This window comes from Pelophylax lessonae, assembly GCF_965119305.1.
Source record: "Pelophylax lessonae genome assembly, chromosome: 6".
Lineage (NCBI taxonomy): Eukaryota > Metazoa > Chordata > Amphibia > Anura > Ranidae > Pelophylax > Pelophylax lessonae.
Window position 1 is genome coordinate 240,940,938 of NC_138773.1, and position 576,716 is coordinate 241,517,653.

A 576,716-nucleotide genomic window follows, 5' to 3' on the forward strand; every position below is an offset into this window, starting at 1 on the left:
CGTCCATTTTTTAAGGAGGGATTCCTCAAACGGATAGCGCCTAGCAATGCGTTTGGAAATAGCAGGGGTTCGTTTCGGACAACCCTATTCTTCTTTAATTAGATTACCAAAACATTTGGGCAAGGGAAAAACCTTCGCCATTTTGGTAGGCTTGCTAGTACCAAAAGGAATTTCAGTATCAGCTACCTCTGCCGGTGTAACATCAAGACTTAAGGTTTCCCGGACAGACACAACTAGTGCATCCACCAACGCTTCTTCTTGTGCTATGGCCGAAACGTCCTCCTCACTGTCTGAGGAGACCGTACCCGAGACAGCAGCCCCAGAAGAGGGACCTGCAGCTGCAGTGACAAGCTCAAAATCCGTATCTGAAGTGTCAGATGAAATAGGGGTAGGCGAGGGTCGCTTTTTTCTGCCCCCCGTCCCTGACAGGCCACCTCCACCCGGGATACAAAAGACTCCAAAACTGCTGACAATGCATCAATCATAAGTGGGGCACTGGAGGGTCCTGCGGCCACCTCGAGGGGATCAGGTGGGGATACATGTGTGGCAGGGTCCATGATTAATCCAAGACACTTGCCAGTAAACCAAAATTGCAAAAAAAAAAACAAAAAAACTTTTTTTTTTTTGTAATCCCCCAGCGCAACAGCGCCCCTCAGTGTTACCTGCTTCGGACCCCCACAGAGAGAGAGAGAGAGAGAGAGACCCCAAGGACTCACCACCTGATGCACAGAAGCTTCTACAAAACTGCTCTCAGCGCTGTCCTTTACAGACAGGAAGTCTTGTGGATCGTTTTCCCGGGTAAACTCCTTCCGGCGCTGCCCCTGCTACTCCTCGAGGTAGCTGGGCGTCTCCAAAATGGCCGCCCCCATGCAGGAGACACGAGGCTACGCCAAGATGGCGGCCCCGCGCGACCTGCGGGAGGATGGCGGCAGCCTGCGCCTGTGGAAAGATGGCGGCGGCCTGCTACAACGTGCAGCCTGCGGAAGGAAGGCAGCGGCCTGTGCGGGCTGCGGGAGGTGTGTGGCCTGCGGGAGGATGGCGGCGGCGGATGCCGGTAGTCCAGGTAACTGCAGCCTTATGTATAAGGTAGGATCATATCACCCTCTTACATGGCCATCTTAAACAGTAACGCCAGCCCCTGACCTCAGTCATGGTCCTTTTACAGTGCCCACTCATACAGTGACTATCCGAAAGTCAGCTCCCAAGCCAAGCCTCCTGGTTCTTATTCTCACACTCAAGAGGGAGATCTGTGACACATGCTAAAGGATAGAGGGGGGACCCAGGATCAAGAGGGTCCGACCATCCCCAGAGGGGCCTGTGTCTATTCCCAAAACCCGACAGGGGAGAGGGGGGAACATACTACTCACCATACCAGAACCGATGGGCACCCCCTCCTAACAGAACCCCTCTCCACCGAAGTGGGGGGGGGGCTGTCGACCAATACGGACGCCGCGACTCAGTTTCCAACTGGTCGTCGGCGTTCCGGCGAGGCGTTTAACTCGTAGGGCCAGTCCCCGTCCAGTGGGACTATGTCGCGGCTGACCCAGCGCGGAGCTAGGGCCTGCACGCGCTCGTAGGCTGACTGGGGTGACCACTGGATCTTAACATCCAGCCCGTCGCCCAGCTCCAGCATAATTGTTTAAATGTGTCGCGGCCGATCCAGCACGGAGCTGGAATCTGCACGCGCTTGTAGGCCGGCTGGGGTGACCACTGGACCTCAAAATTCAGCCCGTCGCCCAGATCCGGCATAATTGCTTGAAGATCTAACAGGAACAACTGGAGAAAAAAGCTGCCTAAAAAATTTTTTCTAAAAAAAAAATCTTGCCAGGATCAAAGATCCCAGCAAGGAACTTAGGTCCTTACTCCTGACTAGGCAGAAAAAAACTAACATCCTGTAGCAGAGAGAGAGAGGATATACCCTCTGGGACTGCCCCTAAGGTGTGGCCAGAACGTTTTCCTTCTGCCTAGTGTCCTACTCCTGTAGAGGGCAGTATAACCCAATTTGATATTAATCAAGAGGACTGCGTCTGTCAATGAGCGACAGAGAAAATTCGATTTTTTTTTTTTTTTTTACAGTTTTTCTTTATTGGATGTGTTTTATAGCAGAAAGTAAAAATAGTTTTTTTTCTCCAAAATTGACGTTTTTTTTGTGTTTATAGCGCAAAAAATAAAAACGGCAGAGATGATCAAATACCACCAAAAGAAAGCTCTATTTGTGGGAAAAGAAGGATACCAATTTTGTTTGGGTACAGCGTCGCACGACTACGCAATTGTCAGTTAAAGAAACGCAGTGCGTATTGCAAAGAATGGCCTGGTCAGGAAGGGGGTAAAACCTGCCGGAGCTGAAGTGGTTGAGTATAAAAAAAGCAAATGAAGAAAAAAACATGTCTGCAAGGAAAAGAAAATCACCTGTGGAACAGAGAGTGTAGGTCTCACGTGTTTACTTGAACACATTCTTACCTTTAGAATTTTAGTTCTAGGATGCTGGCTTTTACCATTAAATTGCAAGGTGTCTGCGTGGAATAAATTGGTACACTTAAAATGTGTTAAATAAAAACGCAAGCCTTGATAAATGAAACAGTGCACATAGAAGTTTATTTGAACAAGCGTTATTAGCAGCAGATTGATGGAAGGACAAATGTATGCAGAAAGAAATCATCAAGTTTACAGTTTAGACTTTATAAGAGGTCAAATAGAAAATTCCCTCCAATAATCTCTGATTTTGCAATACCTGATGTGTCTTCATGAAGAGATATTAAACTAAAACAAAGCTTGTATTTTAGTAAGGCTTTAGCAACATTCATTGGCAGGCTAGTCAGAGAAGAAATACATGCAGGATTTATTTACATTCTTTGTCGTTTGAAAATCTGTCCTGGTTCCCTACCATTCAGGCTCAGCCTGAAGTAGAAAGTATTGGTTGTACAGTTTAAAGCACGAAAACAACAAATGATACAAGCACAAGTCTAATATTTGGTAAGAAAGATCATTTATCATTTCAGGGATTGTGTTCCTGTCTCTGTGAGGTTTCACTTTCCTAAAGCAGAACTCCAGGGACTTTTTTTTGGAAACACCACAAGTCAGATGTCACCTTTAATGGTGGCTAACCTGGGTATGGATCACTTGTCTAGTCACAAAACACAAGTGGGGGTTGTAAATGGATAACGGCAAGTGAAAGTGACAAACCCTTCATGAGAGCCGAAGATCTTAGCCACAGCACCAGAAAAAGAGTACGAAGTGTAGTATCTGGCATCAATAAAGCTTTAGGATTGTACAGTAAACGGCGACGATACAGCTCTAGGATAGGCACAATTAGAGGTAACGTGATGTTTCCAAAATCTGTTGAGTTGTGCTTTAAAAACCAGACCACATTTTACCCAGCTGGGGAGCATAAAGAGCTGAAAATTAACAAACATTCTCTGATCTGACCTAGTAAACTGAAATCTGGGTATTTATTTCAGGTGCTTAAATAGCGTCGTCAATTTACGAAGTGCTCTACATATATATTGTACATTCACACCAGTCCCTGCCCTCAAGGAGCTTACAATCTAATATCCCTCACATACATTTATAACATACTAGGACCAATGTAGACAGGAGCCAATTAACCTACCAGCATGTCTTTAGAGTGCGGTAGGGAGTTAAATCCTTACACTTTGAATTGCCCTGGAGAAAAATCCACAACATTCAGTGACAGTTCACCTTTACAGGAAATCTGTAAGGTGACCTTACACTGGACCCCCCCGTAATATAGTCCCAGGATCCTACTCTATCAGTCACCATAACGCTGTTTCGCCGATCTGATTTGAAATCCCTGCGGCTTAATCTCCTTTCCGTACCTCTCAGCGTGCACAGACGCTGAAGAGGCATTCTATTTGGTCAGCACCATCAAATGCAGGGAAATAACCAATCAGAATCCATCTAGCCCATCCTGTCAGTGCTGCGAGGAAAGGAGAGCCAGGAGGATTTTAAATCTACGGAGCGGTAAAGTGGCATTCCGGTCCCGACAGAGCAGGATTCTGGGACTACAGTACAGTGAGACCACAGAAGTCAAGATACTGATCCGATCTTCCCTGCTCGATCAGTGCTGCATGCACTATCCTGCAGGGCTGATCAGTGTATTCTAATGGTGGGGAAAGAAGTCTTTTTTAAAGTCAAGTAGGGGAATGCTAGAACCCCCCCCCCCCTTTTGGCCTTTTGTTGTTTGGTTCACTGATGTAGATTTTCCGTCACTTCCTGTCTGGTAAAATGTCCCGAGTACAGAAAATGGAAGAAAATTAATAGAGCCCTGCATAGCAAAACATGACAGGGGTCCTAACCCCCCTCCCCCGGGGTCCTAACACCCCTTCCCTTACATTCTATTAAAAAACATTCTGGCAAGAACAAAACTTTTATGCCAGCTGCCAGTCTTTAGATGTTTGTCGATTCAGGTTGAGGCTCATTTTAGGACTGGTAAGCTGCAATAGAACAGCTTTATGTTTGGGTTTAGATAGAAATAGAAAGAACTCTGCTTGAGTGGGCAATGAGTGAAGTCTATACAACTTTCCCTCATTCACAAAGAAAAGTGAAAAGTCGCTTTGCAAGCACAAAACTTTACTTAGCTTGGTGAATAAGATGAAGTTGTACTAAGTTCAATCAAGTGCAAGCAACATTTTTTTTTTCCTTGCACATGCCAAGCAGGTGAAAATTCACTTTCAAGGTAAACATGCGCTACTCTTTTTAGTAAATTAACCCCAAAGTTTACATTCAAGTCATTTAATTTAAAGCTTGCGCTATAGAGTTTTGCAAATACTGTAAAACATGGCTTTAATCAAAGTGTCTCTTATGTACAGCAGGTTGAACCCGCATTCATTTTGTCAATGCATGGCCTGCATTAAATCACAGACTTCATTGTGCATTGGTAACAGAAAAAAGAAGTAGTAAAGGTTAATACAACATGCAAATATCAAACAAGATGGAAACTGCTCAAACATAAAATTCATGTGGATGATAGGCATATGTAATGGAAGATTCAGATCTGCATGTGAAGTAAAACAAATAAGTGCTGGGTTCCCTTTTATTTAACAATGAGGCAGCCTTGGATGGATCTGGTAACCTTTTCCTATTCTGCTCTAGAACTGCAGCCACCAGAGGCCAACCTCATACCTCACAATCTGATTGTACAATCTCCTTTATATCTACCATCAGCTATATAGTGCAAAAGCCTGCCAGATTAGAAACGAATCGAATGGATTGATTAGGTGTTTCCTCCTATTACATAACTTTGGTAACTTTAGAGGCAATTGTACAATCAGATTTGTATAGTGTATGGTAAGTCTAACACATGAATGTTTCCAGTGTGTGTGTGTGTGTGTGTGTGTGTGTGTGTGTGTGTGTGAGAATTGGTGACATGCATATGAACCCTAGCAAAAGCCTTGTATTTTGGCCTTGAAGGACCTTTCACATGGGGCGGATTTCGCTGGGAGTCTGCTTGCTCAGTGGGGGGATCTGCCCGTTGACCCTGTTGAGCATTGGAGAAGACCGGACTGCGTCTGCTCCGCTTATACAGAACGGACACAGACACAGTCTGTTCTCCTCTATGGGTGGTCAGATGTAAATGGACCGCCTGTCAGTTTATACCCGACTGCCGTCTGATCCCATAGACGAAAGAGGAAATCCGTTTCTTTTTAGCAGATTAGATGTAAGCAACGTCCATTTACAACCGCCGCTCCATTAGGGAGAATGGAAAACTGACAAGTAGACCCGATCGGACCTCTAATGTGAAAGTGGCCTAAGATGTACTGTATGCAGAGAGTCAACAAAAATTGGCTAAAAACCTAAAAAAATATTACGCATATCCTAGGATACTTTAAAAAGGCTTCACCTGTATTTGGGCTGTAACATGGTGCAAATGAGCCTTTCCCATGACAGTACGTGGGGGTGGTTGTTCTTCGTAGCCACTTTTATTTTTTAAATGTGAGGGTGTGCGACACCATTGTGTCATTTATTCACAGAGATCTGTGAATAAACTACAAGTCCCATCTTCTGCTGTGGCGGATGGGCTTTAGTTCTCAATGAAACCCAAGTGCAGTGATCACCACACTCCTAGTCCATCAACACTTCCTCCAGCTCTAGCTGAAATTCTGTATCTTGATACAGACAAAAAAAAGGAGAAAGTCTGCAGGAACCTAGCATTGCATCCGCAATGCACTGATCACTGTTGCAATGCTTTGCAGAAAAACAAATGCACATTTTTTTTCTAGCTGGAAATATATGTGCATTTATTTATTTTTTTAAAATGTAGATTTAGCCTTTAACGTCTAAGTCCAGGTTTAGTGTTACTTTAACTAGTTCACTTGGGCCAAGCTTCCTTAACTAAGATATGTGCCCACTGTAGGCATGATATAAACTGTATGTAGCATCAACAGGTAAAGGGACTTCCCGCCCCTTTCCTGAAACAACATATTTAGGTCTCTGAAGTCTGCCCATGAACATCTAAATGATTCAGAGAAGGATTGGGAGAAAGTGTTCAGATGAGACCAAAATTGAGCTCTTTAACTTGACTCGCCATGTTTGGAGGAAGAAAAATGCTGCCTATGACCCTAAGAACACCATCTCTACAGTCAAGCAAAGAGGTGGAAACATTATGCTTTGGGGCTGTTTTTTCTGCCAAGGGTACAGGCCAACTTTGCTGCATTAAGGGGCCAAGGATCGGGGCCATGTATTGTAAGATCTTGGATGAGAACCTTCTTCTCTCAGCCAGAACATTGAAGATGGGTCATGGATGGGTCTTCCAGCATGACAATGACCCAAAACATACTGACAAAGGAGTGGCTCAAGAAGCACATTAAGGCCCTGGAGTGGCTTAGCCAGTCTCCAGACCTTAAAGTTGTTGTTAAGCCACTGTGTAAAGCAGCCCTCAAATTTTCCACTCGCCTACTCGCATTTTGCGAGTGGAAAAATTACTTAGGGCGAGCGTGGGGCTGCTCCGGGAAGAGAGTGGAAGAGGAAAGCCGATGGACGGGATTACCATAGAGTGGGGATCGTTCCACTGTAACAGCATTCATTGTAATTGCCGGGCACTCGCCGACACACAGTTCCGCCTCCTAGCCCGACTCCTTTGATAGACAGAACACCTGGCCAACCGGGACATGTGACGTCTATCAAAGGAGTCGGGCTAGGAGGTGGGACTGTGTGTGTCGGCGAGTGCCCGGCAATTACAATGAATGCTGTTACAGCGGAACGATCCCTGCTCTATGGTAATCCCGTCCATCGGCTTTCCTCTTCCACTCTCTTCCCCTGAGCGACACCCGGAGCAGTGCCCGGCCCTTCAAATTAAAGCTGTTACAGCGGGACGATCCTGCTTTGTGATTATCCGGCCAGATATCCTCTTCCTCTCCTCTCTCTTTTCTGCACTGGTCAGTGCATTGATGGCCCATGTAAAGCTGCATTGATGGCCCATGTAAAGCTGCATTGATGGCCCAGGTGAAGCTGCATTGATGGCCCAGGTGAAGCTGCATTGATGGCCCATGTAAAGCTGCATTGATGGCACAGGTGAAGCTGCATTGATGGCACAGGTGAAGCTGCATTGATGGCACAGGTGAAGCTGCATTACGGGGCCCATGTAAAGCTGCATTGATGGCACAGGTGATGCTGCATTGATGGGCACAGCGGAGGCTGCATTGATGGGCACAGGGTAGGCAGCATTGATGGGCGCTTGTGAGGCTGCATTGATGGGCACTGATCAGGCCGCACTGATAAGCTTCATTGATGCTGCTGCACTGATTGGCACTGATAATGTTGTTATTAATATTTATTTTTATAACTTCTACATTAATGCAAAAACATTTAACAGTATCATTCTATGAGATAATTTATCAAGGTGTGTTTAGGGGCGGAATTAGGGGCAGGGTAGGAGTTGGGTGGGGCAGCTGGTGGCGAGTAACACTTAAGGCCTGGCTAGTAGCTCAGGACTTAAAATTTTGAGCCCTGGTGTAAAGTACACGCAATCCCCTCTGTTAGAAAATGTTCTATGCCCCAGTGTCTGTGCTTTGTAAAAAAATATGCCCATTACTACCTTATTTCACAGCACCACTCAGCATTCATATGACTCCTCGCTGCTCCCTCTCCCGATCTGACAGCTCCAACAGAAGGGGTAGAGAAATCCCAGCTGATGTCAGTCGGGAGGAGAGGGCTGAGACATCAGCTGGAGAGGAGGAGGAGAGCAGTGAGGAGTCACGGGGGGCACTGTAAAATGAGGTAGCAATAGGCATATTTTTTATGGCGCACATACACTGCAGCATAGGACATTTTCTAACAGAGGGGATTGCATGTACATTACCCAGTTATTTCAGCAGCGGGGGGGGGGGGGGGGATGTGCCCTGAAACAAATCTAACGGGGGGAAAAGGACAAAGGAGAGCTGCAGATAGCTGCACATGATGGAGACATGTAAACTGACCATAGTGTCAGGGCTCAGCAGCCATGATAAACGTGGTCAGTTTACAAGGGAGAGGGCGGGATCAGCCAGGTATTTCAGGTGATACAAGGGGCCAAACTACTTGTTCTGTATAACATACTTTAAAGTAACAGGATAAAATGTGTTTTTTTAGGGTTACAAATGCTTTAATCTCATAGAAAATTTATGGAGGGAGCTGAAACTTGCCAAGCGACAGCCAAGAAACCTTTAGCATGTCAGGAGATTCTGACCGGCTCTCTATGAAACTGGTTCACATATCTCTGCAGCAGCTCTGGTGCGGCAGTGTGAGCCCAGTCTTAAGGATTTAGAGAAGATCTGTAAAGAAGAGTGGACCAAAATATCTCCTGAGATGTGTGCAAACCTGGTAACCAACTACAAGAAACGGCTTACCTCTGATTTCCAACAAGGGTTTCCCCACCAAGTACTAAGTCATGTTTTGCTTGGGGATCAAATACTTATTTCACTCACTGAACTGCAACTTAATTTAGAACATTTATATCATGCATTTTTTCTGGATTTTTGGTGGATATTTTGTCTCTATCATTTAATATTCACCTATGATAAAAATTATAGACCCTTAATTTATTTGTAAGTGGGCAAACTTACAAAATCTGCAGGGGTTAAAATAATTATTCCCCCCCCCCCCCCACTGTATATAAGGGTTTAGAACCACTTTACAGTAACACAAAACCTGGAGTTAGGCTTTAAAGGGGAACTGAACTCTGAAAAGTGATCCAAAAGGGTAAGCAAAGGATCACCAGTATTGCCTGTGGTCTCCCTTTAGCAGATCTTGACCCAAGCACCCCCACCCCTGGAGTCCCAAAACAAGAAAAAGCTTAAAGCACTGTTCTGTTTTGTAAATATATATATATATATATATATATATATATATATATATATATATATATATATATATATATATATATATATATATATATATATATTGTTTTTAAAGAAGTGTTAAGGCCACTGCGCAGCTTTAAAACTGGGCCCTTGCAAAAAGAGGATCAAATGGTTGGAGGGCCTTAAATTAATAACCAAAGCAATCACTGCCTGGTTTACTAAAAAGTGCAGCCATTAACTTTGCAATGTGGAAGCTAGTAAATAGGGTGAAGCTGTATTTACTTCAGGTGCAAGGGAAATTAAAAAAAAATAAATAAATAAAAATTTTGGGCTAGCACATGATTGGTAATCCAATATACAACTTCATTGTAAACAATCACTTTCAAAACAGAAATAGGAACAGAGCCCATATACCTTTAGTAAATTCCAAAGACTGGCTGAAGATCTACAACAGGTTTTGTAGGCAAATACACACAAAAAAGCAGTACAGTGAAATCATAGTATAGTGGAGTAATGTTCACAAATATACTGGACCTTCCAAGTGTGACTTCTTAAAGGTCACAGGAAACAGACACAGCCAAACTCATGGGCAGTCCACAGTCATGTGAATGGCTTAACGGATGGGTTGACCTTTGAAGAAAAAATAATAAATGCCATATTTTGCATTAAAGAAAAAAAAAAGAAAAAAGGGGTTTATATGTTTTCCCCAGGAGCCTGCAAAGCATTGCACTCTTGATCAGTGGATTGCGGGTGCAATGTCAGGCTCCTGCAGACACGTCCTCCAACGTTTTTGCCTGTACCTCTGTTAGAAAGCTGGAGGGGTCAATGGACCTACAAGGGCACAGTCTACCAGAGTGGCAGACAGGTCGGGAGGGGAGGGGGTGTTGCTGTAGGGCATGTTACATACAGGTGTAACTTGTAACATGCTCTAAAGGTGAGCTTAGCCTTAAAGTGTTACTGAACCCAGGACCCTGTGGGGATACTGTGGGAGGCTTGGGGGGTGCATTGGAGGTTGGGGGCACTATGGGGACTGGTGGCTTTGCAGCAAGCTAGGGGGCACTGTAGGAGGCTGGCATAAGGGCTCTCAGGGGGCCTGGTGGGAGGTGGGGCACTGTAGGCCACTATGGGAGGTTAGGGAATCTGCAGCTGACTGCAGCCCAGTGATTGAGAATCACTGATTTAGAGAATTCAAAGTGTTACTAAACCCAGGACCCAGCATTCACTATATCTGGTCTCCCACAGTACACAGAACATGGAAATGCAATTTTAGTAAATATAAACTGCTAAATGCCTTTTCTAATCAGCAGTATATAGCAATCTGAGTATCCAGCAGAGCACTGGTTAAAGCTTGTAGGAGGAGTTTTCATTCTCCCCTGAATGTCCTATGCGGCTTCAGGACACCTGACCCTATGTCTGGACAGTGCTGATTGGTTCTGTGCTACTTACATGCACTCTCCCAAACTCCCTGGCTATACAAACCAAACTGATAATGTGCAGTTTGCCCCCAAAGCTCTGTATTATCAGGATATGATATTGGGACAGTTGAAGGGGAGGATCAGAGAAGGCAGGATCAAACAAACAGTCTTTTAATACAATGCAGAGGATTAACCCCTTAGGTTCCACAGTGAGTATAACAAGCATGCTTTACTGCATATACAGACTGATTTTACAGTTGTGGGTTTAGTAACACTTTAACATATAATAAAGCATTTCTAAAAGGCAACTTTTTTTTTTCCCTTGAAAAGTAAAAAACAAAATTTGCTAAAATTATTTTTTTCCCCTCTCAAGAAAACTGGAGCTACACTGTTTTGTCAGTTTGTCTGTAGAAATCTTGGTTTCGGTTGTCATACCTGGGGGGATAGGGGAATGCAGTGATGGGACAAGGTCATTTAGTACCAAAAAAGGCCAAAGTGTTCCTTCTCTCCCCTCTGTTTGCACTTGGTGATCTGGCCATTACCACACCTCCTATTTTAGCGTGCCTCCACTCGGAATTAGGGAGTACAGGAGGCACCTTTGGACAGCAGCATTGTGAATCTGGGGAATGTAGTGTTGGATGTTCTAGCCGATTAGAATATGCTAACAAATCAATGCCAAACTCTAAGGCTGGGTAAACAGCTCGGTATCCGATCCGGCAGAACTGCCGGGTTATCATAGAGCTGACTGAGGACTAGAAGGTCCCCGACCATCTCTATGGTCTGGGAGGCCGGAAGCGACGTCTTGAAGAGGACCTGTCATGTCTTATTTCTATCACAAGAGATGTTTACATTTCTTAAGATAGGAATAAAATGAATAAAATTAAAGGGACAGTGTAAAAACTAAAAAAACATTACAAAATAAATACTTTTTTAAAGCGTCCCTGTCTCCCTGTGCTCAGGCGCAGAAGCAAACGTAGGCTGCACACGCACATGTAAACTGTGTTCGCACCACAAATGTGAGGTATCACCATGAATTTTTAGTGAGAGCAATAATTCTAGAGCTAGACGTCCTCTGTAACTCTAAACTGGTAACCTGTAAAAATGTTTAAAGCGCTGCCTGTGGAGATTTTAAGCATCATAGTTTATGTCAGAATACCTTTTCTGACATAACAAAAAACAACCACCATTTGGGTCCCCCCCAAATTCCATACCACACCCTTATCTGAGCATGCAGCCTGGCAGGTCAGGAAAGGGGGGGGCAAGCGAGCCCCCCCCCTTCCTGAACCATACCAGGCCACATGCCCTCAACATGGGCTCTGCGCCCCCCACCCCAAAACACCTTGTCCCCATATTGATGGGGACAAGGGCCTCTTCCCGACAACCCTGGGCTGTGGTTGTCAGGGTCTGCTGGTTGGGGGCTTATCGGAATAAGGTGACCCCAGATCCGGCCCCCCCCCATGCGAATGGGTATCGGGTACATAGTAAAAAAGTAAATACCACAGGAAACTTTTTAACAAGTCCTTTATTAAAAAAGAAAAAAAAAATAGTGTCCCTCTGACATTACATGATGTCAGAAGGGGGTGGTGCCACCAGGTGACGTGAGTGGCCCCGCCCCTTGCCTATAAATGAACTGTCAAAGCTGAAGAGAGGGCCTACAGCAGGTAGCCTCTTAGGTTTTGTTTTGTAATTCTTCGGGTCAGCGGGCATCATGATGGAGGATGGATTTACAATTGAGGGACACTATTATTCATTTTTTCTTAATAAAGGACTTTTCATAAGCGTTTTTTTCCGTGTTTTTTACTTTTTGACACTTTTTTGGTGCATGGTTACAATGTACCCGATACCCTTTCATATGGGGGGGGGGCCAGATCTGGGGGCCCCCTTGTTAATGGGGGCTTCCAGATTCTGCTAAGTCCCCCACCCGCAGACCCCGACAACCCAACAACCACAACCCAGGGTGGTTTGGAAGAGGCCCTTGTCCCCATCAACATGTCTCCAAAGCACCCCCCCCCATGTTGAGGGCATGTGGTCTAGTATGTTTCAGGAGGGGGGGCGCTATTGCCCGGCTATTACTGGCATTCTTTATTTTCTTTAAAACCATTCTTTATCTCTACATTCATTTGTCAGTGGGGAAGCCCGCTTGACAGATGAGGACTGGTTGCACAGAATTCGGATCAGTCGATTGTTTTTCAACCGATAGGGATTCTAATTGTTTTAAAAAGTTGTAATTCATTAGAAAACGAATAAACGGAACACATTTTAATGGATTTTGGCCGAATTTGTGTTCAGATCAAAAAGAATTGCACATGTCTGCTTTTTACTTTTAAACATAAAGTGTCACTATAGGCCTGGTCTTCAAGTGACGGGGTTCTTAGAACAGTGAGCTTTTATTTATGTAAGTTCCTGATCCCGAAAGGAAAATGCTCTATCTGCTTACCTTCGTCCTGTCTCATATATTTATATATATGAACACTTCCTCAGAGGGAAGAGGTTATGCCAGAATCATAGCTACAGCTGCAGCCATGATCCCAATATTATTATATCAGGTGATGGACTTTACTGTTAATCGCGACTGTGAAGCAAGTGGCTAAAATTGTTCGTCCCAACCATTTCCTTGTGTATACTTCCTAATTCCCTCCGTACCCTGGGTAAATGGTGTATTTGATTGGTTTTCATTGTACTCTTACTGCCTTCTTATGCACCCAAAGTGGCAGTTATGCTCGTTTATTGTTTACACTGTGGCGTATTTCCATGTTTTCCTTTTGTTACGCTTCATATATCAGCATCTACAATGTACTTTAACGAATATTGTACGAACTATGGAAAAGGCAGGCCATAAACAGTGCAAATTTCTTTCCTGCAACAGAAATTCCCATGATTCCCACCCCCCATCAACACATTGATGGGGGAATCAGCAATTGTCTCCTCCCTGGGAGGGAGGTGGGTGGGAGAAGACCGTGATTATGGTTTGTGGCTATAGCAACCGCTAGTGATAATTGCAAGAGAATCCAGCAGGCTGGTTGTACTTCACAGATTGGTCGATCAACTTGGTACATTCCGCCTGCCCAATAACAGTTTGAATCTTGGCTGGTTCCTGCTGAACCGGCCAAGATTCGAACCACGTATTGCCGGCCTAAGCCTTCATGCCTTAAGTTCCCTTTACTTTTTTCTAGTGAATAGGTTATAAACATAACCAAAGAAATTAAAAATAACATCATTTGTCTCAACTCTCTAACTGCTACATCTGTAGGACAGCTTGTTCGGTTGAAAAACAACAGACTTAATGACCAGATCATCAGGTGAAAAGGAAAGAAAGCCTAAACAAAGAATATGAATGCAGCCACCCCATCTAAAGATAAGCTGCAATTTAATAAATGTTTTCTTTTGGGTTTAATACCACTTTCATGGGAGACAAGGTATGAGGAACACACAGTAGCCTTTAGAGAAAAGAAAGTCACAGGGTAGGAGTGTGCATGGATCTGGTTTTAGATCCTAAATTTAAAAAAAAGTGAATTACATTCGAAGGAGATTAGCTAAAGCAAAATGTCTGATCATTTATAGAAAACTAAAGGAGACTAATGCAAATTGTTTCTATAAACTGGGTGCATGGATTGGACTGCCACAAGAAGCACAGATGTTTTAGGGGAATTTTGCATAATGCACTGGTAGGGAAATCAGTGGTTTTGTTTTTCTTTAAAGGAATGGCAAGGTCTAGTATGCAGCCAGCAACTGAAGACTCATTAAAAACCTTACTTTGAAATGTCCTCTTATGTACATTACTTTAAATAAGGTGCATACAGGGCTAGGTTTACAAGAACAGGTAAGAAGAAAAAGGGGAAGAGAAGGAAGCGCCACTTAAGTGTAGCAGTTAAAAGTTATGTTTATTCAAAATGGTTAAAAACACTCACAGGATTGAGAAGTAAAATCGTCTCGTCAAGATATGAAAAGGTCGCTCTGGTCCATCCTGCAGAAACTGCACTGTGCTGGGGAACCGCTGGAGATGGAGCGTCCTATGGCCACCAGGAAGTCCAGGCCAACCAGCGTAGAATGCATGGCAATGTGACGTCACCGGAAGACAAGAGACGGCCGGAACAACAGGCTACACATTCGGAGCACCAGCTCCTTCTACAGCTCCTTCTACAGGACTTGTAGAATAAGCTGGTACTCCGAGTGGGTAGCCTGTTGTTCCAGCCTTCTCTTCTCTTTCGGTGACATCACATCTGTTGTGCGTTCATTGCTGGTTGGCCTGGACTTCCTGGTGGCCACAGGCAATCTCTAGCTGTTCTCCGACACAGCGCGGTGTCTGCAGGACAGACCAGAGCACCATCTTTATATCTTAATAAGCCTATTTTACTTCTCTATCCTGTGAGTGTTTTTAACCTTTGTGAACAAACACAAATTTTAACTGCTACACTTAGGTGGCACTTCCTTCTCTTCCCCTTGTTCTCACTTCACAGAGCTGGCTATACTCTGAGGATAGCTGCCACCATTTGCCAACTTATTCTAAGGACTTGTGGACTTTTCCTATGGACTGGGATATGCAATACCACTACCATATTCCTATATGGATTTTTTGCTCCCTATGATCACATACAGTCCTTGCGTCAAAAAAATTTGTAAGAGTTTATTGGAGGTGACAGAATGCTGAAAGGATTGAGGCTTTACCATTCTACATATCCATCGCCAGTACCTCTACTTACAGAGACAGTAACCATTTCCTTCTACATTTGCTGCAGGAGGAAGGGCATGACGACACAATGAGTGATTCCTACTACGGTTACAGATAGCAGGAATAAGTAAGAAGAACTCTCGTTTGAAAAATACATTGTAAAAAACCTCAACACAAAAGAGGGCTGATATGCTTATCTCTCCTGTTGGCAGCAAGTGTGAACGTTATGGTTTTCAAGAGCTTTGGCTGCTGTCTTCAAGATGCTTGTGCAAACCCCTAGGTTACTATTGTGTCCTGTAGTGATGTAGGAGCTGGCAGATAGAACCACATTGTGGGGTGGGGGACACAGACATCCGTACAACTGTGTGTAGTGTCAGATGCTGAAGATCCGCTGAAGGCTGTACTTTTTAAGAGAAAGAAGTTTGGACTCCGGCAGGTAGGTGAGCGTTAGGCGTCTTCTTCTGCAGGGAGTTTGGTTAAAAATCGCTTTTTTAAGCAACAGTGTTGCTGTAAAGGAAGCAGTATAGTTTTTCTTCCTGTGTCACTGTATATCAGTTACCAATCACCTGCTATAGTAACTGCTTGAGGTAGCTTCACTGAAACTGATCAGTGCGCCACCTTGTCATTAAAAGCCAAAAATGATGAAAGTACAAGATATACCTCATAGAGGGCAAAGGCAACTAGCCAAATACATTATTTCACACATTCAATCTAAATATCACTCCAGAATTTTTCATTACTCTTGCAAATTACCTAAAACGAAATTTAAAAAGCAAATGGCATGGTTTTTGTGAATCACAAAAAAAATATATATATATATATTTTTACAGCGATATGAAACTGAATTGTGCATAGTTATTGATCTGTTGATATAATGACGGATTTATCAAATCTATAGTTCTATCATTACCAAAGAACAGGTAAATCAACTTTGCTAAAACCAGGGTCCTTGCGCATTTCCCAGTAGGTGTCATTGGAAACCCATGTCTCCTTATTATGGGTGTCAACCACCTTCCTGCAGAAAGAACACAGAGAGGAAACACAATGATTCATAATGGTGCATCCTAAAAAGGAACTTATTGTGCTTGTAAAAGAATCATAAAATCATTAAACTATTTTTAAAATGATAGATGGTAAATGGGTTGCAACTGCTGATCAGTGTATTCGGACAGTGGAGAGTCCTGCTCTCAGAATACGATGGGTTTGATTTACTAAAACTGGAGAGTGCAAAATCTGGTACAGCTGTGTATGGTAGCCAATCAGTTTCCAAGGTCAGCTTGTTCAATTATAGGAGAAGTTCACCTTTACACAAAAAATAATAAATGCTAATTGTTTTGCAGGTAAAAAAAATGTGATTTTTTTTTTTTTTGTAGCAGCCTTTAAAAGCATTGCACCAGCGATGAGATCACTGATGTCATGCAGGTATCCTGCAGATCTGTCAGTGTATCTGCTTGCTCATACCTCCAACGGGCAAACCGATACACTCTGACAGGGAGAATTAATGAACTATCACAGCTCCGTGGTAATTCATTGGGAACTACAAGGCGACAGCCGCTAAGACTGTCGGGACTTGTAGTTTTTCATTCATAGAACACTGCGGGAAAGCAAGGGAAGAAGATAGCTGACAAAGCTAGGGATGGGGGGGGGGGGGGGGGGACTGGTCCTTTCATAAAATGTTACACCCTGGATATAGGTGTAACATGCTCTGAAAGGTGAACTTATGCTTTAACCTTTGACAAAATATACTGGAAGCCGATTGCTTTCTATGCATAGCTGAACCAGATTTTGCACTCATAGGTTTTAGTAAATCACCACCAATGTCTCATTGGGTTGAATTCCTCTATCCACCTTGATTGTGTGGATGGGGGAAAACTATGCATACTGTACATGGCCAGCCTTACAAAAATGTATTATTCTATCCAATAGCTACTAAGCCTTCATACCCGTCACCAGAAGTCAGTCTTGTGATTCACACACAACTGTTATATTTGACAGCCATATCCTAGTTTTGCTCCAGCGCTTTCTGGGTACGCTACCTCCCTATTGGCTAAAGAATTATTGGTGTGATTATGCTAATTGATTGTCTATGGCCTTGTTCGCACAGACACAGCTATTTTCCTAATGTAACCAGTGTGTGGATGAGTGCAGACAGTGTGCATTCAGAGATGCTCACCCTCATCCTGGTCACATTAGGACACTCTTTGCTAGGAACCAGGCAGGTAATAAGGCGTTTCTTTCCCAACTAATTTCCCCCCCCCCCCCCTGCACTTTTTCAGCAACCTTTTCCTCTTTTACCTTTAACACTGCTGCCTTTTTAAACGAGAAAGCAGAACATTGCTGCTGAGAGGGACCACATTGTTCTCTGAAGTCTTGGTCAGAAGTCAGTTTTCCCCCGCTCGTTCAGCGCTGCAGGCTATAGCCCACAACACTGATCAGTATACTCTGATGGTGGGGACGTCTCTTCGCTGTCGGAATACAATGACACAGCGGGAGAATTCTTCCATCCACCTCGAATGTGTGGATGGGGGAATCAAGTCCTGTATGGGTCGCCTAAGGGAGGTTGTAAAAAGCCTATACTCCAGGGGTGAGGAACCTTTTTTCTGCCAAGGGCCATTTGGGCATTTATAAAATCATTCGGGGCCGTACAAATTTATCAACTTAAAAATGTGCCTGTTATATTTGGTCAAACATTTAATTAACTCACCCCTAATGTGATGGCTGCAACTGCTTCTCTTTGGTGAAGTGTGTGATGTTAGCTGGTATTGATAATGTTGCTACTCGCAACTGGTTTTCCAGGTTTGCTTCGGTCAGTCTGGAGCGCAGTCGACTCTTTGTGGTGGTAAGTTTTGAAAAGAACTGCTGGCGGGTACTGCTGGTGGGTACAGCTGGCTTGTACTGCTGGTGGGTACAGCTGGCTGGTACTGCTGTGGGTACAGCTGGCTCTGGCTGGTACTGCTGTGAGTACTGCTGGCTCTGGCTGATACTGCTGGTTCTGGCTGGTACTGCTGTAAGTACTGCTGATTCTGGCTGGTACTGCTGGTTCTGGCTGGTACTGCTGGCTCTGGCTGGTACTGCTGTGTGTGCTGCTGGCGGGAAATGCTGGCTAGCAGCGGCACTGCGCTGGAGGAAGAGGCGATGTTTCCTGTATTGGTCACAGGCGGAAGTGCATTTGATATCACTCCGCCTGTGACTTACTCAGACTGTCAGAATGGAGCCAGAACTATACAGGAAGCATCGGCTCCGTTCTGACAGATTAGCTGAGAGACACAGACTCAGCTGCACGGGGGGCTGGACCAAATGACTTTGTGGGCCGCATACGGCCCCCTGGCCATTAGGTTCCCCGCCCCTGCTATACTCTCTGCACTGTGCAGCTTGCAGCGCTTAAACCAAGAGCTTACAGGGAATCCCATTACCTGAACAGCTGTGGACCTCCCAGAAAAGCCACAAGAAACAGTTGTGCAAGTGTGCATGCATTTGGACCTTGCAATTCTTAGAATGTTTACATTCAGACATCTTTCTTGCTACATTTTGTGTTGACAATCCAGTTTTGCAACCCTTATTTATTAACATTTTTCTATCTGTAAACCTTAACTAAAGACCATTTTTTGCCAAGTTCTGTCAGTCATACAGTTCATGAATAATATTTTTATATTCCATCATATAACAATGTGCAGAATACATTTTCAGTAGTTAACTTACCGGAAATAGTTTGGTGTATATTCTATATGGTTGTCTTCCAGGTATTTTCTCCTGTTTCTTTGAAGTTCTTCTATTCTCTGCTTTTCTGTTGCAGCAGCTTCAACATTTCCTTCTTCAAGTAATCTACAACACATGTAACAATTGTAATACAGAGAGCACTTATACAGAGAATTAACATTTTTTTTGAAGTATCATAATTCAGGAGATGAATGCCTGTTAATTGAATTGGGGATCCAAATCACTGGTTTCTATTAAAGTATAGGTGTACTTTCAGTACTTATTCTTACTTATTTCTTCAGCCAGTTTAAAAACTCCATCAGGTATGTGTTTTGCTACTAAACAAAAGTTGCAGACAATAGGAAGCAGTTTGTTTTCATTCTCTACTCCTGCTCTAGTTGCTCTGGGCCACCACTAGAGAGAGATGAAGGAAAGATCGGAGATAGATTGCTCATTCAGCTCAATACAAATTCCATCTCTGGTCTTCCCTTTTACTTCTTTTAGTGGTGGCCAAGAGCAGCTGCTAAAAGGATTAAAGAAAATTGTTATCCGATACTTATCGTAACTTTCCTCCTCTTACCTACAATAGATGTGTTCTGCCCCCTTACCCCCACAGGGCAGCCCTTAAGATAGTCAAAATATGACCCAATTACCCTTCCCCTCGGTGTTCCTACAACTCATGACAGAACCAGAGTGGGGATTATGCTGCCATGAAGAGAGGTAAAGGTACAGACTATTACTGTAAGTAGTACATCATTTTACTTCTCTCCTCTTGTCAGCATACAAAGGGATATAACTAGTTACAAGAAATCATCAAAAACAAAAGAATTATGATCCCTAAGTTTCATTTAGCTATCAAGGCCATCAAGAGCAGCAAAGCCCCCAAAGACATCGAAAGGGTCTGCTGCCAAATCTAATCTGTAGTCCGTAGTGACAGATAAACCTGTTGATAGAACTCCAACTTGCAGCTTTCTTTACCACCCTTATGTAGGAAGACCAGCACACCAACACTGCCCATTTCGAATGCACTGTAATTTCTGCAAGAGGATAAAACAAAGCTGCCATTTTATAGCCTCAATGATCGACGAAGACAGAACAGTGTGCTCCCTATCCTGGGAGACTTACATAAGCAATGAGAATGATTCAATTTCTAAGCTCCTTGAGGGCAGGGACTGATGTGAATGTGCAATGTATATGTAAAGCGCTGCGTAAATTGACAGCGCTATATAAGTACCTGAAATAATAATAACTAAGGAGTCCCGTCCCACCAACAAATCCAAACAGATCGTAGGTCTCGTATTAATGGTGTATTTGTATGTGTAAGGATACCAAATCATCCAGGAGACAGGCACTGACACTTGTGATTTTGGTTTTGCGGGAACACCATATCACAGCAAGCACTGCTGGAGCACAACCACAGAAGTGAGTCGGACAAGACCAGATCTAGCCTATTTGATCTGAGGATGGAGCAAAACAAGTAGTCGGCAGGGGGACAAGGAACACTCACACCAAGTGGAGCGGAGTGGGTGACCCACTGAACCATCTGGGGGCAATCTGACAGTGCCATTTAATTATATATACTTGTTTTTATCATGCTTGGTAAGTGCAATTTTATGGGGGGTTAGTGTTTGAAAACATTTTATACAGTGCCACGCTATGGTACTGTGTTCTATTTTGGTTGGAATACTGCATGAGCTGTCACATCCCTAAAACCAGTCTGGGGAGAGATCGTGGAGAGATCATAGATTGTTGCTTTTCTCATAATACCGGTGAGTGTTGAATTCAGAGTAAGTGGAATTCACTCGTGGTGATTTGTGTTCAAGTGCTAATCTCTGCTGAGCCTGGCTCCACAGATATCACTCTCACTGTTTTATTGGACTTCTCACATTTACGAATTGTTTATCTGAAGGACAATTTGTATGTGTTACCACGTATACCACCCATTCACTGTATATGCAAGCAGAAAAAGTTCACTTACCTTAAGGTCCTCTTATTTGTATGTTTTAATTGCAGTTAAAGAACAACCATGCTGTAAATGAGTGTTGGATCAACTATATAAGCTATATGCTTGTTCTGGACTAGCATTCTCAAAGGAAAGTTCAGTATCTTTCATAACAGTCTCCCTTTAATGGAATGCTACATGTGAATGTCCTAAAGGGATTTCATTTTCTGGTTATCAATGGCAGGGAGAGATTAGAATAGCTTGGCTGGTCACTACCAAAGCACTTGCCTTTGATCAGGTCGAAACCTTGCATCAGTTTTTGGAAGGAAATCCTTCATTACAGGATCTAGTTCATTTAATTCAATGGCAAATCTTGTAAAGCCGTAATAAAGTTCATAGTTAGTTGGCATTGAACCTGAAAAATATAAAGTATAATTAAGGTATAATTAAGTTATCATCTGTTGCTTAGGTTTTTGGTGAGGTTTTATAGTGTTTAACCACTTAAGGACCAAGCCCATTTCTGACACATGTTGTTTACAAGCTGGTAGCAGTATTTTCTGCTAGAAAATTACTTTCGAACCCCAATATATATATATATATATATATATATATATATATATATATATATATATATACTATATATATATATTTAGCAAAGACTATGGAGAATAAAATGGCAAGTGGTGTAATATTTTTTTGTCAAACGGTATTTGCGCAGCGGTCTTTCACTGAATACACTTCACTGAATTTTAAAAAAACTAATCAGTAAAGTTAGCCCAATTTTTTGTATAAAGTTAAAGATGATGTTACACTGAGGAAATAGCTACCCAACATGTTACAGCTTAAAATTGGGCACACTCGTAGAATGGGGACAAACTACGGTACTTAAAAATCTCCATAGACGACGCTTTAAACTGGTAACCCTTAAAAAATTATTATAGAGGAGGTCTTCTGCTAAAATTATTGCTCTTACTCTACTGATCACGGCGATTCCTCACATGTGATTTATTTATTTTTTTGTATAAAATAGGTTTATTATTTTTCCACAATATAAAACCATTATTATTAAACATCTTACATTTTCAATACCCCCCCCCCCCCTTCCACACACACACACCATTCCCTTCTCCTCCCATCTCTAGTCCTCACTCTCCTTATTCATTCTAAGCTGCCATTAACCCCATATATTCTGCTTTTTTTGTATTTTGTATTCACTCCAACTTTCCCAGGTAATAGACAGTTTTTCCCTCTCCCCCTTTCGCTACATCACTGATGGTTCTATATTATATCTAGTTTCTACTTTTCTCACCTAATCTCTTACTGTGGGACACTTTTTTTTTACCAAAATTGTGGAATTAGACTTTTCGCTGCAATTATTAAGTGTGGAATTATGGAGTTCTTATACTCTTTAATTGGCTTATCTGTATAATGAAATAAACAGGTCCATGGGTCTTCCGGAATTTCTATGTTTGTGACCTCTTATCTTTATCAATACTTCTATCCAGTATTTCTTTATTTTATGGCATTCCCATCATACGTGGGACAGGTTTCCTGTTGTTTCACACCCTCTCCAACAATTTTTTGATTTATCGATGTGATATTTATGTACTATATCTGGTGTAATGTACCATCTAGCGAGGCACTTATAGTTACTTCCTATAGTGTTTATATCCATTGATGAGCTATGAACCATTTTTTAAATTTTCTTTAAGTGTTGATAATCCACCTGTGTGCCCAATTCCTTCTCCTATTTCTCCATGTATTGCGGTGTCCTGGGCCCTTCCAGCATCGTCAAGATCTTACAGATCTGGGAGATGCGGTGTCTAGCATTTTACAGAGCTGCACAGCTGTTCTAAAGGTAAAAGATTCTCTTCCGATTTTATCGGCTACGGTAGCTTTATGACAAAATGCCTCACCTGAAAATACCGCCAGTAATCAATCAACATTTTTTTTTTGTTTCAAATCCTGTATTGTGCATATTACCCCAACATTCATTATATCTTTCAACCATGTATTGTCATCTTTTATCCATTCCCCCAAAATACTCCCCATCCCTGGGGGAAAAAAACCTTGTTTCTTTTAGTGGAATTAGTGGTGAATTAAGCTACCAGTTTGCCTTTATGTGATTGTATCCCAGTTTTTCAAAACTTCCTGTGTCGTCCTATGTGTTTTCAAATCTAAATCTCTAAATTGTTGTGGAATCCAAACAACTTTTCCCAACTGTACACCGCTCATTGTTTCTACTACTTCTACTGTTTGTTTACTACCCATCTTTTTTTCACTTTTTTCTTTTGTCCACTCAATTACCCGTGAAAGTAAAATTGCCTTATTTGTAATTCTTAACATCTGGTACCGCTAGACTCCCTTGCGTTTTATTTTTACATAGTATTGAGAACTGTATTCTTTGTTTTTTATTTTTCCAACTAAATTTTGATATAATTGTTTTTAAGGTCATGAAATACCCTTGGGGCAGGGGAATCGGTAACATTTGGAATTTGCAAACAGAAGGAGCAGTGCTACTACCCATACAGCTCACCAATAAACGAGCTCCAGGGTGCCCGATCCACAGCCATTTATTACATATGTAGAAAGATGATCCGCACACCGGTAGTTGCTCTTAAAAAAATCTTCATCTTCTTCTGATCTTATCAGCAGTTTTGTTCTGTGGTTCCTGAATAAAGATGAAGATTTTTTAAGAGCAACTACCGGTTTGCAGATCATCTTTCTACATTTGGAATTTGTATAATATTTTAGGTAATAAAACCATTTTTTCCATATTCACCCGCCCTATGCAAGAGAGAGGTCTTGTTATTAATCTTTTTATTTCCATTTTTATTTAGTTGAGGAATGGAATGCAATTTATCTGATATAATTTCCCTATCGATGGTGTCAGTTTTATTCCTAAAAATTTTAATTCTGACTTCCTACATATAAATGGGAATTGTCTTGGTTGTTTAATATCTCTAATTTTGCCAAATTAATTTTAAAATTTAATAAATTCAATTTGGCAGGGATATCCTTGGATTGGAGATCTAGAATAGGACATCATCCATGTAGGCCGCTATTTTATGTTCATCCTCACCAATCTTAATGCCTTTTACATCAACGCAGTTTTGAATTCTTGTTAACAGCGGCTCCAGGGTCAGAACAAATTAACAGGGGGCGAGAGAGGACACCCTTGTCTGGTTCCATTATGCATTTCATATTATGTAGATGATGCTCCATTTATCTATACTGTCGCCATTGGATGGTTATACAAGGATTGAATCCATTTGATCATCCTGGGGCCAATTCCTATCACTTCTAGTGTATTCATCATGAATCCCCAATCAACCCTGTCAAATGCTTTTTCAGCATCGATAGACAGGAATAGTGTTGGGGGTCCATTTGTGCTGTTCTTATTTAAAAGAAGCAGGGTTCTTACTATATTATTCCCTCCCCTCTCTTCCCAGGATAAACCTCACTTGGTCCGCATGCACCCATTCTACCAATAATGTTTTCATCCTTGTTGCCAGAATTTTGGCGAATATTTTAGTGTCTGCATTCAATAATGCTATTGGTCTGTAGCTTGTTCAGAGGATTGTGTCGTTCCCCTCTTTAGGGATAATAGTAATAAAAGCTAATAATGCTTCCTTTCTAATTTCAAAATGTAATCCCAACTCGTTCATATATGTACCCATTTTTGTTATTAACTGTTCTTTAAATTATTTTAAATAAATTGTTGTAAACCCGTCGGGGGCCCGAACTTTTACCTGATGCTGATTCTTTTAATGCCATATTGATTTCCTTTTCTGTAATGGGCTTTTACAGAACCTCTAATTTTTCCTCTGCAATTTGGGGTAGTCTAGCCACACTTAGGAATTCTATCTCTTGGGCATGTTTGACTTATCAAGTTTTTGTTTAACTTTTGTTCTAATTCATAGATTTCTTTTCTTAATAAGGTCTCTTTTCTTGGTTCTCGCCCATAGATCTCAGAATGCCCCTTATATAGGCCTTAAGACCTTCCTATACTGTAGCCTCCGAAATCTCGCCCGTTTAATTTAGTTTAAAAAATTGTTCTAGTTCTTTTTTTTTTATTCCTTCTTCCACATCTATATTCTGTAATAAGTCTTAATTTATTCTCCAAACGCTTCTCTTTTTTTTGGCCCCCGGTAACCTTATTATCATGACTACTGGTGCATGGTCCGCTAACGTTGCTATCTCAATAATTGTTTTACTACTGCCTCCACTAATCTATGTTCTACCATTGTATAGTCGATTCTAGAATACGACTCATGCACGGGTGAGTAAAATGTGTAATCTAGTGTTTTGGGGTGTTGAACCCTCCATATATCTATTAGTTGCTTTTGAAACAGTTTCTTTTAGATTCTCAAGATTTGCTGAATTTTTATCCGCCGTGCATGTGACATACTATGTTGGGGTTCATACAGAAATGAAAATCCCCTACCATAATCACATAACCCACTTTTAAATCCATTAATTTCCCTATTATTGTTTCTCGGTACCCTGTTGGATTTTTATTAGGACAGTACATTTTTGCAAGTGTTCTGTGTTAAATAATTTCCCTTTGAAGAACAGAAACCCGCCTTCCGAGTCAACCAACCTGTCACCCGGGGTAAACTGTATGTTTATAGCCATTCCAATGGCCAATCACTTTACTCTTTTTGTTGTCGAGTTCCTGAAGTACCAGGTTGGGTGATCTTTTGAGAATAATTTTATATTTCATTCATGGGAAAAATGCATCTCCAGAAGGAATATTATATCCCCCGCTTTATATTGTTTGATTACTTTTAATATTTTTATGTCTCTTGCTGGTGAGTTTAACCCACACACATTATAGGTTAGAAACTTTATTTCACCCATCCTTGTTCTCGATCCATCCTTCTCCCTCTTCACCCCGCACCTTCCTCCCTATTAATACTCTTCTTTCCTGGCGGGCCTCTAGAGAGGGAGAGTGTCGGATGACGTTGGGAGCATTCTAGAAAGTTTGAGGGGACTCTGAGGACGATTCCAAAATTCTCGTTCCCTTAAGATCTTTTATTTCTCTAGTATGGACAACTGGTTCTTCTTTTGTTTCTTCTACATGTTTTCATATCTGGCCCAGGTCTTCATGTAACATGGCCATGTCTTTCTTTAAGAACTGATCTAGTTTGGCAAACATGTTTCTGTTTTTGAAGGAAGCAGGGTTTTAGCTCCTTGGTCTTCATTATTTCCCTCCTTGCTCACACTTTCAATTTGTCGCCCATCTTTTGGTAGATATAAGCTGTTAGCTCCCATTGAGAGCCTATCGTGTGTTTTTATTGGTCCAAGCCAGTTTTCCAGTTCTTATTTGTTTTTCCGATGATGGACTATCTAACTTTCTTTCCTGGGTCATATATTTTTCTATTGCACTAGGGCTGGCACTTATCTCGGGGGGTTTGCCCCCCCACTCCTTTCAGTGCTTTGCCTCTCAATATGGGTTTAAGTCACTCCTTTCCAAGACCCTCTTTGTTGCTTTTACTCCGTGGACTGTCCATCTACAGGGCTTTTAGGGGGGTTGAGGTAGATTAAATAAGCCTTGTGGTTTCCGCAAGATCTTCTATTTAATAGTTAAAGGCCCTTGATCCAAAATATTATCCAAGGCCTCAGTTTTATTACATTTAGACAACGTCTTCTAACAGTCCATATATTAGGTGTGTCACTTTATCCGTACTTGAGTCTAGCTTCTCCAGGGTCAGCCTCCCCCTATGATATGTCTCACTTTCTTTATGTCAGGAGCAGACCCACAATGGAAAAAGTAAAAAAAAAAAAAGACAAAAAGGAGGACTCACCACTGGTGGGGATAGGGCAGCGCTGCTTGTTCCAGTCCTGGGCCGGTGGTTTGTCTTCCCCAGGAGGGGGGGAATACTTTTACAGTAGTTCTAGTTGTGGTCTCAAATTATTGTTCTGGGGCTGGTTGGATGCCCCTACCCGGTGAGGCCTCTGAGCCTGTGGAGCCGCCAGCTTGCTCTAGGCTGGGATCAATCCGTCCTGGTTCTCTGTGTCAGCTGCTCTTCTCCAGCGTCACGGGCTCCAATGGCAGTCCTCCAAGTGCTGACTTCTCTAGCGGACCATGACCCCCAGCTCTCCACGCCCAGCCAGGTGAGCGGCCAGCCATCAAAAGACTCGCCGCTGCCTCCTCTCACTCGCTCCTTCCCTGCGACATCTCTCACCCACCTCTGGTGCCCCGTGTTACCTGCTGTTCCCAGCAGTTCAATACAGATCCAGTCCACTCCTAGGCTCTCTGCTCCCATTCCCCAGCCAGTGGGCATCCATTATGCAACCCATCACCAGCTGTCCCTGAATGGGGTATGTCATCGGCTAGGGAGGACTAGGAAGGCCACATGGGGATAAGGGTAGCCGGTCAGTTACTCATCCATTGGGATGTACAGCTCCTGAGTTTATGGCTGGTTTCTTTCCAGCGCCATTTTCAGGCTCCTCCGTCAGGAAGTCATTTTAAGTCTCTCACATGTGAGATTTTAACACCATTTATATTTGCAGGCTCGACTTACATACACGTTTTCTTTACTGCGCAAGCACACGGGCCCTTTAAAAAAAAAAAACATTTTTTCCTATTTCATTTTTTTACTGTTCCTTTAAAAAAATAATAATAATAAACATCCCGTGTGACCGTAATAGGCAGCGACAGGCACTACAGTGTGTTGTGATGCACTGAAATGTGTGCATGGTTATGCATTGTGTAGGGGCAGTCTGGTGCATTGCTACAAGGAAAAGAGATTTCATCTCCAAATATGGAAATGTTTCTTCACAGTAAGAGCTGTGAAAATATGAAAATGTGGAATAGACTCCCTCAAAAGCTAGCTCTGTCCAGTATATTGCTTTAACAAAGACCTGAATGCTTTCCTAGATACACATAATATAACTGGATACTAACATTTATAGGTAACGTTGATCCAGGGAATATTTGATTGCATCTTGGGGGGATCAGGAAGGATGTTTTTCCCCTGCTGGAACAAATTGGATCATGCTTTGGGTTTTTTTTGTTTGCATTCCTCTGGATCAGCTGTGGGTAAAGGATTGTGTAAATGGATTGTATAATTTTCTTTGTTTTTAATTGGTTGAACCAGATGGACTTCTATCTTTTTACAACCAGACTATGTAACTGTGCATTGCATAGTTTTTTTTTTTTCTTTACTTTAGTAAAATATAAAAAAATTAGGTTTAATATACCTCTATTCACTGCAGCTCACTGCAATGCAATGGCATATAGTGATGTGCGTTGCACAGCGTAAGAATGCAGATATGCCACAATTTCATGCAGTGCACCCTCAACACAGCATTTTGGTATGAACAGGGCACATAGAAAAACTGGATTTTTGTCTTACCGTAAAATCCTTTTCTCTCATGATCACTGATGGGCACAGCTCCAGATCTTCTTGACCGATGGGTTTATGCTGCCCCCTACAGGAGTAGGACACTAGGCGGAAAAAGATTTGACTAAGCCGATAGGGCAGTCCCAGGGAGTATACTCTCACTTCCTGCTATAGGACTTCAGTTTTGTATCAAGCAGTGTCAGAAGAACATAAAACCAAACTCAACTAGAAGGGTGGGGTCTGTGTCCATCAATGAACATCAGAGAAAACGATTTTATGGCAAGACAAAAATCCAGTTTTCGCTTTTGTTCATGGATGGACACAGCTCCAGATAGTATTGACCGATGAGACACCCCAAAGCAGTGTCAATATAAGAGGTGGGAAGAACACAGCAATAAAACACAATAGCCATCCAGGCAAAACGGGAGCTCAACCAGGAACTACTGGAGCTCTTCTGCAAATACACCCTCAAAGAGAACTAACCTCTCCAACAGTGGTCTGCAAAACCTTGCCGCCAAAAGAAGCATCTGCAGATGCCAACACATCCACCTTATAAAATGTTGTGAAAGTGTGCACAGCCGACATGGTGGCCGCCTTGCAAACCTATACTACTGACGCCTGATGACGGAAGGCCCAGGAGGCATTAAGCTCCCTCATAGAATGCGCCTTAACAGGGAGAGGAGGATCCTGACCTTTAATGGAAGAGGCCTGCACCACCGTCTGCCTGATACATCTGCAAATGGTCGCAGCAGACGCGGCCATCCCCCTACGGGGTCCATCCATAAGGACAAATAGAGAATCCAATTTTCAGAATGACTCAGTCACCGCCAGGTACACTCTGATCGCCCGAACCACATCCGAAAATTATTATTATACAGGATTTATATAGCGCCAACAGTTTGCGCAGCACTTGACAATATGAGGGAAGACAATACAGTTACAATAAAATTCAATATAGGAGGAATTAGAATATAAGGCAATCTCTTTAGGATGCTTAAGCTTAGGACACAAAGAAGGCAACACAATGTCTTCATTTAAATGGAAACCAGAGAGGACCTTAGGAAGGAATGACTGGCAGGTACGAAGCACCAGTTTGTCTCTGTGAACAACCAGGTAAGGTGAACGACAGGACAACGCAGCCAGCTCCGACACCCTGCACGCAGAAGTAATAGCCACCAAGAAAGCTACTTTCTGTGTCAAAGTGAGCAGAGGAATCTAACGAAAATTTTTAAAAGGCAGTTTCTGAAGAACCGACAACACCACGGAGGCAACAGAGACCTCACCAGGGGAGCCAGGTGGTGGACCCCCTGAACAAAGGTGTGAACCAAGAAATTTGTGGCCAATGGGCGTTGAAAGAAAATCGCCAGGGCCGATATCTGGCCTTTGATGGTACCCAAGGTCAAACGCTGATCTACAACTCTTTGGAGAAACCCCAAAAAACAAAACACCAAGAAGGAGCAGGGGAACCCCCTGAACCCCCCCCCCCCCAGACTCAATGATATATCTTCCTAGAAGTACATTTTCTAGCTTTTAACAGCGTAGAAATCACTGATTCAGACACCCCTCTATCCTTCAGCACCTGGCTTTCAAAGCCGGTAAAGCCAGCGACTGTAAAGCAGGATGGAAGATCGGTCCTTGAATTACCAGATCTTCTCTAAGAGGGGGTCTCCAAGGGACATTGGCAACCAGCCATACTAAGTCTGTGTATCAGGACCTGCGAGGCCAGTCTGGGGCCACTGGGATGACCGGAATCCCTTCTGCCTCGATTCTGCGCAGAAGTCTCGGCAGAAGAGTTAGTGGATGAAATGCGTACATCAGATGATACTGGCCCCAAGGAGCCACCAGAGCGTGTCTGTGGCGTCGGCCAGAGGAACCCGAGATTCTGCTACAAACCTCATCACCTTCCTGGGTCCACATCGGGACTCCCCCCATCGAAGACACAATTGATGAAACACCTCCTGGTGGAGACGTCTGTTGACTGAGGTAGTCCGCCGGCCAATTTTCCACCCATGGAATATGTACGGCAGAGATGGCTGGAACAAAGCATTCTGCCCACCTTAGAATGCCGGCTACTTCCTGGGTCGCTAGGGCACTTTTGGTGCCCCCTTGATGATTGATATATGCCACGGCCGTGGAATTATCCGATTGAATCCTTACCGGCGCCTCTGCAGACGATTCATCCAATGGGTTAGGCAAATCCTGGACGCCCGAATTTCCAGAATATTGATCGGCAGACGGGACTCCTTCAGAGTGTAAACCTCCTGAGCTGGATCCGTGCACAAGACACCTACCCACCTGGACAGGTTGGCATCCGTGGTGACCACCGTCCAGTACAGGGGAACAAAGGTTTTTCCCATGTCAAAGTGCCAGAGAGTGGAGCCACCAGATAAGAGACCCTCTCGTACCCTGGCTCAACAGGATCAGATTGTCTAGAACCTGTGGGTTCGTGCTCCTTCTGTAGAGACCTGATATGGAATTAAGCAAATGGAACAGCCTCAAAAAGGTGGAAAACATAAGGCCCAGCACTTGCATGCAAGTCCCAAGGGATGATTGCCGGCCATACAAGAGCCGCACCGCATCCTGTAATTTCTGGGGTTTCACCTCCAGAAGAAACACCCTGGCTGAGGTCGTGTCCAGGGTCAGGCCCAGAAAGTCCAGTTTGGTGGACGGGACCAGAACAGATTTTTGGAAACTCAGTTTCCATCCCGAACTCTTGCAGGGTTCGCACCGAAATGTGCAGATTGTCTTTCAAGGCATTTGGAGGCTCTGCTCGCAGAAGGAGATCGTCCAGGTACCCCAGCACCACAATGCCCTTCTGCCTTAGTAATGCCAACACCAGGGCCATAACTTTTGTAAACACCCGAGGAGCCGAGGCGAGGCCAAAGGGTAATGCCACAAATTGATAGTGCTTCTTTCCCATGGCAAATCGAAGGAAACGCTGCTGCCCGACATATATTGGGATATGAAGGTAAGCGTCCTTGATATCGACAGAGGGCAGGAAATCCCCTTGATGAAGGGATGCTACTAACGTGCAAATTGACTCATTCAAAATTTCTGAACCCGCACAAAGTGGTTCAAAGCCTTGAGGTCCAGAATTAGACAGACCTTGCCTTCCTTCCTGGGAAGAGTAAATAAGTTTGAATAAAACCCTGAAAGCATTCCGATTCCTGAACTGGTACAATGACCCCTTGTGACAGCAGATCCTGTACCGCCCCAAGAAGACCTCGTAAGCAATCTGGGGACAAACGCAGATTGGAAGGAAAGAACCTTGCCTGAGGCAAGGACCGAAACTCTATCTTGTAACCGGACCGAATCAACTCGTGGAGTCTTGTCTTGAATCCAGAAGGTCCACGGATCCGGAAATAAGCAAAGACGTCCCCCCCCACCCCAGATACAGGTGAGTGCTTCCCTTCAGGCAGAATGAGCTTGTCTGCGGTCCCGGAGGGGACCGCTCTTGGCTTACCAGGCCAGGGCCTCTTGGAACCTGCTGCAGGGTAACGTGTAGATTTTGATTCCTAGTCCTTAGATCCTGAAGTACGAAAGGAACGCTTATGGACTGAGAAGAAAGGGCCACACTTGCGACGAGCCTCTTTACTCCTTGCAGTCTGCAGAAGCAGAGTTCTCTTACCTCCAGTAAGACCTTTAATGATCTCCTCCATGGAAGCTCCGAACAAGTGGTCTCCTACAAAAGGGAGATCCATCAATAGCTTCTTGGAAGCCTGGTCCGCAGACCACTATTTCAGCCATATCATGTGGCGAAGAGTCACCGCTGTCATGGACACCCTGCAGGCTAGGGGGCATCATCCAGAGAGGCATCACAGATGTACTGCAACCCCTGGAACAACTGGTCCACCAGGTCAAGAGGAGGTTGCCCCCCCCTCCAAATCCTCACCCACAAGCTTAGCCTGTTTTGTTAAGGTCTGAGAAACCAAGGTTATGGGGAAAACCGGCCACAGAATGGAACCGGCCATGGTAAAAATGGTATCGGACCAGAGATTCAGCTCTCTTGTCAAAAGGGTCCTTAAAGGACGGAGAGTCCTCCACTGGAAGAAGGGTGGCTTTATTCAACCTGGAAACCTGAGAGTCCATCACAGGAAATGGGGAATACCTTTGCCGCCTTGCAGGTTCTGCGGGTACTGACTTGCACCATCACAGCTGACTCAGCAGTAGCTGCGTAATCCAATTTAAAAGGTTTCCCGCAAGGATACAATCAATGCATCCACCAGCGCTTTTTTATGTGCGACTGTAGTGGAAGAGGATATATCCTCACTATCAGAGCACTCAGAATCAGAGAATGCAGGTGAAGGCGGAGGACTTGCTGTGAAAACTATGCACCCGCCGCTGCATCAGCGGCACTACAAGTCCCAGCGCACCAAAACTGCTATAGCAGAAAGAGAACCGTTTAACCCCCACATAGACTCACCAACCCCTACTCAGATGCAGAGTGTCAGGCTGCATGCTGTGCGGCGATCAGAGAGAAAGAGGAAGTTCAGTGAACTGCCACCAGAGGCCCACCGCCGATTCACCTCCCCATAGACTTCAAAAACATGGACGCCGTGTGATAGCAATAGAAAACTATATCCAACAAAATGGAGGGCCCACGCGGCTCTCGGGACCCTCAGAGGATCATCAGGTACATATGGACAGTAAGGGGGGACCCCGCTGGGGACCCCCACCGTGACCACCCCCTCAAAAAAAAAAAAAAAAAATTTGCACAGCTGGCGGCGCCCTTCCCCGGCCCGCAGCACCCACTCGACATCCCCACACATAGGACTCGGATAGTGAGGGGAAACATAATATGGGAAGGAAGGGCACTCGGGGGGTCCGACCAACCCAGGGAGGGGCCCACGTCCACCCCGAAAAACCACCAGAGGGGAGGAGGGACACTACTCACCACACCTTGGGACCGGGCACAGCTCCAGGCAGACCACCGCACCATCTTGGAATGGGGGTGCTGCGGGCCAGAGGTACGCTGTGACTCAGGTTGTGACCAGGGCTATGCATCCTCGCGAGACATTTAACTCGCCGGCCTATGTCGCGGCCAACCCAGCACGCAGCTAAGGTCGGGTCGCGCTCACTGGCCAGACTGGTGACAGACTGGATATTCTAGATCCTTACAGTCTTCCCAGTCTGGCAGTTGATTGTAATTCTCACAGGAACTGAATTGATTGTAGTTCTCACAGGAACAGAAAATAATAAAAGAAAAAGATTCAGTTCAAAAAGAAAAAAATGCCAGGACCACAGATCCTACCAAGGAACTAGGTCCTTACTCCTGACTAGGCAGAAAAAAACTGAAGTCCTATAGCAGGAAGTGGGAGTATACCCCCTGGGACTGCCCTATAGGTGTACTCAAATCTTTTTCCACCTAGTGTCCTACTCCTGTAGGGGCAGCATAAACCCATTGGTCAAGAAGATCTGGAGCTCCATCAATGAACGAAAGAGAAACAATTTTTTGTGTCCTATTGACACCATATATGAGCCCTATGTAAAAATGTATGTGGTCGGTGAGTGATGTAAGTTTGGGGGGCGGTTGGACAGTGAGTGAAGTTTAGGGGGTGTGTGGTGGCTGAGAAGTGATGCAAGTTTAGGGGGTAGGTTGAGGCCAAGAAGTGAAGTTTTGGCGGTGGGTGGTGCCCAAGAAGTGATGTAAGTTTTGGGGGTGGAAAGTGGATGGCAAGTAGAGGTTTTCTAAACGGACCCCAAAATGGCTAGTTTATAAAAGCCTCCTTCCTCCAAGAAAACCTCCGTATCAATAAGCTAGCTTAATGTTGCATTAACCACTGTCAGGGACGAGCCCAAAACCACACAAGGTTGTAATTACCAAACTTGTACCTGGCCTCCATATGCATTTAGCTGCAGGAGCATCTCCACAGTATAGAGCCTCATGCCACTTCCCAAACAGCCGATGCACAACCTTCCCGTCTTGATCCATGACCACTCCATGGATTTCATTTACACTGGAGCTCCAATAGTTTCCCTGTTAAAGGATTAAGTTTAAATTAATACTATAATACTCAGTTAAAATAAATAAGCATATCAGACAGAGAAAAAAAGAATTAAAAAAGTAAATCAACAATCCATCAAAAACTTAAATTCTCAGCACTGCAATCCAATCAGCCAGTAGTTTTCCTCCCTGGAAAAAAAACCATGTCTTGTTCCTTTAACTGCCTGTAATTGAACAGTTAAAGCTGATGTTTATTCTGCTTATATTATCCTTCCCTTTCTCATCAACATGCTAATGAAATTATTACAGAAAAGAAAAGGATCCGGAAGTTGCTATACTTCAACCTTTATTGTATATCCCATAAAATCATTACAGACAGTGTTGGGTACAGCTGAAAGTTAACGTGTTTCGCGCTACAACTAGCGCTTGCCGTATATACTCGAGTATAAGCCGAGATTTTCAGCATGTTTTTTCATGCTGAAAATGCCCCCCTCGGCTTATACTCGAGTCACTGTCTTTTTAAAAATTTGGCGCCGCCCAGCGCCGACGTTTCACTTCGCATTTGTGCCGCATGCCCGGGAATAGCCAAACGTGTACAGGCTTTCCCGAGCATCGGCGCCGCATTCGCGGTGACGTATTGGCGCCAGGCGGCGCGATTTTTAAATCGAAGGTGCCTCACCGAAAGGTAAGTGAGACTCCTCCGCAGCCCCTGCATTTCCTCATGCAGTGCTGCGGGCATGGTACAGGACATTCTCCTGTACCATGCCCGCAGCACTGCATCTCCTGTGCCATGCCTGTACCTACTGTGCCATGCCTGTACCTACTGTGCCATGCCTGTACCATCTCCTGTACCACGACCTGTGCCATGCCTGTACCATGACCTGTGCAATGCCTATACCATGACCTGTGCCATGCCTGTACCATGACCTGTGCCATGCCTGTACCATGACCTGTGCCATGCCCTATGCCATGCCCTTACCATGACCTGTGCCATGCATATACCATGACCTGCGCCATCTCCTGTACCATGTCCGCAGCCCCTGTTTTGTGTCTCGTGGTGGTCCAGTTGGGTCTAGAGCTGCTGCATTTCCCACCCTAGGCTTATACTTGAGGTCAATAAGTTTTCCCACTTTTTTTGTGGTAAAATTAGGGGCCTCGGCTTATATTCGGTCGACTTATACTCCAGTATATACGGTACTCATAACCTCCACATGCTAACGAAATGATTAAATAAAATTTTTGTTCCATACCTCATTTTAGACACAGTGATAACACTAATTCTCTTTGCTCCTCTATACAACACAGGCAGAGTCTGACTGTGCACATCTTCCTGAAAACAGGAAGCTGTGGTAACGCTCACTTGTGATGCTGAACCTCCAAAACAGAAAGATTTGAAATCCAAAGAATGGAAGGGAAGGACCTGGGACTGTCAGGCTGTGGAGGAACAGCTAGGTGATGCTGGATTTTCTTCAGTCAAGAAATGGAGTCATCTCTATTTGACTTTGAAGCATAGCTGCGATACGCGTCGGCTTGCTGGGGACCCCTAGACCGCGTACAACAGAGACCATTGTACTATTGGTATAGATGTACCGGCACTCCTAATAGAAGTATATTCCTTATATATATATATATGCTGGTTGTTGCTATATCTTTTTTATATGTATGTATGTTTTACTTGTGTGCGAAACGGTTTCTTTTATTATAATCTGGTGTCATAAATGGGATCGTCCCTTCCTATTGGCCATAAAAAAACCCACCTTTCCCTTTTTGGTTTTCTCTATTTGACTTACTAAAACTTCCAGTGCATACTGTGAGAAGCTTACAGTGTGCATTGAAATCAGAATACGCCATTTCAGTACAGGAGTGGAGCCTTTACAACTGCGCAAGACAGTAATTAAGGCTGATCTTCAACTTTAATATTAAAGCCACTAAAATAGTTTATATATTTTTAGTTTAACGAGGAGGTTACAGAGGATATGCACCAGCCATAACTTTATGATCACCCACCAAATATTGAGTAGGTCCCCTTTTTGCTGTCAAAACAGCCCTCGCCCAATGAGTCATGGATGCTACTAGACCTCTAAGGTATGCTATGGTATCTAGTACCAAGCCGTCAGTAGCAGATCCCTTAGGTCCTGCATGTTTCCAGGTGGGGCCTTCATAGATTGTACTTGTTTTTTGCACCACATCCCACAGATGCTTGGCTGGACTGAGATCTTAAGAATTTGAAGACTAAGTCAAACCCATTGTTGTGTTCCTCAAATCAAGTATGAACCATTTTTAAGTGCATTATCTTGTTGAAAGAAGCCACTGCCATCAAGGAATATGGTTTCCTTGAAGGGGATTGGTCAGCAACAATGTTTAAGTAGGTCAAGTAACAGCCACATGAATGGCAGGAGCCAAGGTTTCCTAGCAGAACATTGCCCACAGAATCACACTGCCTCCGCTGGCTTGCCTTCTTTCCATACTGCATCCTGGTGCCATCTCTTTCTTTAGGTAAGTAATGCATATGCACCCGGCAATCCACATGATGTAAAATAAAATGTCATTCATCAGAACAGGGCCACCTTCTTCCATTGCTCTCTGGTCCAGAGATGCTCACATACATCTCTTTCTTAGGTAAGTGATGCACACGCACCCGGCAATCTACATCATGCAAAATAAAATGTCATCAGAACAGGGTCACCTTCTTCCTTAGCAGAGATGGTAAGATGGCCCAGAGATGCTCACATACCCATTGTAGGTGCTTTTGGCTGGGGACACAGGTCAGCACGGGCACTCCGTGTCTACACAACCCCACACACAAGAAACTGCAATGCCCATTTTTTTTCTGCTTTCTACACATCAACTTTATGGAACACTTGAGAAAAGAGCGCGCATGCTCCGTATGAGCTTGGCGCATGCTCTGAAACGCGTCGTGTACACTCTGACCCTGCTTACGTCACGCGGTTGACGTTGCGTTCCAGCCTGCCACGAGAGAATGAGCCGGTCCCGGAAGACGGCTGCCGGCATCTCCCTGTCCTCCGTTTCCATCGACCCGATAGGACTCCTCCATCTTATCCTCCCCCTCGGCAGCGGCGCTATGGACATCTCACCATTTGACTTCGCATCGAGCCAACTATATTCTACTTTTCTGTGAGTTGCCATGTTTTTGTGTGCTTAGACTTCAATAAAAATACTGCACTTAGAGGCGCTTCGCCCGTTTTCTTCTTTCTCTTTGTTCACAGATTGACTTCCTGTGTGGAGGAGCTGGCCCTTCGTGCAGATTTACATTTTTACACCCCAGCCCACTATCTCCATGGTTCTTCTACTTATGGACTTCACCCATTTCTTGTAACTGTTATATAGGTAACCCTAGTGTCTTTTTACCATTTAATTGTACTATTGAGAACTTGACACATCCCCATATTGACCCATTACACTGGACCAGAGCGCCAGCTAATCCTCTTTTACACATCAACTTCAGGAACACGTTTACTTGTTGCCTAATATATCCCACCGACTTTCAAATACCATTGTAACAAGTTATGGCTGATCGGTGCTTATAGACACACAGTTCTGCCTAGACTGTTAACTTTCGTCAACCTGCTGTTTTAATATCTTTTCTGTAAAATTCCTGTAAGCACATTTTAAGTGGTCACTTTGTGTCAATAGATTATGATACTCCTAACCAGCTACTATTTTCAATACTCAAAAATGGTTAGAGATGTTCTAGTGAGAATTAAGGCAAAAGCTATCTCTTTGTGAGGCTCTATTACTTTGTTACTGACATTATGAGAAAGTGTTGCTCATTTAAAGTATTCATCTGCATGATAAGACTCATCATTACATCCTATTCAGGCTGATAACACCTTGTGTAAAATTACACAGAAGAAGAACTTGACACAGATACAGTAATAATACATCATTTGAAATACATGAATTTTCTGTATAAATCAAGCCTGAACAATGCTTCTAGACATTATTAGAGGACTTAGTCTAAGGCAATGTATTCCTGGATAGCCTGGTACATAATCAGCGCTGATTGGATATATCATTTTCTCACAAGGCAAATTTTTGACTAAAGGAAACCAATCTGCGGGGTTATAAGGAAAAAAGGAGTTTTGTATAATGTGCACGGATTGCTTTTCCATATGCTGAATCTGATAAGCATTGAAATACAGGACATCACACTGCACAGAGAAAGTCTGTGTAGATTCTATGGTAGCCAGCTAACAAACTAAACTGCAGAGGCTTTATTGTATACTATAGTCGAGGGGTAGGGAACCTATGGCTCGCGAGCCAGATGTGGCTCTTTTGATGGCTGCATCTGGCTTGCAGACAAATCTTTAATAAAGGGGGGGCGTGTCCAGACGTGAGCCATGCTGGACATGTAGTCGCAGAGCTCCGCCGCGTCTACCACTCAATCCAGTGCCATCCGTGTAGCTGTGCCCGGTGCCAAGGAGATTTCGGCACCCATCGACGGTACACTTCGTGGGCTACCCACCGCTACCCTCAGTTCGTCTCTGGGTGATCCGATTGCCATGCTACGGACCCCGCAGCCTACTCGCAGTACCGCTGCTGGCTCGTGTGCTGTGCATCTGAGGGCCTTGGCAATCACCGCCTGGTAAGGAGACCTGCCATTCGCTCCCTGTCCCCCGACAGACACGATCTCCTTCCCCTCTGACACCCGGGGACCCGCAGGAGCTGCCTCTCACATCCACTTCTGAGGCCTTCAGCGGCCGGCCGCCATTTTCTCAGGGCCTATACTCACCTCCATCACTCGCAGGCCTGAAGACGCTTCACCACTCTGGCCTCATTGCATACCTGCCTGCTCTGCTCTCTTCCCGACCGGACTCCAGGCACTTTCACACGGCTCCATCTACTCACTGTATAGCTGTGGCCCATGAATATGAATATTAAATAAAGGTTCCACACCCCTGAAATAAAGTGTATGACTCTCACTGAATTACATTTGAAAATATGTGGTGTTCATGGCTCTCTCAGCCAAAAAGGTTCTTGACCCCTGCTATAGTAGAATGGAACATCCTCACACCAATATGAATTTTCAGTACTATCCAACAGCAATTACATACCCAATCATGGACCCCCCCATATTCTTCACAATGTAGAATGCACCCTGGGAAATTCAGAAGCATAGGAGTGACAGCTATATACAGTGGACCTTGCAGAAAAATAGAAGCTTTGCTGATGATATAAGGGATCCTCACCCATTATATATAGCAGCCTTAGAGTTGAAAAAGAAGAACGAAAAACTGTAGAGAAAGAAAACTAGTATATGCAGTATATTTATCTTACCTCTGCCTTACTGCAGAATACCATGTCGCCATTCTTCCGGGGAGATCCTAGAGAATGCCAAGAATTCTATGGTAGCATAGATCAGGGTATACATATCTCACAGAGCTACCAGAAAAAAGCCTTAAGAAGGCATGAGTAGAAGAGTTAAAGTTGTAGTAAAGCCTACCTTGTTTACTTGTACTTACAGGTAAGCCTAAAATAAGGCTTACCTGTAAATACAGTAAATATCTCCTAAATGTGCACCTTTTAGGTGATATTTACTATAGTAGCAGCCGGTGAAGTCACCGGCACATGCACACTGCTCTCTCAATGGATGGCGTGCTATCCATTTAGAGAGCGGTGCCACGGCCATGACTCTCACACACATGCGTGGGAGTGACATCATCGCGGCTCAGCCAGTCAAACTGCTGAAGCCCGTAAACCTGGTAGGAAGACCGGTGAAGATGAAAGTCCTTCATCGGTGTCAGAGCGCTGCTGGAGGGCTTGGTTTTATTTTTTTGGAGGGGATTTTTTTTTTTTTTTTTTTTTGCGGTTTACTACCTCTTTAAAGCACATTCAACCAATTCCATATAGCAGGTCACCCTTTTCGCCCTTTGCCGTGGCTGATTCATTACACTGTCAGTGGTGAGCACAGGAATCTCCATACGCTTTATACTGTGCAGAGGTCTCCCTCATATTATTTTCTCTCTGGTTGAATCTTTGTAGATTATGTTAGGCAATTTTCTTCATTGATCGTGAGTTCTGTAACTAATCGAATATTTTGTTCTCTTAGGAGCGAATGTTAGGGAATGTTCCATTCACCTGCGAAAGGCAACAAAGAGAAACTGGGAAAAGTCCAGGGAGTCTGGGGCCGAGAACTCCCGAGAGAAGGTTCCAGAGAAGAGAGAGAGATCCAGTTCCTGTAAGGGAGTGGGAAGGACAACACCAACGAGGAGCAGAATGTTGCTCAATACTACTTGGATGTAAAGTCATCAGAACTTGGGGTTCGCCCTGAAGACACCAGCTGCTGGAGAATGCCTCTGATGGACTCCTAATTACATGCACACTACCTTTGCGAGTATGATGGGGCAGCACACAGCCTGAGTTAGGGTTACGGATGTAGGAAAATAATTATGTCTGTGAATATCAGACTTTGTAATGACGTTTGCACTTTTTCGAAGTAACCAGGACTGTCCCATGGTTCAGGTCACTAAGGTACTTGGGGTATGAAGACATCGGTATGAAATTAATGCAGCGTGAAGACACCAGTGGTTAAATAGGGTAACAGAAGTCTAGCAAGCAGCTTGCCGGTAGCATGTGCCTGTTGCAGGTGGAATGGCCGCTAGCAGAGAGGGAGGTGTTGTTGGCACTCTTTCCCCCAGCGGTCTGTTTCCTAGAGCAATGGGATTGGATTTGCACCTCAGGTTTCCATCCTATACAGAGTTCAAGAGTTAATGGTGGAACTGCCACTCATCTGCTTCCCCCCCCCCCCTCCGATGTCACATTTGGCACCTTTCCGGCGGGAGGGGGGAACGGGCACCTGTTTTTGACAGGTACCCTTCCCACTTCCGGGAGACAGCGCTCTTGGAAGTTCCCTCCCCTTTCTCCTTCCCTTGCTGCCAAGCCAATGAAAATGCGCACCACGCTTCCCACATGCGCAGTAGGGCACCGGCTGTGCAGCCGTAAGACTTCATTGCTGGTTTTTCTCAGAGCGAATGGCGGCGGCAGCCGATCCAAAAATCGGCTGGGGTGCTGACACTGCAGGCTCCCTGGACAGGTGTCTATATATTAAAAGTCAGCAGCTATAGTTTTTGTAGCTGCTGACTTTGAATTTTTTTCACACAGCTGGAACACCTCTTTAAGTGCACTTGTGCAGCCCGGGCAAAGTGCATGGCGAGCCTACTCTCCTACTGGGGAATGGTAGTGGAAAACACTGGTCATGTGGTTGTGGCCAAGGCTCAGTGCGTACTTCCTGAATGCAAGTCATGGAGAAGATGTACATTGTCATAGGGAACTGAGAGTTAACTGGAGAACAGTTGCAATGCAAGTGTGTGTCATAGGGAACTGAGAGTTAACTGGAGAACAGTTGCAGTGCAAGTGCACAAAGTGTATGTTCCAAAATTCTCCTAAAGTAGAGGCCCGCCTCATGGTCGAGAATTCCCCCCCAGCAGCCTCAGCCTTCTCCCAGTGGTCTGATGAAAACTGCAAAAGAGTAAAGGTATCCCGCATGTAGTAAAGTGAACCTGTCACAGGTGCCTAGCATAGCCCAGAAGAACCCACCCCCAGGTAGGCCTCTTATGTGACCCTTGCTTGGCACCCAACGAGGAGGGAAACCTGGAGGATGGGACGACTTCCCTAAACCCTCTTCCAACACACAGCTGTCATTGGTTCTTCCTGCTAATCCTATTTTTATTACAGAAGACAGTACTGATATAGAGGTCAGCAGGAGTAACCAGTGAGGACTGCGGCAGACCAAGAAGATTCCAGAAGTGTCCGTTTTCCAGTGAACTTTGGGAAACCATTATACTGATTACAATGGCAATCTGTGGGAAAGATAGCTATTTATCTACTTTTACAGGTTTGGCTTTTTACAGATCTTTTCCTTTAATGACTTTATGGAATTAGAGGATTCACAAGCGTCAAGTAGCATACAGCCATCTAACTTTTGTGTGTGAGCTTAACTGAAGCCTAACAGTTTAGTAGTAGCCGTTCAAATTACAATGCAAAGAATATTACCACAAACATCTCCTTGTGCTAGCAGTCTTTAATCAGTAATCTATAAAAATCCTGCCAGACTCTTCACTGTATCAGGAGACCAGTCTGGGAAGGAATCTGACCATCACCCAAGGTGAGCAAAGAAGCCAGTATAAGGATCATCTGGGAGCCTTGATACTAGTTTTAGATGGTAGCTTTTCAAATACAGAAGCTAGGATGTTGCTTCCAGTAGAATATACATATATTCATTTTGAAGGCAACAGTCACAGTTTAGAGCCTGTACAAAAGAGTATAGCAATTTTCATGTGCCTAGGGCAGTATTGCCTCTACATACAGCCTGTGGACAAATGCACTCCGGTATTACAACATTTAAAAAATTTGAATACCACTACAGTATTTGTGAACTGGGCTGGGATGGCATGGTACAGTATTAGAAGTGTTTAACAACCTATTTCAAACCAAGAACTACAGGGATTAGTGATCGCTTTACCTTGATAAATGTCATTTTGCACATAGAAACATTGTTCTTTGTATTCCGTATGGTGATTTCACCATAATGTTCTATCCATCTTCTCCCACTCAGGATGTTGTGTATGCATGTCGTAACTTTGTTCCAGACGTAACAATCTCCATACCTGGAAAAAAGTTAATCAATGTTTATATAAATCTAGTAATAACATTTTTATGCATATATTTTTCATGTTCAAGTGTGTATAAATTTCTTTGGGCCCATCGGTGTGTGTGTGTTTTTGAGATTATATATATATATATATATATATATATATATATATACACATATACACACACACACACACACGTACCCCCTTGGCAGTTTGCTTTCAGAAGTTTTAAGCCAGTCAAATGATGTTCAGGTTCTCTTTGGCTGCTATTGGGTTATGGGCAGTCCTGAATAATACAGAGTGTGGTGTAAATGTAAGGATATATTGACAAATTCTGCATCATAATGCAGTGAATGCAGGGCACCTTAGTGACGTCCCCTCAGCCCCGGTTCACACTTATGCGAGTGCGGGGTTTGCATGTAATGTCGGAGCGCACTGCTCCTTCATTACTTGCGATCGGCTGTGCGGTGCAAGTTTAGCCATATACTTTGTATGGCTAAATTCGCGCCGCAGCAAACACGCACAGGACCCTTTTTGGAAGCCGTATCAGGATCGGATCGCACAGCGGTTCACACTTGTGCGATCCGATCCTGTGCGAACTGCACGATCGCACTGCGATATGCGATCAAACTGGGTGTGACGTTAAGATTACATTGACACCCCCAGCGTATCGCATATGGCAGTGTGAACTGCCGGTGGGTGCATGTGCGATGCGGGAACAGGCTGCGGATTCGCAGCCTTCCCGCATCGCATAAGTGTGAACCGGACCTCAAAGTGAAGGGACATGACACCCTGAACCCACAATATGTTCTCTTCTGAGTTGAATGATGCTTGCTGTCATTCAACCCGGAAGTCTGAGGACATCTTGTGGACAAAAAGGAAGTACCGTGGAAGAGGAGGCAAGTACTGAAGCCTTTATAGAGGAGACAAGTACTGAAGCTTTTATATTTTTATTGCTGCTGGGGCACTTTTTTTTAGCCCAGAGATGGACTTGAATAAAGCAACCTTGTACAACTGACCCTAACCATAACCGAATCTTAGCTTTGTGTCTATTGTCACCAGAAGGCTTCACTATATGTGACACATACTTGCAGTCAGCCTTCATTACCTGACCAAGGGTACACATGGGCCGAATATATTAAAAACAGGAACTGACTGATATTCCGTCAGTGTGTACAGCTGTCTTTACAACAACTTGCTTCTGTCAAAGGGACATGCTGGAAAACCAGCATCCGATCTGTACTCATAGGCAATGGCTGCAAGCGCTAATCAATGTGTCCTGGTGGGGGCAGTCCCCTTGTCAGAACACAAGAGCACAGCAGGGTAGATCGCCACACAATCATCAAAAAAAATAAAAAATACGGCCGGAGCCGCTGTACTAACTATGTGAGGTTAGTTTAGTGATCTCCCCCCGCTGAGCTGTTGTGTTCTGACAGGGGGACAGCCCCCCACCAAAACACTACCATTGCCATTGACTGAGAGCGCTGATTGGGAGTCGGTCAGATTCTGGTTTTCCAGCATGCACGCCTGACAGAAGCTGGTGTAGCAGGTTTTCTAGGCCTTGAGCCTAAGGTGGGTCTGCCATTGCTACCGGTGACACTTCCAACTTCCATTTGAGTTGTGACCCCAGGTGTGAGAACTGAGAATGACCATTCCGGCATCTTTGGTTTGTTTGTTTTATTGTATTTAGGGGATGGGAGAAGGGAATGAGTGGGATACTCCTCTGGCTCAACTAGGTACACTTTGGGAAACTTGAAGAAAAATGCCTGTTAGTGCTGTCTTTTCGGCGGCTAAATGCCGACCAGCGCTTCCTGACGCTCAAAGATACTGTAGTACAGAAACTGTGCTGGAACCTCGACTTTAACTCAGAAGATCCAGGACTTTAGAACACTTGACTCCTGACACTGCTTTCAGTTCAAACGTCACTGAACAGCTCCCTCCAGCCCTGCACTGGCTGAGGTAGCTCTGTGTAGATACTTCTGCTGCGGCAACTCTTAACCTTGTACATTTCACACTGTACACTGACTCTTCAGGGCCAAAACTGCAGGCGCCCCCTTTAGCACTTCAGGGTCCTCTCACTAGGTACCCCTAGGTCCTCTCACTAGGTACCCTCTTTACAACTAGCTGACTCCTGGATCCCTAGAACCTTCTCCTGGATGGTCCCCTCTGACACTAGGCAGACCCCCAGGGGCAGTCCTCAGTACTCACGACCTTTGTAGGCTTTCTTGGAACTGGACCCCTCTCTCTCTCCGCTGGTTCTCGGCACACCGGATCCCTCTACAGCTCAGCTTCACACTCTCTGGATTCCAAGGCCGCCACCCGGGAAACCCACTTCCTCTGACAAGAGGAGAGACCACCTTACTCTCCCTCCTGGGACTCTGCTTCCCGCCAAAGACACTGCGTCATGTGCCCCCTCAGACTTATACCCACTCCCAGAATCCTCTGCGGCAGAATCTGCCTTCTGGGGTAGATACAAGCCTGAATGTGTCCCTGATTGGGTTTCCTCCACTGCCCAATGAGAAGCCTCTCAGAGCCAGTGGGGAGACTCCCCTCTCAGCAGACACACCTGAGAACCATGACAACCTACTGAAATCATGGCTCTGCTGTTAGGCAGCCAAAGCCCACTATACTTTACCTAGCATCTACCTGTAGGGTGCTACACTGGCTTCGGTCGCACAGACCGGCATACACACAGGCCAAATGTCGGCCGTTTTTTTTTTTTAACCGGCATTTGTCTCCCGACATTCGGCCCGTGTGTATGGGGCTTAAGTACAGCAGTCTGACAGTTTTTTTGTTAGTTTTTTTAGCTCAGCCTGCTGGGTTGAATGAAAAAAATAACTTTGTGCGTATCAAGGCTTAAAAATTTAATTTCTGTGTGCTAGGAGTTAAGGGGGGGGGCTACAAAAATTGTGAGCACAGAGCACATGCTGGAAGCTAGTGGTAAATATAATATATTGGTATTCACTGTCATTTACCCAATTACAAATAATTTATAAAAAACATTTTTTAGGAGAACTTTAAAAATGCACGCGAAAATAATACTCTTTTGCGTTGTAATACACTACATACCTTGCAAAAAACATGTTAAAATGTTTGCAAGTGGCCAAAATTATACAACAGTAAGGGAAAGTTGGGGGCAGTGGTACTAGAACCTATAGGGGGAATAAAATACACTGGAATTAAAAGTAAAGTTCCTCTGATATAAAGGTGGATTTGCAATTAAACTGTATAAACATGGAAAGGATGAGGGAAGGTACAGTTATTGAGTGGATTGAGTGAGCAGCTAGTTTTCAGACATCATACCAGTCGGTCTAGGAAATATGATCTATGAACAAGAGCTACAATTGATCACATTTTTCCACAATCATCCAATCATTGGATAAAATTGACATCTTACTTTGGAAGGATAACATTCACTGTTCCAAAAGGCAATATTTCCATGGACTTTCCCCAAAATTTATTTTTCCATCTGATGTCTAAAAGTAAACGTTAGCAGTCAATGACTGGAACAAACATAATAAAGACTTGCACAAATAAAATGTATATCTGAGCTAAAAAAATACACCATACATTTCTGCAATACATGCACATTTCTCCATGCATTTTTCTTTTTTGGACCCTGCAAGTACAGAAAAATGCCTGTTTATCTGCCAGAAATGCACTCAGCTACTAAGGCTGGCCATACACAATTCGAATCAGCAGGAACCGGCCGAGATTCAAACTGTTAATGGGCAAGCTGAATGTACCAAGCTGATAGTTCGATCAACTTGGGTACAACCAGCCTGCCTAAATCTCTTGTTGACTATCAGTTGAAAACCCATGGTTGCAGGAAAGAAATTTACTCAGTGTATGGAACCTCAGTGTACTCAGTGTATGGCCGCCCTAAGTCCGGAGATAACACAGGAAGTGTGTACAGGCAGTTCCGAATGATCAACAGGTATTTTTTGCACTTGTTGAACAGATATAGTAACATGCTTTCAATGGGATATTTGCCAAAACAAAAAAGGTAGCAAATAGAAGAAGTTCATTGTTTGGATTAATATACACTTGAAGGGCTTGTGTACTGTATATGGGTATTGGGTTTCGCTACCGAAATTAGCCATTTTTTAAAGTTTTTGAATGCAGCATTTTTAGCAATTAACCTAATCATATTGATATTGGTTTACTTTTAGTCAAGTGTTTGAAAACAGAGCCCATGCTGCAGTTTGAAGCCATTTTTCCCCAAATAACCTTAAAGACAATCTGAACTTTGCCCATGCATGGCAAAGCAACAGGTCCATGTCATTACCAGGCCCAGGAGAGGCACATAATTACTTATACGTTTACCCCATGCTGCTCCATTCACTCGTGGAAGTGAGAAAAAGCTGCTTGGAACTAACAAAGGACTGATGACTTTCTCTCTCCAACTCCCATGTGATAGTGCTGACTTCCTGAGTGACAAATTGCCAACACAAGGGTTGTCATGTAGAAGAAGGAAAGGGGGGGGTCACATCCTCTCCCACTTTCTGATGTAATAGGTGTGTCACTTCACTTTTCTGGGTGAATGGAGCAGTGGGGGGGGGAACAAAGAGTTGGTAGCCGAGATTAGTTGCTGAAGGGCCAGCATTAGGCTACGTTCTGATTTTGGCGTTGCTATTACAGGTGTTTGTATGGGCGTTTTTTCAGGCGTTTTTATGGGCATTTTTCAGGCGTTTTTTGTGCAGGAGTTTTTAAATTGAGTAGAGACCAATGGAAAATGCCTGTAATCAGCCCAAAAAGACGCTCATGTACTTTTTTGAGCGTTGGGCGTTTTGCTCACGGCGTCAAAACGCTCAGATGTGAACAGGGGCCATTGAAATGAATAGGATTTGTCTTGTTGGGCGTTTTGAGAGCTGATCCTAGAGCAGAAAAACTCCCCAAAACGCCTACATGTGAACGGAGCCTTAATGTGAACCTCTCGCTACACCCTGCATGAGCAAAGCAGAGCGCACAGGTTCACCTTTTGGCATGCATTCACTTGCCAATGTATACAAGTGCTAAAAAAACTTTCCTGTTACACTAAAAACGCCTTAGATGTATTTTAAAGTAGTTCTAATGTTATTCACTAATTGGGCTCTTCAATTTAATTAGCACGCTCTACGGGCTTCTGTGCCTCAATGCTTGGGGTTAGGCTCATTATTATAAATCTTATGGAACATTTGCAGGACATTCAATGTTGTTGTCAAGGAGCTTGCTGCCTTATAAACAGCCACCACAATTTACTGTTTGACATCACTACCATACAAGCTAACTGAAGTGTCAGTTGAAAAGTCAAAAAATGTGGCTGATTACACACCAACAGTACGTTAAGAGCCGGTTCACACTATTACGACTTGCCAGGCGACTTGGTCAGCCTGGCAAGTCGCGCACCGTCAGGTCCATTGAGTAGTACAGGATCGGTTCTAATAGGAGCGACACAAGTCGCTCCGACTTAGAAAAAGGGTCCTGTACTACTTCGGGGCGACCTGGAGGCAACTTGCATAGACATTCATGTTATGAAGTCCGTGCAGATCGCGCCGAAGTCGCGCTGCACGCGACTTCACAGGTCGCCCCCGAAGACGGAGCGACCTAATGTGAACGGGGGCTTATTCCCCATGTTAAAACCAAAGTAGCATTGGGTGTAGATCAGTTGGTTTGCATGCAGAACTCAGAATGTCACAAAAAAAAAGGCCATCTTGGGGCTGGTCAGCATACAGCAAGGTCCTTGACAACCAACCTGACTTTTCATCAAAACAGTGACAGGCAAAAGTCACAATGGGGGAAAGAGCTCTCTTAGATGGTTATGAAAACACTGAGGCGCACGCTAACCCATTACTTAAAACACAGAGAAACCCTATAACTTTACTGGTCCTCACAGGGTCAGTCCACCAAAAGTTTACATTCTATCTATAGGTCAATGAATGGGTCTGGAATTCTTGGTGCTGCCCACTTTACCTATTATTGTTCATCCTCATACTTCTGGAATGTGAAATAATTAAATACTGCCTGTACTAACTGGGGCAAGTAGCCAGATGTGAGAACATCACAATTCCCAAAAGATATATGCTGCTATGTAAATAAATCTTTTTTAGGAATTGTGATGTTCTCAGAACTGGTGTGAAAGAAAAGGGAAAACTAAGATAAGACATACCTTGCCAGAAGACAAAATTCTTTGACTCACATTGACAGGCTGAAACTGGGGGATGATGGCTAACCTGAAAAAAATCATATGGATTTTATTGTCAAATGTCTTAAGAACCAATTTTAGATAAGAATAAATAAGTATTCTACTGGTTGAATATCTACCGGTCAGCACAGTTATAAACAAAAACTTTTTCCAATGTATGCTTAAAACTTAAAAAAAAAAAAAAAAAAAAGTCAGTCCATCCAAAACTGGTATTTCTGTTCCCAGTCAGATACATTTCCCAAGTTGTGGCCATTACATTATCAGGATATTACAATCATTTTGTTAAATCAGTATTTTGCAGTGGCAAAGTTCCCAAGAAATATAGGAATTTTGTGGCTGATTTGGTCCACCAGCATCCATCCACAACAGATATTCTGGATGGACTGCTCTAGTCCTCGCCCTCTTCCAATGCAAAGCAAAGCAGCATGTGTGCCTTCGTGTCCCCCTCCCCAGCAGTATATACCTATTCTTTGTTCCTGACACCCCTGTGTATGAAGCAGCATGTAGCTCACTCTTCTTCCTCTTCCGAGAGTGCTGGTGCTTGGTTCTCTGTCCAGAACTGTCACATGAGAGTGGGGAGGCAGGCCTCGGCCTTGTGTGAGTTCTGAATAGACTCGAAGCTTACACAAGGCTCTCTTTTCTCACTGTCAATGTTTAAATGTTAAATAGTTGGGAATAGAAAGAAAAGGGGGTTCATGACCCCCTTTTCTATATGGGACAGTGACAGGCAGCTAGCTATGACAGGAATTAGTTTGGCGGGCTTTGTAGAAGATATTGAGTTACTAGGGGGATAAATAAAATTCCAGTCAGTGATTGGTTGAAATGAGCCCCTATCATAATCAGTTTTACAGGTAGCTGGGAAGATTGTGCAAGATACCTGTTTTTTCCAGTCAGCTTCCCGCCTTCTGTGCCTCATCTCAGTCCTATTTAAGGGGGCTCACGAGCAGCGGGACCCTCAGACCACCTCAGAAGCCTGGATCGAGCGGTTCCCGTGTCGTCCGAATCTTCATCCGAGATGAGCCTCCTCCGCCAATTAATCAAAAGAGCTGGTGAAGAAGGAGGGGATGAGTGGGTTAGACGCTGCCTGGCTTTGCCTACTTTATGCCATTCTGAGCCTGTGAACCCGGTACCTGTTCAGCCGCCGAGCATGGAGCCTGTCGCCGGACCGAGCTGGAGAGAGGAAGCCGTGACCCCTGCGAGAGGAAGTGCGCAAGCGGTGACCCCGGCGGGAGGAAGTTTACAGTCGGTGACCCCGGCGAGAGGAAGATCGTCATCGGCGCAGGAATTGGACGCGGAGGACCGGATGACGACGGAGGTGCGCAGGCGCAGTGTATCCGGACCATCCGCTGAAGACTCCGGGGCCGCGAAGAGGAGAAGACTGCCGCGCCGAAGGTTCTCACCGCCAGCTGGAGACCGGAATGCTCCGAGACGCCAGAGGAGGTCCTCTTCACGGGCACGGGAAGCCGGCCAGGACGTCCCCCCCGCTGCAGGCAGGCTGGCCCGTTCCAGGGCAGCTTCTTCACATCAGTCACCAACACCGGAGCGTCCGCACGGGAGTGGAGCCAGTCGAGCTGCAGGTGAGAGTGTTAACCCTGTGAGCGCTGCTGTTCTAGATAGGTCCTTTTCTGCCACTGCAGTGGCTACTTCCAGTGAGCCTTCCCTGATGGCCGGTTTAGAAGGGAGCAGTACTTTGCCTACTCAGCCCCCCTCTGGGGATATTGCCCTTATTCTGCAAAAATTCCTGTCAGATTTTAAAAATTTGATAAGTCCCACTACTCCAGCTGTAGTGCATCCGGTGTCCTCCTCTATTACAGATGTCTGGGCGCCATCTAGCGGCCAGTCTGCTAATTGCGCTCCTGTTAGTAGCATTGCTTCAGTGTCATTGTCTGACACTAATATTTTACAGGATTCCAATGTGGGGCTAACCTCTGTGGCACTGCCATCTGAGTCCCTTTCTTTTTTATTAGCCAAATCTCAAAATCTACCCGAGGTATGCCTTAAAGGAGCTATGGCTTGTGAATTATCCCCCTTGGGCTTTCACTTGTCTGATGCTGTCAAAGAAAAAATTTGGAATGGCAATTTTGTAGACATTCTATCTCTTTTGCCATCAGCCAGAGAGTTTGTGTCTAAAAGTGACAAGGAGGACGAGGAGAGGAAACGTCCAGTCACCAAGAATTTTAATAATTGGTTGCAGTCATTCTTCATATATGCTGCCGTATTGTGTGAGAGATTTCCGGCTAAAAGTACGGGCCTCTTTCAGCACCTTGATATCGTCCTAGAGGCGTATAAAAATTTTGGTGGCACAGCGTGGTATTCCTACGATGTGGCCTTTCGCCAAAAGCTGGCTGTTCAGCCAAATTTGAAATGGGGGGTCAAGGATGTGAGTCTTTGGCTGGATTTGTTTCTCCCTCAGAGGCCTATTTTTAACCGGCAGTCCTTTCCTGGACAACAGCCTCAACCAGCCACTCCCACTTTTCGCAAAGGAGTGTGCTTTAATTATAATGAGACGCAGTGTCGATGGCCTGGGACCTGCAAATATAGGCACGAATGCGCCTTTTGTGCAGGATCCCATCCCGTCCACAAATGTTTTAAAAAAATGCAGGGAGCCCAGAACCCCGGAAATTTTCCAAAAAGCCTCAACGCCGGTGAACCTACCCGCAATGCTCCCTTGGTTGCAACGGTACCCCGACAGGGTGAAGGCCACCCTAATATCTGAGGGCTTTAGTGATGGTTTTGTTTTGCCCAGGTTTTCAGGACAGGGCTGTTGCTTGGTACCAAATTTGAAGTCTGTTCAATATTTAGAAGATATTGTTGTTGAAAAAATCAATAAAGAATTAGAAGCAGGACGGTTTGCTGGCCCTTTTGTTTACCCTCCTTTTACTAATTTCAGAATTTCCCCTCTGGGAATTGTGCAGAAGAAAGAGCCGAACACTTATAGGCTTATTCATCACTTATCGTTTCCCGCTGGCGGGTCTTTAAACGATGAAATAAGCGAGGATCTGGCTTCTGTGCAGTACTCCACTTTTGATGATGCCCTTGTGATTTTGAGACGTTTAGGCAAAGGTGCGCTTATGGCAAAGACGGACATTAAATCCGCCTTTCGCTTGTTGCCAGTTCGTCCAATGGCTTTCAACTCCTTAGGTTTTTATTTTCTGGGTTTTTTCTTTTTTGATAGGTGTCTCCCCATGGGCTGCTCGCTATCCTGCTTTTATTTTGAATGTTTTTCTTCATTTTTAGAGTGGGTAATTTCTTCCATGTCCAATTCTTCTAACATAGTCCATTATTTGGATTTTTTATTTTTAGGCCCTGCAGGATCTTCAGATTGCTTGCATTTATTATATTTTTTCCTGGATATGTGCAAGCAATTTGGCATTCCCCTAGCCCACGAAAAAACTGAATGGCCATCTACGTGCGTTCAGTTTCTGGGCATTACAATCGATTCTGATTTAATGGAATTCAGGCTACCAATGGAGAAAGTGGTTAAGCTAGAGCATTGCCTTTTAGTGATGATTCGCAAAAAGAAAGTTTGCTTGAAAGAGGTTCAGTCTCTTTTGGGTTTACTCGCTTTTGCATCTAGGGTTATACCCCTTGGCAAGTTATTTGCAAGAAAGCTCTATTCCGCAATTGCTGGTCTTAAAACTCCCACAGCTCATGTTAGATTGTCAGCTGACACCAAGGAAGATATGCTGGTATGGATTCAGTTCCTGATACATTTTAATGGTAAGTCTATATGGCAAATGGATTTTATTCTGGATAAGGATGTTTTATTATTCACCGACTCAGCAGGCTCTGTGGGCTTTGCCGCAATATGGGGCAATCACTGGTGTGCTGATTCATGGTGTCATAGGTGGGTGTCATTAGGTTACACCAGGAATAGCGTGCTCCTGGAGCTTTTTCCCATCATTGTAGCTTTGGAGATTTGGGGTCATCAATTTCAGAACAGGCGTTTGATGGTGAGGACGGATAATAAAGGTGTGTTATTCGCTATAAATTGTCTCTCCTCTAAGTCCCCGCCGGTGCTGAAGTTATTAAGATATCTGGTTTCTAAATGCTTGTTTTTAAACATTTGGATTAAAGCTACTTTTATAGCGGGCAAGGATAACACATTGGCGGATTCATTGTCTCGCCGACAGATGGATCGTTTTTTCCAGCTGTTACCTACCGCGGATCCAACGAGTCATCATTACCCGGCCCGCCTTTGGGATATTGTTTAAATTTGGTCTCAGACAATATAGCTAATTCTTTGGCCCCGGCGACCATGGCAGGATATCGGTCAGCATGGTCCATGTGGTTATCTTACTTAAATGACATTGGGGAATGCCAAGACGTTTTTTCTGAACACTTATTATTATTTTTCTAAACAAGCTTTTTGAACAACGTTACTCATGGTCCCACGTTAATAAAATTCTGGCTGGGATATTTTTCTTTGTTAAGCTGCGTAATTTTCCCTCCTGTTCGTCCTTTTTTTCAATAAGGCAGGCTATGAAGGGTTACCGTAAAAATACCTGGCAGAGGGATTCCAGGCAACCTATTACACCAGAAATTTTAGAGCAATTATGTGAAGCTGCTGCAAAGGTATGTTTCTCTTCTTATGAGTCTGCTCTTTTTCAAGCTGCTTTCTCCCTCATGTTTTTTGGTGCCCTAAGGGTTTCAGAGTTAACCACGGATGTGAAGTATGGGAAAACCGGTCTGCTGTTGTCTGATGTTTTATTTTATGACACCTCCATGAGTATTCTGCTACGATTTTCAAAGACTGATCAGTTGGGGGTGGGTAAATGGATTCACCTAAATGTTTACAGGGATTCATGTATATGCCCCATTTTTCTGATGAAACATTTTTTGTCTGTACGGTGCCATAGTCCTGGCCCAATTTTTGTTCACCAATCTGGGAAACCTTTGACAAAGTTCCAGTTTATAGCTGTGTTAAATAAGTGTTTAAGTTTCTTGAAGCTTGATCATTTGAAGTTGTCATCTCATTCCTTCCGGATTGGGGCAGCAACAGAGGCTGCAAGACTAGGAGTTAATGCTGAATGGCTGAAAAATATTGGTAGATGGCGTTCTAATGCCTACCTGTCATATGTCCGCCCTAATTTTGTGTTTTAATGCTTTCAGGACGCAGGGTCTCAGTGTGGATTGTGGGCCACTCGTTCATCCACTGGGCCCGGGCGAGAGCTAAGAGAAGAGTGTATACAGAGAACATCGGCTTGGATCCTCGTCTTTTTCAGGTTCTCTGGTTCAGCAAGAGGGGCATGAAATGGTCCGAATTAATATTTGAGGTCTGTAGGTTAATGCAGCTCCTTTCCCCTCCAGATGTTCTCATCGTCCATCTGGGGGGAAATGATGTGGGCAAGGTAAGGACACTTGATTTGATTTTTAGGATTAGGGACGACTTTGCTTTTTTACAATCTTTTGCCCCTCATACAGCCTTTGTTTTTTCGGAAATCGTTCCGAGGCTGTTATGGTTCAAGCACCCACATTTAAAGCCTTTAGAGAAAGTTAGAAGGAGAATTAATAGAGCTCTGGAAAAAATGTTGGGCGGTATGGGAATCACATCATTCAGGCACTTGGAGCTGGAAGGTGGGATTCCCGGATTTTATAGAAAGGATGACACGCATTTATCAGATCTGGGACTAGACATTCTGAATGCTGATTTAGGCACTTGTGCTGAGAGGGACGCGCTGTGGGGTGGTGACAGGCGGGTTTGATGCCGCCTGTCTATTGGATATTTTTTATTGAATATTTTATTATTATAAACCTGGATTGTAGTGTCGGGTTTATTATTTATGAGTTGAAAGTTTGATGAATTTTAATGTTATTTAAATAAATAATAAACGGCCGCGGCCTTTCTTAATCCAACATTTGGTGTGGGTGTTATCCTTTTTATATAAGATAAGTTTTAGTTTAAAGTAAGAAAGTCCTGTCTACTGTCCCATAGAAAGAAAAGGGGGTTCATGACCCCCTTTTCTATATGGGACAGTGACAGGCAGCTAGCTATGACAGGAATTAGTATGGCGGGCTTTGTAGAAGATATTGAGTTACTAGGGGGATAAATAAAATTCCAGTCAGTGATTGGTTGAAATGAGCCCCTATCATAATCAGTTTTACAGGTAGCTGGGAAGATTGTGCAAGATACCCGTTTTTTCCAGTCAGCTTCCCGCCTTCTGTGCCTCATCTCAGCCCTATTTAAGGGGGCTCACGAGCAGCGGGACCCTCAGACCACCTCAGAAGCCTGGAGCGAGCGGTTCCCCTCCCCCCCTCCCCTGTTTTTTTGTTTTGTCGCGGCCAGTTTTATTATTTTGGGTCACCTTTGTAAGCTGCAAAGGGGGACGATAATTTTAAGTATATGATTGAGTTGTTATGGATATTTTTTATTGAATATTTTATTATTATAAACCTGGATTGTAGTGTCGGGTTTATTATTTATGAGTTGAAAGTTTGATGAATTTTAATGTTATTTAAATAAATAATAAACGGCCGCGGCCTTTCTTAATCCAACATTTGGTGTGGGTGTCATCCTTTTTATATAAGATAAGTTTTAGTTTAAAGTAAGAAAGTCCTGTCTACTGTCCCATAGGAATAAAAAGTGTTTGTGCTGCCAGGGGAAGAGGGGAATAAAGTAAACCTGTTGCTTTTCCCTGAATTGGTAAAGCACAGGCCTGCTTAAAGTATCCACTCAGAGAAGCCAACTGCAAAAACAACAAGCAAAAACATGAAAAATTTGACTTAATGTTAGCTAAAGTTTATATGATTCTGTACTGACAGACAGGATACAAACTAAAAGAAATGTGTAAGACAGAATTAAAAAGTTCTGCACCGTGTATGAGAACTGCAAAGCCATTACTGTTCCAGAGGTGTGGGCACACCCCAATCACCCTGCGTGGTACTATACTGCTCAGCACAGAGCACTTTCCATTCCTCCACTGTCCAGTGCAGCTGAGGCTGTAGAGAAAGCAACTGGGGAAGCTCACCAAAGCCCACCCCCCCACCAACAGGGCCTCTAAAAAATTGTAAATAAATAAAAAAACAAAATTGTAAAAAATAATAAAAAAACAAAACTGTAACAATTATAAAAACTGTCCACTGTCTCTGCTCTACCGACACTGTCAACTGCTCTGCTGATATATACGCACGTGTGTTTGTGCTCTGGGGGTGCTCTGTTTGTGCCCCCCCCCCATCAGTGCAGGTACAATATTAATACTGTACTTTATTTTACATGTTTGAAAACCGTATTCACCTATTGGAAAGATCTCAACAGCCTTTTTTTTAATTCAGACATTCTTTTAAATTAATCAAATACAGTGCCTTGAAAAAGTATTCCTACCCCTTGAAATTTTCCATATTTTGTCATTTTACAACCAAAAACGTAACTATTTTATTGGGATTTTATGTGACAGACCAACATAAAGTGGCACATATATGCGAAGTGGAAGAAAAATGATAAATGGTTTTCAAGATTTTTTACAAGTAAATTTCTAAAAAATGGGTTGTGTGTATTTGTACTCAGCTCCCGAGTCAATACTTTGTAGAACCACCTTTTGCTGCAATTACAGCTACAAGTCTTTTTGGGTAGGTCTCTTAACAGCTTTGCACATCTAGAGAGTAAAATTGTTGTCCATTCTTTGCAAAATAGCTCAAGCTCTGTCAGATTGGATGGAGAGCATCCGTGAACAGAAATTTTTAAATCTTGCCACAGATTCTCAACTAGATTTAGGTCTGGACTTTGACTGGGCCATTCTAACACATGAATACGCTTTGATCTTAACCATTCAAATGTAGCTCTGGCTGTATGTTTAGGGTTGTTGTCCTGCTGGAAGGTGAACCTCCACCCCAGTCTCAAATCTTTTGCAGACTCTAACAGGTTTTCTTCTATGATTGCCCTGTATTTGGCTACATCCATCTTCCCATCAACTCTGACCAGTTTCCCTGGCCCTGCTGAAGAAAAGCATCCCTACAACATGATGGTGCCACCACCATGTTTCACGCTAGGAATGGTGTGTTCAGGGTGATGTGCAGTGTTCGTTTTCCGCCACACATAGCTTTTTGCTTTTAGGCTAAAAAGTTAAATTTTGGTCTCATCTGACCAGAGCACCTTCTTCCACATGTTGCTGTGTCCCCCACACGGCTTCTCGCAAACTGCAAACAGGCCTTCCTATAGCTTTCTTTCAACAATGGCTTTCCTCTTGCCACTCTTCTATAAAGGCCAGATTTGTGGAGTGCACAACGTGTAGTTGTCCTGTGGACAGATTCTCCCACCTGAGCTGTGGGTTTATGCAGCTCTTCCAGAGTTACCATGGGCCTCTTGGCTGCTTCTCTGTTTATTGCTCTCTTTGCCCAGCCTGTTAGTTTAGGTGGATGGCCATGACTTTGTAGGTTTGCAGTTGTGCCATATTCTTTCCATTTTCAGATGATGGATTGAACAGTGCTCCATGAGATGTTCAAAGCTTGGGATATTTTTTTTATAACCTAACCCTGCTTTAAACTTCTCCACAACTTTATCCCTGTTCTGTCTGGTGTGTTCCTTGGCCTTCATGATGCGGTTTGTTCACTAAGGTTCTCTAACAAACCTCTGAGGGCTTCACAACACAGCTGTATTTATACTGTGATTAAATTACACACAGGCAGGCTCTATTTACTAATTAGGTAACTTCTGAAGACAATTAATTACACTAGATTTTAGTTAGGGGTATCAGAGTAAAGGGGGCTAAATACAAATGCATGCCCCACTTTTGAGATATTGATTTGTAAAAAATGTTGAAAACCATTTATCATTTCCCCTAACTGCACAATTATGTGCCATTTTGTGTTGATCTATCATATAAAATCCCAATAAAACGCATTTACGTTTTTGGTTGTAACATGACAAAATTGTGGAAAATTTCAAGGGGAATTGTGACGAACGCCCATTTGCTGGGACGTTCGCCACGGGCTACTGGAGGAGTGTGGAGGCCAGCTTTCTGCCCACGGACTATGGGCCTTGGCTTGTAGGGGAGCATGGCTCTGTGGGGGGGGGGGGGGTGTATGCTGGGGTACACTTGGAGTACTGTTACTTTGAATTCAAGTCCCTGTCACCCCAAGCGACACAGACTCTAGGGCTAAGCTGCCTACAACCAAGGACTTCACACAAGGAGAGACTAAACAGATGCTAATGACATAAGACTCAGCTATGGTATACTGGGGGGATGTGAATTGACACTTAAGTTATAATAAGGTGTGTTGAAAATGGAGACGGGCAGTCTGCGAGCCTATGTCTTCTGCTTTCATCTGTTTAGAGGTGGTGTGTGTTCACACTTCTAGGAATGCGTATTCGGCTATGTTTTGGGCTTGTTGCTTGTTGAGTCAATTATGAGAATGCTAATCCTGTCTGAGCCTATTGTTTCTGTCCAGATGGCCAGGTATGTTAATTATGTTGTGTATACAATACATTTGCATGATGTAATCAAGCACCTAAGCTAAGACTGTATATAATGGAAGTGAGTTGTTGATTAAAGAGTCTTTGTTTTTACCCTTCATCGAGCTTAGGCTGATGTTTGGGGGGGAATTGGGGGCCATAGTCACTGCATCATGTGGGATTTGGGAGACCTAAGATGGAAATACTTGGTCAAAGTATTGGGGGTCCGTTACAGGTATGAAAACTTTTTCAAGGCACTGTAAATAAGAAAGCAGTATAGAGCATACTTCAGCAGCATATTTGATCAAATACAGTTTTCCCCCAAAAATGGATTAATGGAGGATGCCGATTTCGCTGTATAACCCAATGGCTTCCTTTATTTCTTGGCTATTCAAGGAGTGATATCTCCTGCCAAGGTTCACACACCCTTCACTGCACCACCATATAGTCCAATAGATCTACGAGAAGCTAGCATACAATTCAAGTCACAGGCATGTAGTTAAAACAAAAATGTCAGTTTGGATGAATAATTCTGATGTGATACAGATGTGAAAAACTCCAACTTGTGTTACAGTTCCATGTCACTAATCAACTTCACCTGTTCAGAAAAAAATCGAAATCCTTTGTCTTCTCTTATACATTCATAAGTCTCACCGAGCACAGGGTTGAAAGGCTTGCTCCCAGCTCGGTAATACGTGGCAGCATATCCTGAGACTGCAAATGCAGCAATAAGGGCCTGGAAAACAAAATGCGGATTGATAAACCCTCCAGACATTGGAGTGTGTCTATATAGAATTTTGTGATGTATCTGGCTTAGAGGAGTGCAAAGAGCATCATTGCCTGATTGGTTGCTATAGGCTACAGGTGTCAAACTGGCGGCCCTCCAGCTGTTGCGGAACTACAAGTCCCACGAGGCATTGCAAGGCTGACAGTTACAAGCATGAATCCCACAGACAGAGGCATGATGCGACTTGTAGTTCCGCAACAGCTGGAGGGCCGCCAGTTTGACACCCCTGCTATAGGCCATCGTAATCTGCAGGTCAATATTGTCCATGTCAAGCAATCAAATCTCATCCCTCAGATCTTACAGCAACTCGCAAAGACAGTGAAAAGAAAGACCGCTATTGCAGATTCCTTGTTAAAAGTTGCATGCATGAAGGTTGTCGTTTTCAGTCCCGGTTCACATATGTGTGATGACCAGAATCGCATGTTATTCGGAGCGCACTGTCACATGCGATGTCTGTGCGATGCAAATTCAGCCATACAGATTGTATGGCTGAATTTGCCTCGCATTCGGACACAACTCACATAGGACCCTTTTTGGACCTATGCGATCCGATTCATGTCCAAACTGACAGTTCGCACTGCAATACGCAAACTGATCTGGGGGTGTCGTTAACTTTATATTGACACCACCAGCGATTTGCATATGGTAGTGTGAACTGCCTGCGAGTTAAATATGATGCGGGAACCCGCAGTGGATTCACAGGGTTCCCGCATCGCATATATGTGAACCGGCACTTACTCTTGCTTCAGTAGTTGGTGAGTCACTAACCTGGAATACACACACAACCACTGACTTTTTAAAAGTCTGAACTGCCCCCTACATGCTTGTTCCAGCTCAGTCATTTATCCAAAGTAGTATACATACATACAAATTTAAAAATTAATTTTAACTTGTTAGAGTCTACCTTCCAGTATCTTGATCTTACTGAACTGGCCTAATGACTAACATACAGGCAACACAATTTTGAAACACAAATTTGAACCTTACTGGTCAACAGGAATATAAGGAAAGGGAGTGTAGACCAGCTCAAATGTCAAAATTTGCATACCAGGGCTCCCAAGGCAGACAAGAGGACTTCCCAAAGGTTTTGTGCCTGCATTTTAGTTTTGTGGCTGGTTTATTAGGATAATAGTACTGAAAGGTTTGCTTTAAATAAACCCCACAGTGTGCGCAGAATCCCACAAAACTTTTACTGTACCATACGTTCATGAGGATCATCTGTCTCAGCGGCCTTATCCAACAGCTCGCTGTACTCCAATTCTTCACAAAGGTGCTGTAAAGTATTAAGAGGCTCATTAAGTTCCACTGGCATGGAGACTTTGGACAGGTCTTTGCCAATATTATTCCTTAGAATATTCCAAAGATTGATATTGCTGGTGTCAGGTGAAGGTGCAGGAAGGCTCATCCGTCGTCCAGTTCTAAAAGCACCACCTAACAGTTCTCCATTGAGAACTGGGCAACAGAAAATAACTGTTAGAGTATGATGGGTAAAAAAAATATGTAGATTGTGTGCTTACACAACACATCCTAAAGATTTTACAGTTCATATTTTCTAGTTCCGTTTCCAAAACTGCTAGAATGATGCCTATGTGTTATTGGAGAATTTTTGCTGTGCTTTTGCAGCATTTGCGGTGCAGTTTTTAAAGGACATGTGACCCAAAAACTGCACCAAAGACGCTTAGCAGGGGGTGTTTTTGAGGCGTTAATGCGGTTCCCATTCATTTCAATGGGGAGGAGCTTTTTTGCTGTGGTTAATGTTAGCTCCCCAAACATGCTCCAAAGATGCTGCAAGCAGGATTTTTTTTCACTGCAACGGAAACCCACTGCCCCAGTGTAAACACCTTCATTGATTCTAAAAGGGAAGCTTTTTTTCTTGAGCTTTTCAAGTGCTTTTTTTTTTTTTTTTTTTTTTACTTCACACAAAAGTGCTCAAAAAACTTCCCAGTGTGAAAGGGCCCTTAGAGAGAGACTTCAACTTGTCCCAGAGATACAACAGGAAGTAACTGGGAAAACTCTCCAATAGGAGTGGAAATTCCTTCTAAGCCCCAGTTCACACTTATGCGATGCGGGAAGGCTGCAAATTCGCAGCCTGTTCCCGCATCGCAAACACACCCCCGGCAGTTCCCACTGCCATATGCGATACGCTGGGGGTGTCAATGTAATCTTAACGACACCCCCAGTTTGATCGCATATCGCAGTGCGATCTTGCAGTTCGCACAGGATCGGATCGCACAAGTGTGAACCGCTGTGCGATCCGATCCTGATGGGGCTGCAAAAAAGGGTCCTGTGCGTGTTTGCTGCGGGTTCGGTGCGAATTTAGCCATACAAAGTGTATGGCTAAACTCGCACCGCACAGCCGATCGCATGTAATGAAGGAGCAGTGCGCTCCGACATTACATGCGAACTCCGCAGCCGCATGAGTGTGAACCGGCTCTTAGCCCCAGTTCACACTTATGCGATGCGGGAAGGCTGCGAATTCGCAGCCTGTTCCCGCATCGCAAACACACCCCCGGCAGTTCCCACTGCCATATGCGATACGCTGGGGGTGTCAATGTAATCTTAACGACACCCCCAGTTTGATCGCATATCGCAGTGCGATCTTGCAGTTTGCACAGGATCGGATCGCACAAGTGTGAACCGCTGTGCGATTCGATTCTGATGGGGCTGCAAAAAAGGGTCCTGTGCATCTTTGCTGCGGGTGCGGTGCGAATTTAGCCATACAAAGTGTACGGCTAAACTCGCACCGCACAGCCGATCGCATGTAATGAAGGAGCAGTGCGCTCCGACATTACATGCGAACGCCGCAGCCACATGAGTGTGAACCGGCTCTTAGAGAGTTGGAACTGGAACAGGAAAACATAACAAAGGAACAGGAAAATAACATTTTCTCCTACTCTCCTGTTTGGGTATCAACTGTAACATTTTGGATTTCCCCTCATTTTCTGTAATGAAGACAATCGGCTACCAGGACAAATAAAAACCGTAAATCTTCCCAGCGGAGACACAGACAATAATAAAGAGCTGACAAGGGTTCTCCATGCAATATTATAAAGAAGGTTTTGCCATTACATACACTTTACCTGATACTAATTTATACACCCCAGTTTCATAGGTATGGTACTTTTGTATAACACATAATATTATCACGTAATACTTTCATCAACAACATCAGCCCTGGTACAGATCACTTATTTGGAAAAAAAAAAAAAGAAAGAGATCACTTGTCTATATGGACCACTTACACCAGGCATGCCCAACCTGCGGCCCAGGGGAACCGCAGGCAATGCGGCCCACTGCCCCCTGACAATTTTTTTTGTTTCTGGGGAGGAAGGAAGTCAGGTCGGGGGCACGGCCACAGCAGCTTCCAACTAATGGTAGGCAGAGGCTGCCTCGGAGGGGAGGGGGGGAGGGAGGCGAGCATGTGCAGTGTTTCTGACTCCTACCACCATTACCACTTCAAATCACTGAAGTGGTCATGGTGGTTAGAGTGTTCCTTTATTATCTCTCAGAAGAAGTAAACCTCTGTATACGGATTCCATTTAATTTGATCATCCTCTAGTTGTGCTAAATTAGTGCGGGGGGAGCGGTGGCGCGGGAAGGGCGAGGCAGCATTTTATTACTTGTATACCTTAACTATAGTATATATTTTATATGCGGCCTGAGAAAATTTCTCTACACTCAATGTGGCCCAGGGAAGCCAAAAGGTTGGACACCCATGACTTACACCCTTCATCATAGCCCATGTGCTAACCCAAGCTTGGAGGCAACCATTGCAAGCCCACCTTTCCTGTTGGCCTGTGGTGTGGTTGGCTAACAGAGCAGGAAAGTCACAAACAAGAAATAGAGCCCCAATTTATTGTGCATGAAATTCTCCACAACCTGCCATCAGGTTTTTTGAACATCATATTTCCTGGTAGGTACCAGGGTGCCAAGTGAGTCCTATAAGTGCCAGCTTTCTTATATAGTATTTATAGGACAGCACAGGATATACCAAAGAGCAGACGACTTTGAAACTTCAGGCTCTGTTTACACCTGTGCAACTGCAACAGCGCACCTGCATTTAAGGCAGTCCATTCACTTTAACAGGCTATGCTATGTACAGCAATCACACAAAAGTATTGCAAGCTCCTCCTTTTTTTAGATTGCGCTACCCAAAGCGTATGGTATACTGTTATGCATCTTGGCACAAAATTTATCCCATTCTTTAGCAAAGTGTGTTGGGGCGCCATGAAGAATAAATAATGCCATGGCGCACCTGAAGAAAAGATGCACATTTTTGTGCGCCATGGGAACGTTGTGATCTTGCGGGCATTTTCCAAGTATAGAGAAAGCCTAACTCTTTTCCTATATCTTGTTGCAAGCCCCAAAAATTTGTATTCGTAGAAGAACACCTATTTTTTTATCCCAGCTTGTTTTTGCAACTCACTGTCAAACAATGTATCTCTAAATCATGCCATAAAAAATCTGATACAGTACTCTGACGGGACACATTATCCGCAAAGCTGGTGTTGTCTTCAGAGATGTTATCACTGACATCGCTGATATATGACTCGTCATCGGATGCCTGCATGAAAGTCAGAAATTTCTACGTTAATGAACTTTAATCTAAGCAATGAAAACCATTTTTACAGTCTCTAATGGTGCAGCTGTTGAGATTTCTAAATATAGCCTATATACAAATTTGTATCAGTTTATGAAGCTGGACAGACTACTTATATACAAAGTAGCTAATTATCTAGAACACACACCCAGAATTATTTAAAGTCTGAGCCTACCTTCTTTTAGCATCAGTGGGGGCCACACGACACACAGGAAGGAATATTCCTGTGACAATTAGTAGTAGATAGTCACATCCATAGGCGTGCGCACAGGGTGTGCCAGGTGTGCCTGGGCACACCCTAATCACCCCATGTACATTAACATTATCACTTTTTGTGCTAGTAGGAAGACGGGAAAAATCTCTCTCTTACTGGTTCTGCCATAAGAGAAGTCTTTAGGCACTTGCCTTTCAATGTGTCGGCAGGGAGATAAATGTGCTGGGGTCATATATATGTAGACACACACAAACACGTGTGTTTGAGCTTTGGGGTGCACACCCTAATTTAATAGGCTGCGCAGGCCTATGGTCACATCTAACTGGACCCGTTTTGTAATATTAAAGATGTTTTTCATTACTCATCAGAGCAACTCTCCCAGCTCAAATGGGTGTTAAAGCGGTAGTAAACTCTTTTTTGTAAATTTGTACCTACAGGCAAGCCTATAATAAGGTTTTCCTGTAGGTACAGTAAGTATCTCCTAAACTTGCACAGTTTCGGAGATATTCACACTGCACACAGCCGGTGACGCCACCCGCACATGCGCTCTGAAGGGACAGCATACCCGTGCCATCACTTCAGAGCTCTGTGCCACGGTCTGTAACTACCGTGCGCATGAGGGGGAGCGACGTCATCGTGGCTAGGCCAATCAGATGACCGGAGCATGCAAACCTGGAAGGAAGACCAGGTTAAGATGGAAGCGCGCCACTGAGGGCTTGGTTCTAAGGTTTGTATATTTATAATGTGCTACTATGCTATGCATAGTAGCACGTTATGCCACTGTCTAGCAGGTTTTTTTTTAAAGGTGCGCTTTACTACCGCTTTTAAGAACATACTCCAGCTTTAGGCCCACATAGATAATTCAGTCACCTTAATTAAAAATGAGGATGTCATAAAATATGCCAAGGCAGTTGATTGTCTAAGATAGAGGTAGACTAGAAGTTGTGAAAATATTCTGTTCCAAAGTAACAAATAACCACCATATTGCTATGAAGTCTTAGGACAGAAGGTAATTAAAGTGGTTGTAAAGTCAGAAGTTTTTTTTTATCTTCATGCATTCTATGCATGAAGATAAAAAGCCTTCTGTGTGCAGCTGCCCCCCTCAGGCCCCCTAATACTTAACTGAGCCCCATCTCTATCCAGCAATGTCCACGAGTGCCTAGACCGCCTCTCCCTCCTGATTAGCAGAAACACAGCAGTGGCGCCATTGGCTTCCGCTGCTGTCAATCAAACTCAGTTAGCCAATCAGGAGAAAGAGGGGCGGGGCCAAACCACAGCTCCATGTCTGAATGGATACACAGAGCTGCTCAGCTTGGGTGCCTCAATAGCAGGCTGCTTGCTGTGGGGGCACTCAGCAGAAGGGAGGGGCCAGGAGCGTCAGCGAGTGACGCGAGAAGAGGAAGATGCGGGCTGCCCTGTGCAAAACCAACTGCATAGAGCAGGTAAGTAGAATAGGTTTGTTTTTTTAATAGAGAATTTACAATCACTTTAAATTACAAGGTAATGGGGGTGAACTGTTGTCAAATTTTGAAGATATAGATGTAAAAAAACAGCATTATATGTGGGTGACAGATAGTGTTGAAGGCATCCACTCCTATTTAGGTATGTTTATTTAGGAGAGTCTCTTTCATTTGAATCCGTTGTTCTTTCACTAAAATGTGCACCTTATTATTGGTAAAGAAATACTGCTGAGCAGACCTGCAGAATTTGCCCCCATGTTGAGTCATCCATTTGCTAAGCAGTGGTTTGAACCCTAAACATAAAGGTCTTTGTATACCTCAATAGGCTGGACTACATATACCAAGTATGACCTATAGCTGTTGGTTGGATCTGTACAAACTTTTGCTTCAGGGCTTGTAAAACACAAGGAAGACATTTTTTGTTAATCTTTTCCCAATACTACAACTACAGTACATACTGTAAAAGATGACCGTAGTACTTTGTTCGGATTTTCCCCCATTCAACGGTGGAGGGGATGGGGAAATCTGTTTTTGCTTGACTTTGCAGTCTTACCAAAACCCAGTCTAAGTTTTTCAAAGTACATCTGGTCTATTGTATTCATTTATCCTTAGCCTCTATGTTTATACTTTAGAGTGCTAATAACAGGTCACGTGGTTTCTTGAAAATGTTAAGTGTCCAAGTCCGCTCTCTTTTTGACATTTAACACAGTCCAAAAGGTGTTAATTGATATTCTGCACTGAATCTGCCTATCTTAGGTGTTTTGTATGTATTCACTAAAAGCTTGGACTGTAGATATTTTGACCCATGTATCAGCCATATACCTAACCCAATTAATTGTATTGAACAAGTTTAAAGCTCTTCCCTGCACTTCGCTATGTATAAGTGAGTTGATATGAGAGATCTTGGTGATCACATTGCAAAGCCATGCCCTGTTTCTGTCTGTTGAAGTTATCCTCGCACCTTGTGGCTATAAAGGCAGAAGGTTTTTTAAAAAAAAACCCTGGGTGCAGCTCCTCCCCAGCCCCTCCCCCCTCCATAATTGCCTGAGCCCCATCTCGATCCAGAGACGTGCATGAGAGCAGCGGCTCACCTGGGTTTCTCTCTCCTCATTGGCTCACACAGCAGTAGGAGTTCTGCTAGGCTTTTGAGGGACTTATGCAGTTTTAAAATGTTTCCTTGCAGTCTCAATTGCTTCTACAGTCGAGAATTCAAGTGAAAAGGGATGTAACTCTATTGTCTCTTCTAACTTTAATCAATAAACCTAACATTTTTGGGTAAAAAATTTAAATAAGTTTGGAGGAATTATGGGTTCACTGTTCTCCGGTATATAAAATGAACCTCCTGTAGGTCTCTTCTGTAGACCATTTTCTCTACATCAAAATCTTGATGATTATTAAACACAGGGCTTTTTTTCAGCAGGAACACAGGGGAACGCAGTTCGGCATCTCCAGCACTGAATGTATGTAATAGCAAGGAGTGTGGGGTGTGTTGGAGGGTCTCTTGATGCTGGCTGCTTGGGGATCTATTGCCACTGGTAGGGATCTATTATAGTGTGAGGGTCTATTGTTGCTGGGGGGGGGGGTCTTATGTTGTTGGTAGGGATCTCCTGTTGAGGTAGAGGTCTATTGTTGGCTGATGTATTGATACTGGTTGCTGGGAGAGCAGTTGTTGCTACTGGAGGGGGTCTAATGTTGCTGGGGTGGATCTTTTGTTGCTGGGTGAGGTATTTTGTGGGTGCGTGGGAGGTGGGTAGGGGGTGGAACCAAGGGACAGTGCTTAGAGGTTGGTAGTTAATGGAGACTAGGGGTGACTCAGAAGGGGGGAGTTCCTGCACCTATTCTCGGAGAAAAAAAGCCGCGATTAAACAAGTCAGGTAGATGGAACATAGGACTCACCTCATTCTCAGATGAACTGGCAGACAGGAGCACTTCCTGTGCATCAAAGAACTCAGACGCCGATTCGGACATGGACATCCTGCCCTCATTAGACACCTGTTGGGACAGAGGCAGATTGACATGCATTTGCTCTCCAGGCTGCAATGGAAACAAAAATATGACCGGTCAGGGCTGTAAGTATCTAGAAGCGGTTCTGTATTATAGGCCCACCTACATGGGTATTTTTCAGTTACAAATACAACCACTTACCTGAGAATGTGAATGTACAGTACCCACACTCTCTGGTTACAGAATGAAAGTTGCAAATAAAGATACAATGTTACAGTTCCCTAGCGCTCATAGGGCTCTTTCACACGGGCGGTCCGATCAGATCCGCCTGTCAGTTTTTTAGGCGGATCTGATCGGATCCTCCATGCAGCTCTATGGGGCAGCGGATGTCAGCGGAGACACCTCCGCTGACACCCGCTGCCATCCGTATCCGATCCGGTCCGTGAAATCTGGACGGATGGAAACCCTATTTTTCTATCCGTTCAGGTATCGGATCGGATCGGATGAGAGCGGACAAGCGGTCCGCTCTCATCCGATCCCCCATAGAGAGCAGCTGGGACTGTGACATCTCCCTCTCCGCACTGCAAGCGGAGACGGAGCTGTCATCCGTCGGCTCAGCGGGGATAGTGGATCGATCCCCCGCTGAGCAGCACGGATCCGCCTACGGAGGCGGACCGTGTGAAAGAGCCCATACTGTATATTACATTGGGCACAATCACATCTAAGAAAATACCATACTCCTGAGAATCACTTCATGGGTCCATTAAAAAAATGCCAGTGCTCATGGTGTTAAAGCATTTCTCGAGCATTTTTGCACAGGTGTTTAGGAGTGTTCAGCGTTTTTTTTCTGCCAGAAAACTCCTCTCAAAAACACAAACCAGAAGGGTTTTATTTTTTTTTTCCTGCCTCTAAACGCTAAACCTAAAATATGCCTCTAAGGCCCCTTTCACACATTTGCGACCTGAAAGTCACGAATTGAAGCAATGCCTGTGTATTCTTGAGGTCTATGGACATTAGGTTGCATCAAAGTCAGACCAAAGTAGTGCAGGAACTACCTTGAAGTCGCACAGATATGAACAATACTCATTGGAAATCATGGGGTACGACTTGTCATGCAACTTTGCAGTCCCTAGTCGCACAAATGTGAAAGGGGCCTAAACATTCTAATGTGCATGGACACAAAGGATTATATTAGATTCTTCTACAGGCAAAATACCAAACTCTTCTAGAAGCAGCGTTTTTTTTAAGCCTGGATTCTAAACCTGAAGTCATATAATAAATCAGAAAAATCACAGTATAAAGCACAGCATAATGTTTCAGGTGCAGTCTATTCTTCCATAGCACCTGGAGATGATGTGTTACATTCAAATAGGTCAAGCTAAGCTGTATAGTGCAAGGCCCCTTTCACACAGGCTTTCCAATCAGGTCCGCCTGTCAGTTTTTCAGGCAGATCTGATCAGATGCTCCATGTAGCCCTATGGAGCGGCGGATGTCAGCAGTGACATGTCCACTGATGCTGCTATCTGATCTGATCCTTATTTTCCATCCGTCTGGAGGATCGGATCGGAACAAATGAAAAACGGACAGGTCGGTCCGTTTTCATCCGATCTCCCATAGAGGAGAGAGGGGCTCTGACAGCTCCGTCTCTGCAAAGCGGAGACGGAGCTGTTATCCGCCTGCTCAGCGGGGATCGATCCGCCCTGTGAAAGGGGCCTAATTGTCAATCTTGAATGCAAAGTACCCTAGCTGTATAAGCTTTTCATAGACTTTTTTGTACAGTTATGAACTCTTGTATACCCGATGAGTAAACTGCTGTAAAAGGTTTATACATGCTTCAGGCCCGTGTAGACTTGAGTGCATTTTGCATATACATTTTGTGTCAGTAGCAGAAATTCTTGGCAGCACCATAGTACAACAAAGAAGCCATTAATGCAGTAGGGTCCTTAAGAGTCTAATAAAAACAGATTACCACTTGACCTCTGAAAGATTTAACCCCCCTTCATGACCAGGCCAATTTTGCAAAACAGCACTGCGTTACTTTAATTGACAATTGCGCAGTCATGCAACGCTGTACCCAAATAAAATTTGTCATTTTTTTCACACAAGTTTTTATTTTGCGCACTATAGACAAAAAAAAAAAAAACAAGCAATTAAAAAAAAAAAAAAAAAAAAAGAATATTGTTTACCTTCCGCTATAAAACATATCCAATAACATTTAAAAAATCAAATTTCTTCATCAGTTTAGGCCAATATGTATTCTGCTACATATTTTGGGTAAAAAAAAAAAAAAAAAATACCAAGCATATATTGATTGGTTTACGCAAACATTATAGCGTCTACAAACTATAGTATATATTTATTGAATTTCCTATTTAATTGTATTTTTTATACTACTAATGGCGGTGATCAGCGACTTATAGCGGACTGCGATATTGCAGGGGACAATCAGACACTGATGCTTTTAAAATTATACTAAACACACACTATTTACATTGTCCCTTCCCTTTCTGTATGTGTATAATAGCATTGTAATTATTTGAATTAAAAAAAAAAAAAAGATATACAGCTGTCACATGACCCAGCTCTTTCCCAGTCTGTTTGCAGGGAAACATAAGCAGGAGGAGCTTCTAGTCCTTTGCTGCTGGTCACATGTTCAAAATAAAAAAAACACGTATGGAATACAGAGTAATAAGTAATAGCAATAAAATGTTTTAACATTGTCATACAAATATTTGATTCAAATATTTTTTTGTGGAAATAACATGGTGTGGGCGGATTTCTGCCTGTCACAGGCTGTGTCACGCCCCTCCAGCCTGTGTCTTAGAATAAGAGGGAGATGAAGCCACCAATAATATACATGTAATATCCCACCCCCATTGTGTTTAGCTGGTTAGTGGGCATGGAGGAGGGAGGGAGTGGGCTGTAATTTACCAATGTGTATACGCCCACGTGTGACTCTATAGGCAAAAAACACCCTAAGAAGTGAGCATGTGCAGAGCTGCCAACATAACTCTGCAAAATCTACAACTGCACTGGGGACATGGACAGAAGGTGGAGATAGAGAGCAGCAAAATCAACACTTTTTTTGCAGGATACAGAAAACAAATCTCATAGTGACTTAGTGAGTATAAACAGCAAGTAATATAGCATTTATTGTTCGTTTTTTTATGATGTGGATTTAGTGACACTTTAACTAAACACATGAACATAATGATTTCATGTATCTCATCTGATATAGTCAGAACAAAAATTATCCAACTGTTACCCACAGTAACAGTTAAGTTCTAGTTCGTGGTTTTTTTTATTTTATTTTATTTTTTTTAAACTTTTGGCCCGAATCCTTGTTGTCATTTAGATATTTCCAGTAATATAATATGGATATATTCAGTATTATAATAAAATGTAAAGTGCAAGGATTATGTGTAAAAAGCAGAAATCCATGGCAACCAATCACCTATTATTTTACATTGATCTGAAATTATCACCAAGGGTTATTGTACATCAGATCACCTTTGTACTCCGTCACTGATCAACTAACAAACTGTAAAATAAAAATTTTGGTGTATATTTAACAAATCCACATTTTGAATTTACTCAAAATAATGTTTTGACACCACTTACGCATTTTTAACTGCTGCTTCATATTTGCCCTCCTGGTTTTATTAAACAGATTTGTTGATTTGCTCCCTCTAGTGGTTATGTAAATATCCGGTAATAGGGAAGCATTTTCCCCCTCACTTCTTCCTCAGAAGAAAACATTTAATGTTTGACAATTGCCACTAGAAGTGATGTCTAAGTTTAGAATGTTTCCCTCTACTACTATTTTAAACAATTTTTCTTTTAACATGTTCCAGTGCAAATGCTCACCAAAGAGGGTGAGGAGGAGTGAGTCTCTTACATGAAGACAAAGACCGCAATTAAAACCTGAAAGAAGTGCCAATCCTTTCCCACCCTGTCCAAGAATGGAACAAGTGCTTTGTTTGGGGTTCCCCTTTAAAGGAGAAGTACAGCCAAAGCTTGTTTGGCTGTACTTCTCCTATGGATCACAAGAGTGCAGTTTGTTTTGCACTCCTGTTACCCATTTTCAGCAGAGATGGGGCTGTAGTCTGTTCTTTGATGATGTCAGAGTTGGTCCAGGCACCGCGTCATCATGACTATAAATTCAGGATCCGCCCACATGCCTGGATCGACACCCGGCCGCTCCGGCCCCCTCCACAGCTCAACGCTCCAGTGAGCGAAGAGGGTGCAGAGCAGAGAGCCATGAGAACCGAGCAATCGGCGGTGCTCGTTTGCTCAGTTCTCAGTGTTAGAGGCGCCGGGAGACAGATGCAGCATTAATCTAGGTAAGTATAAATCTAAATGAAAAAAAAAAAAAAAACCCCATTCAACTCTTTTAAGGATATAACCGCTTTTAATATTTTCCTGATGGGAATTTTATTCCTGCACCATTTGCTAGATCAAGGTTTCCAGTGCCAACAGGCCATTTTTTTCAGGCTTTCCATTTGCACAGGTGATTTGATCAGTTTCCCCGCCTTAGTAATTACCGCAGCCGTTTCATCTGAGGGAAATCCTGAAAACATGATCTGTTGGGGGTACATGAGGACTGGAGTTGAGAAACATTGTGCTAGATCAGTGTTTCCCACACTAACAGGCCAGATCTTAAGTATTACCTTGGGGAGATTCAGACTAGAATACTGAGCAGCAAATTATATCACCTGTGATTGATTTCAGTTTTCTTGCAAACCTGGCCTGTTAGTGGGTCCTGAGGACCGGAGTTGAGAAACACTGTGCTAGATAGATGGGTTAACCCAAGACTTGTCCTCTAACATTACTTTACAGTTATAGTAGAACTGCACACACATCTATTAATGCAACCTCCTTGAGTTAGCAGGAACAGGAGCCGTCTTTATTCTTGATTGGACCCTGGGCAAAAATTTTCTTGGGCCCTCTTGAATCCACTTATCAATTAATTGGGGGCTCAAGGGGCAGCTGATTTGGGCCCCACAACAATGACTAGACCTGGGGCAGCTGCCCCTTTTGCCCTGTGTTAAAGACAGCCCTGAGCAGGAACAATGTACTGTGAGGACCCACCTACAAAATCTTATCAGTTTATATCCAACCAAGTTGATCCTCTAACTACAAATGTAAATAAAAAAAAAAAAAAAAGATTGAACAGATAGCAGGGTGCATCTAGATAATTTATAGATCTATTCCAGTAAATTCAAACTCAAGTATTAAAAAGGTCATGTCTTAAAAGCAGTGAAACTTATGATAAGGACTAGAAGGAAGCATAGCTACAGCACTCCACTAGAGGGCACTGTAGTAATGCCTATATTTTATCGCTGATAATTGCTATGCCACGCTAAAAATATATATAATGGTACATTACAATATAAGTAATAACTAAACTAAACATGAAATTAAATATAAAATGAATCTTTGTATATCATTATACAAAAGCGGTGGATTAAATATCAGTAAGATCAAGGTTAAACAGACTGTCACAGCAACAAAACAGTCTGGGCAGGATTCACATTTTAACAATGTGTTCTGTATCTCATAAAAGCATAATTCAGGTTCAGGAACTAGAGAGGACTGCATTCATTACCAAATGTCAACATATTTTTACATTTCCAAGTTCATATAAAAAGTTCCAGGCTTAAGGAGGAACTGGCGGCTCAATAAACCAGAGGTGTTTTTCAGGTCAAGTTCTATAGGTCATTTATAAAACACATTGCAGGAAAGGAATATAAAATGATTTTTAAAAGGGGAGGTCATGTAGTTGCAATTTGCTTTGGACTCAAAAAGGAAAAGAGCCATGTGCAAAGTGCAGTAGCAAATAGCAACCAATTACTGTTCACTGTTCCCACTGCAACACATTGATAAAAGGGGACATCTGATTGGCTGCTAGAGATTACTACATTCCTTACACTATATTTTTTTTTGCATCACCTTATGAAATTACCCTCTTTATATTCACAGTGTTAGAGGAGGGAAGCCCAGAGCCTTCTATTGCTGACCCCCTAAAAATGCTAGTTGCTTGGTTGTCTCTGGTCTCAATAGTTTGAGTTACTGACTCACAACATGTATGCTGCTTCTTCCTTTAAAGCTGAACTCTGGGTAAAACACACAATTAAAATACATGTAGGTGTGAAGTGACTTGCCAAAGGATATGATGATTTGCCCGTCCAGCCCTGAGATTTACAGAGCCCTGCCAGACAGCACAATCAGAGTGCTGGCCAGACATTTCTCTGCTGGTCATCTCCTTGTCCCCATCCAGGCTGTGATGGGACAGTGAAGAGGGAAAATCAGTCACCCCCTCTGTTCTCTTCTCCTGCTAGCATGCACCTTGTCAGCACATGTGCATGCAGCACACCTGATTGGCTCCTGTGCTGCCCCTCCCTCAATACATTTCATGATGTTTAAAGTGATTGTAAAGTTTCGTTTTTTCTTTCTATAAAAATAAACATGTCATACTTGCCTGCTCTGTGAAGTGGTTTTGCACAGGGCAAGCCCCGACCCTCCTCTTCTTGGGTCCCTGGCTGGAGCTCCTGGCCCCTCCCTCCTGTTGAGTGCCCCCACAGCAAGCAGCTTGCTATGGGGGCACCCGAACCAAGCCGCAGCTCGACCCCGCCCATCTCTCTCCTCATTGGCTGAGTCTCAATGACCGGAGAGGGAGCCAATGGTGCGCTGCTGTGTCTCAGGCATTTGTGGACATCACTGGATAGAGATGGGGCTCAGGTAAGTATTTGGGGGGCTGCTACACAGAAGGCTTTTGATCTTAATGCATAGAATGCATTAAGATAAAAAAAAACAAAAACCTTCTGACTCTACAAGCACCTTAATTATTATAGTATATATTTATATTTAGATCTTTAGCTCAGCAATAATAGTAATGAAGTATTATTACCTAACTAAATGGTTGATTTAGGACTTGCTCACACTACCTGCATAAATGCTCCGATTTAGTATGTGGATTCAGTTTTGCCGGGTGCTCCGTTTAAGTGCATTGCAATCTTTTTTTTTTTTTTCCCCCCGACTTTGAGATTATACAAATGTACACTCCATCCAAGTCAGCACCTAGCAGCATGGTAGGCTGGGCAATAATTCAATACCAATTGCCAAAATTATTAATGATCCTACCTCTTTTAAACATTAAAATAACAATGGGGAGGTACACAGTTCCAAAATTCCATAGTAAAGAGCTTTCACCTTTGTTGGTGGATTATTGGATGGATTGTGCTCAGATGGAGGAAAGGCATATGCTGGAAATAGGATGCAGAATGAGGACTTGCACACACCACTGGTTTCCACTGTACAAGCTTTCTAATGAATCTTCCTAACAAACCCAACTCTGCATCCTACAGTACATATACCAGGCCTAATTGTAAGTGCATTGGTTTGGAAATGCTTTGCTAGATTTTTAAAGTATAACAAGATAAACTGGGCACAAGCTTGTTAGTTACCACACTTTTTATATAAAGTTCTCACATAGGCAGAGCAAGTCTGTACCTATAAAAGGGGAAACACTTTTTTTTTTTTATACAACGCATCCAGTTTACGGTAAATCCTATTAGTGTGTTTTAATGGTATAAAAAACTTTTAACAACATGGGGAGTGGCCATATTGGGAAGTCTACCAGGCAAGGTCTCTCTGGTTAAAAACAATACACCAGCCATTCCCAACCAGGGTTTCCATGGAACCCTAGAGTTTCTCTAGAGCAGGGATAGTGAACCTTGGCATCCCAGATGTTTTGGAACTACATTTCCCATGATGCTCATGCACTCTGCAGAGTAATTGAGCATCATGGGAAATGTAGTTCTAAAACATCTTGGATTTCAAGGTTCGCTATCACTGCTCTAGATAGAAGTTGCTAGGGGTCCCTTGGACTGTGGCTAATTGACCTCCGATCTAATAATGCCTGTATAGTGACCAGGCCAACATAACTTAGCAGATCCAGGGACATGACAAGATCTTTTTAGCTACCCGTAACAGTGGCATTCTGCCCCTCCAATGTAAGGGGGGCATTCTTACTGACCATCAATGTAGGGGGCATTTTCCCAATGGCCCCAATTCATTTAATTTATCAGGAGTTCTGTGAAACCTAGAAATTATTAGAAGGGTTCCTCTAAAGGGGAAAAAGGCTTCAATAGACTATCAAAGGAATTGCAGACCAGGATCCTGAAATTTTTGCGATTTGGTATTGCAGACAAGCTCTAATAATTATTCTAAGTATGAGTCCTAAAGGAGATGTACAGCCATAGCTTGTTTTGCTCTATATTTCCTATGCATCATAGGAGTGAAGTTTGTTCTGCACTCCTGTGACCCATTTTCAGCAGAGTGGGCTGAAGTCCACTCTCTGCTGATGCCACAGAAGTCAGTCCAGGCCATCGTGACAATGGAAGTCGGGATTCGCCAGGTGCCTGGACTGACACCCAGCTCAGCTTCTCAGCGAGCCTCTGAGAGCCTGAGCCAGCCACTCCACCCCCTCCACAGTCTAGCGATCAAGTAAGCAAGGAGGGGGCATGGCAGAGAGCTGCTGACTGACAGTGAGCAGCTCTCTGCTTGGGGGGCTGTCAGAACTGAGCGATCTGCAGTTTTCGCTCAGTTCTCAGTGCAGAGGCTCTGGGGGACAGATGCAAATGATCCTATACATCTCTTTTTAGCTGGCCATAGATGGATCAAAGATTGGCTAGTTTAGCAAAGACTGGCCGAATTTTAATACATCTACGACTATTCCCACTCAAGAGAAGTCCATATAATAATTGGCTTCTCTTAAACTCGAAAAAACATTTTCCTTCAATCTGTGCTGTATAGCTGATCAGTGTATTTTGATAGAGGAGGAGTTCCCGCTGTCAGAATACAATAGCACAGCAAGGAGGATTCCTCTATTCACCTAGAACGTGTGGATGGGTGAATTTGTTTTTTTTTTTTAAACAGCACGTTGGCTGATAAAAAAATAATAAAAATCCACCTATGGCCAGCTTTAATGAAAGGCATACTTTAGTCATTGGAAACCCATACAAAATGTTAAGTGTAATGTCTCAGCTTCTGTACATAGTGTTAAGCTGGCTATACACTAGTAGAATATAATTACAAAATGTTCGCTTATGAAATGTTTGTTTGATTTCCTAATCATTTTGATTTCCTAATAATTAGTGGAGTCATATCGACAATCGTTTCCACCAGTGGCAAGAAAATTTGAAGGCACAGGACTAAAAGATTTTCTCCAACAAATTTCTAACAGTGTATGTGGTTTTTGGCCTGGGAAGTCCCATATATTCCAAAATCAATTGTTAAAAGGAAGTGAAATATTGAAGTACTTTCGAAGGAGATTTGTCAGGCATTATAAAATGTACTCAAAAGATTTAGACAAGGCCTAATAAAAGCTGACCATTGTAAGACACCCAGTCATTGTTAAATGCTTTGGGAGTTTTGCCAAGAATTGGGACTATTTCCAGGCGATCCTTGAGTTGAGTTTTAAAGCACAGACAACAATGCTCATTTTACTAGATTTGTTTCCAGGCAAAGAGCTGAGTCCTTGCTAAAAATATGACATGACATCAGAGAGTCTCAGTGTGTAGCCTTAGATCTCGGATTCAGTAGAAATATATTCATAAAACAGTGCTTATACTGAGTCCTAGAATTCTGCAATTAGATTTTGCCTTGGTATAGGAACGTGTTTCTATACAGCAAGCCGCTTGGAATCTTTCATTTAATTAAAGATAATGCCTTTTGGGCTGAGAGCCCAGTTATGATTGCCCCATGGAGTCGGAGAATAGTTATATTACAAAATAAGTCATTCTTAAATGTTGTTTTGTTGGTAAAATTGTAGGCTTTAATTAAAGTGCCACTATAATAATAAATATTTTATTCTGATAACTGCATGTGGTAATAATTGTAATGATAGTATTCTGTATACAAAATTCCTTTATTTCCCATGCATTTATTTATAGCTATTAATATATTTAAATGCAGACCAAGCTGTCCAGCTAAATTACATTACCAGGGATTAGGACACCTATAAACCCCCATCAAGGGTACAAGAGCAGTTGCTGCACCAGTCATTTTTGTTAAATAATAGCAAACCTATTAAGAGAACAGTTACTGGTTACTTTAAAGAGGAGCTCAAGGCTCCCCCACAAAAAAATTACAAATACTGTAGCTGCTGACTTTTAATATAACCTGTCCAATCGATCCAGCAAAGTCCTCACTTGACCCGATTCTTCAATTAGCTTTGGGTGCAGATTGCGGAACCTTAGTTAAGGGAAACCAGCAGTGAAGCCTAGCGTTTTCCTACTGTGCATGCACAAGTCACGCTGCCCTTTGGGAATGGTCCCGCAGACTTCTGGGACCTGGATTTTACCCAGAAGGCTGCGGGGGGCCGAACTTCTGGTTCAGATCACTGAGGTACTTTCTAACCAGAAGTGGGAGCTGGCACCTGTTAAAACCTGCTTCCCTTTTGGGTGAAGTACTGCTTTATGTAATGAAAGCACTAATGATACCACTTCTATTATGTAGCACTACCCCTGAAGGAGCCATTTGGTAATTTGGCTTTTCTATTCTGCACCTCAATTCCAAGAACAACCTCTGACCCTCTGATACACTAATGGGCCATACACACTATCAGATTATCTGAAGACTTGTCTGTAGACTTACCAAAACCATATAATATGAGGTCAAACCTAAACACTTTCAATTTGTATGTAATCAGGCAGGCCCTTGCACTACATAGAAAAGGTAAATCTGAAGACAAAAGTCTTCAGATAATCTGATAGTGTGTATGGCCCATTAGTTTAGTGAAAGTTACTACAAGAACTTATAGGAATACAAGTGTGGAAACCTTTAACTTGATTGTGAATTATTATCAGGATATAGACACAAGACCATTTTGTGGTAAATTTACATAATGTATTGGTAAGGGCGGTTTGAGCATACAGTAAATGAGCACACAGAGGAAAGATTCAGATACAGTCTGCTAAACAATGTGATCTGTAGGCCAAATTAACTTAGGTTAGAGTTCTGTACCACTAGACTGGATTCAACTAATAAATGAACAAGAACAGTCATAAGCAGTGCATATAAACATTAACTGCAATGCAAATACTAGTCTAGAGTGGACACTAATATTTTAAAAACACCAGCCAGCACTCTAGTAAGGATCCTTTGTATCCTTTATTACATCAAATGGTTAAAAAACAGCTCAACAGGTACGCTGATGCGTTTCAGCCCCTCTGGGCTTTACTCCCGAATATTTGTTCAGCCATTTGATGTGATAAAAGGATACCAACGCACTTTACTGGAGTGCCAGCTTGTGTTTATTTAGGTTCAGAATCAGAAAACTTTATTTATAAGAATTATTTCCAACATATGACTGTGCCGAGGTACTCTTGTGCTAAAGTCTAATAGCTGTATATCTGCAATGTGAGATCTCGGGCTGCTGCCTTTTACTGTCAGTCTCACTAGATTTGCAGTGACATTTGGTGATGTCATTACTGTTTATCAGACTTGTATAAAGTACTCGAAATTTCTACTTGAGTAAAAGTACAAGTGCTCGATCAAAAAGTGACTTAAGTAGAAGTGGAAGTGCTCGCAGAAAAAGTTACTTAAGTGGAAGTACTAAAGTATTCAACATTTTTTGTACTTAAGTATTGCAAATAGTTTTTTAAAAAAAATTGCTACTTAAGTACTAAAAGTAAAAAGTACCAGTAGTTTTGAAAAAAAAATTCTACTCAAGTACTGAAAGTAAAAGTACAAGTACTGTGTTATGTAGTTATTAAAGAAACAAGTCAAAAGTTTGAACATCATATTTTTTTTTATTATTTCAAATGCAGCTTTTATTTATACATACAGTAGCTTTTATTTGGGTATGCGCTGATAATACACATGTTTTGAGCTTCATGAAACCTGCCATCTACTGTTCTGGCAGTGATAATTTTTATAATGGTAACGAGTAACTATGCAGCACAACAAAAAAAATATCGGAGTAGAAGTATCAAAATCATCGAAAAAATGTAGTGAAGTAAAAGTAGAAGTAGGAGAAAAAAATTCTACTCTAGGAAAGTACAGATACCGCATTTCGGTACTTAAGTACAGTACTTAAGTAGTTCTACTTTGTTACTATACATCTCTGCTGTTTATTGTAATCCTTGCTGGAGAAGAAGTCGTATTTGAGAAATATGCTGTACAAGAGTCTACCTGCTCCTGCTTCATTCATTGTATGGATTTGTTTTCTGCATCTCTCCTGCTGCTTCTTGATCATTCGCCTACCAATCATCAGATAAGCAGTCATTAGGGCGACAGCTCTGACAAGGGGAAGCAAAGCACTGCTCCCCTACCAATATGGCCACCTCCACACTCAGAGTCACTTCTGGTCACAAATTACACAATTTTTCTAACAGAATATAACTATCCCAAACATATGCAATCCAGAGTGGTGTCTACTTGGTATCTTTGGTAAAATTGAACTCAGTGTTACCAAAAAACTTTCACACCTGTTTTTCTATGCACCACATTTGCACATACCGTATATACTCGAGTAGAAGCCGACCCGAATATAAGCCAAGGCACCTAATTTTACCACAAAAAACTGGGAAAACTTATTCACTCGAGTATAAGCCTAGGGTGGGAAATGTCACAGCTACTGGACCCAACTGGACCACCACAAGACCCAAAACAGGGGCTGTGGGCATGGTGCTGGGGCTGCGGACATGGTACAGGAGAAGCAGGGCTATGGGCATGGTACAGGAGATGATTCAGGCATGGCACAGATGGTAACAGGCATGGCACAGATGGTAACAGGCATGGCACAGGAGATGGTACAGGAGATGCAGGGGCTGTGGAGGAGTCTCACTTACCTTCCGGTGAGGCACCTTACATTTAAAAATGGCCCCACCCGGCGCCAACATGTCACTGTGCATGCGCTGTCTGCCTGGGAATAGCCGAACGTGTATGGGCTTTCCCACGCGGCGCATGCGCACTGACTGGAGAACAGGTAAGTGAGACCGTGACTCGAGTATAAGCCGAGGAGGGCTTTTTCAGCATATAAAAACATGCTGAAAAAGTCGGCTTATACTTGAGTATATACGGTAATAAAAATGGATTTTTGTAAAATCTTACCGTAAAATCCTTTTCTCTTAAGCTCATTGACAGACGCAGTCCTCTTGATTAATAACACATTGGGTTATACTGCCCTCTACAGGAGTAGGACACTAGACGGAAGGAAAAAGTTCTGGCCACACCTTAGGGGCAGTCCCAGAGGGTATATCCTCTCTCTCTCTGCTACAGGAAGTCAGTTATGTCACAAAGCAATGTTAGAGAATTTAACCCAACCCAACTCAAAAACAGAGGGGCGGGTACTGCGTCTGTCAATGAGCTTAAGAGAAAAGGATTTTACGGTAAGATTTTACAAAAATCCATTTTTCTGTCGCTCATTGACAGACGCAGTCCTCTTGATTAATAACACATTGGGACGTCCCAAAGCAGTGCCACAAATGAGGGGTGGGATAACAGAAACCAAAATTTAAATCCAGAAGGCCCAACCAATGCCGACTAGAAGTCTTAAAGGCTCATCAAACCAAAGGATGAGACTCAACTGAAAATCCAACAGAAAAAAACCCTCGAGGTAGACCACCGGTCTCCTCAAATTGCGGCCTGCAGAACCTTGCGGCCAAAAGAGGCATCCGCCGATGCCATAACATCAACTTTATAAAACTTTGTAAAGGTATGAACCGACGATCAAGTAGTCGCCTTGAAAACCTGGACCACTGACGCCTGATGGCGGAAGGCCCAGGAAACACTAAGCGCCCGAGTAGAGTGCGCCTTAACAGGGAACGGGGGATCCCGCCCCTTAATAGAATAAGCCTGTACCACCGTCTGTCTGATCCATCTAGAGATGGTCGCGGCAGAAACAGGCAACCCCTTTCTAGGGCCATCCGTGATCACAAAAAGTGAATCCGTTTTACGAAACGAGTTCGTAGTAGTCAAGTGTACCCTGATTGTCCGAACCACATCCAAGGAGTGTAATGCAAACTCCCAAGGATGGCTAGGCTTAGGACACAGGGAAGGTAACACAATATTCTCATTCAGATGAAACTCTGAAACCACTTTAGGAAGGAAGGATGGATTCGGACGAAGAACCACCTTATCCCTATGAACCACCAGATATGGGGAACGACAAGATAATGCGGCCAGTTCTGACACCCTGCGTGCAGAAGTAATGGCCACCAAGAAGGCCACCTTCTGGGATAACGTAAGCAAGGGAATCTCCCTGATATCTTCAAAGGGAGGTTTCTGAAGAACCGACAACACTGAAAGAAGATTGCCAACGCTGAAACCTGACCCTTGATAGTGCTCAAGGACAGTTTCTGCTCAACCCCCTGTTGCCGAAAGGCCAAGATTCGGGTCACCGAATAAGTATGTGGAGGAAATCCAAGAGATTCACACCACGCAATATAAGACTTCCATGTGCTGAAAGTCGCTTTCCTTGCTTTAATTAGAGTAGGAATAACTGAAGCTGACAATCCCTTGTCCTTCAGTACCTGGGTCTCAATGGCCAGGCCATTAAGCCAGCGATTGTAAAGCAAGATGGAAGATCGGTCCCTGAGACCGCAGAACCTCCCTGAGAGGAAGTCTCCAAGGAGCGTCCGCGACTAGCCTCACCAAGTCGGCGTACCAGGCTCGACGAGGTCAGTCCGGAGTTACCAGGATAACTGGAATTCCCTCCACCTCTATCCTGCGAAGAGGTTCCCGCAGTAACTTGAGAGGATGGAAGGCATGCCGTAGCTGATACTGCCCCCACGGGGCGATCAGCACGTCTGCTGCGTCCGCTAGAGGATCGCGGGCGTGAGCTACAAACCTCCGCACTTTCCTTTGAGCCGAGACGCCAACAGATCCACATCCGGGGTGCCCCAATGAAGGGACAGCTAGTGAAATACCTCTGGATGAAGAGGCCATACCCCTTGATCCAGAATCTGACGGATGAGATAATCTGCTTGCCGATTTCCCACCCCTGGAGTGAATACTGCGGAGAGAGCCGGAACAAACCGTTCCGTCCAACGAAAGATGCTGGTCATTTCGATGGCCACCAGGACACTCTAGGTGCCCCTTTGGTGATTGACATAAGCCACGACCGTGGCATTGTCCGATTGGATCCGAACCGGGCTGCCCTAGAGCTGCTCGGTCCAGTAAATCAGACAAAGTCTGATCGCTCTCAGTTCCGATACCTTTATTGGTAACCTGGATACTATTGGAAGGAATGACTTCCCCTGGTTGAGCATCGGAGACCAGAGACTCCCTGGTCCGCTCGCTCAACCGGATCCGATTGTCCAGAGAATCGAGATTCCGATTCCATTTGAGAAGAATCTCCTCTTGGAGAATTCGGGTATGAGACTGGGCGAACGATACTGCCTCTAAGGAGGCCACCATCAGTCCCAGCCAGTTGACAGACAGCAACATCCGAATCGTTGACTGAATCTTCTGGAGTTTCTCCGCAAGGAGAAACACTCTTGCCAAGGATCTATCCAAAATTAGGCCCAGATAGTTCAGTCTCCAGTTGGGAACCAGGGATGATCTTTGGGAAAAGCAAAGAAAACGCTGATATCCTGCGAAGATGGGGATATGAAGATAGGCATCCTAAATGTCTATGGAGGCCAGGAAATCCCCCTGATGCAGGGAGGCCACCACTGTCGGATGGACTCCATCTTTCCCAAGTCCAGAATTTGGACGCACCTTGCCCCCTTTCCTGGGCATTGTGAACAGGTTCGAATAGAACCCCTGAAAACGTTCTATCCAAGGAACGGGAACTACCGCTCCCTGTGCATACGAATGTTGGGAGGGAAGAATCGCACCGGTAGAAGTGATCGAATACTCGATCTTCTATCCCGACCATATGACCTCTTGAACCCCTTTGTCTGGGATTCAGGAAAACCATGGATCTGGAAACCGGTGAAGACGTCCTCCCACCCCAGAGATGGGTGGGGGCGCATCAGGCTGTCTAAGCAAGAGCGTGCTCTTGCCCCCCAGTGAGATTCTTTATAATCTCACCCAAACAGGCGATCCCCTTGAAAGGGGAGATTAGCCAACCCATTCTTGAAACGAAACCAATGGCAACCACTGGCCTAAAGGTTGACCCTATCAGGGAAAAAATGAAGCGGGATTCCACTTTCACTCTTCGATCCACCGGATCCCTAAAGGACGGAGCGTGCTCCAATGGGATAACAGTGGCTTTATCTGGAAATCGGTGAGTCCACCACTGGTGGTACCGTCCATTTTTTAAGGAGGGATTCCTCAAACAGATAGCGCCTAGCCATGCGTTTGGAAATAGCAGGGGTACGTTTCAGACGACCCCATTTGGGCAAAGGAAAATCCTTCGCCATTTTGGTAGGCTAACTAGTACCAAAAAGGAATTTTAGTCTCAGCTACCTCTGCCGGTGTAACCTCAAGACTTAAGGTTTCCCGGACAGACACAACTAGTGCATCCACCAACGCTTCTTCTTGTGCTATGGCGGAGGCAAAAACGTCCTCCTCACTGTCTGAGGAGACCGTACCTGAGACAGCAGCCCCAGAAGAGGGACCTGCAGCTGCAGTGACCAGCTCAGAATCCGTATCTGAAATATCAGATGAAATAGGGGTAGGCGGGGGTCGCTTTCTTGATCCCTGACAGGCCACCTCCACCCGGGATACCAAAGACTCCAAAACTGCTGATAATGCATCAATCCAAGTGGGTACTGGAGGGTCCTGCGGCCACCTCGAGGGGATCAGGTGGGGATACATGTGTGGCAGGGTCCATGATTACACAAGACACTTTGCCAGCAAAAAAAAATAATTGTAAAGAAAAAAACTTTTTTTTTTTGTAATCCCCCAGCGCAATAGCGCCCCTCAGTGTTACCTGCTTGGACCCCACAGAGACCCCAAGGCTCATCCACTTGATGCACAGAAGTTTCTATCAACCTGCTCCCAGCACTGTCTGTTACAGACAGGAAGTCTTTGGCTCCTTTTCCCGGGTAAAGGAGGCGGCTCCGCTCCTTTACACGCCTTCCGGCGCCTCCCAATTACTCCGAGGTGTTTGGTCATCTCAAACATGGCCGCCCCCATGCTGGAGCCAAGATGGCGGCCCTGCGCGACCTGCGGGAAAATGGCGGCGGCATGTGGAGGATGGCAGCGGCTTATGGCAAGATAGCAGCGGCCTGTGGGAGGTAGTCACCGGCCTGCGGGAGGTGTACGGCCTGTGGAAGGATGGCGGCCTGCGGGAGGATGGCGGCCTGCGGATGGCGGTAGTCCAGGCACAGGCATCGGCCTGTATTGCAGCCTTATCAGGTAGGATGCTATCACCTTATACATGGCCATCATCACAGTAATGCCCCACTGACTTCAGTCATGGTCCCTTAACAGTGCTCACTCATACAGTGACTTTAGATAGTCAGCTCCCAAACCAAGCCTCCTGGTTTCTATACACAAAATCACACTCAATTGGGGGATCTGTGACACCTGTTATAGGATAGAGGGGGGACCCAGAAACATGAGCGTCTGACCATCCCAGGGAGGGGCCCGCGTCCACCAACACACCCGACAGGGGGAGAGGGGGAACATTTTACTCACCATACCGAAACCAGGCGGGCGCCAACTCCTGACAGAACCCCTCTCCACCGAGGTGGGGGGGCTGTCGACCAATGCGGACGCCGTGACTCGGTTTCCAACTGGTCGTCGGCGTCCAGGCGAGACGTTTAACTCGCAGGGTCAGTCCCCGTCCAGTGGGACTATGTCGCGGCCGACCCAGCGCGGAGCTAGGGCCTGCACACGTTTGCAGGCTGACTGGGGTGACCACTGGATCTCAACATCCAGCCCGTCGCCCATTTTTAGCGTACTTGCTTGAAGATCTCACAGGAACAACTGGAGAAAAAAAAAGCTGCCTAATAAAAAGTTTTTCTAAAAAATCCTGCCAGAACCAAAGATCCCAGCAAGGAACTTAGGTCCTTACTCCTAACTAGACAGAAAAAACTGACTTCCTGTAGCAGAGAGAGAGAGGATATACCCTCTGGGACTGCCCCTAAGGTGTGGCCAGAACGTTTTCCTTCCGTCTAGTGTCCTACTCCTGTAGAGGGCAGTATAACCCAATGTGTTATTAATCAAGAGGACTGCGTCTGTCAATGAGCGACAGAGAAATCATTGTTAAGAAGTCATTGTTCCTGAAACTATTTTTTCACCAAGAAAATTTCTTACAAATACAAAAGTACGAAACAACATTCATTCTAAAGCCCACCTTCCATGTTATATAATAAATAGTATTAGGATTTTGTCAGCATTTCAAGCTATATATAGTATATAAGTGGAGGGGGAGCAGTTTTCACTCAGTGTTTAAATATAAAAGCCCAATAAGATGTATCATCTCTTGCATAGTGGTAACGTCTCTCCAAATGCCCAGACAAGGAACCTGGGACCAACTTAGTACCTCAGAAGGAATAAATGGGTTATCTCGCAGGGCTTGTGGTCAATGAGGAGGTCTAATGGATTTACAAAATGTCTGTAAACAAATTGCCCAATTTGTATTTTGTAATAAAGTCATTGTAGAAGATTATTTGAGCACCCTGAAAGTCACAAGTATGGCAAATATGGGGTAATCTAACTTTTTGGTGGGACATGGTGCTAAAATGCCCCTATCGGCCCAAAGTCTGTTATCATAGTTCTTCTATGCATAGAAAACCATAGCACTGAAGCGGGCATCCTTTTCTAAACAATGAAGTAACAATTGGTTAATGTGCATTTTCTTTGAGAATTTTAGAAAGCGTCTATTTGGTAACTGCATAGAGTTTCTTCTCTTTTCTTTTAAGATATTTCCTTGTCTAATGTAGAGGTTGTTCCTAAAAAATGGAACACAAAAATTGACTGTATCCTTTATTCTTGTTTACGTTGCTACATTTATCAATCTACTTACGGTTTACCAACATGTACATGCGTACTCTAATAAGCATATTATACTTTTATTATTATGACAGTACTGATGGTCACTGGGAGTGAAAGACAGGTACTTATGGACACTGAGAATATGGTTTGGATTACTTCAAATGGGACAGTAATATTTATCAACCATATATCTCAAGAAACATATGAAGACTGCTTCACACAGTCAGCCTCAAAGCAGATGCTAATATCAGCTCAACCACCTGTCTTCCACACATTGTTGAATATGCTGATTTACTCACCCGTTATCTACAATGGGTTCTGTGTTTACACTTATGCTAATGTATATTGTATTTAATGAGCTCGAGGATGGCAGTCTGCTAATTGGCTCAGGTTGATTGAATCACTGTCGTCTGTTAGTTGCTGAGTGGAAATAGTATACTGTTTGTGTTGGTTGTTCCTTAGATATGTTAATTATATTTCTGTATACAATTTCCTTTGCATAGGATAATGTAATCAAGCACGTGACCTGGTGGGGTAATTTGATCAGGAGGGGGATGTCCTCATGTGTGTATAAATTGTATCAGACTGTTCAATAAAGGAGTTGATTTCAGAACTTATACAAGCTAAATTGTCAGCTAGCTTTGTATGGGGGCGGCTAGAATATTGATAGCTATGTTCAAGACTGGAGGAAGTGGTATACTGACGGAAGCCCACAAACACAGTGTGGGTCGCAGTTCTGTTACAATTATAAAAGTATTTACATATTCTTCCAACTTTTTATTGTGATTTTTGAGGATCTTAAGGCTCCGTTCACATGTTGGCGTCCCAGATCGCAGATCCTGAATCACAGCAAATCGCATGATGCCCATGTGATTCCCGTCATTTCCAATGGCAGCCCAAAAGCGGTGCAATTTTGCCACGATTGTACAGGGATGGCAGAACAGATTTTTTTTTTTTAAAGGATAAGTTCACCTTTCGTAACATGTTACACCCATATTCGTGTTAAGAACGGACCGGCCCCTGCACCTCCCGATCTGACAGCTAGCAGGGAATCTTCCCCAGGGATCTGCTGGAAAACTGGTGCAATGCTTGACAGGCTCCAATAAATAAATAAATAAATAAATGCACATTTTTTTTTTACTTGTATTTATTTATTTTTCTAAAAAATGAACTTATCCTTTAAACATTGCTATTAAAGCAACCGGTCCAACGTGCTTTTGCCAGAGCAGGTAGTATATATTACCTTGCACATATTAGGTAAACATGTATTTGTATGATGTTTATCTCTAGTGAATATCTACGAATCTATCCACTAGAGTTTAGAATGATAACGTTTATTACTTGTTCAAAGACAATCCTAACAATTTCAGAGATAATGATCCAGACTAATTACTGCAGAGCATTTCCCTACTCAGCTCAGGAGAAAATCTCCCAGGCAGCTTTTTTTCTAGTAACCCAATTAGTATCACAGAACAATCACACCAACAATGATACTGCAATTATTTTGTCAATATTGCTTAGGGACATCTGCTTTTCAAAATTCTGCAGTCTTAATAAGATGACCAACTCCTTGTAGTTATGCTGCTTTGAAGCAAGATGTCAACTACTTCATTGTTATGGAGAAGAAACTATATTAAAAAAGAATTGAAACGTGTACCACATTGTATGGGGAAAATAATATAGTTCCCAAACTACCACTATGACACTGCAAATGAAGCTGTAAGGAAATTCAAGGTAAATTATACATCAGAGATGGATTATTATTATTTTTTTTTTTAAATATACCTCTATCTGTCTTGCTGGACATCAGGGTGCAGTCCATCTTATGCTGTGGGCCACAGCTGAGTCTGTAGCCTGTCAGTGTGCGCTGTGTGGGGTTTTTGGCGGTAGGGCCGAAACAAAGGGTGAGCGTGAGGGGCAGCTGCACTGGGTGCATTTGTTTATTGTAGGGATGGGGGAGTCTACCTTCTATTACCAGGCTGACAGAAGTAGTGACAGCAACATCACTACTCTTGTCAGTCCAGCCATGGGAGTGGCAAAGCGAGGAGGTGAGTCCCAGGAGGCAGTGTGGGCTGTGTTCTCTCTCCCTTGCCCAAAACAGTCCTACTGCACATGGTGTGAATCTAACCTCAAACATTGTTGTAAATAGCAAACTTTTGAAATGTAACCACTTAAGCACTAAGCCTATTTCTGACACATGTTGTTTACAAGGTAAAATAACCATTTTCTGCTAGAAAATTACTTAGAACCCCCAAACATTATATATATATATATATATATATATATATATATATATATATATTTAGCAAAGACTCTGGAGAATAAAATGGGGGTTGTTGCAATATTTTATGTCACACGGTATTCGTGAAGTGGTCTTTCAAACACAATTTGTTTTTTTTGGGAAAAAATACACTTCAGTGAATTAAAAAAAAAAAAAACTAAATAGTAAAGTTAGTCCAATTTTGTATATTGTGAAAGATGGTCACGCCGAGTAAATAGATACCCAACTTGTTACGGTCTAAAATTTCGCACACTCGTGAAATGGCGACAAACTACAATGCTTAAAAAATCTCCATAGGCGATGCTTTAAAAGTTTTAATGGTTACCAGTTTAGAGTTACAGAGGAGGTCTTTTGCTAAAATTATTGCTCTTGCTTTGACGATCGCATATGTGATTTGAACACCTTTTACATTTGTGGGCGTGACTTACATATGCGTTTTTTTTGGTGCGTGAACACAGAGAGACGGCAGGGGTGCTTTAAATTTTTTTTTTTTTTCCCCTATTTAATTTTATTTTTTTCCCTGTTCCTTTAAACAAAAAAATCTGATAACTTTTATTTCTGTCAAAAGTGATGTAAACATCCCTTTAACAGTAATAGGCAGTGACATGTACTCTTTTTGAAAGGATCTGGGGTCTTAAAAACCCCAAACCCCTGCACTGCACTTAAAAGTATTCAAAACAACAAAATCTGCGTTTTTTGAATACTGCCAATTTTTTTTAAATCGGCGCTATTGGCAGCCGAGTAAACCAGATGACGTCACTTTCGGGTTACTTCATCAGGGACCCGATCAAAGCCGAATCCGGTTTCGTTCGGGACTCTGGTCAGTCAGCGGACATGCTGGCTGGTGGCTCAGGTCTCCCGGTGGGACGGGAGACCCAAGCAGAGCAGTGGAAGGTGGGGGGGGGGCGCGTCCCATCCCGCTTCCTTGGAAAATGGCTGAGCGGCTGCAGTTGTTATCTAAAAAGCCGACCGCCAGCTCTAAAAAACAGTACCGGGTGATGCCTCTAGCTGCAGGCATCACCCTGGTACAACCACTTCCTCAAGCCAAAGTATAGGTACGTCGGTTTGCGGGGAGTGGTTAAAGAGAGACAACACAAGCATGTGCCCAGTATTAAAACTGAGCCCTCCATAGTCAATGCAAAACCTAACTGACAGATCAGGAGCTGCACAGTGATTTTGATACGCAAGTAACTGCTAAGCATAGGATCCCGTAAGCTTGCACATCAGGAATGGGGTGGGGCACATTTTGGCATCTTTGCCCTGAGTGTCAGATTACCTTGTCCCAGCCCGGTTTTGCAGTGTTTGTGTGTGGCATCTTTCCCATCCTGCCCTAACATGGCCACATCTGTCTACAATAGTTCACTATCATTCTCACTTGATGCATTCTCTCTTCTAACTAAACAATCAGGCCCTGACCACTACAACCTTGGCAAACTGACAACACCAGAAACCTAGGGAGATGTAGCCATGCTCTTCAGTGACTATAGGGGAAAACGAAATACCTGCAAGACTTCATCCTGTACAAATTTGCCCTCCTAAAGTACAATTCCTGCCTCCATGCTGCCAAACCAACCAATTTCCTCACTCTCATGAATACTCTCAAATCCAGTCCTCGGTGGCTCTTCTCTACCTAGATCCCCATAACCTTCACCAACTAACTTATTCAATGCACAGGAGATTGACAATCGCATCAAAAACAAGATTGATGCAATTGGACATTTCAATTGTACAGATATCTACCCTACTTAACATACCGCGTCTAACACCACATTTGATACTTTCCTCTTTTGACCCTGCTACTACAGAAGAGGTCACCACACTTTTGTCAGGCGCCTGCCTAACCACCTGTCCTGTGGACCCAGTCCCTTATAACTACTACAGTCACCCTCTTTCACTCATATCTTCAATTTCTCCCTCTCTACTGGCACCTTCTAAAGCAGGGGTGTTCAACCTGTGATCCAAGAGGGCTATGAATGCGGCTGAACACAAAATCATAAACCTACCTAAAAAAAATTGGAATTTTGTACTTCCCGTAAAATACATTTCTCTGAGTTCATCGACTTACAAAGCGCTCCATGAATCATAACTACTGGGTTATATTGCCTCCTCCAGGATTAGGACTAGGCAGATCAAAAAACACCAGGCTACGCCCATGGGCCGTCCTCAGCTTGGTATATAACCCCCCTCTCTGCTCTAGGTAATCAGTTTAGTAGCAAGCAGTATTACAATATCAGAACTCCAAAGAGGGGTGGTTGCTGTGTTCAACGAATTCAGAGAAATGGATTTTACAGTAAGTACTAAAATCCCATTTTCTCCTTCGTTCATCGACGGACACAGCGCTTCATAAATCATAACTACTGGAACGTCCAAAAGCAGTGGCAAAAGGAAAATGAGGGGTGTGGTAAATAACCCAAGGCTAAACATAAGTGCTCTTAACCAGGACACAGAAGCCTTAAACGGGTCACAGGAGCTCCCATCTGAAAAAATATAGGTTTAAAGAAAAACAACCCTCAAGAGGGAACAGCATCTCCTAAACAGCAGCATGCTTAAAACTTTGTGGCAAAAAGAAGCATCCACAGATGGTGAAGTATCCACCTTATAGAATTTTGTGAAGGTGTGCACCGACGACCAAGTGTCCGCCTTGCAAACTTGCGATATTGATGCCCGATGACTGAAGGCCCAAGAAACACTCAGCGCCCGAGTAGAATGCACAGTGACCATGAGGGAAAGGTGGAACCTGAGCTTTAATGGAATAGGCCCGAGTCACCGTCTGTCTGATCCATCTGGAGATGGTAGCTGAAGAAGCGGCCAGCCCTTTTCTTGGTCCGTCTGTAACCACAAACAGACGCTGACCTCCAAAAAGGACTTAGTAGCTGCCAGATACACCCAAATTGCATGAACCCCATCCAAGGTATGCAAACCAAATTCCTTGGGATGAGCCGGCTTGGGACACAAGGAAGGAAACACAATGTCCTCATTCAAATGGAAGTCAGACAACTTTGGGCAGGAATGATGGACAGGGACGAAGAACCACTTTATCACTATGGACCACCAAATAGAGACTGCGACAGTATAATGTCACCAATTCTGATACCCTGCAGGCCTGGGTAATATCCACCAAGAATGTCACCTTCTGGGATAACGTAGACAAGGGAATCTCCCGAATATTCTCAAATGGAGGTTTCTGGAGAACAAAAAGCACTAAATTTAAATCCCATGGCGGCAAAAGAGACTGTACAGGTGGAGACACAGGTTGAACCCTCTTAATGAAGGTACGAACTAAAGAGTGTGTGGCTAGGGGTCGCTGAAAGAAGAATGCCAAGGCAGACACCTCGCCCTTTTTCTTGATCAACTTTTGATCAACGCCCCATTGAAGAAAGGTTAAGATCTGAGCCACAGAAAAGGATTGAGGATGAGCGCGAACCGACTCACACCAAGAAATGTATGCTTTTCACGTACAATGGTATATCTTGCTGGAAGACAACTTCCTCGCTTTCACCATAGTAGGGATCACTGATCCAGACAAACCTCTATCCCTCAGTACCTGGCTTTCAATAGCTAAGCCATTGAAACCAGTGACTGTAAAGCAGGATGGTAGATTAGCCCTTGGGACAACTGATCTTCTCTGAGAGGAAGCTGCCAAGGGACGTTTATGGCCACCAGGATGATTGGAAGATCCTCGCTCTTTATTCCTCGCAGAACTGCGGAAGAAGCCTGAGCCGAGAATGAAACTGGCCTTACCGTGGCACGAGACTCCAGGTCCAGACAGGGGGGAAAGGGAGTGGGGGAAGCTCACTGAGGGATTTAAGGATGGGAGGGGGGAACCTGCAGGCAGGTCCGACTGTCCCTGGAGGTTACCCACGTCCACCCCAAAAAACCGCCAAAAGGAATGAGGGGGGACTGTGCTTACCTTTCTATTGTAACATTCCAGACACCTCTGTGACTCAGATCCAAGCCCGGTCGTATGCGACCCTGTGAGACATTTAACTCGCGGGCCAGCCTCTGTCCACGAGGCTATGTCGCGGCCGACCCAGCACGTAGCTGCGGTTTGCATGCACTCACTGGCATGCACTCAAAGCAGTTGATTGTAGATCTCCCGAGAGAAAAAACAAAAAAAAACGTAAGGAAGGAGAAAAAAATTGCTAGAACCACCTGGGAGCCTAGGTCCTTGCTCCTGACTAAACAGATTAAAACTGATAAAACTGATTACCTAGAGCAGAGAGGGGGGGTTATATACCAAGCTGAGGATGGCCCGTGGGCGTAGCCAGGTGTTTTTTGTTCTGCCTAATCCTACTCCTGGAGAAGGAAATATAACCTAGTAGTTAGGATTTATGGAGCGCTGTGTCCATAGATGAACGAAAGAGAAATGTTGATTTTTTTTTTTTTAAGTATTTGAAAAAATGCATTTACAATTAGCAAACACATGTGGCCAAAGAAAAATCTAACAGTGTATCTTTACTAGACTTTTATAGGTTTTATCTTTCCAAAGCAAAATATCTCACTCTTCACAATCACGCCTTTTTCATGTCCTCAGTTTTCAGCAGCACCTAGATTTGTGAGCAACTATTTTCAAGTAAGAAGCACACGAAGGGCAAAATTAGAACCAAAATATCTACGGAGCACCTTGAGAGTTCAATGAGGATTGCTACTACAGCCATTGAACCAAATATTGATGCAGTAGTTTATAAAAAAAAAAAAAAACTGTATAAAATATTGCACTAGTTTTACGTTGCCCTCTGTTACTTTTAGAATAAACAAATATTACAAAAAATGAAGTTGTATTACTCAGATAGGTACATTATCTAGATCAGTGATCGTTAACTTGTGATCTGCCTGACTTTTTCTTCTTATCAGCTATCCTTGATAGTGTGTTTTTGTTTGGCCCAAGACAATTCCCTTTCTTCCAATGTGGCCCAGGAAGGTCAAAAAGAGTGGACATCCCTGCTCTCTCTGGACCCCACCAGCCTAAACAACTAAAAGGAGAAATATGGCAAAAGCTCTTTTCGCCAGCTGTAAGGCCGGGGCTCCGTGTCTGAATAGACACAGGAAACTGCAGCTCGGCTCTGGTGTCCCCATAGCAAGCTGCTTGCTGTGGGGGCACTCAACAGGAGGGAGGGGCCAGGAGCTCCGAAGAGGGCCTCGAGAAGAAGAGGATCCGGGCTGCTCTATGCACAACCACTGCACAGAGCAAGCATAATAGGTTTGTTTTTTAGTTAAACAAAGACTTTACAATAACTTTAAAGGCTTTAAACATTATGCCCCAGAAAATACTCCTCCGTTTGCTATGGTTTTGTCATCTTGTTGACCTGATTCCTGGGCTAAGCATCCACTACTATGCCTCTCTTCAATGAGGGCACGGTAATGATTGGCCCAAAAGTCAGGAGTCTGTAAAAATAATTCTTAATAAAAATAAAAACAACAAAAAACCTAGAGAAGAACAACGTTTTCTGGCTTAAAAGCAAACACCATGTTGAAGTCAAATGTTTAAAAACTTTATAGGCTAACACATATTTTAAAGTGTAAATCCTCTTTACAGCTTTCCTGGTTGTTTATATCCAGAATGCAAAATTTTTAAAATAATTACCTCATCCGGACTTGCTATAATGTTAACACTAACAACTTGGTCAGAGATGACAGACTCTGTATGTATTCTGTTCAAACGGGTTCGCAGTTCAGAATTTTGGTTCAGGGCCTGCAAGAAAAACGATCAAATGATTTTCCTTCAGATAAATTGTAAAAGTACTTCATTATCCAAAAACTAAAAAGGTTGGGTGTTAAGCCTAGTTAAAGCTAAACTTCAGGAAAACATCTAAGTACAGAGTTGAAATACACAAAAGGGAGTTGTTTTGTCTACCAAAGGATTTGTATTTCTGTCCATTTAAGCCTGAGATTTACACACAGTCCTGCCACACAGCACAGCCAGGCAGATGAAACTGCTTTCTCAGTTACATTTCAGGAATGCAATGGTGACTTCCCACCCCAAGTCAGTGGCCAGTGAAAGATTAAATAGGATTGGGAGGTCATCCATTTGCTAACTCTCCACCTGTCAGCAAATTTGCATACAGCTCCCCTGATGGTTTCTCCATCTTTCAGTCAGAGTGGATCGAAATTCAGCTGGTTCAGCAGGGACCGGATGAATTTTGATCCATAAATGGGCACTGTTGTTGTACAGAAATCGATCAATTGACTTCTGTACAACCACCTTGTCAAATTTTTCCTGCTCCAATACTAGAACTCGCCAGGGAGGATTTCCCCATCCACACACTCAACCCGCTGGTTGAATGAAAAAAAAAAAAAAAAACAGACTCCTTAATGTGCTGCCTTATATCTACCTGGTGTTCAACTTTCTGTAAGGAGAGAGTTGAATGTGGTGACTTTCTATAGATCAGTGTTGGGGGTAACGAGTTACAAAGTAACGGCTTACAGTAACTACATTACTTTTTTTGGTAACGAAGTAACGTAACTAGTTACAATACAAATATTGGCAACTACACTACTTTACTAGGCTATAGGAGGTAACTACACTACTTTACTAGGCTATAGGAACGCGCTTTCCTGCGTTACCCAAGCCGTGCGATACAATCGTTATTTCGAAGAATAGAGAGGGGTGAAGTTTATGACTTTTTGTTGCACTTTATGTTTTATTCTGTTTTTTCAGGTTTTGTTCTCATGTTTCCCAAAGCCTGTGTTTATACAATAAACTCTATGCAGAAAGAGTGTCATGTATCTTCTTCTACACGGTCAATTAAGAAAGAGGAAAAAGTAAAGTAATAAGTAGTGAAGTTACTTTTCAAATGCAGTAACTAGTAAAGTAATCTCGTTACAATTTACAGAAGTAACTAGTTACATTTTTTTGAGTAACTACCCCAAAACTGCTATAGATGTCCAGCTGTCATACAGTGGGCAGTGGCACAGGGTCTGCAGAAATGCAGGTTTCGTAATGAGTTGTCATCCACATTATACTATGCAGCCAGTTAGCACAGCACAAGTGGAAATGGCATAAACATTTGTTATTACGTTAATAATCTTTTGACAAGTAGAGTTAATCTTCAATACACTTTTCCAATGTCTATTTAGCAGTTTTGATAGATCATATCTGACTTTCCAATCTGCTGAGTTTAGAGAAATTGCAATGTGATGGTCAATGCATATTTGAACTCCTCCTTGTCATTTTTGTTCTGATATTCTGAATGTAAGCAGTAAGCCGAGTCTGCCTCGATGTATTAGGAATGACTGCCTGGGATGGATATTTGTACATATGTAGAGAAATTTAGTATCCTTCAGTGCTTACACAAATGTGGCATAACAAATACTGCAGATTAAAGCAGATCATATCCTTTCTATGGTGTCATGGGAGTTTATAATCAGAAAGTAGAACATGGTATGCAATAAAAGCTGTGTCAAATTTTGCTTAGATAAGGTCATTTACCAGGATTTCCTAACATTTTTAATATATCTGTCAAAAACACACATTGGTATGCAAGTTTTCTACTATGAAAAAAACTGCACTGATTAAAGAAGTCTACATAAGTCAAGGGGGGACAATTAATAAGGAATTCAGGAGCCAGTCTGTCCAAACAAGGGTGTTAACGTGCCATGGTTGCAATGCAAAAAAAGGAATCTTTATGTAGTTTTCAGGGGATAATAAGCCCACTAAACTTGACCCATTCAAGTGAATGATGAAGTGCTACAAATGCTCCACAACCACGTGCATTGCCTTACATTAGTGCAGCAATTACAGGGTTTAAACAGGCAGTGAGGAAGTCTCATACTAACTTCTTAGCACCTGTCAGGCACCTCTTTAAATTAATCTGAATTTGGATCACTTTTCAGAGGATCAGCAGTTTAAAACACCAATCTAAACTTAGTCACAGTCTTCAAATCAAATCCTGCAATACTGTTAAATGCACCTGCATGCTAGGTTCAGCCTGTATCCTGGAGCTTAACTTCTATTCATATTGAGATTAAAGCATAATTCTGACCAGGTACTCAAATATTTAAAGATTCTCAACTAGTATGTAGGGCAGGGGGTCATAAACAAAGGTGGATTTTCCGGCCCACAACTGCTGACCTAAAGTCCAATATTCCAAAATACAGCCAGATGGGATGTTCACATACTGTGGCCATGGAAAATTTAGAGTCTCATGCTGAGGTGATAGGTGGCATCAATTGTCAAACTCGGCCATTTCAGTTAACATGACCGCGCCACAAACCGCATGTAAATATCCACTTGGCAAACAAACCCAAAAAAACCACAAAAAACAAAACAGACATTTAGAGGCAGGATCACTTTCAAGAGCATGGGCTAGTGAGCCTAGCCTAAATGTTCTTTATATCAAGCCCTCATGGACCATAACTGCAGGCACAGTGATCCAATTCCCCCTTGAAGATCACTGATGTGACACTACACTGGCTCAGCTGATCTTACTCCTTTTTCTCAGCAATGACTTCTCAACCTTCCTAAACAAATAGGAGGGGACATGGAAGTGAAGTGAGCCTAGCTGCCAAGAGCAGACTTGAATGACTTCAGTGCTTCTGCCGTGGATTTTATGATGGATTACTTTACAGTGGCTGTAGCTACAGAACTTAATGAGGGCTTATTTTAAAACTCATTTGCTACTTGTAAAGAATAAATTAATACTTAATGCCCTTAGCCTTGCCATGGGTTTACTTTATGCCCAGCATCTCATGGAATTAAGGCATGCTTTCAGTTATTAAACTGTCAAAAGCTAGAAATTCAGTGGGAATTAGAAGCTTTGGTATTTCATAGTTTAATGACAGAAGGTGCAGAATAACCCTTATTTGGGCAGAAGTCAAGATTCAATGTACAGCCGGGGCCTAGAATCCACTAGGGCTCCAGAGGGATCAATCTGAAGGATAATGCAGTAACTTACAGATACTATGGGCTGCCAGCCCTACAGCACTGCCATTACCTTAAGCTGTCCATAGAAAGTTTGAATCTCAGCCGGTTCAACAGGAGCCGTCTGAGATTCGAATCAAGGTAAGAATAAAATCAAGGCAGCTAAAAAAAATACAAGATACACATAGCAGAGGAGAGTAAAAAAAAATCCCAAGGAATTCTTTTGATATATTAACAGTAAAAAAGCGAGGTCAGAGCACATTGCACACATAAAAAACGATGAATTGAGGATGGTTACAGATGACACAGAGAAGGCAACTGTACTAAATGCTTTCTTCTCCTCGGTTTTTACACAGGAAAAGGAGGGGTACACTGACCATGACTGTATGGTTAGCAGCACATCACAGGACAAACTGCTGTGACTAACAGTGGCTGGAATCAAGGAAAGACTTGATAAGCTTAACACAAATAAAAAGGCAATATACTCCAGAGATAAAACTATAATCCTGCCACTTTACAAAACTCTGGTCAGGCCACATCTGAAGTATTCTGTCCGGTTGTGGTCAACAATTCTGAGAAGGGATGCGCTTGAGCTGGAGAGAGTCCAAAGAAGGGCAACAAAAAACTTATTAGGGGATTGGAGGACCTTAATCACAAGGAGCGACTAAAATTATTCTCGCTGGAGAAGAGACGCCTGAGAGGGGACAAGATAGCAATTTACAAATACCTCAATGATGATCAGTCTCAGGTAGTGTAAGAGGAGATTGGAGGAGAAGCGGTTTAACCTTAAGCTGCGTATGGGGTTTTTCTATGTCAGGGCGGTAAGAATGGGGAACTTTCTTCCACAATTGGTGGTATCAACGGGAGTATTGATACTTTTAAAAGACTCTTTGATGTGCATCTCAAAGAACACAATATACAGGGATACGGGAAATGATTATCGCCACTGACACAACACACACCTACACAGGTTGAACTGGATGGAATATTGTCTTTATTCAACCTTAACTACTATGTAACTATGTATGGGCAGACTGAATGTACCCTAGTTGGTCGATTGATAAACTTCAGTACAACCAGCCAGTCAGATTTTATAGACGATTATTGCTAGCGGCTGTTATCACTGTGTTTTCCTGGCAAGGATGGCTTCCCCCACCGGGAGAAACCGGTGGCTCCACGGGATTCCCCCATCAACACCGATTGTGTTGATGGGGGAATTGAGCAATTTTCTTGATTGCAGGAAAGAAAACCGCTTTGTCTATGGCTGGCCTTGAAACGTGTTAGGCCAGGTAAGGTCACTTAAAGTGGTATTAAACTCTGTTACACTATTGTACCTACAGGTAAGCCTATAATAAGGCTTATCTGTAGGTACTATGAATATCTCCTAAACTTGCATAGCTTAGGAGATATTCAGAGTGCATGTTGCCCGTGATATCACCGCCACATGCGCTCTGAAGGTCCGGCTCAGTACCGGAACTTCAGATCTGGTGCCGTAAAACGGCGGCTCCCACGTGCATGCACGAGAGTGAGGTCATCGCGCCCCCAGCCACTCATGTAGCCGGAGGCTGCAAACCCGGAAGGAAGACCAGTGAAGATGTCAACCCTCTCACCAGTGACAGTGTGGTGCTGGAGGGCTTTGTTCTAAGGTAAGTTTCTCATAATGGGCTCGTATGCTATGCATACGAGCCCATTATGACATTGCCTTGCAAGGAATTTTTTTTTCACCACCTGCAGTTTACTACTGTTTTAAAACCTTAATCTCCTGAAGATGTCTGTTTTCTTTTAAAATTCCTTTAAACCAGGGGTGTCAAACGTTTTGACTTTCTCTTGCCACAATGGAAGAAGAGGAATTGTCTTGGACCACACATAAAATACACGAACAATGAGGATAGCTGATGAGCAGATAAAGTCGGGCCGGTGCCCAAGTTAACGACCACTAATATAGATTATGTATCTGAGTAAAATTTTTTAGTAATATTTTTTAATATAAAAGGTAAGAGAGAGCAACATAAAACAAATGCATTATTTGACGCATCAATATGTGGTTCGATGGATGTATTAGCGATTCTCAATGAATTTTCAAGGTACTCATCAGATATTTTGGTTCTAATTTTGCCCTTCATGTACTTCATCCTTAAAAATAGTTGCTCACAAATATAGGTGCTGCTGAAAACTGAGGACATGAATAAGGCTTGATTGTGAAGAGTGGGATATTTTGCTCTGGGAGGCTTACATTTTTCAGTGGCCGCATGTGTTCACTAAGTATAAATGCATTTTTATAAAAAATCCTCCCCTCCCCTCCCCCCACCCTTAAAAAAAAAAACACAACATTTTTAAATGGTACAAACCTTCATTTACATCAATCTCTTCAATATGTTCATGAAAATTTTACAAAAAACAACACGGAATCAAATCATGTTTAATTCAACACTTTTTTTTTCTTTTTTTTCAATGTACAAGTATGCCTATAAGCCAGATTTGCTACTGTAGGTGATTAGTAAGGCGATTCATAAGGTGACAGGTGCGTGGGCTTAGTTTGGGTGTTGGGCATATTCTTAAAGTTGGGAAAGTGGAGCCAAAGTTTAGCATAGCTGAAAGGTTTGATTTAAGCACCACACAAATGCTGCAGTAGGGTCGTTATTCCCTAAAAACTACATGTTTTGTTTAGACACACTAATTTACCCAGGATTTCTTAACCTTCCTAATCTAGATTTTAAGAAAAAAAAAAAAAAAAAAACAAATTAAAGTTTTCCTCTCTCAAAAATTGCACCTACTGATATGTAGTTTGAACTTTGACCAAGAACAAGTAAACCCCACACCTCCAGGACCTGAACTTGGACCTACCGGTGGCAGTTTTAGAGTTTATCAGTTTTAACTGCTCTGTTAATATATTAGACTATACCTTTACTTTATTGATTAATATAGTTACATTTACGTTATGATACCAAAGACAGACTCACTTTGTGTGAGGTAAAGTCTATAGGCTTAGAAAATTCAGTTTGTAAATGGATAGCTTTAAGGATTTAAGACTGTTTTCAGAGTAGTGATTAAAGTCTCATTAAAACCACACCATTAAAAACTACATGCTGTTCATTTTCACTCAGTCACTATGGGATTCATTTTCTGTATTCTGAAAAGAGCCTGATTGATCCTGCTATTCTCCATCTTCCTCCACAGTCCATGTCCCCACTGCAGTTTTTGGGCAGCTAGTGCACATGCTCAGTTTTCAGTGTATTTCTTCCTTGAGCATGTCCTCCCTATCACATCTAAGCAGCCCATGTGACTATGTGTGAAAGGGGCCTAAATGATCTTATTTCAGAAAAATAAAATCTAACTGATGCATTTTGTAGGTTTTCATTGCATTTGACATTTTCTAATTGAAAGAATCATTTTAGTTCATAATGAAATTTGAAACATGCTTCTAGCATTTTATCAGCTTCTACCGAATCTCCTTTTTTTTTCCAATTTAAATCCCATGGCTAACAGGAAACTTTAGATCAATTAATGTTTGCGGAGTTTGGTTATATCACCAGATAGTCCATGATTACATCTTTTAATTTAAAGCCGAATCATGTCATCTTTTGCACACAGCAGATGGTGGATGTGTAAAAGAGGTCCTACTAATTACGCTCCCTGGCAGCGATGTGGAAAGGTTTCTTGTAACTTAAGATAAAACGTACCTGAGAAAGGGACTGTCTGAGGCGTGCGAGCTGTGTATTGTGGCTGCTGTAATCCTGATCAGAAACCATCTGCTTCATCTTTTCCTTCTCAATGGCAATTGTGTTGTAGGCGGATTTCAGGAGAGAATGGACTAAAAAAAATGCAAAAATGTTAGTAAGACATGACAGATCTGACTCCTCTACAGCTAGGGAGGGGTACACAACACGATGTACACTTTTCCCCTGCTTTCACTTGATAAAAACTTGTTTAATGCTGCAATCTCTGCTTATTCAGATCTAACACATGACCTACGGCTCTCCAGCTGTTGTGGAATGACGAGCCTCATCATGCTTTTCAAGTAAAAATATGTAAGGCACGCTTGGAAAGCCAAACTTAGAATTTAAAATAATTAATTTAAAACATATTTAATTTTTGTACATGTTGTACAGATATTGTCAGTTAATGCAATCACTACAATTTCAAGCTATGCTAATGTACTTTAATTGTAAATGTTTTCAATCTTCTTCAATGCAGCTTTAATTAAAAAAATAACTGGTGATCCTGCCATGAAGGTCCTTAATCAGGCTATTCCTGTGATGAGATGACCCCTGTCTCCTAACTGTGCTCCTGCATTGTCACATACACCACTGGGGAAGGAGACTATAAGTAGCCATACTGAACCACGTGGCACGGGCATTGTTCACCGTTGTTACGATCAATAAAACTGTTCGTGAGCAATAAGGTGCAGCTGAAGCTAGAGCCATTGCATTTGGACAACAACAGGCTGGAGGACATTAGCAGCCCTGAGGTGCAAGAATAGATGAAAAAAAGTGAAAAAGTATATCCAATAAAAAATAAATGATGGCAATTGTTTGTGATTCACAGTTTACCTGGGATAATACATACCTTCACCCCCCTGATAAAACCATCTTGCCTCTGACAAAGTCCCAGTTACATACTTCAAGTTACGGCCAGAGGCTACCTTACCTTAAGTAAGGTTTACCCATAGGAATGAATATGGCTGTAGCATGCATGAGGGGTATGAAGAGAAACTGACCAAGATTGCTGGTTTGGGAAAAAAGGTAAATATTTCCTAGTTAGACTGAACCATGGGCTGTGGGGATTTACTAAAGGAAAGGTTAGATCGTTCTTTAAAAGGTTAGTCCACCTAAAACTCATGTTGCGGTTTTTGGTAGATGCTGTTAAAAAAAAAAAAATAACTTCCTAAGCCTAGGGCTACGTATGTGATTAACCATTTCTGCTTCGGAACATGTACCCCCTTCATGACCAGGCCATTTTTTGCAACACGGCACTGCATTACTTTAACTGACAATTGCGCAGTTGTGCGATGCTATACCCAAATAAAATGTACGTCCTTTTCCCCCACAAATAGCGCTTTCTTTTGGTGGTATTAGATCACCTCTGCAGTTTTTATTTAATGCGATATAAAAAAAAATAAAAATAATTTTGAAAAATAAAAAAATATATATATATTTTTTACTTTCTGCTATAAAGCATACCCAATAATAAAAAAAAATAAATAAATCTACTACTTTCTTCATCAATTTAGGCCAATATGTATTCTGCTACATATTTTTGGCAAAAAAAAAAAAAAAATCACAATAAGTGTACATGGATTGGTTTGTGCAAAAGTTATAGCATCTACAAACTACGGGATATTATTTATTTTTTATACTAGTAATGGCAGCAATTAGTGACTTATAGCAGGACTGCGATATTGCGGCAGACAAATCGGACACTAACACTTTTGACACCTTTTGGGGACCAGTGACACGAATACAGTGACCAGTGCTAAAAAAATATGCACTGTCGCTGTACTAATGAAACTGGCTGGGAAGGGGTCATCAGGGGCAATCAAATGGTTAACTGTGCCTAGCCTGTGCTTGGTTACTGTGGGGGAGGTGCTTTTACTATGGGAAGGCATTGATCCAGGTTCTTGCTTTACAGGAACACAGGATCAATGCCTTCCCTTCTGACAGGACAGCGACCTGCCTTGTTTACATAAGCAGAAAGCCGTTTTGCTTCTGTACTCAACAATCGGCAGATGCCAGCAGACATCAAGGCCACAATACCGGCTGCTGGGCTCCCCCTGTGTGTTTACAGCAGGAGCACGTCACTGGTGGTGCATGTGCGTGCCCCAGACCCGGGAAGTATCGGATCACCTACTAGGTACGAGATCTGGAGCAGAGCAGCAGCCCTGCTGCAGTATATCTACAGTGGGCAGTCGTAAAGTGGTAAAAGTGTACCTAAACCCCAAAAAAATGTTTTTTTAATTACCAATACTTAGCTCTGGTGACTGCAATAGTTTTCTTTTTCAACTGGTTATCCTGCCTGCAACACTCTTCCTGCCCTAGTGTAAAGGCAATCACTCATTCTTCCTGTATACTGTATATGGAAATACAATGCTGTCACCCCAGGACAGAAAGTGTGTTAGGAATACAGAGCGCCCCCTTTCTTAATCTTTTTAACATAAGGAAGGTGTTTTGTAGTTCATAGAGGTAACCTGGGCAGGACAGAATACTGCTTCAGATAACTCAGCATAATCAAAACTAAGTTATGCACTCACTGGATTTCTGGCAGGATCAACAGCATTTATCAAACAGACATAACAAAACATGTTCAATGGTAGGTTTAGCAAGCCAAAAGTGAGCCAAAAAAAGAATGTTCGTTGTCAGGGTTTACATACATATATCTTTGCTACTGAGAGATTTAAGGCCCAACTCCAGCTTGGGCAAAAAGAAAAGGAAAGATCAATCAGCACATGTAAAAAAATAAAATCATCCGAAGGCTGCTATACTCATTCAATCTCCCCTGGATACAGTTAGAACCTTGCTTTAGACTTGCTGCCTAAAGTCTTGTTTGGAAGATTTCCCCTCTTCCTCTTTTAGTCACAATATCGTTGACAAGAAAGGGAAGTGAGGGACAAATCTCAAATTAGGGACAATGGTAGCAACAAAGAGCTGAAAAGGGTTCTAGCCTTTCCCCAACTCTACTAAAGAAAAAAAAAAGTAATTGCTATGTGTGTCGGTTTTATGTGATATCCGCTCACTTCAATGTAATGGGCCAGTGGGTATGTGGTGGGATGGGAGGTGGTGGGCAAGTGTAAGACCTGTGCCCATTAAGAACAGCCAGGCTTTCGACCATAGTAGGGACAAGGAGAGCTGCTTTTGGTATGCGCAGGCAACTATGGGCTCCTGTACTTTACACGTGCAACAAGCATTTTTTTTTATTGGGGGGGGGGGGGGTGATAAAGCATCTTTAAAGCCCAACTGAACCTTCTCCTTAATTGACAGATTCCATGTGTATCAGTAGAAAAGGGTGTACAAAGTTTTACCATTTGCTTTCTAAAACAGCCTGAGCTGTAGAAAAGCCTGCCAGCAGCTGCAGAGTAGGACCCTTACCTTCTGTAGCAAAACAGTGGTCTCATTGCAGAGGTCCAACGTGCCCCCTACTGGGTTGGATGTATAGCTCTGCAGTGAGCCAGCAGGGGCCATAGCAGATCTCTGCCGAGAGACCACAGCTTGAACACAAAAGAGAAAAAATCCCACTCTGAAGCATGCTAGCGGACACAGGGTTTTTTCCTCAGACTGTGACTGTTATTTACAGAACTGGAAGACTTTGTACACCTTTTGTTTTAAAACATCTGAAATGTATTTTAGCAAATTTACACAAACAGTTTATTTGAATTGGGCTTTAAGCAATTTTTTAGTAAAAATGTAGCTGGATATAACAGGGATCTGCTTACACTTCAAGTTTCCACTCCTCTCAATGGCCAAGGAAGGCTTTATGTTGAAATTTGTGAATGTGAATTTAGAAATAATATGCATATTTCTTGACCATTCAGGGTGCACATCACCTGTTAAAAGCCCATCCCAACCACCGTATACAAACTTCTCTAGCAATCCCCTGCCGTTCTGTCCTCAGTTGCTGCCACCACCAAAACACCCAGTGTCGGAGCATTGGGGTAGCAGTAATACCACCACCTCAATCATGTGACAGTGCTTGGGCCTAACAATTGGCATGAATATGAATGGAATGTCATTGAATGTAGCTTTGGACCCCTTTTGGAGATCCAGGTGTGCTGGTGACATCTCTGACGATTCACGGTTCCAGCTGGTGGTCACTTCAGTACCCACTTAGATACACAGCCATCTTTACAGGAACCTGTGCATTGGGAATAGTGCATATTTATGGGAGGAGGTCACATGCTCCTCCACACCCAGAAACACCGTTTTTTTTTTTTTGTATCTGTGGCCACAGAAAAAGGAGGGCTAGGGAAATGCTGAAGATGTAATTAGAAGGTGGCCAAGTGTGGGCTGTACACAAACTCTTTCAAATTAAACCATAAAGAATAGCGCACACATACGCAAAAAAAAATGTTGCTTTCAAATCTTGCAAGGCTACTTAAAAACACCTGCTCTTAACCACTTTGCCGCTGCTCACTAGAGCTCTACTGCGGCAAAGTGGCGCGATAACATCTGGCGATGTAGACCTACGTCGCCAGACATTCCCCTCTCTCGGCGGCGCGCGCACACGCGCCGCTGGAGGCTCGCTCCCGCTTTTTCAGTCACAGCGGGAGTTGGGCCAGGGGAGGAGCGGCGGCGATCGCTGCTGCTCTTCCCCGATCGTCGGGGAATCGAGTGTGGAGATCTGCCCGCTTGTGTAAACACAAGTGGGCGGATCTCCTAAGTTACAGGCAGGGTCAGATTGCAGGGTTCAGCGTAGCTGAACATGCGATCTGTCCCTGTGTCACATAGTTCCCTCCCCCCACACACGTCAGTAAGCACCAGGCATACATTAACCCCTTGATCACCAATAGAAATTAACCCCTTCCCTGCCAGTGTCATTTTTACAGTAACAGTGCATATTTATAGCACTGATTACTGTAGTAATGTCACTGGTACCCCCAAAAGTGTCAAAAATGTCAGTCAAGGGTCCGATCAGTCCCCTGCAATGTCGCAGTCCCGCAAAAAAAAAGCAGATCGCCGCCATTACTCGTTAAAAAAAAAACACCAAAAACGACAGAAATCTTTCCCTTAGATCGTAAACGCAATAACTTTTGCGCAAACCAATCAAAATACGCTTATTGCGATTTTTTTTACCAAAAATATGTAGCAGAAAACAAATTGGCCTAAAATGGTAAAAAATTTAGATTTTTACATTTTTTGGGGGGGGGGGGGGGGGGGAATTTCATATAAAAAAATGTGAAAAATATTGTTATTTTTTCAAAATTGTCGCTCTTTTTTTGTTTATAGCGCAAAAAGTAAAAATCTCACAGGTGATGAAATAGCACCAAAAGAAAGCTCTATTTGTGGGAAAAAAAAGGACGTAAATTTCGTTTGGGTACGGCATTGCATGACCGCGCAATTGTCAGTTAAAGTCGCACAATGCCGAATCGCAAAAAGTGGTCCAGACGTAAGACAGCAAAATCCTCCGGTGGTAAAGTGGTTAATAAGTAAATATTGGCATTTAGTCACACCATATGGCCATATTGTGCTCAAGCCCACCACTGCGTTATAGTACCCCATTTTCAGTGGGTCCTACGCCATTCATAGAAAAGATAAATCCCACTTCTCAGAACCATAGGGCATACTCACTCCTTACATGGAAGTTTCCTAGCTTCAGATTCCTCTGCTAAAACTGCAATATAAAGGGACCCCTCCTATAACTACTCACAGGTGGACAATGATAATGAGGTACTGGTATGGGTCAATTCACCCTAAATGGGCCAGGGTCTTTTTTTTAGCACAGTACAATATTGGCCTTGAAACACAACTATGAAGAACCACAACCCGGGTTTCAATGAAATAGCTTCAAATGTAGATCTTTAATGGTTTTACAAAGCCAAATTATAAGAGCAATACCTTTCTGTGCTAATAAGCAAAACTCTTCCTGCAGTTTGGTATAGTCAGATGCAAATTCCAGGGCATCGGCTACATGACTTGGAGGATTCTGGAACTCCTCATCGGCACAGAGGTTAGGGTTGGAGGCGTGCAGACGGACCGGAGACATAGAAGCGCTGAGAGGTACCTATAAGATAATTCTGTTAATATTGTGCATTAATCTAATTCACTGTATAACCTGCCCGGTCTAGAGTGTCCTTATGTCCTATGTGATCTGATTAAATACTTTTCTGCTTTTCTAACCTGAAAAGCATAAATCACACAGACAGAAAACCGGTTTATATGTAAGCAGATTGGTATTAATTCTGACCCCAAGTGGCAGTATACATTTTTCACGTGTGAGCCTAATTTTTCCAGTGATAATAGCCAACTGCTTAAAATCAAGCCCAACCTTTAAAAAGCTGGTTTAGAGTGCATAGCCAATTTAAAACATGCTTATCTGTTATTTAACTGATGTGCCCACTATATCTGAACAATATAATCTCTTGACTTCCCTGGGCAGAAAGCAAGATAAAGTCAATAAGTCAAAGAGGGTATACACTGAAGATTTTATATTCCAGGACAAGAAAGTGATGATACAGCAAACCAACATACTATACTTGTTTAGTGTCCAGCAAAAGATCTATGATGGTACAAGTGCAAATATAGTACATAAGGAAGATCTTTTAAAGTTAACTAGCTTTGAAATGCATTTTGACAAAAATGCTAATTATTCAAGTGTTATACTCTATGGCTAAACCATAAAAAATGACTTGCACACTATAGTAGCACAGTTGTCATGGAGGGTGTCAAAGAGGGGTAGAAATGGTATCTGTTTAAACAGACTTTTCCATGCCCTGTCTTCAATTGTAAAAAAAAAAAAAAAAAAAAAAAAAAAAACAACATTAATAAGTAATCCCAAATACAGTAAAACCTTGGATTTAGAGTAACTTGGCTTGAGAGCGTTTCCAAGACAAGCAACATTTTTTTTTATAAATTTTGACTTGTTAAACAAGCGATGTCTTCATATACAAGAAGCGTCATGTTACAATGGAGTATAAAAAAGGAGAAGTGCCTCTAAGTGTAGCAATATGGTTCCATTTAATGAAGTTACAATATTTAGCAACTTACATGGTTGATGATTAAAACAGGCACATCTAAGTATGCAGGTATTCGGGGGGAGGCTGTCCAACATAGACCATCCTTTGCACCGCCATTGAAGTCATTCCTTCCATGCTGCGCTCCACGAGAGCTTCAAGCCTCGCTTTCAGATTGCTCTACTGCAGGGTAGTCTTCCCAGTCACGATTGCAGACTGACAGCGGTGAGAGCCGGCCATGAGGAGGACGGTCTATGTGGACAGCTTTACCCTGGATGCCTGCATACTTAGATGTGCCCATTTAATCATCAACCATGTGAGTTGCTAAATGTTGAACCTTTATTAAATGTAATCATACTGCTACACTTAGAGGCGTCTCTCTTCTTTTATATACACTAGCTCCTGCTGGATTTTGCTTAATCCCCTTGTGTAGGCTGCCATTGCTATAATCCTTTTATATGGACTATAAACTGAAGGGCTTATGAATAAATGGTTGTGGAACAAATCTGAGTTATCATTATTTCTTATGGGGAAATTCGCTTTAATATAAGAGTGCTTTGGATTACAAAATACATTTCCGGAATGAATTATGCTCGTAATCCAAGGTTTTACTGTATATACAAACATATTAGGTATTTATTACTTGTAGAGAAAGAACATCTATGGGTACAGATCTAAAATGTTTGCAGGTCAGTCACAGTCAGACCAAGCTCTCCTCAAGACTAAATCTTGCCATAAATGGATCAAAATTTGGCTGATTAAGCAGAGATTTGCTGAATTTCAATCTATCTATGGCCATTCCTACTTGTGAGAAGTCAATCTAATGATCGATTTCTCAAGAACGGGCTTGCTGGAAAATTTTTGTTCAATCAGTGCTGAAGCCAATTGAGTGCAGTGCTGATTAGTGTATTCTGGCAGTAAAGGAGTCCCCAACTCTCAGAATGCAATAAACACAGTGATTCCTCTATTCACCTCCCCGTGTGGATGGGGGAATTCAGTTTTTTTTCAATCAGCCCGTTGGATGATTGAAACAAACTGATCCATGTGCGGGCAGCTTTATGGAAGGATAGCCACACAGATTAAAAAAATAAATCTAATAGATTCCTCCATCTATGCTATACAGTGTGAACAATTCTCCCTCCTGGGCTATGGCATTCTGACAGCCACAGTCAGCAGCTGTCAAAATAACTGAACAGCTATTCAGCTGGCAATTTTTCACCAAGCTTCTTTAATTTCACAATTGAAGAATGTTGGGTGGAGGGGGCCGACAGGGCCACCCATCATGCCAATTCCAGCCAGTTCATTAGGTACTGGCAGAAATGCAGACAGCATATGGCCAGCCTAAGAAGGTAGTGGGTGCACAACTCTAAACAGAGAAGCAGTGCCATGGGATTCAGAAGGAAAAAACAGTCTCTCTATTGGATAAAATATAGTCTTCATTTATTCACAACAGCAGAATTAAAACCAATGTGTTTGAGAAATCGGTGTCTTTTTTTTTTATTATTATTCATAACCTGAGAAGGAAAAGCACTTACTTGCTACAAAATGGAAAGTGTGATTCCTCCTTTTGAATCGTCTGATGCTGCCTCCCTATTTAAGATTAGTGCACTCACTACTTTCTACGCGACACATTTTTGCTCCAGTGAGTTCACTTTGGAGAGTTTTTTTCCCCAAACACTTCCTGATCCCCATCACTAGGACAAAATGTAATATTAAACATCTCCAACAGAGACACATACATTTTATAGAGTGGGGAAGGTGAGAACCTGTCAGATTCTCATTGCTATCCTTGTCACACTAGCTGAGATTTTCCTGTCCTGGTGACAAATTGTGTGTCAGAGTGCGATGAGTGTTAGAAGGTGGCACTGAGACAACGTGAGGAAAAATCTCCCCAATGGGAATGTAAATAGTAATAAAAACCTGACATAGGTTCTAACTCACTATGCATATCTACAACAAAGTTTTGGTTTAAATTGGGCTTTAATATTGCTAACTACAGCTAATACAGACCATTGAATTACTTACAGAACCTATTTAGACCTGGATAACTTTGATTAGTCTATATTTAGCTATAGTACCAATGTAATATCAATGTTTTCTATATTAGGATGTCTATATATTATAGTTGAGAATTATTGGCTTTACTTTTCTTTTAACTGGGGGAAGGAGGCAAAAATATACACATGTATATATTAGGTTATAATCATTATAGTTCATGCAACACCTTTTTAGAAAAACATCTTTTTTTTTTTTTTTGCATTAGCTATACAAGACTTGCCATGGGCTGCATGTATTGCCTCTTTCTGTATTTTCAATGTATGTTGTCATTATCTATATATTTCTTAGAGTACTGGTTATTGTAATCTTCACATCACATGCTGAACAAATACACAAGGCATCTTCTGCTTTCAGATGAAATAGACACGCTTGGCGTAAAGGGCGCATAGGGCAGCAAAAGAGCTCTCCTGGGGAACCTGGCATGCCCTCTGTAATCCTACTGACTGTTTCCAAGTAAAGGATTTTTCAGGCAATTTGAAAGAGCTGCTGTGCAGAATGTGAATGAGTTGAGAAGTCCTGGCTCTCGCTGGGTAACAGAGCACATGTTCGGTTTTAAAAATAGGTGCAGGAAATTGCTGTCATATATCTGGGCTCCAAAACTTGATGACATTTTATAGTGCAATATATTTATCATATTCTTCAAAAATGTTAGTGTTGCTTAAAAATACTATTACATTAAATGTGTACATAGATACATATTATGCTTGGTCTGTTCGGTGCAGGACATGTTCTACTATCCTACTTCCACCAATGACTCCAAAAAATCAAGTGTGCCAACAGACCATTTTCGATAAGTGCCCCAGTATAAGAGTCTTCAGGAGGGAGATAAATGGGTCTATATGTAAAAACGGGCTTGCAAAGACTACAAAGATAAAAAGGGAATCATTTATTTTGCCTACATAAATGAAGTTTTTTTTTTTTTTTTTATTTAAATGTCCCTTCTGTATCAGTAACATAGTAACATGAAGCATTCTGTTATCTAAAACTATATAATAAAAAGACTTAGACCCTTATCTCACATTTCTGGCCGGTCTTTGCAAATGTAGGCTGTTTGGGTTTGCCTGCAAGAACAAGATACAGTAAAACCTTGGATTGCGAGCATAATTCGTTCCGGAAACATGCTTGTAATCCAAAGCACTCTTATATCAAAGCGAATTTCCCCATAAGAAATAATGGAAACTCAGATGATTCGTTCCACAACCATTTATTCATAAGTCCTTCAGTTTATAGTCCATATAAAAAGATTATAGCATTGCGATAGGTTGTGTAACCATAAAATGTCCATCCACAAATAGCCGCTTCCACAAGGGGATTAGAAGCAAAATCCAGCAGGAGCTACAGAGTATCAAAGAGAAGAGAGGTGCCTCTAAGTGTAGCAATATGGTTCCATTTAATGAAGGTACAACACTTAGCAACTCACATGGTTGATGAATAAAACAGGCACATCTAAGATCTAAGTATGCAGGCATCCGGGGTAAAGCTGTCCACATAGACTATCTTCTGCACCGCTGGCTGCCAGTCTGTAATCCTGACCGGGAAGACCACCCTGCAGTAAAGCGATCTGAAAGCGAGGGGCAGCATGGAAGGGATGAAGTAGATGGCGGTGCGGAGGATGGTCTATGTGAAAAGCTTTAGCCTGGATGCCTGCATCCTTAGATGTGCCTGTTCCAATCATCAACCATGTGAGTTGCTAAATGTTGTACCTTCATTAAATGTAACCGTATTGCTACACTTAGAGGCGCCTCTCTTCTATTTTATACTCAGCTGTGACTTGAGGCTACTTGTATATCAAGACATCGCTTGTATATCAAGTCAAAATGTATTTGAAAATTTTGCTTGTCTTGCAAAGCGCTCTTAAATCAAGTTACTCTCAAACCAAGGTTTTACTGTACCAGACTAAAGCAGCAGGTGGCACTGCAGGTGAAAGGTGAAATTGCAGCTACAGGCCTGTGAAAACCCATTGCATGCAGAAGTCAAGAAGTTACAGAAACCTAGAATTCAAATGCTTGAGTTTTACGTAATAAAATACACAAGTATGGCTGCATGTAGATAGGACAACTGATACACATTCTTCATATGGCATGTTACTTTTATGTCCAAGAACAAAAAAACAACATAGGGAACATTAACATATACAACAGAAACTCTGTACACATACCACACCATGGGTATTTATTAGAAAAGGGATACAACATGAGCAGAGCAAGCAGACTAGATATAAATATGTTCAGGAGACATGGAAAAGCCTATCGCAATAAGTGTACATATATTAGTAGTTTATTAGTCATTAGGGTGCTGTTACTGCCACATGAATTTTCTATTTTTTGTAAAACACATTAAGAAGGATGATTAACAATGTATTCTCCAACTGACTGCTAGTGTACCTAAGTCTATCTGAAATGGGGAGAAAGGAGTCGAATGATGAATTACAATCCTGAATACATTAAAAGTAAAAACTAACATCCTCAAGAGGTTGCCCAAGCGGTCAGCACATACATTTTGTTACAATGGTGTCTGGTGCAGCTGCTATTTCTTCACTTGAGTGTGGAGAGTAGGTAATTTCCTCTGCTCCCAATGCAATGTAATGCCGGGTGCGAGTGATCTATCAGCGGGCCTGGGCACTGCCATAAGTGGGATGAATTGTACCTGTCCCTATGCAAATAGCAACTCTGAGATGTTGCAACTTGCAAACGCAAGACAGAGGGGTGGGGCTGTGCTGCATTAAATGGATATCACAGCAACTCGTATGTGCAGACAGCAAATGTTGGCAGCTACCCCTCATGGTAATTTGCTGCCGATTACACGGTTATTCTAATACAAAAGAATGTTTTTTACCAGATCAGATACAGATCTATTTGGTTCTAGTTTCCATTGAGTCCATTCAGGTCCTTATTCTATTCTCCTAGCCCTGAGGAAGGGGGAGTTTTACTGCCCCAAACACCGTTGGCTGTTTTATTGTGACGGTATTACAAACAATGGCACACATCTGTATACTTTGATTTGCTTCCAGGTACCCACTGAGGGAGGCCTGAGTATTTGAGTGCTGTCCCACCAGAGCCAGTTAGTTTATTCAAAGATATCCTTGTATTTGAAATCCTAGCACCTCTAACATGTTTTTGTCATGTTCCTTTGTCACTTTTCATTTATCCACAAATTTACTTTAAAACCCAACTCCAAGAAAACTAAAAACTATCCCTTGTAGTGAGGCTGTGCCCACACTGCTAGGGTTAATTGCTTGTTTAGGTTTAGGGGACACAGAAAAGAAGATCTACACACCCGATCCTCCTTGCTGCTAGACTGGGCCCTGCAAAGTCTTCTCCCCCATACTCCAGCAGGGCCATCCTAATAGGATCATGGGCCCTTGGGCAAAGTATCGCATTGGGTCCCTACCAGCCAGCCCCAATTTAGGCACCAACTGTCAAAAATTAAAGTATAAACATATATATAATTTAACATATATTTATTAGAACTTTCAATAAAATGTATGTAGATTTCACACAGCATACCAACTTTTTTGGAATTGGGGTTGTATGTTCACACCTGATGCAATGGGACTGTGTTGGTTGGTTATTCCAACACAATCCCACAGTATGAAAAGGCAATGGCTCTGGTGGGCCCAAATTCATACCACTGTGTTGCAGTAGTGCGCGCTGAAAAAAAAGAAAAAAAAAAGAAAGAAAAAAGCACTGCATGCTAGACCAAACAAGCAGTTAACCCTTTCAGTGTGGCCACAGTCCTAATGCAAAGGAGGATTTTCAAATCTTCTGTAATTGGGCTTTAAGTTATACATTTAACCAAAACTCTTGTTGAGAAAAAACTACATGATCTGCAAGGCAGTAATCCAATGATTACCTGTTTCTGTAAGGTAGGTACTAAACTAGGTCATTCTGAGTGGCCAAATAAAATAAAATAAAGGTCTATCTTGTAAAGATGCACGTTTCTTATCATAAATTCAGTCCAGTAAAGGAAAGAAAATTTCTGCATATTTTATGTAACAGGCTTTTAGTAATTTTACTTTGAGCAAAGTTGTGCAAAAGGCAGTCAAGCTAGTTACAGGGGAATTAGGACTCTGGGAGATCCCCTCTAAATTATGAATAAAGCTGCTGTAGTTGCTAGTTATATATATATATATATATATTTTTTTTTTTTTGGCACTTGCAGAAAAACAAACATAGTTTTGTAATAAAGGAACTTTACATTTTAATGGCTAATTACAGTACAATTAAATGTGTTGGACCAAGTTTTAACTAAATGGTTTTCCTCGTTTGGTTTCCTTACTATAATGCTGTACAGAGCTGCGCTCCCCTAAACTGAAGGACTCCAGATTTTATTCTATTGACAACTCTGGGCCCAAATCCAAGTTTGAAAAGAGAATAGTCACAGGTGGCAATGCGACAAATTAACTATATTTTTACCCCAATTGATCTTTTATAACATTCACATCGTGCTGCATCGAGAAATGTGGTGCACTTTAGCAGACACGTTGGGGTGTCAATAATTATTATTATTATTTAGAAAATAAAGTTTAGTGCTTCTTTCTTGTTGGAGGGCAACCTTTTGAAATAAATGGGCTGGGCTGGGCTGCCCTAACTGTGATATGCGCACACACACATTTGAACCAAGCCTAAAAGGATAACTTTACTTGGAATAAATATATTATACACAGTAGATATTCCTGTTCCCTGCTCTGGAGAGGAATCCGCTAATGTATGCAGGTTGTTGCTTGCTTCCAACAGTTTGTGATCTGCTTTTCTAGTTATTACACGTATGCTACGGAATATTGTAGTCATCATTTACTGCTCTTGTCACTGAAGACAGAGGTGATGTACAGGATGTTCACTTTGCAAGAAAATTTTCCCTTAGCTTAGCAAACGTAAAATAAAATCACTTTGCAAAGGAATGTGCAAGGAAAATAAATCGATCATGTACAAGGAAAAAAAAAAAAAATAGACCAATATTTTTGCTTTACAACTGGGTAAAGTTTTAAACTGGGTAAAGAGATTCACCTCATTCATTAACCACTTTAGCTCTGGAAGATTTACCCACCTCATGACCAGGCAATTTTTTTTTGTGATACGACACTGCTTTACTTTAAGTTTTTTATTGGTTGAGCCAGAGGGACTTGTGTCTTTTTTTCAACCTGACTAACTATGTAACTGATAATTGCGCTGTCGTGCGACAATACCCAAATTGCTTTCTTTTGGTGGTGTTTGGGTCACCTCTGCATTTTTATTTTTTGCTCTATAAACTAAAAAAAGAGCCAATTTTGGAAAAAAAAAAAATATATATATATATATATATATATATATATATATTTTTTTTTTTTAACTTTCTGCTATAAAACATATCCAATAAAAAAAAAAGAAAACATTTCTTCATTCATTTGGGCCAATATGTATTCTGCTACATATTTTGGCAAAAAAATCCAAATAAGCATATATTGATTGGTTTGTACAAAAGTTATAGTGTCTACAAACTATGGGATATATTTTTGGAATTTTTCTTTTTCTTATATTTTACGGCAATCAATGACTTCTAGTGAGAGTGCAATATTGCGCCAAGCAAATCGGACACTGACACTTTTATGGGGACCAGTGCCACTAATACAGTGATCAATGCTAAAAAATATGTACCGTTACTGTACTAATGACACTGGCTGCGAAGGGGTTAACATCAGGGGCTATGAAAGGGTTATCGGTGTGCCTAACTGGTGTTTTCTTACTGTGGGGGAGGTGCTTTTACTAGGGGAAGGCATAAATCCATGTTCCTGCTTTGCAGGAACACGAGATCGATGCCTTCCCTACCAACAGAACGGCAACCTGCCTTGTTTACATAGGCAGGCTGCTGTTCTGCCTGTGTACTGAACAATCGGTGAGTGCCGGCAGATATCATCAAGTCAGTGGTACCTGCTGATCGGTTCCCTCAGTGCACAATGACAGTGGGAACGAGCCACTGGTGGCATGCAAGCGCACCTGTGACCCGGAAGTGCGGGATCACGTGTATCCACATGCCCTGTAGCAGTAAAGCTACGATAGGGTGGACATAAAGTGGTTAAGTTAGGTCTGGTTCACACTATTGGGGGGGGGGGGGGGATATAACACCTGTTCCCTCCACCACCAGCAGCAAAAACACGCTGTTCTTAAAAAATGCGCAGGGTGCCAATCATTCCTAATGGCACCCTCATGCATTTAAAAGTGTGTTTGCCCATGTAGGAACCACCAGGAAATCTGCCGCTTTTTGTTTTTTAAATTGGGGCAGAAACCTTTTTCCTGCATGAAGCACAGGCACCGTAGCCCGTAGGCTGCTGCATCTGCACAAATGCGGCTGCAAAAGTTTGAACTAGGCATTAAGGGAAAATTCACTTGCAAAGAGAATGGTCTATTTGCCTTTTAAAGGTCAACTCAACTGAATCATAGACAGCTTTTCCCTAGATTGGAGAGAAACCACAGACAAAATGAATGTAAACATATCAATGTCTACACTGGCCTGGACCTGTAATGTCATCTCTCCAAAGATAGGGGAAGGAAAGCAGCAGAAGTAAGAAGTTATATTGGCAAAGGTGTTTGGTGTCCCTGGATAAATTGAAAATGACACTTGTATGTTTTAACAATACAGTTACCTTTTTAATGTTACTCATTGCAAAGAATTGGGGCAGACTGAAACAGCTGTATTGGATTAGGGATTAAAATTGTACCTGAAGTTGTATTTTTGCATCTTTGCTGACACTTTTTGTTCTCCACCTCCTCGCCGTGCGCTTGTCTTTCTTTGACATATCTACACAGTTAGCCTAAATTGCACGAAGCATTAAAAGCAACAGAAAACCATTAAATTTCAGACATTGTGCCAGAAGCAAAGACAAGACAAGCTGACATACAGTATTAGTTAACAGTTCCACACAAGTGCTCACTTTTCTCAAGGCAATGTATAAAGGTACCCATACAAAAAGGCAAAGGGTCTGATCAAATCTCTTGCAATTATACAAAGGGTTTTAACAGTAAAGATATTAAATTAGTGCAAATTTTCAGCATTTCAAGTAGACAGGTTAAACAATTTTAGCCAACAGCCAAATAAGCCGAGACAGAAGGTACAAAGTTTAGGGGAGTTTCTCTGACAAGTATTGTGTAGTAGATGTGCATGCCAGGATTTTTCCATCAGCATGGCCTAGTAAAGGTTTAATTGTCTGGGTACCTTAAAACAAACCTGTATAGATAGAAATACAGGGGCTATCACAGCTAAATGGGTTTGAAAGGTGTAAGCTCCAAGGGGTGCGATCCATATCCTTACTTCACTACTTAGCTAGTCAATGACATAACACCAGTATGCAATGTGCGATGTCAGAACACTTGACTTCCCTTCTTGGTTAGCTATTTTTTAAGGCTGACTTCCAGGCAGATCTAAAAGACAATTTATGAAGCTCCTAATTAATACAGAAGTGTCTTTTAAAATGTAAGCAGTGTAAATAACTACATATGATTTGGGTACCAGAAAAAACCCATGTAGCGGTAGAAGCATCGCTAGACTAAATGATAAGAGAATATAGAGAAGTACAAAATGGTTGGGATTTTACATTCACCTCCTTGGGTATAATAAACACTGATCTCTTAATTTAAAAACAATTTCACATACCTTTATTCAAAATCATTACACAGTGTCTAAAAAGGAGTATGTTTGAAAACAAGTTCTCACATTCATTGTCCAGGATATTGTCCTGGTCTCTGCAACCCACCCCAAAATAGACACCACACTGGACATAAGTAATTCCATATAGGATACAGGTAATACCCAGAGTGGAGAGTTTTCCTGGTATTTTATGCCTAAATTTCTACCTAGAAACTTGATTGGATTTACAACATCTTACCCATTAAGGGTTCTAACTCTTTGTCTACCTGCCATTGGTTGGACATCTTGTCTTGTTAATCCATACACACTAAAATATCTAGATCTGCAGAACTGTCTGTCTTTTATTAGATGGGGGCAAGTCCTTCTGGAGGGCTACTCCCTCGGGCCATCCAGGCTATCACCAACCGCCATGCATTAAGATACAGTATTGGACAAGGTCTGAGGTCCTGGTGAAGCGGGTCAGCCCATGAAACGCGTTGGCTATACAAATTGGATCTTAAGACCAGGACAAGATCATCCTGGACAATGAATGTGATAACTTGTTTTTAAACATACTTCTTTTTAGACACTGTGTAATTAATTGAACAAAGATATGTGAGGTTGTTTTTAAATTAAGTGGTCAGTATTTATTATACCCAAGGAGGTACATGTAAAATTTCAACAATTTTGTATTTCTCTATATCCATTTCACAGGGATGGTGTCTCCTAGGGGTAATAATTGATTCATACTCTAGCCCCACTCACGATATTTTGTTAAATAAGATAGTTCATTATAATTTGGTCTGGTGCTTCTTCCATTGGCGCATGTTTTTTTCTGATAACCTGCTGGGTACCAACAGAAGGGTAACCCTGTGTGTTGTGAGCAACCAAACGCGAGAGAGTGAGCTCTCCAAATGTTTTTGTCCTCCCACTACTTTGTATGCACCCACATCAAGTTCTAGTGCCTCTTGGATGCTTTTTTTTCTTTAATGGAGTCTGAATATGACTTGGTATCCATCTCTCGCAGTTCTTGTACAGCAGAGCTCAAACTGGCAGATGGAGAAGCAGCACAAGGAGTCAATCAGCTGTGCTGCAGGGCAAGGAACACACTAATAGTAGCAGAGCGTGCAGTGGCAGTCTGTTATTTCTCCCTTTACTATCCAATTAAATGCTGGAGGAGGGACCAAACCTGTAGGTGCTACTAAGCTAAAGCAGAGAAAATGCAGGTCTCTTGCCCTGCCAGGCAATATTTAACTGTTTGCAAGGAGCAGCTTTAAGTAGTAAAGGAGGGATAAGGATGACAGTAGCAGAATTTCACTTTTAATATTAAACCAACAGTGATAGCTCCCATATTGCTTTTCTGGCTCTTGTGGTGAATCCATAAAAACACAGTTGTATTTATAAATGGTGTTAAAACATATAACCGGTACAAAAACAACAAATATAAAACAAGCTACTGTACATAGATAGTTAGCTGGTTGTGTCTCAGTTGCATTTGTTAAGCCAGAGTTATGCATATCACACTTGCCAAACTAATGTGTCAATTAGGCGTTTTTAAAACTGATAAAACTGGTGCCTTGAGGCAAGCTGCAAAATTGTTGCCAGCCGTGAAATGCACCTGTGCTGACAGTAATGAAATATTTGTTAAAGAATGCAAACTTTTATTCTAATAATGAATGTGGTTTAGATTGTTTCATTTGACGCCAGCATAATGCTCAATCTACTGATCATAGATTTCACAAGTTCAAATGTTCTTTTGCTCATAAGTGATCATTCAGTACAAGGTTTGTTGGAATGCTACTGGATTGTCCACCAAGACCAAATACTTCATATACTTTTTTTTGCTAGAAGGCTCGAGTGGCACCAATATATAGAGGTCACCCTAAAACATTGGGCTTAAACCAACAGAAGGAGCATCAGACCAAATTCAGAAGGTCCGAAACAGCTTTAATGAGCCAAAAAAAGGCCAACTCATTTTGGGGCCAAAACACACTCCCCCTTTATCGGGGCTACAAAGCAAAAATAAAAAAAGAATTGTAAACAAAAAAATAAGATAAATATACGCACAAGACAAGACTAATAAAAACTGCTATAACTAACAAGCTTTACCAGTTTCAGTGTTGTCTTGTTTTTACTGAACTACCACTGATTATATAGTAGTTTTATTTTTAGATTATTATATTGTGAGGTTATATCAGTGTTTCTAAACATTTTTTCAGTCAAGGCACCCTTTAAAATTATAGGTAATCTCAAGGCTCCCTTTAAAAATATGCACAATCTCGGGGCACCCCATTCTAAAACTATTTTAACAGTTTTAGACAATGCAGCAGCATCCACACGTACTACACCCAACATTAGAGGGGATTTATTCTTCCAAACCAAATACAGCAAAATAAAGTGTTCACGTTTTTGCCTGTGCGTTTGCCTGGTGATTGACAGAAGATGGCAATGGGTGGATTCCATGGCCATTATTCAGTCCATAAGGCTCGCCCTCTTTGAGAATGGCAGCGGAAGGCAGTTAATGCTTTTTTTACTCGCTATTTGACTAAATAGTGGCTATGGAATCCACCCACTGCCAATCACCAGGAAGGTGGACCTGATGGGGAACTAGTCTCAGAATTTCCCACCAGGCTCTGCCCACCCCACAACAGAACTCATCGATCCCTGTACCAATCATGGGTGCAGTGGCCGGGGAGGAAGAGTGCCAACATTGAGCCTGAGTTGCACAGAGAAGGAGTTTCCAATATGGACATTCTTGCCTCATTGTGGTCCTCCAAAAACAAATTCATGTACCTGTTCCTGACAGGTGCATAAATCTGTCACAAGCACTGACATTTGTGGTGCAGAGGTGCGATAAAATTCCAATGAATTCCAGGTACAATGCTTTAAATTTTGCTTTGTATTTAGGGTTTATGCACATGTATGCTTTTGCCCATATAGCATAAAAAATTGCATATTTGAGTGTTCAGAAGGCACAGTTGGAGTAAACAGCCCACTGCCTGACAAAGTCAATGACGGGCTGAAATATGTGGCAACTGTACTTATATACACATTTGCCCTGGTCACAAAAACTACGCACAGAAATGAGCCACCTGTGCCTCCTGTTAGAAGGGCAAAGTCGCCTACATACATGGGCCCTTATTACACAAGTTTTAGCCACTTCCATATCGCTGAACGTCATATGACGCCCTGGCCTTTCAGTGGAGGGATCTGGATGATGCCTGCAGCTACAGGCAGATAGCTTTTTTTCTACTGGTGAATCTCTGCACAGTAAAAACAATCAAAGCAGCAGTTCAGCCGCTTGGTTGTTTATTCAGGCGGGCAGAACCGGGCAGGTTCAGTCAGGTATTTCAGGTGGCCAAATTACACAACACAAGCACTGTGCTGTATAACATGCTTTAAAGGAACAGTATCCCTTTTTTCTTATTTTTTTTAGGGTTACAAAGAGCAATGCCACAACACGTTGCTGCATGTGTTATTGTAGGAACAGGGCCGGCGCTACCTATAGGCAAGGTAGGCGGTGGCCTAGAGCGCACATCAGTGGGGGGCGGCGCCTGCCCTCCCGGTGCCCGCCCTCCCGCTCTGCCTTCCTCACTCTCCTCTCTCTCCCCCTCTCTGCCTTCCGCACTTGTGGAGAAGGAGCAGCATACCTTGAATCCCAAGCCAGCGGAGTGGAGGTGGAGCTGGCTGTCAAATTGATGCTGTGATGTCGGGAAGGGCAGGGACGATATGCGGGGCTCCACCCGTTTGTCCCCTGTATACTGTAGTCTCTAGTCTAGACAAAACAGCGGTGGGTGGTTGGTGGGCGGAGAAGAAGGTGGCCTGGAGCTGTCAAATGCACTCTCTGATGTCGGGAAGGGCGGGGCCAATATGCGGGGCTCCGCCCCTTTGTCCCCTGCAACAGTGGTTGGTGGGTGGAGAAGAAGGTGGAGGGGGCGGGTCCAACTACTGTACTGCCTATGCACCTATAGCTGTGTATAATTTGCCGGGGCGTGGTTTGTGAGTGAGCAGCGTGCTGAAGAGAGAAGTCAGTGTATAGTCAGAGCAGCCACGTGACTTGTAGCCGAGTGTGCCGACTACTGTCTACTACAACTTCACTGTCTGTGGTAAGTTAAAGTACCATAGGGGAGCTCTCAGCATGGCCTTGCCTTGGGTTTAAAGATACTTAGCTGGCAGACTGCAATGCCCAGCATGCCCACTGTAGGGATCCTGAGAAACTGCAATGCCCAGCATGCCCACTGTAGGGATCCTGAGGAACTGCAATGCCCAGCATGCCCTCTGCAGTGAGGTAGATGGACTGCAATGTGGTTCTGAGGGGCTCCACATCCATCATGCTGTTGGGATGACGGGCTACAACTCCCAGCATGCACTCTGCAGCATACACTAATTGAGAATCCTCTCCACCTCGTCTCCCCCCCCCCTTCCAACCCCCCTCCTCTCCATCCACCTCTCCTCCCCCCCTACCTTTCCATAAACCCCCTCCTCTCCTCCCCTCCTTCCTCTCCATACACCTCCACCCCCCTTCTCCCCCCCCTTCCTCTTTATACACCCCCTCCTCTCCACCCCCCCTCCATTCCTCCTACTCTCCATCCCCCTCTCACCCCCCCCTCCTCAGTACCTAACGCACACCCCTTAACCCTGCATGCAGTACATAGCACACCCCTCAACCCTGCACTCAGTACCTAGCGCACCCCACAACCTTGCACTATCCAAAAAGCGCACCCCGCAACCCTGCACTCAGTACCTAGCACACCTCTCAACCCTGCACGCAGTACCTAGTGCACCCCAAAACCCTGCACTCAAGACTTAGCGCAAACCCCTCAACCCTGCACTCAGTACCTAGCGCACCTCTCAACCCTGAACGTAGTACCTAGCGCACCTCTCAACACTGCAATCAGTACGAATAGCACCCTGCACGCAGTACGTAGTGCATCCCTCAACCCTGCACGCAGTATGTAGCGCACCCCGCAACCCTGCACTCCCCTGCATTCTGTGCATTACACACTTCTGACCCCTGCCACCTACACCGTATACATGGGCAGGGGAAAGGGGGGGCAGAGCGGCAAAATTAGATTTCGCCTAGGGTGTCAAAAGTCCTTGCACCGGCCCTGTGTAGGAACATACCCATACTTCTATCCATAGACACAGGTATGAAAACAAAATCATAAACAAAAGAGATCTTATATTTAAGTATATTTAAGTCATTCATAATGCATACACACTTTTTTGTATTGTATGGGTTTTCCTGGTCTTCATTGAACAATGTAACACATGGCAGACATTATTTCATGACATGTTTACTGCACAATAGGACAAAGTCAATTTGATCTGCATGCTAGAATTTGTAAACATATAGTATAATGAGGCATAAATTACCTTTTAAGTACAAACCCATTCATTTGTTTTCTATGTTGACCATATAAGTTAAGTTTCATGTAGCTGGAGTCAGACAACTTAATAGTAGTATAAAATGGATATTGAACACAAAAGACAGATGGGTGTGTGCAACTAATAACGGCATATAGTCACTTCCCCAAATATTCACATGAAAGGCACAAATATCATCCAACAGATATGACATATCACGATACGATATATATGTAGCACGATACCGAACTGTTACAGGTTTTCTCAGGTCTAGGGCATATGATCAGTATCATACAGTGAGAGAACTGATCAATGGTGCAACATATAGACATCCCGATATGTTTCAAAATCTATGATTTCTTCCTCAGGGGTTATTCAGAGCATAGACGTGTTAAATCTATAGAATACAATTGCAAATTGCAATTAGTATTATATTCAATAAGCACAAGAGGTAGAACTTGAATCTTCAGAAAAGTGATGAATCTATTAGTATGGGATATGGAGACCGCATTTCATACTTACGGTATGTGCGACTGTATCAGTGTATAGATGAGCAGGAAAAAAGATAAAACAAGTAATATCCTGGTGATATGTCTATGCTCTGAATTTCCCCTGAGGAAGAAATCATAGATTTTGAAACATGTCGGGATGTCTATAGGTTGCACCATTGATCAGTTCTCTCACTGTATGATACTGATCATATGCCCTAGACCTGAGCAAAACCTGTAACAGTTTGGTATTGTGCTACAATATATATCGTATCGTGATATGTCAGATCTTTTGGATGATACATGTATTGATCTATATATATATTATTTACTTTTATCCAATAAATTATTGTTTTTTTCTATTACACTTTCTCTTTTGGATACACAAAGTGTATGTGAGCAGTGCTGACACTTTATCTATTTATTGCACCTTAAAGGGATATTCTCCCCTTTTTTCAGCTGCGGCTTATACACTTATTTATGAATTTATTTATTAATTTATATGGTCACATAATATTTATTTATTTATTCACCATAAGCACAGATACTCAAACCACACCTTCTCTTTTGTCATCTTTTCTTTCACCTTTTGATCGGCTATGTCCATCTAAATCCCAGTGGGACTCTCTCTTTGTGCTTTTTATATAAAATAGATAAATGGGATGTATTTACTATATAAATTAAACATTCTGCATGATGCAGCAATTTACAGTCAAGGTCTACAACATGGTCATTCATATCATGGGAATAACAGATTTACAATTGAGCCTGACAGATCTGAGTCATCAGAGTAACCTTGTTGCTATTCAGCAGCAACCTCCTATAATGATGCCCCTGTACAGTACATACATCGTGACAAACACTGATTCAAAAATCAATACGGACATTGTTGCAGGTCTTGTCGCTAGTGCTTTGAAAAAACCAAAGAGAAGAGAAAACTTAGCTTTAATGCTAAGTGCTAACATGGGAATCCTCATGCTAAAACATCTATATATAGCTAGACTTTTCAGAGTGTAACATTTGAAACGTTTTGAATTTCTTATCACTTTCCATCCAGGTGATAGTGGTCACCAGGACGAACAAATGATGAATCTCCCTCACATGGATACAAAAATAACAGACAGATTGACAGAGGTTCTAAACCAGGTTTCTACTTTAAATGACCATCAGCACAGAATGTTCATGTCCATGTTGACATACTCATACTACATGATAAAATTATAAATTCCATGTTCAGCCTAGATCATTTACATTGGTATGGAACAAAAGTGTTGTGTTGACACAGATAAAAAACAGTATATGTAGTCTGAAAAAATATATATAATGCATACACACTGTACTTATACATAAACTTTCTGAAAGTTTGGCGCTGGGAATGTTGGAGTAGACACCTTTTGATGCCTGCAGTACAGTGTACCTGCTACACATTTTTTTTCTGATTGTAGAATAGTTTTATAAAATTTCTTGACTGAGAGCGCAGATTAAAAACTGCGAACTTTAAGGACAGCTTATATTGAAGCTTAAGTCTTAAATAGGAAGAAAGAGTAACGGGTCTTAAAAACCAACAATTTTATTCTACAATGTTAGTACGTATATTTGTGAATGTAGGTATCTTTGCTATAATTTGTAGGCCAAAAGGATTCCAGGTTACACTAATCTATCACATTGAGTGTCATTTGTTTAGGAATTCTATACATTTTCTGTTCAATTAGTTCTTAATCATGCACATATTTTAGGGTTAATCATAACCGCACCTGCATGTCAATGAAATTGGGTGCAGACTGGGTCCTTTGCAGCATTTCCAAATTATGAAGTACTTTGCTAAGTTCAATCAGATTAGACTGACACTGGGCCAAATCTAGCAAAAGAAACATAGAAATATATCGTAATAAATTATCAAACACTTCCTGAATTAAAATTAAATTAGAATATCTTTTAAACTGAGCACAATATTTCCATAAAACCATGTTGTACTATAGATAGGCAGATCAATAACATTATCATTCTAGACAAGATCTACTCTTGCTTATTATTCAACTGGCCTCCCCTGTGATTCCACAGTCTTCCATATATAATCAGATATGAAGATATCAGGAAAGAGGTAATTAAATGAATGTCTACATCTAGTTTCAATCAGCAGTCTAAATGACTTGCATTCCAATTCTAAAACACAGTATAACACACATTCAAAGCATTATGACTTATCTACCTATAATATATATAGGAATACCAAAGATGCTGATGTCAGTTGCGTATCAGTTAATGCAAAATCTTTAACTGCTTCTTTTGGATTGTCGATTTGGTTAAAAAATTTTTTTTTTAATATCTGAATCTTCCAATGAACTGAAAGTGATAAAGAGCATGGTACAAATCAAGAAGTATTTTAAGCCCTGCCAATTCTTAGTACTTGGCTCCACCCTGTCATTCAATGGTCTAAAGCCAGATCCTCTACTTAAGCCCCGTACACACGTACCGATTGTCGGCCGTAAATATTCGGCCGACGACCGATCGGCCGATTGTAGGCTTGTTAGTATGATGTTTCCGACAGCCGACAGCGCACTTTCGGCCGAAAAGAATCTGTCGAGCAGGCATTAAAATTTTTGTTGGCCAACACCAGAACGGCTGATTGTTCGCCAGTCAGTACAGATTTCGGCCGACAGACAGCAGATTAGCAAGACTGGGCATGCTCAGAAAAGAAAAAAGACAAGGAAAGTTAACCATCACATGACATCACTTCTGCAGTCGGCTGTTGTTGGCCGACAAAATTCATGTGCAGTCTTTTGCAGTTTTCAACAGACACGACAGCCCTGGACAAAAGACGGCCGATCGTTCGGCCGACGATCGGTACGTGTGTACGGGGCTTTAGTATCATGTTCTGACATGTGAAAGTTAAAAAAAACAGGGGTGAAGGGAGCTTATCCTCAACTGGGACAGTATTTTAAGCCCCAAGCTGATCCTGGGCCAAAGATCCAAGGGAGATAAACAAGAATACAGGAAGTGATTTAATGGTACTTGCAGGACCACAAGATCTCTGCACTTCAAAACATCTTGCAATATTTTAGGCCAGATCAGGTTCACTTCAATAAGGTAAAAAAGCATTGCACAAAGTATCCATAGCAATCTGTCTGCCTGATCCATGTATGTGCCATGGGACGCTGCACTTATTACGGTTTTGGTAAAAACAGTATGTTATTACTTTATCTACTTTTATCTTTCTTTTTCTTTCATTCTTCCTCTTCTGTCTATATCTCAGATTTATGTTGTTTATTGTTTTAGTACAGTTTAAAGTGAAACACCAACTAAAACACTTTTTCCAGTTATGGAGATAGCGGAGAATGGTTCGAATTTTTCAAAAGCAAGAGACAATTATCAAAAAAACAGTTTTCCCTATTTCTCCTCTCAAAGTGAAAACTATAAAAGTTTAAACTTCCTTAGACTTTTTTTTTGTAAGCAGCCTTCCCCACTCCCAACTAGGAAAAAGTTGAATTTTAGTTTAAATACAAGTTTAGTAATTTTTCCTATAATTTCGTAAACGTTAGGAAAGTACCCTCTGCACACTTGTCCATCTCCTCCGAGTCCTGGAGCCATGCCACAACCTTACTCTGACCGGTGGTATATGTGGCTGGAAGGCTGTTGCTGCATGGGATGGGAGACTGCCACATGAAGTTATTCTGTGGAGCCTGGAAAATAGGAGGATGAAATGTAATTATACAAAAACGAATGAACTATTTGTAGAACAGCGATATTAATTCAAAATACAATACAACAGATACATACAAGACTAAATTTTTTAATTTGTAGCTCAATACAAGAAAGGTATGAAGTGGCAAAGTGCGCCACCAATTTGCAATTTTGTACAAGCATATCTGTGGATCAGTCCTATTCATTTAAAATATAACAACTAAACTCATACACATGAGACTAAATGATCACATTTTTTAGTATATTCATTCATACAAAAGTGCAAGAAGCCAAATTCCAGTAAACAGAATTGACAATAAGTGCTGTGGGTGAGTGCATGTTTCACATTTTGAGTTTACTAAATATGGCTGTTTCAGCTCATGCATTTATATACAGAAAGCCCGTAATAACTTTCACCCATCTGAGGCATATACTTGCATCATTATACAAAGAAAAAAAAGTAATGCTGCTCCTTTAAAAAGGAACATTGTAAAAAAACACAACCTATGACAGAAAATATCTAAGAGAAAAAGCTCTTATGTATATTTTTTGGTTTGTGATGCACCTTTTTTATAGGATTAATAATGCACTATAAACATTTTAGTCTGCAACTGGATATTAATCCTGCCTTAGACAATGCCCTGCCACAGTTGGTTCAGAATAACATAGTGATCATTGCAGACAGTGCACTTTAATTCAACCGTGACACATTCCTTCCATTTACAACAATCCGGCTCAACAAGATGAGATGCTTAGAGAAAGACTTTAACCTTTTTAGTGTTATGTTTCCCTGGTAAAAAAAAAAAAAACTGGCAAAAAAACGGAAAATTCCTATCATACTTACCGTAATTTTCCTTTCCTGATAGTCTCCATGGCAGCCTACGTGTGGGGTTAACCCCGCCTCCACTCCAAGGGTATAGGACCCCCCTCCCATAAATTTCAGCTCTCAGGTACAGCAGGTGTTCCATATCTTAGCCGAATCCAAGACGAGAGGGTGGGTACTCCGGCTGCCATGGAGACTATCAGGAAAGGAAAATTACGGTAAGTATGATAGGAATTTTCCGTTTTCCTGTCTGTCTCCATGGCAGCCTACGTGTGGGAAATAACTAGCTCACTCCACACGGTTGGGAATGCTTTAGCAAAGAAAATTTTAATTCATGCTATTTGCAGACAAAACAGTCAAACCAAAATTAACTGAGGACAGAGAAGCAGGCTCTACACAATAGTGGGTCATAAAAGTATTGACTGATGACCACGAAGCCGCTCTGCAAATCACATCTGGAGCCACGTGCCGCGAAGCCGCCCAGGAAGTAGAGATACTCCTTGTAGAGTGCGCCGTCACCGCCTCCGGAGGAGCCAGCCCCTCAGCTCTATAGGCCTGTTGGATAGCTGCCACTATCCATGAAGCGATAGTCCTAGATGAAGCAGGTTTACCTCTGTTCTTTCCCCAGAACAGGACAAAGAGGTTGTCAGACTGCCTGAATGGTGCAGTTGCTAGAAGATAGGCTTTTAAGGATTCTCCTACATCCAACGGATGAGGATTGGACTCATTAGATGAACGGAAAGTAGGCAGGACAATCTCCTGATTCTGGTGAAACACTGAGGTGACTTTCGGATTTGAATTCAGCCTGGGTATCAGTACTACCCGATCCGGAAAAAAAGTCAAGAATGGTTCCTTACATCCGAGAGAACTTAATTCAGAGACCCTTTTAGCCGAAGTAATGGCTACCAGGAAGACAGTTCGGATGGTCAGGTCCTTGATAGAAGAAGAGGAATCTATGCCCGATTTGGAGAGGGCATTTAGGACAAGAGGTAGATCCCATTTCGGGAACCTAGGTCTTCTCTGAGGATTGAGCCTGATTGCTCCTGAAAAATTGAAAAATTGTTGGATTAGTGGGTGTTGGGCCCACATGACCCCGGAGAAGGCCGATAAGGCCGAAACTTGAACTCTAAGAGTTGCCACTGAAAGGGGCATATCCAGACCAGCCTGAAGAAAACTTAGTATTTCTTGAATCCCAGGGACTGAGGAAGACATACCTTCAGGATATGCAGACTCCATGAATCTTGCCCAGATTCTACAGTATACTTTATTAGTACTTGGTCGTCTAGCATTCATCAAGGTGGAAATGGCTGTAGATGGGCAGCCGAGCGATTCCAACCTTTCCCTCTCAAGAACCAGACCGTCAACCGGAGAATTGCAGGACAGGGGTGCACTGATGTTCCCTGAAGAAGCAAGTCTGGTCTGAGGGGAAGAGGGACCGGGTCCCGGTAACTCAGTTGTAGGAGTAGCGGAAACCATGGCCTGTTCGGCCAGAAAGGCGCCACCATCACTATCTCCACATCTTCCGCTTGAAGTCTTTGCAGGAATTTGAGAATGATGGGTACTGGAGGAAAGGCGTAAGCCCTGCTGAACTCCCACCTGTCGGTTAGTGCATCTGTCCCGTAAGCTTGAGGACACTTGCCTCTCGTGACATACTTCTCCAACTTGTGGTTGCAAGGGGAGGCGAACAGATCGACTTCGGGAGATACTCCCAACGACAGAATCCATTTGAACGACTCCACATGGAGCGACCATTCGTTGTGGTTCAACTGGACCCTGGACAGAAAATCCGCTTGAACATTCTGTGAACCTGGGATGTAAACTGCCGAGATGTTTACTAGGTGAGTCTGGGCCCAGGACATGATCGGGTCTAATTCTCGTAGCAGAGAGAGACTCCGTGTCCCACCTTGTCTCTTCACATAAGACACTGCCGTGGTGTTGTCCATCCGAATCATTACAGATTTCCCCTCTAGCAGGTGTTGGAAAGATCGAAGACCCTGGTAGGCTGCTCGGAGTTCCAGTATATTGGAGACTGGAGTGTGTCTCTGAAAAGACCATCTCCCCTGTGTCATCTCTGTCAGACAATGAGCCCCCCAACCTGAGTTGCTGGCGTCTGTTGTGATTATAGTCCATGAGACTGGAACCAGAGAATGACAGTTGAGCAGATTCCTGCGTTGCAGCCACCAAAGAAGACTGTATCTCATGCTGGAGGAGATATGGATGTACTGATCTTTCTCTTCTGTGTTCCATTGTTGTAGGAACCCTTTTTGGAAGGGCCTCATATGCCAGAGAGCCCATTTGACCATTGGAGCCGTGGACACCATGGTGCCAATGATTTTGAGGCACTGAGAGGCTTTCAGCCGAGGAGAGGAAAGAGCCGGAAGGATTCTCTCCCTCACTACCGGTATCTTCTCTAATGGGAGAGAGATTGAATTCTCGACGGTGTCGAATTGCGCCCCAAGATAGACTAGGCGCTGAGTAGGCTCCAGCTGACTCTTTTGTAGGTTTAGCAGCCAGCCAAACTCTTTGAGGGTCGATATGACCTGATCTCTGTGTGCCAATAACTGATCCTTTTCTTGAGACAGAAGCAGAAGATCGTCTAAGTAATGATGTAGACGTATACCTTTCAATCTTATGAAGGCTACCACTGCTAGAAGAACTTTGGTGAATACTCTGGGTGAGGTAGACAGGCCGAAGGGTAGGCAAATGAATTGCAGATGCTGATTCCGAACACAGAAGCGAAGATATTTGTGGAAGTCGGATGCCACAGGTACATGAAAATACGCATCCTTTAAATCTATTGAGGCGAGCCAATCTCCCGGCAGTACTGCCCTTTGAATAGTTGAGAGTGTTTCCATCTTGAATTTTTCGTTCTTTATGAACTTGTTCAGGTATGTGAGATCTATAACAGGTCTCCAGGCCCCGTTCTTCTTCTGGACTAAGAAGAGGGGTGAGTAAACCCCTTGAAATTTTTCTTGTTCCGGAACCGGAGCTACCGCTCCTTGAGCCACCAAAGCGTCTACATAGGCGAGCAAGACTTCTCTTCTCTCTTCTAGACAGGGTAAATGAGTTGAGATGAATCTTGGAACTGGATCTGCCAGAAATGACCATCTGTGGCCTGTAGAGACCGTCCTGACGGTCCAAAAGTCCGTGATTGAGGCCGCCCAGACATGCTGAAAATGGAGAAGACGTGCCCCCACCTGACATGCCTGGACGGGCCCAATCTCAAAAAGATTTAGTGGAATCTTGTCCAGCAGGCGCTGGATTTTTTGATGACCTCCGAGTAGAGGATTGACCACCTCTCCAGTTTCTTCGGAAATCTCTATTAGGCTTGTAAGAGCGTGCATCTCTTGATCTCTCCGTGTATTGCCTCCTAGGTTGAGGCTTCTTCTGACCAAATAGTCGTCTGTCTTGCGGGAGGAAACCTGACTTTCCGCCAGTAGCCTTGGCAATGGCGCTGTCTAGTTTGTTTCCAAAAAGGGAAGTACCCTCAAAAGGGATCTTACACCATGCCTGTTTAGAAGCTGGATCTGCAATCCACGGGCGAAGCCACAAGGCCCTCTTTGCTGTTACTGAGGATAGCATCGATCTGGACAGAAGACGCAGAACATCAATAGATGCTTCTCCTAAAAACACTGAAGCCAGCTTGAGTTCGTGAATAGGGGAACTTTCTACGGCTTCTTCCGAGAGACTTCCAAGTTTGGATTCTATATCGGAAACCCAGACTTCCATGGCTTTAGACATTGTTGCTAATGCCATCACAGGTTTGCAGGCCGCGCCGGCCGTCACAAAGATCCTCTTTAGGTCCAGATCTATCTTCCTATCCAAAGGGTCTTTGAAAGAGACCGCGTCATCTAGTGGCAAAGTGACATGCTTTGCTAATCTTGTAACTGCCGCATCCACAAGAGGAGCAGATTCCAGACGGGCGACATCTTCAGGTTTAAAGGGATATAATTTCCCAAGTTTGGAGGATAAGGAAGACTTACTATCCCCTTTACTCCATTCTTCAGTAATCACCTCTTGTAATTCAGAGAGGGAAGGGAAGTTGATACGCTCCTTACCAAGGTGCTTGAAGAACTTCCGCTGCTTTTTCTGAGGAGACACAGGATCCTCCCATCTGAGAGCTTCTTTAATGGCTCTGATCAGGGGTGAAACTAGGGCGAACTCAAAGCCGCCTACAGCCCCTTCTTCTTCCGAATCACTGTCAGATGACTTTGCAGAAGTAATACTCGGTTGAGAGGGGCCTTGATCTTCCTGCACTTCCCCTGGGGAACTGGATGTGGTGGGACCAAGTGGTGGGACTGTACCCCATTCTTTCAGGGACTGTTGTACTATTCTCTTCACTAGAGATTCCAATCTTTGATCCTTTTGCCCCCTCTCAACCGAGTATTACTTCTGCAAAGTCATCCTTTTGCCACAGGAGGGCGGTGACGCAGGATCCATACTTCAGGCCAAACAACCAGACTGATAAAGAAAGGTAATACATATCAGACACCATGTCAGTGATACATTGTGAGGTGACAACCCTCCGCCCCCCCCCCTCTGCAGTCAAGTCTCCATTGCACATACCTGTAGCAAGGAATCCAGAGACACTGGGAAGCTGCCGCAACGCCCACAGTACATTCCCAAAGTACAGGGGAATCGTCAGCTGTTTAAATCTCCCGCCGGAATGACGTCAGCGGTGATGCGGCCGCGATCGCTAATGCGCATGTGCGAACCAAGCCTCGACTTCGCTCGCGGCGCACTGCGCATGCGCGGGACCACGAAGCGTCTACCGATTGGACGCTAGAAGCAGAGGAGGAAGAGGAAGGGTTTGCTGGAACGCAGGAAGGGTTTGCTGGAACGCAGGAAGCGTTCCAGCGCCATTGGGCCAAACAAACAAATTGTACAGTGATAGAAAAAGAGACAAACAAAGCGTACATAAATAACAAATACCGCTGCCATGAAGGGAAGCAAATGCGAATCTTCAGACCCATGTCAGAGAATGCCAATCAAGCTTCAGTCAACCGCAGAGAGCAGGGGATTTTAAATGTCACTCACCCGCCCGTGGCTGGGCTCTGGACATGCAGACACCATCCAAAGTATCCTAAGGTAAGCTGGACGTAGTAAGACATCAGAAGTGTAGGTCCTTGGAGGAGGACAAAAAATGAACACCTGCTGTACCTGAGAGCTGAAATTTATGGGAGGGGGGTCCTATACCCTTGGAGTGGAGGCGGGGTTAACCCCACACGTAGGCTGCCATGGAGACAGACAGGAAAGTTGCATTATGAGGATGTTCCTACTGCCTACAGCCACAGGCACCAGTAGGGGGCAGCAATGGCAACCTCCAAACTTCCTCATTGGCAACGTTTTTTTTTATTACATAGAGGATAAAATTGTAAAAAAAAAAAAAAAAAACCAAGACACCTTCACCTCCTTTTCATGTTTGCAAAGTGAAAATACATGCAGGTGATCTGCACATAAGCACTACAACAAAATCCACTAACATTATTACTTTAATACAATGTTGTTTGATCCAACCGGGCACAAGAACTGTCCAGGTTGGTGGCAGTTTTAGTTTAAACAGGGGAATGGAACTTGGTGTCTGATGAACAACTTCCTCAATGCTCCTATCATCTGTCATTCTAAATCATACCAAAAGTCACTATCGCCTTACAATTTACCAGTACAGTAGAATGCTACACCAGAGAATACTCTGTACTTTACAGATCAAAGCTGGGAAAGCAAAAGTAGATAAAACTAAAAATGTAAAATGGTTACATTGGAATGGAGAGTCAAATGTGGTGGGCATACAAAAAAAAAAAAATACAAACTGTCCATACTGTGCCATCCCAGGGACACAACGAAAACAGAAAACTTTAAAGAAAACAAAGACAAAATGGGCAATTTATGGGACTTCCATTGCACCAAATGGAACCAACAGTAAATCAAAATTTACTAAAAACATTTTTTATTGCAAATATAGATTAAAAAGGTGGCACAGCAAAATGTATAAAAAAGGGTTTACATTCAGAAAACCACAATTTGGATAACAGCTGCAGCATACAATATCAGCGCTTGTCATGAAAGTCGCTTCTAATACATGCTGCTTTGTTGAAAAACGTACAGTTTAACATCTAAAAGTGATCTAAATTATATTAATTACAACAATCATGTTAAACACCCCCATGGGGGAGGGAGGGAAGGAAATAAAAAACGAAAAATAAAAAAAATGTCAATGATTACCATAACACCGATGAGCCAGACCCTGCCCCCTACCCCCTAAGTATACATGGTTCACATACATACACACACACATATATATATATATCACACGATGCAACAGAAAACCTACCTCTAGAAAGAAAATGTGTATATATTTTTTTTTTTTTGTAAGAGTTGCACTTAACAGAACCATCATTGGTTGACTTGAGAACTACCGTTCACTTATAGTAAATAAAGCCAGTTTCTCTTATGTCCTCCGACAGTCGCCGCCTCTTCATATTCGTCACATATGGGGTATTAGACTTTGCTCCGAAGGAGTAGCTAGGCAACAGAATATGTTAACATTAAAGCTTTTAACATATCCCACCCTCAAGGGGTGGTCCCCTCAGTCAATACCCTCCTACTTCCTGCAACCATATCTCAGTTTTAATGTCTAGCTTGTCAGGAGTGGCTGGCTTTCTATGTGCTGGGGCTTTCTGCCCCAGACTCTTTCTTCTTTTTGAAAATTTTTTTGAGTTTTCTCTCTACCTTTACTTAGCTGTTATTTTTGTCAGCGTTAGTTAGTTCTTCTGATGAAGAGGATTATGCGGGCTGGGTCTCGGGCTGATCCCCCTGGTCGCAGGTCGTGGGTCGGTGGCTTCCCAGCCTGCCATCGAGCGTTCAGCCAGGTAACGCTCCTGGCACAGTGAACGACCCATCCCTGTTCGGTGCAGGGATGATTGGTGAGGTGGCTACCTCACTGGACGCTGTGCGGTTTCTTAACCCCCATTTTGTGCGTCTTGAATGCGACTCTCCCTGCCTCATGTGCAGCGGCTTGTTCGCCTGTGCGGGTCCCCCACGCCATGTGAGGTAAGTGTATTTATGTGGGGACCTGTCTGTCTGGGGGGGTGTCAGTCTGGGACTGTGTAACCTGCCTCTATTCACACTGCTTGTCTCCCTATCTCTCGGCTGCATGCTGTGGGCTGCAAGGGGGGGGGGAGCTGTGTGACACTGTGTGTGTCAGCCTGGTCAGTGTGTGAAGCTGTGTGCTGTGGGGCATGTTTTTTTGGCATGTTTGGGCATATACAGCGATCGCTGCGGCGATCTGACATGTATTCTTATACAGGGATGTCATGTGTGCATTACTGCACTGTGGAGCGGCGGTTTCGGCGCCAAACGGCGCCATTTTGCCTACACTCGCTCCGGCCACATGTTTTACATGCATGGCGGCCATTTTCTTGTAGCCTCCATAGGCTTTCATAGAGCGCCCTGGCAGCATCACTTCCTCTTTCCAGGAACACCGATCGAGGCAGCAGCAGCGGCGAGGGTCTCCTCAGGTTTTATCCTTCTGTTCTTGCTATCCATTGCCTGTGTTCAGTTTGCATATTCCCTGTGGGGGTCTCATTGTGCTTGAGTGTGGTGCGGTGGGCTGCGCTTGCCGCGCTTGCTTAAAGGGGCAGTTAACCCTTTATTGTCCGGCATTACAGGGGCAATGGATTCTCAGGAGGGCAAATTTCCTACCGCCTTGGTGGAAAGCCAGGGGACCGCTGTTTCCCCCCCAGGGGGGGATTTAGCCACTATTGTGGCTGGCCTTGCTGCCCAGGTACAGATGCTGGTGGCTGCTCAATCTACTAAAAGGCCCAGAGTTGCTCTTTCCTCTGATTCTGAGGGTGAAGGTGATGGGGCTGTTATGGCGGGGGCCTCCTTATCGGGGTCCCGCTCCTCCCTGGATCTAGTGGGGTCCGAGGTGGAGGCTGAAGTTGAGGGGGTTGATAATTCTCCCCCTGGCTCGCCTGAAGAGCTTGCAATCATGGATGAGTTGATTGCTTCCATAAAGCAAACACTGCGTTTGCAGGATGAAGTGTGTCCCCCCCGCCGCCTTGGCGGCTTATGGGACGCAGAGAAAACGCAGGACGCCGCAGGTTTTTCCCTGCAATGATGATTTTCAGCGCGCTGTTAAGGAACAATGGCGCAATCTGCGCAAACCTTTTGCTGTACCAAGTAGATTCAAGCTGCGTTATCCTTTCTCGCCTTCCACTGATGAAAGGTGGTGTGTGCCTCCCCCAGTGGATCACGCAATTGCGGTTTTAAACAAAGCCACTGCGATTCCTGCAGAGGATTCCCCTGTGTTCCGTGATGCCACGGATAGGAGATTGGAGTCTCTTGCCCGTCATACTTATTCTGTTACGGTTCTATGCTTAAGGCTCTGTTTGCTTCTCTCATGGCGGCCCAGGCGATCGCAAGTTGGACGCAGATGCTTAGGCGCGTCCTAGTGGCCGATTCGGCCTCGCCGGCGACCCTGGATATGGTGGATCAAATACACCAAGGTGTCATGTATCTGTGTGATGCGGACCTGGACCTGGTTCCGTTGGCTGCACGTGTGCACAGCGTGGCGGTGTTGTCTCGCCGCCTGGTTTGGTTAAAATGTTGGTCGGTGGACCAGTCCTCACGTAAGACCTTAGCCAATCTACCTTATGATGGGTCTCGCCTTTTTGGGGAGTCCTTGGATGTGTTGATTAAGGGGATCACCGGGGGTAAGAGCACTCTCTTGCCCAATTTCCCCAAGGCTAAGGGGGCTTCTGGGAAGAAGCATGCTAATTTTCGGCCCCCTCAGGGGTCCTTTCGTGCCTTTCGGCCGCACTACAAGGGCAAGCCGTTCAAAGGTCAAGGCTCTCAGAAGAAGCCCTGGTCTGGGAAACAGAAGTCCGGTCAATCCGGATCTGCAGCCCATAACAGTTTGGCCTGAAGGGGCGCCCTCACCCAGTTTTGGGGTGGGGGGGGACGCTTGCTCGGTTTTCTTCAGCCCTGGTTGGCCCGTGTGCGGGACAGATGGGTTCAGGAGATCGTTCGATCTGGTTACAAGATCGAGTTTCTCTCTCGGCCGGAGAGCAGATTTTTTCCCTCAAATCTTCAACTGTCTCCAGAGCGTTTGCGGGACCTGCACCTGGCGGTGCGGGACCTGAGGGCTCAGGGAGTGGTGGTTCCGGTGCCTCATCGGGACAGATTTTGGGGGTTTTATTCCAATCTGTTCACCGTGCCCAGAAAGGAGGGCAAGGTTCGTCCAATTCTGGACTTGAAGGCTCTGAACCGCTCTGTGCGGGTTCGCAAGTTCCGCATGGAATCCCTGCGGTCGGTGGTGGCTGCCCTGGTTCCGGGGGAATTCATGGCCTCCATCGATTTGAAGGATGCGTATCTTCACATCCCCATTTTCGAGGGTCACCAGAGGTTCCTTCGATTTGCCATTGCGGAGGATCACTACCAGTTCGTGGCGTTGCCTTTTGGTCTCGCCTCGGCTCCGCGGGTCTTCACCAAGGTGCTTGCACCGGTTCTGGCATTATTGAGGGCCCAGGGCATTTCTGTCCTGGGGTATCTGGACGACATTCTGGTTCGGTCTGCGACCAGCCAGGGTCTGGAGAAGGACCTGTCTGTCACGATGCAAACTCTGCAGGAGTTTGGTTGGACGATAAATTTTCCAAAGTCGACACTGAGTCCGTCGGTTCGTCTTCCCTACCTGGGAATGATTCTGGACTCGGTGCAGGCGAAGGTCTTCCTGCCGGAAGACAAACTCAGAACTCTTCAGGAGGAAGTCAGGTCCCTCAGGGACGTTCCGCACTCGTCTCTGCGGACGTGCATGAGATGTCTGGGATTGATGGTCTCGGCCTTCGAGGCGATTCCCTTCGCCCAGTTTCACACGCGGGGTCTCCAAGCGGAGATCCTGTCCAGGTGGGACGGGCGACCTCAATCTCTGGATCTTCAAATCTCGTTGAGTCATCGCACCAGAAGAAACCTTCTGTGGTGGCTCCAGTCCCCGTTGGTGTCCGGGGGCAAGTCGTTTCGTCCTGTCTCGTGGACGGTGATCACCACGGATGCCAGCCTGTCGGGCTGGGGTGGTGTTCTGGGCGTTCTGTCCGCCCAGGGAACTTGGTCGGAGGGGGAGTCTTCCCTTCCGATCAACATTCTGGAATTGCGTGCGATAAATCTCTGTCTTCATCGCTGGACGGACCGGCTGCAGGGCTGCCCGGTTCGGGTGCAGACGGACAATGCCACGGCGGTGGCCTACATCAACCACCAAGGGGGCACCAGGAGTGCCCGAGCGGCTCGAGAAGTGGCCGACATTCTGTCTTGGGCCGAGACTCATGTCCCGGCGATAACGGCGGTTCACATTCCGGGGGTGGAGAACTGGCAGGCGGACTATCTGAGTCACCAGACCCTGGATCAGGGGGAATGGTCTCTCCACCCGGCTGTCTTCCAGATGTTGTGCGCGAAGTGGGGTCTTCCAGATGTGGACCTGTTCGCGTCTCGTCTCAACAACAAGGTGAGAAGGTTTGTGGCAAGGACGCGTGACCCTCGGGCAGACGCGTCGGACGCATTAGTGGCCCCGTGGCATCAGTACAGGCTGATGTACGCGTTTCCACCGATTCAGTTGCTGTCCAGGTTCCTTCGCAGGTTACACTCGGAACGCAGCACGGTGATTCTTGTGGCACCGGACTGGCCTCGCCGGTCCTGGTACGCAGACCTCGTGAATCTGGCGGTCGACGCCCCGTGGCGTCTGCCTCTTCGAGACGATCTCCTGTCTCAAGGACCGATATACCATCCTGCTTTACAGTCGCTGGCTTTGACGGCCTGGCTGTTGAGACCGAGGTCCTGAAGGAGAAGGGTCTCTCTCCAGAGGTCGTTCATACTTTGATCAACGCGAGGAAGTCTTCCTCGGGGAAGGTTTATTACCGTACTTGGAAGGCCTATTTTGCCTGGTGTGAGTCCAGGGGGTTTTCACCCCGCACGTACTCTGTTTCCCGTGTGCTGTCTTTCCTTCAAACGGGTGTTGATCAGCGTTTGGCGCTGGCTACGATAAAGGGTCAGGTGTCTGTGCTGGCCTTTCTGTTTCAACGTCCCGTGGCTTCCAACTCCTTGGTTGGCACTTTTGTTCAGGGTGTGCGGCATCTGGTTCCTCCTAGGAGGGATCCTTTGCCCACTTGGGACTTGAATCTCGTTCTGTCTGTGTTGCAACGTGCTCCTTTTGAACAGATCAGGGAGATCTCGTTGTCTATGTTGTCCAAAAAGGTCGCCTTTTTGGTGGCGATCACTTCGGCTCGCAGAGTGTCGGAGCTGGCAGCTTTGTCCTGCAAGTCTCCGTACCTGGTTGTTCATTTGGATAGGGTGGTCTTGCGACCTAATCCTTCTTTTCTTCCGAAACGAGTTTCGGAATTCCATCTTAATGAGGATATTGTCTTACCTTCGCTGTGCGCGAAGCCTAAACATCCAAAGGAGGTGAGATTGCATTCTCTGGATGTTGTTCGGGCGATAAGGGTTTACCTTAAATCGACTGAGTCTTTTCGAAAGACGGACTCCTTGTTTGTTCTTCCAGAGGGTCCTCGGAAGGGCATGGCGGCTTCGGCCTCTACCATCGCCAAATGGATCAGGCAGACCATTGAACAGGCCTATGCCTTGCAGGGGAAGGTTCCCCCTGTGCCTGTGAAGGCGCACTCTACTAGATCTTTGAGTACGTCTTGGGCCTGTCGTCATGGGGCTTCTGTAGCCCAGGTGTGTAAGGCGGCGACCTGGTCGACCGTACACACGTTCACAAGATTCTACAAAGTAGATGTTCAGGCATCGGCGGATGCTTCCTTTGGCCGCAAGGTTCTTAGTGCGGCAATTCCCTAGGGTCCCTTGTTGGGGACCTCTGGCTGTTGGGATGAGTTTGGTATCCCCTGGTTTTTTGTCTTTTCCTGGGTTGTTGCTCCTGTTGAGCACTTGTTTTTCCTGTTGCCCAGCTGGTTTCCTTCCTTTGGTAAGGTTCCTTTCTTTGATGCGGAGACTGCGTTGCCTTTTCGGCGCGGATGCGTTTCCCACCCCTCATGTTTGCACTGCTTTGGGACGTCCCCATATGTGACGAATATGAAGAGGTGGCGACTGTCGGAGGACGTAAGAGAAAACGGAATTTTTGTAAAATCTTACCTGTAAAATTCCTTTCTCGGAGTCCTCCGACAGTTGCCGCCCCCGCCCCTCTTTTGGGGTTTGGTTGTATACTCTACTGCTATTCCACTAAAACTGAGATATGGTTGCAGGAAGTAGGAGGGTATTGACTGAGGGGACCACCCCTTGAGGGTGGGATATGTTAAAAGCTTTAATGTTAACATATTCTGTTGCCTAGCTACTCCTTCGGAGCAAAGTCTAATACCCCATATGTGACGAATATGAAGAGGCGGCGACTGTCGGAGGACTCAGAGAAAGGAATTTTACAGGTAAGATTTTACAAAAATTCCGTTTTACTTATACCAATGTCCATGTATACGCACATTAATTTTCAGCATTTTCTACATAAGAAATGCTTAAACAAGCGTAATGGCAAAATGTAAATTATTTTAGCTTTATTAGGACCAGATCTGTAGGCAGAAAACCTAGGCTTGGGCAAACAGTGGCAGGACCGCAGGGTGGAACGCAATTAGAAATCTTCAGCAGGTAACAGTTGACATCTGTAGTGTTTAGAGCTTTGGTGGTGTTTAGCAGGTTCCTAAAAGGGAACCCCAGGCAAGCTTATTTTAATTATTTTTCTGCTTACCCAGCAATCTGTTAATTTACAGGCAGCTCCAGCATGCTAAAATTCAAGTTTTTCATTTTAATAAAAATAAGCAATTTTGCTAAAAGTCCACTCAAAAGAAATAAAGTAGACTATAAAGTTGCTTTTTGACTGTGTACTGAGTCACAGATGCAATATTTTGCCCAAAGGCTTAAAAAAAAAAAAAAAAAGGTATAGAAAATGCCTAAAAGTGACCCTTTTACAACTTGTAAATGAATTTCCAGCATGAGTCACTCTCTCTCGTGAGGCAGCTACTATAAAAAGTTCAAACTTCATTCCTAATATAACCCAAGGAGGATTATTAGTGGAACGCAATTTGAACACTCTGTCTTCAAATAATGGAACTTGGGATTGATGGCAGATGAGGACAGAATGGCCTAATAAGCATGTGCCAGCTTCAAATTGTAAAGCCCAGTGGACTGCTTTTCCATACTCTATCTTCTATAAATTATCACGTAATTCTTCTTAAAGTGAAACCCTCACAAATTAAGAATAGTCCAGGCTAGTACCTGCCCTTACTTCTATTGGACCAATCTTTTGCACAGCATTGATTGTGAGGAGATATTTTTGTCTTTTTTACATTTTCTTTCGTACATGTAATCCAACCAGGCAAGTCACAGTTATGTGCAGATTAGGTCTAAACAACTTAAAATTCCATATTCAATGGTACCTTTCCCATTTTTGATCTAATACGAGAATGCGACAATAAAGTGGACTTGTGTGACAAAGTGCAATTAACCTTCAAGTAACTCCCCAAAATACCATTAGCCTTCCATCTTTACACACACTCAGAATGGTGTCTTTCCTATCAGGTCAGGTGCTACTGAATGCTCTCGCCACCCACTGCGGGAAAAGGGAAACAGAAACACATACATACAGTGCCTTGAAAAAGTATTCATACCCCTTGACATTTTTGACATTTTGTCATGGTACAACCAAAAACAAAAATGTATTTTATGTAATGGGATTTTATGTGATATACCAACACAAAGTGGCACATAATTGTTATGTGGAAGGAAAGATTCTCAGTTGGATTTAGGACTAGACTTTGACTGGGCCATTCTAACACATGAATATGCTTTAATCAAAACCATTCCATTGTCGCTTTGGCTGTATGTTTAGGGTAATTGTCCTGATGGAAGGTGAACCTCCGCCCCAGTCTCAAGTCTTGTGCAAACCCACAAGTTTTCTTCTATGATTGCCCTGTATTTGGCTCAATCCATCTTGCCATCAACTCTGACCAGCTTCCCGGTCCCTGCTGAAGAACAGAATCCACAAAACATGATGCTGCCACCACCATGTTTTATGGTGGGGATGGGGTGTCCAGGGTGATGTGCAGTGTTCCTTTTCCGCCACACATAGTTTTGCTTTTAGGCCCAAAAGTTCAATTTTGGTCTCATCTGACCAGAGCACCTTTTTCCTGTGTCTTGTTGTGTCCCCTACATGGCTACTCACAAACTGCAAACAGGACTTCTTATGGCTTTCTTTCGAAAATGGCTTTCTTCTTGTCACTCTTCCATAAATGCCAGATTTGTGGAGTGCATGACTAATAGTTGTCCTGTGGACAGATTCTCCCACCTGAGCTGTGGATCTCTGCAGCTCCTCCAGAGTTACCATGGGCCTCTAGGCTGCTTCTATAATTAACGCTCTCCTTGTCTGGTCTGTCAGTTTAGGTGGACGGCCATGTCTTGGTAGGTTTGCAGTTGTGCCATTTTACTCTTTGCATTTTCAGGTGATGGATTTAAAAAAGGGCTTTGTGAGATGTTCAAAGCTTGGGATATGTTGTTTATAACCTAACCCTGCTTTAAACATCTCCACAACTTTATCCCTGACCTGTCTGGTGTGTTCTTTGGCCTTCATGATGCTGATTGTTCACTAAGGTTCTCTAACAAACCTCTGAGTACTTTACAGAACAGCTGTATTTATACTGAGAATAAATTACACAAATGTGGACTTTAACTATGAAGGTGACATCTGAAGGCAATTCGTTCCGCTATATGATAGTTAGCGGTATCAGAGCAAAGGGGGATGAATACAAATGCACGCCATACTTTTCAGATTTTTATTTTTAAAAAATTCTAAAAACCATTTATCGTTTTCCTTCCACTTTACGATTATGTGTCACTTTGTGTTGGTCTATCACATAAAATCCCAACAAAATACATTTAAGATTTTGGCTGTAACATCACAAAATGTGGAAAATTTCATGGGGTATGAATACTTTTTCAAGGAACTGTACATCTGTTTCCTTGTGATATTACCAGCGATCAAGTACAAATTCTGGTAAGTGAACTGTGTGCCACCTACAAATTGATCAGGTAAGGTGTGACCAAAGGTGTGGTGGGAACACACGACACCATTTGCATATCTACACTTTTGACCTTTATTAAAAAGATAGTGTTTGGACTGTCTATATCATTTCTTTGGTGAATTTTTTTTTCAGGCTAGGTTCACACTGGTGCGATTGCACACATCGCATGCGATTTGTACCGCATTCCTGTGCACATCTCATGCGATGTCTGTGTGGTGTGAATCTAGCCATATCGTTTGTATGGCTGAAATCGCATTTGCACCAAAATGGTGCAGAACCTTTTTTTTGTCCACCTGGGAATCTGAACACCCATGCGATCCAATTCCAGCAGCGGTTTGCAGAGCGCAGAGTGAACTGACTGCGATTCTGATGCGGTGCAGGAACCCTCACAGGAATCGCTGTGGTTCCTGCATTGCACCAGTGTGAACCTAGCCTTACACATTGGACTTTTTTTCTGTGTGTGTATAAATTTAGTTATATGTATGTGAGCTGAAGCGAAGCAGTTTTCTTTATACGATTTATTTGGCCAATTGATATCGGTTGGCGTGCTTGCAGCTATAAATTTAGTGCACTTTCATGCAATAATGTTCTTTTTATTTTTTATAGAGGTTTGCAATTTACCATCAAGTTTTAGCCTAACTTCAATAAAATGCTGTGTTCTCTATTATATACCCCCATTGATTTCACAGACCTGGGTTTACCTAAAGTGGGTGCTTCTCTGTTAAGAGCTGCTCTCCCCTCTGAATCCCCAAACCTTAAACATATCAACGGACAGCTTGCAAAAGATAGTAGAACAAACCCCCAAAAATTCTTCAACTATATTCAGACATCCCAACCTGCAACAACTGATCAACTCATTTCAGGGAGGTGGCACTCCCTGCCCCCCCCCCCAATTTAACACAACTAGAGGACTATCAAATGAAATGCAATAAGTATACAGGGGTTTACGTCTTTCGAGAGATATTAAAAGAAACACTCTAACCATCATGACCACTTCAGTGATTTGAAGTGGTCCTGGTGGAAGAAGTCAGAAACACTGCACATGCCAGGATATTTACAGTTATGTGCTGGGGGATAGTTGCACCCCTTAGGCAGCCAGAAAATGTCATGTCCTTGTTCATACATTTATGAACAAGGACATGAAATTTTATTATGGCAGAACGCAATTAGTTATTAAACACATTGCAACAATTTACACACACTAATGCACAGACCGATCGTGTGAAAGGGGCCTAAGGTGGTTTACCTGCACCTCAATTTAGTTAGTTGAGTTAGTTTAACTCCTATATTTGGGAAGATACTGGAGAGTTTTGATTCATGCTTTGCTGGGATGTTTGCCTTCCTATGGATCAACTGTGGGTATAGGATTGTGTATATAGGATTGGATGATTTTTTTATTAGGATTTTTTTCTTTTTTAGGGCATATTTTTTCTCTTTTTTTTTTTGTTATCACCCAGAAGGAGCAGTGTAGTGGTAAATTGCAACATGATCATTCACCATTTGCTGCAGCTCCTACATTAACCATATTTGGATTTTATCATGCTATAATGGTTTTTCAAATTAGTAATAAGAATATATGATCCTGAGAGATGATTTGAGCACACAAGAATGCTCCCTGTATTATTTTCATCCTGGGTCACTGCATATGTGGACACGCAAAGCATATTTATTTACAAAGAACTCACTGATCTGTCAACATTGTACTGACATTTTCAAGTAACCCTTTGTCAATGTTCCCAGCGACATAAATCACTTTACTTCCAGTCTCTCACGCTGCTGCTACTGCCGCCTCAATGAACTTCAGAAAGCAAAAGGAAACCGAGGCACAAAAAAAAAAAAATTAAATTTTTTTACAAATGCGGGCTACAGACAAAAAAAAAAAAAAAAAAAAAAAGTAGAGCCCCTTACTGTTGCTTATAAAAGTAACTGGGGAACCCTTTTCATACACATTACAGTAATTTGTGTACCCTAAATAAATGGGTGCAAGAAAAAAAAAAACTCAAAAGTTCAATACTCAATAAGGTGCTGTTTTTTGACCTACCACTACAGAAGACATCCCCAACCCTGCTCACCTCGCTTCCTATAAATCATAACAGTATAATGCAGTTTTGTAATTTTTACTTTGGCTGTAGAAACCATTGCTCTTAGGCTTCATGTACACGGGACGTTGTTAAAAGTCCTTTTTGAATGCTGGAATTTTTAGGACGTTTAAAACGTCCGTTAGGTCGCGTTTGTACCCGCGTTTAGCGGGCGTTTGCGTTTAGAACCGTTCCTAGAGGTCAAAAAAATCACTCCCCTTTAAAATGGAAAAACACGAGCGCTAAACACGGGTCATCGCGTTCGGCCGCGTTTTTGCGTTTGAAATGCCGGGAAACACACGTTCGAACGCAAATAATTGCTTTCCAAAAAACGTCCCTGAACTCAACTGCCTGCAAATAACTGTAAACGACCCTGTGTACATGGACAGATAACATAACCTGTAGGTGGGTTCAGGGGCTTCTGAAAAAAACACCCAACTGCCATTTACAAACGTCCCGTGTACATGGAGCCTAAGAATCCATGGCCTTTGATCATGGCTGTTGATAGGGAGTGTTTGAGCTCAAGATTCTCTTGTTCTTCCTCTTCAGCATCTTCATGTGATTATTTGCCTAGCCATTTGTTCATGTGATTGGCAATTGATTCTAGAAACAGGTTTAAAGAGCCTCTAAACTCTGTTATATGACTGTGCAGCACAGAAAGATAATGTATAATGGCAATGTTGAGCAAAGGGGTCTGCCATATTAAATAAAAGGTAGATAAATCAAGGTTAGTTCCAGGTTGTGTAAAAGAGACGGGATAAGATACAGTGCCTTGAAAAAGTATTCATACCCCTTGAAATGTTCCACATTTTGCCATGTTACAACCAAAAACGTAAATTAATTTATTGAGATTTTGTGTGATAGACCAACACAAAGTAGTTGTAAAGTCGAAGGAAAATGATAAATGGTTTTCAACATTTTTTACAAATAAATATGTGAAAAATGTAGCATGCATTTGTATTCAGCCCCCCTGAGTCAATTTGTAGAACCACCTTTTGCTTCAATTACAGCTCCTTTTTTATGCTGGAGATACGCACACGGGACAGGACAGACTCTGCCTGGAGTTTTTGACACAGCAAAGACATGTGATCTATAGTATACTGTGCAGACGTGTACAGACATCTATACAGGAACCTATTTACCCTGAGGACTTCTCTGATCATACACCCCGCTAGTTTAGTACACTGTAGATGGCTTTTTATACCCAAGTATCTATATACTCTCAGATACAGTCAGATCCATCCTACAAATCGAGGGATGACAGACTGGCCTGCCTTAGCTGGGACCCTTGTATGATCGTTTGAGACTTTGCGGTGGTGGCACCCTTGTTGTTTCTATTGGGGCAGCATCATTACACTCCTCAGCTCCAGTCATGAAACTCCCTCCTCCTATCCCTTCGCTCTTCCTCCATTGATTTTACTCTACACTTCTCATCGTTTAGAACTCCTAAATTGTAAATCATACAACTCCATCTACATACCCCTGAGGAAAGGTGGTTTCACCTGAAACTGGTCGGGTTTGGAGGATTTCCCCACTGTAATCCTTACACTCTGGACGAAACTTTTTTGCAAGCCATGCTTACTATTTCCTAACCTTTCATGTGCGTCATATATTCATACACTTTAGTGTTGAACATGCATGTATTGTAATATGTATCTAGATACGTGATGTGTCAAGCTATTTACAATCTTAACGGTTTGAACAAACCTATATATTTTTTATACAATTAGATGTGTGGCGGCCTATATAGTCCCACAATATGAGGGGGGGGGGGTTTTGTCTTTTTATTCATGTCTTTTCGGGATGCCAACCCACATTCCGGATTTCGAATAATTGAGGAAAAGTTACACAATTACAACTGCAAGTCATTTTGGGTATGTCTCTATCAGCTTTGCACATCTAGAGCGTGACATTTTTGCCCATTCTTCTTTGCAAAATAGCTCAAGCTTTGTCAGATTAGATGGAGAGCATCTGTGAACAGCAATTTTAAAGTCTTGCCACAGATTCGTAATTGGATTTAGGTCTGGACTTTGACTGGACCATTCTAACATATGAATACGCTTTGATCTAAACCATTCCATTGTAGCTCTGGCTGTATGTTTAGGTTCATCGTCATGCTAGAAGGTGAACCTCCGCCCCAGTCAAGTATTTTGCAAACTCACAGGTTTTCTTTTAAGATTGCCCTGTATTTGGCTCCATCCATCGTCCCCCATCAACTAGGACCAGCTTCCCTGTCCCTGCTGAAGAAAAGCATCTCCACAACATGATGCTGCCACCACCATGTTTCACGGTGGAGATGGTGTGTTCAGAGTCATGTGCAGTGTTAGTTTTCCGCCACACATACAGTAGATTTTTGCTTTTTAGGCCAAAAAGTTCAATTTTGGTCTCATCTGACCAGAGCACCTTCTTCCACGTTTGCTGTGTCTCCCACATGGCTTCTCACAAACTGCAAATGGGACTTCTGCCTTTCTTTCAACAATGGCTTTCTTCTTGCCACTCTTTCATAAAGACCAGATTTGTGGAGTGCACAACTAATAGTTGTCCTGTGGATAGATTCTCCCCCCTAAGCTGTGGATCTCTGCAGCTCCTCCAGAGTTACCATGGGCCTCCTGGCTGCTTCTCTGATTAATGCTCTCCTTGCCCGGCCTGTCTGTTTAGTTGGACAGCCAGGTCTTGGTAGGTTTGCAGTTGTGCCATTCTCTTTCCATTTTCAGATGATGGATTGAACAGTGCTCTGTAAAATGTTCAAAGCTTGGGATATTTTTTTTTATAACCTAACCCTTCTCCACAGCTTTACCCCCGGCCTGTCTGGTGTGTTTCTTGGCCTTCATGATGCTGTTTGTTCACTAAGGTTCTCTAACAAACCTGTGAGGGCCTCACAGAACAGCTGTATTTATACTGACATTAAATTACACACAGGTGGCCTTATTTACTAATTAGGTGACTTCTGAAGGCAATTGGTTCCACTAGATTTTAGATTAGGATATCACAGTAAAGGGGCCTGAATACAAATGCACATCACACTTTTAGGATATTTATTTGTAAAAAAATTTTAAAACCATTTATCATTTTCCTTCCACTTCACAATTATGTGCCACTTTGTGTTGGTCAACCACATAAAATCCCAATAAAATACATTTACAATTTTGGTTGTAACATGACAAAATGTGGAAAATTTCAAGGGGTTTGAATAGTTTTAAGGCACTGTATTCTTGGTAAAGAAAAAAAAAACTAGATTATTTATAGTTAAGGTTAGTAATCTAAAGGTCTACTTATGCAGAGGAGTCACTTTTCTATTCCTCCAAATCTGCAAGGTACTCAAAAGCACTTATAAATGTAATGGTATCACAAATTTAAAAAGTGGGATTTCTGACTTACCGTAAAATCCATTTCTCTGATGTTCATTGACGTACACAGCTCCTGATCTTCTTAACCATCGGGTTATACTGCTCCCTACAGGAGCAGGACACTAGGCAGAAAAAATAAGTCTGGCTACGCATATGGGCAGTCGCAGGGGGGTATACTCCCTCGCTCTGCTATAGGTACTCAGTTTTGTTACAAGCAGTGTCAGAAGAATACAACTCCATAGAAGGGTGGGTGCTGTGTCCGTCAATAAACACCAGAGAAAGGGATTTTACGGTCAAAAATCTGATTTTCTCTTTCGTTCATTGACAGACTCCTGTCAGCTCCTGATCTTCTTAACCATTGGGACACCCCAAAGCAGTGTTAAACATGAGGGGTAGGAACAGCGAAAAAGAAATTCCCAGGGCTAACTATAGCCAACCAGGTAAACAGGAACTCAACTAAAACTGGAGCTCACCTGGAAAAAAAAAAAAAACACACCCCCAAAGAGGACCAGGTCCTCTAAACAGCAGCCTGCAAAACCTTGCAGCCAAAGGAAGCATACGCAGATGCTAACACATCAACTTTGTGAATGTGTGCACCGATGACCAGGTGGCCGTCTTGCAAACCTGCATCACTGGCGCCTGATGACGGAAGGCCCAAGAGGCACTGAGCGCCCAGTAGAGTGTGCCCTTACAGGTAAAGGAGGAACCTGATCCTTGATGGAATAGGCCTGAATCACCGTCTATCTGATCCATCTGGAAATGGTCGCAGAAGAAGCAGACAACCCTTTCCGAGGCCCATATGTGAGCAAAAAAGTAAGTCGGACTTTCTAAAAAGACTCCATAGCTGCCAGGTACAACCTAATTGCCCAGACCACATTCAAGGCATGCAAGGCAATTTCTTTCGGATGTTTTGGCCTAGGACACAGGGAAGGCAACAAAATGTCTTCATTCAAATGGAAATCAGAGACAAACTTTGGAAGGAACGGTGGGCAGGGGCAAAGAACCACCTTATCTCTGTGAACCACCAAGTAAGGTGAACATCAGGATAACGCCGTCAATTCAAAAACCCTGCACACAGAGGTAATGGCCACTAAAAAGGCCACCTTCTGGGACAGTTTAAGCAGGAGAATCTCCCGAAGATTCTCAAAAGGAGGATTCTGGAGGACTGAGAGCACCAAATTGAGGTCCCAAGGCGGCAACAAAGAGCGCACTGAAGGGGCCGAGTGCCTAACTCCCGGAGGAAAACTACGCACCAGGGAGTGTGTGACCAAAGGCCATTGAAAGAAGACCGTTAAGACACCTGGACCTTGATAGTACTCAAGCCAGTTTCTGCTTAACCCCCTCCCCCACTGTTGAAGGAAGGTCAAGATCCAAGCCACCAATGGTATAATGGTAGATATTTCTAGAAGTAGATTTCCTACCTTTTAACACCGTTGGAATAACTGACCCAGACAAACCCCTATCCATCATCACCTGGCGTTCAACAGCCAAGCCGTCAAAGCCAGCGACTGTAAAGCAGGATGGGATATTGGTCCTTAGGACAGCAGATCCTCCCTGAGAGGAAGCTTTTAAAGAACGTCGGCAACCAGCTGCACCAGATCGGCATACCAAGCTCGGCAAGGCCAGTCCAGGGTCACCAAGATGACCAGAGTCCCTTCTGTCCCAATCCTGCAGTCTTGGCAGAAGCTTAAGAGGAGGGAAGGTGTAAATCATACGATATGGACCCCACAGGGCCACCAGCGCATCTGTGGTATCTGCTAGAGGATCCAGTGACTAAGACACAAACCTCTGCAACTTTCTGTTGAGCCGAGACGTCAACAGATCCACCTCAGGTGTGTCCCACCTGAGACACAACTGATAAAACTTCTCCAGAATAAGGGACCACTCCCCTTGGTTCAACACCTGCTGACTGACGTAGTCCACCTGCCAGTTTTTCACCCCAGGAATATGTACGGCGGAGGGGGCTGGAACGAACTGTTCTGCCCACCTTAAAATGCCGGATACCTCTAGAGCCGCCAGGACACTTCTTGTGCCCCCCTGGTGATTGACATAAGCCACGGCCGTGGCATTGTCCAATTGAATGCTCACTGGACATCCCTGAAGATGATCTGTCCAATGTTCCAGGCACAGTCTGATCGCTCGGAGTTCTAAGACATTGATCAGCAGTCTGGACTCTTCCAGTGTCCAGATCCCCTGAGCAGAATTTTTGCCGAGGATGCCTTCCCAGCTAGACAGGCTGGCATCCGTGGTGACTATTGTCCAATACAAGAGGAGGAAGGATTTGCCCAGTCTAAGTGCCAAAGCACAAAGCCACTATATCAGGGACTTTCTCGAGGGCTTCCCCTTACAGAAGGAGGTCGTCCAAGAAGGCCAGTACCGTGATCCCCTGTTGGCCTAACAAAGCTAGCAACAGGGCTAACACATTTGTGAAGACCCAAGGAGAAGAGGCAAGACCAAAGGGTAACACCACAAACTGATGATGTTCCTTTCCCACAGCAAAGCGGAGGAAGTGCTGGTGACCGGCACATATTGGAATGTGAAGGTAAGCATCCTTGATGTCGATCGAGGCAAGAAAATCCTCCTGATACAGCGATGCCACCACTGTGCAAATGGACTCCATCCTGAATGTAGGCACCCGCACAAAGCAGTTCAGTGCCTTGAGATCCAGGATTGGACCCACCTTGCCTTCATGGAACAGGAAACAGGTTTGAGTAAAAACCTTGAAACCGTTCCAATGTCGGAACCGGGACAATCACCCCTTGAACAAGTCTTGCACAGAACCAAACAGACCCTGCAAGAGGTCTGGGGACAGGCGCAAGTTGGAAGAAAAGAACCTTGCCTGGGGGTAAGAGTGAAAGTCGATCTTGTAGCCGGACCATATGACTTTGTGGACCCACTTGTCTTGTACCAGGGAAGTCCAGGGGTCCGGAAACAAGCGAAGACATCCCCCCCACCCCCCCATATGGATGAGGGCGCACCTTCATGCTAAAGGAGCCTTGCCCGCGTTTAGATGCTCCTGAAGAGGCCCTGAAAGGCTTTGAGCCCTTGTCAGTTGACCCTGAGGGACAAAAAAACGTATGAGCCGAGAAGGATGGCCCACATTTACAACGGAGGGTCCTTGACCTTACTAGCCTGCGGAAGAAAGGTACTCTCCCCCCTTCCCCCGTGAAACCCTAATGATGTCATCCAGGGTAGCTCCAAAAGATCAGTCAAAGCCTTTTTTAGAAGTCTGATCCACAGACCAACATTTGAGCTAAAAAATACGCAGAAGGACCACTGCTGAAACAGAGCCTATCGACTAGGGGAGCCGCGTCCAAAGAGGAATCACAGATAAACTGCAGCCCCTGGACCAATTGGTGTGCCAGCTCAGCAAAGGCAGGGGGAGAGCTACTCCCCCTCCAGGTCATGGCGTAAAAGCTTAGTCCACTCGGTCAGAGTTTGCGACACCAGTGCAATGGTAAATACCGGCCTTTGTGCCAAAGCAGCCAAAGTTTACATATTGCGGGCCACAGCCTCCGCCTTCCCGTCAGCCGGGTCCTTGAAAGCCGGGGACTCTTCAACCGGAATCATGGTTGCCTTGTTTAATCTAGAGACCAGAGGGTCCACCATCGGTGGAACAGTCCACTTTTTAAGAAGGGACTCCTCATAGAAGTACTGCATAGGAAACCAATTAAGGACCACAAGGGGACGTTTTGGCCGTTCCTACTCTTTAGTGACCATTCTGTCTAAATAGGCAGGGAAAGAAAACACCTTTGCCGCTTTGTCACAGCTTCAGCTATGTCCTCCATTTTTAAGGTCTCATGCACAGATACAATCAGTGCATCCATCAGCGCCTTTTTGTGCATGGCTACAGGGGTGGAGGAATCATCCTCACTATCTGAGAACTCAGGACGCATGGTCGCAGACCCAGCAGAGTGACCCACATCTGCGGTGGCCGAAACAGATTTAGGATCCGAGGAGACAGATGAGACATGGGAAGGTGGGGGGCACTTTTTGAAAGCATATCACCCAAAAACCACCTCCACCCGGGACACAAAGGACTCCAGGACCTCCGTCAGTGCATCGATGGATGGTTGGGACCCGGAGGGCCCCCGCAGCCTCCGAGAGGGGATCAGGTGGGAAAAAGGGGCCCCAAAGACTCCATGAGTCAATAGGGGGACCCCACAAAAAAAAGGTGTAAAAAAACACTAAGGGACACCCCCACTGCTCCAGCAGCACCACTTGGTTTCCAGTAACAAAGCACCTAACGGATCCTCAGCAGAGAGGGAGAGGACCCCACCCGACTCACCACCCAGCATAAACAGGCACCTGCAGCCACCAGGATACTCTGCACTCTGCACAGTGAAAAGATCAAGGGGTCAGCACCAGGGGATGAGGAGGGGCTCCCACCACTTAAATTACGACCCATAGGGCTCCACTATAATGGCCACTGCTATTTTCAATGACAAACCACCGAAAAATGGCCACCGGACTACACAAACATGGCTGCACCACAAGGCTTCCAGAGACCCAGGAGCTCCTAGGCCTCAGAAAACGAGACAGGCAGGAAGGCGGGCCCCTAGCAGAAGACCCCACCAGGTACAGCCCCCCCCCACAGCCAATCCCTGGTCACCTGCGGCGCACCCCCCGCCCACATCACCAGCACAGCACCCTGCCCTCATCCCAGGAGGTGGATCAGGCCACCATACAGCCCCAGTGCAAGTGGAGGGGAAAGGGTGGTGGGGTTTGAGATGGCCCACAGGGGCCACTATAAGGGGGGGTGCCTAATGGGAAGAGGGGAACGCTGGAGTCCACATCCACCCCAAAACCCTTGAGGGGAAGAAGGGGGGATAGATGCTTACCATACCAGGAACCAGGCAGGCACCACTCCAGACAGAACCTCCTCTCCATCGAAATGGGGGGACTGTCGGCCAGGAGGACTGCTGCGACTCGGCTCTGACACCCAATCACATGCAACCTTGCGAGGTGTTTAACTCGCAGACCAGCCCCTGTCCAGTGGGGCTAGGTCTCAGCTGACCTAGGGGTGACCACTAGATCTAGATTATCCAGCCCATCGCCCAGTCTGGCAGTTGACTGTAGATCTCACAGGATAAAAAAAATCTATCTAAAAAGAAAAAATTGCCAGGACCCAGCAAGGAACTAGGTCCTTACTCCTGACTAGGCAGGAAAAAAAAAACTGAGTACCTATAGCAGAGAGTATACCCCCTCTCTGCAGAGAGTATACCCCCTGGGATTGCCCATAGGCGTAGCCAGACTTTTTTCTGCCTAGTGTCCTACTCCTGTAGGAGGCAGTATAACCCAATGGTTAAGAAGATCAGGAGCTGTGAACGTCAATGAACATCAGAGAAATGGATTTTGAATGAAAGAGAAATTGGTGTTTACAAACAGGACTGGTTAAGGAAAAGAGGACCAGGGGCATGATATGATTAGCAGGCAAGAGACCAGCAAACAGATGCACTGAAGAAGACAAGCTTGTAAACGCTGTAATGTAAAAAGGTGGATCCTGTGTCAGCTGCATGTTACAAAAGGCTCTGAGATGCAGGCATTATTATTGGCATTATTTCTAGTCTTTTCCAGAGCCGCTAATGGTGTCCAACTGGATTGTCTCATGGCGAGGGCCAAAAGCATAAATACAGGGGTGGCAAACTCAATTTTTATTGTGGGCCGCATAAGCATTGTGGTTGACCTCAAAATTGTATCTTTAAGACTATTTAAATTTATCCAGGGCTTTTTTCTCAGAGAATAGGTGGAGCAACTCAATCACGCCCAATTGCTGAACAGCAACAAACAGTGGATGTGGCCAAATCGCACAGTGAAGCTTAGTTCAAGGATGCACTATGTACAGAGTGCAAAGTTCAGGGGTGAGCTGTGTACAAAGTGCAGGGTCGAGGACTGTGCTACATACAGAGTGCAGTGTTTGGGGTGTACCGTGTACAGCATGCAGGGTTCAACTCTTTAACAGGCTGACATCCCATCCAACACTGCACCTCCCTTGTCCCTGCTGTGAGTGCAGGTCAGGCAGGGGTCTGTGAGAGCCACTGAGAGGAAAGCTGTCCACAGATTACTTTTGTGTTTACAAATGACAGTGGTGAAAGGGGAGTGGAGGGATTGAGCCGGAGGTGACAGAATAGAGTTCCACCATATCCTGGTTGAAAAAAAAAAAAGCCCTGGGTGTGAGGGCCACAAACTTACCTGGCGGGCCTGATTCGGCCCCGGGCCGTGTGTTTGACACGTTGTGTAGCAAGTAGCAAAACAGAATATCCCACCAGAAATGATCAAGCAAGAGAAAGGCTCTGATAGGGACAAGTATCTTAGTAAAATGGTGTGAGGTGGAATTAACCAGGCAGAGTACATTGACTCCGATAGGCAGCTCTAATGCATAAAAGTGTGAAGAACAAGAAGTATTCACAGATGAAAGCGCACCACAGCAAAATATAGGAGTCCACAATGTATCTATTCCTTCATATAAGGGAAGAGACAAGAAAAATGCTTTCTGAGGGTTTTGAGGGTTGGGCTACAGGTTAGGACTGGCAGCAGACAATCATAGTAATGGTGCCAGACAGAGTATATAAACTATAATTAGCCCCTTAAAATAAGCTGGGAGCAGACAGAGATAGATGTCGAGTACAAGCCAAGGGAGACTGGAAACAGATTGGAAAACATAATAGCCACTTGCTGTATCACAATATATTTGATCAGACACTTACTAAGTTGTTCTGGTCCCAATAGAAGGTCTACTGATAAGACTAGGTTAGTAGCTGCAGCATGATCACACAAGAGTGCTGAATGCTGTCCAGCAGATGGAGAGGGCAAGCATTTATACCCGGTAGGTTTGAACATTGCAGAAAGAATGCAAATCGTGCATGGCTGTGTACTGATCATTACAGAAATCCACCAGGAAAAGAGAGAAGTAACCTTATACTGTGTCCATGCAGCGCAAAATGAGAGGGTTATTTAAATTACGACCCTCACCTTACCTTAGTCTGTCCCTGTCACTCTGTTCAGCTGTCAAAAAAAATAAATAGGTTGTGTGTAATCTCCAAGTGGTCTTGTCAAAGCTTACATTGAGTTAAGTCGTCACACCAACCCCCCACTCCAAAGTTATGGTGCTGGGCATTTTTTCATTTTGCTCATGAAGAGCACAGTGTGAAGTATGAGTTCCAAAATCAGACATACTGGTGTTGCTAAGTGAAGTGCTAAATAGGAGTCCACAGTAGAACATCTGACATCCAGTTTGTCTCAGCATGGTTGATTTTCAGAGCTGGCCTCCAACTTCCCAGTGATCTCCCAAAAAACAATACGATTAGGAATCACTGAACAGTATCACTAAGTGGAAAGAGTGCAACTGGTATGTATGTATGTAGAACAAAATAAGCAACATTAGAACATCCCTCAACAGCCATTTTTGTCTTAGCATGGTTGGTTTTCAGAGCCTTCAACTTCACAGTCCTCCCCCAAAAGAAATGAAGTTTAGGGATCTAAATCACTGGACAGCCCCCCACCAATAAGTGGAAATAGTGTAGCTCTTTTTCTGGATGGTCTCATCAAACCGAGAAAGGTGAAGTAAATCAGGATTTAGGACACAAAAGCCAGAAATTGCTAGACTAGGCTAGTTGAATACAAAATTTTATCTAACTAGTATGCAAGTTTTATCAAACTGAAAAACACAAGAATAAACCGTTTTAAATCAGATAACAAATCATTTTGTGTATACAAGTCATAAATCCTTCTAGAACCGCAAATCATATTGTGCATACAAGTCAAAAATACTCAAAGATGTACAGTTATTAGGTGCTTTTAAGTGCTAGAAAAAAACAAAAAAAACAAATACCTTTCCCTCTGGCACTGTAATGTTAGCTGCTGGTGAAGACTCAGTAGTTGATGTTGATGGAAACATATGAAAGCTGGCATCTCTTGGTGACCGCACAATTTCATTTTGACGGTAAAGTCTGTGATGCCTTAGCTTTGGCACCCATGCATCAAATGTATCCTGAGATTTTACCTACAGAGAGGAAAATCCATATTCAATAGTTGAATTGAAAAATGTACCAGCTATAGCATGCCTGTGTACAGCATCTTAAGGTGGATAAGAGGGAGGATCAAACAATCACTCAAGCTAAAATGAAGAAGCATCATAGGTGGAGTACTGTTTTACTGTAGGGACCACTGAAATTTAAAAAGGCACACACATGGTTTATTTTTTCAAAGCTCTAGTTTTTTAAATAAACATGCAATTTTGCTGTGGAAAGCATAGTAACCAATAGCAACCAGATTTCACCTTGAGTTTATAGCAGTCAAAACAGTAAAAGTTAATTGCCAACTGGTTGCTATCAGTTTTGTCAGTCTGCATTTTTGCCACATTAAAGTGTAGCACTGAAGAAAACCTGTTCAGTGCTTTTTTTTAATTAGGATAAAAATCAGAGCTACAACAGATAAACAAAAGCTACAAAAGTAGGTTAAAACAAGAAAACCGGATGGGGTCAACTGAGAAAGAAAATCTATTCTACTATTCCAGAGAATATAGAAATAAATAAAGAGCAGAGAAGAAACAGATGTCCAAAATCCCAACCTTAAGATGGTAGATGTTTTCCTCTGTGTCCAGGTCTATCCTCCGTGCCTTCTTCTTTATGGACATGACAGACAAGCCAACATCAATACTTCCATGCACCTTTCCTTTCTGAGTCTACAGGAAAATCATAAAACCCAATAGGAAAAGTAGTACATTATTAAATTAACACAAAAGCCCACCAAATTTTCTTCCATTTAGAACCATCAATTACATGATGGACATTAAATCATTTCTCAATGTTAAGAGAAAAGCTAAGTGCAGAAAACTAGACCCAAATGCTAGTGTACTTACATCGATGGGCGATTTTGAATATTTCAATATTCCATTTTCTAGGACGAAAAATCTCTGTAATAAAAATAAATTATTCTTTGTAGACTCCATAAATTAACACATTTACACAATTACACCAGTATATCCTTAAACGTTATGGGCAAGCCACTTTTGACAGCTTGTTATACCACATCTAGCTAGTGATGGACGAAGACTACAGAAATTACAAACATTCCTCTCCAGTGTTAGGATCCATTTTGGGGCAAATGATCATGTTTAGCTTTTAAACAGTTTTGATTGAAGCCTTAGGTCATATAAATATTAGTTGTAGTGAGCACACCACATCACAAGCTGCATTAAAGTCATAAGTAGACAACACTGAAAATAAGCACAGTACAGTAACAGTACAGTAAACACCCCTCCATTGCGGGGGTTACGTTCCGGACCCAGCCGTGAAAAGTGAAAATCCGCGAAATAGAAAAACCCTATTAAAATGCATTGTAGGCATGTTTTTTTTACTGTCACTGTACGTGTAAAAGCATTTTAAGGTCTTTAACCGCTTCCATACAGAGCAGTTAGACCCCCTTCCTGCCCAGACCAATTTTCAGCTTTCAGCACTCTCACACTTTGAATGACAATTGCTCAGTCATGCTACACTGTAACCAAACAAAATTTTTATCATTTTTTTCACACAAATAGAGCTTTCTTTTGGTGGTATTTGATCACAACTGGGGTTTTTTTTTTCCGTGATATAAGCAAAAAAAGAGCAAAAATTTTGCAAATAAAAAAATCTTTTTTAGTTTCTATTATAAAATTTTGCAAAAAATTAATTTTTCTTCATACATTTGGGCCAAAATTTATACTGCTACATATCTCTGGTAAAATTAACCCAAATTAGTGTATATTATTTAGTCTGTGTGAAAGTTATTGAGTCTAGAAGCTATGGTAACAATTACTGAAAATTGATCACACCAGATGTACTGATGGCCTATCTCCTTTCTTGAGGCCCTGAAATGTCAGGACAGTACAAATACCCCCCAAATGACCCTTTTTTGTAAAGTAGACAGTCCAAGGTATTTAGTAAGAGGCATGGTGAGTTTTTTGAAGTTATAATTTTTTCCCACAATTCTTGGGAAAATGAAGAAAACATTTTTTTTTCTTTTTTTTTCCCAAAACGTTGTCAATTTATAAGCTATTTCTAACACATAGCATGTACACAGCAAAAATGACACCCCAAAATTCATTCTGCTACTCCTTCTGAGTATGGTGATAACACATGTGTGAGACTTTTACACAGCCTGGCCACAAAAAGAGACTCCACGTCCAAGTAGCACCATAAGGCGTTTTAGGAGCATAAATACACATAAAACTTTCTTACTACCTATCACACTTTTCAAGGCCCTAGAGCACCAATACAATGGAAAAGTCCACAAAATGACCCCATTTTGGAAAGCAAACACTGCAACGTATATTCTATGAGGCATTATGGGTCCTTTGAACATGTCATTTTTTTCCACAAGTTTTTGGAAAATGTGGGAAAAAAATAAAAACTTTTTTTTTTACACAAAGTTGTAAATTTATAGAATATTCCTAACACATAGCATGTACATAGCAAAAATGACACCCCAAAATACATTCTGCCACTCCTCCTGAGTATGGCAATACCACATGTGTGAGACTTTTTCACAGCCTAGCCATATAGAGGGGCCTAAACATCCAAGGAGCATCATCATGCATCCTAGCCACTTGCCTAGGCCTATTTTTGACATTTGGTGTTTACAAGCTAAAATCAGTTGTTTTTGCTAGAAAACTACTTAGAACCCCAAAACATTATATATTTTTTTTTAGCAGAGACCCTAGAGAATAAAATGGAGATTATTGCAATATTTTTTATCACACCGTATTTGCGCAGCGGTCTTCCAAACGCAATTTTTTGGGAAAAAAATCACTTTTTTTAATTAAAAAATAAGAAAACAGTAAAGTTAGCCCAATTGTTTTCCATAATGTGAAAGATAATGTTACGCCGAGTAAATAGATACCCAACATGTCATGCTTCAAAATTGCGCACGCTCACAGAATGGTGACAAACTTTGGTACTTAAAAATCCCCATAGGCGACATTTTAAAAATTTCTACAGGTTGCCATCTTTGAGATACAGAGGAGGTCTAGGGCTCAAATTATTGCTCTTGCTCTAACGATCGCGACGATACCTCACATGTGTAGTTTGAACACTGTTTACATATGTGGGCGGGGTTTCCGTATGCGTTCGCTTCTGCGCGCGAGCTCGCGGGGACAGGGCGCTTTAATTTTTTTTTTTTTTTTTTTTTTTACTATTTATTTTATTTATTATTTTTTATTTTTACACTGTTTTTTAAAAAAAAAAAAAAAATTGATCATTTTTATTTCTATTACAAGAAATGTAAACATTACTTGTAATAGAAAAAGGTACGACAGGACCTCTTTTTTGTGAGATCTGGGGTCAAAAAGTCCTCAGATCTCACAAGTACACTAAAAGATAGAAAAAATAAAAAAAAAAAAAATAAAAAAAAAATTCAATAAAATGAAAAAAAAAAAGGGACCTTTAAACTGGTTGCTAGGCAATGACGTTTGCCGTAGCTCCGGTCCTCCAAGACCATAGAGTCAAGTGAGGGCAAGCTTGCCCTCACTCGACATCCTGTCTGTGAGGATCTGGGACCGGATCGTTTTCCCCGCTGCCGGCGGGTCCGGTAAACGGGGAAAAGGACCAGAATGCAGCGGGAGGGGGGGGGGCACCTCTTCCGCCACCCCGGAAGGGTGATCCCGCGGCGAATCCGCCGCTGGGACCACCCTTATCGGAAAGCCAACCGTCCACCGTTTAAAAAAATACCAGGGTTATGGCAGCTATCTGCTGCCATAACACCGGTATTTAGGTTTAAACGGGCGACGTATATAAACCTTTTTGGACTTAGACATGGTGGCTGTATGAAGGGTGACAGGTACTCGGGTACTTTGCTGGGCAGGTGACAGGTACTCTGGTACTGATGAGCAAGTGGCAGGTACTCGAGTACTCCGATAGGCAGGTGACAGGTACTCGGGTACTCTTATGGGCAGGTGACAGGCAGGTGATAGGTACTGATGAGTAGTACTGATACTGATAGGTGATACTGATACTGTACTGATGATGGGTACGGATGATCAGTACTGATACTAATAGGTGATAGGTACTGATGGGTACTGATGAGTACTGATGAGTAGTGATGGGTAATGATGAGCAGGTGGCAAGTACTCGGGTACTTCAGGTGTCAGGTACTCTGATGAGCAGGTGGAAGGTACTCGGGTACTCTGTTGGGTAGGTGACAGGTACTTGGGTACTCTGATGGGTAGGTGACAGGTACTCGGGTACTCCGATGATGGGTACTCAAAGTACCAGAGTACCTGTCGTCAGAGTACCCGAGTACCCGTCATCAGAGTATCCGAGTACCCGTCATCAGAGTACCCGAGTACCTGTCATCAGAGTACCCGAGTACCCGTCATCAGAGTACCCGAGTACCTGTCATCAGAGTACCCGAGTACCTGTCATCAGAGTATCAGAGTACCCGTCATCAGCGTACCCGAGTACCTGTCATCAGAGTACCTGTCATCAGAGTACCCGAGTACCCATCATCAGAGTACCCGAGTACCTGTCACCAGCCCATCAGAGTACCCGAGTACCTGTCATCAGAGTACCCGAGTACCTGTCACCAGCCCATCAGAGTACCTGTCATCAGAGTACCCGAGTACCTGTCATCAGAGTACCCGAGTACCTGTCATCAGAGTACCCGAGTACCTGTCATCAGAGTACCCGAGTACCTGTCATCAGAGTACCCGAGTACCTGTCATCAGCCCATCAGAGTACCCGAGTACCTGTCATCAGAGTACCTGATGGGCTGGTGACAGGTACTCGGGTACTTTGATGGGCTAGTGACAGGTGCTCTTTATTGGGGGGGGGGCAATCAGTGTGTTTGGGGTGCACTGTACTTGGCAACTAGCTGTTACCACACTCTCCTCCTCACACAGGATCAGTGTGTGAGGAGGAGAACACGGTGACAGCTAGTTACCGTGTTCTCTGATGACATTTGTGACCGGCTGTGATTGGACACAGCCGGTCACGTGGTAAAGAGCCAATTTCATTGGCTCTTTACCTAGATCGGGGATCGACTCTGTCCGAGGGACGAGCCTCGTCCCCGATCGCCGCGCATTAAGGAAGGAACGAGCGGCTCGCGCTGGAGCCGCTCATGTGATCGGCTGTGATTGACACAGCCGATCACGTGGTAAACAGCCAATTTCATTGGCTGTTTACCTTGATCGGGGTTGGGCTCAGTCCGAGGGACGAGCCTCACCCCCGATCGCCGCGCTGCGCGCTCCTGGGGGCGCGCAGTAGCGGGGTGATCCGGGCGCCGTCATATGACGTCCGCCCGGATCGAGAAAGGATTTGTGCCGACGTCATTTGACATGACGCGGTACGGAAGGGGTTAAACACACTTTTAAAACAATAGAAACTCATTTAAACACATAAAAGATACTGAGAGACATAGCACGAGCTATGGAAAACACAAAAATATTTCATTTTTAATGATTTATATAGTAAAATAACATTACAAAAAAAACCGCAATATACCGGGACCGCAAAAACTGAACTGCGAGGGAGCGGGGGTTTACTGTAGTCAGTCCACAATGGCTGTATTGTACCTACTCAAGGAACACAGCACTTTCAATCTCTGATGAGTGTTCAAGAAACAAATTTCTGTCTAAGAGTACTGACTGCTATAGTCACATTTATGTTGTATGCCTGTGACTCAAAGATAATCTAAAGTAAAGCCCTTCCAGGCAGAAGTCAACATGCTTACTGACTGCCAAGTATATAACCTTACTGATCACATCAGCAGCACAATACCCTAATTCTGAATTCCCTTTAGTATTAAATCCAGTGCTTGCCTGTCTAAATATTCACTGGTGTACAACTCCGGATGTAGCATCTACACTTTTATCTTTGTGTTTGTGTTCTTTTGAATCATCTGACGGCTTTCAAGAATAAAAGGATTTTATGGTGTTTTTGAAGACTATAGTCAAACTTTTTTCATCCCGTAACAAAACTTACTTTGTGCCAGCCTTTCAATGGCCATTTTCTCTTCTTTAGCATAAATCCTTCATGTTTTTCTGGTTTCTGCACACTGGTCTGTCCTATCTTTAGTCCTTCTATGATTTCCCAACTATCTCCTTCCTGTGAAAGTAAAATAAAATATTATTAACGCAACACAATGAGATATTGTCCATGCTGCCAATCAATCTACCATTACATCTAAAATACCGCTACCAACAGTATATAAACGTAAAGTATATGTCAGGCCAAAGAAAAAAAAACATCTGATTTAGAGCTGGGAAGGATTACAATGCCAGGAGGAGCTCTAACCCGTCCCTACTTTACCCTAAGAAAAAACCTAAGAGGAGGAGCTCTTGACTTGGTTCGACATACCCATAAATGGACAAATTTTGTCTTAAAGAAAGCAGCACTGCGGTCTCTCCAGCTAGTCTGTAGAGATCTCGGAAATCCTTGTCATGGCCTACACACAATCAAGCCCCCCAGAAGGTACAATATACAAACCTGTGTAAAGTAACAAAGTATATGTCAAGCCAAAAAAAAAAATTCCATTTAGAGCAGGAAAGGATAAGAATCTCCTGTTGGGTTTTTTTCCCTTACCTCCTACTCTGCTGACAGAAGAAGTGAGGCGAAAATCTACAGCAAAGACACAGAGAATTACAAATCTGACAGGGGTTCTAGACTTTTCCTACAAAATAAAAACATTTTTATTCCTGCCTGTATTGTTAGAAAATTCTGGGAAATCTTCCTAATGAAGCCTCAGATGGTAGTATTACAGCGGCATTATCTCTAACCCTTTCCCACTCTACCCTAGGAAAAAACTCAACAGGAGGAGCTTTCAACCCATTCTACCCAAAGAAAAACACTTTTGGCTTGACATACACATAGATGGACAAACGGCATATTAAAGCAAGCAATGCTGCTGTCTCATTAGCTAGTCTGTGGAGATCTGGGAATCCCTTGTCATGGTATCAAATATTTATTTTTTAAAAAACACTTTAGATTTTTTTTTTTGTACCCAGACTAGAATGAAAAAAATATGTACAAACCCCACTATACACTTCATTTTGTGTCACACTATATTTGAACAGCTGTCTTTCAAGCAATTGTTTTGGAAAAAATACACTTCAATTAATTTAAAAAAAACTAAACAGTAAAGTTGGCTAAATTTTTTTTTTTTATGTGAAAGGTTACGCAGAGTAAATAGATACCCAACGTCATGTATTAAAATTGCGCACACTGGTGGAAGTACAGTATTTAAAAATCTCCACAGGCAACGCTTTAAATATTTGTAACGGTTACCTGTTTAGAGTTACAGAGGAGGTCTTGCTCTAGAATTAATGCTCTCGCTCGAACGGTCATGGCGATACCTCACGCGTGGTTATGAAAACTGTTTCTATTTGCGGGCGCGTCTTACATATGAGTTTGCTTTGGCGCGCGAGCATGAAGGGATGGGGCGCTTTCAATTATTTATTTTATTTTTATACTGCCCCTTTAAAAAATTCTCAGATTTTGGCTTTGTTAGGGTCTCTGGCCAGCCAGCGGATGGGCCAGCAGGTGGCTTGGGTCTCCCAGTGGGACAGGAGAGCCCAGGCAAGCCGTGGAAGGCTGCGTGACGGGGGTAGGGGGGGTTGTAATAACAGGCGAGCAGGCATCACCCCAATACAACCACTTGAGCAAAATGACATACAGGTACGTGATTTTGTGGCAAGTAGTTAAAATATAGATATAGACATATATGAAGAGAGTAGGGATTAACTAGAACCCCTATCAAGGATTTTTTGGTGTCTGTGTCCTGCTTAAAAAGATTTGCCTAGTTTCTTCTGGTATCCATGGTCACCAAGACAGTGATGGGAAGTCCAACGTTTTACAGTTATCACCAGAACAAGGGGTTAAGGTTAAGGTCTTCTAATGCGGACACCTGTTCAAGGGTCAAGTGTCTAATGCCCCGTACACAGGCGTCGATAGTTGGCCGTGAATTTTCGGCTAACGTCCGATCGGCCGTTTTTCGGCTTGTTAGTATGATGCTTCCGACAACCGACTCCAACTTTTCGGCCAAAAAAAATCTGGTGTGCAGGCTATAAGATTTTTGTTGGCCGTCACCACAACGGCCGATTTTCCGTCAGTCAGTACAGATTTCGGGAGACAAAAATCTGATGAGCAAGACTAGGCATGCTCAGAGATGAAAAAACACACGGAAAGTAAACCATCACATGACATCACTTCTGAAGTAGATTTTTGTTGGCCGAGAAAATTCGTGTGCAGTCTAGAGCACATTTCAACCAACACAACAACACTGGACAAAAGTCGGCCGATCGGTCGGCCGATAATCGTTGCGCGTGTACAAAGCATAAGAGGGGAATTCCTCCTAGTTTGGGAAGTTTTCCCCTCATAGTCTGTTGCTCAGTGCCACAAACTTACTAAACAGAATGCAGCACAATTAGCAAAATCCTCTTGCTTTCAAGTTACTACCCCAGGGTAAAATCTGGCTCAGCTCCCAGATTCTCATTCCCTAAACTTTATCCTGATTAAATTATCTTCTCCACTTTTACACTTTATTCTTCAGTTTATGAATACAAATTCCACCCATTAGAGGTGATGAATTCATAATTTCACCAAACATTAGTTTACTAAATTAGAGAAAATTGAATTTCATTATGATTACGTATCATTCTGAGCAAAGTAATAATTAAATGTTGCTCATTATGAACTTAGTTAATAAAACAGAGTATGATGAAAATTTTAGGTGTATTTACAGTTGTGACAAAAAAAAAAGTGTTTGCGAACCCTTAGGAAATTGACATTTTTTACTTATAAATGAATAAAATGTGATCTGTTTTTCATTGAAACAATATCTGAATGTTTATCTAAGAAATAGCTGAATGTTTGATAAATACTTTAAACAATCAAGGTCAAGGATGAAGAAAAAAGGTTAGCCTCTACATTTTATAGTTAAAGCTGAACTCCAGACATACAGTGCATCCGGAAAGTATTCACAGCTCTTCACTTTTTTCATATTTTGTTATGTTACAGCCTTATTCCAAAATTGAATCAATTCATTAATTTTCCTCAAAGTTCTACAAAACAATACCCCAAAATGACTTGAAATAAGTTTTGTTTGAAATCTTTGCAAATTATTAAAATTAAAAAAGGGAAAAAGTCCCATGTACATAAGTATTCACAGCCTTTGCTCAATACTTTGTTGAAGTAACCTTGGCAACAATTACAGCCCCAAGTCTTTTTGAGTATGGTGCTACAAGCTTGCCACACTTATTTTTGGGCAGTTTCTCCCATTCTTTGCAGGACCTCTCAAGCTCCCTCGGGTTGGATTGGGCGTGATGGTGCACAGTCATTTTCAGATCTCTCCAGAGAGGTTTATTCGGGTTCAAATCGAAGCTCTGGTTGGGGCACTCATACATTCACAGAGTTGTCCTGTAGCCACTCCTACGTTATTTTGGCTGTGTGCTTAGGGTCATTGTCCTGTCAGAAGATGAACCTTCGCCCCAGTCTTAGGTCCAGAGCGCTCTGGGGCAGGTTTTTATCAAGGATGTCTCTATACATTGCTGCATTCATTGTTCCCTCATACAGGCCTGATTGGTGGAGTGCTGCAGAGATTCTGCTGGAAGGTTCTCCTCTCTCCACAGAGAAATACTGGTGCTCTGTCAGAGTGACCATTGGGTTCTTGGTCACCTTCCTTACCAAGGCCCTTCTCCCCCGATCGCTCCGTTTGGCCAGGCAGCCCGCTCTAGGAAGAGACCTAGTGGTTCCAAACTTCTTCAATTTACAGATGATGGAGGCCACTGTGCTCATTGGGACCTTCAATGCTGTAGAAATGTTTCTGTATCCTTCCCCAGATCTGTGCCTCTATACAACTAAATTTAGCACAGCTGGACTCCAATCGAGTTGTAGAAACATCTTAAGGATGATCAGTGGAAACAGGAGCACCTGAGCTCAATTCCGAGTGTCATGGCAAAGGTTGTGAATACTTATGTACATGTGATTTTTTCATTTTTAATCTGTAATAAATTTGCAAAGATTTCAAACAAACTTCTTTTACATTGTCATTATGGGGTATTGCTTTTTTGAGGAAAATATTGAATTTAATCCATTTCAGAATAAGGCTGCAACATGTGGACAAACTGAAGCGCTGTGAAGACTTTCTGGATGCACTGTAAAAAAAGACAGAAAATAATGCATTAAAGTTTTTAACACATCAATCCACATTTTTTTTTTTAAGTGCAAGCAGTGAAAGTATGTAAACCTGACTTGGTATCCACCTTGTGCAATCCTCTGTGCAGCAGAGCTCAGAATGAGGAAGGGAGAAGCAGCACAAGGAGTCAACAAAGTGCTCATGTACTAACAAAGGACACTGAAAGGACGACAGAGCAGAGTGACTGAGATTAATGCGTAAACCGGTTTTTCCTTTTGCTGTCCAGTTAAAAGGTGCGGGAGGAAGTGTGCAGAAGAAAACAAAATTCATATCTCCAACCTTGCTGGAGAGGGCTGCAATATGTAATAGGTGTAAATCTCAAGAATAAATTGAAGAAATACAAATCCTTGGGCAGGTAAAACGGCTCCTCTATATGCATTTCATATGTGCATTTATCTATTTGCCCACAGTTCAGCTTTAATGGAACTTTATTGGCAATAACCTCAGCACAGCACTTTCTTATCTGACCTACACAGCAATTGAAGTGGAACTAGACTGAGGCAATGTTATCATTCAAATGACTCAAGATAAGTCAGAAGGCATTCAGCAGCTGCTTTTTATTGAGTCCCATTTTGCCTATTATTTCACAGCGCTGTGCAACTGCAAGGCAGCCACCATATCAGTTAAATCACAGGACAGGTCATCATTTCTCTATACCCAAAACACCTGATAATACAGAGGCAGAATTGGGCGGGATTTGGCTTTAATGATGTTGAATTCCAAACAGGCACATGAAAGAGTTAAAGAATCAAGGATGTTATTACTACTACTTGTGTGTTCTAATCAGGGATATTTTGTGAAAAAATGTTCTAATCAGGGATATTTTGTGAAAAAAATTAGATTTTTGACTTACCGTGAAATCCATTTCTCTGATGTTCATTGACGGACACAGCTCCTGATATTCTTAACCATTGGGTTATACTGCCCCTACAGGAGTAAGACACTAGGCAGGAAAAAAAAAAAAAAAGTCTGGCTATGTCTATAGGCAGTCCCAGGGGATATACTCCCACTCTCTGCTAGGGGTACTTAGTTTTGTTACAATCAGCGTCAGAAGAAAACAACTCCACAGAGGGGTGAGTGGTAAGCCAAAAATTCCATTTTCTCTTTCGTTCATTGACAGACACAGCTCCCGATATTCCTAACCATTGGGACGTCCCAATACAGTGTTAAATATGAGGGGCGGGAACAGTGAAAAAGAAATTCCCAAGGCAAACTATAGCCAACCAGGTAAACAGGAGCTCGACCAAAACAACTGGAGCTCACCTGAAAAAAAAAAAAAAAAAAGAAATACACCCTCAAAGAGGACCAGGTCCTTTAAACAGCAGCCTGGAAAACCTTGCGGCCAAAGGAAGCATCCACAGATGCCAACACATCCACTTTATAGAACTTTGTGAAGGTGTGCACCGACGATCAGGTGGCCACCTTGCAAACCTGTGTCACTGGCGCCTGATGACGGAAGGCCTAGGAGGCACTGAGCGCCCGAGTAGAGTGTGCCGTTACAGGGAAAGGAGGAACTTCTCCTAATGGAATAGGCCCGAATCACCATCTATCTGATCCATCTCAAAATGGTCGCAGAGGAAGCAGACAACCCTTTCCGATGCCCATCCATAATCACAAATAGTGAGTCTGACTTCCTAAAAGACCCTGTAGCTGCCAGGTACTCCCCAATTCCCGGACCACATCCAAGGCATGCAAAGCAAATTCCTTCGGTTTATCACAAACTGATAATGCTCCTCTCCCACGGCAAAGCGGAGGAAGCGCTGTTGACTGGCACATATTGAATTGTGAAGGTACGTAAGCATCCTTGATGTTGATAGAGGCAAGAAAATCCCCCTGAGGCAGTGATGCCACCACTGTGCGAATGGACTCCATCCTGAACTTCTGCACCAGCACAAAGCAGTTCAGTGCCGTGAGGTACATGATTGGATGCACCTGGCCTTCCTTCCTTCCTGGGAACTGTAAACAGGTTTGAGTAAAAACCCTGAAAACGTTCCGATGTCGGAACTGGAACAATCGCCCCTTGAAGTAACAGGTCTTGCACTGTCCCAAACAGACCCTGTAAGCGGTCCGGGAACAGGAGCAAGTTGGAAGGAAAGAACATTGCCCGGGGACAAGAGCGAAACTCGATGACTTTGTGGACCCACTTGTCTTGTACCAGAAAAGTCCACGGGTCCGGAAACCAGTGAAGACATCCCCCCACCCCCGATACGAGTGAGGTCACACCTTCATGCTGAAGGAGCCTTGTCCGTGGGTCTGGAGAAGCCCGCTCTCGGCTTGCCAGACGGGGTTCCTTTGGAACCTCCCGAGGAGGCCCTGAAAGGCTTTGAGCACTTGTTAGTCGACCCTGAGGTACGGAAAAAAAAAAAAAAAAACTTATGAGCGGAGAAGGACTCATGTCTACGACAAGGGTCTTTGCCCTTAGTAGCCTGCGGAAGAAAGGTACTCTTTACCCCCGTGAGACTTAATGATGTCATCCAGGGTAGCTCCAAACAGGCAATCTCTTTGAAAGGGAAGATCAGTCAAGGCCTTTTTCGAAGTCTGTTCCGCAGACCAGCATTTGAGCCAAAAGACACGTCAAAGGACCACTGCTGAAACAGAGAGCCGAGCCACTAGGGGAGCCACATCCAAAGAGGCATCACAAATGAACCGCAGACCCTGGTCCAGCTGGTCCGCCAGCTCAGCAAAGGCAGAAGGGAGATGTTTTCCCTCCAATTCGTGGCGTAAAAGCTTAGCCCACTCAGTCAGAGTTTGTGACACCAGGGCAATGGTGAATACTGGCCTCAGTGCTGAACCAGCCAGAGTGTACATATTGCGGGCCACAGCCTCCGCCTTCCTGTCAGCCGGATTCTTAAAGGCTGGGGACTCTTCAATCGGAATCATGGTTGCCTTGTTCAGTCTGGAAACCAGAGGGTCCACCACACGTGGAACAGTCCACTTCTTAAGAGACTCCTCATAGGAGTATCGCCTAGCAAATCGCTTAGGGATCACAAGGGGATGCTTTGGCCCCACTCTTTGGCGACAGTTCTGTCAAAATAGGTAGAGAAAGGAAACACCTTTGCCACTCTGGATGGCTTGTGAGTGCCAAAGGAAACCTGCACCTCTGTCGCAACTGCGTCCTCCATTTTTAAGGTCTCATGCATGGATACAATCAGTGCTTCCAGCACCTTTTGGTGCATGGCTGCAGATGTGGAGGAATCATTCTCACTATCTGAGGATTTCAGGGCGCGTGGTGGTAGACTTAGCAGGAAGACGCATGTCCGTGGCGACCAAAAACCAAGACAGATGAGGCTGGGGACGCTTTTTGGTGGCCCGTCGCCCGAAAAACCACCTCCACCCAGGACACAAAGGACCTTGGCCCAACGTCAGTGCATCGATGGATGGTTGGGACCCGGAGGCCCCACAGAGGGGATCAGGTGGGGAGATGTGCTCCAAAGACTCCATAAGTCACCAGGGGGACCCCAAAAAAAGTGTAAAACACTGCAAAGGGACAACCCCCACTGCGCTGGCAGCACCACCCGGTCACCAGGCACAAAGCACCAAGCGATCCTCAGCAGAGAGGGAGAGGACCCCGCCAGACTCACCACCCAGCCATACGCAGCCACCAAGATAATCTGCACTTCACGTGTGGCGATCAGGAAGTGAAAAGATCCAGGAGTCAGCACCAGGGGATGAGGAGGGGTTCCCACTGCCAAAATTGCAGCCCACAGGACTCCACAGTCATGGCCGCCGCTTTTTTCAATGGCAAACCACCGCAAAATGACTGCTGAAATACACAAACATGGCCGCCGTGTATTGAGCACACATGCTAAAACAAAATGGCGGCCTCCCGAGACTCCCAGGAGGAATCCCTAGGCCTCAAGGACAGGGAAGACAGGAGGCCATGGCAGGAGCCCACACCAGGTACAAACCCACCCCTGCACAGCCGATCGAGCGGTCGTGCACCTCCCCTCCCCATCCCCAGCATAGCGCCCTGCCCCCACCCCAGGAGGTTGACCAGAACACCCACACAGCCCCAGCAGAAGTGGAGGGGGGTGGGATGGGGGAGACAGATGAAGGGGGTTGCCTAAAGGGGAACCCTGGGGTCCAACCATCCCAAGGAGGGGCCCAGATCCACCCCAAAACCCTCCATAGGGAGAGGGGGGAACAGTTACTTACCATACCAGGAACCAGGCGGGCAACGCTCCAGACAGAACCTCCTCTTCATCGAAATGGGGAGGGTGTCGGCCAGGAGGAACGCTGCGACTTGGGCTGAGACCCGGTCGTAAGCGACCTCACAAGGTGTTTAACTTGCAGGCCAGCCCCAGTCCGGTGGGGCTATGTCGCAGCTGACCTAGCGTGGAGCTGAGGTCTGGGCACACTCGCTGGCCAGACTGGGGTGACCACTGGATCTAGATTATCCAGCCCCTTGCCCAGTCCTGCAGTTGATTGTAGATCTCACAGGAAAAAAACAGGAGAAAATTTCTATCTAAAGAAAAAAATTGCCAGGACCAGGGATCCCAGCAAGGAATTAGGATAATATAGTACCTATAGCAGATAGAGGGAGTATATCCCCTGGGACTGTCCAAAGGTGTATCCAGACTTTTTTCTGCCTAGTGTCAGAGATCAAGAGATGTGTCCGTCAATGAACAAAAGAGAAAGACATTTTTAAACTGCATTGCCACATTAAATTGTGACAATTATTCTATATTAAAGAGACGAAATTTAGATTTTAAGTATATCTGTTTTAAGTAGTATTCTGAACCATTCCTGTATGCAAAATTGCATCAGTTCATGTACATTTATGGGATGCCTTTCTTGAATCGCTTTCTTCAGATCATGACACATTTCAAAGGGACTGAGGTTAGGGCTCTAACGTAACCATTTCATAAATACCTTGACCTTTGCATTTCTGCACATCCATGTAGTAAAGTTGTCTGATTCAGCTGGCAATGTTGGAGGAAGGGACATTCTCAAAAGCCTGAAGATCGGATATAAAGAGACTCTGTAGGGTCATTTCCATGGCGTGCTTTGAAGCAGGACCGAATGAAGGGAGGACTATATCCTCACTAAGGTGGAAAGGTCTTGCTTTCAAGACCACCCTGTCATTGTGTAAAACAAGAAAAACCTCTTTGCAAGAAAGGGCTGCCAGCTCAGAAATACACCTAACAGAGGTAGTGGCTGCCAAGAATGCAAACTTGCATGTGATGCCTCCCAAAGGGATAAGCCTAATTGGCTCAAAAAGGGTGCCTCTGAAGTACAGCAGGCACCAGGTTGGGCACCCAAGGTGACACAGGGGCCATATTGGGGGATTTATAGGAGCAGCTCCTTTAAGAAAATTAGGCATTGTGAAGAAAAAGGCTTCTGGAGAAATGAAGAAGACAGAAACCCGTCCCTTATGAGTGCCAGACACTGACCAGGACCAGATTAAAGAAAAGTCAAAATATGAACAAAATATGAACAACAGATTCCCTGGGATTTAGCATCCTGACATTGCATCAGGCATAAATGTCTTCCATGTACAATAGTAAATCTTGCAGGGGTTTATTTTTGTGCTCCAAGATTGGGATAACAGGGTACAGATACCCTTATTCTTCAGGACATGGTTTTTAAAAGGAATAATGGACCTTGTGCTAGTATGTCAGGTCTGTTTGGGAGAGACCAAGGTTCATAAGCTTGTAGCTCTTAAAATGCAAAAGGTTTATAGAACCTTCGCTTCAGCTAACATATCTGCATCACCATTGTTTGACTCCACTTCATCCCCAAACAGATTTGGAGCTTCCACTTATTTATAAGCCGAGTCAGGGGAGAAAGAGGAAGTGCAGCGCTGTTGGCCCCTGGTAACCAAAGGTTCTGGGGGTGCTAAAAATTTTCGGAAGAATTTAGACCTGGTGCTAGGAAAATCTTTTGTCAGATAGGCCACATGATGTGCACCTGAGAGACAGCTGGAATCAGAGGAGGGTGGTGGTGTCATAATAGGACAAGGAAACCGCTGTCACCCTGCACAGTGTTCGGACTTTCCTATAGGCCAACAGCAGAATCTGTGTTCATTGCTTAAGTGAGAGGAACCCTGGGGAGGTACTCACAGAATGGGATGCAGATGGAATGGGGTTTTGCGTGTATAGAATACAAGAGCTGCAATAACCCAGGTGCTGACCATATTCTACTAGCTGTGTCTCTGGAGCAGAAGGCAGATGGAAGTACAGAAAACATGCTGTGTGCATTTTTGGCAGGTACGGCGGTGGGCAGAAGTGTTAGTCAAGAGGCATGTCTACAGCTATATGTCTTACTGCTAAGATTAGGTCCAGATGGGATGCCAAACCCGCCACTTTTATAATAACACTGTCAAAGTACAGTATTTGTATTTTGTGCTAAGCACTCCAGTTGTCTATTGATCCCCAGTCTTAAAATGCAAGGAAACCCTAACTTACCTGTAGCGCTACCCCCGAAGGAGCCGCTGATAAATTTGGGCCTATTTTCCCCACTGACCGCATACACAGCCAGCCCCACAGCATGTCTGCCATTCTTCCTCTGGCTCAAGGATGAGTCTAGGGAATTTTTTTAGGGTTTTCATTAGAATAGTAACTTGAACAGGGATTGGGGGCATATGATAACCCAGAACCGCAGAACAACTTGAGGACTGCTTGGCATCTGGCTACTCTGTAAAAAAAATGCACTGTACTCTTGGAATGGTGCACCCTGGCAGCCAGGCCTCAGATTATTTATGGGCTCTCCCTCCACCTTCTGGGTGCACCTCCCCAGCAATTGGCTGAAGTTCCATAAATATTCAGGCTGCTTGTCCAGCTCTCCCTCCCACTATGCTTCTAGAAGTATTTTAGAGGACAGTAAGGAGTAGCAGAACAGCAGCCTGTGAGACAACCCCAAGTAATAAACCCCTGCTCCACTGTTACAGAGGAGATAACTAAATTTACCTAGCAGCCTACTCTGAACTAGGAGGCTGCTGCATTCCTTATCCATGTCGCTGGGCCTGTTAGAGGTACAAGCTTTGCCCATAGGTTTCAGGGTCTGGGAACCACAGAATAGGACCATGGATCTGGACAGCACCCTGCGGTTTAAAAACACACATTGAACTATGTGCCCAGGTGACCTCCTAACACAGGATCCAGTGCCTATAGCAATAACAGGCAATCCCCACACAGTGGGGTCCAGGGTATGATACCCAAGGCCTGACACCTAGGGATACCATTGTCAGAAAAACAAATGTTTCCAAGAAAAAAAGAGGTCTATCAACTAAAACTAGCAAAAAACTGGAGTCTCACAGAGTGGGTGGGGTTATATATCAGCTTGCATTAAAGTAGAACTAAAGGCAAACTTTTTTTTTTTTTTTTCATTTTGGATAGAGCAAGGACGGATTATAACCCGTCAATTTTTTTTTTTTTTGCCATCTGTGTTCTATTGCAGAGGTTTTCCTTCACTTCTTGTCCCATAGTCAAACAGGAAGTGAGAGGAAATCCTTGCAAATTAGGGGAAATCTTGGGGACCCCCAGGTCACCAGAACTAATGCCCCCATTGGAAGATTTCTCCTCTATTACTTTGCTATCTTTCTATTACTACTTTTCTTCTTTTGGTACATATCAAAATGTGGGATTTTCTTTTTACTTTCACTTTCAATGATAATGGTAAACCGATAACCTGAGCGGGTGGATCTCCCCATTGAGGGCAAATACAGCAATAAAAACTGACAAGTGTTCTAACAAGTGTTCTAATCCTTCTCCACTCTATCCAAAACGAAAAAAAAAAAAGTATTTCCATTAGTTATACATTAAGGAAAGTCCTAACAAAGTTTTTACCAGCGACCAATCACCTAATAGTAGCCTGCATCTAACCCATGATCTATGAACACAAGCCAATTGTGTCCTGTACCGAACAACTAAAGTGGTTGTAAAGTCACTGATGACAAATCCTGGAATCCCCTCTGTTACAGCAAGATATACAGTGCAGGGTCTGCGTTTTTTTAAAAATGATGCAACTCAAAACCTTATTTACAGTGCCACTGTGCGATCACATAACCACCAGCCACTCTCCTTCCCTTCCCTGATCTAAGTACAGAGGGAGGTGCGGAGACTCCCCTCTGACGTCAGCCGGGTGGTCATGTGACCACATAGCGGCACTGTAAAATAAGGTATTTAGCTGTATAATTTAATAAAACACAGACACTGCACTGTATATCCTGCTGTAACAGAGGGGATTCCAGGATTTGTGATCAGCGACTTTACAGCCACATAGGAATACCGGCGGGAGGGGCAGGGAGGAGATGGCTCACACACACAGACTACCGAGCTGACAGGCAGGGAGGGAGGGGGAAGAGGGAGAGACTGTGGGATGATGGAGGCTCGGTTCACACTTATGCGATGCGGGAAGGCTGCGAATTCGCAGCCTGTTCCCGCATCGCAAACGCACCCTTGGCAGTTCACACTGCCATATGCGATACACTGGGGGTGTCAATGTAATGTTAACGACACCCCCAGTTTGATCGCATATCGCAGTGCGATCTTACAGTTCGCACAGGATCGGATCGCACAAGTGTGAACCACTGTGCGATCCGATCTTGATGCGGCTCAAAAAAAGGGTCATGTGCGACTTTACTTTACTTTACAAAGTGTATGGCTGAATTCGCACCGCACAGCCGATCGCATGTAATGAAGGAGCAGTGCGCTCCGATATTATATGCGATCGCCGCAGCCGCACAAATGTGAACCGGCACGGAGGCACATAAACTGACCACTGTATCATGGATCATGATTGCCATAGTCAGTCCACATAGGGGGACATAGGAACAGGCAGGATCAACGTGATATTTTACAGCATAGAGGGGGACAAATTACACTGCAGAAGCACTATTCTGTTTAATCATGCTTTAAAGTAACAAAAGCATTTTATTTATTTTTTTTAGGGTTACAGCTTTAAGATACAATATATTTATTGTATCTACACGGGCTTACTCGCCAGACTTGAGAGGGGCCATTGTTGAGAAATCAGGGATAGAGGGACCTGGGTTCCAACAAAAGGCCTCTAAGTGGGACAGTTTGAAGCATTGAATGCCACGAGAGAGAGAGAGAGAGAGAGAGAGAGAGAGTGAAAATACCCAATTCTACATCTACCGCGGAGATCAATTAATCAATATCACAAGCAGTCTTTTACTCTCACTATAATATAAGCTCTATTAGAAGCACTGGGAACACGGTTTTATGGTTTGACACAAATGAAAAGCTGTCAGAATGTAGAAAATCCAAGGCATTACAACATCTTTATTACACCTATGACATCCAGAGTCCCCTCATTGCTATGTTAATACCCTTTGGCAGTAAATATCACTAATGGCTCTGTCCAAGGTGGAAATGCAGATACGATTTTATTAGACCGTCTCAATTTAATGAGATACTGCTCTGTTAGACACAATGTAATAATTATTTTCAAAGATTCAACAGCAGAGTAATCTGTGGTGTTACCAACACTGAGGAAAGCATAGGTGTGCGCCGTCTATGGCATTAGGGTGTGCACCCCAATGCTCAAACACATATGAGTGTGTGCATGTGTATATACTGACAGTGTCCGTAGGCAGAGATTGGTGTCAGTAGGGCAGTGGATGGTGACTGTAGTTTTTTTATTATTTTTTTTTAAATTATTTTTATTTTTATTTATTTTTATTATTATTTTTACAATCTTTTTAGGGTCTAAACAGGGGGAATCTGCGCCACATAGAAAGATTAGGGTGTGCCCAGGCACACCTGGCACACCCTGTGCACACACCTATGGAGGAAAGGCAAAAATGCTCCATTGCAGTGGTGCTGCCCCTGCACTGCAAGGGCTAAATGCTCATTTAGGTCTATGTGACTGGAAGCAGCTGTTTTACTTCCAAGCAAAGTTCATCTTTTCAGGCAGAATTTCACTTTTCATAATAATTAGCAGCCTTTTCTAATGTTGGTTCTGCCAAAGCCATCCCAGTGTGCTTATCTATCACCTACCTAGTCCATGGCAGCTTTGAATCTGCACCTTTTGGCTTAAAATGTTGAAAAATGCATTCTGAACCCATCGCTTCCTGGGGCATCATGTGACTTTCCAGAGAATTTCATCTCTCATCATGTACTGCCTTACTGCATCGCAGAATGCATTTCTGTGAATCATGCCTCCTTAATTACTATTCCATCTCTTATTTTATTTCCATTAACTTTCCTACTTCATCCTTTAAGGTGGACATACACTGTGCAATCTGTTTGTACAATCTCCTTTACATCTAACCATCAACTATGTAGTGCCAGAGCCTGACTGATGTGATACAAACTAAATAGCTTATTCAGGTGGGTTCTCCCATTACATAGTTTTGGGAAATCAAAAACAAATTATACAGCGATTGCATGATGTATGACCAGCTTTATATGAGTACGTGGGGGGGGGGGGGGGGGGTAGACATTCAGCTGTCAATGTTCTTGCAATCTAGGTCCTGCTCAGGGTTATAAAAAAAAAAAATGATTTCACTTTCAGGCCCCATTCACACCTTTCATTGTGGGAGAGCATGTTATTGGGTGACACACATAGGGCAGCACACTGATTTCAATTGGCTGCCTTACACCTGACAAAAGCAACAAGGTAGCTGATGGGGCATTTTCGCGCATTGCGGTTAGCACATTTTTTTACCACCCGCACATGATAATAGTGATAATAATAGGATTGTGCAATCCCCTTTCTTTAAGGGTAACTCCACTCGTGGGGGGGGGGGGGGGGTAAGGGGGATAGCAAATAAAGAAAAAATATAGTGTATACAATTGCAACACAAATCATATTGTAATTGAATGTTATTAAAAACGACCTTTCCTTTTCAGTCTGTAGCTCTGTAATTTTTTTTAAAATACAATGCAATATGAATTTGTGCTGAACACCCCCAGAAACATAATTTCCTGCTTCTGTGATTGGCTCACTGATTTTCCAAGAAGTCTGCCCTAAGATACAAGTCAGATTTCTGACATCACCTACAACAAAAATGTCATTTTTGGTGAGATAATCCCAATAGGAAATGACGTCTAAAGGGATGCAGGCCCAGCAGATTTCCACATTAGAGCCCTGAAGAAGCACAACTGATTATTAATTTACGAAACCACTCCCATTAGAATCACTTTCCCACATGGATACAGACAAACACAGGGATTTCTTCAGAATAAAAAAGGTAGGAATCTGCAACAAAGTCTGTTATAATCCTTGTAATGTACAGAGATCACCCAGAGGGGAATTTAGGGGAATGTTTTTTTTTCAACAAAAGTGGAGTTGCGCTTTAAATTTACCAAAACAATATAATAGGAGGACACACCTATCTATCCATTCCCTCTGTATCCAATCAGGCAGGCCCTTGCACTACATAGTTGATGGCAGATATACAGAAGATTGTACAACCAGATTGTATAGTGTATGGTCAGTTTCACAGACTTCCAGGGACACACTTCTCTTGTTTTCAGTACTACAGCTCTGCTCCACATAGACATATGTGATTACTCAGCTCCTGCACATTCTGCCAAATGAACAATCAATGCAAGAAGAAGGTACAAAACATTTGATTGTATTTAGTGAGAATGGTGCTCACTGACATTGCTGACAAACTGCATAGTGAACAAGTGGTTGATTCAAGCTTACGGCTGCTGCTGCAGCAGCTGGAGTTTCCCACCAGCCTTAAGAGCCAGAAAAGAGCTTTCCGATAAAAGTGAACCAGGCGGCTCTAGAGTTAATCACTTTTATTGAGGTCTCAAAGTGCGCCCCCACCTTTCCCGAGGCACTGGTAGTCGTTCCCTGGCTCTCTTTCTCCTCCAGGGAGCCCAGGACCGCAGGAAAGACCTTGCAAGAAACATTTGCTACCCAATCTCTCCTATGACTAATGACCTCGCAAGCAACATGTATTACTTCTAAGTATCCAGCTGCCATTCCGCAAGTGTAGCTGAGGATGTAGCTATTAAAACACAATCTGTCTGTGACTAGCTGTATCGGAAGGACAGGGGGAGACATTGGGGGTCTAACAAAAAAAAAAAAAAAAGGTTGCAATGATAATCCATACAATGACTACATGATATTCTTGTGTAAACTGTACACAGTAATATGGCCACATCTTGCCCCAACTTGATCTTTAGTAGCCAATCTCAACTAGGGTTCCTCCAGAGGTTGTTAGGGGTTTCTTGAGCTGAGGCTGAGTGACCTCCCATTTCATGGTGACTACATTTACAATTACGGGCCAACATCACCTGGAAGAGCCAACTACATGACACCAATGAGCTTTGGAGCTGTTTGGGTGGATTTCTGATCACTACTGTAAGGGGGGATCTCTTCCCACAGCCCTCCAATGCAAAGGGCATTCTTCCTACTGACCCATGATCAATTGGTTTTCAGACAGTTCAGCTGCCAGATGAAGGTATTGGCAAAACTCTAGCTAAAGATGGATCAACAAGACAGTAGGTAAGTAAATTTTTAGACTGAAACGCCGCAACTTCCTATTCCAGGAGACTTTTTTTCTGCATCAATAGAAATGTAACATCACAACCAGATTTTTGTTTTCATCAATTTCATAAACTAAGCAGTCACACTGCAACCGTTATACCAGTATCTGATTTCTGTGTAAAAGGTTTTGTGGCATTATATTTCAGTCTACACTTGTATTGCAGATGACATATCTCCCGTTTACAAAACATTTCTATTGCACAAGATGTCTAATGCAGGAAAGCATCAAATGACCTGATATCACCTATGAAGGTTTATTAGAGGTAATATCAACCAACAACATACTGTATATGGTTTTTATAGCATATAGGAGTCAAAAAAGCATTCAATGCTTTGATCATTTTTGGCACTGGAAAGGGTTTGCCTGAAAATGCGTTTTTCCACATGGGGTGAAGAGAGTCTTCAGTCATATCAAAGTCCTTATTTGGCTCTCACAAGATGCTAAAGTTCTAAGCGGCTGAATGGAGAGGTGGGGCTTGTAGGATTGACTTTAAAGTGAACCTGTTGATTAGTTCTCCAGAAAGCACAGGTTCACTTTAACCGTGTCCCGCCAAACAATGCCATAGGACGTCGTAGACTGAGTGGGGATATCTGAATGATACAGGCATCATTCAGATATCTTCTTTTTCTGCTGGCGATTCCCTGTCATGTAGAAAGAGCAGCTAGAATGACAGCTGTTTAGCCGCTTGATTGTTTTTACAGGCGGCGCGAGGGGATGCACGCCCTTCCGTCTCACTCTGGTGCTTCTATTGGCTCGCTGCTTATCCTCAGGAATCCCCAGAAGGGCCAACTCTTGGGAAGCTGGAAGTGACATCTGCAATCTAAGGTGAATCTAAATTGAATCTAAAAACATCCGTCCAGAATTGTGCAATGCTCGGGGAGTTCCAAAATGTGCAGGTAGGACCCTAGGTGAGCACGACACAGAGGACACTTCGGATCACGTGTTGGGTACGCCCTCTGGAGTCCCACAGGGGTATAGTACACCCTATGAAAAACTTGACTTGGATCAATTTGTCCCTGGATTAAATCACCAATTTAGGACCATCCTCCAAACAATCTTCCTAGCTCTCTCTATCCAGGGAAGGGATGTCATCAGTTACTTTAACTGACAATTGCGCAGTCATGCAACACTGTACCCAAATAAAATCTATGTCCTTTTTTCCCCCACAAATAGAGCTTTCTTTTGGTGGTATTTGATCTGCGGTTTTGTTTTTTGCGCTATAAAACGAAAAAAAAAAAAAAAAAGTCAATTTTGAAAAAAAAAAATAAATAAATAAATTCTTTACTTTCTGCTATGAAACCTATCCATCAATTTAGGCATTTATGAATTCTGCTACATATTAAAAAAAAAAAATCCCAATAGGTGTATATTAATTGGTTTGTATAAAAGTTATAGTGTCTACAAACTATGGGATATTTTTGTTTATTTACATTTTTTACTAGTAATGGTGGCGATCAGTGACTTATAGTGGGAATGGGATATTGTGGTGGACATTCTGACACTGACACTTTTTGGGGACCAGTGGCACTAATACAGTGATCAGTGCTAAAAATATGCACGGTCACTGTACTAATGACACTGGCTGGAAAGGGGTTAAACATCATAGGTGATACTTTTTTACTGTACTGTGAGAGGTGCTTTTACTAGGGTAAGAGATGGAATATATTCCCTGCTTTGCAGGGACAAAAATTCTATCTCCTTCCCTCCTGTTAGAATGTGGATCTGCCTTGTTTGCATAAGACGATCCCAGTTGTGTCTTTTCCGCACTATCTGCGGGTGCCAGATGAAAAGAGAAGAAAGACTAAAAAGGAAAAAAAAATGCAGCCATCACATCTAAGAATTGATAAGCTGCAATATAATAAATATTTATCTTTGCATGGGGGAAGCAAGGATGTATAATATATATATATTTTTTTTGTCATTTTTGCCATTTATGTGAATATGTATGGTATGATTTGATGTATGCAAAATAATAAACAGATTTATAAAAATAAAAATAAAAATATTTATTTTTGGGTTTAATACTGCTTTAAGGCTGGTTCACACTAGCCGGCACAGTGCGTTTTCCAGTTGTGGGCATCCCATCTCTTCCCACCCCTGCAACCAACTGCAGCCAAATCACACTGCTTTTAGGTGAGGGGTGGGGCTGCCATTCATTATGAATAGCACACCCATGCAACTCGGCATACAGCGGGTTCGCGGGTACTGCAGGGGAAATCGCATGGTCAAAAAAAACAAGCAATTTCTCTGCGGTCGTATTTTTTAGAAGGTGCATGCACCATTTTTTGGCGGAAACACAGGCACAGAAGCCCATTCATTTGAATGGGCTCCCGTGCCCACGCAAACGTGGCCCGCACAAAACATGGATATGTGACCCTAGGGTAAAAGTGTGTCTAAGCATTGTACAAAACACAAGTTGATTTTCAAAATGAGGTGGCCATACCCATGCATTACAACTATTTAATAAATAGGGATTTTGGACTACGGCTGTAACTCCTGTATCTGGGTAGACATTAGCATCAGTTATGCTGAACTGCCCAATTCCACACTATGATTAGATGCTGCAGAAAACATTAGCGCCCTGTTAGCTATTGTCTGCCAAGCAAAAAACTATGCTAATAGCTTTTTGTAAAAAATGACATTATTGGCAAATTATCACAGTAATTGGAAATCTGCATCTTGCAGTAATGGTGCATTCAGCTGTCATTATACACATGTTACATTTTTAAACTGAAAAGGCCATCTGCCATTGTTTTGGTGGCACTTTGTATAGATTGAGGGGTAGTGAATAAAAAGAGGACATGATCAGGCTTATGGAAAAAAAACAGTCACTGCACTCCTTGCATAACTCACAGAACGATTTCACTTTTTTTGGCAGCTTACTGCAATCAGAACAATGGAACATAATAGCCAGCTGGTTAAGATGGTTTTCTTTGCCTACATCTGCTTCCTTAGATTAGCCTCTAATTTTTTTTCTACCAGTTATGTTTTATTCATTTTGGAACTAACCACACCCTTCTGTTCCCATAAATTGCATATATCCTAAAACCTGAAGAGCAGGGTTTCTAAACTAGGGTTCCATGCAACCCTAAGGTTCCTCCAGAGGTTGCTAGGAGCCCCTTGAGCGATGAGCAATTTCTGCCTCTCAGATAAGTTCCCACTGACACCATTGATCTTTTTAGCAATCTGTGAAGGGGCAATTCTTCCCAATGACAAAAAGTATAAGGAGCATTTTTCCCCCTATCACCCTAATGTATTATGAGATGTGAATATTATCATTTTTAGCAGGGGTTCCTTGACACAGAAAAGTTATTTCAAGGGTTCCTCTGTGTTGGAAAGGTTGGGAAATGGTGCTGTAGAATTTAGAGGTATTTGTCCAGAATAAATACTATTATTTTATGGCCAACGAGCATAAAGGAAATCTATTCTAGCAAAGAAAAAGGTATAAAGGGAGGAAAAAAGAAATTGCAAATGTTTTGCAGATTTACCAACATTTGAAAATACAAATACTCAACTCATATGAAAAACTAGAAAAGGATGAACAGACACTGGAAATGCAGCATTTCAAGATATACGACTGCAGACGAAAACTTGTTGCTTGTGCTATCCAAGTTATTTTTGATTTGGTCATTTCTGCTCAATTCCCACGTTTATCTGTGAAACCCCATTGAAACTACATTAGGGGTGGGCACAGGGTCACCCTAATTACCCCATGTGCATTAGCATTATCCAGGGGCTTTACCAGCTAGGTGGTTGGGGGTGCCAGTGGCCAGTGTAAATGCCCCCAATAAATTAAAGACTAGGTTCAATTTTAGGAACACATTAAACCTGTATTTAGGGTTTACATAATCGGCTGCTAATCAAGTGCCTCCCACCACTAGAGCCTCCTCCCTGTGACAGAAGGTGGCGTTCATATGGGTTTGAGCTTTGGGGTGCACACCCTAATGCAATAGGCTGCGCACACTTATTGAAACTACATTGTCACATTTTCAAATCACCATCTATCTTGCACAATTATACAAAAGGCGTTCATCCCAAAAGTCTCAAAGGCTTTCCCAAAGGATATTTGTAGAAAGGAGGTAAGCAGACCAATATATGGTCTTATATGCCCTTATTATGCCACTTATTGTGAATGTTGGTTGAATACTAGCCTGTCCTTGGCGCTGAGGTGGTTGTGCTTTCAGTATTACCTATCATTGTGTAATATATAGTCACCAGGGAAAAGGGGGCAAAATGTGCAAAGTTTGGACATGTCATGGTCAGATCCTTGGAATTACCAATCTATTTTCATAAATCGATCTTTTATGCCACTTTGTCATTACTGGTTTAAATCTTCAGGTTAACCCAGAAGCCTGAATAGATACTGTGTGTGTGAGTATGGGCACCCTTATTTACTGTAATCATTCATTAGTGAAGTCTGCCCACTGCTGAGAGATGAGTCGATTAGCCAGTCTAAAGAGTTACTGTTAAAAGGCAAGGGGGTGCACTAATGGGCAGGCTGTGCCCAAAATTGAGCTTCAATAAGACAGTAACTAGCGTGGCAGCAGGTGAATAAAAATACCTGGAAAAAAACAAAAAAAAAAAAACAAATGCAGACCCAACATCTAAAAACTTAAATAATGCAATGTATTAAATCAGTTTTTTTTTATTTTATACTTTTACACTTTAAAGTAAAACTAAAGGCCAAACTTTTTTAATTTTGGAGTAAGAAAGGGTTATAACCCCTGACAGATTTCTATCGCCACCTGTGTCCCATTGGGGAGATTTATTTTCACTTCCTATCCCATAGACAAACAAGAAGTAAGAGGAAATCTCTGCAAATTAAGGGGATCCCGTGGGGACACACAGGTCACCAGAACTAGTGTCTCCATTGGAAGATTTCCCTTCCATTGGAAGATTTCTGGGGGCAACCCAAAATTTTGGATTTTCTTTTACTTTCAATGATTAAGATAAACAAGACAAACAGAGAGGGTGAATCTACAACAGGGGGACAGACAGCAACAACAACAGGGGTTCTAATCTCTCTCCATTCTATCCAAAATTAAAAAAAGGTTTGCCTTTAATTATACTTTCAAATGACTGGCTGATTTAAGTATATTCACTAACAGATTCACTTACAGAATCAGAGAATTAAAGTGGAGTTCCGGGCACAAAATCGACCTAATCAATTTTGTGCCCATCCGCTTGCTTTGCTTCACCTGAAAAGGAATTGGATAGTTAGGTTTATTTTATTTTTTTTTACTTACCTTGTAATTGTAGAAAGAAATACTCACCTATTTTCCACTTCCTCCCTCTGTGGCCGTGGCCCGCGCCGTCCGGTTTGCAATGATTCTTGGGAGCTGAACGTCATCGCTCCCAGGAATCAATGCGACGGCACCGGCCCCGCTCGTCACATCCGGTGCGACGCCGCATTCCCTGCTAAACAGCTTCTGGGCATGCCCAGAAGCTGTGTAGGAATGCGGCGCCACACCGGAAGTGACGAGAGGGGCCGCTGCAGGCGCATTCTGGGACAAGAAGACGCGGAAGAGGACGCAGAAGAGGACGCGCTGGCTTCAGCTGCCCACAACAGAGATGGCAATGCTGTGGAAGAAATTTTATAAGTGAGTATTTCTTCTTGCAGGTAAGTGCGAACCGGGACAGATCAGAGGCTAGCCATTGTGGAATGTACTAGCCCTGACTGTCCCGGGGATATGTTCATTGAAAAAAATTTTCTGTGCCCGGAACTCCGCTTTAAGCATATATTCAACAGTTCACTTATCTAGAACTAGAGGTGTGCATTACAGCTGAACTGGAGGTGTGCAATGCAGTTCTCCAGCGAAATATACAGTTTAACCTCAATTACCTGAAATATTCAGTGCAGGCACTTGAGTGATCCAGAAACACTTACCAGACAACACAACCAAGTCCTTTACCACGGCAGTAGTAGAGACAGAGCCTGGTCAAAGGCACAGCTTCACCCCCACTGTCCGAAAAAAAGAAGCACTGCAGCAGAACCTGACTGTCTGAGTGCTAGCGTTCCTGCTCCCTGTCTGAGTGCTGCTGTGCAGCAGCAGATTACAGAAGGTTAATAACAGACTTCTGAACAGAATATGCATTTAAAATTACACTGAAATAATTTTTAACAAATCCAAGACTGCACTGATTGGTCTTATTTCTGCTTAGTGATAAGCTAGAATTCAAAACCTAGAGCAAAGGGCATTTATGAGTTTAAAACAAGCAAATCAAATACTGGTCTTCAAATTAATATTACTAAAACAAAGACAGTCTGGAGTGGTTTCTATGCACTGATCTTTGCAATAGAGGCTTTTCTGTAACATGACAATGCTGCATATTAATAGCATTGATATAATAACGGATGCAAGCAAACCTGTACTCGTCTTCCAAGGCTTAACTGCTGCGTAAACCTCTCCACACTGAACAGATTTGCAATGTAAATTATGTGATCGCAGCACTTCCATTGATCTGTAACCTTCCATGAGGTAAGCATTACTCTTAGCTTTCGGCTTCATTTACAGCAAAATTAGATGGAAACACATTTTTCCCCAAAACTAATATTTACTGCATGTGCAAATATTTAATAAACAGATTGCTAATAAAAGTTCAATTAAAAACCTATGCTATTACACACACACACACACACACATATAGTTATCTATATCTCTATCTTTTTTTTTTTTTTTTTTGACAGTACTAGAGGCCTTGCCATGACACAGGGTTCACAATATTGCTGAGTGCAGCGCTTCTGAGTATATATTATGAGCATAATAAAAACGGTTTTTACATCTTTCTCTGGGTTTTGTAATCCCAGATCAGATCAGAAGTTTCTTATCCTGTGTCTAGGTCTTAAAGCGGAGTTCCGGGCACAGAAGTCATTTTTTAACAAACATACCCCCGGGACAGTCAGGGCTAGTACATTCCACAATGGCTAGCCTCTGATCTGTCCCGGTTCGCACTTACCTTTTAGAAGAAATACTTACTTATAAAATTTCTTCCACAGCGTTTCCATCTCTCTTGTGGGCAGCTGAAGCCGGCGCGGTCCTCTTCTGCGTCTTCTTCCGCGTCTTCTTCTCCTAGAATGCGCCTGCACCGGCCCCTCTCGTCACTCCTGGTGCGGCGCCGCATTCCTAAACAGCTTCTGGGCATGCCCAGAAGCTGTTTAGCAGGGGAATGCGACGTCGCCCGGAAGTGACGAGCCGGGCCGGTGCCGTCGCATTGATTCCTGGGAGCGATGACGTTCAGCTCCCAGGAATCATCGCGAGACAGGAAGTGACAGCGGAGCCGCGGCGCTGAGGGAGGAAGTACCCTGAGGTGAGTATTTACGATCTTCAATTACAAGGTGAGTTTAAAAAAAAAAAACCTAACTATCCAAATTCCTTTTCAGGTGATGCAGAACTAGCGGACAGGCACAAAAAAAAAATATCGATTTTGTGCCCGGAACTCCGCTTTAAGCCTCGTACACACGCGTCGAAAATCGGCAGGGAATTTTCGTCCGGCGACCGATCTGACGATTTTCGGCTCGTTAGTATGATGCTTCTGACAACCAACCGAAAAAAAATCTGGTGTGCAGGCTATAAAATTTTTGTCTGCCGTCAAAACACGGCCGATTCCGTGCAGTCAGTACAGATTTCGACAGGGAAAAATCTTATGAGCAAGACTGGGCATGCTCAGAGAAGAAAAAACACAAAGAAAGCAAACCAACACATGACATCACTTCTGAAGTAGAATTTTGTCAGGCGAGAAAATTTGTGTGCAGTCTAGGCACATTCGAACAAACAAAACACAACTCTGGACAAAAGACGGACGATCGGTCGACCGATAATCATTGCGTGTGTACTAGGCTTTACTGGAGACTTGCAGGTTGCAGTGTGCATACTTCGGACCATAGCTCAGGGCTACAAGTAGGAGAATAGCTCCCACTTGGAAACAGGAGTGTGTTCTTGCCAGAAGAAAAAGGTGCTCTACTTGAGAGACTGCACTGAATTATTCTATGTTCATCAAACAGAGTTGAGGCGGCTAAGAGAGTTTGACAGACTGAGAAAGCTAGGTGAGTCCAGGGGACTGAGAGAATTCATAAGTTTTATGGGGAGTGAGAGAGCCCAAAGTTTTTTTTTTTATCTTTTGATTTGCTTTTTTCTTATTTAAAAAAAGGTGTTTGCTTGGCTTGTGTTTTGAAGGAAAATTGCAAAAAATTGCTATTCACTCATGCCTGAATCTGATGCAGTTAAAGTTTATATTTCTTTATAAATTACATTTTTCTAAAATTTACTTATTGTACATAACTGATGAAGAAGACATCAGTTCATTGTATCATAGGCAATAGCTACCACAAAAACCTAAAATAAAAATACCATTCGGCTTGTGAAATGGATAGCGGATATAATGGCCCAATCAGAGTTTATAAATTGCCTGGTAGGCCATGGCATTCAGAATGCAATCTACTGATTGAATTACTGAGCTCAAAATGGTCTCTTTATAGCAATTCATTTTTTAGCATCCTATTTCCATCAGCTACTAATGTTAAGACTGCACACCCCCTAAATAGAAGAAAGCGCTTTACGAGGACAGCATTTAGCAGTGTTTACCACAGCTAGCACTGAAGCTACTGTTCAGGCCATACATGTCAGCTTTAATTTCTCATTGAGCAATTTACTTTTACATTCTCCCCCTTCCATCCCACTCCCTGTCAATGAGGCTCTGACCAAATGATTTGAGCAGGGATTTTTTTGGGTCGAGAAGTATAATCGTTTACCAAGCTGCAAATATTCCTGCGCCTACATAGTGTTGAAGCCACTCTTACTATTAAACCTTACGGTTTTGTTTTTAACTCTTTATTATAGACCCATCACATACATGCTAGAGTTTAAATAAAGTGCAGCAAATAAAAGTGTAGCTGTGTGTGCAGATTTAAATCCAACAAATCAGATATGTGAATAATGTCCACATCTAGATAAATCAAACAGGATTGGTTACCAATATTTCAGTTTGCCCCTCTGGAATGAAGAATCCCAGGTTATGGGAACCTTACTTTGCCCTGATCCTCTTCTTCTTGGGTCCCCCGTGGCACTCCTGGCCCCTCCTTTCTCCAAGTGCCCCAAAGCAAGCTGCTTGCTCTTAAGCCCTGCTCTGTGTGTCCATAAGACACATAGAACGGGACTTGGCCCCACCCCCTGCTCCCTCCTTATTGGCTGTGAGCTGTAAATGACAGCAGCAGGAGCCAATGGCTTCCACTGCTGTCTCTTAGAGAATCAGGTGGCAGAGATCCAGGAGAGCAGCCGCTGTCATGTACATTGCTGGATTGCAATTGGGCTTAAGTAATTTTTAAGGGGGCTGTGAAGGGAGCTGCATAATGAAGATTTTTTACCTTCATACATAGAATGCATGAAGGTAAAAAACCTTCAGCTTTTAGAACCACTTTAAGGCTCCAAACAGTAAATCTTTTCTGAGGCCCTGGAGAACAAAATGATAATTCATTTTTTTTATGTGCATCAATTTAGTGCAACAGCTTATAAAATGCAAACTTTCAGTAAACAATATAGTAACCTTCATTTAAGTGCAAAAAAAAATGCAATATACTACACAATTATAAATACATATAAATAATAAGAAAATATAAAAGATGAGGCTACAAGAGGTAAACAGATAGATATATCAAGCCTTAAAATTGTACTTGACTGTAAAATGGCTACAAGCTTTGGAACCCAAAATCTTCCAATTTAAAAGCTCTTCTATATCATCCATTTAGAGTTAACCATGAATAAAGACCCTAGAATTATCAGCCTCACTACAGCGTGCCTGATGGTATGCAACATGTAGCACAATCTGCACTTTTGTACACAGGCTCCCCAAAAGTGTACATATTCCGGTACGGATTAACATGTACGTGGGAGGCAAAAAAAAAAATGTGCAAAAAGTCCGCTCTACAGGTGTGACAATCTTCCTGGCAGTCCAATATTCATGGAGCCCAAATGGACAGATCTTTTACCTTGAGCAATCCAAAAGGGACCAATGTAGGTTTTCACCAACTTGAACGACCAATGTGTGCACTGAAGCCTTGCTGCCCTTTTCAATTCGGGAAAAACCAGGGCTAAAAACGAACATAATAAGAAGGAGCACCAGCTTAGCGCATTACTGTTTAACTTGTTAATGAATTCAAAAATTGTACGTGGGTGGCTAAAAATTCTTCGAGGTAGGAAAGCACAAGGAAATATGGGTGGTAGGTAACCTAAGTGGGGGTCCTCGTTTCCAGGGGTCAGTAGAAGCGATATGGTGGTGGGATCACTTCCATCCTGCTGATGCAGCACACCTCTACAGCTGATGTAGGACTTACATTGACAGCAAAAAAATTGTTAAAGGGTATGCTTTGATTGCGCAAAATAAGTGGCGTTTTTGACACAGCTGTAGTGTTTGAAGACAGAATTCACAGATTCCTTTACTTCCTTGAATTTTTTTTTAAAAATGAGTCACAGCAATGGCAACCTCAATGGCTCTTCTGGATAGCTGATAAAAATGATAAATTTTCAAATAAATTACAGTTGTGTTTCTAGGTTTACATAGAGTTTACTGTATATATACCCAATACAATAAGCCAAACAATACCTAGAGAAGTCTCAAAACTTCTGGAACAATATCGTTTGAAGAAGTGAGATAAAAACTCCTGTTTGGAGAGGAATTAAAAACCCCTATGAAATGAAGCACATTATCTATACTGTGAAGCATGGAGGTAGATCTCTGCTGTTCTGGGGGTGTGTGTGAGATGTCATGGCACAGTAAATTTCATCAAAATTGATGGCAAGATGAATGTGGTATATCAAAACATTTTGCAATAATCTGCCCGGAAACTGCTTGGGTCAAACTTAGAACTTCCAGTTTGACAACAATTGAAAATATAAGGCCAAGTCAATGACTGCAGTAGAAAATAATGAAGGTTCTGGAAGGGGAATCACGATCTCCTGACCTCAGCATCACTAAGCCACTTTCAAGAGATCTCAAATATGCAGTTCATGGTGGACACTTCAGTAATTTATACAGCCTGGATACTTTTTTCAAGAAGAATGGGGGCAGCTTTACCATGATAAACTAAAGGGTCGGATTCCAATCAATTACAAAATATGCAAGCTGTCATTGATCCTAAATGATACTAAGTAAGGGTACGCAAACCTTTGAACATAACCATTTTATTATTTTCCTTTGTTGGTATGTTTTGTTTAAGGGTTGTGCTTCTTAAATTACAATCATATTAAAAATTAAAAAAGCCAATCCCAATATTCACAGTGTCTCTAGTGGTGGCAAAACTCATAAATGCGCTCTTTTTGCTATTTATAACAGATCCCATCACAACCTGGCCCACCTTACTTGCCACACTTTAAGTTTGAGACTGTCTGGGGACTGCGAAGTAACCAATCCAAATTGGAAGTGTTGGACATAAATCTCAGACTCGGGAGACTGTACACAGGTCTTTACCCTTTAAATGGTGTACACAAGCACTTCCTTATCTTGGAGTTAAACTCACTCAGGACATTTCCACACTGTTTCTGGTTAACTTTATCAGCCTTTATAACTCCATTGAACAAGATTTGAAGAACTGGCGGATACTGTACATGCGCTTTCCTGGGTGGGTAGAATAGCATCTATTAAGATGACAGTTCTTCCCAGTATCATTTATTATTTTCGGTCATTGTCAATTCCAATACATTTGTGTTCTTTAAAATACTTAAATCGCTGGTTTACAAATTAATTTGGGGTGGTGGTGGTGGATGTAGGGTGGACTGGGACTTCCTCATTTTTTGAGGTACTATAGGGCTGCTCAATTGGTACAACTGTATTCAATTTCTTCTACAACATACCAACCTGACTGGATACATTTGAAGGCGCAGGCTAGTCCCGCAATACCTTTAGACCTCCTGATGTGGCTCCCGACAAGAGAACATCAGGCTATTCTGAGTCTGTCTTTATCCCACTCCCTACATCTCTGAGACACGGTGAGCAAATTATACCTGTTTAGATCTCCCTAATCCCCTGTGGCCCCTATAATTTATAACCTGCATTTTCCTCCAGGGCAGACTCATGTGGTGGGTCAACAGAGGCCTTTACAGGATAGCATACTTCATAGATCACAAAGGATTAGGCAACGGTCTTATTTTCTGGACACGCAACAGATTCCCCAGATGGAATCCTTTTGCCTGTATCAAATTATTAATTAAAAAAAAAAAAACTCCTGAGTACGGATCAGATAGAAATAACCACTAGGACCTTATTTGAAAACAAATGCTTACGCGGACTCGAGTGTTCGTGGGGGGGGATCTCAGAGCTCTATGTCCTCCTTGATAGTCAGCGGACTAAGCCCTCCTACCAAGCATTATGGGAATCAGACCTGGGCGAGACTATAGAGGAGGTATGGGTGCAGTGGTCAACCATGGTGCACAAAGGAATACTCAATACTTCATTGGTGAAAGTGAACTACAAGGTGTTTTCCAGATGGTACCTGGTCCCAGCAAGGTTTACGAGATTATACCCTGGAATTTCACACCTTTGTTTCAGAGGGTGTGGGCGAGAGGGTACTATGTTTAATGTCTGTTGGTCCTGCACGAAGGTCCAGTGCTATTGGATCAGAATATTTACCCTGGTCTAGTCAGTGACAGGACAAAACATACCTAAGAAAACTTAAAACGGCGCTGTTTGCTGACTTGTTGGATGAGATCCCTACACATCGTTTAACTCATTTTTTTTTCTTAGCAGCTAAAACTACTATAGAGCAAGCATGGAAATCTTCAGTGGTCAAAGTTGCATTAATAAAACAAACTTTCCTGGATTATGGTCAATGAAAAACTGACCAGCATTCTCAGAGACAAATAAGCCAGAATTAAAAAAGTGTGGTCCCCCTGGATAAGATACTTTCAAGCCCCATAGCTCCTGGAATTAGGTGTTGGGGGCCTGGGCCGAGGGCCACGACTCCTGCTTTTTTCTTATTTCTATTTCCTTTCATTTTATTTTTTATTTTTTTTACGCTTAGTGACATATATAATATGGATGCAAACAGAGTCCTAGAGCCTCTCATTTTTCAATATCAATAAAGGAGCTAGGTAAAAAGCCTTGAGGCGCTAGGTCAACCTTGGTGATAAGTGCTCCTATCTCTGGTTATGCTACTGCGTTACCGTGGGATCAACTGTTGCAGTGATGTTTTTCAAAGTAATCTTCCTGATCTGTTTATGTTACAGAGTAATTATACTTATCTTACATATGCCCTGGGCAAGCAGTAGCCTAATTTGGTTTGATTAATAATTTACAAATGTTTTTTTTTTATTGTATTTACAATGATCTGACACCTGGTTACCCTTCAGGGTGTATGGATTTTTCTATATCTGTATGATGCTGTGTGTAGCCTAGGAAGTTTGTTACATTTTTTGAATAAATATTTATTGCAAACATATGTTTTTTTTTTGTTTTTTTTTAAAGCTGTTTTGTCTGATTACTTTTCTTTAAAAAAAAAAAAGCTTCAAAAAACAAAAGCCTTTTTGGTCATACTTCTCATGTGGGTCACAGGAGTGCGACTTACTTTTCCTTACTTTTTTTCTGTGACGTAAATACTTCAAATAATTGCACTTTTAAAGATTAGCAAATGAACTGAGCCAGAAAAGGATTATTTCATACTTCTTACCTGTCTACTGTCCCTCTGAGATGAGGAAGAAGACGAGGCACTTTTGTGCGTTGGAGTTGATATTTTGTGAGCCGGCGATATGCCTCTCTCTTCAGAACTCATCTTCACACTAAGATCCTGACTGTACTAAGGTGTCAGCAAGATCATATCAAATGCTTCTCTGGATCATGCAGGATACCAACTAGCAAGTATAAGAAAACTGTTCATAGTGTTAATCCATCCTCAAAGTCGGATACCTGAAAAACAGTATTAGGAACATTTCAGATCTTGTGAAATTGAAATCTTTTTAGACAGTTATGCCAATTGTACTATAGAATATTAACAAGATTGTATAAGAATTGGTATGACTATTCGCAAATTGAGATGAAAAGGTTTTAAACTGGCAAATGAGCAGTCTATTTAATGATGTAATAATACTTACAGACACCTATAAAAACTGTGGCCTATGGCATTGGCAAGCTTTATTTGCACAATTTATCCCACCAACATTTATAACTGCAACGGTCTTCAAAGAATACTGCAGTGCTACACAACTGTAGTGCTCAAAGCAGTTGTTCACTCACTAAAAATACTGTAGCGGCTGACTTAAAAAAAAGGACACTTACCTGTCCAAGGATCCAGCGCCATCCTCAGCCAAGCTGGTTCTTCAATGGTCTTTGGGTCCCAGAACTGGCATGTCTAATGTAGGAAGCTAGCTGTGATTCTTCCCTTGTGGTTTCACAGCTGGCTTCCTGCTGTGGTGTGTGAAAGATCCACAGCCTGCTGGGACCTGCGACATGTCCCAGAAGGCTGCAAGCAGGGAGGAGGGAGAGTCAAACTTCCAGTGACATCGCCTAGGCAATTCGACCGTGCGTGTGGGTACCTGCCAAAACAAGGTAATAATCTCTCTCTACCCCCCCCCCCCCCAAAAAAAAAAAAAAGTTCCAAAAGAAGACGAACATAACGCAGAACTTCCTCGTTAGGGTGAAGTTCTGCTTTAATGATTACTTCTCAATGTATGTCAATGAGTTGAAAAACTGAAATCCGTACACTGCATGGATGACTGATATCTTATCTCAACAGTTGTTAAAAAAGGGAGACAGGTAAAAATTTGTTTTACATAATCAATGAGGACTGATTGCATCTTGCTGTCGCAATAGGCATATCTTTGCACATTTTTGGTTGCTGTCCTTCAACCTGTTGAGGACACTGGACAATGGACATGCTGCACATGTACAATAAAACATCTTCAAATATAAACGGTGGGGGGTACTGCGCTTCTGGGTAGGTGAACAATAATGAATAATAAATAAATAAATAAATAAATGAACTATACCTGGTGTGTGTGTGACTATCACAGTATGTACAAATGGGAACTAAACCATATACATAAAATTCGTAATCATAGTGAACAAAGGTAAACAAGCAATGACCTAAAAAACACTTAATGTGTTAATCATTCTTTAGTGATAAATAAAGTGCTCAGGTGCATATATATTAAACCACATTGTCCTCTGTGCTTCACAGAAACTAAATCGCGGTCTGGGTGTAAATAAAGTCCAAAAATTGAAAAAATATATGTGCAAGTGAATAAGTATGAGTCCACAGGTGCTACTCCTTCACCAAACACCGTGCTACAAAAAGTGGGGTGCTTCTCCTTCCCCTCAGGGTGTTCAAGCCTCTCACCTTGAAGACTAAGGGTAAAAGCCTTAATAGTAATCCAGGGGGCTCCTCTCCAGTTTTATGCCGTACTCCACTAGTGTCAGATATCTGGGCTACTGCAGATGATAAGACTCCCTCTCCCTCTCCAGATTCTCCACAGTTCCAATGGCTCTCAAAACAGAATGCTCAAAATAGTGCAGTAGGTCTGGATAACGGGTTCTTTATTAAACATAACTTTAAAACTACTCACATTTGTTGAGTATACAAAGCGCAAATACAAGGGATAGCGTCGGAGTGGGATCGCAGTCCTCACTTCCGCGATGTGCGTCACTTCCGGTCCGAACGTCCCTACGCGTTACGCCACTTCCGCGTCACGTGGCTTCTTCAGGGGTCAGATTACAGAATGTGTGTGTAGCACATCCAGTCCTCCTGCCCACCCATCCCCCCTCCCCCCGACAACATTCAGCAATTGTCAAAAATCAGAAAATGAAGCCGGTAGTTGATATGTACTAACAGCAGCTGAAGGCATCAAGAAAGAACTGTCTAACTCACTGTATGTGAAGACAGAAAGTAATAATATTACTTTGGTTTCTCCTCGGTTTCATTTATCTGCAGATCAAAGGGATGAACTTTAATCTGCAGACGATGTCAAATAAAGTAGCCTTACAAATAAAAAAAATATAAAAAAAAGATAAAATGTATCTATCTAACCCTTAGTTTACCCTAATCAGCCAGAATTACCTCGTTCTTCCCCCCTCACTACAACTTTTGTGCTGTTTTTTTTTTTCTTTTTTTTTTAGTGTTTTTTTTAACCGCTTGCCGACCGCCGCAAGTAGATATACTGCGGCGGTCAGCCCCTCACAGGCAAAGTGACGTATATATATACGTCACTAGCCTGTGAGGCTCTGGGGAGCGAGCGTGCGCCGGCGGCGGCGCGCTCCCACACGGTCACGGGCCCCCCCCCCGCGCGTGTGACCGGCGGACATCGGGGGAGAGGGAGAAAGGCAGGCAGCTTGTGTAAACAAGCTGCCTGTCATTCTCCCCTGTGTAGAAACACTGATCATACGGTTCTACTATGTAGGACCGTTGATCAGTGTTCCTACAGCTCAACCACAGCCAATCACCATTAGAATCACGCCCCTAGGGACACACACAGCCCCTCCCTCTCAAATAAAGTTAACCCCTTCACTGCCAGTGTAGTATTACAATAACAGTGCATATATATAGCACTGATTACTGTAGAAATGTCACTGGTAACCCCAAAAGTGTCAAAAATGTCAGTCAAGGGTCCGATCTGTTCGCCCCAATGTCGCAGTACCGCAAAAAAAAAATTGCAGATCGCCGCCATTATGCGTTTAAAAAAACCCAAAAATTACAAAAATCTTTCCCTTTGTTAGTAAACGTGATAACTTTTGCGCAAACCAATCAAAATACCCTCTTTGCGATTTTTTTTACCAAACATAGGTAGCATAAAACAAATTGGCCAAAAATGTTAAAAAATTTTGATTTTTACTTTTTTTTTTGGGGGGGGGGGGATTTCATATAAAAAAAAATGTGAAAAATATTGCTATTTTTGCAAAATTGACGCTCTTTTTTTGTTTATAGCGCGTGATCAAAAAATCGCACAGGTGATCAAATACCACCATAAAAAAGCTCTGTTTGTGGGAAAAAAAGGACGTCAAATTCTTTTAGGTACAGTGTCGCACGACCGCGCAATTGTCCTTTAAAGTCACGCAGTGCCGAATCGCAAAATACCCCCTGGTCTTTTAGCAGCCAAATCCTCCGGGGCTTAAGTGGTTAAAAAGAGCAACATTAAAAAAAAAAAAAATCATTATTTCATTTGTAAATAACTGTGCAATGCTTTGTACCAGAATAATAAATTTACAGTCATTTTAATACCATCTGTCCATTCCAGGGGTGTGCAAACTGCAGCCCAAACACCTTTGAATGCAGCCGAACACTAAATAGTAAACATACTTTAAAAAAAAAATGGGATTTGTGACTTACCGTAAAATCCATTTCTCTGATGTTCATTGATGGACACAGCTCCTGATATTGGGTTATACTGCCCACTACAAGAGTAGGACACTAGGCAGAAAAGATTTCTTGCTTCACCCATGGGCAGTCCCAGGAGGTATACTCCCTCTCACTGCTATAGCCACTCAGTTTTGTTACAAGCAGTGTCAGGAGAATAACATATCCATAGAGGGGTGGGTGCTGTGTCTGTCAATGAACATCAAATATTTTACGGTAAGTCAAAAATCCCATTTTCTCTTTCCTTCATTGACGGACAGCTCCAGATATTCAAAACAATTGGGACGTCCCAAAGCAGTCATCTTTCAAATCATCTATCCATGCACTGACGGCGATCCTGGAGTCCGTTGTGTCCCAGGTGGAGGTAGCTTGTGGGTGACGGGCTAGCAAAAAGCGCTCCCTGCCTCATCAGATCCTGAATTTGATTCAGGCCACCACGAACGTGGGTCACCTTGCTGGGTCTGCAACCATGCGCCTGGAATCCTTTATATCTGCGACCGCGCACAAAAGGCGCTGGTGGATGCACTGATTGTATCTGTGCGTGAGACCCTGAAGATGGAGGATGCAGCTAAAGCTGCAATGGAGGCGCAGGCGTCCCTTGGCACTCATAAGTCATCCAAAGCGGCAAGTGTTTCCTTTCCCTGCCTATTTTGACAGAAATGTCGCTAAAGAGTGGGGACGACCAAAGCCTTTCCGTGGGGTCACTAAGCGCTTTACTAGGCGTTACCCCTATAAGGAGTCCCTTCTTAAGAAGTGGACTGTGCCACTGGTGGTGGACCCTCCGGTTTCTAGATTAAACAAGGCAACCATGATTCCGGTTGAAGAGTCCCTGGCCTTTAAGGATCCGGCTGACCGGAAGGCGGAGGCTGTGGCCCACACTATGTACACTCTTGCTGGTTTGTCAATGAGGCTGGTATTCACCATTGCCCTAGTGTCGCAAACTTTGACCGAGTGGGCTAAGCTCCTACAACGTGACCTGGAGGGGGAACAGCTCCCCCATGCCTTTGCCGAGCTGGCAGACCAGCTGGTCCAGGGGCTTCAGTTTATCTGTGATGCCTCGTTGGATGCCGCTCCTCTGATGGTTTGCCTCTCTGTTTTGGTAGTGGTCCTTCGGCATGTTTTTTCGCTCAAGTGCTGGTCTGCGGATCAGACTTAAAAAAAAAGCCTTGATGGATCTTCCATTTCAAGAATGTGCTCCAAAGACTCCAGGGAGACCAGGCTTCAAGAACAGATCCAGGGTGGAAGGGGGTCCTGGCAGGAGCCCCCACCAGGTAAAACCCCCCTTTGCACAATCGATCGTCCTGTTGCCGGTGGCACACCCCAACGGCCCCATCTCCAGTTAGCGCCCTGCCCCATCCCAGGAAAGTGGCAAGACCACCCAAATAGCCCCAGCGTGGGGGAGCAGGATAAGGGACTTGGCAAGGGGGGGTGCCTTTGGGAAGGAGGAGAACCCGTGGGTCCGACCATCCCAAGGAGGGGCCCACGTCCACCCCAAAACCCTTCAGGGGGAGACAGCTACTCACCATACCAGGAACCAGACGGGTAATGCTCCAGACAGAAACCCTCTCTATCGAAATGGGGGAGCTGTCAGCCAAAATGAACGCTGCAACTCGGGCTGAGACCCGGTCGTATGAGGCCTGGCGAGGCGTTTAAGAAAATAGGTCCTTACTCCTGACTAGGTAAAAAAAAAAAAAAAAACTGAATGGCTATAGCAGAGAGGGGGTATACCCCCTGGGACCGCCCATGGGTGTAGCCAGAATTTTTTTTTCCTAGCATCCTACTCCTGTAGGGAGCAGTATAACTCAATGGTTATGACTATCAGGAGCTGTGTTCTTCAATGAGAAAAAGAGAAAAATGGATTTTTGTAAAATCTTACCGTAAAATCCTTTTCTCTTAGCTCATTGACAGACGTAGTCCTCGGTGATTCAACACCCTCGGGTTATGCTGCCCTCTACAGGAGTAGGACTAGACCGGAAAGAAAACGTTCTGGCCACACCCTAGGGGCAGTCCCAGAGGGTATATCCTCTCACTTCCTGCTCTAGCAAATCAGTTATGTCACAAAGCAGTGTTTAGAGAATTTAACCCAACCCAACTCAAAAACAGAGGGGCGGGTACTACGCCTGTCAATGAGCTAAGAGAAAAGGATTTTACGGTAAGATTTTACAAAAATCCATTTTTCTCTATCGCTCATTGACAGACGTAGTCCTCGGTGATTCAACACCCTCGGGACGTCCCAAAGCAGTACCACAAATGAGGGGTGGGAAAATGGAAATCAAATCCAATCTAGAAGGCCCAACCGGTGCCAACTAGAAGTTTACAATGCTCATCCTCAGTGATGAGACTCAACAGAAATTTTTCAACAGAAAAAACCCCCCGAGGTAGACCACCGGTCTCCTCAAATTGCGGCCTGCAAAACCTTGTGGCCAAATGAGGCATCCGCCGATGCCATCACATCAATCTTATAAAATTTTGTAAAGGTATGTACCGACGACCAGGTGGCCGCCTTACATACCTGGACCACTGACGCCTGATGGCGATAGGCCCAGGAAGTACTGAGCGCTCGAGTGAAGTGCGCCCTAACAGGGAACGGAGGATTCCGACCCTTAATAGAATAAGCCTGTACCACCGTCTGACTGATCCATGTAGATATGGTCGCGGCAGACACAGGCAACCCCCTTCAAGGGCTATCCGTGATCACAAAAAGTGAGTCCGTCTTACGAAAACAAGTTCGTAGTAATCAAGTGTATCCTTCTGAACCCCATCCAAGGAGTGTAATGCAAACTCCCAAGGATGGCTAGTCTTAGGACACGGGGAAGGTAACACAATACTTTTATTCAGATGAAAAACTCTGAAAACCACTTTAGGAAGGAAGGATGGATTCGGAAGAAGAACCACCTTATCCCTATGAACCACCAGATATGGGGAACGACAAGATAATGCGGCCAGTTCTGACACCCTGCGTGCAGAAGTAATGGCCACCAAGAAGGCCACCTTCTGGGATAATGTAAGCAAGGGAATCTCCCTAATATCTTCAAAGAGAAGTTTCTGAAGAACCGACCACACTAAATTAAGATCCCAGGCGGTAAGGGTGCGCGCACTGGCGGAGCCAGATGTCGCACCCCCTGGATGAAATTCCGCACCAAGGAATGATTAGCCAAAGGTTTCTTGAAAGAAGATTGCTAACGCCGAAAACCTGACCCTTGATCGTGCTCAAGGATAGTTTCTGCTCAACCCCTTGTTGCAGACAGACCAAAATTCGGGTCACCGAATAGGTATGTGGGGGAAATCCAATAGATTCACACCATGCAATATAAGACTTCCGTGTGCTGGAAGTCGCTTTCCTTGCTTTAACTGGAGGTAGGAATAACTGAAGCTGACACTCCCTTGTCCTTCAGTACCTGGGTCTCAATGGCCAGGCCATTAAGCTAGCGACTGTAAAGCAAGATGGAAGATCGGTCCCTGAGACCGCAAATCCTCCCTGAGAGGAAGTCTCCAAGGAGCGTCCGTGACTAGCCTCACCAAGTCGGCGTACCAGGCTCAACGAGGTCAGTCCGGAATTTCCAGAATAACTGGAATTCCCTCCACCTCTATCCTGCAAAGAAGTTCCCGCAGCAACTTGAGAGGATGGAAGGCATGCCGTAGCTGATACTGCCCCCACGGGGCGATCAGCGTTTCTGCTGCGTCCGCTAGAGGATCGCGGCGCGAGCTACAAACCTCTGCACCTTCCTGTTAAGCCAAGGTGCCAACAGATCCACATCCGGGATGTCCCAATGAAGGGACAGCTAGTGAAAAACCTCTGGATGAAGAGGCCATATGCGATTGGATCCGAATCGGGCTGCTCTAGAGCTGCTCGATCCAGTAAATCAGACAAAATCTGATCGCTCTCAGTTCCAATACCCTTATTGGTAATCTGGACACTATCGGAAGAAATGACTTCCCCTGGTTGAGCATCGGAGACTTCCTGGTCCGCTCACTCAACCGGATCCGATTGTCCAGGGAATCGGAATTCTGATTCCATTAAAAAAGAATCTCCTTCAGGAGAATTCAGGTATGAGACTGGGTATACGGTACTGCCTCTAAGAAGGCCACCATCAGTCCAAGCCAATTGACGGACAGCAACATCCGAATCGTTGACTGAACCTTCTGGAGTTTCTCCGCAAGGAGAAACTCTCTTGCCCAGGATGTATCCAACCTTAGGCCCAGATAGTTCAGTCTCCTGGTGGGAACCAGGGATGATCTTTGGGAAAGCGAAAAAACGCTGATGTCCTGCGATGATGGGGATATAAAGAAAGGCCTCCTAAATGTCTATGGACGCCAGGAAATCCCCCTGATGCAGGGAGGCCACCACTGTACGGATGGACTCTATTTCTTACCAAGTCCATATTTGGACGCACCTTGCCCTCTTTCCTGGGCATTGTGAATAGGTTCGAATAGAACCCCTGAAACCGTTCAATGTTAGAAGGGAAGAATCGCACCAGTGGAAGTGATCGAAACTCGATCCTGTGTCCTCCAGAAACCGGTGAAGACATCCCCCCCCCACCCCAAAGATGAGTAGGGGCGCATCAGGCTGTATCTTCAGGCTTGGCTGAGCCGGACTTTTTGTTTAGCCGACCAGCGCCCTTTGAAACCCCTCTAAAGGGGCTTTGGAGGGTTTCGCCTTATCGCCCACCCTCGCGGAACGAACAACTCTTTATGAGCAGGAAAGGAAGGTCCTCGTTAGTTACGAGGTCCTTTTATCCTAAGTCTGTGGCAAGACAGCAGGTGGTACCGTCTATCCTATAAAGAGGAATTCCTCAAACGGATAGCACCTAGCCATGCGTTTGGAAATAACAGGGGTTCGTTTCAAAACGACCCTATTTGGGTAAAGGAAAATCCTTCACCCTTTTGGTAGGCTAACAAGTACCAAAAAGGAATCTCAGTCTCAGCTACCTCTGCCGGTGTAACCTCAAGACTAAAGGTTTCCCGGACGGACACAACTAGTGCATCCACCACTCTTGTGCTATGGCGGAGGCAGAAACGTGCTCTTCACTGCTGAGGAGATATTACCTGAGACAACAGCCCCTGAAGTATCTGATAAACAATAGGGGTAGGCGGGGGTCGCTTCTTGACCCCCGTCCCTGACAGGCCACCTCCACCCGGGATACCAAAGACTCCAAAACTGCCGATAATGCATTAAAAACAAGTGGGGTACTGGAGGGTCCTGCGGCCACCTTGAGGGGATCAGGTGGGGATACCTATGCGGCAGGGTCAATGATTATACAAGACACTTGCCAGCGACAAAAAATGACAAAGTAAAAAAATCGGATTTTTTGTAAGATCTTACCGTAAAATCCTTTTCTCTTAAGCTCATTGACAGACGTAGTCTTCTTGATTCACAAGAACTGGGTTATGCTGCCCTCTACAGGAGTAGGACTAGGCAGAAAGAAAAAACGTTCTGGCTCCACCCTAGGGGCAGTCCCAGAGGGTATATCCTCTTCCTGTCTGCTACAGAGAATCAGTTCTGTCCCAAAGCAGCAACAGAGAATTTAACCCAACCCAACTCAATGATAGAGGGGCGGGTACTACATCTGTCAATGAGCTTAAGAGAAAAGGATTTTACGGTAAGATCTTACAAAAAATCCGATTTTCTCTGTCGCTCATTGACAGACGTAGTCTTCTTGATTCACAAGAACTGGGACATCCAGTAGCAGTGCCACAAATGAGGGGTGGGATTGACCGAAATCAAAATCCAAACTAGAAGGCCCAACCGGAGCCAACCAGAAGTATCAAAGGACTCATCGAGTAAACAGATGAGACCTACCCCACAAATCCTCGAGGTAGACCAACAGTCTCCTCAAACAGTGGCCTGCAGGAACCTTGCGGCCAGAAGAGGCATCTGACGATGCCATCACATAAACCTTATACAATATTGTAAAGGTATGAACCGACGACTAAACAGTCGCCTTGAAAACCTGAACCACTGACGCCTGATGGCGGAGGGTCCAGGAAACTCTAAGCGCCCGAGTAGAATGCGCCTTAACAGGGAACGGGGGATCCCGACCCTTAGATAAAATAAGCCTATACCACCGTCTGTCTGATCCATCTAAAGATGGTCGCAGCAGAACAGGCAACCCCTTCTTAGGGCCATCCGTGATCACAAACTGTGAATCCGTCTTACAAATTGAATCCGTAGTATTCAAATATATCCTGATCGCCCGAACTACATCCAAGGAATGCCATGCAAATTCTCGAGGATGATTGGGCTAAGGACATAGGAAGGACAATACACTGTCCTCATTCAATGAAACTTTGAAACCACCTTAGGAAGGAAGGATGGATTCGGATGAAGAACAACCTTATCCCTATGAACCACCAGATCTGGGGAACAACAGGATAATGCAGCCAGTTCTGACACCCTGCGTGCAGAAGTGATAGCCACCAAGAAGACCACCTTCTGGGATAAAGTAAGCAAGGGAATCTCCCTGATATTTTCAAAGGGAGGTGTCTGAAGAACCGACAGCACCAAATTAAGATCCCAGGATGGTAACGGCGCGTGCACTGGTGGAGCCAGGTGTCGCACCCCCTGGATGAAATTCCGCACCAAGGAATGAGTAGACAAAGGCTTCTGAAAGAAGATAGCAAATGCTGAAACCAGACCCTTGATAACACTCAAGGCCAGCTTCTGCTCAACTCCCTGTTGCAGAAAAGCCAATATTCGGGCTACCGAATAAAGATGTAGATGGAACCCAAGGGATTCACACCACACAATATAAGACTTCCATGTACGATGATAATCTTTCTGGAAGTCGCTTTCCTTGTTTTAACTAGAGTAGGAATAACTGAAGCTGACAATCCCTTGTCCTTCAGCACCTGGGTCTCAATAACCAGGCCGTTTAAAACCAGCGATCGTAAAGCAGGATGGAAGATCGGTCCCTGAGACAGTAGATCCTCCCTGAGAGGAAGTCTCCACGGGACGTCCGCCACCAGTCTGACCAAGTCGGCGTAACAAGCTCGACGAGGCCAGTCCGGATTACTGGAATTCCTTCCTCCTCTATCCTGCGAAGAAGTCTTGGCAGTAACCCAAGAGGAGGGAAGGCATACATTAGCTGGTATTGCCCCCACGGGGTGACCAGTGCGTCTGCGGTCTCTGCTAGAGGCTCGCGGGAGCGAGCCACGAATCTCTGTACTTTTCTGTTGAATCGTGATGCCAACAGATCCACATCCGGGGTGCCCCAACGTAGGCACAACTGGTGGAAAACTTCTGGATGGAGGGACCATTCCCCCTGATCCGGAGTCTGACGGCTGAGATAATCTGCCTGCCAATTTTCCACCCCCGGAATGAACACCGCAGAGATAGCTGGAACAAATCGTTCCGCCCAGCGAAGAATGCAAGCCACTTCTTTGGCCGCTCGGACACTCTTGGTGCCCCCCAGGTGATTGACATAAGCCACGGCCGTGGCGTTGTCCAACTGGATCCGAACCGGGCTGCCCTGGAGCTGCTCGGTCCAGTGAATCAGACAAAGTCTGATCGCTCTCAGTTCCAATACATTTATCGGAAACCTGGATTCTTCCGGGGACCAAAGTCCCTGAACGGATAACTGACCGAGAATTCCTCCCCATCCGGATAGGCTGGCATCCGTGGTCACTATCGTCCAATATATTGGCAGAAATGACTTTCCCTGGCTGAGCATCGGAGACCGAAGCCACCAGACCAGAGACTCTCTGGTCTGTTTGCTCAATTGGATCCGATAGTCCAGAAGAATCTCTTGCTGAAGAATTCGGGTATGGGACTGGGCAAATGGGATTGCTTCGAAGGAAGCCACCATCAACCCCAGAACCCTCATGCAAGTCCGAAGGGAAGACCAGCTGTTGGATAGTAACAACTGAACTGCTGATTGAATCTTTCGGAGTTTCCCTACCGGAAGAAAAACTCTTGTCCTGACTGTGTCTAGAATTAGACCCAGATATTCGAGCCTCTGGGTGGGAACCAGAAATGACTTTTGCTGGTTCACCAGCCACCCGAATTCCTGTAAAGAAATTATAGTAATTTCTATGTTTTGTAGCAGGGTCTGAGGAGACTCTGCATGAAGCAGGAGATCGTCTAGGTAACCTAGAATCGATCTGCCTCTTTGGCGCAGTAGTGCCAACATTGGGGCCAACACCTTCGTGAAGACCCGAGGAGTCGTGGCGAAACCGAAAGGTAACGCCACAAACTGATAGTGGTTCTCTTCTACAGGAAAAGCGTAGAAACCGCTGATATCCTGCGAAAAATGGGAATGTGAAGATAGGCGTCCTTGATGTCTATGGACGCTAGGACATCCCCTGGATGCAGGAAGGCTGCTACTGTGCGAATGGATTCCATCTTGAATTTCCTTATGTCGAGAAAGGAATTGAGTGCCCTTAAGTCCAGAATTGGACGCACTTTGCCCTCTTTCCTGGGTATTGTAAATAGGTTTGAATAAAACCCTTGAAAACGTTCTGTCCAAGGAACGTGGACTACCACTCCTTGTTGTAGTAAATCCGTGACTGCTCTCCGCAGATCTTCTAAACGATCCGGGGATAGTCGGATATTGGAAGGGAAGAATCGCGCCGGTGGGAGAGATCGTAACTCGATCTTGTACCCTGACCTTATGACTTCGCAAACCCACTTGTCCGGGATTCTGGAAAGCCATGGATCCGGGAACCGGCGAAGACGTCCCCCCACCCCAATTATGGGTGGGGGCGCACCTTCAGGCTTTGGACGATTTATCTTCAGGTCTGGAGGGGGCGGGCTTTTGCTTGCCCGACCAACGTCCCCTGAAGCCTCCTGAAGGAGCTTTGGAGGACTTAATTTTTTCACCCGCGGGACGAAAAAACTTTTTTGTGAGCAGAGAAAGAAGGCCCTCGTCTTTGACGAGTTCCTTTACCCTTAACATCTTGCGGTAAAAAGGTGCTCTTTCCACCCGTGAGATCCTTAATCATCTCATCTAAGTTGGCTCCAAATAGACGCTCTCCTAAAAAGGGGATATTAGCTAATGCTTTTTTGGAACCTTGGTCGGCTAACCAACCTTTTAGCCACAGTGTACGCCTGAGAACCACTGCTGAAACTGATGCTCGCGCCAATAATGGAGTGGCGTCTAACGCCGCATCACACACAAACTGTAACCCCTGTATCATTTGTTCCAACAAATCTGATACCGCCTGAGGGACCTCTTCTAAGTCCCGGCGTAACCACTTGGTCCATTCAGTTACAGTCTGCGAAACCAGACCAATAGCAATTATTGGTCTGAAAGTTGATCCAATCAAGGAAAACAAGGTGCGAGACATAGCTTCTATCTTGCGATCCACTGGATCTTTAAAACACGGAGCGTCTTCTAAAGGAATAACCGTGGCTTTATTCAATCTAGCAATTGGTGAATCCACCACAGGTGGTTCTGTCCATTTCTTAATGAGGGTTTCCTCAACGGATAACGCCAGTTAATGCGTTTAGAAATAGCAGAGGTGCGTTTTGGCAGACTCCATTCCTCTTTGATTGGATTGCCAAAAACATTTGGGCAATGGAAAAACCTTCGCCATTTTCATGCGTTTTTTAGTCCCAAAAGGGATTACAGTTTCAGCTATTTCCGACGGAATACCCTGTAATCTTAAGGTTTCTTGAACAGATACAAAGAGTGCGTTTACCAACGCTTCCTCTCGGGCTATGGTTGATGCCGAAACATCCTCCTCACTGTCTGAAGAGACAGTACCCGAGACACCAATCCCAGATGAAGTACCTGCAACTGCAGAAATAGGCTCAGAGTCTGAATCCGAAGTTTCAGATAATAAGGGGTTAGGCGGGGGTCGCTTTCTTGCGCCCTGTCAATGACAAGCCACTTCCACCCAGGACACAAAAGTTTCCATAATAGCTGACAATGATTCAACCATCAGTGGGGTGCTGGAGGATCCTGCAGACACCTCGAGGGGATCCGGTGGAGATACATGAATGGCAGGGTCCATGTTAATTCAGGACACCTCTGCCAGAAAAAACAAAAAACTTTCTTTTTTTTTTTTTTTTTTTTTTTTTTTTTAAATAAAAAAAATACCTCTTTTTTTTTTTTTTTTTTTTTTTAATTTTTTTTTTTTTTATGTGTCTCCCCCTAGCGCAATAGCGCCCCTCAGAGTACCTGCTTCTCGATCCCCACAGAGAGAGAGAGGGACCCCCAAGGCTCACCACCCGATGCAGAGAAGTTTCCAACCAACTGCAGTCAGCGTCTGTCTTTTACAGACTGGAAAGAGCTGTGTTTGTTTTCCCGGGTAGAAGGACGTGGCTCCGCCCCCTGTGTACGCCTTCCGGCGTTCCCAGCTCTCCACGAGGTAGCTGGGCTTATCAAACATGGCCGCCCCCATACAGGAGACAATAGACTCCAAAAACATGGCGGCCGGCGTGACCTGAGGACATACATGCACCTGGTCTACGGCAAAATGGCGGCGGACCGCCGAAATCGTTTTTCCCAGCAAATCCACCTGCATCTCTGCTAAGTGGCGGTTTATCGATCTGCAGGAGGTACACTACAATTAAGGTAGGATTATACCTCCTATGTCTGCTGTAATACTACAGTCTGCTGGGTAGAGTGTTAGCTCTCAAACCAAGTCCACTTCCCACCAAACACATACTGTATTTACAAGGGGGACTTTTAGTGTCAGATATATACTGACCATGTATGGAGGGGCCCATAATTCATACTGCCTCATAACGAGGAAAAAAGGGGACGTTTACTCACCATACCGAACCGACAGGCACCCTCTCTTCACAATACCCTCTCCACCGGGGTAGGGGGTTGTGGACCACTCCGGACGCCTCGACTCTGTGGTTCCTGGCGTCCAAGCGAGACTTTTAACTCGCAAGGTCAGTCCCTCCAATGGGACTCCGTCGCGGCCGACCCAGCGCGGAGCTCTGGTCTGCACGCGCTCGTAGGCAGAAACCGGGGTGACCACTGGATCTCAACATCCAGCCCGTCGCCCGGCCCCGCATACTTACTTGAATGTGTCGCGGCCGACCAAGCGCAATGCAATGGTCTGCGCGCGCTCGTAGGCCGGCTGGGGTGACCACTAGTGTCGCCCAGTCCGGCGTTTTTGCTTGAAGATCTCACAGGAAAAAAAACACTGGAGAAAACTACCTAAAAAATATTTTTTCTAAAGAAAAAATCTTGCCAGGACCAAAAAGATCCCAGCAAGGAACTTAGGTCCTTACTCCTGACTAGACAGAAAAAAACTGATTCTCTGTAGCAGACAGGAAGAGGATATACCCTCTGGGACTGCCCCTAGGGTGGAGCCAGAACGTTTTTTCTTTCTGCCTAGTCCTACTCCTGTAGAGGGCAGCATAACCCAGTTCTTGTGAATCAAGAAGACTACGTCTGTCAATGAGCGACAGAGAAACTTTTTTTTTTTGTGTCCCCCAGTCGCAACAGCGCCCCTCAGTGTTACCTGCCTTTTTGGACCCGAGAGAGAGAGAGAGAAAGAGAGAGACCCCAAGGCTCATCCCTGATGCACAGAAGTTTTCATCAGCTTGCTCAGTGCTTGTCTTGTTACAGACAGGAAGTCTTTGGCCCTATTTCCTGGGTAAAGGAGGCGGCTCCGCCCCTTAACACGCCTGCCGGCGCCTCCCCCTGGCTCCATGAGGTGTTTGAGTCACCTCAAACATGGCCGCCCCCATGCTGGAGACACGAGGCTACACCAAAATGGCGGCCTTGTGCGATCTACCAGACAATGGCGGCGGCCTGCACAGATAGCGGCATATCTGCAGAAGGATCTCGGCCTCACAACCCTTCACCCTCATGGTGGTCAGCGTGGTCGGCGGTACCGGACCCTGGCGGGCCGTATGCGGTCCGTGGCCGTCGGGAGGCATCTGCTTAGCTGGAGGAATGATCTGGAATGCAGTATACATGTATAGACATCGCCCTGTGGCTTCTGACAGGTAGGATACCTTATACTATCACAGTAAAGTTCTAGTACTGCCACTGACTACAATCATTTTCACATTTTTACAATTAGATTGTCAGCTCCCAAACCAAGCCTCCTGGCTTCTTGTACACAAAAATCACACTCAATTAGGGGGATCTGTGACATGTTATAGGATAGAGGCTTGAAGATCTCACAGGAACACTGGAGAAAAAAAGCTGTCTAAAAAATCTTTTCTAAGAAAAAAATCCTGCCAGGACCGAAGATCCCAGCAAGGTATCTAGGTCCTTACTCCTAACTAGACAGAAAAAAACTGATTTGCTAGAGCAGGAAGTGAGAGGATATACCCTCTGGGACTGCCCCTAAGGTGTGGCCAGAACGTTTTATTTCCTGTCTAGTCCTACTCCTGTAGAGGGCAGCATAACCCGAGGGTGTTGAATCACCGAGGACTACGTCTGTCAATGAGCGACAGAGAAAGTTGATTTTTGGGGGGAATTTTTGTAAAAATGCATTTACGCTTAGTGAACACAAGTGGCATAAAAAAAATAATTGACAGCGTCTCTATTGGATTTTTAGAAGTTTTATCTTCCCAAAGAAAAATATCCCCCTTTTCACAATCACACCATTCATATCAACAGTTTACGTCATTACCTGTTTTTGTGAGCAACTATTTTCTAAGATGGAGCGTACAAAGGGCAAAATTAGAACCAAAATATCTGATGAGCACCTTGAGAATTCAGTGAGAATTGCTACTGCATCCATTGAACCAGATATGGATGCATTTATTTATGAAAAACCATGTCAAATATCACACTAATTTTATGTTGCCCAATTTAACTTTCATAGTAAAAAAAAATAATAATAATATTACAAAATAATAAAGTTCATCTTGACCAGTGATTGTTAACTTGTGATCTGCCTGACTTTTTCTGCTTTTCAGCTATCCTTCTTGTTCGTGTATTTTTTGTGTGGCCCAAGACAATTCCTCTTCTTCCTATGTGGCCCAGGGAGATCAAAAGGTTGAACACCCCTAAATTCATACCATTAAGTGGGCTACACACTATAAGAAAATTGGGCGAACGATTGTCTGATTTTTCACGTTGTTTCACAGAAAATCGGAACCGATGAATTCGTACAAAAATTCTCGTACGACACAGGCTTTTTTTGTGGTTTATTGTTTCTGACCATATGCAGCCTTTCTTTCCTGGTTTTTTTATGTACAAAAATCGTACACATTAAAACAAAAATCATTCGTTTTTTTCCTGTATGAGAACAATTTTTGAGTTAGTCCATCCGAGAATTTTCCTATGAAAATTCTGAATCTGTATAAAGTTCTGTACACACTATACGAAAATTCTTTAGATGAAAATCCTCACCCGATTTTCATATAGTGTGTATGAGCATTTAGTTATTTGTGAAGGTTGGTCTCCTGAAGGTTGGGATAAACATATCAAAAAAGTCTTGTCTTCAGTTACAGCAAACTAAACTCCAGATAGTCTTCTTTAGTCATGAGATTTAAAAAAAAAAAAGCAATTAGCTGTAGTAGGACTAGTAAATTCACACAGGAAAACTCCATAGCGGGGACAACTGGATTTAACAATTTATTGCAAAGCAAGGTGTGGCCTGCAATTGGAATGAAGATCACTGTGATGAGAAGTCATTGCTGACAAAGTGTAACTTCTTCCAAACTAGTGGTTCAGGGGCGCTTATCTGCACCTCAACAAAGGGACCCTGTGTGGCCAACACCGATGGATTGTATTATGCTGGAATAAAGACCTATCTTTACCAAAGACTCTGATTTAGTGCTGGGTGGTAAAATCTTTGGAATTTTGAAAAAACATGCCCTCAAAGCTCACATGTAATACCGTACCTACATACATAATGCTGCATTTAAAAAAAAAAAAAAAAAAAAAAACACAGTTTAACTGTTTTGGGCACAATATAAATTACTTCAAGTGAACTAACATCACCAGAGTTCAGTTTTTGGAAGTGCATTAACGCTATATAGTGACAAATATTCAGTGTTAGTAGCTTGTTCATTTCCAATAGGCATAGGTCATTATATTATTTTAATAATGAAATGATTCTGTAATGACAAGCTTGAATGAAAATTCGCTCTCTGAATTTGTAAGCAATCATTACAACAAACTGAGAAATTACTATTCAACTCATTCGAGATCAGAATTTTATACCCTCCATTATTAAAAAAAAAAGTTCCATAAAATGTTTTTTTCATGATTGCTTTGATGCTTGGGTAGTGTCTATTACAAAACGTTTATAAAGACTGGTTAGTGTAAATAAGTTTCTTAAAAAAAGGGCCACCCAAAACTGTAAAGGGTTTCTTAACGTAGGTAAAGTAATCATTCTAATTCTTTTTTCGCCCTTATAAAACCTGTGTCGTCTTTTAATTTTTCACAGCTGTTTTAGTTGTAAAGGTTTGTTTTAGGGAGTACATATGGAGTATCTGAAAGTGGGCGGTCTTATGAGGTTTCCCAGCTGCAGTAACAATGGGCACACGTGCTGCCCATTCCAATCAATTTAATGGGAAACTACTAAAACTCAGCAGCAGGAAAACACTTGCTAACAAGAGTTAGCACAACACACACTGCTGATATGCAAACCCTAAAGGCTGAATTTCAAGAGAATGACTGGTGAACAACACCCTAATCTCAAGGAAGGGAGGTCAATTTGAATAGTTAGAAAAGTAGAAAGTGGAGGTACGCATGTTTATCAAGCAACCATGAACTGAGGTTCATAGTTTACCGTTCAAAGTGGGAAAACTCTCAAGCCACACTTTCAGGCTGATTTTCACAGACCTTTTCTTTAGCAATGGTAAGTACGGCAATTTAAGCATTGATGACAAGAACAAAAACCTGACCTCCTTAAAAAAATAAAGTTTCTTGCAGCTCAAAATGCACAGATATTAAAAGCACCTGAAATCAGTGATATCCACTGCTATTTCTGTCCTTAGGTCTCCGTACATTCCTGAATAATTAACCAACTAAATGAAGGTCAAATGAGCCATTCTTTGGGAAGGAAAATAAAAGTTATTTTTTGCCTTTCATCTGCTTTGTCACCATAATAGTGCAAAATGGCTGTGCAAAACCTCTAAATAGGTAAGCATGGGTTCCTAAATCTGTATAAAATTTGTGCATAAAAGTCATCTAAACTATTAGATGAAGGTAACCTAAAATGGTTTACTACTTGTTTGGACACCAAGTACTGTATAGCCAACTTGAGTAAACCTTTAACAAGTAGTAGCAAACAGAAGTTACCTACACTGAAATCCACATGTTTGCCAACCACCTAACTGTAAATATAGGTCATTACTTTGATGTTAAATACTGGGGTTTTGGCAACAGCTAGCTGCCATAAATCCCCCTCCGTACTTTTTTGTGTTAGGCAGATGGCTTTCAGATTAAAGTGATCCTGGTGGCAGATTCGCCAGGGGATCACTTTTATAGGCGGCGGGAGAGGTGCCCCCCCTCCTCCCGCCAGTTGTTGGTTGTTTCTGGGTTAACTGTAGCTGTCGTAAAACCCGGAAGCGATCGGGTCAGGGCAGATGGCTTGGTAGAAAGTCAAGGGGTGGCAAGATGGCTCTTGCTTGGCTCTATGTCCTTGAATAACCCGAGCAACCCTAGACGTCACTTCTGATTCTCGGCCACCATTTTTTTTACGTTCATAAAACAAAAAAAAGTATGTTGCTCTTGCTTTTAAAAGGTAAATGAGAGATCTGGGGTCTTTTTGACCTGTCATGCTTAAAAATGTAAGCGTTCCATCACTCAGTACTCGCGTACAGAAGCGAACGCATATGTAAATGGAGTTCAAACCACACAATTGAGGTATCACTGCGATCGTTAGAGCGAGAGCAATAGTTCTAGCCCTAGACCTCCTCTAACTCTAAACAAGTAACCTGTAAAAAATGTTAAAGCGTCACCTATTGAGATTTTTAAGTACCCTAGTTTGTCGCCCTACCATGAGTGTGCATAATTTTAAAGCATTACATATTAGGTATCTATTTACTCTGAGTAACATCATGTTTTACATTATACAAAAAAAAAAAAATATTTGGGCCACCTTTACGGTTTTGATTTGTTTAAAAAATGGATTTTTGTAAGAACTTACCGTAAAATCCTTTTCTCTTAAGCTCATTGACAGACGTAGTCTTCTTGATTCTCAAGAGCTGGGTTATGTTGTCTCCGCAGGAGTAGGACTAGGCAGAATGACAAAACGTTCTGGCTCCACCCTAGGGGGCAGTCCCTGAGGGTATATCCTCCCTCTCTCTGCTACAGGGAATCAGTTCTGTTTAAAGCAGTACAGAGAAATTAACCCAACCCAACTCAATGATAGAGGGGCGGGTACTACGTCTGTCAATGAGCTTAAGAGAAAAGGATTTTACGGTAAGTTCTTACAAAAATCCATTTTTCTCTATCGCTCATTGACAGACGTAGTCTTCTTGATTCTCAAGAGCTGGGACATCCAGAAGCAGTGCCACAAATGAGGGGTGGGATTGACAAAATCAAATCCAATCTAGTAGGCCCAACCGGTGCCAAACTAGAAGTTTTAAAGGCTCATTATAAACAAAGAATGAGACTAAAGAAAAAAATTTCCAACGGAAAAAAACCCTCGAGGTAGACCACTGGTCTCCTCAAATTGCGGCCTGCAAAACCTTGCGGCCAAATGAGGCATCAGACGATGCCATTACATCAATTTTATAATGTTTTGAGAAGGTATGCACCGACGACCAGGTAGCCGCCTTGCACACCTGGACCACTGACGCCTGATGGCGAAAGGCCCATGACGCACTAAGTGCCCGAGTGGAGTGCGCCTTAACAGGGAACGGGGGCTCCCGACCCTTAATAGAATAAGCCTGCACTACCGTCTGTCTGATCCATCTGGAAATGGTCGCGGCAGATGCAGGCAACCCCTTTTTGGGTCCATCTGGGATCACAAAAAGTGAATCCGTCTTGCGAAACGAGTCTGTCGTTTTCAAGTATACCCTGATCGCCCGGACCACATCCAAGGAGTGCAAAGCAAATTCCCGAGGATGACTGGGCTTAGGACACAGGGAAGGTAATACAATTTCTTCATTCAGATGAAATTCTGAAACTACTTTTGGTAGGAAGGATGGATTCGGACGAAGAACCACCTTATCTCTATGAACCACCAGATATGGTGAACGACAAGATAATGCGGCCAGTTCTGACACCCTGCGTGCAGAAGTAATAGCCACCAAGAAGGCCACCTTCTGGGACAACGTGGGTAGAGGAATCTCCCTAATATCTTCAAAGGGAGGTTTCTGAAGAACCGACAACACTAAATTAAGATCCCAGGGGGGTAACGGCGCGTGCACTGGCGGAGCCAGATGTCGCACCCCCTGGATGAAATTCCGCACCAAGGAATGAGTAGCCAAAGGCTTCTGAAAGAAGATGGCTAATGCTGAGACCTGACCCTTGATAGTACTCAAGGCCAGTTTCTGCTCAACCCCTTGTTGCAGAAAAGCCAATATTCGACTAATCGAATAAGACCGAGGACGGAACCCCAAAGGTTCACACCATGCAATGTAGGACTTCCATGTGCGATGATAAATCTTTCTGGAAGTCGCTTTCCTTGCTTCAACTAGAGTAGGAATAACTGAAGCTGACAAACCTTTGTCCTTCAGCACCTGGGTCTCAATAGCCAGGCCGTTAAAGCCAGCGATCGTAAAGCAGGATGGAAGATCGGTCCCTGAGACAGTAGATCCTCTCTGAGAGGAAGTCTCCACGGGACGTCTGCCACCAGTCTGACCATGTCGGCGTACCAAGCTCGACGAGGCCAGTCCGGAGCTACCAGGATTACTGGGATTCCTTCCTCCTCTACCCTGCGAAGAAGTCTTGGCAGTAACGCGAGAGGAGGAAAGGCATATATTAGCTGGTATTGCCCCCACGGGGCGATCAGTGCGTCTGCGGTTTCTGCTAGAGGATCGCGGGAGCGAGCCACGAATCTCTGAACTTTCCTGTTGAATCGTGATGCCAACAGATCCACATCCGGGGTGCCCCACCGTAGGCACAACTGGTGGAAAACGTCTGGATGGAGGGACCATTCCCCCTGATCCAGGGTCTGACGGCTGAGATAATCTGCCTGCCAATTCTCCACCCCCGGAATGAACACCGCAGAGATTGCTGGAACAAATCGTTCCGCCCAGCGAAGAATGCAAGCCACCTCTTTGGCCGCTCGGACACTCTTGGTGCCCCCCTGATGATTGACATAAGCCACAGCCGTGGCATTGTCCGACTGGATCCGAACCGGGCTGCCCTGAAGCTGCTGGGTCCAGTGAATCAGACAAAGTCTGATCGCTCTCAGTTCCAATACATTTATCGGTAATCTGGATTCTTCCGGGGACCAAAGTCCCTGGACAGATAACTGACCAAGAATTCCTCCCCATCCGGATAGACTGGCATCCGTGGTCACTATCGTCCAATATATTGGCAGAAATGACTTTCCCTGGCTGAGCATTGGAGACCGAAGCCACCAAACCAGAGACTCTCTGGTCTGTTTGCTCAATCGTATCTGATTGTCCAGGGATTCCGGATTCCGATTCCATCTGAGAAGAATCTCTTGCTGAAGAATTCGGGTATGGGACTGGGCAAATGGGACTGCTTCGAATGAAGCCACCATCAACCCCAGAACCCTCATGCACGTCCGAAGGGAAGACCAGCTGTTGGACAGTAACAACTGGACTGCTGATTGAATCTTTCGAAGTTTCCCTACCGGAAGGAAAACTCTCGTCCTGACTGTGTCTAGAATTAGACCCAGATATTCGAGCCTCTGGGTGGGAACCAGAAATGACTTTTGCTGGTTCACCAGCCACCCGAATTCCTGTAAAGAAATCATAGTAATTTCTATGTTTTGTAGCAAGGTCTGAGGAGATTCTGCATGAAGCAGAAGATCGTCTAGGTAACCTAGAATCGATATACCTCTTTGGCGCAGAAGTGCCAACATAGGGGCCAACACCTTTGTGAAGACCCGCGGAGCCGTGGCGAGACCGAAAGGTAACGCCACAAACTGATAGTGGTTCTCCTCTACGGAAAAGCGTAGAAAACGCTGATGTCCTGCGAAAATGGGAATGTGAAGATAGGCGTCCTTGATGTCTATGGACGCTAGGACATCCCCTCGTGCGAATGGACTCCATTCTGAATCTTCTTATGTTGACGAAAGAATTGAGCGCTCTTAAGTCCAGAATTGGACGCACTTTGCCCTCTTTCCTGGGTATTGTAAACAGGTTTGAATAAAACCCTTGAAACCGTTCTGTCCAAGGAACGTGGACTACCACTCCTTGTTGTAGTAGATCTGTGACTGCTCTCCGCAGATCTTCTAGACGATCCGGAGATAGTCGGATATTGGAAGGGAAGAATCGCGCCGGTGGGAGAGATCGAAACTCGATCTTGTACCCTGACTTTATGACTTCGCAAACCCATTTGTCCGGGATTCTGGAAAGCCATGGATCCGGGAACCGGCGAAGACGTCCCCCCACCCCAGTTATGGGTGGGGGCGCACCTTCAGGCTTTGGATGGTTTATCTTCAGGTCTGGAGGGGGCGGGCTTTTGCTTGCCCGACCAACGACCCCTGACGCCTCCTGCAGGAGCTTTGGAGGACTTAGTTTTTTCACCCGCTGGACGAAAAAACCTCTTGTGAGCAGAAAAAGAAGGCCCTCGTCTTTGACGAGTTCCTCTACCTTTAAAATTTTGCGGTAAAAAGGTGCTTTTTCCACCGGTGAGATCCTTAATGATCTCATCTAAGTTGGCTCCAAATAGACGCTCTCCTGAAAAGGGGATATTAGCCAATGCTTTTTTGGAACCTTGGTCGGCTATCCAACCTTTTAGCCACAGTGTACGCCTGAGAACCACTGCTGAGACTGATGCTCGCGCCATTAATGGAGTGGCGTCTAACGCCGCATCACATACAAACTGTAACCCCTGTATCATTTGTTCCAACAAATCTGATACCGCCTGAGGGACTTCTTCTAAGTCCCGGCGTAACCACTTGGTCCATTCAGTTACAGCCTGCGAAACCAGACCAATAGCAATTATTGGCCTGAAAGCTGATCCAATCAAGGAAAACATGGTGCGAGACATAGCTTCTATCTTGCGATCCACTGGATCCTTAAAAGACGGAGCGTCTTCTAAAGGAATAACCGTGGCTTTATTCAATCTAGCAATAGGTGAATCCACCACAGGTGGTTCTGTCCATTTTTTAATAAGGGTTTCCTCAAACGGATAACGCCTGTCAATGCGTTTGGCAATATTAAAAGTGCGTTTTGGCAGACGCCATTCTTCATCGATTGGATTGCCAAAACATTTGGGAAATGGAAAAACCTTTGCCACTTTGATGCGCTTTTTAGTCCCAAAAGGGATCTCAGTTTCAGCTATTTCTGATGGAATACCCTGTAACCTTAAAGTCTCTTGAACAGATACAATGAGTGCGTTTACCAACGCTTCCTCTCGGGCTATGGCAGATGCCGAAACATCCTCCTCACTGTCTGAAGAGACAGGACCCGAGACACCAATACCAGATGAAGTACCTGCAACTGCAGAAATAGGCTCAGAGTCTGAATCCGAGGTTTCAGATAATAAGGGGTTAGGCGGGGGTCGCTTTCTTGCGCCCTGTCCCTGACAAGCCACTTCCACCCGGGACACAAAAGTTTCCATAATGGCTGACAAAGATTCAATTGTCAATGGGGTGCTGGAGGATCCCGCAGACCCCTCGAGGGGATCCGGAGGAGATACATGAGTGGCAGGGTCCATGTTAATACAGGACACTTTTGCCAGCAATAAACAAAAAAACTTTTTTTTTTTTTTGTGTGTCTCCCCCTAGCGCAATAGCGCCCCTCAGAGTACCTGCTTCTCGATCCCAGAGAGAGAGAGGGACCCCCAAGGCTCACCAACCGATGCAGTGCAGTTTCCAACAAACTGCAGCCAGCGTCTGTCTTACACAGACTGGAAGGAGCTGTTTGCTTTTTCCCGGGCAGAAGGCGTGGCTCCGCCCCCTGTGTACGCCTTCCGGCGTTCCCAGCCCTCCACGAGGAAGCTGGGCTCACAAAACATGGCCGCCCCCATAGAAGAGACATAAGACTCCAAAAACATGGCGGCCGGCGTGACCTGAGGACATACATGCATTCGGTCTACGGCAAAATGGCGGCGGACCGCCGATATCGTCTTCCCAGCACATCCACCTGCACTCTGCTGAGAGGTGACATATGGATCTACAGAGATACACTGCACATAAGGTAGGATTATACCTCCTATGTTTGCTGTAATGCTACAGTCTGCTGGGTAGAGTGTTAGCTCTTGAACCAAGTCCACTTCCCACAAACACATGCTGTATTACAAGGGGGACTTGTAAGTGTCAGATATATACTGACCATATATGGAGGGGCCCATAATATATACTGCCTCATAAATGAGGATAAAAGGGAACGTTTTACTCACCATACCGAACCGACAGGCACCCTCTCTTCATAATACCCTCTCCACCGAGGTGGGGGTTTGTGGACGCCTCGACTCTCTGGTCCTGGCGTCCAAGCGAGCTTTTAACTCGCAAAGTCAGTCCCTTTACTGGGACTCCGTCGCGGCCGACTCAGCGCACTGGTCTGCACGCGCTTTTAGGCAGAAACCGGGGTGACCACTGGATCTCACATCCAGCCCGTCGCCCGGCCCCGCATACTTACTTGAATATGTCGCGGCCGACCAAGCGCAATGCCTGGTCTGCACGCGCTCGTAGGCCGGCTGGGGTGACCACAAGTGTTGCCCAGTCCGGCATTTTTGCTTGAAGATCTCACAGGAAAAAAACACTGGAGAAAACTACCTAAAAAATGTCTTTTTCTTAAAGAAAAAAAGTCTTGCCAGGACCAAAAGATCCCAGCAAGGAACTTAGGTCCTTACTCCTGACTAGACAGAAAAAAACTGTAGCAGAGAGAGGGAGGATATACCCTCAGGGACTGCCCCCTAGGGTGGAGCCAGAACGTTTTGTCATTCTGCCTAGTCCTACTCCTGCGGAGACAACATAACCCAGCTCTTGAGAATCAAGAAGACTACGTCTGTCAATGAGCGATAGAGAAACGCAATTTTTTGGGAAAAAATATACTTAAAGACCGCTGCGCAAATGCAGTGCAACATAATATATGCAATTTTATTCTCTAGGGTCTCTGCTAAATAAATATATATATATATATACACCCAATTCCAAAAAAGTTGGGACACTGTACAAATTGTGAGTAAAAAAAGAATGGACTAATTCACAAATCACATAATCTTATATTTTTTTCACAATATAATATAGATAACATATCAAATGTTGAAAGTGAGACATTTTGACATGTCATGCCAAATATTGGCTCATTTTTGATTTCATGAGAGCTACACATTCCAAAAAAATTGGGACAGGTAGCAATAAGAGGACGGAAAAGTTAAATGTACATATAAGGAACAGCTAGAGGACCAATTGGCAACATGATTGGGTATAAAAAGAACCTCTCAGAGTGGAAGTGCCTCTCCAAAGTCAAGATGGGCAGAGGATCACCAATTCCCCCAATGCTGCGGCGAAAAATAATGAAGCAATATCAGAAAGGAGTTTCTCTGAGAAAAATTGCAGAGTTTGAAGTTATCATCATCTACAGTGCATAATATCATCCAAAGATTCAGAGAATCTGGAACAATCTCTGTGCGTAAGGGTCAAGGCCGGAAAACCATACTGGATGCCCGTGATCTTCGGGCCCTTAGACGGCACTGCATCACATACAGGAATGCTACTGTAATGGAAATCATAACATGGGCTCAGGAATACTTCCAGAAAACATTGTCGGTGAACACAATCCACCATGCCATTCACCGTTGCCAGCTAAAAAATCTATACGCCAAAAAAGAAGCCAAATCTAAACATGATCCAGAAGCGCAGGCATTTTCTCTGGGCCAAGGCTCATTTAAAATGGACTGTGGCAAAGTGGAAAACTGTTCTGTGGTCAGACGAATCAAAATGTAAAGTTTTTTGGAAAACTGGGACGCCATGTCATCCGGACTAAAGAGGACAAGGACAACCCAAGTTATTATCAGCGCTCAGTTCAGAAGCCTGCATCTCTGATGGTATGGGGTTGCATGAGTGCGTGTGGCATGGGCAGCTTACACATCTGGAAAGGCACCATCAATGCTAAAAGGTATATCCAAGTTCTAGAACAACATATGCTCCCGTCCTGATGTCTTCTCTTTCAGGGAAAACCTTGCATTTTCCAACATGGCAATGCCAGACCACATACTGCATCAATTACAACATCATGACTGCGTAGAAGAAGGATCCGGGTACTAAAATGGCCAGCCTGCAGTCCAGATCTTTCACCCATAGAAAACATTTGGCCCGTCAAAGAGGAAGATGCAACAAAGAAGACCTAAGACAGTTGAGCAACTAAAAACCTGTATTAGACAAGAATGGGACAACATTCCTATTCCTAAACTTGGGCAACTTGTCTCCTCAGTCCCCAGACATTTGCAGACTTTTATAAAAAGAAGAGGGGATGCCACACAGTGGTAAACATGGCCTTGTCCCAACTTTTTTGAGATGTGCCATGAAATTTAAAATCATTTTATTTTTCCCTTAAAATTATACATTTTCTCAGTTTAAACATTTGATATATGTCATCTATGTTGAATTCTGAATAAAATATTGAAATTTGAAACTTCCACATCATTGCATTCTGTTTTTATTCACAATTTGTACAGTGTCCCAACTTTTTTGGAATCGGGTATATATATATATATATATATATATATATGTATATATATATATATATATATATATATATATATATATATATATATATATATATATATATATATATATATATATATATATATATATATATATATATATATAATGTTTGGGGGTTCCAAGTAATTTTTTAGCAAAAAATACAGATTTTTACTTGTAAAAAAACAAATGTCAGAAAAAGGCCTGTTCTTAAAATGTTTAAGTTCATTAATAGATCCAGAGATATAGAAAGCTAAATTATAAATAGATCTGGACTTTTGTTGAGCTCGATCTTACCCCTTTCCTGCCTACCAAATGGCTGCCCTAGTGTTGGGCGGCATCGTTGGCTGTTGGGAGTCTAAAGATACAATTTAACCTGTATCCACACCCAAAACATTATTTTATATTCTAGATAAAAATGTGGGAAGGTTAGAACCATGTCAGGTGCTTCATTGGAGACATTAACCCTCAAGGGGCAATTTGCAACTGGGAAGCCGACAACAATAAAAAGCCTAGAAAGGCTCTGGTATTATAACCCAAAACAAAAATGTAATATACTGCAGCTTATCAATTAGATGTGGTGGCTGCATTTGTTTTCTTTTTTGCAGGCTTTTTCCCCTTTGTTTTCACCTGGTGATCGGACCAGTAAAACACACCTCCTGTATAGTGCCTCCACTCTGGATGAAGGAAAGCAGGGGCACCGTTGGACAGCAGCATTGTCAATCTGGGAGGAAGGGAGTACTAGCAGATTAAGATACACTAAAAAATTAAAGCCAAACTCCAGCTCACTTTAAATATAAAGTGATAAAGGTTTTGCATAAATAAAAGCTGATCACTGTAGGCACACCTTTTAGGTGAAATTCCATTTTAAAGTATAAGTGATGTGATCTCTCACCTTGTAAAACAATACATTCACTTTAAAACCGATATGCAGGCAACACGTCTGTATGTATATAAAGAAAACATTATAAATACCTTTTTTAGAAGTGACCACATAACCTTTGTTCTTGGTTGTATAAGAGGTGAAGGAGACTGCAGAGGGGTGAGTCAGCAAGTGGCAGATAAATAGCAATACACTCCCTAGAGAAGAATCTTGGCCATTGGAGGACAGGCTCCCAGGACAGCCAGAAACCCGACCACGTTGAGATAGATGCCCTCTCATGTCTAGTATGGTCAGTTTAAAATAGGAAAGCAGGGGGACTGGCAGGATAACCAAGTAAAAAAAAAAATACAAAGAGAAAAGGATGCTTTTTTGACACAAGTACTTGGTACAAGAGACACATATCAGGAATATGAAATGATAGACTAACACTTTAACCGCATAACTATATACGGCCGCAAGGTGGCTCTGCTGCAACCTGCTCAGATTATACACAGCGGGAGCTGATCCGCTGGTACTGCAGACTCGATGTCTGCTGATACCCCTTCCCCTAGTAAAAGCACCTCCCACACAGTACACAAGCACTGGCTAGACACACAGTTAACCCTTTGATCGCCCCCAATGTTAACCCCTTCCCAGCCAGTGTCATTAGTACAGTGACAGCGCAGATTTTTAGCACTGATCGCTGTATTAGTGTCACTGGTCCCCAAAAAGTGTCATTGTCCGATTTGTGCGCCGCAAGTTGCTGATTGCCGACTAGTAAAAAAAAAAAAATCCAAAAATAAATTCAAATGCCATAGTTTGTAGACGCGATAACTTTTACGCAAATCAATCAATATATGCTTATTGGGATTTTTATACCGAAAATATGTAGCAGAATACATATTGGCCTGAAATGATAAGGAAATGTCTTTATTGGATTTTTTTTATTGGATATGTTCTATAGCAGAAAGTAAAAAAAAAAAATATATATATATATTTTTTCTTTTTAAATGGGTCGGTCTTTTTTTTGGTTTATAGCTCAAAAAATAAACACTGAGGTGATCAAATACCATCAAAAGAAAGTTCTATTTGTGGGGAAAAAAGGACACATTTTATTTGGGTACAGTGTCGCAAGACTGCACAATTTGTAGGTAAAGTAACTCAGTGCCGTATCGCAAAAAGTTGCCTGGTCAAGTGGTTAAAACTGCATGTAGAGACCAACAAATTTCTTTCTAGTGCTGGATAGATTGAAGAAGGGATAAAAATGTATTTGGTCCATATTGCAGACATCCCAACCTGCAAAAACTCATTTGAGGGAGGTGGCACTCTGCGCCCTCCCCCCACCAATTGAACACAACTAGAGGATGATCAAATGATATCCAATCAGTACAGAGGTTTACTTCATCTGAGAGATATTAACCACTTGCCGACTGCTCACAGTATATTTACGTCGGCAGTCAGCCCCTCACAGGCAGAGCGACGTAGGTCTACGTCACTAGCCTGTGAGGGTCTCAGGAGCAAGTGTGCGCCGCCGGAGGCGCGCTCCCACTCCCTCGCGGTCACGGACCCCCCCCCCGCGCGCGTGTGACCAGCGGACACGATCGTCCACCGGTGACTCGCGATCGTCGGTGGAGAGGGAGAAAGGCAGGCGGCTAATGTAAACAAGCCGCCTGTCATTCTCCCCTGTGTATGAATGATGATCATACGGTTCTACTATGTAGAACCGTTGATCACTGTTCATACATCTCAAGCCACAGCCAATCACAGTTAGAATCACGCCCCTAGGGACACACACAGCCCCTCCCTCTCAAAAAAAGTTAACCCCTTCACTGCCAGTGTAATTACTGTAGAAATGTCACTGGTAACCCAAAAAGTGTCAAAAATGTCAGTCAAGGGTCCGATCTGTCTGCCACAATGTCGCAGTACCGCAAAAAAAAAAAAAAAATCGCAGATCGCCGCCATTGCGCGTTAAAAAAAAAAACAACAAAAATGACGAAAATCTTTCCATTTGTTAGTAAACGCGATAACTGTTGCGCAAACCAATCAAAATACGCTTTTTACGATTTTTTTTACCAAACATATGTAGCATAAAACAAATTGGCCTAAAATGTTAAAAAATTTTGATTTTTACATTTTTTTGGGGGGAATTTCATATAAAAAAAAAATGTGAAAAATATTGTTATTTTTGCAAAATTTACGCTCTTTTTTTTGTTTATAGCGCATGATCAAAAAATCGCACAGGTGATTAAATACCACCAAAAGAAAGCTCTGCTTTGTGGGAAAAAAAGGACGCCAAATTCGTTTAGGTACAGTTTTGCACGACCGCGCAATTGTCCGTTAAAGTCACGCAGTGCGAATCGCAAAATAGGCCCTGGTCAGGAAGGGGGTAAAATCTTCCGGGGCTTAAGTGGTTAAAAGAACACTCCAACCACCATGACCACTTCAGTGATTTGGAAGTGGTCATGGTGGTAGGAGTCAAACACTGCACATGCTGGGAATATTTACAGTTAAGTGCTGAGGGCAAGTTGTACCCTTAGCACATGTGACTTACTGCTGGCGGGCATTGCTGGCTGGAAACGCTGGCTCCTCTGAGAGACATCAACCAAGTGTGAGGAGCGGCGCTGGAGGAAGCATGCAGAGCCGATGCTTCCTGTATCTCTCCTCTCACAGGCCGAGTGCATTTGATATCACTCCGCCTGTGACAGGACAGAGCCGGAACTATACAGGAAGCATCGGCTCCATTCTGACAGCCCAGAGCCGGGATATCGCATGGCACTCGTGGGTGTCAGGGAGCCGCAGCCCGCATGCGGGAGACTCCCGCACCTTGCAGGAGACTTGGGATGTCTGGTATTGCTTTCTATGGCTCTGTTAGAGAAATTTTGCTACATTTACCGTCTTACAGAAAATAGATTAATCAGTCATAAACTGAAGGAAAATCTGCAGCAGGGACACAGACAGCAATACGAGCCTTAATATTTCTGCCTTCCAGTTGAAGATTTGCCCTCTATTCCCGTCTTGTGGTCACTCTGCTGTAGCACAAGCAGTGCAATGTTTCAGAGCTCTCAGCAGCACTTCCTCAGACAAACTATGACCTCTAACACACGGTTTGGCTGAAGAATCAGATAATTAGTTCTCCCAAATGTACCAAGGCTTGTTTGTGACTAATAGCTCATGTCTGAGGATATGTTGGGCTGGTAAATAATATTCAAAAAGTTGCATCCAGAACCTTTTTAACCACTTTAAGACCGGAAGGATTTGCCCCCTTCCTGACCAGGCCCTATTTTGCGATACGGCACTGCGTTATTTTAACGGACAATTGCACGGTTGTGCAACGCTGTTCTTAAATAAAATTGATGTCCTTTTTTTCCCACAAATAGAGCTTCCTTTTGGTGGTATTTGATCACCTGTGCAATTTTTATTTTTTGCGCTATAAACAAAAAAAAAAGAGCAACAATTATGAAAAAAAAAAAACATAAAATTTTTTTTCACATTCAGCTATATAACATTCTCAAAAAAAAAATGAAAAACCAAAATATAACATTTTAGGCCAATTTGTTTTCTGCTACATATTTTTGGTAAAAAAAAAAAAAAAAAAAAAAATCACAATAAGCGTATTTTGACTGGTTTGCGCAAAAGTTATCACGTCTACTAACTACAGGAAAGATTTATGTCATTTTTATTGTTTTTTTTACATTTTTTTTACTAGTGATGGCGGCGTTCTGCGATTTTTAGCGGGACTGCTACATTGCGGCGGACAGATCGGACCCCTGACGCTTTTGGGGGGACCAGTGACACTATTACATTAATCAGTGCTAAAAATATACACCGTTACTGTAATAATGACACTGGCAGGGAAGGGGTTAACATTGTGGGTGACCAAGGGGTTAAATGTGAGCCTAGGGGAGTAATTCTAACTGTGGGGGCAGAGCTTCTGAAATGATCACAGAGACCTATGAACCTATATAGAAGGATCACAGGGACTCTATGATCATTCCAGGGAGAAGAACCGTCAGCTGTGTTTACAACAGCTGACCGTTGTTCTCTCTCAGCGGGGAACGATCGCGGGTGTCAGGCGGCAATCGGAGCCGCCTGAGCCGTGCATTGGCTTCCCCTCCGCCGAGTGGGGGCAGAAGCACACCCCCTAGCTGCCTGCTCACGACCGACATAGACCTATGTCAATTTGCGCAGCAGAGCCACATTGCCGCAGTAAATAGGCTGCGGCCGGTCGGGAACCGGTTAAGCAAGACATCAACAAACAAGCACCATTCTGATGCCTATACGGTTATCTAACAATGCGTATATTTCCTAAGAACTGTAAGAATCCCAACCACAGCAGTAATCTTAGTGGTCTGACTCAGCAGCCTCCACTCTCCACTTCCTTATCTAGTACAGGCAGTCCCCGGGTTACAATAAGATAGGGTCTGTAGGTTTGTTCTTAAGTTGAATCTGTTTGTAAGTTAGAACAGGTACATTTTTTTTAAAATGTGACTCCAGTCAAAAAAATAATTTTGAAGGTTTTTGGATAGCATAGGGAAGGGTTAACACCCCTGTAACATTTGTTTTGCTGTCTGTGCTCCTGTTCAGAAGATTTCACCTTATGTTTTGTCCCCTGTGACAATTGGATTTTGAAGATTTTTGGTTGTCGTGGAAACAAGGATTGGTAATAAAGGTTCTGTGAAAACACCTTTTTTTCCCCCATTTGTAAGTAAAAGTCCTTTGTAAGTCAGATGTATGTAACCCGGGGACTGCCTGTAATAGGACTGAAAACAGACTGACCAAGCAGAATGTTCTGGGGCCTGGTACCAATATACTTCACAGCTTTTATTACTTTCTACTTTCCATGGAATTTCTTTATGCTGCCAGCATCCATTATTTTAAATAAATATTTAAATAAGGCATCTGGAAAAAGTCATTTGAACATTGACAAAAAAAGGTAACACATACGTGTGCGGGGGGTTTTGGATGAGGAGGTGTTGGAGTGTGGATTAACAGGAACCTGAAATTGGGCTTAACCTCTTCAGGTCAGGTCTGTTTTATTGCTACAGGGCGGTACCTGTGCACCAGATCACGTACAGTATCTTACAAAAGTGAGTACACCCCTCACATTTTTGTAAATATTTTATTATATCTTTTCATGTGACAATACTGAAGAAATTACACTTTGTTATACAAGCTGTACACTCACAACTTTATATTGTTGCAGTGTAAATTTGCGGTCTCCTCAAAATAATTCAACACACAACCATGAATGTCTAAACCGCTGGCAACAAAAGTGAGTACACCCCTAAGTAAAAATGTCCAAATTGGGCCCAAAATGTCAATATTTTGTGTGGCCACCATTATTTTCCAGCACTGCCCTAACACTCTTGGGCATGGAGCTCACCAGAGCTTTACAGATTGTCACTGGAGTCCTCTTCCACTTCTCCATGACGACATCACGGAGCTGGTGAATGTTAGAGACCCTGCACTCCTCCACCTTCGGTTTTAGGGTGCCTCACAGATGCTCAATAGGGTTTAGGTCTGGAGACATGCTTGGCCAGTCCATCACCTTTACCTTCAGCTTCTTTAGCAAGTCAGTGGTCATCTTAGAGGTGTGTTTGGGGTTATGTTTGAATACTGCGCTGCGGCCCAGTCTCTAAAAGGGAGGGGACCATGCTCTGCTTCAGTAGGTCACAGTACATGTTGGCATTCATTGTTCCCGCAATGTACTGTAGCTGCCCAGTGATGGCAGACTGTAGGCAAGACACACTTGTCTTTGTACTCCTCACCTGGTTACCGCCACACACGCTTGAGAGCATCTGAACCAAATAAATTTATCTTGGTCTCAGACCACAGGACATGGTTCCAATAATCAATGTCCTTAGTCTGCTTGTCTTCAGCAAACTGTTTGTGGGCTTTCTTATGCATCATCTTTAGAAGAGGCTTCCTTCTGGGACGACAGCCATGCAGATCAATTTGATGCAGTGTGCGGCGTATGGTCTGAGCACTGACAGGCTGACCTCCCACCCATTCAACCTCTGCAGCAATGCTAGCAGTACTTAAACGTCTTTTTCTCAAAGACAACCTCTGGATAGAACGCTGAGCACATGCACTCCACTTTGGTCGACCATGGCGAGGCCTGTTCCGAGTGGAAACTGCCCTACTAAACCATTGTATGTTCTTGGCCACCGTGCTGCAGCTCAGTTTCTGGGTCTTGGCAATCTTCTTATAGCCTAGGCCATCTTTATGTAGAGCAACAATTCTTTTTTTCAGATCTTTAGGGAGTTCTTTGCCATGAGATGCCATGCTGAACTTCCAGTGACCAGTATGAGAGAGTGAGAGCGGCGATAACATCAAATTTAACACACCTGCTCCCCATTCACACCTGAGACCTTGTAACACTAACGAGTCACATGACACCGGGGAGGGAAAATGGCTAATTGGACCCAATATGGACATTTTCACTTAGGGGTGTACTCATTTTTGTTGCCAGTGGTTTAGACATTAATGGCTGTGTGTTGAGTTATTGTAAGGGGACAGCAGATTTACACTGTTAAACCAACCTGTACACTCTATACTTTACATTGTAGCAAAGTGTAATTTCTTCAGTGTTTTTTCACATGAAAAGATATAATCAAATATTTACAAAAATGTAGGGGTGTACTCACTTTTGTGAGATACTGTATATACACACATGATCTGGCTCTTCCGGGTTGGGGCGCATGCCGCTGCCTCGCTCATGCTGTAATTACACACCGGCCCCCGCTGATTGTTCAGTACACAGGCACAACGCTGATCTGCCTAAGTAAACAAGGCAGATCACCGATCTGTTAGTAGGAAAGGCATGCATCTTGGGTTTCTGCAGAGCAGGGACATGAATCCACACTTTCCCTTTAGTAAAAGTGCCTTCCACAGTACACAAAATCATTAGCTATGCACACAGTTAACCCCATTGATCGTCCCTGATGTTAACTGCTTCCAAGTGTCAAAAGTGTCAACTAGTGCCCAAATTGTCCACTACAATATCGCAGTCCTTCTAATAGTCACTGATCAACGCCATTACTAGTAAAATATATAAATAAAAATATCCCATAGTTTGCAGATGCTATTACTTTTGCACAAATACATATGCCAATAAATTTAAGCTTATTGGGATTTTATTTTAGCAGAATACATATTGGTCTAAATTGATGAAGAAATTTTATTTATTTTTTTTTCAGTTTTTTATTGGATATGTTTTATAGCAGAAAATACATTTAATTGTTGGTCTTTTTTTGTTCATAGCCTAAAAAAAAATTAAAAAAAAAAACATGCAGAGGTGATCAACTACTCCTTAAAGAAAGTTCTATTTGTGGGGAAAAAAGGCCATCAATTTTATTGGGGTACAGTGTTACACGACCACGCAATTGTCAGTTAAAGTAACGCAGTGCCATATCTCAAAAAATGGCCTGGTCAGGAAGGGGGGTAAATCTTCCTGAGGTCAAGTGGTTAAAAGGTTAGGTAAAATAAGACCATATACCTTCCCCATCCACCTCAGTGGGCGATAATCTGTCAGTGCCCACATAGCCAGTGCAGAGGTCTGGCGATTTGAAATCCCCACTCTTCTCCCAAACTGCTGCACCAGCTTCATGGGAACTGACAGCTCATCACCAGGTAGTACAGCGAGGACCAGGGGGGTGGGGAGGGTGTAGGGTCCTAGGCTGGGCACACACTAGAAGTTTTTTTTGTTCAACCCAGCCAGCTGAAAAAAATAAAAATAAAAATTAGATATCGCCAATCTAACACAAGTAGAGCTGCACGATTAATCGTATGAAAATCGCGATCTCGATTCACCCCCTCTGACGATCTAAACCTGACATATGCTTGATTCTTTGCATAGCTGAGGGAGCAGAGAAAACAGCTGTGGAAAACTCCCAGTAACTATAAACAAAATGATTACATTGTATCTTTTCCTTCCCTCTGCCAGGGAGAAAGGAAGTTTAACCTCTTCTGACACTTGTTGCTTGCAAGTTCAAATCTGTTTTTTTTGCTAGAAAAGTACTTAGAACCCCCAAACATTTTATATATTTTTTTTAGCAGAGACCCTACAGAATAAAATGGCGATTGTTGTAATATTTTATGTCACACTGTATTTGCGCAGCAGTCTTTCAAACGCAATTAATAAACTTTAATGAATAAAAAAAAAAAACGTAACAGTAAAGTTATCCCAATTTTTTTTTGTTACATAGAGAATCGTGAGAGAATCGTGATCTTTATTCCAAGCTAAAAAATCGTGATTCTCATTTTGGCCAGAATCGTGCAGCTCTAAACACAAGCAATGTTAGTACAGTGATCTCCCACGCTGTGCTATTGTATTTTGACGGGGGTACTGCACCCATCAGAACACACTGATCCGCATCGGCTGCCAGCGCTGGTCTCATGCTGGTTGGATTCTGTTTTTTCAGCATGCCTGTTCAACAGAAGCCAGTTGTGAGATCAGCTTCTATAGAACAGACAGCTGTACACATGAGCCAAAAGTGATAAACCGATCGTTTTTGGCCCGTGTGTACTCCGCTTTAGTTTACCTTTTAATTTTTTTCTGAAAAGTTAAGTTACACCTATCCACCTCAATTACATACTCAAGTACATATATATACAGCCTCATATTGAAGTGGTTATACCAGGATCATAGCTGCCACTACCACCATGATCCTGGTACCACATTTCAGCAGACGATTCCACACAAAGTAAAAGTGATCCAAGGGGCTATATAGCCACTTGATCACTTAAACAGGCGGTAGAAGGGGGTCCCAGTCGAATCATGAGTACCAGACAGAGTGAGAGGACCTTCTGTTATCCCTCCCCCTTTCTGATGTTGATGAAAGGGTAAAGTTAATTACAAAAAAAAAAACATTGAAATAAAATAGGATTTAAAGTACCCCTGTGCCCATGATCAAGGGCGAATGCACAAGTAGTCCCTTCACACATATGTGAACAGCGATTGCAACACACAAAGGAGATCTTCACAAACTTCAGAGTGAGAGCAATAATTCTAGCACCAGGCTTCCTGTTTAACTGGATAACTGTTAACCTATAAGGCTTTTAAAGGGTTTCCTATAGATAATTTAATATACCATGTTGCCATTTTATGAGCGTACGCAATTAAAAAAAAATAGCTATTATATTGTTTGTGTTCACTAAAGTTAAAGCTCATTTTTTTTTTCTGAAAATTTGCTTTTGATAAACCGCTGCGTAAATATTGCGTGGCATCGATTGCAACACCCACAATTTTATTCTCCAGGGACTTTGCTTTCAGAAAATATACATTGCTTGGGGGTTCTAAGTAATTTTTTAGCAAACAAAGGCAGATTTTACATGTATGCGACAAATGTCAAAATTTGCCCTGTTTTAAAGCAGGACTTTACCCAAAGGGGGAAGTTCCGCTTGTTTGCATCCTTACCCACTTCGGAAAATTCTTTTCACTCCCCTGTTCAAAATCATTCGAGGAGCACCTGGTTGTGGCTGGTTTATGGTGAAATTATGTTCTTTCCACTTCCAGATTATGTCCCCAACTCACTTCAACATTTAGAAGTTTAGAAATCTTTCTGTAGTCAATGGCATCAGTATGTTTTGCAATAGTAAGGTTGCCAAGGTCTTGAGAGAGCTCTTTGCTTTTACCCATCATGAGCTGATTCTTGTGTAACACCTTGGTAATGAGACACCTTTTTATAGGCCATCATTTGAGACTGAATCAGTTGATGTTATTTTGCACTGACAAGGGGCAGGATTGCTTTCGGATTACTGATAGAGTTCAGCTAGTGTCTTGGCTTTCCATGCCTTTTTGCACCTGCTTCCATTTTATCACAAATAACTTATATTCTGATTTTATTTGTTTTGCTTTCTTTGTGTGTATGAATTACATGGGTTAACGACATGTGGTGAACATTTCAAGTCAATAGCATCTTTAGAAATAAATTTACCTAGAAAAATGGTGACGCGTTCAATACCAATTTTATCCGTTGTGTGTGTTTGGTTTTGCGACCGCACATGGGGGAGCTTTAAAATATTTTTTTTTTATTTTATAAAGAAAATTACACTGCATCTTTATTTACCTCTTTTTTGGCTAACAGAAGGTATGAACAACATCCCTTGTGATAGTATGGGCTGTGAAAGGTCCTCTTAATGGAGAGATCTGAGATCTATTAGAACCCAGATAGCTCCTCTGCCTTCCAAAGATGCTTGTTCTAGCTGGTAACTTGTTTACATGAGACCCAAACTGGAAGGGACTAAATCCTCACCGCTTCCTGTTTCCGAGGTCACACAGTGGGAGGAACATCATCAGTTCCTCTCACTATGTCCCAGGAACCAAATGCTGCTGGTCGCATCCTTACCGGGCTCCCTGAACGCACTGGAGAGCCCAGTAAGGGTGGCAGGAGGCGGTGGGCCCCTTTCAACCACCTGCAAAAGTAATCCAGTGGCTTCTTAGTCACCAAGATTGCTTTTAAATTGAAGGCAATCGCTGCCCTAAAAAATTATATATCAATTACTGCTGCAGCAATGACCATGTCACTCTTCTAATCCAGCAACGTACTGGTACGTTGCTGGACAGCAATTAGTTAAAGTGGTTACATAGTTGGTAAGGTTGAATAAAGACTCCAGTCCATCCAGTTCAGCGTGTGTTGTGTATCTATGTCTCTACCATTTCCTTGTATGTTGTGTACACCAAGATGCCCATCTAACAACTTTGTGATATTGTCGGCCATTCCCTCCGACGCCACCGATTTTGGAAAGGAATTCGACATCCCTACCACTAAGGCAGTAAAGAACCCTTTACGCAGTTTAAGGTTAATTTACTTAGTGTCCACGTGTCTTGATGTTTTTACATTTTAAACTTCAGTTAAACTCTTGAATTGTCATAACCCACGCCACCTGGAATGAAAAGGAGTGAAATCTGAGCTGTCACCAGAACAGGAATATCATGGAAATCTTCCGAGAAAACTTGCTCGCATGACAGTCAGGATTTCCCTCACATTAGACAGATATCTACCACTTCCTTAAGTCTACAGGACAGAAATTAAAGTTAAATCTCCCTAATGGGAAACAGATGACAGTTTCAACTCTTCCCTACATTGGCCAAACTTGAGAAAAAAGTTTTGGCTTTAGGTATACATTAGAAAATGTGTCACCACACCATTCTTTTCTGTAACAATCTTCCTACAAGATTATATGAATTTAACATAAAAGCTTCCCTTAAGTAAGCATTTACAATAAAAATAAAATAGAATATTTTCTCTGCGTTCCCAGCTGAAGTCACAATAATTGCCGAAGTAGTAATATGAGAAAAGATCCACATGAGCATTCTGGGATCATCTACAAAACAGCAGTCCTGACTCATACCACCAATAAGGCCCTACTGACCAATAAGAACCAGCCCAAGCCTGGCAGACTGCAACAACTCATCAGCGCTTTGTCCATCCCAAACTCCCAACAATTTGGCCTGCCAAAATCACAAATAAAAAACATAATGAAATGCTCCAAAGAAAAATATGTTGAAGAATGGAAAAATGAAAAAACAAACTCCAAGAAACTGTTTACCAGGAGGTGCTTCAAGAGCCCAAAGACAGACAGACCCTGAGCCTGCACAGACTGAGCCCCCACAGCCTGGAAATTGAATTGGGATGGCACAGGCAGACCTACAAGCCCAGGGAGAGCAGATTGTGCCAGCAGTGTGACCAGGGGGTCCTGGAGGATGAGGACCACTTCCTGCTACAGTGCCCTAAGTACTCATCAGTGAGGGACACTCACTTCCAGAGACTATCCGCTCTCAAGCCGGACTTCAATCCTATAGAAGAGGAAACTCCAAATCCTACTGGAAGAGGAGCCAGTGGTAAAAAATAGCTGCACAATATGACAGCATGTCACAGACTGAGAGGGACATGAAAAACTGAGAACTTTAAAAATCCTTTACATGGACTCATTCCCCATTCTCCTTTATACTACCCCTTAACCCCCACCCCACACACAAACTCAACTGCTTTGGCAATGCTAAAATGCATTTGGTCCAGGAGAGAGAGAGGGAGAGGGAGAGAGGGAGAGAGAGAGAGAGAGGGAGAGAGGGAGAGAGGGAGAGAGAGAGGGGGAGAGGGTGAGAGGGAGAGAGGGAGAGAGGGAGAGAGAGAGGGAGAGAGAGAGAGAGAGAGGGGGAGAGGGTGAGAGAGAGGGAGAGAGGGAGAGAGAGAGGGGGAGAGGGAGAGAGAGAGGGGGAGAGGGTGAGAGGGAGAGAGGGAGAGAGGGGGAGAGGGGGAGAGGGGGAGAGGGGGAGAGGGTGAGAGGGAGAGAGGGAGGGAGAGGGAGAGAGGGAGGGAGAGGGAGAGAGGGAGGGAGAGAGGGAGGGAGAGAGGGAGAAGGGGAGAGGGGGAGAGGGAGAGAGGGGGAGAGGGAGAGAGGGAGAGAGGGGGAGAGAGAAGGGGAGGAGAGGGGGAGGAGAGGGGGAGAGGGGAAGGGACTCCTAATGGGCATAGACTGCATTAAAAAAAGAAGAAGTGTCATCTCTCTCCACTCTAGCCAAAACAAAAAAAGTTTTGCCTTTAGTTATACTTTAAAGCGGAGTTCCACCCATTTTTAATATGTTGGATTACATAGATGTATGTAATCCCCTTTTAAAACTACTTTTACCAATGGAAACTTTTTTTTTTTTTTTGCTAGTAAATACCATATTTTCTTGTTTATTCCTCCTCTCCTCACTTCCGGGTCCGATCGGCGATGACGTCATTCGGCGATTCGCAGTGTGTGCTGGGATGTATTCCATGCCAGAAATCTCACAGTATTACCCAGGAGCTGAGCTGTACTGTGTGTATGCAGGCCGTGACCTACCCCGCCTCCGCCCCGCCTCCTCTTAGTGAGTTGTACTGTATGCAGTTTCCATTGGTAAAAGTAGTTTTAAAAGGGGATTACATACATCTAAAGTTACAAAAATGGGTGGAACTCCACTTTAATGTGTTGATAATGGTATTTTAATAAATGCTACAATGTTTTCACTTCTGCACACTGGCTACTTTCTATTCACAATTACAATAAATTATTTTTCTGTGCTTTTCCCTTTTCTAGATAAGTAAAAGGGTAACTTTAATACGTCAAGAATGCTGGCTGTAGAGCAAAAATGCAAAATAGAAGGCTTTTAGTAATCACTTTGATTAAGGGTAAGGAATGCTTCAGATAAAAAAAAAAAAATAAATAAAACATTTGCCTTAAACTTCAATTCAAAGTGCAGTTCATGAGCTTACACAGCAAGGCTTCTTCTTGATATAGAACCTAATAATCCAATGTCTGAATAGCTGCCAATTACATACCCACAATAGCAACTACCATTTATCAGGAGAGTTCACCTAAAATCCCTTTGAGCAAGTTTATGAAAAACAATAGAATTATAATAATGCTGCACAAATTGAAGGGTTTGCAGCACAAAGGTGGAGTCCCGGTTCACATTAGTGCGATGACAGACATCGCACGGAATTCGGAGCACATTGCTCTGAAAATTACATGCGATGTCTGTGCGATGCAAATTCAGCCAGATTGTATGGCTGAATTTGCATCGGATTCGGATACAACATGCACAGGACCCTTTTTTAGGTCCGCATCAGAATCAGATGCATGGTGGTTCACACCTATGCGATCTGATTCATGTCTGAATTGACAGTTCGCACTGCGATGTGCGAACTGATCTAGGGGGTGTCGTTAACCTTGTATTGACACCCCCAGCGATTCGCAAATGGCAGTGTGAACTGCCTGCAATTTGAGTGCGATGCGGGAACCCGCAGAGGATTCCCAGGGTTCCCGCATCGCATATATGTGAACCGGCACAGAAATTCAATTTTTTTGGTTATACAGTATCTCACAAAAGTGAGTACACCCCTCACATTTTTGTAAATATTTTATTATATCTTTTCATGTGACAACACTGAAGAAATGACACTTTGCTACAATGTAAAGTAGTGAGTGTACAGCTTTTTTAACCAGATAAATTTGCTGCTACCTTAAAATAACTCAACACACAGCCATTATTGTCTAAACAGCAGGCAACAAAAGTGAGTACACCCCTAAATGGAAAGGTCTAAATTGGGCCCACAGTGTCAATATTTTGTGTGGCCACCATTATTTTACAGCACTGCCTTAACCCTCTTGGGCATGGAGTTCACCAGAGCTTCACAGGTTACCAGTGGAGTCCTCTTCCACTCCTCCATTACATCACGGAGCTGGTGGATGTTAGAGACCTTGCGCTCCTCCACCTTCCATTTGAGGATGCCCCACAGATGCTCAATAGGGTTTAGGTCTGGAGACATGCTTGGCCAGTCCCTCACCTTTACCCTCTGCTTCTTTAGCAAGGCAGTGCTCATCTTGGAAGGGTGTTTGGGGTCGTTATGTTGGAATACTGCCCTGCAGCCCAGTCCCCGAAGGGAGGGGATCTTGCTCTGCTTCAGTATGTCACAGTACATGTTGGCATTCATGGTTCCCTTAATGAATTGTAGCTCCCCAGTGCCGGCAGCACTCATGCAGTCCCAGACCATGACACTGCCACCACCATGCTTGTTTTTGTACTCCTCACCTGGTTGCCGCCACACACGTTTGACACAATCTGAACCAGATACGTTTATCTTGGTCCCATCAGACCACAAGACATGGTTCCAGTAATCCATTTCCTTAGTCCGCTTGTCTTCAGCAAACTGTTTGCAGACATTCTTGTGCATATCTTTAGAAGAGACTTCCTTCTGGGATGACAGCCATGCAGACCAATTTGATGCAGTGTACAATGTATGGTCTGAGCACTGACAGGCTGACCCCTCACCCCCCCCCCCCCACCCCTTCAACCTCTGCAGCAATGCTGGCAGCACTCATATGGGACCGGCGTGCTGATGTCACCACGCAAAACCCGGGAGGACGGGCGTCAGTGTATCTGGCCGGCTTTTTTTAATTTAGCGCTATTTTTATCTACGAAATGTGCGTTTCTACCAATAAATTGTCGATTTGACATATTGCACTATGGAAGTTGTTTTATTCCCTGTATGTGAACCCCTTGATGGATATCGCTTATGAGATATACGGCCTGAGTGCGATATATGGCTGAACATTTATCCAGTGACTGTTCCTGGTAATCTCTTACCCATATCGGCTCCCCATCAGGATCCATTTGAGATCAGGTTCATTTATTACCATTATCTGGTAAGTGCACAGGCATGCCTTATTAACAAATGCACCGTGGAGGGGAATCCCTTACCTATCTTTACTGCTGTGGTGGAGGACTTTGTATTCTTATACACTTCTACACCAAGTGCATTTGGGACTTTTATTACTATAACTATCTTGTGTCATTGTGTACAGCACTTATCTGAATTTGTCACTTTATTAGTTGATTATTAATGTGTACACTTATTCACTTATTTTTGGTTACCACTTTTATCAGTGTGCACATTTATATTAGTGAATATATATTAATTTATATATTAGTCACATACAGCGCAGCTTCACTTTTGTTTATACGCATACGTCTATATATCAAAGACAACCTCTGGATAGGACGCTGAGCACGTGCACTCAACTTCTTTGGTCGACTATGGCAAGGCCTGTTCTGAGTGGAACCTGTCCTGTTAAACTGCTGTGTTGCCTTGGCCACCATGTTGCAGCTCAGTTTCTGGGTCTTGGCAATATTCTTATACCCTAGGCCATCTTTATGTAGAGCAACAATTCTTTCTTTCAGATCCTCAGAGGGTTCTTTGCCATAAGGTGGCATGTTGAACTCCCAGAGACCAGTGAGACCGATAGCACCAAACTTAACGCACCTGCTTCACCATTCACACCTGAGACCTTATAACACCAACGAGTCACATGACACCAGGAAGGGAAAATGGCTAAATCGGGCCCCATTTGGACATTTTCACTTAGAGGTGTACTCTTGTGTTGCCAGCGGTTTAGACAATAATGGCTGTGCGTTGAGTTATTTTGAGGGGACAGCAAATTTACACTGTTCTACAAGCTGTACACTCACCACTTTACATTGTAGCAAAGTGTCATTTCTTCAGTGTTGTCACATGAAAAGAAATAATAAAATATTTACAAAAACGTGAGGAGTGTACTCACTTTTGTGAGATACTGTATATCCTATCTTGTTGAGAAAAATCGAACTTTTCCCTGACTGTAAAAAGTAGGCAACTCTGATTGGTAAGCCAGTAACACATGGGTCAAACTTCCATTCCATGTATGGCCGGCTGGTTGTACACAAATCGATCTATTCGCCCCCCCCTAAAAAAGAGATACACTATATTGTCAAAAGCATTGGGAAATACACATGATACAAATGTTATTAATTGACTTGCAGTTCAGTGAGTAAAATAAGTATTTGATCCCCAAGCAAAACATAACTGAAGAACACTGAAGATGGGTCGTGGATGGGTCTTCCAGCATGACAATGACCCAAAACATACTGCCAAGGCAACACAGGAATGGCTCAAGAAGAAGCACATTAAGGTCATGGAGTGGCCTAGCCAGTCTCCAGACCTTAATCCTATGGAAAATGTATGGGGGGGGGGGGGGAGCTGAAACTTCGAGTTGCAAAGCGACAGCCAAGAAACCTTAAGGATTTAGAGAAGATCTGTAAAGAATAGTGGACCAAAATCTCTCCTGAGAGGTGTACAAACCTGGTCACCAACTACAAGAAACGTCTTACCTCTGTGCTCGTAAACAAGGGTTTCTCCACCAAGTACTAAGTCATGTTTTGCTTGTAAAATACTTATTTTACTCATTGAATTGCAACTCAATTTACAACATTTGTATTGTGTTTTTTCTGGATTTTTGGTTGATATTCTGTATCTGTCTATAAAATTATAGACCCTATATTTCTTTGTAAGTGGGCAAACTTACAAAATCTGCAAGGCATCAAATAATGTTTTTCCCCACTGTACGTGTATATCTGTATGGAACAGAGATACATACATAAAAGTAATTTATTTAGCATACCAAACTTATCTGACACCTGTGACCTCCTAGATCTACTCACAATTTACTAAGCTTTGGTGCTACCCGGTTTTCTCTCCCGATGTTTAGGGCTGAGATCTAGCGTTGAAAGGCTTGGGGGGTTTCTTCTCCCCACTCTTTTTCTCTTATCCACCTTTCCTTTCCCCTGGACTTCTCCTCTTAACTCTGCCCTTAGGGTCCTTACTGTTCCCACCTATGTGTCCTTTTGCTTACCTAGGTACTTCTATTCAGAAGTGTGTTTGGTTTTGCACATCCTACTTTACAAATGTTAGATTGAGGCAGTCCTAGCAGTGATACTGGGTTTCCTTTAAAAGGTCCTTTTCAGAATTTACTTACATCTTGCATAGTGTATTCTCAATCCTAAATGTAAAGTACAGCTACTGAACACTTGACTAGCGTAGAACAGATGTCACTATAAACCTGGCTGAACGGCCAACCCACCACCCACTTGCACCCTTTCACCTTTACCTTATCCCAATAATCGAGACGACACAGTGAGTGGAATAAAATTGGCCATAGCAGCCCTTTTATTAACCAATTTCAAATTAAATTAACATAAATTAACATAAAGGAAAAAAACATTCCTTAAAACAGAAACCTCAAAAACAGTTAAAGCTTTTGTTCTTTGAGGCCCCCCATTTTAATGTTCAGATAAATACTACACTGCGGGCCCACTTAAACATACTAGGCCTCCAGCGCAAAACTCCAGCTCTGAGACAGTGTACCCATGTTTCCTTCCAGTCAAACTGACCTCAACTGGAACGCACCAGAGGGAACCTACCACCAGTGGGTCCCGAACCATTACCTTGACTTAAAGGTTCTTGCACCTGCCAGCAAAGACCAACAAAAAGACGCCACAGCTGCCACGACATCCCAGGCAAACCTGTCAAAACAAAGAAAAAGAACAAACCCCCACCAAGAAACCAACAAACCGAGTTTAAACAATAGGGAGGGAGGGACGCCTCTTCTGCCAAGTGAGGGGATTTTGGCGCCCCCCCAGCAGATCCCACCTCTTCCTGCCTGCCAGCCCCACCTCCCCCTGAAGCTAACCTAAAACAACTTAGGCTCCCCCCATGACACCACTGTCTTAACTTTCTCCTAACTTAACCCCTACCACTCCCCTGTCCACCTAGTCATGCTGGCCCTATGCTATCGCTCCGCTCTGGGCCTCCCTGGTACGCTTGTCACGAAGCACTGCTTCTTTCTTCATACTGAATACACTAAATCTGTTTATATCTTGACAAGTCTTGTAGACCACATATGCTGAACAGTCTATTGATTTCAACAGCTCATTTTGAGGCTCAGGTCTTACCTATGCTGGGTTTTTTTTCTGTATATTTTTCCAAAAAAGGGTTTTTTTTCTGTATATTTTTCCAAAAAAAATTAAAAATAAAGAATTTATGAAAAAAGTAATTAATTTAAAATGACTAAAGCCGAGGTCATTCTATGTATGCACTACTGCTGCCGCCTAGTATCTCTTTATGTTTTCATCGCCCCCTTGGTCATGAATGAGTCATTCACTAGGCAGCAGAAGTGTAGGTAAAGAATGAACGTGGCCTTCTGGAATTCTCAATGACTGAAGGTCAAGGTCATTCTGTGCCTCTCCACCACCATTAGTGAATGAATCAATTCAGGACCAGGGGAAGAATGTACACATAAAAAAGGTACTAAAGCAATGGTGCTTATGCAGGTTTACATAACAAATGCATAAAAAAAAAAAAAAAAAAAAAAAAATCAGACCTCAGATGAATGCATTTTTTTTTTATTCAACTTCGTGCCATGGGGGAAACACAGAGCACATAACAGCTGTGTGAATGGGCCCATACAGTATGATATTACAGATTTGTATATTTTGTATCATACACAGTAATGAGCAGAATGCAGCCATTTATGTGCACGCATGTATGGGCAGAAAAAAAAAACAGGTGGTTGAGTTACTAATACACAACGACCCACTGCCAAGTTAAAGAGGTTGTAAACCCTTGGGAAAAAAAAAATGGATTTTTGTAAAATCTTACCGTAAAATCCTTTTCTCTTAGCTCATTGACAGACGTAGTCCTCGGTGATACAGCACCTTCGGGTTATGTTGCCTCCACAGGAGCAGGACTAGACAGGAAATTAAAAAGCTCTGGCCACACCCTAGGGGCAGTCCCAGAGGGTATATCCTCTCTCTCTCTGCCTCAGCAAATCAGTTATGTCAAAAAGCAGTCTTTAGAGATTTTAACCCAGCCCAACTCAAAAAACAGAGGGGCGGGGACTACGTCTGTCAATGAGCTAAGAGAAAAGGATTTTACGGTAAGATTTTACAAAAATCCATTTTTCTCTATCGCTCATTGACAGACGTAGTCCTCGTGATACAGCACCTTCGGGACGTCCCAGAGCAGTATCACAAATGAGGGGTGGGAAAATGAAAATCAAATCCCAATCTAGAAGGCCCAACCGGTGCCAACTAGAAGTTTACAATGCTCATCCTTAATGATGAGACTCAACAAAAAAGAGAAAAATTTTTTTTTTTCCAAACAGAAAAAAACCCTCGAGGTAGACCACCGGTCTCCTCAAATTGCGGCCTGCAAAACCTTGCGGCCAAATGAGGCATCCGCCGATGCCGTCACATCAATTTTATAGAATTTTGTAAAGGTATGTACCGACGACCAGGTGGCCGCCTTACATACCTGGACCACTGACGCCTGATGGCGAAAGGCCCAGGAAGTACTGAGCGCTCGAGTGGAGTGCGCCCTAACAGGGAACGGAGGACTCTGACCCTTAATAGAATAAGCCTGTACCACCGTTTGTCTAATCCATTTGGCAATGGTCGCGGCAGATGCAGGCAAACCCTTTCTGGGGCCATCCGTGATCACAAAAAGTGAATCCGTCTTACGGAATGATTCCGTAGCTTTCAGGTATACCCTGATTGCCCGAACCACATCTAAGGAATGCAACGCATGTTCCCGATGATGCTTGGGCTGAGGACACAAGGAAGGTAGTACAATATCTTCATTCAGATGAAAATCTGAAACCACCTTAGGAAGAAAAGATGGCTTAGGATGAAGTACTACCTTATCCCTATGAATCACTAGGTATGGGGACTGGCATGATAATGCAGCCAGTTCGGACACCCTGCGAGCAGAAGTGATAGCCACCAAGAAGGCCACCTTCTGGGATAAAGTAAGCAAGGGAATCTCCCTGATGTTTTCAAAAGGAGGTTTCTGTAGAACCGACAAAACCAAATTAAGATCCCAGGGCGGTAAGGGCGAGCGGACTGGTGGAGCCAGGTGCCGCACCCCCTGGATGAAATTCCGCACCAAGGACTTGGTAGCTAAAGGTTTCTGAAAGAAGATTGCTAATGCTGAAACTTGACCCTTGATGGTGCTCAAGGCTAGCTTCTGCTCAACCCCTTGTTGCAAAAAAGCCAATATTCGAGTCACCGAATAGGTACGTGGAGGAAATCCTAAAGATTCGCACCATGCAATATAAGTCTTCCATGTGTGATAATAGACCTTGCTGGAAGTCGCTTTCCTTGCTTTAATAAGGGTAGGAATGACTGAAGTAGACAAACCTCTGTCCTTCAGTACTTGGGTCTCAATGGCCAGGCCATTAAAACCAGTGACTGTAAAGCACGATGGTAAATTGGTCCTTGAGACCACAGACACTCCCTGAGACGAAGTTCCCACGGAACGTCTGCGACTAGCATGTCCAAGTCGGCCAGGCCGGCTTGACGAGGCCAGCCTAGAATTTCTAGGACCACTGGCGCTGATTGGATCTGAACCAGGCGTCCCTAGAGGTATCTGGCCCCGACCATCCGAGAAAGTCTGGTCGTTTTCTGTTCCCACACATTTATCAGATACCTGATTGTTATCAGGAAGGGTGATCTTTTCTGGTTGAACCTCAGGGACCGAAGTCACCCGACTAGAGGCTTCTTGGCCTGTCTGGTCAACCAGATCCGATTCCTGTGAGGCATAGGGACTAATCTTAGGAAAAGGTAAAGGAAAAGATCTATTCAGGGAACGGTAACTACCGCTTCCTGTAATACTTAAATGTTGGAAGGGAAGAATCGCACTGGTAGTAGTGGTTGATGCTCGATCTAATGTCCTGAATACCGGTGAAAACGTCCCCCCACCCTGAAACCGGGTGGGGGCGCACCTTCAGGCTGTGTACTCCTTTGCTTCGGGTTTGGCTGGGTTGGTCCTCTGTTTGTCCGACCAGCCCTTCTTGAACCCTCCTGGAGGAGTCTTGCCTTTCCCGCTTGTTCCAGCTGGGCGCCCTTTATGGGCGGTAAAGAAAGGTCCTCGCTTGTTGCGAGGTCCCTTAGCTTTAGCAGCCTGTGGCAAAAAAGTGCTCTTGCCCCCAGTGGCATCCTTAATGATTTCATCTAGGTTGGCCCCAAATAGACGATTCCCCTGAAAGGGGAGATTTGTCAAGGTCTTTTTGGAACCTAGGTCAGCTGACCAGCATTTTAACCACAGCACACGTCTGAGGATGACCGCTGACATAGATGCATGCCCTAATAGGGGAGTAGTGTCAAAGGCTGCGTCACAGATAAACTGTAGCCCTTGTAAAATCTGTTCCATCAAATCAGATGTCTCCTGGGGAATATCTTTTCCCCTAAGGTCTTGGCGTACCATTCTCGCCCATTCCGTAAGTGTCTGGGAAACTAGACCAATAACAATTACTGGTCTAAATGCTGACCCTATCAGAGAGAAGATGGTGCGGGACTCTGCTTCCATCTTTCGATCCACCGGATCCTTAAAGGACGAAGTGTCCTCCACTGGGATAACCGTGGCTTTATTCAGCCTGGAAATAGGTGGATCCACCACTGGTGGTACCGTCCATTTCTTAATGATGGATTCCTCAAACGGATAGCGTCTAGCAATACGCTTGGAAATAGTAAAGGTACGTTTAGAATGCTCCCATTCTCCTTTAATCTTATTACCAAAACACTTGGGTACAGGAAAAACCTTCACCGTTTTGATGGGCTTGTTAGTACCAAAAGGAATCTCTGTTTCAGTTGCCTCTGCCGGTAAAACCTCAAGTTTTAAGGTTTCCTGCACTGCCACAACTAGTGCGTCCACCAATGCTTCTTCCTGAATTATAGCGGGAGAAGAAACGTCCTCCTCACTGTCTGAGGGAGCTTTACCTGAGGTAACAGCCCTTGCAGAGGGACCTGCAACTGCAGTGACCATCTCTGAATCTGAGTCAGAGGTGTCAGATAGTATAGGGGTAGGCGGGGGTCGCTTCCTCGACCCCCGTCCCTGACAGGCCGCCTCCACCCGAGCCACCATAGACTCCAAAATTGCTGTAAATGCCTCTACACTCTGTGCACCGGCGGGTCCCGTGGCCCCCTCGAGGGAAACAGGTGGGGGAATATGTGTGGCAGGGTCCATGATAATTCCAGTCACTTCCTGGATAATATAATTCAAAAATAAAAAACTTTTTTTTTTTTTTTTTTTTTCAGACCCCCAGCGCCACAAAAGCCCCTTAGTGTTACCTGCTAGGGATCCCTATCGATCGAGAGAGAGAGAGATAGACCCCCAGGCTCACCACTTGATGCTCAGAGTTTAACTGCAACAGGTTACAGCGCTGTCTTGACAAACAGGAAGTCTTTTGGCTGGCTGCCCAGGAAGAAAGGAGGCGGCTCCGCCCCTCTGCACGCCTTCCGACGCCTCCCCTAGCTCCACGAGGTGTTTGGATCACCTCAAACATAACTGATTTGCTGAGGCAGAGAGAGAGAGGATATACCCTCTGGGACTGCCCCTAGGGTGTGGCCAGAGCTTTTTAATTTCCTGTCTAGTCCTGCTCCTGTGGAGGCAACATAACCCGAAGGTGCTGTATCACCGAGGACTACGTCTGTCAATGAGCGATAGAGAAAAAAAAACCTGCAAGGCATAATGGGCTAGTATGCATCGCATACTAGCCCATTATGTGTAACTTACCTTAGAATGAAGCCCCGACACGGACCCCCGGACATCGCTGCGGGCGCTGCCATGATCCCTCGCCATCTCCTCCGGGTTCGGCGGCTCTGGCGCGGTGATTGGCCGGAAGAGACGGCTACGGCGCGATGATTGGCCGGAGCCGCGATGACGTCACTCCCGCGCATGCGCGCGGGAGTGATTTTCCAGCAAGCTCCCGGCAAATTAATTGAAGGTCCCCCCGGACCTTCAGAGCGCATGCGCCGCTCGCGAGAGCGGATGCATGCACTGTAAATATCTCCTAAACCATGCCGGTTTAGGAGATATTATTTGTACCTACAGGTAAGCTTTATTATAGGCTTACCTGTAGGTAAAAGTGTCAAAAAGCTGGATACTACCGCTTTAAAAGAGAAGTTCACCCATAATTAGGTTACCAATGCAGCAGCCCCGCTCACATACCGATCCTCCACTGTAACAGAGGTTGGGGGATCCTTTCTATGCTCCTGCGGTCACACAGCCGCATCATTCATTCACAGCGATTTGAGAATAAATGAGCTACAAGTCCAGTCTGTCACTTGCCAGAGGGCCCTGATATGGGGGAGGGCAGAGGACCCTACTGTAGGGGGAAGGGCAGAGGACCCTACTGTAGGGGGGGGAGGGCAGAGAACCCTACTGTAGGGGGGGAGGGCAGAGGACCCTACTGTAGGGGGGGAGGGCAGAGGACCCTCCTGTAGGGGGGGCAGGGGACCCTACTGTAAGGGGAAGGGCAGAGGACCCTACTGTAGGGGGGGGCAGAGGACCCTACTGTAGGGGGGCAGAGGACCCTACTGTAGGGGGGTGATGTGAAGGAGAGCTGAGAACACTGCTGGGAAAGGGGTGACTGTTGTGTGAAGAGGGGTACCTTGATGCAAAGGGAAGAGAACTGCTATGTGAAGGGGGGCTGTGATGTATGGGGGATTGTGAAATACAGGGGTTTATGAAGTATGTGGAGGGGGGGGGGGGGGGGGTGTGATGTGAACGTTCTGCGTAATCACACAAACATGAAACCTCTGCTGGAAGAAGGTTTTTCTGAATTTGAATTCAATACCTCTGCTATGGAGTTTGCTTGGGTTGCTGACATCACATTTGACAGCGGCCAGCAGCATTCTCATGATTTTTGAATGTTTACACAAGGGAAAGACTTTTACAAGTAAAAACCATCCATAAATTATGCACATGTAAAATCTTAAGTGAAATTAGATGGTCTAGCCACAGGGTCTTTCTAAGAAGGTATTTTATGTATGAAGGCAATCATGCAGATTCTGTAACCTATTATAAAGGTTGAAGCTACTTCTCTGTTGTATTTGATGTGTCACTAAAGGCAGAACTTTTATTTTAGTTTAAATTTTTTGACCAGAGTGGAATTGGATAAGAACCTCTGTCAAGTTTTTATTGCTTTCTGCTCCCCCGAAATTCACCCTCTAATTGCCCTGGTAATTGTTATCAAAAGTGAAAGAAAAGAAAATCCGAAATTGTGGGCTGACATCAGAACAGTAATAAAAGGAAATCTTCCAATAGACTCTGGTGACTGGTTCCCGTACCTTGGAGGAATTTTCTCTCACTTCCTGTTTTGGCAATGGGACAGGAAGTTAAGGGAAAACTCCCCAATGTGACACAGATGGCAAAAAAAAAAAAATTACAAGGGTTAAAACCCTTCCTTACTCTATCCAAAAATTGGAAAAAAAAAAGTTTTCCCTTTAGTGATTCTTAATGAGCTCTGTGACTGCTGTTTTGCTAATGTGATTTTAAATTCGGACGTACATTTAGAATGGTAATATAGAATATTTACGCCAGAAAGCAATTCCCCCCCACCCCCTAAGATTGGAAAGGTATAAATAAGTACTCCACCTCTTGCGATTGAAGAGATGCACAGAGACATACTGCAGGAGTAGAAGAATAACCAATGAATTACATCCATGATTGCATATACTGTATGGACCACGTACACAGGTAAACCCCATAAGGGTTTGGCAACAAAGTAACTATGACAGTAGATGACAGAACTAATTTAAAAAGAAATTGGCAAATATTATGGACAGCCTACAAAAAAAAAAAAAAAAAAAAAAAACTTACTCTGGTCCATATGGGGTGTACAGGTGTTAGAACTGAACTACTTAAATCTCTAGGCCTATATCACTCAGTGTCCCTTCACACCAGCCCAATCCGCTATGTTCCATTAAAGGCACATATGTTAATGCATTTTACATTAGGGCACGCCAGTCATTTGGATGATTGTCCAATGCACCACAATAGACCCAAAGATCACACATGAAGGTGTGCTGGGGTGCCATTCACAATGAAGTGGTTCTAAAGGTTTTTTTTTTCCCCCTAAAATAACAAAAATCTGTTATTCTTACCTGCTCTGTACAATGATATTGCACAGAGCAGCCCAAAACCTCTTCTGGGCAAGAAGAGGTCCCCAATGGCACTCTTGACGACTCCTCTTCGGTGTCTGCCCCCTCTTTTACTGGGGCACAGTTGTGCGGGCTCAATCCCAAGCTGAGCTGTATGTGTGCATTGACACACACAGTGTGGCTAGGCTCCTACTGCTGCTTGTCAGTCCCTGTGTGAAGAGGGATAGAGAAGAGGAGACCAGACTTGTAAGTGACTTAAGTAGAAGTGGAAGTGCTCGCAGAAAAAGTTACTTAAGTGGAAGTACTAAAGTATTCAACATTTTTTGTACTTAAGTATTGCAAATAGTTTTTTAAAAAAAATTGCTACTTAAGTACTAAAAGTAAAAAGTACCAGTAGTTTTGAAAACAAAATTCTACTCAAGTACTGAAAGTAAAAGTACAAGTACTGTGTTATGTAGTTATTAAAGAAAGAAGTCAAAAGTTTGAACATCATATTTTTTTTATTATTTCAAATGCAGCTTTTATTTATACATACAGTAGCATTTATTTTGGTATGCGCTGATAATACACATGTTTTGAGCTTCATGAAATCTGCCATCTACTGTTCTGGCATTGGTAATTTTTATAATGGTAACGAGTAACTATGCAGCACAAAAAAAAAATATCGGAGTAGAAGTATCAAAATCATCGAAAAAATGTAGTGAAGTAAAAGTAGAAGTAGGAGAAAAAAATTCTACTCTAGGAAAGTACAGATACCGCATTTCGGTACTTAAGTACAGTACTTAAGTAGTTCTACTTTGTTACTATACATCTCTGGAGGAGACTGCAGCCGGGCACAGGGCTGGATCGATCCAGGAGTCTGGTAAGTGTTTAGAGGGAGAGGGGGAAGGGGGGCACAGAAAGCCCTAAAACGTTTTTACCTTAATGCAGGGAATGCAATTAGGTAAACATTGTAGTTTTAGAACCACTTTATTGGCCCCACATCCCACTAAAAACTGAAGCACTATGGTGTTTATTGGGTCCTCAATGCTAAGGTTTCATTTCTTGTGCTTTATTCTTAAAAAAGAACTCCAAGCAAATATGTTTTTTTTCCCATGTAGTGGGGATCTGCATGGGTTAACTGCTCGTTTTTGTCTAGAGGATTACAGAGCGGAGATATACTTACCTAATCCGCCTATCCTCAGAGCTCAAGATCAGTCCCCGCTACTCCTACCACCAACCCCCCCCCCCCCCCCCCTGCACACACACACACACTAGCAGTCTTATGAATAGACTGTTTGACGTCATCATGCCCATGGACCAGGTCTGGACATGAGGACGATAGGAACAGACCACCAGTGAATGTGGGGGAGCATTATTTTTGAGAGGTTCGAAGGATCGAGGTAAGTATAGGCTCTCTGTTCACCCCAAGACAAAACAAGCAGTTAACCCATGCAGTGTGGGCACAGCACCACTGCATGGGAAAATACATTTTTTTTCCTGGAGTTCTGCTTTAACTACTTATTGTAGCACCTAGCTTCAAATTAGAACTCATTTAATATTAATTTTACCTGGCAGAACCCGCTTATTTCTAGAATTACTGTGTAGCGGTTATAAAGAATCTATATGCACACATCTTTGTAATTAAATCTACATATACAAAATACATTTGTATTATTTTATTAAAGCCTTGCTATTATTTTTGCTATGGGCTTGTCTATTCGGCACTAACTTTGTTATTGCTTAAAGTGGTTGTAAAGGTAAAAGAGGTTTACCTTAAAGGCATACTTAAAGTGGAGTTCTGGCCTCAAAATCGAAAAAAAAATGATTTTTGGCCATCAGCTTGCTGAGTGCAACCTGAAAAAGAAATGGATACTGAAGTTTTTTTTTTTTTGGTCACTTACCTTATTATAGAAGAAAATATACTCACCTTCCTTCCACTTCCTCCCTCTGCAGCCGTGGCCCACGCCGTCTCTTCCGGTTTGCGATGACTCTTGGGAGCTGAACGTCATCGCTCCCAAGAGTCAATGCGCCTGCACCAGCCCCGCTCATCACTTCTGGTGCAGGCGCGGCATTCCCTGCTAAACAGCTTCTGGTAATGCCCAGAATACGGCAGGGATGAGTCCCACAATGCACTGCACCGGAAGTGACGAGCGGGGTCGGTGCAGTGCATTGTGGGACTCCGACGTCAAGGAAGAGGACACGAAGAGGGACTCTGCGGCTTCAGCTGCCCACACCTGAGATGGCAGCGCTGGAGAAGAACTTTTCAAGGTAAGTATTTCTTCTTACAGGTAAGTGCGACCCGGGACAGTTCAGAGGCTATCCATTATGGAATGTATAAGCCCTGACTGTCCCGGGGGTATTTTTAGCTAAAATTGACCCCCAAGGCCCGAACTCCGCTTTAAGCAAAACTGAAAAAAAAAAACAAACAAACATACTATATGTACGGTACCTGCTCTGTGCAATGGTTTTACACAGAGAAGCCCCAAACCTCCTCTTCTCTGGTCTCCTTCCGGTGCTCTGGGCTCCTCCACCCTGCTGAGTACCCCTCCACCCTGCTGAGTACCCCCCATAGCAAGCTGCTTGCTATGGGGGCACTCGTGCATGCTCACTCCCGAGACCCGCACTGTGTGTCCATTGACACACAAAATGAGGCTCAGCCTTCCCCCCCAGGTTCTTCTCACTGGCTGTGATCTACAGCAGCAGGAGGCTGTGTCTGAACCAATGAGAAGGAGAGAGGAGGAGAGTGCTGGGAAAGCAGCTGCTCTTATGCACAGTGTTGGATTAAGATGGGGCTCAGGTATTAGGGGGGCTGGGGGAGGAGCTGCACAGAGAAAGGTATTTTATCTTCATGCATACAGCATATAAAGGTAAAAAAGGTCAGCTTTTAAGAACTACTAATTAGGTAAACACATTTCAGCCCCCCCCCCCCAGCCACCCTTAAATACTTACCTGAGCCTGATCTCAATCCAATGCTGTGCACATTTGCAGCAGAGCTGCCCTTTGCTACTCTAACAGGAGGCTCAGCAGCAGTGGGAACCATTGGCTCCTGGTTCTGTCATTCAAATCACGTGAGCAGAGAGCAAGGGGGCAGGGCTTAGTCGCACTGTGTGTGTCAATAGGATCAAGCCCGCACGAGTGCCCCCTTAGCAAGCCAGGGGACCCCTTGGTTCCAGTTTAAACTACTTGGCTAAATACTCTAACAGCTCAGGTTTGAGGGTATCGGGATTCTGTATTGACCCTGCAAGGAAATGCAGCATATATATTCCTTGTAAGAGGACTTTACTGGCAGGTCACACTGCCATAATGAAGGATGAAAATGCCAGCAGATCTCCAAACTGCACAGCAGACATACTGGCTCCAATTGATGCAAACTGTGAAAATTGATTTATGCCCATGCAAAGGTTTTTTATAACAAATTCCTGAAAACAGCCTTTTCTCTTTTAAACAAGAGTTATAGAACATTAGCCCAAATCAACCAGAATTCACCTTCCAGTATAAAGCCATTAAAACAGTAGACTTTTGATTGCTATAGTAATCTTACTTGCGGTATTAAATATGAACATTTGCCCAAACTTTAACAAATATTGGCTCTTCAAAATATGCCAAGACATTGAGGATTGTGATTGCACGCAAGGTCGGATTATTATTTTCTGTATCAGTTTAATATGGCTTTGCATCAGAAACAAAGTACAACATTCATGGAAATATACAGGTAATTCCTTTATAAACGGTCTGAGTTATCTACTTGATTGGAATAAAAGCTTTTTATACAGATATACATGCATACATTTTTTAGAGGGCATATTGGAGTCCCATGGCCATGTAAAGGTTGGTAATACAATAGAACTAAGAAAATACATTACTCCTTAAAGTGGTCGTAAATCCTCTTATATGCCCAATAAAAGTGACTGGCCTCAGGTAATACACAGAAATGAAACAAATCCTCCTACATATGTTTTACTTGTTTATCTGCAGCCTTCTATTCTCTACACACCTTCAAAAGGGCAGAATTGTGTTAAAATACTTCTCCGTCTGTTAGTGTCGCAGAAGAGGAGGCAGAGAGCTGCAGTTACAGTGTGTGAGAGCTGATTGGAGGAAAGATAGACAAGCTGTGCGCTGAACTCCCTTCTCAGTTACAAATTTATCTCATGTGTCGGGAAAACTTCTCAGAAATGACATATGGTGATAATAGAGGAAGGAAGCACCAGAGAGAAATGACACTTAGAGCTTTGGAGATAGGCAAGTAAACACTGCAGATATATGCACTTTGCTCAGATTTCATAACTGAGGTTCATCACCACTTTAAGGCAAATCTTCAGGCAAAAAAAAAAAAAGATAAAAAGTGGTAGAAGGATGGGTAGTAAAAGGCTCAGCTGTCTGCCTTTATCCAATGCTGTAGTAACTCCGCTGAGCCCCTTGTGGTTTTTCTGCTTCCAGAGGGTGAACATTAGGCCCACTACCTTAACCTATTTCCACATGCAATGTATCTTCTGCAGTAAAGTATACTTTCAGCTTATGTGTTATCTTCTGCAGAATGTATACCGAGCTACACATGCCCAGCTTGGTTTACATTCCTGCACAATCCCATTGTGCAAGGATGACTGCAATCCTGCACATCATCCTGCACTGACCAATCAAAATGGCTAAAGATTGGCACACAGAAGAACCCAGGAAAATGCTGAAACCAGCAAGGGACCTCACGGGCACTGAACCTTTGGAACTATAGTATTTGTGCCTTAAGTTCCACTTTTAGGTTAGCCATACCCCATTTGGCCTTTTTTACATTTGTGATTGGGGCAGTGGTAAAAACACACATTTCAGGAGCGTTTTACCAATCCCAGACCACTCCCTCCTGAAGCTGCAAAGGCAATGGGAGAGGGTGAACACCACGGCTGCAATACTGTGCTTTGCAGCACAGCAAAAATTATTCCACCCTTGCTGAATGTGACCTATTCAACTGGAAAAGACAATGGCCGCTGTGCTATGCACACAGTTGTGGCGTAGCAGGGGGGCTTTTGGGAGTTAAAACAGGAAATGAGGTGGCGTCATAGGCGTCATCCAAAATAAACATAAGGCATTTTCTTAAGGGATGAAGTGGAGATCATGGCTTTGCCATTCCTCTCTACCTCATCCATTCAGTGAATGCCATGCATTCATAAAAATACAAGGCATTCTGTGAATGGTGGCAGTACCAAGCAAGCAACCCCCTGTGGTCAGTGTTCAGTGGGGCAACTGTTCAACACAGGATCCAGAAGATTGCAGCGATCACTGCAAGTGTTCTGATTACTACAGTAATTGGCAGCTTCCCCAGGGGTCCCTCAGGTATCAGATATGCATACTTCCATTGATCCAAGCTGGACCAATGTGAGTTTGCAATAAAGACCATGCCTGGAGGTCAGCTTTATTCATCATTGGTCTTAAGGATTTAAATGGGAACATAAGTCATATGACACAAATGTGTACATAGCCGTATATCCGACAAAACTTTGCTACAGTTGGTAGAACGATAATTTCTCTGTACTTTTTATCACTGATGACTTACTGGCATAACAAATACCATGAACAGGAGGTGGTTAGGCTGCAGTGACGTTTGATAAATGTTTTTAAAGGTGACTGCACTCACTCAGGGTATTCATATCGCTTGGAAGCAAATTGATCAGACCCATGGATGAGTTCTTTTACACCTTGCATGTACATCCATTCTGTTCATGTCAAGTAACCTCTCCAAACACTGCTTATGAAGCAGCAATCAGTATTGCTGGGGCGTTCCTTTGCAGAGATAAGTAGAATATCAGTTAGAAAGCTCCAGGCCATCCATTTGCTAGCAACCCTTATGTCAGGCTGCTTTTACAATGGTTTGCTTTCTACATTCAGGAAACTAGGACAATATACAAAAGTACAAAAATGCTACTATGTAACAATATCATAATCTCTGCCTATGTGTGGCGAGGCTCAGGGTAATATTCTGCAAGAAATGTAAAAAACCTGAACAGAGAGCACTATAAGGGGTTGGGGCTGCCACCCTCCTCCTGAAAGTGATAGATGCCTGGCCAGTTACTTATCCATAACAAAAATTTAGATAGTAATGACGGACGGGATCAGTAGTTCGATATCAGTTTTTGCAGATGACACAAAATTGGGCAGGGCAATAACTGCACAGCATGAAGCAGATATCCTACAGAATGACCTGGTTAAAATAACAGAGTGGGCAACGACATGGCAAATGAGGTTTAATGTGGAGAAGTGTAAGGTTTTGCACTTGGGGACTAAAAACATAAAAGCACAATACACGTTAGGGGGGGATCCCTTGGGGGAATAAAAAATGGAGAAAGATCTGGTAGTCTTGGTAGAGGATAGACTAGGCAATAGCATGCAATGTCAAGCGGCAGCTGCCAAAGCCAGCAGAATATTAGCATGCATAAAGGGATGTATTCCAGAGATAAGACTATAATCCTTCCACTTTATAAAACTCTGGTCCGACCACATCTGGAGTATTCTGTCAAGTTCTGGTCACCAGTCCTCAGGAGGGATGTGTTGGGAGCTGAATAGAGTCCAGAAAAGGGCAACTAAACTAATTAGGGGATTAGAGGACCCTAATTATGAAGAGCGTCTGCAATCGCTTGATTTATTCTCCCTGGAGAAGAGACGCCTGAGAGGGGACATGATAGCAATTTATAAATATCTCAATGGTGATCTCGGCATAGAAAAACAGCTATTCAGTCGAAGGGATTGCATGAGGACTCAAGGGCATACAATAAAATTAGAGGAGAAGAAGTGTTTTAACCTAAGGCAACGTGGGGGGTTCTTTACTGTTAGGGCTACAAGATTGTGGAATTCTCTACCACAAGAGGTGGTTTCTGCGGGAGATATGGTGGCTTTCAAAAGACTTAGACGTACATCTCAAGGATCAGAACATTCAGGGGTATGTGAGATGATTACAGCCACACACACCTACACAGGTTGAACTGGTTAGACTATTGTCTTTATTCAACATCACCTACTATGTAACTATGTAATGATACACACACACAAATCAGTCAGCCATAACTTTATGGCCACCCATCTAATACCAAGTAGGTCCTTATTTGCCACCAAAACAGCCCTATACCTCAAACTTTGTGTTCCTCAAACTATTTTTTGCAGGGTGCATTATCCTGCTGAAAGATGCCACTGCCATCAGGAAATACCCTTTTCATGAAAGGTTGGCAGGTGGTTTGTGTCAAGTAACTTCGACATGAATGGCAGGACCCAAAGTTTCCCAGCAGAACATTGCCCAAAGCATCACACTGCCTCTGTCAGCTTACCTTCTTCCCATACTGCATCCTGGTGCCATCTCTTTCCAGGTAAGCAACGCACACACACCCAGCCATCAACATGCTGCGAACGAAAATGTGATTCATCAGACCAAGCTACCTTCCTACAATGCTGCATGGTCTATTTTTGATGGTCACTTGCCCATTGCAGGCACTTTTGGCTGTGGACACGGGTCAGCATGAGCACTCGGACCTATCTGCGGCTACACAGCAAGCTGCAATGGCCATTTTTCTGCTTTTAACACATCAACTACCAGGATTAGAGGTTTACTTGCCTCCTGATATATCCCACCTACTTTCAGATGCCATTGTAAGGAGATAATGTTATTCACTTTACCTATCAGTGGTCAAAAAGTTACGGTTTAACAGTGTATATATACACAAATGCACAGTATACACCGATCAGCCACGTGTTGAAAGCTGAAAAAAATGGGCATCTGCATGGCTGCAGATCGGTCAGAGTGCCTGTGTAGACCTGTATCTACAGCCAAAAGTGCCTACAATGGGCACGTGAGCATCAGAACTGGACCATGGAGCAATGGAGGAAGGTGGCCTGGCCTGATTAATCACGTTTATTTTACTTTATGTGGATGGCTGGGTACGTGTGTATCACTTACCTGGGGAAGAGATGGCACCAGGATGCAGCATGGGAAGAAGGCAAGTCGGCAGAGGCAGTGTGATTCTTTGGACAAGGTCCGGGTGGAAAACCTTGGCTCCTGCATTCATGTGGATGTTACTTGACACATACCACCTACCTAAACATTGTTGCTGACCAAGTACACCCCTTCATAGAAATGGTATTCCCTGATAGCAGTGGCCTCTTTCAGCAGGATAATGCGCCCAGTCACACTGCAAAAATGGTTCAAGAATGGTTTGGGGAACACAAGCTTGAGGTGTTGACTTTGCCTTCAAATTCTTCAGACCTCAACCCAATAGAGCATCTGTGGGATGTGCTGGAAAAAGAGTCTGAACCACAGACCACGCCTAGCAACTTACAGGACTTAAATTACAGGCTGCTAACGACTTTGCACCAGATACATTTTCAATATTAGGCGGGTGGTCATAAAGTTATATAAAGTTAGGATATACTGTATATATCACACACACTATTCTTTTTGAACAGGATACATCTACTAAAATATTTGATTTGAATTTTGATACATGCTGTATCAATTTGTAAAGCACAGCAGTTGTACCTTTTTCAGGACGGATTTGCTCATACAGTAATAATGCATTGGAATGCGATTTGGACAGAAAGGAACTGGCAGAGACTCAGCCGACACTACAAATCTATTGCTGTGTAGCAGTCACTGGTGTGCAGTTTATTCCTCTGTCAGCACATCTGCCTTGGATAAGTCATCATCATTGGCACAGTTGGCTTTCAATGAGCTCCAGAACTACAGAACTTTCGCTATGCAAAGGTTCTAAGACAGTGGTGTTTGCAAATATAAATACATTACTGCTAGCCATTTTTTCTGCAATGGCAATTAGAGTTTTTTTGTTTGTTTTTTTAATTAAAATGACAGCAATCAACAAATTATTCATGAACTGGCAAAAATAAAGACTATACATAAGGCACTACAGTGCAAAGCTATGGGCAGAGAGCAGTATTTATAGAAAAACCAACAGAACCTGGACTAAGGAGTCATTCATTAAAACAGAACTCTGGACAAATAAGTAAAAGGTGAACTATAAAACCAATACATTTATGATAAAATACTTCTAGTAACTGCCTGAAATGTAACTTTAGCATTCCAACTACCTCGACCAAACTTGGGTGAGGATGAAGGACATCTTTAACCGCTTGCCGACCGCCGCACGACTATTTACTGCGGCAGTCAGCCCCGTACAGGCAATCCGACGTAGGGCTACGTCGCTCGCCTACAAGCCTCTAGGGGGCGAGCGCGCCGCCGGAGGCGCGCTCCCGCCGCTGCTCATTCCCTGACATGACGCGGCTCCGATGTCCGCCGGTCACCCGCGATCTCCCGATGGAGAGGGAGAAAGGCAGGTGGCTAATGTAAACAAAGCCGCCTGTCATTCTCCCTGATCTAACTGCAGAGACTACACGATCCTGCTATGTAGGATCGTATGTCTCTGTGGTTACATTACTAGCCACGCCCCTTTACAATTAGAATCACGCTTCTAGGGACACACTTAACCCCTTGATCACTAATAAAGTTAACCCCTTCCCTGCCAGTGTCATTTTTACAGTAACAGTGCATATCTATAGCACTGATTATTGTCGTAATGTCACTGGTACCCCCAAAAGTGTCAAAAATGTTAGTCAGGGGTCCGATCTGTCCGCCGCAATGTCACAGTCCCGCAAAAAAAAAAAAAAAAAAATTGCAGATCGCCGCCATTACTAGTTAAAAAAAAAAAACAATAAAAAGAACATAAATCTTTCCCTTAGTTAGTAAACACAATAACTTTTGCGCAAACCAATCAAAATATGCTTATTGCGATTTTTTTTACCAAACATATGTAGCAGAAAACAAATTGGCCTAAAATGTTAAAAAATTTTGATTTTTACATTTGGGGGGGGGGGGGATTTCATATAAAAAAATGTGAAAAATATTGTTATTTTTTCAAAATTGTCGCTCTTTTTTTGTTTATAGCACAAAAAGTAAAAATCGCACAGGTGATCCAATACCACCAAAAGAAAGCTCTGTTTGTGAGGAAAAAAGGACGTCAGTTTCATTTGGGACCGCGCAATTGTCTATTAAATTCATGCAGTGCCGAATCGCAAAATAGGCCCTGGTCTTTGAGCAAGAAAATCCTCCAGGGCTTAAGTGGTTAAATGCCAAGCTTTTTGAGCAAATGAGACCACCATGACACACCAGTCTTTTAAAGGGATCTTAAAACCTAACACATTTTACCTTAAAGCAGTATTAAACCCAAAAGCAAACATTTGCTATATTGCAGCCCACCGATTCTTCTTTGTTTTTTTTGTTTTTTTAAAGGCTTTCTTCTACACTGCTCAAAAAAATTAAGGGAACACTTTTTAATCATCAAGTCAATTAAACTCCTGGGATATTGATCTGGTCAGTAAAGTAGCAGAGGGGATTTTTAATCAGTTTCAGCTGCTTTGGTATTAATAAAATTACCACTAGTTGGGCAACAATGAGACGACCTCCAAAACTGGAATGCAAATTACAGGTGAAGGCCACTGACATTTTTTTCCCCTACTCTTTTCTGACTGTCTTTCACTAGTTTTGCTACTGGGAGCATGAGGCGATACCTGGGCCCTATAGAGGTTGCACAGGCAAGTCCAGCACCTCCAGAATGGCACATCAATATGTGCCCATTGCCAGAAGGTTTGCTGTGTCTCCCAGCATGGAGGAGATTCCAGGAGACAGGTAGTTACTCTAGGAGAGCTGGACAGGGCCATAGGTGGTCCTTAACCCATCAGCAGGACGGGTATCTACTCCTTAGTGCAAAGAGAAACATGATGAGCACTGCCAGAGCCCTACAAAATGACCTCCAGCAGGCAACTGGTGTAAAGGTCTCTGACAAAACAATCAGAAACAGACTTCATGAGGGTGGCCCGAGGGCCCAATGTCCTCTAGTGGGCCCTGTGCTCACTGCCCGGCACTGTGAAGCTCACATGGCATTTGCCATTGAACACCAGAATTGGCAAGTCCACCACTGGCCCCCTGTGCTTTTCACAGATGCAAGAAGGTTCACCCTTAGCACATGTGATAGACACAAAAGGGTCTGGAGAAGCCATAGAGAACATTATGATGCCTGTAACATCATTCAGCATGACTGGTTTGGTGGTGGGCCAGTGATGGTCTTGGGGAGACATATCCACAGATGGACGCACAGACCTCTACAGGGTAGACAATGGCACCCTCACTGCCATTCGGTATCGGAATGAAATCCTTGGACCAGTTGTCAGACTCTACGCTGGTGCATTGGGTCCTGGGTTCCTGGAGCACGACAAAGCCCAGCCTCATGTGGCGAGAGTATGCAGCGAGTTCCTGATGAATGAATTGATACTATTGAATGGCCCCCACACTCGCCTGACCTAAATCCAATAGAACACCTCTGGGACGTTATGTTTTAGTCCATCTGACACCGCCAGGTTGCACCTCAGTCTGTTCAGGAGCTCAGTAATGCCCTGGTCCACATCTGGGAGGAAATACCCCAGGACACCATCCGTCATTAGGGAGTATGCCCTAACATTGTCAGGCATACATACAAGCACGTAGGGGCCATACAAACTACTAAGTACCATTTTGAGTTGCTGCAATGAAATTTCAGCAAAATGGACTGGCCTGCTAAATCATTTTTTCACTTTGATTTTCGGGGTGTCTTTGGATTCAGCCCTCTGTAGGTTGATACATTTTCAGCACAATTTACCATCAAACGATGTGGCATCCATACGTTCCTAACACATTACTCAGTCCATATCAGTATAGATATCCTGCAAAGTATTTTCACCAATTGAAATCTGATGTGTTTTCAAAATTTTCAAAATTGTTCATTTCGTTTTTTGAGCACTGTATTTTCATCTGGTGATCAAGCCAGCAAGTCTGTTTATCACAAGCTCAAGCTCTCCAGCAGAATGTGTCAGTTTACATGGATGAGACAAACTACTTAACGTTGGCAGAGGCGAATAAAATGATGAACATTTATTGATGCAAGACATTTATCCCAAAAGCAAAAAAATAAATAAAAAACAGTTTGCTGTAACAGATTATGATGTGTGAGCTGGAGTTTGGCAGTGTAATAAAATCTGATAATTTATACAATCTTACCATCCCCCAGACCGACAATGCTACTGTCTGCTGTGCTTTCTATGCTCATTCCTCCAGATCTCTCTGTCACTGGCCAGATCATCAGGGGAAAATAGAGGGGAAAAGGCCTAGGAAAAGAAAACTAATGCAGCCCCCCACATTTATAGTTTAATAAGCTGCAATATATTACATTGTGGGTTTAATATTGCTTTACTGAAGTCCATACATTAGGGTAGAAAATGTTTAGATAACCATATAACCCCCTCACACCTCCCCCCCCCCCCCTTATAATTACATGAGCCCTCACTAGGTCTTCTGTTGCAGCTCTCTCAAATTACACCGGCTTAGCTCAGGCAGCGAGAACCATTGTTGGTTCCTGCTGTGGTCAGTAAAATCCAGTGAGGATGGAGTAGGAGGCAGGGCAGATCCACGCTGTATATGTTTATAGACACAGGCAGTGTGGCTCAGGATTGAGCCCGAAAGTGGCCATCTATGGTGGCACTCCAAGCAGAGGAGGAGCCAGCGGTTTCGGCGTGGGACCAGAGAAGAGGAGAATCAGGTCGCTCTGTGCAAGCAGGTAGTATACGTTTGTTATTTATTAAAAAATAAATAAATAAATAAAAAGCTTAAGGCCCCGTTCACATAGGGGCGACGCTACTTCGACCTCGGAGCGGCCGCCACGGACTTCATAACATTGAAGTCTATGGCGGTCGCCTCCTGGTCGCCCCAAAGAAGCTCCGGACCCTTTTTCTAAGTCGGAGCGACTTGTGTCGCTCCTATTAGAACGGGTCCGCAGCTTCCCTATGGGAGGCGACCTATGGCGACCTGTGAGGCGACCAGGTCGCCTCACAGGTTGCCTTAGTGTGAACGGGGACTTCCAATCACTTTAAGGTCATTCACACTACAATCTGTGCCTGCTGACAACTCACCAGTGTGCAGGACTACCAAGAGAATATTTATGCCAGCAAGACAACCATTTTCAGAAAGAGCTAACCAAACCATGTTTTATAATTGTTTTTAGTTTAAGGCCAACTTGAGGAACTGGAAAAGGATCTAGCCTTGCAGAGGGCTCCTCTGCACTTCACGGGTAATGTTCGTTCTGTCTAGGTCAGCTATGTCCAAACTATGGCCACCAGCTGTTTGGGAACTAAAATTCCCATCATGCCTAGTTAGGTCTGTGAATGTCAGAGATTTACAATGCCTCATAGTTTGGACACCCCTGGTCTAGGTGTACAGTAACAGGTAGGAATCCCCTCCTCTGGCACTGCCCTCTTCTTCTCAAAGCTCCAGTCTGTGCACAATCCCTCAGCATAATCAGTTTTTATCAGTAAGAACGTATACAAAAAAAAAAAAAAAAGAGAACCGTAAGAAGATTTTAAGACATGGCAAATTTAAGTAAATTTGCAGACTAAAAATAATAGGTTATTGGTCACTTATGTAGGATGGCAAATACCTACAGGTGTCTGCAGACCAAGCCGGTTTTATTGTAGAGCTCCAAGGGACCCTGTAAACCTTAGGCTCCATCTTATACAAATTCAAACCAAGATGCTATGCTGGTGGTCTTTGGAATGCCCCCTTACACCCCCCATGTTGATCCATCTCATTGGTGGATAGTCACAGATAGAGCCCACATCCACAGAAGCTTAGTCTGTAATGGCTTAACAGACAACCTTGAGTATTAGGGGTTCAAAGAGGCTTTATTATAAAAGAGTGGGCTAGTTTACCTTTTCAAATTATTCCAATTTCTTTACAGACCAGTTTGTAATCCAGGTACCCCTGCCAAAATCCACATCCAGGTAATGAACCTTGCTGCATACTACACTGTAGTTAGGCAATACAGTCTGTGTTAGGTTGCTGGTGGTAACCTGACGGCAGAGGAAGGCCCTGATGTTCGCTAGAGGGCGGAGCTTTGATGGGAACCCCCAAGGTAAGTGACACAGGCTAGCCTGAGGTGCAGAATCTAAGTATCCACCGTTTTCCGCCAGAGCCTCTGGTGGTGAGGATGGACTTCGCTGCGTGTGAATACCAGGTCGCGGTCCTCAGGGTCGCCCTACCAAGGGTGAACCTGTCAGGGTCCGCAGGCAGATTAAACAGACAAGGAAGATCCAAGAGAATGGTCAAATAAGCCGGGGTCAGGACGGGCAGCAGACAAGCAGAGTCGGGGACGAGCCAACAGGTCACAGGTTCAGGAACAACGGCAAGAGCTGTAGACAGGACAGCAAAGACACAGAGCTGCTGAGGAGTTTAAATAAGGCAGCCTGTTGCCAATTACTGCAATTAAGCCTACACTGGATTAACCCTTTGGATGGCAGACTCATGACAGCACATCAATGTGCTCAGGGAGCATTCCTAACAGCCTGGTCCTTGTGCTTTGACAATGAGGTAGTAGCAGCACATTAATAAAGTAATCCTTATGTTCTCATGTGTTCATAATGCTAGGAAGACACCTGTGCAGATTGGGAGTGCTGCCCCTTCCTCCCTCAATTTGAATGCTGCTGTGCAGGGGATGGCAGGTGGCTGGTAACAAGATTCAAGGACTTATGCCATTTGTATATAAATACATGTAATGTGTAGAAAAGAATGCATGCATGAATCATATTTTTATATCTACTGGAGTTTAGTTTTAAGACAGAAACAATAAAGTTTAACCTACTGTTAACATTTGCTCAGAGGAAATATTGCATGGCTTAGATCACATAATTTATGCAGAGCTGCTAAATATAAGGATCTATAGTATAGGTTTACTTATGCGCTGCTATGTAAATGAAATAAAGTAAAAGTGCTATGAAAGGAACTGCTGCACCATAATTAGTGAAACTCCTATTACTCAAAATAAGTATATAGGAAAAAAGGAACAGTGTGCTGTTCAAAAAAAATAAATATCATATATATACACTACATATACAAATCCTATACAGTATTCAGTGAAGATACTATAAGTATTTAGTGCAAATACACAGATAAACAATAAAAACATCTAATTGTTGTTAAGATCACTTAAAAAAAAAAAAATTAATTAAAAAAAATGATCCAAGGATAAAAAATAAAGAACGTGGTATGCAGAGACAGCTAAGTGTCAGAAAGCCATCACCAGCCACCTTTGGGTGCAATGCCTGCTCACCTTACTCTATGACCCATTACAGGTCATGCTGCACCTTTACAGTATTGTGTTATTAGCTTGGTGTGCCTCCAAATAGATGACCTCCTCTTGTAATCTGCCCTTTTGGCAAGGCTAGCTTGGCTAGGGACCGGGTGCTAAGGATATATAAAGGAATATGCTCATAGCGTATTACGGGATTTATTTTTAATGAATTAAAACACTTACGAGAACATTTCTTGTCATAAGCATTTAGGTACAATATAAATCAACAGCGGCAGATCTCCTCCTCACCACAGCTTCCGGTGTTCCGTGAGAATTACCTACCCCGTGAGAAAAACCTACCCTGGCAGTGCGCATGCTCACAGCCCCTAGTGCGCATGCGCACTAGTATGAAATGATGATTGTTCCGTGAAAAAAACCTACCATCGCGGCGGGTACGTTAAAACAGCTGGCCTGCAATATGAGTAAGCTCCGCTCCGGTCCCTGTCACTTCCCTGATCTTGTCTACTAAATATAAAAGCGGCTCTCGGCTCCGTGATTAATGTTGTCATACAGCCGCCGCCGGTTTTATTTTTAGTAGCCAAGACCAGGGAAGTGTCAGGGATAGCAGCGGAGATGACTCATATTTCTGGCGAGCTGTTTTAATGTAAACCGCCGCGTTACAGACACTTTCGTACACCGGAAGTGACGAGGGGTAGGTTTTTCTCACGGGTAGGTATTTTTCACGGAACACCGGGTCTCAGAGACACCGGAAGTGACGTCACTGGCTCCACCCGACGTGTTGCTTTACCTATCACGTGACTTCCTCAGGGTAGCTAAGTCGTCATTTTAGTTGTCTCTAAGACCCGGAAGCTGTAGTGATGAGGCGATCTGTTGCTGTTGATTCAGATTGTACCTACATGCTTATGACAAGAAATGTTCTTGTAAGTGTTTTGAATTCTTTAAAAAGATACAGTTTAGAAAGCCTAATACGCTAGGAGCATATTCCTTTATATATCCTGAGCACCTGGTCCCTAGCCGAGCTAGCCTAGCCAAAGGGGCAGACTACAGGAGGAGATTATCTATTTGGAGGCACACCAAGCTAATAACACAAGACTTTAAAGGTGCAGAATGACCTGTAATGGGTCATAGAGTAAGGTGAGCAGGCATTGCACCTAAGGTGGCTGGTAAAGGCTTTCTGACACTCTCTGTATGGATGGATATCACGTTCTTTATTTTTTATCCATGGAATAAGTGGACTCATAACTATTGGATGTTTTTCTAATAATATTTCCATTGTATATTTGCACTGAATACTGTATAGGATTCATACATGTAGTATATAGGTGTGTCACATAAAATTAGAATATCAAAAAATGTATTTCAGTAATTCAATTCAAAAAGGAAAACTCTTTATATAGATGCCCTACACACAGAGTGATATTTCAAGCATTTTTTTTATTTTAATTTTGAACATTATGGCTTACAGCTAGTGAAAATCCAAAATTCAGTATCAGAAAAATAGATTACATAAGACCAATGAAAAAAAAAAAACGGACTGTGGGAAATTTTGCATTTCATTTGGAAATCAAGGTCCCAGAGTCTGGAGGAAGAGTGTAGAGCAGTGGTTCTTAACCTTGTTGGAGGTACTGAACCCCGCCAGTTTCATATGCGCATTCACCGAACCCTTCTTAACTGAAAAAATAAAATACGGATTTTTTCAAATTCAAAACATAGGTATATATTTAGATATATATTTATACATAGGTGCACAAAATGAACAAAACCATAAAAAAAAAAAAAAAAAAAAAAAGGCTCCATAGCTCAGGGGTTAGAGCACTGGTCTTGTAAACCAGGGGTCGCGAGTTCAAATCTCGCTGGGGCCTCCCTGCAAGTGTTGGCGACTGTATCTCAAAAAACAAAGCCATTAAGAACAAAACCATTAAAACATGGGGTGTCAGGAGGGCACACCATGGGGTGACTCAGCAGACGTAGCATAGAGGTGCTTGTAAACGAATCCACCATGTACAGCTAGCTGAGCCTACCTCCAGGAACATTCACTCTGCTCAGCTGCTCACACTTCCCTCTTCCAGGCGGGCGCGATCTCCGTGGTCAGGTACATCCCGCCCACTCACGCATCAAGCACCTGCAGGAGATAGGCTGGAAACCTGCTGGGGGAGGTACAGGGGGCGGAGTGTCAAGTGTCTATGTGTAATGGCTGTGAGTCGTCCCGACCGCAGCTCTGATTTCCCGGGGTGCGCTCAGCCTCACAATCAGTAATATTTTCTCGGGGGGAGCAATTGCCCCTTTGTCCCCCCCGCCGAACCCCGGAGACTGACTCACCGAACCCCTGGGGTTCGATCGAACCCAGGTTAAGAACCACTGGTGTAGAGGCACAGAATCCAAGTGGCATGAGGTCCAATGTGAAGTTTCCACAGTCAGTGATGATTTGGAGAGCCATGTCATCTGCTGGTGTTGGTCCACTTTGTTTTATCAAGTCCAAAGTCAGCGCAGCCCTCTACCAGGAAATCTTTCAGCACTTCATGTTTCCCTTTGCTAACCAGCTTAATGGAGATGCTGATGTTTTTTTCAAGCAGGACTTGGCATGTGCCCACACTGCCGAAACTACCAATACCTTGTTTATTGATCATGGCATCACTGTGCTGGATTGGCCAGTAAACTTACCTGACCTAAACCCCATGGAGCAGGAGAGTCAAGCTTAATTTCATTGTGGGCCGCATCAGCATTACGGTTGCCCTCAAAGAGCCAGACTATATCAATTTTTCCAGGCCTTTGCTTCTAAAAATAGGTGCACAAACTCACCCATGCCCCCAACCCCTACCCCTCCAAAATGCATTGAATAGTGGATGCGGCCAAATTTCATCAACAGCGGCAGGATCCTAATGGGGCAATAAATACCAGACTTCAGGGGTGCGCTAGGTGCAGGGTGCAGAGTTTAGGGGTACGCTAGGTGCATAGTGCAGGATGTGTGTACAGGGAGTAGTAGTAGTAGTGGTAGAGAGAAGAGTAGTAGAAAGAAAAAAAAAAAGCCAGGGGTGCGAGGGCCACATGAAATGGACTGGTGGGCCAGATTCAGCCCGCAGACCTTGTGTGACACACGTGCTATAGATAATCTGTGGGGTGCTGTCAAGAGGAAGATCTGAAAGCTGCTATCAAAGCAACCTGGGCTTCCATAACACCTCAGCAGTGCAACAGGGTGACCGCCTCCATGCCGCGCCGCATTGGTGAAGTAATTCATGCAAAAGGAGCCCCGACCAAGTATTGAGTGCATACTGTAAATTGACATACATTTCAGTAATAGTCTAATGCTATATTCTAATTTTCTGATATACTGAATTTTGGCTTTTCACCAGCTGTAAGCCATAATCATCAAAATAAAAGAAATTCTTGAAATATATCACTCTGTGTGTAGCGCATCTATATAAATGAAATTAGTCACTTTTTTATTGAATTACTGAAATAAATTAACTTTTTGATGATATTCTAAATTTATAGGATGCACCTATATATGTGGAATTTTTTTTTTTGTGAACGCACTATTTCTTTTTCTTATAAATCTAAAGATCATTCTTCTTTCACCCATCTAATAATTTGTGTTTTACCTTCCTAGCCCCACCATGTTCCTTCCTTCTATCACCACAGCTAGCAAGTAATCAATAGTCAATTATCATTAACTGTGCAAAACTAAAGTAAGAATCATTCATTTTTCACCAAATATTATAAAAAGAGGGAAACAAAATGACAAAAGGTATATGTACCCAGAACTGCAATGATAGGCAATGGATTAAAGTGCATCTCTGGGCAAACTTTTTTTTTCTAGCTTTGGATGCAGTGGGGCCAGATTGGAGCCTTAATGAAGTTTTTGTTGCTGCTTGTGTCCCCATTGGGGGAGCCTCAATTTTAGATTAGTCCTCAGAACCAGGGGTACAAATCTTCCAAGAGACATTTTCAGGAGACAACTGTCACTTTTGGAGATTTGCGCTAACTTCCTGTTGAGTCTCTGGCACCCGAAGTGAATGGAAATTTCCACATTGCTAAGCACACAGCAAAAAATAACCTGACAGGGTTTTCAGTCCTTCTCTACTCTACCCTAAACTAAAAAAATGTTTTGGGTACACATACACTAAGAGCCGGTTCACACTACTCCGACTCAAAGTCACCCCATGAAGGAGCGGCTTTTTAGCACCGACTTAAGCGCGACTTTGAAGAGACTTAAATGATAGGCAACTTTATCTGTGGGGAATGCCTGGGTAATCTTTTTCTTCTTCCTGGAAAGTCTGATAACAAGTCGCTTGAAAATAGATAAGGATCCGACTCAGAGGCAACTCCCATTGAAGTCTATGTGCACAAGTCGGATAGAGGTCGCCTTGAAGTAGTAAAGGAACTTTTTCTGAAGTCGGAGCCACTTCAGTAGTGCATATTAAGATGGCTCTCATTCATTTACATTGAATTTGTAATGACAAGAGACTTGGGGCGACTTGAGGGCACACAAGTCACGTCCCAAGTCGGAGTAGTGTGAACCGACTCTTAAGCATCTTCAGAACTTGTGCTTATTTTTTTATCTGAGAAGTCCTAAAGCGTTTTTTACCCTAACACTTCCTCATATGTGCTCATAAGTCTCCTGTTCTCTTTTTATTGCTTCCTTTATGTGAAATTCCTGGTGTTCCTGCTAGTCCCTCTGCTTTCCTGTTAAAAACTGACCACACTAGGCAGGGGAGCACATTGTGGTTAGTTCTCTAGCTATGCTAGGAACTTCCTATGCTCTCCTTCAATAATCAGACTTGTGCTGACATGTCTCTGCTGCACAGCAATTCACTGGAAAGCTCAGTGTGTTGTTGCTTCCCCTCCTCCAGCCTTTTTGCAGCTGAGAACAGAGGAAATGTGATCACTAATAAATATACAAAAATGTTCTGCATTTCATTTCGATTTGAAACTAAATGGGTTGTTTTACAAGGTGATCATTTACAATCACTTTATTTGATACTCTTCTTCACATCTACATGCAGGCCAGGTTGCCCAGACACCATTACATCAACAGGGGTTAGGACATCAAGTTCTATAAACAACCGGCTTCGCCCAGACTTTACAAAAGTAAACAGAGCCGAGGCTGGAGAACACGAACAAGAGAATGAACATCCACCATCATGACCGATAAAAATTAAATGCAGGAAGGAAAGCTTCTACTAATTCAGGGGATAGATTTTTTTAGTTCCTGATTCAGATCTGCTCTACTATGCTAAGGAAGAAAAGTGACCACAAAGCATACACAGTAAAGAGTCCTTTAATAATTATTTTACCCAAGAGTCACACCTTTTTCAATTAGAAAAGCGTGTAAATCTTGGGTGAAAGTTGTGTAAATCCTGGGAAAAAAAATTATATATATATATATATATATATATATATATATATATATATATATATATATATATATATATATATATATATATATATATATATACACACACACACACACACAGAGAGAGAGAGACTCTTAAATCCCAGCTTCAGGATGACGGCAACTCTCTCCCTTCCGAACCCAGCCTAAGTACTTGTACAAAAAGGCTATGCAAATACCCATTTTACTTACCTAAAGAAACGTGACAACTCTTCTCTCTTCGGTTTACTTCCTTCTTCGGGTGTCCACACCATATAGGCATTGGAGGCAATGCCTCCAGTGACCAGGTCTTTCCTCATAGGCTTCAGAAGCAGGAAAACTCACATGGATGGTGAGGGGACCAGTGCCCAAGAAGATAATGGGCAGAGGAAAACGCCCAGTGTCCCGGGCAGGAAATTAGCTTGGCTAACAGGAAACTGACTTTAATCCATTATACTGCAGGATGAATTGTGAGAACGAAATTGATGCTAAATTTCAGTTTCATCTTTGACTGGATCTGAGCTTTTAGTGTTCCTTTTCCCCACAGAGGTTGTTAGTGTTATTTTACGGTCAGTTTTGAAGCAAGTAGTGCTTATCGGAGGTAAGCAGAGCTTCAGGCACCATGATTACATCTGTAGGTGTGTTTCACCTAGTTATCTCTGCAGCGTATAATATTATATTTTCCTCTAGGCCCCATTCACACTGGTACTCCTGTTCTAAATGCAGGAGAAGTAATTGAGGAGAAGAAAAAAAAAAAAACATTTTTTTAATATGTTCCTGCATTTAACCACTTGACCTGCGGAAGATTTCATTTGACAATTGCGCAGTCCTGCGACGCTATAAACAAAAAAAGACAAAAACAAATTAAAAAAATCTATTTTTTTACTCTCTGCTATAAAATACTCAAAAAATTGAAGAAATCAAATTTTTTCATCAATTCAGGCCAATATGTATTCTGCTAAATATATTTGGTAAAAAAAAATCCCAATAAGCATATATGGATTGGTTTGCGCAAAAGTTATAGCGTCTACAAGCCTAGATTGTAAGCTCTAACGAGATTCCTCCTGTATTGAATTTTATTGTAACACTACGGTCTGCCCTCATGTTGTAAAGCACTGCGCAAACTGTTGGCGCTATATATATATATATATATATATATATATATATATTATATATCCTGTATAATAAAAATAATAACTAAGGGATTTTTTTTTTTTTACTACTAGTAATAGCAGCGATCAGCGCATTACAGTTGGGACTGCGATATTGCGGCGGACAGTTGAACACTGACACTTTTTGGGGACCAGTGACACTAATACAGTGATCAGTGCTAAACAAAATATGCACTGTCACTATAATAATGAAACTGGCTGAGTAGGGGTTGACATCAGGGGCGACCAAAGGGTAAACTGTGTGCCTAGCTAATAATTGTGTGTACTGTGGGAGGTGCTTTTACTAGGGGAAAGCATGGATCCGTGTCACTGCTTTGCAGGAACACAGGATCCATGCCTTCCCTACTGACAGAATGGCGATCTGCCTTGTTTACATAGGCAGACCGGCATTCTCCCTCAGTACCGAAGGATCGCCGGGTGTCGGCAGACAGATTCCACGTTACCCGCGATCGGGTCCCGCTGTGTATACCACAGCAGAAGTGGGCCACAGGCGCACCCCCTACCCGGAAGTGTCGGATTACGTACTAGGAATGTGCTCCAGCGCAGCAGTGCCACTTTTCTGCCGTATATGCAAGTTATATGGTCAACAAGTGGTTAAATGTTCCTGCTTTGGCAAGTTTAGCCTTAGACACATTTAGTCGAGATTACATGTGTTTATCTGCATTTAGAGTGTCCAGTGTCTCTCAACACAACAAAACCTACAGGGGTGTATTTACTAATAGTGGAGAGTGCAAAATCTGGTACAGCTGTGCATGGTAGCCAATCAGCTTCTTACTTCAGACCGCTCAAAGCTTTGACAAAAAAAAACCTGGAAGCTGACTGGTTTCTATGCAGAGCTGCACCAGATTTTGCACTCCATTTTTAGTAAATCAACCCCACACAGTGTGAATGGCACCACTGAAAAAAACATTACATGCATTTATGTGTATCGAAATGTACATAAACCTTTTTTTTTTTTTGGAATCGTGTAGTTTTTATATTTTTCTTGAAGATACAGCTCCTAATTGATCACTAATCAATATGCAATAATTCACTAAACCCCCCCCCCTTTGTTTTTTCCTCTCTCACATGAATCCACTAATTAGTTGGTAGAATGGTGTAGTATTGGAGACACACCTCTTAATCACTAATAAATATATTTATAAATGTTATTAAAATTCACAAATTCAATGTATGAGGGGGGGGGGTGCTATGGGGATAGTCTCTTTTTAAAATTGGGGGATAGTCTCTTTTTAAATTGATTGGGGGAGGAGAAGGGAGGTATTAATTTTCAGGGTCCGTGAAAAGTGATGCATTATGTATACGTTGGGAACACAATATCTTTGGTCATATACATGTTGGGTATTGACTTGTAATGTAATGATATGTTATGTAATGTATTGTTTTTGATTTTCTTTTTTGTGGTTTGTGTTTGGAACTAATAAAAAGATACTAAAACAATAAATGTACATAAACTCAAGTTTGACACTGCCACTGTGAATGGTGAATGAGATCTAAATCCGTACAAAAATTGTGACTAGGCATGGCTTTTCATATAGATGTCGCTATACTTCTGCTTCCCGGTGAAACCGTGTGTGATGACACGGAGCCCATAATGTCACATGGATGTCTGCAGTGTCACCACAGGTTGTGCTTCGGGAATGGGCAACAGAAAACACGGGGTGGGGACATGGCACCAGCACTGATGTCACTCATAGCTGCAGTGCAGGTGTCAACAGTTGTCCAACATACAACAAAAGCAAGCATTTTTAAGCTGACAGAAGAAAATATGAGAACATCTCCAACCCTGTAACGGTAAGGAGGTTAAATCGGAACTTCACTCTTTCAGTCAACATTGACTATTTTTAATCCTTATGCTTCTAGAACTAGAATGGTCATCCGGGCACACTAGCACAAGTGCAGCTCAGTGTGCATTCTATGGAGGACAGCTAGCAGGCAGGCAGGTAGTTTTAATTTTTTGCAGAACAGACAGTATATGTATCTTTAGCCATTTAATAACCTGCCTGCTGATAAACTGACTTTAGTTCCACTTTACGACTCTGCTTGCCTTTTACTATGGCATAGCTCCATCACTACCCGTACAAAGAAAGTGTCACTCGGTCATTGCTTTCTCACTAGCAAACAAATTTTACAGCTTCTTGGTCATTAGGGAACAATATCCATATAAAAATGTACATGAACACTTATTTAGTAAAGTAGTTAGTGTACCCGCACTATGGCTTTGTGTTATATACCCTAACTGAGAATTGTATAACCAAAACCATTTATTAAATAAATGATTTACACAAATATTAAACAAATAATGAATGTGATTGAAGCTGCTGCTACTGTGTAAGGTCAAAAACCTCATAAGATGAAAAAAAAAGTTATTCGAACTTAGCGCTGCTTCCACATAATAATCGCATGTGCTAATAAATTAAGTGCCAGTGCAATCAATAATATATAAAGTGCAATAAAAAAAAAAAAGTGCAAATAAGTGAAACATCCATCAATGCAAATACAGTGCCAGTGTTGGCAATTCCTTCTTGTACAGGGTTCAGGTGCCACTCCGTGCTCCCCTACCGAGTCCCCACTCACCAACAATAGGATTCAAAACAGCGTGGTATGATTCTTAAAAGATAAGTCCACCTTAAAACTAAAATCCCTGCATCTATAAAGACCTCCTCGATCTAAGACTAACCTATCTTGCCCTGTAAAGAAGAAATCAGTATACATACTTTTTATTAATCCGAACCGACCCGATCTCTCGCGGCAGAAGCTCTGCAGAGGACACGACCGACAATGGCTGTAAAATGAATGTGACGTGACGTCACCCATAGAGTTAGTATGGAACTTCCATTGTCGGCTGCGTCCTCTGCAGCTGCCTCCACAGCAAAGCCGCATTTGACAGCTCAGCATGAGATTGGGTCGGATCAGCTTCAAAAAAGGTAAGTATATGGATTTCTTCTTTACAGGACTAGATAGGTTAGTCTTAGGTTAGTCTTAGATCGAGAAGGTCTATAGATGCAGGGATTTTAGTATTTAGGGTGGACTCATCCTTTAACACAAGGATTCTCAAACTACGGCCCTACAGCTGTTGCGGAACTACACATCCCATGAGACATTGGAAAACTCTGACATTTACAGACATGACTAGGCATGATGGGAATTGTAGTTCCTGAACAACTGGCGGGCCATAGTTTGAGGACCCCTGCTTTAACAAATGGATGGATGGATCTAGCTCCTTTCTTCTCTTGCGGTTTACAAGGCTCTTAGCATAGCGGTGATGAGTAATCCAATGAAGAGAGAGATATTCATAGCGTGATATGGTTTTATTTATTGAAAGATTAAAAACAAATGCACTAACAGCAGTAAAAACGTTCGAGCATATACGCATCCAGGGATCGCCGCCGCAGCGTTTGTGTCAGCTGTTGGATTGGCATCAATATCTATCAAGCTCCTGAAGATGCCCAGTGGGGACAAGATAGTGACACCAATCCGACATGAATGCTGCGGCGATCCCTGGATACATATACTCGAACGTTTTTACTGCTGTAGGTGCCTTTGTTTTTAATCTTTCAATAAACCAAACTGTATCACGCTATAAATATCTCTCTCTTCATTGGATTACTCATCACCACTATGCTTAGAGCCCTGTAAACCCGCAAGAGAACGAAGGAGCTAGATCCATCCATCGCTTAAGGTTAATACCACGTTGTTTTGAATCAGATTGTTGGTGAGTGGGGACTCAGGAGGGGAGCACGGAGTGGCACCTGAACCCCGTACAAGAAGGAATCACCAACACTGGCGCTTTATTTGTATTGGACATTTCACTTATTTTTAATTGCACTTTATACATTTTTGATTGCACTGGCACATTATTTAGCACGTGATTAATATGTGGAAGCAGCGCTAAGTTTTAATAATTTTTGTCAGCTAAGTTTTTTACATTTGCTCTGTGAGGTGTCCCTGGGACAGAAATGATTGTCAATCTGCTCAACAGGGACACACCAATTAAACCCCGACTGATCTCCACTTTTTACTAAAAGTACAAAAACTTAAAATAAGTTCCAATTTGCAGTAAAGTAGTTCAGAGCCTTGTTTGGTAATCAACACACCAAATACCACCTTAGAAATCTTGGAATTTTACCATCTTTACAACCTTCCTCTGAAGTGATGTACCTCTGGGAAACACTACTGACTTAAAGATTAGGAAGCTCAAGTCAGAATGTAAATCAAGCCCCAGACTGCAGAGTTTACAAGTATACCCTCGCCACTAAATCTCCCTGAAAGAGCTCTTAAACCTTAGTGTTTCGGTCATAGAAATTCAAATCACAAAACCCAAACTAAGCTCATTTTAGGCACTTTATGCAAACCCATTTTGAATGTGAAGCCAAAACATGTTTTGCATACAGAAATGAAAATACTCGAGGTGAAGAAAAGAAAAAAATTGCTGAACAAGTAAATAATTGCTTCAAATAGGTCAATGAAAGGTTTTACATCTTTTAGTACATGAATGCACAATGAAACTCAAATTTATAGAACTATGAATATTCTACAACTACGATCTGTACTTCCAAATTGTTTACATTTTTTAGCAACATCATTTTATCCATTCATATACTGGTCAAAGTGGCACACAAAATCAGATTACTTAGACATTCTTACTATCCATCCAAATGGAATAGCAGTCATAACGATATTTAGACACTGACGCGCAAGAGTGATAAAGTGATTTCCTCCATCTAGTGTTGGGTTTAAAGTTGATTCAAACTCAAAAATGTAAAGAGTTCCTATGTTATAGGTTATATCTAGAAAAGGTAACAGACAAAAGAAGCTCTCAAAAAAAATACCTTTTGTGTAGACTTCCGCCTAAAAAATAAAAAAAAAAAAAAAAAAACCTGCACTTCCTGGTAAGTTGGGGTGTCTCGTAGCTGTATATCTGCAATGCGGGATTCAAGCAGACCTTAACCCTGCCCGGTCACCTTCTGCAGTTTTATCCCATTTAGACATCAAAAAATATTTTGTCGGGGTTATTGGGGGTTGATTAAAATAATAATAGGTAAAAAGAAAAGGGATTTTAAAAGCCATGTATTCATATAATGCATAAGAGATTCTGAATGGCTTCCATGTTGTTTCTAAGGTCAAACAAAGTTCATATATATTTGTTAAACAAAATGTCTCGTACAAGCTTACAAGAGAGCATGGAATTTCAACAATAGGGTCCTATACTTTCAGCAGACATTTCTATTTTCTTTTGTCATAAATAGGATTTCTTTTGACATCTCGATCAGATAAAACTTAGTCAGTCTGACGCTATGTTAAAGGGGGTGATATCTCAGTCTGTCTATAGGTATTTAACAATAGACAATGGCTCAGTGTTTTTCAGCATACATTTAAAGATGAACCATATAAGTTTTCATAGATACATTATTATATGTGAGAAGATATTAGCCATAATTATGTCATTATATTATGTAAGGCATATACATATATATTTAGGAATGTTATATCACATTTTGGGTTTATATTCTCAGTAATAATCTTACTTAGAATTCTTTTTCTAATAAGTGTAAGGACATATGTATCTCGTCACTAGTTGCCTCATTTCAGAGAAGTCTAGTCTAAGTGCTCAAGGTGTTGTAAATCCTACAGGCCAGACATCTTAATTGACAGTGTAAGACATGGTCAAAGAAGTAATGGCTATTCACTAGCCAGAGGTCAGAGAGGTCATCAGATAAGGACATGGTGGTAAAAGTGTTAAATACAAAATCTAATGAACGGTACAATACTGCCCTCTGGAGGCGAAATACCAGGTGCAGTCTTGAGATAATTTGAGATATTCCAATATAAAAATATGATATTGTGTTAAATAATATAATTATTGGAATGGCATTACTTGCCCAGGTGAATTATGGAGATACAGGTGGACATTTATGTATGTGCTGGGAGTCTAGACAAAGTTTTATGTTGTGTTATATGATTAATCTTACATATAGAGGAATCATCCTTAATTTTATTAGACCAAGTATGGGGTTAATTATTAAAAGGGGTGTGTCTATGACCTCACTAGTTTAGGTATAGAATATCCCGACCAATTGGGATAATGTTTCATCCCTCTGGGTTTTACTTATGGTAATTTTTATAGCTCTTTGTTCTTACCATATAAAAGACCAACCCAGATATGAGATAGACGACACTTTACACTACTGACAACACACCTCACACTTACACCACACACGCTATTACATTTTTCAATAGACTCATGCAGACATACTCCCTGATCCACATCATTCATCTGAAACTTGGAGGAAACTCCTCCCTCACTGGCATCCATCTTAGGACTCTGGTAACACCATCTTAAGTGTGGTAATTATGCCTTGCTGTATTATTTGATTTTATTCAACAATTGTTTATTCTTTCCTTATATGTTTTATATTGCATATTTAAGGGTAATGAGATTACAATCCCAGCCGTATAAGCCATGGTATATTTTTCTCTAAAAAGCTGATTTTTGTTTTTATACATTTTTATTAATATCAGATTCAGTGCATTATTTGCAATTTTAAGTCTTCCGTTTTGCATGGCTTATTCTCATTCCTTCTGCAGTGGAATGACTTTGGGCCCTGTGATTCGCAGACCATTGTAGTCTGTTTATATAGAACATTAATTTATGGCTTATACTATACCTGGGAAGAAATGGTAATCTTGCTTTCGTTTTGGTTTCACTTTGTTTCAGTTTCCCTTTCATTATTGAGCTAAACATCACATTGCATTGATTATTTGAAGTTAGCATTTTTATGTAGAAGTTATCTTTTTGTGTCATTTCTTGTTTGATCATATATCGTGTTTGCATGTCTTGAGAATAAATATTTTTATATATATTCCACACTGTAGACTGTACTCACTAAGATTGGTATATGCTTTTAAAAAGAAATTAATCAATTAAAAAGAATTCACGACATTGATTTATGGCATAAGTGGAGACTCTCCTTTCTCACAGATCTTTGCTTATTAACCATAAATAAATACACTGCTATATTCAGAGCAGTATAAATATTCTGACATAAGTACGAGCGCGAGATATTTATTATTAAATATTCTTACAATTTTTTTTTTACGTTCCACTGTATTCTAACCTAGGCAAGAATGACATTTCTCTTGCCCACAACCCCCTGGGATACCCATGTCACATATCTAAGGAGACTGCGGATGTTCTATTGCACAAGCGTCCTGCTGTATTTTCAGGGGGCCAGCTTTATCTTCTGTCATCAACCTAGAAAGGAGGGCCAACCTCCTGATGACATCACAGGTTTGAAAAACAGAGCAGCACTGTGGATCCCTACAGGACATTAGTGGGTGACTGAGCAAGTGTGTTTTTTATTTTGTGGAATACTAAGTAAAAAGGTGTGTTTGTGTGGGAGGGGGGCAGTGAAGTTCCTTTTAAAGGCACCGTGCCTCTGACTGCTAGTTGTTGGAGATTTGGGAGTGAGATCACTATTGTTTTTCTCACTGCTCTCCTTGCTGGAGGTTCATAAAGGACATGATAACATGAGGAAGCAAAGCCCTGCCTCTACCAAGATGGCCACCTCACCATACAGTGCAAAACCAAGGACAAGTAACACCATACCAGGTGAAAAGGCAGCTGCAGGGAGACCACTGGTAATACTTATCCAACAACTCATCCAAAGAGTGTACAACTACACAGTACATATGGCGCTCCTAGGAGAGGTCCGTTGGACCATCAACAGGGTAGAGGTATTGATGAGGCAACTGGATGGATAAATAGGAGAAGGGACTGAGACTGGAACCTCTGCAGCTCTCGCAGAAGATATGGGTAGGATCACCTCAATGTGGAAGTCTTCTGACGCTCCAGCAGACGTCCTCTGACGAAACACGTAGTGTGGAGTCATACGTCACTTCCGGTTTTTGGAGCTAGGGCCATGGAACACGGAAGCTTTCCGGCTTCACTACTGATCGTGGACAGCTTTAACTGTGAGTTACTACCTCCGCTATTCTCGATTGCACTTTATACTACACCAAGGGGTTCCCTCTCTCTCTTTTTATTTTTGAGGAACTAAGAGGGTGATTACATCGGAGGAACCCCTGGATATTACTACCTTTGTCCCACGGAATCTACTATAAAGCAGGTTGTATAAGAGGTGCGACACCTAGTGGTCACACTGGTGAATGCAACCAAAGTTTTTTTCACTTGTCTATTCACTCATATTTTTATTTTGGGTTGGTTTCTTATTTGAATTTTTGGTTACTCCTGACCAAGAAGAGCTGTATTTCTTTTATTAGATTTGATTTACGAATAATTTATCACCAATTATCACTGGTGTAACGACACTGTATAACATCAGGTTTTCTTTTGAAATAAAATTCACTGTTTCTTTATTTATCTTTCTTTATTGGTTTATTTGCACTAGCACTTTGCACCCCATTATTGCACATTATTCTGGGGCAAAAAAAAATTGGTTACTTCACTGACCACAAATCACTAGTGCACTTTATATTTATTTTTACGATATAAGACATAACAGTACCACTATTTATTTATTTATTTACTTGGCACTCTATCACATGAAAGGTAGCGCCGTTTCAACCTTTTGCACTTATCTCACTTTTTTAACCCTTAGGGGTTGGTTGTTGGCAGCTTACACTTTATAAATAATATATATATATATATATATATATATATATATATATATATATATATATATATATATATATATATATATATATATATATATATATATATATATATATATATATATATATATATATATATTTTTTTTTTTTTTTATTTATCATAAACTCCATAGCGCTGGTCACTTCTGTTCATCTTAAACAGGAGAAGGGACTGAGACTGGAACCTCTGCAGCTCTCGCAGAAGATATGGGTAGGATCACCTCAATGTGGAAGAAAACGAATAGCAGGTCACTGAGGACAGTATCAAATTAAAAACACTTTATTAAAATAAGCAGCACACTTCCATAGGTTAGCATGAAACGGCATGAATAGGGAACGCCTGGGACCAAGCAGCTGTAATCAGTGTGAGGCTGTAGACATCACTGAGCAAAACAGAGACTGAGGATGACAGGGAGTCAAGCCAGCTCCAAGTATGGGTATTGGCAGCAGCGTTCTAGGCTGCACACGAGGATGACTGCTGTCAAAATGCCTGGTGGATGTCGGGAGAGGGGGTGTGCATGATGCGTTTCTAGGAACTTGCCCTCTTCTTCAAATGCATTTAATAAAGGGTTTTCAATTTGATACTGACCTCAGCGCCCTGCTAATACTTCAACTCAGTTTTTCACAAACTTTTCAACACATAGGAACCTTTGAAATAACTTTCCGGTCTCGGGGAACCCCTGCTAAAAAACTTACTAGATCTACAACTCATGATACATTGTGTGATGATCAGTGGGAAGAATACTTTTTACACTTGTGGTCATTGGGAAGACTTACCACCTTACAGATAGGTAAAAAGATGAATGATGTAAGTGGCATTGTATCAGAGAGGCAGAAATTGCACAAGGAACCCCTAGCAACCTCTGGAGGAACTCTGGCTGAGAAACCCTGCTCTAACAAGTCCTATGCGCCCATCTTTTTTGTTACAGCTTTTAGAATTCAGTTTCCCTTTAAGAATGTTCGCTAACAAAGAAACTACTGCAATAAAATGCCGCAATGTCACTCTTCGAGAGCAAATCTTTCCTCTTCTGAAGAAGTCTGAACTCCTCCAGTGGTCACATATATTATTTGCAGATTGTGGCATTAGTGAAGGTCATATCTGTCCTCAAGGTCGCCTTCAAATCAAGCATTTGTAACGTGTACGTTGACAGTAGCCAGAAGTTAATAAATTAATGGTATGAAGAAGGGGCAGCATTAGAGTGTAGGTAGCAAGAAATTCATATTAAATTGTCACAGAACAGAGTGAGCTGAATTTGAATGCAGTCTGACAAAATACAATTCATTCAAGTCTTTGTAACATTGGTAACAGAAGGGCTATATAAATAAACTGCGAAGAGAAAAGAAAAAAAAAAGTTAAAAGGCCTGAAGTCTTCTGACATTCTGTGTCCTTTACTGTCATCCCAGCTTTGTGGTCTTTTTAAGATAATTGGTATTTTGTATAAGATATGTTTGATCTTATCATTCGCTCTGATAGCCAACCCTCCATATTTCAGCCTGTCACCATGAGTGAACTTTTCTGCACGTCAACTAAGCAACAGTGTAACATAGTTCTATGCTCTGCTCTGTTTCTATACTTAGTAAAAGTGAAAAAGATCAAGTAACACCTCCATGATTATCTGAGTCAGTGAGCTCTTCCCCTGGTCATGTCACTGTGCATAGATGGGGAGTTAGATGTAGCCAGGTACTTAGGTAGAGAGCCAAAGTGCCCTTGTAGAATCTATCAAGAGAACAGCTAAAGCAGAGCAGAACACCCAGCATCAGCAGATCATCTCTCCATATAACTGCAGTCTAAATTGAGTGCCATGACAGGCACCAATCTAAAATAATTTTTAGTTGCAGTCTCTTGGCTGTCATGCTGATCCTCCATCTTCAACAAGTCAAAGTAAAAGTAAAGCCTGGACTCCTGATCTGCATACTTGTTTTAGCTCAGTGACCTAAATGATTGAATACTGTATTTACAGAAGCTGTGTCAGGATCAGGTGGACATCTGATATCTGAAAATAGGTGATTGACCAGTCCAGGGATGTGTGGCAGTATTTCAGAGTTGTACACTCTGTTCACAGACCAGGGTTCCAAACTCTCTTACCGATTGGCTCTGTAGTCAGACCTGGAGGAGGCTTAGTCGCAATGGTTGCCCATGGTGTACAAAAGAATCCTTAATACTTTCCTAGTGGAGGCAAATTATAAAGTATTGTGCCGATGGTATCTCATTCCGGCAATGGCTAGCGAAGATATACTCTGATGCCTCGCCCCTTTGTTTCAGGAGGTGCGACCAGGAGGGCAATAATGTTCCATATTTGGTGGACTTTCCCAAGTTCAACGGTTCTGGACCAGAATTTTTAATTTGGTATACTCAGTGACCAGGTTGAATGTCCCCCAAAAATGTTAAGACGGCATTATTCTCTGACCTATCGATGAGTTACCTAAACATCTCAGAACCCTCGCCTTCTTTATCTTTCTAACATAGTAGATCTGCATTAACTTATGGCTATCGCTTAGATGTTGTATGATTAGAATGAAGTGGTTTTGTTATTTCATAATGTAACACCGTTGCTTGATAATCACTTGTACAAATTTTCTTCCTTGATTGTTTGCCCTTAACTTTAATAAAAACGATTGTAAAAGATTACTGAATACAGAGGATGAGCCATCCAGACAGCAATTTTCAGTAGGAGGTAAGCAAGCCTGTGCATTCACTTCATGACATGTTTTCTTTAAGGCTGGGTTCACACTTCATGCGAATTGGATGTGGGTTTCCCCGCATCCATTTCACATCACAGGAGATTATGACCGGCTCTCAATGGAGCCGGTTCACACATCTCCAGGCGGCTGCAGAGCGAATTGCACAAGGGTCCTGTGCATTTTTGGCTCAGTTTCAGGTCCGAATTCAGACAAAAATTAGTGCCCAATTTGTCCTTGAAACGGAGAACAGGGACTCAGACACCTGCTGTCAGCCACATCCGTTCCAAGTGAGAACCCAGCCTAAAGCACAAATGCAGATTAGTTCAAATTGATGCTCTTTTTTAGGACTGTCTATTGTTAAAAAGACAAGCCTCCTTCTTAGCTTTCAGAGTATACCTGTACATGATTTTGTGCCATTGCCAAAGAACACTCCCCCACCCTTTCAATTAGCTTATGCTCTTTCTCCCAAAACTGAGCAATGGAATTAAAGAAAAAAAAATACAGCTCTGTTATTATTAACCACTTAAGCCCCGGAAGATTTTACCCCCTTCCTGACCAGGGGGTATTTTGCGATTCGGCACTGCGTGACTTTAACGGACAATTGCGCGGTCGTGCGACGCTGTACCTAAACGAATTTGACGTCCTTTTTTTCCCACAAACAGTGCTTTCTTTTGGTGGTATTTGATCACCTGTGCGATTTTTTGATCACGCGCTATAAACAAAAAAAGAGCGTCAATTTTGCAAAAATAACAATATTTTTCACATTTTTTTATATGAAATTCCCCCCCAAAAAAAAGTAAAAATCAAAATTTTTTAAAATTTTCGGCCAATTTGTTTTATGCTACATATGTTTGGTAAAAAAAAAATCGCAAAAAGCGTATTTTGATTGGTTTGCGCAAAAGTTATCGCGTTTACTAACAAAGGGAAAGATTTTTGTCATTTTTGTTGTTTTTTTTTTTAACGCAGAATGGCGGCGATCTGCGATTTTTTTTTGCGGTACTGCGACATTGGGGCGGACAGATCGGACCCTTGACTGACATTTGTGACACTTTTGGGGTTACCAGTGACATTTCTACAGTAATCAGTGCTATACATATGCACTGTTACTGTAAAAATACACTGGTTGTGAAGGGGTTAACTTTATTTGGAAGGGAGGGGCTGTGTGTATCCCTAGGGGCGTGCTTTCTACTGTGATTGGCTATGGCTTGAGCTGTAAGGACACTGATCAACGGATCTACATACTAGATCCGTTTTATCAGTGTCTTTACAGCGAGGAGAATGACAGGCAGCTTGTTTACACAAGCTGCCTGACATTCTCCCTCTCCCCCGCCGATCGCCGAGTGACCGGCGGACATCGAGTCCGCTGGTCACACGCGCGGGGGGGTCCGTGACCACGCGGGAGCGGGAGTGCGCCTCCGGGGGCGCGCGCTCGCTCCCTAGACCCTCACAAGCTAGTGACGTAGCCCTACGTCACTTTGCCTGTGAGGGGCTGACTGCCGACGTAGATCGGCGTTAGGCAGTCGGCAAGTGGTTAAACCAGATTTTTTTTTTAAATCAACATAAGCTTGCAATACGAACTCTCCATATAACTGAATGTACAATGTGCAGCGTATATACGGGCCCTGCTCAGAAGATTTTGGCGAGCAGCTGTGCATCCTTCTCGTATATCTCACTGGGTCAGGGACAGGTATAGAGGCTTATTCACACGAACGTAGAATCAGATGCGAAAATCATATGGTTTTGCATGCATGCTTTTTAACACAGCACTAAGGAAATACTTGGGCTCATATACACAGCTGCATCTTGTAGTGTAAATTTGCACTTTTGCAGCGTACAATAAAAGAAGCACACAGCTATGTCCAGAGACATATACTCAGGCATAATTAGGAACATATACATTTAAACATTTGTGCAACATTTAAATGTGCACCAGCATAAAGCCACCCTATTGGCCATTGCTCAGAGTATAAATTAGTGAATGACCGATATAGTTTTTTCGTTGCCGATACCAATATTTTGGCCAATGCATATCGGTATCGGCCGATATTTTTGTACATTTAAAAAACATTTTTTAATTGTTTTTTTTACAGGTACTTTTTCTGGAGGGATCTGGGGGTCCCCTCTCTGCACTTAAAAGCATTCAAAATGCCAAGTTTGGCTGTTTTGAATGCTGTCATTTATTTTTATCTGGTGCCAGACAGTACCCGGAAGTGATGTTACTCATGACATCCCTTCTGGGTTTTTGCATGGAGACCCGATCAGAGCCGAATACGGCTTTGACCGGGTCTTCGGCAGCCGTGCAGGCTGGTTGCCCGGGTCTCCCGGTGGGATGGGAGACCCGGGCGAGCCGCGAAAGGCAGCAGGAGGGGGCGACATCCCCTCCCGCTCCTTGTAATGACAGCCGAGCGGCTTCTTAGCCATATCGGTTGCCATTACAAGACAGCCAACCGTCGGCTATGGACGCCGATACCAGGGTGACGCCTCTAGCTGCAGGCATCACTCCGGTACATGCACTTTCCCGAAACAGCGGCAATATCGGTCACCTCCGGGGCCGATTATGATATATTCCAATTCTACACATGCAGAAATGGCTCCTCCTACCAGGCGTTAGAGCAGACCTGATGGCACATGGAGTGGGCAGGGCAAAAGTCATCTTAGAGTGCTGCAAATCCTCATTAGGTCCACAAAGAGCCAAATTCTACTCAGTCGTCAGTGGGGAACAGACTGCCCGGATATAGGTACTGGTGGCAGGATTGACATGCTTGGTTGCAAGGATACAGGTGCCAGAAGCTGCCTTAGTCATAGCAGCTTGCAAACCAGCAGTGGTGTGCAATAAGCTTCTGCCAGAAAGATCCTGTGTCGATTACTGCTGTGTCTTGTAAATGAGCCTTAAAACGGGCAGAGGGGCTGGGGGCAGGAGAAGTTACACAATTAGCAGCTTCACCAGAGAGCTTTTGCACTGCCAGACAGGGCTGTGAGAAAGATCTGTTAAAAATGATAAACTGGATGAATAGAAATACAAATGCTTTGGCAAGTAAGAAAGCAGGCATATATGTATTTCATTACCTGGAGTGTAGCTTTAAAGAGCAAATTGCTACTGGGGGAGTATTTGCCTTAACATAACAGATATACAGTGAGGAAAAAAAAAAGTATTTGATCCCCTGCTGATTTTGTACGTTTGCCCACTGACAGTATATCATTTTAATGGTAGGTTTTTTTTTTTACCCTGAGAGACAGAACAACAAAAATATCCAGAAAAAAAAGTTATAAATTGATTTGCATTTTAATGAGTGAAATAAGTATTTGATCCCCTATCAATTAGCAAGATTTCTGGCTCCCAGGTGTCTTCTATACAGATAACGAGCTGAGATTAGGAGCACTCTCTTAAAGTGAGTGCTCCTATTTTTAGTTTGTTACCAGTATAAAAGACACCTGTCCTCAAAAGCAATCAATCAGATTCCAATCTCTCCACCATGACCAAGACCAAAGAGCTGTCCAAGGATGACAGGGACAAGACTGTAGACCTACACAAGGCTGTAATGGGCTACAAGACCAATCGGCAAGCAGCTTGGTGAGAGGGTAACAACAATTGGTGCGATTACTCGCAAATGGAAGAAATGCAAAATAACTGTCAATCTCCCTCATTCTAGGGCTTCATGCAAGATCTCGGTGAGGAATCAGCCCAGAACTACACGGGAGAATCTTGTCAATGATCTCAAGGCAGCTTGGACCATAGTCACCAAGAAAACAATTGGTAACACACTACGCCATGAAGGACTGAAATACTGCAGTGCCCGCAAGGTGCCCCTGTTCAAGAAAGCACATGTTTAGGTCCACCTGAAATTTGCTAACGAACATCTGAATGATTCAGAGGAGAACTGGGTGAAAGTGTTGTGGTCAGATGAGACCAAAATCGAGCCCTTTGGCTCGCCATGTTTGGAGGAGGAGAAATGCTACCTATGACCCCAAAAACATGGAGGTGGAAACATTATGCTTTGGGGGTGTTTTTCACCTAAGGTGACAGTACAACTTCACTGCATCAAAAAGGGCAATGGACGGGGCCATGTACCATCAGAGTGAGAACCTCCTTCCCTCAGCCAGGGCATTGAAAATAGGTCATGGATAGGTATTCCATCATGACAATGAACCAAAACACACGGCCAAGGCAACAAAGGAGTGGCTCAAGAAGAAGCCCATTAAGGTCATGGAGTGGCCTAGCCAGTCTACAGACCCTAGTCCCATAGAAAATATGTGGAGGGAGCTGAAGGTTTGAGTTACCAAACGTCATGACGTTTAATGGCTTGGAGTCAAAATCCCTCCCAAATGTGCTCAAACCTGGTGACCAACTACAAGAAACGTCTAACCTCTGATTGCCAACAAGGGTTTTGCTTGTAAACGAACACTGCGGAAATGGATATCAAACCCCCCACCAACAACTGTCCAATGGGTTGATGCGATTAATATTTAAGAAGGAATTGGCATATAACCATATGAAAAGCCCAAAAAATTTCCGGAAAATGTGAAATTTGGCCTCGATGGCTAGACTACAATTTGCTCAAATATGTTGAGCCTATTGACAGCACAGACTGAATGCAAACAGAGGGATACATATCTGGCATGGGATAGCAGTATATATAGATCACTAAGATGTCCAAGTTACGAAACATAATGGCCAGTCTTTTAAAGTAGCTGAATCTATATATGAAGTGTGTAATCATTAGGTCATTAAAATGTTGAGAGTTTGTAAGATACAATGATAGTATAATAAGAAAGCTGCATAGTTTAAATGTAATTTTTTTTTGTTAGCTGTCTATGCAATTTTAATTGTTTAGTGGTGCATGTATATTATGTAATGGTTTGGTTGTTAAATGTAAAAAAAAAAAAAAAAAAATTTCAATAAAGTTTTGGATTTAAAAAATAAATAAACCTACTATTAAAAATTATAGATTGATAATTTCTTTGTCAGTGGGCAAACGTACAAAATCAGCAGGGGGAATCAAATACTTTTTCCCTCACTGTACCTATGCAAGATTTAAAGCTTTCAGGCTTATTTAGCGGAAACTGGATTTGTCCGAGGCCCTGGGAGCTAAGATTTAGGGATCTATTACTTTTCTTCAGAGGTCAGCTATTATAATCCACATTCACATTTATTTTTAACCCCTCCAAAAGGAGGAAAGATGTACTGAAGTAAAAACAGCAGTTACATAAACAATATCTATAGTTCAAAGACAAGGGCACAGTGCCAGGACAGAGTAAAGCAGTGCTCAAGGAAAAAAAAAATTCCCAACTGTGGCCCCCACCTTTGTGATGTGTGCATCCAACCATTTTATCCATTGCCCAAAGTGCTTGCCTGATCATCATACCCACATACAGAATGCAGGGGTTTAGAAGTGGGTAGCCTACAATGTGTAGGGTTCAGAACCGGGTAAGTTACAGAGTGCAAGGTTCAGGAATGGGTAACCTACAGAGTGCCAGGTTCAGGAATGGGTAACCTACAGAGTGCCAGGTTCAGGAGTGGTTAGCTTACACAATGCAGGGGTCAGGACTGAGTAATCCACAGAATGCAGGGGTCAGGAGTAAAGAGATACACACACGCATATGCATACACTCACATTCGTACATACACGGACAAAAGTCACTGCCAAAGTTATTGTAAACAACCCATTCAGTTTAAAATAGAAATGAAAAGCAAAACATTTGTGTATAGATAGATATTAAAAAAACACATTATAAATACTTTTTTACCCCTTTGTTATAGGTGTTTCCAGCTGCATAAGAGCTGGGGGAGGAGAAGCAAGAGTACATTGATCTTCCCAATGAAAGGCTGTGCAGAGGGGGGTGTCGGGACAAGTCCGATCATTGGAGGAGAGCAGGCTGAGTTCCCAGCACAGCTAGAAAACTGACCAAAGTGTGTTCTCCTAATTAGTGTGGTCAATTAATAATAGGAAAGCAGGGGGACTGGCAGAACACCAGGGATTTAACACAGAGGAAGCAATGCAAAGAGAACTTTTTTTTTTTTTTTTATACAAGTATTTGGTACAGAAGGCACATATCAGGAATATACATTGCTGGGTTTACATACCCTTTAAGTGAGAAAACTAGACTTACCTGGTCATGCTCTGCTCTAGTATAGCATTTTCATGAGGGGATAGGGTATCACTAACAGTTTTCAGTCAATGAGCCAGTGTAGGCATTAAGGCCTACATCCAAGTTTTGGCAATTAGTCTTTTTGCCACAAATAAAGTATCAAGTATAATAATCTTAGCATATTGGACAAAGCTAAGATAATGCCAAGGAATGGCTATTCCTACCTGGGAACCAATTTTTCGATGCAAGAACTCTATGGTTTGTCTCCAGTGTCCCTGAAGTACAGGGATAACCCATGAAAGACAGAAAATCCATTGGCATTTAGGACAGAGGGTAATGATAAGGTTTCCATTTGGAGATATGAACTTAATGGCGCTTTTCCACTGCATAGAACCGTACCGGCTCGGCACGCTTTTGTGCTTTTCCACTGCGGTACCGCATGGTATAGGGTCGGAACGGGTCGGTACGGTACGGTATAGGTTTGCTTTTCCACTGCATGGAACCGAACGGTACGGTACGGCTCTGAAAAAACAGTACCTACTCGATTGTGGTTCCAACAGGTACCAAACTGGTACCATATCCCACAATCCTTTGCATGCAGTCACTACTAGCCACTGATTGGTCAGAGAATCACACCCACCCCGTTGTTATCCCACCCACTTAACTTTAGTACTACTTTAGTGGAAAAGCAAACCTATACCGTACCGAACCGTTCCGACACTATACCATGCGGTACCGCAGTGGAAAAGCAAACCGGGTCAAGCAGGGCCGAGTAGAGCCGAGCCGGTACTAGCAGTGAAAAAGTGCCATAAGATGAGCTTTGTTCTGTACATACAACCAAGTATATGTGAGGCTTTAGGAGAAACAAATTTTTTTGGCAAGTAGGCTTTCACCCCATTCATCATCCTCCAGTGGACCCACATTTCCAAGGAGGCTTTTTTAAGGCATGCCGCTGCTTAGTATTGTGGGGGAAGCAGCTGTTGATACAGGGTGGAAAATAATTTACAGGTGGTCTAGACATTCACTTTTAAGTTTTCCTATTAAATCCACTTTGGTCCATTTGGTAATAATTTTACCTATTTCTCAAAATCAACAAAATACAATACATACACTGTTTATCCAAATTGAACACATACTCGTACATGTTTCTCGTACCACAATTACCTTCCGGTGACCTGAAAGTGGAGCAGCAATTAAAAATATATCTTGTAATTAAAGAAAATGACTTTTAAAGCTACTAATAGATCATGGGCACATGGCATATTAAATATTTATTTAGCAAGTGCAAAAAAAAAAAAAAAAAAAAAAAATATTATATATATATATATATATATATATATATATATATATATATATATATATATATATATATATATATATATATATATATATATATATATATATATATATAATAATGTTTTTGCTTTTCTTTCTTGCTAAGCAATTTCTATTATCCTAATTAAAGTGCTTGGTTTCCAGCATATTCTAGAGGGAAGCCCTGTATGAAATTAATACGACCACATTAAGAATGCATTGCATGACCCACTTTTAACCTTTCACAAGTGCCAAGGGCCTCTGGTAATATTCACAAATATATCCAATGTTACAAAAGAGATGTCGATTACAAGGCTGCTTATTTCAGCTCTATGGCTTCTACCAGTTAGATTCATCTTAACAGAAAATAGGACCAAGTTAAATTACAAAAACTCAAAGTTACTTGCTTCTACTGATACACATCAGATAACTTTTCCAGCAAAGTAGAGACCATCAATGTTTTCCTTGTTTTAACACATAATTATGACATAAATACAGTACACATGCTGTACAAAAACAAAGTAACCACAACAAGCCATGGGTTTATACAGCGACAAGCCTCTGGCACATGGGCGAAAAAAAAAAAAAAAAAGCTAACTTCTTCCTAGTCTATCCAAAATGAAAACAATGTATTAGTCAACCAATGGCTTGTGCTGTACAAACTGTTGCTGTTAATACAGCGCAATCCTGGAGCTAGAATACTATACAGGCAGCAGGTATGTGTTTTCTCTAGCAATGTAACATTTTAATGCCATGGGGAGAAAAAAAAAGTGTGGCGAACATGAATATTTAAAAAAAAAAAAAAATTGGAGGAGTAGTTTTCCCAAATTGAAAGTTATTTTGTTACACTGGGATGGTTAAAATGTTATACCAAGGACTGTATTTGTTAAGAACATTTCAACTATACATGAGAACAGGTAACCACCCCCTTTCCCTCATAATAATTTAAAAGCTCGCTGCCAATATGCATTTTCAATAATTGACAATGCTGATCCAGAAGCATATATTGCACCTACAAGAGCTTGATCCATTTCTCATGATTTTTCAGGTGTTATTTATCTATAAATGAAGGGATTGTATATTTTTGGGAGGGCGTGGTTTGTAACACTTCCTTACTTACAGAGGCTGCTGGTGAAAAAACAGTTTGTGATGACCGAGAAGCAGCAAAAAGTGTTTCTGCAGTAAGAACTCTGGAAGGAAAAGCTATTTGCACTTTTATCATGGGCCTCCTCATTATATTCCATAAAGTATTTGTTAATGTCTTTAGAGATCCCCTGACTAGCCAGGATGTGTGTTTTGTCATCCTTGTAGCATTTGGAAAATACTATTTCTTCTCACAATATTTGCAAATTGAAGCTTTGCTCTCAGCAGAAATTGCGCTGTGGAAATGTGGCAAAACTCTAGAAGTTGGTCATACAATTTTATGGAGGAGGAAAAGAAAAAATGTACTGACTAGACTATAGGTGAACATTGATGGTGATGGTGGAGAACATTATTAGTCATTTAAAGGGTATAAAGCTAAACTAATTTGTCAGACAAATTTACCCTCTTACCTGTCAATTAGTCTCTGTCCTCTCAAGGCTTATCATCTACTGTATCCCATCAATCACCCAGCTGCAAAAGGTACAAGATGGAGCCAACAAACAAACTAAACTGGAGCCTTCCCCCTGAAGTTCCCCCTATTGGCAGAAATTTCTCTGTACAGCGCTACTTGAATTGTATTCCAGAATTTGCTTGTCTTCAAGCTTTTACTTTACATAAAGTCTCAGAAATCTTCAAGGTCTTTATTTTATATAATTTAAATACCATGTCACAGATATATTTATCATTTTAAAAGAACATATTCCACACTTTGTTTTCAATTTTTCCAGAAAAAAAAAAAAAACGTTATGTGCATAAAGAATTGGGTAATTGAAAAAAACGTTCAAAATGCATAAAATCTTCTTGAATTCCATATGTGACCTGAGCGTTTTTGTGCATTATCCTCAACTCAGATAAGTATACTATGCGGTTAGGGTTTCAATCTGTAAATGCTTAGTTTTTCAGGGCTGTGCAAGACACCAGGCAACGCCAACTAATCTGGACTCTTAGCTTAGTTCCTATAACCTCTAGTTTTGCTCTATAGGGGCACATGTAGATGAAAGTTTAAGAGTTTGTCAAAAACCCATTCAAGTTGCTTTTAACCACTTCCCGCCCGCCCTATAGCAGATTGACGGCGGGAACGTGGTTGTATTATCCTGACCAGACGTCCTATGACGGCGGCAGGATAATACAGCCCTGCGCGCCCCCCCAGGGGCGCGCAGAGCGACGATCGGTGATGCAAGGTGTCAGCCTGACACCCTGCATCTCCAATCTCGGTAAAGAGCCTACTGACGTAGGCTCTTCACCATGTGACCAGCCGTGTCCAATCACGGCTGGTCACATAGTAAACAGGAAGAGCCGCTGATCGGCTTTCCTTAGTTCGTGCCTGACAGGCACGAGTAAAGGAGCGCCGATCGGCGGCTCCCCTGACAGGGGGGGGGGGGTCGGCACTGGTAATGAGATCATTGATTGCCAGTGCAGACCCTCGGGGGGGGGTGCCACTAGAACCACCAGGGATGCCCACCCATGACCCCAGGGATGCCCACCATGACCCCAGGGATGCCCACCATGGCCACCAGGGATGGCAATCAGGGCTCAGGGCGCCCCTCATTGCCCTCCCCAACAGTGCTGCCCGCCAGTGCCCTCCCTATCAGTGCTGCCCACCAGTGCCCATCATTGCCATCTATCAGTGTCGCCCACCAGTGCCCATTATTACCCACCAGTGCCACCTATCAGTGCCACCTATCAGTGCCGCCCATCAGTGCCACCCCATCAGTGCCACCCCATCAGTGCCTGTCAGTGCAGTCTCATCAGTGCAGGAAAAAAAAACTTATTTTTATTTACAAAATTGTATAACAAACAAAAAAACTTTTTTTTTTTCAAACTTTTCGGTCTTTATTTGTTTAGCAAAAAAGGAAAAAACTCAGAGGTGATCAAATACCACCAAAAGAAAGCTCTATTTGTGGGGGGGGAAAATGACATAAATTTGGTTTAGGTACAGTGTTGCATGACCGCGCAATTGTCATTCAAAATGCAACAGCGCTAAAAGGGGAAAATTGGCCTGGGCAGGAAGGGGGTGAAAGTGCCCGGTATTGAAGTGGTTAAGGTTACTTAAGCCAGCCATACACTGTGCAAATTCCTTTCCTGAAACCACAGATTGCAGGAAAGAAATTTGCACGATTCCCCCTTCAACACACACACCGTGTTGACAGGGGGAACCCCTTCCGCCAAACAATTGTCCTGCTTCCCCTAAACCCCCCCACTGGTAGAGGACAGGGATTATGGCTAGCAGTTATAGCAACTGCTAGCAATCATCGCGCAAAAGAGAATCTGGCAGGTTGGTTGTACCCAAGTTGATCGATCAACTTGGTACATTCAGCCTGTCAATTAACAATTCCAATCCTGGCCGGCTCCTGCTGAACTGGCTGGGATTCGAACAGTGTATGGTCGGCCTTACCCTGAACCCTGTGCACAACAGACCTGCTGTGTACATCTGCATGCTGCTGTTTTGGTGAGTACAGTACAGTGCAAATCATAGAAAGAGAATGTGTCGGCAGATAAGAACCATTTGGCCCATCTAGTCTGCCCAATATTTCTGAATCCTATGAATAGTCCCTGGCCCTATCTTATATGAAGGATAGCCTTATGCCTATCCCATGCATGCTTAAACTCCTTCACTGTATTTGCAGCTACCACTTCTGCAGGAAGGTTATTCCATGCATTTACTACTCTCTCAGTAAAGTAATACTTCCTCATATTACTTTTAAACCTTTGCCCCTCTAATTTAAAACTGTGTCCTCTTGTGGTAGTTTTTCTTCTTTTAAATTATGCTCTCCTCCTTTACCGAGTTGATTCCCTTTATGTATTTAAAAGTTTCTATCATATCCCCTCTGTCTCTTCTTTCTTCCAAGCTATACATGTTAAGGTTCTTTAACCACTTTACAACCGGAGGATTTTGCTGTCTTCCGTCCAGGCCACTTTTTGCGATTCGGCGCTGTGCGACTTCAACTGACAATTGCGCGGTCGTGCGACGCCGTACCCAAACGAAATTTACGTCCTTTTTCTCCCACAAACAGAGCTTTCTTTTGGTGGTATTTGATCACCTGTGCGATTTTTACTTTTTGCGCTATAAACAAAAAAAGAGCGTTTATTTTGAAAAAATAACAATATTTTTCACATTTTTTTATATGAAATTCCCCCCAAAAAAGATGTAAAAACCAATTTTTTTAAAAGTTTTTTGCCAATTTGTTTTATGCTACATATGTTTGGTAAAAAAAATCGCAATAAGCGTATTTTGATTGGTTTGCGCAAAAGTTATTGCGTTTACTAACAAAGGGAAAGATTTCTGTCATTTTTGGTGTTTTTTTTTTAACGCGTAATGGCGGCGATCTGCGATTTTTTTTGCGGGACTGCGACATTGCGGCGGACAGACCGGACCCCTGACTGACATTTTTGACACTTTTGGGGGTACCAGTGACATTACTGCAGTAATCAGTGCTATATATATGCACTGTTACTGTAAAAATGACACTGGCAGGGAAGGGGTTAATTTTATTGGAGAGGGAGGGGTTAATGTATGCCTGGTGCTTACTGACGTGTAGGGGGGGGAGGTGACTATGTGATTCATGGACAGATCGGATGTCCAGCTATGCTGAACAGTCCGATCTGTCACTCCCTGTCACTATGGAGATCCGCCCGCTGTGTTTACACACAGCGGGCGGATCTCCAGACTCGATCCCCGACGATCGGGTAAGAGCAGCGGCGATCGCCGCTGCTCCTCCCCTGGCCCGACTCCCGCTGTGAATGAAAACAGCGGGAGCGAGCCTCCGGCGGCGCGCAAGCGCCGCCCAGAAGGGGAGGAGTCCAGTCAGGTTAATACTACGTGACTGGACGGGAACGAGCCACTCTGCCGCAGTAGTAAAGCGGTAGTAAAGTGGTTAACCTTTCCTGGTAAGTTTTTTCCTGCAATCCATGTACTAGTTTAGTAGCTCTTCTCTGAACTCTCTCTAGAGTATCTATATCCTTCTGGAGATATGGCCTCCAGTACTGCGCACAATACTCCAAGTGAGGTCTCACCAGTGTTCTGTACAGCGGCATAAGCACTTCTCTCTTTCTACTGCTTATACCTCTCCCTATACATCCAAGCATTCTGCTGGCATTCCGTTCTGCTCTATTACATTGTCTTCCCACCTTTAAGTCTTCTGAAATAATTACTCCTAAATCCCTTTCCTCAAGATACTGAGGTCAGGACTGTGTCAAATATTCTATATTTTGCCCTTGGGTTTTTACGCCCCAGGTGCATTATCTTGCACTTATCCACATTAAATTTCAGTTGCCAGAGTTCTGACCATTCTTCTAGTTTTCCTAAATCATCAATAGGACCATGTCCGACTAAGACCTTTTTTACTGCACTCAGCAAATCTAGCACTGCATGATGCAGGTGGGGTACAAGCAGCCATATAAACCTGCTCTGAAATATACTTTAGTCACCAACTTTCAGACTGACTCTGGCCAATAGAGACCAAATTCTGGCATGCTCAAATGGGCTTGTTTATCTCTAATGCAAAGTCATGTGTACCCACTTACTTCATTTTCAGTTTTCTTAAATGAACCTAAATGTCTTCTCATTGCATTTATTATCCAATGATGCCATATATAAGAGAAAGTATTCTTTGTTTAACTGTAGACCACAAGAAAAACCATCTCAATCACATCTCCAAACGATTTTGTGCAAGAACAAGGCACGTTAATTGTGCATATGCCGTTTCCAGCACAAATAGTGCTCCTCTGAGGCATTTAGGTCATCTACACAAACACAGGCAGATGGATTAAATAGCTGGCGTTAGACTTCTCATTACAGAAGTGTTGCCAGTGTTACAAACTGCTTCGTGCTCAGCAATAACAAGATTAAACAAAGATAGTTTCCTATAAAACAAAAATAGCCAATATATTTCGCAATGAAGAAAAAGGGTCTTTTTACCTAAAATGCAACATTCTTTGCAGGATGAATCTTACTATTCTGGTCTTACTCAAGTTTCCAAAACTTGCTGATTTCTTATATTCAAATATTTTATTGTGGTATATTGTATTGTGATCCTATTGTCTTTGTGGTCCAGTACTTGAAGTGCTTACAAATTGCAGCAAGTAACACTTTCCTTTGATGCAATATTGTACAACACCTGTTTTGGATGTTAAAGTGGAACTAAACTAAACTAAACTCATCCTTAAAAAATAAGGGAGGCCTCTTAATGCATTAGAGACTCTGCACATTCCAGGCCGACCAATCAAGATGGCTGAAGATGCCAAACCTGGAAGCAGATAAAACAAAATAGTCAGTAACCGAGATTGACGAGGGACATCAAGGTTGTTGCAGAGTTGGAGGGGTGCCAGACAGACTTTAGTTCTACTTTAAAGAGAATCTCCAGACAAAACCTTTGTTTTTGAATTGTTGTTAAAGTGTGAAAGGGTTTGTGTTCCCACTGAGATGATTCACCCTTCTAGTTGTATTGGTGACCATCATAGCTGAGAAAAAAAGTGAAGGGAAATCCAACATTTTATAGTTGGCCCTGGAACAAGAGCTAAGAAGAAAACTTCTAATTGGGACAACGGTTTCAGAGGGGAATTCCCCTCACTTTAGAAGATTTCCTCTAACTTCCTGTTGGGCCTCTGGGACAGAAAGAGAAAAGAAATTTCACTAAATCTACATAGACAGCAAACAAACTGACAGGAGTTTTGCGCCTTTATCACCCCCCCCCCCCAAAAAAAAAAAACCCTTAAAAAACAGGAAAAAAAAAAACAGTTTTCTTTGTGTATAAGACACAAAGTTCTTGTACACATGGGCTAAGAGCAGTGCGCACTGCAAGCTTTTACAAAGCCGTCAGACTGCTTCAAGCAGCTTTTACTAAATTCTGCCTACAAGTAACAAGGCCACCAAAGGAAACGCAGAACTGCCACTAGAGGAATGCAAACAAAAAAAATATCAGTCTCATGCATATTTCATGAATTCTAATTCCACCAGCCAACAATAGTAGTCTCCACACTAAAATGTATCACCTAAAACAGAGTCATTGTACTCTGAAATTAATTACTATCAGTTGTTTCAGCCAATCTAGTATTCCATTAGTATTCTGAAAGATGAATTTTCTTTTAATATGTTTAATAATGTGTATTTTAACTCTTTCTAGCAGAGCAGATATGGATGATATACTTACAAGAAATTGAATTTTTAATACAATTTCCAGTAACAGTCCTGGGATTTAGCAGGCTCCTATCTGCCTATCAGTTTTCCCTATCCTTTGTTTAATTACAATTCCTTTTCCAGTCTATGCATAATGAGTTTATTTGCTATAGTATGGCTCACACTCTGTAAAGTAAAGCATTTGGAAAAAATAAATAGGCTAATAATAAAGCACTCAAACTGACCAGGTCAAATATAAAAGCAAGTGGGGCTTGAGCAAAATAGACAGGTCTCTGAAAACACTAAAAACCCACACAGAATGTCTACTTAAATGTCAACTCCAAGCCATAGTTTTTTACAAGTGTATGGCATGATTACAAATAGTACAGCCTTGATTTATCTAGAAATGATCCACTTTGTGGATAATCAAAATCTGTCACGAAGTACAGTTGGCGTTCTCTTTTTCTTTTACTTCACTTTTACTCTAAAAAAATATTCTCATAAATGCAAAAGCAGAGTTCAGAAAAATATCTATTCATTTATTGTAGAGAAGTAACGGTTAGGTTTGGGAGAAGATGGGGCTACCACCAGGTGAGCTTGCTCTTAGTTTGTGCATTGCTCTACATGTCCCATTGCTGGGGACTCTGTTTGGAGTTGGGGACCACACTGTAGGGAAAGGTGTTTTGGTGTGGCAGTATGGCTTCAATGCGGATTTGCAAATACATGCAACAAGAACTTCTGTTTTCACCTGAATAGCCAAAATATTTTAAATTCGTTCTTTCTTCTAGCTAGGTTGGAAATTTGCAGGGGTCTATTTTTGTATTGTTTATGTTGCCCTGGCCAAGTGCAACTTTTGATCAGTTGCCGTTTCAACTGGATCACAGCTTCTGCCATTGTTTTTCTTTTGTATTTGGTGCAGACACACACTGGAAGTCTTTAGTTCCAAAGGTGATGGCTGGGCTTCAGGTGGGTTGGAATACCTTTAAAGAGGAGGATTTGCCTTTAGATGAGCCTGTTCTTACTTGTGTGTTGCTATACATGCCCATAGTTGGGGACTCTGGAGTTAGGGACCTTGCTTTACAGAGTTGTGCTCGTGTGGCAATGTGGCTTCAACATTTGCAAATAAACATAAGTTGCCGCGCTAAACAATCTAAGTGATGCAAATAAGAAAAAATGTCCATATGTAAAACAGCTTACCGTATATACTCAAGTATAAGCAGAGTTTTTCAGCTTGTTTTTTTTCATGCTGAAAAACCCCCACCTCGATTTATACTCGAGTCACCGGCTCACTTCCTTTTTAAAAATGGCGCCGCCTGGCACCATGTCACCGCGCATGCGCCACATGCCCGGGAATAGCCGAACGTGTCCGGGCTTTCCCGAGCATCGCCGGCGCATGCGTAGTGACGTGCTGGCGCCGGGTGGCACCATTTTTAAGTCGAAGGCGCCTCACTGACAGACGAGACTCCTCCACAGCCCCTGCATTTCCTCATGCAGTGCTGCAGGCATGGTAAAGGACATTCTCCTGCACCATGCCCCCAGCACTGCATCTCCTGTGCCATGCCTGTTCCTATTGTGCCATGCCTGTACCTACTGTGCCATGCCTATACTATCACCTGTGCCATGCCTATACAATCTCCTGTACCATTACCTGTGCCATGCCTATAGCATGACCTGTGCCATGCCTGTACCATCACCTGTGCCATGCCTGTACCATCACCTGTGCCATCTCCTGTACCATGCTCACAGCCCCTGTTTTGTGTCTCATGGTGGTCCAGTTGGGTCCGTTAGCTGCTGCATTTCCCACCCTAGGCTTATACTCGAGTCAATAAGTTTTCCTACTTTTTTGTGGTAAAATTAGGGGCCTCGGCTTATATTCGGGCCGGCTTATACTCAAGAATATACGGTATGTTCTGCTCCAAAAAAAAAGAAACAGTGATGGTGAACAAAGTCTCTTGCCAAGTGTCTAATAGGTGAGTGGATAATTTGAAGAAACCTCACCCAGGTGCACGTCCATAGTGAATATGAAATTCTTTCCAGAACTTTAACCACTTCCCGCCCGCCCTATTACAGATTGACGGCGGGAATGTGGTTGAGTTATCCTGACCGGACGTCATATGACGGCGGCAGGATAACTCCGCTCTGGGCGCCCCCCGGGGGCGCGCAGAGCGGCGATCGGTGATGCGAGGTGTCAGTCTGACACCCTGCATCTCCGATCTCGGTAAAGAGCCTCTGACGGAGGCTCTTTACCATGTGATCAGCCGTGTCCAATCACGGCTGGTCACATAGTAAATAGGAACAGCCGTTGATCGGCTTTCCTTAGTTCGTGCCTGACAGGCACGAGTAAAGGAGCGCCGATCGGCGGCTCCCCTGACAGGGGGGGGGTCGGCACTGGTAATCAGATCATTGATTACCAGTGCAGACCCTCGGGGGGGGATGCCACTAGATCCACCAGGGATGCCCACTATGACCCCAGGGATGCCCACTATGACCCCAGGGATGCCCACTATGGCCACCAGGGATGGCAATCAGGGCTCAGGGAGCCCCCCATTGCCCTCCCCATCAGTGATGCCCACCAGTGTCCTCCCTATCAGTGCTGCCCACAAGTGCCCATCACTGCCATCCTTTAGTGTCGCCCACCAGTGCCCATTATTGCCCACCAGTGCCGCCTATCAGTGCCCATTAGTGCCCATCAGTGCCGCCTGTCAGTGCCGATCAGTGCCGCCCATCAGTGCCCACCAGTGCCGCCTATCAGTGCCCATTAGTGCCCGTCAGTGCCACCTATCAATGCCCGTCAGTGCCACCTATCAGTGTCCATCAATGCCGCCTATCAGTGCCCAGCAGTGCCGCCTATCAGTGCCCACCAATGCTGCATATCTGTGCTACCTATCAGTGCCACATATCAGTGCCTATCAGTGCCGCATATCAGTGCCGCCTATCAGTGCCACCTATCAGTGCCACCCCATCAGTGCCACCCCATCAGTGCCACCCCATCAGTGCCTCCTCATCAGTGCCTGTCAGTGCAGTCTCATCAGTGCTCATCAGTGCAGGAAAAAAATTATTTATTTACAAAATTGTATAACATAAACAAAATTTTTTTTTTTTTTTTTTAAACTTTTCGGTCTTTTTTTATTTGTTTAGCAAAAAGTAAAAATCGCAGAGGTGATCAAATACCACCAAAAGAAAGCTCTATTTGTGGGGGGAAAATGACATAAATTTGGTGAAGGTACAGTGTTGCATGACCGCGCAATTGTCATTCAAAATGCAACAGCGCTAAAAGGGGAAAATTGGCCTGGGCGGGAAGGGAGGGAAGTGCCCTGTATTAAAGTGGCTAGACTCCTAAATGTTTTAAAAGTCTAGATAAACCTGGGTAATGCACAGAAGATTTGATCGATTCCCTCTGTTTAGGCTGAAAGGGATGGTGTCATGGCTTATAGTACAGATCTCTCAAAATTACAACCCATAGGGAAGAAAAGAATTGCCCACGTAGTGTAAAACTGTACAATGTTTTATTAAAAGGAAATGATACTAAGAACTTACAGAAATCCAGACAAAATTCAGCATATAAAATTCAATTGTTCCCGAAAAATGGTCCGAATGTACACAGGTTTAGCTTGCTTGGTAACATCACAGGCATGGAACTCTTCCTACGCATTTCATCAGAGCAGACGTCATCAGGGGCAATTTGTGCTAGAAGCCATTACACCATACCCTTCAGCCTAAACAGAGGGAATCAATCATATAATTGGGAGTCTAGTAGGGCTGCAACGATTATTTTCATAATCGAATAGTTGGCCAATTATTGTTTCGATGAAATCGGATATTAATCTTAAAAAAAAGTGTGGTGCACAATTAAGTGAATATGTAAAGTTAAAAAAAAAAATAAAAAGAAAAATGGCAATGTATTCTTAAATATCTATATGCAGTGGTAAATATAAATAACCAATTATATGGTTAGGGAGCATAATCTCTAATCCACTCTGAGAATGGTAAGAGGGCACAAGTAATAGGTGCCCTCGCACATGGGACAGGGGATGTTATAAAAAAAAAAAAAAAAAAATTTGTGTCAGAATTTATTTAATTTATAGGACACTGCCCCTTTAAATGTTATAAAGTAGCCCCTCATAGTTTTGGCGGGCTTCACAGCAGCGCACGCCCCTCTAGAACATTCTGACCCAAGGCTTTATATAGGGGGTCTCTGAGGTAAGCCCCTCAGTTAGGAAGTGACTGCCTGGCGAGCTCTCCTCTCCTCAGCTGTTGTTGATGCACTCGCTGGCTCTCCTTCCTATAATGAAGTCTCTTGTTCGCCAAGTATTGGAAAGAGCAGCTTTAGAGGGGGGAGAAGAATGGCTGCGGAACTGTCTCATGGTGAGGGGAGCGGAATCTGAACAAGTAAGGGAAGGGGTGAGCGGAATGGCGGTACCTGCGGCGGTAGTGCGGGCAGAGGAGACGGCCGTTAGGAGGAGTGTATCTCCCTCACCTCAGGCACCAGCAGCGGGGAAGGCAGTGGCTAAACAGGGTCAGCGAAGCCGTCCTCCGGAGCGGCCAGCATCCTTGAGACAGGTGTCCGACAGCACAGCTGTTGGACAGTCGGAAGCTGCGGGAGGGCTGAGGAGAAGCAGAAGAGGCCTGAAGAGAAGGAGGTTTTCTTCACCATCACCGCCACCCAGTGGTGAAAGGCGGGATAACACCCGGCCTCACAGAAGCAGAATTGAGAGAGCATCTGAGGAGAGGGTTGCTAGGCAACCCAGGGAAGATAGTTCCAGTCAGGTAACAGCTGAAGATGTTTTTCTTAGCCAGGCTTTACGTCCACAGGTGAATACAAGCAGTACAGAAGCACAGCATACGGTGCCTCCCGTTAGCCAATCAGCTACGCTGTCGATAGGAGTTGGTGAGTTGGCGCAATTGAGCAATTTAAATGTTATTTTAGAACCTTTATCTAAATTTGCGAGTTTGTTAAATGTTACACCTGTTCCTGCTGTAATGTTCCTAGTTTTAATATACAAGGTCCTGGTAATGTATGGTCCCCAGTCAGCACTACGAATCAAGCGGCTAATGTGGTAAGTAGTGTTCCGGTCACACCTGTGTCAGATGGTGGTACCAGAGTTAGTCAATTTGCACACACGGTTCCTGAGACGTGTCTAAAGGAGGTGATGCCATGCGATATGTCGCCGCTTGGTTATCATCTCACAGCAGGGATCAAAAAAAAAAAAATTTGGAAGGGCGAATTTATCGATTTGCTCTCATTGTTGCCGTCAGCAAAGGAATTTGCTGTTAAGAATGAGAAGAAATCTGATGATGGGCAAGAAGAAAATAGGAGGCGTCCGGTTTATAGGTCATTTAACAATTGGCTTCAAGCCTTTTGCATTTATTTCGATTTTGGGTGAAAAATTTCCAGAGTATTGCAGTGGGTATTCCAGCATGTAGAGCATATCCTGGAAGCGTACAAGAACTTTGGTGGCCTGGGATGGTTTTACTACGATGAGTCCTTCCGATAGAAACTATCAGTTTATCCCAGCCTGAAATGGGGCATGAAGGACGTAGGCCTTTGGTTAAATTTAATTATTCCTCAAAAGTTTACGCCAACAAAACAGGCAAGTGCTGCGCCTATCGTATCCCCCTATAGGAAGGGTATTTGTTATGCGTATAATGAAACGCAGTGTAAGTGGGCAGCAGCGTGCAAATTTAAGCATGAGTGCTCATTTTTGTACAGGCCAGCAATGAAGTGTTTTAAGAGGGCAAGTCAGCAAACTCAGGCATCTAGGGATATTTTTCAGAAAAGCCTGCACTTCAGTGAGGCTGGAAAAATGCTCCCGTGGCTGCAGGCATATCCAAACAAGGAGAAGGCCCAATTATTAATTAATGGTTTTGAATCAGGTTTTAAGCTTCCATCTTTTAAAAGGATTGGGTTGTAAAGTTAAAAAAAAAAAAAAAAAATTTAAATCAACAGATCAATTTATAGATATAGCCAGGGAGAAGATTTGCTAGTTAATTGAGGCTGGGCGGGTAGCAGGCCCATTCTTGGACCCGCCGTTTAAGAATTTTCGCATATCTCCTCTAGGTTTGGTCCCTAAAAAGGAACCCAACTCCTTTCGAGTAATACATCACTTGTCATTTCCTAGAGGAGATTCTTTAAATGACGAAATAGACCCTATTATATCATCGGTTTCATATACTACATTTGATGAGGCGGTTGATATGATTAAGCAATATGGCCCTAGTGCATTATTGGCTAAGGCTGATGTTCAATCTGCATTCCGATTATTACCTATTGCTCCGGAAGCCTTCAATTCCTTAGGTTTTTATTTTGAAGGCTATTTCTTTTTCGACCGCTGCTTGCCTATGGGATGCTCATTGTCCTGTGCCTATTTTGAATTTTTGCGACTTTTCTCCAGTGGGTGATGGTTCAGGAATTGGGTTGTCAGGGGGTCTTACATTACTTGGATGATTTCCTTTTTGTGGGACCCCCTGATTCTGACATCTGCCTTTTACTTCTAAAACTATTTTCCCTTATTTGTAAACATTTTGGGATACCATTGGCTGAGGATAAAACGGTTTTACCCAGCACTTCGATTGAATTCCTGGGTATTTCTATTAATACAGGCATTGGTGAGTGTCAGCTCCCGATGGAAAAAATTTCTAGGATGCAGACTACAGTAAGTGAATTTTCGAGGCGGAAGAAAGTTCTCTTAAAAGAGCTTCAGTCTCTGCTAGGCCTGTTAGCATTCGCTTCGCGTATTATGCCAGTAGGTAGAATTTTTCGAGACGTTTGGCTTTAGCAATGTCTGGTTTTAAGTCTCCTTTGGCACATATCCGGCTAACGGCGGATTTAAAAGATGATTTGCGCGTTTGGTCACGTTTTTAAATGACTATAATGGCCGGTCATTTTTTCAAAAAGACTGGATTTTTGCTGCTGACCTTCAGTTATTTACGGACTCAGCAGGATCTTTAGGGTTTGCGGCCGTCTGGGACACGCATTGGTGTTGCGGGTCTTGGCCTACCGCATGGGTGGAAAGTAAATTTACTAATAATATAGTTTTATTAGAATTATTCCCGATTTTGGTTGCCCTTGAACTTTGGGGGTCTAATTTCAGAGATAGGAGAATTTTGGTACACTCAGATAACAGAGGAGTTTTGTATGCAATAAATGCTTTGTCATCAACATCTACATTGGTATTAAAACTTCTCCGCTATCTTGTTTTCTTATGTTTGAAGTTAAACATCTGGATAAAGGTCAAATATATTCCTGGAGTGTCAAATTGCATAGCTGATTCCCTATCCCGTTTTCAGTTCTCTCGTTTCAGGGAATTTCATCCGAACGCCGATCCGGTGGGATTTCATTGCCCGGATCATCTGTGGACCTTGATCTAGATCTGGTCTTTGATGCGATAAAGTGGCACCTCACACTTGGTCGGAGTATGGTTCCGCTTGGCAGAGATGGTTGTTATTCTGTAATGAGATGGGTATTCCATCTGAGCCACCTCGGGAGGGTGATATGCTAGCTTTTTTATGCGCATTGATGAATCAGCAGCTATCATATAGCCACATTAACAAGATCCTAGCGGGGGTTTCATTTTTCTGAAATTGAAGAATTTCGGGGGGTTTATGAGTTTTTCTCGATAAGACAAGCCCTCAAAAGGTTATAAAAAGAGAATGTTCACCCCTGATTCACGCAGACCTATATCAATTGATTTACTTAGAAGATTATGCTTGGCCTCCCCTGCTGTCTGTTTTTCGGAATATGAGGCAAGACTTTTTTCAGCAGCCTTTGTACTTTGTTTTTTTTTTCGCTGCGCTTCGTGTTTCCGAATTGGTCTCAGACAATAGGGCGGGCCAATCAGGCCTTAAAGCTAAGGAAGTCATTGTGGGAAAGGATAAGGTTAATATTTTCATTAGCCAATCAAAAACTGATCAGTTTAGAAAAGGCCATTGGTTAGAGCTGGCAGCCTGTGGTGATCAGTATATATGTCCTTGTGCGGTTCTTAGCAGGTATTTGGAGGTCAGACCCCCCTTTTCGAATAATTTCTTTATACATATAGATGGTTCAGTAGTCACTAAATATCAATTTTCAGCTGTTTTTAAAAAAAAAAAAAAATGTCTAAAGTACTTATAGATTTACTGCACATTCGTTTAGGATAGGAGCTGCTACGGAAGCGGCCAGGATGGGATTAGATGAGTCTATGATAAAAAAGTTGGGAAGATGGGAATCGAAGAGTTTTAATCTATATATCAGACCTAATTTATCTGTTTAATTCCATAGGTGTCAAAGTTTCCGTATGGATCATTGGACACTCCTTTGTTCACTGGGCACGAAAAAGAGCTGCACACCGGTGTTATACTGAAAATTTGTCTTTTGATATTGATCACTTGCATATATTTTGGAAAGGAGTGAGAGGTCTGAGTTGGGTTAATTTGTGTGACTTCATTTATAGATTAAAGGAAGTTTGGCCAGCCCCATCCATATTGATATTCTATTTGGGAGGGAATGTTGTGGGAGTTTTGAAGTCATTAGATTTATTATTCAAGATTAAAAAAGATTTATATAATTTCAAATTATTTTTTCCGAATTGTACAATGGTGTTTTCGGAAATTGTTCCTCGTTTAAAATGGTTGTCTTCTATAGAATTTAAGCCTTTGGAAAGGACCAGGAGGAGAGTAAATCACGCAATGGCAAAATTTATGCCATTGGTCGGTGGTTTTGCTTTCCGACACGTGGACCTTGAAGGTGGTTTCCCTGGCCTTTACAGGCAGGATGAAATCCATTTATCTGATATAGGCCTAGATATCCTCAATTTAGGGTTTCAAAATAGCATAGAAATGGCCGCGGTGGTGGGGGGGCCGGCACAAGTTTGCAACTAGTCCCGGCGTCTGGGGGACTTTGGTGGTTTTAAATATGTTTATTTTCGCTCGAGTTCTGGGACTGAGCGATACAGATTTATGTTTTATAATTTTGTTGGAATTGAAATTTATTGGATGGAATTTTGAATAAATAATTATTTAATTTATTTATAACCAATAAAGTGCCGCGGCCATTTATTTATGCCAAAAAATTAATTTGTGTTTGTTTTTATTTATAGTATTAGTTTAGTTATATTAAAAAATACATCCTCCTGGCCCATGGTAAGAGGGCACAAGTAATAGGTGCCCTCGCACATGGGACAGGGGATGTTATAAAAAAAAAAAAAAAAATTTGTGTCAGAATTTATTTAATTTATAGGACACTGCCCCTTTAAATGTTATAAAGTAGCCCCTCATAGTTTTGGCGTGCTTCACAGCAGCGCACGCCCCTCTAGAACATTCTGACCCAAGGCTTTATATAGGGGGTCTCTGAGGTAAGCCCCTCAGTTAGGAAGTGACTGCCTGGCGAGCTTCCCTCCCCCCCACCCGTCGCTGGCACTTTATGTGGTAGAGTCACCCTTGGATCAAGGGGGGACTTTGGTGGTTTTAAATATGTTTATTTTCGCTCGAGTTCTGGGACTGAGCGATACAGATTTATGTTTTATAATTTTGTTGGAATTGAAATTTATTGGATGGAATTTTGAATAAATAATTATTTAATTTATTTATAACCAATAAAGTGCCGCGGCCATTTATTTATGCCAAAAAATTAATTTGTGTTTGTTTTTATTTATAGTATTAGTTTAGTTATATTAAAAAATACATCCTCCTGGCCCATGACAGAAGAGATATACTGTATACGCTATTAGAGGTTGAATCTGGTAAAGATCAGACTCCGAGATAAAATTTTTTAGTTAAAGTGGAGTTCCACCCATTTTTGGAACTTTAGATCTTTGTAATCCCCTTTAAAATGGCTTTTACCAATGGAAACTTTTTTTTTTTTTTTTTTTGCTAGTAAATACCTTAATTTTGGCTTTATTCCTCCTCTCCTCACTTCCTGGTCCGATCGGCGATGACGTCATTCGGCGATCCGCAGTGTCTGCTGGGATGTATTCTACTTGCAGTAGCTGTATCTGTACTGAGCCGTGCCTGCCCCGCCTCCGCCCCGCCTCCTCTCATTGAATTGCATTGTATGAATGTATTAAGGCTGTTCTCTGCCCAGCCTCCGCCCCGCCTCCTCTCATTGAGTTGTATTGAGAGGAGGCGGGGCGGAGGCTGGGCAGAGAACAGCCTTAATACATTCATACAATGCAATTCAATGAGAGGAGGCGGGGCGGAGGCTGGGCAGAGAACGGCCTTAATACATTCATACAATGCAATTCAATGAGAGGAGGCGGGGCGGAGGCTGGGCAGAGAACAGCCTTAATACATTCATACAATGCAATTCAATGAGAGGAGGCGGGGCGGAGGCGGGGCAGGCACGGCTCAGTACAGATACAGCTACTGCAAGTAGAATACATCCCAGCAGACACTGCGGATCGCCGAATGACGTCATCGCCAATCGGACCAGGAAGTGAGGAGAGGAGGAATAAAGCCAAAATTAAGGTATTTACAAGCAAAAAAAAAAAAAAAAAGTTTCCATTGGTAAAAGCCATTTTAAAGGGGATTACAAAGATCTATGTATTCCAACCTATTAAAAATGGGTGGAACTCCGCTTTAAAGAAAAGAAAAATAATAAAGACTGTTTAGCCAATTTTCATCAAACAGAACTGTAATATATTATGTATGACAGACTCCCTTGTCATAGACAGGTGGCTTGATAAAGTTACCTGCGCCTGCTGTCACTTATGCTGGCCATACAAAAAAAAAAAACAATGTCCCCAAGGTAATACTTATAATCTGGCCTGTTAGTGTGCCCTGAGGACCAGAGTTTAGAAAAAAAAAAGATTTTTTAATAAAGTCATTATGTGCTAATAAAAGTTTTACATTATTTAACTAGCAGAACAGCGCACCACTTTGTGGATTATAACTCTCTCAACTTTGATCCCGGAAGAACCCTTAAAATGATTTTAGGTCTAGGGTAACCACTTCTAAAGTCAATTAGCCAGTGGGAGAATGCACCCCTTACATTGGTGGTCAGAATGCCACCCTAGGGCTTTTCCAAGTAAATGGGCTGGGGGCAGTAGAGATGAGGTTTTACAACCCCCCAGAAATACGTGGACACCATCAAGTGGGAGGTAAATCTTCCACACCTCAAAAGAACCCATAGCAACCTCTGGAGGAACCCAAGGGTTCCAAAGAACGCTCCCTGGCTGAAAAGAACTGGGATAAAGACATTTTGATCGCCAGCAGCACCCAATAATTGTACTTTAACCAGTTTTTGTATAAATGCTTACAGTCACCTCTACAGGGATTGCAGGGTGTAAAGCGTGTAGTTTCAGGCAGCAAAGCAGTTCATCCTAACAAGCATTGATATGCACTGTTGGGCCAAACACCTCTGTGTATCATTCGAGATAGTCAAACTCAGCTAGAATGATTTTATAGGCTGTGTAAACACTGCCATTTTTAAAATGTGGTAGGTAGCTTTTTTTGTTCTCATCAAGCATAGCAGAAAGGGAACAATGCTGAATCTGATTTGCCTGTACTTACAGGAAAACATTGATGGATTTGGAAGAAAGGAAATGAGTCATGGTGGATTTTGTTATCGGTCAGCATTTCTCAAAGCCTCCCATGGGTAAGCGGATGTATGGTCCTTGCAGTGCTCATTCATATCTCTATGCAGCACCTGTCAAGCTTAGTGAACAGCAAAGTTGCCCAACCGTTGATAAATATACTAATATGTAACCAAATTGCCAGCTACTCTGGCTTTTGATGGGTACAGGATGGTAAAAATTAAAGTTTAACATATATAGGCAACATTCTTAATACAAAAACACTAATTGGCTGTATTTTGTAACAGCAAAGAAATAGTATAGCTTTTGGAGTTCAATTTATAGGAATATATATATATTGCATCCTCTGTAAATATACAGTACATACAATTATCTGTGCATTATATTTCAAGCTTAAGTATACCATTTCCTCAACTATATCTCCCATTATCTTTACTGCACTGGGATGCTAAAAAATAAATAAATAAAAAACACCAAAACACACAACACGTACATATCAGTGTTTGCTTACAAATTACTCTATTTATTCAGATCTAAAACACAAGGTTTTTCTTTACCCGTTGACGACCGCCCGCCGCAGATGTACTGCGGCAGGCAGCCGCTCCCAGGCGAATCGTCGTACATGTACGGCGCTCACTCTCGGGAGTCTAGGGGGCGAGCGCACGCCGCTGGTGGCGCGCTCCCGCCCCCGCTCCTCAGCGGGGAAGCCGATGCGTGTGTCAGGCTGCTCCGATTGCCGCCTGACAACCGCGATCATTCCCCGCTGAGAGAGAAGGACGGTCGGCTGTTGTAAACACAGCCGACCGTCCTTCTCCCTGCAATGATCACAGAGCTCATGTGATCCTGCTATATAGGATTACAGGTCTCTATGGTCATCTCAGAAGCCACGCTCCCCACAGTTAGAATCACTCCCCTTGGCTCACATTTAACCCCTTGATCATCCACAGGGTTAACCCCTACCTGCCAATGGCATTATTAGAATAACAGTGCATATTTTTAGCACCGATTACTGTAGTAATGTCACTGGTACCCCCAAAAGTGTCAAAAATGTTAGGGGTCCAATCTGTCTGCCACAATGTTGCATTCCCTCAAAACAAAAACAAAAAAACAGATCGCCATTACTAGTAAAAAAACAAAACAATAAAAAGGACATAACTCTTTCCCATAGTTCGTAGACGCGATAACTTTTCCGTAAACCAATCAAAATACGCTTATTGCAATTTTTTTTTACAAAAAATATGTAGCAGAAAACAAATTGCCCTAAAATGTTAAATTTAGATTTTTACATTTTTTTTTTTTTTTGGGGAATGTCATATAGCAGAATGTAAAAAATATGTTTTTTTTTTTTTTTTCAAAATTGTTGCTTTTTTTGTTTATAGCGCAAAAATAAATAAATCGCACAGGTGATCAAATACCACCAAAAAAAAGCTCTACTTGGGGGAAAAAAGGACGTAAATTTAGCTTGGGTACAGCGTTGCACGACTGCGCAATTGTCCGTTAAAGTAACAGTGCCGAATCGCAAAATAGGGCCTGGTCAGGAAGGGGGCAAATCCTTCCAGTCTTAAGTGGTTAATGCACTGTTCTATAAGGTTATCCATGCTCAAGCTCACTTTTTGTGCATAATAAACCAGTGTCCCCCAAACCTGCAACTTTACCAGGATTACATTTTAAGGACTAAGATGCCCATCATTTAATTGACCGCCTCAAGCAGTAGAAGAGCTAAGCACACCTTTGGCCAGCACCAAGTTGAGTAACAAAGTGTTACTAAAACCACAACAGTAAAATCAGTCTAAATCTGAAGTAAAGTATGCTTGGTATACTCGGTGCCACCTAAGGGCTTATTCCTCTGCATTGTGTAAAAAGGTTTGATCTTGTCTTCTCTGATCATCACCTTCCACGGACTCCAAAAACATACCCCAATATGTAGGGTCTATGAAGTCGGGCTGTTTTTTTTTTTTTTGGGGGGGGGGGGGGGGGAGGGTGCATGTGATCACCACAGGGCCAATCAGCACAGTCCCGACAGAGTCAGGCGGCCTGACAGCACAATCGTGGGAGAAAAACTCCTACAAGTTTTCACCACACACTGATTACAGGTCACAAAACTGCTCTAACTGATATATACTGCTGATGAGAAAAGGTATTTAGCAGTTTATATAGTTACTAAAACTATTGCATTTTCATGTTCTTTGCACTGTGGAGAACAGATAAAGCAAATTCAGGTTCTGGGTTTAGTAACTAGAAATTGGGTAGTGGCTGAGGCATTGGAAACAGGTTACATGTCCTACCCTAAAAATGGGTGGAACATGTAACATATTCCCAAAGGTGAACCTTTAAAGTGTAACTAAACCCTCCTAAACTTTACAGCCAAGAAAGCTGGCATTTTAGGCTGTGTTTGATCTACGATTGCAATGGTGCCATACATGTGATCAGCTAGAACAGCCATTTGATGCCTTGATAGTTTAGTTGAGAGTCAAAGCACATAAGTGACCATAACAGTTCAATCATTCAAGGGGTCATTTAAATCCTTAAAACACAACTTGTTGGGGGTATTTGAAGACTGGGAGTTTGGAACCAATGTGCTAGTGCATCCAATGCTGGGTATGCATAGGAAGTCTCTCTTTCATTCAGCCCAGCAGGCTGAAAGAAAAAAAAAAAAAAGAAGAACACATACAGATTGCTGTACTAACACATCCGATGTTAGTGTGGCAATCTCCCCTCTGAGCTATTGTGTTCTGACAGGGAGGCTGCCATTGTTTAGGAGCGCTGATCAGTTAGCTGGTTTTCCAGCATGCTCGTTCAGCAGGAGCCGGTCGTGAGACCAGCTTGTGTCACACGAGGAGCTGTACACACAGGTCAAAAGTCGGTCGGTTACTGCTGAACTGACCGTTTTCGCCCCATGTTACATAGTTACATAGTAGGCGAGGTTGAATAAAGACAATAGTCCATCCAGTTCAACCTGTGTAGGTGTGTGTGGCTGTAATCATCTCACATAGCCCTGAATGTTCTGATCCTTGAGATGTACATTTTAGAGTCTTTTGAAAGCCACCATACTACCTGCAGAAACCACCTCTTGTGGTAGAGAATTCCACAATCTTGTAGCCCTAACAGTAAAGAACCCCCCACGTTGCCTGCGGTTAGAACGCTTCTCCTCTAATCGCATTGTATGCCCTCGAGTCCTCATGCAATCCCTTCGACTGAATAGCTTTTTTTCCAAGCTGAGATCCCCATTGAGATATTTATAAATTGCTATCATGTCCCCCCTCAGGCGTCTCTTCTCCAGGGAGAATAAATCAAGCGATTGCAGACGCTCTTCATAATTAAGGTCCTCCAATCCCCTAATCAGTTTAGTTGCCCTTCTCTCTCCAGCTCATCCCTCCTGAGGACTGGCGACCAGAACTGGACAGAATACTCCAGATGCGGTCGGACCAGAGTTTTATAAGTGGAAGGATTATAGACTTATCTCTGGAATACATACCTTTCTTTATGCATGCTAATATTCTGCTGGCTTTGGCAGCTGCCGCTTGACATTGCATGCTGTTGCCTAATCTATCAACCAAGACTCCCAGATCTTTCTCCATTTTTGATTCCCCCAAGGGTTCCCCTCCTAAAGTGTATTGTGCTTTTATGTTTTTAGTCCCCAAGTGCAAAACCTTACACTTCTCCACATTAAACCTCATTTGCCATGTCATTGCCCACTCCGTTATTTTGTCCAGGTCATTCTGTAGGATATCTGCTTCATGCTGTGCAGTTATTGCCCTGCCCAATTTTGTGTCATCTGCAAAAACTGATAACGAACTACTGATCACGACCTCAATGCTGTTTATGAATAAATTGAACAAGGTTGGTCCCAGGACTGAGCTTAATGGTGTACCCAGCTTAATGGTACCCTCCTCTCAGATTAACTCTTGCTGCTGTCCAAGGGTGTCTCCATTGCTCCTCCATTGAGTGCAGCCACCCCAAGACTGGTAGTGTGTTACTGGTCTGATCCCCAGGTGAAAATAAAAGAAAATAAGCTTTAATAAAAAAAAAAAAAAAAAAAAGCAACACTACAATGAATGCATGTTGCAATATATTACATTTTCGTTTTTGGGTTCAGATCCACTTTAATTGCATGGGAAAGAGTCTTGTGATTTAAAATTAGGAGCAATTCGGAGTTATTGTTCAAACAAAAGCTTTGATTTAATGGTGGTTGGCATTACAGTGTCATTCTGAGGTACTGTCTGGTACATTAGTTTGCAAAACGTTATTTACTAGGCTTTCTGTATACATTTAACTGGGTTATTCATCACTGGAACAAACTGTCCCACAAGCATCACCGAATATTTACATTCTCAGACCAGCACTGGCAGAGTAATAGGCAAAGCTGTTTACACAGTGCACCCATTAAATGAAGGGTCTCAGTGTATTTACTCCATTTCTGATACGTTTGAGCCCGGAGTAAGGAATAAATCCAATTCTCTCTCGCTCTCAAGTTAGAAATCTAGAAAACACAAGAGACTCCACAAGAGACTTGCTTGTAAATGATTGTGTTAGATCAAGTGTTTATACCCAGCGTCCCTTGATGTAGAATTACAAATCCATTTTGTATCAAGTGTGCTGTTTACAGACTTGGCCTTCTTGCCTTCATATCATTTTCTCTTAAAGGAAAAATTGAACAAAATGAAAAAAGTCTCTCGAACATGAATGTCAAGCATTGCTATTCAACCACCTTTGTTTTTCTTAAAGAGCCCTTGTAGTCCCATTGCAGTGTGTTAACACGTGTTCTGTTCCAATTTTTAATACACAGCATGTGATTTGTGGTGTGCCACAGCAGGACTGCATTGCCTACTACTGTAACAGTGAGTTAGGGTGCTGTGTAAAACAAAAGAAACTACAAAACACCGTGGTGAGATCCAGCAAAATACACACCTATGTATGGAAACGGGCATAGTAATGTATCACACATGGTAAATAAAGACTTAGGCCCCTTTCACACTAGCGGACCGTTCAGATCGGCCTCTCAGTTTTTCAGCCGGATCTGAACAGATGCCCCATGCATCTCTATGTGGCATCGGATGTCAGAGGAGACATGTCCGCTGACATCCGATCCGGTCCGTCAAATCTAGACGGATGGAAACCCTATTTTCCATCCGTCCAGCGGATCAAATCAGATGGGATCGGATGAGAACGGACAGGCGGTCCATTCGATTCCCCCCATAGAGAACAGCGGGGACCTGACAGCTCTGTCTCTGCACACAGCGGAGACAGAGCTGCCATCCGCCTGCTCAGCGGGAGATCGGCGGATCAATCTCCCGCTGAGAAAAATGGAGTCTGCCGATGGACTCCCATGTGTGAAAGGGGCCTTAATTAATAATGATAAATTATCTATAAGGATGTTTGGTCTGTAACCGTGAATAAGCAGTGACCTCTCTACAGTGCCCTCATCCCCGCCACCAAATATCAGCAGATCTTTGGAAATCTGGGCTCACTTCCAATGCGCTCTCCTCATGCTTTATTCCAGGTATGGGACAGCCTTTTTTCTTCCCTGATTTCACTGGAACGAGGAAGGGTCAACAGTACATGGGATAGCTGCACATTTCAAAGGATTAGCATGTGGGTTGCTCCAACGTGCCTTAGCACCAGCTCTGGGGATCATTGTTGGGGCACAACTGGTAGTAGCCATTAAAAAAAGAAAAAAAAAAAAAAAAGCTATAACTGGCTATAGAAAAAGTACAAATTTATAATGGGTAACAATCCAGGCACTAAAATATCCCTGATCCACTTGCATACATATTCCATATGTACCTATTTTTCTAAATTCTGGGACATGTACTACTTTGAGACATACAAGGCTCAGGAATTTTGTGCAGAAAAGTTAGGTTATGCTCACCAACATAGGTTGGCTTAAAACAGGTTTTTCAGGGTCTTACTTTTATTTTTTTCTGTAACTAGGTTTAAGCCATCCAGAACCTCTGCAACCTGGCAACAGGCTGAAGATAAAGACAGCAGGTACAGGCTGAACATGAAAACTGCGCCCTGTGTGAGTAAAGTGGTCGGTCTCTGGTAGTCCCAGGAGCCCCTTTGCCTTGTCACAAGTATAGAGCTCTGTTCAACAACTTTCCTACTGCCTTAGCAGTCTACCCTGTGTTGGAGCCAGTTGCAGCTAGGCTCTGCTCAAAGATCATACAGATACATGGGAGATTTAGACATACCACAAGTCCAAAATGTATACTTCCACATGACTATGGATGTTCAATTTATTGTACTTTGCTAGCAAGTTTATGTATTATTTATTATCTGTATAAAGTCTGCATTTTTAAAAAAAATATTTAATACATGATAGATCAATGCTTCAGGCAGTGCAAAGCAAGCAAGCGTAGGTTTCTATTTAAAAAAAAAAAAAAAGCCCACCATTAGCTCTGTACTTTAGGACTACTTCTGCAGACTGAAGATCCAAAAATGGGCCCCCTCTACTAGAAGAGGTGGGAGAAGGAGGGGGAGTAGTGGTGTCTCTCTTCTGAAACATTTAGCTAGGAGTGTAAAGTGATCATCAATAATTCAGGCCTATATTTAAAGCAAATTGACAAACCAGAAAATACTGGAGCACCGCGACTTTCCATCAGCTGGCCATAATAAATATTTATGCCCCAGCCCACACCCTATCACATGACAAAGTGTCACTAAACCGACATTTAAAAAAAAAAAAAATTATAAATAAAATGGTGTATTACATGCTGTACATACTCACTGAGTCACTACAAGATTTTCCTGAAGTCTGCAAAAAACCTGGTTGATCCTGCTGTTCTTTAGCTCCCCTTCTGTTCATGTCATCAATGCAGCTGAGTACACAGTGATACATGACAGCCCCCTCCTCCTTGCCCATTAACCAGCTAAAAGAATGGGATTGGGATATTACATATAGATTGATGGAGGCTTCACCTCCCTGTTTTTCTAAGACACATGCTGGAGGGGCATGACACAGTCTGTGACTGGCAGAAATCAACCCACACCATGTTATTGCTAAAAAATAAAGGGTTTTCTTCAAACATATATTTGTATGACAATTTATTGAGACTATTTTTACTCTGTATCCCGAAGCCTGTTTTTTATTTTGAACATGTGACTGGCAGCAGAGGACTAGAAGCTCTTTCTGCCACTGTTTCCCTGGAGACAGGCTGGGAAAGAGCTGGGTCACAAAACAGCTGTGTATATCATCGATTAAAAAAAAAAAAAAAAAGGTAGATTTTGTTTTTTTTGCTAAAATATTTACAGTGCCATCATCCATATAAAGAAATAGAAGGGAAATTTAAATTAAAGTGTGTGTTTAGCATCACTTTAAGAAAATGCAGATACGGCACAATGTTTATAAATGATTTTAGCAAAAACGATTCTGGCTGTGCTGTATATTACATTACAGGGCATTACATAGGTCCGTTACACTATTGCACCATGAATACTGTGCTGTATTTAATACGCTCTATACCACTATCACAATACAATCATACTGGAATATATTTTTTTTATAAGATACAAGCACCCTACAACACATGGATGGTGCTGACCAATCAGAAACAGTCTAGCCCCTCCTGTCAGCACTGCAAGGATAGGAGAGCAAGACGAAGGGATTTCAAATCCCCCAACCCGTGAAGCAGCGTTCCGGTGTCTGACAGTAGGGGGTCGTGGGTATAGTAGGATTGCGGGGTGGATGGGGAGGGGTCCAGTGCAAGGTCACCTTACAGATTTTTTTTAGGGGTGAACTTGCACTTTAAGGCCTCTTTCACACTTTTGCGACCCAAAAGTTGCGCGATTTTGCCGCGATTCTGACTGGATTTGAAGCAATGTCTGTGTAATCTTGAGGTTTATGGACCTCAAAATGCATCAAAGTCAGTCCAAAGTAGTGTAGGAACTACTATGAAGTCATTGCAACTTGAATTTGCACAGATATAAAAAAACGGTACCCATTGGCAATCATGGAGTCTGACTTATCATGCGACTTTGCAGTCCCAAGTCGCAGGACAAGTCGCACGAGCGTTGAGCCTAAATCAAATTATTGATGCACTTTTTATGTATTTGCACTAAGTGGTATTAAAAATGTAAGTTTTTTTTTGTGGAGGAGGGGGCCTTGTTTGGTTAGTACTAAATCTCAGTGTATAATAAACAAATAGCACATACTGGGAGTATTTATTTTAATTGCAAAGACTATAAAATGCATTAAACCAATCAGAATCTGACTGGTTGCTACACTTGGCAAATGGCATTTAAACTTAGGCTATAAACGCAAACATTAAAAATGTAGCGGCATGCAAAAATCCAGAATATTGCTGCACTCCTTGCGAACTTTATTAAAGCATTAAAATCACATCACAGGTATGACAGGAACATAAAAGGTAACGCGTTTCGCACTAAAGTCATCGCTTACTCAGACCTCTGAGGTTTAAGTGCTGACTTCAGCGTGAAACGCGTTACCTTTTATGCTCCTTTCATACCTGTGATGTGATTTTAATACTTCGATAAAGTTACCAAGGAGTGCAGCAATATTCCGGATGAGCTGTGTAGCACCCTGGGTTCCCATTCACAACGCGTGAGAGTCGGTTACTAACCTAGAGCGCCGTTTCTTTAGCATTATAAATGTAGCACTGAAGGAAAATAAAATAAATAAATCAGATACAACTTTAAAATAGAAAACTGAAGAACAAAAAAGGATAGATGATGGCATGTCAGTCATCGATATGCAGGGAAAAAAAACCTTGACAAAACAGCAAATTTGAATTTAATGGAGTCAAAACTGCTTTGAGAAACAATCTATTTTAATGGGAGCACTTTCAGAAGCCTGGGGCCTGTTAAGACGCTCAGGAGCATTTGCGGATAGAGAGTACACATTTCTGCAGTCACACATGACTTCTCCATGGGCAGAATAGATTTGTTTATCAGCAAGCATATTATGGAAATAGATTTCTATGGGGGCGGGCGGACATATTTTGTATGTACTTGTTTAAAAAATTAGCAAATGCATAAGATTTTCCTTGTTTTAAATTTGTACATTATTCCTTTGACTCAAGACTAAAACAAGTTTTGAAACAGAATTGTAAAGCTTCTTGTGTTACATCAGTTGCCACATCTTTTATGTAGTCCCTGACCACCCACATTGCAAAAATTCCTATATCTACATACTACATTCCAGTCTCATCTTTAAGGACTCTTTCACCCAGGCGGACCGTTCAGATCCACCGGTCCGTTTTTTTGGCAGATCTGAACGGTCCCCCAATGCATCCCTAAGGGGCATCGGATGTCAGCGGAGACATGTCCGCTGACATCCGATCCGTCAAATCTGGACGGCTGGAAACCCTATTTCCCATCCTTCCAGCGGATCCGATGGGATGGGATGAGAATGGACAGATGGTCCGTTCCCACCCGATTTCCCCATAGAGATGTATGGGGAACTGACAGCGGTGTCGCCGCACAGTGGGGGAATCGGCGGATTGATCCCCCGCTGAGATAAACGGAGTTCGTCTGACGGACAAGGTGTGTAAGAGGACCCTAAGGCTACGTTCACATGTAGGCGTTTTGGGGCGTTTTTCAGCTCTAAGGATCAGCTCAAAAAACACCCAACAAGACAAATCCTATTAAATTTCAATGGCCCCTGTTCACATCTGAGCGATCCGATGCCTTGAGCAAAACGCCCAATGCTCCAAAAAGTACATGAGCTTCTTTTTGGGCAAATTACATGCGTTTTTGCCCCATAGACTTCAATGCAAAACGCTGGAAAGGTGATATAGAGAGATTTACATGCTTTTTGTAGCTGCTGATCTGCTCAAACAGCATCTCTCCACCCAGCTCTCCACCCCTGGTCACGCCTCTGCTTTAGCACATGTTCTGCAAAATGGAATACAGCACTTTACTTTTGGAAGCTGAAGGCTTCATTGCACTAGTGAGGACATATCCACAGTGTTGTATTTAGGTTTTGTGCTGCCCTAGGCCTGACTAAACTTGGACACCCCTAATTTAAATATGACCCACCCCTTCCTGTAAAGGCCACACCCTTTCCTGTTTATGACCCGCTGTTTCATCTGTAAACCACAGACCACAACCAAAGTCTATCGGTGCCCATCAGTGCAGCCTCATCAGTTCCCATATGTTCAGCTTTATCAGTGCCCATCAGTACAGCCTTATCAGTGCTCATCGGTGCAGCCTTATTACTGCCCATCAGTGCAGCATATCAGTGCAGCCTCATCTGTGGCCATCAGTACAGCCCCATCAGTGGCACCCAGTGCAGCCTCTCAGTGCCCATTAGTGCAGCCTATCAGTGTATCATATCAGTGACCATCAGTGCTGCCTTATCAGTGCAGTCCCTATCAGTGCAGCTTATCAGTCCTGGCTCATCAGTGGCCATTAGTGCAGTCTATTAGTGCCCATCAGTGCAACATATCAGTGCCCATCAGGGCAGCATATCAGTGCAGCCCCATCAGCTTTTTTGCTGCCCCCCTGCAAAGTGCTGCCCTAGGCCTGGGCCTTGTTGGCCTAGGCCAAGATACAGCACTGCATATCCATGTGTGTCTGATGCAAAGAATGTGCATTACAAGAATCGTGTGTACTGGAAGAATTTGTCCTCATGCAGGTCATCATACATTGCCCAGAACTGGCCACGATGTCGCCGATTAGCGATCACAGGATGGACCCAGTATGGTCGATCCCTCGCTTCCTCCAGAATCAGAAGTGCAACTGATGCAAAAAACAGAAATCTGTATTTGTCGGCCAATTTAAAGACAAAAAGCAGGAGAGCACACAGTAACACAACCTCACACAGACACCAAACACCACCACAAAATCTTGAGGAGGAGGTCCCCTTTTTATGCAAATGTAAAAAAAAACACACTGCTTTTCATTGGTTACCTAAACTCATATGACTACACAAAAAAGCCCGTAGAAAACACCTATAAAAACCCCTGTAAAACGATTGTAAAAACGCCTATAAAAACGCCTAGAAAATAGCAACGCCTAGATGTGAACATAGCGTAAAGCACAAGTGAGGCAAATGGCCAAACCCACAGCTGAAATACATAAAATATGCTATAATTCAGTTTAGCCAGGTTTCAAACTCCAAAATCATATGGATGTCTATGAAGGTTCTAATTTATCTGGGTCATGCTATTGCTAGTAGCAGTTAAATTCTACGCATAGACAGGTTTTTTTCTGTTTTTTTAGGTTTTGAATACAGTAGGAAAAAGGTAACTTATGTCAAATTATTCTTTCTGTATCTTTTTTGGGGAGATTTCCAGAGAAGCAACAGATCTATCAGCATGTAGCTTGCACAGAAATATGGACCGGCTCCATGATCTGCAGATCAGAAGGTGAAGCTTCACTTGCTTGTCCTGGGTCAGAGTCTCCATGTATTGAGGCCAGCAGGTCAACAGCATTTTCATAAAGGAGGTAAGCAATGGTAGCCAGATTTCTCTCACGACAGGTTTTCTTTAGGTTTCCTTGAGATTTTAAGTTAGTTTGCACTGGAACACATAATTGAAAACATTTTTTTCCCCACAGTGGTACTTAAAATATTCCATTATCTGACGAGATAAAACTTGGCTTTCCTTGGCAGCCGCGTTCCTCTGAAAATTATTTGAGAAAGTTCCATGAGACATTTTGCAAACCACTGCAATATTCTACAAACGCGTAACAGAAATTGACTGGGGGCCCATAACTAATTTTCTCTGATGCCCTATGGCGATTCTGGGATCCATCTTTGTAACTTAAGGACAGGGAACAATTTGCACTTGTGATAAGAGTAATTGTGGACAGAAGGATTTATCATTTTTGTTTCTCACACAGATACTGTAAAGCACGAAATGCAAGTTGTCAGGAATCACTGGCAAATGACAGCGATCACAAGAATTTACCAATTGGGGTCTCCATTCGAAAGCAATAGACCCAGCAAAGAACTATATTTTTTTATTATTTAGCTCCCTGGGGACCAAATGCATATAGCACTTAGGTGTCCATTTATGAAACCGAAAAAACTGAGATCCTGATGATCACAGCTGATCTCTTAGATGTGCCAGTTTATGAAGCTGAGATTAGGAGTGGAGAACATGTCCTTCACTTCTCATCACAGGACTCACCCTTCTCTCATTGAGATAGCCGGCTTATGAAGGGGAGATCTGAAAATCTCACTGGCCATCTCTGGAAAATATCTCTATCCCAGATTCTCCAGCCCAGAGGTGGACAATCTGGGTGAGAAGCTGCTGTATTGTGAGGAAGAAGGCTTCTTTCTTCCTAATATCAGCACCAGCAAGCTTAAAAATTGATATAAATAGCAGCTATATATGTTAATGTGTGTATATAGTGGTTTAAAAAAAAAAAAAAAAAAAAAAATCATCTTCAAAGAAAAAAAAAAAAAATTACCATTTTGTCCACTACGGGGCGCGGGTCTCATTGCTGGCTATGGGGGGGGGGGGGGGTTTGGCATCCCAGGTGGGCCCAGGCAGATGCGCCGATTGGCGGCCGTTCTGGGTGTCACCGGGGTTCAAGCAATGCGCCCCGACACTCCCCACTAGTCCTGTCCTGGTGTCAGGGAACTAGCCGCATGAATACGCACGCACGTATTGCAAACGCACGTCCGCTAGGGCGAAGACGTGTGCGTGCTGGCCCACAAAGTGGATGTCCAATCCCAGCACCCTCTGGCCTTTAAAAGGATATCTGTGGCACATGAACATTGCTGACTGGTCTTCAGCTTCCTGTTTCCTGTTTCCTACTTCCTGTGTTTTTTGCTGCTTCTGATCACCTGTTGACAACCCGGCTTGTTCTTGGATTCCTCTTGTCTCGCTCCCAGCTCTGACCTCGGATTGTTCACGGATCTTCTCTTGTCATCTGCCCTGTGTATGACCCCGGCTTGCCTAACCACGACTCTGCTATCTGATCTGCTGACCTCTGGCTTATTGACCTCTGCTTATGTCCCCGACTACGCCTTTGGCTGTGCCTTGTCTGCTGTGATCTGCCTTGGTGCCCACCTGCTGTACCCAGCCTGCAGAACCTGCTTCCAGTACTTACCTGTTGATCCTGCCAGCTGCACTCTCCATTACAAACTACTTCCAGCCGTGTGCAGTCTGCAACTTCCACAGCACTCCTGGGTCCTAGTGCTCACCTTCTCTGGTGTTCACCTGCAGAGATATATTCCTACCATCAACCCTCATCTGGGGCACAGCTGGCAATCCCTGCTACTTTGGGCTTTGTGCTTCCTGTTACCACCTTCAGGGACACTAAGCACTCAGCCGCAAGGAGAGCCCTCTCGGCATTTCGGCTTCAGGACCAGGTACCTGACACCTGGCTTATGAATGATCCAGACTCCAGCCTGGACCAATCATGATTCAGGACATCCCTGCTGACGTCATTGGGGGCGGTGCTGGTGCGTGCATCAGTCACTCACCGTCACCTTCCCACCACCGCAGAACGAAGGAGTCTCGAGGAGAGGAGAAGCCGGCGCCGCTCACCTTCCCGCCGGTTCCCACCACCACAGAACGAAGAGGAGAGGAGTCACTCTCGAGGAGAGGAGAAGCCGCTCACCTTCCCGCCGCCGAACAAAGAGGAGTCTCGAGGAGAGGAGAAGCCGCTCACCTTCCCGCCGCCGTCAGCACGAAGAGGACTCGAGGAGAGGAGCAGCCGCCTTGGACGTCTCGCAGGCAGCGTGAGTGTGGAGTGACTGTCACGGTCGAGTCAGCGAGCCAGCCCAGGAGAGCAGGTAAGTGATTGAAGCCGCTGCAGCGATGCCATGACCTGTGACATGCCTGTGACATGCCTGTACCATGACCTGTGACATGCCTGTGACATGCCTGTACCATGACCTGTGACATACCTGTATCATGACCTGTGACATGCCTGTACCATGACCAGCGACATGCCTGTACCATGACCTGTGACATGACCAGCGACATGCCTGTACCATGACCTGTGACATGCCTGTACCATGCCCGTACCCCATGACCTTTGACATGCCTGTACCATCACCTGTGCCATGCCTATGTCATCACCTGTGCCATGCCTATGTCATCATCTGTGCCATGCCTGTGCCATGCCCTTACCATGACCTGTGCCATGCCTATACCATCTCCTGTAACATCACCTGTGCCATGCCTATAACATCACCTCAAAGTCACGCAATTTACCGCAAAGCAATACCTATTACATTTTTCTTTTTGCGCCCCCCCCCCCCCAAAAAAAAAAGAAAAATTTCGAGCACCAGCCGCCACTGGTTATTATAATGTATTGTCTTTTAAGACCCATTCACATATGAGCAATGCCGAATTGCGCAAAGGCCTCCAGCGACTCCAAATTGTAAAAATATGCATTATGCTTTTGGGTGGCAATCATTGTTGACGACACCCCAAATGCAGTTAGCAGAAATTAATTTTGCCGTAAATTTTGTAATTTGACAAAATATGCTACCAACAACAATTCATGCCCAAATAATTATCACTTTGGCTTTCTGGGCATTTTGATGCGCATATTGGTACGGTTTTTTAACGCACTTTACAACACATATTTTGGCATGGTTTTTTTAAAGCACATTTTAGCACATTTTTAAGTGCATTTAGGTGCTTTTTTTTTTTTTTTTTTTTAAACCTATATTTTGGAAAAAAATTTTACCTGCATTTGTGTGCATTCTGGAAACACATGAAAATGCATGCTATGCTTGTGGTGCCATTAATTGTTAACGGCACCCCAAAAGTGGCTAGCAAATATGCTGTTTGCCAAAATACGTACAAAAACCACACACAACAATTTGTGTTAAAAAAAAAAAAAAAAACCTAGGCCAAAATGTGGGTTTAGAAAAGCACCAAAATGCACAACAAAACCCATGACCAGAAGCCTAAATAATGCCAAAATGTGCAATAAAAAGGATCCAAAATACACATTTAAAAGAATGTGCCGAAATGTGTGTAAAAAAAACCCAGTCTTAGTCCATAGGGTTCAATATTGAGTTGGCCCATCCTTTGCAGCTATACCAGCTTTAACTCTTCTGTCCACAAGGTTTAGGAGTGTGTCTATGGGAACGTTTGACCATTCTTCCAGATGTGCAATTGTGAGGTCAAGCACTGATGTGGACAAGAAGGTCTGGCTCGCAGTCTCTGCTCTAATTCATCTCAAAGGTGTTCTATCGGGTTGAGTTCAGGACTCTGTGCAGACCAGTCAAGTTCCTCCACCCCAAACTTGCTCATTCATGTATTTATGGACCCTGTTTTGTGCACCAGTACGCAGTCATGTTGGAACAGGAAGAGGTCATCCCCTAACTGTTCCCACAAAGATGGGATCCTGAAATTGTCCAAAATGTCTTGGTATGCTGATGCCTCAAGAGTTCCCTTCACTGGAAATAAGGCGCCAAGCCCAACCCCACACTATAATCGCCCCTCCACCAAATGATTTGGACCAGTGCACAAAGCAAGGTCCATAAAGACATGGATGAACGAGTTTGGGGTGGAGCAAATTGACTGGCCTGCACAGAGTGCAGACCGCAACCCAAAAGAACACCTTTGGGATGAATAAGAGCGGAGACTGCTAGCTGGGCCTTCTTGTCCACATCAGTGCCTGACCTCACAAATGCGCTTCTGGAGGGATGGTCAAACATTCCCATAGACACACTCCTAAACCTTGTGGAAAGCCTTCCCAGATAAGTTGAAGCTGTTATAACTGCAAAGGGTGGTAATATAGTGTATGTATATTTAAATGGTATGTAGCTATTTGACTAAAGCAGTGTTTCTCAATCTTTTTTCAGTCAAGGCACCCTTTAAAATTATTGACAATCTCAAGGAACCCTCCCAAATTCTTGATGCACCCCATCCTAAAATGTAAAAACAATTCTAATAGTTTTACATAATGCAGCAACTTCCACACACATAGGACACCAAATGTTAGAGGTACAAGTTGGTACTGACTAGTATTCCAATGTTTCTCTTCTTTCTCAGTTCTTCTTCATCACTCAGCTAATGTGACCCTACAACTAATGGAGAGAGGCAAGAGAGGGTCAAACAAGCATGCTATGTGGGCAACTGACATCCTTCTTATCAACTGATCAAGTCATTGGTCGTTAGTAGGTTGGCAGCCAGTAGGTCATAACAGTGCACAATGAAAATCTGTGGTTTTGTGTAAATAAAAGGCAGGCTTCATCCACCCACTGCCTTGTATACAATCTTTGGGCAAATGTTAGGAATTTTGCCAAGGCACCCCTGAAAAAACCTCAAGGCACCCCATGGTGCCTGGGCACCCTGGTTGAAAAAGGCTGGACTAAAGTACAGTTTAACGTGTGAATTTTATTCATAGGTCTACTTTATCATCAGGCTATGGGAAGGCCCACCAAACTAAAGTCCGTATTAGCTACTGGGAAGGCTTTAAAAACAACCATTCTCATCCAGAGTTTCTTGAAACTTTTCAGAGGCTGCAAGGGGTTCCTTAAACTGTGGCTTATTGACCTCTCATTGGATCATACTTGCATAGTTCAGGGGCGATGCTACATGATAAAACCAGCAGCATGACTCAATTATGTTTTTGGTTGTCTAAGAGTGGCGTTCAGCTAAGCATAGTAAGGGGGGCATTCTTCCTACTGATCACCAATGCAAGTGCCATTTTCACCATTGACCCCCAATGGATTGGTTTAAGTAAGGATTCTCCTAGACCTGAAAAGTTTGGGGGTTCTTCTGGGGTGAAAAGTTTGAGAAAAGGGGTGTCCCTCCTGGGACAAACCTACTGGAAAAACCAACAAACGTAGGAGGTTGTCTTCCCGACTCCCTTGCCCGGATGGTGCCGCAGCTAGCTGCCTGCTTATGTATATGTGCCATCCAATAAAAAGGAAAGGAATGAAAACCCATCCCCACCTACCCAAATCCTGAGGGCTCATTCAAACTGTGGGGCGAGGGTAATGCACTAAGCTGCAAGGTGTGGCCACACAGGTTAAGTGCGCTTGTGTGATTCATGTATCTGAAAGTATCTGAAAGACACTCCAACCAACCTTGCCCCTGAATACGCCTTGCGGCGCAACACTACTAACATGCATTTTGGCAGTGTACCACACTTTAGTACGTTACTGCATGCTTCAGCACAATAAATGGCACTTCAAAATGAATAGCACCACATTGCACCAGCTGGTGTGAACAAGCCCTGACCAACCAATTTAACCAACCATAAATGACATAGCAGTGGTAGCTAATGGTTTCCCCAATTTTGAGTTGCTACTGTGCTAAGTAGCAAAACAGAATAATACGGAAAAAATGTAAAATTTTTTAAAATTGCTTAACACTTACCTACTAGATTGTAGCATGTAAATGCAGTGTAAGGCATTTTAGTGGAATCTTGAAATACATTGTAATTTGACAATTTGAAAAAGAAAATCTTTCCCAATGTGGATGTAATGATCTTCCGAGCAACTAATTACATGTATAAATGTTTAAGAGGAACTAAAATTGTGTGTACTACACATAAAATAAAAACTGGTGAAATGTATCCTTTGATGCAGTACTAAATTGGCACAGTAATGACTACCTGAGATAAATGAGAAAAAAAAATTGTTAGCGGAGATGAAAAGCACGTAGGAGATACAATATCAGCATTTAGTTTGAAAATGAAAACTTTATTGGCTAAGATAATTGTATTGCCCAAGTGCTTTAAGTTTACATTTTAAACTGAGGTTTTGGGTCTAAATGTTTAATTACACATATAAAATCGTTAAAAAAAAAAAAAAAAACAACACACACACACACACACACACACACACACACACACACACACACCTTTTTTTACAGGGTGCGCCCAGGATACAGAGATCTGACCAAAATTGTTTTGACATTGATACTTGGCCTTGTAATCCAACATTTTCCAGCAAAGCAAGTAAGTAGTCTGACACTCCACTTGCTGCCTAAAAGTGATAATATAAAATATCCATGAAATAAATATATACTGTATGTGCGTTTTAAATGCATTTTTTTTTTAATCCTAATTATATTAAGAAGAGTCCAAATCGGCCTTTTTAGTGAAGTATTTACTTAAGCAGTGCTGCTTAGACCAGCTGCAAGAACTGAGTAAGGGCCCTTTCACACTGGCTTTCCGTATGTCCGCAAATCATCCTATTTTTTTGCTGATGATTTGCGGACATAATGTAAGTCTATGGCATTGCGGATGTCAGCGGAATACCATCCGCTGACATCCGATTTCCTTCCTTTCAGTTCTGTTCCGTTTTTTCGAACGGAACAAAACCCTATTTTTTTTCCGTACAAAAAACGGAAAGGAAGGAAAATCGGATTTGTCAGCGGTGTCATCCGCTGACATCCGCAATCCCCATAGACTTACATTAGGTCCGCATATCATCCGCAAACGGATGGGATGATATGCGGACCTACGGAGCGGATGACAGAAATGTCATCCGCTCCGTGAAAAAAAAAAAAAAAAAAAAAAGTCCCGCAGCGGAGCTCTCACACGGAAAGCCCGTGTGAAAGAGCCCTTATATGTTCTGCCTTTACATTTTCCTGATCCCGATGCCTTCCAGGTAAGGGACACAGAGTGTATTGAAGCCACAGGAGCATATTATTTGTAATGTGCCTATACACACAGGCGCGCAAAGAAACACTGTCCATCAGTAAAAAAAAAAAAAAAATAGAATATGCATTTTTGGTCAGTAATTTACACGTGCAAATACGGAAGACGTCATCTACGACAAAACGCGTCGTAAAGGCGTGCTGACGTCACCACGTGATACCCGGAAGTCGGGCGGCTGCGTCCTGTGGATTATGCCATTTATAAGCGCTGTTTTTTCTCGTACACATGTGAGTTTTATACCTTATTGAATAAACATTTTTGCTACTTACTTCACTATTGTGGCCCTTATCTTTTTATGGTGATTGCAGGAGAGTTGATTGCCCGTGCTGCTTCCATATACCATGGTATATACCATTTGGCTTGGCTGGCAGGAGAGATTCGACAGGGATCCATTGGAGCGGATCGGATTCATAACCCCCAAGGTTCATATAGAAGGGCCTGATTACATTTTCCATCTGGTAAGAGCATTAGCGTGATTTTGGCACTTTGGCACCGTGGAGGAAGAATCACATAATGGCACTTTTCCACTGAAAGTACCGGCTCGGCTCTACATGGCCCTGCTTGGCCCGGTTTGGTTTTCCACTGCATGGTACCGCATGGTTGTAACGCTCCTGCGTTTTACGTATGATGTGGATTTTCAGCTGCAGAAATATTCCACTTCAGTAGTCATGTAGAGAAACGCTGAGACACCATTCCCAACTCTCAATGACTCATCATGTGTGGATGATCTCAATTCAGCATGTAAATACACACACTCAATAAGATGTTTCCTAGAGTGACTTATGTATATAGTAACACAGTGATGATAGGCTGAAGAGACAGGTTGGGTAGAGATGGTAGATGACAGACACTTGAAAGGAAATGTTCTTGAAAGTAAGATAGTAGCAGATGGGATGCAGATAGGTTTAGCAATCATGTATGGTAGTAGATGACAGAGTAGCAGGTGGACATACAAGAGAGATCAACCCAGTGCAAGAACAGGTGGTAGTAGGCTCAAGAGCTAGCAATCTTAGATAATGCAGATGTAGTAATAGTCCTTAGTATGCAGAGCTAGATAGTGTAAGCTTTAGTATAAAGGTTATAGAGGTTTCCCCTGTGGGGTACTTATCACTAATAGCAATGTAGCAGAGGAGAGGTTCGGCAAGAGCGGATGATCCGGTAGCGGGATACAGGGATCAGCGCAGCGTGGTTCTGACAGCGAGGTATGCTTGCAAGCATGTGAGCTTCAAGACAGGTTAGCATCAAGGCACAAAGCAGTTTGAACGAACACATGTGAGTGAGAGCCGGCGATCTAAATAGCCATCCAGTCCGGCGCTCAGTGATGACAGCATCAGTCTTAAAGGTGTATGCGCACCTTACCAAAAGAGAATGGTGGGGCGCATACACTTATGAAAGAGTAATTAGGGTACCCAAAGGTACCAGAACATTACAATGGTACGGTGTTGGAATGGTTCGGTACGGTTTGGTATGGTTTGCTTTTCCACTAAAATTAGTACTAAAGTAAGTGGGTGGGATAACAACAATTCTCTGACCAATCAGTGTCTAGTAGTGACAAACCGTCAGCTGCATGCAAAGGATTGTGGGATATGGTACCGGTATGGTACCTCTTGGAACCACAATCGAGGTGGTACTGTTTTAGAGAGCCGTACCGTTCGGTTCCATGTAGTGGAAAAGCGCCGCCGTACCGTACCGAACTGTTCCTACACCATACCATGCGGTACCAGCAGTGGAAAACACCAAAGTGAGCCGAACCGTTCGGTTCCATACAGTGGAAAAGCGCCATAACTGTGGTGGAGGATTTCTGTTTCCTTGCACATCTACACACACTGTTTTGGACTTTCCATTTCTGCATTTGTATTTATGATATATATTCATTTGGCTACCTTATCCATATACAGGGGCTCACCTTACGGATACCGAGGCAGTGATCCTCTGGTGTTTGATTGTTTATTTATAAAAACTTTTTTGCTTGATTGCTCACTGATATCTCTTCACTATGTATATGTTGCAATAACATTTATCACTTTTAGCGCAGCTTTATTTTTGATATTGACGTGCAAATACATGCAAATGTTCAATTTGTATATTGTACTGAATGAGAACGCAAGAATAACTTTGCGTGCAAATGCGTGAACGCAAATACACGAAAATGCCTGCAAATACATACAAAAAAAAAAACCGCCTGAAATTACATCTGTTTGAGCACCTACTTTTTTCAGGAGTATCATGTGCAAGAGGCCCTATTATTCTCAATTTGACACAAACAGATGGGTCAATTTTTGTTTTTCATTTTAGTTGCACAATTCTGCACACTAATGGCTGCCCAATAAATTGTGCACACACAGATATTCTCCTAAGAAATCCAAAACCTTACTTTTCTTAAATATTCATGTTTGAGGTTTATCAACATTTTGGATTGACCAAGAGCACTCTGGCTGGTGTGTGTGTATATATATATATATATATATATATATATATATATATATATATATATATATATATATATATATATATATATATATATATATACACACACACACACACACACACACACACACATTAATTATATATATATATATATATATATATATATATATATATATATATACACATACATATATATACACATACACACACACACACACTATATTATATTATATATTATATATATATATAATATGAACACATACATACATACATACATACATACATACACACACACACACACACACACACACACACACAATTGTGGGAGAGGGAGGGGAGGGGGGGCAGTAGGCAGGGCAATACGAGGCTCCATTTAGGATGAAGGCTCACTTTAAGGAAAGGCATGGAAGGCATTTAAGCCTCAGTTTCAGCCAGACATGAAAAGATCTACTCATTTAGCATGTAGAACAATGTAGAACAATTACCTAAAGTGGTAAAAAGAAACTTCCTTCCCTCAATGATGGCTGCCTGTGCAGGTTGGAGTTGGGAGAATTCTCCTATCCTATATCCTTCCTGCCATTGTCAATATCATTATAAATATCATGCATCAAGTTTAGTTGAAGATGTAGCATACCAATGTTTCACTAACCCAGTGCAACCAATTAGCCTTTACAGAAAATGAGCGAGTGAAAAAACAAATCCTGGCAGGTTTCAGTGTGTTTCTGCACTTTGCACGTTCTTGTTCTTATTGAATAATCCTGTTTGAACTGCAGAAATAAAGATGAAAATAGATTTTTGTCTAGTCTCCTCAGTAGCATACATTGAGGGTAAGAATGGACAAGCTTACCTTCCTAGACTACAAACAGAATCCACAATCAGATCAGGAAAAGTTAGATCTTACAGATACCTCTACAAAATGCAATGTAAAGAACTGATAAATGTTTTATACTGGTATAGTATATTACTCAGAAGGATACACATTCTTAATAATTAAGATGCTTCTTTTGATAACCTGAAGTCTCATTGGACATTTCCAAACAATGCTGCAGTGCAGGACGGAAATTCACAGAGCAAATAAATTCAGTTTTTATAAAGTCATGTATAAAATCGTGAATAGTGATTTTTTAAAATGTTATTATAAATGTATATAGTTCTAGGTTTATATATAAGGCTGGATGGGGCAAGGGTATAGGTATAAAGTGTATATCAAGCCAAAAACTTTTTTCCGGTTTTGGATAGCATAGGAAAGGATTACAGTTTATGTCAGGTTTTTACTACTGTCCTGGGCTCAGGGAGCATTCCAAAATCTGCAACAGGTTCACAGACAAAAAGAAAAATCTAACAAGGGTTCTAGTCTTGCCCTAATAGAAAAGAAGTATTTTACCTTCTGTCTGTTTTGCTGTGTCCCTGCTGAACTGGCTGAATGTCGATCCATGGATGGCCAGCTATAGTCTTGAGGAAGTGGCACTGTTTTGACTGTAATTATTATTATTATTATTTCAGGTACTTATATAGGCGCTGTCAATTTGCGCAGCGCTTTTACATATACATTACACATTCACATCCATCCCTGCCCTCAAGGAGCGTACAATCTAAGGTCCCTAACTCACATTCATAGTAGGGCCAATTTTTTATACGGGATCCAATTAACCTACCAGAAGGTCTTTGGAGTGTGGGAGGAAACCGGAGTACCCGGATGAAACCCACGCAGGCACATGGAGAACATGCAAACTCCAGGCAGGTAGTGTAGTGGTTGGCAATGGAGAAGAGTAAATGGTCTGGGCAGGGTACATGTAAATGGTCTGGCAGGATTTCTGGAATAGAAAACTGCCTAAACAATTATATTTTTGTATGGGAAAACAGGTCACACATGGTTATTTCAACAATGTATTGACCTGTCTGCACATACATGATAAATAAGGGTATCATTATTTATGACACGTATACAAAATTTCAAAAGGTTCTTGAACAACTATCTACGTATATGTATATTTGTCTATTTAGACCAGCCCTATGCAACCTTTTCATCCCCTAAATAAAATAGCAATATGGGCTTTAGGGGAAAAAATATTCACCTAGCTGGATGCAGCAGCGATCCAATGCTGCATCTGTCTCTCACTAGCTCTGCACAGAGAACTGAGTGATTCCTTACTGTAAATCGCTCAGTTCTCCACCCCCCCGCTCTAAAGAGACTGTCAAGTCATCGGCTCTCTGCTCTTCCCCTCCAGCGCTCACTAGAGCGCTGGGCTGTGGTGGGGGTCAGAGAGACTGGCTCAGGATCTCAATGGATTTCTGACGCTGGGCCAGGTGCCAGGCTTCTGGGTGGATCCTGATCATGTGGTCAGGATCTTTTCAGAGCCTGGACAAGCTCTGTGAAGTCAGCCGGCAGCGAGCTTCAGCCGTTGTCGGCTGAAAGTGGGTCACAGGAATGCAGAACTGCACTCCTGTGAGCCATAGGAGAAAAATAACCAAAAAAATCTCCATATATAAATATAATAATAAATAATTTATTTATATATAAATAAATAATTTATAGCACCCTAGGTAGGTGCTAGGTAAAAGTATAGTGGGCCTTGGCTGATTAACAGCAGGGCCATGATTTCAGCTGGGCTGTCCTGTCTCCAGGTGTGTCTGCTGAGAGGGGAGTCTCCCCACTGGTTCCATGAGAGGATTCTCATTGGGCAGTGGAGAAAATCCAATCAGACACATTCAGGCCTGTATCTTCCCCAGAAGGCAGATTCTGCCGCAGAGGATTCTGGGAGTGGGTATAAGTTTGAGGGGAACGCATGACGCGAGGTCTTTGGCGGAAGCAGAGTCCCAGGAGGGAGGGTACGGCTGTCTATCCTTCTGTCAGAAGGATCGGGTGTCTCGGGTGGCTGCCTGGGAATCCAGAGAATGCTGAGTTGAGCTGCAGAGGGGATCCGGTGTGCCGAGGACCAGTGGAGGAAGAGGGGTTCAGTTCCAGGAAAGCCTGCCAAGGTCGTGAGTACTGTGAACTGCCCCTAGGTGTCTGCCAAGTGTAGAGGGGACCACCAGTGGCGTACCTAGAGCCTTTGGCACCCGGGGCGGATCCTATATCTGGCACCCCCCCCCCCCCACTTTAAAATGTAAAAACACCCACAAAAAAATGTAATGTTTTCAAGAATATTTTTTGCACAAATTTCACAGCCCCCCTATCACAGTGCCCCTTGCAGTCTGCCCTCCGTCTCTCTAATCACAGTTCCCCCTTTTGCACTCTCTGCCTCCCCTGCACAGTCCTACCTTCAGCATAGATAGATAGCTAATATTAGCAATGTGTTTAAGTTTGAGTAAGAGATTGGAGACTTGCTAAAGGAGATATTCAGAGACTACAGACATGATACAGTAGATGGTCAGAGACTGCAGACGTGATACAGGAGATGGTCAGAGACTGCAGACGTGATACAGGAGATGGTCAGAGACTGCAGACATGATACAGGAGATGGTCAGAGACTGCAGACGTGATACAGGAGATGGTCAGAGACTGCAGACATGATACAGGAGATGGTCAGAGACTGCAGATGTGATACAGGAGATGGTCAGAGACTGCAGACATGATACAGGAGATGGTCAGAGACTGCAGACATGATACAGGAGATGGTCAGAGACTGCAGACGTGATACAGGAGATGGTCAGAGACTGCAGACATGATACAGGAGATGGTCAGAGACTGCAGACGTGATACAGGAGATGGTCAGAGACTGCAGACATGATACAGGAGATGGTCAGAGACTGCAGACATGATACAGGAGATGGTCAGAGACTGCAGACATGAAACAGGAGATGGTCAGAGACTGAGGACATGATACAGTAGATGGTCAGAGACTGCAGACATGATACAGGAGATGGTCAGAGACTGCAGACGTGATACAGGAGATGGTCAGAGACTGCAGACATGATACAGGAGATGGTCAGAGACTGAGGACATGATACAGGAGATGGTCAGAGACTGAGGACATGATACAGGAGATGGTCAGAGACTGAGGACATGATAGAAGATAGAAGAGCACTAGGGGGGCCGGAGAGCACAGACGAAGCAGAGAGCACTGGAGGTGCTGAAGGGCACGGTGGGGGGGGGGGGGACTGGAGAGAATTAAGAGAGGGTTTGGAAAGCACTGTAGGGGGGTTGGAAGGTGCAGGGGATGGAGTGCACTGGGGGGGACAGGGAGCACTTGGGGGGGCGAGCAGGGATAACTAGGGGGGTGGAGAGCACTGGGGGGGACAGGGAGCACTTAGGGGGGTGGGCAAGGAAAATCAGGGGGGTGGAGAGCACTGGGGGGACAGGGAGTACTTAGGGGGGTGGGCAAGGAAAATCAGGGGGGTGGAGAGCACTGGGGGGACGGGGAGCACTTAGGGGGGAGGGAGAAAGCACTGTGGGGAGTTGAAGAGCATGGGGGGGGGGCTAAAGAACAGGGGGGGTCTAGTGCACTGGGGGGAGAGTGGCTAAAAGCACTGAGGGAGGGATTAGGAGCACTGGAGGAGGTTAAGAACTTTGGGGGGCCAGCAAAAGAAGTTGTATTGGAGGGGGATGGGGTAGCTGCATATAGATGAATTGATCTTTCCCTATTCTTCCTGCAGGAGGGAGAGGAGGAGAATCAGTTATTCAGCAGGAAGCTGCAGGAAGAATAGAGAAAGATGAATTCCTCTATATGTAGCAGCCCCATCCCTCTCCTATCCAGCACACACTTTTGCAATGGGCACTCACCTTCTTCCCGCCGAGGCTCCGCCCCTTATTCCCGCCGCGGCTCCGCCCCCTTATTCCCGCTGCGGCTCCGCCCCCCACTAGCAGCACGGACTGAAGGAGCTGCCAGCCACTGCAGCTGCCTTCACACTGCGGGATCTGTCTGACTCTGAACACACCGGGCAGGACACCGGCTGACACCCCCACAGTGAGTGGCACCCGGGGCGGGCCGCACCCCCGCCCCCCCCATTGGTACGCCACTGGGGACCACTCCAGGGAAGGTTCCAGGGATCCAGGAGTCAGCTAACTGTAAAGAGGGTACCTAGTCAGAGGACCCTGAAGAGCTAATGTGTACAGTATGAGTGTCAGGAGTCAAGAGTTCTACAGTCCTGGATCTTCTGAGTTAAACAAGTTAAAGTCGAAGTTCCAGCACTAGTTCAACAAAGCAATATTTTCAGGCATCAGGAAATGCTGGTCCGCATTCGGCTGACATTAAGACAGCACCAACTGACATTTTTGTATAAAGTCCCAGTTAACCTAGTTGAGCCAGAGGAGTATCCCACTCATTCCCTTCTCCCATCCCTAAATACAATAAACAAAACCAAACAAAGATGCCGGAGTGGTCAATGTCCCAATTCTCACACTTGGGTTCACAACTTAAATGTGTTGGAGGTGTCACACCGGTAACAATGGCAGATCCACATCAGGCTCAAGGCCTTGAAGAGATAGATAGATAGATAGATAGATAGATAGATAGATAGATAGATAGATAGATAGATAGATAGATAGATAGATAGATAGATAGATAGATAGATAGATAGATAGATAGATAGATAGATAGATAGATAGATAGATAGATAGATAGATAGATAGATAGATAGATAGATAGATAGATAGATAGATAGATAGATAGATAGATCGATCTATTAAACTCTCACAGGTTTTTATGGGTTTAAATACATTTTTATAGCTTTAGGTATTATTGGTATGCACATCTTTATTCATCTGCCCCATCCTCCATGCATAGATCCAATTTCTTTTATTCAAGCTATAGTACATGAGGACAGCAAGTGGTTGCAAATAGGTTACAGAAGATCAGCAGTGCTGACAGGTGAAAACCGTAAAGCAAATGTTTAGGATACATAATGCTTTAGGCAAACTAAATGTAACAAAGTGCCGGTTCACATTTGTGCGATCACCGAGATTGCATGTAATTAGGAGCACACTGCTCCTAAAATTACATGCGATCTCTATGCGGTGCAAATTCAGCCATACAGTTTGTATGGCTGAATTTGCACTGCAATCGCACTAAAAGACACACAGAACCCTTTTTTTTGGTCCGCAGCAGAATCGGATCGCATGGTGGCTCACACTAGTGCGATACGATTCTGTGCGAACTTTCAGATCGCACTGCGATATGCGATCCGATCTGGAGGTGTCGTTAACTTTCAATTGACACCCCCAGCTTATCGCATATGCGGATGCGATGCGGGAACATGCTGTATATTCGCAGCGTTCCCGCATCGCACAAATGTGAACCGGCACTCAACGAGAGTTGAGTTACCTACTATGAAAAGACATTGAGCTTACTAATAAACAGTAAAGTAAAGAGGTTGCAAACCTCCAGAAAAAAACAAAAAAACAAAAAGACAAAAAGGCATAATGAGCTAGTATGCATCGCACTGGGGGGGGGGGGGGGGGGGGAGCTGCACACAGGTTTTTTTTTTTTTACTTCCATTAATAGAATGCATTAAGATAGAGAAAATAAATCCAGCTCCAGATTTTACAACCTCTAACATAAAAAAACCTAAATAAAAAACCTAAATAAAAAAATTGTATTTATATCCATTCTCTATGTAAAAAGTATTTCTATGAAAAATATTTCACAATTTTTAATTCTGAAAGTACACATTTACATATCTCTAGCCTTTTCCCTAAAACACACTAAAGCTACACTTTATTATACAGGTATCAGACTCTAAACTGGCAGAATTTCTCAGAGCGAAGAAACATCTAACAGAATTTTCAAGTCCATTTCATGCTGCTATTTGTAGAGCTCCCAGAACAGCAAGATGCTCATAAAAGAGGCACTTTGGTTTTTTACCAACAAAGAATTCCAAAGCTAAAGAAATCCGACTCTAATTTAACGAGAAAAATGTGTATATATCGTAGAACGACAAATGAGAACTAGAATTGTATCATATTATTGCCATTATACACAATATTGGCTGTATTCTAGTGCAAACTAATCAGACATGGCAATTTTGAAGCTAAAATCATTTAAAAAGGAGAAGCAGGGTGAAAGCTCTTGCTTTTTTTGCAGCTTAAAGTGATACTAAAACCGAGAAATGTTAATTGCCATAACTCAATCACGTAAATCGTGAACACTCACTGGCCACTTTATTAGGTACACCTGTTTAAATGCTTGGTAACATAAATTGCTAATCAGCCAATCACATGGCAGAAACTCAATGCATTTAGGCATCTAGATGTGGTGAAGAGGACTTGCTGAAGTTCAAACTGAGCATTTGAATGAGGAAGAAAGGGGATTTAAGCGACTTTGAACATGGCACGGTTGTTGGTGCCAGGTGGGCTGGTCTGAGTACAATAAAAATTTACTGGGATTTTCATGTACAACCATCTCTAGCGATTACAGAGAATGGTCTAAAAAAGAGTGGAGAATGAGCAGACTGGTTCGAGACGATAGAAAGGCAACATTAACTCAAACAACCACTTGTTATAACCAAGGTATGCAGAATACCACCTCTGAACACACAACACATTAAACCTTGAAGCAGATGGGCTCCAGTGGCAGAAGACCACACAGGTGCCACTCCTGTCAGCAGGAAACTGAGGCTACAATTTGCACAGTTTCCCCAAAATTGGACAATAGAAGATTGGAAAACATTGCCTGGTCTGATGAGTTTTGATTTCTGCTGCAACATTCAGATGGTAGGATCGGAATTTGGCGTATACATGAAAGCATGGATCCATCCTGCCTTGTATCAATGGTTCAGGCTGGTGGTATAATGGAGTGGGGAATGATTTCTTGGCACACTTTGGGCCCCTTAGTACCAATTGAGCATTGTTTAAACACCACGGCCTACCTGAGTATTGTTGCTGACCCTTTGTGACTACATTGTACCTATCTTCTGATGGCTCCTTCCAGTAGGATAATGCACCATGTCACAAAGATCAAATCATCTCACCACTGGTTTCTTGAACATGACAATGAGCTCACTGTACTCCAATGGCCTCCACAGTCCCCGGATCTCAATCCAAAAAACCTTTGGGATGTGGTGGAGCGGGAGGAAATTTGCATCATGGATGTGCATCCTACAAATCTGCAGCAACAGTTGCCGGTGAGTGTATATCATGCCACTGTATTTTGTACCTTATTTCCTACAGTCCTGTTGTGTAGTTACATGATCTTTCCTTTTTCTTCAGCATCTGCAGGTGGTATGCATTCTACAGTGTGAGTCTGTGTCTGCTCAGTCCTGATTGGTGCTGTGCCAGTCACATGACTTAAAAGAAATCAGTTTCAGAAGAGAAATTCAAATGAAATTATAAATATCAAAAAACTATTTTTTAGCTCCCCATATGTCTTTATTGAACATCAAACGTGTATTGTTATTGCATTGATATGGTGTAGGTAGAGTCAAGAACGACTGGCACTAGATTTCATTTTGTTCAGACAGCATCTGCATTCAAGGCTTTTTTTTTTACAGGTATTAGCAATTACATTTAATATATTTCCTACTGATTTATAATACAACTAAGCTTTTTGTGAGTTTCTAAGTGCATGTAATCAAATCGGCATACTATATCCCACCCCCATAGTGGAGGAGGACATGAAGGAGGGGAGTGTTATTTACTATTGTGTATATATTCACGTGTGTCTCTATGGTTATGTGGGCTGCACAGATAAGAGCTTAGAAGGGAACTGAAATTCAGCATGCTCAGTAGAGGACACAGGTCTACAAAATTTCAGCCCACAATGGTGACAAACAGGGCTGGTGCAAGGATTTCTGACACCCTAGGCGAAACCTTATTGTGCCTCATTTTGCAGCCCTCTCACCTTGGCTCCACCCTTGACTTCACCCCTTTGCCTGCCCATGTAACACATGGGACTAACCTGCCCCCGTAAACTAACCTACCTGACACACTCCCTCCTCCCCATATCCCCCACAAACACAGCTTGAGGTAGATCGGAGGATCCATCCTCCTCCTTACCACTTCATGGCTTCATCCGTCCATCTCATCAGGGCTCTCCTCAGGAGCGGACGGACAACATTGTTTAGGATTCCTCGCCTGCGCCATCCAGCCACTCCTTCGTGTCCGCCAGCCAGGAGGTCAGCTAACAGCTCTCCCAATGCTCCCATGATCTCCACCGAATCTGGGTTTATTATTCATTAAACTCTGGTGCAGCTCTGCATAGAAATCATCAGCTTCCAGGTTTTATTTCCAAAGGCTCCTTTCACAAGGGCAGTGCACCAGTCAATTTTGCTCAGTGGCGATCGATCCTCCTATCCCCGCTGAGCAGGCGGGTGACCGTTCCGTCTCCGCTCTGTGTGCGGAGACGGAGCTGCCAGATCCCCACTATCCTCTATGGGAGATCTGATGACAACAGACCACCTATCTATTCTCATCCGATCCTATTCAATCCTCCAGATAGATGGGTTTCCATCCTTCCGGATTTCACGGACAGGATCGGATCGAATAGCATCGGGTGTCAGCGGAGAGGGGGGGGGGTGACCGGGTCTCTGTTTTTGTCTAGAACCTGCACCACATACAACTGCCAATCCCATCACTATGCCAACCCACTGTAAGGCATCACATATGTATAAAACTTTAGGTGTTTAATGAAAAAAATATGCATTTATTATGTAACAGACAGACAGGCGCCAAGACTCAGACTGGACAAAAACAATTAGATTCTGGTTTAACCACTTGAGCTCAAGAACGCTTTACCCCACTGACAATTGCATGATCATGCAACACTGTACGCCAATTAAATTTATTTAATTTTTTCACATAAATAGGACCTTTCGTTTGGTTGTGTTTGATCACCACTGAGTTTTTTTTTTTTTTTTTATTATATTAACAAAAAATTACTTCAATAAAAAAAGAAGGATGTTTTCTACTTTTGGTTATGAAACATATCCAATGAAATCAAATGTCTTCATAAGTTTAGCCCAAAATGTATTTTGCTACTTGATGTTTGGTAAAAAAAAAAAAATCCCAATCAGTGTATTAACAAATTGGTTTGGTGTTTAAGTTATAGCCTGTGCATGTGACGAGATGAAGGTATTTTCTGTATAAAGATAAATAATGATCACATATATATGTATTGATGGATGTACACAGATATGTTGTTATTCTGGTCTGCTGTATTGACAATTTTTCTTTAATAAAAATTAACGGATTGAAAAAAAAAAAAAAAAAATTATAGACTCGAAAAACCATGGTATGGTATGGTGAAGTACGTAGCAAAAAGATTAAATAAGGTAAAAAACTCACTCACTAATATCGGCAGAATCCACAGGACGCAGCCGCCCGACTTCCGGGTATCACGTGGTGACGTCAGCATGCCTTTCCGATGCGTTTCGTCATAGATGACGTCTTCCTGGGGACGTCATCTATGATGAAACGCGTTGAAAAGGTTAACAAATGGAATCATAAATAAACATTAAATAAAATAAACAGTCCAAAAAGTATGTGCAAATGTGCAGGGAAACGGAGATCCTCCACCACAATACTATGACTGACTCTTCCTCCATGGTGACAAGTGCCAAAATCACGCTACTGCGCTTACCAGATGGGAGATATAATTAAGCCTTTCAATGCAAACTCGGAGGGTAAAGGCTCCAGTCGGCTCCAATAGATGTCTCTCTAATCTCTCCTGCCAGCCAAGCCAGATGGTGTGAACCACGGTAATGGAAACAGCCCAAACAATATGCTCTCTGGCAATTACCATAAAGAGATAGAGGCCACAATAGTGAAGTACGTAGCAAAAAGATTTATTAAATAAGGTAAAATAAATCCCAGGAAGACGTCATCTATGATGAAACGCGTCGGGAAGGCATAGATGACGTCTTCCTGGGATTTATGTTACCTTATTTAATAAATCTTTTTGCTACGTACTTCACTATTGTGGCCTCTATCACTTTATGGTAATTGCCGGAGAGCATATTGTTTGGGCTGTTTCCATTACCGTGGTTCACACCATCTGGCTTGGCTGGCAGGAGAGATTAGAGAGACATCTATTGGAGCCGACTGGAGCCTTTACCCTCCGAGTTTGCATTGAAAGGCTTGATTATATCTCCCATCTGGTAAGCGCAGTGGCGCGATTTTGGCACTTGTCACCATGGAGGAAGAGTCAGAGTCATAGTATTGTGGTGGAGGATCTCCGTTTCCCTGCACATTTGCACATACTTTTTGGACTGTTTATTTTATTTAATGTTTAGTTATGATTCCATTTGTTAACCATTTACACACAGGGGTTTAATATATGGACACTGTGGTATTGTTTTTTTGGAACTTGATTGTTCACTGATTTATGTAGGATTTTCTATTTTAAATTTATGTATAGGTTGTAATAACATTTATCATTTTTAGCGCAGCTTTATTTTTGATATTGCCATTTGGTGTTTCCCACTATAGCCGCAGCTTTATTATTTTTCATCACTTTAATTTATTTCACTTTCAATTTTCTCTTACTGTGTCTAGCGCGGTTATTTTTGTTTATAATGTATGACCAGCTTATTATGAAGGGAATTCATGATTTTAGGAAAATAAGGGAAGTTAGTCATGGGCCAGTGGTAATCAATGGAATGAAGGTTGAGAGGGTAGAGGAGTTTCATTTCCTGGGAACAATTGGGGAGATCTATAGTAGACAGGGCACATATCCCCTCTGGTGAGAAAAGCTCCTCAGAGACTATTTGTTGGGGAAGATATGGAGGGCAGGCTTTTCACAGCGTATAGCTACTATAAAGCTGCAATTAAAAGTGTATCACATTTCTCTGTAGCAAGGAACGTGCACAGTCTATGACAGAACTGCCCTGCAAAGGGTAATAAATGTTTATTTCAGGGGTGGGATTAACTGGTTTTGAGGAATTGGGGGGGGGGAGGAGAGGTGCCTTCGGAGAGTGATTATTTTGGAAGATACTTCACATCCTGGCAGGGCCGGATTAAGAGCATCATGGGCTTGGTGCTGAGGATTTTGAAGGGCCTTAAGGGCCGTGCCTTGGCATGCACCCAGAGGAGGAAGGGTGCAGCCATGCATGCCTAATTCAACATGGGATGCTGTCTCTGAAGCCGATAAACACATCCATGCATCGGCAACTGTCCCTCCTTGTCCGGCCTTCGTGCTGTGTGGGGAGGTTCTGAGGGAGCTGCCTGGGGAAGCGAGCATAGAAGCCAGACTTCTGTGTTTACAAGTGACAGAAGAGCGGTAACAGTGAATATGGCCAACCCGGGGCCTATATTAAGGTAGGGGCCTGGAGCTGCAGCTCCAATAGCCCCTATGTTAATCTGGCCCTGCATCCTGGTAATGTTCTGTATATATTGCTACCTTCTAGTAGACAGTATAGAAGTACAGTAAACCCCCCTCCATTGCGGGGGTTACGTTCCGGACCCAGCTGCGAAAAGTGAAAATCCACAAAATAGAAAAACCCTATTAAAATGCATTGTAGGCATGTTTTTTTACGGTCACTGTACGTGTAAAAGCATTTTAAGGTCTTTAAACACACTTAAAACAATAGAAACTCATTTAAACACATAAAAGATACTGAGAGACATAACAATAGCTATGGAAAACACAAAAATATTTCATTTTTAATGATTTATATAGTAAAATAACATTACAAAAAAAAAAAAAAAAACGCAATATACCGGGACTGCAAAAACTAAACCGCGATGGAGCGGGGGTTTACTGTATATTGCTCTCGTACCACCAGGCTGCAGAATAGCTTATTTCCTAAACATGGCTTTTAAATGCTAGAGGTGTTTTGTAATAAACTGATTGGGGTGTGTATTTATTATGGTATGTGTGTGGTTTTCCCCTTTTTTTTTTTAGGTTAGTTGTACTTCCCTCACATGCCACATCTGCTTGTTATTGTAAAATGAGCATACATTTTCCCATTCAGATATCTTACAAACAAGTCATGCCTCCATACTTTATTATCCTGTAAATTATTTAGCCAACGTGCTGGTGTATGGCCATGTCAAAATCCTGGCTACAAGGTGCCATCCCTACAATCCTTCAATTCTGCAGCTTGAGTCATCCACTTCTCTTCACGTTCATCAAATTCTTCTCATTTCTGACCTTTCAGTCCCTCGGTTAGCTTTCAATTACTGTAATCTTCCATTTTAACTTCTTAAAAATATAAAAAAAAAAAACTCGTGTGTCGTTACCTTGCTGATTACCAGATGCCAAACACAAAGTCTACTGTGCATCTATATCCTCTTCTCCACCCCAGTCACATCCTCACATTATCACATCCAGGACATCTCACGGAGTCTCTCCCCTTCAGAACTCCTTTCCACATGCTGTTCGACACTCTCCAATCAGTGAAAATGTCAGGCAAAAAAAAAAAATAAATAAATAAAAAACCAAAACTACCAGCACTCCTTTGTACGCACTTGTAGTTCTGTTTTTTTTACCACCTTGTTCGTATCTATTACTTTTATAGCTCCACAGCAGATGAATTATATATAGGATACCTGATTTTATATACATTTGTATGAAATAGCCTACTAGCTTTGCCCTTTTTCTTTTATTTTTCAATAGAATAGGAAATATTCTATTGAGGAAAAAAACTTACCAGGAAAGGTTAAAGGACCTTAACATGTATAGCTTGGAAGAAAGAAGAGACAGAGGGGATATGATAGAAACTTTTAAATACATAAAGGGAATCAACTCGGTAAAGGAGGAGAGCATATTTAAAAGAAGAAAAACTACCACAAAAGGACACAGTTTTAAATTAGAGGGGCAAAGGTTTAAAAGTAATATGAGGAAGTATTACTTTACTGAGAGAGTAGTGGATGCATGGAATAACCTTCCTGCAGAAGTGGTAGCTGCAAATCTTTAAGCATGCATGGGATAGGCATAAGGCTATCCTTCATATAAGATAGGGCCAGGGACCATTCATAGGATTCAGATATATTGGGCAGACTAGATGGGCCAAATGGTTCTTATCTGCCGACACATTCTATGTATCAGAATAGAGGTACTCACCGAGGCCGAGATGCCGAGAGCGGTTCGCTGTTGCGACTAAGCGCACTCCGCCCCTCTGGAGGTGATACAGAGGGTGGATGGCACAAAGAGGCACAAGCTACCAGCAGGCAGGGTAGAGCTTGCGTGGAGGTCCTGTAGAGCTGGAGCAGAGACTGATCAGGATCCAGCAGTAAAAGTCCGGAGCAGGCTGAGGGTCAAACACAGGTAAGCAGACAATCCAGGTCACAGGCTGAGGGTCAAGGCACTGGAGATAGGAGACAAGACTTGGTCACAAGCAGAGGGTCAAGGCACAGGAGACTGAAGGTAAATCCGGGTCGCAGGCAGAGGGTCAAACACAGGTAAGCAAAAGCAAAGTCCGTAAAACAAGCCAAGGTCGGGTCCAGGAGAAGAGCAGAGCAGGTCAGGGTCAATCCGGGTCACAGCAGGTAAACGATCACACAGGAAACAGGAACTCAGGTACAGGAAGCTGAAAGACAAACCAGCAATTCCTCTGAGCACTTGCTCAGCTTTTATAGGCAGCCAGGAAGTCATGTGGAAGTCATGTGGTGCTTGTCATGTGATGACCAGTCTGCAGCTGAAGGTTTCTCTGACAGTGCCCCCCCCCGAGGGGCGGCCTCTGGACGCCCAAACTGGACATCAATTCCGGGTGATTCACATGAAAAGCTCGGATCAAGCGAGGGGCGTGTATGTTTCTTGAGGGTTCCCAAGAGTTGTTTTCAGGTGGGTACCCCTTCCACTTGATTAGGTATTGGAGAAGTCTACCCCTCTTCCTGCAGTTCAGTATGGCTTCAACCTCAAATTCATTTTCTCCATCCACCTGGACCGGTGGAGGAGGCGGCTCCTCTCTTCCTGGGAAGGGGCTAGGAATCACTGGTTTTAGTAAGGATGCATGAAAGACAGAATGAATCCTGTAAGAGCTGGGTAAGGCCAATTCAAAGGCCACAGGGTTAACCATCCTCTTGATTTTGAACGGCCCTATGAACTTTGGGCCCAACTTCCGTGAGGGAAAAGGTAATTTGAGGTTAGCTGAAGATAACCAAACTTCCTCACCGACCTTGAAAACCGGGTTCTCCTTCCTTCCCCTGTTGTAGTACTTCTTATAGTCATCCTGGGCCTTTTGCATGGTTTCCTGAATCCTTTGAAAGTTCTGTTGGATGGAGGCTATGCGATCTTGGACAGCAGGAACAGATAATTCAGGGGTAGCGTTTGGAAGGAAAGAAGGGTGAAACCCAAAGTTAGACCAGAAGGGCGTTTGGTTGGTGGCTGAATGAACTGAATTATTATACGCAAACTCCGCGTAGGGTAGCAGAGAGGACCAGTCATCCTGAGAGCCAGAAGAGAAACAGCGGAGATACTGCTCCAGAGTTTGGTTCGTTCTCTCTGTCTGGCCATTGCTTTGAGGGTGATACGCAGAGGAGAGACAGACCTTTATTTGTAATGCTTTACAAAGTTCTTTCCAAAATTTGGAGGTGAACTGAACCCCTCTGTCAGAAACAACACTGTCGGGTACTCCATGTAGCCTTATTATTTCTTTGATAAAAATGTTAGCTGTCTCCAAAGCAGAGGGGGTGCCCACCATGGGCAAGAAGTGTGCCATTTTGGAAAGGCGGTCGACAACAACCAGAATGGAGGTGAAACCTTCCGAGGGAGGAAGATCAACAATGAAGTCCATAGAAACTTCAGCCCATGGGCGTTCTGGAATGGGTAAAGGTCTAAGTAATCCCCAAGATTTGGTGTTAGCCACTTTACTGCGCTGGCAAGAAATACAAGAGAGGACATACTCTTTACAGTCCTGCCTCCAACCAGGCCACCAAAAAGAACGGGCAACCAATTCCAAAGTCTTTTGAGTCCCAAAGTGACCAGCCAGTTTATGGTCATGAAGCAACTTTAACGTCATGGGTCTAGCCTCCGGTGGGACGAAAATTCTTCCTTGGGACCAGAACAAGTCATCTCGTTTCTCCAAGGAGGATATTTCTGGGTCAGTACAATGGCTGGATGCCAACTTGATGGTGGTCATAAGATCAGTGTCTGTGAGCAGAAGGAAGTTTTGTGGAGATAAGATGGTGCTAGGTTCCGTTGACTGGGGAGATTCAGGGAACATCCGGGAGAGTGCGTCTGCTTTCCCATTTTTGAGGCCAGGTCTATAAGAGATATGAAAGTTGAACCTAGAAAAGAAGAGGGCCCACCGGGCTTGCCTGGGTCTTAAGCGTTTGGCTGTCCTGAGGTATTCTAGGTTTTTATGATCGGTGAAGATCATGATGGAATGGGAAGCACCCTCCAACAGATATCTCCACTCCTCCAGAGCGAACTTGATGGCCAACAGCTCCCGGTCTCCCACATCATAATTCCTTTCCGGGGAACTTAGTTTCCGAGATGCGAAAGCTACAGGATGGAGGAGAGCCTTGGGGCCCTGTCTCTGGGAGAGGATGGCTCCAGTGGCGGTTTCCGAGGCATCTACCTCCAACACAAATGGCAGGGCTGGATCCGGATGCCGTAGGATTGGTGCAGAGGTGAACAGGGCTTTGAGCTTGGTAAAAGCTTCCTGGGCCTCTTGGGACCACTGAAAACGACTATGTTGGCGGGTTAGTTGGGTGATGGGTGCAACAATGGATGAGAAGCCAACGATAAACCTCCGGTAAAAATTAGCGAATCCGATAAACCGCTGTACCCCCTTTTTGTCTACTGGAGCCGGCCACTCCTGAATTGCCTTGACCTTCTGTGGATCCATTGCGACCCCGTTGGTAGAAATGATAAAGCCTAGGAATTGCACAACAGATTTTTCGAATTCGCATTTCTCTGCTTTAAGGTACAATTTGTGTCTCCTGAGAATTGCAAGAACTGTCTTTACATGAACCCGGTGTAGCTCAATGGTGGCAGAAAAAATAAGAATGTCGTCCAGGTAAACAACTAGGAAATTGTCCAGATATTCTCGAAAGATGTCGTTTACCAGGTGCTGAAATGTGGCCGGGGCGTTACACAACCCAAAGGGCATTACCAAATATTCATAATGTCCAAACCTGGACCTGAAGGCAGTCTTCCATTCGTCTCCAGGCCTGATTCGGATGAGGTTATAGGCACCTCGCAGATCCAACTTGGAGAAGATTCGGGCAGAACGGAAACGCTGAAACAACTCTGGGATAAGTGGAAGAGGATAGCGATTTTTTATCGTTATTTTGTTCAGTTCTCTATAGTCTATGCATGGTCTTAGGGAACCATCTTTCTTTTCCACAAAGAAGATGCCGGCTCCGGCCGGTGAAGATGATGGACGAATGAAACCCTTATCCAAGTTCTCATCAATATACGTTTTAAGAGCCGCTAGTTCAGTCTCTGATAGTGGAAAGATACGGCCAAAGGGTATTTCAGAACCAGGTAGCAAATCAATGGGGCAGTCGTAAGACCGATGAGGTGGTAGGCAATCAGCTTTTTGTTTATCGAAGACATCTCTAAATTCAAGATATACCAGAGGGACGTGCTGGAGATTGTCAGGTGTAGGTGCTACGGTTAAACAGGCGGCTGGAGCTGGAGGAAGGCAATGCTGGGAACAGTAGGGAGAGGAAAAGGAGACTTTCTTCTTGTTCCAATTGATGTCAGGTTCATGTGCCTGTAGCCAGGGGAGCCCCAAAATGATGGGGAACATGGGGGAGAAGATGATGTCAAAGCTTAGAAGCTCCTGGTGGCCGGTGTCCGTGGTGACAAGGATGGGCCTTGTCTGTTGTGTGACAAATCCAGAGCGAGGGAGAGACCCATCAGCCAGGTAGACTTGGAGGCCTTGTTCTTTGGTTTGCAGTGGAATGTGCAGTTTTTGGGCCAGTGAAGTGTCTAGAAAACAACTACAGGCTCCGGAATCAATAATTGCTGGTAGATGAACTTCCTTTTCCATTAGCTGTAAGGAGACAGAGAGGGTGACATAAGTCTGGGATAAACCAGGGTTCTGAAAGTTCATAAAAAACTGCGAGCGTGACTTACTGGGTCTCACGGGGCAGGTACGCAGAAAATGTCCAGTTCCCCCACAGTACAGACAGAGATTGGCCTGTCGCCGTCGTTGCTTCTCTTCAGGGGTAAGAGGAGCACGGACCAATCCAAGCTGCATGGGCTCAGCCTCTGGAGCAGAGGTGACAGGGGTCACTGGAAAGGATGGGTGAACGGGAGAAGGTTTAGGGAGCATCCAACTAGGTCGGGGACCCTGGGAGCGCTCAGAGCGCCGCTCGCGCATGCGCCTGTCTAGCTTGGTAGCGGATTGGATTAAATCCTCCAAAGTGGCAGGGGTTTCAATCCTGGCCAACTCATCTTTCAAAGCTTCTGACAGCCCCTGGCGGTACTGGTATTTAAGAGCGGGTTCGTTCCACCCTGTGTCAGCTGACCATTTTCGAAATTCAGCAGTGTAGTCCTCCACTGGTCTCTTTCCTTGGGACAGGGAGTGTAGCACGGCTTCTGCAGTAGCGGTGCGTTGGGGGTCATCATATAGTTGAGACATACTTTCAAAGAAAAGGTCCAAAGAGTTCAGAAGAGAGCTCCTCTGTTCCATCAGGCTGTGGGCCCAGGCCTGCGGCTCTTCGGTCAACAGGGAGATGACAAATCCCACCTTAACTACTTCGGACGAAAAAGTCCTGGGCTGAAGGGCTAAGTACAAGGAGCATGCATTTTTGAAGGCCCGGAACTTTTTGCGATCGCCTGAAAAACGCTCCGGTGTGGGAACCCTGGGCTCAGGGGTAGCCATGATCACTGTGGGGCTTGATGCAACTTGAGAAGAGGAGGCTCCGCTGGTGGGCGCAGGGGCTGCGGCTGTTGATGCAGATGACCCTGAAAGTTGCTGGAGACGACCGTCAATCTGGGCATAGCCTTCCTGCAGTTTCTGGACTGCATCAGTGAGGGTTGTGACCTGCTGGCACAGGATCTCAAGAGGAGAACGCGCTCTGTCGGCCTCTGACATGGCTGGTTTGTACTATCAGAATAGAGGTACTCACCGAGGCCGAGATGCCGAGAGCGGTTCGCTGTTGCGACTAAGCGCACTCCGCCCCTCTGGAGGTGATACAGAGGGTGGATGGCACAAAGAGGCACAAGCTACCAGCAGGCAGGGTAGAGCTTGCGTGGAGGTCCTGTAGAGCTGGAGCAGAGACTGATCAGGATCCAGCAGTAAAAGTCCGGAGCAGGCTGAGGGTCAAACACAGGTAAGCAGACAATCCAGGTCACAGGCTGAGGGTCAAGGCACTGGAGATAGGAGACAAGACTTGGTCACAAGCAGAGGGTCAAGGCACAGGAGACTGAAGGTAAATCCGGGTCGCAGGCAGAGGGTCAAACACAGGTAAGCAAAAGCAAAGTCCGTAAAACAAGCCAAGGTCGGGTCCAGGAGAAGAGCAGAGCAGGTCAGGGTCAATCCGGGTCACAGCAGGTAAACGATCACACAGGAAACAGGAACTCAGGTACAGGAAGCTGAAAGACAAACCAGCAATTCCTCTGAGCACTTGCTCAGCTTTTATAGGCAGCCAGGAAGTCATGTGGAAGTCATGTGGTGCTTGTCATGTGATGACCAGTCTGCAGCTGAAGGTTTCTCTGACACTATGTTTCTATATTAAATTGTGCATTATTTCCACATTTGCAGTCCAATTGGGATGAAAATCAACTTTATTACATTTTCTCATTCACATCACTTTAAAAAATATATAAAAAATTTGTTTCCTAGCTTTACTAGTTCTTATCACATTTTATTCCTAAACTAGAATTTTCTGTGAAATGCAGGGGGGTTTGGGAGGTAATGTGTACCATAATTAACCCTGTCTGATCACTATTATCAGTTGTAAACTAGACAGACACTGGGGTTGATGTACTAAAACTGAAGCGTGCAAAATCTGGTGCAGCTCTGAATGGAGGATTTTTTGTCAATGATTATTTAATCAAGCTGATTTTAGAAGCTGATTGGCTACCATGCACACCTGTACCAGATTTTGCACTCTCCATCTTTAGTATATTAACCCTAGTCTGTCTAACTAGATGGCGCCCCCCGCTATAGCCGAATGACATGGACCTAAATTGCCGGGAGGGCGTACAATGACGTCCTCCCGTGCGCGCTCCATGCGGAGCACGCCCGGCTCACTCTGATCGGCGAGTCCATGAGACCGCCCCCTTACCACGTGATCAGCTGTCAGCCAACGACAGCTGATTATGTACAGTAAACAGCAGCCGATCAGCTGTTTTTCCTCCTCACACTGTCAGCGTGAGGATGGAAAAAAAAAAAAAAAAACGATCGCCGGCTGCTGTCAGAGGGACCCGAAGAGGAAAGGAATTATTTGTGCCCCCAGTGCCATCTGCCAGTGCCTACCAGCACCACCTGCCAGTGCCACCTATCAGTGCCAATCAGTGCCTCGTCATACGTGCACCTACCAGTGCCTATCATTGCCCATTAGTGCCACCTATTCGTGCCTTTCAGCGCCACCTACCAGTGGCCTTCAGTGTCGCCTTATCAGTGCCTATCAATGCAGCCTACCAGTGCCACCTCATCAGCGCACATCAATGAAGGAGAAAAATTACCTGTTTGCAAAATTTTAGAACAAACTATAAAAACGGTTTTGTTTTTTGTTTTTCAAAATGTTCGTTCTTTTTTGTTTGTTCAGCAAAAAATAAGCGCCGGTTCACACTGCAGCGACGCTACTTAACATCGAAGTCTATGGCGATCGCCTCCGGGTCGCCCCAAAGAAGCTCCGGACCCTTTTTCTAGGTCGGAGCGACTTGTGTCGCTCCTATTAGAACGGGTCCGCATCTTCCCTATGGGAGGCGACCTGCGGCGACCTGTGAGGCGACCAGGTCGCCTCACAGGTCGCCCTAGTGTGAACCGGCACTAAAAACTCCAGTCGTGATTAAATGCCACCAAAATAAAGCTCTATTTGTTTGAAAATAATGATAAAAATGTCATTTGGGTACAGTGTTGCATGAGCACGCAATTGTCAAAGTGTGACAGCACTGAAAGCTGAAAATTGGCCTGGGCAGAAGGGAAGAAGTGCCCAGTAGGCAAGTGGTTAAAGAATTAAAGTTTTAGCAGTCTGACTTTTCCATTGTATGTTAATGAGGTATAGCTGAGTTTGGGTGGGGAGAGACACTGATATTGTTCAGAACTGCTTGCAGATATCAGCAATGAGGTCATCTCCCCAGAAGCATCTAAAAAGGGAATACGACTTTAATCCTTTAAGATTCTATCAGTTTATTATTATTTTTTTTTCTGTCTGTACCACATAGGATAGATACGGCATTTCATTTAAATTTCTGTCCCAGAGATGCAGTGGGAAGTAAGAATAAATCCCTTTAACAACTTCAATACAGGGCACTTTCACCAGGCCAACTTTCAGCGCTGTCACACTGAATGGACAATTGCGCAGTCATGCAACGCTGTACCCAAATTACATTTTTTTTTTTTATACGGATAGAGCTTTCTTTTGATGGTATTTAATCACCACTGTGGTTTTTTTTTAGGTTTGCTAAAAAAGACTGCAAAAAAAAAAAAAAAGTTTGTTAGAAAATATTGTAAATATGTAATTTTTCTCCTTTACCGATTAAGGCTGCACTGATGGGTAGTGAGATGGCACTGATATGCAGCACTGATAGGTGGCACTAATAGGCACGACTGATGAGCAGGCTCTGATGGATGGCACTGCTTGGCATCACTGATGGGCCACCTTTGGTGCTGCTCCGATGATCAGTGCCCTGATTATCTGCGCAGATCTCCCCTGTGAGGAATCGCTGCTTATCAGCTTCCCTCTCCTTACACTCAGTGATAACTGCCATTTCCTTCCTTCCACAACAAGAAAGCCACCCCGCAGCCGTCATTTGCCTATACAGCAGGCGGTTAAAGCAAGGGTATATATCCTTTTACCCTTCTGTCACTAAAACATGTGTCCCCAATGGAAGATTTCCCCTCATCACCTTGGTATTCCAGTAAAAACTCAAATTCTGGACTTCCACCACTTTCTGTACCAGAGACCATGGTCATCAGTGTTATTAGTGCAGAAGAGACCATGGTCATCAGAATTAATAGTGCAGAAAAGAAAAACTTCCCAGGAGTGACAGAGAAAATAAAAACATGGCAGGGATTCTAACCTGCTCACATTCTATAAATAATGTAAAAAGAGAAACAGCTGTAAAATGTCATGTTCTTTGCTCGGAGAGGAGGCGGCCAGTGAGTTATTCTTATATGTGTGTAATCTGAGATCATGCTATTAGGTCTGTGGACTCCACTTCACAGGAAACTGGTACTCTTGAACCCTGGGATTGTACCAGACTCACGATTGCCACCTGCGGAAGGGTTAATGTGAAACATTCAAATGCAAATTTCATATTTGAGAGACTAGAAAAAAAAATTATTATATTATTTATATATATATATATATATATATATATATATATATATATATAATTTGTTCCATGGCCATTTGCCGTATTTCATGGCAGATCGTATGGTCTATGTTCTGTTTTTCTTTGTCTTCTTGAAAAAATTTTCAATAAACAGAAATTAAACAAAATATACAGTGGGTACGGAAAGTATTCAGACCCCCTTAAATTTTTCACTCTTTGTTATATTGCAGCCATTTGCTAAAATCATTTAGGTTCATTCTTCTTCCTCATGAATGTACACATAGCACCCCATACTGACAGAAAAACACAGAATTGTTGACATTGTTGCAGATTTATTAAAAAAGAAAAACTGAAATATCACATGGTCCTAAGTATTCAGACCCTTTGCTGGGACACTCATATTTAACTCAGGTGCTTTCCATTTCTTCTGATCATCCTTGAGATGGTTCTACACCTTCATTTGAGTCCAGCTGTGTTTGATTATACTGATTGGACTTGATTAGGAAAGCCACACACCTGTCTATATAAGACCTTCCAGATCACAATGCATGTCAGAGCAAATGAGAATCATGAGGTCAAAGGAACTGCCTGAAGAGCTCAGAGACAGAATTGTGGCAAGGCACAGATCTGGCCAAGGTTACAAAAAGATTTCTGCTGCACTTAAGGTTCCTAAGAGCACAGTGGCCTCCATAATCCTCAAATGGAAGACGTTTGGGACGACCAGAACCCTTCCTAGAGCTGGCCGTCCGGCCAAACTGAGCTATCGGGGGAGAAGAGCCTTGGTGAGAGAGGTAAAGAAGAACCCAAAGATCACTGTGGCTGAGCTCCAGAGATGCAGTCAGGAGATGGGAGAAAGTTGTAGAAAGTCAACCATCACTGCAGCCCTCCACCAGTCGGGGCTTTATGGCAGAGTGGCCCGACGGAAGCCTCTCCTCAGTGTAAGACACATGAAAGCCTGCATGGAGTTTGCTAAAAAAACACCTGAAGGACTCCAAGATGATGAGAAATAAGATTCTCTGGTCTGATGAGACCAAAATAGAACTTTTTGGCCTTAATTCTAAGCGGTATGTGTGGAGAAAACCAGGCATTGCTCATCACCTGTCCAATACAGTCCCAACAGTGAAGCATGGTGGTGGCAGGGGGTGTTTTTCAGATGCAGGGACTACTGGTTGCAATCGAGGGAAAGATGAATGCGGCCAAGTACAGGGATATCCTGGACAAAAACCTTCTCCAGAGTGCTCTGGACCTCAGACTGGGCCGAAGGTTTACCTTCCAACAAGACAATGACCCTAAGCACACAGCTAAAATAACGAAGGAGTGGCTTCACAACAACTCCGTGACTGTTCTTGAATGGCCCAGCCAGAGCCCTGACTTAAACCCAATTGAGCATCTCTGGAGAGACCTAAAAATGGCTGTCCACCAACGTTTACCATCCAACCTGACAGAACTGGAGAGGATCTGCAAGGAGGAATGGCAGAGGATCCCCAAATCCAGGTGTGAAAGACTTGTTGCATCTTTCCCAAAAAGACTCCTGGCTGTATTAGATCAAAAGGGGGCTTCTACTAAATACTGAGCAAAGGGTCTGAATACTTAGGACCATGTGATATTTCAGTTTCTTTTTTAATAAATCTGCAACAATGTCAACAATTCTGTGTTTTTCTGTCAGTATGGGGTGCTATGTGTACATTCATGAGGAAGAAGAATGAACCTAAATAATTTTAGCAAATGGCTGCAATATAACAAAGTGAAAAATTTAAGGGGGTCTGAATAATTTCCGTACCCACTGTATATATTAGGCAAATTATATTTTAGGTAATTGCTTTTATTCCTTATTTTTTCTTTAACTACTATTACAAAATAATATGCATTATATTTCCGGTTTAGAAATATTCCATTATACCACGTATTGCAAAGACAAAATATCTACAGCCATCAATGTGCATAATGTTCTCTGACATCACAGCTGAAAATAAACCTTAATTTAGGAAACCTGCAACACCATAAAATAAATGGCTGGGTTAAAGAATAAGGATAAAAGAAAGATACAAAATGAATAGCAGAGAATAATGGCTCCCACACATTTCTGACGCAACACACCAACGCATTACCAGAACTCCTTCCCTTAAGCATAGGGAAGACAAGGTAGGTACTCCATGTACAGTTTTGAGAATGCATCATGGCTCTGCTCATGTTCTCGAAGGGGATTCAACACACGTCTTATTAGCATGCTGAGCACACTCAATGCAAAAGAAAATAGGCTTCTCAACGGGCAAGTAAACAAATCACAAAATTAGACTGATAAACTAGTGATGCAGTTACTTTTTTATGCAGAGGCTGGCCGGTTAAACCATAGCAAGCACTCTGCCTGTGTTTTAGACGACAAGCATACTAATGCTGTTTTAGGACATAATAGCTGATGTCAGCAACTGTGACCAGGGCTAATTCAACACAGAATACGAAGAGCTAGACTAGATGTGGAATGCCATTACTGAATTGGAGGGGGAGTAGTCAATTACACAAGCCAACATGGTACTGCGTCTAAAACCATTGCCGTTTGTTTGAAACAATGGCTGAAGATCACCAAATACAAAAAAGCTGCTCCTTTCTGCAGAGTCAAGTGCTCATCACAAAAATACAATGGAGCGGATGTAGAAGAGAGACCGTTCAATGAGCTTAGTAAATAATGTGTAGTGTTCATGTCAGTTATCTGCAAGAAAGTACAGTTTTATTACATCTTCACTGCACGCGATTTAGATATTGAAAAAGAACTTTGCACTTATTTTAGCTTTTGGAAAACCATTGACCCCAAGATTCAAGTGAAAGGTGTCAGCAAAACGACTGCCAAAACAGACAAGATATAAAGTGTAAGCATTTGCAGGAGGGCTACCGACCTGATCAGTCATATTACAAACCAACAATGTGGCTAAAGCTAGGTACATGTACCGAAAAATTGACCAGTTTGAGCAGTTGTACTGCTATCTAACCTGAACAGTAGCACTGATTAGTGTATTCTAGGGGGGGGGGGGGGGGGAATGGGGGTGCATGGCGAGGGGGGTCAACTGAATGGGAAAAAAATAAAAAAAAACAAACACTGTATACCCAGCTTTACTGCGTCTGGATCTATGAAAGGCCATCAGAACTGCAATATTAACGCTTTTTGCTGCCACAGGGAAAAGGCCTACAACAGTAAGCCTTACACTGGCTGCATTCCCTTCTGCTTTGACAACCATGTAACTTATGGCAAAAGGGTCCCCTTGACTCTTGATTAAAATTCATCTCTGATCAGTAGCTGACAAGCCACTAATCTCAGTCATTTCTAAAAATGTGACCGCCCCTGCCACCCTTCACTGTGCCCTCTGACCCCCATAATCTCCCCTCACCTATAGGTAAAGACGGCGGGTTGTGGAGGGGAGAAGACTTCCGGCCCACCACAGGAAGGACTGAGTGGCAGAAGTAGACAGCAAGGAGGATTGAGGACGGTGAACAGAGGATCTGTAATCTTGTCTCATGTTTACCAGTTCTCCACTTTCCTCAATGAACAACAAAGTGATCAGTGCTGATCAATCTGGTGTTCTCTCACAACTGAAGGGAAAGTAAACATTAACAACATATGTTTATCATCTCTTCAATTTGTGAATGAACAAAGAGCTGAGTACTCAGCACTTACATGTTCAGTGTCAGTGAGTCTAGAGCTGTAGAGAAGAAATATTGAGGATTCTGGATCCTTAATATCTTTTTTCTAGTTTCTGTCTCCAAAGGGAAATATCAGGGGACCCCTGATATTTCCCCAAAGCTCCCAGTACTGTTAAAAACTGAAGCTGGCTGGAGTATTCTGAGGGCCCTGACCAATCCCCAACCTGGGTTGGCAGGGGGCAGGCCCCCTCAAATACTCTGGGTCAGCCCAGCTGGGGAGAAGTTGCTCGGGTGCAAGCTGAAGATGGAGAGTCCGGCTGTCAGTGGCCTTTGAGGGAGCTCCCCAGTTTGGGGGGGGGGAGGCGGTTACCTTGGGCCTAGGCTCAAGTGCAGATAGGACCCTCTCAAGATACACAGAGGTGTCCTGGCCAGGAGGTAAAAGGAGCAAGGAGAGGACAGCGGGAGAACACTGCCAGGCAAGCATCCAGGAGGACAAGGAACAGCCAAAAGGGCTATATACTGGAGTGTATATATTTCAAGTCCCTACAGAGTTTCATTGATTAAATGGGCATCCCATATGCACCCTTCCCCATCCAAGGTAAATTCCCCTAAATAAAAAACAAAGCTGTAAGGACTGCTTCTGGTCTCTGAGTAACTGGAAGTTAATGTGCCTGGCTGTGCAGGGTGGGAGACATTTACCAGTAGTCCCTATGGGGGTACCGCTACATGTGCAATGATCATAGACTGAAAAAAAATATATATATATATATATCAGCAACACCATCTTATTATACTGTTGGATAAGGCAGAAGGACCTGCTGACCACCTGAAGTTAAAGCGGAAGTAAAGCCCGCTATATTTTTTTTTTTTTCAAGGCCCCCCAGGTGGGTTATGCCATAATTTACTAGTATACACAGCATATTAGAACATTATGGCAGATTTACTTGTTATATGGCATCCTCCATCGCAGCTCTGGGACCGATCCGGCAGCCCCACAGCGCTTCAATCTTAGCCTGGTCTTCCTTCCGGGTCCCGTGCCCTCCGCCACTTGATAGGCCAGGCCGCGATGACGCCACTCCCACGCATGCACACGGGAGTCACATCATTTTGGCACGGATCAGGGGGTGATTGGGGCCGTAAATGTTCACGGAGATCCACATGCGCAGCTCAGTGAACATGACAGGCAGAAGGATGCATTTATGGCAGAAGAGACCAATAGGGTCTTTTCTGTCATAAATACCCTGCCGGTCAGCCGTTTGAATAAAAAAACAAGTTTACTTCTTCTTTAAAAGTGGAGAGCAGGGTTTGGCACAACAGGTTAAGCTACAGAAAGGAGTCCCTTTAAAGTTATGCCAGAAATCCCATGATGGTCTTTTAAAAACATCACAAAATCAAAGAGATGCTTTATGGGTTGACTTCCTTCTTGTTCTGGACATGTTTCAACATTAGTGTTTCTGTTAAACAGGTGACAAGTGATTTTACTTTGAAGTTAGGATTTTACTGAAGAAAGATTTTTGGATAGTGAATTTGAATTGGGACTATAAGTGGGTGTCACAGAAAGAGGAGCTGCTTTATCATTGGAATTTTCTATAGACAGAGACTGCGAAACAGTCAAGCTCCTATCTACTACATTCAACTTCACATTGCTACCAAGGTTGGAGATCAAGAATACATCAGTATATAATGTGGATTCTAAATTTAAAAGAGAAATGTGTTAAAGAAAATTTGTGCAAGAAGCCAAAAATTAAGCCAGCATTTCCAGACTTCAGGTCTATACTAGTTTTAAAATACTGATACTGCTTATGGAACTATCCGATTTTGTTACATGCCATGCTGATGGAATGGGCTGACCAACCCAGTAAACCCTAGAAAAAAAAAAAAAAACCTGCAAGGCATAATGGGCTAGTATGCATCGCATACTAGCCCATTATGTGTAACTTACCTTAAAACGAAGCCCCGACACGTACCCCCGGACATCGCTGCGGGCGCTGCCATGATCCCTCGCCATCTCTTCAGGGTTCGGCGGCTCCGGCGCAGTGATTGGCCGGAGCCGCGATGACGTCACACCCGCGCATGCGCGCAGGAGTGATTTTCCGGCAAGCTCCCGGCAAATTAATTGAAGGTCCCCCCGGACCTTCAGAGCGCATGCGCCACTCGCGAGAGCGGATGCATGCACTGTAAATATCTCCTAAACCATGCCGGTTTAGGAGATATTATTTGTACCTACAGGTAAGCCTTATTATAGGCTTACCTGTAGGTAAAAGTGTCAAAAAGCGAGATACTACCGCTTAAATTAGGTATAAGACCATATTTTAATAAATTTGTCTGTATATGACCAAACGTGAACCACGCTGGTAGTTCTCAGCAATTCATATACACTTCCAAATCATCTGAAACAAAGAACATGATCCACATGTATGACCAGATGTAGTCATCTAGTCATATATGTGGATCTCCGAAGAAAACACATCTGACCCACTACAAGATTTTATCTGAGGCCTCCGATAGGAATATTGATGTGGGGGGGGGGGGCGAGACTCTGATAATGACTCCGATATAAGAGAAGGGACCCCAATGGAGACTCCAATATAAGGCCTGACACTGCTAAGGTGGAATCTGATGCAGGAGGGGGTCTAGGTGTATGGGGGAATTTGCTTAGTGTTAAACAGAAGTTCAAATTTGTTTTGAATAATGTCATGTGGATTCCAGAAACGATCCAGATAAAATGTATTAAGACCCCGTTCAGACTGCGGCGACAGGACTTGGTGGGGCGACCTGTGAAGTCAATGCAAGTCGCCCCAAAGTACTACAGGACCCTTTTTCTAAGTCGGAGCGACTTGTGTTGTTCCTATTAGAACGGGTCCTGTACTATTCAATGGCGAGCGACCCACCGCGACAAGTCGCGCTAGTGTGAATGGACCCTAAATCATCTAGTATTCATTGATTCATAAAACTGACACAAAATATTTGTAAAATATTTAATGCGATCCTTGTAAAAGGTAAAGTGGTTCACCAATTAAAGCAAGAAAAAGACGATTGCTTCTTTTTGGGCTACAAGCTTCACACAACTTTTAAAAGACATGTTTTGCCACATTTTCTGTGAGACAATTGCAGCAGAATCGCATTGCGTTTATGGTGCTATTAAAAGGATGATGGCACCCAAACACATATTGCTCAGGGATTTCCACGCAATTTGGAATCACTGAATCACAGGCAGTACCGTGGCGAAGTGTGAATGGAGCCTAATGGGCCATACACACTATACAATTGTCTTAAGATTTTTTTTCCTTTAGATTTACCAAAACCATATAATATGAGGTCAAATCTAAACACTTTCAATTTGTATGCAATTAGGCAGGCCCCTGCACTACATAGTAAAAAGGTAAATCTAAAGGAAATCGAACAACAAAAGTTTTATAGTGTGTATCCAGCTTAATGCTTCCATCACATCCAAGAATTGGTAAGCACATACAGTGAGGGAAAAGAAAGTTTTTTACCCCCTGCTAATTTTGTACGTTTTCCCACGTACAAAGAAATGATAAGTCGATATTTTTAATGGTAGGTTTATTTTACCAGTGAGACAGAACAAAAACTACCAGAAAAAAACACATTTAAAAAAAGTTATTTTACTCATTAAAATGCAATTTAATTTATAAGTATTTGATCCCTTAGCAAAACATGGCTTGGAGGCAAAACCCTTGTTGGCAATCAGAGGTCAGACGTTTCTTGTAGTTGGCCACCAGGCTTGCACACATCTCAGGAGGGAATTTTCTCCCACTCCTCTTTGCAGATCCCCTCTAAGTCATTAAGCTTTTGAGGCTGACATTTAGTAACTCGAACCTTCAGCTCCATCCACATATTTTCTATAGGATTAAGGTCTGGAGATTGGCTAGGCCACTCTATGACCTTAATGTGCTTCTTCTTGAGCCACTTCTTCGTTGCCCAGGCGGTGTGTTTTGGATCATCGTCATGCTGGAATACCCATCCACGACCCATTTTCAATGCCCTGGCTGAGGGAAGGAGGTTCCCCCTTGCAGAAAATCACCCCCAAAGCGTAATGTTTCCACCACCATGTTTGACGGTGGGGATGGTGTTCTTTGGGTCATAGGCAGCATTCCTCCTCCAAACACGGCGAGTTGAGTTGATGCCAAAGGGCTCCATTTTGGTCTCATCTGACCACAACGCTTTCACCCAGTTCTTCTCTGAATCATTCAGATGTTCATTAGCAAACTTCAGACAGCCTTGTACATGTGCTTTCTTAAGCAGGGGGACCTTGTGGGTGCTGCAGGATTTCAGTTCTTCACGGCGTAGCATGTTATTAATTGTTTTCTTGGCGACTTTGGTCCCAGCTACCTTGAGATCATTGACAAGATTCTCCAGTGTAGTTCTGGGCTGATTCCTCACTGTACTCATGATCATTGAAACTGCATAAGATGAGATCTTGCATGGAGCCCCAGACTGAGGGAGATTGACAGTTTTTTTGTGTTTCTTCCATAATAATTGTACCAACTGTTGTCACCCTCTCGCCAAGCTGCTTGGCGATGGTCTCCTAGCCCATTCTAGCCTTGTGTAGGTCTACAATCTTGTCCCTGACATCCTTGGACAGCACTTTGGTCTTCACCATGGTGGAGAGATTGGCTATGGAGGAGACATTGGAATCTGATTGACCGATTGCTTCTGTGGACAAGTATCTTTTATACAGGTAACAAGCTGAGATTAGGAGCATTCCCTTTAATGGGCCATACACACTATAAAATTTTCTTTAGACTTTTTCCTTCAGACTTACCAAAACCATATAATATGAGGTCAAACCTAAACACTTTCAATTTGTATGCAATCAGGCAGGCCCTTGCACTACATAGAAAAAGGTAAATCTAAAGGAAATCTGACAACAAAAGTTGTATAGTGTGTATCCAGCTTAAGGGCTCTTTCACACATGGAGTCCGTCGGACGGACTCAGTTTTTCTCAGCGGGAGAATCGATCTGCCGATCCCCCGCTGAGCAGGAGGATGACAGCTGTTCTCCGCGCTGTGTGCAGAGACACAGCTGTCAGGTCCCCATGCATCTCTATGGGGGAATCGGATGGGAACAGACCGTCTGTCCATTCCCATCCGAATCCATCCGATCCGCTGGACGGATGGAAAATAGGTTTTCCATCCGTCCAGATTTGACGGATCGGATGTCAGCGGACATGTCTCCGCTGACATCCGATGCCCCATAGACATGCATGCGGTGACCGTTCAGATCAGCCAAAAAAAAAAAAAACGGACAGGCGGATCTGAACAGTCCGCCTGTGTGAAAGGGGCCTAAGAGAGTGCTCCTACTCTCAGCTCATTACCTGTATAGAAAACACCTGGGAGCCAGAAATCTTGCTGATTGATAGGGGATCCAGAACTTCTTTCACTCATTAAAATGCAAATCAGTTTATAACTTTTTTGAAATCCGTTTTTCTGAATATTTTTATTGTTATTCGGTCTCTCACTGTTGAAATAAATCGACCATTAGAATTATAGACTGATCATTTCTTTGTCAGTGGGCAAACGCACAAAATCAGCAGGGGATCAAAAAAAACTTTTTTCCCTCACTGTACATATACCCACAAACAAATAGAATACCGCTTTAAGAATGGGTGGTACTTTTTTTCTGTAAGATATACAATAGGGACAATAGAAAAACCTCTCTTTAGACCACTGTAACTACTACACATACCTGTGATCATTTTTTCTGAGTGCTTATAGAGCAGTGAGGCTCTTCAGCCTGGCTAAGATGTGGCTTATGTCTGCAGCTAAATGCTAAATATATTCATAGATCAATCATATATTTTTAATCCATTATCTAATGTCTAAAACTTCTCCTTCTTTCACATACTGCTAACTTCTTACCCTCATATTACGCCATCACATTCCAAAATAAACGGAACAAAATGCTGTGCACAAATTAGAAAGGTTTTTCCATTGCTGCTGTAAACAAATACCTTCTCATCTGTACATTAGTCACCAAGCTCATCTTACTCTAACCCGACTATAAAAAGATGGTGAGGAAGGCTAGTACAGACTGCTATAGGCTGAAGTCATAGGATTTGATTATTTATACCAAAAATACACCAGTGCAATACCAATGTGTACAAATATAAGTGCAAAATAACTCTAAGAGCCGGTTCACACTGAGACGATCCGACTTCGGGGGGCGACCTGTGAAGTCGCGTGCACCGCGACTTCGGCGCGACTTGCAGGGACTTCACATAATGGAAGTCTATGCAAGTTGCTCCGAGGTCGCCCCAAAGTAGTACAGGACCCTTTTTCTAAATCCGACTTCGGGGGGCGACCTGTGAAGTCGCGTGCACTGCGACTTCGGCGCGACTTGCAGGGACTTCACATAATGGAAGTCTATGCAAGTTGCTCCGAGGTCGCCCCAAAGTAGTACAGGACCCTTTTTCTAAATCCGACTTCGGGGGGCGACCTGTGAAGTCGCGTGCACCGCGACTTCGGCGCGACTTGCAGGGACTTCACATAATGGAAGTCTATGCAAGTTGCTCCGAGGTCGCCCCAAAGTAGTACAGGACCCTTTTTCTAAGTCTTGTGTCGCTCCTATTAGAACGGGTCCTGTACTACTCAATGGACCGTGACCTACCGTGACTTGTCAGGCTGACAAGTCGCCTGACAAGTCGCGCTAGTCTGAATGGGCTCTTAATTGCCACTGTCACTACACATAAAAAAGAAAAACAAAAAACAGTGCTGTGCCACAACTTAATATATATATATATATATATATATATATATATATATATATATATATATAACATAGTGCAAAATTAATCAAAGAAATATAGGGGTACTCAAAGTGTGAAAACCATTTAAATCAAATATTCCATGTGAGAAAAGAAAAAATATATAGTCCTTATATCATGAGTGTATCTTGATCGAGTCAAATCAGCATATTGATCCACATCAGCATATTGATCCACCATACAGTGCAAGAAAGCAATAAAATGCTTGCGCTCGTCTCCACCTCTGCAATTAGGCCGCTCATCTCAGATTTTGACCCGTGTTACCAGTAGGTCAAAAACAGCGGTTCCCCTCTGGGGACAAACAATTGGCTCCTCTGCAACTTCCTCTCCCTCCAGTCAGCCTTGTAAGCTTCGGTGACAAGATTTTTGGCCATTTACAAAGTTCATTGTAGATAAACCCAAGGTCACTCAGCCTCAGAAAATTTGAAAATAACATTTTTTCAATAAGGGTGCAGGTCCTGCAATACATGCAATCCTACCAAAGCTCACTTCTAAAATGAACATATAGTTTAGAAAGTGACCAAATTATCTACAAACCTAAAGAAAAAGAAAAGGCTTTCTACGTTTATGGAATAATTAGAACAGACTGGGTCCTGTGTGGACCTACCTAAGAGTATTCCAATCTTTCAGTATAAATAGGACTAGATATTTGCATTGCTAACATTGCATTGCCAGTTCCTGGCCTAGGGAGGCCTACTGCCACCTGCAACATCGTTATTGCTGTCCCAGAACAGTTTGTGCATTGCGGTTGGTGGAATAGCCTACTGTGTATTAACAGTTCACCTAAGCTGTGTCAGTACATCTAGAGCTAAACAGCTAGCAGAGTAAGGTGATTATTTGTTCTACTTTATTAATCAGTTCTAAGTGTACTGGCACAATGCAGGCCAAATTTCAGCTTCTCATTCACAGACTCTGTATACCAAGCTGGCTAGTTGACTGGGGTAAAATGAGCACCAAACCCAAAAATAAAGCCGCTCATTTTCTAAAACCCCGCCTGCTCCTTTTACATGTTTCGCTTCGCTAGCAGGTTAAACTCTATGACTAACCTTCTACCAGAGAGAGACACTTAAGAGGAAAAGGTGGCTTACTCTTGTACTGGAGAAAAGTACTAAAATATATCCTAAGTTTTTAGAAAGTGAGCAGCTCTACATTTGTGTTTGCCGAAATAATTGTTAGCGGGTCATGGACCAGTCAGCACCCATCTCTTGGTGAAGCTGGGATGGAAGGCTTGGAGCACCCATCTCTTGGTGGAGCTGGGATGGAAGGCTTGGAGCACCCATCTCTTGGTGAAGCTGGGATGGAAGGCTTGGAGCACCCATCTCTTGGTGGAGCTGGGATGGAAGGCTTGGAGCACCCATCTCTTGGTGGAGCTGGGATGGAAGGCTTGGAGCACCCATCTCTTGGTGAAGCTGGGATGGAAGGCTTGGAGCACCCATCTCTTGGTGAAGCTGGGATGGAAGGCTTGGAGCACCCATCTCTTGGTGGAGCTGGGATGGAAGGCTTGGAGCACCCATCTCTTGGTGGAGCTGGGATGGAAGGCTTGGAGCACCCATCTCTTGGTGGAGCTGGGATGGAAGGCTTGGAGCACCCATCTCTTGGTGGAGCTGGGATGGAAGGCTTGGAGCAGAGTGGATGGGACAGTCTGGGGTAGAATGAGGTGGCACACAACAGTTGGTTTAGGGGGATCAGGTAGTACAAGTCTGGGTCAGATTATATTCCTAAAAAATACAGTGACAAAGTGTATTTGAAGGCCACAACCTTTTTAATGTTGAATAGAGTAGGTCATTTTTTTGTGGTTTCGCTGATGAGAGATTTTCACCCACTTTTCCTCCCAGAGGCACACCAGGATTAGGAGAAAAACACTGTCCAACAGTTTTCATCAGAGCAGGAGTCCCCATTGAAATTATTTCCCCTTTATTAATGTTCTGTTGATAACAGTAAAATTGTGGATTTCCCAAGTTACAAATGGTCACCAGGACATACACTGGCTGAACATTTCCAGAGGGGACCCAAATAGCAGTGAAAAACTGACAGTTTTAACATTTCCACCAAATCTAATAAAAGAAAAAACTTTAGATACACTAACTTAGAAGTAACAGTGTGCAATTGTTCCATACAGGCCTGTATTTAAACAGCATTGGTCCCTAGGCACATGTGAATGTTGTTGCTTTGGTGTATAAACTCAACCTGTTATACCATGTGATTAGCTTACTAAAAAAAGTATGCTAGAATGCACTGTTCAAGGCAGCATGCTATCTACTTCATATGCAGAACTAGGTTTTAACTGTACAGACAAGGGAATGGTTTCATTTCCTGAACTAAAATAGCCTTCGGACTCTCAACATCTCCTGTACTCCCTTACACTAGTTCTCTTGCAGAATGAAGCCTTGCATCTTTAAGCTGGACAGAAAAGGGTACAAAATTTATCCACTATTGTAATGCGGGAACACTGCGAATCTACTGCATGCTCCCGCATCACATTTGCAGCACAGGCAGTTCGCACTGCCATATGCGAATCGCTGGGGGTGTCAATTCAAAGTTAACAACACCCCTAAATCCGATCGCATATCGCAGTGCGATCTGAAAGTTCTCACATGAATTGGATCACACTGGTGTGAACCACCATGCGATCCGATTCTGCTGCGGACCAAAAAAAAGGCTCCTGTTCGAGTTCACTGCGATTGCGGTGTGAATTCAGCCATACAAAAACTGTATGGCTAAATTCGCACCCCACAGACATCACATGTGATTTTAGGAACAGTGCGCTCTGAATCACATGCGATGTCTGTCATCGCAATAGTGTGAACCGACACTTAAAGTAATGAAGTATGGTGGTCGATCTTCAGGGTTTATTCTAGAAGAGCTGTTCGGCTCCTGCAGAACTTGGCAGATAAAGAATGTAGCTTTTTTTTTAGGGGTTGGCAATGTCTTCTTGATATACATGTAGTGTCGTGTATATAAAAAGGAGAGGGAAGGTGCCTGTATGTGTAGCAATATGGTTAAATTTAATGAAGGTACAACATTTAGCAACTCACGTGGTTGATAATTAAAACTGGCACGTCTAAGTATGCAGGCATTCGGGGTAAAGCTGTCCACAGACCGTCCTCACCACCATCGATGTCATCCCTTTCATGATGTGCTCCAAGAGTGCTGCAAGCCTCGCTTTCAGATCGCTCTAGTGCAGGGTAGTCTTCCCAGTCACAATTGCAGACTGACAGCTTTGTACACTGAGTCGTTATACTCGTTTAGAGGCAGTTAAATTTAGTGGAATTTTTTTTCTTAAAGCAAAAAAGATGGAAGTTTATTGGCATTTGAAACGCCAAATGCTTGTAACAGCGTAAAAGCGCGTCTAAATGCTGCAACTCGCATTCATAAGCATTTCGTTTGTAGGGGGTTTTCAATGGGGATACATTTATGACCATTTTACAATGCAACAACGCTTCTAAAACTGCAAACGCTGCTAAATGTGCAGAAACCCGGCACGTTAACGCAGCAAAACGGACGTTTTTAACCGTTGGTTACTAGCTGTCAGGGGAGGTTTTAAAACGTGCTGTGTACATGAAGCCTAAGTGCCAATCAGTAGATGATTTATGCATGGTATTTGATTTTATATATAAACTATGAAGCAATGATGGATGAAGATTTATGCATGCATTTTAACACTGCTCCAACAAATATTGATTGACCATTTTTCTTATGTTCTAGTGAGAAAATCCTAAAAATTGGTTGTTTTATATGTCTCTTGGACAATATAACTATGCATGGAGTGGACACCCTTTAATCAACTATCCATACATGGATAGCTCTTCCAATTGATTATGTAGACTTCATACATATGAGATAGTGTGGTTAAATACCATTTAATAATACATAAAAAAAACATTTACTGAATACAGTCCCAAGCGACTCACCCTAACCTGCTGCTTATGGCTGTGACGAGCGAGGAGTTAATCCCATTTCATTCCTTGCACACAGGTAGAGAGAGAAGGGAAATCCTTTGTCTAATTCCAAGCGTAATCTGTGATGGAGTGCTTCAATTTGAAATCTGAAAGTCAAAATAAATCAAGATATGAAGTGCTATTGCTTGAACAGCAAATCGTTTTTTCTGAGCAAAGCACAATCTTTCTGCCATTCCAGACATCATGGCATATTTGTTCTAACAGAAAAAAATGATTAGCCAAAAGAGATGAGAAAAAAAAAAACAAGTACATAGGATAAAGAGGCAGACAACATTCAAATTACAATTTACAATAAACTAGCAGAAAACACTGCCAGAATGTGGATTAGTAATGTTTCATTCATCTTCCATGTAATATTTTACCCTAAAAGGAAATATTGGCCACGGATAAAAGGAAGCATTTAAATTTGATGCGTCATAACTGACAAAGCATTTTGTCTAAATTTGAGAGCTCAGCCCTGGAATCCCTGATAGACTGTGTGGGTGGGTGAATCGGATCTTCAGCATCCGTAATTAAAATTGCACTGGAAAGAATTGACCCAATTAAAAATGCATGTTTGAAAAAAAAAAAAAAAAAAGTTGAATTCCCACCTATGACCTAGGGAGGTGCTAATTGTAGCGGCAGGAATCTGCTGGGTGGCTAGGTGTGGCTGGCGTACGCTATAATGGCAGGTGTAACAAGACGCAGTCATTTACGGTTCTCTACACAACCAGCGATTACCTGCGGTTATCACTGCTGGACACACACACACACACACACACACACACACAAGGTGTGCCAGGTAATCACTGGCTGTGCAGACAGCTGTGAATACTTGTGGCCCCCGGCCGCCTGTCATCATAGTAAAAACGGGCCCAACAGGCACACCTAGCCGACCCTATTCCTCGAGATTCCAAAATATTCCCGACGGTGTGAATGTAGCCGAATGCATCTTAAATTTGAAGACAAAAATGTATTATATAGCAGCTTACCAATCATACTGTATGTAGTGGCTGCATTTGTTTTCTTTTTTATTTATACCTAGTGATTCTGCAATTGAGGGCAGAATCACACTGCCCCGCTGTGCTTTGGCTGGACTGCAGCATATCCGTGAAAAAAAAAAAAAAAAAAAAAAAAAAAAAAAAAAAAGGAGGGCCGACAATCGACAATCTTGAAAAAAAAGAATATAAAAAATAAATAATAATAGTAATAATAATAATAATAATAAGAATAATAAATATTTTTTATTGGTAATGTTTTATAGCAAAAAGTAAACAAAAAAAAATCTAATTTCTTCTTTAAATGGGGCTCAAACTATGGGACAGATTTATGGTATTTTTTTTTTTTTTTTTTTACTAGTAATGGTAGCGATCAGCGTTTTTTTAGTGAGACTGCAACATTGTGGTGAACAAATCTGACACTAAGTGACACTTTTTGGGGACCAGTGACACAAATACAGTGATCAGTGCTAAAAAAAAAAAAAAAAAAAAAAAATGCACTCTCACTGTACTAATGACACTGGCAGGCAAGCGGTTAACATCAGGGGCGATCAAAGGGTTAAGTGGGTTCCCTGGGAGTGCTTGCTAACTGTGTAGGGGGTGCTTTGACTGGGGGAAGACAGAGGTCTGTGTTCCTGCTTAGCAGGAACACAGATCTCCATCTTCCCCCCCCCTCACAGACCGGTGGTCTGCCTATCCTGAGAACAACTGCAGGGTGCTGGTGAACATCAGGTCGGCCGGACTCACTGATTGGCTCCTCATGCGTGCCTTAGTCCCAGCGCACGAAATGATGCAAAGGTACCTCATTCTGCGCAGAAGGTCTGCAGTATATCTGTGTGGGGCAGTCCAGAACTGGTTAAAGACCCAACTAAAGTCCCACATTATCTCTTAAAGAGCTATTAAAGGCAACTTTTTTTTTTTTCAAATAACAAACATTTCATACTTACCCGAGCAGCCTTAAACCCCCCTCTTCTCGGGTCCTCTGCTGGCGCTCCTGGACCCTCACTCCTGCCGAGTGCCCCCAAAGCAAGCAGCTTGCTATGTGGGCACCAAAGCAGGCTTGCTCCCCAGCCGTTGCTCTGCGTGCCCATTCACACACAGAGCCGCGGCCTGGCCCCCTTTCTCTGCTCATTGGATCATTGGTCATTTACAGCAAATGGCTGCTGGCTGCTGCTGTCTCTGCCAATGAGGAGGGAGAGTCCCCTGAGAGCCTAGGCTCTCATGCACATCCCTGGATCGCAATGGGGCTCAGGCAAATATTGGTGGGGGGGCTGGGGCCTGCTGCACATAGGTTCTTCACCTTAATGCATAGAATGCATGAAGGTAAAATACCTTAAGCTCTTAGAACTACTTTAACACTTGTATGTTTAGAAATTCCTTACAATAACACTTTCCTTCAGTGAAAAATGCTACTTCCTGCTCACACTCCAGTGCTCTGTGCTGGCATAGCTGAGAACAGCCACACCCCTCAACAGGGAAGAGGCAGGGAATAAGAGAGGGCATCTTTGACCAGGACTATTATAATACTTAGTGTGGGGGGCTCCACTCTATTGGCTTACTGGGCTGCACAGTCATATTTTGACTCTGAACAATGAAGAGAGATAACACCGCTCAGGCTAGTCAAAGTCCACAATTTAAGGTAGGTGCTGAACCTCGGCTCACCACCAGAAGCATTAAAGAAGAAAAATGGTCGCACACCACCACAGAATCAGATGAAGAAAAATTCCTTTTTTCACATAAGTGGTACAAGGTACAGCAGGGTAGGACAGTAGACTTGTTTCACACGACTGCTATGTGCTTGTTCACTACCAAGTAGTGCATAGCAGTCATGTGAAACGCCTCTACTGCCCTACCCTGCTGTACCTTGTACCACTTATGTGAAAAAAGGAATTTTTCTTCATTGGATTCCGTGGTGGTGTGCGACCAATTTTCTTCTTTATTATTTTGACTCTGTACAGCAGCTGTGATAAATAAGTGCAGGAAAAAACTGTGGAAATGGGGTTTGTAGTATTAAATTTGAATAAATATCTAAAGGCCTGCTTCTCACTGGAATTTACCTGCATGCAATGGATTCCAGGGGCAAAAACCAGCAAATTCTTTTGGCTGGAATGAAAGGTGCATGTGAATAGCAGCAGCTGTTGAGCCTGTACAGAGTAATGACCGCTGTCACCGTTTGCATGTAGGTATACACCTCCTATCCATCCATTGGCAGCCATGTGCTCCCAGTGTGGAGACACTCAAATTAGGAAGTGTTAGGACTGCAGGTAAAACAGGGTGCCCTGTAGTGGCCCTGCAGCTTACACATACGTTTGCAAATGCGTGTCAACTAAACACCTGTTCTTTATATCATGAGACAGGTCTACTTGGTTGGTGGCAGGCTGGAGGGTGAGTACATCAGACTGGGGGCTGGCTGGCTTCCATGCACCTCTCTTAATCCTTTTCAATTCGTTTTTTTCTGATACCGGGATGGAGACGCTGGGCATACATGCTGGTGTCTCACCTAAATTCCCACATTGCCCACATTGTTTATGTAACCAGGGATGGAGGCACCTTGCCTACAGGCTGGTGCTTCATTTAAAGTCCCACCGTGCGATTTTTGTGCGTTTTTGGTGGATGCAGTCTAATTTGACCCCAGTTTTTTCATATACAGGGATGGAGACCATAGCATGACCTGCTTGTCTCATGTAAAGTCCCAAATATTTTATGAAATCAGGGATGGAGGCACTGTGCTATACAGGCCAATTGCCTCATATAAAGTCCCAATCTGTGTTTTACACTGCATTCGCCAAGGGGTTGGAGGTGTATGCTTCTCAGCTGGTCGTTTTCAGTTTGTACCATCGCAAGAACATCGCTATTAGAGTTTTGAGATACTAGACCAGTCATGGATGGGGGTGGGTTGGGGGAGGTTTGGGCTGCTCCCTCCCACATGCCTCCTATCCATCCATTGGCAGCCATGTGCTCCCAGTGTGGAGACACTCAAATTAAAAGTGTTAGGACTGCAGGTAAAACGATGCCCTGTAGTGGCCCTGCAGCTTACACATGCGTTTGCAAATGCGTGTCAACTAAACCCCTGTTCTTTATTTATATCATGAGACAGGTCTACTTGGTTGGTGGCAGACTGGAGGGCGAGTACATCAGACTGGGGGCTGGCTGGCTTCCATGCACCTCTCTTAATCCTTTTCAATTCGTTTTTTTTCATACACCAAGTGGTTACCTGCAGTGAATGTTCTGTCCGAGCCTAGATGCAGTCAGATGGTAGGATGACCGATGCACAACAGCCTCCGCTATTCCCATGCAACTGTCATTCCAGCCGCAAGAATCCCCCAATTCTTGTCCCTGGAAATTGGTGAATGCTGGTAAATGGCCGTCTGAAGGAGGCCTAATTCTTTACCTTTTCGAGCTTCAGCTACAGGGAAACCCTCTTGCAACAGTGGCCCTCCTGCTCTTGGTAACTCTTTATTGAAGGCAAAAGAATGCCATATCTACCAGGCATATACTGTAGGTAACTGCAACATAACCAGGCAAGCACAAACAGTTAACTCTATAGCGGCATGCAACTCTCACTGCGTCATCGCTTTTATTCCTGGAAATGGATTCTAGATGTCTTAGGTTTAAGACACAGTGACAGTAATTGAGCTCTTTTTAATATTCAACAGGAAGTAATCTCAGAGATAACACTAAATGCTTTTTTCCCCCCCATTAAAATTTAAAAACTAAAAACATCAGTTGAAGAAAATTTGCATTTTTACTCTATAGAAAGACAAATACCATGACAAGTACATGTTAAAATCGATTTGCTCCAAACTCCCCAAGATTAACGAATATAGCCGCCAGGCAAAAGACTGCAAGACAAGGGCAGCATTTTTGTACAATCTATAATAAAGTATTTTATTTCATTTTTAATAAAAGTCTGGAAAAACTCCACACCCATCAAGATTTATGTGTTGGAATGAATAATAAGGTTAGAAGGTGGCATTGAGAATGCAACATAACTGCCTGAAACTTTACACAATGTTAAAGTGGAGCTCCACCCAAAAGGGGAAGTTCCACTTTAAGCTCGCCTCCCCATCTCCTATTCCACATTTGGCGTGTAACTTCTTTCAGGAGGGAGCGGGTAGTGTGGTCATGTGCCATCTCCCATTTCAGCTCAGATCGCCTAGTTTTTCCAGTCCCAGACAATTGCCTGACCACTCAGGAGGCGCACACTAGGCTGTAAAGCTGCAAGCTGTCACAGCCGGGTGCCCACAGTTGTAATGCCAGCGCAGGGGAGAGGAAAGGAAGCGATGGTTCGGGCGACCACATTGCTGGTTCCTGGGACAGGCGAGTGAGCCTTCATTAAAAAGTCAGCAGCTACACTTATTGGAGCTGCTGACTTTTATTAAAACACAAATATGACCGAAACTCCGCTTTAAGTCTCAACAGAACAGCCAAGGTAACTAAAGTACAATGTGAGCTCCTGTAGCACATCAAAGCCAAATAAATGCAACTTTAAGTGGCAAGTAAAACTTTACATAGTTACATAGTAATGCCCAGTACACACGATCCGAAAATCGGGCGACGTTCCATCCGTTATTTTTAGTATTCTAGCAGCTCTCAATAATATTCGCTTAACGGGAGAGGTTACTCACGATACGAATTTTCTCGGACGATAATTCTTAGCTTCCGGTATGCGTAACCACGCTGTAGCGTGTGAGGGGAAAATGATGTCTACTGCTCATGCGCTGTCTACTGCTCACCATTTTTTTTGGACGAACAACATACTGATAATACGATAATCGTACGATGTGTTATAATACGATCAAAATTTTTATGCTTGCACGACCGGATAATATCGGGTGAACTGTCGTGATCGCCTCTCGTAAGCTGTGTACTAACGATCCGATTATCGTCCGATCCTTTCACAAGCGTTAATTTTCGTCCGATTTTCGATCTTGCAAATCTGGCCTGTTAGTGGGCCCTGTAGGCCAGGGTTGAAGACCACTGCCTTAGGGCTCCCAGTTGGAGACTGCTTCACCCAACAGACAGGAGGTCTGTGCATTGGGAGTCAAGAAGACTCCAATCCTCTCTGGGATTCAGAGCCAGAGGCTGCAGCCAGAGAATGTGTGTGGCAGTAAACGGCCTGAGGACTAAAGCCCCGTACACACGTACGAATCGTCGGCCAAACGATCGGCCGTCTTTTGTCCAAGGGCTGTCTTGTCTGTTGAAAAGTGCAAAAGACTGCACACGAATTTTGTCGGCCAACAACAGCCGACTGCAGAAGTGATGTCATGTGATGGTTAACTTTCCTGGTCTTTTTTCTTTTCTGAGCATGCCCAGTCTTGCAAATCTGCTGATTGTCGGCCGAATTCTGTACTGACTGGCGAACTGGTGTCGGCATACAAAAATTTTAAAGTCTGCACGCCAGATTCTGTTCGGCCGAAAGTGCGCTGTCGGCAGCATCATACTAACAAGCCGAAAATCGGCAGATCCGGCGGCCGAACAGTTTCGGCCGACAATCGGTACGTGTGTACGGGCCTTCAGGCCAGAATGGAGCTATGGATGCTAGAGTAAAGTGATCTGCACAGAAGCACCTATGGTCGGGGTGACCAACATAAAGAGCCAGGTGGGATAGCATTTTCTGTTTGTGTATTTACTGGAGAAGAACGCCTGTGTGTGAAACCTATATGTTACGGAAAAATGAGCTAACAGGCCCTTAAAAAAATTGTCATGCTGGAAGACCCATTTTCAGTGTTCTGGGTGAGGTAAGAAAGTTCTCATCCAAGATTTCACAATACATGGCCCTGTCCATTGGCCCCTAAATGTGGCAATGTTGGCCTGTACCTTTAGCAGAGAAACAGCCCCAAAACATAATGTTTCACCTCCATGCTTGACTGTAGGTATGATGTTCTTAGGGTCATAGTCAGCATTTTTCTTCCTCCAAACATGGCCAGTCGAGTTAATGCCAAAGAGCTCAATTTTGGTCTCATCTGACCACAACGCTTTATCCCAATCCTTTTCTGAATTATTTAGATGTTGATTGGCAAACTTCACATTTTCCTTCTTGAGAAGGGGGACCATGCGGGCGCTGCTGGATTTCAATTCGTGGTCATGAATGGTGTTATCAATGGTTTGTTTGGGGACTGTGGTTCCAACTGCATTGAGATCATTCAAAAGCTCCTCCCGTTTAGTTCTAGGCTGATCCCTCATTTTTCTCATAATCAGCCTTACTCCCATGAGGTGAAATCTTGGAGCTCCAGACCGAGGGCGATTGATGGATATTTTATATTCCTTCTGGGAATAATCACTCCAACAGTTGTCTACTTCTCACAAAGCTTCTTGCTGATGGTCTTTTAGCCCATTCCAGCCTTGTGCAGGTCTACAATTTTGTCCCTGACCTCCTTTAACCACTTTACGACCGCTCACAGTAATATTACTGCGGCAAAGTGGCTCGTTATCGTCACACTCCCCCTTCTGGGCGGCGCTTGCTCGCCGCCGGAGGCTCGCTCCCGCTGTTTTCATTCACAGCGGGAGTCGGGCCAGGGGAGGAGCAGCGGCGATCGCCGCTGCTCTTACCCGATCGTCGGGGATCGAGTCTGGAGATCTGCCCGCTGTGTGTAAACAGAGCGGGCGGATCTCCATAGTGACAGGGAGTGACAGATCGGACTGTTCAGCATAGCTGGACATCCGATCTGTCCATGACTCACTCAGTCACCTCCCCCCCCACACGTCAGTAAGCACCAGGCATACATTAACCCCTCCCTCTCCAATAAAATTAACCCCTTCCCTGCCAGTGTCATTTTTACAGTAACAGTGCATATATTAGACATATGCCGGTTTTCGGTAATTCGATATATCGCGGTATTGCATAGCCACGGTATTGTTGTTGTGGCATTTTTAAAATACCGAGTTTATCTGCTCCTGGGTCTGACTTGTGAATTGATACATTTCAGTGAGCTGGATGACTCATTCACTCACACAGCTCTCCCAGTAACTATAAACAAAAATGTTTACATTGTATCTTTTCCTTCCCTCTGCCAGGGAGAAAGGAATTTTAACCTCTTAAAGACTGGACCTTTTTCTGACACTTGTTGCTTGCAAGTTAAAATCAGTTTTTTTTTTGCTAGAAAAGTACTTCGAACCCCCAAACATTTTATATATTTTTTTAGCAGAGACCCTACAGAAAAAAAATGGCGATTGTTGTAATATTTTATGTCACACTGTATTTGCGCAGCAGTCTTTCAAACGCAATTAATAGACTTTAATGAATAAAAAAAAAAAAAAAAACGTAACAGTAAAGTTATCCCAATTTTTTTTTTTTGTTACACAGAGAATCGTGATCTTTATTCCAAGCTAAAAAATCGCGATTCTCATTTTGGCCAGAATCGTGCAGCTCTAATATATATATATATATATATATATATATATATATATATATATATATATATATATATATATATATATATACATACATACATACATACATACATACATACATACATACATACATACACACAAGCCCACATTACATTATTATATAGCCATCAAGCAGTGTCTGGCCTACCTGGTGATGACTGGTCCTGGCGCTCTGATCCGATGGCCTGGTCTTTAAAAGGGCAAATCCTTACGATCCAGAAGTGGTTAAACCTGCAGGAGGACAGGTGTTTTTATCTATTAATGACTTTACTATTGCTTTAGGCCTGGTTCACATGTATGCGGGTTAGCGGTTCACATGTATGCGGGTTGGGGGCCCACATTTGCACAGGCATAGCAGCCCATTGATGTGAATGGGCTTGAGCTGCTATGTCTGCGTTTTCAGCTGAAAAAAGGTGCATGCAGAATTTAAAAAAATGCAGTGGCCATGAAATCCATCCTTCTTTTGCACCATGCGACTTACCTGCCGTTGCTGCACATGCAAACTGTTTTTAAATGCCGTGCCCACGTATACAAAAAATGCAGAAAGCTTGCCAGAGCAGGAACTGCAGGTTAGTCGCATGGTGCAAAAGAAGGATGGATTTCAAGGCCACTGAATTTAAAAAAAATGCTGCATGCACCTTTTTTCTGCGGAAAATGAAGGCATAGCAGCCCGTTCAAATCAATGGGCTGCTATGCCTGTGCAAATGTGGGCCGCCAACCCGCATACATGTGAACCGCCAACCCGCATACATGTGAACCACCAATCCGCATACATGTGAACCAGGCCTAAAGCAATAGTAAAGTCATTTATAAACCACACCTCCTTCAGGTTTAACCACTTCTTGACCACAAGGATTTGCCCTCTTAATGACCAGGCCATCGGATCGGAGCCGAGCGCCAGGACCAGTTATCACCAGTTAGGCCAGACACTGCTTGATGGCTATATAATAATGTAATGTGGGCTTGTGTGTGTGTGTGTGTGTGTGTGTGTGTGTGTGTGTGTGTGTGTGTGTGTGTGTGTGTGTGTGTGTGTGTGTGTGTGTGTATATATATATATATATATATATATATATATATATATTAGAGCTGCACGATTCTGGCCAAAATGAGAATCGCTTGATGACCTATTTTAGGCCTGGTTCACAGAGTCTGTACTGACTGACTATATAATTATGTGCAAAAGTGAACCAAAGCCCCTAAATTCAGCAATGAAATTGAAGTGAGGTGGAAATTTAATAATAGAATACCGTGATAATACCGTATACCGTGGCAAAACCTTAATCAATTAATCGCAGCATGAAAATCTGATACCGTCACAAGCCTAGCATATATATAGCACGGATTACTGCAGTAATGTCACTGGTACCCCAAAAGTGTCAAAAATGTCAGCCAAGGGTCCGATCTGTCCGCCACAATGTCGCAGTCCCACAAAAAAAAAAAAAAAAAAAAAAAAAAAAAAAAAAAAAAAAAAAATCGCAGATCGCCGCCATTACGCGTTAAAAAAAAAAACACCAAAAATGACAGAAATCTTTCCCTTTGTTAGTAAACGCAATAACTTTTGCGCAAACCAATCAAAATACGCTTATTGCGATTTTTTTTACCAAACATATGTAGCAGAAAACAAATTGGCCAAAAATTTTTAAAAAAATTGGTTTTTACATCTTTTTTGGGGGGAATTTCATATAAAAAAAATGTTAAAAATATTGTTATTTTTTCAAAATAAACGCTTTTTTTGTTTATAGCGCAAAAAGTAAAAAATCGCACAGGTGATCAAATACCACCAAAAGAAAGCTCTGTTTGAGGGAAAAAAAGGACGTAAATTTCCTTTGGGTACGGCGTCGCACGACCGCGCAATTGTCAGTTGAAATCGCACAGCGCCGAATCGCAAAAAGTGGCCTGGACGGAAGACAGCAAAATCCTCCGGTGGTAAAGTGGTTAACAGCTCTTTGGTCTTGCCCACTAGGTGAGGTTTGAAGAAAGATTCTGTGGACAGGTGTCTTTTATACACATAAGTTGTTGTGAGGAGCACCTTCTTAAATTTACAGGACTAATCACATAAGCACATACTGTAGCCAGTCTGTGGGAGACAGAATTATTGTTGGTTGGGAATCAAAATATACTTATCTTACTCACTGAACTGAAACTCTATTGATACATTTGTATCATGTGTTTTTTCTGGATTTTTGGTTGATATTCTGTCTCTATCAATTAAAATACATCTATGATAAAAAATTGGGCAAACTTACAAAATCTGCAGGGGATCAAATAATTATTTTCCTCGCTGTATATGATCTAAATCCTTCTAGTGTGATCATAGAGTGCAATAAAGTCCAAAAAGCTGAGATTAATTTGTGCAAAAAAAAAAAAAAAAAAAAAAAAGTTATATATATATATAAAAAATATAGATGGAAAGAGATAAACTAGAAAATGTACAGTTTCATGGGGAAATTGTGTTAAGTGTTCTTGCCACCACCGGTAATCTCCAGCTGTGGTGGGCGGAGTAACTGTGTGTGTTTTAAGTGTGGTGTGTGGGGTGTGTGTGTGGCTGTGTGTGGGAGTGGCAGTTAAGAAATGTTGGCAGTTGGAAACAAACGGTCTAGTTTTGAACATTCCGGAACATTCCACCATTCATTCTTATGGGGCAACTTACATCCTATGGGGCCAATTTCGCCAAAAGAAAAAAAAAAAAAAAACTACGAAATTTTGCAAACCATTCGGCAAAACCTTCCAAAAAGTAATAGCAACGCGATCGGGAACGATCCGCTCATTTCACTATATTACTTGTCTATGTAGTGTAAAACTGTGGGAGAAGTTGGAGTGCCAAAATTGTCCCATAGGCTTTCACTATAATAAGAATAATATATATGTGAAATAATAGTAAGTGTACTTGCCATAGGCAAGAACACCTAATGAATCAAAATGAAAGAAAAACTAAAAATAAAGTATGCACTGTTCCTATAAAGTTGCTCAGTATAAACATTTAAAAACTATTAATTCCCTCAACATTCAACTTATGTGACCTTAATCCATCAAATAGACTCAAAGTGCTAAAGTGCATAGAAAAACAAAAACTATGCAAAAGCAATACACTGTGCCATAAAATAAAAGTCCATATACATTGTTCCAGTTCAAAGTGACTTGTGCTTTAAAAATTGTGCAGCAATAGCAGACTGGTGAATAGGTTAAAATGACTCATGCCCCCTTCTGGGTCTACACTCACCAGGTGGATGCACCCTTGCAGTAGGAGCCACCTTACAAGGTTTACAGTATATGCCTATGAACAATTAAAAGCATAAAATAAAAAAGGCAAAACTTTTTTTTAAGCTTTGGACAGAGTGGAGAGGGATGAGAATGCTTGTCCGGTTTTTATTGCGGTCTGTATCCATGTTAAGGAGGAGATTCACCCTCTATTTGTCCTGTTTACCATGGTTATTGAAAGTAAAAGAAAACCCCAAATATTGGGTTGTCCCCAGAAAAGTAAGAGGGGAAATCTTCCAAAAGGGGAGATGGATTGTGGTGACCTGGGGGTCCCCAAGAAATTTCTTTAATTTGCAGAGATTTCCTCCCACTTCCTGTTTTGCTATGGGACAAGAAGTGAAGGAAAATCTTCACAATGGGACACCAGTGGCGAAAAAGAAAAAAGTCTGATGGGTTTAACCCTCCCTCGTTCTATCCAAAAAGAAAAAAAAAAAACAAAAAACAATTTGCCTATAGCTCTATTTTAATGCAGACCAACACAATTTTCTTGTTCGGGGGGGGGGGGGACCCCAGAAGAGGGGGATATGTCTGGGCTGCTCTGTGCAAAACCATTGAACGTCCCTACGGAGACTCTCAGAGATGATCAGATAAAATCATGACGGCTACTTCTTTTCTGTGGTTTTTAACTATTGCGGTTCTATATAATAATAAAAAAAAAAAAAAAAAAAAAATCAACCCAATTCAAGGTCTGTATCAGTCCTGAGATATAGATGACATCCTATATAGAGAATGCCATGCTGTATATATGTTGTTAGATTGGAAGCGAATGACAATGCTCTTAATTTGTGGATGCAATCATACATTATGTTCATTAACCTTCTGATGAAGAAATATACAATATATTTTGAAACGCGTTAGGTCTTCCACTACCCCTATCTGTGAAGAGTGGATATGAACGTTGGTGATTTATGTTTTTTGAATCACTGTGTATTTTATCCATTGTATTGTCTCATATATTTTTTGAGCTTTTGCAATGTTGTAAAACATTGATACGCATACCTCTTCTTGCAATCTCTCTAGCTCACACTATTGCCCTGTAAAATCCCAAATCAGAGGGAAATATTTCTGACTTCTATATTTAGAAATGTGGGTATTTCTTTAGTTTAATTGTTTTATCCATTGGCCCAATATTTTTAACACAATTTTCCTGAGCTGATAAACAGATGTAAACTGTGACTGATACTTCAAAACATTAGGCCTGTGACTGGTTCTTCCCAATTCCTGACTCCTATTTTAAAATACGATATCATTATAGGAAGCTCCTTGACCACAATTCAGCTTTGGGTAGACACTAGCGTGTTAAGATTATATCTACATTTCCCTTCCCACCTTATTGAGGATTATTTATGCATGTAATTCCGTTATACTATAAATTCCAGTGCAATAAATTATTGATCAGGTACTCTAGTCTATACCAATATATCGCACTTTAATAATTGATAGTAGAAAGTGTCCCAAGGTCAGTTTGCTTGGAAAATACCTTTGCACATTCACCTTCTCATAAAATTCTTTTCCGTTTGACAGATCATTGCAAAGACAGAAGAAGAGATACAAAATCTATTTTAAGGAGAAGAAATGCTGCTTCATACTTTAAAGCTTCAAGAATAACATCATTCATGCATAATTAATGGATATTATTAATCTTTTTTTAGGTCATGTATGCATTCGGTTTGAAAGCAAATCTTCCAAATACATTAAAAAATATAATTAAATATGGCTGCTCCCCAAATTAAGATGAGCCCCAGCTCCCCCCCCCCCCGCCCCTCCCAAAACAAAGACCTGCCTTTTTCTATTCAGCTGTCAAATACTAGAGCCTCCAATGTCCACTAAGGCTGCAGCATTTGAAAGCTGAATAGGAGCAATCCTGCAGCGGTAGGTCTTAAAGGGGAACTAAAGTTTAAAAGAAAAACCTGGGACATGTGGACACTTTTGCAGAAGAGATAGGCAGGCTAGGTTCCCACATCCGTGGGTGTGGGGCTGGGTGTGAATTATAAGCTTTCCCACACCCACAGCAAAAAAATGTGCCAGTGTTAGATGTGCGGGAGTGCATGGTACCCCCATGTTCTGCCCATGCACTGGAGGGTGTCTTCCCGGCCTGGGAACTGCAGAGCACTATGCGGTTTCCCTGTGATTGGGATTTCAGGAGTGTCAATATACTGTGTCCCTCATACCTTCTACTGACCGACTGACTATGGGTCCTACCATCAACATCCACATAACTACTTACTGTCCTCTAATGACATATGGGTCACCTGAAGAACCTACTAAGCACTGCAGGGGACACCGGCTAGTATTCATTTATGTCATGACAGTCACATTTTATTTGGAATTTCAGATTCATGACAAGGTCACTTTAACCACTTGCCGACCGACCGCCGCAGTTTTACTACGGCAGGCTGGCTCGGCTGCTGGAACTAGGGATCAACCGATTATCAGCAAGGCCGATATGAACTTTCCTCGATATATAGGTATCAGCCCCGGAACTGGCCGATATGTTCGTGATGTCATTCTGCCCTCTCCCTTGCTTTGGACAGCCTCGTCTGGAGTCGGGACTGGTCTCGCAAGAGTGTATCACAGCCATACATCCACCCACAGCAGCCCGGTGCAAGCCAGCCACCCACAGACCCTGTACCAGCCAGCCACATCCCCTGTGCCAGCCACAGGCCCTGTACCAGCCACCCACCACAGGGTGCCAGCCAGCCACCCACGCACCCACCACAGGGTGCCAGCCAGCCACCCACCACAGGGTGCCAGCCAGCCACCCACCCACCCACCACAGGGTGCCAGCCATCCATTAAACAAAAACACGTTCATTACCAGATTTGTGTCAAAAATTGTCATTTTGTACATTTAAAGCTTTGAAAAATATCGGCCAATACGCGATGGCCAAAATATTGGTATCAGCAACCAAACACCAATATCGGTTGATCCCTAGCGCGAACCGACGTAGTGCTATATCGGTCACGCGCACAGCCGACAGCGAGCTCCCGCCCCCGCTAGGCAGCGGAGAGGCCGATGCACAGGGCCGGAGCCCGTGGTTGCCGGCGGCTACCTGCGATCACTCCCCACTGAGAGAGAAGGAAGGGCAGCTGTTGTAGACACAGCTGACTGTTCTTTCTGAAATGATCACAGAGCGGTGGTCATTTTACAAGTCCCTCCCCCCCACAGTTAGTAAACACTCCCCTAGGCTTACATTTAACCCCTTGACCACCCACTGTGTTAACCCCTACCCTGCCAATGTCATTATTACAGTAACAGTGCATATTTTTAGCACTGATTACTGTAGTAATGTCAGTGGTTCCCAAAAGTGTCAAAAATGTCAGTTAGCGGTCCAAATTGTTTGCCGCAATGTTGCTGTCCCGGAAAAAAAAAAAAAAATCAATAAATCGCAGAGGTGATCAAATACAACCAAAAGAAAGCTCTATTTGTGGGGAGAAAAAAAAGAGGACATCAAATTTCATTTGGGTACAGCATCACACGACCGGGTAATTTTTCATTAAAGTAATGCAGTGCCGAATCGCAAAAAAAAAATGGCCTGGTCATTAAGGGGGCAAATTCGTCCGGTCCAGAATTGGTTAATGTTGGCTTAGAGAGAAGTTGCAGGGCCATACCAGGCTTGGGATTCAGGGAGCTACTCAATGATACATTTCAAAGAATTCTCAGATGCAACAATGTACTTCAGCTGCGTTGTTACCTTAGGCACTTTAGGCCCGGTCAGCTTCACATTATCGGTTTTTACCTACATTGAACATTAAAGCAGACCTTCACTCCTCTTCTCTACCAATAATCCTGCTATAGAACTTTACTTTTTTTGCAAATCTTTTTTTTCCCCCCTCTGTAAACCGCGTGTGCTTCTGAGTAAGAGATCAAAGCCAACTGGGATACGAAAAAAAGTAAATAGTGGGCTTGGAAGATCACTAAAAATGTAACATCTTTAAAGTATTACTGTTTTTTTTTCTCTCAACAAATGCAAAAAGACCTTCTGGGTGAAATACGTACATTCCAAAAGATTGCATTTTTTTGCAGATTACTACCTTAAATTGGCTGTAAAGCCTTAAGGTTTTAATGCATTCTATGATCCAATCCAGCGATGTGCAGGAGCCCAGCTGCTTCAGCCCCCGTCACTCTCCTCATTGGACAGATTGATAGAAGCAGGAGCCATTGGCTCCAGGCTCTGTCAATCAAAAGCTGCGACACGGGAGCCAGAACCGAGTCCCACTGTCTGTGTCAAAAGATGCAGTAGTGGGACACGGGAGTGGTGCCCCCATGGAACACTGATTTCTGTGGAGGCACCTGATGAAGAGGAAGGACCTGAAGCGGGGGGACCCAGAAGAAGGGGATCTGGGCTGCTCTGTGCAAAACCATTGCACAGAACACGTCAGTATAGGCATGTTTGTTATTAAAAATAAAACGTTTACAACCCCTTTAAGAAAAATCTGTTTGTTCCACTACGTCTTTGCAAGACTGATAACTGAATGGGAGGATCTGGTTCATTATAACCACCCGGTGTTCTAAAAGAGGAAAGCAGCAGGGTTTGCATCCATTTTGAAGTATTTAACCTTTGTAAAGTAACTCACTAAAAAACATTATTGCAGAGGATGCCTAAAATATATTACTTCTCTCTTAGGACAAACATCTGAGAAAATCAGTGAGCCAATCACACAAGCAGGAAACCTACATTGCAGGGGTTTTTCTGTACACCAACTATCTATAGAAGCCTCTAGGATGCCATATTGCGTTGAACTTTGACAGTTTCAAAAACCACAGCGGCTTCATATTCAAATAGAAAGGACATTTTAACCACTTCTGGAGAAGGTTTTACCCCCTTAATGACCAGGTTATTTTTTGCGATACGACACTGCGTTACTTTAACTGACAATTGCGAGGTCGTGCGACAATGTGCCTAAATAAAATTGATGATGTCCTTTTTTTCCCCACAAATGGAGCTTTTTTTTTTTATGGTATTTGATCGCCACTGCGGTTTTTATTTTTTGGGCTATAGAAGAAGGAGTGACAATTTCTATTATCTACTATAAAACACAGCCAATAAAAAAAAAAAAAATGTAATACATTTTTTCATCATTTTAGGCCAATTTGTATTCTGTTGCATATTTTTGGTAAAAATCCCAATAAGTGTATATTAATTGGTTTGCACATAAGTTATCACGTCTACAAAACTAGGGCAAAGATTTATGGCTTTCTTTTTTTAATTTTTTTTTTTTACTACCAGTAATGGTGGCTATTAGCGATTTTTAGCGGGACTGCAACATTGTGGTGGACAGATTGGACACCTAACTGACATTTTTGAGGGAACCAGTGACATTACCACAGTAATCAGTCCTAAGAATATGAACGGTTACTGAACTAATGACACTGGCAAGGAAAGGGGTTAACACCAGGGGCGATCAAAGTGTTAAGTGTGTCCCTAGGGGATGCTTTCTAACTGTGTGGGGGATGGACTCATTAGATGAACATAGAGATCTGTGTTCCTGAATAACAGGAACACAAGATGCCTGTGTTCATCTGTGACAGAACAGCGGTCTGCTTTGTTTACATGGACAGAACGGCGTTCTGCCTCTCTGGGGAATGATCGCCAGGGGACATCGCGTCTGCCGAACTAGCTGATTGGCTCCCCCATTGGCTATTGCACGAAACGATGTACAGGTATGTCGTTTCGCGCAATAGAGCCGAACTGTCCCAGTATGTGTGCGGCGGCTGGTCAAAGAAATGTGGAATTGGGAAAAAAAACACAACAAACCAACCTTCATACTCACCTAGATGGCTGCAGCGTTAATGTCAGCTCCAAGGCGCCAAGAACTGAGCGATCACATGACTGCTGATTGCTCAGTTCTCAGTCTTCACTGAGCAGAGAGCCGGTGACTATCAACCACCGCTCTTTGCTCTGCCCCCTCCAGCACTTAGTGGAGCCCCAGGCAGGAGAGGTGGCAGGAGCAGCTGGCTCATGCTCTTAACACCACGCTCCAAGTACCCCGCTAAAAACTTAAGCCCCCTCCTGCTCAGGCTTCTGGGCAGATCTTGACATTATTGTCGGGATCCCTGCAGAGCCTGCACCAGCTCAGTGAAGTCAGCCAACAGCAGACTTTAGCCTGAGTCACAGGAGGAGTGCAGAAATAAGTAAACTCTTGTGACCCACAGAAGAAGAAGTATGGCTAATAAAAACTTTAATAACATTACAATTACAAAAATGGTTTGTGTAACAATTATATATGCTAGATTATTATTTATTTTTTTAACAAAAGTAAAATTCCCCTTTAAACTCCAAAGGCTAACAATAATCAAGTCCATGTCATTTCCATTCACCTGTGTCAGTTTTCAACTTATTTCATGGTCAACTGAGGTTCCCTGTGAAAAATGCAGGAGGTACCAATACTTATGGCTGCTCCTGTAGATATTAAACCCGAAGCATAACTAAATGCTTTATACCATTATAAAAAGGTAAGAGGAGAATTCATTTGCCCATCCAATTTCTGCATTTTCCTTTTTCTGAAACGTCAATAAAATGCAGGATGCCAATGCAGTTGAAAACTACATAATAAAAAAATAAAATACCAACAAATGAGTAAAACTTTTTACATAATGTAGTTAGCTGACAGTTACATCATATTAGCACTACTATATGGTAATCAGAAAGGAAGACTTCAGATGTTTGCTGATCATACTATTACTGCACATTGTTCATGTATGCATAATCATACAAACACGGAGGAAGGCAGAACTACAACTACTGTAAAATAAATAATACATGAGGCTTCACAAAGGCCAGTTGGGAGAACAGGCCAGAGGCGTCAGGATGGTAATATAGTCTGGGAGGAAATATTAGCATGTAAGTCTAAAGCTCTACAAGGATGATAGATTTCTTTGTGCATAAAATGGTTCCCGTTTTGAAATCCATTTGAATAAAAGGGAAGCAGAAATAGAGAAGCAAAAGATTACCTAAAAGGATCAAACCTTCCAACAATCCTAGTCTTTAACAGAGCTGTCAAATTTTGGGACTTAAAGGTTGCAAAGGTTAATTAGGGTTGGCCCACACTTTAGGGCTCTTTCACACAGGGAGTCCGTTCTGATCCACCGGTCAGTTTTTTTGGCGGATCTGAAGGGATGCCCCATGTATCTCTATGGGGCATCGGATGTCAGTGGAGACATGTCCGCTGACATCCGATACTTTAAAACCGGATAAATGGAAACCACATTTTCCATCCGTCTGGCAGATCGGATGAGAACGGACAGACGGTCCGTTCCCATCCGATTCCCCCATAGAGATGCATGGTGACCTGACAGCTGTGTCTCTGCACACAGCACGGAGACACAGCTGTCATCCGCCTGCTCAGCGGGGGATTGGCGGATCGATCCCCCGCTGAGAAAAACGGAGTCCGTGTGTGGAAGGAGCCTTAAAAAAGGTAACACCACTTTCATGGGGTTCACTAACTAAACTCTACTAAAACACTGCAGGAGTTATTTTATGAAGTAATGCGGTAGCGGGTTCCCTCCGACAGATGAATGTAATAAAACATGCAATCAAAAATTGTGGGGGGGGGGGGGGGAATACGGCATGGGGTGGTATGGATTTTGATGGGAACACCCATGCCAAAAGCCCCCCTTTAACAAGAGGGCCCTCAGATTCCAGCCCCCCCCCCCCCCATGTGAATGAATATAGGGTACATAGAACCCCTACCCATTCACAAGAAAAAAAAAAAAAGTCCACTGGTGTAAATCCATTGACGCCCGCTGCCACCTCCGCCGTTCAATAGTGCTTAACCACTTCCCACCAAAGGATGTAAGTGTACGTCCTTGGGTTTCAGTGGTTATACCAGGATGATGCCTGCACCTACAGGCATCATCCCAGTACCATTATTTTTTTCAGCCGGTGATTCTGTAGAAGCCAGAAGTGATCTGAGTGGCGGAGGCTGGGAGAGATGGGGGAGAGGGGGGAGAGAGGGAGATCGCTCCCCTCTCTCTGTAATCCAGGAGCGATGAGTATTCGTCACTTCCTGTTCCGCCCCTTTGATTACCTGGCAACCAGTGGCCAGAGGAGCAGCAAATCAGACCAATCGGCTGCATGGGGGGGGGGGGGGGAGACAGAGGAGAGATTTGGTGGTCTAATAGACCCCAAATCTCTCCATAAAGAGGACCAGTCACGGCCAATGCTTTCACAAGGGATGTAGTTCATCCCTTGGGATAGCAATAACGTTCCACTGTCCCACCGTGCTTACGCGCAAATGCGAACGCATACGTTACTCCTGCACGCATGTAAACAGTGATCGCACCACACGTGAGGTATTGTTGCAAACGTCAGTGAGAGCAATAATTCTAGCACCAGACCTCCTGTGCCACTCTAAACTGGTAACCTGTAAAATGTGTTAAAATTCTCCAAAGGGGACGCTTTAACGCACCGTAGTTTGCCGCCATTCCACGGGCAGACTCACTTTTAAAGCGTGGAATTAGGTATTCGGTAGCTATTTACTCAACATAACAATCTTTCACATTAGAACAAAAAAAAACAAAAACGTAGGTTTTTTTTTTTTTTTTTTTTTAATTCATGAATGTGTTTCTTTCCTCCAAAAAAATGCGTTTAAAAAAACGCTGCGTAAATACCGTGTGACATGAAAAAAATTGCAACGCACACCATTTTATTCTGAAGGGTTTCTCCTAAAAAAAAAAAAAAAAAAAAAAAAAAAAAAAAAAAAAAAAAATGTATTAATGTAATATATATATATATATATATATATATATATATATATATATATATATATATATATATATATATATATATATATATATATATATATATATATATATATATATATATATATATATATATATATATATATATATATATATATATATATTGGAAGTGGATTTTTACATGTAGGAGCAAAGTGTCAGAATAGGCTTGGGAATGAGGTGGTTAAATAACCAAGGGCCATCTGTTGATGTTAGTTAAGAACTGTCAGACGCCGGAGCTGGCAGACAGTGGGAGAGGAGGATTTTTTTTTTTTCCCCTTGGGTGGGTGGTGCTGGCTGGCATCGCGATTGATGGGGGATCTACACCATGGGATTTTTTTTTTTTTTTTTTTTAAGTCCCCTGGTGTAGATCCATCATCAATCACGATGCCCGCCGTCACCAACGCCCTGAAAAAAACAAAAATGGGAGGGGGGGGGGGGGGAATGGACATGGATGGTGTAATAGTGTATAAATCCAAGCGTTTTTATGCACACATGGGAGTGGCAGGTGACAATTGAAAAAAATAAAATGTTAATAAAAACAACGCCATCTGGAACATAGGACCAGGTGTTTTTTTTTTTTGGGATTAGTTTGGTTTCTCTGACAAACATCCTCAATGCCTGTGAACAACTTTGAGCCCCCAATCAACCAGGGTGGCTGCCATCGTTGTAGCCTTATTTGCAACCTCGGCAGCCCAGGTCTCCTTTTTCCTTTTCTTGTCTCCTCCCTCTCAACCCCTTTACAAACAGTAAAAGTGTAGATGAAAAAGCATTCGTATTTACCGCCGTAGAGGTACAGTCATTCAGTTCTATGGCTGGCTGTGACTCCCTGGGCATGGAAAAATGCTGGGAAATTTACATGACAGTACATATAGCAAACACAAGGCGCGCGTGCCGAATCCAGCCTGGCAGGCCATGTCATGTCATGTGGCCCTCGCAGTTTTTCAGCCCGCACTCACCAAGGGGCATGGCGCCTGAATCTGACAGAACGATCAGGTGAGGCTGGGCCAAATACACGGCTACTTGAGCCGCTTACACGTGGGGGGAGTAGGGGTGAATGAGGGCTGAAGAGGTATGGAAGGAGATGTGTGCAGAGGTCAGAATCAAGGAAGAGGGGTGGAAAAGATGTTGTAATCTGTAGACAGTGCACCCCTGAATCCCGCACTCCGTATAGGGCGCACCCCTGAACTCCGCACTCTGTATACGGTGCATCCCTGAACTCTGCACTCCATACATACTACCCAACCAGCCCCCTGAGGGCAACCATACTGCTGATGTGGCCTGCAATGAAATGGGAGTTTTGACACCCCTGCAGTACAGCATATTTACACCGCAAACCGTACATGTCCACGAGCCCTAAGCGATCACTCAAAATTTTATTTTGCAGTCTGAACCTACTAAACATCCTGATGGCCATGTGAATCTATTGTAAAAGAATATTAGACGTCTTCTTTAAATGTATGTAAACCCCATAAACTATTTTTTAGGATGTTTGACATTATGCCCAACTGTATACAGATTATGCTTAAAAAGTAGTCAGCATAACACACAGAAAGTGCAATCACTGGCAAAAGGTTAAAAATAATTTGCTGTCATCAGATACAGAACATTAAACTTAGGGTGTATACACACACACACACACATACACATACACATATATATATATATATATATATATATATATATATATATATATATATATATATATATATATATATATATATATATATATATATATATATATATATATATATATATATATATATATATATATACATACATACATACACACACATACATATATACACACACACACACACACACACAATATATATATATTTATTCTTAGACCCTGAACACAAAAAGGTCAACAGACTGGGCAGCTGGTATGCCTTCTTCATGCCTGCCAAGCCTTCAAACCTAGTTGATACACAGCTACTCAATGAACACTGAAACATCTGGCTGCTTTTGATGCTGGCCATCCATTTATTTTCATTGTTCCTTTTGACTAGTCCCAGTTCTGAGAAGGCGCTTGACTGTTCATGGAAGAGAAGTGCTTCTTCATCCAAAAATGGGGTTTGACAAGTCTTTAAAAATGTGTGCACTGTGGTTTAAATATATATATTTGTGCTTAGAAAAAACTACGAAAAGGAGGCCACTTTTGAAAATGCCAGTTTCCTGGCCCGCATCTTGATGCAATGGCTTTAGCACTTTTTGAGTCAGGAAGAATCTCATGACCATTCATTACGGACATTATGTCAGTGAAGGGTTAAAGCCCAATTACAAACAAAGTCGAACTTTGGTAAAGCAAAATTCCTTTCTTGCAGTGGGGCTGTGCTCATACTGCAAGGGTTAACTGCTCATTTAGTCTAGGGCACAGGTGTCAAACACAAGGCCCGCGGGCCGAATGCGGCCCCCCAGGCCATTTTATGTGGCCCTCGCACCTCTCCTGCAGCAGCAGCACCCTTCGTGTCTCTGCCCCCACCTTGTCTCAGTAGTCGGCAGCAGAGAGAACAGAACTCCTTTGCCAGATCCAGCACTTTTCTTCTGTACAGCTGCAGAAAGGCTCGTCTTTGACCTCCCCCTTCTCAGCAGTCCGCAGCAGAGAGGAGGGTAGAACTCCTCCTACAGATCCTGCACCTCTCTGTGCAGCCGCAACACCACCTTGTCTCTGCCCCCCCCCCGCTTTAAGCATTCAGCAGACTGATTCCAGCCCTCCTCCAGACCCTGTACTTTCTTCCTCCCAGATCCACCCACATCTTCTTCCTGGCAGCAGCACAAGGTAAGAGGGGTGCATTGTGATGTAAGGAATGGTGGGTGACTCTTGACATCTCATGTAAGGGTGTAAGGGGGCGTGGGGTGCTCTGGACATCTAAATCTTACAGATATAACCGGCCCTTCGAGGGCAACCATAAGGCTGATGCGGCCCGCGATGAAATTGAGTTTGACACCCCTGGTCTAGGGGATGGCAAAAGCACTTTTAATGGATTCTACACTCCCCTAGTAGACAGCACTCCAGTGGTGGACTATCCTTTGGTGTTTTCACATCAACATAGGGCTATGGTCCCTGCATCAGGCTTGGGGATATCAAAAGATGAGGCTGCAAGGACTGGTCTAGTTAGTGGTGGATCAGGCAAGTAAAACTCCTCATCCCGGTCCTCTAGGCATAAGCACCCTGCCCCATTGCAAGGGAGGAGTTTTTTTATTTTCCTTGAGTTCCGTTTTAATTTCATTTTGGATAGGGTAGGTAAGGGTTAGTGCCTCTTTTAGGTTTTTACTTCCTTCTGTTCTTCTAAGAAACATACATACACACACATTATATAAAATCACACACAGTATCTCACAAAAGTGAGTACACCCCTCACATTTTTGTAAATATTTTATTATATATCTTTTCATGTGACAACACTGAAGAAATGACACTTTGCTACAATGTAAAGTAGTGAGTGTACAGCTTGTATAACAGTGTAAATTTGCTGTCCCCTCAAAACAACTCAACACACAGCCATTAATGCCTAAACCACTGGCAACAAAAGTGAGTACACCCCTAAGTGAAAATGTCCAAATTGGGCCCAATTAGCCGTGTTCCCTCCCCGGTGTTATAAGGTCTCAGGTGTGAATGGGGAGCAGGTGTGTTAACGCTCTCACTCTCTCATACTGGTCACTGGAAGTTTCAACATGGCACCTCATGGCAAAGAACTCTCTGAGGATCTGAAAAAAAGAATTGTTGCTCTACATAAAGATGGCCTAGGTCAGTGTTGGCGAACCTTGGCACCCCAGTTGTTTTGGAACTACATTTCCCATGATGCTCAACTACACTGCAGAGTGCATGAGCATCATGGGAAATTTAGTTCCAAAACATCTGGGGTGCCAAGGTTTACCAACACTGGCCTAGGCTATAAGAAGATTTCCAAAACCCTGAAACTGAGCTGCAGCATGGTGGCCAAGACCATACAGTGGTTTAACAGGACAGGTTCCACTCAGAACAGGCATCGCCATGGTCAACCAAAGAAGTTGAGTAAATGCATGAGTATATGAAGTAAGAAACTTGCCCCCTACCCCAACGAGCAGAAGAAGGCTCTGTTGCACAACCAAAAAAAATAAAAAACTTTAATAAAAAACGCGGCCCTCTAGAACATAGGACCAGGTGGTTTTATTGGGATCAGTTTGGTTTCTCTGACAATATCCTCAGTACCTGTGAACTTCATCGAGCACACAATTAACCAGGGTGGCTGCCATCATTGTAGCCTTTTCACAACCACAATCCTTTACCCCATTCACCACCCCCCATATTAACCCATTCCCCCCCCCCCCCCCCCAGTTCTCCTTTCCCATGTCTCTCGTCTCCTTCCTCTGCCCCTTTCAACCCCCATACAAAACATCAAAAAAAAAAAAAAAAAAAAAGTGTTGATGCACTCCACCATGGCCTATTACCTGTTACTGAATTGCCTTACTGAGCGTTGCAACACTCCGGCTCTTTCAGAAATCCTAATCGGGGTTCTATATTGCGACTAAGCAATCAATGATTATTGGTTAAGCAAACGGTTTTTCAGTGACTCCCATGTCAGGCTTTTTGGGCTTTATTTTCCTGTCCTACATCAGAGCCCATTTCTCAGTGATAATTGGTTCTACTCCCTTTGTTGCGTGGTTATCTGCTCGATACTCATTCTCGGTCATTCTTTGTGCATCTTTAAATAAAGAATTTTAAAAAATAAAATGACGCCATTTTGGAGAATACACCTACCATTGCAGCAGTGGACCTTTGCGGTTCTTTTCTGTAACCCACTGCGTCCCAGATCTTTAGGGATGAGCCTAATATTCATGTACAAAATGTGAGTAACCAATCTTTGCAACTTTGGTTTTATTAAAATGTTTATTACAGATTACAGTCTGCACTTTTCCCCCCTTTTTTTTTTTTTTTTTGTTTTTGTTTGAAGAATTGAAAAATCAATGCTAGTCTATAGAAAAGCGAAAACAAAAAAAAAAACAAAAAAAAAAAAAAAACTTGTTTGAAGTTAGGCTTTACCCACTTCCATTGACTATGCGCCATAGTTTTTCATAAACTGCGTATCTCAGATTTTGCCGTAGTTTCTGTAAACACTGGAAAAAGAAAAAAGGCACATTGTCCAGGAAATTGTAAAAAAATCAAATTCTACCATAATTTTCTCAGTTCTAGCTGATCAGTCGCCATAAACTTAGTGCAAGTTAACAAAGTGCCACAAATAGTGCAATAAAAGGATCCCAGGTCTCATTCAACAAGCTAAACATTTGCAGCCTGACCCCGAAACACTCGGCTCTTTTAGCCAATGGCCACTTGGTCAGTTACTCATATAAAAGGATCACTGAGGCCTGAGTAAAATGCTACGAAACGCTACATTAAATCAAGAGTAATATGTCAAGAATCATGGAGCAGGGGAGCAAGTGTAGGCATTATGTGCCAAGTTCAACAGAGAGCCATTAATCTGAGCCAACAAAAGGAATGAAACAGTTTCTGGGGAGAGGTCAACAGACTAATACATTGTTAGAAAATGTCACTTCCACTAAACAGCTTGAGAAGAGCAACTGTATCTGTCCAAGTTCATCTATGAACAATGCAAAAAGCAATCCTACATAATCTAAACCTTGACAATGAACTTGTCCTATTTGGTTGCTTTTGCTTATATATTCCATTGTAACAGTTCTGGTAAATTTGAAAAGTTAAAAACAAAAAATAAAATTACATTTTTTAAATAGAATATAATACAGTGGATATAAAAAGTCTACACATCCCTGTTAACCACTTCTGGACCGGAAGGATTTGCCCCCTCAATGACCAGGCCATATTTTGACTTGGCAATATTTGCCCACTCTTTGCAAAGAGGCTCTAAATGTCAGATTGCAAGGGCATCGCCTGTGCACAGATTTTCAATTGGGATTCCGTTCTGGGCTCTGGCTGGGCCATTCCAAAACTTTAATCTTCTGGTGAAGCCATTTCTTTGTTGATTTGGATGTAGGCTTTGGGTCGTTGTCATGCTGAAAGATGAAATTCCTCTTCATGTTCAGCTTTCTAGCAGAAGCCTCGAGGTTTTTTGCCAATATTGACTGGTATTTGGAACTGTTCATTATTCCCTCTACCTTGACTTAGGCTCCTGTTCCAGATGAAGAAAAACAGCCCCAAAGCATGATGCTGCCACCACCATGCTTCACTGTGGGTATGATGTTCTTCTGGTGATGTGCAGTGTTTTTTGTGCCAAACATATCTTTTGGAATTATGGCCAAAAAGTTCAGTCTTGGTTTCATCAGACCAGAACACATTTTCCCACATGCTTTTGAGAGACTTCGGATGTGTTTTTGCAAAATGTATCTGGGCTTGGATGTTTTTCTTCATAAGAAAACGCTTCCATCTTGCCACTTTACCCCATAGCCCAGATATATGAAGAATACGGGTGAATGTGGTCACATTTACCACACAGCCAGTACTTGCCAGGTATTCCTGCAGGTCCTTTAATGTTGCTGTAGGCCTCTTGGCAGCCTCCCTGGCCAGTATCTCGTCTTTTCATCAATTTTGGAGGGACGTCCAGTTCTCAGTAATATCACTGTTGGGCCATATTTTCTCCACTTGATGATGATGACTGTCTTCACTGTATTCCATGGTATATCTAATGCTTTGGAAATTCTTTTGTACCCTTCTCCTGACATATACCTTTAAACAATGAGATCCCTCTGATGCTTTGGATGCTCTCTGCAGACCATGGCCTTTACTGTAGAATGCAACTAAGAAAATGTCAGGAAAGACCTACTAGAACAGTTGAACTTTATTTGGGGTTAATCAGAGGCACTTTAAAAGATGGCAGGTGTGTACTGACTTCTATCTAACATGAGTTTGAATGTGATGGCCTAATTCTGAACACAGCGACATCCCCAGTTATAAGAGTGTACACACTGGGTACAGTGTCGCAAGACCACGCAATTGTCAGTTAAAGTAACTCAGTGCCGAAAAGCAAAAAATGGCCTGGTCATTAAAAGGGCAAATCCTTCAGGTCCAGAAAGTGGTTAAGCACAGTTAGTGTGTTTTTTAATACAGATTGCACTTAATTGCTCTAGATACAGCATATTGGTGATTTACGTGTGTAAATATTTTATTAGATTTTATTGTTGTTATTACTGGGACTTGAGTACTTTATTTGTTCCATTCGTGTACAGCATGTTCTGGAATGGCAATAAAATTATTTTCATACACACTCTCAATAATCAGTTAAGTACCAAAAGAAGGCTACATTGCGGTACTAAAGTTCTGGGAGGGCATCCATAGCCCTGAACCCTGCCCCCTCCACCCCCCCTAACACGGCGTGTATCGGGCACGCTCTGTGACCTCTGCTTCCTTTGGACATAGCTGATCACAAATCGGTGTAAAGGGCCAATCACAGCTGATTACATGTGTACAGTATAAAGGTGTGCAGTGCCAATTTAATCAGCGAAACAATGATAGGAAAAAGTGAAACAAAGTTTTAGTCCATATAACAATATATACATTTGTTGAAAAAAATTGTGATGTGTATCCTATAAATAGTCAAAAAAAAAAAAAAATCAAAGACAAAGTCCAGGGCAAAAAAAAAAAAAAAAAAAAAAAAAAAAAAAAGGTGATTAAGAAGATCATAACACACTGGACCTTTCCGTCCCCTTCCTCGTTGGAGACGTGGGTACATGTCATGGGTGCTACCCTAAGATGTGAACGTATGATCTACCAACATAGAGGTGTACCGCTTAGATATGACAGTTTGGGGTGGTTGGCTGGTGCAACCGGGTTTGGCTCCTGCAGATTTGATTCTTTTTTTTTTTGTAAATTCTTTATTTATGTAAGGAAACATGAAGGCATACAATAAAGTAACAGAAGGTATAAAGCAGAAACAGTGTTTCAGGTTCATAGTAAAAACGTATAACAAATGAGTAGACGATTATCTGGAATAATATATCAGATTTGATTCTTGATCGTCTGCTACAGTAAATGTAATATTTCTGCTGTTGTCATGGGGGGGGGGGGTATGATCAGGGGCGGACTGAGCGGTCGGGCACTTCGGACGTGGTCCGAGGACCTGGCCAGCAAGGGGGGCCCACCACCCAGTACAGAAGGAATTCACCCGATGTGTTGTCTCAGACAACATCGGGCTATCGAGGCCCGGCCGTTGGCATTATGTAGGTGGGAGGAGGGGCCCGGAGGCCGGCGCTACGTAGGTGGGAAGAGGGGAGGGGCCCGGAGGCCGGCGCTACGTAGGTGGGAGGAGGGGAAGGGCCCGGAGGCCGGCGCTACGTAGGTGGGAGGAGGGGAGGGGCCCAGAGGCCGGCGCTACGTAGGTGGGAGGAGGGGAGGGGCCCAGAGGCCGGCGCTACGTAGGTGGGAGGAGGGGCCCAGCACTGGGTTTCCATGTTGTCCTGTGAGCAGGGGCGTGTCAATGTGACGTCGACGTGCGCCGCCTCCACGGGTAAGTAATGGAGTTGAGGTGGTCTAATGAGATGTTACAGCCTTTGTACAAACTTATGGAAGTAAAGCCAGTCATATGGGCAGTGTACAATCCTATGGGCAGTGTTACACTGTCCATTGGATTGTACACTGCCCAATGTGCCCATACGGATTGTACACAGCCCATAGGATTGTACACAGCCCACACGGATTGTACACAGCCCACACGAATTGTAAACAGCCCATACGGATTGTACACTGTCACTGCCGGGGTAAAATCCGTATGGGCAGTGAAGTGCACAATCCGTATGGGCAGTGAAGTGCACAATCCGTATGGGCAGTGAAGTGCACAATCCTATGGAATTACAGCGTATCCTATGGGTACAATCATACATAATATGAGAAGTGTTACATTGTATGAGTAGATTGCTCCATGTGCCTTGATACATGAGGCTGTGTGTACAGAAGAGACATGTACCTTGGTGTAGAGGAATACATGTATGATGTATAATGTGAGGATATCCATACAGAGTAGTAGAGAGGTGTGATCTATGGTGACCCATGCAGGGGCGGACTGAGCGGTCGGGCACTGCGGACGTGGTCCAAGGGCCCGACTGGGAAGGGGGCCGTCGCCCAGTACAGAATTAATTTACCCGATGTTGTCTCAGAGACAACATCGGGCTATCGGGGCCCAGTGGCGGGAGCTACGCAACTGGGAGTAGGGCAGGGGCTCGGCGGCCAATGCTACTTCCGTGGGAGGAGGGGCCCGGCGCTGGGTTTTAAGGGTGTCCTGTGAGCGGGGGCACGTCAGCGTCACGCACTGACGTTGCATCGATGTCATGAAGTGACGTAACGTGCGCTGCCTCCACAGGTAGGTAATGATTTTTCTCTAAGTTGAGATGGTCTAATGAGATGGTACAGGTTTTTTTCAAGGTAATGCTAATGCACTGGTCTTGGTTTGTCCATTTATCATTGGTAATGCACTTGTCCTGGTTTGCCTGTTCATCATTTGTAATGCACTGGTCTTGCTTTGTCCGTTAATCATTGGTAATGCACTTGTTTATAAATTATTGTACTTTTGTTCCTTGTGTCTAAAGATTGTGTAGGATGTGGCTGGAGATGGGATGTGGGTGTGGCTGGAGGTGGGGCAAGGGTGTGGCTGGAGGTGGAACATGGGTGGGGTCTGGAAAGGGGCCCTTGATTTATTTTGTCTGGGGGCCCTGAGGGTTCTCAGTCCGCCCCTGGGTAGGATAACGGTTGTCTCGTGATCTGCTTGATTGGCCGGGTGGAAGTCTGTTCTTCTGGGTATGTACTATTCATGATTTGTGGATGTATATTCTTCTATGCAAATGTATGTGTTTTGTGAAGCCTGTAAGTTCTTGTTTTCTTCAATAAACTTTGTTTCCGATTTAAAAAGAAGATCATAAAACATCCCCATGTGAGGAGACAAACCTTATAGTAAATTGTTCAGGAGGTCAGCCATCACCTCCCTATCAGATCAACACTCACCAGATGCAATGGCTTACAGCAGCGTGCATGCCTGGGTCTTTAGGACAAATCTCACCCAATATCCACTTAACAAACCCTCCTCGATGGATGGAAGCTGGAGTGAATAAAGCTCACCAGGAGCCAAAGAGTTGCTTTGATTACCGCTGATTACATGTAAACAGACTTGCCTTTAATTGGCAGTGCTTTCCTCGCTGTGTCGAAGGAAAGGCAACTGGCAAGGCTGTCAGTACACTGTTTACACTGAAAAATCAGGGTAGCCCCATCAGTGAAGAAGAAAAATTACTTGTTTCATGTCTATATATCCACCTGTTGCAGCGCTAACAGACCCAGACATTGGTCGCAATCTCTCACCTACCTAGGAGGTACCAGCTCTGTATCTTACACCATCTAGCAAAGCAGAGATAAAAAACAAAAACAAACAAACACCGACTAGTGCATGCCCAAGCTCCTACTGACGCATTTCATCCATGGGTCCCTTATGCCTGTACAGGCTGCTGGCCATGGACTGTACAAACACCTAGGACTCCTAGGCACAGGAACAGGCTCCCTTCTTGACGGTGCTCCTAACAGTTATTGCTCGGAGAAAGGGGGTCAGTCACCCAAAACCCGTCAGTGATTGTGTCATCATCTGTTTGGACCTATGAGGTTGGAGGGCTGTCATCTGGTTCTGGATTCATGTCTTTTATAATTGGCTTGTGAATAAATTTGTATATTTTGTCTTTTAATAAAGTGCTGTTTGATAATGCACTAAGCATTTGCACCATTTTTGTTTTTCGTCGTTTTCTTCTTGACGGTGTACAACCCTCTGCACCGGTCTGCTTGAACCATTAGCAGTATAATGCAGAATTTGTTAATCAGGTAAGAAGCTGGTCCTCAGCCTGGTGGTTCTAACCCTGATGCACCATAACCCCAGACCTGAAGGAGGGGGACAAACAAACCATAAGCAGGATGGGATACTGAGGGCTGTTTTCCTGAATCTACCGTTTTAAAAATGAATGATAGTTTGTCCTTCCTATATGTATTTTTCTGTTGCATTGAATTGTATTTGGGGACTATTCTTCTGATGCATGTCAACATCTAGTGGCGTTTAGAACTTGTTACCACTTCTATTATTTGGCATCTCCCTCTGTCCTCCCCTCCAGTGCTAGTTAGTTCAGTCCTAGCCAAACCCACTCTGTTTCTTCTATGTTCTCTCAGCCAGTGTGAGTTTTCCGCAAGGACAGGCCTTAGGCAAGTCATTGTTTTCTTACATTTATACCACCGCTTTTCTTTTGTATTTTTTGCTAGAAAATTACTTAGAACTCTCAAACATTAGAGCTGCACGATTAATCGTTAAAAAATTGCGATCTCGATTCAGCCCCCCCCCCCCACAATCTTAATCCGGCATTTCCACAATTCATACAGTGCGGAGCCGTTCTCTGCTCACTGCCAAAAAAAAAAGCCTCCAAATGTTTATCAACATTGCTCTGTACTGAAGAATAACTATTAAGCCCCGTTCACACTAAGGCGACCTGTGAGGCGACCTGGGGAAGCTGCGAACCCGTTCTAATAGGAGTGACACAAGTCGCTCCGACTTAGAAAAAGGGTCCGGAGCTTCTTTGGGGCGACCAGAAGGCAACCGCCATAGACTTCAATGTTATGAAGTCCGTGGCGGCCGCTCCGAGGTCGCGGCGCGCTGCTCGCACCGTGATCTCGGAGGTCGCCCCGGGAAGTAGCGTCACGTGTATGTGAACCGGCGCTAAATGTATCCTTTGGTTCTTTTAGATCAAAGGGATGAACGTTGGTCTGCAAATGAGGGAAATTTAACCACTTAAAGACTAAGCCTTTTTCTGACACTTGTTACTTACAAGTTAAAAATCAAGTTAAAAATCAGTATTTTTTTCTAGATATAATTTTTTTTAGCAGAGACCCTAGAGAAAAAAAAAAAAAAAATGGCGGTTGTTGCAATATTTTATTTCACACTGTATTTGCGCAGCGGTCTTCCAAATGCAATTTTTTGGGGAAAAAAAAAACACTTTTTTTTTTTTTAATAAAAAGGACACAAAACTACAGTAAAGTTAGCCCAATATTTTACTTTTTTTTTTTTTTTTTATTGTGAAAGATGTTACGCCAAGAACCCAGATCTTTATTCTAAGTAAAAAAAAAAAAAAAAAAAAAAAAAAATCAAGTTTCTCATTTTATCCAGAATCGTGTGATCAAATGCTTTATCCATTTTAAAATGTCGCTTTTTACATCCGGGGAAGCTCATCGCTTCGAGTTTCCCAATTCGTTGAGGCGATCAAAGCCATTCCGATCTCTAGTTACCTCGATGATCAGCCAGCAAAAGTACAAGCTGGTTGCTTGGGTTTCCTGGTAGGACAGGAAAGACCAAAAAAAGCTGTGGAAGAGGGGAGAACATCCCCTCCTGCTGCTTGTAAAATCAGTCCAGCAGCTGATTAGCAGATAGGATTGCTTTTACAAGAAACCCGACTGTCGGCTCTAAGAGATAATACCGGGATGATGCCCGCAGCTGCAGGTATACCCACTCAATGCCCAGTGACGTACCGGTACAGCAGGTGTACTGTCTACAAATGAGTGAATCAATGCACAAAGCAGCATTTGAAATAGAACATGATTGGTAGACTGCTGCCAATGAACCTTTCAGCAATCTTTCCCACTGCAGTGACTGTCTGCAACAGAGCAGTTTCCGTACCGCACAGCGATGTAGGAAGCAAGGATACTCCCCATCATACACTTATAAAAAGAAATGGGGACTGAAGTGCCAAGGCCAGCGCACTTCACCCTCCTCAAAAAAGGTAGAGGAACTGTTCAGCCTTCTTCACTACTCTGGCTGCACTGGTGCTCCAGGTAATTAAAAAGGTGTGCACCCCACACCATAAGGCCACCCTAAGGACAGCACCCCCTGTCATGTAGAAGGGAGGAGGAGTGGTGCCACTCTTTTTAACCACTTGCCAACCAGCCGCTGTCAATATACGGCGGCAGATCAGCAGGTTCCCACTAATCGCCGTACCTGTACATGGGGTTCTCTCAGGAATCATTACAGGGCTCCTGTGTTCCTCTTATTTAGGAACACAGGTCTGTATTCATTCAGCAAGTCCCCCCCCCACAGTTAGAAAGCACCCCCTAGGGACACACCTAACCCTTTGATTGTCTCTGGTGTTAACCCCTTCCCTGCCAGTGCCATTATTACAGTAACAGTGCATATTTTTAGTACTGATTACTGTAGAATTGTCACTGTTCCCCCCAAAAGTGAAAGTTAGGGGTCCGATCTATGTGCCACAATGTCGCAGTCCCACTAAAAAATTGCTAGTAAAAAATAAAATGACAAATCTTTCCCCTAGTTTGTAGACGCGATAACATTTGCGCAAACCAAATCAAAATCCGCTTAGTTTTTCTACCAAAAATATGTAGCAGAATACAAATTGGCCTAAAATGATGAATAAAAAATTTGTAATTTTTTTGTGGGGGGATTGTTATATAGCAGAAAGTGAGATAAAAAATTATATATATATATATATATATATATATATATATATATATATATATATATATATATATATATATATATATATATATATATATATATATATATATATATATATATATATATATATATATATATATATAAAAAAATTGTGTTCATAGCGCAAAAAAAAAAAAAAAAAAAAAAAAAAAAAAAAAAAAAAAAAAAAAAAAAAAAAATCGCAGAGGTGATCAAATGCCATCAAGTAAAAGCTCTATTTGTGGGGTAAAAAAAAAGACATACATTTTCTTGGGGGTACAGCGTTGCACGATTGCACAATTGTCAGTTAAAGTAACGCAGTGCAGAATCTCCAAAAAATGGCCTGGTTATTAAGGGGGAATATCTTCCGGTCCAGAAGTGGTTAATGTGCTGAGCCCAGATAAAACGTTCCGTATATCACTTTTGATGGATAGTATGCTACTAGATTTGTGCTCAGCATGTGGGCTAAATAAAAAAAAAAATAAATAAATAAAAAAAGGAAGATTCCCCCATCCATGCTGTATGAATCCACCGCTGTATTAGGATAACCGGCACCAGCATCGGATGGGATACAACTTTCCACCCAGCTCCTTCCAATTTTTTTCAATGATTTTCATAATTTTTGAATTGAAGGATGTTGGCGAGGAGAGGGTGAACAGGGCTGGATCATCAGCGACCTGCTGAATTATGGAATTTGCATAGTATTTGGCAGCTAAAAGTCAACAATCATCTCCTTTGCTTTCTTTACATTGATGGAGAGTTTGTATCTTCCACCAGACCCTATTATTAACACTGTTGTGTTACTTTGTTTGAATACATTGTAATTGGATGTATTCAGACATGCATGGTGGATTAATTATGTTTCGATCTCAGAGTCATTTATTAGCTAGAGTTATTTCAGTGATGTAGTAAAAGGCCCTGTTAGCATGTATATTCTGCTTTGTGGTTCTTTTTTTGTGGTCAATGTTTTTGGAATATTAATTTTTTTTTTTTATTAATTGTGTAAATTCAAGATTGAGTAGATATGGATGCACCAGCATGAAGTTGAAGCCTGTTATATTTGTTTCCCATTAATATATTTTAGGCCTCTTTCACACTTGTGAAAGTGTGACTTGGGACTGCAAAGTTGCATGACAAGTCATACCCCATGATTTCCAATTAGTACTGTTTATATTTGTGTGACTTCAAAGTAGTCCCTGCACTAGGGATCGACCGATATAGTTTTTTCATTGTCGATACCGATATTTTGGTCGTCACTTGACAGCAGTGTTAATTTCGTCGACTAAAACGTTTTCGTCGACTAAATTAACACAATTTTAGTCGACTAAAATACGATTAAAACAATTCAGATGACTAAAATACAACTAAAACTAAAAAAGCATTTTAGTCAAAAGACTATAACTAAAACTAAATCGAAATTTGCTGCCAAAAATAACACTGGTGCATGCTCAAAGCTTTATACCATAAATAATAACATATTAGATTTTTCACTCCAGGACCAGCAGTAGTATATAATTGAGTTTGGAAATTGTAGAGAAATGCTTAAATAATGCATTACAAATTACAATTGAACTACACCCATATAGATGACTAAAATGAGTTATAGTCAACTAAAATGTAGGACGTTTTAGTCGACTAAAATGTACTGGAGTTTTAGTCGACTAAACACAAATAAAACTAAAACACTTGCAGAAGACTAAAAAAATGGGACTAAAACTAAAATGCCATTTTAGTCCTAAGACTAAATTGAAATTTGCTGCCAAAATTAACACTGCTTGACAGGTACTCTTGTGGAGGGATCCGGGGTCTAAAAGACCCCAAACCCCTCCTCTGCACTTAAAAAAGTATTCAAAAAACGCAAAGTTTGGCTGTTATGAATGCTGGCATTTTTTTAATCTGGCGCCAGACAGTCCCCGGAAGTGATATCATCCCCTCCCGCTCCTTGTAATGACAGTTGAGTGGCTTCTTAGCTGCATCGGCTGTCATTACAAGACAGCGGACTGTCGGCTATGGACGCCGGTACCGGGATGATGCCTCTAGCTGCAGGCATCACGCTGGTACAGCACTTTCCGAAATATCGGCCACCATATTCAGCGACTTCATCTGAACTCACATGATTTCAAAACCACAATTCAGTCCGACTTCAAAGACATATGTGCTGCTTCATGCACAGATTTCTATTGAAATCGTCCCCAAAGTAGTGCATGAACTACTTTTGGAAATCTGTGTGGCATCAAACCGATTGGGACTCTCCCATTGCCAGTAGTAAACTGCAATTTGACCCGTCAAATCACGCCGATGTGAATGGGGGGGGGGCTTATTCTCAAAGTGTCACTGTAAGCGCCCGTTCACATGGGAGTGACTTGTCATACGATTTGACAGATCAAATCGCACAAGTCACAGCCTATTGCCAGCAATCACTGTTCAAATCGGTGCGATGCCGACTTTGGGGTTCTGCACCAAATTGAAAAAGTAGTTCCTGCACAATTCTTGGCAAATGCGGGTGTGACTTGCATTGACACCTGTACATGAAGCCGCACAGATGTCTTCCAAGTCACACTGACATGCGGCTTTCAAATAGAGCGATTTCAGATGAAGTTGCACGATTTCAAAGTCGCAGTCAATGTGCACGGGGGCGAAGGGAAATAGGACACAGCAGTTCATGTTCATAGTGTAAAGGGGGAGGCACGCAAGTGGAGAGTGACCCACCTTGGGAAGGTTAAGTGCTGGTTCACACATATGCGATGTCAGACATAGCATGTGAATCGCATGCGATTCGCACCGCTCTGCAAATCACATGCAATGTCTGTGCAATGCGAATTCAGCCATAGATTGTATAGCTGAATTTGCATCGCAATCGGACCAAATTCGCACAGGACCCTTTTTTTGGTCCTCACCAGAATCGGATCGCATGGGTGTTCGAACCTATGCGATCGGATTCATGTCCGAAATCACAGTTCACACTGGGATATGCAAACTAATCTGGGGGTGTCGTTAACTTTGTATTGACACCCCCAGCAGTTCGCATATGGCAGTGCGATGCGGGAACCCACAGTGGAATCGCAGGTTTCCTGCATCGCACCAATGTGAACCGGCAATAAAAAGTGTTACTAAACCCACAAAATTAAAATCAGTCTGTATTTGTACTAAAGCATGCTTGTTATACCCACTGTGGAAAGTAAGGTGTTGTAAAGTCAGAAGGTTTTTTATTTTTATCCTTCGGATTAAAAAGCCTTCTGTGTGCAGCAGCCCCTCTAATACTTACATGAGCCCCCTCTCTATCCAGCGATGGTCACTAATGCATCAGCTGTCCAGGACTCTCTCTCTCCTAATTGGCCATTGGCTCCCGTTGCTGTCAAACTCAGCCAATCAGGAGAGAGGGGGTGGGGGCGAAAAGGCAGCTCTGTGTCTGAATGGACACACGGAGCTGCGGCTCGGCTCTGCTGCCCCCATAGCAAGCTGCATGCTGTGGGGCCACTCAACAGGAGAGAGGGGCCAGGAGCTCCAGCCAGGGACCCGTAAAGAGGAGGATTCAGGCTGTCCTGTGCAAAACCAATGCACAGAGGAGGTAAGTATAACAGCTTTGTTATTTTAATAGGAAAAAAAAAGAAAAAGACTTTACAAACACTTTAATCCTCTGCATTGTGTAAAAAGGCTGTGTGATCCGGTCTTCTCTGATCCTCCCCTTCTTACTTCCTGATAGAGATTATATATATATATATATATATATATATATATATATATATATATATATATATATATATATATATATATATATATATTATATATACTTCCTGATAATACAGAGCCAGGGGACAGGCTGCACAGGCTCAGTGTGTATTGCTAGAGAGTTTTTTTTTTTTCTTCTTGGGAGAGTGCATGTGATCAGCACAGGGCCAATCAGCACTGTCCAGACAGAGGGTCAGGGGTCCTGCACCCTGATAAGACAAGCAGTGCAGAATAAAAACTCCTACAATCTTTAACTAGACACTGATAAAAGTCACAAGACTGCTATATACTGCTGATGAAAAAGGTATTTAGCAGTTTATATTTACTAAAATAATTGCATTTCCATGTTCTGTGTACTGTGGGAGACCAGATATAGTGAATGCAGGCTCCTGGGTTTAGTAACACTTTAAAATTAAATACGTTTAGTTCCACTTTAATGAGTCTAGTGTAAGAGCTCACCTTCCTGCATAAGTTATAGTACAGAGCATGTTTGATCAGCGCTAATTTTATTACAGTCAAATCCCAAAGCATTCTGTTTAAAGGGGAACTCCAGGAATTATCCTGATTGCCAACATACATTGGTTTAATGTAATTATCTTATAACTGGATGGCCTCTGAAAACCACTATTGGTAGCCTGAAATCATCTTGGGCCCTGCTAAAGTGGTTTCCCCTCTGCTGGGGGGTCACCAGCTCCGCTCCACCACCATTTATTCCTTGTGTATACCACCTCTGATTGGAGGAGGGTAAATTGTGATGTCATGCGTCCTCCCTTTCCATCTTGTTCAATTAGAGAAAGCTGTGTATTCACTGGAAAAAAAAAAAAAACACACACACAAGGTGTTTGGCGGTGGAATGGGGTGAGTGACTGGAGAAGGGGGATGTTGAATACCAATGTAGTGGTCCATGATACATACAGTTCTTGCTGTGATCTTCTTGATTGGCTTCTTCTCCGCACAGTGAATACAGTTCAATGTGCGGAGAAGAAGCCACTCAAGAAGATCGTAGCAATTACTGTATGTAGCAAGGACCTCTACATTGGTCTTCAGCATCCCCCTTCTCCAGTAAGGCTGTGTTCACACTGATGCGAGTTGGATGCTGGTTTCCTCGCATCCGATTTGCATGACAGGAGAGTGTGACCGACCCTCAATAGAGCCTGTTCACACAGCCCTGGGGGCAGCCACGGTCCAAATTGCAGAAGAAGGGTCCTTTGTGACTTTTGGTCCATTTCACGTGCGAATTCAGCCAAAAATTTCAACCCGATTCGCATCTGAAATGGTGAACAGACACGCACCGGACCCCCTGCCACAGCTAGTGTGAACCCAGCCAAAAAGAAATGAATAATTGCATTATGCAAAGCTGGACCAATGTGGGTTGTCATTAAAGTTAGATTCACACATCATCGTACTGCCTGTAGGGAGACTATTCGTTTCAATGGGCCGCCCTACCCGCAGGGAAAGAAGTCTGACTTTTTTTTTTTTTAAACTGAGTCGCACTGAGCTGCTGCAGCACCATGCAATCTGTAATGTGCAAAAATACAACATACAAGGCCCTCCACACCATCACCCACCTCATCTGCCGATATCGCCCAATCATCCTCTCCGCTCCTCCCAGGACCTCCTAGCTCCCTTGTTACCTCCTTCCACGCTCCCCTCCAGGACTTCTCCAGAGCCTCTCCCATCCCTTGGAATTCCCTGCTCCAGTATGTCAGCTCCTACCCTGTCCATCTTTACACAATCCTTGAAAAACTTATTTAGGGAAACCTACCCCACCTCCACCTAAGATCTATACTTGAGTCCCCTCCATTAGATCATCCCCTGCAGCCACTACCTTTTCTACCACCACCCCCTCCCTTTAGATTGTAAGCTCCATGAGCAGGTCCTTCTTATTCTTTTTGTATTGAACTGTAATGTAAATCGCGCCGTCTCCCTTTTTATTGTAAAGCACTGCCTAAACTGTTGGCGCTATATAAAGCCTGTATGATAATACTAATAAAGTTCTTAGATTTGCTGATGCCTGGGTACCACTAAGAAAAACTTCACATGCTCACAAACCACACACAAAACACGCTGCTCTATTGCACCCCATGTCTGCTAAAGTGCAGCATTTTCTTTTTCCTGCAGTTATTACCATGTGCAGTTTTGTGAGCATTCCTGACCCGTACAAGTGTGAACCTTCTGGAGTTCTCCTTGAGGCCCCTTTTACAGTTGTATGACTTAAAAGTCGCACGATTTTGACTGGGCTTGAAGCAATGCCTATGTCTTTGGACCTCAAAACGCATTAAAATCAGGCCAAAGTAGTGCAGGGACTACTTTGAAGTTGGTGCGACTTCAAGTCACACAGATATGAACGGTACTGATTGGAGATAATAGAGAACGAATTGTCATGCGATTTTGCAGTCCCAAATCACAGGACAAGTCACACAAGTGTGAAAGGGGCCTTAATCTAGTTCTCTCCTATATCAGGAATATACATTGCATCCAATATCAGGAATACACATTGTATCCAATATCAGGAATATACATTGTATCCAATATCAGGAAAATACATTGCATCCAATATCAGGAATATACATTGCATCCAATATCAGGAAAATACATTGCATCCAATATCAGGAAAATACATTGCATCCAATATCAGGAATACACATTGTATCCAATATCAGGAATATACATTGCATCCAATATCAGGAATATACATTGCATCCAATATCAGGAATATACATTGCATCCAATATCAGGAATACACATTGTATCCAATATCAGGAATATACATTGTATCCAATATCAGGAAAATACATTGCATCCAATATCAGGAATATACATTGCATCCAATATCAGGAATATACATTGTATCCAATATCAGGAATATACATTGTATCCAATATCAGGAATATACATTGTATCCAATATCAGGAATATACATTGTATCCAATATCAGGAAAATACATTGCATCCAATATCAGGAATATACATTGTATCCAATATCAGGAATATACATTGTATCCAATATCAGGAATATACATTGTATCCAATATCAGGAATATACATTGCATCCAATATCAGGAATATACATTGTATCCAATATCAGGAATATACATTGCATCCAATATCAGGAATATACATTGTATCCAATATCAGGAAAATACATTGCATCCAATATCAGGAATATACATTGTATCCAATATCAGGAATATACATTGCATCCAATATCAGGAAAATACATTGTATCCAATATCAGGAATATACATTGTATCCAATATCAGGAATATACATTGCATCCAATATCAGGAATATACATTGTATCCAATATCAGGAATATACCTTGTATCCAATATTTACAAATATGACATCATTACTAATAACTTCCACATCTCACTGAGGAAACATTTACTTCTATGTATCTATTGGGATTGATGGGTTGTATAGAACCCATCAATCCCAATCACACTGAACTACCTGCTCCTGTCATTGCAGGATTTGGTCCAGAGATATATTTGGGTGTCAGGGACATACAAATATGAGGACACCCTATGGAAGGGGGGCGGGGGGGACCTATTCAGCATTTATCGGAATTCAGCCAGAGCCATGACGTCATCAGCAGCACTATGCTGCTCACCTTGCAGGTTGGAGAGGCACCGATGACGTCACCCGTGTAAAGTACAGCGGATGGTGAGATTTCAGCAGGGCTGTTATGCGGCACCGGGCACCCCATGTCTGTCCGCAGTGACCCCATAAACTTTACCGCAGGAGGGGTCTGCCATCCATCACACCGAGCGCTGAATATTCTTCTATAGACCGGGGACACCGTGTCCTGCCTGGTGATGGAGGGCGGACCGGGTGATCGGACAGACGGACTTACCGGATAATGCAGCAGAGGAGAATGTCACACCCCGGGGACACCGGCACTGCAACCTGTCATTGTCCTATCACCGATCCCCGGATGACACGATGACCGTCTCTCCGGTGTGCGCTCCGTCCTCTCCGTCTCTCCGCAGTTCTCTAGCCGGGTAACCGATCGCCCCTCCCTGCAGTCACAGGCATGTGCGATCCTATAGGGGGAGCGGAGAGAGGGGGAAGAGCCGGAGACTGGAGTGTGTGCACGGATCAGGATAATCCAGGATCATCCCCACAGCCAGGAGACACAGAGAAGAGCCATAGAGAGGACAACATCAACTGTGTGTACAACATGGACAGGAGGAGCCATCCACAGGACATGGCCATGAAGAGCCATGTGTATAACATGTACAAGAAGAGCCATGTGTAGGACATGTGCAAGAAGAGCCATGTATAGGACATGTGCAAGAAGAGCCATGTGTAGGACATGTACAAGGAGAGCCATGTGTAGGACATGTGTAAGAAGAGCCATGTGTAGGACATGTGCAAGAAGAGCCATGTGTAGGACATGTGTAAGAAGAGCCATGTGTAGGACATGTGCAAGAAGAGACATGTGTAGGATATGTGCAAGAAGAGCCATGTATAGGACATGTGCAAGAAGAGCCATGTGTAGGACATGTGTAAGAAGAGCCATGTGTAGGACATGTGTAAGAAGAGCCATGTGTAGGACATGTACAAGGAGAGCCATGTGTAGGACATGTGTAAGAAGAGCCATGTGTAGGACATGTGCAAGAAGAGACATGTGTAGGATATGTGCAAGAAGAGCCATGTATAGGACATGTGCAAGAAGAGCCATGTGTAGGACATGTGCAAGAAGAGCCATGTGTAGGACATGTGCAAGAAGAGACATGTGTAGGACATGTGCAAGAAGAGCCATGTGTAGGACATGTGCAAGAAGAGCCATGTGTAGGACATGTGCAAGAAGAGACATGTGTAGGACATGTGCAAGAAGAGACATGTGTAGGACATGTGTAAGAAGAGCCATGTGTAGGACATGTGTAAGAAGAGCCATGTGTAGGACATGTACAAGGAGAGCCATGTGTAGGACATGTGTAAGAAGAGCCATGTGTAGGACATGTGCAAGAAGAGCCATGTGTAGGACATGTGTAAGAAGAGCCATGTGTAGGACATGTGTAAGAAGAGCCATGTGTAGGACATGTGTAAGAAGAGACATGTGTATAACATGTGCAAGAAGAGCCATGTGTATAACATATGCTAGAAGAGCCATGTGTAGGATATGTGCAAGGAGAGCCATCTGTATAACATGTGCAAGAAGAGCCATGTGTAGGACATGTGCAAGAAGAGCCATGTGTAGGATATGTGCAAGAAGAGCCATGTGTAGGATATGTGCAAGAAGAGCCTTGTGTAGGATATGTGCAAGAAAAGCCATGTGTAGGACATGTGCAAGAAGAGCCATGTGTAGGACATGTGCAAGAAGAGCCATGTGTAGGATATGTGCAAGAAGAGCCATGTGTAGGATATGTGCAAGAAGAGCCATGTGTAGGACATGTGCAAGAAGAGCCATGTGTAGGACATGTGCAAGAAGAGCCATGTGTAGGACATGTGCAAGAAGAGCCATGTGTAGGATATGTGCAAGAAGAGCCATGTGTAGGACATGTACAAGAAGAGCCACGTGGAGGACATGTGCAAGAAGAGCCACGTGGAGGACATGTGCAAGAAGAGCCATGTGTAGGACATGTGTAAGAGCCATGTGTAGGACATGCAGAAGAAGAGCCATGTGTAGGACATGCAGAAGAAGAACCATGTGCATGACATGGACAAGAAGAGCCACATGTAGGGTATGTGTCAAGAAGAACCATGTGCAGGGCATGCAGAAGAAGAGCCATGTGTATGACATGCAGAAGAAGAGCCATGTGTAGGGTATGTTACAGGAAGAGCCATGTGAATGACATGGAGAAGAAGAGCCTTGTGTATGAGATGGAGATGAAGAGCCATGTGTAGAGTAATGACAAGAAGAGCAATTTCTTTGGGTATATGGACAAGAAGAATCATGTGTATGACATGCAGAATAAAAGTCATGTGTAGGGCATGCAGAAGAAGAGCCATGTGTAGGACATGGACAGGAAGATTCATGTGTATGACATGCAGAAGAAGAGCCATGTGTAGGGAATGGACAAGAAGAGCCATGTGTAGGACATCGGCAAGAAGAGCCATGTGTACAACATGGACAAGAAGAGCCATGAGTAAAGTATGGACAAGAAGAGCCATGATTAGAGTATGGACAAGAAGAGCCATGAGTAGAGTATGAACAAGAAGAGCCATGATTAGAGTATGGACAAGAAGAGCCATGATTAGAGTATGGACAAGAATAGCCATGATTAGAGTATGGACAAGAAGAGCCATGAGTAGTGAAAGAAATGGACAGGTGGAGCCATCCCCAGGACTTGTGCAAGAAGAGCCATGTGTATGACATGCAGAAGAAGAGCCATGTGTATGACATGCAGAAGAAGAGCCATGTGTAGGGCATGCAGAAGAAGAGCCATGTGTAGGGCATGCAGAAAAAGAGCCATGTGTAGGACATGCAGAAAAAGAGCCATGTGTTCCAGGACATGCACAAGAAGAGCCATGTGTTCCAGGACATGCACAAGAAGAGCCATGTGTAGGACATGCAGAAGAAGAGCCATGTGTAGGACATGGGCAAGAAGAGCAATGTGTATGACATGGACAAGAATAGCCATGAGTAGAGTATGGACAAGAAGAGCCATGAGTAGTGAAAGAAATGGACAGGTGGAGCCATCCACAGGACATGTGCAAGAAGAGCCATGTGTATGACATGCAGAAGAAGAGTCATGTGTATGACATGCAGAAGAAGAGCCATGTGTATGACATGCAGAAGAAGAGCCATGTGTATGACATGCAGAAGAAGAGCCATGTGTATGACATGCAGAAGAAGAGTCATGTGTAGGACATGCAGCAGAAGAGCCATGTGAAGGACATGCAGAAGAAGAGCCATGTGTAGGACATGAACATGAAGAGCCATGTAGAGGACATGGACAAAAAGAACCATGTGTAGGCCATGGACAAGAAGAGTCATGTGTAGAACATGGACAAGAAAAGCTATGTGTGGGACATGGACAAGAAGAGCCATGTGTATGACATGGAGAAGAAGAGCCACGATTAGGACATGAAAAAGAAGAGCCATGTGTATGACATGGAGAAGAAGAGCCATGTGTATGACATGGAGAAGAAGAGCCATGTGTATGACATGGACAAGAAGAGCCATGTGTATGACATGGAGAAGAAGAGCCATGTGTATGACATGGAGAAGAAGAGCCATGATTAGGACATGGAGAAAAAGAGCCATGATTAGGACATGGAGAAAAAGAGCCATGATTAGGACATGGAGAAAAAGAGCCATGTGTATGACATGAAGAATAAGAGCCATGTGTATGACATGGAGAAGACGAGCCATGTGTATGACATGGAAAAGAAGAGCTATGTGTATGACATGAAAAAGAAGAGCCATGTGTATGACACGGAGAAGAAGAGCCATGCGTATGACACGGAGAAGAAGAGCCATGCGTATGACATGGAGAAGAAGAGCCATGCGTTTGACATGGAGAAGAAGAGCCATGCGTATGACATGGAGAAGAAGAGCCATGTGTATGACATGGAGAAGAAGAGCCATGTGTATGACATGGAGAAGAAGAGCCATGTGTATGACATGGAGAAGAAGAGCCATGTGTATGACATGGAGAAGAAGAGCCATGTGTATGACATGGAAAAGAAGAGCTATGTGTATGACATGAAAAAGAAGAGCCATGCATATGACATGGAGAAGAAGAGCCATGCGTATGACATGGAGAAGAAGAGCCATGCCTATGACATGGAGAAGAAGAGCAATGTGTATGACATGGAGAAGAAGAGCCATGTGTTTGACATGGAGAAGAAGAGCCATGTGTATGACATGGAGAAGAAGAGCCATGTGTTTGACATGGAGAAGAAGAGCCATGTGTATGACATGGAGAAGAAGAGCCATGTGTTTGACATGGAGAAGAAGAGCCATGTGTATGACATGGAGAAGAAGAGCCATGTGTATGACATGGAGAAGAAGAGCCATGTGTATGACATGGAGAAGAAGAGCCATGTGTTTGACATGGAGAAGAAGAGCCATGTGTATGACATGGAGAAGAAGAGCCATGTGTATGACATGGAGAAGAAGAGCCATGTGTATGACATGAAAAAGAAGAGCCATGCGTATGACATGGAGAAGAAGAGCCATGCGTATGACATGGAGAAGAAAAACCATGCGTATGACATGGAGAAGAAGAGCCATGCGTTTGACATGGAGAAGAAGAGCCGTGTGTATGACATGGAGAAGAAGAGCCATGTGTTTGACATGGAGAAGAAGAGCCATGTGTTTGACATGGAGAAGAAGAGCCGTGTGTATGACATGGAGAAGAAGAGCCATGTGTATGACATGGAGAAGAAGAGCCATGTGTTTGACATGGAGAAGAAGAGCCATGTGTATGACATGGAGAAGAAGAGCCATGTGTATGACATGGAGAAGAAGAGCCATGTGTATGACATGGAGAAGAAGAGCCATGTGTTTGACATGGAGAAGAAGAGCCATGTGTATGACATGGAGAAGAAGAGCCATGTGTATGACATGGAGAAGAAGAGCCATGTGTATGACATGAAAAAGAAGAGCCATGCGTATGACATGGAGAAGAAGAGCCATGCGTATGACATGGAGAAGAAGAGCCATGCATTTGACATGGAGAAGAAGAGCCATGTGTATGACATGGAGAAGAAGAGCCATTGGAGAAGAAGAGCCATGTGTATGACATGGAGAAGAAGAGCCGTGTGTTTGACATGGAGAAGAAGAGCCATGTGTATGACATGGAGAAGAAGAGCCATGTGTATGACATGGAGAAGAAGAGCCATGTGTTTGACATGGAGAAGAAGAGCCATGTGTTTGACATGGAGAAGAAGAGCCATGTGTATGACATGGAGAAGAAGAGCCATGTGTTTGACATGGAGAAGAAGAGCCATGTGTATGACATGGAGAAGAAGAGCCATGTGTATGACATGGAGAAGAAGAGCCATGTGTTTGACATGGAGAAGAAGAGCCATGTGTTTGACATGGAGAAGAAGAGCCATGTGTTTGGCATGGAGAAGAAGAGCCATGTGTTTGACATGGAGAAGAAGAGCCATGGGAATGACATGCAGAAGAAGAGCCATGTGTATGACATGCAGAAGAAGAGTCATGTGTAGGACATGCAGAAGAAGAGCCATGTGAAGGACATGCAGAAGAAGAGCCATGTGTAGGACATGAACATGAAGAGCCATGTAGAGGACATGGACAAAAAGAACCATGTGTAGGCCATGGACAAGAAGAGTCATGTGTAGAACATGGACAAGAAAAGCTATGTGTGGGACATGGACAAGAAGAGCCATGTGTATGACATGGAGAAGAAGAGCCACGATTAGGACATGAAAAAGAAGAGCCATGTGTATGACATGGAGAAGAAGAGCCATGTGTATGACATGGAGAAGAAGAGCCATGTGTATGACATGGACAAGAAGAGCCATGTGTATGACATGGAGAAGAAGAGCCATGTGTATGACATGGACAAGAAGAGCCATGATTAGGACATGGAGAAAAAGAGCCATGATTAGGACATGGAGAAAAAGAGCCATGATTAGGACATGGAGAAAAAGAGCCATGTGTATGACATGAAGAATAAGAGCCATGTGTATGACATGGAGAAGAAGAGCCATGTGTATGACATGGAAAAGAAGAGCTATGTGTATGACATGAAAAAGAAGAGCCATGTGTATGACACGGAGAAGAAGAGCCATGCGTATGACACGGAGAAGAAGAGCCATGCGTATGACATGGAGAAGAAGAGCCATGCGTTTGACATGGAGAAGAAGAGCCATGCGTATGACATGGAGAAGAAGAGCCATGTGTATGACATGGAGAAGAAGAGCCATGTGTATGACATGGAGAAGAAGAGCCATGTGTATGACATGGAGAAGAAGAGCCATGTGTATGACATGGAGAAGAAGAGCCATGTGTATGACATGGAAAAGAAGAGCTATGTGTATGACATGAAAAAGAAGAGCCATGCATATGACATGGAGAAGAAGAGCCATGCGTATGACATGGAGAAGAAGAGCCATGCCTATGACATGGAGAAGAAGAGCAATGTGTATGACATGGAGAAGAAGAGCCATGTGTTTGACATGGAGAAGAAGAGCCATGTGTATGACATGGAGAAGAAGAGCCATGTGTTTGACATGGAGAAGAAGAGCCATGTGTATGACATGGAGAAGAAGAGCCATGTGTTTGACATGGAGAAGAAGAGCCATGTGTATGACATGGAGAAGAAGAGCCATGTGTATGACATGGAGAAGAAGAGCCATGTGTATGACATGGAGAAGAAGAGCCATGTGTTTGACATGGAGAAGAAGAGCCATGTGTATGACATGGAGAAGAAGAGCCATGTGTATGACATGGAGAAGAAGAGCCATGTGTATGACATGAAAAAGAAGAGCCATGCGTATGACATGGAGAAGAAGAGCCATGCGTATGACATGGAGAAGAAAAACCATGCGTATGACATGGAGAAGAAGAGCCATGCGTTTGACATGGAGAAGAAGAGCCGTGTGTATGACATGGAGAAGAAGAGCCATGTGTTTGACATGGAGAAGAAGAGCCATGTGTTTGACATGGAGAAGAAGAGCCGTGTGTATGACATGGAGAAGAAGAGCCATGTGTATGACATGGAGAAGAAGAGCCATGTGTTTGACATGGAGAAGAAGAGCCATGTGTATGACATGGAGAAGAAGAGCCATGTGTATGACATGGAGAAGAAGAGCCATGTGTATGACATGGAGAAGAAGAGCCATGTGTTTGACATGGAGAAGAAGAGCCATGTGTATGACATGGAGAAGAAGAGCCATGTGTATGACATGGAGAAGAAGAGCCATGTGTATGACATGAAAAAGAAGAGCCATGCGTATGACATGGAGAAGAAGAGCCATGCGTATGACATGGAGAAGAAGAGCCATGCATTTGACATGGAGAAGAAGAGCCATGTGTATGACATGGAGAAGAAGAGCCATTGGAGAAGAAGAGCCATGTGTATGACATGGAGAAGAAGAGCCTTGTGTTTGACATGGAGAAGAAGAGCCATGTGTATGACATGGAGAAGAAGAGCCATGTGTATGACATGGAGAAGAAGAGCCATGTGTTTGACATGGAGAAGAAGAGCCATGTGTTTGACATGGAGAAGAAGAGCCATGTGTATGACATGGAGAAGAAGAGCCATGTGTTTGACATGGAGAAGAAGAGCCATGTGTATGACATGGAGAAGAAGAGCCATGTGTATGACATGGAGAAGAAGAGCCATGTGTATGACATGGAGAAGAAGAGCCATGTGTATGACATGGAGAAGAAGAGCCATGTGTTTGACATGGAGAAGAAGAGCCATGTGTTTGACATGGAGAAGAAGAGCCATGTGTTTGGCATGGAGAAGAAGAGCCATGTGTTTGACATGGAGAAGAAGAGCCATGGGAATGACATTCAGAAGAAGAGCCATGGGAATGACATTCAGAAGAACTGTACAACATGGACAAGAATAACTATGTATATAATGTGGACAAGAAGAACCGTGTGTATGACATAGACAATTCAAGCAGAACTACTGTACAGTCAGCAAAATACCTTCCTTCCAGGGATGGGACTGTTGGATCTCTTGCCAGGCACTGACATCCTCTCTCTGAGCTTCTTCCATGTACAAGGTTTTCAGCTTCTTAATTGGCCTGTGGGAATGATGTTACACCCACAGATGCATACAAAGGTAATTCTTCCTGGCACACTGGCACCATGCCAAGCTGCACATGCATGGTTCAGTGTGCATTCAATAAAAGATTGTGAACAGGTAAGCAAGTTTTTTTTTATTAAAGAAGAGACATAGCATGTATTTCAGTGCTGCAGTCATGGGCAGTGCATACTTCTGCATAGGAAGTGTCTTTCCCCTGTACATCGGAGTGTGAGAGGAAGAAGCAGTACAAGGAGCCAACCAGTTCATATGCTGGTAGAAGGATAGAGCACAGTGACAGGGAGATGAGCTCATCACTGTGCTGCTTTTCCTTTCACTGTTCAGTTACAGGGTGGGGGTGAGTCTAGGACGATCTGGGCTCAGAGGTAGTGGGTTTAATGATGCTGATCATCAGATTGAGGACATTTAGTGGCAGAAAAAAGTAAAAGGGGAAATTTGTGGAGAGAAGATGAATACTGCAGCAAAAGCTTGTTTTGGTATTTTATTCTTATCTTGTTATTTCTGGAAAAGTGCTTGTAGTTGTGGTGGAAGAGATGGAAAATAGGTCAATGGTACTATTTGTCCACAAAATAATGCAGAAGCAAATCTGTCACTTTTATCGCAAAACAGATCCAAAGATTCATGCAATACATATTTGTATTCATGTAATTTGCACTTTAATAAATGTTTTTTCTCTATAGTGTTTTCTCTTTTTTTTTTTTTGCAATACTATATAATATTTAAATCAGTGACCTGCAGCATATACACTATATTACCAAAATTATTGGGACACCTGCCTTTACACGCACATAAACTTTAATGGCATCCCAGTCTGTCTGTAGGGTTCAATATTGAGTTGGCCACCCTTTGCAGCTATAACAGCTTCAACTCTTCTGGGAAGGCTGTCTGCAAGGTTTAGGAGTGTGTCTATGGGAATGTTTGACCATTTTTCCAGAAGCACATTGGTGAAGTCAGGCACTGATGTTGGATGAGAAGGCCTGGCTCGCAGTCTAATTCATCCCACCGGTGTTCTATCCGGTTCAGGTGCAGGCCAGTCAAGTTCCCCCACCCCAAACTCGCTCATCCATCTGACAACACGCGTTGGGTGGAGATGGTTGATGCTGCTGATACCGGAAGAGACGCGGGAGCCTCCGAGCCCCGCTGTCATATACTAACAGATGTCTATACCTAAATGTATTTGCTCAAATACTTAAATAAACACCTGTTTTAACCACTTGCCGTCTGCTCACTAGAGCTGTACTGCGGCAAAGTGGCTCTTGTAGGTCTGACGACGTAGTACTACGTTGGCAGACACTGCCCCTTCTAGGTGGCGCGCGCGCGCCGCCGGAGGCTCGCTCCCGCTGTATTCAGTCACAGCGTGAGTCAGGCCAGGGGAGGAGCAGCGGCGATCGCCGCTGCTCTTCCCCGATCGTCGGGGAATCGAGTGTGGAGGTCCGCCCACTTGTGTAAACAAAGCGGGTGGATCTCCTAGGTGACAGACAGGGTCAGATTGCAGGGTTCAGCATAGCTGAACATGCAATCTGTCCCTGTGTCACTCAGTCACCTCCCCCCACACACGTCAGTAAGCACCAGGCATACATTAACCCCTCCCTCTCCAATAAAATTAACCCCTTCCCTGCCAGTGTAATTTTTACAGTAACAGTGCATATTTATAGCACTGATTACTGCAGTAATGTCACTGGTACCCCCAAAAGTGTCAAAAATGTCAGTCAGGGGTCCGATCTGTCCGCCGCAATGTCGCAGTCCCGCAAAAAAAAAATCGCAGATCACCGCCATTACTCGTTAAAAAACAAAAATGACAGAAATCTTTCCCTTAGTAAACGCAATAATCTTTGCGCAAACCAATCAAAATATGCTTATTGCGATTTTTTTTACCAAACATAGGTAGCAGAAAACAAATTGGCCAAAAATGTAAAAAAATTGGATTTTTAAATTTTTTTGGGGGGGAATTTCATATAAAAAAATGTGAAAAATATTATTTTTTCAAAATTTACGCTCTTTTTTTGTTTATAGCACAAAAAGTAAAAATCGCACAGGTGATCAAATACCACCAAAAGAAAGCTCTACTTGTGGGAAAAAAAGGACGTCAATTTCATTTGGGTACGGCATCGCACGACCGCGCAATTGTCAGTTAAATTTGCACAGCGCCGAATCACAAAAAGTGGCCCAGACGTAAGACAGCAAAATCCTCCGGTGGTAAAGTGGTTAAACGAGTGCACTATGAGGATGTCCCTTGTCATATGAGTTTTGTCCAGAGCGGAGGTAATGTGGTCTTAAAGGGCCATACACCCCATTTTAGGGAAACGACCCAGAGTCCAGGGAATACACAGAAGAAGGAGGAGGAACGCAGAGGAGTCTAATGGGCCATACACACTATAAGATTTTCTGAAGACTTTTTCCTTCAGATTTACCTTTTCTATGTAGTGCAAGGGCCTGCCAGATTGCATACAAATTGAAAGTGTTTAGGTTTGACCTCATATTATATGGTTTTGGTAAGTCTTAAGGAAAAAGTCTTCAGAAAATCTTATAGTGTGTATGGCCCATAAGTCTAGTACCCCAAAGTAGGGGAAAGCACAATCTGACCTGGGAAAACAGGTAAAAGGTGGAGGTGAGCGCAACATTTGTAAGGTGGTGGAAGTCACTGAAGCACTGGCACATGTGTGAATAATTGTTTTGGCACATTATGATTTGCAGTAATATTTGGACTGATAAAAGGAGGCTTGAATCAGCTGCACTATATTGTCAGTTTTGGTATATCTGTTTGCATTGGATATATTCCCATACTATTTTATGGATGATCACTTATACTAAGCACGAAACAAGTTTATGTTTTGCATGTTTTTATTAGAGATATACGGATGAAGCTTTACACAAGCAATTAATTATTATTAATTATGATTAATTACCATACACTTTAAGGGTAGGCGCAGCAATAAGTAGTTTGTTTATTTAATTATTCACATTGTGGGAAAACAATTAGGTTGCCTGCGGCCACCCACTTGAGTTTTTTTTAACCTACTTCAAAGTACTAGCACTGGTAGCGTGGGATAATACAATGCTTTGCCAATGTAGGAATCCTGAGCATTAATGTAATGGGACCTACATTGACCACAAATGCAAGAGGGCATTTCTCCTCTAACCACTCATTTAGGAAAACACTCTAACTTTCACTGTCTGCATTTTTTTTCCGGCCATTATAATTATTATGTAATATAATTATTATGTATTAAGGCTGTTATATTGCCTATTATTTTTTTATTTCTCAGCTTACTGATTATAACCATGATACAGTAATTATTAGCAGGGGTTGGCTGATATCTGAAGAATATTTTAAGGGTTCCTCCATGTTTAAGAGGTTGAGAGGCTACAGTGCCTTGAAAAAAGTATTCATACCCCTTGAAATTTTCAAATTTTGTCAGGTTACAAACAAAAATGTACATGTTTTTTATTGGGATTTTATGTGATATAGACCAACACAAAGAGGTACATGATTGTGAAGTGGAATGAAAATGCTAAAAGGTTTTCAATTTTTTTTTACAAATAAATATGTGAAAAGTGTGGGGTGCATTTGAATTCAGCCCAGCCTCAGTCAATACTTTGTAGAACCACCTTTTGTTGCAATTACAACTGCAAGTCTTTTTGGGTATGTCTCTACCAGCTTTGCACATCTAGTGACATTTTTTCCCATTCTTCTTTTCAGAATAGCTCAATCTCTGTCAGATTGGATGGAGAGCATCTGTGAACAACAATTTTCAGTCTTGCCACAGATTCTCAGTTGGATTTAAGTCTGGACTTTGAGTGGGCCATTCTAACACATGAATATGCTTTGGTCTAAACCATTCGATTGTAGCTCTGTTTGTATGTTTAGGGTTGTTGTCCTCATAGTAGGTGAATCTCCGCCCCCCCAGTCAAGTATTTTGCAGACTCTTAACAGGTTTTCTGTATAGGGCCCTACAGATTGCCCTGTATTTGGCTCCATCCATCTTCCCATCAACTCTGACCAGCTTCCCAGTCCCTGCTAAACACAAACAACATGATGCTGCCACCACCATATTTCACAGTGGGGATGGTGTGTTCAGGGTGATGTGCAGTGTTAAAGCTTGCAGGAGAAAGGCTGACACCGCTCCAGGTGAGACCAATAAATTCCTTGATAATTGAGTGCAGGTCCAGTCCGCGGTCTGCCCAAGTATATCCAAGAAAGAGGTGACCACACTTCAAGATGCAAGGAAATCTTTATTGTATAAAATCATCCAACATAGAGTGATAAAATCATACAAACTTCATGACACACATGAAAGGAGCAGGGATGACCCCTTTCATGAACTTAATTGCTTAGTCATAACCTTATGACTAAGCGATTGAGTTTGTGAAAGGCGTCAACCCTGCTCCTTTCATGTGTGTCATGAAGTTTGTATGATTTTATCACTCTATGTTGGATGATTTTATACAATAAAGATTTCCTTGCATCTTGAAGTGTGTTGACCTCTTTCTTTCTTTAATGTGCAGTGTTAGTTTTCTGCCACACATAGTGTTTTGCTTTTAGGCCAAAATTTAAATTTTGGTCTCATCTGACCAGAGCACCTTCTTCCACATGTTTGCTGTGTCCCCCACATGGCTTCTCACAAACTGCAAACTGGACTTCTTATGGCTTTCTTTCAACAATGGCTTTCTTCTTGCCACTCTTCCATAAAGGTCAGATTTGTGGAGTGCAAAACGAATTAGTTGTCCTGTGGACAGATTCTTCCACCTGAGCTGTGGATCTCTGCCGCTCCTCCAGAGTTACCATGGGCCTCTTGGCTGCTTCTTTGATTAATGTTCTCCTTGCCCGGCCTGTCAGTTTAGCTGGACGGCCATGTCTTGGTAGGTTTGCAGCTGTGCCATATTCTTTCCTTTTTGGGATGATGGATTGAACAGTGCTCCATGAGATGTTCAAAGCTTGGGATATTTTTTTTATAAACTAACCCTACTTTAAACTTCTCCATACCTTTATCCTTGACCTGTCTGGTGTGTTCCTTGGCCTTCATGATGCTGTTTGTTCACTAAGGTTCTCTAACAAACCTCTGAGGGCTTCACAGAACAGCTGTATTTATGTAGATTTTAAATTACACACAGGTGGACTCTATTTACTTCTAGGTGACTTCTGAAGGCAATTGGTTCCACTAGATTTTAGTTAGGGGTATCGGAGTAAAGGGGGCTGAATACAAATGCACCCCACACTTTTCAGATATTTATTTGTAAAAAAAATTTGAAAACCATTTATCATTTTCATTCCACTTCACAATTACGTGCCACTTTGTGTTGGTCTATCACATAAAATCCCAATAAAATACATTTACGTTTTTGATTTTAACATGACAAAATGTGGAAAATTTCAAGGGGTATGAATACTTTTTCTAGGCACTGTAAATACAGTAATAAATAAAGTAAAAAATATATACTGCTTCCAATGGCATGTTTGTAAAAAAAATTTTTTTGCATTGGTCCCAACTGTTCCCTATTTGGAACCAAATCTGTCTGCCCGGTTTCATTAACTGTTGTCCCTTTTTTAAATCTAATGCAGCCTTTCCCAATCTTTTTACCACAAAGGAATCTCTGATATAATGCTTATGTATCAGGAAACCTCTGCTAAAATTATTATGTCTACAGCTTACATTACATTACATTAACTAAAACCAAAATGGTAGTCAATGAGAAAAGGGCTCTCTCACTGAAAAGAGTGCCCATTACAATATCAGTGTAGTGCTCATACGCTGGAGACTGCTCCTTGCTGTAGTAGTCATTGGGAAAAACTCCAGACAGACAGCTATTAAAGTGATTGTAACCCTAAAAAAAAAAGAACTAAGATCACATTCCTTTAGGGCATGCTGTATAGCACAGTGCTTGTGCTATGTCATTTTTCCCTTCCTATCTTGTAAAAAACCTGGTTGATCCTGCCAGTTTCTATGTCCCCCTGCCTCTGCTAGCCACTGTAATCATGGCTACTGTGCCCTAATTACCGTGGTCAGTTTGCGTGCCTCCATCATCCCTGCTGTGCTCTGACAGTTTGTCCCCCCTCCCTCCCTCCCCGTCACCATGAGAGCAGTTCTCCTGCCCGCCCCTCCCGTCGCTATTCAGGTGCATAAGGCAGCTAATACACAAGTATCCCTTCTGGAGCATGCTGCCATTCACTACAGTGGATCTGTTTTTGTTTTTTTAAATAAAAAGGCTAAATACCTTTAGCCACACCGCAGCTGTGTGGTCACGTGATTCCCCTGTGCTGGCTGGCCCCAATCTACAGAGAGAAGCGAGAGGGACGGAGATTCCCCTTTGCTGGCCGGGTTGACGTCACAGGGGAATCTCTGCCCCTCCCGCTTCTCTCTGTAGATTGGGGACAGCCAGCACAGGGGTATCACATGGCCGCAGAGCTGCAATGTGACAAAAGATATTTAGCCTTTTCATTTTAAAAAAAATCCACAGTAGTGAATGGTAGCAGCTCCGGAGGGGATACATATGTAGCACCCTCCTAGGTAGGTGCTAGGAAGAAGCATATGGGTGGCCCTGTCTGCATATCAGGAGGGCTTGATCATTTTGTTTGACTGTCATGTGCTTCCAAGGGTGTCTGTTGGGTCTGGGGAGCCTCCCCACTGTGTCCAATGAGGGTTCTTATTGGACAGTGGAGGAAACCTGACCAATAGCACACCAGGGCCTGTATCCATCTCAGAGGGCAGAATCTGCCGCAAAGCATCCTGGGATAGGGTATAAGTCTGAGGGGAGCACATGACGCAGTGTCTTTGGCGGGAAGCAGAGTCCCAGCTGTCTCTCCTCCTGTCAGTACAAGTGAGAGTGTCCTGGGAGGTCGGCCTAGAGGACGAAGGTTGGGCTGGGCTGCAGAGAGGGATCTAGAGTGCTGTGGACCGAGTGGAGCTGCTGAGCAGAAGTTTCAGGGAAAAACAGTATTGTGAGTACTTGAGACTGCCCAGGGGTCTGCCTAGGAGAGGGGACCACTGCAGAAGGTCAGGGGGATCCAGGACCCAGCTAACCTGAGGAGAAGGTTTAGAGAAAGGGGGTGCCAGTGTTTAAGCCCTGAAGATAAGTGAGAGGAAGAGGGTGCCGGTGTTGGCCCTGAGGTGTTTAGCAGCGCAGCAGCAGCTCAAGTAGCTACCTCAGCAAGGAGTACTTAAGGGAGCGAAAGAAAGGACTTCTTTATGTGAGAAAGCAGTCCAAGGTCAGTTTGGAGTTAACAGGCAGCAAGCCAGTGTTAACCAGCGTCAACCGGCCTTGACCGGCATCTAGCCAGCGTCAAGTCAGCGCCAAGAAGCGTTTTCAGTTGTCCATAGCAAATTGTGCATAGTTGAGCCAAAGGAATATCCCACTCATTCCCTTCTCCCATCCAAGTTCTCAATAAATACAAAAAAACCCAAAGATACTGGACTGGTCATTGTCTCAGCACTCACACTTGGAGGAACATGCACAGGGGTACTTTTGTTGCACCCGGTGGCCCAGGGGAACCCATATCCAGCAAAACAGCTGGGAATCCTGCTACACATAAAAAGTCACATGGTGACTTTACAATCACTTAAAATTATCAGTAGTTACTTATCTGAGCAATGAGAAGAGAAGCTTCTCTGGTCCAATTCTACTTGTTCTACCAACTAGATTTGTTGCTAGAGCTATGTGGGCAACACCAGGCAAGGAGATCAAATCAACACTGCTAACTGCTGAGGGAATTCCTAGCAACCTTTGAGGAACCATGATTGAGAAAGGCAGCCATATATAAAATATTAGCCTTTCTCAACCTTTTTAATATGGCGAACCCTTCAAATAACTTTCTGGTCTCAGAGAACCCTTGCTAATAATTACTGTAGCTATAGCTTACTGTACATTAGCGTGGCAGCCAGTGGGCGTGTCCAGACGTCTATGCTTCCTCTTTCCTGTTTCAATCACTATTAAAAGACGTCTCCTGATGCCGATCCCTCCCCCCCTGATGACGCAGTTGCCTGCGAAACATGTAGGCGGAGCTTCAGCACGGTTCGACGTCACAAGCTGGAAGTGCTTTACTGCTACAGTGGTTTTATTGATTCAAGGCTGTTTTATGATGATGTATCTGGTGAGTGCATTTTACTTTTAATAAACATACACCTATGAAAACTTACTTCACCATGGTCTTCCCCCTGTTTTTTAACTTTTGGGAGTGATTGTGCCTGGCTACTTCTACTCTGGGATCCGTCATCTGGATTGGGAGCACCTATTGGAAGCTTTCAGGGTCGATTATCCAGCTTTATAACAACAAGCGTTGTGTGACCATTGTGAGAGCGGTGGTCATACCCATCTGGTAAGAGGCCACCTAGCTACTTTGTGTGTGGTGGAGGTCTTCACTGTCCCTGTCATTTTATAGACGGACTGTCACACGCTAAGGTTGTTGTCGGACTATACAACTCACTACGACAGCTTGAAGTGGACTTTCATATATTCATTTACACCATATGTTATTCTATGAGCGCTGAATTTTTTGTCTATAGTTCTTTATCACATTGTGGTTAATGCTGGCTGCTAATCTTTGAGAGCGTGGATATTCAACAATTTTATAAATAGCTCACTGCCTAGGGAACACCTAGTAACTTCTAAAGCAGCCTTTCTTAAACTTTTTAACATGGAGGTACCCTTGAAATAAATTTACAGTCTCAAGGAACCCCTGCCAATTATTACTATATCTATAAGTAAGGGGTACATTAGTGTAATGGTCAATTGATTGGTCACTGGGAATAATCCCCCTTACAGATAGCTAAAAGGATCATTGGTTCTGTGGAAAGTTACCTGTGAGCCACAAAGTGCTCAAGGAACTCCTAGCAACCTCAGAAGGAAAGCTAGTTGACAAAAGCTACTCTAGAGGAACCCCAGGGTTCCACGGAAACCTGGTTGGGAAGGGCTGGTCTAGTTTATTGAATTCTGTGAAAACGCATTCTTTATCTACCAAAAGTGTTATTATACTATACGAAAGCTTTACTCCAACATCCAAATTATTGCATTTGTAATATTATAAATCCAATCCTCTCCATTTACCTTTATCTTGCAATGTCACTTATCAGTAGTGTGGTGATGTGGGGTTCACTTCCAGCTGTCTTTCTTTTAGAACCTCTGTCAATCTTCCCTTTCTCAGTTGTTCCTCTTTAGGTCTGATTGTTTAAACCACTGCTAATAAATGTACTAACTAGCAAGCAAATTGTAAAGGTACTGGGGAAAAGGCAAGTTGCCTGGCTGTGTCTGACTTTAGTACTTTTGAATCAACTAGTACTAGCATGCAGCTAATATGTGCATATAAAGTCAGGAGCCCATAAAGTTCCAGCCTTTTTTTTTTCCCCCTAAAAAACACCCTTGCGATGTTTCCAGCTTATAGAATACATTCCAGCTTATGTAATTAATACATTTTTGTTATATTGTACTCACCGTGTTCCCATCTTCAGTGTGGTCATCTGAAGCGCGCCCATAGCTCCTTCCAGAATACGGTGCTGCTGGTGACCCAGAATGCACCTCCTGATCTCGCACATGTGCAATGCATGCATATACCTCGATGCTAGAAGCAGAGGCTACCATTGGGATTGATGACACTTATCCCAGGAGCCAACGGACAGCTGGATATGTCGTACCTCGCAGCGGCAAGGTACAGCGGAAGTGGACCTGATAAATTGGCAAAAAAGGTAATACGCTTTGGGAAAAAAAAACATTTAGAACATTACTGGCAATGCGATCAGCAACGCGAGGAGCCAAACTTCAAAATTTGGGTGGAACTCTACTTTAAATCTTTACCTGTTCCAGATCACTAACAAAGCATTAAAGCCAAAACATCATCATGGAAGTCTGGTAACACGTTTATTTCAGAAGGGGACCTATTTTTTTTTATGGCAGGTTACTTTGTGGGATATTTATTAATGTTATGATTTCTTCTGATATTCATCCAAAATTCAGCCAAAAGTTTATAGTGAATATTTATCATATGTATCAAGTCAGATTAGCGGAATTTGTCCAAGATCCACCCCAGATTTGCCATAGTGAAAGTTACATTCAACAACATCTGTTCTTCAGTAGGAAAATATCTTTACTATAACATTTTCCACTTAACATGTAAGAAAACAGTGAATGTTATCTTCCCAACAAATTCACCTGACATTCCCTCCATCTATTTTTTTCCTATTTTGTTACTGAAGCTGCAAAGATTGTCTATGATGAGTGCTTAACCTGCGTTTTTATTACTAGGAATATTGGCAAGATAAGCAAAGAACACATTGCCACCCAAGAAAAATATTTTGTTAAAGGGTTAGTTCACGTGATGTGGGGACTATAGACGATGAGGAATGGGAAGATGCTCTAGACAATTGTAAACTGGTTTCCCCCAAACTTTCAGATCGACTAACTCAATTGTACGTCCTTCACCGGGCCTACCTGACACCGATAATGACGGCAAAATATCGCAGTGAGGCCTCCGGGCAGTGTCCCATGTGTCAGCAGGAGCGTGGTATTTTCTACCACCTTCTCTAGAATTGCCCGGACGTCCATGGCTTCTGGAGGCAAGTAGTTAAATTTCTTCATGACACCATGGGTTCCCCTTTGACATTAATTGAAACTAAGGTGACCAGCGCTATGGAATATACAGTGAGAGTAGGTACGGTGTAAGCTGCCAACAACCAAACCCAAAAGGGTTAAAGAGTGAAATATGTGCTAGTGGGGTTGTGAACGGCGCTACCGTGTTAAAAAACACACTTGGTGAATAAATAACGTAAAAATGTTGAAAGTGCTTGATATTAAATAAATATATATAATTTATAAAGTGCACATGTGACTCATAGTTTTCAGAGACTATTTATAGTGAAGAAACACACATACCCTGTGCCTTTAAAAAGTGCAATAATAAAGTGCATAAGTGCTAGTGCAAAACAAAAGACACAAAACTGAAATAGGGCAGTGGTTTTTTATTTTTCATTAAACATACCATGTGTGATGTGTGTCCAATCTAGAGAACAAATCATAAAGTGGTTGTGCACAATAAAAAAACTCTCAAAAGTTCTGTGCTGCAGTGAGCAGAAATGTGAAAAAATGAAACATTCAGTTGAAAATGATTGTGAACAAAAGGACTTTAGGGCTGCAGACACCTGCGTGACCGCTAGGTGTCGCACCCTGTATACAACCTGGTGAGGTTTTTCTGCTGGATGGATACCGTGTAGGGGTTATTTCCTCCTCTGGTTTCCTGATGTGCCGCGTGGTGCCTCAAAAAAGAAACACAGAGAAGAGAACCCCCTGGTGCCGTATCTCAAAACAAGGGCAGAAAAAATGTAGTGACTCACGGGGAAAGATGCAGGCTGTCCGCGATCAGTGGTGGTGTGTGCCGGGAAGCTTCCGCGTTCCACGGCTCTGGCTCCGAATGCCGGAAATGACGTGTTGACGTCGAAGACTCCGCCCTACCGGTTTCGTCAAATGACGTCTACAGGAGCGGCGTCAACGTACTGACTTCCCGGCCATTAAATAGCGTCCCATCTCCTAGCAACAACAGGGCCTCCCCCGCCGCCATATTGGTGCTGTCAGCTGAAGCCGGACCGAGGCCATCTTGTGCCTCAATGCAATGCCCGCCTCGCTAACCCTAAACACTCCTATTAGGGTTAGCGAGGCGGGCATTGCATTGAGGCACAAGATGGCCTCGGTCCGGCTTCAGCTGACAGCACCAATATGGCGGCGGGGGAGGCCCTGTTGTTGCTAGGAGATGGGACGCTATTTAATGGCCGGGAAGTCAGTACGTTGACGCCGCTCCTGTAGACGTCATTTGACGAAACCGGTAGGGTGGAGTCTTCGACGTCAACACGTCATTTCCGGCATTCGGAGCCAGAGCCGTGGAACGCGGAAGCTTCCCGGCACACACCACCACTGATCGCGGACAGCCTGCATCTTTCCCCGTGAGTCACTACATTTTTTCTGCCCTTGTTTTGAGATACGGCACCAGGGGGTTCTCTTCTCTGTGTTTCTTTTTTGAGGCACCACGCGGCACATCAGGAAACCAGAGGAGGAAATAACCCCTACACGGTATCCATCCAGCAGAAAAACCTCACCAGGTTGTATACAGGGTGCGACACCTAGCGGTCACGCAGGTGTCTGCAGCCCTAAAGTCCTTTTGTTCACAATCATTTTCAACTGAATGTTTCATTTTTTCACATTTCTGCTCACTGCAGCACAGAACTTTTGAGAGTTTTTTTATTGTGCACAACCACTTTATGATTTGTTCTCTAGATTGGACACACATCACACATGGTATGTTTAATGAAAAATAAAAAACCACTGCCCTATTTCAGTTTTGTGTCTTTTGTTTTGCACTAGCACTTATGCACTTTATTATTGCACTTTTTAAAGGCACAGGGTATGTGTGTTTCTTCACTATAAATAGTCTCTGAAAACTATGAGTCACATGTGCACTTTATAAATTATATATATTTATTTAATATCAAGCACTTTCAACATTTTTACGTTATTTATTCACCAAGTGTATTTTTTAACACGGTAGCGCCGTTCACATCCCCTTTGACATTGGCCCCGAAATTTTGCTTATTAGGGATACCCCCTGATGTCAGTATAGATAAATATACCACCCTATTTTTACATGAGACACTGTTTCTTGCCAGAAAATGTATTGCAAGACGTTGGATGCGGGACACACCTCCCTCTTTCCACGACTGGCTCAGTGAGGTCAATGCAACCCTACCCTATAAAAAACTGGTATATATCCATAGAGGATGTCCATCCAAGTACAACAAGATCTGGGACAGGTGGGTCCAGGCCCCGGAGACGTGTATCTAGACTCTACATTGTTGGGCGTATGGTTTCTCCTCTCATCGTGGGCGGTGTTGCTACTTCTAGTGGTTGGGAATGTGCTGCTCCCTGAATCATCTATAGGGTGCTGCCCACATTTGTCACTTGTTTTTGCTGTATTCAAAAGTTTTCTCCATCGTAGTAGTTGCTTGATTTATTTGTTTGCTTATTCGTGCATAACCAGCTGTATTCTCATTGCATTCTCCAAATGTACACTTGTATATTTCTTTGTATCTGAATTTTATTTTTTCACAGTAAAGACCTTGTTAACTAAAGGGTTAGTTCATCTTTTCACAAAAAAATGAAAAGGTTAACTAAATCACAACACCCTCCCCACTCCCTTAGTCCCTGCTGCAATTAGCTTATCTTCTGCTGCCCATACCAGTAAAGTGGTACAGGCATTTGAAAAATGTAGTACACAGCTTAAAGGCTATGTAGCATCATAATGCTTGCAGTGGTAAACAGGCATTAGTCAGCGCCGGCACGTGACCACACCGACCAATGAGAATCTCCCGAGAAACGGTACAGAGGAGTGCAGTTTTCAAATGCCCGGACTGCTACATCAGCTAGTGTGAGCAGCGAAAGATCCAAGTGAAGTCCAAAGAGATAAATGCAGAGGGATCCAAAGGGTGAGGAGGGTGTTGTGGATAGTGGATAAGTTCACCCTCTCACTATCCAGCAATGTCTGAAGGCATCCAGGGCTAGCAGTTCAGAAGGAAGAGTAATCGGTGATCAAACTCCTGTTTGAGCAATAATGAATATACTGTGCTTAGCATGGGCAAATTATGTCACAGAGAGCTCCAACCCCAGGTTTACATGGGTCAATAAAACCATGCTAAGCATGGAAAATTCTGAACTGCTTGATAAAACTAGGAGGCACATGTGAAACTGGATAGGCAAGAAAGTTAGTGGCCAATGGACTGCAGGAAGAAAACATTCACAAGCAAATTATTACAGGAACCCTAGAGTAGTAGCACTGACCGGCCAATGTTTGTACCCCTGGGCACAGCGTAGACCAATGGACTCTGCACCCATAGTGGAGCCTGTATGCTATTGTTTCACCTCTGTTCTTTAAATAAATATTTACAGGCCTTTGGACTGTTAGGATGGGACAAAAACCCTTCTGACTACTCCATAGATTTTCATCATTGCATGAAAAAACTGACATCACAGAATTGTGATAAGAACACAGCATCCTTCTAACCCAATGATACATTGGCACACTTTATGTCATCAGTATGTATTTTAAAAGTATATCTTTTATTTTAAAATCTTCACTAAGAAAATTAAACCTAAAATTTTCTCAGTTACTATGGACCCAAACATCCACTTTTCTGTTTGCTGTTGATTTCATAAATCCTTCACGCACAAATAAATATGATGCTGCAGAATCAAATATGCCAGGGGGACAGCACAACATTAAAAGAATCTTAGTCTCTTAATTAGAACATCTCTTTGCTAAATCTTAGATATTAAATTTGAATTTTTCATAAAACTCAACTCTAAAATCATATGTTAATAAAAATGAATTTATTAAAACATCAGAAGTAGATAACCCATCTTTTCAGAACTTGATTTTTATTGAGACTACTTTTAATACTAACATAAATATAAGAAAAGTGATTTGCTGAGTTTCAAACTATCATGATATCATAAGTATGCTGATTATGAATGACAGAAATATAAATGAAAAACCAGGTATCCCCAAAAATGTATATTTCATAAAAACAGATCACCATCCCACTATTGGGGGGGGGTCCTCATGATGGATTCTTCTTACCCTAATCCGTTGATTCTTCATCACGCAGTCAGGGTTGTTTTAGCAAAAGGGCAAAATAATATTTACCGGTATGCCAGATTAAAGCCCCGTACACACGCACCGATTGTCGGCCGAACGATCAGCCGTCTTTTGTCCAGTGCTGTCCTGTTGGTTGAAAAGTGCTCAAGACTGCACACGAATTTTGTCGGCCAACAACAACCAACTTCAGAAGCGATGTCATGTTATGGTTAACTTTCCGTGTGTTTTTTCTTCTCTGAGCATGCCCAGTCTTGCTCATCTGCTTTTTGTCGGCCGAAATCTGTACTGACTGACGAACAATCGGCCGTTCTGGTGTCGGCCAACAAAAATTTTATAGCATGCACACCAGATTTTGTTCGGCCGAAAAGTCGCAGTCGGTTGTCGGAATCATCATACTAACAAGCCGACAATCGACCGATCGGACGTTGGCCGAACATCTACGGCCGACAATCGGTGCGTGTGTACGGGCCTTTACAGGTAAAGTCCACAAAGAGACTTGAAAGTAGTAAAAGGTGAATTGGTGAACGTGTATAAAAAAGTATACTTAGACTTTCTGCTGCTCTGAAAAAAAATCTTGCCACTGATTGCATTGAATAGGAAAGCTGGCATTTTCAAATTTTAAGATCATTGTGACCATAACAAATAATAAAAACAACAGAATATATAGCTAGTAAACCTAACATATAAAATAAAGGTTAAGCCTAGCATTGACAGCATGTCTGCTAGAACAGAGGGAGGGTGTGTCCCTATCTTTGGGTCATTAATTAGTCAGTATAGTCTCTTGGCATTCACCTCGGTTTCTAAACAGTGCTATTTTTCACCCTGAGTAATATTCATATGCAATGTTTTATTTCAGTTGGTGTGTATGTATGTATATATATATATACTGCCAGAAAAAATAAAACCCTCCATATAGGACTCTCTTCTTATGCAGGATTCCACCTGCTGGTGAAATCTGGTAAAGTGGCACATAAGAAAGCTGTACTGTATAGTCATAGATAGACTCTGATCTGTAAATTGACTTGAATCTGTGGGGAAGGGTGGGGGCTGCTCTATGTGAAAGCATAGAGGGGACTCAGTTATACAGAGAATTTACATTTTGTGTTGAAAAAGTTATATTTATATTGGTATAACCTAATTATTTCCATAATGTATTTGCTACCTGGGAATTCAAAGCTCTGGTTTTAAACCATTTGCAGTTTCTATATGGGAGTAATGTTTTCAGACAAATGCTAATCCAGATGCATAACATGCATTTCTATATGGCTACAGTTTGTCTTTCACAGCCCATTCTCACCTCTCCAGTAAAGTGCATTGTGGTGACATGCAAATTAATGCACATGAATGCACATCAATGCACATTACGTGCATTTGCACATTGCAGTGTCATTCATTCTTCCATGGCACTGCAATGAATTCATTTCTCTTTTTTGCATGAGAGTAGACTTTATAGAGCAGCCAACAACTGCTGGAGGCCTGCACCCGGTGTCGGAAGAGTGAGGGGGAGGTATGTCTTTAGTAGGAACTCCAGTCGGTTAGGATCTTGAGAGCACTCCAATCCCTTGCAGGATTCATTGCCAGCATTGTAGCGGAGCAGGGGCGGTGTTGGCAGGATTCTCTTAGATTGACCCCTTCCCCTATCATTCACCACCGCTCATTGGCATTTCTAAAGGTGCACACTCTGCTAACAGATAAAAGAAAAGGAAAACCTTCAAAATCACGCAAACAGAACCGTGGGACGGATGATGCCCAAAAAAGGTACAAGAGCTTCTTTTGTGCGTAATGCGTCCCGCAATTCTATTTGCGCGATGTTACCGCGATTCGGCAGGCGGAAATCGCGGCAACATCGCACAGCGTTTGGGGTGCCATTGCAAAATCACGGGCATCGCACAGGCGTCCCGCGATTTGCAATGATTTCTGGATCGCGGGCAGAGTCGCGGTGATTCTGCCCGCGATCCGCTACGCCCACATGTGAACGTAGCCTTAGCTCTTTAACTTCCCACAGTGCGGTGGAGCTAGGGTGAGGTATTGTTTATGCTTTTTTCCCTCGTGGTCCATTTTTCATTTACAGCAATAATTTGGGGAATTTCTACTGACAGCAATGTTTTGAGGGGCGGTCTTCACTGTGTGCCACTATTCCAATTACAGTAATGATTTGGAGGCATTTTTCCCTGTGACCCTCTATTCCACTTTTTTTCAACTGGGGCCACTATTCCACTGCCCACAATATTATTTTTTTTTTTTAAATAACGGTTTATTGAGATGGAAAATGGCATAGAACATTACAGAGAAAGCCGAAATGACAAAAACAAAAACCTTAGGTATTCCAGTAATGTTTACAGGTATGCAAGGTACAATCAATCATCTCAAGTATTTTCACTTTGTATCAGGGTAGACAGTAAAGAAGGAGGGAAAGGATGAGAAAGTAGAAGAGAAAACGGAGTTAAAGCATAACTTTACCCATAACAACTTGCTTCTTGCTGGAGGCTGCCATTTTGCTGAAGCCCAGACCCCCGAAACAGCAGGAAATTATAAAGTGGAACTAAACCCATTAATTTAACGGTTTAAAAAACAGTTACATTCCTGGAATGCCGTGATTGCGAACTGTCACATTTGCTTGTGTCCTCAACCAAACTGTCAAACAATTAAATGGCTGGTGTCATAACTGATCACATGTGCAGCACCATGGCAGTGGCAGTTTAACCACTTCTGGACCGAGCTGTTTTCTGACACATGTTGTTTACAAGTTAAAATCTATGTTTTTAGCTAGAAAATTATTACTTAGAACCCCCAAAAATCATATATATTTTTCAGCAAAGACTCTGGAGAATAAAATGATGGTCGTTGCAATATTTTTTGCCATGCGGTATTTGTGCAGCAGTCTTTCAAACGCCATTTAAAAAAAATAAATACATTTTACAGCATTTAAAAAAAATAAACAGTAAATTTAGCCCATTTTTTGTATATTGTGATAGATGATGTCACCCCGCGTAAATAGATACCTAACATGTTATGGTTTAAAATTGCGCACACCCGCGGATTGGCGACAAACTACGGTCAATAAAAATCTCCATAGCGAGACTTTGAAAAATTTTCTCCTCAGACCCTCTATTTTACTGGCACCAATGATTTGGGCAACATTCTCCCTTGTGGCTATTTCACCGATAGCAATTATATGAGGAGCATGGGGCTGTTATTCCACTAAAATGTAAGTCTTTCTGGGGAAGCTGTTCTTTTTGTCTATTAAAATTATAGTAACTCTTATTTTTGACTGACTACTCCTTTTAATACATTTTAAATACATATTGTGCATTCCTATACTTTTATTGTGTGAACTTTTTTTTTTTATATTTTACTGTTGAGGCATGAAAGAAATTGTAAGAATTTACCAAGCCCTGGTTTCACTAAGGTTTATAAAACCTTATCTAGAGTGTCAGTTGAGTGACAGTTCTGAGTCTGCTGGGGCTGCTGACATCACAACCAAGATGGCGGCTCCCAACAGCAGATTCAGATCTTTTAGATGTCTATGAAAGGAAGGCTTTTACAGATAAATAACATACATAAAATATGGTTAAACGGTTCAGCTCTTTGGATATACTACGTGCAAAGAATGAACCTTTAATCACAAGCTGATGGCTGCAGTGCGGGTTTTGCTCAGCTGGCTCCAGGTTTGAAAGGGAAAGTGATGCAACAGCTCCATAGCTGCCAATCACTTTCACAGTGCCGGCAGCACAGTGCCTCCCCCCCCTCCCAACTACCGGCTAGGGGAGGATGATCGCTCAGAGACCGAGGCAAATCCATGCCTCGATCTCACATGGAAACAATGAAACTAGAAGTTATGTCACTTCCTGTTTCAGATGCAGCATTTCTTGGCCAGTACAGCCAGGGGACACTTCCAACAAAGCCGATCTGTGCTTGGTTAGATAGTGTGGAGGGCAGGGGAGATATTAAGGGGCTATTAGACCCACTAATGTCTTCATAAAAAGTACCTGTCCCCTGCCCAATGCTATCACAAGGGGGTATATTACCCTCATGGGATATGAATCAAGGTAAAATAAATAAAAAAAACATCAGAGGGAGAACAATAATTGTAGCGCTCCTAGTTAACTCTAAACTGATGAGCTGTAGAGGCTTTTTTCAGGAACTATGGATCAGACAGAGACAGAAACAGCAGTGAACATCACACCTTTATTGTAATAGTAAAAATAGTACAGATCAGAGATGTAGTCAAAACATAAGCCAGGTTTCAGAAGCCAAGATGGGTATTCATGCAAGCCAGTAATCAGGGGGCCAGAAATCAGCATAGTCGGAAGCAGAAGATAGGGATCCGGAACCAGAAGGGACGTCAACTGGACAAAGTCTTAAACAGGAACACAGCAGAGACACTCAGGAAATGTTTGACCAGGTGAAGGCACCAAAGGAATGAACAAGGCAGTTTAAATTGCCAGAAGGGGCTGCCAATAGGCTGGACTAATGAGGCAGGAAAAGGTAAACAGGTGAGTCACTATGGAAACAATGAGTGGCTGGTAATTAGCTGACAGCTGAGCAACCTAAGCACTGAGAAGAGAGCTGCTGAAAGCCCAGCCCTGACACTTTTACAGCCTTACTTATGGTGATTTTTGGGCACCATAGTTTTTAGGGCTATTGCAGGCTCATGCAATTTTAAGACATGGAATGTTTGGTATGAATTTACTCGATGCAACCTTATCTTCTATATTTTAACCAAAAATGGGTATTATATGGTGTGCTTTTGCAAAAAAAAAATTATTTTAATATATTTTTTCCTGAAACTTTGCATTTAATAAACAGTTGCAAAAATATCATGTAAAAATAAAAACTAGCAACTATCACCTTTTCATTCTACAAGGTCATTGCTTTTTAGATAATATATAATGTTCTGTTTTTAATGTTTAACTAATTTTATTGCCAAAAATTAAGATTTTTACATGTATGGGACAAATAAAATAAATGGCTCTAGAGCCAAACTGGTTAATGCAGGTGTGAAAAAAGAAAAGATCGCTGAAATAAATAGTCTGATGAAAGGGTCATTTTAAAAAACTCTTCCACTTAAAAACAATATCTTCCACACACCCCTGGTGCAAAGCTGGCCACACACAATTTCATTATACAACCTACAAACAGCTACGTACTGTGGTGGTCTACCTAAAAAACAATTAATTTTATTTCCAGTTAGATGGATCTTCCCAATGCATAGTCTTTATGAATGCTAAAGATTGTAGAGTCAGAAGCCCCTAGCCCACTAGCTTAGAAAATCTTATTTTGAACATACATCTTTCCTTGAAAAACATGTATACACAGGGAGAACTAGCAAACCAGAGAACGAAAGTCAGGGCCAGTTTAATGTTCCCTCTGGTGAGACCGCCAGGGCCACTGATAAGGCAGTACAGCTGGCCCTCCTGTACTGGGCCCAGGCCCGGGCCCCATCAGTTCAAAAGGGTGGCCCAGGGACCTGCCATGTAGGAGGGCTTGCTGTACTACCTTGTGACTTTTGTGGATCCCCCCGAAGCATTGCTGGATTTCTCCCTCCAGCTCTGCAGCAAGGAGATTGATTCTAGTATCTGCCTCCTCCACCTGATGTCCTGGCCCCCCTGTGTGCCCCCCATAGCACCCCTGGCTTCCCTTCTCATATATCATTTACAGGCCTCTTTCTTGCCTGAATCTACACAATGAGTGATCAGTACCTATGGAAATAATAGTGCATGAAGGCTGGTTGCGGGCGCTACCTATAAACGTGGCTCACAAAACAGTGAGACTAGGTGAAGTACTGTGCCAATATAAAGTGCTGAAAAGTGAGCTTAGCTCACAGTGCTGCCCAATTCATATAAAATGTGAGAGAAAGTAATGCGATAATCAAAGGTGCTTTAGAAGTTGATTTATTAAAAGGGTGCAGATTATAAACATAAAAGAGTGCACAATTTGTAAACAAAAACTTAGGACAAAATCTTGCAAGGATGGTGAACAAATCCTCCAAATAAATGGTGAACTAAAGACTTAGTGGTGGTGAGCCAATGTGTTTGCTAATGTCACCAACAAATAGATATAAAGTGACCTGTGTCAACAGGGACCAAAGCTTCAGTCCCTAAGTGCCAGGTGTAAAGAAAATTAAATAAATAAAAAAAAAAAAAATTAAAATAGAACGTATATTGACAGAATCAGTGTGCACATCCGTGTGGAGCCACTAGATGGCGCACTTTAAATACGACCTGTATTGGGCCAGTAGGATGTTGCAAAACTGGGGCTTGTATTCCGCTTCTGAAGGGCTCTTGTAGATCTAAATGCTCCGACAGAGATACAACCCCATGGCTTGTGAGAATCCCCAGGCAATAATGTGAAAAAACAGTGTAAACTCACTGGTTAGCTGATCAGGATCAGAGGTGGTTCGCGCCGGGAAGCTTCCGCGTTCCATGGCCCTAGACTCCGTACCCAGAAGTGACGTGTGACGTTGCAGACTCCACCCTACGCGTTTCATCAGAGGGACATCTACTGGATCAGTACCTATGTTTACTATGCTTTGGTTTGTTAATGAACGAGTAAGCCGTTTAGCACAGAGCACTTCCCATTCATTTACTGTCCAGTGCACCTGAGGCTGCAGAGAAAGGGAATGGGGAATTTGTCCCCAATCCTTTATTCTGTCTCAAAAGTGAGATATCAAGAGTCTGTTTAGACTCCTGATATTTCACCAAAGACCCCCAGGGGGGCAGTTAAAAAGATGTAAAGGAGAAATATAATAAAATTAAAATAAATTAAAATTCTAAAAAAACAGTTTAAAAAAAAGGGCTGGATCACATGTGCTTTGAGTCAGCATTTGGATCTCTCTTCAGAAAACACAGGCCTTGAGGAGGCATGTTGACTGCCCTGTCAGGTAGGCTGTACAGGGCCTTGTAAATTCTAACAGCAGCTATTGAGACAGCAATCAGTTCACTATTCTTTGCAGCTCTGACCTAGACAGTGCAGCCACCACTGCATGAGTCCAGGCAGTGACTCTTCTCATTCCCTTGCCTTGTCACTTGCAACAGCGGTCTCTAAGACTACTAAAGAGGCCTTCTTGGTGATTTTCTAGAATTCAGAATTTTATTTGGGTACAGTGTCACTCGACAGCGCAATTGTCAGTTAAAATAACACAGTGCCATATTGCAAAAAATGGCCTGGTCATGAAGGGGATAAATCTTGTTGGTGTAAAATGGTTACAGGCCAACTCCAGCTATTTTTTTTTTTTAATTTTAGTGAGAGTGCGGAAGGGTTAGAGCCCCTGTTTTCTGTAAGGGTGTTCCCCTTAACCACTTGCCAACCAGTCACGTTGACTGTACTGCGGCAAAGTGTCTCGTTATCGTCTGGCGACATAGACCTACGTCACCAGACATTTTCCTCTCTCGGAGGCTCGCTCCCGCTATATTCAGTTACAGCGGGAGTCGGGCCAGGGGAGGAGCGGCGGTGATCACCGCCGCTCTTCCCCGATCGTCGGGGATCGAGTGTGGAAATCCGCCCGCTTGTGTAAACAAAGCGGGCGGATCTCCTAAGTGACAGGCAGGGTTAGATTGCAGGGTTCAGCATAGCTGAACATGCGATCTGTCCCTGTGTCACTCAGTCACCTCCCCCCACACACGTTAGTAAGCACCAGGCATACATTAACCCCTCCCTCTCCAATAAAAATTAACCCCTTCCCTGCCAGTGTCATTTTTACAGTAACAGTGCATATGTATAGCACTGATTACTGTAGTAATGTCAATGGTACCCCCAAAAGTGTCAAAAATGTCAGTCAAGGGTCCGATATGTCCGCCGCAATGTCGCAGTCCCGCAAAAAAAATCGCAGATCGCCGCCATTACTCGTTAAAAAAAAGAAACACCAAAAATGACAGAAATCTTTCCCTTAGTAAACGCAATAACTTTTGCGCAAACCAATCAAAATACGCTTATTGCGATTTTTTTTTACCAAAAATATGTATCAGAAAACAAATTGGCCTAAAATGATAAAAAATTTTGATTTTTACATTTTTTTGGGGGGGAATTTCATATAAAAAATATGAAAATATTGTTATTTTTTCAAAATTGTCGCTCTTTTTTTGTTTATAGCGCAAAAAGTAAATATTGCACAGGTGATCAAATACCACCAAAAGAAAGCTCTATTTGTGGGGAAAAAAGGACATACATTTAATTTGGGTACAGCGTTGCATGACGTTGTTTGTTAAAGTAATGCAGTGCCGAATCGCAAAATATGGCCTGGTCAGGAATGGGGTAAAACCTTCCGGTCATAAAGCCGTTAAAAATACACTCATTGAGAATTTTTTTGTCAAAGACATGTAGCTAAATACATTTTGGCCTAAATATATGCCAAAAATTGAATATATTGGATATTTTTTAACTGTCAAAGTAAAGAAATTTTGTTATTTTGTTCAAAACTGTCGCATTTTTTAATTAATATCGCAAAAAATGAAAATCGCACAGGTGATCAAATACCACCAAAAGAAAGCTCTGTTTGTGGGAAAAAAAAGGACGTAAATTTTGTTTGGGTACGGCATTGCATGACCGCGCAATTGTCAGTTAAAGTCGCACAGTGCCGAATCGCAAAAAGTGGCCTGGACGTAAGACAGCAAAATCCTCCGGTGGTAAAGTGGTTAATATTTTAAGTAATCACCTGGTTTTCTCTGTGACACCTGTCAAATAGAGAAGAAGAGATGGGAAATCTCCCCAGAGGGGAAAAAATATATATTAAAGATTTGCTAGTTCTGACTTTTATTCTATTGGAAAGTTAAAAAACAAATTTTGAGAGTCAGGCTGTAAGCTAAAAAACAAGAAAATATCCATGAAAATAATAATTATTTTGGTATTTTTGTCCTTTTCACCTCCATGGGGTTAAGATGTCCAAAGGGGAGATTATCCAGAGGACCTGACTCCTGGGCAGAGAAAAAAGTAGGGATTTTTTCTCTTTTAGGATAAAGTGGGGAATAGTTAAAGTGTCTGTAAACCCCCAGATATTCTCCCACTATCCCAGGATAGGGCACACCTTCATCAATCAGTGGTCAGGCCAAATGCTTTATCCACTTCGGCTCTAAGCCCCGGTTCACACTACTGCGTGTGCGGGGTTCGCATGTCATGTCGGAGCGCACTGCTCCGACATGACATGCGATCAGCTGTGCGGTGCGAGTTTAGCCATACAGTTTGTATGGCTAAATTCGCATCGCACCCGCAGCAAACACGCACAGGAGGCATTTTTGCTGCCGCATCAGGATCGGATCGCACAGCGGTTCACACTTGTGCGATCCGATCCTGTGCGAACTGCACGATCGCACTGCGATATGCGATCAAACTGGGGGTGTCGTTAAGATTACATTGACACCCCCAGCGGATCGCATATGGCAGTGTGAACTGCCGGGGGTGCGTGTGCGATGCGGGAACAGGCTGCGGATTCGCAGCCTTCCCGCATCGCATCAGTGTGAACCGAGCCTTACACCTGTTCACCCGTTATGGACCTGAGCAATTTTCACATTTCTGCTATGAGCCTGTTTATTTGGTGATAATTTTGTCATTACTTTATGCCTCGTATACATGTTCAGATAATCGTACGACTTATCGTTCGCATTTTGTTGCATGATTCTAATATAATATCGAATTCAACAATGCGTACTAAGCCTATGATTTTTTTCGTACAATTCTGGAAAAGCTTCCTGGTTGTGTAGCTACTTATCAGATTTTTAGCGGACGCGTACTGTACTGATTAAACAATCGTCGTTCGCTAGGCTATAGTACGACAGAAGTTTTCATGTTTGTCCCTTCAGATTTTGTTGGACGACCTGTTGTGATTGGCTGTCGAAAGCTGTGTACTAATGATCAGATTATTGTGCGATCAAGTTGAAAGCGATTTTTTTCGTTTGATTATCTGAACGTGTGTACGAGGCAAAAGATGACATCGTAATATATATATAATTTTTTTTAAGCATAAACAAAGCTTCCTTTTTGTGAATATTGCCCTGCAACAATGTTTTTTTTTTTCACAATCCTTAGACAATTAAATGTAATAAAAGTGTTAGTTTAAAAATAAATAATGTACCTGCACTTAAAAAGATGGCATCTCATTCTGTAATTTGTCCTGTTTAAAACAACACCAAAATGATGATTTTGGTACAAAGCCTTGCAAAGTTATTTACAAATGAACTTTGTGCTTTCTTTCAGTGTGATACATGTAAATATATGTAAAAGGTGTAAAAATATTAATGAACAAAGCAAACAAAAACAGAAAAAAATTGTAATTATTAGTTATTTAAAAAAAAAAAAACAGGTAAATTATAACGGAATGGAGAAGGAGAATAAGGAATTAATTAGGGCTGATTAGAGTAAACTAAGGGTTAATAAGGGGTTCAACAGAGAAAGATTTAATTAAAAAAAAAAAACTTTTCTTTTACTTGTCAGGTTTCTTTAACTGACTTAATTTGCAGATCGAAGTTCATCCCTTTGATCTGTCAGGCTCTGTTCATATCTAGGTGTCCCAGATCATGGGCAGAATTGCCGCGATTTCCCCCCCAAACCCAAATCTATGCCAATCCCGGGACCTGATTGCGATCCCTGGTACTTCGAATAGTTGATGCCTGTCGCTCAAGATGCCTAGATGTGAACGGAGCCTTAGGCTGGCCATACACTATACAATTTTCTTATTCAATTTCCTTTAGATTTACCTTAAACTATGTAGTGCAAGGGCCTGCCTGACTGCATACAAATTGAAAGTGTTTAGGTTTGACCCTATATTACATGGTTTTGGTAAATCTAAAGGAAAGTTGAACAAGAAAATTGTATAGTGTATGGCCAGCCTAAGACTCCATTCACACCAGCGCGACTTGTCAGGCCGACTTGTCAGCCTGACAAGTCGCACTCCCTCGCGGTCCATTGACTGCTACAGGACCCGTTCTAATAGGAGCGACACAAGTCGCTCCGACTTAGAAAAAGGGTCCTGTACTACTTCGGGGCGACATCGGAGCGACTTGCATAGACTTCCATTATGTGAAGTCCCTGCAAGTCGCTCTGAAGTCGTGGTGCATGGGAATGCACAAGTCGCCCCCGAAGTAGTACAGAGTCGTGCCGCCCCAGTGTGAACCGAGTCTAAGCCCCCGTTCACACTGGGGCGACCTCTCAGGCGACCTGGTCGCCTGACAGGTCGCCGTAGGTCGCCTTCCATAGAGAAGCTGCGGACCCGTTCTAATAGGAGCGACACAAGTCGCTCCGACTTAGAAAAAGGGTCCGGAGCTTCATTGGGGCGACCCGGAGCTACCTGCATAGACTTCAATGTTATGAAGTCCGTGCCGGCTGCTCCGAGGTCGCGGGGTGAGCAGCGCGCCGCGACCTATGAGGTCGCCCGGCAAAGTAGCGTCGCCCCAGTGTGAACGGGGCCTTAATGAATAAACAGAAAGTTACAATGTTTCATTGTAGCTTTCTGTATTCACAGCTGAGCAATGTTGTTGATAAACATTGCCAGACTGCTTTTTTTTTTACAGCTCTAGTTGCCAGGAACTTCTCTGTGTACTCTTCAATGCAGCTGTGATTAATCACAGCTGAATTGCATTGTACTGGGACAGGGGAAATCACAGCAGCAGAGCAGAAAGACTGGATGTACTAGACACGCCCCGTGTGACATTATTTTGGGTGTGTCTAGAAAACCCAGAGTCTGCAACTGGTTATAGTTAAAATTATAAATACCTTCCTTTTAATCTTCCTTATATAGGTGATGTGACCCCTTCTCTTCTGTTTCACATCTTGGGTCAAGTAAGGGACTAAGCCTCAGCATGTTACATGTTCTGGTAATGTCGTTTTATCTTTCTCACCCCCCTCCGCAGGCCATGCTGTCTATCAGTCCTTTTCTCCACCCCACAGGCATTGGTGCTGTGAAATGGGTGAATGGAAGGATTACGCCCACACAGTATGCCATGTGTAGACACCTTTCACCTACTTCCTGACCAGGCCAATTTTCAGCTTTCAGTGCAGTCGCACTTTGAATTACAATTAAGAGGTCATGTCACGTGATGTCATGTAACATCATTTTCTTAACCACTTTACCACCGGAGGATTTTCCTGCTAAAAGACCAGGGGGTTTTTTGCGATTTTTTACTGCGTGACTTTAACGGACAAGTGCGCGGTCGTGCGAGGCTGTACCTAAACGAATTTCACGTCCTTTTTTTCCCACAAACAGAGCTTTCTTTTGGTGGTATTTGATCACCTGTGAGATTTTTTGATCACGCGCTATAAACAAAAAAAGAGCGTAATTTTTGCAAAAACAACAATATTTTTCACTTTTTTTATATGAAATTCCCCCCAAAAAAATTTAAAAATCGAAATTTTTTAACATTTTCGGCCAATTTGTTTTACGCTACCTATGTTTGGTAAAAAAAATCGCAAAAAGCGTATTTTGATTGGTTTGCGCAAAAGTTATCGCGTTTACTAACAAAGGGAAAGATTTTTGTCATTTTTGGTGTTTTTTTTTAACGAGTAATGGCGGCGATCTGCGATTTTTTTTGCGGTACTGCGACATTGCGGCGGACAGATCGGACCCTTTACTGACATTTTTGACACTTTTGGGGGGTACCAGTGACATTACTGCAGTAATCAGTGCTATATATATGCACTGTTACTGCAAAAATGACACTGGCAGGGAAGGGGTTAACAGTATTGGACAGGGAGGGGTTAAGTGTGTCCTAGGGGCGTGATTCTAACTGTGCAGGGACAGGTCTACTAGTGTAAAAACAAAGATCAACAGTTCTACATAGTAGAACTGTCTGATCTTCACTTTTACACAGGGAGAACTGACAGGCGGCTTGTTTACATAAGCCGCTCTGTCTTTCTCCCGCTTTCGGCGATCGTAGTGTGACCGGCAGACATCGGGTCCGCTAGTCACACTCCCGCACTCCTCCGTGAACGAGCCAAGGTGGGCGCGCCTCAGCGGCCGCGCGCCCGCCCGCTATTGGCTCTAGAAGGAGTGACAGGCGAGCGACGTAGACCTACGTCACTCTGCCTGGCCGGGGCTGACTGCCGCAGTAAATATACTGTGCGCAGTCGGCAAGTGGTTAAAGACAGATAGAGCTTTCTTTTGGTGGTATTTAACCATCACTTTTTCTTTTTTTTTTTTTACTAAACAAATGAAAATGATATGGAAAAGATATGGAAAAGCTTCTTCACAGTAAAAAGAGTGAAAATGTGGAATTGACTCCCCCAAGAAGTAGTTCTGTCCAGCTCAGTAGACTTGCCTTAAAAAAGAGCTGGATGCATTCCTAAATGCAAAAAATTTAATTGGATAATAACACCAGCAATTATTGATCCAAGGAATATCCAAAAGCCTTCTGGGATTTATTTTCCCTTGCTGGCAGTGTTAATTTTGGCAGCAAATTTCGATTTCGTTTTAGTTATAGTCTTTTGACTAAAATGACATTTTAGTTTTAGTCGTATTTTAGTCTTTTGACTGAAATGCGATTTTAGTTTAAGTCGTATTTCAGTCATCTGAATTGTTTTAATTTTAGTGATATTTTAGTCGACTAAAATCTCGCACTACAGACACAGATTTAGCCATTGTGATATATAACATCAATACATGTTTAAACTTTAATGTGCTATTATTACATGCTCTGGATGGAATTGTGTTGCCGATTTAGAAATGGCCAGCAGAGGAGTGTTAATTTTGATGATGATGATGTAAATTTTCAATTTAGTTTTAGTTATAGTCTTATGACTAAAATGCCATTTTAGTTTTAGTCGTATTTTAGTCTTATGACTAAAATGCCATTTTAGTTTTAGTCGTATTTTAGTCAACTGAATTGTTTTAGTTTTAGTCATATTTTAGTAGACTAAAATTGTGTTAATTTAGTAGACGAAAACATTTTAGTCGACAAAATTAACACTGCTTGCTGGAGAAAACTGGACTATACTTTATATGATTATTTGCCATTCTCTAGATCAGCCGTGGGTCTGGGTGTAGTGACTATTAAGATTTTCTATTCCTATTTTTTCTATTGGTTAAACTAGATAGAATAATGTCTTTTTTTTTAACCTATGTAATTTATAGTGTGGTCCACAGGTCCACTTATTTACCAAGGGTGTCCCCTTCCCCGTCCACAAAACTAAATTGAAAATTAGATGATATACTTACCTCCAACTGTTCCACCTATGGAGCCTCGGCAAGGGTGACTTCACTATCCTTCTGGAGAAAGATGTTACTGTAGTGAGCTAGGTTGTCATCTTATGAGATTATGGCAACTCAGCTTTCCCCGGGTTCCCATCAGAACAGTGGTGACATCACTTGGCGCTGTGTGGAAGTAAATTACCTAACCTTTTTAAGTTGCACTGATTTCTTATGAGGGAGGGTAATATAAGTAGATTAGTGCTGCAAGGTTTCCTTTAACCACTTGCCGACCAGTCACTGGGACTGTACTGCGGCAAAGTGGCTCGATTCCTTCCAGCGACGTAGACCTATGTCGCTGGACTCCTCCCCTTGTGGGCGGCGCTCGCGCGCCGCCGGAGGCTCGCTCCCGCTGTTTTCAGTCACAGCGGGAGTCGGGCCAGGGGAGGAGCGGCGGTTATCACCGCCGCTCTTCCCCGATCGTCGGGGAATCTAGTCTGGAGATTCGCCCGCTTGTGTAAACAAAGCGGGCGGATCTCCTAAGTGACAAACAGTGACAGATTGCAGGGTTCAGCATAGCTGAACCTGCAATCTGTCCTTCTGTCACTCAGTCACCTCCCCCCACACACGTCAGTAAGCACCAGGCATACATTAACCCCTCCCTCTCCAATAAAATTAACCCCTTCCCTACCAGTGTCATTTTTACAGTAACATTGCATATTTATAGCACTGATTACTGTAGTAATGTCACTGGTACCCCCAAAAGTGTCAAAAATGTCAGTCAAGGGTCCGATCTGTCCGCTGCAATGTCGCAGTCCCGCAAAAAAAATCGCAGAACGCCGCCATTACTCGTTAAAAAAAAAAACACCAAAAATGACAAAAATCTTTCCCTTTGTTGTGCAAACCAATCAAAATATGCTTATTGTGATTTTTTTTACCAAACATAGGTAGCAGAAAACAAATTGGCCAAAAATGTAAAAAAATTTTGATTTTTACATTTTTTTTGGGGGGGAATTTCATATAAAAAAAAAATGTGAAAAATATTGTTGTTTTTTCAAAATTTACGCACTTTTTTCTTTATAGCGCAAAAAGTAAAAATTGCACAGGTGATCAAATACCACCAAAAGAAAGCTCTGTTTGTGGGGAAAAAAGGACGTAAATTTCGTTTGGGTACGGTGTTGCACGACCGCGCAATTGTCAGTTAAAGTCGCACAGTGCCGAATTGCAAAAAGTGGCACAGACGTAAGACAGCAAAATCCTCCGGTGGTGAAGTGGTTAAGATCGATGCATGGCTTAGCACTGCCATTATCAGGTGCTTGGTTGGGTTGGGTGTGCATCATGAGTTTACCTCTGCCAGTCTTACTGCTGGGTTTATTAAACTAAGGTAAAGAACAAAGGCGGTCCCCGGGTTACAAACAAGATAGGGACTGTAGGTTTGTTCTTAAGTTGAATTTGTTTGTAAGTCAGAACAGGTACATTTTTTAAGTGTAGCTCCAGCCCAAAAAAATATTTTGACGTTTTTTGAATAGCATAGGGAAGGGCTAACACCCCTGTAACATTTTGTTTTGCTGTCTGTGCCCCTGTTCAGAAGATGTCACCTCACTTTTTTGTCCCTATGACAACTGGATTTTGAAAATTTTGGGATGTTGTGGAAACCAGAATTGGTGATAAAGCTTCAGTGGAGACACCTTTTTCCCATGATAACTCTTACAGGAGTGAATTTCCCTTCCTAGGGGTAGATTTCCTCACACTTCCTGTTGTCTTCCTCTGTTTGTAAGTAGGAGTCCTTTGTAAGTCAGATGTTTGTAACCCGATACCGCCTGTATAGTGAATTTTAGCCTGGTTCCTATTGAACTAGGCAAAATTAATTAATAGAGCCAAATGAGACATTTTGGAGGAATCAAATGCAGCCACTGATTCTGTATTCTGACAGCTGCTGACGTTGGCTGTTAGAATACAACATGCGCAGTGGGGAATTCCTCCATCTGCACTGTATAGCGTATTGAATAAAAAAAAAAAGAAAAAAAAAAGCCTGTATGGCCAAGTTAAGCTCAAGTATTTGACTGCTACAATGATCCTGAAGGTAATATACCACTGGTATTTAGTTTAGCTCATTGTATTACTAATGCGAAAACCTCTTAGACATGAGTTTTAGACTATTGTGATTAAAATTGTATTCTCCAGATGCTGTTTATTACCACGGAGAATGGAATAAATTGTTCATGATGACATTAGCTCTAAATACAGCTTCAATCCCATTTCCTAATCTATAATACAATTATACTTCAAAAGTAATGTGTTCACTCTCTAGAAAACCATATCTATACTTTGTTATGTTCTTATTCATATTTCCACTGCTTCAGCTTTTATTGTTACATTTTTTTAAATTGTTTCCAAATTAAAGAGTTCAAGATGAAGAGCTTGGATAAGATAGTGCTTTTCCAGGCAAAAACCAGCAACAAGTAAAAATCAGTGCAAGTGCCATCCTAAAAACACTTCCACTCTGTTAAAGCAGCCTTTTTTCAACCAGGGTGCCTTCTGAGTTTATCAGGGGTGACTTAGCAAAATTGCCTCAAAAATTGTCAACAAACCAGCAAGTGAATCAAGCCTCCCTTTTTGTTTTGTTACCCGAAGCCACAGGTTTCAATTGTGCAGCATTACAACCTTGGGCACTATGCGGGCCAGCTGCTGGCGCTCTAACAGCTAAAAATGTCACAGGATGATGAGGACATTGTGCACCCGAGGATGTCCTCATCATCCTGTGGGGGGGTCATCCTGTGGGGGGGTCACATTAGCTGAAAAATGGAGAAAAACTGAAGGAGAAGAGAAACACTGGAATACCAGTCAATACCAGTGTGAAAAACGGAAAACTTATATCAAATACTTACCGTAATTTTCCTTTCCTGATGGACTCCATGGCAGCATACGTTTGGGTAGCCCCGCCTCCACTCCTACCCTATAGGACCCCACTCCCATAAATCCTTGCTCCCTTTCAGCATCCGTGTTCTGTAACTAGCCTACTCAGGAACTGGGAGGGGACTCCTGCTGCCATGGAGTCCATCAGGAAAGGAAAATTACGGTAAGTATTTGATATAAATTTTCCGTTTTCCTGACAGACTCCATGGCAGCATACGTTTGGGAAATAACTCGCCAAAACACAATTGGGTGGGCAGATGCTGATAAATTTTAATTAACACCTGCAACAGATAACACTTGAGTACCAAAACCAACAGAAGAAAGAGCCGCCGGCTCAACACAATAATGTGACATAAATGTATGAATGGACGACCAAGACGCTGCTCTGCAGACCACATCCGGAGCGACATGTCTTGAAGCTGCCCATGAAGTAGCGACACCACGAGTAGAATGCGCAGTCACCGCTTTAGGAGGAACCAAGCCCTTCTCTCTATAAGCCCACTGAATCGCCTCTACTATCCAGGAGGCAACTGATCTTGAAGAAGCACGCATACCTTTGTTCTTCCCAGACAATAGGACAAAGAGATAATCTGTCTTCCGGAAAGAGGCTGTAGCTTCCAAGTACTGTCTGACCGTGTTGCCCACATCCAGAGGATGGACTTCCGGAGGTTCGGCTGATGAATTGAAAGTAGGGAGAACAATTTCTTGGTTCTCATGAAAGACCGACGTGACTTTAGGCCTTGCTCCTAGCATTGGAATAAGTACAACTCTATCCGGGAAGAAAGTCAGAAAGGGTTCCTTACTTCCCAGACTTTGAATCTCTGACACCCTTTTTGCAGATGTGATAGCCACCAAAAAGACTGTCTTGAGGGTGAGATGCTTCACAGACATAGGATCTTCAAGACTTGAGCCAACTGAGGATAAGAAATCAAGGACCAAAGGCATGTCCCACTTGGGGAATCTCAGCTTCTTTTGTGGCCTTAGCCTTACTGCCCCTTTGAAGAATTGCCTGATCAAAGGATGTGCAGCCCAGGAAATGCCTGTGAAAGCGGAGATGGCTGAAACCTGCACTCGCAGGGCGCTCACTGAAAGAGGCAACTCCAATCCCGATTGAAGAAAAGACAGAATATCTTGCACGGAAGGAGATGACCAGGACTTTCCCATAGATTCCAGAAAGGAAGTAAACCTGGCCCAAATTCTTTCATAGGTTTTATTTGTGCTTTGTCTTCTAGCACTCAAAAGAGTTGGTATGGCTACTTCAGGACATCCTAACGCTTCCAGCCTTCCCCTCTCAAAAACCAGACCCGAAGGTGCAGGCGGGCTGGGCATGGGTGAAGGATGGAGCCCTGGGACAGCAGATCTGCCCTGAGAGGAAGAGGGACTGGATCGCGGTAGCTCAGCTGGAATAATAGGGGAAACCACGGTCTGTTGGGCCAGAACGGGATTACTGCAACCACTTTTACTGACTCCATCTGGACTCTCCGCAGAAATTGAAAGATGACTGGTACTGGGGGAAAGGCATAAGCCTTGTGAAACTTCCAACAATCTGTCAGGGCATCCACCCCGAATGCTCTGGGATCTCTGTTCCTCGAGTAAAACTTCTGCAACTTCCTGTTGTTGAAGGAGGCAAATAGATCTACTTCTGGGATGAACCCCAAGGACAGGATCCAGTTGAACACATCCTCGTGGAGAGACCACTCGTTGTTGTTGAGTTGTGTTCTCGAGAGGAAATCCGCCTGTGTGTTCTGAGCCCCTGGTATGTAAACTGCCGACAGATTGACCAGGTTTTCCTGGGCCCAGGTCATTATTGGCTCTACTTCCCGAAGCAGGGATGCACTGCGAGTTCCGCCTTGTCTCCTCACATAGGCTACTGCAGTCGTGTTGTCTAACCTCAGCATGACTGAGGTGCCCTGAATGAGGTGGCCGAAGGCTAGTAACACTTGAAAGGCCGCTCGTAGTTCTAAGATGTTGGACACAGTCTGGCGAGACCAAAAGTCCCATTTCCCTTGGGCCATCTCTGTTCCGCAATGACCGCCCCAGCCGGTGCTGCTGGCGTCTGATGTCACTATCACCCAAGATATGGGGGCTATGGAGTGACAATTGTGCAAATTCTTCAGCTGTAGCCACCAAGGAAGCCAGCTCTTCATGGTTGCGGTTATTACTATTCGCTGAGAATTGCTGACTCCATTCCACTGCTGAAGAAAACCCCTCTGAAAAGGCCTCATCTTCCAGAGAGCCCACTTCACCATAGGGGCTGTTGACACCATGGTGCCAATTACTCTTAGGCATTGTTTGGCTGTGAGACGGGATGCCGACAAAGCCAGAGACACTCTGTCCCTGATTACCGGAATCTTTTCTTCTGGCAGCGAGATGGTACTGTTCTTGGTGTTGAACAGAGCGCCCAAAAAGACCAGAGACTGGGTAGGAATCAGATGACTTTTTTCCCTGTTCAGGATCCAACCGAACCTCTCTAGAGACGAGATGACCAGAGCTAGATGCTCCAGGATGACAGACTTGTCTTGAGCCAGAAGAAGGAGGTCGTCCAGGTAGTGATAAAGACGGACCTCTTTCAGTCTCACCAACGCTACCACCGCTAACAAGACCTTCGAAAAGGTACGAGGCGACGTGGAAAGCCCGAAGGGGAGACATACAAATTGCAGATGACGCTGGCCGACCGAGAATCTTAGAAATTGCTGAAACTCTCTTGCCACTGGTACGTGGAAATATGCATCCTTCAGGTCTACTGAGACCATCCAATCTCCCGGTTGAACAGCTTGCTGAATGGAGAACAAGGTTTCCATCTTGAATTTCTCTCCTTTGATGAAGCGATTCAAGTGAGTCAGATCTATCACTGGCCTCCAGGCGCCGCTCTTCTTGCGCACCATGAACAGAGGGGAGTACACTCCGAGTCTTCTTTCTGATTCTGGCACTGGAACCACTGCTCCTTGAGTGACTAGCGAGTCTACGTAGGATAAGAGAATCTCTCTCTTGTCTCCTGACCGCGGAAGGGAGGTAGGAACAAATCTGTCTCCGGGAATACTGGTGAAGGTCCAAGAATGACCTGCAGAGACCGTGTTGACGACCCAAGCATCCCGGATTGAGGCCGCCCAGACCTGCCGAAAGTGAAAGAGACGACCTCCCACCTGACTGGCCTGAGCGGGCCCAATCTCAAAAGGACTTTGTGTTGTCTCTATCCCCAGACGGATTGCTCTTGGGGCCTTTCCGAAAGGAAGACTGCCTGGACTTCCAATTTCTTCCAAACTCCCTTCCTGGCCTATAACTACGTGCCTCCCTGGCACGGTCAGTACTTTGTTTTCTAGGAGGAAGTATTTTCTGACCAAGAAGGCGCCTATCCTGGGGAAGGAAGCCCGACTTACCACCAGTAGCCTTCGAGATGGCGCTATCCAACTTATTCCCAAAGAGGGAAGAACCCTCAAAGGGAATGCGGCACCATACCTGCTTAGAAGCAGGATCAGCTAACCAAGGGCGTAGCCAAAGTGCACGCTTTGCCGTAACTGATGATAGCATCCCTCGAGCCAACAGGCGGATCATATCGATAGACGCCTCCCCCAGGAAGGCTGATGCCAGTTTCAACTCCTGGATAGGAGAACTCTTGGCTGCATCTTCAGAGAAACTTCTGAGGGAGTCATCGACATTGTCCACCCATACTTCCATGGCTTTGGACAGGGATGCCAAGGCTAGGGCCGGCTTGCAAGCAGCACCCACTGAAAGATAGACACGCTTCAGATCCGTGTCAATTTTTCTGTCAAGGGGATCCTTAAAGGAAACAGTATCCTCAAGAGGCAAAGTGACATGCTTTACTAGCCTCATAACAGCCGCGTCCACGAGCGGAGGAGATTCCAGGTGTTTGACTTCCTCTTCTTTGAACGGATAGAGTTTAGCCAATTTTGAGACCATGGAGTTCTTTCTCTCCACCTTGCTCCATTCTTCCGTTATAATTTCCCCCAATTCGGGAATAAATGGAAAATTCAGCCGCTCCTTGCTCAGCTGCTTAAAATACTTTCTCTGCTTTGGGGCGGAAACCGCTGGGTCTTCCCAATTTAAGGTTTCTCTGACGGCCTTCACTAATGGCGGAACCAGATTGAACAAAAATCCCAAGCTAGGCTCGTCTTGGTCCGAATCGCTGTCAGACTCAAATACAGAGGGATGGCTAGGCTCAGACGATTCCAGGGCCCGTCCGCCAGTGGACTCCCTGATAGGAGAGGCGGGTGGGTCTGGTGTTGGAGACTGTCGCTTATTAAGATCAGCCAGGGAGTCTTTGACTATGCGTTTGACCATAGATTCAAGATGCTGGTCAGAACTTCCTCTTTCACCCGCTGCCCGGGAATAACAGGAGTCGCATAGCGATTTTCCGTCCAGTAACCGGATACCACAGCCCCAGCACTTTGTCTCGCTGGATTGGCGTGAAGACCTAGGAGGTGACCGGTCTTTACTACGGTATCTGGACTTGGATGAGCCATGTCTGGAGGAAGAGCGATGATGCGATTTAGCATGGCGATCTTCCCGCGTGCCCTGAGGTTGTTCGGACCTAGAGGAGGAGCTGCAAAGAAAAACATATAGGGAATACAGCATACACTAACAAATGTCCTGCTCCCCCCCATTCCAGCCCTGTGCTTACCTAAGAGAGGGCTGGTCGCAGGGGAGCGGTGCAGTGTCCATTGACAAACAGCATAAACACTGGAAGAGAGCGAGCAAAGACATGCTAATAGCCAGCACAATACACTGTATACGTATAAGGCAAGCCCCCCTATTGTGCAGACTCACATACCTGTGTAAACAGTCAGTCAGACGTGGGAACGCCGATTCTACAGTCAGTCCCACCGATTGTGGGACTGACAGCTCTTTAAATTTGGCGCCGGTCGTGACGTCACGGCCGCGTCAACTGCGCATGCGCGAATCGCGGCAATTGCCGCTACTGCGCATGCGCGAACCAAGCCTCGTTCCCGTCCGGTCGGCGCGCATGCGCAGGGCGGCCGAGAATCACCGAGGATGGAACGCATAGCGTTCCACAGCGACCAGTGAGCCTCCCGGACCACCAGGAAGTCCGTGGAAAGAGCAGCCGCACACTAGACCACTAGGGAGACTTCCCCACTAAGAGGTAAGACACAGGGGAATAATAACAATAAGGCACTTACCCCTCCAGGCGCTTACCACTAGACACCAGGGAAGATATCAGTCAGCCACCAGGACACAGAATCCATCGTTGGGGCAACACAAACGGCCACCCGCAGCAGCAGGGCTAATCGGCCATGCCATATGGCCTGCTTAGTCAGGCATCTAAGGCTCCTCTTCAGTCTGCCCACCCCATACCCCGCAGCAGCAAGGGCTTATCGGGGACTCAAGATATTGCTGACTTCATTGTCCCTGCGTCTCTGTCTTCTTAGAAAAACGATTGAAAAAATGTAGGAATTCAGCACCAAACAGGTGCAGGAGGAGGACAAAAAAAGAACACGGATGCTGAAAGGGAGCAAGGATTTATGGGAGTGGGGTCCTATAGGGTAGGAGTGGAGGCGGGGCTACCCAAACGTATGCTGCCATGGAGTCTGTCAGGAAAGGTATATTTGCTTTGTAAAAATAAATCACCCCCAATGTTAGGTGTCCTATGTGTGTCGATGCCACTACATGTAAAACTATTAAGTAAATTTATTTAGATTTTAAAATGGGGTGCCTCAAGATTGTGTATACAGTAATTGGAAAGGGTGCCTTGGCTGAAAAAAGTTTTGCCTTGTTTCCACTGAGCGGTACGGTTCGGTACAGTACGCAATTTTTGCTGTTTCCATTGTAAAAAGTTAAGAATGGTACCCTAATTCTGAACTGTACTGTACCACTTTTTTGGGACCCTTTCGTTGGGGTACCAAGCACAATCGTATCATACCAACAGGGTGGAGTTACTCTCTGTAGAACGTTGATTGGTTGACATGATGTCAAGACAGTGCACAGTGCTTAGACTGTAGGGTTGCCTAAAAGGACATAACAAAGTAAGCTTACCCTACTGTGCCGTCGTTTTTGTCTTTCTCTTTTTTCTTGGCTGTCCGTCTCGTCCCACCTCATTAACATTTTCCTGTATTTTTCGGCTGTGTTTTTTCCTTGCAGCCTTTGCTCAAACAAACACTGTCTCCTTCTTGTGACAAACAGCCACATGCCAAGAAGCAAGAACAAAATCTGCATTACTTTCTCCATTGTTTTTCGCTGTGTAGCTTTCTTTTTCGCGCAGGAATTCTCTACTTTCCGGCATACACCACGCCTATCAAGTGACGTCGATCACTATTTTATGTAGGCTCTTTACTACGTGATCAGCTGTGACCAATCACAGTTGATCACAGCAGTAACCAGTAAGTGCCGGTAATCGACTTTCCTCAGTTCACGCTGGCAAGGGGCGAGCAGAGGAAAGCCGATCGGCGGCTCTCCTGACATGGGAGGGGAGTCTGCAATGATAATCAGCGAAGCTCCCATCAGAGGTTTCCATCACAGATGCCAATCAGTGCCCATCAGATGCCAATAAGTGCCCATCAAAAATAACAATCAGTGCCCATCAGTAATGCCTGTCAGTGCCCATCAGTAATGCCTGTCAGTTCCTCCTCAACAGTGCTGCCTATCAGTGCCATCCATTGCCACCAATCAGTGCCATCTATTAGTGCCCATCAGTTCCGCCTATTAGTGCCCATCAGTGCTGCATATCAGTGCTACCTATCAGTGCTGCATATCAGTGCCTCCTTATCAGTGCCCATCAGTGCCACCTCAACAGTGCCTGTAAGTGAAGGAGAAAACAAAATTTTATAACAGAAACAAAGAAAAACATTTTTTTTCAAAAATGTTTGCCTTTTTTAAATTTGCAGCAAAAAATAAAAACCCCAGTAGTGATTAAATGTCACCAAAAGAAAGCTCTTTTTGTGGGAAAAAAATTCTAAAAATGTAATTTGGGTACAGGGTAGCATGACTGCGCAATCGTCATTCAAAGTGTGACAGCACTGAGAGCAGAAAATTGGCCTGGGTAGGAAGGGGGTGAAAGTGCTCGGTATTGAAGTGGTTAAGTTGAAATGTCGGCTGCCCGATGCGAGAAGGTGGATTGCCTAGCCTGAGTTGTGCTGGAAAGAAGTATTACATGCATTACTTTTTCCCAATGCACTCTGCCTGTTGTGGTGGTGTAAACTGTGTACACAAGAGACAAGGCAATATGCCGGGGGGGCTGTGCTGGAATAGTTGTTCCACCTCCCCTGTTGTGAATGAACCCTTAGTGACATTGTTCCAATGAAGGAGTTCCTGCATTGTACAGGCAGCTAAACTCCAGCTAAATCTTCATTCCAGGAATGTCTGTCCTCTTCCTATCTCTGAACTTCCAGAGCTGCAATGGGTAACAGCTTCAGATCTTCAGTAAAACAGCAGTGCAGATGGCCTGTTGAGGACATGCCTCTCCTTCCACCTCCTTGACTGAGAAAAGTTTTTTCATTGATTACATTGCTTTTAAAATATGTGAAAGGGGGAGAATAAAAACTGTGACTGATAAGGCCCCTTTCACACAGGCGGACCGTTCAGATCCGCCTGTCCGTTTTTTTGGCGGATCTGAACGGTCCCCCAAGCATCTCTATGGGGGATCGGATGTCAGCGGAGACATGTCCGCTGACACCCGATCCGATCCGTCAAATCTGGACGGATGGAAACCCTATTTTCCATCCATTCAGCGGATCGGATAGGATCGGATGAGAACGGACTGACGGTCCATTCCCATCCGATTTCCCCCATAGAGATGCATGGGGAACTGACAGCTGTGTCTCCGCACACAGCGCGGAGACACAGCTGTCATCCTGCTCAGCGGGGGATCGGCGGCTCGATCCTCCGCTGAGAAAAGCGGAGTCCGTTTGACGGACTGCTGTGTGAAAGGAGCCTTAGGCTCTCCACCTCTCCACATTCAGATTGAGGTACAAGCAGTGTAATTAATGAAAGAACTTTTCTCAATGGAGGAGGAAGGAGGGACATGTCATTGTCAGACCATTTGTTCTGCTGTTCTGCCTGAACACCCAAAGCTGTTAATCCTCACCGTTGGGAAACAGTGGCTTCGGGAGAGGGGGGCTTACCGGGGCTATAACCCCAAGTGGGCCCCAAAGAAGCCCCGGGTCCATGGTGCTGAATTAGAATTGATAGCCCCGAGTCGTAACGTGAGTACAGGCCAGGCAGGCCCAATCCGATCCGACCCTCCGCTTTGCTCTGCTGGTTGGGCCTCTCCTCCACTGGTTGCTAGTAACGCCTGCCGCATGGCGTCTAGCAACCAGTGACGTCACCATTGTCACGTGACTGCCAGGAGAGAGCGAGGTCCCAGCATTCAGAGTGGAGAAGGATTTAAATTCCTCCTCTGCGCCTAGAATTGGTTCCACCCACCTCCCTCCAATGCCACAATGCTCCATTTTCTCCAGGCGGCAGCGTGGCTCAGAGCATAGGGAAGGGACAGGGAGTATCAGCATACAGACTGCTACTGTTTTGTCTACTAGACATCAGGTGAGTGGGCTTGCATTGTGCAGCTGGCAACCATCCACCCCAGTCTTTAAACGTGCACTTGTATTATTGGAATGTTGATCTTTATTGAGTTTAATTAATGCAGCAATTATTATTTGCCCAGTTGTGGTTTGTATCTCATTTTAAAAGTATGTTGTGCTGAGCTATTAGTGCTATTGATAGAATAATTAAATTAACCCGAAATCTTTTTTTAACCACTTTTTTGCGATATGACACTGCGTTATTTTATTGACAATTGCGCAGTTGTGTGATGCTGTAGCCAAATAAAATTGATGTCCTTTTTTTCCCCACAAATAGAGCTTTCTTTTGGTGGTATTTCCTCACCACTGTGGCTTTTACTTTTTGAGCTAGAAACAAAAAAATGAGCAATTTTGAAAAAAAAAACAACAATACTTTCTGTTATAAAACATCCAATAAAAAAATGTAAAAAATCTAATTTCTTCATCAATTTATTCCAATATGTATTCTGCTACATGTTTTTGGTAAAAAATTTCCAATAAGTGTATATTGATTGGTTTGTGCAAAAGCTATAGCGTCTACAAACTGTGGGATAGATTTATGGCATTTTAATTTATTTTATTTTTTTTACTAGTAATGGCGGCGATCAGCGACTTATAGCAGGACTGCAACATTGCAGTGGACAAATCAGACACTTCAGGGGGGCATTGGGTGGAGCTTATTTTAAAATGTGGGAGGGGTTATCAAATTTACCTTCGGGCTGAAGCCCCTGGTCTTTTTCCCACCTAGCAATGCTCCTGGTGGGAAATTTAGAGACAAGAAGAGGACTGGACACTTCTGCAGTGAAGATTTCTCCAGGATCCGGCTGCCTGCATGTAATGGGACATACTTCATTACAGGTAAGTGATGTGACTTCAAGCTATCATTGAAAGCCCCTGTGTAGATTTCCTCCAATTTTCTATTGTAGAGCAGCTAAATCTCTGTCTCATTCATGCTACTGACAAATGTAGTTAAAACACAGTTACATTAATATTTATTTCTACCTCCTAAAACTATGAATGGCTTACACTGAACCTGGGATATATATCAATGCTAAGTATTCAGATTAGGTTTGCACTCTGCTGCTAAATAATGCATCAGGACATAATGAGCATATTATTTAAGAGGTGTCCCAATACCTTCCTCAGTTACTTTGCTCATTCAGCTGAAGCATTTATTTGATATAGCAGATTAATTTTAAAAGACAAAAATGATTATTATCAATTTACTGTAATGAGACTTGGATTGCAGGGTAGATGCTGGTATATTAATCACTGTCACACAAACCAATATAGCGATTATTTTTGTGAACATCTGTCATATGAAAAGAAGAAAACAAATATTTAGATTAATTTAACCTCCTCCTTCCCAAGCCTATTGTGACACTTCGCTCCTACATGTAAAAATCTACTTTTGTTTGCTAGAAAATTACTTAGAACCCCCAAACATTATATTTTTTTTTTTTTAGCAGAGACCCTATAGAATAAAATGGTGTGGGTTGCAATTTTTTATGTCAAACAGTATTTGCGGAGTGGTTTTTCGAACACAATTATTTTGGAAAAAAAAAAACATTCATTAATAAAAAAAGAAAACAAAACCGTAAGGTTAGCCCAATTTTTTTGTATAATGTGAAAATTATGTTACCCTGAGTAAATAGATACCTAACATGTCATGTTTTAAAATTGCGTATGCCTGTGGAATGGCGGCAAACTACACTGCTTAAAAATCTCCATAGGCGATGATTTATACACCTTTACAGGTTACCCGTTTAGAGTGGCACAGGAGGTCTGGTGCTCAAATTATTGCTCTCGCTCTGACGTTTGCAACAATACCTCACGTGTGGTGAGATCACCGTTTAAATATGCGTGCAGGAGTAACATATGCATTCGCATTTGCGCATAAGAACGGTGGGATGGTGGAGCTTTAATTTTTTTTTTTATACAAAAATTATTATTTTTTTTGTACAAACTTTATTGCTATCACAAGGAATGAACAACATCCCTTGTGAGAGCATGGGCTGTGACAGGTCCTCTTTATGGAGAGATTTGGGGTCTATTGGACCCCAAATCTCTCCTCTGGCCCCCCATGCAGCCAATCGGACCCAGATTGGTCAGATTGGCTGCTTCTCTGGGTGCTGGTGGCCAAGTAAACAAAGGGGCAGAACCGTAAGTGACGCATACTCCTCACTCCTGGTTTCCAGGGTTACAGAGGGAGGGGAACTACATCAGTTCCCAGGCAGCCATCGCCGCGACTTCATCTCTTCCGGTGTACTGCTGAAATTTCCAATCTGCGTCACTTCCGGTCGGAGATCTCGGCAAGATACCGCTACCCCGCATGCGCCGCCTTAAAAGCACGTTCACAGAGGACTCCAACATAGTACTGCGCATGCGCCCCACAGACAGTGCCTTACAGTTGGAGCTTTTGGCAAATAATGACCACTGCACAGTGCTATATCCCCCTACAGTAACTTGCACAAGTTGGAGCTTTTGGCAAATAATAACACCTGCACAGTGCTATCCCCCACAGTAACTTGTACAATTAAGCCTGAAAGGGAATGCTGGGATTTATAGTTTCGCAAAAAAAATTGTGAATCTGAGCTTGAAAGTACATGCTGGAATTTATAGTTCTCCAAAAAAATCACAGAAACCTGACATTTTAACAGATTTCTGTTATATATATATATATATATATATACACACACACACAGTACCTCACAAAAGTGAGTGCGCCCCTTACATTTTTGTAAATCTTTTTTTATATATTTTCATATGATAACACTGAAGAAATGACACTTTGCTACAATGTAAAGCAATTAATGTACAGCTTGTATAACAGTGTAAAATTGCTGTTCCCTCAAGACAACTCAACACACAGCCCTTAATGTCTAAACCACTGGCAACAAAAGTGAGCACACCCCTAAGTCAAAATAGGGCCCAAAGTGTCAATATTTTGTGTGGCCACCATTTTATTCCAGCACTGCCTTAACCTAATTGGGCATGGAGTTACCAGAGCTTCACAGGTTGCCACTGGAGTCCTCCTCTGCTCCTCCATGAAGACATCACGGAGCTGGTGGATGTGAGAGACCTTAAGCTTCTCCACCTTCCATTTGAAGATGCCCCACAGATGCTCAATAGGGTTTAGGTCTGGAGACATGCTTGGCCAGTCCATTACCTTTACCCTCAGCTTCTTTAGCAAGGCAGTTATTGTCTTGGAAGTGTGTTTGGGGTCCTAATCATGTTGGAATACTGCCCTGTAGCCCAGTCTCTGAAGAGAGGGGATCATGCTCTGCTTCAGTGTGTCACAGTACATGTTGGCATTCATGGCTCCCTTAATGAACTGTAGCTCCCCAGTGCCGGCAGCACTCATGCAGCCCCAGACCATGACACTCCCACTACCATGCTTGACTGTAGGCAAGACACACTTGTCTTTGTACTCACCTGGTTGCCGCCACACACGCTTGACACCATCTGAACCAAATACGTTTTACTTGGTCTCATTAGACCACAGGACATGGTTCCAGTAATCCATGTCTTTAGTTTGTTTGTCTTCAGCAAACTGTTTGCGGGCTTTCTTGTGCATCATCTTTAGAAGAGGCTTCCTTCTGTGACAACAGCCATGCATACCAATTTGATGCAGTGTGCAGTGTATGGTCTGAGCACTAACAGGCTGCCCCCCACCCCTTCAACCTCCACAGCAATGCTGGCAGCACTCATACGTCTATTTCCCAAAGACAAACTCTGGATATGACGCTGAGCACGTGCACTCAACTTCTTTGGTCGACCATGATGATGCCTGTTCTAAGTGGAACCTGTCCTGTTAAACCGCCGTATGGTCTTGGCCACCGTGCTGCAGCTCAGTTTCAGGGTCTTGGCAATCTTCTTACAGCTTAGGCCATCTTTATGTAGAGCAACAATTCTTGTTTTCAGATCCTCAGAGAGTTTTTTTGCCATGAGGTGCCATGTTGAATTTCCAGTGACCAGTATGAGAGTTAGAGCGATAACAACAAATTTAACACCCCATTCACACCTCTCTTCATCTTACTGCATCTCTTCCCCTAGTTGATGATGTTGACACAGAACAATGAACAGTGAGTTTCTGTTAAAGATCTCTGGGTGGAGATTATCAAGGTAACTGTTGCCTATATCAACCAATCTAGAAAATGTTCCTGAAAATAAAAAGGTAAAACCCAAATGCTCACCATTGGCAACAATTCCACTTTTGTGATTATTTATTTTCTCCAGGTAAAATATTTTAACCTTTATTGTATTTTACAATATATGATTTTTATTAGGTTTATTAAATTGCACCTCCCTGTCTAACTGAAACTTCATACAGCTTTTTGAACAGGATGATGTGTCGCTATACTGACATATTTTGCTGTGTGCAAAACATTAAAGCATGAGCTATTCAGCTCTGTAAAAAGAAATTATTTTCAGAAAAGCAGCTAAGGTTGACCCTAAAATGGAAGCAACTAGAGCTCCACCTACTGGCTAGAATTGTATGCATTAAATAATGAAGCAGACCTTGCACTAAAAGACAAGGTGCATCAGGTCTCCCCATCTTTAGCATAATAACATGGTAACTGTGTAAAGTTACACATCCATGGAGAAATTATAGCTAGCTTTTAGTCGCGATGTTTAGGTTAAGGTGACCCAATCCTTTCAGTGAGATCCTGTGAAATGTGAGGATATCAAATCTCATGAGAAGATGCTCCTGAACTGTTCTAAAGAGTCTTCTCATAAGATCTTGGGATACTTAACATGCTCAGACTCTCACGAGAGGAATTACAATGTCAGACTCTCTAGTGCAGAAGCCTTTGTAAAAGTAGAGGTGTGGGGTAGGCTAATACCTTGTCTTTTAGTGTAAAGTCCACTTTACTATGCAATATTCCAAATGTATCTAATTTTTTAATTTAAAGTACGGATCTTCAAATGGGCCACATCTGGCCAATCACAAGTTATTATCTAGCCCGCAGTTGGGGTTAGTGGGGTATCCTAATGTGTAAAGATTGATTTAAGTCAGCAGAGACTGCCTATGGTCTTTGCTCTAATCGGATTTAAGGAAGACCCTGATCGGGACACTGTTGTAATGGTAACTCTGATGAGTATTTGTTTTGGCCTGCAAATATTTGTAAAATATATGATGCGACCTTAGTACTGGAAAGTTTGGTGACCCCTGATTGAAAAACTTGGTTATAATAATGCAAAACACTGGAATTGCCTTTCATGAAGAGTTTAAATGCTTTCTGGTGTATATTAGCAACTGAGAACAGAAAATTAAGTTTGTCTCAAAAAATAAAAATCCTGTATATCAGCACAGTGGTTTGTAAAATAAATTGGAATCATTTTACAAACAAAGTTTGACAAAAACCAAGGAAGTTTATGTGGCTCAGCAGATATTTATTGATTATATAGTCACAGACTGCCCACTTAGTACGATACACTATATACAGTGCCATCTTAAAGCGGAGTTCCGGGCACAAAAACGATATTTTTTTTTTGTGCCCCTCCGCTAGGTAGACCTCACCTGAAAAGGAATTGGATAGTTATTTATTTTTTTTTTGTTTACTTACCTTGTAATTGAAGATCGAAGATACTCACCTCAGAGTACTTCCTCCCTCGGAGCCGCGGCTCACCCCGTCACTTCCTGTCTCGCTATGATTCCTGGGAGCTGAACGTCATAGCTCCCAGGAATCAATGCGACGGCACCGGCCCCGCTCGTCATTTCCGGGCGACGCCGCATTCCCCTGCTAAACAGCTTCTGGGCATGCCCAGAAGCTGTGGAGGAATGCGGCGCCGCACCGGAAGTGACGAGAGGGGCCAGTGCAGGCGCATTCTGGGACAAGAAGACGCGGAAGAAGACACAGAAGAGGACCGCGCCGGCTTCAGCTGCCCACAAGAGAGATGGAAACGCTGTGGAAGAAATTTTATAAGTAAGTATTTCTTCTAAAAGGTAAGTGCGAACCGGGACAGATCAGAGGCTAGCCATTGTGGAATGTGCTAGCCCTGACTGTCCCGGGGGTATGTTTAGTAAAAAATGACTTGTGCGCTTTAAGAGCCTTATAGGCCCCTGGGCAATGCAGTGCACTGGGGCCCCCTGCCTACACAATCACCCATGCGAATAAAAATGGCAGGGCGGAGAGGAGTCCGGAGGAGGTGAGCGAGGACATGCATTCATCATGGCAAGAGACTATAAAATACAATAGAGCAGCGCTGACGGATATAAAAGAACAAATGAATGAATTCCAGTGGTGGCAAAAACAGAAATAGTCCATGCAATGCCCGTAATGAAAGGTGACACACACTTTCTGGTTGGAGAGACAGGTGCTCTTTGTGCTTTCACATCCACCACCAAGTGAAATGGCCTCTCACCTTAAACATGCTTATAATGAGCGTGTAACTCGAGCACTCATGGAACAATCATCCCCTCTGGGTAGAAGACTGATTGGATCTTTCTCACTCTTGCACTCCACAACATAAGGACCTCACACTGATCTTAGGCAGACTTGAGCCAGCAGCTCCCCTCATGGCCATGAAACAGGGAAAAAACCGGGCAAGCCCATAGCGTGATACTAGAGCTGCACGATTCTGGCCAAAATGAGAATCACGATTTTTTAGCTTGGAATAAAGATCACGATTCTCTCCAAGCAGCGCTGCTGTCTCTCCTCTTCCTGGGTACCAGGTGCGGGGCAGGTACCTCCTCCGCTGTGCATCATGGGTCTGCTCTGCTAACGTTACTGGTTGCTAGATGCCAATCGGGCTGGCCTTAGCAACCAGTGTCTGTGCAGTGCAGACTCGAGCCACGGCCGCCGCCAGCGGGCGGACAACAACAAGGGGGGGGGGGGCCGGGCCGGCGGACAACGGAACGGGGGGGCCCTAGACCACCAGGGACAGTAATTGCCAGTGCCACCATCCATGTGGGGCCCCCGGGCAACCGCCGGGCATGCCCAGTGGAAAAGACGGCCCTGACAATATAATTATTGATGTATCTGCGGTATTCTGAGCTCTTGCCCTACACATTTCATGCTACAACTGAAACAAGTGATCTTCACGTGAGATGAATGCAAACATAATTTCCATTATTTATTATTACTTAGAGCAATTTACAAGACACCTGAGAATGTCTATCAGATTACAAGCACATTGTAGCTATCTTTTGTGACAATGGTAAAATGCAGGATGCACTGTATTGTTCAGTGTGGTTTCATACTGACAGTGTGTGATTAAAAATTATGCTTTTCAGGTTTCTAGTTTGCAGAAAGTTTTAGTTTTACTCTTGGAGATGCGCAATGTGTAATCATAAGCAGTTGCCTAAAGCAACCAAATTTTACATTTTGGCTTACATTAGACCAAATGATGATCTATGGGTTGCAAGTGATTTGTAGAGAGAGTATATTTTCCTAATAGCAGACAGACAGCAAAACCCAGCAAGGTTCCTTACTACTTTATCCAAAACTAAAACAAAGTTTTGACTTTGGATACCTTAATCCTCCCAGAGAATGACAAACTTCTATATCCTAGATCTATAGCTTCCTCCGTCAGCTTTACCCCTTCCTAGGTCAGTTCTCTGCTCACTTAATACAGGTGGTAATGTTGATTCAGGGCCTGTTTCAAACCACTACACTTAAGTAAATTGCGTTATACATGTGCATCTCAAAAAATTAGAATATCATCAAAAAGCTAATTTATGTCAGTAATTAAATTCAAAGCGTGAAACTCATATTTTATATAGATGTGTTACACACAGAGCAATATATTTCAAGCACTTCTTTCTTTTAGCTACTGAAAACCCAAAATTCAGTATCTCAGAAAAGTAGAATATTACATAAGACGAGTAAAAAAAGGATTTTTAATACAGAAATGTTAGCTTACTGAAAAGTATTTCCATGTATAGTATAGTATACACTCAGCACTTGGTTGGGGCTCCATTTGCATTAATTACTGCATCAATGCGGCGTGTCATGGAAGCGTTCAGTCTGTGGCACTGCGGAGGTGTTCCAGAAGCCAATAATGCTTTGATAGCAGCCTTCAGCTCGTCTGCATTGTTGGGTCTGGTATCTCTCATCTTCCTCTTGACAATACCCCACAGATTCCCTATGAGGTTTAGGTCAGGTGAGTTAGCTGGTCAATCAGACACAGTGATACCATGATAATTAAATTGAGTATTGGTACATGAACTGCTCAAGAATTTCCTAGTAGAGGGCTGTGCTGACTTTGGACTTGATAAAACACAGTGGACCAACACCATCAGATGACATGACTCCCCAAATAATCACTGACTGTGTAAACTTCACATTGGACCTCATGCAACTTGGATTCTGTGCTCCTTAACTCTTCCTCCAGACTCTGGGACATTGATTTCCAAATGAAATGCAAATTTTCCCACAGTCCGTGATGATTTGGGGAGCCATGTCATCTGCAGGTGTTGGCCCACCGTGTTTTATCAAGTCCAAAGTCAGTGCAGCCCTCTACCAGGAAATTCTAGAGCATTTTATGCTTCCCTCTGCTGACCAGCTTTATGGAGATGCTAATTTCATTTTCCAGCAGGACTTGGCACCTGCCCACACTGCCAAAAGTACAAATACCTGGTTTACTGATCATGGTATCACTGCCCTTTATCTATTCATTATTATTTAATGCTTTCCAACTCAGGAGACTCTCAAAGTTAAAGCCTCAGTGGGTAATACTGGACACTTTTACAATGCAAATGTGAAGTAATTTGATTGGGGAACTGCTTAGACACAAGAAAATGTAAATAAAACTTGGCAACAGGCAGAATGTGCAGTTCAATACAGCTACTTATTTTGGGATAATAAGTTGTGCCCCTTTCGATGGCTGAAGGCTGTTCCACTAAATGGTTTAGAGTGGTTGATGATTTGCCTGAACAATGCACCTAGTCCTAAAGATCTCAGCTAATGGGTGGGATAGAGTAAATTTGCAATGGCAAACCACAAGAAAATGGCTGCAGTGTATAGGAATACACAGTCTACAACAAAATGGCGGCCCCGCATGGCACCACAAGGCATACAGGGACCCGGGGGGGGGGGGGGGGGTTGGGGCGGGGCTGGCAGGAGCCCCCACCAGGTACACCCCCCACACAGTTGATTGTCTGGTCCTCGGCGGCGCACATCCCCGCCCCTATTCCAGGCCAGTGACCAGACCACCCAAACAGCGTATGTGGAGGGGGGAGGGGCAGGCTGAGGGACTCTGCAAAAAAAAAAGCAGGGGGGGTGCCTGTGTGAAGGGGGACCTGGGGGTCTAACCGTCCCAAGGAGGGGTCCATGTCCACCCCAAAACCCTCCAGGGGCAACGCTCCAGACAGATCCTCCTCTCCATCTAAATGGGGGGGTGGGCTGTTGGCCAGGAGGAACACTGTGACTCAGGCCAAGGCCAGGTGGTATGCGACCTCACAGGGCGTTTAACTCGCAGGGCCAGCCCCCATCCAGGGGGGGCTTTGTCGCGACCGACCTGCGCGCTCGCTGGCCAGATTAGATTATCCAGCCTATCGCCCAGTCCAGCAGTTGATAGTAGAGCTCAAAGGAAAAATCCAGGAGGAAAAAATGTTCCATCTAAAAAAATTTTGCCGGGACCAAAGATCCCAGCAAGGAACTAGGTCCTTACTCCTGACTAGGCAGAAAAAAACTGAGTGACTATAGCAGGGAGAGGGAGTATACCCCCCTGGGACTGCCCATGGGTGGAGCCAGAAGTTTTTTTTCTGCCTTGTGTCCTACTCCTGTAGGGGCAGTATAATCCAATGGTCAAGAATGACAGGGCCTGTGTCCATCAATGAACAAAAGAGAAAACCCGTCAATATATATCGGAACTGAATTTGGCTGCAATAAGGGCTTAAGGGCTGTGAGTTGTTTGGTGTAGGCTTGGCTTTGGTATTCTCCTTAGGTAAATTGCTCTAGCTCTATCAAGGTGGATAAACACTGTGGTAAACAATTTTTAAAGATTTGTGATAGGTCCTCAGCTAGATTGAGGTTTGAGATTTCACTAAACTATTCCCATGCTTGGATTTTATCTATTCCAGTGTAGCTTTGGCTGTGTCTTCATGGTCATTGTCCTGTTGGTATTATGAATAGTGAATAGTGCTGGCTTAAACCCCATACCTACTGTTGTGCTCTAAAGCCAAAATGTTTATTGTTAACCTCAGATCACCGAACATGTTTGTTTTGTCTCACACATGCCTTCTGGCAAAAGTCCAAATGTGGTAATTTCCATAAAGCACAGCATTGTACAAGTGGCAAGGTTATCGTTGCCTGATAGTTTCTTTAATCTCCCCTGTGGACAACTGTAGCTCCTTCCCAATTCTTTTGGTTACTTTTCTGACCATTGACCTATTTACCCAGTCAATGGGTCTCTTAGTGAGCCACCTTCTGTAGACAGAATAACAGTTATATATATATATATATATATATATATATATATACACACACACATACTTATACACACGCACGCATCTCAAAAAATTACATCATCAAAAAGTTTTTTATTTCAGTAATGAAATTCAAAAAATTAAACTCATATTATATAGATTCATTACACACAGAGTGATATATTTCAAGCATTTCTTTCTTTTATATTTGGTGATTATGGCGTACAGCTAGTGAAGACCCAATATTTAGTATCTCAGAAAATCTGAATATTGTAAAAAAGTTCAATATTGTAGACTCATGGTGTCACACTCTAATCAGCTAATTAACTCAAAACACCTGTAAAGGCTTCCTGAGCCTTTAAATCAGGGGTCTTCGAACTGCGGCCCTCCAGCTGTTGTGGAACTACACATCCCATGAGGCATTGTAAAACTCTGACATTTACAGACATGATGGAAATTGTAGTTCCTGAACAACTGGAGGGCCATAGTTTGAAGACCCCCTCTTTTAAATGGCCTATCAGTCTGGTTTAATAGGTTACACAATCATGGGGAAGACTGCTTACTTGACAGTTGTCCAGAAGACAGTCACTGACACCCTCCACAAGGAGGGTAAGTCACAAAAGGTCATTGCTGAAGAAGCTGGCTGTTCAAAGAGTGCTGTATCCAAGTATATTAATGGAAAGTATAGTGAAAGGAAAAAATGTGGTAGAAAAAGGTGCACAAAAAACAGGGATAACAGCAGCCTTGACAGGATGGTGAAGAGCAAAGGACATTCAAGAATTTGGGGGAGATTTTCAAGTAGTGGACTTTGGCAGGTGTTAGTGCTTCCAGAGCCACCACACACAGACATATCCAAGACATAGGCTACAACTATCATCATCCTTGTGTCAAGCCACTCCTGAAGCCGAAACCATACAAAAGAAATAAAGGGCGCACGACCTAGTGCATTATCCTAAAACCGAATATTTATTAAAGTAAAAAGTGCTAAATATATATGTATGTATATGTGTCTCAGAGACTCATCAAAAGGGTAGCGTCTTGCAATGCTCTTAGGCACCCCAGGGGAACGTTTTGGACGGTCCCATTCTTTTTTTTGAGCATGTTGACAAAATACGCGGCAAAGGGAAAAAACCTTTGCTGCTCTGGATGGCTTGTGAGTAACCTAGTTGCAGCCGCAGCTGCGTCCTCCAATTTCAGGATCTCATGCACAGAAACAACCAGTGCGTCCATCAGCGCCTTATCTTGCGCGGCAGTGGAAGTAGAAATGTCATCCTCACTATCAGAGGAGACAGGGATCGAGGCAGTAGACCCAACAGGGAGACCCACGTCTGTGGTGGCTGAGTCAGACTCAGAATCTGAGACATCAGACGAAGCAGGGGTAGGCGGAGGGCGTTTCTTAGCATCTCGCCCTTTAAAGACCACCTCCACTTGGGACACAAACGCTTCCAGGATTGCCAAAATTGCATCGGTAGACAGCTGGGATCCGGAGAGCCCTGCAGCCTTCTCGAGGGAGTCAGGTGGGGACACATGATCTGTAGGGTCCATGTTGCACCAGTGGAACCTGTCAGCAAAAGCTGTTAAATATTTTATTTTTTTGCAACAAAAGTCCCACTGTGCTACAGCACCGTCGAAGGTCAGGCAGCGTGCTGGAGACCCCCAGATTCACTGTACCAAGATGCAGCAGCAGGCCCAGAACATTTGCACGTGTCAGCAGTAAGCTCTCCAAAAGGAAATGAGCTAAGAAAACGCCCAGGCTATAGGGAGGGGATCCACCTACAGAACAACGCCTCCAGGAACTTCTATACAGATTCCTAGCAGAAGAATCCACCGCAAAATGGCCATGCTGGGTGTACAAAGATGGCCGCCGATCTCCTCAGCACATGTGGCTACAAGAAAATGGCGGCCCATGTGGCCTGCAGAGCAGCCGGGGACCCTAATGGGGACCCCTCAGACTCGACAACAGGATCGATCAGCACGTGGTCCCTGAACGTACAGACAGAGACCTGGAAACGGCCCCCAGAGGGGGGGGGGGGGCAGGTAGAGGAGAGGATGCATTACAGGACAGAGGGGAACCTGGGATTGTGAGGGTGCGACTGTCCCAGGGAGTGGCCCACGTCCACCCCAAAATCCGCCAGGGGAAGAGGGGGGGGGGGGGGGGAACATTTACTCACCATACCAGGAACACCGACGGGAGCCATCTCATGACAGGACCCCTCTCCGGTGAAGTGGGGGGGGGGGCTGTCGACCAAATAGGGCCACTGCAACCCAGCCGAATGCGACCTGGTGAGACATTTAACTCGTGGGACCAGTCCCTGTCCAGTGGGACTATGTCGCGGCCAACCCAGCTTGGAGCTAAGGCCTGCGCGCTCTCGTTGGCCGGCTGGGGTAACCACTGGATCTATATATAATAATAAACAAGCTGCACTGAATGATTAAATGAGTGACCAATAATGCATCGATCACTCCAAAAAAATTTAATATGAATTATGAATACATAAATTAGGATAATGATAAAATACCTGAAGTGATAACAAAAGGTGCACAAGATAATATTGGTATTATATGCAATACATGAAGGTAAAGGAATATAAATGAAAAATACAGTAAGGATCAAATAATTAAATAACCGAATAAATAAGTGAAAAAAGTATAGTCTCTAGTAAAATTCCACAAAACCCATCAAGAGTATGACACAGTGTCAAGAATGAGTTATATTGTGCAATTTCCAGCGCAGGTGTTCAATCCACCACCGACATCAATTCTGCTTACCAGAGACTAATGAGGATAGGCTTAAATCATCACGGCGGAGGAAGCAGCCAAATTCAAATAGCCAATATAGACCTAGGCAAATATCCACGACCCCAGAGGTGCCAGCCGTAGATGTCACCTTCACTAATCCAGCCTGGTTATAGACACTTGCCTGTTTTAGCCTCAAAGGGTCCTTCACCCGTGGTACTTTAGAAACACCATGATCACACTGACAATGTGCAAACTGTCACTGGAAAAGAATCCTGGTAGGCAGAAAACTTCTCCACTAAGACTATTGCGGTTTTCGGCCCTTCTGCCTTATTACTGTTGAGGCAATCTGTAGTCCACACTTAATTATAGAGTATATCAGATTTTGTCAAAGCAGTAGAAAAGTATTTGGGAAAACTTGATCAGGAGATTCCAGCAAGAAACTAGGTCGTTACTCCTGACTAGGCAGATTAAAACTGACATCCTATGCAGGAAGAGAGAGGGTATACCGCCTGGGACAGCCCATAGGCGTAGCCAGAACTTTTTTTCTGCCTAGTGTCCTACTTCTGTAGGGGGCAGTATAACCCTGTTGATATGCATGACTGCGTCCCTCAATGAACGATAGAGTAAAATGTCTAGCACTGCAAAAGGACTCCCCCCACCATGCTGGTAGCAGCACCAGGTCGCCAGCAAACAGAGCACCCCACAACCTGCAGCAGAGAGAGGGAGGGACCCCACCAGAGAAGCACCGACTGCACCAGGGATAGCTTGCTCCACGCTCAGCCTCCAAAAGAAAGAGAAAGACCTAGGAGTCCGCACCAGGGCAAAAGGAGAAGCTCCCATAGCTGGGATCGCTGCCTCGGGGCTCCTCTGTAACGCTCTTTAGCACTTTATATTTATATATTGATTACGATTCACCAAATATCTTAATATTATATTATTGGAGCTACAATATTAGTGTGTAATTTTAAAAGATATTATATATTTATTTGAGCACCACCAAAGGAATTTATTATTGATTTGGATTGTGTAAATTATTATTCACATTTTAAACCATCTCCCTGAAGCACGGTACCCCTCCACTTTAGCATGCTGGACCAATGATGGCCACCGGACTACACAAACATGGCCGCCAGTCATTGATAACAGGCTACAACAAAAAATAGACCCCCGCCAGTAAATTACTACGCACCAGCCCCAGACACATCTCAAACCACCAAGCTACCCAAGATTGAGGGGGGTGGGGGGCTAGATGACCCACAAAGACCACCATAATCCGGGAACCCACGGGTCAGACCATCCCAAGTTGTCCCATTATCCAGCCCATCGCCCAGTCCAGCAGTTGATTGTAGATCTTGCAGGAAAAGAAAAGCTTTTTATTTAAAAGGATAAAATTGCCAGTACCAGAGATCCCGGCAGCGAACTAGGTCCTTAAACCTGACCAGGTAGAAAAAAAAAAAAAAAATGAAGTCCTATAGCAGAGAGAGGGGGAGTAAACCACCTAGGACTGCCTATAGGGGTGGCTGTTTTTTTTTTTTCTGCCTAGTGTCCTACTCCTGTAGGAGACAAAATAACTCAATGGTTCAGAATCTTGGAGAGCTGTGACCGTCAATAAACGAAAAGAAAAAAAAGGCAAAAGTAAGGGTATATTAATACAAAGCACAATATTCTATCCCCAACTACATACTTACAATTCCACTCTAAATAATATTTTCAGAACATTTTTGCCTCTGCGTTGTACTATATATAGTTCAGCAATACTTCATTATTGCACAAGCCATTATGAAAATGTGTTTCAAACTTCAATAGTTTTCAAGCAGCTAGAAAAAAATTGACGTTAATCAAATTCTTTAATTGCTTTGTCAGGCAGTTACTCACCAAATATGAAATATGATGCATATCCATCTTAATCTTTTTTATTTTTAATCCGCCTTTGGAAGAAATGCATGACTTTAAACGAAAATCTTTCCGTATTTTTAAGAAGGACTCATAGAAGACTTAATTCAAAATTCCTATACTTAACCGCTTCAATACAGGGCACTTTCACCCCCTTCCTGCCCTGGCCAATATTCAGCTTTTAGTGCTGTCATACTTTGATTGACAATTGCACAGGCATGCAACACTACCCAAATGAACTTTTCATCATTTATTTTACACAAATAGAGCTTTCTTTAGGTAGTACTTATTCACCACGAGTTATTTTTTTTAAAAAACACAGAAAATTTTGGAAAAAAATAATGTAACAAATTTTTCCTGACAGAAACTTTAATGATGTGCGCTGATGGGCAGACTGGCATCACTTGCTGGGCACTGTTATCCGTGCACGGATTACCTGTACAGTCTCCCCTGCGAGGAAATGCCGCTGATCAGCTCTCCTTGACTCACTGTCAGTGCGAGGCAAGGAGAGACGATAAATGGCACTTTTACATTTTGCATTTGACCAGCTGTGACTGGACACAGATAATCATATGGGTAAAGAGCCATGTCATCGGCTCTTTACCGAGATCGAGGATGAGGTGTGCCCGCAATCGCCATGGGTACGAGAGGGCGGTGACTACGTATGAGGTCATCCCAAAACGAGAGGAGATCCCGCCCAATGTAATTTACCTATACGGCGGGCAGGAGGTGGCACAGCAATAAACATACAGCAAACAGCAATAAAATATACTTCCCAAAAAGGCTAAACGTAGCCAACAAGGAACAACTGGAGCTGACAAATTTCCCCCTCAAGAGGCTTAAGCCTCTCGAACAGTGGCCTGCAAAACCTTGCGGCCAAAAGCAGCCTCCGCAGATGCGAATACATCCACCTTGTGAAATTTTGTGAAGGTGTGCACAGATGACCAAGTGGCCGCCTTGCAAACCTGGACCACTGACCCCTGATGACAGAAGGGCCAGGAGGCACTAAGCGCCCTCCTAGAATGCACCTTAACAGGGAAAGGAGGAACCTGCCCTAATGAAATAGGCCTGCACCACCTGGAAATGGTCACATCAGATGCAGCCTGTCCCTTACGCGAACCATCCGTAAGGACAAACACAGAATCAGATTTCCAAAATGACTCAGTCGTCACCAGGTACACCCTGATTGACATTCATTCCTTTGGATGTGGTTCAGGCAATCTCTTTAGGATGATTAGGACACAAGGAAGGCAACACAATTTCTTCACTCAAGTGGAAACCAGAAACTACCTTAGCAAGAAATGTCTGGCAGGGATGTAGCACCATTTTGTCCCTGTGAACCACCACGTAAGGTAACCGCGTTGTAGCAGTAACGCCAATACCGGAGCCACTTTGGTGAAGACCCTGGGGGTGGAGGCGAGACCAAAGGGTAACGCCATAAATTGATAATGCTCCTCTCCTACAGCGAAGCAAAGAAAACCCTGGTGTCCAGCATAAATAGAGATGTGTAGATATGTGACCTTGATATCTATGGAGGCCAAAAAATCTCCTTGGTGTAGACTCCACTACCGTGCAAAAAGACTCCATTCGAAACTTCTGTACCTGCACAAAGCGGTTCAGAGCCTTGAGGTCCAGAATTGAACATACTTTGCCTTTTTTCCTGGGCACAGTGAACAGGTTTGAATAGAACTCCTGAAAGCATTCCCAAGAAGGGACTGGCGCAATCACCCCTTGCGACAGCAAATCTTGTACCGCCTCTTGTAGATTCCTTAACTGGTCTTGAGATAGGTGTAGATTGGACAGGAAGAACCTGTCTGACGGTCGAGACCGGAATTCGATCTTGTAACCCGATCGGATCAGTTTGTGGAACCATTTGTCCTGAATAAGGAAGTCCATGATTCCGGAAAGAAGCAAAGACATCCCCCCACCCCAGATATGGGTGAGGGCGTCCCTTCATGCAGACTGGGATTTGTCTGCAGTTCTGGCTTGGCCTGTTCTCAGCTTATCCAACCAGGTCTTCTTGGAACCCCCAGAAGACCTTTCTAATGCATGCCAGAGGCGCGAAAGGGCCACCTGTGGGCTGTGAAATAAGACCCCGTTTATTACGTGGTGACTTGCCCTTGTCGGATTGAGGAAGAAAAGTACTCTTCCTGCCTGTGAGTCCTTTATCTCCAATCGGGTTCCCGAAAAGGGGAGATCGGATATGGCATTTTGTGAGGCCTGATCTGCAGACCAGATTTTTAGCCACACCCTCTAATAGCTACCCCCACCACAGACACTCTGGCTACAAGGGGGGCCGCATCTAGTGACGCATCACACAAATAGTACGGCTTGGACCATTTGGTCCGTTAGCTCTGTCAGGCCCGGAGAGAGCTGTTCCATTTCTAAGTGACGTTTTAGTAACTTTGCCCATTCCAGTATGATCTAGGACACCAGGGTGATCACAAAGATCGGAAGTATTGAGCCCGCTATCACGTGAAAGTAGTAGGACAGACTCAATACGTCTATCCACAGGGTCTGTAAAGATTGGGGACTCCTCCACCGGGACCCACAGTAGATTTGTTCAGTCTTAAGACCGGATGGCCCACCTTCAGTGGTACGGTTCATCTTGCGTACACCACGGCCACGAATGGGTAGAGCCTTACGCTTTGGCACCACTAACATCTAATTGATGCCCCCCCCCCCATTGTTCATTGACAATTTTAGCAAAAAGTTCCGACAAGGGAAAACCTTGCATGAGCCAAAATACATCTGCTATTCTTAGAGTTTCCTGCACTGACCCTATAAGTGCCTCCACCAGTGCACTTTCCTGCACAGCTGCAGACAAGCATATATCGTCCTCGCCATCCGAGTGCGATGACACAACTCTCTCAGGGTGGCAAGCGGCCATTTCTACCTCAGAATCAGAGGATAAAGGAGAGACGGGAGGGCATAGGGCACTTTTTTTTTTACTAGTAGTATTTTTGACAATCACATCCACTTTTGACACCAGGTTTTTTTTTTTTTTTCAAAACTGCCATTAAAGCAAACAGGGGTGGAGACCTGGGGGTCCCTGCAACCGCAAGGAGATCAGTAGGTGAAATTTGTTCCCGAGACTCCATTATGAACCCTGGAATAACGCAGTGTCACTTAAAAAAAAAAAACCTGCACAAAAACAAACTGCACCAGCAGTACTACAAGTCCCAGCCACTAGCACCGCCGATAGCAGGGTGAGCAAGGAAGATCTACAGGGACCCCACTGTACATACCACCAAACGATATTCTCTTTCTGTGTAGAAAAACGATCTTCACAGGAAGAGGAAATACCTGGGTTATTCACTAGAGCAGGGATTCCCAAAGTACAGCCCTCCAGTTCAGGAACTACAATTTCCATCATGCCAAGTCATGTATGTGAATGTAAATTTTACAATGCCTCATGGGATTTGTAGTTCTGCAACAGCTAAAGGGCTGTAGATTAGGAATCCCTGGACTAGAGTAAAGGCCTAGCTGCCCCCTGCTGTCCAGCAATCGCGGACTCCAAGAAAATGGCCACCCAATGCATTCCAATGGGGAAACCACAAAAACATGGCCGACAACGCATTTCAATGGGGAAATCTGCAAAATGAGGCTGAACGAGTCTACAGCAAAATGGTGGCACCCATGACACACTGTGGTCTCCAGGAGTTATGGGGGGGGACACTTGCCACACCAACGATATTGGGTATGCACCACTCCAGTCAGACTGCCTCTCCACTCTGGGTGGGGGTGCTGATGGCCAAGGGGTACGCTGCGACTCAGGCTGAACCAGGTCATGTGCGTCCCGGCGAGGTGTTTCACTCGCGGGCCAGCCCATCCATTGGGGCTGTCGTGGCGAGGCCTAGCGCTGGGCTATAACCTGCTCAGGCGACCTTAAGGATCCAGGATATCCAGTCCAAAACCTAAGCCGGCTGTTGATTGCAGTTCTCTCAGGAACATAACTAGCTAGAAAAAATTTTTTTTAAAAATTTTTAACAAAGGTTCTCTTTAAAATAAAGCAAGCTAGGACCAAAGTCCTAGCCGGGAACTAGGTCCTACTCCTAAACTAGGCAGAAGCAAACTGAAGCCTATAGCAGAGTGTGTGGGTGTATATCTGCAGGGACTGCCCCATAGGCATGGTAAAGATTTTTCCTGCCTAGTGTCCTACTCCTGTAGGGGGCAGCATAACCCAATGGTCAAGAAGAATATGGAGCTGCGTCTGTCAACAAACAATAGAAAAATTTAACTATTCAAAAGGGGACTGCCTCGAATTAAGCCACCATCTTCCCCATCATAACCCTCATGCAGACAAAAAAAAAAACAAAAAAAAAAAAAAACACTAATTTAAATTTGAAACCCAAGCAAAAAAAACAAAAAATGTCCTTTCTTGCAAAGTAACCCACATGTGCATATATTTTGAGTCAAAGCAATGTTGGGGAAGGCTACTATTAAAAATTACATCATATACACACACCATTGAAAGCATTTGGTTAGATCTGTCTTGTAAGTGAAAAATAAAAAGGTAGATCTTTCCAAAAACCCAATGAGCTTGTAATTTCCTGATGTGTGCAGTGTTAGCTCAAGTTGTCTTAAGACTTGAGTACCTACCCAAGTATAATCTATGTAAACTACAGAACGCCCCCAACCCTTCAATATATTGGAAGAAGGGGGTGGTTTTACATAGTCTCATCCTAGGGAAGTGATGGCAAACCTTGGCACCCCAAATGCAGAGAGCATGAGCATCATAGGGAATGTAGTTCCCCAACATCTAGGGTGCCAAGGTTTGCCATCACTGTCCTAGGGTGACAATGCATCTCCTCTGGCAAGATGATTAGGTAAACATTAGAAAGCCTGAGAAATGAAAAAGTAATGAAGCCATCACACAAAAAAACACACACACACAAAAAACAATATTGATGTATGGATTTCACTTTATTCTCACAATGAATATAGCGACATGTTCACACAAAAAAAAAAAAAAAGAACTTTTAAAAAGAAACTTATGAATAAGCAATGCAACTTGTTATTTTAGAACTTAATATTTAACACATGAATATCTCTTCCAATGAAAAGTCTTTACGAGCAAATGTTTACTAAACCAGTACGTAAAAGCAGTCTCCTGTCACGTTTCAGTCAGTCAGCTGAGGGTCATGTCATAACTTAGTCTGTGGTCTGTAGAAAGAGCACAACACAGTTATGAAAATAGGTATCTAAAAAACGTGTCATTCACAGATATTTATCCAAACACTGCATCATCTTCTACTAAACATACTCCACTAATACAAAGGATCCTGATGGTGGTTTAAAGACCAGTTCCACCTAAACTTGTCCATTATATAGCACAGGATATTTACTGCTGCTTACAGGGGAAAAATGCCCTCAGTGATAAAGTAGGTGTCCTTTATTAGATTACTCAAGCCTTATAAACATGACCATTTGATGCCAACTAGCATCTGGTGTTCAATTTTCACCGGTATCACTGGACCAAATTCTAACGACCAGGTCATGTAGGGTGGATGCAAGACATGAGGGCAGCTCATAGGATAGGCATGTAGTGAGACAACAGATTACACGATAGATAAAATGTAAAATTGGCACTAAAACACTGAATTAAAAAAAAAAAAAAAATAAAAAATAAAGCAGTATTGGAACACAAGTAAAGTTTGAAATTTCTAAATCTAAGGGAGGCCATGCTGCCAGTTAAAGTGGTTGCAAACCTTTAAAAATAACCATTAAAGTGACTGGCCTCAGGTAATGCACACACAAAAAAAAAAATCCTCCTAAACAAGTTGTACCTTTTTATCTACGGTTGACTGTCCTACATCCATGCAGAATTTACACAGGACTGCTTTGAAAAGGAGGGGGGGGGGCAGAGAGCTCAGAGAGCTGATTGGATGGAAGGGACAGACCCCCCCTTTACATAGCCTCAGCTCTGTTACTGTGCCATAAGCTGGATCTCCCTCTCGCCATCATTTTTCTCTTGGGGTTAGGAAAACTCTTTAGAAGTTACCCATGATTACAGCAGAAACAGGCGAGTGAACAGAAAGAACACTTAGTGCTCTGGATTGAAGTACACACTAGATAGGAATATGCTTTGTTCATATTTCATGCCTGAGGTTTACAACCACTTTAAATCTTACCCAATTCAACACATTAGGCAAAAGGAAATAAAAAGACTGAAATGAAACCAATGGTTAAGTATCTATCAGAACAATGATGCCTATTGGATTCTCCCTCTGATCCTGTACTGTCTCGTGATCTATTTTGAGTTTAAAATGATGGTAATCTCTGCTTGGCATTTTTCTTCTTTGTATGCTTAAGCTGAATAAGTTGAGGTTTGCGCAGCTTTAAGACCCCAATGAATTTTAGAAGGACTGCTATAGGCTGCCAAGAATACGGCTGTCCCATATAAATGAAAAATGATTGGGGCTGCAATGCGTATGCCTAGTATGAAGAGGAACCAGTCAGATGTTTGTTTTTGTGAAGGCTTTGCTGCACTGGGCATCAGTGAATATTGCCAAATTGGAGATGAAGGCAAGTATGTAAACAGGCGAGATGAACTCCACATAATAAAGTGGGGTGGGGAATAAAAATCTTTAAAATGATACTACAAGAGTTTTCCTAAAATTAACCCTTTTAGAAGAGAGAAAACCTCTTTAGGTCCATGCACATTCTAACGCCTAAGAGGGTATTTCATTTAATTTAATAAACAGGGTCAGGAATCAGAACAAGACACTTCTCTTTAAAACATGAAAGCTAAATGATCAAAATGCTTCCCTAAAACATTGTTGGTTGATATTTGTATCAGGTCCAGAAAAGAATGAGTAGTGTAAAAGAAGTCTGCCAATCTGGAAGCTAGAGAATTACATTCTGAATGAATAATGAATGCCAGGAGAGCACAGCAGCCAAGAACTCTAATGAGAAGCATAACTAGTGTCATGTCGTATCTCTTATATTTACCAGAACACTGAAATGAAGACGCTCACTCCTCACCAAACTTTAATATTCAGAGTATCACAACAACATTTAGAGGACTAGAACCACTGCTGTGAAATTGCTTAAGTTTTGAAAGGGAAATGAACATGTTGGAACTGTAAAAATTCTAATACCATTGAAGATGTTTGGCATGACATGACTGATTATGTCCCGTCCCCTTGATTTAGGATTACAAAATACATACATTAAACTAGGCACAGGGGAAGGCCAGGGTAGGATCACATAGCTCAGTTTAACTTAATTCTTCAGTTAGGTAACAAAACTAGAACATACAGTAACTTGCCCATTGCGGGGAGAAAAAAAAAAAAAAAAAAGGGTCATTTTTTTGGTTTTGCTACCCAAAGAACCAGCCACAAGAGGGAATCAAGAATTAATCGCACAGTCAATTGTGTAAATATTCACTTCAATTATCCAATCTTGTAAAAAGCTAATTTCTGTTTACTTATTTCATCTGTACATAATTGAGTATGCATAGTGAAAAGGATTTTGGTTTTTACACAGTTGGATAAGTCAATATTTACACAAATTTTATGAATATTCCTAACTTTAGTACTAAATCAGCCCAAATGGTTCCCACCTAAAAAAGTCAGGCTCGACAAAAAAAAAAAAAAAAAAAAAAAAAAAGGAAAATATAAATCCATTGTAAGTAAGCTATTACAGGTATTATAAAGACCGGAAATATTAAAATTGCTTTTCCACTTCTGCAGCCAAATTATGATATACCCTAACTTTACACATTACCTGTCCCCATTTACATGGCATACCTTAAGACCCCGTTCACACTGGGGCGACCTGTCAGGCGACCTGGTCGCCTGACAGAGAAGCTGTGGACCCGTTCTAATAGGAGCGACACAAGTCGCTCCGACTTAGAAAAAGGGTCCGGAGCTTCTTTGGGGCGACCTGCATTGACTTCAATGTTATGAAGTCCGTGCCGGCCGCTTCGAGGTCGCGGTGCGAGCAGCGCACCGCGACTTCTGAGGTCGCCCCGGCAAGTCGGATCGCTCTAGTGTGAACCGGCTCTTAAACTAAGCTTTCCAGAGGAATGCAAGGGGCCTGGGGAATTAATGTGTACCATAATTAACCTTTAATGTACTGTGCTGACAGATCTTGGGGGGGGGGGGAGAAATACAAAATTACATTTTTTCCCCCCAAGAAGCCTTGAAAGCCTTGCACCTGCAATCAGTGGATCAGGGGTGGAATGGCAGACTCCTGCAGACAAGCCGACTGTTTACAGGCTGCATTGCTTGTGAACGAACTAGGAAGCCGCTCATCAGCGACCTCACAGTCCACTCAGAACTACAAGCCGTCGGCTGCAATAGCTGACAGTAGTTGTAATTCATGAATTCACAGGAAACTGAATTAATGACGCGCCCACATGGGCAGAGCCCCGCACAGCTGCGTTATTTTCAGATAGTGACAGCAGTCACAAGAAGGGGGGGGGGGGGGGGGTGATAAGGGAACATTTAAACACATATTCCAAAAGGGTAACTTTTCCTTTAATTATTACTTGTAAACTAGATTTCAACACTGGACATCCCAGAAAAGTGTTAGCAGCCGAATCCCTGCACTGTATAAAATACAAGCGATAGCTCAGCGTGTCTCCAGTTTGTGTGGGGATAGACACTGGGGAATATTTACTAAAAATAGTTTATACAGAATCTGGTGTAGCTGTGCATTGTAACCAATATGCTTCTAACTTCAGCTTGTTCAATTCGGCTTTGACAATACCTGGAAACCGATCGGTTACTATGCACAGCTACACAAGATTCGGTGTCATCCAGTTTTAGTAAATTGCCTCCACTTTGAGATTGTCCAGTGTTAAAGTAAGACATTCTGATAAAGATTGAGAGCGGGAGGTGTGTGTGTGTGGATCTATACATACACAGCCTTGCAAAAGTATTCACCCCCCCCCCCCTGGTATTTTTCGTGTTTTGTTGCCTCAACCTGGAACATGGATTGTTTGAGGATTTGCATCATTTAATTTACAGAACATACCCACAACTTTAAAGATGTTTGTGGTTTTTTTTTTTTTAATTTACTGTGAAGCAAACAAATGACAAACAGAATAACAGAAAAAGTCAATGTGCATAACTATTCCCCCCCCTAAAGTCAATACTTTGTAGAGCCACCTTTTGCAGCAATCACAGCTCCAAGTCGCTTTGGATAAGTCTATGAGCTTGCCACATCTTACCACTGGGATTTTTGCCCATTCCTCCTTGCCAAACAGCTCCTTCAAGTTGGATGGTTTGCACTTGTGAACAGCTATCCTTAAGTCGGACTACAGATTTTATATTGGATTGAGGTCTGGGCTTCCTTGGTCTTCATGGCAGTATTTGGTTAGTAGTGCCTCTTGCTTAGGTGTTGCAGCCTCTGGGGCCTTTCAAAAAAGGTGTGTATATGCAATGACAGATCATGCGACACTTCGATTGCACACAGGTGGACATCATTTCACTAACTATGTGACTTCTGAAGGTAATTGGTTCCAACAGAACTTTTTATGGGCTTCATAACAAAGTGGGTGAATACATACGCACATGCCAATTTTCTGTTTTCTATTTCTAAAAAATAGTTTTATGTATATATTTTTCTCATTTTAATTCACCGACTTAGACTATTGTGTTCTGATCCATCACATAAAATTCAGTTTAACAAAACATTGACTTAAGGCTGTAATTTAACAAAATAGGTAAAAAGTCAAGGGAGTTAATACTTTTGCAAGGCACTGTACATACCTACAACAGCCAGTAAAAAAAATCCGACATTTGGCCATATTTATGTCGGACGTGCATGCCGGAAAACTAGCATCAGACTGACTCCTGGTCAGCACTCTCAGCCAATGGCAGAAGGAGCCGATTGGAGTGTTCTGGCAGTGGGCCATTCCTCTGTCAGAACAAAACAGCTCAGCGGGGGAAATCGCTGAATCAACCTTGCATGGTTAGTACAGCGGCTCCAACAGGAGCTGACAGTTTTTTATGTGGGGTAAACGAAAACAAAAACGAATCGTGTGTACCCAGCTTAACAAAGATTTTTGTATAGTTAAGAGATAAGGTTAAGAGATAAAATTAGATCACGTTTCATTTGGCTTAGATGGAATACATAACTGTGCCTAGCAACCAAAGTTACAACTGGCTGTGCTCCTAAAATTAATAAAGGTTCTCAATTTTTCCCATGGACAGCACAGCTGAAGCGAAGAGAATTTTTAGTAGAGAACCCTACATGTTTAACAAATTTAATATGGAGTCTCTAAAGCAGAACTGAGCGAGGCCCACTTACTACCCAGAAATGGTTGTAATTTAATATGAGGCCTTCTTTTCAGAAACATCTTGGTTTTCTGTGTTTTTTTTTTTAATGGGACTGCAAAAGTGGAAATGCGCCGATTTATGTAAAGGTGTATATTTGGTTCTTTATTTAGCTTTAGGCATGCAGAAGCTGGAATACACTATACTGAGATCAAACTGCAAACTAGCAGAAATCAGATTGCAGAACCTCAAGTGTCAGAATATGGCTAAAAAAAAAAAAAAAAAAAAAAAAAAAAAAAAAAAGAAGGATGGGATAGTAAACCTTTCATAAAAAAGGTATACTATTTTATTTTAGAATAATCATGAATATTGAGATCACAACAGGACTAGTTCTCCAAGTCTAAAAAAAATCTTTCCTACTACACTTACATTTGAAGGGGGTAAATAAAGCTGCAATACACTATTCAAAAAGTATCCGGAGAAATAAAGGCATGAAGAAGGGCTCTCCAAACCAGATCACCAAAACAATGGTTCCTAAAGTAAACAAAAGTGTCCTATGCAAAAGACACATGAATACTGCCTCGTTTCCACTGAGCGGAACGGTTCGGGTCGGTACAGTTTGGAAGGGTTAGAATGGTCCGGTCTATTCAGGTGAGCGTCCACTGCAAGTCGGGTCACCAGGGACCATGCGGGGTTTACACCAAATGAGGTGTTTGTTTTGCCCTTTCATTTGACGTGAGCATTGAAGTTTTCCTGTCCGCCAATCAGTGGAATCTATCGTGTGACGCCAGTAGCTCCGCCCTAACCGTACCATTTCCTATGGCCCTACATCTGAAGCAGGACCAGAAATGGTGCGGTTTGGTTCGGTTGTATGGGCCACTTTCATAATGGAAACACTCAAAATTAGCGTACCGTACCGAACCGATCCGCTCAGTGGAAACGAGGCATACATGTCCTGTATTGCGGCACTGATCGCTGCTGTAATCAATGGGTACTGTGGCTTAATAAATCTTTAGAATCTGATCCATTTTGGAGTATTGGTTTTCTGGTAACCCCTGGAATCAGTAAGTCCTGTAGTGACATAGGGCCTGGAGGGAAAACCACAGAGCTGGGGGACTAAGGATTTGACACTCCCGAAAGCATCAGAAACCTGAAGAGTTGGATTAGCTTTCACTTTAATAACAAATACTTTTTTTCATCTAAGTGATAGTAGATCTTTATTGCTTTGGTGTCTGGTTTTAACACTAACTCTGCCTTTCAATTAAGGTGCCTTCTGGGTTCTTCAAGGGTGCCTTGGCAAAATGCCAAAAAATTGCCACAAAGTGCACAAAAAATGATCAACAAGCCAGCAAGCGGACCAAGCCTGCCTTTTTGTTACACAAAGCCACAGGTTTTAAGAGGCAGCATTTTAAATGCAGGTCAGCCACTGGCATCTAAACAACCAATGATTTTATTGGTTGATGAGTAGGATGTTGGGCACCTGCACAGCATCCTTGTTTGGCCCTTCCCCCCATCAGCACAGGGGACACATTGGCAGAGAAAGGTAATAAAAAAAACTGAGGGAGACGAGGACCTAGAATACTAGTCAGTACCAGTTTGCAAAGCTGATGTCATCTTATATCTGCAGGGTAGGTCTTCACATGCCTGTTGACATGTGCAGAGTAGAAAAATTGCAAACTTAGAATGACACATCTTAAGATTTTCCTTTATTAGGCTGGGTGCAAGGACAATCTTTTTAAAGGCACGGTTCGCACTGATGTGACACGGGGGGTCTTACAAGTCGGATGACATGTGAAATTCAATGTTTCCCTATAAGCGATGTCTTAACATACTACACACGTCTGTCAGACTTAAGGAAAGGTACCTACAACTACTTTGGTCCAACTTCAATGCCACAGTGTAAAATGTCATATCCAAAGTTCCACTGGAAATCGGGCTACTGTGTACTGAGCTTAAAAAAGGGTAATCTCCCAGCATTTAATTACCCACTTCACACATCCATTTAAGAAAAAAAAAAAAGTAATTTCTTCATCAGTTTACGCCAATTTGTATTCTGCTACATATTTAGTAAAAAAAAAAAAAAAAAAAAAACGCAATATGCTTGTATTGATTGGTTTGCGCTAAAGTTAGTGTCTACAAACCATGGGATTTATGGACTTTATTTTTATTTTTTTTATTAGTAGTGGCGGCGATCAGATATTTTTTGCGGGACTGGGACATTGCAGCAGACAAATCTGACACTAAGTGACACCAATACAGTGATCAAAAAAATGCACTGTCACTGTATAAAATGACAGGGAAGAGGTGATCAGGGGCGATCAAAGGGTTAAGTGTGGTCCCAAGGAACGCTTTCTAACTGTGTGGGGGATGAACTGATTGCAGGAGAGAGATCTGTGTTCCCGATTAGTAGGAACAAAAGATCTCTCTCTGTTCCTGTGACAGAACGATGGTCTGCCTTATTTACATAGACAGACTGATGTTCCATCATTCCTCCGAATAATCCTGGGTGGCCAGCAGCAATCGCGGCTGCCAGACCCGCTGACTGGCTTCCACTGTGTCCAATCAGAGCTGATGGAAACAATCACGTACAGGTACATGATTTTGCGCTTAAGGGCCACAGGAAATGTACACGGGCCGGTCCTTAAGTAGTTAATAAACACAAGTGGTAACAAATTGATCACACAAATTTGGAACGCTGTGCTACCATTAGCAATTGATCATAATCACATGATACACTTCATTGTTCTCATGTGCTAGAGATTAATTGCATGGCGAGCATTACAAAGAAAATAAATTAAAAAAAAAAATTAAAACGTCAACCCTGTGCACTTAGTCTTACTGCAAAACAGTCCCTCAAAGTGAAAAAAAAAAAAAAAAAAAAAAAAGGTGACCAGCGCTATGGAATATCTTAATTGTAAAAAGTATGCAAGTACAGGTGCAAGCTGCCACAAACCCACCCCTAAAAAAACAGGGGTGCAATATATTAAAGGAGAGAGGAGTCTGTATAAGGCGCTACTCTGTTTGAGCAGTTTTTTTTTTTATATAGAAAGGGGATAATATCCCCCACACAATTGTGTGAGCACTAAAAAAAAGATTCTCAGTGATAAGTGGAGTGCTACAAGACTGGTGAAGGGGGTGAATTGACATGCACCCCCTAGAAATAAAGTGCACAGTGCAGAATAAATAATATGAATAACTGCTCATTTAGATAAAATCGTTGAATAAGAAAAGTGCACAAAGTGTCATAAATATTTAATGCCTGATGGCGGTGCCAGTGAAAATCGTACAGATATACAGTTGTGGTGAACAGCGGTGTTTATAAATGCTAACACACCCTAAAGTGCAATAAATACGTGAATGGGTAATTTAAAAAAGATAATGGTGAATAAGGTACCTGAATTAGAGAAACCAAAGAAACCAATAGGTAACACATCTGCCTCCCTCCGATGTGTCAGATCTGTGGCGCTCAAGCAGATAAACAGGGACCCCAATGGCGTAGTATACAATCAACATACAACAACAAGAATATTCGGACCGATCACATCAGCTACAAAAAGGATGCCGGGATGCTTCCACTTCCGCGTTCCACGGCTCCAAACCACTAAACCGGAAGGGACGTGTGGCGTACGTAGCTCCGCCCTACGCGTTTTGTCATCAGACGTCTACTGGAGCGGCCGACGTTGGACGTCGTCAGACGTCTACTGGAGTGGCCGCTCCAGTAGACGTCTGATGACGAAACGCATAGGGCGGAGCTACGTACGCCACACGTCACTTCCGGTTTAGTGGTTTGGAGCCGTGGAACGCGGAAGTGGAAGCATCCCGGCGTCCTTTTTGTAGCTGATGTGATCGGTCCGAATGTGAGTCTATGCTTGTTATTGTATATTGATTGTATACTACGCCATTGGGGTCCCTGTTTATCTGCTTGAGCACCACAGATCTGACACATCGGAGGGAGGCAGCTCCCAGCGTGGCTCTTTTCAAGCTGAAGGAACCTCCGGACCCACAATCTTCTCCTCTGTGGCTATCTACCCTATACATCTGGCCCAGGAGAGGGAAATAGGGTGAGAGTGTTACCTATTGGTTTCACTAATTCAGGCACCTTATTCACCATTATCTTACCTTTTAAAATCACCCATTCAGGTATTTATTGCACTTTAGGGTTTTATCATCTTGCTTATTGTCAGTGATATCATTTATAAACACAGCTGTTCACCACAACTGTATATCTGTACGATTTTCACTGGCACCGCCATCAGGCATTAAATATTTATGACACTTTGTGCACTTTTCTTATTCAACGATTTTATCTATATGAGCAGTTATTCATATTATTTATTCTGCACTGTGCACTTTATTTCTAGGGGGTGCATGTCAATTCACCCCCTTCACCAGTCTTGTAGCACTCCACTTATCACTGAGATAATGTTTTTTAAGTGCTTACACAATTGTGTGGGGGATATTATCCCCTTTCTATATAAAAAAACTGCTCAAACAGGTAGCGCCTTATACAGACTCCTCTCTCCTTTCATACAGTCCCTCAAAGTGAACCTTTACTACGTTACCCTTACCCCTTTTAAAAAGCATAAACGCCTAATTTTACATTTACTGGCCAAAAAGGTCTCCCCTTTCCGATTTAGATTCTAAAACTAAAACCAGAGGGACAGTTCTTTTCTAGCAGAGATCATGTTCTGCCTGCTCTTGGAAAGGAATTTTTTTTAAAAAGTTTAAAATTGGGTACATCTTCAGTTTGAATTTGGTGTGAGCCTCCCCATGACAAATCCCCTTACTGTCATGTGACTGCCCTATGGGAAAAAAAAAAGCCTTATTACGGTCATGTGACTGGTAGTCATCCTTTGTATAGCTGAGGATACAAATTGCAAAACCGCAAAATGTTCTGTAAACTGTACCATGAAAATGGACATCAAAGAAAGAACCTGTGCCTTTTTCAAAAAACAACCTCGCCAAAGGAAACATAAAATTGTATTTGAGTCAACACACACATTAAGAAGGCTTTTATTAGACTGAACTGTTAGGAAGCTCTAGATGGGAAGACTGCTCCATCCAAGCAAGTAACCTAATGAAACACTTACCTGAGAAAAGTAAATTTAGTACGTTCTTTGTCGCTTATTGGATTCATCTCTTGGAGACTCGGCTTGCATTACTTTCAGCTTTATACCGTTCACCATCTTTCCATGTAATGTGGCAATCGCTTCATTTGCGCTTGATACTTCGGAATATTTGACATAACCAATGTTCTTCCCCGGCACAATGTAAACTTCAATGAGATTGCCAAATCGACTGCAGTGATGTACAAGAGAATATTAACCATTTAACACTATATTTTCAAAGACAACAGTTCTACGCAATAAAAGCTGACAGTATTTGAAAAAGCAGCAAAATAAGCAGCAAAACATACTTTTCAGTGACTACATTTAAAAGCCTGAACCTTATTGGTTACAGATGATTGCTATGCTTCACTTAAATCAGTAAAACTATGTTTATATTTTTTTTTACCTGAGAAAGGAAGCAGAGAAAGTGCAAAAAGTGAAAGTTAGAGACCCTGTCACCACGTTGTGCTAAAAACTAAAACACCAGCAGGGAGTTTGTATCAGTAGTACTAACAGACACCCTACCTGCTGCAGTTTGTGGAGGAAGGTGAAGAGCATTGGGCATTAAAAGAAAGACTTGGAACTTGGAAACTGCATCTGGTTGGAGAACTATGATCACTTTAGTGGTGTAGGCCATTAAACATAGCAAACACATTTTAGGGAGCATTCTTCAGGACTGGTAGTGGGCACTGCCATTTGTGTCCTAGCATAATAAGTGTTTCAGTTACTAAATCCACAACCGTAAAATCAGTCTATATGCAGTAAAGCAATGTTCTCAACTTCAGTCCTCAAGTACCCCTCTGTTTTCATGCTTTCTATTTTGGACAGGGGATTTGATCTGTTTTACTGCCTTAGTAATCACAGCCATTTCATCTGAGGGAAATCCTGAAAACATAACCTGTTGGGTGAACTTGAGGACTGGAGTTTAGAAACGTTGCAGTAAAGCATACATGTTATACTAAAAATCAAAAAAAAAAATGCAGCGCCAAAGATCTAATCAGTGCACAATAGGTGCCAAATAAATAAAATCAGTGCTATAATATTGTGCAGTGACAAATTAATTCAAATAAAATTGCCAAAAATCAAATAAATAACAAAATGTAATAAGTCCATAAGAATGTGCGTCATATGCGACACACCTTCAAAAATTTCACTGTGCAGTTCTAGAACAGATATAAAGTGCTGGTGCCAAAAACTCCAAATAATAAGTCCCTTCCAGAATGATTCCACGATGTATAAAGGGAAAAATAACAGACCCTCTAGTGTTATTTTTCCCTATATAGATCGTGGAATCATGGAGAAGGAGGAGATAAGTGAGCAGCATTGTGGTTAATATCCCCAGAGGGGAACAGCTATTTGACCTCACTGGTAGCACAGGAGTCATTAGTTGAGGTGAGCAGCTTGTTAGCACGGGTGGAAGAGAGCACCAGCACTTTCTCTTTATGTGGAATTTTTGGCACCAGCACTCTATATCTCTTCTGGTACTGCACAGTGGAATTTCACTATGACACATTCATATGGACTCATTGCATTTTTGATATATATTTTTTTTATTTTTGGCAATTATTAATTTATTTGTCACTGCACAGTACTATAGCACTGATTTTGTTATTTGGCACCAATTTATTGGGAGGGTGCATGTGATCAGCACAGGGCCAATCAGCAATGTCCAGACAGAGTCAAGGGTCCTTTCAGCCTCATTAGACAGTAGAATGAAAACTCCTCTTACAAGCTTTAACCAGACACTGATCGAAGTCACAAGACTGCTATATACTGCGGAGGAGAAAAGGTATTTAGCAGTTTATATTTACTAAAATAACTGCATTTCCATGTTCTGTGTATTGTGGGAGACCAGATATAGTAAATGCAGGCTCCTGGGTTTAGTAACACTTTAATAGTACTTGAGATTGTCTGTCATGCCTGTAGGCATAAGGTGCTCTTCACCTACCATCACATGCTTGAAGGGCACTTACAGAACAATCCATGAGTCAAGCAGTCACAAACAATACCCAAAATTGCTAAATAGAGAGCGCTCTGGGCCACCCGAAGCATCCCTCCTTACCCTCTTCATAACCAGTATGGCTCCATTAAGTTTGCAGGGCAATAAGCAGTAATTGTGTATTTTTTTTTTTTTTTAAAAGTTTAAAATTCCTGCTCCTGAAGATATTTGACAAAGTGTACACAGGGGCAAAAAAAAAAAAAAAAATGTGAGGCAAGCATTTGACTATTGTAAGGTCAGCAGAAGGTGGTTTTGTGGCAATGTGTGGAACTGGAACTAATGTGAAATGTACAATAGGTGTGTAAATTGAAAGCGATACAAGAACCAGTAATAAATACAATTGCCAGTAGTGAAAAAGTCCCCCTCTTAATGTAATAAAGGACAGCAAAGGGTGGGTGGATTACAGGCTTATGTTTGTGAAATCATTTAGCAGGTATATCGTTTCTATTGTATACATTGTATGCGATCTGTATTTATTGGTTTGAATAGAGCTACTCTTGGCAAACTAAAATAAATCCTAGCTTTAGAGAGGCAGGTGGGACCTTCGACATATGGCTGCCAGTTAAAAATCCTTACCAGAAAACATCTTCAGCAACGTCTTGTGGCAGTGGGTGAGGATTGAAGACAACAAACAGTCTTTCCTTGGAGTGTGCATCACTGGGAGCTTTCTTTTTGTATGATGGAAGGGTAGCGTCTGTCTGAATCTGAGAGGCAACAGGGGAGGCAAATGCTCGATCATAGCCCTGCAGAAAAAACAGATTCACTTTGAAAACCCAGCCGAATACTTCTAAAAACTATGCAAGCAGCTAAAAACAAGAAAACCAAAAAAAAACAAAAACACATTTCAAAAGAAAACCATTTACTTAATGGGGACACACTCAGTTTAAAAAGAGATAGATATCTATCACAAAAGAACACTAACTGAACAAAATTCTGTGTGCAGCAGCCCCCTTAGCACCCCCAATACTTACCCAAGGCCCGATCTCTATCCAGCAATGTCCACAACTGCCTCGGCCATCCAGGACTCTCTCTCCTAAATTGCTGAGACACAGCAGTGGAGCCAATGGCGCCTGCTGCTGTTAAACTCAGCTAATCAATCAGGAGAGATGGGGGGGGGGGGGGGGGGTGAGGAGCTTAACGGCAGCTCCGTGTCTGAATGTTTACATGGAGCTGCAGCTCGGGTGTCCCCAAAGCAAGCGGCTTGCTGTGGGGGCACTCAACAGGAGAGTGGGGCCAGAGAAGAGAAGGATCTGGGCTGCCCTGTGCAAAACCAACTGCACAGAGGCGGCGGCGAGTATAACGTTTTTTTTTTTCTTCTTAAAATAACAAACACAAAAGACTTTACAATTACTTTTAGTGCCGGTTCACACTTCTGCGATGCGGGAATGCTGCGAATATGCAGCGTGTTCCCGCATCGCATCCACACATCTGGCAGACACCCCCTGCGATACGCAGGGGGTGTCAATTAAAAGTTAACACCCCCAGTTGTGATCGCAAATCGCAGTGCGATCTGCTAGTTCGCACAGAATCCGATCGCACAAATGTGAACCACTATGCGATCCGATTCTACTGCGGCTCAAAAAAAGCCTCATGTGCGTGTTTGGTGCAGATACAGTGCAAATTCAGCCATACAAAAAGTACGGCTGAACTCGCATCCGCACATCAGATCGCATGTAATTAGGAGCAGTGCGCTTCTGAATTACATGCGATCTCCGCAAACGTGGAAGTGTGAACCGGCACTTAGTCGGAAAGCTGCGAATATGCAGCGTGATCCCGCATCGCATCAGCAACCCTGGTAGTTCACACTGCCATATGAGATACGCAGGGGGTGTCAATTAAAAATTAACGACACCCCCAGGTGCGATCGCATATCGCAGTGCCATCTGCAAGTTCGCAAAGAATCGTGAATGTGAACCACTATGCGATCCGATTCTGCTGCAGATGTGGTGCGAATTCAGCCATACAAAGTGTATGACTGAAATTTGCACCGCACATGAGATCGCATGTAATTTAGGAGCAGTGCGCTCCGAATTACAAATGCGATCTCCATGATCGCACTAATGTGAACCAGGGGTAAAGCCCAACACCTTACTCTGCTGCACCCCCCCCCTCCTGCTGATGGGATTAACCAGAAATCTATCACGTTTAACCAATAGACCTCAGGAAGGTTTTACCCCCTTCATGACTAGGCCATTTTTTCCTATTCAGCATTATGGTACTTTAACTGGCAATTGTGCAGTCATGCAACACTGTACGCAAATGACACTTGTTTTCTGAATTTTAACGCAAGTAGAGCTTTCTCTTGGTGGCATTTGATCACCACTGGGGGTTTTTTTTTTTTTCATTATATAAAAAAAAAAAAAAACACTTTTCTTTCGGTTATAAAACATATCCATTAAAATACATTTTCTTCTGGAATTTAGACCAAAATGTATTCTGCTACATGTTGAAAGTGCTGGCAGTAATCGGGTGCCTAGTCTGCTAACACTTCATTTTTGGGGACACTAGTATTGGTTCCGATCAAGATACTGGTCCAAACAGACATGCTAGTTATTGGGTAATCAGCGACTTATAATGTGACTGATAGTGTGGTGGGCAGTCTGGTGAGGACACTGGCTGGGCAAGACACCAAGACTGATGTCGCTAGGGACACAAATACAGTGATAATATACTGTAGTAATGTCACTGGTTGGGAGACAGGGGTGATCAGGAGGGTAATCAAGGGCCTGTGTGCTGCTTTAAGGCTACGTTCACATGTGGGCGTAGCGGATCACAGGCAGAATCGCCGCGATTCTGCATCATTGCAAATCGCGGGACGCCTGTGTGATGCCTGCGATTTGCAATGAAACCCCAAACGCTGTGCTATGTTGCCGCTATTTCCGCTTGTCGAATCGCGGTAACATTGTGCAAACAGAATCACGGGATGCCCGTCGCCCAAAAAAGGTACAAGAGCTTTTTTTGGGCGTCAGGCGTCCCGCGATTCTGTTTGTGCGATGTTACTGCGATTCGGCAGGCGGAAATCGCGGCAACATAGCACAGCGTTTGGGGTGCCATTGCAAATCACGGGCATCGCACAGGCGTCCCGCGATTTGCAATGATTCAGGATCGCGGGCAAAATCACGGTGATTCTGCCCATGATCCGCTACACCCACATATGAACGTAGCCTTACTCAAAGATCTATTTGTTTTCCTCTGAGAAATTCAGGCAGAGCTTGTTAAACAAACACACATATATGCTGTGATTGGCCGATCAGCAGGTATAGATTAAAGATAAAATTATTGGCTGTAACCTGCTGATAAATTTGTGCTGTATCCAACCACAGCACAAGTCAGCTCTAAACCAGGCAGCACGCCATGATGTACGGGTAAGTCGCTGTGCCATCCGCTAGAAGTTAATGTTCTGTTAGCATGCAAATATTAACTACTCTATGGCGGTTTACAGTGACACTGTCGCTTTACCCCAAATTAAGCCACTTTGAAAATTCCAATACTTCTAAGTGTGTGAAAACATGACATTCCCCCTGCCATTCCATAACGCTGTGCTTAAGTGCCCAAATGCCAAGCATAAATTATACAAATGTCAAGCATAAATTTTGTCACATGGGTGGCATTGCCTACAAGTGTGCAGGCACTGACCATCAGGGTCATTTTTAGAGTATTCACAAAGGCTGCAACCTGTTAAGACACAAAATTTTAAAAGCATCCTTCAGCTGAAGTGATGAAAAATGCACTTTTCCCAAAATTTTGCACAACAGTTTAAAAATGTAGAACTATGAAGTGTGAATGATGTTCCAGGATTTGTCCTGTCCATCAGGACACCAAAATTTTGCTTCTGGTACAAAGAAATGTACGACGGCAGATTCATTTTTTTGCTACAAAAAAATAATAAACAAAATCTATTTTTGTATGAAACGGTATCTAAATAAATAGGGATAACAATAAGTTAAATAGAAAAGCTTTATATAAAAGCCAAGTCTATCTTTTTGCCCATTACATCCATATTGAGGGTGTGGCATGAAACACGGTCACAGTGTGCAGCCCCAGATCCTCAAACTTCCTCCTACAGAATCTCAGAATTGCCCGTCTAATTTGAATTCTGTGAAGTCCCATATGCCACTCCCGCAGAGGGACCCATACTTCAAAATGGTGCACATTTCAAGGGGTATGAATATTTTTTCAAGGCACTGTACACTATTTCATAAAGCCTAAGTTACTGAAAACTGCACAATAAAATGATGCATTTAAAAAATATCTCCCTCCTCTGACTGTCAAGCTTGGACCTGTCATTGCCATCCTCCCTATCGGACAACAAAGTCATCAATCACATTGGATGCTTTGGTACAGAGCCAAGGTGGATTTTTAGAGGTTTGCAAAGAGTTTATTTGAATGAAAGGCATTTAAAAGGACAATAAGATAAGTGTAATGTGGGAAAAGGGTGAGGTAAAAACACTCCTGTTTAGGTCCTCAATGGAACCTAGTAGAGTCAGAAAATTCAGCCACTGAGTCATCTGAGCCACCGTCTGGCTCTAAGTGGTGGTGACAAAAATTCAACAAGGAAGGCATAGCGCTCCGATTTGTGCTTTCAGCCACTAAGTAGATGAAACCATAGACCTTCACGCAAATAAGAGGTATTAAAGGTAGAATATGGGTAAAGTAACATTTAGTCACTATTTGTAATAAATTTCACATTCTAGAATTGGAAGAATTTGAAAGAGACTGCATTTACACTACTATGGAGGTTAACATGCACATTAGGGCCCATTCACAGTTTTCTGCTGTAGGGAAGTGGCGGTGTGATGTGTGTTTAAGCTCATTACAGAGTTTTTTTTTTGCAGACTTTATTGAAAAATGCACAAAGTGACTTCATGTCAGCGCACTGCAGCGCAGTAAGTTGCTGTGACGTGGTGCCTGTGTATACTGCAGTAAAATGCAGCATATGTCATTTTACCAGACCTAAATGCACTGCACCTGCGGACTGCATTGTAGTGTGAACAGAACACATACAACACCAGGAGCCTGCTATTGTTCTGACCCATCAAGTTTTCATGGTCCTACGTACACAGTAAGGGGGCAGAGGATAAAGCATAGAAATGTAATCAACATGCTTTGATTGCCTTATGCTCAGATTTGCTACAACTTAATTACAAACGCATAATTAAAGGGCTACAAATAACCTATCCAATGGTGCCTAGCCATTTTTTTTTTTTTTTTTTTTTTTAGTTCTTCCGACTTTCAGCTCCTCAGAGTAAAATGTGTGAGTTAACAATGGGCAATGGGGCTGAATTACACAGCAGTGAAGTTAGCCGCCATCTTCCATAGCTCCATTAACCGTCAGAGGAGGGAGAGAGTTCACTCCCATCAGCTGCACATATCCACTGAGAAACCAGACCTTGCGGTCACCAAAAAAAATTAGTATATTTATACTGCAATTTCTGTTAAAATGTATATGGACCAATTGGGAGGCAACATTTTAAATTTTACTGTAGCACTTACTTCTACTTTCATTAATATAAACTCATGCTGTGCATGATATGGTGGCTTTTATGGTCAACTTCCTCCTGAAAATGCAACTGTCTGGCTGTCTCGTTTTAAATGCTTTCCAAGTTACTGACATGGAACAAATATGCAGTGAAGTCAGCCATGTTTGACTTCCTGATTCGCATACTTGTTACGGGTCAGTGATGCAGAAAGAATGTATACAAGAATGCAATAGCATTTTCTGAAGAGGCGCTTAGTAGCCTTTAATTCTCAGTTTAGGTGGTTAATAAAAGAATAAGTTTGGGATAAGGTGTAACATGTTACTTTGGAGAAGCCAAACTCTTCCCCCCCTCACCTCCGTCAGTGTTGGGGGGCATGAGATCCTCTCTCCCCATATCGGTCATTTTAAAAACAGCGGTACAAGGCTCCACCCACACAGCTGTGTCAGACCTTCACAGTTCTGTGAATGAATGAACTACAAGTCCCACCTCCCACTGCGGCAGATGGCTTGTAGTTCTCAACTGCGAGGCCATAGTTGAGCACCCTCATAGTTCATCGATTCTTCCTGCACTTCAGTAAATGCCTGTCTCTGTGGGGTGTACAGAAGCCAGAAATTGCACCTAAAATTTGCTGATCATGGGTACAATGCTTTACAGGCTGCAGTGTCAAAAAAGGAGTTAATGCACATTTCTTTACCTGCAAAATCATGATGTGCATTTAAATTTTATTTATTTTTTTCTTAAATAATAAAAAGGTGAACCTAGCCTTTAAATCGAAACAATCAATTTTTTGCCAAGATCAATAAACTAATCGAAACTTTCAGTGCTCCTCATACTCAAGTGTTGAAGACGTTCAAAATATGTAAATGCTTTAAGATTACAGGAAAAAAAATAAAATTGGAATGCAAGCAGCATCCCTCAAATTCTCCTCGTACCGACAGATGGACTGCTCTTCCCAAGCACACCTCATGCGCACAATTCACGAAGCTCAATACCAGAATGGGGATCCAAATTTTTTAACCACTTGAAGACCAGGCCTAAATCAGTATTTTTTGGCTAGAAAATTGGTTACAACCCTCAAAACATGAGAATATAATTATACACACACACATATATATATATATATACATACACCAGGGTTCGACAATCCCCGGGCGCCAGGTCGCATTTGCGACTAGAATTAGCAACCTGGCGTCTGGGGTGCACTGCAGGAGATGTCCTGTCACTTTGCCGCCGCCATCCGATCCTGTCCGCCAAAAACAGACGGATGGTGGTTCTATTTACCATCCGTCCAGTGAATCGGATTGCCCCATAGAGGAGAATGGGCTGTGTCTGCATAGCAGAGAGGACAAAACCTGTCATCCGCCTGCTCAGCAGGGATCAGCAGAGAGATCCCCACTGAGCATGCGGATTCTGCTTAGCTTAGGTGCCCGTGTGAAAGGGGCCTAAGGTGGCATATGTTACTCTTGGTCACTGGATCTCCTATCGCCCCAACCTTGCTGCACTGTTTAAATTTAAGATCGGTTATTTTTGTCATTGAAAATAAAGCTTTGTTAAAAAAAAAAAAAAAAACTGGCTCCTAACTTTTTTAGCTGGCTCCTAGATTCCAAACAAATTTGTCAAACCCTGACATACACACACACACACATATACATATACACACACACATATACATACATACATACACATATACTAAAACATGTACAAATACTGTAGCTGCTGACTTTAAATATTAGAACTTACCTGTCCAGGGAGCCCGTGATGTCGGAACCCAAAACGGATTTTCATATTGGCTCTCAGGTGCTGTCACCGCCATTCAGGGCAAGGGAACCAGGCAGTGAAGCCTTTCGGATTCACAGCTGGTTACCCTACTGCGCATGCGCGTAGCACGCTTTTTAATGGCACGCTTTTTAATTGGCCCAGGGGAAAAAGGAGTGGGGCTCCGCTTTTGGGTGGAACTCCGCTTTAAGTGGAGAAAATATGGCACAATAGTGACATTACGAAGAGGTGGAAATCACTCCACAATTGATGAAAAGACAAGAAGAAAACTGGTCAGGGAGGCTGCCAAGAGGCCTACAGCAAGATTAAAGGAGCTGCAGGAATATCTGGCAAGTACTGGCTGTGTGGTACATGCGACAACATTTTCCCGTATTCTTCATAAGTCTGGGCTATGGGAAAGAGTGGCAAGACCGAAGAAATTTCTTACGAACATCCAGCCTGGCTAAATTTTGCAAAAACACATCTGAAGTCTCCACAAAACGCATGAGAAAAATTTATTCTGGTCTGCTGAAACCAAGGTTGAACTTTTTGCACTAAACTTATCTGTTGGAATTATGGCCAAAACACTGCACATCACCAAAAGAACACCATACCCATAGTGAAGCATGGTGGTGGCAGCAGCATCCTTTGGGGCCGTTTTGATTCAGCTGTAACAGGAGCCTTAGTCAAGGTATAGGAAATTATGAACAGTTTTGAATACCAGGTAATATTGGCACAAAACCTTCAGGCTTCTGCTAGAAAGCTGAAAATGAAGAGGAACTTCATCTTTCAGCATGACAATGACTCAAAGCATACATCCAAATCAAGAAATGGCTTCACCAGAAGATACGTTTTGGAATGGCGCCGCCAGTGCCCAGACCTGAATCCGATTGAAAATCTGTGGGGTGATCTGGAGGGCTGTGCACAGGAGATGTCCTCGCAATCTGACAGATTTGGAGTGTTTTTGCAAAGAGTGGGCAAAAATTGTCCAGTCTAAGATGTGCCATGCTGATAGACTCATACCCAAAAAGACTGAGTGCTATAATAAAATCAAAAATGTGCTTCAACAAAGTATTAGTTTAAGGGTGTGCAAACTTATGCAACCATATTTTAGATTTTTATTTTTACTTACCTCTATCTAAATGATTTCAGTTTGTGGTTCAATTGAGTTGTACAGGTTATAAGTCACATTAAAAAGGTGGAAAAAGTTCTGAAATTATTTATCTTAGGTCTTTTTTTTTTTTTTTTTTACATCACAGAAACCTGACATTTTACCAGGGGTGTGTAGACTTTTTATATCCACTGTATATACATCTGCAGGCACGACTTGCTGCATTCACTTCTGCACGAGCACGGAGGGATGGGGTGCTTTAAAAATTTTTTTTTTTTTTTTTTTTACATGGTCTCTCAATTTTTTTGATCACTTTTATTGCTGTCACAAGGAAGGTAAACATCCCTTGTGACAGTAATAAGCAGTGACAAGTGTGCTTTATGAAGGGATCTGGGTCCCCCCCCACTCTCGAAAGTATTTAAACATCAAATTAGCGTTTTTTTGAATACTTTCAATTTTTGAACACTGGAGCCGTTTGCTCCCGAGTTGTTTAATGGCGTTGCTTTTGGGTTACTACAACCAAGACCCGATCAAAGCAAATTCTGGCTTTGTTCGGGTCTCCCGGTGCGACGGGAGAGCCCAGGCGTGCGGTGGAGGGAGGGGGGCAGGCACCACTCCGGTACAACCACTTGAAGCCAATGACGTACATGTATAGGATTTGACGGCAAGTGGTAAATAGTGAAAGTTAAAGTGATTGTTAAGCCACTACTATAAAATAATCAAATCGAATCCACTCTAATACAACACTAAGTGCTCCTGTGCCAGTCTTATAGAAAAAAATATGCAGATCTGTACCTATATCAGAGCGTCTCCCAGAGATCAGCTGATCCCTCGGCTCTCTTCTCTGCACGGCTGACAGCTCAAGTGGGCGGGCCCGAGCACTACCACGGACGTCAGCCAGAGAGAGAGCACAAGCTGAGTGATCACATGATCACTGGGAGCCGCTCGGATATAGGTACAGATCGGCATATTATTTCTATAAGACAGGCACAGAAGCACTTAATGTTATATTACAGAGTGGATGTGATTATTTTATAATAAATATGAGAGCAGCAGGAGTGCATGGGGTAGGTGCTGACACAGCAGACAGGCAGGGAGAGGGGGGGGGGGACACAGGAGACAGAGCAGAACTGAAGAAGTTTTGCTTATAGTTCTACTTGAATATGTTGCAAATTAATGTGCACTGTTAGGAGAGTCTATTCATTTGTGCAGTAGATCAAAATAGGAATGTTAGCAAGTGGTGTAGCAACATCCTTTGGTGCATTTACCTGAAAGGATTTTTGATCAGAAAAAAAAAAAAAAAAAAAAAAGAGGACAGGTGATGGTAACCAATGTAAACGTGGTGATGCAGAAAACGCATACAAAACTGAATTAAAAAAGCCCTACTTCTTCCTTCAATGTGATGAATATGAATGAAGCCATAAACTTTGTTTAGTCTCAGACCCAATGAATGCGTTTGCATCAGAAAGGACTTGATTCGTGGATCAATTTGCTCATCTCTGCGCTCCTTGTGTAGGAGGTTTATTTCAGCCTTGAATGCCTTTTACAGTCAGTTAGAAAAAAATAAAGAGCAAATGCCAGCAAGACGTGACATTAAATAGAACAGCAACATCAACCTTGAGCTGGACACAACATGGAATAGTCTTCATGATGAGTCATGAAGCGCTGTTGCCATGACAACCTTACAATGAGCTAGAGAAGCCTAGGAACATTAAATGAAATGCCTAAACCAGCAAGATATAAACTATGAACCTCAGTGCCAGGGGAAATAAAGATCTATACCATGAAACTAAAAATGGAGACTCTTCCAGACACTGATAAAAGAAATCAAACTGCACCCACTTAATAGAATATAAAAAAGGAAGAGGGGCAGCAGAATATAAAATACAGAAACTTTACTAAAATAAGTAGAGTCCCATTAATGTCAATTGGGACACAACCACCAAATTTGACAAGCATGCGAGTGTGGGTCCCTGAACTTCCACTTTGTGTCCAGGGACCCGTACTCATATGCTTGTCAAATTTAGGAGTTGCAAACTGTGTCTGTGAAGCCACTGTGTCCCAACTGACATGAACAGGACTACCTGCATAGGGGCGCACGGAACACCTGTGCGGGCAAACAGAGCCCTTACACAAGCTTATGCTCAAGTAAGCCGGTGTGAACTAGGCCTAAATCCTATCAATAAGGACCATTTACACCTATGCATGTATGCAGAGATGTCTCTTCCCATTCATTTCAATAACAATTTTCCTAAGAATATGTGTGTATTTTACATTGTATGAGTGGTATTTATCTGTAAATTCTTCCCTTACGTAGATATTCAAAACTAAGACTGCTGCTGGGCATCGCCATCTTGGATTTGTTATCAGCAACGCCAGCAGACTTCCGAACGGTCACTCAAGTGACACTTGACAGTATTTTGGGTTGCTCTTCCCTCAGAAGCAACATAAAAAAAGTTAAGAGGGAAGGGACTAAGGAGGTAAGCTAGCAGAGACCGTAATAAACTGCTAGCAAGTTTACCACATGGTAGCCGTTGAGTCCATTCAGAGTTCTATGGACACCATTTACAATTGGTGAGCACAGGGTAAGAGTCTGATAACATCTGCCTCGCCCTTCCCAACTGATGTCATACATCGCAGGAGTCTTCAGGAGGGGAGGGGTTTTCTCAGCTGAGCACATTATGCTGCATGCACGCAGCAGATGGATTCCAGGAAGTAAATGCTACATTAATAATTTGCCCTTCAAGATGGCCATGGACTGGAATGCTAGGGGGGGGGGTTTTCAAAGTGATTTCCCAACAAAATAAAGCATAGAAACATAGATGGGTGGGTTTGCTTTAAATATTAAAAAAACTAAAAAATTGTGTTTTTGGTTTGTGGTGCTCAGATGCAATGATGATCCACTTTAAAAATTCAGGTACTTACAGCACTTGCATTTAAAATACTAATTTAATGATGGATTATAAGATTTAATGCAGCTCTGTAATCTTTGAAGGAGACAGACTAAAGAATCCATCATGTTGCCTCCCCACTGGTTCTCACTATCCTGCACACATTTTTAGGGTTTTTCCATGCGGTCATGTGACTGCAAAGCTCCAGGTCATCTGTGTACGAGTGCAGTCCTGAAGGAGGCTGAATTGCATACAGCAACAATGTCACCCACCAGTGTCCATAGCTCTAATGATTGTCAGCAGGGGAAGAACATTTGCACCTACCAGCCGCAAAGAAAAGAGCCGGAGCTCATCAGTCAAGTGACCACATAGAGTTTATTTATTGATTTTTTTAAATACATTATTAAAGTAGAAGAAAAGGCTAAGCAGTAAGCCAACTTTAAAATATTGCTTTCCTATTGCCCTGCATAAGTTTAAGATCTTATAAATGCAAGTACCTGAAATAGACCTGGCATCAACTTCTTGCACTTCCTGTATAGCAGGGCTGGAGAGTGAGAGGAAGAAGCAGTGCAAAGAGCTAATCAATTCATGTACTAAAGGAAACATGTTGAAAATAGGAAAAAGAATGACAGATAAATTCACCTCTGTGCTGCTTCTCCTTTCAATGTCCAGTTGCCGGCTATTGCAGCAAAAGCTGGTTTTGTTATTTTATCTCTGAAACTGCCTTTTTTTTTCTGCTTATTTTTGACTGGAGTTTTGCTTTATTTGTTACTGTTCTGCATTCAATTTTTGTCATATCTGCCTAGAGTTCAGCCTTATTACAATTAGGTAGCACAGCATCCCATTATTGTATCACAATACAGGAGGAGCATGAAAATTACTTACCGAGGAGGCTGCTGCTGGGAATTGCTGTTGAACTTGGGATCCCCATACCATTGAATTTACCTGGGCAGCCACCATCTGAGAGGCCATTTTTCTAAGCAGACTACAGAGTGAAGAAAACATATGCAATTATGTTAAACATCGTCTCCTGTATGACATTACCCAAACTATCATAGAATGCACTTGACCTTTAGCTTTTAGTTTTGTTATTGAGACCATCACATGTATGCAAACACGCAGCAAGACATGGGGGGAGAGGGAGACATATCTATCTATCTACATACATACATACATACATACACACACACACACACACAGTATCCCACAAAAGTGAGTACACCCCACACATTTTTGTAAATATTTTTTTTATATCTTATATGCCAACACTGAAGAAATGAGACTTTGCTACAAAAGTAGTGAGTGTACAGCTTGTATAACGGTGTAAATTTGCTGTCCCCTCAAAATAACACACAGCCATTAATGTCTAAAACGCTGGCAACAAAAGTGAGTACACCCCCAAGCGAAAACGTCCAAATTGGGCCCAAAGTGACAATATTTTGTGTGGCCACTATTTTCCAGCACTGCCTTAACCCTCTTTGGCATGGAGTTCACCAGTTGCTACTGGAGTCCTCTTCCACTCCTCCATGACGACATCACGGAGCTGGTGGATGTTGAAGACCTTGCACTCCTCCACCTTCCATTTGAGGATGCCCCTCAGATGCTCTCAATAGGGTTTAGGTCTGGAGACATGCTTGGCCAGTCCATCACCTTTACCCTCAGCTTCTTTACAAGCCAGTGGTCGTCTTGGAGGTGTGTTTGGGGTCGTTATGTTGGAATACTGCCCTACGGCCCAGTCTCTTAAGGGAGGGGGTGGGATCACGGTCTGGTTCAGAATGTCCTAGTACATGTTGGCATTCATGCAGCCCCAGACCATGGCACTCCCACCACCATGCTTGACTGTAGGCAAGACACACTTGTCTTTGTACTCCTCACCTGGTTGCCACCACACATGCTCAACACCATCTAAACAAAAAAGTTTATCTTGATCTCATCAGACCACAGGACATGGTTACAGTAGTCTGCTTGTCTTCAGCAAACTGTTTGCTGGCTCTCTTGTGCATCATCTTTAGAAGAGGCTTCCTTCTGAGACTACAACCATGCAGACCACTGATGCAGAATATGGTCTGAGCACTGACAGGCGGACCCCCCCCAACCTTCAACCTCTGCAGCAATGCTGGCAGCGCTCATACATCTATTTCTGTGTGCTCAGTTATTTTTGAGGGGACAGCAAATTTACACTGTTATACAAGCTGTACACTCACTACTTTACATTGTAGCACCGTGTAATTTCTTCAGTGTTGGCATATAAGGTATAATAAAATATTTACAAAAATGAGTGGGGTGTATATAAGAGAGACATAAATGCACCGAAAACACAGCAAAAGTGCACCCGTGTTGTGTTTTTTTATGCATTTTTTGAGTCACATGACCTATGAAAAACACACCATAAGCATGGTAAAATCACAAGCATTTTCAGCACCTTTTTTTGCTTTTCGGCACAACTCGGAAAACCCTATTTTCGCCCAATAATTTTGGTGCCTCACTAGTGAATATTGTCTGAAAACAGTGTAAACTATAAGCCAATTTGATGGAATGCAAAGGTTACAGATTTACTATCATGACTCTGGCATGCCGTGTCCTTCTTTCATGGCCTTGCCAAATTGTGAGCTCTAAAGGTTTTGATGCACAATACAATGCTGCTAGCCTAAAAAGGTTCCAGGCACAAAAAAAAAAAAAAAAAAAAAAAAAAAAAAAAAAAAAAAAAAAACAAACCTTTTCTGCCTTTACAATTCTTTTAAAGCTGTGAACTCCATATATAGTTTTTATTGCATAGCTACATTTGTCCAGCACAGACCAATGTACATATTCATATCCCTATACTTGTGTGATCCCTGTAAAAGCAAAGAATTACTGTAGTAGTGGCTGCAACTACAGTGATTGCCATGGTTTTCTGGGTCCTGTGCCAGCAGCTGCCCTACGGAATAGTGAACACAGAGGGTTGCTTGCTTGGCACGGCTGCTATTTTCACAGAACACCTCATATAATCCCCCCCCCCCCCCCCGTTTTTTTTTTTTTTTTTTTTTAAGTACAAGAAGATCTCCAATTGGACAAGGTTGAGATCATGATGTTGCCACCCAGGAAACAGGGCACATGACGTGGAAGACTGCAGCGACCACTGTAATCTTGGCAACTACTATTACTAATTCTCTGCTTTCTACAGGAAAAACGTGTACTTACATTGGCATGAGCTGGACAATGCAATAATCAAAATGTGTAATTTATCTATAAAGCATGATATCATGTTGCCGTTATACACCTGGGTTAGCACAAAGTATAAGTGTGTGAATGGGCCCTTAGAGTAGCAATTGAATGCTATATACATTTCACTATGCCTGACAAACTGTGGAAGAGAAGGCCCTACAATAAAGGCAAGTCTTCCTCAAACCAGATTACATGCGCTCAATAAAATTGCTTAAGAGTTCCTAGATTGACAATTACATCAGAGACCAGATAAAGGCCTGCTTGCGATAGCATACTGCATACTCACTCAGTGCCATCGCCACCATCATTTAAGTATGTGACACCAAGACGATTTCCAGGTGGGTACTCAAAGCCATGTAGCTTGTATTTGGCATAAATAGCAGATGAAATATTTTGGTATTGAACCACAGCATGGGCTGCCAAAAAGGAAGAAAAACATAAAATTAGTAAATCACAACAATCCAGTACAGACCTATCCCCCATTCACAGGAATCTGAATGGAGACTCTACAAGTCCTGTCTGTCACTATGGCAGATAGCTTGTAGTTCAATGAACTTTGAGAGCTGATGCGCGCCCCTCATAGTTTATTGACACTTCATGCAAGCTTTGGAACTGATAGCGGGTATGGAAGATACAGGCCAAGAAAACTGGAGGAAGAGCGTGCCAGAGCCTGACATTCACCCACAATCTACTGATCGTGGGTGCAATGCTCAGACAGGCAATTGAGGAAAAAAAAAAAAATTCATATTTTTCCCTGCAAAAATTGGAGCATTTATTAAAAAAAAAAGGTGTACTAAGCCTTTAACCACTTGCCGACCAGTCATGTTGACTGTACTGCGGCAAAGTGGCTCGTTATTGTCTGGCGACGTAGACCTACGTCACCAGACAATCCCCTCTCTCGGCGCCGCCGGAGGTTCGCTCCCGCTGTATACAGTTACAGCGGGAGTATGGCCAGGGGAGGAGCGGCGGTGATCACTGCTGCTCTTCCCCAATCGTCGGGATCGAGTGTGGAAATCCGCCCGCTTGTGTAAACAAAGCGGGCGGATTTCCTAAGTGACAGGCAGCATCAGATTGCAGGGTTCAGCATAGCTGAACCTGCGATCTGTCCCTGTGTCACTCAGTCACCTCCCCCACACACGTTAGTAAGCACCAGGCATACATTAACCCCTCCCTCTCCAACATTAACCCCTTCCCCGCCATTTTTACAGTAACAGTGCATATTTATAGCACTACTGCAGTAATGTCACTGGTACCCCCAAAAGTGTAAAAAATGTCAGTCAAGGGACCGATCTGTCCACCGTAATGTCGGAGTCCCGCAAAAAAAAAAAAAAAAAACGCAGATCGCCGCCATTACCGCCAAAAAAAAACAAAAATGACAGAAATCTTTCCCTTAGTAAGTAAACGCAATAACTTTTGCGCAAACCAATCAAAATATGCTTATTGTGATTTTTTTTACCAAAAATATGTAGCAGAAAAATTGGCCTAAAATGATAAAAAAAAATTTAGATTTTTACATTTTTTGGGGGGAGGGGGGGGTGGATTTCATATTAAAAAAAAAAATTGAAAAATAGTTATTTTTTCAAAATTGTCGCTCTTTTTTTGTTTATAGCGCAAAAAGTAAAAAAAAAAAAAAAAAAAAAAAAAAAATCGCACAGGTGATCAAATACCACCAAAAGAAAGCTCTGTTTGTAATTTGGGTACAGCATCGCACGACTGCGCAATTGTCCGTTAAAGTAACGCAGTGCCGAATCGCAAAATATGGCCTGGTCAGGAATGGGGTAAAACCTTGCGGTCATAAAGCAGTTAAAAATACGCTCATTGAGAATTTTTTTGTCAAAGACATGTAGCTAAATACATTTTGACCTAAATATATGACAAAAATTTAATATATTGGATATTTTTTAACTGTCAAAGTAGAAAAAAAAATAGTTATTTTTTCAAAATTTTCGCATATTTTTATGAATATCGCAAAAAATAAAAAGCGCAGAGGTGATCAAATGCCACCAAAAGAAATCGGTTTGTGGGAAAAAAAAAAAAAAAGGACGTAAATTTTGTTTGGGTACGGCGTCACACGACCGCGCAATTGTCAGTTAAAGTCGCACAGTGCCGAATCGCAAAAAGTGGCCCAGACGTAAGACAGCAAAATCCTCCGGTGGTAAAGTGGTTAAAAAGTTGATTAGATTTCTCATAGCCAACATTTTACTTGTATACACTTAGAGAGTAATTGTGGAACTGTCAACCACCTGCCTCCCAAGGAAAGAGCAAAGTGCATACATGTCAGGAATGGCTCCTAGGCCGAACTCTGCGCTACTAGGGAAGCGATACGAAATAATGACTGCAATTTCTGCCTTCCACAAACTGATAATCTCAGCCCTCAATAGGAGAGTATCTGCTAACTTTTCAATCAGGTCTGCACGGCTTCCTGTGATGATAGCCAGCCCTGCACAGACATTGTCCCCTAGCTGACAGACAAGCCCACCGCTTTCCCATAGTGCAGGAATAGGTTCCAGAGTGCAGTCTTGGTGTGACAAACAAAAGTGACGAATGCAAGACAGCATCTTTCACCCTAATGATGCTAGAATTTCCATTTCATAAGTCTCACGCGTCATTATTTAAAAAAAAAAATAAAATAAAATCTTACAGTAAGTACTGTAGAGATCCCTCTGAGCCTCACAAAACTCCAGTCCTGGAATAAGGTCAAACAAGCTGTATAGCTGCTCCTGAAGAAGTGGCACCCGGGATACAACAGTGAGACGTTTAGACACAGATTCCTGGTTTCTAGAATCTCCACATTTATCATAAGCTGTATAATCGTACTGATCTTAAAAACAAAAAAGGGAAAAAAAATACAGTTCATTACACATCTAGCAACATAAAAGTATAATATGTATAATGTGTGTTTACTGGTAAATAAAAATGATAGGGTTAGTTCATTTTGCTAAACTTTATACATTGTGTGGACACGCAGGGGTGACTGTGGTAGGGGGGAAATGTCTGATAAAGGGATGGATGTCTGGTGAAGTTGTCCACTGGCACAGGGGTGGGGGGAGTGGGATTACTTAAAATGACACAGGAGGATCAGAAGGGGGGGGGGGGGGGGGGAATCAAAATGTCACAGGAGGATCTAATTTGCTGGTTTGATGACAACTACCACCGTACCGTATACAGGTAATACATTTCCTTTTGTTTTTGGTGAATAAATGTGTACCGTATTTTTCTTCATGGAAAAATAAGACATCCCCTGAAAATAAGACCTAGAAGATCTTTGGGAGCAAAAATTAATATAAGACACTGTCTTTTTTTCAGGGAAACAGGGTAATGAGATGATAGATGGTGTCCTGTGGTATTTCCTCCCAGCTCTGGACCAGGGCATCACGGAGCACATAAACAGACTGAGGTGCAACCTGGCGGCGTCGGATGGACCGAAACAATGTCCCAGAGGTGTTCTATTGGTATTAGGTCGGGAGAGTGTGGGGGCCATTCAGTAGTATCACTTTCTTCATCCTCCAGCAACTAGCTGCATACTCTCGCCACATAAGGCCGGGCATTGTCGGGCACCAGGAGGTTTGACACATACGTAAGAAGGAAAAAACACCACACACACACCACAAGTCAAAACAAAAAGTGCAGAAACTTAACCAAACTGACCATAAGGATATAAGGGTGCGGCTGTTTCAAGCAGTGGTTCTGGGTGACGAGAAACACTGTGGTAATCTGGAGTATCTGATGCTCCACCTTTGTTTTTAGGTTCTGCCAGAATAGCCTTATAATCTGCAAAGCAATGAGAAAAAAAAAAAAGAAAACAAAGCTTTATGAGCAGTAGTATGTGGGAGTAAATTTCAAACACAAAAAAAAAAAAAAACATTCAGTAAATTTCAACCCAGATATTTTGGCCAAAAAGCATAAATGTGTACAAGCAAATACAAATATCTTGCATTTTAATTGAATAAAAAAAAAAAATAAGGAAATTTAGGATAGCCAATGAAACATTTTTAAACCTTCCACCTGTTGATCAGAAATGACATTATCTACTTTTCGCTCCAAAACAACTTTCACCTTCTGACTGTCTGCAGTTCTAATGCTGCAGCGTGATCGCTGGTGAAGAGTAGACAAGAAAATGTTTATCTTTTATGTAGCAGACTGATGACATTTCAGCAAAGAAAAAGTCACTTTTGGAGCTCAAAAATGTTATTTTGATAAAATGTACAGCTTTGCTGAAAAAGCACACTTACTCAATACTGTAACATAGGTAAATATTCTTGTAGATAATAGAAAAAACAAAAAAAAAAAAAAATCAAACACTGATGATCGCTCAGTTCTCCCCTCCACTCTGAATAGAAACCTGGACTGTCAGTCTCTGGCTCTCTGCTCTTCCCTCCAGCAGTCACTGGAGTGCTGGGCTGTGGAGGGAGGGAAATAGGCTGGCTCTTCAGGAATCACTGAGAGACCGGGCCAGGTGCTGGTCCAGGCTTTTGGGCAGATACCGACTACAGTAATCCCCCGCTACATTGCGGTTCAGTTTTTGCGGTCCCGGTAATTCGCGGTTTTTGTAATGTTATTTTACTATATAAATCATTAAAAATGAAAGATTTTTGTGTTTTTCATATCTCTTGCTCTGTCTCTAAGTATCTTTTGTGTTTAAATGAGTTTCTATTGTTTTAAAAGTGTGTTTAAAGACCTTAAAATGCTTCTACACGTACAGTGACAGTAAAAAAATCATGCCTACAATGCATTTTAATAGGGTTTTTCTATTTCGCGGAATTTCACTTTTCGCGGCTGGGTCCGGAACGTAACCCCCGCAATGGAGGGGGGTTTACTGTATATAGTTGGGATTTTTCCCCGAGCGTAGACCGGCTAAATGGCATCAGCTGACAATGGACTTTAGCCCACTGTCAGCTGAAAAGGGTCACAGGAATGCAGAACAACTGCACTCCTGTGATCCGTAGGAGAAGTATGGGCATAAAAGCTTTGGCCATACTTCTGCTTTAAGTGAACCCAACAGGAAGTCAAATTACTAGTTTCTCTTGAAATATTTTTATCCACGGTTATTCGTCTTTTTTGCTCAATATTAAACTCCCGTCTCCAGCATCAAATTGCTTGTGGCTTGTCCTCGTAGCAACATTGGCTGACTGTTTTCCTCGTGTGCTAAGATTTCAGTGTCCTTTCATTTCTCTATAGCTCATAAAGCGGTTATCTGTTTTATATGCAATTAATCTTTACATGAAACTAAAAGCTAGAAAATGAAATTATTCACAACAGAAAAGCAAAATATGGGGGGGGTGAGAAGAAAAAAAAAAAAACACACACACGCACACAAAACACTTACTTCGGTCACAGTTTTCTATTGCCAAGGCAGCCTGGGAAGGTTTCAGGAACCGCACATATCCCAGTCCTTTACTTTCACCCGTGCTTTTATTTTTGATAATGGAACAATACTCAATTGGCCCATACTCCTGGTAAAAGATTAATGAAATAAAAAGGTCACGACTTTGTCAAGTTAAAATAAATGTTTAATTCTAAAATCTGAAAGTGTGTCCCCCCCCCCCCCCCCCCCAACTTCAGATGGCTGTGGCCTGTACAAATCTAGCGCTGGGCTGCACATCCGAGTGCTACCATTCCAAAGACTTAACCACTTGCCAAACGCCGCACGATTTTTTACTGCAGCGGTCAGCCCCTCACAGGCAAAGTGACATAGGACTACGTCGCTAGCCTGTGAGGCTCTAGGGAGCGAGCGCCGCCGTAGGCGCGCTCCCGCTCAGTCAAGGACCCCGCACGTGTGCCCGGCGGACCCGATGTCCACGGGCCGATCCGGTTTTGCTCTTTATAGCTTGTGAGGGAGCAGCGAACAGCTGTCAAAGAAAAAAAAAAAAGCCTCCAAGTTAAGTAAACACAATGATTACAATGTATCTCTTTGTTCCATCTGCCAGAGGAGGGAAGTTTAACCTCTTAAAGACTAAACCCATGACATTTTAGATTTTGAATGCACAATTGTTACAAGGTATCTGCCGATACCGATCCAGAAGGATTATTTTGTTATAAGCTCACAAAACAGTACTTCCGGATCGGACTCGGGATCTGCGATTTCACAAAGCAAAAGATCGGGACCAAAAAAGTCGGATCAGTGCATCCCTAGTAATAACACCACACATTGTGGGTGTGTATACAGATCCTAAATGAAAGCCCAGTAACAAAAAAAAAAAAAAAAAAAAAAAAAAACACAGTGGGTGGGATGTCACATCTTAATATTTTTATTTTTTTTTAACTTGGGTGGGTACATGTGATCAGCACAGGGCCAATCAGCACTGTCCAGACAGAATTAGGGTCTTGAAACTGGATAGGACAATCATGGGAGAAATGAAAACTCCTCTTACAAGCTACCAGCACTCACTGATACAAGTTACAAAATTTGCTATATACTGCTGATGAGAAAAAGGTATCCATTTATATTTACTAAAACAATTGCATTTCCATGTTCTGTGTACTGCAGATATAGTGAATGCAGAATCTGGGTTTAGTAACACCAAGTCAGAAAGTCAACTCAGTTTAACATTCTGTGAAATTCACTGCAAGGTTTGACACCCTTACATAAGCAGTGAGGATTTACCTCCTGCATCTATATTGTGTATGTCCTTTTTATTCCCTACTTGATGTTGCCATTTATATTTAAATCTCTTCTTGTGATTTGCATATCTCTTGCATCCTGGAAAGGCAATACTTTTTTTTACTGGTTCAGGAATGCAGATTCTTATATCATACCTCCACTTTTAACCTGCTGGACAATAAAAGCAACAGCACCGCCTCCATCCAATGAGCACGGAGCTGCAGGAAGCAAAGTGCTAAACCAAGAAATACAGTGATCTCCAGATTGAAAGAGTTGTGTGCATCACAATACTGATTACAATTGGTCAGGAAAAAATAAATAAAAGTAACAAAAAAAAAACGGACATTAGGCCAAGGCAGGTTCTCAGGCTAACAGCTTAAGGGTCCATTCACACTAGCGGTCGGTCGCTTGCCATTGAATAGTACAGGACCCGTTCTAATAGGAGCGACACAAGTCGCTCTGACTTAGAAAAAGGGTCCTGTACTACTTTGGGGCGACCTGGAGGTGACTTGCATTGACTTCAATTATATGAAGTCCCTGCAAGTCGCGCCGAGGTTGCCCCAGCAAGTCGTGTCGCGCCAGTCTGAATGGGCGCTTAGGGTTTTAGGCTTTAGGCGCATTTAACCTGCTTCAATCAAATTTTGCATGGTCCTGTATGGGAGGGCAAAAAGCATATCGACACAGACCTCAGTATAATCAGGTAATGCACAACATTCATATATTATGAAGAGCAGGGCATGTATTACTGATCAGATTCTATATAAAAGCATCCTAGAGGTAATAAATGATCCAATTATAAGCATTTGAGTACCTTGAATGTGTTCTTAACATCATCTTCACTGAAGGTCTTAGGAATCATCACAAATATCCTAGTTAATTCTTCATCTTCCACATCTCTGTGATTCGAAGACCCCCGGGACTGCGCAATAAACACCTACATAACAGGGTATAAAAAAAAAAAAAAAAGGAAAAGTTTGAAACTAAACATTGAGACTTTGTCCACAGAAATTACTAAACCTGAGCCAACACACACAGGTAGTTCCCACAGACAATAGCGGGATTCCAGCACAGGTCAACTGTGGTTACATGCACATTGGAACTGCTTACATTTTCCATGACTTAGGGTTAAAATGTTCAACATATAGGAAAACCTTCAGCCACTACATATACATTTAATAGTCAATTATTTGGATATCAGAGCTATAATAATAATCTGCCAGATACTAAAACTTTCTGAAAACCCTTTACTTTTTTACAGAATACTTTATAAACTTAAATTTTTTTTTCTTTTCTTCACACAAATGACCCATGTAAATATACTATTGGCAAAAATAAGATTATGCTAACTGTATGGTGTAATAATAAAAATAAATAATCAGTGTGAATATTTTTCTATTACACGCCTTTGTTTTTTTCTCTGCCTATATTCAGGTGAACCTGTGCAAAAAAAAAAAAAAAATCTTACACACACACACACACACACACACACACACACACCATCTCATAAGGCTACGTTCACATGTAGGCACTTTGGGGCGTTTTTCAGCTCTAAGGATCAGCTCAAAAAATCCCCAACAAGACAAATCCTATTCATTTCAATGGCCCCTGTTCACATCTGAGCGTTCCGACGCCTTGAGCAAAACGCCCGATGCTCCAAAAAAGTACATGTGCTTCTTTTTGGGCAGATTACAGGCGTTTTTGCCCCATATACTTAATGCAAACGCTGGAAAGGCGCTTATCAAATAGCAACGCCTAGATGTGAACGTAGCCTAAAATTAAGAAGATCATGAAAAAGTGATTTCAGTAATTCAATTCAAAAAGTGAAATATTGTTAGAAAATCAAGGTCCCAGAGGAAGAGTGGAGAGGCACAGAATCCAAGTTGCAGGAGGTCCGGTGCAAAGTTCCCACAGTCAGTGAGGATTTGGGGAGCCATGTCATCTGCTGGTGTTGGACCGCTGTTTTATCAAGTTTAAAGTGGAGTTCCACCCTAAAATTAAACTTACCTCCATCTTCTCGCTCCAGGTCACCTGAAAAACAAATGGATAATCGCAATTTTTTTTTTTACTTACCTTGTAGAGAAAATATACTTACCTTAGTTCCTTCTTCCTCCCCTCGGCGGCCACGGCGATTCGTCACTTCCTGGCTTTTGCATTGATTCCTGGGAGCTGAACGTCATCGCTCCCAGGAATCAATGTGCCTGCACCGGCCCCGACGTCAGTTCCGGTGCGCACACCAGAAGTGACGGCGGGGCCAGTGCAGTGCATCGTGGGACCGAAGAAGGAAGAGGATGCAGAAGAGGATCGCGCTGGCTTCAAGCTGCCCACACCTGAGATGCCAGCGCTGGGGAATACTTTTTCAAGGTAAGTATTTCTCCTAAAAGGTAAGTGCAACCCGGGACAGATGAGAGGCTAGCCATTGTGGAATGTACTAGCCCTGACTGTCCCGGGGGTATTTTTATTAAAAAAAGTATAACCAGGGTGGAACTCCACTTTAAAGTGAGTGCAGCCCTCTACCAAAAAATTCTAGAGTACTTCATGCTTCCCTCTGCTGACCAGCTTTATGGAGATGCGTTTTTTTTTTGCAGCAAGACTTGGCACCTGCATACACTGCCAAAAGTATCAATACCTGGTTTGATGATCATGGTATCACTGTGCTTGATTGGCCAGCAAACTCTTCTGACATAAACCCCATAGAGAATCTGGGGTATTGTCAAGATGAGACACCAGTCCCAACAATGCAGGCGAGCTGAAGGCTGCTATCAAAGCAATTTGGACTTCCATACCACCTCGACAGTGCCACAAGCTGATCGCCTACATGCCACGCCACATCGATGCAGTAATTCATGCACAAAGAGCAACGGCCAAGTATTGAGTGCATACTATACCGTACGTGTACATTCTTTTCAGTAAGCCAACATTTCTGTATTAAAATCTTTTTTTTTTATTGTAATATTCTAATTTTCTGAGATACTGAATTCTGGGTTTTCACTAGCTGTAAGAAATAATCAAAATGAAAAGAAAAATTCTTAAAATATATCACTGTGTGTCTAACGCATCTATATAAAATATATGAGTTTCACTTTTCATACGGTTAAAACTTTTAAAAATCAATCTACGTCTGGCGTGCAATTGAGAAAGAATGCCATCACAAACCCATCCCACATTTCCCCCGATTGTGGAACCATGGCGATTCCTCCCACAATACAAATCACCCAGGTGTGAACAGAGCAGAGGAAATTAAGCTTTTTCCGGCAAAAAATGTGCATTATTTAAAAAAAAAAAATTCCTACAGAAGCCTGCAAAGCATTAGACCCACAATCAGTGGGTGACGGGTGCAGTGCCAGGCTCCTGAATGTTCTTCCTCCAGATGGCTGCCGGTGTAACGTGAGAATTACCTACCCCGTGAGAAAAACCTACCCTCGTCACTTCCGGCCAGGAACAGCTGAGCAGCGCAGCAGTGCGCATGCTCACAGTCCCGGATACCTAATGGGACAACAGAGGAGCTGACTAGTGCGCATGCGCACTAGTATGGAAATATGTCGGTGTACCGTTAATAAAATCTACCCACGCCGCGGTTACATAAAACAGCTGGGCTGCATTATGAGTCATCTCCGCTGCTGTCACTTCTCTGATCTGGGCTAGTAAATAGAAAAGCGGCTGGCGGCTCTGTGATTTATGTTTTCATACACCCGCCGCCGCTTTTATATTTACTTGCCGAGAGCAGGGAAGTGACAGGGACAGGAGAGGAGATGACTCGTATTGCAGCACAGTTATTTTAATGTAACCGCCGCATTACATACAGTGGCGTGAACCGGAAGTGACGAGGGGTAGGTTTTTCTCACGGGTAGGTAATTCTCACGGAACACCGCTACCTCTGTATGGGTTTCAGTTTGAAAACTGGAGGAATAGACAACAGAGAGCGCTGATCAGCACAATCGGAGCCCATTGGAGAATTACAGGCCGCCTGCCGCAGTGGGAGATGGGACATGTAGTTACTTCCAGTGATGGAGAGCCTTGGCACCCCAGGTGTTTTGAAACTACATATCCCATGATGCTCATGTACTCTGCAGTGTAGGTGATCATGGGAATGGTAGTTTCAAAAGATCTGGGGTGCCAAGGTTCACCATCACTGCGACGGTTTAGTCACTGATCATAAGCGAAGTAAATGCAGCGCATGCAGCTGAGGAGCCCACTACATTCTAAGGTAGGTGAGAAACTATGGATGCACAGTGATGGCAAGATGGAACAAAGGGCATTTACTATAATATATATATATATATATATATATATATATATATATATATATATATATATATATATATATATATACACACACACACACACACAAATATATATATAAATATAAAGGCTACCAAAGGAGCAGAGTATGATACAAGAGAATATACGGCAGTGGTCAGGCCTGGCAGGATCCCGCCATTGTGAGGAGATCCGGGGACTCCCAGCCACGTGGACAGCGCAGGCCGATGATGACGTCACGCGGCCCTCACCTTGATGGGCTTGCTGCTGTCTCCCAGGTGACGGCCGTGCATCTCCTCCATCGCTCGGCAGGCATGGGACGACTTGGCGTACTTGACGTAAGCGATGCCTTTAGACTCCTTTGTCTGTTTGTCCCTCACCACCCACACGTCCTGGATCTCGCCGAACGTCGAGAACTTATCACGGATGATATCCTCCGATACCGACCGACTCACTACCAGGAACACCCGGCTGTTAGGAGGGTCGTCCAGATTGCCAACTGAGGGACGGAAACCGCTGCTGTCTTCCATTATGGCGGCGAGAACGAACGGATTACAGCTGACTGAGAGATAAACACAGATACAGGCCTCCAAGCAGCCAAGACCCGCCCTTTCCGGTGACGTGGGAGTATAATGGTCTCTGTGTGCCCAGCTTGTTGGCGAAACTCATTCTTTGCGCAGCGACCTCTGCCGGCTGGAGGATAAGAATGCAGTAGATGTAAAAGGAAGCCTGCTTGACCTGATGTGGTTTACTTTCAACTCCAGAAGGTTTTGTCCCTTACCTGACCAGGCCATTTTTTGTTATACGGTGGCTTTACCTGACAATTGCGCGGTCTGTAATCAAATTAAATTGATGTCTTTTTTTCCCACAAATAGAGCTTTTTTGGGGGGTATTTGATCACCTCTGCGGTCTTATTGTTTTTGCACTATAAACACATAAAGCCCAACAATTAAAAAAAATAATATATATATATATTTTTTTTTTAAATTGTCGATATATATATATATATATATTTATACTTTCTGCTATAAACATACCCAATAAAAAAATGTAAAAAAAATCAAATTTCTTCATCAGTTTAGGCCAATATGCTTTCTGCTACATATTTTTGGTAAAAAATAAATCCCAATAAGCGTATATTAATTTTGCTCAAAGTTATGGCGTCTACAAATTATGGGATAGATTTGTGGACTTTTTTTTGTTATTGTTTTTCCTAGTAATGGCAGCAATCAGCGATTTGTTTTGCAGGACTGCGACATTGCAGTGGACAAATCTGACACATGGTGACACTTTTTGGGGACCAGTGACACCTATATAGTGATCGGTGCTAAAAAAAAAATGCACTGTCACTGTATAAATTACACTGGCAGGAAAGGGGTTAACACCGGGACGATCAAGGGGTTAACTGTGCTCCTAGGGAGTGCTTTCTAGCTGTGGGGGGAGTGGATGCTCTAGAGGAAAACAGAGACCTGTGTTTCAGCTCAGCTAAAACACAAGATCTCTCTTTTACTACCTGACAGAACAGCGGTCTGCCTTGTTTACATAGGCAGACATCCGTTCTGGCTTTCCTCCAAATGATCAGCCGGTGGGCATCATGGCAGCCGGACCCACTGATTTGCTCCCGCTGTGTCCAATCACAGATTGCGTGCACAAATTACGTACATGTACATGATTTTGTGCAGCCGGGCCACCCTGCCGCAGTATATATGCGGTAGGCGGTCCGGAAGCGGTTAAAGAATCATTTGGTAAAACAGACCCTTAAAAGGTGTCATCACATTTGAAAGTTTTTCTTCGTCTTCAGGCTGGGGTCCACACATGCTGCGGCCACGGCTCACAGCAGGGGATCGGGTGCAGGTGCAAATCAGGTCCAAATTTCTGCCTGAATTTGGAGCCAAAGACGCACAGGAACCTTTCCAAATGTGGACCGCAACCGCCCAGGCCCAGAGGTGTGCGAACCGGCTCAATTGAGAGCCGATCACACTCTCCTGTCATGCGAATTGGATGCAGGGAAACCCACATCCAATTCACATCAGTGTGAACCCAGCCTTAGGACAGTCCCAAAGAAACTCTCAAAATTTATTTGAAGAGACAGTGTTCCCGTACTAGTAAAGAAGAAATAGATGCTTCTTTGCATTTTGGATAGAGTAAGGGAGGGTTATTATAACCCCTATGGGTTTTTTCTTGTTGTCACTAGAACTATGGTCCCTACTGGGAGATTTGGGATTTTATTTTACTCTCAGAGATAACAGTGACCACAGCAAACAGAGTGGGTACTCTCCTTAATGGTGACAAAGACAGCAATATTTAAAGGGGGTTGATTCTTTTCTATACCCACATGTATATGGATCCTTGAGGGCTACAATGTAGTGGCTGTGTGCAGTATGATGTAAGCAATGCTGACGCACAGATTGTGGTGCATCACACTGTTTATTTATTTATTTTTTTTAAGTTAACTTTTTAAATGTTTCCTTGACCATTGTGGTCCGAGGTGGTGGACTGCGTAGCATCCAAAAAAAATGACTACATATACTTCCCAGCTTTAGAACTTGAGGATGAGGGACACTTGAGGGTGGTGTAAGGGCGCCATGCCAAAAGGTGGGTGTGGCCAAACTGTTAACAGTGGAAGGGGTTTAAGGGGCATGGTTAAACAGAAAACCTGGGCTTCCTTGTACCTACAAAATATGATTTGATAGCTTTGCACCAAGCAAGAGTCTCACAGACACGTACCATATAAACCTCAGCACAATCATTAGAAAATAAAAAAAACTTCCGCTACAAATGGTTTTGCATACACTGAAAATAGACAAAGGGCTAACACTTTGATCTGACCTTAAAAAAGAACTGCATTAAAATAGTCACAGACTGCATACCAGCAACTGTGGAGACAATGAATACTTCGGTAAGAAGTATGTAGTGTACAATATAGTGTATATAGATAAGGCAGAGTGCAGGGGTCAGGAGTGTGTAATGCAATGGGTTTAAGGCTCAAAAGTACGTAATGCACAGAGTGTATTACCAAATTCCTAATCCCAGAACAAATCCTCTCCTCCTTTTAGTACAAATACCCTTCCTCACCAAATTTCCCCCCAATTCAACCTCTTTTTGTACAAATCCTCATCTCCCCAGCACAAGTACTCCCCTTCTAACACAAATCTTCTTAACCCCCCCCCACCAAAATTCCCTCCCCTGGCACAAATCCTTCCCCAAAACCCCTCCTTCTAGCAAAAATCCTCTTACCCTCCCAGGGCCCCCCCCCCCCCAAATACAAATGCTCCTGCCTTCAAATATCCCCTCCTTTGAATCCCTCCCAACACAAATGACCCCAGCTCACCTTCTGACAAAATTCCTCTAAGTCTTCTTTATTAAAGAGGTTGTAAACCTCAGAAAGAAAAAATAAAAAACCTAAAAGACAAAGGCAGAATGAGCTAGTATGCATTATGAAATACTTACCTTAGAACGAAGCCCCCACAGTGCCGCCCGCGCACCGGTGACATGGCCGACATGTTCAGCTGTCTTACTTCCAGGTTCGTGTCCTCTGGCCATCTGACTGCATGTGCCCGTTCACGGCACAGGGCTCTAAAGAAGTGGCACGGGCGGCTGTTCCTTCAGAGCGCATGCACCAGTGATGTCACTGCCTGCATGCAAAGTAAATATCTCCTAAACTGTGCATGTTTAGGAGATATTTACAGTACCTATAGGTAAGCCTTATTATAGGCTTACCTATAGGTACAAGTTACAGAGGAAGCTTTACTTCCTCTGTAAGAGCAAATTCCCCCCTTCCCCTTGGGACAAATGCTTTTACAAATGCTCCCTCCAGCATGAGTTATTTTATCCCCTTCACCTAAATTCCCCCTACTGGCACAAATCCTCCCTTCCCCAAAATCCCTGAAACCCCTCTTACTAGCAGAAACCCTCTTACCCTCCCAGCACCCCCCTCCCCCAAACACAAATGCTCCTGTCTTCAAATCCCCCCCCCCCCCCCCCAGCAGAAATCCTTTAAATCCCTCCCAACACAGGTCCTCTTTGTTAAGCAAAAATTCTTCCCTTCCTCTTAGGAAAAATGTTCTTACAAATGCCCCCCCCCCCCAGCATGGGTCCTTTTATCCCCTTCTGGCACAAATCCCCCCTTCCCCAGCATAAATCCTCCTTCCCCAAAACCTTTCCTTCTACCAAAAATCCTCTTACCCTCCCAAATCTCCCTCCCCTCAATCTCTTTGCCAGCAAAAGTAGTCCACCCGCACTTCTGGGGTCAGTGTAAATGCGATGACATCAGCAGGCAGCACTGCCTTACATGTTTTGTCAGAGATGACGTCTTCTGGGGTACGGACGACGTACTGAGCCATCACTATTTATAAATGAGTGGAATGAAAAAGCCTAGTTTTGGTCCGCTGCAGTATTATTACTTAGCCAAGCCTTATTTTCACTCCTGGCTCTATTGTTGGATAACCAAGTACTTTATCCAACCTCAGTCAATTCCAAACTCACTCAAAATAGTCCACATAAATTGAATGGCTAATAAAAGCTGAAGTTCAAAAAAAAGGGGGAAAATATCAGTTTTGGATAGTATGAGTAATTATCCCACACGAAGGTAATTTATCCCACTATCTACCATCTTGTGGTTTTAAATCAAAATGGCATTCCAAAAAACTACCAAACTCATCTTAGATCATCTACAGCCCAATAAACTTTATAGTAGACACATGAAACATCCACCATAACACATTTTCCTCTGTGAAGAAAAAGTAACATATTCCTCTCTAATTATATAACTACAATCATATTATATATTATAGTTAAAAAAAAAAAAACAATAAAAATGTACATATCACAAATTTGGCAGAACAAGTTACAGTATATAATTATCTATAATAGGATTCCAAAATTTGCTAATCCCTCTAATTGCCATCTGGTGGTTAAGAAGCAATATGGCATCCAGAAACAAGGTTCACTGGCTTAAAGCGAAGTTCCAGCCTGAAAAATAAAATTTAGATAAAAATACCCCCGGGACAGTCAGGGCTAGTGCATTTCAGCAATGATAGCCTCTGAACTGTCCCAGGGTTCACTTCCCTTTTAGAAGAAATACTTACTGTGGCAAACACAGCCACTGTATATTGTCCTTCGTATATGCATTATGTGTATTGCATGTGTATACCTTTAAGAACCAAGTGCTTGTAGTGGGGGTTGTGTGGAGAGAGTGAGAACTTTTTCACTTGGGACTATCATATGTCTAAACAGTGTCCCTCAGGAGATGGGTGGGGGTTTGTTATTGTTAAATACCTGCCTCCTATTGTCCTATTGTTTCTGTCTGGCAGAGTAAGGTATTATGGGATGTTCAGCTCTGTGTGTGGAATGTCTCGAAGAGGGAGGGGTTTTGGGAGAGTGTAGATCCCTGTGTTTTTCAATAAACAAGCAGTCTAGTTTTGACCTCCAAGCCATGTGTCTGGTTATTGGAGGTTTGGGAATATTATACGCTACCAGGATTATTGTATGCTGTGCATGACTACCAGTGGAGATATCGTGGATCATACAGCTACTCCACTACACTTACCTTGAAAATTTATTGTCCAGCGCTGCCATCTCAGGTGTGGGCAGCTGAAGCCAGGGCGTCCTCTTCGGTCCCAGAATGCCCTGCACCTGCCCCGCTCGTCAGTTCTGGCACAGGCGCATCATCCCTGCACAGCTTCTGGGCACGCCCATTGATTCCTGGGAGCGATGACGTTCAGCTCCCAGGAGTCAATGCAAGCAGGAAGTGATGGCGGCGGCCGTGTCCGCAGAGGGAGGAAGAGGAAGTAAGGTAAGTATATTTTCTTTAAAAACAAGGTAAGTGAATAAAAAAAAATGTAATTATCCAATTCTTTTACAGGTAATTTAGAGCAAGCAGACAGGGAAAAAAATTTTCAGGGTGGAAACTCCGCTTGATTCCATTACGGACCTATTATCCATTATATTAAATATATTATTCATACCACATTTTCCCCTACAGGGTAAATGTTGGTGACATATTCCTCTAAGAAAATGAATACTAAAACCTAAATGTTAAAACATAGAGATACAAAAAGGGCATTTTATTCCTTAGATAGAAAGATGGGGGGAGGTACTACTTGTACTCGTCCCATTATGTGTAATCTATAAATGCATTATTTTCTGTGTCTACATTAAGCTCAAAGGGGGTGAAAGTCTTAGCATTATATATCCATTTCATCTCTAGTTTGGCTATCTTAAAACCTTTAGTTAAAAACATGCCATCTTACATTAGGGACACAAGACATACCATCAATGGCGGTTACTACATACGCATGGAAGTGCAATTTTTAATGTTTTAAATAAACAATTAAGTGATTTCAAACTACTGGAGTGCTTTTTTTCCTAAATACCTTATTCCTTGGTAATCGTCATGACTGGCCTGAAGACAAGCAGTGAGAGCTCTGTTCCATAGGAGTGCATTTCCATCTACAACATCCCATAGAGGGTTATGACCATAGCTTGTTTGACCTCTCTAGAGATAGAGGATGCCCCTCTCATCCTACATCCTATGTCCATCTCCAGTCCCATCTCCTCCATCCCATGTCACTTTTTCACGTGGACTATTCTCACAAGATGCAGCTATGATTCATTGAATGTTTTGTTATTCATATTTTTTTGTAATAAGCGTGTTTTTTTGTTGTTTCCAGTGAACTAGCTCTGTGGAAGACAAGGTATTTTCCCTTGTTTTAAGGTGGAACTGTGTTGGAATAGCTGTGCCATGCAGTCCCACCGCTTTCTCTCTCCTAACTGGCTCAGAGGCAGCAGCAAGGCAATTTTTTAGCACTGTGCTACTTTAACTGGTCATGCAATACTGTACGCAAATTAAATGTACCGTATTTATTGGCGTATAACACGCACCGGCGTATAACACGCACCTCACATTTAGGAGGGAAATTTTAGGAAAAAAGCTTAAAATTTTAAATAAACAGCATTGAACTCAGAACTATTTTTTTTAAATCAAATGCAGTCTTACCTGTGCCCATGAATGCAGCCTCCCCAGCGCAGTGTCCATCAATGCAGCCTCCCCAGCACAGTGTCCATCAATGCAGCCTCCCCAGCACAGTGTCCATCAATGCAGCCTCGCCAGCGCAGTGTCCCCAATGCAGCCTAGCCAGCGCAGTGTCCCCAATGCAGCCTAGCCAGCACAGTGTCCCCAATGCAGCCTAGCCAGCACAGATCGCCCATATTGCATAGATCGCCCATATATTGCACAGAGCGCCCATATAATTTTTTTAATAAAGCCGGGCCGCGCTGAGGCAGAGGGGGGCGGCCGTGCGAGGAGAAGCAAATATGAGCCGCCGCTTTCACCTGATGTCCCAGCGCCTATGATAGACGTCACACTTCCCGTGTCCCGGCATTGGGCCACTGTGCTGTCCATCATAGGAGACGGGACTTCCTATGACAGCAGCCGCTCGTCCTTCCTTCTGCTCCACCCCCCCTCCTCTTCCTCTCAGCACTGCCTGGCTTTTTTTTTTTTTACTTTATCGGCGTATAACACGCACTGGTGCTTTGCCCTCCATTTTTAGGAGGAAAAAGTGCGTGTTATACGCCGATAAATACCGTATATATTTTTTCACACAAATAGAGCTTTCTCTTGGTGGTACAGTGATCACCACTGGGTGTTTTTTTTTTTTTTTTTTTTTTTATTTAAATGAAAAAATACCGAATATTTTGAAAAAAAAAAACACAATTTTTTTTCTGCTACAAAACATCTCCAATAAAAACAAAATAATAAAAAAAAAACACAAATCCTAATTTTCTTCATAAATTTTGGCCAAAATGTATACTGCTACATGTCTTTGATAAATAAAAATCCCAATAAGTGTATATTGATTTGTGTGAAAGTTATAGTGTCAACAAACTATGGTATATATACTGGAATTTTTTTATGTATTTATTTTTTTAATTTTACTAACAGCAGCAAACGGTGACTTACAATGGGCAATCTAAAACTAACTGACGCTGGGGGGGGGACTGACTAACTGCCATTGACATTACCATTGACGAGCTCCAAGTCACTCCACCATCTTGCTCCTGCACACATGTGTCTGCTCCTCAGCTACACCAGATGGTGAAAGTGACGTCTCAGCTCTCTTCCTTCGTTTTGCAGCCTGTGGATGGCGACTCTGCCCACGGCTCCAGACTAGCCCCAGACTAGCTGACTTTCCAGTGGTGGCTCCTCCTGCAACCCAGATCTCTTTGGCGTGCTCTCTCCTGCGCGGTGCAGAAACCCCTTTGCTGCTGCCATAACGCTGCCCAGCCTGCACGAATGGTACTGCAATGCAGATTGTGTTCCCTGCCACAGATACACATACATCTGCCTCTTCTGTCTGTACTTGAGCTCCAGTTGCACTTCTCTATTCACAAGCCAACTGAACTCCCTCACTGCTTTTAACGAGTGCACGGCAGACATTTTCTTCCACAGCACATGTACTGATAAAACCCCTAACATGCCGATTCCTTCCCATGTCCCGAATCACTGCTTTCTTGACCACAACTTGAAAGCACACTTGCACAAGTTACTGTAAAGCAGACATGATTTTCTCCTACAATACAGCACATCCTCTCTCCACTGACACTCCATCACTTTACTTGAGACAACATAGTGTTTCTTGGGTAAATGTCCGGTCGTTGTAGGTAGCAACCACTGCTGTAACTCAGAGGGCATCCCAGAAGATGCCCCCAAATGTAGCACTCTCCCCATAGGGCTTGCTGTGTGATGACTTCTTGGGCCTCCTCTGATTACCCGCAGACAGTCACTTAGGGGAAGTTCACACATTCATCCTTACTCCCAATGGCTCGTTACTCAATAAACAGTCCAGGGGTGTTTGTTTTTGATATTTATTGTGGAACTTGGATGGGAGAAGGGAATAGTGGGATACTCCAACTCCAACTTGAACTATTTACAGTTGATAAGGACAACTCTCACTTGGCCTCACCAGGTTACTTGTGGAAGCAGTCACACTGCTTTACCATACTGCCACTTGTATGGAAAGGGGATGAGGGAGATGGGACTGGAGGAGGAAGAGCACATGGGATGGAGGATGAGAAGGACATGGGATGGGGAGATATGACTGGAAGAGGAAGACATGGGATTGGGGAGATGAGACAGGAAGAGGAGGACATGGGATGGGGGAGATGGCACTGGAGGAAGAAAAGGACATGGGATGGAGGTAAAGGACATGGGAGAAGGAGGACATGGGATGGGGGAGATGAGACAGGAAGATAAGGACATGGGATGGGGGAGATGAGACAGGAAGATAAGGACATGGGATGGGGGAGATGGCACTGGAGGAAGAAAAGGACATGGGATGGAGATGAAGGACATGGGAGGAGGAGGACATGGGATAGGGGAGATGGCGCTGGAGGAAGAAGAGGACATGGGATGGAGGAAAAGGACATGGGATGGGGGAGATGAGACTGGACGAGGAGGAGGACATAGGATTGGGGGAGATGGGACTGGAGAAAGAGGACATTGGATGAGGGAGCTGGGACTGGAGGAGGAAGAGGACATGGGAAGGACATGGGATGGGGGAGAGAAGATTGGAAGAGGAGGACATGGGATGGGGGAGATGGGACTGAAGGAGAAGGGGACCTGGGATGGGGGAGATGGGACTGGAGGAGGAAAAGAACATGGGTTGGAGGATGAGAAGGACGTGGGATGGGGGAGATGAGACTGGAAGGGGAAGACATTGCATGGGGGAGATGGGACTGGAGGAGAACATGGGATAGAAGATGAGAAGGAGCGGGATGGGGGAGTTGAGACTGGAAGAGGAAGACGTGGGATGGAGGAGATGGGACTGGAGATGGACATAGGATGGAGGATGAGAGAGGCATGGGATTGGGGAGATGAGACTGGAAGAGGAAGACATGGGATGGGGGAGATGAGACTGGAAGAGGAAGACATGGGATGGGGGAGATCGGACTGGAGAAGGGAGGAGGACATGGTATGGAGGATGAGTAGAACATGGGATGGGGGAGATGAGACTGGAAGAGGAAGACATGGGATGGGGGAGATGAGACTGGAAGAGGAAGACATGGGATGGGGGAGATCGGACATGGGATGGAGGATGAGTAGGACATAGGATGGGGGAGATGAGACTGGAAGAGGAAGACATGGGATGGGGGAGATGAGACTGGAAGAGGAAGACATGGGATGGGGGAGATGAGACTGGAGGAGGGAGGAGGACATGGGATGGAGGATGAGTAGGACATGGGATGGGGGAGATGAGACTGGAAGAGGAAGACATGGGATGGGGGAGATGAGACTGGAGGAAGGAGGAGGACATGGGATGGAGGATGAGTAGGACATGGGATGGGGGAGATGAGACTGGAAGAGGAAGACATGGGATGGGGGAGATGAGACTGGAGGAGGGAGGAGGACATGTTATGGAGGATGAGAAGGACATGGGATGGGGGAGATGAGACTGGAGGAGGGAGGAGGACATGGGATGGAGGATGAGTAGGACATGGGATGGGGGAGATGAGACTGGAAGAGGAAGACATGGGATGGGGGAGATGGGACTGGAGGAGGGAGGAGGACATGTTATGGAGGATGAGTAGGACATGGGATGGGGGAGATGAGACTGGAGGAGGGAGGAGGACATGGGATGGAGGATGAGTAGGACATGGGATGGGGGAGATGAGACTGGAGGAGGGAGGAGGACATGGGATTGAGGATGAGTAGGACATGGGATGGGGGAGATGAGACTGGAAGAGGAAGACATGGGATGGGGGAGATGGGACTGGAGGAGGGAGGAGGACATGTTATGGAGGATGAGTAGGACATGGGATGGGGGAGATAAGACTGGAAGAGGAAGACATGGGATGGGGGAGATGGGACTGGAGGAGGGAGGAGGACATGTTATGGAGGATGAGTAGGACATAGGATGGGGGAGATGAGACTGGAAGAGGAAGACATGGGATGGGGGAGATGAGACTGGAAGAGGAAGACATGGGATGGGGGAGATGAGACTGGAGGAGGGAGGAGGACATGGGATGGAGGATGAGTAGGACATGGGATGGGGGAGATGAGACTGGAAGAGGAAGACATGGGATGGGGGAGATGAGACTGGAGGAAGGAGGAGGACATGGGATGGAGGATGAGTAGGACATGGGATGGGGGAGATGAGACTGGAAGAGGAAGACATGGGATGGGGGAGATGAGACTGGAGGAGGGAGGAGGACATGTTATGGAGGATGAGTAGGACATGGGATGGGGGAGATGAGACTGGAGGAGGGAGGAGGACATGGGATGGAGGATGAGTAGGACATGGGATGGGGGAGATGAGACTGGAAGAGGAAGACATGGGATGGGGGAGATGGGACTGGAGGAGGGAGGAGGACATGTTATGGAGGATGAGTAGGACATGGGATGGGGGAGATGAGACTGGAGGAGGGAGGAGGACATGGGATGGAGGATGAGTAGGACATGGGATGGGGGAGATGAGACTGGAGGAGGGAGGAGGACATGGGATTGAGGATGAGTAGGACATGGGATGGGGGAGATGAGACTGGAAGAGGAAGACATGGGATGGGGGAGATGGGACTGGAGGAGGGAGGAGGACATGTTATGGAGGATGAGTAGGACATGGGATGGGGGAGATAAGACTGGAAGAGGAAGACATGGGATGGGGGAGATGGGACTGGAGGAGGGAGGAGGACATGTTATGGAGGATGAGTAGGACATGGGATGGGGGAGATAAGACTGGAAGAGGAAGACATGGGATGGGGGAGATGAGACTGGAGGAAGGAGGAGGACATGGGATGGAGGATGAGTAGGACATGGGATGGGGGAGATGAGACTGGAAGAGGAAGACATGGGATGGGGGAGATGGGACTGGAGGAGGATTAGAAAATGTATGTCCTGGAGGATATATTTCATTATAAGAGTGTTAAAATAAATGTGGGTGCACTGAAGGATTTGGTGGGATGGCCAGTGGGTGGATTGAGTGTGACGGCCAGTGGGCGGGCCCTGGGGAATGTTGGTGGTCAGGTCCAGGGGAGTTCAGGCCTCAAGTTGTGTAAGGAGCTCCAAAATTTCAGACAGCTGCCCTGACTATGGTTTGCACGCCCTGAACTAATTTTTAGTGTATTCTTTACTAAGTTTGCACTTATATAAGCATTTTGCAAGTATCAGGTGACAACAATTTGGAGCTATCATTATTTTATTCTCCAGTGCCTCTGCTTTCAGCAGATATATAACGTTTAGGGGGCTTTATCCTATATTCAGGCCTAAAGTGATTTTTTAAATATTATGCTTCATGTGGGAAAAAGCGTCTCTAGCAGCAAGCTCTGGCTGTGCTCCTCCTATACCAGTCTCCTGCCCCCCCCCCCCCCCCCACTATATGATTTCAGCCTTTGTACATGTACTAGGAATATATCAGAGATCTATGGAGTCCCCACGGCCAATCATAAACCCGCAAACCTCCCTCTACTCTACACATCATCACCATTCTACCGGCTACTTTTCTATTTTGGGAACTGTCAGTTTCCGCCGCCCATCCTATTCTCCCTGCCAATCGCCATGTGAGAGGCAAGAAACGCGTACAACTATTGGACAGTGTTGGCGCTGGGCGTGGTGCCGGTCTCCGGCTGCGGTGACGTCAACCTTACCCCTGTGAATACGGGTTGGATGGAAGAAGCAGGTACCGGGTCACATGTGAAGTGAATATCGGGATCTGCAGAGCGGGGCGAACAGTGACCGAGCAGTCCGGTGAGAGGGGGAGGGCAGGGGGGATCGGGTGCTGTGCCCATCTATGGAGGTCTAGGGAGGTCTAGTCCTTTCTGCTTGTGCAACTCTCATAGACTGGGCTCTGATCATTTACACAATGCATGCATGGAGTCAGCATCAAATGTATGTCATCAGTATGCTCCATCCCTTATTCATATACCTTATTATTGTCAGATCCATGGAGAAAATCACATAGGGATCTATAGAACTCTGTGACAGATGCCCATTGATCTGTATAGGGCTGGGTGGATTGTATGCTGATTGCTGGATAGTGTCAGTGTGAACGTGCCCTAAGCCTGCATTCACATCTGAGCCTTGCGTCTTTGAGCATTTTTCTGGGGGGGGGGGGGGGTTTGTGCGATTTTATACAGGATTTTTGAGCTTTGGCAGTTTTTTATTTATTAATTTAATAGAGAAAACTATTATTATTTTTTGCAAGGTTTTTCAGCTTTTTTTTTTTTTTTTTTTTTTTTTTAGGTTTTCCATCAGCTTATTTTTTACTTTTTTTTTTTAATTACTATTATTACATTTTTTTTTATTTTTTTTGTTAGGTAAAGAGGCTAGGATTAGGGGGTTAATATTTTTATTGCTTTATTATTTATTTTTGGTTAGGGTGTTAGGCCCCTTTCACATGGGGTGGATTTGTTTTGACGGACTCCACCTGCTCAGCGGGGATCACTCCACTAACACGCCGCTGAGCAGGCGGATGACATGTCAATCTCCGCTCACTGTGCAGAGGCAGACCTGTCAGATCCCCGCTCTCCTCTATGGGGAGATCCAATGAAAAGGACAGCCTGTCCATTTTCATCCGATCCGACCTGCTGGACGGATGGTGAACATATCGCCATATGTCTGCTTTCAGCAGATCTAGTCGGATCGGATGCCAGGCTGGTGTCAGCGGACATACGCCTCAGCATAGAGGAGAATAGGTGGCCCGATCAGGTCTGCCTGAAAAATGGACAGAGGGACCCATTCGGTCCAATCATGTAAAAGGGGCCTTAATACTACTACTACTAATAATAAAATAAATACACAAATACAATAAATTAATAATATGTAATAATAAATAAATCATTAAGTGCCGGTTCACACTAGGGCGACCTGTGAGGCGACCTGGTCGCCTCACAGGTCACCGCAGGTCGCCTCCCATAGGGAAGCTGCGGACCCGTTCTAATAGGAGCGACACAAGTCGCTCCGACCTAGAAAAAGGGTCCGGAGCTTCTTTGGGGCGACCCGGAGGCGACCGCCATACACTTCAATGTTATGAAGTCCGTGGCGGCCGCTCCGAGGTCGCGGCGCGCTGCTTGCACCGCGACCTCGGAGGTCGCGGTGCGAAGTAGCGTTGCTGCAATGTGAACCGGCGCTAACTCCTTACCCTTAAATAAATAATAATAATAAAATAATAATAACTAGACACCCTAACACAAAATAAATAATTACATTATTATTATCATTATTAATCATATTAATAAAAACTATTATTAACAATAATAATTTATTCATGATGCTTTTTAATTACTTATTTTACATTTATTTATTCATATATTAATTTTTTTTTCTGTTGAGCAGAAAACTGGAAAAACATGCAACAAAACTTGCGAAGGCGCACAAAAACGTGCAAAACGTGCGGTACCATTTCTATGGGAATAAAAATGCACTGAAAATGAGCAAATCTGCCCAATTAGAGCTACAAAAAAAAAAAGCTTCAGAACATTTTTAAACTTCAGGCAACTTGGAGTGGAAATTTGAACTAACTCCATAGAGAATAATTGTTTTTTTTTTTCTCCTCCAGCGTTCTGGAGCTTCAAGCTACAAAATGATGAGGTGTGAGCGCAGTAAACACGTGGTTGAGCTGCTTTTTTACTCCCCCCCCCCCCCCCACTGTCATTATATGACAGGTGCGGTGGTTATCAGGGATACTGACCAGTGACAGTATGTAAAAAATAAATTTACATTCTGTTATGAGAGTAGTTCAGTCTGTACTACTCTCTGGGGGTGATCAGGGATTTTTTTTTGTTTATACTATTATTGCTTTAGAGTAATGATCACTGTCATAAGCAATAACTGTTCAATACAATAACAACTGCCAAGAATAGTTTTCTATTTATGACAGCTTGCTTACCATGATCACATGGTACAGGGTGCTGTGATTAGCCCACAGCTAACAAATGGTGCCAGGGCCAATCTCAGTATCACAATAGTAAGCAAAATAGTCATGAATGGAAGCCATTTATGGCTGTTTTGTTTACATTGTAATCATGTGATTGCTATGACCAATCATAGGAATCACATGATACCCCGGCGGCACACAGTTGTCACAGGTTTGTGTTGCTGCTTGCCCAAGGGGGCATGCCAGTGTGCACATGCACCATGACATATCAGTACATTGCAGTGCCTGCAGCTGCCGCCCACTCGCAGTACATTTATTATTAAAACATACATCATCTTCTGAGTGATGGTCTTTAGGCCTCCTCATTGACCGGTGCGCATGCAGTACCACCGCTAAGTGCAACCCAGTCAAGTGTGTGTTGGCATTTTAAAGTGGGAACTAAGGGTATAAAATTTACGTGTCCAGCGGTCCTACACTCACATCTTCTTCTGAGGGATGGTCTTCGGGCCTCTTTATTGGCCAGTGCAGCTTGGCGTCACTCCTGCGCATGCACAGGCAGGGTTGCTGTTAGAAATCACAGGGTCCCATATAGATAACCTGACACAGGACCCCACACAGCCAATGCTTCAGTTATGAATGAACACAATGAGTGATTAGTACCAATGACTCATTGTGTTTATTCAGGAAAGGAAGGGGCTGGTAAATATGATATATATATATATATATATATATATATATATATATATATATATATATATATATACTGGACCATTCCCCCACTCTCAATCTTGAAGGATCCCATTGTGTACTTGCAGCTGCCGGTGGAAAGAAGAGGAGGAAAGCTGGAATCGCAGGGGGGCACACGGGGGGGGGGGTCTGGACAGTAGGGGGAAACCTATGATGCACAGGGAGGGTAATCAGTGTGGTGGGGGGGGGGGGCAATTACTGGAACCCATCCTTTGTATGGCTCTCTTTGCAGCAGATGAAAGCCAACGGGATGGAGAAAAGAAGAAGCCAGCTTTCAGCTGTTGCAGAGCGAGCCATACAGGGCATTGGTTCTGGTAATTGCCCCCCTGCCACATCAATTACCCTCCCTGCCCACATCTGATTCACCCTGCTGGCCCGGGCCCTGTACAGGTGGACTGGTGGTACCCCCTTATCTATGGCCCTGTGCACAAGAATCAGTCATCCTGGCATTGTGAGCTACACATGCTTTTCTTCAGTGAAAAACGCAGGTAACTGCAGTGCCACACATAGAAGACTAAAGGTTTTTATATGTTATGTTCACACCAGAATGCTGTTTCACTATGTTCCAGAGCTGTGCAATTTTTTGCAACATGTTTGCATAATATCACCTAGAAAAGCATGTAAAAACGCACCTTCCACCCACAACAATGAGCTCAGAGGAAACATGCCTTAACAAAAGAAAATCATGCAGAAAAACACCCATAAACATGCAGAAAAACGCGCAGAAGCGCAATTGACTGCAGGTGCATTTTTTATACGTTGTAATGCTATTGAGCCCTTAAGACTAAATGACTTCAGCAGGTGTTTTGGAATACGTCGAAGGAGGCCAGAGTTCTATTTTAGGTAAGTCTGAGTGATTCAACACACCCTTTCTGCATAGACCAGCAAGCCTTATCGTATTTTAAGCACATGTTACATGACTGCCTGACTTTTCTTATCTCCCCCATTCATTCTTGTATATTGTGTCTTTATGTTTCTATAGGCCAGAGGCAGAAATCAAAATGGGTGATGTGGAAAAAGGGAAGAAGATTTTCATCCAGAAATGTGCCCAGTGCCACACTGTTGAGAAAAACGGAAAGCATAAAACCGGACCAAATTTATGGGGTCTCTTTGGTCGCAAAACAGGACAGGCTCCAGGATATACCTACACTGATGCCAACAAAAGCAAAGGTATTAGCCACTTCCAGACCAGGCCTTTTCTGGCACTTTTTGTTTACATGTAACAATCAGCATTTTTTTGCTAGAAAACTACTTAGAACCCCAAACATTATATATATATATATTTTTTTTTTTTTTTTTTTAAACCGAGGCCCTAGCGAATAAATTGGTGGGTTTTGCAATTTTTTTATGTCACACCGTATTTGCACAGCGGTTTTTCAAACACAAATTTCTCTTTCGTTCATTGACCGACACAGCTCCTGATTCTTCTTAACCATTGGGTTATATTGTGTATAAAATTAAATAAGTGCGCAGGATCAGTAATGTGAATAGCTGCAACCTTCGAACCAAATGGTGATAAAATTGTGTAGAAAAGAAATCAGGTGCGCTAAAATTCACTGGTTTCACAAATCAGGAAAAGGTGTGACACTATAATGAGTGTCCCCCATATACCTGTGATGTGTTTCCAAAATTGATGTGCACTTGAACGGGTGTACAGTAAATACTATGCACCCTGGTGCATATACTTGGGTGTGTTATGGTGAATAGGTGATGATAAATGGATAATGTGATACCAACATAAACCAACAAAGTGCACAAGTAATTCAAAGAAAAAGTGTCCAATATTTCAATGGTTGCCACCTCAGTGTATAGTCCATATACATATAAAAGTGCATAAAGTCCCAATCGTCCCCTCACAGGCTAAAGTAAAATCCACTCTGTGGGTTCCTCTAGATCCGTGGGGTGCAGATGGGTTCCACCACCTTTGTGGGGATTAGCCCCTTACCATAGAGAGAAGAGGTTAAGGACGGATAATCAGCCCAGTAGTGTCTTGGGAATTCAGGGAGGTCACCGTGAAATAATCAGATAGTAAGTGTGGCCTCTTACCGGATCGCTCAAACCAAAAGGCGACTGTCTCACTGATCTTTCGGTGTCTCAACCCAATCCCGGTCCACTCTTGTTCTGGGTGTTACTCTCCGCACAGGTGAGGGCTTCCACGTGTATCTCACAGAAACAGAATCAGACCATAGCGCAGTACCTTTGACAATTTATTAAAACAAAAGTATCCAGTGCACTTACAGTTAGATGTTAACTAATGGACACAGGAAACCGATACCGATATTGGAGAGGCCGTGGCCGCCTGCAGTGCGGTCCTCGGCAACTTGCAATGACAATGCGGCGCTCCTCTGTGACGCGTTTCCACTAAACAGTCGTCTACGGAAATAGGAGTCCACTAAACAGTCGTCTACGGAAATAGGATATTGCCCCCTACAGGAGTAGGATACTAGGAAGGAAAAAGCTTGACTACGCCTATGGCCAGTCCCAGGGGGTGTACACCCACTCTCTGCTATAGGCACTCAGTTTTTTTTCTGCCTAGTCAGGAGTAAGGACCTAGTTCTTTGCTGTGATCTCTGGTCCTGGCGATTTCGTCTTCAGGGCTGTCCGGTACAAATTAATTTGGATAATGCTATGGCTGTGGTTAATGTCAATCACCAAGGGGGCACAAGTAGTGTCCTGGAGGCTCGGTAAGTAGCCGGCATTCTAAGGTGGGCTGATCGATTTGTTCCAGCCCTCTCAAATTTCTGTCACGACTCCTGTGCAGGATCAAAGCAGAAGGGATTCCGTCTAGACTGACTCCGCTGGTCTTGGTATGCCGATCGGGTACAGCTGGTCGCCGATGCTCCTTGGGGGCCTCCTCTCAGGGAGGATCTGTTGTACCAAGGACCGTTCTTCTATCCTGCTTTACAGTCACTGGCTTTGACGGTTTGGCTGTTAAATGCAAGGTGCTGAAGGATGGAGGTTTGTCTGAGTCTGTGATTCCTACACTGTTTAAAGCTAGGGAATCTACTTCTAGGAAGATCTACCTTCGTATGTGAAAGACGTACATTGCGTGGCGTGAGTCTCTTGGGGTTCATCCTTGCTCCTTCTCAGTGGATCGGATCTTAACCTTCCTTTATGGGCGGGTTGAACAGAAATTGTCCTTGAGTACCATTAAGGGCCAGTTATAGGCTTTGGCGGTCTTTTTTCCAACAACCTTTGGCCTCACACTCCCTGGTGCGTACCTTTCTTCAGGGTGTGTGACATTTGGTTCTTCAGTGTGGGCTCCGTTGCCGCCCTGGGATTTTAATGTGGTGCTTTCAGCTCTACAAAAGTCTCCCTTTGAAAATATTTGGGAGGTTTCCCTGCTTGCACTGGTGAATATGCACGCAGGGTGTCGGAACTGGCGGCATTATCCTGTTGTTCACCTTATTGGTAATTCACAAGGATAAGGTGGTGCTTCGCCCCTGTCCGTCATTCCTTCCTAAGGTGGACTCTGACTGTCATTTGAATGAAGACATTGTGTTGCCTTCCCTGTGTCCCATGCTAAACACCTGAAAGAAATTGCCTTGCTTGCCTTGGATGTGGTCCAGGCAATTAGGGTGTACCTGGCAGTTATGAGTCTTTTAGGAAGTCAGACCCTCTATTTGTGCTCATGGATCAGACAGACGGTGGTTCAGGCCTATTGCATCAGGAGTCAGGTTCCTCCTTTCCCTGTCAAGGAGCACTCTACTAGGGTGCTTAGTGCCTCCTGGGCTTTCTGTCATCAAGCGTCAGTGACGCAGGTTTGCGAGGCGACCACCTGGTCGACAGTCATACTTTTACAAAAATTTTATAAAGAGGATGTGTTGGCATCTGCTTATGCTTCTTTTGGCCGCAAAGTTTTGCTGGCTGCTGTTTAGAAGACCTGGTCCTCTTTGAGGGTGTATTGTTTTTTTTTCAGGTAAGCTCCAATTGTTTATGGTTGAGCTCCATGTTACCTGGTTGGCTATGGTTAGCCTTGGGAATTTTTTTCTGCTTTTTTCCCACCCCTCATGTTTAACACTGCTTTGGGACGTCCCAATGGTTAAGAAGAACCAGGAGCTGTGTCCATCAATGAACGAAAGAGAAAATGGGATTTTTGACTTACCGCATACTCCATTTCTCTGATGTTCATTGACGGACACAGCACCCACAGAGTTGGCTTTCCTCTGACACTGCTTGAAATAAATGTATAGTGCCTATAGCTGAGAGTGGGTGTATACTAGGGCTGCACGATATTGGGGAAAAAAATCACATTGCGATATTTGTTCCCCAACGATATATATTGCGATATTACCCACCTCTTCCTGGTGTACATGGTACAGTCGCCTCCCCTCTGTATTTGGTACCTTCTTGGCAGCCTCGGCCCAGGTGCGCTCCCTCCGTCTCTTCTGTTTGTCCCTCATGATCAGGCTGTGAAGTCAGGGGGGAATCTCTCTGGATGGGGGCAGACGGACACGCGGGAAGTGGGGGTCACGCTGGAAGTTGCAGTCCTCTTCACCAGGCGGCTCCTTCGCACCGTAAGCACACTCCCAGTTCCCCACAATACACTTCCGCCCCACAGCACAGCGAACCAATCACGTAGTGAGTAGCGGCACAGCGAACCAATCAGGTGTGCAGGCACGCTTGATTGGTTCCCTGTGCCGCTGCTCACAGCGTGCTGCTCACCGCCCAGTCAGAAGTGCTGCAGAACACCGGATTTAACATGTGGGACGGCTGTATTCGTCTGCCTTCACTGAGTCCCCAATATCGCATGATCCGGCGATGTGAATATCGAATATTACATCTTACAATATTACATTATACGAATGTTACATCGAATATCGTTCAGCCCTAGTGTATACCCCCTGGGACTACCCATAGGCATAGTCAAGCTTTTTCCTGCCTAGTGTCCTACTCCTGTAGGAGACAGTATAACCCAGTGGTTAAGAAGAATCAGGAGCTGTATCTGTCAATAAACATCAGAGAAATGGTTTTTACGGTAAGTCAAAAACCCCACTTTTTTGGAAAAAATACATTTTTTTTTTTTTACATTTTAATAGAAAACACAATACATAACCTAGTTTTATTGTAAATTACAAAAGATGATGTTATGCCGAGTCAATAGATACCAAACATATCACATTATCCCCACTTTTATATACCTGTCAGCGCTGCCTTATCCATCCTTTTAAATCTATGGATAGACCTTAAAAGATCAGTGCGTGACAGACAGCCAAGAAATCTCAAAGAACTGGAAGACTTTTGTAAGGAAGAATAGGTAAAGATACCTCAAACAAGAATTGAAAGACTCTTGGCTGGCTACAAAAAGCGTTTACAAGCTGTGATACTTGCCAAAGGGGGCAGTACACGATATTAACTCTGCAGGGTGCCCAAACTTTTGCAGACGCCATTTTTTTTGTTTTCTGTTATTTTGAAAGGGCAAATGATGGAAATAAAATCTAACTTTTGTTAACGTATTATAAGAATGTCTAATCTGTAATTTGATGCCTTTTGGAGATTTTTTCATCTTTCCTTGGCTTCTTTATGCACATTAATACAAATTGTTACCTGGGGTGCCCAAACTTTCGATCCCCACTGTATGTGTGTGTGTGATATATATATATATATATATATATGTGTTAGGGCTGAACGATATTCGATGTAACATCGAATATCGTGCTGCAGGAGTGGGCGATAGTCACATCGCGGGATCAGCCGATATTGGGGACTCACAGTGAAGGAAGGTAGAAGAATACAGCCCGACCGCCCCGCATGTTAAGTCCGTCCTGCAGCTCTCCTGACTGAGCGATGAGCAGCGGCACAGGGAACCAATCACGCGTGCCTGCACACCTGATTGGTTCGCTGTGCCGCTACTCACGACGTGATTGGTTCGCTGTGCCGCTGCTCACCGCTCAGTCAGGAGAGCTGCAGGACGGACTTAACATGCTGGACGGATGTCGGCATTGTCGGGCTGTATTCTTCTACCTTCTTCCACCACTGTGAGTCCCGATTTTCTCTGCTTATGCCTAAGTTCCACAGCACAGTCACACACTGTCATGATCATCTTATTAACCTGCAGTTCCCTACATTACCATTAACCCTGGCTTGCCCTGTATGGTGCAACTGCAATGACATTTAGAAGAAGGCTGCTGCTGCACTACTTCCCAAATCCTACTACAGTAACATTAACCCTGGCTTGCCCTGTAGTACAATCAGAAGAAGGCTGCTGCACTGAATCCCTACAGTAACATTAACCCTGTATTTAGCCTGGATTGATGGCTCTCTCAATATCGCAATATATATCGTTGGGGAAAAAAAATATCGCAATGTACTTTTTTTCCAATATCATGCAGCCCTATGTATACCCCTAACCCAAAATCTGCATAGTTGGGTCAACCTGGCATGGCAGAGTACATGAGGCCTTAGAAAGTCAGGATTTCCAGAGAGCTTCAGCAGCAAATCAGTGCAGTGAAGTAGCACAGAAAATATAAGAGCAGACTCTTCCTTTGGATTAAATTGGATTCTGTTTACACAATGCAGGTTTACTGCAATGCAAGTTCCGAAACATCCACAATAAAAAATTGTAAAAAATCTATTTTTTTCATCAATTTAGGCCAATATGTATTCTGCTACATATTTTTGGTAGAAAAAAAAATACAAATAACCCTTTATTGCTTGGTTTTGCGCAAAAGTTATAGCGTCTACAAGCTATAGGATATATATATTTTTTTTTTTTTTTTTTTTACTAGTAATGGCAGCGATCAGCGACTTATAGCGGGACTGCGATATTGCGACAGACAAATCTGACACCTGACACTTTTTTGGAAACCAGTAACACTAATACAGTGATCAGTGCTAAAAATATGCATTGTCACTGTACTAATGCCACTGGCAGGGAAGGGGTTTACATTAGGGACAATCAAAGGGTTAACTGTGTGCCTAGCTGGTGTTTAGGTGTAGTGGGGAAGGTGCTTTTACTAGTGGAAGGCCCATATGGATTGGTGTTTCTGCTTTACGGGAACACGGGATACATGCCTTCTGTACTGACAGAAGGACAATCTGCTTTGTTTCTTTGTTTACATAGGCAGATCGCCATTCTGCCTGTGTACAGAACAATCAGCAGGCACCGGCGATGCTCACCCGGGGCTGATACCCAGAAGTTCAGAATCACGTCTAAAAAGTATATGTGATCCTGTGGAGCACAGCCACCCTGTAACAGTAAATGTGCTATAGGGTGGTCAGCAAGTGGTTAAAGTAAGTGTAACGTCTCGTGTGTTGTTTTTTTTTTTTGCCCTTCCCTCCTGTCGAGCACGAGCTGCAGCTCCCTGTGTCCATTAAGACACAGAGCTGTCGTTGGTTCCCGCACCCTCTTTCTCCTGATTGGCTAACTGACATTGATTGACAGCAGCGGTAGCCAGTGGCACTAGGGCTGTGTCCTAGCCAATCAAGAGAGAGAGTCTCCAATGGCCAAGGGACTCATGGACATCGCTGGACAGAAATGGACTTCAGGTAAGTATTAGGGGGCTGAGGGAGGCTACTGCACACAGAAGGTTTTTTATCTTAACGTAAAGTATGCATTAAGATAAAAAAAACCTTCTGCATTTACAACTCCTTTAAAGTGTATGTAATCCCTAACAATTAGCTTCTCCTATTTGCTCCATTTTGGTCTTTTTAAAGTGATTCTAAAGGTTCATTCTATGCTTGAAGGTAAAAAAAAAACATTCAGTATGCAGTCACTCCATTAATACTTACCCAAGCGGGCTTGTGATCCAGCAATGTGCACAAGAGCAGCTGCTCACCCAGGGCCCCGCCTTCTCGTTCATTGTCATTGGCTCCCGCTCCTGTCAGTCACAGCCAGTGAAGAGGGAGTGTGGGCAGGGCCCAGCCCTGTTCTGTGTGTCTTATGGCTTGGGAGCAAGCATGCACAAGTGCCCCCATAGAAAGTGGCTTGCTATAGGGGTACTTGGATAAGAGGAGCCGGAAGCGCTGGTGGGGTACCTTTTAGAAAAGGAAGATTGGGGATGCTCTGTGCAAAACCATTGCTCAGAGCAGGTATGTATTACATATTTGCTATCAAAACTGGAAAAAAATTACCTTTCTCATATCCCTTTAATATATTATATACTGCAGGGCTCAAAATTTAAAGTCCTGAGCTAGTAGCCAGGCCTTAAGGGTTACTCGCCACCAGCTGCCCCACCCAACTCCTAACCTGCCCCGCCCCTAATTCCGCCCCTAAACACGCCCTCATAAATTATCTCATAAAATTACACTGTTAAATGTTTTTGCATTAATGCAGAAGATGCAGAAATAAATATTAATAACAACGTTTTCAGTGCCCATCAGTGCAGCCTCATCAGTGCCCATCAAGGGTCTGGAGGGCGAGGCTGAAGAGCACTGGAGGGCTGAAGACCACTGGGGGGCTGCAGAGGGGGGGGGCTGAAGAGCGCTGGGAGGGCTGAAGAGCACTGGGGGGGGGGGGCTGGAGGGGGAGGCTGAAGAGCACTGGGGGGCTAGAGAGGGGGAGCTGAAGAGCACTAAGGGGCTGGAGAGGGGGGGGGCTGTACAGCACTGGGGGGCCAGCAAAAGAAAAAAAGAAGGTGGATAGGAGGGGGATGGGGCGGCTGCATATAGAGGAATTGATCTTTCCATATTCCTCCTGCAACCGCTGAATGCCTGCAGAGAGGAGAATCAGCAGCGCAGCACAGACCGAGGGAGCAGCTGATGATCGGCGTGAGTACCGGCTTGACACCCCCCCGCACCCCCCATTGGTATGCCACTGCTGGCCGGATAATGACAGAGCGCGGATCATCCCACTGTAACCGCTTTAATTGTAATTGCCGGGCGCTCGCCGACACACAGTCCCGCCTCCTAGCCCGACTTCTCTGATAGAGGTCCTGGTTGGCCAGGTGTTCTGTCTATCAAAGAAGCCGGGCTAGGAGGCGGGACTGTGTGTGTCAGCGAGCACCAGGCAATTACAATTAGAGCTGTTACAGTGGGATGATCCGCGCTCTGTCATTATCGGCTAGCTTTCCTCTTCTTCTCTCTCTCTCTTCCCCGGAGCAGCCCAACGCTCGCCCTACATCATTTTCCAATCGCAAAATGCTAGCAGGCGAGTGGAAAATTTGAGGGCTGCCATATAGAGCATTTTGTTAAATCTGTTTGATACAGGACAAAAAAAGAGCTCTTACACATAGCTTTTTCTTTTTACCAGTCCTAATCTGGCTTAGAAATTCATAATAATAAGTAAATAAAATGACTTTGGATGATTGGGATGTACATTTTTCCTTTATGACTTGGAGATTCTTAGCTATGGAATAAATTCCCACCTAGGAGCAAAACTTCAGATGTATGCCCATGTACATACTGTAGATAATAAGTGACAATGGACAACAAATAATGCTCATTGGATTATTATTTCCTTTTTTTCACAGGTATTGTTTGGGGAGACGATACTCTGCTAGAATATCTGGAAAACCCCAAAAAGTTTATACCAGGAACCAAGATGATATTCGCAGGAATTAAGAAGAAGAATGAACGCTTGGATCTAATATCCTATTTAAAACAAGCAACATCGGAGTGATTAGTCTAGTTGTATTAAAAATGTTAAAAGCCATGTTTGCAGCTGACAGCCACATTTTGTATCAATGTAAATGTCGTCATACTCATCTAACAAACTAAAAGAAACACGACTCTGAATGTCAACTGAAGAGGTGATGCAAGTATTGGTAAAAGTATTGGAAAGTATTGGTTCTTCCAAAACTATCTGTAGGTAGATGCTGGGGAGTAAAATCACTCACTGGCTTCTAAAGTCACTTGTGAATTCTGACAGCAAGATCTCTACTCTGGAGCTCAGTTCCCGGCCACCTTCTGTGTCCATTACTAAACACTCTCACAATGTCTGCTGGGTTTTTTAGTAGAAGTGTACTGAATATACATTTTCGTACTGAAAATTTAGGAGGCACTTTCCCGAAAACCAAAAATGACAGTTATTAAAAAATTTTTTTTTTTTTTTTTTTTTATATATATTATTGTATTATATTGGATTTTAATATCTTGAATTTAATTTTTTTTTTTTAAATCAAGAAATCTTGAATTTAAATTAATATGAATTTATTGTCATTCATTATTGGCACCTTTAGTGCAAGAAAAAGCTCAAGAAAAATGTATCCCTTTTAAATTCTATGTAAGTTTTCACACTGGTCCATTGCGCTTCTGTTGTGGTGTTAAAAATCTTGCTTGCTGCATTCTTGGTCCGTTAAAAAAAAAAAACAAAAAACAGACAGCAAAATTGCACCTCCCCATTAAAATGCATTGAAAACGCAGACAGAAAGTATCAAGGATGTACCCATGTTCTGTTTTTTTTATGCAGCTTTTAGGTTACATGACCTATGAAAAACACCATAAGCACAGTAAAATCGTGCCAAAATCTGCACTTTTTTTTTCTCATCTGTAAATAAATGCCGATAACACCATTTTTGACTGATATGTTTTGGGGCATCTCTAGTTTTTAGCTAACTTTACATTTTGGATGAGGTGGCAGGAGGAGTGAGACTCTAGGATGGAAGAGCACAGCTTGGTTTCTCAAAATACTAAAGGTGCCAGTGGATGATTTGTTAAGCAGGCATCTGCCCAATATACACTGCTCAAAAAATCAAAGGAACACTTTTTAATCAGAATATAGCATCAAGTCAATTAAAATCCTGGGTAGAGATCTGGTCAGTTAAGTAGCAGAGGGGGTTGTTAATCAACTTTAGCTGCTTTGCTGTTAATGAAATTAACAACAGGTGCACTAGATGAACAACAATGAGACAACCTCCAAAACAGGAAGGGTTTTTCAGGTGGAGGGCACTGAATTTTTTTCCTACTCCTCTTTTCTGACTGTTTTTCACTAGTTTTGCATTTGGCTAAGGTTAGTGTCCCTATTGGTAGCATGAGGCAATACCTAGACCCTATAGAGGTTGCACAGGCAGTTCAACTCCTCCAGGATGGAACATCAATATGTGCCATTGCCAGAAGGTTTGCTGTCTCCCCCTACACAGTCTAAAGCCCCGTACACACGTACCGATGGTCGGCTTACAAATGTTCCTCTTTTCTCCCCGGGATGTCGGTGTCTGCTGAAAAGTGCAAAGACAGCACAAGGACAGCACAAGAATTTTGTCCGCCGACTGCAGAAGTGATGTCATGTAATGGTTAACTTTCCCTGTGTTTTCTATTTTCTGAGCATGCCCAGTCTTGCAAATCTGCGGTCTGTCGGCCGAATTGTGTACTGACAGGCGAACAATCGTCCGTTCTGGTGTCGGCATACAAATATTTTCATGTTTGCACGAAAGACTTTTGTCCGCGGATTGTGCGCAGACATCTGTCGGAGGCACCATACTAACACGCGTACAATCGGCAGATCCTTCGTCCACCGACGTTTGTATGCCGACGATCGGTACGTGTGTACGGGCCTTTAAGGGCATGGAGGAGATTTCAGGAGACAGGCAGTTACTCTAGGAGAGCTGGACAGGGCCGTAGAAGGTCTTTAACCCATCAGCAGGACCCGTATCTGCTTCTTTGTGCAAGGAGGAACAGAATGAGCACTGCCAGAGCCCTACATGCAGCAAGCTCCTGGAGAATGAAGGAATTGATACCATTGAATGGCCCCCACGCTCGCCGGACATAAATCCAATAGAACACCTCTGGGACATTATGTTTTTCGGTCCATCCGGCACCGCCAGGTTGCACCTTAGTCTGTTCAGGAGCTCAGTGATGCCCTGGTCCAGATCTGGGAAGAAATACCCCAGGACACCAACCGTCGTCTCATTAGGAGCATACCCTGACATTGTCAGACATGCATACAAGCACATGGGGGCCATACAAACTACTGAGTACCATTTTGAGTTGCTGCAATGAAATTTCAGCAAAATGGATTAGCCTGCTGCATCATTTTTTCACTTTGATTTTCAGGGTGTCTTTAAATTCAGCCCTCCATAGGTTGATCACTTTCATTTCCATCAAACGATGTGACATCCTTTTGTTCCTAAAGCCCCGTACACACGTAGCGAACGATCGGCCGTCTTTTGTCCAGGGCTGTCGTGTCGGCTGAAAACTGCAAAAGACTGCACAGGAATTTTGTCGGCCAACAACAGCCGACTGCAAAAGTGATGTCATGTGATGGTTAACTTTCCGTGTGTTTTTTCTTTTCTGAGCATGCCCAGTCTTGCTAATCGGCTGTTTATCGGCCGAATTCTGTACTGACTGGTGAACAATCGGCCGTTCTGGTGTTGGCATACAAAAATTTTAATGCCTGCACAACAGATTCTGTTCGGCCGAAAATGCGCTGTCGGCTGTTAGAAGCATCATACTAACAAGCCTACAATCGGTCGTCGGCCGAATATTTACGGCCGACAATCGGTACGTGTGTACGGGGCTTAACACATTACCCTGTCCATATCAGTATAGATATCCAGCATGACATTTTTCCCCATTGAGATCTGATGTGTTTTCAAAGTGTTCCTTTCATTTTTTTGAGCAGTGCAGAATCTTTCTAATAGTTTTGGGTAGGCAAAACCTTTTACATAACTGTTCATATTTATGATAATTTCCATTTAATTTTACACATATAAGCTAATAGTAAATTAATATGACAGTTAGTTTGGAGTGTTTGGTCTTCTATTTTTGGTCTATTTCTAGTCTAAGGGCTCTTTCACACGGTCCGCCTCCGCAGGCGGATCCGTGTTGCTCAGCGGGGATCGATCCGCGATCCCCGCTGAGCCGGGCGGATGACAGCTCCGTCTCCGCTTGCAGAGCGGAGAGGGAGGTGTCTCAGCACCCGCTGCTCTCTATGGGGGATCGGAGGAGAGCGGACCGCTTGTCCGCTCTCATCAGAACCCCTCCGATCCGATTACTGAACAGATGGAAAAATAGGGTTTCCATCCGTCCAGATTTCAGCACAGGATCGGATGCGGATGGCAGCGGGTGTCAGCGGAGGTGACCTCCGCTGACACCCGCTGCCCCATAGAGCTGCATGGAGGATCCGATCAGATCCGCATAAAAAACTGATAGGCGGATCTGATCGGACCGCCCGTGTGAAAGAGCCCTAACTTATTTTCGGCTCTCACGTGTGGTTTTGTTAAACTCTGTGGTTTACACAATTTCAACTTAGGGGAACTTAGCTGAAAGGGTACAGCGGTGAGGCTCACTCCTGGCAGCCTGTCCAGTGGTAAACAATAAAAGAGGCATTGAACATAAATGACCTATTGCACAACTGCCTGATTAACTATCTAACTATATCTATCTTATTGGCGGAAGTAGATGGACAGCAACATTACATAATATTTAGGGTCACATACATCAACTTATACTGTCTGTATGCCAACAAACCCAGAAAGAAAAGGTGAAATAGCATAGTATGCATTGCTCCACATCAACTGCGTATAGCAGCTAAAACCGTAGTGGTTAACATATATATCAGATCAACCGGTGATCTAAACGATAATAAAGAGGAGATCATGAGTGGAATGTACATACCTAATCTGGTTAATTGTACTACTGGTACAGAGCAGCAGAAAGATGGGATTTGATAAACTCCTATGTGTAAAGGAAGACCCTGATTCCTGGCAGTCATACTCTGCTGTCCGAGCATACCAAAGGGCATTTTTCTTTTTTAGTGAGTTGAGGTCAGGACTCCTTTCCAAACTCGGTCATCCATGTCTTTATGGACCTTGCCTTGTGCACTGGTGGGCAGCCATGTTGGAAAAGGAAGGGGCCACCCCCAAACTGCTCCTACAAAGTTGGGAGCATCAAAATGTCTTGGTATGCTGACGCCTTCACTGGAACTAAGGAGCCAAGCCCAACCCCTGAAAAACAACTCCACACCATAATCCCCCCTCCACCAAATGATTTGGACCAGTGCACAAAGCAAGGACCATAAAGACATGGATTAGCAAGTTTGAGGTGGAGGAACTTGACTGGCCTGCGCAGAGTCCTGACCTCAACCCAATGGAACACCTTTAGGATGAATTAAAGCGCAGACTGCAAGCCAGGCCTTCTTGTCCGCCATCAGTGCCTAACCTCACAAATGTGCTTATGGAAGAATGGTCAAACATTCCCATAGACACACTGCTAAACCTTGTGGACAGCCTTCCCAGAAGAGTTGAAGGTATAGCTGCAAAGGGTGCGCCAACTCAATATTGAACCCTACTGGCTAAGACTGGGATGAAAGGTAGGGGGGGGGGGGTCTTTTTAAAATCTATTTAGTCAGTGTTCTAGCAGTCAGTGTATTTGTAATTCACGGGTCCTGGGCTGCATGGTTAGAAAGGTGACACTGCTGTATCCAAATTTGTCAATTTTCCTGCAAAATCTTGCCTGTTCAGTAAAGAATGAACCACACGATTAATGCTTGTCATTCAAAAACAGAGTAGGCACATGACATAGGAAGCTGCACAGATGAAATGGTAATGGTGGTATCATCTCTGTAGCCCCATGGTGTGGCAGTGCTGTGTGATTTGTAGGAACAGTTTAGGAGAATTAGGCCCCTTCCACGCATACGGTCCGTTTGTCCGTTTTTCATCCATCCGTTGAGGGATTAAAAACGGACATCAATGCATCTCTATGTAAAAACGGATGATCATCCGTTAACATTCGTTTTCATCTGCTTCCGTCAATGTCTGTTTTTTGGAACGGACGAATGTCCTATTTTTCATCCGTAAAAAAACGGATCGGACGAAAAACGGATGTAAAACGGACAAACGCTCCGTTTTTGCATTGGTAGTGGATGTAAAAAAAAAAAACGGATGAAAAACTGATACATTTTTGAGGTGACTGAACTGAACGGACCGTATGTGTGATAAGGGCCTTACAAACACCTTTGGCAGGCAGAACAGGTTGCATATAGGTATCTAAGTTGCATGTTCTGCCATTTTCTTGGAGTTTCACATTTGGGGAAATTTTTGCTTTTTTATTTTAACTTCAGTTTAACCTCAGTGCATACCTGTCAGCCATTTTACAAGCTGTACTGTGGGACCAATATAGGCTGCCTTGCCTCTGAGAATATTAGTTGACTGATGTTAACCACTTGCCGACCGCCGCACGACTATCTACGTCGGCGGTCAGCCCCTTACAGGCAAACTGACTCAGGTCTACGTCGCTTGCTTGTGAGGGTCTAGGGAGCGAGCGCGCGCCCCCGGAGGCGCGCTCCCGCGTGGTCACGGACCCCCCCGCGCGTGTGACCGGCAGACCCGATGTCCGCCGGCCACTCTGCGATCGGCGGGGGAGAGGGAGAAAGTCAGGCGGTTTGTGTGAACAAGCTGCCTGTCATTCTCCCCTGTGTATGAGAGATGATCATACGGTTCTACTATGTAGAACCGTTGATCACCGTTCATACAGCTGAAGCCACAGCCAATCACAGTAGAAAGCACGCCCCTAGGGACACACACAGCCCCTCCCTCTCAAATAAAGTTAACCCCTTCACTACCAGTGTATTTTTACAGTAACAGTGCATATATATAGCACTGATTACTGTAGAAATGTCACTGGTAACCCCAAAAGTGTCAGTCAAGGGTCCGATCTGTCCGTCGCAATGTCGCAGTACCGCAAATAAAATCGCAGATCGCCGCCATTACGCGTTAAAAAAAAAACAACAAAAATTACAAAAATCTTTCCCTTTGTTAGTAAACGCGATAACTTTTGCGCAAACCAATCAAAATACGCTTTTTGCGATTTTTTTTACCAAACATATGTAGCATAAAACAAATTGGCCGAAAATGTTAAAAAATTTTGATTTTTACATTTTTTTTGGGGGGAATTTCATATAAAAAAATGTGAAAAATATTGCTATTTTTGCAAAATTGACGCTCTTTTTTTGTTTATAGCGCATGATCAAAAAATTGCACAGGTGATCAATTACCACCAAAAGAAAGCTCTGTTTGTGGGGAAAAAAGGACGCCAAATTCATTTAGGTACAGCGTCGCACGACCGCGCAATTGTCCATTAAAGTCACGCAGTGCCGAATCGCAAAATACCCCCTGGTCGTTTAGCAGCCAAATCCTCCGAGGCTTAAGTGGTTAAGCTGGTCTAAAGGCTTGCAGTGCTTTTTTGAATCGATGACTCTGAGCAAGTGTGGAGTTCAGGTGTTCTGGTTTACCTGAACTGCATGCTTATTCTTGGACCATGACCTGAATAGTACTAAAACCAGATCCACCCAGACAGGACTAATATTTTCAAAAATGGGACAACAATGGCAGCCTTCACATTTCTTTCAGTAAATGTTTCTTTTATGGCTTGTTCACACAGTAGGAGTTATTTTCCTAAAACTGGAGAGTTCAAAATCTGGTGCAGCTCTGCATTAAAACCAATCCGCTTCCAGGTTTTATGGTCAAAGCTGAACAAGCTGAAGTTGGAAGCTGATTGGTTTCTATGCACAGCTTCACCAGATTTTGCACTCTCCACTTTTAGTAAATCAACCCCAGTGTCCTTTGATCTGCATTATTCTGCCTCTGCCCACCACCACACATGTTACATAGTAAATGATTCTGCCCTGTGCACATTATACATGTGCAGTGGTGTGCATAAAAATCCAGCTTAATGAACTTGGTGTGAGCAAGCCCTAAAAGAAAAAGTCACATTCAAGTGGAGTTAGCTCCTAGTTTTACTTTCTGTTAACAGGTGCACCCCACTAATCCTAGATTCACTTTAATTTATTTTATTTTTTTACTAAGAGCCTGACTTCAGTCGTATCATCCACAAGGTTTTGTAAGCTCTTTATTGCTCTCATTCTCGTGTCATTGTTCTCCAGCTGTAGTGGCCACTTCTTTTTTGTCAGCAGCCTACTACATAAGGCTGGCCATACACTATACAATTTTCTTATTCAATTTCCTTTAGATTTACCTTAAACTATGTAGTGCAAGGGCCTGCCTGATTGCATACAAATTGAAAGTGTTTAGGTTTGACCCTACATTACATGGTTTTGGTAAATCTAAAGGAAAGTTGAACAAGAAAATTGTATAGTGTATGGCCAGCCTAATGGTTTGTGATGCAGGAGGGGTATTCCCAAACACACCCAATGTAGGATCCTTGCTCTCTCTGCATAGGAAAGACATATTAATATCCACGTGGTAGGAAGTTTCTCCCAGCCATCAATTAGATCTGAGCTTGGAGTCAATAAAAAATAATCCACCTCAGCTACCACATTATTGGGTGCTGGCCCAGCTTGTGGTTGTCTTCATAAGAAAAAGAAAAATATCCAGTTGGCCGCACAACAAAAAGCTCCTTTATTGGAATCGCTATAATTAAATCACATATCCACAAACAAAGTAGAGTGCATCAGTAGAATACAGCGAATGCGTTTCACACTTAGTGACTATTCATAGCTGACTAAACATACATATCACCTATACACTCATGTATACAGCCTGTGGTCCACCCACAATCAGATGAAACTCAGTAAGGTGATAAAACATGCAGCCGTCAACAATTAACTACTGCATGCTGCCTGCTACTTATTTAGCCAAGGAAATTCAGCACATTGCTAAACAACACCAAAATTACAAAAATATAAATAATAAAATACACACAACACCATATCCTATGTAACATGTTTAAATACAGTATCTCTCAAAAGTGAGTACACCCCTCACATTTTTGTAAATATTTTATTATATATTTTCATGTGACAACACTGAAGAACTGACACTTTGCTACAATGTAAAGTAGCGAGTGTACAGCTTGTATAACACTGTACATTTTCTGCCCCCTCAAAATAACACAGCCATTAATGTCTAAACCGCTGGCAACAAAAGTGAGTACACCCCTAAGTGAAAATGTCCAATTAGCCATTTTCCCTCCCCAGTGTCATGTGACTCATTAGTGTTACAAGGTCTCAGGTGTGAATGGGGGGCAGGTGTGTTAAATTTGGTGTTATCGCTCTCACTCTCTCATACTGGTCACTGGAAGTTCAACATGGCACCTCATGGCAAGGAACTCTATGAGGATCTGAAAAAAGAATTGTTGCTCTACATAAAGATGGCCTAGGCTATAAGAAGTTTGCCAAGTCCCTGAAACTGAGCTGCAGCATGGTGGCCAAGACCATACAGTAGTTTAACAGAACAGGTTCCTCTCAGAACAGGCCTCACCATGGTCGACCAAAGAAGTTGAGTGCACATGCACAGCGTCATATCGGGGGGGGGGGGCAGCAACCAAGTGAGGAGTATAAAGACAAGTGTGTCTTGCCTAAAGTCAAGCATTGTGGTGGGAATGTCATGGTCTGGGGCTGCATGAGTGCTGCTGCCACTTCGGAGCTACAGTTCATTGAGGGAACCATGAATGCCAACATGTACTGTGACGTACTGAAGCAGAGCACGATCCCCTCCCTTCAGAGACCGCGCCGCAGGGCAGTATTCCAACATACCGATCCCGAACACTCCTCCAAGATGACCACTGCCTTGTTAATGAAGCTGAGGGTTAAGGTGATGGACTGGCCAAGCATGTCTCCAGACCTAAACCCTATTGAGCATCTGTGGGGCATCCTCAAACGGAAGATGGAGGAGCACAAGGTCTCTAACATCCACCAGCTTTGTGATGTCATCATGAAGGAGCGGAAGAGGACTCCAGTGGCAACCTGTGAAGCTCTGGTCAACTCCATGCCCAAGAGGGTTAAGGCAGTGCTGCAAAGTAATGGTAGCCACATAAAATATTGACACTGGGCCAATTAGGACATTTTCACTTAGGGGTGTACTCACTTTTGTGGCCAGTGGTTTAGACATTAATTGCTGTGTGTTAAGTTATTTTGAGGGGACAGCAAATTTACACTGTTATACAAGCGGTAAACTCACTACTTTACATTGTAGCAAAGTGTCATTTCTTCAGTGTTGTCACATGAAAAGATATAATAAAATATTTACAAAAATGTGAAAGGTGTACTTACTTTTGTAAGATACTGTATCAAGCCCATTGGTCATGCTAAATAACCTTTATAAAGATGACACTTAATCATTTATAATACTATCAGCCATTCATTCATAGAAATAGGAGACATCTCATTTATGGTTTAACCCCATTGGTTTTCTAGTGGCCAGCTAGAAAATCCTGACCACTTCCAGTTTACACAAAACTCGAAATCTGTATACCCACCTTTTTGGCGTAACAACTTTCTCCATTCCTTGAATGCATAGGGGTGAGGTATTACCTGCATGACATTCATAGAAATGTGTAGCAATAATCATTAAAGAGTAAATCTCCAAAAATACGCGCTCGGTCATAAATTGATATATAGCAAGCAGGCACTTGATCAACTGTGATACCAGCTGTGAACAATATATATGCAAAGTAATAAGCAGCGCCAGGGCTGCTGATAGAAATCATGGGGCCCCGTACAGCCTACCTGATGGGGCCCCCTTCAGCCCCACCCTTAACCACACCTCTGGCCACTCCCTAGACCCCGCCTTGAAACAATAATTGCATGAAAAAATCGGACAGGCAGGTTGTACCTATGTCGTCCTATTACTTGGGTACAATCAGCCTGTCTTAGCCGGTCCCTGCTAACCTGGGCAAGATTGTAATCATCTATGGCTGGCTTAACTGAAACTTACATCAATAGTGACACCAAAACAGTGATCAGCTAAATTACTGTATAGTGTACACTATATTAATGCCACTGGCTGAGTTAACATCAAGGGGCAATGAAGGGGTTAACTGTGTGCCAAGTGTCATGTGTGTAACGTGTGCTGCTTTTACTAACAGATCTGGCTGTTTTGAAACAGCCAGATTACTGATCTGTGTATGAAGCCCTGTGTTTGTAAACACAGGACATTGTACTGTAATTGGCTACAGCTGATCAGCATGTCTCAGTCCCGGTTCACACTTGTGCGATGCTGGAAGGCTGCAAATTCGCAGCCTGTTCCCGCATTGCAAACGCACCCCTGGCAGTTCACACTGCCATATGCGATACGCAGGGGGTGTCAATGAAATGTTAACGACACCCCCAGTTTGATCGCATATCGCAGCGCGATCTTTACAGTTCGCACAGAATCAGATTGCACAAGTGTGAACCACTGTGCGATCCAATCCTGATGCGGCTGGAAAACAGGGTCATGTGCGACTTTTGTGCGGGTGCAGTGCGAATTTCAGTCATACAAAGTGTATGGCTGAATTCGCACCGCACATCTGATTGCATGTAATGAAGGATCTGATTCCTGGACGGATGGAAAAATAGGGTTTCCATCCGTCTGGATTTCACGGACAGGATCAGGTATGGATGGCAGCGGGTGTCAGTGGAGGTATCTCCGCTGACATCCGCTGGCCCATAGAGCTGCATGGAGGGTCCGATCAGATCCGCCTAAAAAACCGACAGGCGGATCTGATCGGATCGCCTGTGTAAAAGAGCCCTTATGATAACACACAGGCAGCGGGTTCTCTGTCACAGTGTGTTACATAGCATGGCTGTTGGTTGCTGACCTTAACTCATGACCAATCGGCACCCAACAGCCATGCTATGTGACACACTGTGACAGAGAACCTGCTGACTTCTGTCTGTGTGTTATAGAGGGTGACATAGTAATGTACAGTGCAGTAAATCAATAGTTGCCAATATTCCAAAAAAGTTTTTAGGGACACCTTTTTTTCTGTGTTTCCATAAAGTTGCTGTAGGCAGAGCATGTACTTTAATTGGGGGCGGCACATTTATTTATTATGGACGTGGTCCTACAAGAAGGTTAATCATGTGCTTCCATCAGGGATCTGACAGCAATGAAATAGTTAATCATGTCCAACCACCAGGCCAGCAAGGATCTTCTAGCAATAATAAGGTTAATTATGGCTCTAACCACCAATAAGATCCCTGGTGGCTAGAGACATGATTAACTATTTCTTTGCTGTCAGATACCTGATAGAAGCACATGATTAACCATTGTTTTGATAGCCGATCCCTTGTGGAAGTGCATGAATATATATATATATAGCTGTTAAAGGGGTAAATGTACATTTTCACCAGGGATCTGATAGCAATAAAATGGTTATTAATCATGACTTCCAAAATACAGATCTTCTACAAACAAAGGGTTAATCACACACTTCCAATCCATCTGCCAGCAATAAAAGGGTGAATGTCCAGTCACCAGGGATCATCTTCTAGGAATGAATGGACACAGCACCCTCTCGCCCCCAACAAAATACTGCCTGAAATGTGCCCCCCTTCTCTCATGACAATTCTGTGGCCAAACATCTCATCTCTATTACTGTAGTAGTTACCTTCACACCATCTTCTTCCACATTCTCTTAAGCTGGCAGGAGTACAGTACGTGATGAGGGCAGACCTGGAGTATTTTAGCTGCCCACTCGTGCATAGGCAATGCTTCTTTTCAGAACTTGAAGCCTATACATGATTAGTAAAAACGTTCCCCTTCTGTACAGCGGCTACTAATGGAGAGGAGAGGTACTGCAAGTCTATATCAATAGACTGTCAGGCTGAGCTGCCGTGTGCTCGGCTGGAATTGGCTCACACATAAGCGAGTTCTGTATTTCCAGGATAACGGCCAGGAAAAAGATGGGACATTGAGAGCTTTCCCTCTCCTCCTGGACTCGGTCAGCTGCCTGCCTCTCCATCTCTCTCACGCTGAGAATCTGATTACTAACTACTGAATGGGGAGCTCAGAGCTGAATGAAAGAAGATCACTCCGCCGGGGTATGACAATGGGCAAGCTGCAGCGGGAGACGGCTGAGACTTTAAACAGCTGGGACATGTAGAGCAGGCATGGAATGCACTGCGCATGCGCCCGAAAATGAAAAAAAAGTCCCTCCACTCTCACCATTACAGATCACCATAGAGGGGCCCAGAAAATAGTAGTAATAATCCCCCCCTAAGCTAGAGGTAGCGGCTAAGTGGGGTGTAATTTAGAAAGCCTGTTTTTTAAAAATTCTGCACTGACTGTGAGGTTGCCCGGGCCCCCCTGCAGAGCTCAGTACGCCGGGCCCGGTACAACAGGGCCGGTTGTACTGGCTTATCAGCGGCCCTGAGCAGCGCTAATATATAAACTTCAGCCCGATAAATTCATAAAGTGCAAAAAATCAATTTATTCAAATTCATATATTTACACATATCTCAAAGTGCCAAAAGTGTAAACGCAACCAAAAAACATTATTGGTGTACAGTAAACCCCCGCTCCATCGCGGTTCAGTTTTTGCGGTCCCGGTATATTGCGTTTTTTTTTTGTAATGTTATTTTACTATATAAATCATTAAAAATGAAATATTTTTGTGTTTTCCATACCTCTTGCTTTGTCTCTCAGTATCTTTTATGTGTTTAAATAAGTTTCTATTGTTTTAAAAGTGTGTTTAAAGACCTTAAAATGCTTTACACGTACAGTGACAGTAAAAAAAACATGCCTACAATGCAACGTAATGGAGGGGGGTTTACTTATATATGAAAAAAGTCCTTAAAATATGTGAAAGCAGCATAAAATATCCAGAAAGTGCAAATGAAGCTGAATGATGAAATCCACCACCAAACATAGACACTCAGCATACGCCTTCACCAAATATGATGGACCATAAATTATAATGGTCATATGTGCAAGTGATACAGCATAAGAAGCCAGCATCAGATGAAAACCATGGCCACTCAGTAACAACTCGGAATATACTGAGGTATAAAAAAACAAGCCAACATAGTGAAGCCCGTTTAAATCCTTCCTCTTTTATTGAAAGTAGTAAAAAGTAACTTAGACAACTTGCAATATACAGGATAAAGATTCCAGCAGACTGTTGGCTCATGAAAAAGCAATGCCACGAGTAATGGGAAAGCGTGCATGATATCATTGGTATCAGGCAAATCTCTTGCTTTGTGCACTGGTCCAAATCATTTGGTGGAGGGGGGATTATGGTGTGGGGTTGTTTTTCAGGGGTTGGGCTTGGCCCTTAGTTCCAGTGAAGGGAACTTTTAGGGCGTCAGCATACCAAGACAATTTTGGACAATTTCATGCTCCCAACTTTGTGGGAACAGTTTGGGGTTGGCCTCTTTCTGTTCCAACATGATTGCGCACCAGTGCACAAACAATGTCCATAAAATACATGGATGAGTGAGTTTGGGGTGTAGGAACTTGACTGGCCTGCACAGAGTTCTGGGTCCCAGAGTATTGGGTACTTTTGGTAATATAATGTACATTGGCTCCATGTTTACTCACTTTACTTACTCTTTACAATTAATTTACTTCTTATAACAATTACAGATGGTGAACAAAAACTTCATAATACAATATTAGGCCCCAATATTAGGCAGATTCCATTCTAGTCAGCTCAAAGTTTCCCTGCTGATCAGAGCAGAGTGGGCAGATGATACATTTGTGTTTGTTTAGATTGTGCAGAGGGGGCAAGGACAAAGCCTTCTCTGCTCTATGGGTGGGCAGGAATAAGTGGACTCTGCTATCTATTTACACCTGCCCTCCAATCCTATCTATCAAGATGGAAGAGGACAGATCCCCTTATTTTAGCGATCTGGATCAGATCGGAGGTAGGCGGGTGTCAACAGACAAAAGTTAATTTACACCCATCTGTCCATAGGAAAGCATGGAACTTCCGATCTGGTCCACCTGAGAATTGAGCAGGTGGAACTAATCGGATCGCCTGTGTTAATGGGGCCTTACCTGATATCCAATAAAGAGGAACTCTAAGCAGATTTTAACCCATTCCTGCCTGGCCTATGGGCGGGTGAGGCCGTGCCAGCCTCTCGTTGATCTGGGTGGATTGTCTTATAATAAAACAAAAATTTTACTTTTCAAAAATGTCAACTTTAAAACACTCACCATGCCTCTTACTAAATACCTTGGACTGTCTACATTCGAAAAAGAGGCAAGTTGGGATATTTCTATAGTGTCTTGACAATTTTGGGCCTCAATAAATGATAGGCCGTCAGCACATCAGGATTGATCAATTTTCAGATATACTGTATACCAAAGTTTCTGAACTCTATAACTTTCCTGCAGCCTAAATAATGTAGCATCCTCTAGTGTGTGCTACTAGAAGTGGTAAATCATGTTTAAAGCCTGTGTGTCTTAATTTGGTCAGGGTTCTTTAGAGTTCAGGGCTGGGTGACTCATCCTGGCAGCTCACTGGTGCCTCACCCTGGTGTCTGGAAGGTTGGAGAACCCTCTACAACTAGAAGATAGAGGTTTGGAAGAGCTGCCATAAATATTTATGGGGCATGAGCAAATTCCCAGAAGTTGGCTGGCAGGCGGCACAGACAACCCCATAAATAGACATGGGCCATTCCAGCCAGGGAGTTGGGTAGAAGATGGAGATAAAGTGATGAGGGGAGGCTGTTGGTGGCCCTTAAAGGAAACCCCTCCCGTGGAGAGGTGATACCTTGGGCTGAAAGTTCAGAATAGCTAGCCTAGAAGGATCTCACCAAAGAAGGTATTTGGAGGAGAACCTTCAGGAGAGGCAGTGGGACAAAGCAAAGACAGTGAGTAGAGATCAGCACTGTGCAGGGACAACACAAGGTGAGAGACTGTCAGTGTTAACAGTGCTGTCTGAAAACAGCAGTGGGATCAGGTTCCATCCTTGCCCTGGGGAATCTCCATGGAAGTGTGCCAGTTGGGCAGGGCTGGGGCAGAATGTCAGTCAGGGGGACTGAGAGGAAGATCAGCCAGAAGTGGCTGGTGGCAGCCAGGTGGGCTACCATTTTTCTGCATGCAAGTGGAGCTGGCATCAGTGGCCACAAGGGAAGCAGAAGGAGGAATGTCATGCTCTTATGCTGTTTGCTCTCCGCATCCCAAAATACCCTACCCCATCCAAGTTATCAACCGCTAACAAAACATTCCAAGCAAGACAAGGACTGAATTCTGCATTGGAGTGCATGAAGGAAATGCTGTTTGACTGTGCAGTGGGGACCTGGGACATTAGCGACCTTTACGGGGTAGTGCTACAATAATATACACTGATTTGGCTTATTTTCACCAAAGAAATGTAGCAGAATACTATTTGGCCTAAATTCACGAAGACAGATTATTTATTTTCAAAAAAAGAGAAACAAAGAAAAAACGTTAGAAAATTTTTCATTTATTTAGAAAAAAAAAAAAAACCCAGTGGTGATTAAATACCACCAAAAGAAAGCTCTATTTGTGTGAACAAAATGATAAATATTTAGTTTGTGTACAGTGTTGCATGACCACGCAATTGTAACTCAAAGTGTAACAGCACTGAAAGCTGAAAATTGGCCTGGGCAGGGAGGGGGTGAAAGTGCATTGAAGTGATTTAAAGTGATTCTAAGCTCAAAATGTTTTTTTATCTTAATGCATTCTTTGCATTAAAGCGGAGTTCCACCCAAATGTGGAACTTCCGCTCATTTGCTTCCTTCCTCTGGGAACGGCACTGCAGTGAAGTGAGGACCCCTCCTCCTACCCTCCGCCGCCGAGCCAATGCGAATGCGCAGCGCGCTTCGTGCATGCGCAGTAGGGACCTGCCCGTGAAGCCGCAAGGCTTCACTACCGGGCTCCCTGACCGGCAATGGTGGCGTGACCACCCAACAGCCAATAGAAACATCGGCAGCGGTGCCGACATCTCGGGACTCCAGGACAGGTAAGCAGGGCCGCTGATAAGCCAGTACAACCGGCCCTGTTGTACCGGGCCCGGCGTACTGAGCTCTGCAGGGGGGCCCGGGCAACCTCACAGTCAGTGCAGAATTTTTAAAAAACAGGCTTTCTAAATTACACCCCACTTAGCCGCTACCTCTAGCTTAGGGGGGGATTATTACTACTATTTTCTGGGCCCCTCTATGGTGATCTGTAATGGTGAGAGTGGAGGGACTTTTTTTTCATTTTCGGGCGCATGCGCAGTGCATTCCATGCCTGCTCTACATGTCCCAGCATAGGCGTGCGCACGGGGTGTGCCGGGTGTGCCTGGGCACACCCTAATCACCCTGTGTCTGTTAGTGTTGGGCCGGCTTCTCCATCTCTGCCACTGAGGGTAGTGAGATACTTGGTGGAGAGGCGGCTGTGCTGTTGGCTCCAGCAGATAGTGAGGCTTGTCAGAGCCGCTCAGTGTGTGTGTGACACTGTTAGGTAATGTTAATGCTTGCAGGGAGAAAGACGAGCTGTCAAAACTCAGGGGTGATGTCGGGGGTGGGCGGGACCGAACAGCTATCAAACACCAGCCAATAGGATGGGGTCTGGGCGGCCGCTTCGTTTATGTGGCTCCGCCCCTTTCTTAAGCAGCCCAATCATTGGCTGGTGTTTGACAGCTGCTTGATCCCGCCCACCCCCGACATCACCGCTTTTTTTTTACAGCTGGGCTTTCTCCCTGAAAGCAGCTACATTACATGACAGTGTCATACACACAGCGGGGTACCAATGTGGGGTGTCAGCCGGCGTTCTCTGAGATCCCACATCGCAGGGTGAAGGCAGCTGCAGTGGCAGCTCCTTCAGTCCGTGCTGCTAGCGGGGGGCGGAGCCGGGATGGGAAGAAGGGGGCGGAGCCTCGAGGGGAGGGGCGGAGCCTCGGCGGGAAGAAGGGGGCGGAGCCTCGAGGGGAGGGGCGGAGCCTCGGCGGGAAGAAGGGGGCGGAGCCTCGGCGGGAAGAAGGTGAGTGCGTTCCCATTGCTCAAGTGTGTGTGCTGGATAGGAGGGGGGTGGGGAAGCTGCATATAGAGGGATTCATCTTTCTCTATTCTTTCTGCAGCTGCTGAATAACTGATTCTCCTCCTCTCCATCCTGCAGGAAGAATAGGGAAAGATCAATTCCTCTATATGCAGCTGCCCCATCCCCCTCCTATACAACTTCTTTTGCTAGCCCCCCGGTGCTCGTAATCCCCCCCTCTGCTCTTAGCCCCCCCCAAAGGCACTAGACCCCCCTGTTCTTTAGCACCCCCCATGCTCTTCAGCCCCCCACAGTGCTTTTCATCTCCCTCCCCCCAAGTGCTCCCTGTCCCCCACCCAGTGCTCTCCACCCCCCTGGTTTTCCCTGCCGCCCCCCAAGTGCTCTCCACCCCCCTGGTTTTCCCTGCCCGCCCCCCAAGTGCTCGCTGTCCCTCCCAGTGCTCTCCACCCTCCTGGTTTTCCGTGCTCGCCCCCCCCCCAGTGCTCCCCCCCCCCCCGCGCCTTCCAACCCCCCTACAATGCTTTCCAAATCCCCTCTTTATTCTCTCCAGCCCCCCCCCCCCCACCGTGCCCTTCAGCTCCTCCAGTGCTCTCTGCTTGCCCTGTGCTCTCCGGCCCCCCTAGTGCTCTTCTATCTTCTATCATGTCCTCAGTCTCCGACCATCTCCTGTATCATGTCCTCAGTCTCTGACCATCTCCTGTATCACATCTGCAGTCTCTGACCATCTCCTGTATCACGTCTGCAGTCTCTGACCATCTCCTGTATCACATCTGCAGTCTCTGACCATCTCCTGTATCACGTCTGCAGTCTCTGACCATCTCCTGTATCATGTCTGCAGTCTCTGACCATCTCCTGTATCACATCTGCAGTCTCTGACCATCTCCTGTATCACGTCTGCAGTCTCTGACCATCTCCTGTATCACATCTGCAGTCTCTGACCATCTCCTGTATCACGTCTGCAGTCTCTGACCATCTCCTGTACCATGTCTACAGTCTCTGACCATCTCATGTATCATGTTTGCAGTCTCTGACCATCTCCTGTATCACGTCTGCAGTCTCTGACCATCTCCTTTATCATGTCTGTAGTCTCTGACCATCTCCTGTATCACATCTGCAGTCTCTGACCATCTACTGTATCATGTCTGCAGTCTCTGACCATCTCCTGTATAATGTCTGCAGTCTCTGACCATCTCCTTTATCATGTCTGCAGTCTCTGACCATCTCCTTTATCATGTCTGTAGTCTCTGACCATCTCCTGTATCACGTTTGCAGTCTCTGACCATCTCCTTTATCATGTCTGTAGTCTCTGACCATCTCCTGTAAACACATTGCTAATAATATTAGCTATCTATTTATGCTGAAGGTAGGACTGTGCAGGGGAGGCAGAGAGTGCAAAAGGGGGAACTGTGATTAGAGAGACAGGGGGCAGACTGCAAGGGGCACTGTGATTGGGGGGGGGGGGGCTGTGAATTTTGTGCAATAAATATTCCTGAAAACATTACAAATTTTTGTGGGTGCTTACATTTTAAAGTTGGGGGGGGGGGGGGGTGCCAGATATAGGATCCGCCCCGGGTGCCAAATTCTCTAGGTACGCCACTGCACACACACTGAGCAGCTCTTGCAAGTCTCACTGTCTGCTGAATGTGAAACTCCCCCTCTCCCCTGTTAGTGTCCATAAGTGGTGTCCAGTAGTGCCACCTATCAGTGCCCAGTAGTGCCACCTATCAGTGCCCACCAGTGCCACCTATCAGTGCCCACCAGTGCCACTTCATCAGTGCCCATCAGTGTCACCTAATAGTGCCTATCAGTGCCCAGCAGTGCCGCCTCATCAGTGCCACCTATCAGTGCCCACCAGTGCCGCCTCATCAGTGCCCATCAGACACATCTAACAGTGCCTATCAGTGCTTCCTATCAGTGCCACCAATCAGTGCCCACCAATGCCGCCTATCAGTGATGCCTATTAGTGCCCATCAGTGCTGCCAATAAGTGCTGCCTATCAGTGCCACCTATCAGTACCCATCAGTGCAGCCTCATCAGTGCCAGTCAGTGCTGAGAACAAGCGCCTATTAGTGCTGCCTATCAGTCCATATCAGTGCCTCACATGTAATTTCACCTGTAATACACATCAAAAGGAAAATAAGGCATACATCTTTTTCAAAACTTAGCAGTGATGGTGGAACCCCTCTACAGATATTTGCCATACAATTTAACTTAAGTGCAAAAACCTTTTAGTGTCCCAATACTTTTGACAAGTGTTTATGTGTGTGTGTGTGTGTATATATATATATATATATATATATATATATATATATACACACGCATGTGTGTTTGAGCTTTGGGGTGCACACCCTAATGCAATAGGCTGCGCACGCCTATGTGTCCCAGCTGTTTAAAGTCTCAGCCGTCTCCCGCTGCAGCTTGCCCATTGTCATACCCCGGCGGAGTGATCTTCTTTCATTCAGCTCTGAGCTCCCCATTCAGTAGTTAGTAATCAGATTCTCAGCGTGAGAGAGATGGAGAGGCAGGCAGCTGACCGAGTCCAGGAGGAGAGGGAAAGCTCTCAATGTCCCATCTTTTTCCTGGCCGTTATCCTGGAAATACAGAACTCGCTTATGTGTGAGCCAATTCCAGCCGAGCACACGGCAGCTCAGCCTGACAGTCTATTGATATAGACTTGCAGTACCTCTCCTCTCCATTAGTAGCCGCTGTACAGAAGGGGAACGTTTTTACTAATCATGTATAGGCTTCAAGTTCTGAAAAGAAGCATTGCCTATGCACGAGTGGGCAGCTAAAATACTCCAGGTCTGCCCTCATCACGTACTGTACTCCTGCCAGCTTAAGAGAATGTGGAAGAAGATGGTGTGAAGGTAACTACTACAGTAATAGAGATGAGATGTTTGGCCACAGAATTGTCATGAGAGAAGGGGGGCACATTTCAGGCAGTATTTTGTTGGGGGCGAGAGGGTGCTGTGTCCATTCATTCCTAGAAGATGATCCCTGGTGACTGGACATTCACCCTTTTATTGCTGGCAGATGGATTGGAAGTGTGTGATTAACCCTTTGTTTGTAGAAGATCTGTATTTTGGAAGTCATGATTAATAACCATTTTATTGCTATCAGATCCCTGGTGAAAATGTACATTTACCCCTTTAACAGCTATATATATATATATTCATGCACTTCCACAAGGGATCGGCTATCAAAACAATGGTTAATCATGTGCTTCTATCAGGTATCTGACAGCAAAGAAATAGTTAATCATGTCTCTAGCCACCAGGGATCTTATTGGTGGTTAGAGCCATAATTAACCTTATTATTGCTAGAAGATCCTTGCTGGCCTGGTGGTTGGACATGATTAACTATTTCATTGCTGTCAGATCCCTGATGGAAGCACATGATTAACCTTCTTGTAGGACCACGTCCATAATAAATAAATGTGCCGCCCCCAATTAAAGTACATGCTCTGCCTACAGCAACTTTATGGAAACACAGAAAAAAAGGTGTCCCTAAAAACTTTTTTGGAATATTGGCAACTATTGATTTACTGCACTGTACATTACTATGTCACCCTCTATAACACACAGACAGAAGTCAGCAGGTTCTCTGTCACAGTGTGTCACATAGCATGGCTGTTGGGTGCCGATTGGTCATGAGTTAAGGTCAGCAACCAACAGCCATGCTATGTAACACACTGTGACAGAGAACCCGCTGCCTGTGTGTTATCATAAGGGCTCTTTTACACAGGCGATCCGATCAGATCCGCCTGTCGGTTTTTTAGGCGGATCTGATCGGACCCTCCATGCAGCTCTATGGGCCAGCGGATGTCAGCGGAGATACCTCCACTGACACCCGCTGCCATCCATACCTGATCCTGTCCGTGAAATCCAGACGGATGGAAACCCTATTTTTCCATCCGTCCAGGAATCAGATCCTTCATTACATGCAATCAGATGTGCGGTGCGAATTCAGCCATACACTTTGTATGACTGAAATTCGCACTGCACCCGCACAAAAGTCGCACATGACCCTGTTTTCCAGCCGCATCAGGATTGGATCGCACAGTGGTTCACACTTGTGCAATCTGATTCTGTGCGAACTGTAAAGATCGCGCTGCGATATGCGATCAAACTGGGGGTGTCGTTAACATTTCATTGACACCCCCTGCGTATCGCATATGGCAGTGTGAACTGCCAGGGGTGCGTTTGCAATGCGGGAACAGGCTGCGAATTTGCAGCCTTCCAGCATCGCACAAGTGTGAACCGGGACTGAGACATGCTGATCAGCTGTAGCCAATTACAGTACAATGTCCTGTGTTTACAAACACAGGGCTTCATACACAGATCAGTAATCTGGCTGTTTCAAAACAGCCAGATCTGTTAGTAAAAGCAGCACACGTTACACACATGACACTTGGCACACAGTTAACCCCTTCATTGCCCCTTGATGTTAACTCAGCCAGTGGCATTAATATAGTGTACACTATACAGTAATTTAGCTGATCACTGTTTTGGTGTCACTATTGATGTAAGTTTCAGTTAAGCCAGCCATAGATGATTACAATCTTGCCCAGGTTAGCAGGGACCGGCTAAGACAGGCTGATTGTACCCAAGTAATAGGACGACATAGGTACAACCTGCCTGTCCGATTTTTTCATGCAATTATTGTTTCAAGGCGGGGTCTAGGGAGTGGCCAGAGGTGTGGTTAAGGGTGGGGCTGAAGGGGGCCCCATCAGGTAGGCTGTACGGGGCCCCATGATTTCTATCAGCAGCCCTGCAGGTAAGTGTCCTAATATTAAAACTCAGCAGCTACAGCAATTTTTGGAGGGGGGACGGAACTCCGCTTAAAGTAAAAAACCTTCCAATATCAGTTTTCACCTCCCCTGCTATAAACACTTACTCTCACGCTCAAGCGATGTCCCAGCTGCTGCACTGTTGCTCTCTCTTCCTGGTCTTTCAGGAGCGGGAGTAGGCTACTGCATAGGCTACTGCTGCTGTCAGTTAAATTCTGTAAGGAGGGAGTGGGGAGGGAGAGAGTGGGGGAGTGGGAATGGTGGGGAGGCGTGGCTGAGCCATATTGTGTGTGTCTTGGAACCACACAGCCTGACTTGGGAGAACTCCTGCATGGTTGCCCACGCAGCACACGGCTTGCACACGGGACACTCATAGGAAGAAGGAGCAGACAGCACTGGTGGGGAACTTCAGAAGAGGGGGCAGAGGCCCACTCTGGTAAGTATTTTTTTTATTTTTTTTTTATTTTAGCAAAGAAAAAGTTTTGTTATCGCTTTAAAGCATATCTTTGGTCAAATGTAAAATCATATATTCATTTCCACATTGTATTTGGATTATTTCTAGCCTACTCCTATAAATATGAACAGTCTTGGAAGTTTCCACCACATTTTCTTCCTTGAATTCTGTGACATGTATTTACTATTGGAGTAGACGCTGGCTGTGTCACACATTTCACAGAGCCTGCCTTCTGTACTACAGAGGTGCAGAGAGGAGGAATTTCAGGAGGCAGAGTCAGTATAGGAACCACTGCTTGCAGAAAGCAAGGCACCATGGGAAATGTTGTCCTTATAAATTGAAAGTAAACAGCAGACGAGAAACTATAAAGCAATCCCATTCTGAACCATACCAGGTCATAAGTACTCAACCTAGGAGGCTGCTTTAGAGGAAGATAACCCCCCCCCCCCATCAAAGCACCTTGTTCTCATGTTGATGAGGACAGGGGTCTCTTTCCCACAACCCTGGCCCAGTTTATTCTGAGAAGTGCTGAGTTACTTATCGGAATCTGAAAGCCCCTTTTAACAAGGTGGCCCCCAGATCCCTCCCTACCTAGGTAAATGAGTATGGGGTATATAGTACCCTTACTCAATCACAAAAAAAAATGTCTAAGTAAATAAAAACAAAAGACAAGTCAAAACCATGCCCCCCTTCCCCATGTTGAGGGCATATGGCCTGGTATGGTTCAGGGTTTTTTTGTTATGTAATTTTTTGTCAAAATCCATACCGGACCAGAAGGGCTCTACTGTTTACATTTCCTGCTAACATGGTGGATAAGTCCTTGGTTGTTAGGACACTAGCTCCTAAACAGCCATTGACTCATTCCTGCTGGCTGACAGCAGCAGGGGCAGACTGGCAACTTTCGGCCCAGGGGGCAAGTACAAACCAAAGGCCCATGGTGCAGCGACTCAGCCCTCTTCCCACTTTCCCTTACCTCCCCTCCCACTCTCCCAATCCTCCTCCTGACCCCCATTCCAAGCTGAAGCCCTGCTCCAGATACTTTCTACTTAAAGTGGAGTTCCACCCAAAAATAAAACTTACCTCCATCTTCATGCCCGGGGTCACCTGAAAAACAAATGGATAAAAATGGATTTTTTTTTTTAACTTACCTGGTTTAGAAGAAAATATACTCACCTTACTTCCTCTTCCCCTCCTCGGCGGCCACAGCGATTCGTCACTTCCTGGCTTTGCAATGATTCCTGGGAGCTGAACGTCATCGCTCCCAGGAATCAATGCGCCTGCACCGGCCCCGAAGTCAGTTCCGGTGCAGGCGCCGTCATACCTTGCTAAACAGCTTCTGGGCATGCCCAGAAGCTGTGCAGGGATGACGCTGTGGCACTGGAAGTGACGGCGGGGCCGGTGAAGTGCATCGTGGGACCGAAGAAGACAGAAGAGGACGCAGAAGAGGATTGCGCTGGCTTCAAGCTGCCCACACCTGAGATGGCAGCGCTGGACAATACTTTTTCAAGGTAAGTATTTCTTCTAAAAGGTAAGTGCAACCCGGGACAGATCAGAGGCTAGCCATTGTGGAATGTACTAGCCCTGACTGTCCCGGGGGTATTTTTATTAAAAAAAGTATTCCCAGGGTGGAACTCCGCTTTAACGACCTGGTGGGGGGAGGTGGGACAGCTCATTTGGGGCTGGCCAGAGCAGAAGAGTCTCCATTGGGGCATGGAACCGGCCTCTGCTCAGACACAGTTTACACCATCAATGCTAGGGGAAGGGGGGGGGAAGCCTGTGCTTTGTCCTTGCCTTCAACTTGCAGGGGACTTTTTACTTCTCTTCACCAGGAATTCTTTAGGCATGTCTGTGGTAGATGCGGTGCAGCCTTTTTATGGGGTATCAGAGCGGCCCAGGGGGCACTTGCCACCCTGCCCCCTGGGCCAGTCCTCCCTTGGACAGTAGGATGAGTCGCATTGGTAACACACGTATCAAAAACGTACAAAGCCACACTGCAGCTGCACTACATAATCGCATTGAAAATCAGATCAAAATCGCACTGCATCAGTGGGAACCTAGCCTAAGTTACAATGACATCTGAAAGTCGGTGGGATATATTAGGCAGCAAGTAAACATGTTGTCCCTGAAGCTGATATGTTGAAAGCAGAAAAAATGGCAATCGCAGTTTGTTGTGTATGGGGCTGTATGCGATTCATGGAAGCCCTACCTTGCAACTTACAAGACTTAAAAGGTCTGCTACTGACATCTTGTTGCCTGATACCGCAGCATAACTTTAGAGATCTAGTGATATCTATGCCTCAATGGGTAAAGGCTGTTTTGGCAGCAAAATGGGCTGTTTTTCATCTATGTACAGTATTTAGCATTTTTACAGGGGTTCAGTATAAAGTGAGAAAATGAAATAGAAGGATATAGAATGAGTACTGTTTTGCTAATCAGGCATACAGGTATTTTACAATTTATATTACCAAAGTAATAAAACAAGTGACATGAATGATTAAAAAAGAATCAAACTTAACAGTTTATAATAAATTTAATCATGGTTCCGCTTTTTAAATTATTCGTTTGTATAGGCTGTAAATTTAGATTTCAATCATACTGCTTTGGTCATCGCAATCTGCTCAGCACAGAAAGGCAATCTCTCTGCCTCACTGTTCTGTTAACGTGCAGATGGCTTGTGATAGCAAGATAGTTCCTAAATGTGTTAGCGGCTTCCCTGGATGGTGTCACGACTCAAATGGCAATTTGCTCTTTGCTATTCACAGATTTACAGGACAATATGTTCCAGCGTGGATGGTGGGTGGACACATTCCATGGCACAATGCAAATTTTATAAACACATGGCACATGGGAAATACACAAAATATTGCTTCTCTAACCAAGTTCCCGATCCTTACCAGCAAAAAGTAAAATGATGTAGCATGTGCTATGTACACATGAGAGCGAAAAATCTGAAGAAACTGATTAAGAATATATTCCTAATTAAATTTTTTCAAAAAGAACAGTCATAATTGAGCTGTAAGAATGTAAGAAATCTTAAAGCGAAAATGCCCTACAATCAGCCTCTAAAAGAAGACTACTAATATGGTAACAACTATCTTCACTCGTTTCAGTTGCGGAACTACCGGAGTCGCAGAAGTCGCCATTGCGACTGGGCCCTGGAGTTCCAGCAGTCAGCCCTCCCGTCAGTCTGTTCGTTCATTCCGCCGTGCAGGGGGTGCAGCCGGCCGCAGAGGGGAGGCTGAGCTGAGCACTGGAGTCTCCGGAGTCTGGAGCCCCGCCTATTCTCTCCAGAGAGAGAGAAGCCGTGTAGGGTGGCGGAGGTGGACACTGAAAAAAAAAATGTCATCTGACCAGCTGACACCAATAGAGTTAGGGGAAGAACTCTCCCCTCTGCAAGGAAACCCCATGATTCAGAGACATCCCTGGAGACACGTGTCGTGAATGCTGAGGGGGAATCGACTGACTGACAAGGTAAGTGACAAATTGCTAGTGCAATTGATCCTAATCTCCACCACCTCTGCCTCTTACGGATAACACCCTCCCCCCACCACCTATTCCCCCCATCACCTCTACAACTGATAGGAATGAGATTTGTGGTGGGGGGGATAAGTAAGAGACAGAGGTGGTGGTGGAAGGATGACATCACTGCTGTCACTAATCCTATACCCCTCACCACTACCGCTGTCACTAATCCCACCCCCCCTCACCACCACCACTGTCACTAATCCTACCCCCCTCACCACCACCGCTGCCACTAATCCTACCCCCCCTCACCGCCACAGCTGTCACTAATCCGACTCCCCCTCACCACCAACGCTGTCACTAATCCGACTTCCCCTCACCACCACTGCTGTCACTAATCTTACCCCCCCACCACCACCTCTGTCACTAATCCTACCCCCCTCACCGCTACGGCTGTCACTAATCTGACTCCCCCTCACTACCACTGCTGTCACTAATCCTACCCCCCTCACCACCACCGCTGTCACTAATGCTACCCCCTCACCACCACCGCTGTCAATAATCCTACCCCCCCTCACCATCACCGCTGTCACTAATCCTACCCCCCCTCACCACCATTGTTGCCACTAATCCTACTCCCCTCACCACCACCGCTGCCGCTGATTCTGCCCCCCTCCCCACCACCACTGCCACTAATCCTACCCCCCTCACCACCACCGCTGCCACTAATCCCACTCCCTCTCACCACCACTGCCACTGATCCCACCCCGTTCACCACCACCGATGCCACTGATCCCACCCCCTTAACCACCACCACTGTCACTGATTCCACCCCCTTAACCACCACCACTGCCACTAATCCCACCCCCCTCACCACCACTGCCACTAATCCCTCCACACCTCACCACCACCACTGCTGCCAGTGATACCACCCCCTTCCCCACCCCCACTGCCACTGATCCCACCCCCCCTCACCACCACCACCGCTGCCACTGATCCCACCCCCTCACGACCACCACCACCACCGCTGCCACTGATCCCACCCCCTCGCGACCACCACCACCACCGCTGCCACTGATCCCACCCCCTCACCACCACCACCACCACTGCTGCCACTGATCCCACCCCCCTCACCACCACTGCCACTGATCCCTCCCCCCTCACCACCGCTGCCATTGATCCCACAATCCTCACCACCACTACCGCTGCCACTCATCCCACCCCTTCACCACCACCACCACTGCCACTGATACCATCCCCCCACAGCTGCCACAGTAGCACTGTAGCACCCATGCTGGAGGATGATGTTGTCCCCCTTGTTTATTTTGTAGATAGGTTGGATTGCTAACTTCTGTCTTGTTAGCACTCATCGATAACTGAGGAGCAATTCATTCTCAAATTTTTCCACAGAGGCACTAAATTAAACACAGGGTAGGAGCTCTGGAAGGGGGAAGCATAGTGAGCTGAGCTGCTGAAAGAACAACTTAAATTACTTCTTCTGCTGTGAACTGATGAATTGCATAAATTGCTTCACCCTGCCTGAAGCTAGTGGTCAGTGGGGGCTTGTTTTAAAGCTCAATATTGCTTGTTGAGAATATGTAACTATTTGAATGTACAAAGCACTATACTTTAATGAGAGAGAGGCAGCTGGTTGCATGGTCTGCAGATGAAAGGAGTTTCTTTCTGGGAGCTACTACTCAGGAAGGAAAGGGAAGAGGATGAGGACTCTATGGATCAAATTATTTTCCACTTCTTAACATTGTAGATTTTGGATTGCATAAGAGATTCCAAACATTGCAATGAAGAAAGCTTTGGTTGAGCTTTAGTGATAGTAGTGGGGTAGTAAGAGAGTGAGAAATGGCTTGTGTGAATATCAGCAGACGCCATACTCATCTCACTATGTGAGGACATTCTGCTGTAAACTCAAACTTCCAGGTTACCAGAAAAAAAAAAAACCCTCTAATTCCCCTTTGTCTCTAAGCAATGTGAGGCAAGCTGGTCATTGTCGTACAGGAGAAATGGGGTCTTGCCCACACAAATATGGCTTTTCAGAAAGTTGGTATTTTCATAAATTCTGGGACTCCAAAAGCCCTCTGTGGGAGTTGCATCCTAAAAGAGAAAAATGGCAAAAGCTTTTTTGCCCATACTTCTCTTGTGGGTCATATGGTGACCTACTTTTGCTCTTATGTGACCCAGAGTCAGCTGACAGTGGGCTATTGCTGCTCTCAGCTGATGTAGCAGAGCTGTTCCAGGATCTGGAAGGATCAAAACAATATTTTCTGATTGACAGCTGGCTCTCTCTCCTGCCGAGCATGAGCAGTGAGCACTCCAGTGAGCGCTGGAGGAACAGAGTGGAGAGCGGTGACTGATCGTCACCACTCTCCACCCTGAGCAGGCCAAGAACTGAGCGATCAGTGGTCATGTGTTTTCAGTTAGAGTCGACGAGGACAGCTACTGCATCACACACTGATGCTGCAGCATAGAGGTGAGCATTAATGTTTATATTTTTGAAAACCCCAAACTTCTTCTTTAATTTCTACTTCAAGCAAGTAATGAAGGTACGATTTAAAATGTTTCTTTGTCCAGACTATATTCACATATTCTTAGCAAGCAGTAAAAAAGCTTTAAAACATACCATACCTGACCTTTCTAGCCCTAGTATGTATCTTAAACATCACATCAGAGGCTTTTAGGCCCCATTCCCACCACAGTGACACACATCACTATTTATTGTGAATGGCGCCCTAAAGCACATTTTCAATGCACTTGCTTTGCAGAGCACCACAACATACTGTACAGTAACATATCACTCACTCCTCAGCAGACTGCCCTGATGTGAAATTTTGAATGGGCCTAAAGTCCAGTTGCATTTGGTTTCTAACTAGTGAGAAATACCTGGTGCTTGTTTGCATTAGAAGACTGATAGGCTGCCAAGATTCTGATTCCATAAAAGTAAAAAAGTAAGGATAGATTGCATAGTTGCCAACATTTAAAAAAAATTTCCAGGGACACTTTGCAGCACAGCTATCAACTACCACACCCACTTCCCTGAAGCTCCGCCCACTCTGCATAATTAATCTCGCCTGCTTATCAGATTATAGAGTCTACTCAATATAGAGAGAATTACAGAAAATTAAAAAGGGAATTTCAAACTTAAGGCCACAGTAGCAGAGTTGGAATAAGTCTCCCATTCAACTGCACTACTTCTGCGTAACATTTATGGGCAGCCTGATTAACAGGCGCTTCCAGGGACTGTCCCAGGAAAAAAGGGACAGTTGGCAAGTATGGGATTGGAGATTTCGACACCTCTGTTGTGAACTTTGAACAGTAACTTCTTCTCAATATAGTCACAAAAAAATGCAACGCTCTCCTTTAATAAAGTGCATACAAATTATAGTACATAAATAAATATCTGAAAACAGTGTAAAAATCATCTATATATATAATAAATATATAAAATTACATAAATCAATCTTTGCCTTTAAATATATATATACAGTCCATCAATAAATGATTCAATGTCCGTGAAAAAAGTGCAGCCCCATACACCAGAAACTCTTCAGTAATTGCCTCTGATCACCACAGTGCCCTTCACCCCACCTATATGGGTGACCTCACTAATTAAAGGAGGTCTATATGGGCTTTGCAAATAAAAAAAACACTCACATTTTAGAAGTAAAAAACGAGCATTTCACAATACAATTCTCTGCATACACAGCTCCACCTAGCCCCAGCGTGATTACGTCACCGCCCACCTCACGCGTAACGACTTTCTCAAAGGTTCAGGCTACTGAATCAGAGTTGATTTTTTTTTATATGGAAATAAATACTTTTTATTAGCAATTTGCACTATGGTTCTTTCTTCTTGCCTCCTATATGATTGACACCACGCTGAGAGCTGCTGAGAGCCACAGATTTGGAGTGTACGGCCAGTGGGAGCGGTGCCACTTCTAACACTGCAAAGCGCATATAGACCTTCTTTAATTAGTGAGGTCCATGCAAGTGGGTGAGAAGACACCCATAGGTGGGGTGAAGGGCACTGTGGTGATCAGAGGCAATTACTGAAGAGTTTCTGGTGTATGGGACTGCACTTCTTTTCTCATACATTGAATCATTCATTGATGAACTAGATAGATAGATAGATAGATAGATAGATAGATAGATAGATAGATAGATAGATAGATAGATAGATAGATAGATAGATAGATAGATAGATAGATAGATAGATAGATAGATAGATAGATAGATAGATAGATAGATAGATAGATAGATAGATAGATAGATAGATAGATAGATAGATAGATAGATAGATAGATAGATAGATAGATAGATAGATAGATAGATAGATAGATAGATAGATAGATAGATAGATAGATAGATAGATAGATAGATAGATAGATAGATAGATAGATAGATAGATAGATAGATAGATAGATAGATAGATAGATAGATAGATAGATAGATAGATAGATAGATAGATAGATAGATAGATAGATAGATAGATAGATAGATAGATAGATAGATAGATAGATAGACTGTTTTCAGATATTTATTTATGCACTATGATCTGTATGCACTTTATTAAATGTCACTTTTTTGTGACTATATATATATATATATTGCATTTTGTACAGGTGGTTGGATGCATAGTAGCCCTAGCTGCTTTCTATAGTACATAGAGTTGAGTAATAGGTGGTTTATTCACAGGGATAGTGCGGAAAGTTTTCTCACATTTTTAAATTTCTTCTCAATGCCTATAGCTTCAGAGGTGATCTAGGACTCGTTTTAAATTGCTTTTCCTGCTTGTTCAGAATATGTAAATACTTTAGTATGCACAGTCTAGGCACAAGTCAACATAAGCACACTTCCTTGAAAAAATTCTAGGGATTGGTGTATATTTAATTCAGCATAGTTTTTGCTATTTAAAGAAGTCCCAATGCACTTACCAACCTAAGCCATTCATATAAACTTTTACAATACAGAAGACTAAAGAGCTCCTTTCCACCTCACCCTTGTCAGTGATAGGGGTTGATATTTTCAAATGGCAAATGGTATTAATTATAGATTAAACAAAAAATGCAGAGCAGACCACAAATATCTTTCTACTGCAAAATGGATCACAGGGCCGAAGTTGGTGCATTGCCAGAAAAAGGATTGCAGAAAATTCATTTCTACCTAGAAACCCTTTTGATATGCTTGCTCATTACTCATCCCTGCAGGAAAGTGGAGGCTGGGGACATGCATATTTACAGGGATACCAGAGATACATTATAATAAATATTCCTGTGTTTGAAGTTGAATGCAGATGCCTTTGCCTGCTATCCAATAAAAATGTTGACTGGCAGGGCCACTAAGAATTCTGGAAAATGTTTGATGGAAAGAGAAGGAAAATTAAAAATGATAAATGGTATATTTACTGTATATACCTGATTGATTTACCTATAGAAATTTCCAAGCAGTGTTAAAAGTATCCTCATTTTATAATGCTCGTTTCTTCTATACTCAAATTAAAGAGGTTGTAAACCCTCGAAAGTTTTTTTTTTTTTTTCTGAAACCTGAAAGAGAAACCCATAATGAGCTAGTATGCATCGCATACTAGCTCATTATGAAATACTTCCCTAAGAACGAGCCCCCGCCGTGCCGCCCGCTTAGCTGGATGACGGGCGACATGTCCAGTCGCCCATCTTCCGGGATCGCGGCATCTGGCCATCTGATTGGCCGGAGCCGCGGTGACGTCACTCCCGCGCACGCGCGCGGGAGCCGACGGTCACGGCACGGGGCTCTGAAGAAACGGCACCAGCGGCCGTTCCTTCAGAGCGCATGCGCCAGTGACGTCACTGGCTGCATGTAAGGTAAATATCTCCTAAACGGTGCATGTTTAGGAGATATTTACAGTACCTATAGGTAAGCCTTAATATAGGCTTACCTATAGGTACAAGTTACAGAGGAGGATTTACTTCCTCTTTAAAAGAAATCCGAAGGTGCTAATGATACCAACTAGGTAACTGTTCTTTGCCAATTAAGGGGTTAGTTTACCTTTACCAAAAAACTGCCTATGCAGGTAAGGGATGTAGTGTTGATAAAATCAAACTGTGCAGCTCTGACTAAAGTTAAATAATGCCCTTAATGTAGGTGTAGGCCATTTATGTACCTCCTAAGCCTGACTGGAATGCTCCTAGGATGTTGCTAAGAGAGGCCTAGTCATTACTGCTCACCTCCACCATCACAGGAGGGAGCTCTTTCTCTAATTTAAAGAGGTTGTAAACTCTGCCAAAAGAAAAAAAAAATCCTGTAAGACAAAGACATAATGAGCTAGTATGCATCCCATACTAGCTCATTATGTAATACTTACCTTAGAACGAAGCTATTCCAGCGGCACCCAAACACCGCTGACATTTTCCCCGGAGTTTCTTCCTGGTTCTCGAGCTCCGGCGCTGTGATTGGCTGGAGCCGCTATGACGATGTGCAGGAGCCACCATTCACGAAACGGGGCTCTGAAGGAAAGGCACTAGTGGCCGTTCCTTCAGAGCGCATGTGCCAGTGACGTCACTGGCTGCATGTAATGTAAATATCTCGTAAGGAGATATTTTCACTACCTTTAGGTAATCCTTATTATAGGCTTACCTATAGGTAAATGTCTGCAGAGGAAGTTTACTTCCTCTTTAAACCCCTCACACACGCTTTCTCTCCCCGAATGCAGTAACTCTGAAATAAGCACTAGAGAGGTCACTCCTGTGATGGTGGAGGTAAGCAGTAACAACTAGGCCTCTCTTAGCAATGTTTCAGTCAGGAGGTACATAAATGGCTAATACTTATAGCAGGGCTGCTCAACCTGTGGCCTATGACCTCAAACCAGGAAAGCCCATTCCCATGCTCTGGGATGGCAGGTCAGCAAGCCCAGATTGCGATCAACAGGTTGCTGACCCGCCATCCCAGAGCATCAGAGGGCATGGAGCCAGCAGAGGAAGAAAGTGGCTGTGGAGGAAGCACGAGCCACATAAGCCAATGCTTCCCCTGTAGTGCCGGTGTTCTATCAGAAAACCCTACCCCATCAGATTTCCCTACCTACGTCATTTCCGGTGCAGGCTCGTCATGCACCAGCTGTAGCCGCGTCACACGTTCTACTGCGCATGCGCAGAATAGGTAGGGAATTTTGATAACATCGTAAGGGGGTGAGAAAAAAGTCCTACTGCCCATGAGCCAGCGCGTGCGCACCAACGGATCAGGTAGCGGCATCTCTTATAACAAACATCCATCTGATCTCCATGGCATACACTGCGCCGAGCCGACAATGGGACAATCCTATTCCCTACCCACGCGCGCACGCCCACTGTCTAATTGTCGGGTCAGCACAGTGTGGGGCATGGAGATCGGATTGTCGGTTCGCTGCAGTCTCGGCTCTGCGCAGTCTCGGGTCAGTACAGTGTGGGCCATGGAGATCGGATGGATGTTTGTTATCAGAGATCCCGCTGCCCGACCCGTTGGTGCGCATGCGCTGGCGCATGCAAACTAGGACTTTTGCCTGACCCTTGCGATGTTATCAAAATACCCTACCTATTCTGCGCATGCGCAGTATGACTTGTGACGTGGCTACAGCTGATTCATGACGAAGCCACAGCTGATCCGCAACCGGAAATGACGGAGGTATAGAATTCTGATAGGGTATGGTATTCTGACAGAACACCGGCTCCTGTTCCAGGCAGAGTGATACCAAGTGAACTTCACCCGGGACCTTTTCAGCACCTTGGAGAGCAATGCCAGCCGAAGCTGGAAGAGGAAAATGCAAAAGTTTTGGTGCACTTTCAGAAAGTGCAGCTAACCCGCAGAAAAGCTGCAGGTGCACTGCGCTGCACCTGTGGTATGGGTAAAATGCAGCACATAAGCATGAAAGCTGCCTTAGAGGGGGCTTAGGACATTAAGGGCTACCAAATCACCGGTTGAGCACCCCTGACCTATAGCAAGGGCATTGTTCAACTTTAGTCAAAGCTTAGGCAGTGTTTTTGGTAAAGGTGAACTGGCCCTTTATAGTTTATTTCTTTTGCAAATAACAAAGTACCCCTAAACATCTATCTGGTTCCCTTTATAAAAGTAATGAGCATTCTTTTCCCTTTAAAATAATAATGAGCATGTTTTTTTATTTACACACCTCCTTAGTGTGTTTTTTTTTCCATCTTTTTTAGCCTTGTGACATCATTGAAATCAGGAAATGTTTTGCTCATCAGTGGCAGTTAGTGGGTGGAGTTGGTTAGTGCCCCCCTACGTGTCATCTTGTGCACACAATTTTGCCCACACAGGCTATACTATATTATTCGGTGTGGTCTCTGGAGTGGCAGCAATGTTAACGTTGCTCTGCTTGTAATATCAGACAGTATTGAGAGGCAGGATTGGACAGTAGTAATTGGTCATTAGTGGTTGTGCTTGGCATAAAGTTGAAAAGCAGCCACAACTGCCATCCATAGGCATAAAGAAACAAAAAAAGGGCGCACCAACCTAGCGCATTATCCTCAATAAGGCTTTATTTGTACAACATATAAAAAATGGCTACTCACAAACAGAGGTAGAAAATAGTCATATCAAGCTCAGTCGCTCCAGTGTCAGGAGTAGTTCATGTGTTAGTCCATATTCCTGTTAAGATGACGGCTGACGCGTTTCGAGGCTCAGCCTCTTCCTCAGAGCTGGTGGCGACTGAGCTTGATATGACTATTTTCTACCTCTGTTTGTGAGTAGACATTTTTTATATGTTGTACAAATAAAGCCTTATTGAGGATAATGCGCTAGGTTGGTGCGCCCTTTTTTTGTTTCTTTTTGCCTATAGTACCGTTGGAATACCCCAGTCCTTTTGTGGGCAGCAAGACTTTAGCCACCCGAGATGCCTTATGTGAGTCCCGTGGCAAGTGTGGCCGGGGAGCTTGGATTCTAAGCGCAGGAGAAGGGTGTTATCACCGTATTGTTTTGGAACAACTGCCATCCATACCTGGTGTCTGCTTTTTAAAGGCAACACTGACATTTTATCAGCATTACTTGTTATCGGGGCTACAGTGGGTGGTGAGGGGATTGGTCATCCTGGTTTCAGAAGGATGGCAGTAGTTACAGGTCTTTTTTAGAGGAACTAGGAGCCTCACTGGCTCAACACTGCATAGGAGCAGAAATAAAAAATTGATTAAGTTCTGTGAAGTTAAAGCAGTAGTAATATCTGCTTGTTTGTTTATACCTACAGCAGGGGTGTAACTACAGGGGTTGCAATTGCAACCGGGCCCCATGCTTCAGGGGGCCTGTGTGGCTCCCCTGTACACCTGGATAGGAGGGGGGTGCAGCATGTAGAGAAATCACTGTCCTCCTTTTTCCTCCTGTAGCTGCAGGAGGAAAATGGAGGAGATTGGTTCCTCTGTATGCTGCCCCCTCCACTCCTCCTATCAAGTTCACTTGTGTTCTGCTGTCTCTGGGCCCCTGTGTGCTCCCCTGATCCCCCCCCTCCCCCACTGTCCTCCCTTCCCTCTGCTGCCAGCTGCTGCAGTGGATGTATCACAATAGAGAACCAGGAAGGAGTCGGTAGATATGTAATTTACCAGCTCCTTCCTTTTCTGAATGGACAGAGTCATAGTCAGTGACATTGTAAAAAAATAAAATAAAATTATTAAAAATAATACAATTAAAATACCAAAAAATAAAAACTACTGACACCAGTGGGTTAACTTCCAGGATTGCAAAGGTCACACTTGTGACCAGCCCTGGCATTCCACCACCGTGGGAAGGCCCCAAGATGGCAGGAAAGGGCCCCATGATCAGTGGAAAAGTCCTAGGCTTGAAGGGAAGGGCCCCGGTCTGGGGTCTGGGGGGCCCTTCACGGTTTCTTGCACCGGTTCTAGTTACGCCTCTGACCTACAGGTAAGCTTATAATAAGGCTTATCTGTAGGTACAGTAAATATGTCCTAAACGTGCAATGTTTAGGAGATATTTACTTGAGTAGCAAGTAGTAGTAATGCCACAGATGCATGCGCACTGCGCTATCAATAGCCGGCATGCCGTCCATTGAGAGAGCTGTGCCGTGGCATGCACGTGGGAGTGACATCATCGCAGCGCGGCCATTTAAACTCAGAAGGCAGATTGGGTGAAGATGAAAGCCCTGTCGGCAGTGACAGTGCGCAGCTGGAGGGCTTCATTATAAGGTAATTGTTTCGAGTTTTGCAATGCATACTAGCACATTATGCTCTTAAAGTGATTGTAAAGTCTCGTTTTTTTTTTTCAGTAAAAATAACAAACGTCATACTTACATTCTCTGTGCAGTTGGTTTTGCCCAGAGCAGCCCCGATCCTCCACTTCTCGGGTCCCTCTTCTGCTCTCCTGGCCCATCCCTCCCTTTGAGTGCCCCCACAGCAAGCAGCTTGCTATGGGGGCACTGAGCCAAGCCACAGCTCCGTGTATCCATTCAGACACGGAGCTGTGGTTCAGCCCCACCCCCTCTCTCTCCTCATTGGCTAAGTGACTTTGATTGACAGCAGCGGGAGCCAATGACACCACTGCTGTGCCTCAGCAATAGAGGAGGAGAGTCATGGATGGCTGAGACAGTTGTGGACTTCGCTGGATCAAGAGGGGGCACAGGTAAGTATTAAGAGTTCTGAGGAGGCTGCTACACACAGAAGATTTTTTTTATCTTAATGCATAGACTTCTGATTTTACAACCCCTTTAACTTGCAGAGGGATTGTGTTTTATTTTTGGGGGGGTTATGCAGTTTACTCTCACTTTAACAATATTCTGGATAACTACAGAATTATGTTTGTGCTCAGCTTTAAATAAAAAACAAATAGTTGATTGGATTGGTCCTATGGATTGATAAAGGGGCCCTCCTGTCTGACCTGAAACATGTAGCCACGTCCCCTCCTCTTCCTGTCATCACCCAGCTGAGAGAGGTGCTCTTTGGAGCCGCAGCCATCTTGCCACTTCTGGAAGCTGCTGATGTTTATGTTCCAGCCTGAAGCCTGACAGCTGCACTTCTTTCAAGAACTCTGCTTCAATCAGTCACATGCCTGCTGAGCTCTGCAGCCTCACGGTGATCCTATGGAGGTCTATCTGGGTCTATGACAAGCCTTGATCTACCTCTTTCTAGTGAGTGCATTTTAACTGTCTTTTATGCTTTTTAATAAATCTCTACACCTAGATGGTGGCGCCCTCTTGTGTTTGCTTTTTATATGTGCATCAGGCAAACCTCACAACTTTTTGAGACGGGAACCAGGGACACCTATTAGCAAAAGTATGTGGATATAGGGCCACGTCCCTTAATGGAGAATTATACAAAAAGAAATGATTAGTTAAACCCACAAGTGATTTTTTACCCCTACTATTCCTTTATATTGGCTTTTGAACTTTACAAATGCAGCAATTTATAAATAGGATGAAAGATTTAGCACTGGGGAACACCTTTTTTGCAAGAAAAATTGTGCATTTTATATACAACTATATAGAACAGACCAAAATGAGGGACAAATGAGGAGGAGGAAAGAGGGACAGAGAGACTTTGTTCCAAATCGGGGACAGTCCCTCAAAATCAGGGACAGCTGGGAGCTATACCATTAGGATCTCAAGACCGAATTTTAGAGGAGCTGCTTCCATTTTACCTGGGTTTCCCTACCACTCTCCTGGCCCTTTTATGTGCCCCGTTTAATGACGGTTTGGTTGCAGTCAGCGCAATAGCATATTCTTTTTCAGCTTTAAATGTATGCTCTCCCTATCTGAAAGTTGTAACCTAATTTACTACCTGCCTGGAGTTTGCATGTTCTCCCTGTACCTGCATTGGTTTCCTCCGGATACTCTGGTTTCCTCCCACAGTCCACAGACATGCTGGTAAGTCAATTGGCTCCTGTTTAAATTGTCCCTAGTATGTGTATAAATGAATGTGAGTTAGGGGCCTTAGATTGTAAGCTTCTTGACCACAAGAACCTGTAATAAATAATTAAAATAAAAATATTCACAGGAAAGGTCTGTAGTGACAGAAGACTCTAGAATCAGGACCATGGACAGGGACTGATTCTGTTTCATATAAGCTACAGATTAGCTTCAAGAATATATTTTTTGTTTTTCTTTAACTGCTTGCTAACCATACTGTGGGAAGGCAGCTCTCCTGCGCAGGAGCACGTACCTAATATGCGATCCTGCACTTCCAGGTTTGGAGCACGCCCCACCGGCCGCCCGTTCCTGCTGTACAGTGACAGAACGGCGGTCTGCCTATGTAAACAAGGCAGATCTTCATTCTGTCACTACAGAAGACATGGATTCTGTGTCACTGCTTCCCCTAGTACAAACACCTTAGTAAACACAGTAGTAAATCACATGTTAGGCACACATTTAACCCTTTGATCACCCCTGAAGTTAACCCCTTTCCCTGCCAGTGTCATTAGTACAGTGACAGTGCAAATTTTTTTTAGCACTGATTAGTGAATTAGTGTCACTGGTCCCCAAAAAGTGTCAAACGTGTCAGTTAGTGTCCCAAAAGCATTGTCCTGCTACTAGTCGCTGATCGTAGCCATAACTAATAAAAAAAAATAACAAAAATATTGCATCGTTTGTAGACGCTATAACTTTTGCTCAAACTAAACAATGTGCGCTTATTGGGATTTTTTTTTTACCAAAAATATGTAGCAGAATACATATTGGCCTACATTGATGAAGAAATTTGATTTTTACATTTTTTTTATTGGATGTGTTTTATAGCAGAAATGTTTTTTTTTTTTTTTTCAAAACGGTCAGACTTTTTTGTTTATAACTAAAAACCGCAGAGGTGATCAAATAGCACCAAAAGAAAGCTCTATTTGTGGGGAAAAAAAATATTTGTTGAGGTACAGCGTTGCATGACATTGTGCAATTGTCAGTTAAAATGCTGTATCACAAAAAATGGCCTGGTCATGACGGGGGGTAAACCTTCCACAGCTGAAGTGGGTAATAACTTTCCTGATTAAATAAAAAAAGCTACAGAGGTAAAGTATAACTAAAGGCGAAACCTTTTTTTATTTTTGGATAGAGTGGGAAGGAATTAGAACACCTGTCAGTTTTTATTGTTGTTTGTGCTCCATTAACCGCTTGCCGACCGCCGCACGACTATTTACTGCGGTGGTCAGCCCCTCACAGGCAGAGCGACGTAGTACTACTTCCCTAGCCTGTGAGGGTCTAGGGAGCGAGCGCGCGCCCCCGGAGGCGTGCTCCCGCTCCCGCGCGGTCACGGACCCCCCCCCTCGCGTGTGACCGGCGGACGGCGATCGTCGGTGCAGAGGGAGAAAGGCAGGCGGCTAATGTAAACAAGCCGCCTGTCATTCTCCCCTGTGTAGGAATAGTGATCATATGGTTCTACTATGTAGGACCGTTGATCACTGTTCCTGCACCTCAAGCCACAGCCAATCACAGTTAGAATCACACCCCTAGGGACACATTTAACCCCTCCCTCTCAAAAAAAGTTAACCCCTTCACTGCCAGTGTATTTTTAAAGTAACAGTGCGTATAGCACTGATTACTGTAGAAATGTCACTGGTAACCCCAAAAGTGTCAAAAATGTCAGTCAAGGGTCCGATCTGTCTGCCGCAATGTCGCCGTACCGCAAAAAAAATCGCAGATCGCCGCCATTACTCGTTAAAAAAAAAAATGACAAAAATCTTTCCCTTTGTTAGTAAACGCGATAACTTTTGCGCAAACCAATCAAAATACGCTTTTTGCAATTTTTTTTTCCAAACACATGTAGCATAAAACGAATTGGCCGAAAATGTTAAAAAATTTAGATTTTTACATTTTGTTTTTGGGGAATTTTATATAAAAAAATGTGAAAAATATTGTTATTTTTGCAAAATTGTTGCTTTTTTTTTTGTTTATAGCGCATGATCAAAAAATCACACAGGGGATCAAATACCACCAAAAGAAAGCTCTGTTTGTGGGAAAAAAAGGACGTCAAATTCATTTTGGTACAGCGTTGCATGACCGCGCAATTGTCCGTTAAAGTCACGCAGTGCCGAATTGCAAAATAGGCCCTGGTCAGGAAAGGGGTAAAATCTTCCCGGGCTTAAGTGGTTAAGGAATTTCCCCCTCTTTGTTTGTCCTATTTAACATTATCATTGAAAGTGAAAGTAAAAGAAAATCCCAAATTTTGGACTTTCCCAAGAAAAATAATAGAGGGGGAATCCTCCAATGGGAATATTAGTTCTGGTGACCTGGGGGTCCCCAATCAATTTCCTTAATTTGCAGGGATTTTCTCTCACTTCCAGTTTGGCTATGGGACAGGAAGTAAAGGGAAATCTCCCCATTGGGACACAGATGGTAAAAATAAATCTGACAGGGGTATAACTTTCCTTACTCTGTCCAAAATGACAAGAAAAAATTGTCTATTATTCTACTTTAGAGTGTTACTAAACCTGCATTCACTATACAGGAAAAAAGTATTTGATCCCTTGCTGATTTTTTACTTTTGCCCACTGACAAATAATTGATCAGTCTATAATTTAAATGGTAGGTTAATTTTAACAGTGAGACAGAATAACAACAACAACAATATCCAAAAAAACGCATTTCAAAAAAGTTATACATTGATTTGCATTTTAATGAGTGAAATAAGTATTTGATCTGCAAGATTTCTGGCTCCCAGATTTCTCTTATATAGGTAACGAGCTGAGATTAGGAGCACTTTCTTAAAGGGAGTGCTCCTAATCTCAGCTTGTTGCCTGTATAAAAGACACCTATCCACAGAAGCAATCAATCAATCAGATTCCAATGTCTCCTCCATAGCCAATCTCTCCACCATGGCCAAGACCAAAGAGCTGTCCAAGGATGTCAGGAACAAGACTGTAGACCTACACAAGGCTGGAATGGGCTACAAGACCATCGCCAAGCAACTTGGTGAGAGGGTGACAACAGTGGGTGCGATTATTTGCAAATAGAAGAAACACAAAATAACTGTCAATCTCCCTCAGTCTGGGGCTCTGGGGAAAACAATTGGTAACACACTACACCGTGAACGACTGAAATCCTGCAGTGCCAGCAAGGTCCCCTGCTTAAGAAAGCTCATGTACAGGCCCGCCTGAAGTTTGCTAATGAACATCTAAATGATTCAGAGGAGAACTGGGTGAAAGTGTTGTGGTTAGATGAGACCAAAATTAAGCTCTTTTGCATCAACTCAAGTCACCATGTTTGGAGGAGTAGGAATGCTACCTATGACCCCAAGAACATCATCCCCACCGTCAAACATGGAGGTGGAAACATTATGCTTTGGGGGTGTTTTTCTGCTAAGGGGACAGGACAACTTCACTGCATCAAAGGGATGATGGACGGGACCATGTACCATCAAATCTTGAGTGAGAACCTCCTTCCCTCAGCCAGAGCATTGAAAATGGGTCGTGGATGGGTATTCCAGCATGACAATGACCCAAAACACATAGCCAAAGCCACAAAGGTATGGCTCAAGAAGAAACACATTAAGGTCCTG

The 576,716-nt window shown here is 43.4% G+C and overlaps 3 protein-coding genes across 3 annotated transcripts; 1 reads left to right on the forward strand and 2 right to left on the reverse strand.

Annotated features, from left to right (window-relative positions):
- Positions 1-16,286: 16,286 nt before the first annotated feature.
- OSBPL6 (oxysterol binding protein like 6) lies at positions 16,287-404,907 on the reverse strand (the record flags this gene model as incomplete). The annotated part of the gene is made up of 25 exons (XM_082261776.1): positions 404,732-404,907; positions 363,279-363,412; positions 193,005-193,240; positions 162,669-162,791; positions 157,574-157,627; positions 157,283-157,396; positions 156,545-156,715; positions 127,264-127,396; positions 125,471-125,574; positions 116,957-117,049; positions 107,090-107,255; positions 101,225-101,355; positions 94,269-94,376; positions 67,456-67,593; positions 63,762-63,849; positions 60,484-60,737; positions 59,097-59,234; positions 49,075-49,138; positions 46,324-46,402; positions 42,797-42,941; positions 34,203-34,347; positions 21,303-21,433; positions 19,544-19,599; positions 19,080-19,202; positions 16,287-16,395 (listed from the first exon to the last, which is right to left on the reverse strand). The coding sequence occupies exons 3-25, from the start codon at positions 193,104-193,106 to the stop codon at positions 16,287-16,289; spliced, it is 2,769 nt and encodes a 922-aa protein (XP_082117902.1). The 5' UTR covers positions 193,107-193,240; positions 363,279-363,412; positions 404,732-404,907.
- A 67,805-nt stretch (positions 404,908-472,712) lies between these two features.
- Positions 472,713-511,010, reverse strand: RBM45 (RNA binding motif protein 45). Its single transcript, XM_082261953.1, has 10 exons — positions 510,651-511,010; positions 506,954-507,076; positions 504,868-504,994; positions 503,190-503,312; positions 502,183-502,362; positions 499,828-499,957; positions 497,223-497,322; positions 485,677-485,843; positions 483,084-483,291; positions 472,713-472,930 (listed from the first exon to the last, which is right to left on the reverse strand). Exons 1-9 carry the CDS (start codon positions 510,927-510,929, stop codon positions 483,099-483,101), a joined length of 1,422 nt encoding a protein of 473 aa, XP_082118079.1. The 5' UTR covers positions 510,930-511,010; the 3' UTR covers positions 472,713-472,930; positions 483,084-483,098.
- Positions 511,011-523,106: 12,096 nt separating this feature from the next.
- LOC309558912 (cytochrome c, somatic A) lies at positions 523,107-535,704 on the forward strand. Its single transcript, XM_082262007.1, has 3 exons — positions 523,107-523,138; positions 526,996-527,183; positions 535,424-535,704. Exons 2-3 carry the CDS (start codon positions 527,015-527,017, stop codon positions 535,570-535,572), a joined length of 318 nt encoding a protein of 105 aa, XP_082118133.1. The 5' UTR covers positions 523,107-523,138; positions 526,996-527,014; the 3' UTR covers positions 535,573-535,704.
- Positions 535,705-576,716: the final 41,012 nt, after the last annotated feature.

Coding starts and splice junctions, on each gene's coding strand:
- RBM45 (XM_082261953.1), bottom strand. CDS start 510,929: ATGGAAGACAGCAGCGGTTTCCGTCCCTCAGTTGGCAATCTGGACGAC. Junction 502,363..503,189: donor CGCACCCTTATATCCTTATG/GTCAGTTTGGTT, acceptor TTTGTTTTTAAG/ATCAGTACGATTATACAGCT. Junction 497,323..499,827: donor GATGGTGGCGATGGCACTGA/GTGAGTATGCAG, acceptor TTCACTCTGTAG/TCTGCTTAGAAAAATGGCCT.
- LOC309558912 (XM_082262007.1), top strand. CDS start 527,015: ATGGGTGATGTGGAAAAAGGGAAGAAGATTTTCATCCAGAAATGTGCC. Junction 527,184..535,423: donor TGATGCCAACAAAAGCAAAG/GTATTAGCCACT, acceptor TTTTTTTCACAG/GTATTGTTTGGGGAGACGAT.